Source organism: Saccopteryx bilineata, chromosome 5 (genome assembly GCF_036850765.1).
Source record: "Saccopteryx bilineata isolate mSacBil1 chromosome 5, mSacBil1_pri_phased_curated, whole genome shotgun sequence".
Classification (NCBI taxonomy): Eukaryota; Metazoa; Chordata; class Mammalia; order Chiroptera; family Emballonuridae; genus Saccopteryx; species Saccopteryx bilineata.
Genome location: NC_089494.1, coordinates 174,078,111 through 174,607,951, shown reverse-complemented (window position 1 = coordinate 174,607,951; position 529,841 = coordinate 174,078,111). Strand labels below are relative to the sequence as shown.

Below are 529,841 nucleotides of genomic sequence, written 5' to 3'. Positions count from 1 at the left end.
AGAATGAGGGGCAAATCGTTGCTGGTTTTTAAGTGTATAAAGGGCTGGTACAGAAAGGATGGTGACCAGCTGTTCTCCACATGCACTAAGAATAGAACAAGAGGAAACAGGCTTACACTGGAGTATGAGGGAGCCTTTTCTGGCAGGGACAATTGTTAAATAGAATCCCTTATGAAGAAGTGTGACTTTGTCTCTCTCTTTTGGCTTTTTGAAAATTAGATAAAAATTTGCCTATTTAAGGTAGCTTAAGATGTTCAACGTAGAGTAACAGATTACAGAATCTCTCAAAAGATGTTGTGATCATATTACTGTGCAATGAAAGTCTCCAGAACTAAGTAGATGGACTAGGCCAGAGTTTAAATCAGGCATTTCCCTCTTCGGCTCCTAATGAGGAATCAAAAGGGGGAGGTCTTCCAAATGCTGGGCTCACCAAAATGTCTCTCCCGTAATGGCAAACCTAGCAGTATTAAAACAAACAAAAAAAATTAAAAGAAACACACACTTTATATATATATATATATTTATTCCAAAAAGAGTATAATAGACAGATGTTTTAGTATCTCAACGGCCTATTGTAATGGTGTTTGTTTTTTTTCTTCTTGAATAAGGTATAACCATTTCACTTGCTCAGTGGCTGAGACTTAAGACTTTTAAAGAGACCATAACAAAGAACACAGTTTACAGAGACTTTTAACTGGTGCGTTTTCTCTGCATTGTGTGCGACAACCTAACTTGGCTACTGATAGAACACTGTGCCCGACACAGCTGACGGTGCCCCCCTGCTTCCCCCCACCCCGGTATAATTCACTTTCTCTATCAGGTCAATCTCCCAAGATCCACAGTGGTAATGCTTTTTGAACAATAGATATAATAATATATCTTTTGTCATTTAACGTGGTGGAAGCAGGGCAGGAGGGGAGTATAAATTAGTGAGCCTTTGAGTAAGAGCCAGAAAATATGGCCTTAGAGCCCCTTTTAATGATTCTTTTCCTTTTTGGTCATATAACTGCACAATTGAAGATAAAAGGGGACAGTTGAAATTTTCACTTTTAGGTGCCAATAATATGTTGCACTAAACTGATGGAAGAAGTTATCCAAAGTACTGTATGATATCTTGTCTATTATTTAATGTTTTCTAAAGTGAAAGATGTTAGTGGTTTTCCAAACAGCCAAATAAAAAGAATTTTGTAAATAAAAACACTGTTAATAATACCAGTTGTCTATTTCTTGTTGTTTTGAGGTTTTTTTAATTGAAGAATATTTACTGTGTGCATGACTTGGGGAAAAGATAGTACCCACATTATCCTGCTTCCTAGGTTATACAATCTGAGCTTTTTATTCAGCATGGACAGGGAAAGAGATCAGCTCATGTAACACATATCATACCTTAGCAAATTGCTTTAGTTTTCTTACATCTTACTTATAAATATTTGTCCCAAAATATTTTATGGGAAGGCAGGATAAGCTATAAGTAAATACTATATATAAATACCTGTATATATGAATTATAAATGAAAGCCTTTTAACTACTGTTTGTTAATTTGTGACACTTTACTCAGATTCCAATAATCTTGTCTAATGGAGAAAACAATAGAAAGTTTGCTTTCTGTGGTATCCCAGAAGCAACAGTAAGTACTCTTAAATCTGTCGAAAAATAAATAAAATTAATGAATTGGACCTTAGCCTCTCATACTTACCTGCTTCCACCACCTTCCAACCTCAAACCGGTTTCAGAAGAGGCTTAATTTTTTTTTTTTTAATTTTTCAATTATAGTTTATTTTCAATATTACTTTGTTTTGGTTTCAGGTGTACAGTGTAGTGTTTAGGCAATCATATACTTTACATAGTGTTCCACCCAATATTTCTACTATTCATCTGGCATTGTACATTGTTACCACAATACTACTTTTTAATTTCTCAACATACCTAGGAAACATGAGTTTTCTCAGACCTTCTAGGAATAATTGACAGCAATCTCTGACAAAAGGGAACTGCACTTTTTATTTACTTTTTGCTGAAAGTATGTACTTACCCAAAACTTGAGTTCTAGCTGCTAGTATAGGAAAGAAAGGAGCCATTAAGCATATTCCCTATATTTTTGTAGGAGGGCTAATTTTTAATCTTGCATTTCATTACCTTTGTTTCTTTATAGTTTTGCATTTATTTATATGCAAAATTGCTATTCTGAAAAAATGGTATGTGAAGGTATCTTGAAGGCTTTGAAAGCATGTATTCCATGCCCTTTGCTCACGGCTTTTCAGACTTTAATGTGCATGGAAATCATCTGGGGATCTTGTAAAAACGCAGCTTTGGATTTGGTGGATCTGGAGTGGGGATTAAGAGTCCACACATTTCCAACCAGCTTCCGCAGGAGGCCCATGCTGCTTTGTCCTGAACCTCAATTTGAGAAACAAGGCCTAATGACACATAGATCTGGGAATTTACTCTGTTAACATTCACTGTTGAAAGGCTTAAATATTTATGATTGGGGCCCTGGCCAGTTGGCTCAGTGGTAGAGTGTCGGCCTGGCTTGCAGAAGTCCCAGGTTCGATTCCCGGCCAGGGCATACAGAGGAAGCGCCCATCTGCTTCTCCACCCCTCCCCCTCTCCTTTCTCTCTGTCTCTCTCTTCCCTTCCCGCAGCCTAGGCTCCATTGGAGCAAGGATGGCCCGGGCGCTGGGGATGGCTCTGTGTCCTCTGCCTCAGGCGCTAGAGTGGCTCTGGTCACAACAGAGCGACGCCCCAGATGGGCAGAACATCACCCCCTGGTTGGCATGCCAGGTGGATCCCAGTCGGGCGCATGCAGGAGTCTATCTGACTGCCTCCCCGTTTCCAGCTTCAGAAAAATACAAAAAAAAAAAAATTATGATTGGAAAATCTAAAAAAATTCAGTAAGTTCTGGTGTGTTTATTTTTTTCTTAAACTTTTAGTTTTTCAACAACTAGGGAAAATAAATGAATAGATAAATATTTTAAAAGAACAGAAATTCTGCATATAATAACAACCATCACCAAACTGAAAAATTCACTAAAGTATTTAAGAGAATTGTGCTAGCAAGAGAAAGACTCAATCAACTTGAAGATATGTCACTTGAGATTATCTAGTTTAAAGAGCCAAAAGATAAAGATAAAACAATGAGCCCTGGCCAGTTGGTACAGTGGTAGATTGTTGGCCTGGCTTGTGGATGTCCTGGGTTTGATTCCCAGTCAGCGCACACAGGAGAAGTACCATCTGCTTCTCCCCTCTTCCCCCCACCTCTCTCTCTCTCTCTTCCCTTTCTACAGCCAAGGCTCGAATGGTTTGAGCAAGTTGGCCCAGGGCACCATAGCCTTGCCTCAGGCACTAAAGTAGCTCTGCTGCCCAGCAACAGGGCAACACCCCAGATGGGCAGAGCATCGCCCTCTAGTGGGCTTGCCAGTGGATCCCAGTCGGGTGATGCGAGAATCTGTCTCTGCCTCCCTTCCTGTCACTGAATGAATGAATGAATGAATGACTAAATAAATAAAACAAAGTTCAATGTGGAAATAGAAAACAAAATATTCTATAAAACAATCAAACCTACCATGTATTGATAGACTACTCCATTGAACAACACAAGAATACACATTTTTTCCCAGGTATTTGGAGATGTTTTAGTCTATAAGACCTCAAAACAAGTTGCAATAAATTTAAAAGAACTATAATTATACAAAAATGCTCTTACATTACAATGAAATGAAATTAGGAATCAATAACAGGAATTTTGGGGAAATTCAAAGATGTATGGAAGTTAAACAACATGCTTGTAAATAACCAATTGCTGAAAGAAGATATCAAAGGACAAGAAATATTTTGAGATTATTAAAAATGAAAAGAACATGCCAAAACTTACAGAGTACAAATAAAGTACTACTTATAAGTAAGGTTATATTTGGAAATGCCTACCTTAGAAAAGAAGAAATCTTTTTTTTTTTTTTTGTATTTTTCTGAAGCTGGAAACGGGGAGAGACAGTCAGACAGACTCCCGCATGTGCCCGACTGGGATCCACCCAGCACGCCCACCAGGGGCGACGCTCTGCCCACCAGGGGGTGATGCTCTGCCCCTCCGGGGCGTCACTCTGCCGCGACCAGAGCCACTCTAGCGCCTGGGGCAGAGGCCAAGGAGCCATCCCCAGCGCCCGGGCCATCCTTGCTCCAATGGAACCTTGGCTGCGGGAGGGGAAGAGAGAGACAGAGAAGAAGGAGGGGGTGGGGATGGAGAAGCAAATGGGCGCTTCTCCTATGTGCCCTGGCCGGGAATCGAACCCGGGTCCCCCGCACACCAGGCTGACGCTCTACCGCTGAGCCAACCGGCCAGGGCCAAAAAAGAAGAAATCTTAATTCACTAAATTTCAACCATATAAAACTAGAAAATGAAGAGCCAATTATATCAAAGTAAGCAGAAAGGAGGAAATATTAGAGAAAAAAATGAAATAGAGAACAAAATATAGAAAATGAAAGCAAAAGTTGGCTCTTAGTAAAGATGAATAAAAGAAAAAAGAAAGATAATAAAATTATGAATGCAAGAGAGCTCATCACCACTAACCTTATAGAAATACAAAGGATTATAAGAGAATATTATAAACAACTTTATGCCAATAAATAACAACCTAGATGACATGGACAGAGTAATAAAAAGACACAAACTAGGAAAACTAAATCAAGAAAAAATAGAAAACTTAAATAGTCCAATCACAAGTAAGTAGATTGGATTAATAATCAAAAACTTTCCCCATCAGAAGCCAATGTTCAGATAGTTTCAATGGTGAAGTCTATCAACTGTTTAAGTAGAATTAACATTAAGTTTTCATAAATACTTCAATAACATGATGGAGGAAACATTTCCCAACTCATTCTGTGAGACAAGAAAACAATATTTTGGAGAGTACTGCTGTTTTAACAATATTAAGTCTTTGTTTTCATAAATATGGGATACAGTAAAAGCGATCTTCAAAGGGACTTACATCAATAAACGTCAGAAAAATTTTTTTTAAAAAGATCTCAAGTCAATACGCTATATCTACGTTAAGGAACTAAAAAAAAAGTGCAAACTAAACTCAAAGCTAACAGACAGAAGAACAAAATAAATACTTGAGTGAAAATAAAATTAAATCAACAGGTAATAAACAAAAACACTTTTTTTTGACAGAATCAACAAAATTTAAAAATATTTAGCTTGACAAAGAAAAAAAGAAGATACAAATATCTAATATTAGAAGTGAAAGTTGGGATTTTACTACCAACCCTACAGTGATAAAAAGGATAAGAGAATGCTATTAAGAAATATATGTGGACAAATTAGATAACCTAGATGAAATGAACAAATTCCTACGAACAAATTACCCAATTACCTCAGGAAGAAATAAAAAATTTCAACAGACCTATGACAAGTAAAGAGACTGACTTGCAATCTCTCATGATTACACCAAAATTACAACTAAATTATGAAACTACCAACATTGAGAACCAGCTGAACAGAAGATCTATAACTAAGGATATAAAGAAGAAGCTACATTGAGACTGGAAGGAGGAGCAGAGACACAGAATGAGCAGGTCCCACACTCACAGTGTGGCTATTAAGAAACGGGAGGGATATTTCAGCTGCAGAGGTCCCCTCTGAGGAATGAGGAGTCACAGCCCCACAAGAAGCTTCTCAGCACAGGAGCACCAGTGTGAGGAAGAGGAGACTCCATAATATCTGGCTGTGAAAACCACTAGGGATTGTGTCTGAGAAGGACAAAGTGCTGTTAGAGACAGAGGTCTTAAAGGCCTGCACAAAGACCCATTGACTCACTGTGGGTAAAATGGTTGCAGTGAGGCTTGCTAACTTGTTTTTGGCCATGTAGCCATAATGCCTGATGTAACCAAGGACATAGGACCCTGTACACTGTCTTAATGTAAACACCTTAAGTAACCAAGGACATGGCTCTTGGCCAAAAGCCAAGAAAGCAGCAGCTTGAAAAGCACCAGAGAAATAAGGGGTGAAACTAAATTGACTAGCTTAGGGGAGAGGGCTGGAGGGGTGGGGTCAGGTGACTCTCTCCTGGGATGGAAGCACTGGCAGACGCCATTGTTCCTTTGTGGAGCTCCTCCCACACCCAGAGATGGACACCAGATCTGTGCTCTCAATTAACCTGGCTAACACTGTTCACCCTATCCATGGTGATTCCCTGAGACCTTGTCCCAGCCAACTTGCTTGCCTGACCAGAGCCTGTTCCGGTAGGTCATCCACACAAGAGGCCTGTCTTGGTTCCCACTGAGGACTTCCCCCCAAATCTGCAAACCTCACAAAAGTGATTTAACTTACACTGAAGACTTGCTTAAAAGTCTGCAAATCCAGCACAAGAGGTAGCCATACTGGATCTCACTAAAAACTCCCTCAGATGTCCAGAAACCCTACACAAGCACTGGGTAACATTGGTGTGCACTGTAGCTCCTGCCAAGTGGCCCAATCCCTGCACAAGTAATGATCAGACTCAATTTGCACTGTAACTCTCAGCAGAGGGACCTAAGCATGTCATATGGAGTGGCCAGTCTTGGCCTGTAACATAGCTTCAACTAAACAGCCACAAGCCTAGCACAACTGACAGCTGTCCTCAGCTTAATTTGTAGTACCCACCAAACTGTTCAAAGACTTACAAAAGTGGCAGCTAGCCTTGCTTCACAGAATATTGTCTCCCCCAAGCTCTTCTACTTCCAGCATAAATAGCAAATAACTGAAGGTAACTTTGTAGCTCCTACCAAGAAGCCCCAAGTCCGGCACAAGTGGCAGATGACTTTGGCCTGCACCGGAGCCCATCCCAAGAGGCTCTAGACACAAAACTTGATGGTCCCCGTATCAAAGAACACCTGAACCCCACTGAAACAGCTCCACACACGACACACCTAAAGAGCAGCACTGGCTAGTACCAGAGCCCAACTAAAGCAATTTCTACTCCATAAGATCAGTCCCCCACACAGCAGCTCATTGGCTATAGTTTTTGGCTAGCCTCATAGCCAGACAGTCTGAGGATCAACCACATCCACTGAAGTGCCAACAGCAATTGAGGCCCAATTACATCAGGAGGGAAGGCACACACAACCGCATAGGAGACAGTCCTGGAACACCAGGCCTAGGTGACCAGGGAGACTGTGCCAGCTGGCTCCATATAGAATACCTTCTACTTAAGGCCATCTGTTAAGACTGGGAGATGTAGCAGTTCTACCTATACAAACAAACACAGGGGGTTAGCCCAAATGAAAAGACAAAGAAACATGTCCCAAATGAAAAAACATGACAAACTCCTGAAAGAGTTAAATAAAATAGGGACAAGCAATCTATCAGAGGCAGAGTTCAAAATACTGGTTATAAGGATGCTCAATGAACCTGGGAGTAGAATAGAACTCAGGAGAAATTCAACAATGAATAGAAATATAAAAAGGAAGTAGAAAACATTGAAAAGAACCAATCAGACTAAAAAATACAATCAGTGAAGTGAAAAATACAGTAGAAGATATCAGCATCAGATTAGGTAAAGCAGAGGGTTGACTCAGTAATCTGGGAGACAAGGTAGCTGAAAGCACAATTGAAACAGCCAAAAAAAAAAGAAAAGAAAAGAAAGAAAGAGAGAGAGAGACAGAAAGAGAAAGAAAGAAAAAAATGAGAGTAGTTTGAGACCTTTGGGACAACATAAAGCAAACAACACTCACATAACAGAGGCACCAGAAAGAGAAGAGAGAGAGATAGGTATTGAAAACCTACTTGAAGAAATAATGTATGTAAACTTCCCTAACCTGCTGAAAGGAAAAGATATAAACCCAGGAAGTACAGAATTCTAAACAAGATGAAATCAAAGAAGCCCAAAAACAAAACACATCATAATTAAAATGCCAAAGGTTAAAGAGAAATAGAGAACTCTAAAAGCAGCTTCAGAAAGACAATTAACTACCAAGGCGCTCCCATAAGACTATCACCTTATTTCTTTTTTTTTGTTTTGTTTTTGTTTTTTTTCTTTTTAAAAAATTTTTATTATCACCTTATTTCTTTTTTTGTTTGTTTGTTTGTTTTTAATTAATTTTAATGGGGTGACATTGATAAATCAGGGTACATATGTTCAGAGAAAACATCTCTAGGTTATTTTGACATTTGATTATGCAGCATTCCCATCACCAAAAGTCCAATTGTCTTCCATCACCTCCTTTTTTTTTTTTTTTTTATAAATTTTTATTAATGGTAATGGGATGACATTAATAAATCAGGATACATATATTCAAAGAAAACATGTCTAGGTTATTTTGTCATTAAATTATGTTGCATACCCCTCGCCCAAAGTCAGATTGTCCTCCGCCACCCTCTATCTAGTTCTCTGTGTCCCTCCCCCTCCCCCTAACTCTTTCCCTCCCTCCCTCCCATGTCCTCCCTGCCCCCACCCCTGGTAACCACCACACTCTTGTCCATGTCTCTTAGTCTCGTTTTTATGTTCCACCAATGTATGGAATCATGTAGTTCTTGTTTTTTTATGATTTACTTATTTCACTCCGTATAATGTTATCAAGATCCCACCATTTTGCTGTAAATGATCTGATGTCATCATTTCTTATGGCTGAGTAGTATTCCATAGTGTATATGTGCCACATCTTCTTTATCCAGTCTTCTATTGAAGGGCTTTTTGGTTGTTTCCATGTCTTGGCCACTGTGAACAGTGCTGCAATGAACATGGGGCTACATGTGTCTTCACGTATCAATGTTTCTGAGGTTTGGGGGTATATACCCAGTAGAGGGATTGCTGGGTCATAAGGTAGTTCTATCTGCAGTTTTTTGAGGAACCACCATACTTTCCTCCATAATGGTTGTACTACTTTACAGTCCCACCAACAGTGGATGAGAGTTCCCTTTTCTCCGCAGCCTCTCCAACATTTGCTATTATCCGTCTTGTTGATAATAGCTAATCTAACAGGGGTGAGGTGGTATCTCATTGTAGTTTTGATCTGCATTTCTCTAATAACTAATGAAGCTGAGCATCTTTTCATATATCTGTTGGCCATTTGTATTTCTTCCTGGGAGAAGTGTCTGTTCATGTCCTCTTCCCATTTTTTTATTGGATTGTTTGTTTGTTTGTTGTTGAGTTTTATGAGTTCTTTGTAAATTTTTGATATTAGGCCCTTATCTGAGCTGTTGTTTGAAAATATCATTTCCCATTTAGTTGGCTGTCTGTTTATTTTTATATCAGTTTCTCTTGCTGAGCAAAAACATTTTATTCTGATGTAGTCCCATTCATTTATCTTTGCCTTCACTTCTCTTGCCATTGGAGTCAAGTTCATAAAATGTTCTTTAAAACCCAGGTCCATGATTTTAGTACCTATGTCTTCTTCTATGTACTTTATTGTTTCAGGTCTTATATTTAGGTCTTTGATCCATTTTGAATTAATTTTAGTACACGGGGACAGGCTGTAGTCGAGTTTCATTCTTTTGCATGTGACTTTCCAGTTTTCCCAACACCATTTGTTGAAGAGGCTTTCTTTCCTCCATTGTGTGTTGTTGGCCCCTTTATCAAAGATTATTTGACCATATATATGTGGTTTTATTTCTGGGCTTTCTATTCTGTTCCATTGGTCTGAGTGTCTATTTTTCTGCCAATACCATGCTGTTTTGATTATCGTGGCCCTATAATATAGTTTAAAGTCAGGTATTGTAATGCCCCCAGTTTCATTCTTTTTCCTTAGGATTGTTTTGGCTATTCGGGGTTTTTTATAGTTCCATATAAATCTGATGATTTTTTGTTCCATTTCTTTAAAAAATCTCTTAGGAATTTTGATGGGAATTGCATTAAATTTATATATTGCTTTGGGTAATATGGCCATTTTAATTATATTTATTCTTCCTATCCAAGAACAAGGAATATTTTTCCATCTCATTGTGTCTTTTTCTATTTCTCTTAATAATGCCTTGTAGTTTTCGTTATATAGGTCCTTTACATTCTTTGTTATGTTTATTCCTAGGTATTTAATTTTTTTGTTGCAATCGTGAAGGGGATTATTTTTTTGAGTTCGTTTTCTAATATTTCATTGTTGGCATATAGAAAGGCTATGGACTTTTGTATGTTAATTTTGTATCCTGCGACCTTACTGTATTGGTTTATTGTTTCTAATAATCTTTTTGTGGAGTCCTTCGGGTTTTCGATGTATAGGATCATATCATCAGCAAAAAGTGATACCTTTACTTCTTCTTTTCCGATATGGATGCCTTTTATTTCTTTGTCTTGTCTGATTGCTCTGGCCAGAACTTCTAGCACCACGTTAAATAAGAGTGGAGAGAGTGGACAACCCTGTCTTGTTCCTGATTTAAGGTAGAAAGTCCTCAGTTTTATGCTGTTTAATATGATGTTGGCTGATGGTTTATCATATATGGCCTTTATCATGTTGAGATATTTTCCTTCTATACCCATTTTGTTGAGAATCTTAAACATAAAATTGTGTTGTATTTTATCAAAAGCCTTTTCTGCATCTATTGATAAGATCATGTGGTTTTTGTTCTTTGTTTTGTTGATATGGTGTATTACGTTAACTGTTTTGCGTATGTTGAACCATCCTTGAGATTCTGGGATGAATCCCACTTGATCATGATGTATTATTTTTTTAATATGTTGTTGTATTCGGTTTGCCAGTATTTTGTTTAGTATTTTAGCATCTGTATTCATTAGAGATATTGGTCTGTAGTTTTCTTTCTTTGTGCCATCCTTGCCAGGTTTTGGTATGAGGGTTATGTTGGCCTCATAAAATGTGTTTGGAAGTATTGCTTCTTCTTCAATTTTTTGGAAGACTTTAAGTAGAATAGGAACCAAGTCTTCTTTGAATGTTTGATAGAATTCATTAGTATAACCGTCTGGGCCTGGAATTTTATTTTTGGGGAGGTTTTTAATAGTTTTTTCTATTTCCTCCCTGCTGATTGGTCTGTTTAGGCTTTCTGCTTCTTCATGACTCAGTCTAGGAAGGTTGTATTGTTCTAGGAATTTATCCATTTCTTCTAGATAGTTGTATTTGGTGGCATATAGTTTTTCATAGTATTCTACAATAATTCTTTGTATATCTATGATGTCTGTGGTGATCTCTCCTCTTTCATTTTGGATTTTATTTATTTGAGTCCTGTGCCTTTTTTCCTTGGTGAGTCTTGCCAAGGGTTTGTCAATTTTGTTGATCTTTTCAAAGAACCAGCTCCTTGTTTTATTAATTTTTTCTATAGTTTTTCTGTTCTCTATTTCATTTATTTCTGCTCTGATTTTTATTATCTCCTTTCTTCGGCTGGTTTTGGGTTGTCTTTGTTCTTCTTTTTCTAGTTCCTTAAGGTATCACCTTATTTCTTGACAGAAATATTTCAGGCTAGAAGGGCTTAGCACAAAATATACTGCTCACAAAAATTAGGGGATATTTTATCACTTCATATTCATTTTGAAATATCCCCTAATTTTTGTGAGCACTATATTTAAAGTGATAAAAGGCAAAACCTACAACCAAGATTACTCTACTCACCAAGGCTATTATAGAATCAAAGGAGTTCCTCAGGCAAGAAAAATGCGAAGATATTTATTACCAGTAAACTATTTTTATAAGAAATACTAAAATGAGCATCTTTAAGTAGAAAAGATAAAAATATAAATAAGAAAATATAAGAGAAAAAAATCTCACTGACAAAGTCAAACATTTAGTAAGAGCAGTGAATTAATTATAAAACTAGTAGAAAGGCTAAACACAAAAGTAGGAAGATAGTGTATAATTACAGTAAAATAAGAGATGCACACACACACATATACTCACAAGTAGTAAAAAATAATGCCATGGAGGAATGAGTAGGGATTTTAGAATGTTTTCAAACTTAAGTGACCATCAAGTTAAAATATACTGCTGTAAGTATAGCTTGGTATATATGAAGCATATAGTAACCAAAAACCAAAAATTTATAAAAGATATACAACAAATAAAGAAAAAGGATTCTATACCTAATATTATAGGAGGTTATCAACTTACATGACAGCAGCCCTGGCTGGCTAGCTCAGTGGTAGAGTGTCAGCCTGGCGTGTGGAAGTCCTGGATTCAATTCTCAGCAAGGGCACACAGGAGAAGCACCCATCTGCTTCTCCACCCTTCCCCTTCTCTTTTCTCTCTATCTCTCTCTTCCCCTCCTACAACCAAGGGTCCACTGGAGCAAAGTTGGCCTGAGCACTGAGGATGGCTCCATGGCCTCTGCCTCAGGCACTAAAGTGGCTCCAGTTATAACGAAGCAATGCCCCAGATGGGCAGAGCATCGCCCCCTAGTGGGCATGTCAGGTGGATCCCAGTGAGGCGAATGCAGGAGTCTGTCTCTCTGCCTCCCCACTTCAGAAAAATACAAAAAAATAATAATAATAACAGCAAGAGAATAAAATCAGAAAAAAAAATATGATCAGAAAACAATTAGCCCTGGCTGGTTGGCTCAGTGGTAGAGCGTCGGCCTAGCGTGCGGAGGACCCGGGTTCGATTCCCGGCCAGGGCACACAGGAGAAGCGCCCATTTGCTTCTCCACCCCTCCGCCGCGCTTTCCTCTCTGTCTCTCTCTTCCCCTCCCGCAGCCAAGGCTCCATTGGAGCAAAGATGGCCCGGGCGCTGGGGATGGCTCCTTGGCCGCTGCCCCAGGTGCTAGAGTGGCTCTGGTCGCAACATGGCGACGCCCAGGATGGGCAGAGCATCGCCCCCTGGTGGACAGAGCGTCGCCCCATGGTGGGCGTGCCGGGTGGATCCTGGTCGGGCGCATGCGGGAGTCTGTCTGACTGTCTCTCCCTGTTTCCAGCTTCAGAAAAATGAAAAAGAGAGAGAAAAAAAAAAAAAGAAAACAATCAATGAAATGATAACTACATACCTATAATGTACTTTGAATGTAAATGGACTAAGTACTCCAATAAAAACAACCTAGGGTGGCTGAATGGATACGAAAAGAGCCATACTACCCAAAGCAATCTACAGATTTAGTGCAGGCACCTGTTCTGTTATTCCATTTATATTATATGAAATGTCTCAAATAGGGAAATCAATGGAAACAGAAAGTAGATTGATGGTTGCCAGAGTGGGAAGGTGAGTGATTGCTTTATGGTTTATTTTGGGTGATTAAAGGTTTTGGAACTTGGCCTGCCCTGTGGTGTCACAGTGGATAAAGCATCGACCTGAATGCTGAGGTCACCAGTTTGAAGCCCTGCTTTCCCGGTCAAGGCACATATGTGTATTGATGCTTCCTGCTTGTCCCCTACTTCTCTTTCTTTCTCTCCTCTCTAAACTGAATAAATAAAATCTTTTTTAAAAAGTGTTTTGGAACTTAATAGAGGTAGTGGTTGCACAACATTTTGAGTGTAGTCAATACCACAGAATGGCTCACTTCAAAATTGGTAATTTGTCAGGTGCTTTTCATCTTTAAATTATTTAAATTGTCAAATAATGTAGCAGGGAAAGAAGAGAAAGTAGGAAAAACAGATGAGACAAGTAGAAAAGAAAGAACAAGTTGGTAGATTTAAACCAAACTCTAACAATAACATTGTTTTAAAACTGGTCTAAACACCCCAGTTAAAAGGAAGAGATTGTAGACTTGATAAAAGAAGCACAACTCAACTACATGCTGCCTACAAGACACAAATAAGAAAACAGAACTTCTGGGCATGATGTAGTCAAACTTGCTAACCTGGTACGAACAGTGCTTTGTCTAACAAATGGCAAGGTCTTATCAGTAAGGAAGTCATAATTGAGGACACTTAAATATAAATGAGGCAGTGATCCAGGAAGCTGACCTTCTAGAGGACAAAGGGACATTCATGAACTGGGGATAATTTACTAGAAATGCTTTTTAGGGCTCCAGGATGCAGAAACCTGAGAGCAACTTGGAATTACAGTGGTTAGTTCCGAGTTGATTTTTCTGAGTTCATTCATTAAAAGCTAAATATTGAGCCTTCACTCATAACGTAGTAATTTAATTTGGAAGAGCCTAGATTACTGCCCTACAGACTCTACTTCTCTGAGGATTACCTTCCTTTTCCAGACCTCACCCCTCAGTGTTCTGGATCTGCTCAATTTCTTCAGGGCTGTTGAATGATCTAAAAGCACTGGTTCCCATGTGGGGACAATTTTGATCGTCAGGAGACATTTGGTATTGCCTAGAAACTCTCTTGGTTGTCACAGTTTGAGGGTGCTACTGTACTCATTGGGTAAAGTTTAGATATGTTGCTAAATATCTTTATAAACACAGAACAGCTCCAAGAAACAGAGAATTATCTGGCTTAAAATGTTAATAGTGCCGAGGTTTAGAAAGGCTGATCAAAATCAATGATTCTAATCACTGATTTCTAAAGAGTGGTCCCCAACCCAGCAGCGTCAATACTGAGAATTCGTTAGAAGTTCAAATTCTCAGGCTCCACGTCTGAGCTTCGAGTCAGAAACTCTGGTGGAGCCCAGCAATTTGTGGTACAATAAGCTCTCCAGGTGATGCTGACAAGCGTTGGTTGGTCTGAGATTAAATTACTAACTCTTGCCATTTTCCTCCAACTCTCCAGAGTGACTTGCATGAGACCAATCCTCCAATGCCCTATTACCAGTACCGTCTCACTCCTTAACCATTAACATTAATATCACTGTTCGACCAAACTGATACCCTGAATGTGATTCCACAGTTCCACCCACACACATCATCACATCAGCCGCATCTGGCAGTGGGAAGTGCTGCCCCCACAACCCTGTAATCTTTTTCCCTCGGCTCCCATGAGCCACACTCCCACATTTCCAACCAATTACTGGAAAAAATTCAAAGAGCTCCAAACTTAGCAAGTCCCAAACTGTATCTCCCCTAGAACTTTCTTTTTGCTAATTCCTACTTTCATTAAATGAAAGCAATAACTTATCAAAACTTATCAAAGTTAATAATCCTTGAAATTTGCCACTTTTTTAAACTCATTTTTACTTATCCAAATCATTGATAATTCTAATAGTCTGCCCTGAAATAGCCTTCTGCTTCTGCTCCACACCAATTAAAAGTGAAGACTATTTGACATTTTATTTGAAGTTAAGAGAGAAATGAGGATTTGATTTCTCACAGCGGTTTAACTGATGAGTGAAAACTACTGCTCTGAGCCCTGGCCATTTGGTTCAGTGGTAGAGCATCGGCCCGGTGTGTGGAAGTCCCAGGTTCAATTCCCAGTCAGGGCACACAGGAGAAGCACTCATATGCTTCTCCACTCTTCCCCCTCTCGTTTCTCTCTCTCTCTCTCTACCCCTCCTGCAGCTAAGGCTCCATTGGAGCAAAGTTGACCCGGGCACTGAGGATGGCTCCATGGCCTCTACTTCAGGCACTAGAATGGCTCCAGTTACAACGGAGCAATGCCCCAGATGGGCAGAGCATTGCCCCCTAGTGGGCATGCTGGGTGGATCCCAGTTGGGTGCATGTGGGAGTCTGTCTCTCTGACTCCCCACTTCTCACTTCAGGAAAATACAACAACAACAAAAGAAGTACTGCTCTGTCCCCTCTCATGAAATTGGTTTGGCCCTTTGGCAGGCAAGAGCCATGGGAGCAGAACATATGTTTCAGTTATCTTTTTGTATTGTTTGTACTTTTGCAAGCTCCTTCAACTATGTCATTAAATAAGATAATTATGACAAAACAGCAAAACATACCTCCATTCCTGAAGAGTTGAACTCGTGCTCCAAGTTTGCTGAAGAGCAGGCAAGTGGCAGATCAGGAAGCTTGGGATTTTTAGAAATAAATAGGGAACAGCTTGTTCGTTTCTTTTTTTTTTTAATAAATTTTTATTAATGTTAATGGGGTGAGATCAATAAATCAGGGTACATATATTCAAGGAAAACATGTCCATGTTATCTTGTCATCCAATTATGTTGCATACCCATCGCCCAGAGTCAGATTGTCCTCCGTCATCCTCTATCTAGTTTTCTTTGTGCCCCTCCCCCTCCCTCTTCCCCTCTCCCTGCTTCCCTCCCACGCCCTCCCTCCCCCCACCCCCAGTAACCACCACACTCTTGTCCATGTCTCTTAGTCTCGTTTTTATGTCCCACCAATGTATGGAATCATGTAGTTCTTGTTTTTTTCTGATTTACTTATTTCACTCCATATAGTGTTATCAAGATCCCACCATTTTGTTGTAAATGATCTGATGTCATCATTTCTTATGGCTGAGTAGTATTCCATAGTGTATATGTGCCACATCTTATTTTTATTACAAATCAAAGGCATAGCCACGGGCTGAACTTCTCAGCCTTGATAGTCAAAGTATGGTCTGCAGACCAGCAACATAAGCATCATCTGTGCACTTGTAGAAACAGATTCACGAGCCCACCCCAAACCTAATAAAGCACAATCCACATTTAACCATAGCTCCTTAGTGATTTGTATGCCTGTCCCCCATTCCCCTCTTCAGGAAGCAAAGCACCACTTCAGCATAGAAAGCTTTTCTGTAGAGCTTAGCTTTTCCCCCTCATTTAGCTGCTGTGACTCACATCTGCCCTACCTCACCATGCTTGAGAGCTGTGGGTTCTCAAAGTGTGGTCCGGGAGCCAGCAACTTCAGCATTATCATCAGCATTACCAGGGAACTTCCCAGAAATGCAGGTTGAGAGAGAAAAGGAGAAGCAGGAAGCATCAACTCCCATATGTGCCTTGACCAGGCAAGCTCAGGGTTTCAAACTAGCAACCTCAGCATTCCAGGTCAACGCTTTATCCACTGCGCCAGCACAGGTCAGGGAATCATATTCTGGGGACAGGGCCCAGCAGTCTGGGTACTAACAATCCTGCAGCCGTTCGATGCTCACCTGTGTTGAGAAGCACCTCTCAAGGGATGGCAGTCTAGATCAGGACACACGCACGAGGCTCCCATCTCCCCTAGCAGCCCGGGAGAGCCACACACACCGCACTGCGGTGGGCTCCATCGGATACCTAGAGGGGCCCAACGAGGTTTTCGAGCTAATTCATAATTAGGAGAACCTGAGTTAATGTTATTTCATTGGGACTGTGAATAACAACATTTTGTATATACACAGAAAATTTACAGTTTATAAACGTTTTCCATGATATTTAACTTAATCTTCACTCATTGCTACACAGGATGCAGATCAAATTGCTGCCTGCAACAGTTGAAGAAAGTGAGTTTGAGAAAGATTAAGTGACTTTTTAAAAGGGCAGATAAGTATCAAGGGGCAGGGCTGCTCATCTTGGAACCCCAAAGCACCGTGGCACAGAGACTTTCTACCAGCTGTTGGAATGGTTAAATGAAGAAGTTTCAAATGAAGCAAAAAAAACTCCAAAATGATTATCGTGTGGGAGGTAAATGTCAGGCACTGAAATTCATGAAGGAAGATCAAATACACAAGTTTCTCTCTAAAGGTGCAACAACAACAACAATAAAAATATGAATATATAAGAAGAGATAAAGGAAATGAAGCAAATTGTTAACATTTAGTGAATCTAGGTGGATTTATGAGTTTTCATTGCACAATTTCTGCAATTTTTCTATGAAAAATAAAATCCACAGGGCCGTCCACATTTGTCTGTGTGTTCCCGTAGATGAGACACTCCTTACCTGCCATAGTATAGGTTTTTAGGACTTCTGTCAAATAGTTTCACTTATAGAACAACTTAGCTGGGCCTGCCCTGTGAGAGGGAATAGACCTCTGGCACACAAGAAAGATGTATCTACTTTTTTTTTTTTTTTTTTACAGTGAAGCTTGTTTATTTGTACTAATATTCTTCACCGGGGTCACTGCCACAAGGGCAGTTCTGGGTTGCAATTGTTATGAATATGGTTGTGCTCTCTCATCCCAGGCGGAGGACCAACCTCATTCAGAGACTCACGGGCATTCCTAGAGAATCTGGCTTTTCATGTGCTGCGGCCCCGGCGCTGTAGTTTTCAGACACTGTGGCCGGTGACCACTCCATTCAGTCTCTTTCGTAAGCTGTTCGACTTGTGTGCCACTCTCCTCCTGTGTGACAGCTAGTGTTTCTGAAAGACTTTTTAATAAAATACTGGATCAGGAAATAAAAAACTAGAAAGACATTGAGATAACGATGGAAGTTTGTTCTAGATTGTAGCATTTCTGTCAAAAATGAATGATTATGCCTCCAGCTGCCCCTAACCCATTTGTATGGCCACACTGAGCTTGGGTCTTCTTGACTTACAATAAGAGTTAACAATTGCACATTGTTTGCAGTTCACAGATCGTTTCCTATTTAGGATCTCATTTGGTCTCATTTGATAGTGTATGATATCCTCATTTGACTCAGTGCTTGAGTGTAGATGGGATTAGGTTCCTCATTTTACAGAGCAGGGTCACTGAGGGTCACCAAATAACTAAATTCCCCAAAGTCATTTGGATAGCAGGTACCGGTGCTGAGACTCAACACCAGATCTAATTTTTAAAAATTCCTTACCTACTGCTGAGCTAAAGTAACAAATCACAGGGGCCCTGCGGGGTCATGGGAAAATGCCAGGAGCAGGAAGAGGCTTCCAGCTCTGAACTTCTATTTAGTAGTACCCAGAGAACCCAGTGAACGTGTCTGAAAATGCCAAACATAATAAATGTCTATTGTAGACTATTGAGAAGATTTAAAAAGAAGCAAGGAGGGAAGGAGGAAGAGGAGAAAAGAAGTCTCATTCTAGCCCAACCCGGAAATAGTCATGGCTGCTGCTTTGCTTATATTTCCTCATGCTTTCTGTTTTATTTACGCCTATGCCCTCCCAACCTACGGGTAAAGGCTTCTAATTAACACTGTTTCACAAGTACCTTCCCCTGAAGCAGAACATGCTTTTACTACCTCATCAGAATGGCTGCATAGTATTCTACTGAGTGGATAAGCCGGAAACACTGAGTTGTTTCTCAGGCCTTTGGACTGCCTCTGGAGAGGGTCCCTCTCTAGGCACTCCTGAAGCCTAATTATGTTGCAGGAAGTGATTCACAACTCATGTGTAACCACTGCCCTCTTTCCTTTTCTTCACTTGCTCCACTGAACCCTGAAAAACATTCCTTGGAGGCCTGGGTGTAGTTCAGGAGGTTAGTTTAGATTCCCAGAAAAGCCAGACCTGAACAGTTGGTAGTCCTTTAGAGAGAGAAATGGTATGTGTGTGTGTGGGGGGGGGGGGGGGGGGGGGGCAGTGAGACCAGGCCGGTGGGAACCTTCCATTTAAAATCCAAAAACATTTTATTGGAAAACAACATAAGTAATAGGCAACAGAACTTGTCGCCCCCTCCCAGAGACTCGGTGACCACCTGAAGGAGACTCAGCAATGGGTGGTAATGAAAGCTTGTAGGCTTTGCAGGGCGTGCAGTTGCTCTCAGGGGGTCATGCATCTAAGTTTTCAGTAATTAAAGCACAAGAGTGAGGCTAACACCATTTTGATGCTTTTGTGAATAACTCAGCTTCATTTGGGAGCTTATAGAAAGCAAAACGCCTGGGAACCATATTGCGGATGGAAAATCAAGTACATTGGTGGCCAGACCAGGACCAGCACTGGAAAAATAACTTGCAGTCATATGTCTAAATGACTGTGGAGCCCTTCTGATAAGCAAAGTACAGTATCCTATTGTCTACATTGGCTCTGCTTTTAAAGGGCATTTCAACAGCTACTTAAACTGCCGGATGTTAATGAAAATCGTGCTGCTTAAGATTCCATGCTGAGAGAATTCTTCATAAAAATGCCACTAAGTCCCAGGGCTTCTGGGTAATATGGAAAAACAGAATAAGCAAAACAAATATGAAAACAAAACTCCTTGCCTTATTTAGCATGGACAGGTGTTGACTTTCAGCCCTGACAGTTGATCATTGAACAAAAGAAGGTTTTTCAACAGAGGTTAAAATCACCTGGGAGGCCGTGTGTTCCCTTGCATTGGGCCTCCTTAGTGAGTTGTCCTTGTGCATTCTCAGATGTGTATGTGATAGCTGTGTGGCTGGGCTCCCTGTTCCTCTGCCTCCAAGCACACTGGCCAGTACTACGCCTTCATCTTGGCAGAATCACCTTCAGGCTCCTTCCTGCGTCTGCAGTCGGGCGATCCTCCCTCCGCCCCACTCAGTTCAAGCTGAGATCACACGCTGAGACCTATTGGCTATCTGGGAGCTGGAGTTTATACTTTCATTTCCAGACAATGCTCTAAGTGGTCGTGAGGCTTTCAAAGAGCTATGAGTCGCTGTCCTAAGCTCTAGGACAAAGCTGAATCTTTTGATTCTGGATGAATCTTTTGATTCAGGATGATCCTGGTCAGTTCATTCTTCCTGGTATTATATCCAGTTTGATTTTCTCCAAGTAGTAGATGCCTCTTTTTTTGATAAGTTTATTTTATTAATGTTATTCAGTTTTTGTGTTTTTTTAGCGAGAAAAGAGAGACAAAGAGAGAGAGAAGGGGGAGGAGCAGAAAGCATCAACTCCCATAAGTGCCTTGACCAGGCAAGCCCAGGGTTTCAAACCGGTGACCTCAGCATTCCCAGGCCAATGCTTTATCCACTGCACCACCACAGGTCTAGATGCCTTTTTATAATTCAAAGGTCCTGATTCCCATTTGGTAATTGATTGAAATCAAGCTTTGCAATATATCTTCTCTCGAGATAGAAGAAAGCTTGCCTATCTGTTCTCTCACAAGGAAGTGTGAGGTTAGGGTCCCTCTGGGCCTCTGCATCTCCTTCTGTCATGGGCAGCTGTTCAGAGCAGTGTTGAGCGGTACTGGATTGCTCCAAAGGACCTCTTACTGGCAGCACCACTAACCTGAAGAAGTCATGCTCCAGAGGCAGAAAACAAAACGGGGTGAAGGAAATTCTCTTTGAGCAGTTTTTTTTCTTTATTTAGTTTTTTCATCTCACATCATGTTAAGTTGCTAACAGAATAATATGACCTTTGATCCTCTGTTTTTATGAAGTTTGTTCTTTGTTTTAAGGAATGAGAAGGATGTACCTACTGTTTCTGCATTTCCATTCTGGTTAAAATTTAAAAGTATCTGTTTAGTCTAATAAGAACTATGTGGGATGTGAACTTTCTCCAAGGTCATTTCAAAACATGATAAGAACATATTGCAGTGTCTATTGTCTGATTTTCAGAGAGTCCAGGCAGGCGTCCCCAAACTACGGCCCGCGGGCCGCATGTGGCCCCCTGAGGCCATTTATCCGCCCCACCCCCCGCCGCACTTCCGGAAGGGGCACCTCTTTCATTGGTGGTCAGTGAGAGAAGCACTGTATGTGGCGGCCCTCCAACGGTCTGAGGGACAGTGAACTGGCCCCCTGTGTAAAAAGTTTGGGGACCTCTGGATATCTCCAAGGCACGCACTGTGTTTAAAGTATGAAGACCTTCCAAATGCCTCGCCTTCCTACAGTCGATGTGATGAATAGGTCCTGGTTTGTGTTAGACACTTGTGCATATTTTTAACTGCAACTTGAGGTATTTATACCACCATCTGCTCATTTGATTCTGATAGACTTCCTTAAAGATGTTTTCTGGCACCAATGACTGACAGTCATTCCACTGTAGAAGATAGATTATATTCATTTTCTATTGCTATCTAACAACATTTCCACACACTTGACAGCTTAAAACAATACATATTTATTATCTCTCTATGTCTCTGTGTCAGGAGTCTAGGCTGGTGTGAGTATATATCCTGCTTCAGCATCTGACAAGACTGCAGCCATGGTGTCAGCTGGGATGGGGTCATCCAAGACTTGACTCTTGATGGACCTACTTCCAAACTCATGTAGTGTGGACAGAATTCTGTTCCTGGCCCATTTCCCTGCTGGCTAGAGGCTGGAGGCTGAAGGCTGCCCTCACCTGCTTCATGCCCCACACAGTTTTTTGACACATGTGCTCCTCAAGATGACTTCTTGCTTCCTCAAAGCCAGGAAAGAAGAGGGAGACCCCAGCAAAATGGCTACTAAAATCTTATGCCATGAAATCACGTAGTTATACATGTAATCACCTAATGGTCCATTAGAATATATCTCGTTCAAAATATACAAAAAGTATCCTAGGTACCACCTTTTTTTTTCTTCTTTGATTTTATTTATTCATTTTAGAGAGGGGAGATAGAGATAGATAGAGAGAGAAAGAGAGAGAGAGAGAGAGACAGAGAGAGAAACAAAGAGAGAGAGAGAGAAGTGGGGAAGATCCAGAAACATCAACTCCCATATGTGCCTTGACCAGGCAAGCTCAGGGTTTTGAACCGGCAACCTCAGTGTTCCAGGTTGACACTTTATCCACTGCACCACCCAGGTCAGGCCAATCCTCCCTTTTAATATGCTTAAATGTGATTTATGCCTGTTGTTTCTGTATGACAGTCAACAACTTTGCATTCTTCCTCTGACTCTTCCAAGATCATAAAAAAGTCCTTCTGCCTACAACACATTTTCTAGGAGCTGTGCTAAATCCTTGGGGAAAAACTGCAAAAATTGTTTCCACTTTGATGGGCTAGCTTTTACCCTATATTCAAAAGCAAATGTCTTTCTATTCATATATTTGTGAGATCACTGAGGAAGAGAGCTGCCATAAATTTCTCTTTCAATGGGTCCCACTTGTATGCGAAGAATACCAAGTTATTTTCATAAAAAAATTTGAGTCTCTATGTATTTTTAAAAATAGTATTAATGGGGACTTCTATCAAGTGCGCACTGCTATTCTTACCAAGTTGGTTCCAGCTTGATTAGTGCAAGATTAGGCAGTGTACTAAACAAGGCCTCTTTTGCTCCAAAGTTTATGTGGCTTTTTTATAACACCTCTTGGGAGGCCTACTAACACACATTGTTAAATACTGGCTAGATTCCCACCTCCTGTTCTCCTATTATTCAAAACCTGTGATTTCCTTGGGCATGAAGGAAATCCTCCAGTGCTGGGAGTGGTTGGCAGCTTCTCCTATGAGATCATGGCTATTTTGTCCAAGGTGCCATATTTCCCTTTGACCTGGCAATGGCACTTCTCAACTGCCATCATTTTCAAAAGAGATGAAAATAGTACCATATTGAAAAATGAATTAATCTGGTTATTTTAGTCATTTTAAAATCCTGAACTAATTTAATAATGAAGATATGATTTTAGTTCATATTCCATAAGGTTCTTAACTGCTCTAATGAGAAGCATCAATCATTAAAAAATATATATTCCAGTCTCAGCAAAACTTATGAAAGGTACACTTTTGAGTATACAGTGTGTTACCTGAGAATGTCAACAATTCTTCTCCTTTCCTTCTTTTCTATAGCCTTAGTGTGTTCAAGTCACAGGGTATAATGTTTAATAATCTTAAAACTGTCTAGCAGAGAGTAGATATTTGGGCCCTTGAATTATTCTTGAGGATGTTTCCTATTTCTAATATCTCCTTCTACCCTTATGCATTTTCTGCCCCCCCCTTTTCCTTCCTTGTAATTCTCACGTCTTCCCCTTTGTTGCTTGTGCATACAACTCTTGGACGAGTGTTGTAGGGGTGGGGGTCAGAGTGGGGTTGGGGATGATAACTATTCCCCCTTCTCTGGGTGCCCACCAGCCCAAAGATTTAGGAACATCTGCATTCTCTGATGTAGCAAGGAAGTTGCTATATTATCTCTCCTTTTTCTCCACTTCCTTAGCCCCAGGAGCCATGACTGGTGTCAGGACAAGCTCTTGGTCCATGATTCTCTATGGGATTGAACTCACGGGGCTTCTTTCTGTCTCTCCCTGCTTCCCTGCAAACTCCACATGTCTTTCTCCATCTTATAAGCCCCTCAGGGAAGACCTTACTCCTGCAGGGAGAACGTGTGCAGTCCTGTATCAGTCTACCTTCTCTGGCTAAGAATATCTCTTAGTAAATAGGGAGGAAGCCATTTGGGCTTCAGTCTAAGCTGCCTTCTCAAATCTTGCTTTAGCACCGATTTCCGTCTCTAACTGATTACTGGGTCTTTTTCAGTTTATTCTGCATCTCGAGGAGAAAGGGGTGCTATGAATGAATAGCCTTAAATACTAACCAAGTGCAATGAACCTGGCTCTTCTCTCTCTTTTACCTCCCAGGAAGATAGAGGGAAGGGAATGGGAGTTTTGTGGGCAACAGAGCTTGTGAGCAAGTTCATGGGGCCTGATCAGGAAGGCAGACAAAGAGCCGGATGTCCTGTGAAATGAGGGCACTTGGGTTGTGGGCCAGTTAGCCAAGTTTAATCTTTCTTGCTTCCAGCCAAATCACAGGAGGCAGGCCAAGGTTTCAGTGGACACTCTGGGCAGGAAGCCAGGCTTAAGAAACCTGCTAAAAATGTGCCTGGTGAGTGCCCGGGACACAGCTCAAGAGACTGAAAAGGTGGGCACCCTTGGTGAGTCATGCTGACAGAACAGGATCACTGATCATGGCCCAGAGGGAGCAGCGCTAACTCACCACTTCTATGGCCATATCCAGTGTGTTTGAGACAAGAGCAACAATGTGTGCCCAAATTGCTATGTTCCAAATTAAAAGTCATGACTGATCAACTAAGACTTCAATGAGGTGAACGATTTCTATATTGGAACTCAAAGATTCCACTATAGAGAGAGGAGAAGCCCTTAATTCTATGACAAGGAAAGAGGTAAGGTTAATAACATAATATAGAGCAGTGTTTTTCAACCACTGGTCCGCGTACCGGTCTGCGAGAAATTTCGTGTGGGTCCATGAAGGAGTTTACCAGCCTAATGCATGAAAACTATAGACCCAATGATCTTAGTAAAATTTGCTTATGCTCAGGGTGATCTCTGCCTTAGCAGCCCCTAAAATAATTCTATCTTCACCATTCCCCAAGTGTAAAAAGGTTGAAAACCACTAATGTAAAGTACCAACTGACCAAACAGAACCTAGAATGTCTTGTTTCACCCAAAATGTGCATCCAAAAGACCCCTCCCCAACCTCCTGTGCATTGGCTGTGGTTTTGGCTTAGCAGAATTTCTTGGGCAGACAGAGAAGGGAAAGGTGAGTCTGTACTATTTCCTCTTTTGTGATGGAAACCAGTTTATTGAATGAGATGTCTCAAGGCAGGAGGAAATACAGTCTCTTTCACCGGGTGCTTCAATGAGCCCTCTGTGAGCATCCAGAGCAACGGTGGAGTCACCGGGCCCTGTCATCACCAGGATGTCACCATAAGCAGTGGCTACAGCCCCACAGGACCCACATTTCCAGGTGTGTCTCTACAGCGCAGCCCTCTATCTGTGGTCTGTGATTACCTTGAGGAGTGTGGGTGGACAGAGTAAGGGAAAGTATGTGCCCTGGCACTACCTGTGTGCTCATTCTCCTCCACCTGGTGGTGCCGCATCCTCATCCTGCGGCCCGGTCCTCCTGGCTTATGGGCCCGGAGGCTCTTCAATATAATTATTGTCCTTTCTTACAACTCAGTAATGCCCATCTCTACCCATTACCAGCTGCGTGACCTTGGGCATATTAGTCAGCCTTTCGGACCCTCAGCTGACTTATTTTAGAATAAGAGATGCAACACTTCCTGCAGTTTTTATGTGTGGATTAATTTGAATAGTACAATATTTGTATGACACTTAACACACCGTTTCACCATAAGAGGCCCTCAGTAATAGGAAGCCATTACTAGCAGTAATGGTATTATCATTAGCACTATTATTGATGTTATTACTGGTGGCTTATTTAGATTGTCTACTGTTAATATGTTTGCTGTATACACCTATATGTATAGACTCACATACATACATACCAGTTTCCAACACCAACTCTCAGATCTTTGAATGACTGGGGCACTGATTTTATGAGGCATAGCACATATATTTTATTTATAGAAAAATATTTGTTATTTGCAGGAGAACAGAATCAACATACAGTGAAGTTTCATTCCTTTAGTTCGTTTTTAGATAACAGAGAAGTATTTGGGCTTTAATTTTCCATTTTCATAGTGTACTTGGCTTGGAGCACAACACAGATGGCCCTTGTCCAGTCTGCTCAAGCTCTTTACTGAAATAGCATGGGCTGGGCAGCTTAAACAGCAGGAATGTATTTCTCACAGTTGTGGAGGTTGGGAAGTCTGAGATCAAGGTGCCAGGTGCTTGGGTTCCTTTGTGAGAGCCTGCTTCTTGGCTTGCAGATGGCATACTTTCTCACTATCCTCACAGGGCAAAGCTCTCTGGTGTTCTTCTTATAAGGGCACTAATCCCATCATGAGGGTCCCACCCTCAGAACCTTCTCTAAACCTTATTACCTCCAAATACCACCACAATTGGGGTTAGGGCTTTAACGTATGGATTAGGTGGGGACATAATTCGGTCCATAGCTGGCATTGTCAGCTGTCTATAACCTAGATAGAAATCAGCCCAGAAAAAGAATCTGAGAATTCTCCAAGTTGGAGGAATTAGTGTAAGTGGAAATAGCACTGTGTGACACAATTCATGGTAAAGAACTCTATGCAGGAAACAGACCTAGGGCAAAGAAACTCACTGACTAGTGGTTACCAGACCATGACTGTTTACCATTGAGTACTCAGCCATCTTAGATACCCCTGAGTCAAAAGGCATGGGGAATTCAAACTCCATCTGGGTGGACAGGGCTGAGATTCCTAAAGAGCATAAACCTTTGGCATCCAAACTAACTAAAATCATTAATTAACCAATAGGACAAGACACAGTGTTAGAAATGAGTTACACATTTTTCATGGTAGGATTTAGGAAAGGTAATATAGGGACAAAGCAAATGCACCCAACACTAGAAAAAAATTAGCAAGCCAAAGGAGCACCCACATACAAAAAGAGTAACACCTGTTTATTAAGTGCTTATTATGGGCCAAGCTGCTGACAAATATTGCTTTATATAAACTTCACAGGTCTTTAAAAGAAATGTTATTATCCCATTCTATAGATGAGGGGACTGAGGCTAAAAGAGTTTAAGCAACTTGCCCAGAGTCTCACTAGTTAGTAAGTAGCAATGGAGCTCTAATGTTCAGACTTTTCCAAATAAACCATATGCCACTTCACTATTTCTCTTGTTGTCAACAAAGCCGCTTTAGCCAGGTGTACCACAGGTTGACAATGCTATTTTAATACAGCTAATACAAGCGCTGTGAACTGTCTAGGGTGGCAGTGGGGCATACGGAGTGGGCATTCCAGTGATTGCGTGGGTTCTCTCCTCTTAGAAATCCTGTGATGGCTTCCTTGATCCATGTTTTCCATTTGCATTTATGTTCTGTTGATCCAACCCACCAGCCATATTTCAAAATAATACCTGGGCACTTGGACCAGCTGGCATTTTAAAACCACCATGCTTAATATTTTTGCAGCTTAAATACATTTCTTATTTAAAAGGTAGTATAAGTTTACCTGACCTGTGGTGGCATAGTGGATCAAGCATTGACCTAGAACACTCAGGTTGCTGGTTCAAAACCCGGGGCTTGCCTGATCAAGGCACATTTGGGAGTTAATGCTTCCTGCTCCTCCCCCCTTTCTCTTTCTCTTTCTCTTTCTCTTTCTCTTTCTCTTTCTCTTTCTCTTTCTCTTTCTCTTTCTCTTTCTCTTTCTCTTTCTCTTTCTCTTTCTCTTTCTCTTTCTCCTTCTCCTTCTCTCTCTCTCTGTCTCTGTCTCTCTCTCTCTCTTCTCTAAAAAAAAAAAAAAGAATAAATAAATAAATAATAATTTAAAAGGTAGTACAAGTTTCAGAGCCCAAATTCCAAAACAGCAATGATTCTTTGTGACCAAAACATCTCTGCTTAAACACCTCACCTCTAGGGCTCCAGCAAATACAGCCCACTCCTGACCTGGTGCTAGGACTGGACCCAAGGACTTTTCATCAAGTTGGCCCCCACAACTGCCTTGCAGGGGATCAGGACCCACACTCTCTTCTACAGAAGAGGAACAAACTGATGCTCAGAGAGTTGCACTAACTTGTCCAAAGTCACAAAAGTTTTGGTGGAACTAAAAATAAAACCCCAACCAAGTGTTCTACAGCACTGGCCATGCTACTGGACTTGACTTTTTTATTTTGTTTTTTTAATTTTTTTTATTTATTCATTTTTTTTAGAGAAGAGAGAGAGAGGGAGAGAGAAAAAAGGGGCAGAGAAGGAGCAGGAAGCATCAACTTTCTTATGTGCCTTGATGAGGTGAGCCTAGGGTTTCAAACTGGCACCTCAGTGTTCCAGGTCAACACTTTATCCACTGCGCCACCACAGGCCAGGCCTGGTCTTGACCTTGAAGGTGTGGGTATGTTCTGAGGTGAGGCCAGAACTTCCTACAGGGGAAAGAAGCTGGAGCCTGGGAGGAGATTTTGTAGTAATTGCCTGAAAATTTTCCTGAGACAGGGTTTTGCCATACATAGAGGGTGATGCTTCTGACTTTCACCCTCTTAAAGTAGAAAGAGTAGCTATTAATGAAGCAGGAAATCTTCACAAGATAATAAGGAGATCCCGTCAGTTTACCTTGCCAGTCGTGGGTCCTGTTTCATCCTTCTGGGAACAGCAGAGCAGTTGGTCGCCCGTGCACAAGAGTAGCCCCTGCCCCAAATATGTGAATCTTTTATTTATTCAATGATTTCTTTCCCCTACACATAATTGCCATATTCAAAATAATTTTTAAAAGCTGACTGATGGTGGCACAATGGATAGAACATCAATCTAGGACGCTGAGGTCCCAAGTTCAAAACCCCGAGGTCACTGGCTTGAGCATGGGGTCATCCGGCTTGAGTGCAGACTCACTAGTTTGAGCGCAGAGTCATCAGCTTGAGTGTGGAATCATAGACATGACTCCATGGTCGCTGGCTTAAAGCCCGAGGTCACTAGTTTGAGCCCAAGGTTGCTGGCTTGAGCAAGAGGTAACTGGCTTAGCTGGAACCCCCTGGTGAAGGCATGTATGAGAAGCAATCAGTGAACAACTAAAGTGTTGCAACTATGAGTTGATGCTTCTTGTCTCCCTTCCTCTCTCACTCACACACAAAAACATTTTTTTTACAAACTTCTAATTAATTAGAATTTTCTACACAATGAAAGGAATTAAATGATTGGAATCTATTATAATGATAGAAATTTGATATGTAATTAATTTACTGAGCAATGTATTTTTTGTAGGGCTCATCATTGAGAAATACACAAACTTCTCTAGCTTTTTGCATGAAGAGCTGGAATTTTGATCCCTGAAGAAATACCCGCGTCACCATGAGCAGGTCATTTAACTTCTCTGAGTCAGACCTTCCTTTGTAAAATGAGAGAGTGGGTCTCAGGAAAGGTCTGTTTAGCAGGATGTAGCTGCTCACTGTTCACACTTAGCGTTGTGCTTTCTCCGAGGGACTCAGCAGGGATGGAATTACCCTCGCCCAAGAGGTGCCTCCTCTGGAGCACGGAGCATAAGGGCCCTTCATAAATGTTGGTTCAATGAAATTTCAGCAAGAGGAGAAAAGCCAGTTCTATTTGAATGACTCCACCTAAAGAATTGCTGAGCACTACCTCTGTGCCTTCCTCTGGCTAAGGGTGGAGGTAGAAGTCTATCTGGCCCTCACCTCAAAGAGTTTGTTTGCAGAAACAAACCCAGTGCACGTGAAACGGAGACAGAGACAGCTTACAATTAAGTGCCAATGCATATTGCATAGACTATGAAGTGCTGCAGGAATTTAGGAAACTGGGACATCTGAGAGGGTGGGAAACATCAGGTAAGGTTTACCAAAAATGGACGTAAGATGGTCCTTCAAAAGAAGGATTTGGCAAGGATATGTGTGTAGGAAGAAGGCTCAGAGAATGGAAAAAAATGTAATGCTTGAGGCTCTGCCCTGCTGTAGCTCCTGGTTCAGTAAGCCAGGGCTCCTGCCACTACTGTATCTTTAAAGTGTTTTTGCTGCTGTGGAAAATCACCATTCTCTGGGGTCAGAATACCGTGGCCTTGACTTAAGTTTTGACCTCAAAGCGTGTGCTCACTTCCTGCATGACAAGATAATACCATTTGTAACATAACCTGCACATTAGGGAGCCAGTAAATAAATAAACCTTTACATTCCAGATCAATCCGTCCAGCCTCTAACAATGACTTATGGCTTGTACTGCTAGGTTAAATATTAGTCAAGGGCACCCAAGTCAGGGCACACACTAAGATTTCTGGAGGAAAAGGGCATCAGCCATGAGCCTGGTCTGTGAACACAGCTTGGGCCTCGAAAATGAGATGTCTTGGCCTGAAATACTAGAAAACCTGGAGAGAAACCACACGATTAACATGCCTTTAAATCACAGCAAACCCGCCTATCCAGAGGAAGGGGAACAGCACCCACGATCATTTCTACAGTTAACACAAAGCAGAGCGGTCTTCAGGGACTTATCATTTGAATTTATATTCTAAGATAAATGCATCCAAGAGTAACAATAATAATGTTAGCTTCCTTTCTAAAATGTATGTAGTTTTAAAAAAAATATTCCTCCATTATTATTAATTCTATAACTGAGGAGTGGGGCTCATTGCCATTTTAAGATCAGCAAAACACGCATCAGTGAGAAGAATTTCCTTATTCAAAGTCAGTCGGAAGTACAAGTGCCCATTTATAGAATGAGATTTAAGGGCAAACCCAGGGATGCAACTGCCCAACCATGTACCAAATGCTCTGTAATGACAAAAATGTTGTCCCCCACTTAGCTTAATATATTACTGTGTACCCGAATCAATGGAATACTCAGCAGCCATTAAAACCTATTTCAAAGACCTACCTCTATTAATGTAACAAGATATTCATGCTATTTACTTAGTCAGAAAAGCAGTCACCAAACTGATATAGGTTACGATTTTGTTTTAGAATTAAAAAAATTGCAAAGCGAAAACCACTGACATATGTATATACACCAAAGGATTACAATAATGTGGAATTGTGGATATTTTTATGCTTACATGTTTCTGTATCTTTAAATTTTTCTGGTTTGAGATTTTGTTTTTAAAACGAGAACTAAAAATCAAAAGACCATGAGAGTAAATGATAAATTATTCAGAAAAAGCTGAGTTTACCAGTGCTAAAATGTTTACCGCACTGTTATTTCTGTGTCTGGAATTTCTATCATTATTACTTTTTTAGATGAAAACTATTTCATGTTGTATTGGCACAGTGAGAAACAGACGTCTTGCCACACACACAATTAAGTAGTCAAATTAAGGAGTCTTTAATTTGAAAGCTGGCGACCAAATGGAGACCTAAGTAGTTCAAATCAATGTGGCCCGAACACGGTTTGGGGCTAGCTTTTATTTTTATTTTATTTTTTTATTTTTTTTATTTTTTATTTTTATTTTTGTATTTTTCTGAAGCTGGAAACGGGAAGAGACAGTCAGACAGACTCCCGCATGCGCCCGACCGGGATCCACCCGGCATGCCCACCAGGGGCGATGCTCTGCCCACCAGGGGGCGATGCTCTGCCCCTCCGGGGCGTCGCTCTGCTGCGACCAGAGCTACTCTAGCGCCTGGGGCAGAGGCCAAGGAGCCATCCCCAGCGCCCGGGCCATCTTTGCTCCAATGGAGCCTTGGCTGCGGGAGGGGAAGAGAGAGACAGAGAGGAAGGAGGGGGGTGGTGGAGAAGCAAATGGGCGCTTCTCCTATGTGCCCTGGCCGGGAATGGAACCCGGGTCCCCCGCACGCCAGGCCGACGCTCTACTGCTGAGCCAACCAGCCAGGGCCACGGGGCTAGCTTTTAAAGACAAAATTACATACTGGTTGAGGAATGGGGAGGAGAGGAAGCATAGCAATAAAACAGAGCAGTGAAACAAGCTTTCTTACAAAATTTATCTCTAAGGTTATCAGGGAGAAACATTCTGGGAACATCCACAACCTTGCAGAACTATCCAAGGTCACAGCCTGGGAACCCAGCCTCAAGGCTAGGCTAGGGGTAGAGAGTCTTTTTAGAAAAAGTAAATTCGCCCTGGCCGGTTGGCTCAGTGGTAGAGCGTCGGCCTGGAGTGCAGAAGTCCCAGGTTTGATTCCTGGCCAGGGCACACAGGAGAAGCGCCCATCTGCTTCTCCACCCCTCCCCCTCTCCTTCCTCTCTGTCTCTCTCTTCCCCTCCTGCAGCCAAGGCTCCACTGGAGCAAAGATGGCCCGGGCGCTGGGGATGGCTCCTTGGCCTCTGCCCCAGGCTCTAGAGTGGCTCTGGTCGTGACAGAGCGACACCCGGATGGGCAGAGCATCGCCCCCTGGTGGGCAGAGTGTCGCCCCCTGGTGGGCGTGCCGGGTGGATCCCAGTCGGGCGCATGCGGGAGTCTGTCTGACTATCTCTCCCCGTTTCCGGCTTCAGAAAAATACAGAAAAAAAAAAAAAAGAAAAAAAAGAAAAAGTAAGTTCTACTGAAAGTCCATTTGTTTTAGAGAAAGTAAGTTCTGCCAAAAGTTATTCGTGCTAAGAGCCTTTCTTTTCTACATTTCATTTCAAAAGGCATGAGTATGTGAACAGGGCCCCTCGTCCCACACTCACATTCACTTGTGGAACTGACTTCCATCTAGAAAAGCATAGAGCAAGGCTGTGCAGGAAATGCACGTTTGCCCCAGGCACAGGTGCTGCTCACAGGGAGGACAGAACCTCCCAGGGTAGCCTGAGCAGGATCCCAGAAGGAAATAAAGGAGGTGGGAAAGGGAAGCAAGAATGGCAACACCATGTTTCCTGGTGCCTGCTCTTGGTGGTGGGAGTGAAGATGAGTGAGTCACTAAAAGCATAAGGCCTTGTAGCTGTCTCAGCGATTGGTCTGTGCTGAGTCTCACAGTGGTAATGAATTCTGTGTAAGTGAAATACGTCTTTAGCCTTCTGGTAAAGTAAAAGCCAGGACCTATGTCCAGAACTATTCAATGTATGGCGATGGAATGGGGTTTAAACTCTGTGAAGAAGTAATGAATTGGAGAGGGGTCACGGTGGAGGCTGGAGAGGTAGGCGCCACTGAGCCTTTGAGGAATTAACTATAAATAAACTATGGAGTCACCTGAGTCTTGATCACATTATTTGACATAGTACTTTCTGTTGTTTAAACTAGTCGAATCAAGGTTTTCTGTTGCTGGCAACAAAAGCATCCTAACGACTCCACCCACATTTAATGAGCTATCTATGCTCCATGCATGGTGTTACGGCTTTATGTGTATTACTTCATTCAGTCCTCACACAACCCCATGACAGACATCCCATTGTCATTCTCACTTGGAAACGAGGAACAGCAGTCTTGGGAGGTTTAAGAATACCTCCAGGTTACACAACTGTGAGAGGATAGGCTTGCGTTTGAACACAGATCAGCTGATTCGAGAGCCCCAATCTGAGACATTCACGTTTCTGATTTATTATTAAGTAACATGAGATTGCTCAGTTGGTGTATAGATTAAAGAGTTATTAGTAAACGAAAAGAAAGAATTTGAGGGTAATTCCAGCCACTATTCAAAGCACATTCTCTACTCTATGAACACTGGTCTTCTTTGCAAAAGCTCAATTTAGTGCAAACAACACCCAGAGAGTGATGTTGGCCGGGGGTAGAGGAGGGAATGGGTGGGGCAGACGGAGAAGTTCAACTCCTGGCTGCAGACTTAGTGGTTGAGACCTTGGTACTAAAGGTATTAAACTCCTTGTGCTTCGGTTTCCTTATTTGCAAAGGGTGGGGAGATCTATCTCTCAGAGCTAGCGTGCAGGTTAAGAGAGACACAGAGCAAAAAGCACCCAGCAGTGCCCAGCCCTTTACTCCAAAGAAGCCGCTCCCTGGGAAACGTGGTCCCGGGCTGGTTAGGAACACAGGTTTGAGAGTTCAGGCTGACCAGAACTCCAACCGTGCCTTGCTTTCTTACTTTCTCTCAAAAAAGAGGATAATCATTCATTTATTCAATGTATTGATATGTCTTTTGGCATTTATCCTGGATTATATTCTGAGATAATGTTGAGTTACAACTATAAACATAATACAGTAGTCTCCATTATCTTGGAAATTACAACCTGGTGGGGAAACAGGGACAAGAACGGAGATCACAGTATGGCATGTGAAGGTCTAAGATGGGGGGCCCAGGGTGCAATGGAAATGCATGGCAGGGTCAAGCTGGGCTTGGGGTGTCAGGGGAGGCTCCCTGGAATAAGGACCTTTAAGATGAGCACTGAGCCATGAGTAGGAGTGAACCAGTTCGGAGAGGCACGTGGAAACAGGGAAGGGAAAGAGTACTCAGGTCTCAGATTGTTGGGAAGATTAAACACGACAATGTATATGAATGCTAAACAGGACCCAACAATCTGTATGTGCTCAATAAATAGTCGTAATTTCCTTATTTAGGACAGTTGAAATACATGTATTTTTCTCTCTGCATTTCCAGCTTCAAATGAATGTTTCCTATTAACTCTCAAGTGGTTTTCTGACTCTCATCAGCATTGTTTTAGATGTGATCTTCAAAGAACTCGGATTGAAGTCTTTGAACAGCACTACAAAGGATGCCATCCTCCCCTCTTCGCAGACTGAGTGGCAGGCAGGGAAGACCTCACTAACGGAAGGCAGCGGACGCTGGCAGATTGCTGAGCATTTATAGCTTTCTTCACCAGCAGTTCTGTTACTTTCTAGCCCATCTGAAAGAAAGGGGAAACCTAGACTTTCATACTAGTTGAGTGGTCAGACCCACTTCACCTTGCCAGCACTGGCGGTACCAGGTCTTGTTTCTGCTTCTGCTCTTTTGGCAAGTAGCCTGCCTCTTGACATATCTTTGTGATGCTTCAGAATAATTGCTCTTTATTTTATTTATTTATTTATTCATTTATTTTATTTTATTTTTTTTGTATTTTTCTGAAGCTGGAAACAGGGAGAGACAGTCAGACAGACTCCCGCATGCGCCCGACCGGGATCCACCCGGCACGCCCACCAGGGGCGATGCTCTGCCCACCAGGGGGCGATGCTCTGCCCCTCCGGGGCATCACTCTGCCGCGACCAGAGCCACCCCAGCGCCTGGGGCAGAGGCCAAGGAGTCATCCCCAGCGCCCGGGCCATCCTTGCTCCAATGGAGCCTCGGATGCGAGAGGGGAGGAGAGAGACAGAGAGGAAGGAGCGGGGTAGGGGTGGAGAAGCAAATGGGCGCTTCTCCTATGTGCCCTGGCCGGGAATCGAACCCGAGTCCCCCGCACGCCAGGCCGACGCTCCACCGCTGAGCCAACCGGCCAGGGCCAATAATTGCTCTTTAAACCTGATTCTCTACGCGCATCTGATCATTAGGAGAAGACAATATTCAGTTCTGGGGATAACTTCTTATGAGAAATTTGTACAAAGTGAGGTAAGTATATGCTCACGAGGAGGTCCCACACTGTGAAAAGCCTTGGAACCACATTAAATGAAACCAAATTCAGGGCTATTTTGTCACTTGTACGAAAGTAGGCAATTGTATGAGTGCAGTTGTTTGCTTGGGTAGGCTATGCGGAGAGGGTACACAGTGAGGATGTCACACTAAGCCTCGCAGTCTAGTTTCATTAAAAGTGAAGGTGGAAGCTTTTGGAGAAATCAAATCTGAACTTGGAAAGCCTTATGTGACACAGTTGGGAGGTTGTAGAGCCATGGTGCTCTCACTACTGCTGGGGAGTGCAAGCTGCTACAAATGCCTGTGGAAAATGGATTGTCTGGCAGAGGTGAAAATACATCTTGAATGCATCCCAGCAACCCCTCTTTCAGTGAATTCCATGCCCCAGAATATATATACACAAGAACGTTCATATCAGCATTGTTTATAATTACCCAATGCTAAAACCAACCCAAATGTCTACTGAAAAAAAAATGCAGTATAGTTGTAAGCAACAATGTGAATTTTATAAATATAGTGTACAAAAAAAGTAAATTCAAAATAATATATAGTATGTGCTTACATTTCATAAAGTCTAAAACTAAATTATGAATTTAGAGATGTCTAAATCCATAGGTAGTAAAAGTATAAGAAAAAGCAAAGACATAATTATAATAAAATTACAATTTCAGATACAGTGTGAAAAGCACCCAGGAATGCTCAGCCTTTTTCTGTAAAGAAGGTGTTTCCTGGGAAATGGTAGGGAGGGAAGGGACATACTAGAAACTTCTGAGGTCTGGCAATGTTCTATTACTGGACCTGAGAGATGTTATGTGGGTGTTTGTTTTTATAATTATTTGTTAATTTTATACTTATGTTTTATCCATGTTTCTGTATTTAAAATTTTTTTTTCTATCACCTCAACAAACAGTGGCCTGTAGAGTAAATCATTAATAAAATCATTTTCTAATAGACTTTCAGAGAGAAAACCTTTCTCAAAGAGCCTCTGTTAGTTGCCTAATTTATCTCTAAATTTAAGACCTTTGGACACACCGGTTTCACTATAAGCAGGAAAGGCTTCTTTCCGGATGCCTCAGATAATCTGGCGCTGACTCTGGAAAGGCATGTTAGAGCACTGGAGGGGAGATTTCGCCTCTTTGATTACCTGTTGCTTGTGAACAAAATGAACTGGCGAGAGCTGGTATAGACTAGAAAGCCAGTGGGTTTCTGAAATGAGGGTAATTGTTGCTAGAGAAACTTGGAAACATTAACCAGAGTCCCAGGGAAAGGCCGCCTGAGATATTATGCTGTTGCTTCTTATTTGTGCATATTAGGAGTAAAACCTGAGATGTGCCTTGAGTCTCATTCTGTTCTGTTTCAAAATATATTAAACAAGTAAAAAACTAAAATAAATGCATGTTAGATGGCTATCTTTAGTGTGCACGATGCATTTTTTATGGCTGTCACTATGACCTCATTATTAGTCTTAGTGAATAGAAAGTTTCAGGCACAGGTATTGGATACCAGAATTATTCAAATTCAAAACTTTTAAAAATATATGTATATCAGCATCTTACACTTAAAAATTTTTTTTTTTATTCATTTTAGAGAGGAGAGGAGAGAGAGAGACAGGGGGGGGGGGGGAGGAGCTGGAAGCATCAACTCCCACATGTGCCCTGACCAGGCAAGCCCAGGGTTTCGAACCGGCGACCTCAGCATTTCCAGGTCGACGTTCTATCCACTGTGCCACCACAGGTCAGGCAGCATCTTACACTTTATAACGCATATTTATATACAAAGTCTATGTTTATGAGTACAAAAGGCAAAGAACTACAAAGAATCAAAGCATAACCATAAAGAACTATATTCAAGATAGAGAACACTGTTGGCCCTGTTTTCTTTCTTTTTTTTTTTTTTTTCATTTTTCTGAAGCTGGAAACAGGGAGAGACAGTCAGACAGACTCCCGCATGCGCCCGACCGGGATCCACCCGGCATGCCCACCAGGGGCGATGCTCTACCCACCAGGGGGCGATGCTCTGCCCATCCTGGGCGTCGCCATGTTGTGACCAGAGCCACTCTAGCACCTGGGGCAGAGGCCACAGAGCCATCCCCAGCGCCTGGGCCATCTTTGCTCCAATGGAGCCTTGGCTGCGGGAGGGGAAGAGAGAGACAGAGAGGGAAAGCGCGGCGGAGGGGTGGAGAAGCAAATGGGCGCTTCTCCTGTGTGCCCTGGCCGGGAATCGAACCCGGATCCTCCGCACGCTAGGCCGATGCTCTACCGCTGAGCCAACCGGTCAGGGCGGCCCTGTTTTCTATTTTTTAATTTTAGGAGATTATTGTAACTGTCATAGTGTAGGGCGGCAGATCTGACTTTTAGAAGCTGAGGACTGCATGTTGTCTATTTGAGATTCTAGAGAACTGAAACACCAATGTGTTCTAGTCAAGTTGACCAAAAAGAAGTTATTCATTGCTGGAGTTTTATTGATGGTGATAAACAAACTCCCCACATTTTCTTCCTTTTTTCTTCTTTTTTTTCTTTTTTTTATTAAGTGAGAGGTAGGGAGGCAGCGAAACAAACTCCCGCATGCACCCTGACAGGAATCCACCCAACAAGCCCACTAGGGGGAGATACTCTGCCCCTCTGGGGTGTTGCGTCATTTCTCAGTAATTGAGCCCAGACCATAGAGCCATTCTCAGCGCCTGGGGCCAACTACCTTGAACCATTTGAGGCTTGGCTGCAGGACAGAGAGAGAGAGAGAGACAGAGACAGAGACAGAGACAGAGACAGAGACAGAGACAGAGACAGAGGGGTGGAGAAGCAGATGGTGCTTCTCCTATGTGCCCTGACCAGGAATTGAACCTGGGACTTCCACACGCCAGTCAATGCTCTGTGCTGAGCCAACCAGCCAGGGCCCAAACTTCCCACATTTTCAAAACCAGTACTCATTGTCTGTGTTTCTAGCCATTAAACCTTGCCTCTAGAGCAGGTGGTCTTTGCCAGTGCTGATTCCTTGTTTGTTTCTGTGTCAGACAAATCAACACTCAGGGGAAAGCTGAGTGTTTCAGAATTCATCCCGGAGGCAGAAGAGGAGTAGCTGTCTAACCAGAGGTTTAGGCCTGTCTGTGGCTGCATATCAAACATTTCTCAGCCTTGGAAGTGGGAGTTTCCCCTATAACTTAGAACTAAGACACCTGCAACTGAAAGTCAGCTTGGGTTCCGATATCCAAGGATTCCAAAACTGGTTCAGTGTTCATGTTGTAAAGTTACTCTCCAGTTCGAGTTTGGTTTTTGTTTGAAGCTGAAAAGAACTCTTTGACAGAGAAGTGGATTCTGGGGGTCTACGGGTTCAGATGGTTGCTGTGTGCCGGTCCAGCATCCATGTCAGAGCAGACTGGGGTTGCCCAGTGTCTGACCATGCAGATTATTTGACAAGATAATGTTGAATTTGACACCTTTTGGTTGTGACTGGAGCTTTCCATTTTCCTTTCCTTCCTAGGCTGATCCGTGTGTTCTGCTGGGACTTCACACCCCTTCGGAAAAAGTGTGGCTGTAACGGAGCTCTACCAGCATCAGGACAGCCATGCATCTGCTGGAAATTCTTGCCAGAAAGCTCTGAAGTTTCTTCATGTCTCATCCAGCCCCACAGGCATTTATGACATTTGTGCTTCATTTCAGCATGCATTTTCACAAAGGGCGGTTTGATAAGAAGTTTATGTCTGGGCTTCTAAGGCATCCTTAGTGGGGCAGCAGTAGAATTTCCCAAGTTTTCAAATCTTTTCTTATAGTTGGATTTCCTCTGCCGTCCTGCCGGCGGTGGCTGTTCCCAGGTGCGTGCCCAGCAGAGCCGCACACAGCACAGGGCCGAAGGCACTGCTGCCCACAGGGCCCCCTCTGTCACCCGGGAGAAGATATGTTATCCTCCCTTTCCTTGTGAACTCTCAATGAAGAGAACACTCAATTAGAGGAAATTATTTTAGGAGTTAAATGTTTCACTACTCTCAAGCCCTGTGTAAGTAACAGTGTGCAGGAAGTAAGGAGAACAGAGGAACATGTTAATACTATGGGAAAGCAATCCAGAAGGTGGGAAGCTACTGACCAAACAACAGTAGCTCTCAACAAATAAATTGTAAGAAAAAAACCCAACTGAAAGAGACATTAGGGCACACGAACCAAATGGAATTTATGGACATTACTTATTTGTATCCTAATTTAAATGTGTCAACTCTAAAATAATCAATGAAAGAATCAGAGAAATTTGAATATTGCCTGGCTATTTGATGATATTAATTTAAACAACTATTATCAATTGTGTACATAAAAAAATTTAAGGCCCTGGCCGGTTGGCTCAGCGGTAGAGCGACGGCCTGGCGTGCGAGGGACCCGGGTTCGATTCCCGGCCAGGGCACATAGGAGAAGCGCCCATTTGCTTCTCCACCTCCCCCCCTCCTTCCTCTCTGTCTCTCTCTTCCCCTCCTGCAGCCGAGACTCCATTGGAGCAAAGATGGCCCGGGCGCTGGGGATGGCTCCTTGGCCTCTGCCGCCCCAGGCACTAGAGTGGCTCTGGTCGCGACAGAGCGACGCCCCGGAGGGGCAGAGCATCGCCCCCTGGTGGGCAGAGCGTCGCCCCTGGTGGGCAGAGCGTCGCCCCTGGTGGGCGAGCCGGGTGGATCCCGGTCTGGCGCATGTGGGAGTCTGTCTGACTGTCTCTCCCGTTTTCAGCTTCAGAAAAATACAAAAAAAAAAAAGTTTAATTTGTCCAAGGCAACATAGACCAAACTCATGTTGGTTTAGACTAGGAAAAAAACCAAAGCACATAAATATATATGTGTGTTATGGACTGAATTGAGTCCTCCACAAATTCATGTGTTGAAACCATAATACCCAAGACTGTACTTGGAGACAGGGCCTTTAGAGAGATAATCAAAGTTCAATGAGATCATAATGGTGGGGCCTTAACCTGACAAGAATGGTATCTTACAGGAAGAGACACAGAGCTGTTTCTGCTGATAAGTTCATACAGAGTAAAGGTCATATGGGGACATGGGAGAAGAGGGCCGTCCGCAAGCTGGGAAGAGAGGACTCACCAGCACCTGGAAGTTGTGGCATTTGACTTTGCCTTCTTGCCTCCAGAAATGTGAGAAAATAAATTTCTGTTGTTTGAGTGGCCCAGACTGTGACATTTCATCATAGCAGCATGAGCAGACTAAATAAAGCTCTGCTCTGGGTCATCCTTTTCGGGAAACCACCATCTTCCATGTTCTATCTTTGGTGATCATGTCCTAGGCATGGCACAGGGTTTATTTTATAAAATTGAACGATGCTAATCACCAAAATCAGTCAACCAACTTAAGAGCTCATTATGTGCCAGTAATTAGTTTAGATGCTTGTCTGTGGCAGTGAATAAGAGACAACATCCTTGCCCTTAGAGGATTTATATCTTAGTGGAGAAGAAAGAAAATGGCACAGATAAGACTGGGGTGTCCCAAAGTGAGACATATTTTACACCAGATGTCCAAAAGCTCTTTCCATGTAGTTCAAGGAACAAATCAGTCAATGCCATTATGGACATCTTAACCAAGAACATAACCTACAAGAAAATCTTTCTCTTCCATTGTTAAAAATTGCCAAAAATTAACACAAATCTGAATTAACTGAGTATCATAATCTATGAAAAAGCTAAATCAAACAGTTTAATCAAAAATTGTCCAAGCCACATCATTTTCAGACATAATGGAAAACAAAAGTAACAATGAGCCTTGCTGGGAGTCTTTAAAAAAAACAAAACATGGCGTCGGCCTAGCGTGCGGAGGACCCGGGTTCGATTCCCGGCCAGGGCACATAGGAGAAGCGCCCATTTGCTTCTCCACCCCTCCGCCGCGCTTTCCCTCTCTGTCTCTCTCTTCCCCTCCCGCAGCCAAGGCTCCATTGGAGCAAGGATGGCCCGGGCGCTGGGGATGGCTCTGTGGCCTCTGCCCCAGGCGCTAGAGTGGCTCTGGTCGCAACATGGCGACGCCCAGGATGGGCAGAGCATCGCCCCTGGTGGGCGTGCCGGGTGGATCCCGGTCGGGCGCATGCGGGAGTCTGTCTGACTGTCTCTCCCTGTTTCCAGCTTCAGAAAAATGAAAAAAAAAAAAAAAAAAAAAAAAAACATGGTCCCAAGATGCTTTACATAAATCTCAATAATTCTGAAGAAAAAGAGGAAAAGACAGGATATTAACTAAATGTAGCCTCAGATGGAAATTTCCAGTGTCAAAGCCATGATTTTCAAATCTCTCTAAACCAGTGGTTCTCAAAGTGTGCGCCAGGGCGCACTGGTGCACCCTAGAAGATTTCCAGGTGCTCCCTATGGTATTCCAGAGAAATATGTGCCTGTTGGGGACCAAAAAACCAACAAGGTTTTTGGAATTTAGATTTTTGGGGGATAGAGGTGTGAGGAATTGGCTGTAAACTGAGTCTGCCCAACCCCCCATCTCACTTGCCTGATTAGGTTGCAAAAGGCTGTTAAGCTGTGGAGCTGGACTATACTTTACACTACCCCCCATGTTCCCCAGAAAGACTGGAGGCAAGTTTCTTCTATTCTTTGTTTGATGTAAAGTTAAGATGATATGTATGGTGGGGGTTTTCTGCACTCAACACAATTAAGAGTAAAAAGAGAGGAATTCTTCAATGAATTGACGAGAAAATGAGAGTTTTCTTTTCAAATATATGCCCAAACATTGAAGAAATCACTAGGACACATCAGGCTCATGTTTCTCATAAACACATGAATGAAAAAACTTAGCACAGTCGTGCCGGGACCTGCCAAATTTACTAAATCTTACTAAGAATGTACCTATCTATATATATAAAAAGATAACTTTTTTTGGTCATTTTTAAACTTTTTAACCCCTCTTTTATACAAATTCTAAAACACATAACTCAAAAAATGTAACATAAAAATGTTTTTTAATGTCAGAATAAATTTAATTTCATTGTATTTATTTTGCTTAATTACCATAAAAGCACTCTTGGACTTTATATATTTTTTCTTTAATATTTGACTTAATTATTATAACATTTTTCAGAAATTTGTATATAGTGTGCTTACAATTATTTGTAGGATTTTAAATGTGCCCTGACTTCAGAAAGTTTGGGAATCACTGCTAAACCAAGAGACTAGGCATAGACACATGACCCATAGAAAATCCCTTATTGGCTGCTCAGCATCAGAACTCTGCCCAACAAGTGCACTGTGGCCGCTCACGGGTCTGTTGGTGCTACTCTTAGATCCATTTCCCGCCTTTACTCTTCTCTGCTCCGTATCACATGGAACTGACCTTGTGAACTGCACTTTATGGGCCAGCTAGACTTTTGGGCTCTGGAAACACCTCTGTTTCCTTTAGGTCTCGTTAGCTTGAGCTCACTGTCCCTATTTGCCTTTTGGGGACTTCCAGCAAGACTCTATTAACTATACTGTATTGCCCCACATGACATAGATTATGTTTTCTTGCTGGGTCCTGCCTCACACAGAACCTTACACAAGACAGTGACTTGTATCCAGCGAAAGCCTCTCTCAAAGAGTTGGACTTGAGACTGAGAATTAGCCGTGCAGTAGAATCAGGGGCAGAGAAAAGCTGAGCGTTAGAAGAAGGAGCCACCAATGCCCAGGAAACCAGAACTATATTCTTTCCTGAATAGTAATTGTGTTCTTTGTGGCACCTGATTTTACAATTTCCACTTTATTCTGCAAGATATACTGGTTTTCCTTCCTTCTTTATAGTCTCATGACACACTGAAGTGTGCATCTGTTCCTTGTAACATGAAAGAGAACATACTAAACCTGAAAGTTCTCTAAAGATGCAAATCCTGCAATTGTATTGACTTAGATGTTTTCCAGGTTGTGAATGAGGAAAGAAATCCCAGACTTTTAAAAAAATTTCCTCTCTGTTTCCGTTTCAGGTATCACCATGAAACAGACCAGCTACAGATCATGGGCTAGAATCAGGGATGGCTCAGTGTACAAGTATAGCCTGTTGTATCTCTAGCCATTTTTTACTTTTAACCAATTTGTGTCTTTATATTTAAAGAGGGGTTCCTATAGGTAACATATAGTTACCATTATCTTAACTAGCAATCTCTTTCTTTGAAATGGAGTGTCCAGATAATTTAAAGTTGATCTGTTGATCTGGCGGGCTTTAAATCTACCATGTTGCTGTTTGTTTTCTATTTTACCTATCTGTTCTTTGTTCTCTCTTTCCTTTTTTAATCTGCCTTATTTTTGACTAGTTGAGTATTTTTTTTTTTTTTTTTTGTATTTTTCTGAAGCTGGAAACGGGGAGAGACAGTCAGACAGACTCCCGCATGCGACCGACCGGGATCCACCCAGCACGCCCACCAGGGGCGACGCTCTGCCCACCAGGGGGCGATGCTCTGCCCCTCTGGGGCGTCGCTCTGCTGCGACCAGAGCCACTCTAGCGCCTGGGGCAGAAGCCAAGGAGCCATCCCCAGTGCCCGGGCCATCTTTGCTCCAATGGAGCCTTGGCTGCGGGAGGGGAAGAGAGAGACAGAGAGGAAGGGGGGGGGGGTGGAGAAGCAAATGGGCACTTCTCCTATGTGCGCTGGCCGGGAATCGAACCCGGATCCCCCGCACGCCAGGCCGACGCTCTACCGCTGAGCCAATTGGCCAGGGCCTAGTTGAGTATTTTTTATGGTTCCATTTTAATTCCCTTGGTGGATTCTTAGTTATACTTCTTTGTTGTTGTGCGGAGTGTGTATGTGCATGGTTGCTTTAGAGTTTACAGTATTTTATCCTAGACTACCCTTAAGTAATATATCACTCATGTGTAATATAAGAACATTACAAAAGAATACTTCCATTTTCCTCTACCCAACTTTGTGATAGTGGTATCATATATTTTACTTCTACATGTTATATACCCCACAATATAGTATTATCTTTGATTTAAAGTCAACAGTCAGCCTGACCTGTGGTGGCGCAGTGGATAAAGCATCAACCTGGAAACACTGAGGTTGCCGGTTCAAAACCCTGGGCTTGCCTGGTCAAGGCACATATGGGAGTTGATGCTTCCTGCTCCTCCCCCCTTCTCTCTCTCTCTCTCTCCCCTCTCTATAATGAATAAATAAAATCTAAAAAAAAAAAAAAAATTAAAGTCAACAGTCTTTTAAAAGAGATTTTTTAAAGGATGAAAAGTATTTTATGTTTTACTCATTTATTTACCATCCAGTGCTTTGTTTTTCATTCTGTAGATCCAGCTTTCCATCTGGCATTATTTTCCTTTTGCCTGAAAGACTCCACTAATATTTCTCATAGGGCAGGTCTGCCAATGATGAATGTTTTCAGGCTTTTTATATTTTGAAAGTTATCATTTTGCTCTTATTTTCAGAAGAGATATTCTGTGGGCATAGAATTCTAGATTGACAGGTATTTTATTTTTTTCTTTCAGTACTTCAGAGAAAATGTTTTGCTACTCTTGTCTTGTTTCCAAAAGGAAATCTATTGACATTATTTTCTTTGGCCCTGGATACATAATGTCTTTTTTTTTTTTTTGCTGTCTGCTTTTAAGGTTTTCTCTTTATCAATGGTTTTAAGCAGTTTGATTCTGACATGCCTTAGTGTAGTTTGGTTCATGTATTTTTCTATGCTTTGCCTTTGTTGAGTGTTTTGGATCAGTGGGTTTAGAGTTTTCTTTAAATTTGAAAAGTTTTTTCATTATTCCTCAAATATTTTTTTCTTCTCCTTCTTTTTGGAGGATCTCCACTTACAGGTAATAACAGGCCTCTTGAAACTGTTATTGTTCTTTCTTTTAGTCATTTTTCTTGCTGCCTTTCACTTTAGAACGTTTCTGTTATCTTCAAAGTTGTTACACTTTTACTATACAGTACCTAAACTGCTTTTATGTGATTATGTTTCATCTTAAATATTTGTCATCTCTAGAAGTTCAGTTTGGATCTTTTTTCTTTTTATCTTCCGTATTTCTTCCTACCGTGTTCATGAGCATGTGGAATATAGTAATGATAACCAATTTAAGTCCCTTCTGTACAACTTACACTATTATTTCTGGGTTGGTTTTTTAAGTCCTGATATTTCTACTCATTCTGAGTTATAAATTCTGCTCTTTTGCATATCTGGAAATTTCTGATTGGATGCCAAAAATTGTGATTATTTTTACCTTTTTTTTATAGATGCTAGATATTTTTATATTCCTTTACATTTTTTTTTTTTTTTTTTAGAACTTAGTTTGGATTCAAGCTTGCTGGGTGGTACCAGAGGAGCCTTTCATTTAGGGGCAATCTTGCTCTACTACGGAGGTAACAGTTTTCTGAGCACTCTGCCTGCTGCGCTGTCTGCTGTGAGGTTTTCCCCCTGTTCTCTTGTAGTTTTCTCAGATGTGCTAATGAGTACTCAGGTGAAGACTCCGCTGGGTGCTCCCTTTGTGCAGCCCTCTCTTCTATTCTGCTATGTGAATTCTACCCCTCTTGGCTTCTCCAAATTCTTAATTTGGCTCCTCAACTTGGAGAGACCATGGACTGTGTGGCAGCCTAGACACTCTCTAGGGCGTAAGTTGGGGTAATAATTTCCCTTCCCCCTGTGATCAATGCCCTGCATTGTCTGTTGACCAATATCTGAAAACCAACTTTTTACCTGCTTTGTCTACTTTCTTAGTGGTTTGAGGTATGTATTAGTTTCCTAAGGTTGCTAGAATAAATTACCACAAATGGATTGGCTTAAAGCAACTTGGAATAGTGATTTATTCTCTCACAGTTCTGGAGACTATAAATCTAAAAATCTAGGTGTCAACGGGACCACACCTGCTCTGCAGGACCTACTGGAGAATCGAGACTAACCTCTCCTGCTATTCCAGGGTCTTCCTGCTATTCCTGGGCTGCAGCCACATCACTTCAACCTCTGCCTTCAGTCTTTTCCTCTGTGTGTCTATGTTACCTTATCTCTCTCTCATGAGGTCACTTATGACATTTAGGACCCATCCAGATAATCCAGGGTTATCTTCTCATTTCAAAATCCTCAACTTAATTACATTTGCAAGAACCTTTTTCCAAGTAAGGTCATATTTTCTGGTCCAGGGACTAGAACTTGATATCTTTGGTGGATAGTAGTCAACTTATTACAAGATGCAAGGGTAAATTAGGATCCTATTTTTCCATTTTGACTAGAAGCACAAAGTTGGTGGGGTAGTAAAAAATAGGACAAGAAAAAGATGTATGGAGTGAGAAAGAAAAACCCTGGGGATTTCAATTATTATAAAATTTTTACTGAATCCCTAATGTATGATGAAGACATAAAATTAAACAAAATATTCTTGCTTCATGGAGCTAACACTCTAATGGGAAGAGACAGATAATAAAAAAAAATCAAATATATAATCTTCACATGGTTATAAGAGCTATGCAAAAAAATAAAGCAAGGGAGTGTCTGAAAGGGGCTCCAGAATGAGGGCGGGTAACGACCCTACAGAATGCGTAGGGAAGGTCTGATTGGAAAAATGGTATCTGCATGAAGACCTAACGGAGGTGAAAGAGGAAGGCATGTAGATGTGTGTAAACAGGCATGTAAATACGTCAAGAAGATGGAATAGTAAGAGCAAGGGTTCTGCCACGAGGGTGTGTGTCTGGTGAGTTTTGAGAAACTGCCGGAAAGCCGGTGACAGCTGGAACAGACTGAGCCACCCTGAGGATCCCCATGAAACAGATGCTGAGGGCTATCTGGCTTTTTGTGAGTAAGATGGAAAGTCAACTGGAGTCCCATGATATGACTCAGACTTGACCAGGATTCCTTTGACTGCGGTATTGGGAATAGGTTGTGGAGTATGAAAGCGGAAAGATCTGCTAGGAGACCATCATCCAGTGACAGGATGATGGGGGCTGACATAAGGTGGTGGCAGCCAACATGTGCGTGGTCATTCGATTCTGCAATATTGTGAAGCTAGAGCTGAGAGCTTGCTGCCGGACTGACTGTGGAGTGTGAGAGAAAGAAACGCAGCCAGACAAGTCTAAGCTTTTAGGACTGAGCAATGGGGGATGAAGTTGCTACTGACAAGGGGGCACAGGGGGAGAAGCAGGTTTAACAGAGAAAATCAAAAGTTTCTTTATGGACTATTTAAGTTCGAGATGCCAATTAGACATACATTTGAGATGGCAAAGAGACCGTTGGAATACCTAGTCTAAATGGTCAGTTTGTTTGGAAATATACATTCAGGAGTCAGCTGGCAGCAAATGGAAAAGAAAATAATTCCATTTAGGAGGAGTAGGCATTGTCAACCCTCCTGTCTTCTAATCTGAGGGGTTTTGTGGGAAATGTTTCTAAGCACACGATTGTATTGCCTGTTCAGGGCTCATTGACAAAACCGAATTCAAAATATGAAACAGAATACAGAATTAAGGTCTAGTGAGTACAATGATTGGTGAGTGTCTGAAATTTAGCCTAAATTAGATTATTAAATCCTCCTGAGATGGGATTATTGCTTCTATTTTATGGACGGGGAAATGGACTTTCAAAGCGGTCTGGTGACCAGAGCCGGTGAGTGCCAAGCTGGGAGTGGAAACCCACCGGGCGAGTGCTGGAGCACGGTCCTTTCTAGGGCCCCACGAGGCCTCCTAGCCAGTCAGGGAGAAGGGCAGGACTCATGGTGTCTTCTGGGCACAGGGCACACATCTTTATTTGAGGTCAAGATTCCTATCCCAGGGAAAGACAAGACTGGTTTCCACCAAATGGGATGAGGGAAGCCATAACTAGAAATATCCACTACTTGATAACTATTTCTTCTATTAGTCTGAAAACAAAGGGGATGTTGTATATTTCATCGCGTGGTTATATGAGATCATGAATGAGTAAAACATAATTCAGGTTGATTAGGAACAGAAACATGGGAAGGGAACCGAGCCCGTTAATTAACGTTACTACCATTGATACCAGGCCAGAAAGCCTTTCAACTTCGGGGCAGCACATTAGCCAATTTAAATAAAGTCTCTCAGACTCGGAGATACCTGGCTGCCCTGCCTCCCCCACCAGCACCTCTATCACTGCGTCCTGCCAGATTAGGGGCCCGCTGTAAGGAAGGAGCAGTATCCTGGCGACTAGGCTGCCTCTCTGTCAACAATGAGCCTGCTTATTCTTATTATCCTTTCTTCTTAGGTCCTCTATAAAAGGTAAAGTTGTTTATCATCTATCGTACTACCTCAGAATCAAATGTCAGTGACATCGATATGGGAGGATAAGAGGGCTCATTCAAGGTGAAAGGGATGATAATGTTTGGTTTGTTTATCACGGAGCACAAGGGGAGGAAGGAAGGGAAACAGGGAGGATGGAGCCCCGTCCCTCACAAAGGCACATGGGTGAGTGTGTCAGCAGCCCTGCTTCTCCAGAACACCAAAGAAGCCATTGTTACCAACTCTATTTTGGCCTCGACAGGAGACACCTGATCCCAGCTAGGAATTTATTTCCGTGGCAGAACTAAAGCGGTCTGCCTTGACACGGTGTCTGGGAGAGCGCCCTCGCGGGGCCAGCGCTGTGCTGGGGCCCCGGGCTCTGGTGAGTCTAAGGCACCCATGGGGGTGGCCTTTGCTGGATATTGCAGCTCTCAGGTCCTCGGGAGCTCACTGTGGAGCCTGAGTGTCATGGGTCATCTTCTCCCTCTGGTCATTGAGTCACCTTTCCAGCATGAAGGTCTCCTCACTGAAAGGACTGGAAGGCCGATGACAGGGAGGAGATTCTTTGCTTTGGGTTCTTTGGCAGGTGGGCAGTTGGAAAGGGCTGTCTGGAATGAGGTCGGTCCTTGAGGCTGACAGGCTTGGAGGCAGGGCTCTAAACAGGTCCTGGTATTATTGGAAAAGATTTGTTTTGACCTTTCTGCTACATCATGTAGGCAGTTCAGTTGAAGTTGGCAAGGAAAGATAGCAGGCAAGATGAGGTTTGCATCACAGGACCCAGCGGCCCAAAGCCTCACAGGACATGAAATAGTGGGCATGGATCCACTGACAGGAATTTTAGTGTCTGTCTCTTGCTGTGGGTCTGATCTCTTGCTGCCCTAGAAGAGGTGAAACTCTCTAGGAACCAGTGCTGACTAATGCCTGGAGATTTCTCTCCCCAGGTAGGAGGTTTTGGGGTGAATCAATGATTCCCCCCAAAATTAATTTTCTAGAAAAACTTTCTGGAAAATAGAATTCCCAGAGACTCAGCAGCTTAAAAAGTAACAATATTGAAATGAAGCGGACATCCTGGAAGGAGGCAGCCCCATAGGACTGAGCAGACATTTAGTGTGGGCCCCAGCCCTGCCCTGCCCAATAAGCCGGCTGCAGACTTCCCCGCAGGCCCAGCCAAAGCCATCACCAGTTCTTTCCTCAGTCAGACTGAAGGGTGCAATCAACAACTTCCACCACTTCTGGGCCTCACTGCCTTTAAGTTAACAAGAGGGTAAACAAGTAGGAAAAAAGAGGAGAGGCCAACGTTTTAAAAGTTATGACCTTTGAAGGAGGAGGAATAAGTCCAACCACAGGAAAAGTGGTCAGAAATATGATACCCTTTCTGTGAGAGCCCAGGAGACCCCAAATTGCCAAACCACTTTATCCCAGGAGGCAGTGCTGGGACTGAAGCTTCCAGAAACCTTTGAATGGCTCGTTTATTTTACTGAGGCTGAAGTTGATGGGGTAATTGTCAGGGGAGGCTGTGGAGGTGGTTGATGCCGGAGCAAGCAGGCTTTCATTGTCAGCCAGGAAACCTTCAGTAATTACCCACCCCAGTGTGCCATCCAGAACCATGTGTGCGTGTGTGATTGTGTATGTGTGTGTGTGCTGGGGGTGGGGGTGGAGTGCAGGGGAAGGATGGCCCCTCTGTGTTTTTAAAGCCAAGCCAAGATTTTTCTCTGCTTAACATTTACACCGCAAAGTCATCAGAGAGGGGTGGAGGCATCCAAGTGTTCTATGTGCTAAAACCCTGCACTAAGGATGAATTTCTACTCCCCGTGTAACACAAGCTCCTCAGGCCTCACTGGTCTAACAGGATTAGATTAATGGCAATACTCTAAATATCACAGCCTTTCTCCCCAGCTGCATGGCCTGGATGGAGGGAGACTCCAGCTCCATTAAGTTCTCACTCACTTTTAGTAATTCCCGGTGGTGGGATTCAAATAATTTAACAACTAGTTCTCTGCCCTAATGACCATTTTAAGCATAAAAAAAACAACAACACAACAATATACAAAAAGGTAGTTTATTATTTCATGCATTTAATACTTAAATAAGAACAATAAAAGGTACACAAAACTAGATTGTTATAAGAAAGAGTTTAAAAATATTAATGAAAACATTAATACCTGACAAAAAACAATAAGACTGTTATTTAAGATATTTCCAATGACAGCTTGTCACCCCCTGGTTGTTTGGCACGTTTTCTCTTTATATTATATGTTTGTTTACTGAAGTAATAAGTGCGAGGGAATTAAAATGTAGTATTTAATCAAAGTTATAATGAGTTTTATGAAGTGAATAAATAAATATTACAAGCATAGTTCTGTGAAATTCTTTTCACCTACGAATGGAATGGACATTACTACGAGCGCTTAGAATATGCTGTTCTGCAGATGAATATTAAAGAGAGTAAGGAATGTAAATGTGTGATTTCCATGTTGGGTGGATGCCCAGGCACCCACCTCAGAGAGAACCCTGACTACAAGTGCCATGTTAACAACCTGTTCACTAAACTCCACAAAAAATTATGTATTGGTTCTGCCGAACTGGTGCAAACCAGCTGAATCCCACCACTGGATATTTCCTGGGGCGGGGTTGTGGAGATTGTCTTAGGTGACCTCAGGAACAACCCTTTTATGCTTATATGTTCAGGGTTCCCTGGTTGGGGACCAAGAAGCCTCCTGAGGGTGGCTTTTCTCACCTCTGAACAGCTCCAGTGATCTCTGTGACAGTCTAGATGTTTGTGCCAAAAGGGTGCTTCCTTCCAGGGGCCGGATCAACGAAGTGCTGGGAAGGCGCTCTACTTTTGGAGCTCTCTCTGGGCGGCGGCCTCCTGTGCCCTTACTCTGTCACTTTTGCCTTTTGGTAGCCACGATCAAACTGTCAGGCCTTGCGTAACTTTGTGAGAACATTTCCTTCATCTTCTCCCTCGAGCCCCTCTTTTCATGGCGTGCGGATAAAAACTCAGGAGGTGGCCTACCTTCTAGAGCAGTCCTTCTCAAGCTTTAGCACACACTATAGTTTCCTGAAGGCTTTGTCAAAACATGGGAGGTTTCGGTGAGTCTGAGTTAGTATGTCTGGGGTGGGACTCAGGTTTTACATTTCTAACAAGTTCAGTGCTGCTGGTCTGGGGACAGCTTTTTCAGAGCCCCTGTTCTATATCAGCACTATGCTGCCCCAGGACCCCTGTTCTGACAGTTATCTTGAAGGTCGTTCCTGTCCACCAGTGGGACGAGCATGCCTGGATGTTTGCAGATCTGAACCAATTGAAGTTCATGTTGGCACTTCCATTACCATCATGAAAAATGAGAAATTACTGATCCTTCCAGGTTTTGCTTTTATTTTTTATTTTTTTTATTTTTATTTTTTTATTTATTTATTTTTAATGGGGTGACATCAGTAAATCAAGATACATATATTCAAAGGTAATATGTCCAGGTTATCTTAAAGTTCAATTATGTTGCATACCCATCACCCAAAGTCAGATTGTCCTGTCACCCTCTATCTAGTTCTCTTTGTGCCCCTTCCCCTCCCCCTTCCCTCTCCCTCTCCCCCCTTCCCCCGTAACCACCACACTCTTGTCAATGTCTCTTGGTCTCAGTTTTATGTCCCATCTACGTATGGAAAAATGCAGTTCCTGGTTTTTTCTGATTTACTTATTTCACTCCGTATAATGTTGTCAAGATCCCACCATTTTGCTATTAAAGTGGCAGTTACTTGCCTGCATTCTGGCAATTTAGGATTTGACTTAGGAACTTGAAATTTGCTTGTTCTGTTTGTATAAATTGTTGACTAACACCACTCTGGAGTGGAGGAGGTTCCCTTAAATGCTGAAGAAAGACCATTGTTTGGCCTTCTGCCCCAAATGACAGAAGTCATTATGTAATGCTTGCTGGTGGTTGAGGCCAGGCAGGTTCTCACTGAATTTGGGCCGACAATAGAGGAACTGCGGAGCTGGAAACCGTGGGGAAATACTGGTTTATTGGAGGCTTACAGAGAGAGGCGAGTGAATAAACAAAGGAAAACTGCTTTTCACAGTGGAGGGCAAGGGGTCAGGAACACCACCCCTCATGGTGGTGGCTGAGGGAGTCAAGGAACTGTACGGGGGAGTAACCTGGGAAAATCGCCAGCAAGGGAAAGTACCCACAACTTTCCTTTTCTTCTTCTTCTTTTTTCTTTTATTTAGAGGTGGGAAGGCAGAGATAGACTCCCCCATATACCCCAACTGGGATCTGCCCAGCAAGCCCCTACCAGGTGATGCTCTGCCCCACTGGGCAACAGCTCTGTTGCTTGGCAACTGAGTTATTTTAGCACCTGAGGCTGAGGCCATGGAGTCATCCTCAGAGCTTAGGGCCAACTTGGCTTGAACCATTCACGCCATGGCTGCAGGAGGGAAAGAGCAAGTGAGAGAGAGATAGAGGTTGGGGGGAGAAGCAGATGGTTGCCTCTCCTGTGTTCTCTGACCAGGAATTGAACCCAGAACTTCCACACTCAATGCTCTACCATTGAGCCAACTGGTCAGGGTCAACCCATAGCTTTTCATAAATACACACATGTGGCTTTCTGCCACGTGCTTATGCACTAATAATGCAAAGTGCTTGCAGCCAGGAAACCAGTGAGCAAGCCTAACACAGCTGTTTTCCCCATACATTACATTTAGGGATAGCAAATATGTTTGTCCTTGTTTAACTGGTAAAGATGTTGACAGATGGGAGCCCCAAGGGTGAGATAAAAGGGGCTGTCAACTGTGGGAGGAGCAGACCTCAGAGACATTGCAGGCTTGCTTCCAGGCCTCTATAATTTCATTATCACAATAAAGCGACTTATGATCTTTTTGCTGGTGAAGGGTTTTTGGGACTGGATCAGTGAATGCCCTTTAAAACAAGTTGCCTAAGGTTCTTACCTATGGTGCACTGGGAGTAAGGTTGCAGATAAAATACAAGAAGTCCAGGCCCTGGCTGGTTGGCTCAGTGGTAGAGCATCGGCCTGGCGTGCAGGAGTCCCGGGTTCAATTTCCGGCCAGGGCACACAGGAGAAGCGCCCATCTGCTTCTCCACCCCTCCCCCTCTCCTTCCTCTCTGTCTCTCTCTTCCCCTTCTGCAGCCAAGGCTCCATTGGAGCAAAGTTGGCCTGGGCGCTGAGGATGGTTTCATGGCCTCCACCTCAGGCACTAGAATGGCCCTAGTTGCAACAGAGCAACGCCCCAGATGGGCAGAGCATCGCCCTCTGGTGGGCATGCCGGGTGGATCCCGGTCGGGTGCATGCGGGAGTCTGTCTGAATACCTCCCCGTTTCCAACTTCAGAAAAATACAAAAAAAAAAAAAAAAAATACAAGAAGTCCAGTTAAATTCAATATTCAGGAAAACATTATTTTTTGGTATAGTATGTCTCATGCATTATTTGGGATATATTTATACTAAAACAATTATTTTTAGTTTATCTGAAATTCAGATTTAACTAAACAATATATATATATACAGTGTGTCAGTAAAGTCATGGTGCACTATTGACCGGTCACAGGAAAGCAACAAAAGACGATAGATATGTGAAATCTGCACCAAATAGAAGGAAAACTCTCCCAGTTTCATACCTATTCAGTGCAGTTCAATGCGGGCTCCATTTGTTGTCCTACACACATCCAAACGATAGTGAAGTTCTTGCCACACACGGGTAAGGACGTCTGGTGTAACAGAGTGAATAACATCTGTGATTCTCTGTTTTAAGTGATTAATGTCGTTGATACATTCAATGTACACATGATGCTTCACATAACCCCAAAAGTAAAAGTCTAAGGGCATCAGATCCGGGGATCATGGTGGCCGTGGCTTGACAGAACCCCTGCCTATCCACTGCTGGGGGAATGTTCTATCCAGAAACTCACGAACAATGGTGGCGTAGTGTGGAGGAGTGCCGTCCTGTTGAAAGATGACACCTTCTGGAAATTGTGGCACTGCATACAATTCCAACATGTCAAGATAGGACTTTGCCGTCACAGACTGCTCCACCAAAAAATGGGCCTATCACCTTATCATGCATCAGGCCACACCACACGTTCACTTTAGGGCTCTTACGTTCATACTCAATGTAGGCATGAGGATGTTCAGCAGCCCATATTCGGACTTTATGGCGATGAACATGTCCACAGATATGGAAGGTTGCCTCATCGCTAAACACAATCTTCTGCAAAAATCTTGCATCGTTGTTGATCTCATGAAGCATATTTGTAGCAAACGCGCATCGTGTGGGTCTATCTGCTGGTTTAATAGCGTGCAACAGCTGCAATTTGTACCCTGTAAAACAGAGACTTTTCTTTAACACCTTATGAACTGTAGTCTTGCTTAGGTGTAATTGTTGGTTTTTTAGGGCTCAGATTTGAATTTAGCGAGCCACAAAACACACTAAACTTTCCTCTGTACCGTCCACATCTCGACTGGCATGGCCGTGGGCTGCTCTGCTTTTTACACGGTGTTATATCATCTGCACATGCGCACATGCTGCCACATCATCCTATAGAAACTGGGCGGGTTTTCCTTTTTTTGGGTGCAGCTTTCACATTTCTATCGTCCTTTGTTGCTTTCCCGTGACCAGTTAAAAATGCACCATGACTTTACGGACACACTATGTGTGTGTGTACGTGTGTGTGTGTGTGTGTGTGTATGTATATTTTTATTTTTTATTTATTTTTATTTTTTTCTGAAGTGAAAAATGGGGAGGCAGACAGACTCTCGCATGCGCCAGACCAGGATCCACCCGGCATGCCCACTAGGGGGCTATGCTCTGCCCATCTGGGGCGTTGCTCCCATGTGACCAGAGCCATTCTAACACCTGAGGCGGAGACCATGGAGCCATCCTCAGCGCCCGGGCCTTCTTTGTTCCAATGGAGCCTTGGCTGTGGGAAGGGAAGAAAGAGACACAGAGAAAGGAGAGGAGGAAGGATGAAGAAGCAAATGGGCGCTTCTCCTGTGTGCCCTGATCGGGAATTGAACCCGGGACTTCTACACGCCAGGCCAACTTTCTACCACTGAGCCAACCAGCCAGGGCCTGGGCATCCCTAACTGGAAGAGCCTTCACTATGGCTACTCTGGATATTAGAGTAGGAAAAGAGGAGGACAAGAGGCCCAGTGGCAGGCAGGCTGGTCCTGCTTCAGGACAGCAGCGAGCACCAGCGAAGGCAGCAGCCTCAGCCACTCCATGCTGGGGAGCAAGCCTAGGCTTCTGACCAGCTTAGACCAGAAGCTCAAACAGGAGAGCTACTGCCCCATATTTGTGGGGCAGTTTTGGACAATTGAAAGGTCCTGTTGGCACTTTTCAGAAATGTCTGATGTCCTCAATGTATGGGGCAGGCTATAATTCACCCCACATGCTTTTTCAGTGTTCTGTGTGATATTCCTATAAGTATATTTTTACCTTTCTGAAATCCATGACAGCGTCATGTCTTCTAGGGTAGTCCTGCTTCAGCATTTATTTGTTGAAATATGGTATTTTATTATGAGCTACTTTACTTTTATTTTTCCTTTTTAGTCTAGTTAAAGCTACATATCTATATATAGAGGGTGTATGTTTAATTACCTAATTTTTTAATATTATCTAATTTTAATTACAGGTGTTAGGGGCACCGACTTCCTGTGCAACCAAAAATCCTTGTATACATTTGACTCCACAAAAACGTAAGCAGTACTAGCCTACCACTGACCAGAAGCCTTACTAATAACATAAACAATCAGCACATATTTTTTATATTATTTGTATTATATACTATATTATATGTGTTCTTACTATAAAATAAGCTAGGGAAAAGAAAATCTTATTAAGAAAACTGTAAGGAAGACAAAACACATTTACATTGATAGGGGGGAAAATCTACATACAAGTGAACCCATGTAGTTCAAACCCATGTTGTTCAAGGGTCAGCTGTATATGCAGTAACGGGGGGACACTTGTTTGATAGAGATGAGAAACCCTGATTCAGCCACACTGCTCTCCTCACTGCAGTAAAGCCACAAGTTCTGTGTGCTTCTTGCTCTTTGATTGTACATTTGGCTGCTTATTACAAAACAAAAACAACAACAACAACAGAAAAACAACAACCCCCCCCCCAGCAGTTTAACAGTGTAGACCTTTATTTCTGTTTCCCAAAAAGGACATTCAGTGGTGGACAGTTCAGGGTCAAGGTCAAGAGGCTTCATCTTCAGGTCTCTGCCCTGCCGTTCATGCGGTCTTGTCCTCAATTTCAAGATGACTGCTAGAAGGCCCTGGCCACCTGGAACAATCCTTTCTAGAAGCCGACCTCCATTTGGAGGAGACCAAGCAGCCACATGACACTTCCAAACATATATGTCCAGCCCAGATTGCTACCCAAGCCTCTGGCTCATTTATTCAACTTCCTTCCAAACAACTCCATTCCTCCCACACCCAGAGTGCAGCTCGAGTCCAGAGCTGAACCCTGTCTCCTCTTCCCGCAACCCTATGTCTCGGTCAGCATTGCTTCTTGGTGCGGCCTAAAACCAGGGAGACAACTAAGATGTCTTTGTCTTTCTTTCTACACACACACACACACACACACACACACACACACACACACACACACACACACACACATTAACAAAAATCACTTAGTCCTGTTGAAACTGTATCCTTCATATTTTCTTTCTTTATCTGCCCATTTCCATTTCCGCTGTTTTTCCTCTTGTTCAGACACTTGCCTCACTCACTCCCTACCCCTTCTCGGTGCCCCCCCCCCCCCCGAAGATGACTGGTGCTTTAGTGGACTCCCTCCCCCAAGTGTTTCCTCACTCAGTCAACCTTCTTCTCTGCTATAAGAGGGACTTCTAATATTTACAATTGAGCAGGTCATGCTGGTGTTCAGAATTCTTCTATGGCCCCTGCTCTTGGCTGTACTCCATACTATAGTCCATACCCCGCACAGCCCAGTCCTCTTCAGGCCAGGCCTTGGGATCAGGGGCATGTGCACAATGGGAGCTTGTGAGCCCCAGACCCCAACCCAGAATCCAGAACGCCGAGGCTCCCTCCGGGTTCTGGCACAGGCCCGGGAAGTATCAGGTGCAAGCAGATGGCCCCTCCCACATTCCCCACTCTTTGTACCTCCCCCGTGTTCCCATTTTCCCCCACCTTCTAGCTGCTGGACATTCTTTTTCTTCTACTTGCTATGCCTTTCTCTTCTACTTATCAAAGTAAAACTCCTGCTCCTCATTAGGTTTCAGCAAAAGGGTGTCCCTGTCACCCCAGAGAACTCAGCAAGAGTTCTCTGTATTTGCTGCACTTTGACTTAACTCCATCTGGTCATGTTCTCATTCCTTCAGGGCACTGCTGGCTCCTTTTTCATTCTCTTTGTATTTCCTAGCTCATCCTTGGCCTGTAGATACCATGAGCAAAGGAAACTACCAGCCAACAACCCATCTTGCTTACCCAATTTCACCGCTGCTTGCATTTTAATGACAGAAGAAATTAAGAAAAGCTCATGCCAGCAGGGCATGAGGCAGCTCATTACTAATATAGTTACCCCAGGGACTGGGTCTTTCCTGTGTGCTAGGCACTCCCATAAGTTGTACTGTATCACATTTATTTTCACCATAATACTGTGAAGCACACATAATTATTAAACCCGCTATGCAGATATGGAAACCAAAGGTCAGCATGGTGAACATGAACGTCTTAAATCATATAGCCAAGAAGGAGAAAGCCCAAGGGCCCATCTCCTGACTCCACTGCCGCACCAGGGCGACCTATCGGTGCAAAATGCACAGCCGCTCCGCTGCCAACCATTACAAAGGTATTGCAACGTCCAGGAAAGTATTCTTGGGGAAGCAAAGTTCCTATATGATCAGTCAGTACTTTTCCTTTAGGAAAGAAGATAAGGCAACAAAAAAAAATAAAGATAACCTGCTCAATTTTAACTCCAGCATTACTTGGTATCAGTGCTTATAATATGAGACACGTTTAAGGCAGTTTTTAGAATTAGAAAGTCGGCCTTGGCTGGTTTGCTCCATGGATAGAGCATTGGCCTTTCTTGTGGACATTCTGGGTTTGATTCCTGGTCAAGGCACACAGAATAAGCAACCAACTGTTACTCTTCCCTTCCCTCGCCCCCTTCTTTTCTCTCCTCCTTCTGTAGCCAGTGGCTCGATTGGTTTGACAGTTGGCCCCAGGTACTGAGTGTCGCTCAATTGGTCTGAACATTGGCCTCAGGCACTGAGTATAGTTTGGTTGATATGAGCTTCGGCCCCAGATGCGCCTGGCCAGGTGGATCCTGGTCAGGGTGCATGCAGGAGTTTGTCTCTCTATCTTCCCTCCTCTCATTTAAAAAATAAAAGTTCTGATATTAAACTTATTCCAAAGAGTTAAATATTGTAGTGTTTTGTTTGCTTGTTTGTTTGTTTATTTATTTTTGTGACAGAGACAAAGAGAGACAGAGAGAGGAACAGATAGGGACAGACAGGAAGGGAGAGAGATGAGAAGCATCAATTCTTCATTGCAGCACCTTAGTTGTTCATTGATCGCTTTCTTATATGTGCCTTGACTGGGGGCTACAGCAGACCGAGTGACCCTTTGCTCAAGCAAACGACCTTGGGTTCAAGCTGGTCAGCCTTGCTCAAACCAGATGAGCCTGCACTCAAGCCTGCGACCTCGGGGTTTTGAAGCTGGGTCCTCTGCATCCCAGTCCAACGCTCTATCCACTGCGCCACCGCCGGGTCAGGCTTGTTTGTTTTTTTAGAGTAAACAATTAGGCTTTTATTTATTAAGTTTTTTTTGCTTTATTTTATTTATTATGTATTAGTCTCAGGTGTACACCTTAATGGTTAACAATCATACACTTTAGATAGTGTTCCCCTTGATATTTTCAGTGCCCCATCTGACCCAGTACATATTTATAGTTATTCCAATATTACTTGCTATATTTCATTTGTTTTCCTTAGGGCCCCATGACTGTTTTGTAACTCTCAATGTGTACTTAATCCCTTCACCTCTCTCACCCAGTTTCCCAACCTCCCTCCCCTGTAGCAACCACCAGTTTTCATTTATTTTGTTCTTTAAATTTCACATATAGGTGAAATCTTATAGTACTTGTCTTTCTCTGACTGGCTTATTTCACTTAGCAGAACATTCTCTGGGTTCATCCATGCTGATGCAAATGGTAAGATTTCCTTCTTTTTTTATGGCTAAATAGTATTCTATTGTGTAAATGTATCACAGCATGTGTATCCACTTGTCTATTGAGGGGCACTTGGGCTGTTTCCATGGCTTGACTATTGTATATAACACTACAGTAAACTTAGGGCTGCCTATATTCTTTCAAATTAATGTTTTGGGTTCCTTCAAATATATCCCCAGAAGTGGAATCTCTGGGTCATAGGGCAGTTCCATTTTTAATCTTTTGAGGAAACTCCATAGGCTACTTTTAGGAATGAAACAGAAAGGGAACAACACTATTGTAAAATTAAATTACTTTTATCTTACTCAAGCCTATGAATGGTCAGATAGTTAAAATAATAACATCACTAACATCAGTAATTAAGCAGCAAATGAAAGATTAATGATGGCATTTTTGTGCTCAGTGGCATCAGTATTTGCATCAGGATCAGAGTCCCCACTGAGGTGCCCGGAAGGTGCATTGTCACCGCCTGCACCAGGGCCTTGCTGAGGTTTTAGGAACGGATGCGTGTAAAGGCAGTCGAACATATTGGCGGCAGGCAGGGGCTAAAACGGAATTTCAGCTTGCCACTTCTTGGAACAGATGCTAAATAGGTTCTTTGAAAATTAAGAAGTCAGAGCTGGTGGAGCAGCTTCTTCGGGCAGAAATGCACACAGCTCCTCACGGTCAGGGTAGGTTTTCTGTAAAGGTTCAGTGGGTGGCAGCAGCTGGCCACTGCATGTCTTTCTTTCAGCAGGCAAATGCGTGATGGCTGTCAGGATGTCTGGCAGATACCCCAGGCAAACAGGTGTCATTTCCCCAAAGACCAGCAAGGACTGTACCGAATTCCGCAGCACCCAGTTCGTGGATGCTCGACACTCCCAGCCCCCGCTGTGGCCTCGTTGCGGGGTGAGTTTCTAAAAGTAAGAGCCCGTCTCCTTCTTCCTCTCTGACCCTTCCTCATGCCCACTGCAAGCCTGAGCACTTCTTCAGTCTTGGCTAGCTGATTTTCAGCGAATGGGTGGAAAAAGTCCTTGAGCAAGGAGACATTATGCGATGTCCAGTGCTGTCAAGGGTGAATTACTAATGAGGTGAAATGCTCTCCTGATAGTTTAACAGTAAAAAGTATAAAAATAGCTACCTTTATTTTTATGAGTTCTCTGTACTAATTACTATATAACTTACAACCATTTTCACCTTTACTCCTCATACCTAACCTGCAAACAGGCATTGATTTATCCTGCTTAACAGATAAGAAAATTAGGCTGAAGGAGGCAGAACAACTTGTCCAAAGTGACATATTCAGTAAGTGGCAAAGTGTTTAAGTACAAGGCACAAAATCCTCCCACCTTGAGAAGTGGTCTCATTAGGGGCGGCCCCGGCTCTCAGGGATGTACAGGCCTAGCTTTTGCTGAGCACATAGAACATTTATAGCCTGTGCTGCACAATTACGCTAAGTTCCTTTGTATGTGCCAACCCTTATATCAGGGACCATGCACTATCTCTTTTATAAAAAAACTTACTGATTTTTTTTTTTTTTTTTTGGAGAGAGAGAGAGAGAAATATCCACCTGTTCCTGTATATGCCCTGACCTGGGATCGAACCGGCCGGCCACCTTTGCGTATTGGGACGATGCTCTAACAAACTAAGCTATTGGGCCAGGGCTGCATTATCTCTTTAATGTCATCATCCACTGCATATCCCAGGGTACAACCACATACCTGGTACTTAATCACTCATTGTTGATTGACATTTTAATGTTGTACACAGTGATTCTCCTCATTCACTAACTCATTTTGTGTGTGTGACAGAGAAAGAGAGAGACAGAGAGAGGGACAGATAGGGACCAACAGACAGGAAGGGAGAGAGATGAGAAGCATCAACTTGTTGCAGCACCTTAGCTGTTCATTGATTGTTTTCTCAAATATGCCTTGACTGAGGGGCTACAGCAGACCAAGTGACTCTTGCTCAAGCCACCAAGCTTGGGCTCAAGCTGGTGAGCTTTGCTCAAACCAGAAGAACCCGCGCTCAAGCGGCAACTTCGGGGTTTTAAATCTGGGTCTTCTGTGTCCCAGTCCGACACTCTAGCCACTGCACACCGCCTGGTCAGGCTCTCCTCATTCATTCAGTAAGCACTCATTGAAGCCCACTTGTGTGCAGACAGTGTGCTAGTTTCTATGAGGAAATGAAAATGCTACTCATCTTACCTACAAAGAACTCCAGAGAGGGGAGTCACAGAATTAGAAAAGAAAACCCTCTCTCACATTTGCCTGTTCTCCTTTTGTGTCCCACTCCTAAAAGGAGGAAATGCTAATCTGACTGTTCTGGTTCTGAAACATTGTTTTTGGGGGCAGGAGTTATGGTTAATTTGGGAGATGTGATGGTTAAATTTTATGTGTCAACTTGACTGGGTCATAGACTGCCCAGATATTTGATCAAATGTCCTGGGTGTCTGTGAAGGTGTTTCTCGATGTATTATATTGGAACAGCGAGAAACAGACATTTGTCACACAATTAAGTAGTCAAATTAAGGAGTCTTTATTACAAAAAACCAGTGACCATGAGTAAACTAGTGTTCCAAAGAACTCACGGCCCCCAACACAATCAGGAACCAGCTTTCAAAGACAAAATTACGTCCTGGTTGGGGTATGGGGAGAAGAGGAAGCCTAGCAGTAAAACAAAACAGTAAAACAAACTCAATAAATCTTACTGACTTTTTATAATGTTTATCTATAGGATCAATTTAGGGAGAAACAATCTGGTTTAACAACTCCGGACACATCTTCAACCTTGCAAAACTAGCCCAAGGCCAGAGGTAGGGAGTCTTTTAGAAAAAGGAAGTTCTGGGTAAAGTTACTTATGCTAAGAGTCTCCGTGCTTCATTTCAGATGAATTAACATTAAATTGGTTGATTAAGTAAAGCAGATTGTTCTACCCAGTGTGGGTGGGTTGGATCTAGTCAGCTGAAGGCCTGAATAGAACAAATAAGCTGACCATTCACAGAGTAAGAGAGAAGTCTTTCTTCCTAATGCCTTAGAAATGGGACATCAGCCTTTTCCTAACTTTGAACTTGAACAGAGACATTGGCTCTTTTAGGTGTCAAACTTGTTGGCCTTCAGACCAGAACTGGAACATCAGTTCTCCTGGGACTCCAGCTTGCCACCTCACCCTGCAGATCTCGGGACTTGACAGTGTCCATCACTGTGTGAGACAAGGCCAGTTTCTTATAATGCATCTTACACATTTCTGTTTCCCTGGAGGACCTTGACTAATAAGGCCCCTTTTGCTACCTGGCCATCCTTTATGTTGTTATTGCTCTTATCTCATTGTATATATACTTAAGCTAACATGCCTTTTATTTTAGTTCCCATACCATGTGATAAACTAGAATCTGAAATTCCAAGATTTAGATTTTGGCACAAGGCTTGAGTCTATGCTAAGGTGTTGGGCAGATAAAATATATTATGCTCACTTTGTTAAAGATGGTGTTGCCCACGTGGAAGCCCGTCGCTCAAGTGATAATATTAGTTGCCCTTCTTGCTTGGGATAGCGTGATTATATTAATGTGTGTTGAGGGAGGGCTTTCGTGCCAAAAGATTTTAAAAGGAGAGATCACATTCCGGGGAAGAGTGATTATGTTCTAGGAACAGCCCATGGAAGGAGAGCAGAGAAAGGCCACGTGGAGGAGAGGAGAAGCAGCCAAGATGGCAGAGTGCTGAAGGAGAAGCCAGTTTGTGCAGAGTTTGTGCAGAGAGAAGGAGATGGGGAACAAAGGTGAATAAGGCTGGTGAGGTAGAAATCTTTGATTCTAGGAAACTCGGATGAGTCAGTGACCTTGGGAATCCTGAATGGAAAGGGAAGTGTTTTCCAACTGTGTGTATTTCTTGCCTACCGGGTGCAAGCTAGGATTAAAAGGTAATGGCCCACCAGTTCTTGGCTCCGTTGTTTCATTACCGTCTGTCTGAATCAAATGTGAGCCTGCATGGGCCAGGCGGCTGTGATGGTAGTCGTGGCTACTGGCTTTGCATAAGGGCTTCAACTTGGGTTTATAAAAGCTCTGAATTGGGGAGTACTGGTCACTGGCCCAGCCATAAATCGGTACTTGTTTTGCACTTGCTCTTATCCTTCATGTGTGAATTTCATTTGGGAGCTTGGTGGGAAGTTGGCAGGGATTTTTAGGTCCCTGGCTTTTATTCCCCTACTCCCAAATTACCACAATTTTATTATCTGACATGACCCACTAGCTACATCCTAGAGGCAGTACAAAGTATTACCACTGAAATATAAGCCATAAAGTAGGGACCCCAGGGAAGCATACTTCTGACTTGAGATCACTGGGGAATCAGTGTTTTTAAGTTCAAGAAATGGCCTTGGAATATAAAGAACATTGGGAACTAAGCAATGAAGGTAGGGCAGGGTTGGCCTTTGAAAAGAGACTGATATATATACAACCTGTGTGAGCAAGGCCAGCCACTCTGGCCATGTCTCCAGTTAGAAAACAATGCTTCTACTTATCCATGGAGCAATAGTTACCCACCTCCACTCATTTATTAATGCTCTTTATTAGTCATACTCCTTAAAGCCTACTAAATTCAAATAACTCCTCAGGTTCCTATTAGAGAATATGATAAATGACCTTTACAGTTTTGTACACCATAACAAGTCTACACATGGTTTAAAAAAAAAATTCTGAGTCACAATCATTAACACTCTAACTTTATACTCCAAATACCAGTACTCCAATACTCTACTTATTCCTATTAAGATATTTGCATTGTGATGTGTTCCTATCCATTTAAAATGGGCCTCACTCTCTCCTTATCATGGTTTTTGAGTATGTAATCAATTTACTTCTCCCCTCTGCAAGGAATACTGGCTGTGGCTCTCACACAGATGCTGCTGAGAAGAATGACCTTCAGCAGGCGGGAGATAAACACAGCGGCTTTCATCTCCCAACCATTGATTTCCTGCAAGGCAAACCACAAAGCTGCTTTGAAGTCAGGAGAGAGCTGCGCGGAAGAGCGAGATAAACCTGAAGGAAAGAGTGGGTTTGAAATAAAGTTAATCTCTGCCATCTAGGAGGATATGGCTATTGGTTTAGCTGAAACTGCCAGATTTTATCAAAAGAGAATTTAGATTATTGTTAAAAGAGAGTTTTTAAATTGGTAAAACTGGGTTGGGGAAGGGTGGTATGTAAAACAAAGAAAAATCTAACAGGTTCTAGGATAAATTTTCCATGTAGCAGAAATGATTGCTTTTAATTAAATAGTAGCAAGCTTGTAGTGTACAATGTTAACACGGCTCATGGAGTCTTCCCTTTGTTTACGCTGCATAGTAGAACCAGATATGAATTGTAAAACTAATTATTTTGTCAAAATGTCTTTTTTAAAAAACAGGACAGAGAAAAAAATTGGCTTGATAATTTTTCAGAACATTTATGACTTCTATAAATATTGTAAACGTATTACATATGAATACTTTTTCTATTACAAAGGCTTTTCCATGAGCTTCCACACAAGCTGGGAGACAGGCTGGGGATAGATGCTATTATCCCCATTTGGTAGGTGAGGGAGTAGAGCAGGGGTCCCCAAACTACAGCCCGCGGGCCGCATGTGGACCCCTGAGGCCATTTATTCGCCCCCACTGCACTTCCGGAAGAGGCACCTCTTTCATTGGTGGTCAGTGAGAGGAGCATAGTTCTCATTGAAATACTGGTCAGTTTGTTGATTTAAATTTACTTGTTCTTTATTTTAAATATTGTATTTGTTCCCGTTTTGTTTTTTTTTACTTTAAAATAAGATATGTGCAGTGTGCATAGGGATTTGTTCATAGTTTTTTTTATAGTCCGGCCCTCCAACGGTCTGAGGAACAGTGAACTGGCCCCCTGTGTAAAAAGTTTGGGGACCCCTGGAGTAGAGCCTTTGAGAACCCACAGAACTGCACAGGAACACACTATGAATGAGAGTGGAGAGGTCACATTTGACAATTTATTCTTTTTTTTTTTTTTGCTATTATTTTTATTGTAAGATCCTACCACCAGGTACACAGAAGAAAGTCAAGCTGAGGTTCCATTCTTTGGTTTATATCTCTCTTGCCTCAGAGAATATCGTCTGAGAAAAGGCGGGGTAGAGAGAGGCTGCGGGGAATACTATGTAGGAGGGAAGTCCAGAAGAATGGGAAGGGTGGGGTCAGGAGACCTGGAACTGGCTCCTAGGTCTTTTCTACTCACTGCTGGCGTGGGGCAATCCTATCCTCTCTGAATCAAGGTTTGTGCCCTGGAAATGAGGAGGCTGGCCCAAATGACTCTGGAGCCCTGCCCCCTAAGATGCACTGGCATTCAGAAGATGGTGCATGTCCAGTTCTCTTCCTCTCTCGCCTGGGGTGCGTTGTACTTTTGTAAGTATGCAGGGTGCTGTCCATAATCATATTTTCTGCAATCACAGGTTAAGAACTTATCTTCGCTCCGTTCTTTGCGCTGTAAGTTCCAAGAGCCCACTGGAGACCCATCCCATTTTTTAAAGCATTGGTAATCAAACCAGTCTTCAGCCTCCTGTGCCAGCCGTGGCCAGCTACGTGGTTCACCGGCAGCAACGTTTCTTGTAGGGTCAGCTGGGTCCAGAATCACAGGCCTGGGTTTCTTGAGCTGCTCTTTCAGGTATGGACCAATAACATCATTTTCAAAGTCGTAATACTTCGTCCAGTAGATGCAAAGCTGCTTGTAGTTGACAACTAATTCCAAAACAGTGTGGAATCCCTGAGCCGTACTGAATTCGGTTTCGTAGCACCCGCGCTCCCATGCGTAGACTGTCAGCAGCTCCAGGGCATACTGCGGGGGCAGGGGTTTCCCCAACCGCTCCTTACACGTTTGGTACCAGTGCTTGACCAGGCGGATGAGGCTCTTGAGCTTGGTGGGACTCTGCTTCAGGAAGTCTCGCTGCAGCTCCGTGAAACAGGGGGAGAACTCGCCCTCCTTCCCCAGGCTTCTGCACTCCTGGATGAGCTTCACATAGACCCTGGGGTCGGGTCTGTAGCCTCTGATCAACTGACCCAGGACGTCAAAGGCGGGCAATACATCAAACTCCACCTCCTCCCAGCGCCCGGGGGAACAGAGCACGAAGGTGAGCACGCGGGGGTTCTCCCATCTAGTACTCTGGATCTCAATCTTGAGTCCTTCCTCTCTCTCACAGGCCAACAACTGTCTCCTGATTTCCTGGATGAACTCTCCTCGGCGAGCTAGCTGCTCCCCAAAACTCCTGAGCTGGCTGAGGAAGACGACGAGGTCAGCATCAGAACGGCCCCTCAGGGTCGTGCCTTTGCCTGAGGAGCCGCCCTTCACAACTTTGGACACCCGTACGGGGTCGGAGGCACCTCGGAAACACTTCTCCTTCAGGAAACTGGAGATGACATTGATGGCTTGTTTGACCTGCCTGCGGAACTGCGTGTTTGGCAGGAGATGGTCTTCGATGAACTTGTCCAGATTCTTGGCCGGGATGTTGCTGAGTTCCATCTTGATGCTCTGGCACGGGCAGGAGAGCCGGAGAGCCGGAGAGCCGGAGAGCCGGTGGCTGCTGAGCTGGCTGCAGGAAAATGTTAGCCTCTCTGTGGTCTGCTTTCTGCTGCCTGAGTCAGCCCAGGGTTTGGTTTCGTTTCCTGGAAAGGGAGGAGCCACGCCCTTGGTTTCTGCTCCAGGGCAAATCAGACAATCCTGGAATTTCCCCACAGCCTCTGCTCCCCTTGTTTCTCCACGTTCTGAAACCTACTCTCTGCCTTTAATACCAGCCCTTTCTTCAGAGCAAACTCTGAACTCCATTTGGTACCAAGAGAAATCATAATGCAAATCTGATTTTTGGTTTTCTTCTAACTGGTTTTTGTTGTTGTTTTTGACAAAACTGTTTTATAATCTCCTAAGATCTTTAGTTTAATTTAATTTTTAAATTACAGCTGACATTCAATATTATTTCATATTAGTTTCAGATATACTGCATAGTTAGGCAATTATGTAATGTATGAAGTGATTCTCTAGATATTTCAAGTATCCCCCTGGAATCCTACACAGTTACTACGATATTATTGTTACTGAACTCGAAGGGTTCACCGCTTGGCTCGTCTATTAAAAAATGAGACATGCTTGTTGCAAGGTAGTTTTATTTATTTGCAGCCAGTAAAGGAGACAGGGGATTCACATGCAAAGCTCTACCTCCTCAAAGGGAGGCTTAGCCACTGCTTATGTACATGTTGATTTTGATTTCTTCTCCGCTGTTGGCCGCATTTAATGGACTGAGTTCTGGTCAGCTCATCTGCAAAATAATGTGTTATATATTTTAACATTTACCAAGAAATAACATTTGAAACTGCTCAGACCTTGAGACCCTTGTCCTATCTAACATTATTGAATATATTCTGTGTGCTGTATTTTACATTCCCATGACTATTTTGTAACTACCCAGTGCACTTCTTACTCCCATTACCTTTTTCACTTTCCAACTGGCAACTATCAGTTCGTTCTCTATGAGTCTGTTTCTGTTTTGTTTGTTCATTTATTTTGTTCTTTGGATTTCACGTAAGTGAAATCATATGATATTTGTCTTTTTCTGTCTGACTTACGTCACTTAGTGTAATACCTTTTAGGTACATCCATGTTGTTGCAAATGGACAGATTTCATTTTTTATGGCTGAGTAATACTCCATTGTATATATGAACCACAACAGTTTTATCCATTTGTCTATTGATAGGCATTTGGGTTACTTCCATATCTGAACTATTGTAAATAACTCTGCAATGGACATAGGGGTGCATATATCTTTTTAAATTAGTGTTTTGGGTTTCTCGAGATATATACTTAGAAGTGGAATTGCTGGGTCATAAGGTAGCTCTATTTTTATTCTGTTTTTTAAGTGAGAGGAGGGGAGATAGACAGACTCCTGCATGTGCTCCAGCCAGAATCCTCCAAGCTGGGGCTGATGCTCAAATCAACCGAACTATCCTTAGCGCCTGAGGCCGACGCTTGGAACAACAAAGCTATTCTCAGTGCCGAGGGATGACTCTCAAACCAATCAAGCCACTGGCTGTGAGAGGGGAAGAGAGAGAGAAGGGGGAGAAGGAGGGGAACAGAAACAGATGGTTGCTTCTTATGTGTGCCCTGACCAGGGATTGAACCCCGGATGTCTGTATGCCAAGTCATGCTCTGTCCACTGAGCCAGCCAGCGTGGGCCTATTTTTAATTTTTTGAGGACACTCCATACTGTTTTTTATAGTGGCTGCACCAATCTGCATTCCCACAAACAGTGCACTCGAGTTCCCTTTTCTCTCTATCCTTGCCAATACTTATTTGCTTTTGTTTTATTGATAACTGTTCTGTCAGGTGTGAGGTAATATCTCATTGTGGTTTTAATTTGCATTTCTCTGATGATTAGTGATGTTGAACCTTTTTTCATATGCCTATTGGCCATCTGTATGTCCTCTTTGGAGAATTGTCTATTCAGGTCTTCTGCCCATTTTTAAATTGAATTGTTTGTTTTTTTGGTCTTGAGTTGTATGAGTTCTTTATATATAAATTTTGAATATTAACCCCTATTGAATATTTCATTGGCAGTTATCTTTCTTTCAGTAGGTTAATTTTTCACTTTGTTGATGGTTTCCTTTGCTGTAAAATAACTTTTTAGTTTGATGTAGTCTTATTTTTTCATTTCCCTTGTCCTAGGAGATATATCAGAAAAAAAATATTGCTGCAAGAAATGTCCAAGGTTTTATTGCCTATATTTACTTCTAGGATTTTTAATTGTTTGTTTGTTTATTTATTTATTTAGACTGGGATCCACCTGGCAAGCCCCCTACTGGGCTACAATGCTCTACCAATTTTGGTTGTTGCTCAGCAACCGAGCTATTTTTAGTGCCTGAAACAGAGGCTACATGGAGCCATCTTCAGTGCCCAGGGACAACTTGTTTGAACCTATCGAACTAAGGCTGTGGAAGGGGGAGAGAGAGAGAAAGAGAGAAGGAGTGGGGTGGAGAAGCAGATGGTGCTTCTCCTGTGTGCCTTTAGTGGGAATCGAACCCAGGACATCCACATGCCAGACTGATGCTCTACCACTGAGTCAGCTGGCCAGGGCCTGATTTTTATGGTTTTGAGTCTTATATTTAATTCTTTAATCTATGTTTATTATGGTGTGAGAAGGTGGTCTAGTTTCATTTCTTTTTGCATGTATCTCTCCAATTTTCCCAACATCATTTATTTAAAGACTTTATTTATTTGTTATTTTAGAGAAGGGGGAGAGAGAGATAGAGACAGAAGGGGGTGAGGAAAAGGAAGCATCAACTCCCGTATGTGCCTTGACCAGGCAAGCCCTAGGTTTAGAACTGGCAACCTCAGTTTTCCAGGTCAATGCTTTATCCACTGTGCCACCACAGGTCAGGCCCAACACCATTTATTTAGTAGACTCTCTTTACCCCATTGTATGTTCTTGCCTCCTTTGTCAAATATTGACCATAAAGGCTTGGGCTATTTTTGCGTTCTCTATTCTGTTCCATTTATCTATATGTCTGATTTTATGCCAGTACCATGCTGTTTTACTATGGCCTTTTATTATAGTTGATATCAGATAGTGTGATACTTTCAACTTTGTTATTTTTCAAGATTGCTGTGGCTATTTGGGGTCTTTTGTGGTTTCATATAAATTTTTGGATTATTTGTTCTAGCTCTGTGAAAACAGGCCATTGGCATTTTGATAGGTATTTTATTGAATCTATAGGTTGCTTTGAGTAGTATGGGCACTTTAATGATGTTAATTCTTTTTATCCATAACTATGATATAGGTTTTCCTTTATTTGTATCTTCTTCAATTTCTTTCTTCAATATCTTACAATTTTTCTAGAACAGGTATTTATTCCCAGGTATATATTTTTTATGCCATTTCAAATAGGATACTTTTCTTAATTTCTCTTTTGTTTTTAAATCCTTTTTTAATTTAATTTTTTATTTTATTTATTCATTTTTAGAAAGGAGAGAGAGATGGAGAGAGAGACAGAGAAGAAGAGAGAGGAGAGAGAGACAGAGAGAGAGAAGGGGGGAGGAGCTGGAAGCATCAACTCCTATATGTGCCTTGACCAAGCAAGCCCAGGGTTTCGAACCGGTAACCTCAGCATTTCCAGGTCGACACTTTATCTACTGCGCCACTACAGGTCAGGCCTTAATTGCTCTTTTTGATAGTTCATTATTGGTGTATAAAAATGCAACTTATTTGCAAATATTTATTTTGTAACCTGATACTTTTTTTTATAAATTTTTATTAATTTTAATGGGGTGACATCAATAAATCAGGGTACATATATTCAAAGAAAACATGTCTAGGTTATCTTGCCATTCAATTATGCTACATACCCATTACCCAAAGTCAGATTGTCCTCTGTCACCTTCCATCTAGTTTCATTGTGCCCCTCCCCTCCCCCTTCACCTTCTCCCTCCCCCCCCCCCCCCAACCACCACACTCTTGTCCATGTCTCTTAGTCTCGTTTTTATGTCCCACCAATGTATGGAATCATGCAGTTCTTGTTTTTTCTGATTTACTTATTTCACTCCGTATAATGTTGTGACCTGATACTTTAATGGATGATTTACTCTTAATTTGATAACATTGGGACTTGAAACATATTTCCTTATTCTTGAGGTGTCTGGAAGTTGAATTCTGACATGGGAGTTTCATATGCCCTGGTCTGAAGATAGCTATAGTGGAAGTTGAGCTTCCTAAATGGAAGCAGGATTTACCATGATTCTGGTGGGCATAAGGGTATTTAGTGTTATAAAATGAAAGATCCTTGAGAAAGTTCAACCCTTCTCAAACATGAACACTAAACAAATGCAAACCAACCCAAAACCCCAGCCCACAGTACTTCCTCATTCCAGCCTTCCAAGATCTAGGTAAACAAATCTACACATGCTATCGGAAAGGGTAGGTGTTGCAGAGGAGTTAAGGTTCTACCTGCCTTTGAGACAGCTGACTCACTCATGTGCTCTCAGAAGCAACAAAAACATGACCAGGGGCCAAGACGTGTTAGGAAGAGGGTCTATGTTGGGAATTATAGCCTTTGGAGTTGTCAATGGGACCCTTTTACAATTTACTATTTTCAGGGTGTTTTTTTTTTAATAGAATGAATTTGTACCAGATATTTAATTTAGCATTTTGTTCATATCCTAAGAATTATATTTTTGGTTCAGCTGGTAACTTAAAAAGTACACACACCCAACAATACAATACATTCATATAAAATTTCAATCAGGCTTTTTAAAAGGCTCAGCTAATGTCCTAGAGGCAGGATCAGCTAATTAAAGGGGCTAAATAATTGCAATAAATGAATTATTTATTAATTCACCTTGACTTAATAGAATTTGGTTGAAAATAATAAACTTTAACATGAATTTTGATATTACCACACTAATCAAAAAGGACAATTTTAAATTCATTTCAGAATATCATACAATTATTTATAGGGTACTTGATATGGTTAACTTCTGTCTGACCTACTGTCATTTTATGGAATGATTTCTTTATAAGTATTAATATCTTGCTTTATATAGGTTATATAAGTCAACACGAAATTTTAAATAGTTGTTACACTGCACATGGGATTTATGTTAAAAATTACATTTATAGAATCTATTTTGAAATGAATGGGTTAAGATGTAAATTATTTACTAAAATTATGTCCCAATTATATTACTCACTTATACAAAAACAGTTTAAAAATACGTGATTTAAAGTAAACATATTTTGGAATATGTGCTTAAATGCCCAATCAGTACTTTTCACGTCCAATAGGTTTTATAAAATATTAACCAACATCCAAATAAATATCTATAGGTATATTTACTTCTGAAATATGAATTAGCCCTTCTCTATTACTTGAGATGCAGTTAGACTTGATCTGCTTAGGATTCATATTTCTTAATTTAATGTAAAAAAGAGGAGAGGCATTTCTTTTTTTTTTTTTTAATTTTTCTTAAGCTGGAAACAGGGAGAGACAGTCAGACAGACTCCCGCATGCGCCCAACCGGGATCCACCCGGCACGCCCACCATGGGGAGACACTTTGCCCACCAGGGGGCGATGCTCTGCCCATCCTGGGCGTCGCCATGTTGCGACCAGAGCCACTCTAGCGCCTGAGGCAGAGGCCACAGAGCCATCCCCAGCGCCCGGGCCATCTTTGCTCCAATGGAGCCTTGGCTGCGGGAGGGGAAGAGAGAGACAGAGAGGAAAGCGCGGCGGAGGGGTGGAGAAGCAAATGGGCACTTCTCCTGTGTGCCCTGGCCGGGAATCGAACCCGGGTCCTCTGCACGCTAGGCCGACGCTCTACCACTGAGCCAACTGGCCAGGGCAAGAAGAGAGGCATTTCTGAAAGAATTACTTTGATATCAGAAAAACACTCATCTTGTGACTTTTTTAGTTTCCAAATGGCAGCATAAATCAAAATGACTATTTGAGATTAACAATAAGGCATATTGATATTAAAAAATAATCTTATTACAAACTAAACATAGCTAAAACCACAGTTTAGTGGGTCTACATAGGCATTGAGTTGCAGTGACCCTAGAGGAGGGTTAAAAGCTTTCTAATCCAGATCAGTCTCTGTCAGGTTAATTTGGGAAAGTAAATAACTGAAACTAATCTCATAGCTCTAATCTCATATGTATACTTTTTGCTACACACAGGTAAATGGATAAATTCCTGGACTAGGATTCTGCCTGTTTAAGGCAGTTGCTCAGAGTAGGCCATCATCCCAAGGCAAATCTCCAGAAAGCCTCACAGTGCAGCCATGCTAGTATAGGTGGGGGATGGACATGAGAATGTTTTATACTGTCATCTCGTGATGCCATACATAGTTAATAATAATACTGTTGAATGCAGAGATTGTTTTTAATCCTCACTACCCATTAAAAAAATTCTTCTTCTTGACTGCACATCACTATGCAAATTACCCTTTGGGCCGCCCTCAGCAACACAGCTCTTTTAGTACCTGAGGCCATGGAGCCATCCTCAGTGCCTGTTACTTGAACCATTAGAACCATGGCTGTAGCAGGGGACGAGAGAGAGATAGAAAAGGGAAGAAGGGGTAGAGAAGCAGATAGTTGCTTCTCCTGTGTGCCCTGACCAGGAATTGAACCTGGGACTTCCACATGCCAGGCTGATGCTCTACTGCTGAGCTAACCAGCCAAGGAAAGTGTGGCCAATTTTAAGCTACCAATGTAAGATCATGGGACATGGAGTTCAAAAGAAATGGGTATATTCAGCCCTCCCAAGCCACTTCCAGCACACCATCAGCCTTAAAATACTAAATAATAATTTAATAATACTAAATATATAATAATATAATTAAATAATTATATAATAATTTAATAATACTAAATAATAATTTAGTATTATTCTACCCTAAAGGGCTGAAATTTCCTTTAGCTGAGAATAAATAATATATAATTATATTAACACATATAATTATAAATATATTAATATATAATATACATTTCATACATATATATTGATATATAATTATATAGCTATAGCTAATATATATGAGAAAAAATTAACAGTGGGAAATAAAAATTAGTTTCCAGGGTTAATGAGAAAATTAATACATGGATTATCTCATGTTAATGCTTTAACCAGCAATCCCATTATTATAATTTTTTTGAAAGTCACAGACATGTATAAGACAGTAATATTTTCAAAAGTTGAATCTTTCAGTATGGCAGGAAGCAATATTTAGAACTTGATCTAATGCTTTAAATGCATTTGTTATAGCTCCCAGATTAGTCTTAATCTAAGGCAGGACAGTGTTTTAACCTCCACTGCCCAGGGATTAATATATAATGTTGCAATACAGTGCCTTGACACCCACTCACTGTTTATTGGTCACAGTGAGCATTAGAACAGAACAGTATTACTGAAATGCTGCAGACAATCTAAACTTAAAATGGGTCCTGTGAAAGGGATGAGAAAGGATATTAAAGAATGCCAATCCAAGAAGAGACATTAGGCCTAAAAGCTATAAACATCACAATCTAACTGTAGAATCTTGAATTTGCCAAGATCTAAGTTTATACTTCTTGTGATAAGCAGTTTTCACATTAACAAGAAAATTACTCAGAGACGATATAAATGCATGCAACTTTGAAAAAAAAATGTAACTAATTTTTTAAATGGCTTATTTACAAAGTGTACTATTTCTAATATTAAATGAAATAAAATTGGATTACAAAACTTACAGGTTGAGAACAACTGCATATGCTAAATTTCTAGTGTAGACAGTTCATGTTTGTCACATTTCCATTATTTTTCCACATAAACTTTAAGTTGGTAGTTGTAAAGCGTATTTGGCCTTGTGATTGAACACACAAGCAAAGTTTTATCATAAATAATTATCACTTGCTTCCACTCTTTGGCTCTAAGTGTTTATCCAGAAAAAGAGGCGTCTGTAAGCCAGCACGTGCATCAGTGAGATGACTCGGACTCTGACGGAGTGCAGCACCCAGCAACTCGGCAGCTGCCCTCTCCCCTCACAGTGAGTGGGCCGAGTGGGACCTGTATGGGATCCTTTGCACCATATTGTTGATGTTCATCTCTAAAAACATATTTTCTTGGTAACTATTTGGAGGAGGAAACAGAGGAGTCAAAGAAAGATCTGGCACCATCTTTGCTTTCCAAATATTTGATATAATGCATCGTTCTCATTTTAAAATAGTCAGATGAACACATTCCCTAAAGCCTGTTCTACTTTGGGAATATATCCTATTTTTCGCTCCATAACACGCACTCCCCCCCCCCCCAAAGTGTAGGTGAAAATGCCTGTGCGTGTTATGGAGCAAAAAATACAATATTTTATTAAATATTTTAACACACCATTTGGTTCAGAATATTTTTGTTCTTATTTTCCTCCTTGAAACCCTAGGTGTGTCTTATGGTCAGGTGCGTCTTATGGAACGAAAAATACAGTACCTCAGGCTTTCCATCAAATACTAGCCCCATCTGTCTCCACCAGGAGATCTGAATTCCTTCACTCAGAATACCAGGCCAGAATCACCCTGTAGCTTCACGATTTGATGGGAGGTTATTTCTCGTCATTTCACGGGCCAGAGATCTTTGAGAATGTCACTTTGTAAAGTAGTCTTAGTTCCAAGTCCCCTCCAGAAGGCCCAAGGCTGTGTCTTCCAGCCCCATGTGCATGTTGAAAGCTCAGATCCTAGGGCCTAAATTAATATCTGAAATCCCAAGGCCGCATAATGTTGCAGTTCCTCTTCTTATTTGACATCAAGGAATTTCTAATTCTTTTCAAAACATTTTTAATAACATTCATTTTTAGACTAGTACTTCTGTGTTTTGGAAAAGTATGCACTAGCTTAGCTTTCCCTGTTGTTGGAAGTTATCAGTTCCAACTTCTAGGATTATAAAATTTTAGTGCTGGGTGGTACATTAGAGATCCTTTCTTCACTCAGTGCATTGAGATTTTAACTTACGTTCATCAGGTACCAGATAAGTTGGGCACTTGAAAAAAATTACCTCAGTTGTTTTAAGTTTTTTCCTATTTATAAAGATTCTAAAGTCTCTAAGCTAGAGATACAATGCAATCCAATTTTACAGTTATCAAGCATCTTCAGTGGAGTGGGTTGCTGAAGATATAACAAGAGGTATAATATGGTCTCTGACCTTAAAGGAACTCATATTTTAATATCAGGCCCAAATGTGAACACACAGTTGCAAAATGATGGGATGTCTATTATTACAAGTATAAATGAACGGGCATTGCAAGCAGAGGGAAGAGAATGCTGATGTCAGAGAAAAGAACTGCTGCTGCTGAGAGGTTAGAAGTCAATAATACAATTAAAAGGACCTCTATAAATCATGTGTTATATAGATTTAATTCAGTAAGTAGTTGTTGAAACCATCTGTCATCAAATAACATGCTCTGCATGTGCACACGGCAGTGATTATGTACTACTTATTTTACGTTGAGAATATTAAATATTGTTCATAATTTGAATGTTTAATAAGCTTCAATTTTTCAAAAGCCTAAGTGTATCAAGTTTCAAGAAAGATCAAATGCAAAATTGTGATGAAGGCTGGCTACTGCTGTCTTCACACAGCTCTGCTCACAACATCAGGTCTTCATCCTTCCCACTACCTGCCGTGCCATTCAGTCCAAGTCCCACCCCTCCATCCTTCTCTCACTTCTTAGCAGGGCTGCTAGAGCTCGGAACCACTCTTCCCAAATGACCATTGTTGCTGCATTATGACTGTGAGGTCAGATAAGTCATCAAAGATTGAAAGAAAAGATAGGAGGATTCAATATTCCTCTAACCAGGGTAGATCATGGCCCCCAAAATGTCAGAGAAACTGTGGCAAAATTTTCTTTTCTCATTTATTCTCACAATTTTCCTTTGTATATTATGTTGGGGGTCACAGAATAATATAATCATTGATTATGCCAGTGTCTTGCACATCGTAGGTATCAAAACATATTTGGTGATTATAATTTATTGGGGCAACCTGATACCCACATGAAAAATAGAGTCAGGTATCTATTGCACATTACATACAAAAATTAAATCAAAGATCTTGGGAGGGTTTAAGGGGGAAGGACAGTTGAGGGACATAGGATTTCTTTTCAGGGTGATGAAAATGTTCTTGAATTAGAATGATGATTGCATAATTTTGTAAACATACTAAAAAACACTGAGTTGTACATTTTCAAAGGTAAATTTTAAGTTATGTAAATTATACCTTAATAAAGAATATATGCAAAAACCTAAAACAAACAGCAACAGTAAAACCATAGTCCAGGAAGTTGAATTGAGGCTCTTATTCTAAAGTTCTGCCTAGGCAGTCCTAACACCAATGATGAATATAAGTTAAAGATGATAGAGCATGTTTTAGTTAAAATAAAATGGAAGACAGAAGATGCAATCTATTTCAATAATTCTAAGATACATATTTTTTTTCACACTTTAGAAATGGAGATGCATTTTATAATTGATGTTGTATCACCGTTTATTTGGCTACATTTTTTCTTCCCTCATGGTACATGAAATTGTATTATGGTTCTGATTCAATGAAATCTAGTACTTAATTTTTAGAATAATGTGGCAGAGGCTGCTAGCTGTCCTTCCATAAGTGTTTTGTTCCCACACATTTTTTTCCCCTTTATGCCATGTAAATGGCCATCCAGCCAAAGACTATATTCTTAGTTTTCCTTTAGAGCTAGGTGAGGCCATATGTCTAAGTTCTGGCAATGGTATTGAAGCTGAAGTAGTATGTGCAACTTCTGGATTTTGTCCTTAGATAAGAAGCACGTCCTCCCTTCTCTGTCATTTTTTCCTTCCTTCTTTCTTACTTCTCTCCCTATTCCTTTTCTTTCTTTCTCCCCTACACCCCTCCTTTGTTCTTTCCTTCTAAACTACAGACTGTGGTGGTGAGAGCTGACCAGCCATTTTGATCTGTGAGTGTTGAGGGTGCTAAAGCAACAAGAAAAATACCTCAGTCCTTAACGTTTTGAAACTAATGCACTAGCTCTAGGCTGACTAAGTGAAAGAGAAATAACGTTTTAATTTGTTTAAATCGCTCTTATTTTGGGTTTCTCTGCTACAAAAGCAAAGCAAATATTATCTAATATATAAATGATTTTACATTTTCATTTTTCTGGAAGTAGAGTATTACTACTTTCTTCAATGGGCTAAATTCTTCTCCCTCTACACACACACACACACACACACACACACACACACACACACACACTTGTCTAGGCCAAAAGTGAGTTGCCAAACGACTTTGGAGGAATGCATTACGAATAGCCTTTCACTTCTCATTATCATGGAAGAGTGATTTCAGCCCACATTCAACCTATATTTCTAAATAATACCTTTGTTAGGACTGTCTGTTCAGGGCAATGGAAGGCAGCATTTTTAGTGCAAGTGAGATTTCTTGATAATGTAAAATCTGCCTTGTCAGCTGAATTCCTCAGGCTTTGTCTTGCAATGTGCTAAAAATACATGATCGGATTTCACTGGTAAAAAAATTCTAGCAATACATGTACAGTCAAGTTTGTTGCCTGGATAGTTGAACATCTGGGTCATGAGATGAAAAAAAAACACATGTCTCATGACAAAACTTTATGGAAACGAAACACTCTGGAAGTCTCGTTCCATCTTAGAGTGGCAGGCTGTGAAGGGCTGTGCTGTTGGGAGCTGGTGCCACTCTGTTTCCTGAGAGTCAGTCTTTGGTTCTTCATATTTGAGGAGATGGAACGGTGAGGAGGCCTGTTGGCTTGATCTTGTTAATTCCGCCATCTAGAATGCAGATTCTTGGGTATTTCATCTTCACAAGATGTGCTGCAAACTGGAAAATAAAGGCCAATTTTATAGAGGATATACAAAATTTTATTTGTCCCATCCCATTTTTTTCTCAAGCTGTACAAAACAAAACCAATGATACTATTGCTGTCACTGTTGTATTACTGAATCCTTAATTTGTAGAAATTAGATTACTCATATGTTGACAATTTCTTTATGCTATGATATAAATGTGTCTCTTTAGTTCTCTTTTAAACTTGTTTGACTAGGCAATAAATATTCATGCCAACGATTCAATTTAAAAGGGTATACAGTGAGAAGTGAATTCTTCCCACCTCTGTTCTCAGTCTCCCACTTGAGAGGTCATGAATATTCCTATTTTTTATTTATGCTTCCAATAAAAAACATTCTCATAACTATGCTGAATAATTTTTAATTTTATTGTCAACTTGTTAGTTATTACAATTCTATGCACAATGTCCAATATAGGGTCTACAGACTGGTTGTAATATGTTTTTGGAGCAACCACAATAAAAAGTTTGAGACCACAGCTTGGAATGAATTTGAAGGTCTGACCCATTCCCGATGTCCACGCAAAAAGGACTTTGAAGTTATCAAATGAAACATTATCTCCCAGACCTGGCCCGTGCCTCCCTATCCAAGATCACTGATTATCCGCTCCACCCTTTACCCCTTAATGATAGTGCAGTGTTGAACAGCTTGGAAGTCCCTGACAGATGGGGTCCCTTCAGGATTCAGAGCCTTTGGTTGTGCAGGTCACCCTCTGTGGGGAACACGCTTCTACTCCCATGAGCTCCTGGGCCCCCTTTATTTCTTCCTCAAAAGCATCCCTACTCTCACCCCAGCTGCCTAATTTCTACTTATTTCCCTATTCAGGCACTTCCTTCTCTAGGAGCTAAGTCTCAACGAGGAGCCCTCTTCTCAGCCCCCCAAATTTCTTGTGTAAATCTCTGTCTTTGGCTTACCATATTTATTTAAATTCCCCATTTAAGGGCCTGTTTCCTCTACCAAACTGTAAACTCTTCTAAGATCATAAACCTGTTCTGTTTCTTCTTATCCCTGCTGCTGGGCAATACAAGGGCTCAGTAAGTGCTCGTTGAGCTGAATTAAACTATGACAAAGGACTATAACTTAGGGCAAAAGAATGAAGCAAAGAAGGTTCTCTTTGGCTCTTAGGCCATTCCGTCTCTATTCCCTCCCCTTGCTGGTGCCCTGGTCCTTCCTTTGGATATCTGTGTCCTTAACTTCTTTTCAATTACTTCATCATAACCTGGCCTCAGATATTTCAAGAAACATGACGAATATTTGTTCACAGTGCTTATTGCTTCTTGAGAGTATTTGAAACGTAATAGTGGGTAAAATCTCAAGCCAGCTGTCTAGACTTCATGGTTCAAAAGGATGAGCTGAGTGATTTGGTCGAGATAAGTACAAGAACTCATGCCCAGAGAGTCTGCTTAATTGATCAGGGGCTCAGGAATGTGCTGCTTTGTTTTTCTACTAGAGGATTCTAAAGCAAGTAGTCCATGACAATATTTTGAAAAATGCTATCTTAAGCCAAAAGGATAAAGGCATGAGTATGTAGGAAGAGGATCTGTGCAGGACTGGGATCTTGGCGATCTTCAGAACCACTCACATAAATGGATCTCAGTATTGCCGACCCCACTTATCTTCTCCACCCCCTGCAGTGCCTTCACAGAGATCCAAATGGCTGTTCCCATTTCAGATCCTAGGCTTGTTTAGGGCCACAGAGGGTATCCGTAATAGCAATGAATGGTGATGAGAAATAGTGCACCGGTATTTCAGAAGGTATCAGGTGATCTAAAGTTCCAATGTGAGCTGATCTTCACCCTGTTCTTCTTGCATATTTCTCCTTGAACACAGTCCTTAAGAACAGAGGCACCAGATTCTTCTGCCTCAAGTCATGTGCCGGCAGCTCAGTCTCTGGTAGCATATGATTATTGAAACATCTTGGCTCCATTCTCCCACATGTGGCAATACAATTACCATTTAGGGTGGAATTCTAAGATAAACATACCATCAACTCAAAAGGCCTTGTGGATAAGCAGTCTTAGTACTCAGTACTTTCAAAACACTGCAGAAGTCAGAAAATGAGTAAGGAAGGACTTACTGTACATTTTGCTAATCTCCCTTAAACTATGCTGTAGAGCTGGGGAGAGCTCCTGCTGTTACTGTAAGGAGGGGCAGAGCAGCTAGGCTGTGGGGGAGCCAGGAAATGGCAAGGACAAGCAGGCAGAACAGCGCCCTTTGGAACAAGCATGGTGCTGCTCTGTGGGGGGTCTAAGAAGAAAAGCAGAAGTGAAATATAAGGATACAAGAAAAGTTTAGGTAAAAAAAATGAAGAAGGGCCCTGGCTGGTTGGCTCAGCGGTAGAGCGTTGGCCTGGCGTGCGGGGGACCCGGGTTTGATTCCCGGCCAGGGCACACAGGAGAAGCGCCCATTTGCTTCTCCACCCCCCCCCCCTTCCTCTCTCTCTCTCTCTCTTCCCCTCCCGCAGCCAAGGCTCCATTGGAGCAAAGATGGCCCGGGCGCTGGGGATGGCTCCTTGGCCTCTGCCCCAGGCGCTGGAGTGGCTCTAGTTGCGGCAGAGCGACGCCCCGGAGGGGCAGAGCATCGCCCCCTGGTGGGCAGAGCGTCGCCCCTGGTGGGCGTGTTGGGTGAATCCCAGTCGGGCGCATGCGGGAGTCTGTCTGACTGTCTCTCCCCGTTTCCAGCTTCAAGAAAGATTAAAAAAAAAAAAATGAAGAAGATTGTGCTTAAGTAAAGAAAAAGAACAAATATTGAGTTTTCAGTTAAAATTGTGTGTTCTGCTCCTCTGGTCTGGTTCCAATTACCCATGTTAAATACTGGCCCCGTACACTGAGGCTAGCACCTCATCTTTCCACTCATCTCATAGAAACAGCTCTTCATCTCCAGCTAGTCATTCATTTATCAATCAAGCATTTCACTGAGCACCTACTAAGTGCCAGATGCAGTTCCAGTTTTTGCAGTGCTTATAGCACAGCGGAGGAGATAGTAACAGGCAATACCAAGTGGTATGGATGCTATTACAAAAGCAGTTCAGGGACTTCTGAATTTAACAGGAGGCAGAAAAGATGTTCCTCTTTCATTATTGACTTCTGAAGGGAATGGGGGCCCAGTGACGGCCACGTGCATTGATCAGGACCTGTTCTCTATGGCTATAGCTTGACAAGCCAGGGAGGAAGAAAGGGCTGTGGGTATACAGAGCTGGTTTTCACATTACTCATGTTGAAGATATTTGGTGGAACTGAGGAGAACCAGGCATGTAGAAGGCAGGGTTCTGTCTATCTTTTCCTCTCCATCTGGAGGCTTTGGCAGCTTTAGAGAACACACACACAGGGTACTGGACTTGATTAAGGTCCTAGTGCAGACTGCAAGCTGCAGCTCTGGACGAGGCCTGATGCCAAGTGGAAATCAGAAAGCTAGACTTGCTGAGCAACAGCCTTGGTGGAAGTGACAGAGTATCATATTGGACCCATGGTGATGAAGACATCAGAATGGTCAGAGTGCTTTTAGTAAACAGTGATACTCAGTCCCACTCCAGATAAGTAATAAACAGAGTTTCTTAGGATGGAGCACCAGGTTTTTGTTTTTTTTTTTAATTTTTTTACTGCCAGGTCATTCTATTGTGTAGTTAGCACTAAGAATCATCAGATAACAGGATTCATTTGTTGGTCAGGTGTGTCTGGGACCTCAAACTGCAATTTTTATAGGTATATTCCTGTGTGGAGAGTAAGTTACTTTGCACTAAAGACGGTAACATGTTTGCAGGGCTAGAGTTCTGTGTGGAGGGAATGGGTTCCTCAAACGGCATGTCCCGCTGAGACACAGGGCGACATTCCATTGGAGTTGGCAGGATCTGGTATTTGCTGGGAGAGGACCTGGGGACTCACAGACTGCAGGGGCAGCTGCCTTTCTTGTGGGTAGTACTCCCATGTGGAGAGGGCAAAACTCCTGCATTTTTGTCATTCCTCTGGTTAGGAGGATCTGGTGGTGGTATTCATTTCTAGAGCTTGTGTTGGCACACCTCAGAAAAGCACTGTCTGGCAGTGGCAGGCTCTTGTGGGTGCCACTCTTATCTTGTTTTCTATCTTAATCTTGCATCTTAACTCCAACTAAGAGGCTGGAAAGTTTGTCCAGAGGAAATCAAATTCTGTTGTAGCAGGAGAACGAGTGAAGAAAAGAGATTTTTGATCTGCCACAGAATAGTACAGGTTAACTAAGGTCACGAAAGGAAAAGCCAAGAATAGGTAAGGTTTGGGAGGAGCATAGGACGGGATAATGTTGTTGCTCTAGCACTGGGTGCCGAGGCACAGGCTTTGGTAGTAGCAGGAAGCTAAGCAAAGCTGGCTTCTGCAAGACTCTGCAAGGAGCACACTGCAGGACAGGTAACTTCCCTGATGTGGAACTTTGGTCTACTGAGTTTACTGGGGACTGAACAATTGGCATGAATTGCTTAACATACTGGTGAAGCTCAATCTGAGAAGACTAGTTCTCTCTTCCATTTTGTCTACTCCTTTCCCACAAATAACACTAAATTTTGGACACGGAAATATCCTTTTTGGTTGGGCATATAACTGAATAAGGAAACTGGCAATTATCCTGTAATGAGCAGCTGTAGCAATTTCATTTTCTTGGTTTCATTGATGCTATCTTAGTTTTATGTGTCCTCTAGACTCTCTGGAATACTGAAAATAGGGTGCACACTTAATACTTCTCACACTGTGGTGGGAGTTAGACTGATACTTCATGCAAATTATGAATCTATTTCTAAGATTTGTCTAGCCAACTCAGATAAGCATACTTGAGATAAGAAATAGAATATGGGGTGATGTCTCCATTTGAGTACACTGTGGTTTTGGATTACTAACTGAAGTGTTTTCTTGTCCTGATTTGTAAGAGATTTTGGGGGCCATTCATAAAGGTCTTGATCATTTGATCTGTCTATTTCAGGGATTCCAGTCAGAAACATGAGAGATATGGCAAAGCTTAGTAGAAAAGGGGTAGGGATGATTTATCTCTTCCACTGATTATATAGTTAAGTATAATTTTGAGGTTTGTTTTCTTAAAGAGTTCTACATAAGTTTGTTTTCTTAAATAAACCACATAAAGGAACTCTGTGTGCTGTTGGTGGGGAACAAACTGGCACAACCATATGGAAAACACCATGAAGGTTCCTCAAAATATTAAAAATAGAACTATCATATGATCCAGCAATCCTACGTCTGGGTTAACATCCAAAGGAAATAAAATATGGATCTCAAAGAGGTATCTGCACTTCCATGTTCACTGTAGCATTATTCACAATTGCCGAAATATGGAAACAATCTAAGTGTCCACTGGCAGATAACGGATAAAGAAAATGTGATACACATACGCTACACGCAATGGAATATTATCAACTTTTAAAAGAAAATCCTGCCATTTGTGACAACATGGATCGACCTGGAGGATATAATGTTAAGTGAAATAAACCAGACACGGAAAGACAAATATTGTGTGATTTCACTAATACGTGGAATCAAAAATAGTCAAACTCACAGAAGCCCAGTATAATGGTGGTTGCCAGGAGCAAGATGGTAAAGGCAGGCTTTGGTTAAAGGGTATAAAGTTTCAATTACGCAATGAAAAAGTTCTGGAGCTCAAGCTGACTACAGTTATGTATAACAACTATAGCAACATTGTATTGTATACTTGAAATCTGCTAAGAAAAATATAATAACTCTGAGGTGATGTACATGTGAATTAGCTTGACTGTGGTGATCATTTCATAATGTATGCATAGTATATAAAAACAAAGTAGTACACCTTTAACATATACAATTCCTATGTGTCAACTGTACCTCATTAAGGCTGAGTGCTGCATAAGGTGGGAAACTTGTAATAGAACAGTGGCTACTTTACTATCTTATTTCACTCACAGAAGCTAAAGCAGCAGCAGGGCAGAACCAAGGAGGTGAACACAAGGACAGTAACCATCATATGCCCTACTATGGGCACTTGTGACAAGGAGCAAACAGGTAATTTCAGGATGATATATATTAGAAAACAGTTAATTGTGCAATAAGAAAAAAATGGGAGTTTATAAAATAGCTATTATGTGGTTTGGGCTTTCTAATCTATTTTATTTTAAGGATAATGATTCCAATGGTGTCTGGTATATTCAGAATCAATGCTATGATGTATATTCTTGGAACCAAGGTTAAGAAATTTGATAGTGTTAACATTTATCTTAAAAAAGTTTAACAGTTTGTCTTATATAAGGGAATATATAGATAATTGTGATACACTGAGTGTTTTCTTGTTTTAATTTCCTATTGCCTATACTTTCTGTCTCCAGTTCATCTCTTAACATTTTTTATTAAGAAAAAAAGTAATATATATTGTTATATATTATAATTGCATGTAATTATAATTTTATATAGTTATATTATACTATATATTTAATTATATTAAATGTTATATACACACACACATATATACACACCCACACACAAGTAGATTCTAGCACTGCATGTGCTATGTCTATTCTGATTTTATTTAAAAAAAGTTGAACTGCATAGAAAAAAGAAACCAGACAAGAATGGTAACTAACACCCAGTTTTAATCATTATAACTCATAGCCAATTAATTTATTTCCCTTATTCCTCCCACCACTCCTCTCAACCACACTTCTTGTTTTGATGTAACTCCCATATATCATTTAGAACATATATATGTCTTTGAAATAAAGACTTTCAAAATATATCCACAGTACCATTATCACACCTAGATATTAACAATAACTCCTTAATGTAATCAAATAAGTGTTCAATTTTCCAATTATTTCACAGATATCATCTATTCATCCATCCATCATCCAATTATTTATATTTACAATCTGTTATGTGGATCCAAACAAAGTCCACTCACTGTGATTAATTATGCCTTTTAAATCTCCTGTAATCTCTAAATTTGTCTATATTTGTGCTCTTTTCATTACTTTGCAGGAAGCCTATTCCCTCTTAAATCCATTCCAATTGGACTTTCGTCTCCATCACTCCCCCAAATTACACTTATAAAGTTCAGCAATAACCTCCACTATGTCAAATACCAAATCTAATTTTTTTTTTTCTTAAGTTGGAAACGGGGAGGCAGTCAGACTCCTGCATGCGCCTGACCGGGATCCACCCGGCATGCCCACCAGGGGGCGATGCTCTGCCCATCTGGGGCGTCGCTCTGCCGCAATCAGAGCCATTCTAGCGCCTGAGGCAGAGGCCAAGGAGCCATCCCCAGCACCCGGGCCATCTTTGTTCCAATGGAGCCTTGGCTGCGGGAGGGGAAGAGAGAGACAGAGAGGAAGGAGAGGGGGAGGGGTGGAGAAGCAGATGGGCGCTTCTCCTGTGTGCCCTGGCCGGGAATCGAACCCGGGACTCCCGTATGCCAGGCCGACGCTCTACCACTGAGCTAACCAGCCAGGGCCCCAAATCTAATTTTTAAGATGAATTTGAACCTGATGTGACCTATCAGCATCATCTGATACATTTGATCATATCTTCCTCCTTTCGAAACTCTCTTCGTTAGCCTTCAGTATACCACTCGCTCCTAGTTCTCTCACCTCTCTAGCTGGTCTTTCCAGTCTCCTCTGGTGGATTTTCCTGTATTCCTGCCTTATGCGCCATGTCTGTCTTCTGACTTTCTCTTCTCTACCTACTTTCATCCCCTAAGTGATTTCGTCTAGTCCCATTGACTTTAATCCCCATCTATATATTGATGACTTTAATTTTAATTTTTAGTGAGAGGAGGGGAGATAGACAGATTCCTGCATGTGCCTTGACCGGGGTCTACCCAGAAACCCCCGTCTGGGGCCGAGGCTCTGCCCTTCTGGGGCTATACTCGCAACCGAGCTAGAAACAAATATATCTTTTAATGGTCTTTCACCAATCTCTTATTGACGCTATCACCTGGAATTTATCTCCTTTTCTGGAATAATGCACTTATAAGTTTTAAATATAATTATTAGAAAGACCCTACATCATTTTTTTTGTATTATAGAATACTGTTTATTTCATAAGTGAAGGATTCTATAAACACATCTAGTTTTCACTCTTTTTTAAAGTCTAATCAGAACCTCTAAGTGCTTGACTGACATTGGCACTTCAAACTCAGTATATCCAAAATTCATTACATTCCCTATACATCTACCTTCTTTTCCAAACCTGGAAACCTTAGGTTATTTTTGACTTAAAAGAAAATAAACTTTTCATGGCTCCTCATTCAATGAGGCACAGAGGGTGTCAGTTTTCTCTGTGATTCTCTTGGATCCGTAGCTTCTTTTCCATTCCTCTGCTTCTACTCCATTGAGACTCCAATTACTCTTGAACCACCTAAACGGCTCTTGTGTTTTTAGTTTTCCCATTTCGAGTTTACCTGGCACTTTTCTTCCTACATACTAACATTATGAAAGACCCAGGAAATCCTGAGACCCCAGTCACTGTTATGTAAAGACTTTTTTCCTTCTTAGGGTTATTGTCCTTAAGCAAGATGAGTCAAGACCATGTATTTCTTCCAAGGAATAGTTTGCATATCTACAGTCAGTAAGAACAATGTCTAGTATCTAAAATACCTTCTTTTTTTTTGTATTTTTCTGAAGTGAGAAGCAGTGGGGAGACAGGCAGGCAGGCAGGCAGTCTGCCTCATGCGCCTAACCAGGATCCACCCGGCATGCCCACCAGAGGGCGATGCTCGGATCCCTGTTGCTCTGCTGTAATCGGAGCCATTTTAGCGCCTGAGGCAGAGTAAATGGAGCTGTCCTCAGCATCCGGGCCAACTTTGCTCCAATGGAGCCTTGGCTTCAGGAGGGGAAGAAAGAAATAGGAAGGAGAAGGGGAAGGGTAGAGAAGCAGATGGGTGTTTCTCCTGTGTGCCCTGGCCGGGAATCGAATCTGGGACTTCTACATGCCAGGCTGATGCTCTACTGCTGAACCAACCGGTCAGGGCCTAAAATTTCTTACTATATGGAAACTTTCAAATATTATCAAATATTTTGATAACATTAAGTCCAAAGTTTCTTTGTATTTTTAGAACAAAAGAAGTTATTTTAGACATATATCTGCTTATTCCTTGTATAAATACATGCATTTATGTATATTTAAATAAATGGTTAATGAGAAGGTTGTGTTTTAGTGTCAAATAAGAGAAGGTAAGGACAGGATGTGATCAGATGCTTTGAATTACACAATAAAAGCAGTGAGGCCATTTTGCTAATTTCCTTTTGAAAGTTGCAGAACTTTGGTTATCAGTTTCAGACAAATACCCTCTGTTGTCTTTTTTCTTTTAATTTTATTTAGAAAATTAAATTTAGCCGGTTGACATTGATCAATAAGAGTACATGGGTTTCAGGTAACCATGCCTATCTATAGCATTCGAACTGTTGATTATGTTATATTTTCTTAAAGCCACCTGTTCTGCTAACACTGGGAACTTAGACACTATTTAGATACTGTAGTGGGAAACTGCAAGCTTGTGACAGAAGGTCAACATAAAGGTAGAATCTGGAAAGAACCTGGCACTGAAGTAGACTGGAAATGTAAGATGAGTTTAAACTGATCTCTAGTTCTTGGTATTTTAAATTTACTATTTCATTGTGATCATGGACAAAAGAGAGGGGAGACACTTTAAATGTAATTTTCCAAATGACTTTCTAAAATATAGCTGATTGTGTCACCTTCCTTCTGAAAAACCTTTAATAGCTCCCCACTGCTGAAAAGTCCACTCCTTAGCATAGCATTCAAGGTCATCTATAACCAGACTCTCCACCTCTCTGGAAACAGTCTTATCTGCAGCTAAAATGCTCTTCAAAGAAGCCCTTGCTTTCCAATGGGTCTGTGCTATTTCCTTTGCCAGGAATGCTCCTAACTCACTATGGTCCTCATCTCAAACCTTTCCTTACTGAAATTCTACTCAGAATTCAAGGTTTGGGTCTCTCATCACCTTCTCTATGAAGCTTTAGGAACCCTTCACTCAACTGGAAGAAATGTCTTCATTTCAATGAATTTTTAGAACTTTAATTATAAATTTCATATAGCACATGCCACATTCTGCTTTGAGTTTTAATCAGTTGTATACATGTGTCATCTTATTAATTAGATTGAAAGTATTATGAGGGCAAGGGACTATGTCCTTCTCATTTCTGTTACCTCATAAAAGTTTCCATCATGTAGGCACTCAATATTTATTGTCTTGAATTAAACTAGTAGTTGATATTAGTATTTTTTTCTTTTGCTTTTAAAACCAATTTCTGTAAATGCATAATTAATGACAAACTACTATTTTTCATGTGTTTATTCATTAATTCAACCATCAGATATTTATCGAGTACTTACTATTTGAAAGGCACTATGCTAGGGGCTGAGGTACAATAATGAATACAATATAATACCTGTCCTTAGTGAGCTTGGAGTTTAGTTGGAGATACAGATGAGTGAACAGGCCGTTACAATGTCATCTGATGAATGCTACACAGAACCATCAGTATCGCTGTGCAAATTATGCTCTGCATTAGACATTAGAGAACCTGGGACGTAAAAGGGAGCCTGAAACGCAGCCCGTCCTCTCTCCCAGCTTTGTGCCCTTACGTGGTGCTGCATGCTTTTAAAGGAAGGATGGGTTTTTACCTAAAATACATAAAACCTCTCTGTATAATAGTGGCCCCAATGACATTTTAAGAGCAAGTAAGAGTTTCTAGAGCACTTGGAAGGGTACTTAGTCCCAGATTTGAGGAGTTAACAGAGAGTTCCACGAAGAAAGGCTTTTGAGACAAATGGGAGTTATCGAGTTGAATATAAGTGGGACAAATGCTCCAAATAGAGAGAAGTAAAGAAAGTCAGTATGTAGGGAATTACAAGTAGTTAATTATGGCAGGAATCTAAGAGGGGAGGGAAGCAGGGAGAGATGAGCCTGCTCAATGAAGCAGATTCTGGGTCCTGAAGAGCCCTGTACACCATGATTAGGGTTTGAATTTTATTTTGAAGGTGATGGGAAGTCACAGAGATATTTTGTCAATGATTAGATTTACATTTCTAAAAGTTCACTCTGATAGTGGGCTAGAACTGGAGGAAGGAAGGGGACTGCAGGCGGGGACAATGCAAAGTTGCAGCAAGTCATACACGAGATATTGGTGAGCTGAGTGAAGACAGGTTGAAGGGATGAGAGAATTTCAGACCTCATTCACAGGGTGATAAGACAAACAGTAATTTTCAATATAAACTGCTGCCACTAGTCAAGGTAAGAGAATTCACTATTTCAAACAAACAGCCTGGGTGGTATGGAGGAAAGTATAGGAACTTTCTGTCACTGGTTAGCTGTGGGATCTTAGGTAAGACACTTAGTTTCTACTTTCTGTCCGTTAATCAATTCTTTAATAGGAGAGCCATTTACAACACCTTGCAATTGTATAGACTCAAACTCAAAAGGCAGATTTGTCTCCAATAGGGACAAATCAGTGTTCATGTGAACTGTTTATAATGGAACAGTAATTTTTATCATTTACTGGCTCACATATACTTTTGGCAATAAGATGAAAGCTATAGATCTATTATCTTTCAAAAAGGTTTCTTTTATAGTTCAGAGGACCTTCTAAAACTCAAGATGAACTCTAGGTTAAAAAAGTTTTTTGTTATACAAATTTACTTAACTTTAAAATTTATGAGAGTTGATTGTGACCTAGTGTTTATGCATATGACAACTGGAATCTTCCTGTAGATCAGCGGTTCTCAACCTGTGGGTCGCGACCCCGGCGGGGATCTAACGACCAAAACACGGGTCGCCTAAAGCCATTGGAAAATACATATTTTATTTAAAAATGTATTGTATAATAAATATGTATTTTCCGATGGCTTTAGGCAACCCCTGTGTTTTGGTCGTTGGATCCCCGCCGGGGTCGCGACCCACAGGTTGAGAACCGCTGCTGTAGATGTACAGATTAGTGTTTACCTGTAGCTTATAGTGTCAAACAGTCCTCCCAGGTATGGCTACCTGGAAAAATTTTAAAGTTCACATTAAAAAAAATAAGAGAAAACATTTTTAGATATGACAAAATTTGTTTGAAAACAGTTCTTATTCTAATAAAAAATATACTGGCTCATATTAGAGGAGAAACCTCATTTAATAGAATTCCATCATCTAATACCATCATGTATCAGGAGCTCTAAAGAGCCTTTTGTACATTTACCTTTGATCTGCAATATTTGGGACTAGAATTTCAGCAACAATCATTCATTTCCCTCTGTTTACATTAGACAACAGAGAACAGTAAACTCATACTATGTCCAAGCCACTAGTCATATTCCACATAGTATACTAGGCTCTGAAAAGAATGTATACAATAAAAACTCAGCTTCAAAACAGTTACAGCTATGATGGATCACAGCCAAGTTCCAACCTCTCTAAGGTCAAGCGGGAGGGTGACTATGGTTAGTTTTTATTCAGCCACAAACATTCCTGTGGGAAGGAGTGATTAATTAAATGGTGGGCTGTAGAGGGCAGGGTGGGCATGTAGAATAACACATAATGAGACAAAATAACTTTCATCCTGTGATTGGTCATGAATATAGGTGGCAGAGATCATAGGATTCAGAGGATGACTTGGCAGTTTTTTCCAGAAAATTTGAAATGAGCTTCTTCTGTCTTTTTAAACACTGCTTGTACACTAGGCACATCTAGTAAACATGTTAAAAAACAGAAAACGAAAGTCTGGGTTAGGTATTTTATTTTGTTTTTGTTTTTGTTTTTTGTTTTTTTCTGAAGCTGGAAACGGGGAGAGACAGTCAGACAGACTCCCACATGTGCCCGACCGGGATCCACCCGGCACGCCCACCAGGGGGCGATGCTCTGCCCACCAGGGGGCGATGCTCTGCCCCTCCGGGGCGTCGCTCTGCCGAGACCAGAGCCACTCTAGCGCCTGGGGCAGAGGCCAAGGAGCCATCCCCAGCGCCCGGGCCATCTTTGCTCCAATGGAGCCTTGGCTGCGGGAGGGGAAGAGAGAGACAGAGAGGAAGGAGGGGGTGGGGGTGGAGAAGCAAATGGGCGCTTCTCCTATGTGCCCTGGCCAGGAATCGAACCCGGGTCCCCTGCATGCCAGGCCGACGCTCTACCGCTGAGCCAACCGGCCAGGGCTGGGTTAGGTATTTTAAAGTCCTCTTTACTGTACTTCCTACGTTGCTTTTTACTTCATATAACTTTTGAAAAACTATGAGAATAGGGATTCCACGAGACAAGTTTATTTTAGTTCACGGGTCCTTTAAAGTAAGTAATTCTCTGTCATTTAACAAAGGCAGAGTTATACAGAATAGGAGAATTTTTACTGTTCAGCCTCATATGATGTCTAGTGTGCTCAAGTTGCATTATATGTAAAATGTTTCCTTACAATCTGACATAAACCCACAGACCAAAACATTTGCTAACAAGAAGACAAGGAAAAAAAGTCAGGAAGAAAACCAAGTTTAACCATAGCCAGTGCTTACAGCTCTAACAAGACCAAGAAAAAATTCCTTGCATATTTGGAACTCATGAAGGAGATTCACTTCCCATTCTTTATCAAAATGTTGAAGGTACAATTTAAAGAGACCTAAAACATTTTCTGACAGGTAAAAGATCTCACACAAAGTGGCTTAAAAGTACCATATTAACCTCAAGAATTAGGTAGATACTATCTGGAGCCAAAGAAGTTTACTATAGAGTCAACACATTTGCTAGATTAACTTAAAATTTTTTTCAGAGTCATTTGGTCCCTTTTGAGCCCCTACTGGAGTAGAATAATCTCCAATGCCTAAAACCAAAGGCTAGATAGAGTAAGAGCTTGAGCAAAGAGAGGAAGGAGACAGAGAGAGAAAAAGGGACCGGCGATAGGTAAGATAGATGAGACTTTGCCCTTACGGTGAGTGATCATCATAATATCGTAAAACTTGGTTTAACTCGGTTAAGGGATTCAAGAAGTAATACAAGAGTGGAAGTCTCTTATTACTGCAGTACATATAACTTCTAACCTAAAATCCAAAGATCAAATAACCTTGGCTTCAAGGGGAGTGTAAGTGAACACAATTGGACTAATATCTTATTTTTAAAAATAGCTTCACTGGCATGCTTTACTTATTATACATCTGCTTATTTTCAATTGAAAACAATGCCATGTTTTAAATTTAATCTTTATACGCCATGTGTAGAAAGCATCAGCCACTCACAGTGTTTAATCACAGAATCTCCACAAAAATTGTTTCTTGTCTAGGTTTCTGAGTCAAATGTTAATCAGAGATACATCTTTTGTTCTTTACTGTTTTGGGGGGAAGGGGCATTTTGCTTCATTTTGTTTTAGAGGTAAGAATAATAGCACTCATGACCTATATTACTTGCCATTGGTTTTTATGTTCTCAGATGATTATTTCTTTTGCTGAAAAAAAAGTACTGATATAATGCCAAGAATATAACATTTTAAGGGTAAAATCAGCTGTTTCTAGCCATTTCTAATATTTTCCAGAGAACTGACGAGACTAAGTGAAATGCAAATATTCCTTCAATTTCTTTCTGTGATAATCTATTGAATGAGATATGCTGGCAGGAAAAATCTTAGAGATTAGAGAGCCACAACATGTAATCTTTGATAGAGAACAGAGATCAATGAGTTTCAGTGACTAGCAGCACAGCAAAATGATGTTTACAGTTTTTCTTAAGGTCTCACTAAAGGAAGAGAAATACCAATTGGAATTTCATCCTGTTCTGGTCCATGTTGGCCATTTTTCAGTCTGAGACTTATTCTAGAGATGGATCCAACAGGGGAGAAAAAATAACCCAATAACACATTAAATCATGGCATGGTATTAAGTCATCATTCTCACTAAACACTATAATTTACTTCTAGGAAAGAGGTGGATTCATGATGGTGTTTTGTCAAGCCAAGATATATGAGATTTTGACCTTAGTTGGATATAGGGTAGTGTGAGTAATACTTGTTATGAGTATCCAGAAAAACTCACACATTTTCCTCTAGATAATATTTGATTAAAGTTAAAAATCAAAATTTCCTTTAAATCTGAGTAATCTACTCAAGGAAGCCATTCCTATGGGTTCATATAATCTATGACATGCATAGTAGATGACGTCTGCCTTCTCCATTGACCTGACCAGTTACTGCCTTACTTCTCAGATAGATATCCTTGCTCTCTGAGCTTCATTCAGCACATTTCAGTTTTGTAAGAGGTATTTTTATGGGGCTTTCTGTATATATCATACAAGTATGATTTCCCTCTAAACCCAGGGAATCTAATGCCAGTTTAGCAATTGAAGATGAAGTTTCTCACATAAGTTTCAAAAAGATGATTGATTGCAATGAGACTAGAGTGAGATCTTGCCTTGTTTTTCATTTAAATTGTTGAATTGACTTTTCCTTGTTTTGACACAGAGGTCATCCAACTCCCATCAACTCTAACAACAGATGCCATCTATATTTGTTTGCCTTGTCAAATTAAAATTGGCCATACAGCAGCAAGAATCAGCACAAAATGTGATCCACCCTTGGGGCAGCAATACACATTTCAGACCCAGGACTTCACTTACTCCCTTGGGACTATCTGACTTCCCTTGGTGCTGACATAACTTTATTGACAAACTATCTAAATATGCTTGGTTATGTAATAGTGCACTGCTTTATTTAACCTGTTGAGTAAAGTGAATTAAAGAATAACTGACAAGTGACATTTAGGAATTACTTCCGGCACAGAGAAAAATCTACATGGACTCGAATTAAACTAAGATCTTTGGAGTCCTCCTCTTTTTGCCCTCTTCTGGGGAAAAACAATATTCCCTCTTGATAAGCAATGGCAGGCAGATTATAAAGGTGTTCAGATGTATTTAATGTGGAAGCTAGGCAAAATATAAGTTTTATGAAGTGGTAATTATAAGGAAACCACCTCATACCAATAAACTGCTAATCAATTGTAATTACAGGAAATAGTTAATGAATACATAATTAAAATGTTATTATGTATCTTTTGATTGTTATTCAGGTCCGTGAATAAGCAGCATTTCTCAGATCTCTTCTGTCTTCTATGTGATTTAGACAATATATTCAATACATCTGGTTATTGAAGAGTAATTCCTTCACATCTGCATTACAAAGACATTCTGGTCCTAATTTATATGTCAAATGAGTGATCTTAATAGTGTCATATACTAGACAAGTGGTTCATTCATTCCTTCTTGAAGTTTTTCAATGATATTTTGCTGCTTATTAAATTCAATACCAAGAGCCTTTTTCTTTTATTGAGTTCTATTTTATTTAATATTCTCATTTGTTGAATTTTCAGTCTGGCTCTTATGTCATGTCTTCATAAAAGATGTAAAACTAGAAAATTTACAATCAGTGCCTACTGTTAGCAAACAAAACAATTCCCAAGTCCAAATATGATTTTGACAGGAAATTCATAAACATTTGCAAAGATAACGTGTTACTGTACTGACTGTCACTGGCCCCTACACTTCCTGCCTCAGGCTTCAACTGCGGCATCCTCAACCCTTCCCACACAGGGCTCTGCAGCACCAGCTGTCGTGTGTTGATTTCAAGTTGTTTGGAAACCACTGTTTCATTTGGTTTTGCTTTTTTTGAGAAAAATACTCACAGAGGAAAAAGCTGAGACCTGATCAGAACAGCTTTAAGGAAAAGTTCACACTACTGTTGGACCAAAAATTGTCTCAGGGGAACGGCAGACAGCAGGGTAGCCTGATCACGTCAAACCCTACAACTTTTTTTTAAGTTGAAATACTATATATATAACATAACATTTTACCATTTAAACAAGTTTTTTAGGTATACAAGTCAGTGGCATTAAGTACTTTCACAGTGGTGTATAATTATCACCACTAATTATTTTCAAAATGTATCATCCAGTTGAGGAACTCTACCCATCAGGCAAAACCAAGCATTCCACCCTCCCCCAATACCTTCTAGCACTAACTTACTTTCTATCCCTATGAATTTGTCTACTCTAGAAACTTTATATAAATGGAATCATAGAGTATCTGTCAATGTTTAGCTTATTTCAATTTAGCATAATGTTTCCAAGGTTCATCCAGGTTGTATCATTTATTAGAACTTCATTCTTTTTTCTGATTGAATAGTAATACAGTGTGGGGCAAAAGTAGGTTCATAGTTGTTCATATGGAAAACAATGCAATAATTATTAAATAATAATATAAAAATAAACTGTTTCATGTACTCACAACTGTAAATCTACTTTCACCCAACCTGTATATTGTATGCATATACAACATTTTGTTTATTCATTCATCTGTTAATAGACACTTGGGTTGTTTCTACCCTTTGACTATTTTAAATAATGCTGCTTTGGACAATGGAATATGAGTATTTGCTTGAACTCCTGTTTTCTATTGTTTTGAGTATTTACCCAGGAGTGAAACTGCTGGCATATAATTCTACATTTATATTTTGAAGGAATGGTCAAACTGTTTAACTATTTTTACAGAAGTTGCATCATTTTGCATTTCCCAACCATGCACAGGGAAGGGCGGTGTCTAATTTGTCCACATCCTTGTCAACACTTGGGTGTGAAGTGGTATTTCATTGTGCTTTTGATTTGCATTTCCCCAATGATAATTATGTTGGGTATCTTTTCATATGCTTTTTGGTCATTTGTGTAACTTCTTTAGAGAAAGTCTAAGATGTCTAAATATCTGCCCATTTTAAATTTAATTTTTGAGTTGTAAGTGAATAGATATGTAACTGATCTTTGAGTATTGATTTTTTATTCTGATATTAAATACTTATCAGATACATAATTTACGAATATTTTCTCCCACTCTGTGGGTGACAAGGATTGCTGGCTACCACCAGAAGCTGGAAACAGCCTAGGAAAGATTCCACCCAGAGTTGCAGAGGAGCATGGTCCTATTGACACCTTCACTTCAGACTCATAGCCTCCAGAATTAAGAGAAAATAAATTTATGTTGTTTTAAGCCACCCTGTTTGTGCTACCTTTTACCACACTCTAGTGAAATTAACACATTCCAATTTTGATACCTTTTATTTCTTTTATCATGCCTAATTGCTTTGGTTAGACTTAACATCAGTCCTTTTCAAATTCTTCCAACAAATTAAAGAGAAGGGAACACTTCCTAACTCATGCTACTGAGGCCAGAATTACTCTTATACCAAAGACAGGCACTGATAAAAGAAAACTACAGACAAAAAAATTCCTGATAAATATTGATACAATCATCCAAAAAGAAAGTACCAGCAATCTGAATTTAGGAGCATATCAAAAGGATTACACACCATAACTAAGTGAAATTTATGCTAGGAATGCAAAGGTAGTTAAAATCGATTGATAAAGGTATACAAAAAGCAATCAATACAATATACTGTACCATATTGATAGAAAGAAGGGAACAAAAAGTCATAATTATCTCAGTTGATGCAGAAAAGGCATTTGACGATTTTTTTTTTAAGAGACAGGGATAGACAGGAACAGACAGGAATGGAGAGATGAGAAGCATCAATCATTAGTTTTTCGTTGCGCATTGCAACACCTTAATTGTTCACTGATTCCTTTCTCATACGTGCCTTGACCGCGGGCCTTTAGCAGACCGAGTAACCCCTTGCTCGAGCCAGCGACCTTGGGCTCAAGCTGGTGAGCCTTGCTCAAACCAGATGAGCCCTCGCTCAAGCTGGAGACCTCGGGGTCTCGAACCTGGGTCTTCCACATCCCAGTCTGACGCTCTATCCACTACGCCACCACCCGGTCAGGTGCATTTGATGAATTTTAATACTACTTGCATATCAAAACATTCAATAAACCAAAAGAGAGAAAAAAATATTTTCCCCAACATGACAAAAACTATATATGAAAAAATCCAACTAACAATTATTCAGTGGTGAAAGACTGAAAGCTTTTCCCCTATGAAAGCTTTTTCAGGAAGAAGACAAAGATGCCTGCTTGCCTGCTTTTGCAACTTTTATTCAACATAGTACAGTTTCTATCTGTTTTTGATATTTCTGTAGAGGAATGAGAAATTAAGCTGCCTACTCTGACATTTTGCTGATGTTATTCCTAATCTTTAGAACTTTTATACTATCATCATACATAAAATAATACTTAAAATTTTTATAGATGCAAATAATAGTACTGGAAAATAACATTAATTAGTATTTAACAAATCACATCAAAATAATTTAGATACCATGGCTTTATTTCTAAGATGTTCTCATTTACTTAAAATTGCACATTAGTCACTAACTATACTGACTGTCTCTGCAAAAAGTATACTTAGATAGTTCCCTGTCAGACACTAGATACAGTTATATAAAAGAGGGGCAAGAGTGCTGGCTGGACGGCTCAGCTGGGAGAGTTCCATCTCCATGCACAAAGGTTGTGGGTCCCATCCCTGACCAGGGCACAAACAAGAACAGATCAATGTTCCTGTCTCTCTCCCTCTCTCTCTCTCCCCCCCTCTCTCTTTAAAATCAATCAATAAATTAAAAAATAGGGTTAGAGAATGATGACTTTTAACTAATATCCATTCAGATTTTTTTTAAGCAAGAAGAGGGGAGATAGAGACAGACTTCCGCATGCACCCCTACTGGAGTCCACCTGTCAATCCTATTTGGGGCTAATGTTCAAACCAACAGAGCTATCCTCAGCACCTGAGGCTGATGCTTGAACAAATTGAGCCACTGGCTGTGAGAGGGGAAGAGAGAGAGAAGGGGGAGAGGGAAAGGAAGAGAAGCAGATGGTTGCATCCCATGTGTGCCCTGACCAGGGATCAAACCTGAGATGTTCATATGCCAGGCCGATGAGACAACTGGGCAGGGTCCCATTCAGATATGTAATCAATAAAATCAATGAAACTTCATCAAGGATGACCTTCATTTAGTGTCAAAAGCCAATGCTACCATTAGCTCTGTACCTATGAGACAAAAATGGCCTATGACCGAAAGTATTCAAATTGTCATCTGATTATACTTCCAGTTGTCACATTTCTCTATTATTCTGTTTATACAGATATAAAGAATTGTACATATTAGAGCAGAGTATGTATCTCCACTGATAATTTCTTTGAGGAGGAAATTTTTCTAAGTATATATATTATAAACCTATCTTTTTTTTTGTATTTTTCCTGAAGTGAGAAGCAGGGGGGGGGGGACAGACTCCTGCATGTGCCCTACCGGGATCCACTTGGCAAGCCCACCAGGGGGTGATGCTCTGCCCATCTGGGACATTGCTCCGCTGCAATCAGAGCCATTCTAGCGCCTGAGGTGGAGGCCATGGAGCTGTCCTAAGTGCCCAGGCCAACTTTGCTCCAATGGAGCCTTGGCTGCAGGAGAGAAAGAGAGAGAGAGAGAGAAAGGAGAGGGGGAAGGGTGGAGAAACAGATGGGCGCTTCTCCTGTGTGCCCTGACTGGGAATTGAACCCAGGATTTCCACATGCTGGGTGGATGCTCTACCGCTGAGCCAATTGGCTAGGGCCTAACTTTTCTTTTTGTTCCTTTATTTACTCTAACCTGGAAAGTGGAGTGACTTATTGGGTTGGTGAATCTGGCTCTCATTTAACTCTCATATAACTATATTTTCTAACATGTGTTTCATAAAAAATAAAGGTTTTTTTGGGGGGGATTACCACCCAAAGTCAAATCTCTTTCTGTCACCAGTTTTTTACTTCATTTACCCTTTACTACCACAATGTAACATACAGATGATGTATAATAGAATTGTACACAGGAAACCTATATAATCTTATTTGCTAATATCACCCCAATAAATAAAAAAATAAAGGTGATATTTTTTACCTTCATATTCTTTATTTTTCAAGTTGCTTAGAACATAGCCAGGGGAGAGGAAAGTCATTTTATTGTTTCATGTACTCCTCCTATCTGAAAGCTGATATCCTTCCTGAATTCTCAATCATCAAAAAGCTTTGAACTGTATGTAGTAAATAAAACCCCCAAACACAACAAATTCCATCATAAGCTTTCAGAATCTCTAATCAAGCAAGACTTTATGTTTTTCTCTAGTGAAAGGAACTGAAGTTACTTAATTGCAATTTCAGAAAGTATTTAAAAAAATGCTTTGGCTATTAGGCTATCATTTGGATCTAAGTTTACTATTGAACCTGATCCCACACACTGAGCAAAAAAGCTTAAACTCTTTTACTGAGAAAAGGTGGACAGACTCTTCTATGTAAGACTATATGTGGATCTTCAAAGTTCATTAGATATGTGACCAACTCCTGAAGAAATAAATTTTTAGACAACCTATTATATAACTCTTCATTATGCACATATGACATTTCTGAGTTCACTTACCTCTGCTGAGTGCTTTGCCAAATTGCCCACGATGACAATGACCTTCCCTTTGAAGGTTTGGAGCATAGCTGTGTAAGGGCCCTGGGTAAGCTCCCCTTCTGTGGTGAATGCAGAGCTGAATGGAATGTTGATGCTGCCTGAAATGTGACCCCGAATATAACTGAGAAGGAAAGTTTAAGGAAAACATCTATTTGTGTGCAAACCTGAGTGTGAGAGAGAAGTAACTGATTCCCAAAAGATAGCACCGTTAAAATTAAACACAGAGACCACACTTGAAAATTCCCTGAGGAAAAAAAAAAAAAAAAGAAAATTCCCTGAGCAGACAAAACTGGTTTAGTCATACACGTAAAGCTTAATTTATATTTTCCAAGACTAGTGAGGTTAATTTGGCCTGGGTCACTTTTGCTTTTGTCTCTGAAAAATCAAAAGTGAAACTTAAACTGTTCCCCAAAATTGACGTGAGGTAACCACTAACCAATTTCCTTTCATTTAAGAAATATCTAATACTGTGACCAATAAACAGCCACTGCAACCACACTGTATACGCTGCTTTTTGACTAAATGCCTCTGAATCTTATTTGTTTTGGTCTGACTGTTCTTCATTTGCAAACTGTCTTTTTGCTGTATGCATAATAATCTCTTACTAATTACTACTTTGGTCATTTATTGGTTTTGTTTCTGAAATTCTGATAATTCTAGATATCTTCCATGCTCACATGCATAATTTATTTAAATAAAATAAGGCATCGCTAAGGAAAGAAAAATATAATGGTGAGTGACGTCACGGAAATGGCGCCGTGAGCAGTGCGTCTGACAGATCTCCCCAAAATTTCAACAAATTCATCAACTAGAGACAGAAAAATCTATCCTTGGAGCATCCAGGAGTTCCACACACACTGAAGGAGAAAGGGCTGCTTTCACTTGGAACTGAGAGTCGGGAGGGAGCTGAGGGTGTGGAGGAAGCTAACTGCGGCACGGACGTTTGTTCAAGCCGAGGAGGGAGTGTGCCTGTGTGCTATCAACAAGACCACCCTCAGATGCCATTAAGAAAAAGGAAACTGAATATCATAGATACAAAATATAGAGAAGTAACACAGATAGATGTGGAAAAATCTATGGAGAAAAAATTTAATATATTGGAAACCTTGGAGCTAAATGACAGAGAATTTAAAATAGAAATCCTAAAAATACTCAGAGATATACAAGAAAACACAGAAAGGCAATTTAGGAAGTTCAGAAAACAACTCAACAAACACAAAGAATATCTTACCAAGGAAATTGAAACTATAAAAACAAATCAAACAGAAATGAAAAACTCAATTCACGAGCTAAAGGACGAGGTAACAAGCTTAGCTAATAGAACAGGCCAGATAGAAGGTAGGATTAGTGAAATAGAAGACAAGCAACTTGAGGCACAACAGAGAGAAGAAGAAAGAGACTCAAAAATAAAAAAAATTGAGAAAGCCCTACAGGAATTGTTTGACTCTATCAAAAAGAATAACATAAGAATAATAGATATATCAGAGGGAGAAGAGAGAGAAAATAGAATGGAGAATATACTGAAACAAATAATAGACGAGAACTTCCCAAGCCTGTGGAAGGAACTAAAGCCTCAAATTCAAGAAGCAAACAGAACACTGAATTTTCTTAACCCCAACAAACCTACTCCAAGGCATATCATAATGAAGATGGCACAAACCAATGACAAAGAAAAAATTCTCAAGGCAGCCAGGGAAAAGAAGAATACAACATATAAAGGAAGGCCTATTAGATTATCATCAGATTTCTCAGCAGAAACTCTACAAGCTAGAAGAGAGTGGATCCCAATATTTAAAGCCCTGAAAGAGAGGAACTTTCAGCCAAGAATACTATACCCATCAAAGGTATCCTTCAAGTATGAAGGAGAAATATAAACATTCACAAATACTGAAAAGATGAGGGAATTTATCATCAGAAAACCCCCACTCCAGGAAATACTAAAGGGGGTTTTCCAACCAGATTCAAAGAACAAAACAAAACAAAACCACAAGTAAAAGCTCCACCAAGAACACAATAAAACCAAATTTAAACTGTGACAACAAAAGAAAAAAAAAGGGGAGAGGACGGAGATCAACAGTAGCAAAGGACGATGCAGCGCAGAAGCACTCATAAGATAATGTACTACAATGAATATGGTAGGTACCCTTTTCAATACTTAATGGTAACCACACTTGAAAAAACCACCACAGAAGCACATGACTTTAAAAAGGTAGCAACAGAAGAAAGAAGCATAGAATACAAACAAACAAAAACAAATGATAGAAAAACAGAAGATGCCCTGGCAGGTTGGCTCAGCAGTAGAGCGTTGGTCTGGCGTGCGGGGGACCCAGGTTCAGTTCCCGGCCAGGGCACATAGAAGAAGCGCTCATTTGCTTCTCCACCCCCACCCCCTCCTTCCTCTCTATCTCTCTCTTCCCCTCCCGCAGCCAAGGCTCCATTGGAGCAAAATTGATGGCCCAGGCGCTGGGGATGGCTCCTTGGCCTCTGCCCCAGGTGCTAGAGTGGCTCTGGTCACAAAAGAGCGATGCCCCGGAGGGGCAGAGCATCGCCCCCTGGTGGGCGTGCCGGGTGGATCCCGGTCGGGCGCATGTGGGAGTCTGTCTGACTGTCTCTCCCCGTTTCCAGCTTCAGAAAAATACAAAAAACAAACAAACAAAAAACAAGAGAATAATCAAACAAGATACAAAACTAACAGAATGCAATTTATAAAATGGCAATAGGGAACCCACAAGTGTCAATAATCACACTAAATGTAAATGGATTAAATTTACCAATAAAAAGACACAGGGTAGCAGAATAGATTAAAAAAGAAAATCCAACTATATGCTGCCTATAAGAAACACATCTAAGCAACAAAGATAAAAACAAATTCAAAGTGAAAGGCTGGAAAACAATACTCCAAGCAAATAACATCCAAAAAAAAGCAGGTGTAGCAATACTCATATCTAATAATGCTGACTACAAGACAGAAAAAGTACTCAGAGACAAGAAAAATGGTTATTTCATAATGATTAAGGGGACACTGAATCAAGAAGACATAACAATTCTTAATATATATGCACCAAACCAAGGAGCACCAAAACATATAAGACAGCTACTTATTGACCTTAAAACAAAAACTGACAAAATACAATCATACTTGGAGACCTCAATACACCGCTGACGGCTCTAGATCGGTCATCCAAACAGAGACTCAATAAAGACATATTGGCCTTAAACAAAACACTAGAGCACCTAGATATGATAGACATCTACAGGACACTTCATCCCAAAGCGACAGAGTATACATTTTTCTCTAGTGTACATGGAACATTCTCAAGAATTGACCATATGTTGGGCTACAAAGATAACATCAGCAAATTCAGAAAAATTAAAATTGTACCAAGCATATTTTCTGATCATAAAGTCTTGAAACTAGAATTCAACTGCAAAATAGAGGGAAAGAAACCCACAAAAATGTGGAAACTAAACAACATACTTTTAAAAAATGAATGGGTCAAAGAAGAAATAAGTGCAGAGATCAAAAGATATATACAGACAAATGAAAATGACAATATGACATATCAGAATCTCTGGGATGCAGCAAAAGCAGTAATAAGAGGAAAGTTCATATCACTTCAGGCCTATATGAACAATCAAGAGAGAGCCGAAGTAAACCACTTAACTTCACACCTTAAGGAACTGGAAAAAGAAGAACAAAGACAACTCAAAACCAGCCGAAGAAAGGAGATAATAAAAATCAGAGCAGAAATAAATGAAATAGAGAACAGAAAAACTATAGAAAAAATTAATAAAACAAGGAGCTGGTTCTTTGGAAAGATCAACAAAATTGACAAACCCTTTGGCAAGACTCACCAAGGACAAAAGAGAAAGGACTCATATAAACAAAATCCAAAATGAAAGAGGAGAAATCACCACAGACATCATAGATATACAAAGAATTATTGTAGAATACTATGAAAAACTATATGCCACCAAATTCAACAATCTAGAAGAAATGGATAAATTCCTAGAACAATACAACCTTCCTAGACTGAGTCATGAAGAAGCAGAAAGCCTAAACAGACCAATTAGCAGGGAGAAAATAGAAAAAACTATTAAAAACCTCCCCCAAAATAAAAGTCCAGGCCCAGTCGGTTATACTAGTGAATTCTATCAAACATTCAAAGTAGACTTGGTTCCTATTATACTCAAAGTCTTCCAAAAAATTGAAGAAGAAGCAATATTTCCAAACACATTTTATGAGGCCAACATAACACTCATACCAAAACCTGGCAAGGACGGCACAAAAAAAGGAAACTACAGACCAATATCTTTAATGAATACAGATGCTAAAATACTAAACAAAATACTGGCAAATCAAATACAACAACATATTAAAAAAATAATACATCATGATCAAGTGGGATCCATCCCAGAATCTCAAGGATGGTTCAACATATGTAAAACGGTTAACGTAATATACCATATCAACAAAACAAAGAACAAAAATCACACGATCTTATCAATAGATGCAGAAAAGGCATTTGATAAAATACAACACAACTTTATGTTTAAGACACTCAACAAAATGGGTATAGAAGGAAAATATCTCAACATGATAAAGGCCATATATGATAAACCATCAGCCAACATCATATTAAATGGCATAAAACTGAGGACTTTCCACCTTAAATCAGGAACAAGACAGGGTTGTCCACTCTCTCCACTCTTATTTAATGTGGTGCTAGAAGTTCTGGCCAGAGCAATCAGACAAGAGAAAGAAATAAAAGGCATCCATATCGGAAAAGAAGAAGTAAAGGTATCACTTTTTACAGATGATATGATCCTATACATTGAAAACCCGAAGGACTCCACACAAAGATTACTAGAAACAATAAACCAATACAGTAAGGTCGCAGGATACAAAATTAACATACAAAAGTCCATAGCCTTTCTATATGCCAACAATAAAATATTAGAAAACGAACTAAAAAAAAATAATCCTCTTCACGATTGCAACAAAAAAAAATAATAACAAAGAATAAACATAACAAAGAATGTAAAGGACTTATATAATGAAAACTACAAAGCATTGTTAAGAAAAATAAAAAAAGACACAATGAGATGGAAATATATTCCTTGTTCTTGGATAGGAAGAATAAATATAATCAAAATGGCCATATTACCCAAAGTAATTTATAAATTTAATGCAATTCCCATCAAAATTCCTATGAGATTTTTTAAAGAAATGGAACAAAAAATCATCAGATTTATATGGAACTATAAAAAACCCCGAATAGCCAAAGCAATCCTAAGAAAAAAGAATGAAGCTGGGGGCATTACAATACCTGACTTCAAACTATATCATAGGGCCATGACAATCAAAACAGCATGGTATTGGCAGAAAAATAGACACTCAGACCAATGAAACAGAATAGAAAGCCCAGAAATAAAACCACATATATATGGTCAAATAATTTCTGATAAAGGGGCCAACTACACACAATGGAGAAAAGAAAGCCTCTTCAACAAATGGTGTTGGGAAAACTGGAAAGCCACATGCAAAAGAATGAAACTTGACTACAGGTTGTCCCCGTGTACTAAAATTAATTCAAAATGGATCAAAGACCTAAATATAAGACCTGAAACAATAAAGTACATAGAAGAAGACATAGGTACTAAACTCATGGACCTGGGTTTTAAAGAACATTTTATGAATTTGATTCCAAAGGCAAGATAAGTGAAGGCAAAGATAAATAAACGGGACTACATCAAACTAAAAAGTTTTTGCTCAACAAGAGAAACTGATAACAAAATAAACAGACAGCCAACTAAATGGGAAATGATATTTTCAAACAACAGCTCAGATAAGGGCCTAATATCCAAAATTTACAAGAACTTGTAAAACTCAACAACAAAAAAACAAACAATCCAATAAAAAAATGGGAAGAGGACATGAACAGACACTTCTCCCAGGAAGAGATACAAATGGCCAACAGATATATGAAAAGATGCTCATCTTCATTAGTTATTAGAGAAATGCAGATCAAAACTACAATGAGATACCACCTCACCCCTGTTAGATTAGCTATTATCAACAAGACAGGTAATAGCAAATGTTGGAGAGGCTGTGGAGAAAAAGGAACTCTCATTCACTGTTGGTGGGACTGTAAAGTAGTACAACCATTAAGGAGGAAAGTATGGTGGTTCCTCAAAAAACTGAAAATAGAACTACCTTATGACCCAGCAATCCCTCTACTGGGTATATACCCCCAAAACTCAGAAACATTGATACGTAAAGACACATGCAGCCCCATGTTCATTGCAGCGTTGTTCACAGTGGCCAAGACATGGAAACAACCAAAAAGCCCTTCAACAGAAGACTGGATAAAGATGATGTGGCACATATACACTATGGAATACTACTCAGCCATAAGAAATGATGACATCGGATCATTTACAACAAAATGGTGGGAACTTGATAACATTATACGGAGTGAAATAAGTAAATCAGAAAAAACCAAGAACTACATGATTCCATACATTGGTGGGACATAAAAACGAGACTAAGAGATATGGTCAAGAGTGTGGTGGTTACCAGGGAGGGGGGAGGTAGGATGTGGGAGGAAAGAGGGAAAGGGGGAGGGGCAGGGGGAGGGGCACAAAGAAAACTAGATAGAGGGTGATGGAGGACAATCTGACTTTGGGCGAGGGGTATGCAATATAATTTAATGACAAGATACCCTGGACATGTTTTCTTTGAATATATGTACCCTGATTTATTAATGTCACCCCATTAACATTAATAAAAATTTATTTAAAAAATATAATGGTAAAGAGACAGGAAGATGATTGGCCAGAGATGTAAAGAATTTCCTAATTAACTGAAGCATTTTGAAAGTGATCAAGATGCAGCAAATCAATGGCAATTGCATGGGCTGCACAATATCATGCTTTAAGTTCATGACTACTACTGTGAGGACTTTAAACCTCTGAAGGTAATATAGCCAAGCAGGTATTCCCAGATATAATTTGATACTGCAAAAGCCTATCTACTTTGGGCAAGCGATTGCTAAATAGGACTTCATTTAGAATTATTAGAGGTCATCAGCACTGGTTAGAAGCATTTCTGTTGTTGGTTCATTTTTCAAATAAACTTAGCTAATTTCCACACTTCAATGTTATGGACTCTAAAGAGACTGATGGTTTCATTGACTATAACTTTTAATTTTGGAATGAAAAGTATATATTAGCTTAAAATATTTAGAAATATTTTAAGATCTTAAAAATATATGACCCCTCCCAAGTAATTAAAAAGTAGAATTTTGAAGTATAATAAAAAAGATGATTATTGCCTTGGCCAGAAAGCTCAATTGGTTAAAGCATCATCCTGATAGGCAAGGGTTGCCAGTTCTACCCCCTGTCAGGGCACATATAGAAACAGATCAATGTTTCTCTCTCTCTCTCCTCCACCCCTTTCTCTCTCTTTAAAATTCAATTAATAAAATAAAATATGATTATTCACTTAAAGTCTGTAAAAGAAGACATTCCTATATATTATTCTTCAAATAAGCAAAATAACAACTTGATATTGGTCTAAGGGAGATATAGATGATGCTTTGATAGGATATACTCATTTGGGGAGGACAAAGAAGGCTTTCACCAAAAAAGAAAGTGATGACTGAGTTAAAATTTGAAGAATTAATCAAAGTTAATTAGGTAAAGGGTAGAATAGAGACAGGAGAAATTTGAGGCTCCTGTCCTCAAGAATGATGGTACAGATCGACTATATACCTTAAATTTACAATTTTTTAGTCAGCTGCTTCTTCCTCGTTTTTACTTTAAGGAAAAACAGTTGGCATTAACAAAAGACTGTAAAAAACTTCTGAAAATGAAAAGAGAGATAGAATAAACATTAGGATCTCAGTGTACATTATTTAGTGAGAGTCTTCTAGAATGGACACAGAGTTTATGATCCTGGGCAGATGATCCTTGGATTGCATCAGCACTTGTTTCTCAAACATTTACAACTATTCAATATCCTCAACTATATATTTCATGACCAGTAATGACTTTGTTCTCAGCATATAATTACTCTGACAGTACTTGTATTTTCAGTAAGAACATACCTTAAAATGAAAACTTTTTATATCACAAAGAACCTAACAGTTCAAATACGTTCAGCAAATGTATATATAGCTGCCAGTCTAAATCAGTTGACAGAGTTTCTACTTATCAGACAGCCCTTATCAATTGTGGACATTTTTTTTAGTGTTTTCACAGTAGCAAAAGCAATAAAACCTATCTTGGTTGAATACTATAGCAGACATGTTTGGGTTGCCTGCCCACCCCTGACTTCTTGTTGAAAGGCCTCAACTACTGACCCTGATGAAAGGGTGAGACTATGCTGTCAAGTTTGTATCAGATGATCCTGCCACTATGACTGGCAGCAGCAGAGTAGGGAGGGGAGGGTGAAGGGAAGTCTGATGCAGGCAGAGTCAAGCAGGTTCTCTCCTTTGAAAATCAGAAGTAAAGATAAAATCAATGCCCAGACTATATTAAGATTTACAAGCTAAAGTCACATTTGAATGTCTTTGATATACAATTTCTTCAGTCACATATTAGAAAATTAGTGACTAATGGAATAAAAGTAGTTATAAAATCATAAAAACACTTATTTATTATAGAAGTTAGCTGGTCCGGTGCTTGAACAGAGCTGTTTATTACCCTGACAGTACTCTGTGATCTATGCCAGCAAACATTTTTCACTGGTAACTGGTGACCTTACCCTGTTTCCCTCCCAAAACCACACCACTCAGCCCAACATTCTACTTGGCAGATATTACTAAAAGCATTTAAGTTGTGTTTATAAAAAAGATAGATGTTCACATTAAACAAAATCTGGTAGCTCACTGTGCAAATAGATGAGAAAAAGTACTTAAAATTTTTTTGTGACAAGTTGAATTATTAGAACAGTATTAACAAGTAAGGATGATGCTGTGTATTATTTTCTAGGTTTCTGAAATACGAAGACTTTTCTGTATTCCTAAGTCAGTCTCCATAACAGTACTGTCAGTAGACACAGCATACTTTAATCAAGCAGATAGAGTAAATACGAGTTTTAGGAATAACATAGTTATGCTGGTAAATGTTCATATTCTATAAAACTTCTTTACAAAGAGATTTAAAAATTCCTTTAAAATATTTCCTGGTTCAAAATTAACCATAAACAATCTCATGTTTTTCTAAATCCCAAAAGAACACAGCTTTTTGGTTGCACACCACAGTTAGTGACATTACAGCTCTATGTATCATACAAAGCATGCCAGGAAATGCTTTGCATAACCACAAGGGAATATGGAATTAAACCCACCATTTCCTCATATATAATTAAATAGCATTAACTGATATAAAAATTGTTAGATATTATCACTTTTCCTTGCTAAATCTAGCTGCTTTCTTTAAATGGCATCACCATCTCTTAAATCAGTCTAAAACTTTGATATCTCATCAGTGGCAACATCCAACATCTACTGAACTAATAATCCCATCCTCCTTTGCTCTATTCCATCATGATGTGCCTATATCAGACACTTATTACTTTGTTTAGACTACTGCAGCAGCTCTGTTTTCCTCCACTCTCATCTTTTCCCTTGGAATCTATGTTATTGAATTAAAAATTTTTTTAAAAAGTTCTGATCATCATATCCTTGTTGAACAACCTTCCATGGTGGCCTATAAGACAAAGACCAAATTTCTCAGTGGAGCCCTCATGAATAGGACCTAACAACTTCAATTCCAACCAAACTAAATCACATACTGTTTCTAGGATATGTTCTACCTAGCTCCTATAGTGTTCTCTGCTTAAATTCCTTACTTTTTTGTACTTTTGAGTGTTCAAATATTATTCATCCTTTAAGTGTTTCCTCCATAAAATTTTCTCATCCTACAGTATCTGTACACTTCTTACAACAGCATTTTAATCTTGTATAAAACTTTCTAGTAATGTACATACATGACTTCCATCAAGACTTAAAAAAGAATTTATAAGAAAGGCCTGTTTTTATCTCATCCATGAAACTCTTACAATGCTGAATACAGTGCCTTGAATACGTCACTATTACCTATCAATACTCGAAGTGTCATGATACAGAATTCTCTTTTGTCAGTATACCATATAAGAAGAGGGAAAGCAGCAACAAAAATCACTTCTCTACATTTTCTCCAGAATTAGTGCTGACTCAAAGGGCCCAATAAAATTGGTTCATTTTATGGCACATCTAGATTCCCCACTCTGTGCTACGAACATGAAGGGATGTTTATGTACATCCCACCTCTGAGTGATTCCATCCTCTGGTCTTGTCCACATAGGACCTCCTCTCTCACCCTTCCTCCACAGTGTACTGATCTTGTGTAACTTACCTGATTATAATTCTTTAATACTTTCTTACAGCTTTTGAAATAAAATTCAAACTTCTTATGCAACAATCTCCATGAAGCTGCTTTTGCCTACTCTAGTCTAATTTCCAAGCCTCATATATTCCAGCCAGTACATCAGAGTACTTGGAATTCACTGAATGTGTCCTCCTCACTCTCTGTGGGCCCAGACAGTATATGTATTCAGTTTTGAAGTGTCTTCTCTCTCTTCATTGCTGGGGCAAATTCTATTTGTCTTTTAAGACCCATTTCAGCCACCATGTGGCTTACGTGCCATTCTCATATTCCCATAGCCTTCTGGGTAAGCCTTAGACACAGATCATTTCACACTGTATTATAATTCTCTATTTAATGTGTCTGTCTTAGCCATAAGACTGTGAGCTCCTGGTGGGCAGGGACTCTGCTTTAATTGTTTCTCCATTGCCTGGGAATGCAGATGCTCAAGTAGGATTAACTTGCTGATTAAATAAGACTGTATGGCACTCAGAACCTGGGTCACCAAGCAAACGGGAGCTCTTCAACAGTAAATCAGCCTCTCACAATTAGCTATTAATCCAGACAGAGGACACATTCCTCCTCAGAGGCTACCATATATTCCCACATTAGACCACATCTATTCAGAATACAACAAGGTAGAAACTTTATTATTATTATTATTCATTTAGAGAGAAGAGAGAGAGACAGAGAGAGGAGAGAGAGATAGAGAAGGGGGGAGGAGCTGGAAGCATCAACTCCCATATGTGCCTTGACCAGGCAAGCCCAGGGTTTCGAACCGGCGACCTCAGCATTTTCAGGTCGATGCTTTATCCACTGCGCCACCACAGGTCAGGCTGAAATTTTAACTCTGGTAGTTTGAACCTAGACCCAAATGGGATGAAAAAAGAATCTTACTAAACCTCCTTATCAGTGGTGGGATTCAGCCTGGTTCGGCAGAACCGATACCTAATATTTTGTTGAGTGAAAAACACTCAGATTTAAACACTTGTTTAGGTTTTCATTTTTTCATGAAGGCTCTCATGTCACGTAAACTTATATTAAATCCATCTGTATGCTCTGTTCTTATTTACTGGGGCCCCAGCCAAAAAATGAGGCAAGTATAGGAAAAACATGTTCTTCCCTTACATACAGAGGAAGGGCAAGTGGGCAGCGACTGTCCTTCAAGTCCGTCGGTAGACAGTAATTACTTTGTTTAAGGATAAAACTGCCTTCATCTCTTTCATAAATAATCATTTCAATTATTTTAATAGGGAAAAAAGATTAGGTAAAACTTAATTTTAGATAATTTAATCTCTGAAAGCACAAATTAGAAAAGCAAATTTTTCACCTATATGAAAATTTAAGAATTCTGTGTTAGATAATATTTTTCTGTTTAAAGTCTATAAAAACAAAATAGATCTTTTCTTCTCCACCTGGTGAAGGAAAAAGTGTTAAGAGAATTTCTTCATTTTCCCCCTACTGTATAGAACTCCATTTTGTTGGCAAGGGGCATATAAAATTATTTTTAATATGTGCTAGTATTAAATATCTGTTCGTTACTTAAATAGGTAAAGCCACATACACCCCAGAGTTTCATAGGAAAGATTTACCTTGGTCAGAATTAAGAGTTACTCTACAAAAATGATTCCTTTAAAAAATATTATGAGGATTTCAAAGGGCTTTAATTTGTTAAGTTTTAAAACGCCAGCAGCTTGGTGATAGTTTTGGGAAAAATTTAATAAAATTTTTGAATGAATTAAGTATTATAACTTGTCATTATAGTAGAACCCCCCCCATACACACACAATTCTAACACGCTTCCACCCTCACATATTCCAACTTAGCTTTCCAAAACTTAAAATGGTTCAGTTTTCTTTGAATCTGTGGCTATGTCTGTATAAAGACAACTATTGGTAGAATTGCCCAGTTGGGATTTGGGCACTGAAAGTAACAGCTGTTTGTAAGATATGAAGGAATGCATACAGCATTTGATCACATAGTTTTGAATCTGAATGCATGTCTCATTCAGTCATCATTTATATTAATTCCTTTGTCTCAATCTTGTTTGCTGATAACAGTCCTGTGCAGAGACCAAATAGTCACTTGCATAAAACTGAGGAGCACGAGTTTGGATCTACCAGCTGCCAGTTATATGATGTTGGACAAGTTGCTTAGCTTCAGTAAAATATTGATATTAATAGTATCTACATCTTAGGGCTAGCACCATGCTTGGCACACAGTGAGGGCTTAATGATAGTGATTATTAGAAGCCAATTCAGGTGAGATATAATATTGTGCCATATACATATGCATTTCAACAGGACAGTAAAGAGTCTTAAGCTAACAGATTAAATCTCTAATTGTGGATGTGCAGGACTTAGTGATTATAAGTATCAAGGTATCAACCACATGTTAGTGACTGTAAAACCACACTGCAGAGATTTCTGACCATACCATGTTTTCTCTAGGCTTCAATGACTTTATTGCCTCTGACTTCATCTATTTCTTCACTGGTTTCCTTGCTGGTTTAAAGTAGTCAAGAATGTTCATACACCAGGGTCTTTGCTATGGCTCTTCTTTCTGCCTAGCATGTCCCTCCCCATATCATTTATAGTCTGCTTCTTTATATCATTCAGCTCGCTGAAACATCACCTTTCTCAGAGGCTTTCTGAGCACTTTATAAAACTATCACTCTCTATCCTTTGCCTTGCTTTATTTTTATGTACAGTACTTATTGCTACTGAAGATCATATGATTGATATATTTATTTCTCCAATTAAAATGTATTTTCCATGACTGAAAGGAATTTGTCATTTTGTTCACCAATAAATCCTCAAAATCTAGGACACTAATTACAGGCTAGCACATATTAAGACAGCCAGTAAATATTTGTTGAATGAATTAATGTTATATTATTAGATGAATGTTTCTAGCTCTAAATTCTGATTCTCCTGACTTCTTGTAAGTACTGCCTTATATCTGAGCTTAAAGGGAGAAAGGCCTTAGAAGTTACTGGATCACTTATAGAATGCAAAAGGGCTTACATACTGCCAGCTGTTTCATGTTATATCTTTTAAGAGTACAAGTAAGAGAGTGTGGGGCACTGCATCTGCCATCCTGCTCTTTTTCTTATATAAATATTTCCTGGGCACTTTCTAAGTGCCAATCTGGTGCCAGGGCTACAAAGATTAAAAGGACACAAGCCCTATCCCTACCTTGCTTCTCTTAAAGGAAGATACTTTTTGCTGATGTGTTGCTGTACCACTCATTTGGCACTTGATACAGATTGTCTTCACTGTTCATTTATTTTCCAGATAAAAATTTTAATGTTTCATGTTCTCCATACTAAAGGTAATCTAGTAAATAAGAACTATATATCTTTCTCTTAAGAAATAATCCATGACACTATATATAGAGAGTTATATTTATTGGTTGCTATTATTGATGATGACATCTAAGAAAATTAAATATCACATTCTAAAAAATTAATTTGAAGCACTAAATTTATGAATCTCTTCATACTATGCACAACTTTCCCCCTGCCTTTAATTCCTTGAGAACGGGTTTAAGATTAATGGAGTAAGAAAGAAATGTTACTTATTTCCTTATAATGTAATCAAATGGTATGCAATGTAAGAGATTATGAAATGTCAATGAGTTTTCCAGTCTTGGAAGGCCATAGGTAGTTTAGATACCTCCGTCAAAGGGGAGCTTAGAACCCACAGCTCTCCAGTCTTCACTGTGTTCTAGACACCAGAAGAGACGGAATGATAACTAATGACTCTTGGAAAAGAGTTTAAGCCTGTGGATTCCTTTAAAGTACTATGATTGATACGCAAATGCAAACATTTGGTATTCAATTGTGGACAGAAGTAAATACAGTGTATGCCGTAAAATAAGAGAATACTAAAGAAAAAGTTAGGAACGTTGTGAAGATAATAGCCTAACTTTAAGAATACCTTGGTTTTTAAAGCAGTCTTTCAAAAGGGGATTTAAAATTTTTCACAAAGTTGGGTCCTTTGGGAGGGTCACAAAAAAGGTAACTCACTTTCCTCTCTTTATTCCCTTGGAACCCCCACCCCCACCGCAAAACTGATTCCCTCCATTCATTTGCAACTGTAGAAGGTAAAACAGCCAAGCCAGGTCTCTGTCTAGGTACAGCTCTGAGTTCAGTATTGTGGGATGAAAGAAAGGCACTCCTTCATTAGATGACTCATCCACACTCATCAGAGTGATGAGAACAATGTTCAGGCTCGCCGTTCTGCTTTCTGCTACTCAGTGTATATACATCTTTCAGAAAATATGGAGAATATCAATTAAAAAAATTAGGCTATGAGGTTTGGAAAACCTTGAATCGAATGTTATTTTCATATTGTGGGTATTTTTAAATTTCAAATTGTTAATTATATGAAAGAAAATATCACAAGAGTAGTGTGTTCCTGAATTATTTTAATTATTTTAGTAATAGTCTTTAAAATTAAAATAAGGTAGTCTACTATAATGCTATGCTTTCTGATGGTTTTATTAGAGACTATGACTGCAGGTTCAACCAAAAGAAACAGAAGCTAAAAAGTTCAAAAAATTCAAAGCATTTTAAGCCCTTGAAGTAACAGATGAGAAGAACTTCTAGACCAGGAGGCCCTGACCTGTCAACTATAATTTAATGCTTCTTTTGGGAGTCACTCCACACATCGACTCTAGTAGAACTTCTAGTAGAAGTTCTAGTATCCCTGAAGCCCTAACAACCAGGGATATGGACATTTTATTTTTTTAATTGAGAGGAGGGGAGATAGTGAGGCAGACTCCCACATGTGCCCCAACCAGGATCTACCCAGAAACCCCATCTATGGCCAATGTTCTAGTACTGAGCTATTTTTAACACCTGAGGCTGATGTTCTTCAACAGAGCTATCATCAGTATCTGGGGCCACGCTTGAACCAATTGAGTCACTGGCTGTGGGAGGGGAAGAGAGAAGGGGGAGAAGGAGTGAGGGAGAAGCAGATGGTCGCTTCTCCTGTGTGCCCTGACAGGGAACTGAACCTGGACATCCATACACCAGGCCTATGCTCTATCCACTAAGCCACTGGCCGGGGCCAATACGAACATTTATATTCTCTCCAAATTCAGGGGTCTTATGGCTTAGAGAAAACAGAAAGTAGTAAATTTTCACAAAAAGATGGGAATATATCATTTGAATTAGTGGGCTCTCAAATTATATTCACAGTAATCAAAGATTATATAAATAGCTTCAGAGTTCTGTAAGTGTATGGTTTGAATTTCGTATCCAAAACTGTGATTTAAAATATGCACATGAAAATATATATGCCAATTTTAGCATATAAGAAAAACCACCAGCCTGCTAATCCTCATTTACACACAATGCTCATTTATAATAAATGCTATAAATGCTAACTTATAATGAAATTTAATTATAAAAAGTTTTCATTTATATTTTATATAGTGAGTTTCAAAGAAAAACTTTATTTTCAAAGAGAGTTGCTCTGTTCAAAAACAAGTTTGAGCCTGACCAGGCTGTGGCGCAGTGGATAGAGCGTCGGACTGGGATGCGGAGGACCTAGGTTTGAGATCCCGAGGTTGCCAGCTGGAGCGCAGGCTCATCTGGTTTGAGCAAAAAGCTCACCAGCTTGGACCCAATGTCTCTGGCTTGAGCAAGGGGTTACTCAGTCTGCTGTAGCTCCCCACTCAAGGCACATATGGGAAAGCAATCAATAAACAACTAAGGTGTCGCAAGGAAAAACTGATGATTGATGCTTCTCATCTCTCTCTGTTCCTGTCTGTCTGTCCCTGTCTATCCCTCTCTCTGACTCTCTCTGTCTCAGTAAAAAACAAAACAAAACAAAAAACAAGTTTGAATATCTAACAGATGATGAAAATATGATTGAACTGTTACTATTTTGTACCTGTTTATGCTTTAACTCCAAGCAAAATCACCAGAAATTATGATATATTTAATGTCAGTGTAAAAGAACATTTTTTCTATAAGCCAATATTTTAAATTATAACAAATACAAGTTTAATGTTGAGATCGGGCAGACTCCCTCTAGCCTATGAGTTTGGACAGGGAAATACTTCTCATCATTGGTAAAATTTTATCTAGAGCAGGAAGGATCCACATGTCCTCCAAGAACAGCAATATACCCCAGAGAAACACAAAAACCAAGAAAATATTCCAATGTTCTGGTTTTGTTTGGAAAACATTTTAAGGTCTCTGGTATGTAATATTATCCTATGAAACACTATGCAAGTCTAACCTGGCACCCAGTCTGAGAATTTCTTAGCTATTTGAATTCAGAGGAATCCCATATATGCTCATTGTTTTGGCCACATGCCCTTTATTTTTTTTTTACAGAGACAGAGAGAGAGCGTCAGAGAGAGGGACAAATAAGGACAGACAGGCAGGAACGGAGAGAGATGAGAAGCATCAATCATCAGTTTTTTGTTGCAACACCTTAGTTGTTCACTGATTGCTTTCTCATATGTGCCTTGACCATGGGCCTTCAGCAGACCGAGTAACCCCTCACTCAAGCCAGCGACCTTGGGTCCAAGCTGGTGAGCTTTGCTCAAACCAGGTGAGCCCATGCTCAAACTGGCAACCTTGGGGTCTCAAACCTGGGTCTTCTGCATCCCAATCTGACGCTCTATCCAGTGCGCCACCGCCTGGTCAGGCTGACCACATGCCCTTTAAATGGAAAGGAAACAATCTGAACAAGGCAGTACCACCCCTTAAAACTGCATGTGCAAAGGATACTCTTCACTATTCCGGATGTCAACTACCAGAAGCTTTGGTTTACTGGACTTTGTCTTCTTGGTGGGTGTTTTGAAGTGGCCTGTCACTGTGAGCTCACACAAGTCAATCAGGTCCTCTGCTGAAATCCGAGGTGAAACTTCTGACTTTAGATCATTTAATGTGATGGATTCTCTTGACTGAAAGAAACATATGAATAACACAAATATTGAGAATGTTATAGAGAGTCAAACTAGAGCCAGTATAAAATTCTTTCAGGCTCTTGACAGCAATCACTATAGCATATGAAAGAATAGAAAATTATCTCACAGTCTACTGTATTTATTGTTGAGCTTTACTTTTTATTTAATTAGTCACACATATAGGAAAACTTTATTATTTTGTCTACTACAAGGTCTTGGTTGAAATGTGATAGAAACAGATGAGAAAGATTTTTCCTTGAGAGTACTGTGTATCTTTTTTTTTGTTATTGTAATTTATTTTTTTATTTTTTAATTTTAATGGGGTGACATTGATAAATCAGGGTACATATGTTCAGAGAAAACACCTCTAGGTTATTCTGACACTTGATTATGCTGCATTCTCATCACCCAAAGTCCAATTGTCTTCCGTCACCTTGTAACTGGTTTTCTTTGTGCCCCTCCCCTCCCCCAACTCCCTCCCTCTCCTCCCCCGCCCCCCGTAACCACCACATCTTGTCCATGTCTCTGAGTCTCATTTTTATGTCCCATAGAGAGTACTGTGTATCTTTAAAAGCAGCTCTTTCAAGCGCATTCAGTTTTCTTGAAGTATATACAATTACTTTTGTTATGAATCACATTAATTACAACCCTGGTAATATGAGAAATTGCATTGTTACTCAGTATACATACTAAGTAAAGAAACTTGTTCTAATATATGTATTAGACTTTTATAACCTAAGTTATATTACATATGAATAAGTTATATTACATATAAACCTGTCAAGCTTGGGGAGGCCTGCATGGTGGGCCTTACAAACTCAGAGACCAAAAGTAACCACATAGGATGGTCTGAAACTAAGATTTCCTAACTAAAAGTGAGTCATGGAGGGTAGTCATGTCCTAGGCCACTACTGTCCCTGACAATGGTCAATCTTTACCTTAACTGAGCCTGTCTATTGTCTTCTTGCAACTACGATGGAGGGGAAGGGTTTATGTGGAGGAGGTGGGGGAAAGGGTGTTAAGAGAGACAAATACATGGTGACAGAAAATGATTTGACTTTGGGTGATGGGTATACAACATAATCAACAGTTCAAATGCTATAGAAATGTTTACCTGAAACCTATGTACTCTTAATGATCAATCTCACCCTGTTAAATTTAATTTTCTAAATAAAATAAAAAAATAAAATAAAAAAACCACTTGTCCTCTCACTTGATTACATTTAAGTAGAAATAAAAAATGCTAAGCTTTATAGGTTTGGATTTTAATAAAATGCAAGCATTAAAATTTTTAATTTTTTACTATTAGGAATTAAAGCTACTTAAATAGTCTGAAACAAAGTGCTTCAGAATGATTAGACACCTTTAAAATCAGCAAGCCACACATAATCAATACTTCCATCTTTTTTTTTCATCAGACTGCAATCCCTAAAGGTATTTTTCCCAGACTTCACACAAAGTCATATATTTATGAAGATATAATAAAGAACTTTTGATTACCCAAGTTCTGCTTTAAGTCACTTAGTGATGAATATGTAATTTCAAACCCAGGTTTTATTTGAATAAAGGTGTGCTGTGGCTGATGAAGAGGATTTGACCAAAGTATTCCCTATATATAACAGATTGATTTAAAAAAAGATTTGACCTTGACATTTGTTCCAACCAAAAGCATAATTTATGAGGAGTTTTTCAAAGTAAAGAGCAATAGTTATGTAAAAATGGTAAGGACAGAAGGAGGGAAGAATCATTGATAAATCCATTCATTTCCAAATTTTTGCAAGTATGTATCAGTAAAGTCATTGAACATAATGCTTTCAAGTTTCTCTGCAGACTAATTTTACATTAGTAAATTAGATTTAGGACAAATTATTCTACTTTGCTTTATGAAGCAAATAATATTAAAAATGTAGAATGTAGTGTTTCTATCATTAGACAGTTTCATGTGCAATTTTACTATTCATTGTATAATTTTCACTTAGAGGCATAAAAAGAAAAATTCCTTTGTACAACTTTTGCCTCATTTAGTATCATGAATATGGCCATTGTTCTGTGGCTATAATTTCAAATTTATGGGATTTTGTTGATGAACAATATAGAAAAATTGAGAATAACTATACAACAACTCTGAAAACATCTATTGATGATCAATTCTGTCCAATAACCTGTAAATAAAATGCATATTAATCATAGATGTCCAAGTATTAGAAATCAGTTTGAGAACTTATTTAGCAGTGTTAGTGAAAAAAACCATCTTTAGTAGAGGGGGCTCTCTGAATGGCTATCTGGATATATTAATGATAATATTAACCAAACAAGCAAATTTTGGTAACAAGACAACCATTTTGCTGTTAAACTCCTGGGAGAATGACAGTCAGAATGGATAAGAGCCTGAAATTGTAGAATTTTTTTAAGTGAGAGAGAGACAGAGAGATAGAGAAAGGGACAGACAGGGACAGAGAGACAGGAAGTGAGAGAGATAAGAAGCATCAATTCTTCATTGCATCACCTTAGTTGTTCATCGATTGCTTTCTCATATGTGCCTAGATCAGGGGGCTCCAGCTGAGCCAGTGATCCCTTGCTTAAGCCAGTGACCTAGTGCTCAAACCAGCAATAAGCCAGGTCCCTTGGGCTCAAGCCAGTGATCCTACACTCAATGTGGTGAGCCTGCACTCAAGCCAGATGAGCCCGTGCTCAGGCAGGATGAGCCCACGCTAGGGGTTTTGAACCTTGATCCTCAGCATCCCAGACCGACGCTCTATCCACTGCATCACTGTCTTGTCAGGCTGAAATTGTAGACTTTTAGAGTATATCATATACCCTTACGTTGCATATTCAACCAGCAACCATAAAGGTATAACTGTTATACACTTATGTTCTACATGTAAAAGCTCCTAATTAACTATAAAGGAATTTTAACATGAGAATGCAAGTCTGGCATCTGTAATACTTTGTCTATATTTTCTGTCATCGATCACTGACTCTTCATTTGTCCTTACTCCTCATTCCTATCTAACATATCCCCAAGTTCCACCGAAATATCTCTCAAATGCCCTGGCCAGTTGGCTCAGTGATGGAGCATTGCCCTGGCGTGCAGAAGTCCTGGGTTCGATTCCCGACCAGGGCACACAGGAGAAGCGCCCATCTGCTTCTCCACCCCTCCCCCTCTCCTTCCTCTCTGTCTCTCTCTTCCCCTCCCACAGCCAAGGCTCCATTGGAGCAAAATTGGCCCGAGCGCTGAGGATGGCTCCATGGCCTCTGCCTCAGGCGCTAGAATGGCTCTGGTTGCAACAGAGCAATGCCCCAGATGGGCAGAGCATCACCCCCTGGTGGGCATGCCGGGTGGATCCCGCTTGGGTGCATGCGGGAGTCTGTCTGACTGCCTCTCTCTTTCCAACTTCAGAAAAAGTAAAAAAAACAAAACAAACAACAACTCTCAAATCTATTACAATTCATAGCCTCTTGCTTCAAGATCTTTTGCATGGATTATAGAAGTTGTCTACTTCTCTCTTGATCCCTTTACCTATCTCTGCTTCTTTACCTAAAGTCATCCCTTCTGATCCATCTTCCAAATGCCATTTCAGTTAAAAATTAAAATCTGATCATATAACTTTTATAAATAAAAACACCTCAATGGCTTCTAGACAATAAGAGAATTAAATCCCTTTATGAAATCATCCCTGTCTATAGTAGGCAGGAGACCATAGGGTCCAGGCTTTGGAGTCAGATACCTGGGTCCAAATTTTTGCCACACCAGTTATCAGTATGTGACTTTGGGTATGATATTTTATCTCTCTGCCCAATTTCTTCATCTGTATAAAGTGTTTTATAATGAAGTCTCACATACTGTAAGAGTTCAATAAACGTTTGCTATGTTTTACCTGGTTTTCTCATCCTTCACTGCCTTGTATTTTATGCTTTGGCATTAGCAGACATTAAGCCTTAAACATCTGCCTTTTCATACTACTGTACCTTGACAAACATTGTTTCCTCTGCTTAGATTGCCACACCAAGCCCTGGCCTGTTGGCTCAGTGGTAGAGCGTCAGTCTGGTGTATGGATGTCCTGGGTTCGATTCCCAGTCAGGACACACAGGATAAGCGACCATCTGCTTCTCTACCCCCTCTCCCTCTGCTTTCTCTCTCTTTATCTCTCTCTTTCCCTCCTGCAGCCATGGCTTGGTTGGAGCAGGTTGCTCCCGGACACTGACGATGGCTCCATGGCCTTGCCTCAGGTGCTAAAATATCTTGGTTGATGATAAACGGAATAATGGCCCCAGATGGGCAGAGCATTGCTGGGTAGGTGGCTTGCTGGGAGGTGAATCCTAGTCCGGGCACATATGGGAATCTGTCACTCTGCCTTTCCACTTCTCACTTAAGAAAAAAAAACTAATTCCACACCTGTCCATCTAATGAATCCCTGTTCACCTTTCAAGTGTCAGTTCAAACGTTACTATCTCTGTAATGAAAACATTTATTTTGAACTCCTGACAGATTTATTTAATTTTCTCCTGTGTCCCCATAGGTATCTGGTATACTTTTTTTTTTAATAGTAATTCACTTCCTATTAGACTGAAATCTCCTCAAGGACAAGGAAAATGGCTTTTACTCCTATTTCTTCCCCAGGACCCAGCATATAACCATACATATAAAAGGTATTAAGATATATTTGTTGAATATAAATGAATAATATTTATAAATTTTTTATTACTTTTCCTGAGTAATATTATGCTATGAGGTATGTAAATGTTCCCAAATAATGTATATATATTTCCATCAATGTAATTATTATATTTGTAATATATTATCTGTTTCCACTTGAGTTACAATATCCTTGAGTTCAGGTTCTATGTCTTTTCATATTTTTATCTCTAAAAGCTAACACAAAGTATGGCACAAAGAAACTCCATAGCTACTTGAATGAGTGAGGGAATAAAATAAAATCAGTGAATGAGTAAATAAAATACGATTAAAAAATGTTCCAGAGAAGAATCTTTTTATGTCTGGATCATTAGATGAAGTCTTCAGGGATGGCAAATTATTAGATTATTTCAAGCCTCTGGGCACTCCAATGGTTAATAAAGAACACTGAAATCTATATCTTTCTTAGTAATTTCTCAGAGCTATCTTCCATTTCCTTAACTGAAAAATTGAAGATGACAGCTGCTAGTATATGAGGTTTGCAAAATACACTCTAATAAATTGAAAGAAGTTATGTGAGTATTAGATTAGAAAGACAAAAATAAACAAACACAAGAACAAACTATCCTTAGGAAAATAGGTAAAATTATTTAGTGATAATAAATATATTAATAAAAAAACCAGACAAATACTAGAGTTGTAGTTTTGGGGAAAGTCAAAGCTAGAAAATCTGCATATGAACTGTATGTGTGCATGATTATAAATAAAAAAAATAAACATAAATATATTTTATATTCCTTTTTCTTCATATCTAAGTATATATAAGTGAAAAAGTATATTCATGTAAAATATTTGAAAAAATAATAGAATACTAGGTACAATTCTGTATTATTAAATTATTAAAATATTGATTCTATATATTCCCCCAAAGCAAAAAATGTGAATATACTGGTATATCAATAGGTCTCAGATAAGCTGAAGAGATATGTGGTGGGTATGTGTATATACACAAAAGTCATAGAAAAACCTGAATAGTTTGTAAATATATGTAAAATTTTAAAGTTTTTAAAAGATTACTTTGGGAAAAGGTGCCAAACATATTTTCCCCCCAAATAATTTTATGTCACTTTCAAAGAAGAGAAAATTCTTATGTTATAATAACTGTACTAAGGCAAAGAAAATACTGAAAAGTGTTCCAGGCCATTTTATGAAGCTACCTTAACCTAATTATTTAAACCTGACAAAAACAGCACTAAACACATGCATACACACACACACTCATTATTATTCCATATGGGTATAGATTTTTAAAACCCTTCCAAAGTAGAAAGTTAAATGCAACAGTAATTTAAAAGAATGACATACTATGACAAAGTAGAGAATATTCCAGGAATGAAGAATGGCTTAATATCAGTACAATTTTAAAAATAATTCATCATCTTTATTAGTCAAAGGATAAAAAGTATATTATCATATCTATAGGTGACATAATATGTAATAAAACTTCACATTTACTCCCAATTTTAGAAAAAGAAATACTCATGGTAAACTTAGAAGGAAAATTAGAATGATAAAAATGTTCTTTAAGACAATTTTTTACCTTAAATATTTGATATTCTACTTAGTGATGAACCACAGAAGCAGACTTATTAAAATAAAATCAAACAAATATATTACAGGTATCAGTATTATTATTTATTATTGTTAAGAAGTTTCTATGGAGACAATAACAAAAATAATTTAGGGATATAAAAAGTGAAAAAAAAATTATTTTTATTTCTAGATGATATAATAGTCTTCTTAGAAAATCCAGAATAATCAGGAAAACCCAATAAAACTGGCAAGAATTTGGAAAGATTTTAGTAATCTCAATACATGATAATTGGGGATAGAATAAAGAAATGACCTCACATTTATATAAAAAAATGAGATTTATCCATTAAAATAATATTTTAGAAAAATATTTCTTAGTAGGTAAAATATTCAGGATACATTATATATTATAAAGCAGAAAAAGACTATAAAATTATAAATTCACTATGATACCATTTTGGGAATGTATATCATAGTAAGTCTCTCTCTTTTCCTATATATACGTATATATACATATATATGTGTATATGTGTGTGTCTGTGTAGATGCAAGTATATACATATTTTTTCACTTATATAAATGGTACATACAAATTGTATGGATGGTTACCTGTGAGTTAGTGGAATTTAATTTTTTTCTTGATGCTTTTCTGTGTTTAAGTTTTATGCATTAAGTATAAGCTATTTTGTAAAACTTAAACATTTGTTTTCAAGCAGCATTATTATATAACTCAAATACTTCATAACTATAAATATAATCTGTGTCAAGACACTTCTTATGAAATGTCTAGAGCAATGCAGAAAGGCCTTACAAATGGGAAGTCATGGCTATGTTCACCATTTTAGGTAATTGGATGTGGTACTGGATAATGTAGTGATGTTAAAGCGAAACAATCAATCACTATTATTCTCATATTCAGATAAAATTTCAAAAATATAAAAAAGAGATCAGCAAGTAGGAGAGGCTTTCATGCACTCACATGTGGAAAGGTGACACAAAGTTATTATATATAAATAACTGGATAAAAATTTTTGTGGTTCACTGAAATGTTTCATTGATAAGGGCTACTTTGCCTATTGTGTGGATAAATATTTGAAAAAAACTGATGTTTTCTCCCTTTTCATTAAATGTATAAAGAATTTAGAGAAAATAGTCTATTAATTAAATAAAAATATTTAATATACTTTTCCAAACGTTTACCAATATAAACATAATATATACATCATCAAAGCTAAATATATTTTTTCTAGATTAACATAAAATAGTGAAAATTACCTAGTAGATTACTAAACAATTGATATTTTTCTTAGCAACAATCTTATTTTTTTGAAGAGTAATGTATTTTTATTCTGAATTCAGAAATAGTTCTATGTGTGATCGTACTATAATGTACACATAGTAGCAGATTAAAAACAAAACAACAAACACCCTTTCTTATGGATGAAAGCAGTTTTCATATAATATGACTGTGTATGTGGGTCTTTGTTTATGTGTGCATTTAGGGGTAGGTGGGAGAGTGAGAGAAAAATATTAATATAAAAAATTAGTCTCTCTAAGGCTATTTGGTAATGAAAGAGTCTAAAATATATTTATAGTACCTGGATATAAATATCAACATATAAAAAAGAAAATAATTTAAACATATAAGTATAACAAATCCAAATGATGTGAACCTGCAGATGACAACACAAGAGACAGGTACATCAAGCCTTTGAGGATTTTCTCAGAAACAGTGTAGCCTGGGAATCTCTACAGCACAGGTTCTTTGAGTCAATTTAAATATCTTCACTAAGAAGGCAAAGTTATAATTATTAAATATCTGCTTTAGAATTTAAGAATTTAAAATAAGGCAGCACAGAAAGTGAGATACATTGCATACATGTCCTACAGAGAAAGATCTATAAGAATTTTGTGCAAATCAATATTTAAAAAGACTTATATTTCCCTGAATAATTGGAATTAGAACACTAACTGGAATACAAAAAATAATCTAAAGGCAAATTGAATTATGAATCAGAATGTATGACAAGCAAAAGTAGGCATGCTTCTGAGGTAGAGGCCATCACAGGGCTAACCATGCATTAAATAATGTATATTACAACACAATAAATACATTTTCTTGAAGACAACTTGAAAAACTAAAACTCAAAGATTTTTTTCAAGTGATATATGATGTTTCCAGGAGAGAGGCTGGATCAATATAAACATGCAGATCACAACACAGAGCTGGGTACACCAATAGCTTATACAGTGTGTCCGTAAAGTCATGGTGCACTTTTGACTGGTCACAGGAAAGCAACAAAAGACGATAGAAATGTGAAATCTGCACCAAATAAAAGGAAAACTCTCTTAGTTTCATACCTATTCAGTGCAGTTCGATGTGGGCTCACATACAGATTTTTTAGGGCTCCTTAGGTAGCTGTCCCGTATAGCCTCCACAGACTCGTCACTGACTGATGGCCTACCAGAATGGGGTTTCTCCACCAAACTGCCGGTTTCCTTCAACTGCTTATCCCACTGAGTAATGTTATTCCTATGTGGTGGCACTTCGTTATAAATGTGCCAATATTCACGTTGCACTTTGGTCACAGATTCGAATTTAGCGAGCCACAGAACACACTGAACTTTCCTCTGTACCGTCCACATTTCGACTGGCATGGCCTTGGGCTGCTCTGCTGTATACACGGTGTTACATCATCATCTGCACATGCGCACATGCTGCCACATCATCCTACAGAAACTGGGAGGGTTTTCCTTTTAATTGGTGCAGATTTCACATTTCTATCGTCTTTTGTTGCTTTCCTGTGACCAGTCATAAGTGCACCATGACTTTATGGACACACTGTATTCTTATCTCCTGTAGCAAGTATAGTAGGGCCCTGCCCAGAGAAGGTGCCGAAATGTTTGATAAATAATACACACATTTGTAATAGGGTGCTGAGAGATGTTATCCCTACGTTGAGAGAGAGGCTCTAATATGCTACCAAATAATAGAAACTACCAACAAAAGTCAACAGTACTGCCTCTCTCAGGCTGAAAAAAACAACAGTGACTCTACTACTTCCAACTACATACCACTCCAGCATCCCCTTTCTCCCTAGTCTATATTAGTGCTTGCAAGTGGGGATGGGATCAACTTTGGAGAGCACAGTGTTAAGAGAAGAAGCACCTTCCTTCGTACTCTGTAGGATGAAGGCATGGTGTTTCATGACACTCAATTCCACCTCCCCCCCACTTCCCACCCAAGGCAATTCCAGGGGAGTGCCCAAGACAATCATTTGCAGAGATCTGGGTACACCTGCAAGAAGGGGTGACTGACATTCTGGTTTGCAGTGGACTGTCTGCTGACACAGAAGACTACTCATCTGTTCTGTACCTCTCGGAGCAGTACAGAAGTAGGCAGACAGGCAGTGCTGAGGGAGTGGATGCTAGACACCTTCTCTAAATTCACATTTCTAATCTCTGCAGTGAGAATAATGACAATGCTTTATTTCCCTCACAGATTTACTGTGTGCATCAATTGGTATAATAAATATTAAAATGTTTGGTAGATGGTAGCTCTTTATATAAAATAAGTTGTGCCCTGGCCGGTTGGCTAAGTGGTAGAGCGTCGGCCTGGTGTGCGGAAGTCCTGGGTTTGATTCCTGGCCAGGGCACACAGGAGAGGCACCCATCTGCTTCTCCACCCCTCCCCCTCTCCTTCCTCTCTGTTTCTCTCTTCCTCTCCCGCAGCCAAGGCTCCATTGGAGCAAAAGATGGCCCGGGCGCTGGGGATGGCTCCTTGACCTCTGCCCCAGGCGCTAGAGTGGCTCTGGTCGCGACAGAGTGACGCCCCGGATGGGCAGAGCATCGCCCCCTGGTGGGCGTGCCGGGTGGATCCTGGTCGGGCGCATGCGGGAGTCTGTCTGACTGCCTCCCCGTTTCCAGCTTCAGAAAAATACAAAAAAAAAAAAAAGTTGTGATTAAAAGTCTAATTTCATATGAAGCAGTTTAAATTTCTTAGTAAAATAGCTTTATCATAGTCTAAATTTTGAATAAATCAACTAACAAATACTACTTTCACTTCAAAGAGTTCACAATCTGTTAGAAGGGCAGGACAAACCACAATAAACCCACCGGGGTTGCGACCCACAGGTTGAGAACCGCTGTTTTAGATAAAATAGGGAGGTTGTTATTTCTGATGTAGAAATATAGCATCTGAAATGGAGTTTGAAATAACAGTGTCAAGCTCTGGAAGCTGCATAATGTAGCTTCACATGGGAGAGAGGTTTTTCTCCCTCAAAAGAGAGATAACATACATGAATATGAAACACAAAGAACAGTGGAGATAGTTTTTTCAGTGATTATGGATTTTATGCTACAATTTTCACAGATGTGCCCCTGAAAAATTGTGTGTAAGCTAAAGTTCTAAAAAGAGAGCACTTTTCCCTTTGGTATACAGTAACATTTGGGAGATATTTTTCATCTCTGTAGCCTTAGTTAGCTCATATATAAAAGGATGGGGCAGGGGTGGACCTTATGTTTACTTTAGCTATAGAATTCTATGACCTTATTTCTGATTTTTCAACTGGCAAGAGGTCCCAAAACTCTTGCTTACCTTCTGGGACATAAGTTAGAAACCTGTACATAATACTTAATATCACCAGAGGAGTTTCTACTAAGAGATTCAGGGGTGATTCAAATTGTGAGGCTTAGCAAAGTGTTGTTCATAAAGCATGACATTCTTATATACACTAAGATTAATAAGAACTTATGCATTTCAAGACAAGTGGCTGGGAAATATTTCATACATAGTTAAAATTGGTTGAAGTGAAGGCAGAGGAGATGGAAGTACAGGAAGTGAATTACTCTCACATAGTGAATTCTGGGGCAAAAAGGAGGATCAGATTCTGGGGCAAAAAAAGAGGATCAGTGTGCACTATGAGTCAGCAGTGGTGAAATGTGCTACTGTGTATAAGTTTCTACAAGATTCTGGAAATAATTTTAAAAATAAAATGGGAACCTGAAAAATTTCCCAGGCTAAGAAAAAGAGGATTAAAAGGTTACACGTGACAGTGGCTCCACTCGGTTGAACCCCTAAAGGTGGGATCTGTGATACCTTCCTTCAGGAACGTGACAGGCTGCTATTCCACACAGAACCACTGAAGCTGCTATGCTCAGCTTTCAGTGGCAGCAGGGATTCAGAACAGAGCCAGCTGGTGGCTTGGAGGTCAATTTTAGTTACTACAATTGACAGTTTTATCCCAAACTCTTAACTTTCCAACGTATAGCCTTTAGTTGAATTGGGGTACTGACTTCATTACCGTTCTCTCCCGCTCTTACCCTTTTCTTTATACTGAAGTGATAAGCACTACCATTTTTACTCAGGTGTTCCTTGTTACTTGGGAAATTCTCCCAGCACTCTGCTCACTATATAACCAAAGAATGTAAACTGAATGACAGAAATATTATCTGGCTGGAAGCGTCAATGAGGCCCTGTGGAAGAAAGTCTGGAGGATACTCTCTCATCCTTATTGCTGAGCCAAGGGCAAGGTGGTGAGCTCTTGAACGTCTTTATGGCATCAACTGTTGTTACTACAATTTATATCTTGTGGAATGCTTGGCTAATAACATGCATCAGCCAACTATTTTTATTTTAATATAATTCAATGTCCCAAATAATGGGAGATTCTAAGTTTCAACTGTGAAGATAGGAGTGTCCAAAATTTTATGATGAAGGAAGGATAGTCAACTGTCTCTAATATCTAATAATTTATTTTACTACACTATAAGCCAGTGGTAGTCAACCTGGTCCCTACCACCTACTAGAGGGCGTTCCAGCTTTCATGGTGGGCGGTAGCAGAGCAACCAAAGTATACATAAAGAGATTTAACTATAGTAAGTTGTTTTATAAAGATTTATTCTGCCAAACTTAGCAAAAATCCAACATAAAGTACTGGGTAAGTATTTATTATTATATGCTTTAACTTGCTGTAACTCTGCTTTATAAATTTTATAAAGTAAAGTTACTTCCCTACTTTTATAAATCACCATTACTGTGGAACCGGTGGGTGGTTAGAAAGTTTTACTACTAACAGAGATACAAAAGTGGGCGGTAGGTATAAAAAGGTTGACTACCCCTGCTATAAACTATCCCAGACAATTCTTACAGAAGTATCAAAGTCTATAATGTGGTTAGCTGTATTTCTAACTTCTTTCACATAAATGAAGAGATTCTGACTTCAATGAAATCAGAGAGGTTATATACATGTTACAACCAACCTAAAGCTAGAGATCATCTAGATTCCTTTAGTTTTATAATAGGCAATGCATATTATGGAATATGAACTGATAAATCTTTTTTTTTTTTTAATAAATTTTTATTAATGGTAATGGGATGACATTAATAAATCAGGGTACATATATTCAAAGAAAACATGTCTAGGTTATTTTGTCATTAAATTATGTTGCATACCCCTCGCCCAAAGTCAGATTGTCCTCCGCCACCCTCTATCTAGTTCTCTGTGCCCCTCCCCCTCCCCCTAACTCTCTCCCTCCCTCCCTCCCATGTCCTCCCTCCCCCCACCCCTGGTAACCACCACACTCTTGTCCATGTCTCTTAGTCTCATTTTTATTGAACTGATAAATCTTGATGGAGCCTTCCAATAATGGTAACTTGGATAGTACCATTTTATTTCATATTTTCTCATTTAAAATAAAAAAATTGGGGGGATAAACTGATTTTTCATTTCATTTAAGATCTGACTAGATAGAGTTCTGAACTCTGAAACATTAATTAGGCATGAAAAATATAGAATTTTTATGAGAAAATTAAATTATTTTATATATAAAAGTCTTAATTGTAACAGCAATTACAACTGAAATGATCACCTGTAATGCAATAGATAAATTACTGCAATATTTATCCTAGATATATTCTAGTTTAATGTTGTTAAATTTAAAAAAATGTCTTCATATTCTCTTTTGGCTTAACAGAATATGCAATAAAAATAAGAAAAATATTTAATAAAGGAGTTAGAGGCAATATTTCTTGTGGTGAGTTAAACCCTTAAAATCCTATAGTGACTATAAGATGTATAGATGTATTTCAACAGTTATATACCCTATTAATTTTTTTTATTCTTTGGTATTTCTGGCCATATTGCCAGAATGTGCTCAAAGGCTGTGTGTGTGTGTGTGTGTGTGTGTTTTAAGTTAGAGGAGGGAAGATAGTGAGACAGACTCCTGAATGTGCCCCCACTGAATCCACCCGACAATTCCCATCTGGGGCCGATGCTCAAATCAACCGATCTTTCCTCAGTGCCTGAGGCTGATCCTCAGACCAACTGAGCTATCCTCAGTATCTAGTGGCCGACACTCAAAGAACCAATCAAGCCACAGGCTGTGAGAGGGAAAGAGAGAGAAAAGAGGGAGAGAGGGAGGAAGAGAAGCAGATGGTCGCTTCTCATGTGCCTGAACTGGGAATTGAACCCCAGTTGCCTATACGCTTCGTTGATGCTATATCTACTGAGCCAACTGCCAAGGGCCAAAGGATTTGTTTTTATAGAAAAAATAAAACAGATATTTTATTTTAAAACCAGATGATAAATTTATTAGTTTAAACACATGAGGTTAGCACTGGCAGGTTAGCACAACTGGTTAGAGCATCTGTCCCAATAGATCAAGGATATGGGTTTGATCCCCGATTACGGCACATACAAGAATCAACCAATGAATGCATAAATAAATGTAATGACAAATGGATGTTTCTCTCTCATTCCCATCCTCCCACTCTCTCTAAAATTCAATTAAAAAAATTAAAAAGACACGCCGCTACTTTAATTGAAATGATGCTACAAATGGTAAGAATACGATATATATTCAAGAATTAACCAACAGCCTGATCTGTGGTAGTGCAGTGGATAGACTGCTGACCTAGGACACTGAGGTTCCAGGTTTGAAATCCAAAGTCACCAGCTTGAGCACAGGCTCATGCAATTTGAGCACAGGCTCACCAGCTTGAGTGTGGGGTTGCTGTCTTGAGTGTGGGATCATCGATATGATCCCATGTCACTGACTTAAGCAAGGGGTCACTGGCTTGGCTGGAACCCCACCTCCCCACCCCTAACCTCCATCAAGGCACATATGAGAAGCAATCAATGAACAACTGAAAGTACTGTAACTACGAGTTGATGCTTCTCATCTCTCTACCTTCCTGTGTTTCTCTCTCTCTCCATCTCTCTCTCTCTCTCTCTCTCTTGCCTACACCCCCCAAAAAAGAATTGACCAACAAATGAATATATAAAGCTACAAGTTGTTACAGCTTTTAAAGAAAGGTAATTTAAAGTTACATATTATTAGAAATAATTATCTCCTTTCAAACCAATCAAGGTACAAATAATTTTTTGGTGTTTCAAATCTAACTAAAAATTATTTTTTAACTTTGGTAAATTTTCAGTAAGGTTTCATTGCTCTTCAAGTCTAGTAAATTTTTTAAATGACTCCTTTCCAAAATCATCACATATCCCATTCTATGAATTCTTGTGATATTTCCACCCAATGGGAAGCAAAGACCTTAAATATAACTCTGGCTTAAACTAAAAATTTGATAGTTTCTGATAGGACTGATACCCTCTGCATAAAAGCCTAGATTTAGAGTTGATTTCAAAAGTTGAAACATAATAAAGTGACAGAACTCAGGAGTCAATAGTCATGGTTTATCTTAACTTCCTACTGAATATTAGAAGACCATGTTGAAAAGACAATTAATAAAACTCTTAAGAAATCAGAATGCATTATGCCTTTATGAGAAAATTTATCTCTTAAGCCAAAAACAGCAAAACATTACAAACTAAGTATAACACAAAGATATCTACAATGACCACTCTTATTTAACACTATTATGGAGAACTGGGTGAAGCAATTAAATAATAGAAAGATATAAAATTTATAAAGTTGGGAAAGAGGAAAAATTACAAATAATATGTAGCTGAAAAATATAAAAGTGAAAAATTATTACAAATAATAGGAGAATAATGTGGTCTATAAATGATGATGATGATTATAATAAAAACTTACAGTGTTTAGTATATGCCAGTAGTGTTTAATATTATTGTCTCCATTTTAAATAACAAGGAAATCAATAACGTAATTGGTATGGCAGAGCTGGGATTCAAAAAATCACATCTGCATTCTTAATCACTACACCAAACTTCTTATAAAATCAACAATCTTTCTAGCCTGACTTGTCATGGCACAATGGAATAGAGCTTTGACCTGGAATGCAGAGTCACTGGTTCAAAACCCCTGGCTAGCCCAGTCAAAGCACATATGAGAAGCAATTAGGAGTTGATGCTTCCTGTTCCTCCCCACTGCCATTATCTCTAAAATCAATAAATAAAATCTTTTTAAAAACCCCAATCCTTATTTATTTATTTTTTATTTAAGTGAGAGGAGAAAGAGAGAGAGAGAGAGAGAGAGAGAGAGAGAGAGAGACTCCCGTATGTATCTCAAATGGGATCTAGTCAGCAATCCTCATCTGGGGCCAATGCTATGCCCATCTGGGGAAGACGCTTTGCCCATCTGGGCAATACTCACAACTGAGCTATTTTTAGCACCTGAGGGGAGGCTCTACAGAGCCATCCTCAGTATCCAAGGCCAACACGCTCAAATCAATTGAGCCATGGCTATGGGAGGGGAAGAGAGAGATAGAAAGAAAGAGAGAGAGAAAAGGAGGAGAGGAAGGAAAGAGAAGATGGTTGCTCCTCCTGTGTACCCTGACTGGGACTTCCACATACGGGGTCGATGCTCTACCACTGAGCCAACTGGCCAGGGCCACCAATCTTTCTATACATTAAAAAACTAGAATATATATTAAAATAAAATATCTCAATAATAATAGTGTAAAGCCAGTGGCCAGGGCCGACATCACAGCCACCCGGCCCATGCAGGTTCGCATTGGATTCGGACAGTCGGTAAAGAAACAAAGGAGCCAAAAACTGGTGGGCCACAGTCTTTAATTCTAGCTTGCACCCGGCGGGCAAGTAAAAAACACACACTGGGCTCCAAAACCCACTCACATTCAGTGCTCACAAAGCCACTGATTTATCCGAGTTTCCTAGAATCAAAGGTTTCTAGCTCACCAGCCTTATTCTCCTCAGTTCCCCATCTCCTTCCTTATCCCAGATACAAACTCTGCACAAACTGGCATCTCACTCAGCACTCCGCCATCTTGGCTGCTTCTCCTGGCCACATGGCCTCTTTCTGCTCTCTGCTCTGCTCCCTCTGCTCTCTCATGCTAATCATCCCAGGAACCAAGAGAGAGCAAGCTCCTGTTCTGCCCCTATTTTATAGTGTAGATTCAAAACCTTTAATCCAATATACAAAATAGGTAAGTCTCTAATACAAAGTCACTTCTCTGAGGCATGATTGGATTGTACCACCCCACATCAAAAAGGGTGGGAAAGGCTTAATCCCAAAACCAAGCCCCAGGCTACAAGGATTCTGCCTGCCCACCGCCTGCCCCCAACACACATTAATATCACCTGGGCGACGGCCTCCACGTGGGCAGCGCCATCTTTAACAAAGTGAGCATAACATATTTTCTTTTCTTTTTTTTTTTTTTGTATTTTTCTGAAGCTGGAAACAGGGAGAGACAGTCAGACAGACTCCTGCATGTGCCCGACCAGGATCCACCCAGCACGCCCACCAGGGGGCGACGCTCTGCCCACTAGGGGGCGATGCTCTGCCCCTCCGGGGCGTCGCTCTGTTGTGACCAGAGCCACTCTAGCACCTGGGGCAGAGGCCAAGGAGCCATCCCCAGCGCCCAGGCCATCTTTGCTCCAATGGAGCCTCGGCTGTGGGAGGGGAAGAGAGAGAGAGAGAGAGAGAGAGAGGAAGGAGAGGGGGAGGGGTGGAGAAGCAGATGGGCGCTTCTCCTGTGTGCCCTAGCCGGGAATCAAACCCAGGACTACTGCATGCCAGGCCGACGCTCTACCACTGAGCCAACCAGCCAGGGCCAAGCATAACATATTTTATCTGCCCAACAAATAGCAACAAAAAGGCTAAAATAGGAATAATCCTAACAAGAAATATGCAAGAAAACTATAAAATGCCATTGAGAAACTTAAAAAGATATCAGTAAGTTGAAAGACATACTTTTTTTTGAAAAAATAAAACAATATGTACATTTTCCCCACTTTTATATAAATTTAATTCATTCACAAAATATATACCAAATGACTTTCTCCCCAGGGGAGGGAGAAAAAAGTCATTCTATAATTCATGTAAAAACAGAGTGCCAAACGTATGATAACATTTTAATAACCTCTTGATACTGAAAATAAACTGAAACAGATGAATATAAACAAAAAAAGGGGAAATGAGAAATGAATATAAATACATGTGGGAATCTAATTTACCATAAGGCGTGGTTAGAATCAATGAAAATCATTTAGTTTACTCAAGATAGCAAACATTTATTAATCTTTAATTCAAATATTTGTTTGATAAGTATACAAATTTTAAATCTATCAATTAAGTTAAGTCTGTAGGAATCTGCTTGACTAGTCTTTGCTAAGTGTTTGTTTTAATTTCTATAGAACCTCTGAAAAATAACTTATAATTTATATTGATATATTTTGAAATGATTCCAGTTTAGTTAGGCTTTTTATTTGCTCATTTTAACCTTGGGGGAAATGAAAAAAGAAAGAACCTTTTGCAATGATTCCCTGAAACAGGTGAGAATGCTGCAAATAAAAGTCATGTTTTTTTTCTTTCATTATATACTTTTATTTGTTAAATTCTGTGTTATAACTTTAACATTAAAATTTTTAGTTGTAGGTTTATTTCTCACATAACATGGCATGTTTATTTATTGTGTGTATATAACAACTATGTCTGTTGTTGCTAGCCTTTCTGTAGAATTGTGCCAGAACCATTTCTTTTTAAATGCCATGGAATGTCACTAGTACGTGAAATGACATCCCTGAACTTTGAGGTTATATCAGGAAAATCTCAGTACAAGACCCCAGATATTCATTAGAAGTTGGAATTATCCTATTTGTGCTCATCGCTCTTCATGAAGAAAATATATGCTCTAGACTTACTGTTGGAAAACATCAGGAGCTGTCTCAGATCAATAATGAATTGCATCAGGCTGCAAAGGACTAAAAACTCACCGACATAACCTGCCTACCTGCCTAGCAACTGCAATGTGGATATGCTAGTGCTGTGTCAAAGCAGTCAGATGGTCCGTGGTGTAGGAACTATGAGCTGCTGTCTCAGATTAGTTCAGCTGCTAACTTGGACCAATCCTAAGTAGGATAGTCTACCAAAGATCATGACAATCGTTATTTTCACCAAAGATAATGATAATATTTATTTTCATATTTTGCTTTTCCCATTAAGAACCCCATCCCCAAATCCCCTACCTGAAACTTCTAAACATCTCTCTTTTACTTTACAGGACATCCCCCCCCTCCCCCAATATATATCTTCTTTAATACAGCACTCTAGAAATTTTCTAGTGCTTGTTCAGTTACAATCTAATTTTTGTCTGGCTCTGGGCATTCTGTCTGCCCTTGTTTGACTTGATGTTTACAGGGCACTGCTCCAGTCAGAATAGACCTGCACATACTTGGAATTTCCAGTCAGAAAACTGGCCTTCACTAATTTGATGATTTAAGATGAGAAGACCCAGAGAGTTCTATAACTCAGAGGAAGAAAATATTTTATTATTTTATTTTTTAATTTTTAATTTTTTTTAACTTTTTATTTTTAATTTTATTTATTCATTTTAGAGAGGAGGGGGGGGGAGAGAGAGAGAGAGACAGAGAGAGAGGAGAGAGAGACAGGGGGGAGGAGCTGGAAGCATCAACTCCCATATGTGCCTTGACCAGGCAAGCCCAGGGTTTTGAACCGGCGACCTCAGCATTTCCAGGTCGACGCTTTATCCACTGCGCCACCACAGGTCAGGCGGAAGAAAATATTTTAATACGTAACTATGAAATTTGGTTTTCCAGGATAGCTTCACAAAAAAAGGGATAACAGTAAGTGTTTAAAAATATAGTGACATGACATTTAACATAAACATTTCAAGCTTCACACTGCTGCAGTTAACCTTTTTTTTTGTATTTTTCTGAAGCTGGAAACAGGGAGAGACAGTCAGACAGACTCCGCATGCGCCCGACCTGGATCCACCCGGCACGCCCACCAGGGGCGAAGCTCTGCCCACCAGGGGGTGATGCTCTGTTGCAACCAGAGCCACTCTAGCACCTGGGGCAGAGGCCAAGGAGCCATCCCCAGCGCCTGGGCCATCTTTGCTCCAATGGAACCTCAGCTGCGGGAGGGGAAGAGAGATACAGAGAGGAAGGAGAAGGGGAGGGGTGGAGAAGCAGATGGGAACTTCTCCTGTGTGCCCTGGCCAGGAATCGAACCCGGGACCTCTGCACGCCAGGCCGACGCTCTACCACTGAGCCAGCCGGCCAGGCCTAAACCGAATTTTTAAATAAAAAAAATATATAAAGGGTCACTGAGGAAAAGCAATGATAAACATGCATCACTAACTTATAGTTTCTTGACCTGGAAAAAAGAATGACCGTTGAGTTATTTTGGTAAATTTATTTAATTATTTATTATTTTATATTTTTTGTGACAGAGACAGAGAAAGAGCCAGAAAGAGCGACAGATAGGACAGACAGATAGGAAGGGATTGAGATGAGAAGCATCAGTTCTTCCTTAGTTGTTCATTGATTGTATTCTCATATGTGCCTTGACCAGGGGGTACAGCAGAGTAAGTGACCCCTTGCTCAAGCCAGCGACCATGGGGTCATGTCTATGATCCCATGCTTAAGCCAGTGTCCCTGCACTCAAACCGGATGAGCCCACACTCAAGCTGGTGACCTCAAGGTTTCAAACCTGGGTCCTTTGCGTCCCAGTCCGATGCTCTATCCACTGCACCACCGCCTGGTCTGGCGAGTTTATTTATTTTTAACTATTTCATTCTACAAAGGATTTGAGATTTTGGTGCAGTTTACCCTTTCAAACAATCTAAAACATGTTTCATCCCTTTCTGATACAGTATTTCCATCTGCCAAATACATAATTTCCTGGTGTGTTGACTTAAATTACACCCCAAATTTGGAATTTACGTACCGTGAAAAAGGAAGCTCATATAAAAATGGTAACTATTTTGCTACCTCTGGACTTGAGAGGCTCTGTTTTAAATAAAATTTGAGACAGAAAAATGAATATCCTGGTGGTAAAGGGCAAAGCTGGGCATGGCTGGTTTTCTTTCCCTTCACCTGAACTGAGACATGTTCCACAACCACCTTTCCTCAAGTGCCCTCGATCAGCAAGACACTGAGAAGACAGAGCCCACACACTACAAAACGAAGACCTCTCTGTAACTGTAAAAGCCTTAACAAGTTAAATTATCAAGTGCTGGCGTAGGCTGGCAGACCGAATAAAACAGTCAAAATTCTCTTAAAATTATGAAGAAAAAAGGAGAAGATTAAACACTCTAACAAAATCATTCTCCTTCTCCTGTTTTCCCTCAAACCCTATGAATACATCTCTCACTTCTTTACATTATTTCTCTTGAAGCAGAATTATTCATATTTTTAGGTTTTCAGGAGGGAGAATGCTCTGTTACTTTCAATTACTGATGCTCTCTATGTTATATGACAAATGTGCTTATACTCATATGTATTCATACATTAACATCCTGAACTATTACTAAGATCACTATATTCATTCTGAGTTGATCTAATAGGGTTATCTTTTACTGATTTCAAGAGAGAAACCATCATAGAGTATAGTAAGAATCATGTTTTTGAGTCCTGGATTAATTTATCACACTAAATTATTTCACATAAATAATGTTTGAAATACCAGTGTTGTAGGTCAGTATCTCTAACTGCAGAACAAGAAGTGGTGGGGAGTCAGGAAGAGAGAGATTTAGAAGAGGGCTTGCTTGGCACTAAAGACAAAAGGAGAGGCTCAGAGAGTAAGCAGGCTGAGATTGCTGAGTTGTGAAACAGGTGATGTTTTTGGTTTATAAAAGGAAAGTTAACTTGCCAAAAACGGTACATAAATGACTATAAAACAAGTAGATTAGTATAAAATACACAAAGAATCAATACAAAAATAACAATAACCATAAATATGAATGTCTTATCATTGAGTTCCCCCTCATGTATAAATATTTCTATTTAGCTGCAAAGTCATGAGAAAATTGTATGCACATCTGTTAAGAATTGCCTCAGAACTTTAGTAAAAACATAGATTCCATGAGTCAACCTTCAGAGATCGATTTAGCAGATATGGGATGTTTGTGGAGCCTCAAATATGCATTTTTTACAAGTACTACAAACATTTTAAAGACTATCTTTCAGATTCATTGTCTTACAGAAAACACAGATAGAAAAGGCAAAGGAGTCTCACCTTCAGCCATCAGAGAGTGTGTGGCTCCGCCAAAACCTTGACTTTGGACTTTTAGCCTCCAGAAGTATGAGACAATGAAACCATTGTTATTTTAAGTAAAAGGAAATTAGAAAGATTATGTTAGCTAAAGTCTGAAGAATGGATTGGAGAGGAACAGGAATGAATGCAGAAAATTGTTGTAGGAAAGCAGGTGAGAGATGACAGTGAATTTGACTAAAATGACTGCATCAGAGATAGAGAAGATTTCAAAAAGAGCTTTTTGATTGATTCAACATGGGAGGAGAAGTAAGTGTAAAGGATGAATCTAGATACTGACTGCAATAAGCTGGGAAATGATAATCATGATTATTGATACAGGGAATGCTGAAGGAGCAACGGCTTTAAGGGGAAAAGAAAATAAATTCAGTTTTGGACGTGCTGAAGTAGAGGCTGCCTGTGTTGAGTAGGTATTGGCTATATGAGTCTCCTAGAGCAGTGGGCCCCAGCCCCCAACTGCGGACCGGTACCAGTCTGTGGGCCATTTGGTACCGGTCCACAGAGAAAGAATAAATAACTTACATTATTTCCGTTTTATTTATATTTAAGTCTGAAAAATGTTTTATTTTTAAAAAATGACCAGAATCCCTCTGTTACATCCATCTAAGACTCACTCTTGATGCTTGTCTTGGTCACGTGATACGTTGCTGCTAAAATTAAACCCATACACTAGCAAAATGAGTGAAAAACAAAATTCCATCGAAAGTTTTTTTGCGAAGTGGAAAAGGGCCAGTGAGGAGACAGAAGAGGAACCTACGACCTCGAAGAAAAAGAGGGCTTTGTTTAACAGACAATACCAGGAGTCCTACTTGAAGTATGGATTTATTATAACTGGTGATTCTCTGCACCAAGGCCACTCTGCATAATATATGGCGACTGGCTAAGTAATGAGGCAATGAAGCCTTCAAAACTGCTTCGCCACTTGGAGACCCAGCACCCTACTTTAAAAGACAAGCCTTCTGAGTATTTCGAAAACAAAAAACAGCATGAATAAGAAGGACAGAAACAATTACTGGTGGCCACTACATCAACAAATGTGAGTGCACTGAGAGCATCATACTTGGTGGCTAATCGTATTGCTAAGGCTAAGAAGCCATTCACCATTGGTGAAGAATTGATCCTTCCAGCCACTAAAGACATTTGTCGTGAACTTCTACGAGAGACTGGGGTCAAAAGGATAGCACAGATGCCTCTTTTGGCTATCACCGTCACACGGCGCATTGAGGAAATAGCAGAGGACATTGAATCACAATTGTTGGAAAGGATTAAATCACTGTGGTACACTCTCCAGGTTGACATATCTACAGATATTGACAAGGTAGTGCTACTTGTTTATGTGCATTATCTTTATCAAGAGGATGTGCATGAGGATATGCATGTGCACTATCATTGCCAACCAAAACCACAGCCACAGAACTATTGAAATCGCTGGATGGCTATATATCAGAAAAACTGAAATGGTCTTTTTGTGTCGGCATATGCACAGATGGAGCTGCTGCCATGACCGGAAGGATGTCTTGTTTTACTACTCGGATAAAGGGGGTTGCACCTGAATGCGAGTCTACGCATTGTGTCATTCACAGGGAAATGCTGGCTAGCCGAAATATACCACTGGAATTTAACAATGTATTGAATGATGTCATTAAAGTTATTAACCACATCAAAGCACACACCCTTCACTTGTGCCTGGTTCGAGCAGCTTTGTGAGGAAATGAATGAAGCCCGGACACCTTCTCTTATACACAGAAATAATAAGATGGTTATCCCGAGGGAGGTCCCTGGCCAGAGTGTTTGAATTATGGGAGCCGCTGCAGAGATTTCTCTCAGAAAAAAAGTCACCGCTAGCAGCACATTTCAGTGACAAGGAATAGGTCGCAAAACTCTCTTACTTGTGCAATATATTTAACCTCCTCAATGAACTCAATCAGTCACTTCAGGGGAAAATGACAACTGTCTTCAAGTTAGCAGATAAAGTAGCTGCATTTAAAGCCAAACTGGATTTGTGGGGATGACGTGTGAACAGGGGTATATTTGACATGTTTCAAACATTCGCAGGAATTTTGGAAGAGACTGAGCCCAAGCCTTCATTGTCCCAGCTGGTGCACAATCACCTTTATTTGCTTTTAAAAGAGTTTGAACGCTACTTCTCAACCACAAAACCACGAATTGCCAAGGAATAGATCCGCGATCCATTTGTCAACAAACCAGGTGAATCCAGCGTGTCTATGCAAGAAGAGGATCAACTACTGGAGATACAAATGACGGTGGCCTTAAAAATATGTTCGAGGGAAGTGACGTCACGGAAATGGCGCCGTGAGCAGCGCGTCCGACAGCTCTCCCCTAAATCACAACAAATTTATCAACTAGAAACAGAAAAATTTATCCTCGGAGCATTCTGGAGTTCCACACAAACTGATAGCGAAAGGACTGTTATCACTTGAATCTGAGAGACGAGGGTGTGGAGGAATCGACCACAGGGACGTTCTTTCAAACCGCAAGGAAGTGCGCCTGTGGTGAGTCAGCCCATATACTTGGGAACCGCGAGCCGCCGACGCGAGCAGCCGCGCGGTCCGGTTGAGCACCGCTGACGTTCCCAGCGGCCCGCACACTGCGAGTGGGGGTCGCCGGCCACCGGTGCCCGGAGCGCCCCATTGATGCGCGTGCCTTGGGCATTCCACGCGCCCAGGGCGCCCTGCTGGCCCGCACACCCAGGGGGCTCCATTATCCTGCACCTGGTGCGGTCCAGCCGCCAGCAGCGGGGCGAGCGGGAGAGGCTTGGGAGATTCTCTCCATGGGCGGGGCACCTCACCCAGCCATTCAAGCTAACAATCAAGCGTTGGGGGAGGGGCGCGCGAAGGCAGCCTAAAATACCTTCGGAAGCACAGCTGCGACCCAATCACTGAAATTAGCTTAACCCATAAAATCTGCGCACCCTCGGTTCTAATTGATAAGATCTCTCTCAGTTCAGCGATCCAAGACAAGAGGCGTGATATTTTTTAGTGCCTCTCGCTAAAGGGGCGGGGGCAACTTCTGATTGATAGAGCCTCCATATTCAGGGATAAACGCTAACAAGAAGGACTTGGCAGATAATAAGGTCTATACTACACTAGTCGTAAGCAGAGACTAGTGCCTCTTCTTCCCTGCAAAAACAGGCTACAAAGTGTGGAAAGCCTGGGTTGAGAGGTCCAACTAAATGATAGGCGCTGAACAGTCACCTTGACAACAATTGACTCCCACCCGCCTGATTACACTGGAGGCCCTGACTCTCAGAGTCTTTCCCAAAGCCTTGCACTGAGTGGGGATAGAGTGGGGATTTCCCAGCTCTTTGAGCCTCTTACTCCCCAGGCAGAAGCAGTTGCAGCCTTATAGCTGGATCACCAGGCTGCTAATTCAGAAAGGGGGGACTAGGAGAGAGAATCCAGGAAAGCAAACTCTCTCATCGTTGGACCCTGCAAATGCCAACAAGCCTTTACTTCCAGCAAGACTAAAGCCAATTATATGACATTGCCATAGAATCCCATCAACTGCAAATCCCTACCTAAGAGTGACACAGGGGCAGAGCCTGGGGTACAGAGTCACTGACCAGGAAGAGGGAGAGAAAAGAAAAAGGAAGAAGTTAACCTCTCAAAATCAAGAAAAACCCACAGACTTTACAACTTGATCCACTAATTTTTTTTTGTTTGTTGTTGTTGTTGTTGTTTGTTTCTTCTATCTTTTTGCCTTTATTTCCTCCACCTCGGTCCTTCTATTCTCTGCCCATCTTATGCTTCCCCTTTCTTGAACTACACTACCCATGAGTGTTGCATTTTATTTTTCTTCTTCATCCTCACCCTCCTTTAGGGTTATACTCCAAAACACTTAACTCTCACTCTCTCCTCTTTTTTTTTTTTTTTTTTGTCTTGCTTTATTTTGTTTTTTTCCTTCCTATTTTATTTCTTCCTTCGTTTTTCTCTTTTTCTTATTTTTTCCTTTCTATTCGTTTTTTCTTTTCTCATTTTACTTTCCTCCTATATAATCCTCAATCACGAACAAATTAGTTAATTTGGGACTCAAGGCTTTTTTTTGGCTTTATTTCTCTTTTTTGCTTTTGTTTTTATTTTTTTTCTTGTTTGTTTATTTTTGTGGCATTTTGGGTCCTCCCAACCCAAGGTCTCCATTGTATTTAGTCTTCGCTCCACTTAATACAACAGATTTTTACTTATTATTTTTATTCTTTCTTCTTTATTATTCTTTTTTGGTCCTTTTTTCTGGTTCCCTCTTATCCCTCTCATTATATCTCTTAGTTGACCATCACTTACAAGCAAATTATCTTATGCTTGTCTAAGATTTTCTTCCTTTTTTTTTTTTTTTTTTGCATTTAGTAGGTCCCTACTCCCTTTTTTTGCCCCTTGGACTCTTCACCCCAAATCAGGCCCTCAATTATAGGCATGATATTTCCCTGAGGAGGGGAGAAGAGGGAAAGAGAAGAGAGAAAAAAAGGGAGAAATAATAAATTATTAGTTTTTTTTTTGTGGGGTGTTTTATTTATTTATTTTTTTACTTTTTACTTTTTACTCTTTATTAATTCTAATTAGTGCTATCAATAAGACCACCCTCAGATGCCGATAAGAAAGAGGAAATCGAATATTATGGATACAAAAGAAAGAGAGGTAACACAAATAGATGTGGAAAAATCTATGGAGAAAAGACTTAACATATTGGAAGCCTTGGAGCTAAATGACAGAGAATTTAAAATAGAAATCTTAAAAATACTCAGAGATATACAAGAAAACACAGAAAGGCAATATAGGGAGATCAGAAAACAACTCAATGAACACAAAGAATATATTACCAAGGAAATTGAAACTATAAAAACAAATCAAACAGAAATGAAAAACTCAATTCACGAGCTGAAAAACGAGGTAACAAGCTTAGCTAACAGAACAGCCCAGATTGAAGATACGATTAGTGAAACAGAAGACAAACAACTTGAGGCACAACAGAGAGAAGAAGAAAGAGACTCAAAAATAATAAAAAAAAGAGAAAGCCCTACAGGAATTGTCTGACTCCATCAGAAAGAATAACATAAGAATAATAGGTATATCAGAGGGAGAAGAGAAAGAAAATGGAATGGAGAATATACTCAAACAAATAATAGACGAGAACTTCCCAAGCCTGTGGAAGGAACTAAAGCCTCAAATTCAAGAAGCAAACAGAACACCGAGTTTTCTTAACCCCAAAAAACCCACTCCAAGGCACATCATAATAAAGATGACACAAACCAATGACAAAGAAAAAATTCTCAAGGCAGCCAGGGAAAAGAAGAGTACAACATATAAAGGAAGGCCTATTAGATTATCATCAGATTTCTCAGCAGAAACTCTACAAGCTAGAAGAGAGTGGACCCCAATATTTAAAGCCCTGAAAGAGAGGAACTTTCAGCCAAGAATACTATACCCATCAAAGCTATCCTTCAAGTATGAAGGAGATATAAAAACATTCACAAATACAGAAAAGATGAGAGAATTTATCAGCAGAAAGCCCCCACTCCAGGAAATACTAAAGGGGGTTTTCCAACCAGATTCAAAGAACAAAAGAAAACAACACCACAAGTAACAGCTCCACCAAGAACACAATAAAACCAAACTTAAACTGTGACAACAAAGGAAAAAAAGGGGGGAGAGGATGGAGATTAACAGTAGCAAAGGATGATGAAGTGCAGAAATACTTATAAGATAGGGTACTACAATGAATATGGTAGGTACCCTTTTCATTACTTAATGGTAATGACCCTTAAAAAAACCACCACAAAAACACTTGACTCAAAAAAGGTAGCAACAGAGGAAAGAAGTATGGAACACAAACAAACAAAAACAAATGATAAAAAAACAAAAGAGAAGAATCAAACTAGATACAAAACTAACAGAAAGCAATTTATAAAATGGCAGTAGGGAACCCACAAGTATCAATAATTACACTAAATGTAAATGGATTAAACTTACCAATAAAAAGACACAGAGTAGCAGAATGGATTAAAAAAGAAAATCCAACTATATGCTGCCTACAAGAAACACATCTAAGCAACAAGGATAAAAACAAATTCAAAGTGAAAGGCTGGAAAACAATACTCCAAGCAAACAACACCCAAAAAAAACCAGGCGTAGCAATACTCATATCTAATAATGCTGACTACAAGACAGAAAAAGTACTCAGAGACAAAAATGGTCATTTCATAATGATTAAGGGGAAGTTGAATCAAGAAGACATAACAATCCTTAATATATATGCACCAAACCAAGGAGCACCAAAATATATAAGACAGCTACTTATTGACCTTAAAACAAAAACTAACAAAAATACAATCATACTTGGAGACCTCAATACACCGCTGACGGCTCTAGATCGGTCATCCAAACAGAGAATCAATAAAGATATAGTGGCCTTAAATGAAATACTAGAACACCTGGATATGATAGACATCTACAGGACACTTCATCCCAAAGCGACAGAGTATACATTTTTCTCTAGTGTACATGGAACATTCTCAAGAATTGACCATATGTTGGGCCACAAAGATAATATCAGCAAATTTAGAAAAATTGAAATTGTACCAAGCATATTTTCTGATCATAAAGCCTTGAAACTAGAATTCAACTGCAAAAAAGAGGGGGAAAAACCCACAAAAATGTGGAAACTAAACAACATACTTCTAAAAAATGAATAGGTCAAAGAAGAAATAAGCGCAGAAATCAAAAGATATATACAGACAAATGAAAATGAAAATACGACATATCAGAATCTCTGGGATGCAGCAAAAGCAGTAATAAGAGGAAAGTTCATATCACTTCAGGCCTATATGAACAAACAAGAGAGAGCCGAAGTAAACCACTTAACTTCACACCTTAAGGAACTTGAAAAAGAAGAACAAAGACAACCCAAAACCAGCCGAAGAAAGGAGATAATAAAAATCAGAGCAGAAATAAATGAAATAGAGAACAGAAAAACTATAGAAAAAATCAATAAAAAAAGGAGCTGGTTCTTTGAAAAGATCAACAAAATTGAAAAACCCTTGGCAAGACTCACCAAGGAAAAAAGACACAGGACTCAAATAAATAAAATCCAAAATGAAAGAGGAGAGATCACCACAGACATCATAGATATACAAAGAATTATTGTAGAATACTATGAAAAATTATATGCCACCAAATACAACAATCTAGAAGAAATGGATAAATTCCTAGAACAATACAACCTTCCTAGACTGAGTCATGAAGAAGCAGAAAGCCTAAACAGACCAATCAGCAGGGAGGAAATAGAAAAAACTATTAAAAATCTCCCCAAAAATAAAAGTCCAGGCCCAGACGGTTATACTAGTGAATTCTATCAAACATTCAAAGAAGACTTGGTTCCTATTCTACTCAAAGTCTTCCAAAAAATTGAAGAAGAAGCAATACTTCCAAACACATTTTATGAGGCCAACATAACCCTCATACCAAAACCTGGCAAGGATGGCACAAAGAAAGAAAACTACAGACCAATATCTCTAATGAATACAGATGCTAAAATACTAAACAAAATACTGGCAAACCGAATACAACAACATATTAAAAAAATAATACATCATGATCAAGTGGGATTCATCCCAGAATCTCAAGGATGGTTCAACATACGCAAAACGGTTAACGTAATACACCATATCAACAAAACAAAGAACAAAAACCACATGATCTTATCAATAGATGCAGAAAAGGCTTTTGATAAAATACAACACAATTTTATATTTAAGACTCTCAACAAAATGGGTATAGAAGGAAAATATCTCAACATGATAAAGGCCATATATGATAAACCATCAGCCAACATCCTATTAAACGGCATAAAACTGAGGACTTTCTACCTTAAATCAGGAACAAGACAGGGTTGTCCACTCTCTCCATTCTTATTCAACGTGGTGCTAGAAGTTCTGGCCAGAGCAATCAGACAAGACAAAGAAATAAAAGGCATCCATATCGGAAAAGAAGAAGTAAAGCTATCACTTTTTGCTGATGATATGATCCTATACATCGAAAACCCGAAGGACTCCACAAAAAGATTATTAGAAACAATAAACCAATACAGTAAGGTCGCAGGATACAAAATTAACATACAAAAGTCCATAGCCTTTCTATATGCCAACAATGAAATATTAGAAAACGAACTCAAAAAAATAATCCCCTTCACGATTGCAACAAAAAAAATAAAATACCTAGGAATAAACATAACAAAGAACGTAAAGGACCTATATAATGAAAATTACAAAGCATTGTTAAGAGAAATCGAAAAAGATACAATGAGATGGAAAAATATTCCTTGTTCTTGGATAGGAAGAATAAATATAATCAAAATGGCCATATTACCCAAAGCAATATATAAATTTAATGCAATTCCCATCAAAATCCCTATGAGATTTTTTAAAGAAATGGAACAAAAAATCATCAGATTTATATGGAACTATAAAAAACCCCAAATAGCCAAAACAATCCTAAGGAAAAAGAATGAAGCTGGGGGCATTACAATACCTGACTTTAAACTATATTATAGGGCCACGATAATCAAAACAGCATGGTATTGGCAAAAAAATAGACACTCAGACCAATGGAACAGAATAGAAAGCCCAGAAATAAAACCACATATATATGGTCAAATAATCTTTGATAAAGGGGCCAACAACACACAATGGAGAAAAGAAAGCCTCTTCGACAAATGGTGTTGGGAAAACTGGAAAGCCACATGCAAAAGAATGAAACTCGACTACAGCCTCTCCCCGTGTACTAAAATTAATTCAAAATGGATCAAAGACCTAAATATAAGACCTGAAACAATAAAGTACATAGAAGAAGACATAGGTACTAAAATCATGGACCTGGGTTTTAAAGAACATTTTATAAATTTGACTCCAATGGCAAGAGAAGTGAAGGCAAAGATAAATGAATGGGACTACATCAGAATTAAAAGTTTTTGCTCAGCAAGAGAAACTGATATCAAAATAAACAGACAGCCAACTATATGGGAACTGATATTTTCAAACGACAGCTCAGATAAGGGCCTAATATCCAAAATTTACAAAGAACTCATAAAACTCAACAACAAACAAACAAACAATCCAATAAAAAAATGGGAAGAGGACATGAACAGACACTTCTCCCAGGAAGAGATACAAATGGCCAACAGATATATGAAAAGATGCTCAGCTTCATTAGTTATTAGAGAAATGCAAATCAAAACTACAATGAGATACCACCTCACTCCTGTTAGATTAGCTATTATCAACAAGACGGGTAATAGCAAATGTTGGAGAGGCTGTGGAGAAAAAGGAACCCTCATTCACTGTTGGTGGGACTGTAAAGTAGTACAACCATTATGGAGGAAAGTATGGTGGTTCCTCAAAAAACTGCAAATAGAACTACCTTATGACCCAGCAATCCCTGTACTGGGTATATACCCCAAAACCTCAGAAACATTGATACGTGAAGACACATGTAGCCCCATGTTCATTGCAGCACTGTTCACAGTGGCCAAGACATGGAAACAACCAAAAAGCCCTTCAATAGAAGACTGGATAAAGAAGATGTGGCACATATACACTATGGAATACTACTCAGCCATAAGAAATGATGACATCGGATCATTTACAGCAAAATGGTGGGATCTTGATAACATTATAAGGAGTGAAATAAGTAAATCAGAAAAAAACAAGAACTACATGATTCCATACATTGGTGGAACATAAAAATGAGACTAAGAGACATGGACAAGAGTGTGGTGGTTACCAAGGGTGGGGGGGGGGAGGGAGGACATGGGAGGGAGGGAGGGAGAGAGTTAGGGGGAGGGGGAGGGGCACAGAGAACTAGATAGAGGGTGACGGAGGACAATCTGACTTTGGGCGAGGGGTTTGCAAAATAATTTGATGACAAAATAACCTAGACATGTTTTCTTCGAATATATGTACCCTGATTTATTAATGTCATTCCATTACCATTAATAAAAATTTATTAAAAAAAAAAATATGTTCGAGACTACAACTCTGCTGGTGTTCTGGATTAAAGTCATGGCAGAATACCCCGAGATCACCACAAAAGCACTAAAAACCCTGTTGCCATTTCCGACATCCTATTTGTGTGAAGCGGGATTTTCTGCAGTGACAGCAACCAAAACAAAATTACGGAATTGACTGGACATAAGCAACACACTTCGAGTGTCATTGTCTCCCATTACCCCTAGATGGGACCGTCTCCTTGCAGAGAAACAAGCTCAGGGCTCCCACTGATTTAGCATTATGGTTGTTGAGAGATAGGCTACTATCTCACATTCTATATAAACATTATAAAAAAAACCCTTAACTTACAATATTCATAACAATGGTGAGTTATATTTTTTATGCACTTTATATTTGTTTTTGTGTTGTATCTTATTTTTAAGGCATGTTTAAACGTTACCATAGTGACTGGAAAGTGTTTGGAGGCAGAGAGGATGTTACTCATGTTATGTTGTTGGTGCGATGTTAAGAGAACGCTTCTAATAAAGTTGCATACGAGTACACAGTGGATTCATGTTTATTCTTATTGTCGTAGGTTCACAACTGGTAGTGAGTCTGAACCTATCATATTACATATTGATGTCAGACACGAAACGTTGTCAGATAACAAATTTAAATACAGCCTGAATAATGAGGACATGCTTGTCCTTCCTTTAACTTAGCCCAATAAATATCGTAAGTTCGACAATTATATTTAAAAATACCACAGTTTTTACGCTAGTTGCATAATTTTATTTTATGCATTTATCCGTCCCACCCTAAAGGCCGGTCCGTGAAAATATTTTCTGACATTAAACCGGCCCGTGGCCCAAGATGAGTTGGGGACCACTGTCCTAGAGCTAACAAGAGAAGCTAGAGCTGGAGTGAATAACTGGCTCCATGGCAAATGTATGATGCAAGTATAGAAGACTGTCTAATATCTGTGTTGTGAGAGAAAAGAAGGCCTGTACAGAATCCTGAGAAATACTATATACAATGACATGGAAAAACAGGTGAAGACAGTGAACAATGCTGAGTGGAAGTAACATAAAGGGAAGAGGAAAACAAGGAGATTGGGGTGTACCAAAATCCCAAGGAAAAGTAATGTTTGAAAATGAGAGAACAGTTAACTGTTCTAAAGGTTCAAATGAGATCAAGTGAGAGCTCAGTTCAAAAGAATAATTTGTGCCTTTTGTCAGGGAAACAGAGAAAGTAGAATATAAAACGAAGTTTGTAAGAATAAGTTTTTTTGCTTTTTCCTCTTATTTGTTCATTTGTTGCTTTCAGTTTATATCCCACATTGAGTGAAATCTTATGGTTATTAACTTTCTCTGACTTATTTTGCTTAGCATGAAATCTATATAATCTTATTAACCAATGTACCCCAATAAATTTAATTAAAAATGAAAAAGTCAAAGTAGCAACCTCAGGTTAATGGATGATGTTGCAGAGAAATCACTTTTTTAATAAAGTTTTTCCTAACATAAAAAAAGAATAAGTTCCTAGAGGATAAGATAAACATATTTTGTGTGTGTATGTGTTCCCATAATAGACTAATTTAGGATGGAAATATAAACCTATATTAGAATGATTTTTTTAATCTTTAGATTTATATGTAATTGAGACAACATGTGACATTCTTGGAATCACTTATTCCTTCCTTAAGGCTGTGGGTATATTTATCATCAACAGTTTTTACTGGAATTTTAATCCAGCTCTGAGGTATGAATAGCTCATTGAATAATAACTGGATAATCTGGTAACCTCATGATCATGGAAAATGAATGAAAATATAATCACAGTCTATTGTAAGTGATAGAAGATAAAATTAGATGTAAAGAAAACAATTGGCTAAACTACTGAGCACTAAAAAATAACAAGTAGTATAAATTTCAAAAAAATAAGCCTATTGCTATTAAACTTCATTTTCCTTGATATGACGTTAACAGATATAGCTTTTCCACATAAGTTTAAACCAGCGAGTTCTTTATCAAGTTGTCGATTCTGACAGATTACTCAACATCAGCTGTTTGCTCCCTTAACTTGAGAAACAAGTTATTACTAGCTTTATCCAAGTAAAAGGAGTTTTCTCTTTGACTAACAGAAACAAAACCCTGACTTAGCTTAGAGACAGGTAAAAAATATTCTCATCTGAGGATCAGCTCTGCTTAGAAAAGATTGCTTATAGCAATATTCCCTTTTTAACATTAGACAGACTTCAGAAATCTTGCTGGTGCATTGTCCTCTCAACCAGCCAAAGCATTTCTTTCCAAACACAGCTTCTACAAACACCATTCTTTTCAGTAAAAGGGCTAATAATTAATTAAAATACAGAACAATAAATCAACTTAAGTTCATAGAGTTTAAGAATATGCCTTCCTGGCTTTGCCATTTCTTTCGATCATCTTTCTCCGTCTCTTCCTTCAGCTACATAGCCTCATTTTATATATAGAGTCATACATTTTTCCCTATGACATTTACTCTAGAGTGGAATTTATTTATGAAAGCACTAAACTCAAATAAAATGTAAGGAAAACAAATCAACTTGCACATACAATATGACGATATCACTAATAGGGAGAAAGGATTTCTGGTAGACTACAAAACTCAAGAAAGGTATATTGAAAGTAAAAGGTGATTATATACAGGATTAGAGTAATTACAATAAGTTATTTAAAATATAATTCAAACCTCTGTGTTTAAGAACCCCTTTATTTTACCGTGAATAATTACTATTGCCCAGCTTCTTTCAACTTTTTAAGTACTTAATATTCAAAGTCACAAGCTAAGTGTTTATCATAAAATCTTGGCCCTGCATACTTAATATACCAGAACAGTAACAGAAGAACTCCATACTGTTGAAAGTTCCCCTATTAGCAGAGGAAATGTGAACTATTCCAGTGAATGGGCTCTTTACCAAAGTACACTGTGCACAGGAAAGAGTAAGTAAAACAAAATAAGATAAAAATGCATTATAACTTTTATTTTCCATAAATCTTTTAAGATGGTGGTATTGAAATTAGTCATGGTGATAAAAAAAGGAATTCTTGATCTCCTTTACTTATATAAATCCTATCTTTCAAAAGCTAGTTAAAACAACCTGATAAAGACAATCAATAAATATCTTATGTGTTAGGTACTAAAATCATGGACCTGGGTTTTAAAGAACATTTTATGAACTTGACTCCAATGGCAAGAGAAGTGAAGGCAAAGATAAATGAATGGGACTACATCAGAATTAAAAGTTTTTGCTCAGCAAGAGAAACTGATATCAAAATAAACAGACAGCCAACTATATGGGAACTGATATTTTCAAACGACAGCTCAGATAAGGGCCTAATATCCAAAATTTACAAAGAACTCATAAAACTCAACAACAAACAAACAAGCAATCCAATAAAAAAATGGGAAGAGGACATGAACAGACACTTCTCCCAGGAAGAGATACAAATGGCCAACAGATATATGAAAAGATGCTCAGCTTCATTAGTTATTAGAGAAATGCAAATCAAAACTACAATGAGATACCACCTCACTCCTGTTAGATTAGCTATTATCAACAAGACGGGTAATAGCAAATGTTGGAGAGGCTGTGGAGAAAAAGGAACCCTCATTCACTGTTGGTGGGACTGTAAAGTAGTACAACCATTATGGAGGAAAGTATGGTGGTTCCTCAAAAAACTGCAAATAGAACTACCTTATGACCCAGCAATCCCTGTACTGGGTATATACCCCAAAACCTCAGAAACATTGATACGTGAAGACACATGTAGCCCCATGTTCATTGCAGCACTGTTCACAGTGGCCAAGACATGGAAACAACCAAAAAGCCCTTCAATAGAAGACTGGATAAAGAAGATGTGGCACATATACACTATGAAATACTACTCAGCCATAAGAAATGATGACATCAGATCATTTACAGCAAAATGGTGGGATCTTGATAACATTATAAGGAGTGAAATAAGCAAATCAGAAAAAAACAAGAACTACATGATTCCATACATTGGTGGAACATAAAAATGAGACTAAGAGACATGGACAAGAGTGTGGTGGTTACCAAGGGTGGGGGGGGGAGGGAGGACATGGGAGGGAGGGAGGGAGAGAGTTAGGGGGAGGGGGAGGGGCACAGAGAACTAGATGGAGGGTGACGGAGGACAATCTGACTTTGGGCGAGGGGTTTGCAACATAATTTGATGACAAAATAACCTAGACATGTTTTCTTTGAATATATGTACCCTGATTTATTAATGTCATCCCATTACCATTAATAAAAATTTATTAAAAAAAAAATATCTTATGTGTAAGGCATTATAAAAGTATTAAGAGAAAAACCTATTTTAACTGTTTCCCATAGGTTCTGATGTGTAGGGTTCTTATATTATTTTCTAGCTATTATAAGATTTTTATGTGAAATTTTCAAAGGAAAAGATCTTTTCCAAAGAGTTAAGATGATATTTATTTTACTTTATTTTGGGGTTTATTTTTAATTTCTAGGTGATGAGAAAATATTTTTATTTTTATCATTTCCAACTTGATTTAAAATGATCTGAGAAATATTATCTGCATTATTTCCATTTATTAATATTTTTTGTGAAACTGTGATCCCTTGAAAAGGTTTGTTTCTAAGTATAGATGTATAACAATATCTTTAAAATAACATGTCAATTAAGTATTATATACACAAAGCAACAGTAATAGTGTTTCAATACATGTAGATGGTAGTATTATGAAGACTTAAGAACTGAAGCACTGGGATGATTCTGTAAAATTTGCTAAATGAGTCTATGATGTTTTAAATTCAAAATAAGAATGAAAGACTATCAAAAGTATAGTTTAGTAGCTTTCACTGTTATAATAGTATGTACTCTCAAAAATAATCTAAATCTGATAAAAAGTTTATGTACCAAACAGAAAATTTAATGATGAAAATGGTCTCTGGAAAACACATAACCACCCACATTTACAAGTTTCACTGGATTCAAAAGACCTAAGGTCTCTGATACAGTTTTTCTTTAGTATGCCTACAAAGTTTTGAAATTGAAAATTATACATGTAATCCTGTTGCTAGTAAAGCTAATGTGGAGATTGAATCAGCAGCAGTTAATTCATCAACAATTCAGTGGTGTTGATAAGGTACTGCCAGGCATCTCACTTGAAGAATTCTAAGAATTTGTCTCCTTCTTTAAATCTTATGGTCACAGAATTATGTTATAATATCCACTCTACTTCTAATAGTTCCACTTAATATTTCAACAGGTATCTGAATAGACAGGAATTTATATATAATTTATATTTATATATTTTTTAATATATATATTTGAGCTAACACAGCAGAGCCTTGGTAAGTAATTAATCTCAGAATGGGAAAAAGCAAAAATCACTTAGCTTGGCTCAGCCATGCTTCACTCTGACTTTGGTGTACCTCTTCACGTGTGGACATACCGAAAATAAAGCCAAAAACAGCTCAAGAATGAAGTTTGTTTTAAAATGGAGACTGGTAGGCCCTGGCCGGTTGGCTCAGCGGTAGAGCGTCGGCCTAGCGTGCGGAAAACCCGGGTTCGATTCCCGGCCAGGGCACACAGGAGAAGCGCCCATTTGCTTCTCCACCCCTCCGCCGCGCTTTCCTCTCTGTCTCTCTCTTCCCCTCCTGCAGCCAAGGCTCCATTGGAGCAAACATGGCCCGGGCGCTGGGGATGGCTCTGTGGCCTCTACCTCAGGCGCTAGAGTGGCTCTGGTCGCAACATGGCGACGCCCAGGATGGGCAGAGCATCGCCCCCTGCTGGGCAGAGCGTCGCCCCTGGTGGGCGTGCCGGGTGGATCCCGGTTGGGCGCATGCCGGAGTCTGTCTGACTGTCTCTCCCCGTTTCCAGCTTCAGAAAAATGAAAAAAATAAAAAAAAAATAAAATGGAGACTGGTAAAAGGACAGGAAGATGTTGGTAAAAAATATTAACAATTACACAGATTATCCATATGACCTAGGGAGACTTGAATGGTGAGAGACAGGTTTTGTTACAAATTGAAAATCACTATACATATTTTGTCCTTCTACCAGCAGAGAAAATAATTGCATTAGCTTTAATAGCTTGTATCACAAAAATTTCCACCAGTATAGAAAATTACTAATCTAATGCTGAGCATGTTTTTTCCCCAACATTAAATATTTCCTTGAGTGTGTGCTATTCCATGCCTCTCCCCATCCTAATTCCCTTATAATATCATATATGCTAATTTTCAAAATAACAAAGGTCACTGATGGATCTATTCTCAACCTAGTGATTTATTTACTTAACTAGAAGTTCCTTGCCACATTTAACCAGCAACAGTTCATTAGTGAAGTCAGTTTGCTCCTGTAGAGAAAAACGGAAAAAATGAAGAACCAGCGTCAACCTAACATCGATTAACTAACTTGACTGCCAGTTTATCCTGTAATCTACTCTCTATCATGTTTATTATAGAAACCTCTCGTTATCTGACAAATTTTGATCACTATAATTTTAAGAGGTGATACCTTTCCTCCTTAAACATTTGATTGCTTTCTATGATAAAAAAGCAATTGCATTCTATTGCTTTACATGAAAAAATCCTCTGCTTTCATCGAAGATTTGAAAGAAGGAAAACTTAGATGTCAAAGATGCTCAAGATTATACATTTCTAAACTATTTCTTGAATTCTTTTTCATATGCTGTAAATTCAGCAGCACTTTGAATATGCAGAAAAATAAAAATAAAATAAAGTGTCATTGAGAAATGGAATCAGCTGTTTGTTTCTTTTTGAGTCAAACAGTTAATACTTTCACTGTTAAAAAACTAAATTCTCTAAACACTCTCTGTATTTTATTAGTAGACCTGTATACACAGTATATAAAATATAGATATATTCTAAAGTCAAATATAGATTATTTTTAGATATTTCAGATTGTTTATTTGCCTAATTAATACCTTTTCTCCCATTATTTTGAATAGAATTCAATGTTGGTATTCTATATGCATAATTTTTGCATGTTTATGTTCTCATTTAAAATGTGAAAAATATATTACACAAAAATAATTTTTATGTTATTTGTCATTACTTTTCTAGTTTTTTAAAATTTTTATTTTTAATTTATTGTGTTTACATGGATTCAAGTGTCCCACTGAATATAACTCCCTCACCCCCACCTGTGTCCCTTTTTGTACCCCCTCTTTTCCCCTCCCTTTTTTTCTCTCCCCCCTTCCCTCTAGGCCTTGCTGTCCTGTTATCTATAGCTCTGTATTATGTATATCAGGGGTCGGGAATCTATGGCTCACGAGACAGATGTGGCTTTTTTGATGGCTGCATCTGGCTCGCAGAAAAATCTTTAATAAAAAAAAATGTTAAAAATATAAAACATTCTCATGTATTACAATCCATTCATTTCCTACCGCTCATGTTCATAGTTGCAGGTGGCTGGAGCCAATCACAGCTGTCCTCCAGGACAACACCAAATTTTTACTGGATAATGTATAACGTACACGGGTCGTTGTATGGCTCTCACAGAATTCCATTTTAAAATATATGGCGTTCATGGCTCTCTCAGCCAAAAAGGTTCCCAACCCATGATGTATATAAAGTTTCACTAATCCCTTTACCTTCTCTAATCCCATAGCCTCATCCCCCTTCCCTCTGATCTCTGACCACACCACTGCCTCTATTCCGTTCCTCACTTCACTTTGTTCATTAGATTCCACATATATGTGAAATCATATGATATTTTTCTTTCTTGGCCTGGCTTATTTCACTTAGCATAATAATCTCCAGGTCCATCTATGCTGTCACAAAAGTTAGGATTTCCATCTTTCTCACAGCAGTGTAGCATTCCATTGTGTATATGTACCACAGCTTTTTTTTGTGTGTGTGTGTGTGTATTTTTCTGAAGCTGGAAACAGGGAGAGACAGTCAGACAGACTCCCGCATGCGCCCGACCGGGATCCACCCGGCACGCCCACCAGGGGCGATGCTCTGCCCACCAGGGGGCAATGCTCTGCCCCTCTGGGCGTCGCTCTGCAGCGACCAGAGCCACTCCAGCGCCCGGGGCAGAGGCCAAGGAGCCATCCCCAGCACCCGGGCCATCTTTGCTCCAATGGAACCTTGGCTGCGGGAGGGGAAGAGAGAGACAGAGAGGAAGGGGGGGGGGAGAAGCAAATGGGCGCTTCTCCTATGTGCCCTGGCCGGGAATCGAACCCGGGTCCCCCGCACGCCAGGCTGACGCTCTACCGCTGAGCCAACTGGCCAGGGCCGTACCACAGCTTTTTAATCCACTCGTCCACTGACAGACACTTGGGCTGTTTCCAGATCTTGGCTACTGTAAACAATGCTGCAATAAACATAGGATGCATATCTTCTTTAGAATCAGTGATTTGGTATTCTTAGGATATATTCCTAAAAGTGGGATAGCTGGGTCAAAAGGCAGTTCCATTTAAAATTTTTTGAGAAAACCCCATACAGTTCTCCACAGTGGCTGCACCAGTCTGCATTCCAACCAGCAGTGCAGGAGGGTTCCCCTTTCCCCATATCATCGCCAGCACTTATTGTGTGTTGTTTTGTTAATGAGCACCATTCTGACAGGTGTGAAGTGATATCTCATTGTGGTTTTAATTTGCATTTCTCTGATGACCAGTGACGTTGAACATTTTTTCATCTGTCTATTGGCCATCTGTATGTCCTTTATGGAGAAGTGTCCATTCATTTCTTTTGCCCATTTTTGATTGGATTGTTTATCTTCCTGGTGTTGAGTTTTACAAGTTCTTTATAAATTTTGGTTATTAGCCCCTTATCAGATGTATTGTCAAATATGTTCTCCCATTGTGTAGTTTGTCTTTTTATTTTGTTCATATTGTCTTTAGCAGTGCAAAAGCTTTTTAGTTTAATATAATCCCATTTATTCATCCTATCCTTTATTTCACTTGCCCGTGGAGATAAATCAGCAAATATGTTGCTGTGAGAGATGTTGGAGAGCTACTATGTGGAGCTGCCTATGTTTCCTTCTAAGATGCTTATGGTTTCCCAACTTACATTTAAGTCTTTTCTCCATTTTGAGTTTATTTTTGTGAATGGTGTAAGTTGGTGGTCTAGTTTCATTTTTTGCAGGTAGCTGTCCAATAGGTTAGGCCATCTTGAATATCTTAAAAATCATTGTTTTAAACTCTGCATCTGGTATTTTGGTTACTTCCATCTCATTCAGTTCTTTTTCTGGGGATTTCTCTTGTTGATTCATTTGGGTTGCATTTCTCTGCCCATTTTATCTGTGTATAGGTAGTGCTATCTGACTTTGAACTTTTTGTGTGGTCTTTATGAAGAAGATGGGCTCGATGGTAATGTCCTCCAGGTCATTTGTTTTCTTTGTTCTAGGAATACTTCTTGAGTACTATTTTCCCTCTTGTTGTGAGTATTAGATGCAGTTGGTCCTTTAGTGGGTATGGTTATCCCTGAAGGCTGGCTGGCTCTAAGGGTCAACCTTGATTATGTGTATTACACACTGTATTACACACTGTTCAATGTCTGTTTTGTTGGACCTATTTATTCTCCACAGTGTCTGGTGCCTGCTAGCTAGACTGCACCTTTAGGTGCTCTTGTGTAGGTAGTTGATTCTAGGGTTGGTGCTGTCCGCCATACACTACCAGTAGTGTTGAGTCTAGTTCTTCTTGGGTTGGCGTCAGCTGTTGTTTGTAACCCACTATGGGCTACCAGTCTACAGCTACTGCACTTTTCGCTCTTTGTGTCTGTGTTTTCTGTGTCTGGGTACTGTGGGAGGGGCTAACCTTTGTGTAAGGATCTGTTTCCTCCTGCTTAGAGATGACAGCAGCTCCATAAAAGCCCCAAGCTCTGTAGGTTTGTCTCCACTTTTCAGCTGCTCCTCCTCCTCTTGCAGCTGCCTGATCTTCCCACAGAGTCTTCTGTAGTAAGACTGTAGTGTGGACTTAGTTGACCTCACCCAACCAATCCCTCTACATGTTGCATACCTGGTGGGTTAGGGCAGTTGAGGTATGAATACAACATTTGTGGGACTTCAGGAGTCTCTTGGTCAGGGGCTCAGTACAGGGAATGTGGCCCCTACTCCAGAGCTTGATCCTTCAGCCACTGCTGGATACTCAAATTTTATTTCTCCCTAACAACTTGAGCAGCAGGCTCAGACCAAGTGTGGCCGACAGTTCCCTCTTGGGACTGATGGTGCCCCTCCCAAAGGGGGCTAAGCCCCTCGACCAGATCCAACAATAGACTCACAGGGACCCACACTTTAAATGTCCATGCTCCAAGCCTCTCTCCCTTCCCCCTGTGGGATCTAGCCTAGTGGACAGAATATTCAGCGCCCGGGCCGGCTGACTGTGAAGCTCCAGCCTATCCAATACACATGAGCTGCTGTGCCGGTGCTGATCACAGAGAGTGGAACTTGCCTCGCGTGGGCCTGGTGTGAGAAGGTTTTCCTTAGGATACCACTCTAGTAAGGGTTGTTAGGTCCTGAACCAATGCTTTCCACAGCTGGCCCCTGGATGTGCCAGCCCTGAGCCTCTCAAGCAGAAACCCAGAGCAGATCAGTGGGAGACACTGCCCATGACTGGCCCTCAGCAACCTTCTTGGAGCTACAAGCAATTCAGAATTTGTGGCTGCCTCTGCTGGGCTCAGGTGTACATGGAAATACCAAGCTGCACTCCTAGGCTGGCTTTTACCCACTCTGGGCCAGGGGGAAAGTCCGCTCCAACGGCCAGGTTTACCTGAGTCTCGCCTCCTGCAGCCTGTCTGCTGGCTGCTTGTTGGGCTCAGCTGTTGAAAAAAACCTCTGCTAGAGTCTAGAGCCTGTGGCAATTCAGCGATTAGGAAGGATGGTAGGTTTGGCTCCGCCCCTTGGCCCCAGGTGTCAGTCTGTCCATACTTTTTTCAAGGCCTATGAGACCGAGAGGTGTGGTCTGCCCACCCACAGTTTCAACTGAGTCTCTTGTGAGGTGGAAGCATCAGTTACAGACTCAGGAAAGTGTGTTGGGGGGAGGGGAGCTCTGGTCTGGACACCAGAAAACTGAGTCACTGACGTGCCCCCTGATTCCTGGTCTCTCAGAACGACCCGTCGCCATCACTGGTGTATGAGATATTCCCGAGAGCAGCGCAGCTGCCTTCCTCCAGGCTGATGCCATTCAGAGGTGATTGCTCCATCCAAGAAAGATGGCGACTGCAGTACTGGAGAATGACTCAGCACAGGGGTTCTGGTTTCCATCCCCCACAGTGTCTCTCCCTGTGCCTCCAACTTTACACTCTCCTCCTGCAACTCCAGTCCTCTCAGCTCTCCCCCGCCAGAGCTGTGAACGAGGTTTTCTGCATGGGCCCTTTAAAACGGAGTCTGCATCTGAGAGCTCTCTTTCTTGCAGACAGAAACCCAGCTCTTTTCATAGCTAAATGCTGTCTGGGCTCCTATTCTAGGCTCTTGTACTCTAGGTTGGGGCTCTGGGCCTGGGGCTGAAGACCCACACCTCTCAGGGGGACCCACCCTGCTTTGAGAGTCCCTCCGGACCCTCAGCCGCCACTTACTCCTGGGAGCAAGAGCTCTTTCTGTGTCTCTGCCCTTCCTACCAGTCTCGGTGTGGCTTCTTTGGTGGTCCTTGGTTATAGACTCCTCTTAGTTTAGTCCAAAGTTGGTTTTTCAAGATGATTGTTCTTAAATTCAGTTGTAATCCATTTGGTCCTGGGAGGTGGCAGTTGGAACGTTCGCCTACTCCGTCGCCATCTTTCCTCACAGTTTTATAGTTTTAAAAAATAAATTTAAACAATATTATGTAACAGTATTTTGCCATATGGGTAACATAGCTGAATGTTAGAGGAAGTCTAATTTATAAACATCTTTTGATAAGGTTCTCAGCATTCTTAATGAATTTCTTTTTTTTTAAATGCTTTTTTTTTTTAAGATTTTATTTATTCATTTTAGAGAGAGGAGAGAGAGACAGAGAGAGAGAAGGGGGGAGGAGCAGGAAGCATCAACTCCCATATGTGCCTTGACCAGGCAAGCCCAGGGTTTTGAACCGGCAACCTCAGCATTTCTAGGTTGACGCTTTATCCACTGCGCCACCACAGGTCAGGCCTTAATGAATTTCTTAAGATGTCAGTCTAGGAATTTGTTTGTTTTTCTCCTCTGAACTTGGAACTATAGGAGAAAAAGTCGTTTTAATCAAGTAAATATGTTTTTTAGATATATTATTTTTTTTAAAAATTTAAAAGATTTGTTCATTTTAGAGAGGAGAGAGAGAGAGGGAAGGGTAGATGAGCAGGAAGCATTAATTCCCATATGTGCCTTGACCAGGCAAGCCCAGAGTTTTTAACCGACGACCTCAGCATTCCAGGTTGATGCTTTATCCACTGCACCACCACAGGTCAGGCAGATATATTATCACTAAATCCAACTACCTCTTCTTTTGTTATGCTGGCTTTTTTTTTGTCCTTTTGGATAAAGAGTGGTTGTTAAAAATACATTATACACATTATGGAAGAAAATAATTTCAAAAGATACTGTTTCCTATCAAACCTCATTTTACTTACCTTCTAAATTTTATCCTATATTTAGCTACAAGAATTTGTCTTCATCTTTTACAAAAATTGTACCTACTCTGTTGCCCTAAAGTTCTAGCTTGCTTATGAGAGATTATTAGATACTGATATTATAATATAAACAATAAAGAAACTAAATCAAGGCTAAATAAAATGGCAACTTACTTGGTAACTTACATTAAATATTATTTAATACATTAAATAATATTCTGAATTTCTCCAACTCTAAAATGGGAGTAAAAATACTTACCTCAAAGCTTTTTTGGGGATAAAATAATAGACCTGGGTACCTGAAAACTATAATGCACTGTGGTGTTATTGTTAAACTATTCACACTATAAAAGGCAGTGGTGTTAATATAGACATAAAACTTTGTGGATTGGCATTTATATTAGACTTTTAGAATCTATTCTAACTTTAAGAATACAAATGCATTTTAAAGTTTTTATCTATATAAAACTCATATTTAGTCCAAATTTAAAGGATAGCTATAAACCAAGGATAATTCAATGACTGTTTTGCTTACTTTATGACAGTATAAGTAAACAGGTAACATTATATAAATAAAATAAAAGTTATTTAATAAAATTTCAGGCTAGTGTTCATAATGAAGCACCGAATAATTATTGCTTATTCATTTCAGTGTTCATATAACTTATATCAGTCTTCAACAAATTGATTATAATGTAACAAAAAACCATATTAAAGTATTCTAGTGTTAAGCAGTCTTTTTCCAAAATACATTCAGCTTAATACAATCCATTTCATTCTATTCATCAGTTACATAATTTTATATATATTTCAATTAATAAGGAGTGGTTGAAGTGTTAAGCATCATATTAGCTATTTAAGTAAAAGTAGATTGGAAAAACATTGGCACTAGATAATTCTTTTGTCAATTCTTTTTTTATTTTTTTGTGGCAGAGACAGAGAGGATCAGAGAGAGGGACAGACAGGGACAGAGAGACAGGAAGGGAGAGAGATGAGAAATATCAATTCTTCGTTGTGGCTCCTTAGTTGTTCATTGATTGATTTCTCATATGTGCTTTGGCTGGGGGGCTACAGCAGACTGAGTGATCCCTTGCTCGAGCCAGCGACCTTGGGTCCAAGCTGGTGAGCCTTGCTCAAACCAGATGAGCCTGCGCTCAAGCTGGTGACCTTGGGGTCTTGAACCTGGGTCCTCTGCATCCCAGTCCAACGCTCTATCCACTGTGCCACCTCTTGGTCAGGTTCTTTAGTCATTTCAAGATCAAAATAGTATGGAAACTCAGACATAAAGGTCAAAGTGAAATTTTAAACTAAATTTACTGCGGTAAAACTGCCAGAAAGATTCCTTCTTTGGAGAGCCAGCCTCCCTCTCCCTTACTCCCTACTGTTCTACTTTATGATAGTGTAAACAAGCAGGTAACATTATATAAATAAAATAAAATGTAAAGTTTTAAATGTAAAGTGATAGTAATAAAGCTAGTATAGTTGAGGAGAAATAGAAGAATACTACAACATCTCTTCTTTTGTACAAATTCTTTAGATACAAAAGATTGTCATAAATGTCTTGGATAGCTTTCAAAATTGAAACATTTAACCTTCAATTACTAAAAATAGAATAATGACTATTACAATTTTTGAGTACATATTAGGTTTCAGATGTGAAATTAAGTGTTTTACATTTATCATTCTTAAAACAACCCTGAAAGAAAGGGATTATTATAATTATGCTCACTTTTACAAACTGGGAAATAGAGAGGTTATATAAATTATTCAAGATCATAGAACCAAATGGAGTAGGGTTTAAATTTGAAACCAAGTCCATCTAACAACAAAGTTCATGCTTTTTCTACTCCAATTGTCTGCTTCAGGGAACAAATATGATAGATGCATGTTGAAATTAAAGTTAACTGAAATCTTCTCATAGCATTTTTCAAGCTTCCATTCTAATAGTTGCAGAGTACTGTTTATGTTTCAATTACAAAAGCCATTTTTTAATCTGTTATAGAACCTGACACAGAATAGAATATAAATCTGAATTGTCATTATCCTAAATTTAATAAATATGCTTTTATAGGGCATGCATTATACCAACATTTATATCTGAACCAAGGAGATTTCAAATAAACAATATTAGGAGGGAAAAGGAAGACAAAATTTCAGATAAATAAATAAACTTAAAAATATTTTATATAGACATAGAGAACAGTAGAAAATTTATGTCCACACCAAAACTGCATGTAGACATTAAAAGCAGCTTTATTTATAATTGCTAAAACTTGGAACTGGAAATTAAACAAAGGTCTGAAGTATTTGAGTGCATATTCAATAAGAATGTGAGTGTTGAGATGTTTTAATTTTCCCTAATCTTGTTTCCTTCTCCTCAGTTCCAAAGTCACTTTGAAAACTAACAGTCACACAAACCAGCAGTCTATGAACCACTGGACGGAGAGCTGATTACTTGACTCATCTTCCAGTTCTGTGGAAACCTATCTTCACAGTGCTTATCTCTTTATTTGACTTGACTCAGAGATCTCTCAACACAAACAGCCTTTTCCCTGCAGGTTTTGCCAAGAACAGTCAGCAGCAATTATTTAGTACTGGAGTTGCCTGAGATGGCCATAAAAGTTGAGGTAAATAAAAAGATGACAATAAAAATGAAAAAAATAAAGTTAAAAGCTAGGGAATTCAATATCCGTAGGGGCTGCAAAAGCTCTGACATGTTCCTGGGAATCTAGAAGGTTATCTATACATATATAGTATTATTTGCATGAACTAGAAAAACCAGAGAAGATCTAAGCTCTCACCTTTGGGTGACTTCAAAACTCTGAACGAATAGAAAATGAAAGCTAAGGCAGAGGTACGACAGCCAGCCTCTGTTGAAAACGTGCCCCAACATGCACATAGAGGCCCTCAACAAAGGCTAAGAAACTTATTGTGTACAGAAACTTAAGGAAATCTCTGTCTAATAATTCTCTAAATATGTACTAACTAAACAGTAGTCATGAATGACAAAGACTACAAATTATACAGGTTTAGTTCAGGAAAGTCACTAAACAAATAAATATTATCAGTCACCACCACAAAAACAAACAACAAAAACCCTGCAGAAGTGGCACGATGATTTCAGAATTGCCATATTATAGCATTTAAAAAATTCAGTTTTCAACAAGAACAAAACTATGAGATGTTGAATTTAATAGACAGTCTTTAAATTAGCTAGTTTAAATATGTTCAATGAACTAAAGGAACCCATGTCTAAAGAAATAAAAAAAGTATGTGTAAAGAACTAAAAGGATGATGTCTAACCAAGTATAGAATATCAACTACAAGACTGAAATTATAAAAAGGAATAAAATAGAAATTCTGAACTTGAATTGTATAATTATTGAAAAAAAATTCACTGAAGAGGTTCAACAGCAGATAAACTGGTAAAAGAAGTATCATCCAATATAAAGATAGGTCAATTTAAATTATCTTGTTTGAGAAGCAGAATGAAATAAGAATGTATAAAAATGAACAGATCCTAAGCCCTGGCCGGTTGGCTCAGCGGTAGAGCGTCGGCCTAGCGTGCGGAGGACCCGGGTTCGATTCCCGGCCAGGGCACACAGGAGAAGCGCCCATTTGCTTCTCCACCCCTCTGCCGCACTTTCCTCTCTGTCTCTCTCTTCCCCTCCCGCAGCCAAAGCTCCATTGGAGCAAAGATGGCCCGGGCGCTGGGGATGGCTCTGTGGCCTCTGCCTCAGGTGCTAAAGTGGCTCTGGTCGCAATATGGCGACGCCCCGGAGGGGCAGAGCATCGCCCCCTGGTGGGCAGAGCGTCGCCCCATGGTGGGCGTGCCGGGTGGATCCCGGTCGGGCGCATGCCGGAGTCTGTCTGACTGTCTCTCCCCGTTTCCAGCTTCAGAAAAATGAAAAAAAAAAAAAAAAAAAGAACAGATCCTAAACAACCTTTGGGACTCCATCAATTTTAACAAATATAGATAGTAAGAATCCCAGGGAAGGTTAGAGAGAAAGGGGCAGAAGTACTATTTGAAGAAATAATTGTGAAGACTTCGACAGTTTGATGAAAAACAATCTACACATCCGAGAATCTCAATTAACTCCCAGTATGAAAACTCAAAGAAATCCACATTTAGACATACCATAATCAAATTGTCAAAAGCTAATGACAGAGAACTTTAATCAATGCAAGAGAGAAGCAACCCATAAATTAGGCATCAGCAAAATTAAAAACTTATGTGCTTCAAATGACATTATTAAGACAGTGGAGAAATAGTGTATAGAATGAAAGAAAACATGCAAATACTACATCTGATAAGGAATTTATATCAAGAATATAAAAAGAGTTCTACAGTTCAACAATTAAAAATGACTTAATTCAAAAATGTGCCAAGGATTTGAACAGCCATTTCTGTAAGGAAGACATACAAATGATTAATGGGAATGAAAAGATATGCAACATTATTGGGGAAATGCTAATCAAAATAAAAATGAGACACTACTTCACCCACTAGGAAGGCTAAGCTCAAAAAGAGTAACAACTGTTTTTAAGGATGTAGAAAAGTTGAAACCTTCATACATTGCTAAGAGGAATGCAAAATGGTGCAGACACTTTATAGAACACTTGAAATTCCTTAGTATGTTACACATTAGTTTCATATAACCCAGAAAATCAACTCCAAAGTATATATTCAAAATAATTGAAAATCAAATACTTGCATTTGAATGTTTGTAGCAGTAATATTAATAATAGCCCAAAGTAGAAATAACCCAAATATCCATTAACTGATAAAATTGATAAATAAAATGTAATATATCCATATAATAGAATACTATTTAGCCATAAAAGGCCTGAAGTACTACCACATGCTACAACGTGTATGAATCGTGAAAACATTATGCTAAATGAGAGAAGCCAAAAAAAAGCTAGTCACAAAGCATAGTACAAGCCATGTACTATGATTCCATTTTTTATGACATGTTTAGAGCAAGTAAATGCACAGAGATTTAAAGTAGAATAAAGTTTGTAAGGGTTTGGAGAGAGCTGAGGAGCGACATAAATGGAATTTATTTTGAGAGGGCTGATAAAATATTCTAGAATTAGATAGTGGTGATATTTATAACTGCAAAGATACTAAAACGTACTAATTTTTATATTTAAAAAGGGTAAGATTTATGGTTTCTGAATTACATTTCAATTAAAAATCTCATCCTGTGATGTCCTAAAGAACTGGGGCTCAATTTTGGTAGCTGTATAAATTTACTAGCTGTGTAAACTATTAATTTCTTCTGGGTTTAGTTTCATACTCCTGTTATAAAGTAGGGATAATCATACTTTATTAGAGGTTCTTCTGAGGATTAAATGACATCTATATTTTAAAAATCTAGTATATTTTCAAGCAGACACAATGTACTCATGTTATTCTCTTATATCTTTACTTTTACTCAACTTTCCAAACTCCCTACTCAGCTTCTCTTATTAATTTCTATGTGTATTCACCTCTCCTTTCACTATAGTGAACTATAACTAAACCATTATAGTTTCCTAAAAACTGCTTATCTGCCAAAGGAGATCTCTCTAGTATGAAGCAGAGAACTAATGTTTTTAGGTTATTAAGAGAACATATTTCAAAATTTGAAAACTATGAAATATGTTTTCATATAGAATTATTGAATTTCAAAGTTTCAAGCTATCTAACAGGTCACATAGAACAACTCTTAGCTAATGACTCATTTTACCAAAATCCACTAAATGGAACTAATATTGTCTGCTGGAATACTTCTAGTGTTTGAGAACTAGGGAGGCCTAGTTCACTTTTGGAAAACTGCAATGCAAATATTTATTTAATGTATAGGTTCTTGTGGTAGTCATATCTCTTAGAACACTGTGAAATGTTATTATAATATTTCATATATATATTCATGTAGCTGTTTTCCTTTTTGATCATCTATATTTCTAGAGGCAGAGACTATAATTACTAAATCGGTTTTGTATTCAACCACTCTCTGAGTCATGTTTATATGTGTCTTTAATAAATACAATTTGATCATGATGGAAAAAGAATGCCCTCATATATTTGGGAACATGAAAATCACTAAGAGTGCTAAAGGGAGAAAATTGTGAATCCTTGTAAAAACACCTAGTCACAAAACTATCTAATTGCAGTATCTATTGTTTAACATACACAGAAAAATTGGAATGTTTTGTCATTAAAATTACCTTTACAAGTTAGGACCTAGCCCATTATATTTATTAAGGTATTTAAAACTCTATATACATATTAATTAAAATTTAATTTTATGGAAATAATTAAGATATTTAAGTAATATTTGAATGTTTAAAATGCATAAATTATAGCTGAAAAAGTTTAGTTGACTCTATAAGGCCATGTTTAGAAAGAACAACAATGTTAAAAAACCTGAATGGCATAGTTTTTCAAAATGTTATTTCTTTCATCAATCAACAATCAGTAAGTATACATTATTATTCTATTAACTTTCAGTTTTTCTCTATTTTTATAATTCTTTCCTTCTGTAATTCTCAGTATGCATCAAGTTGATATATAAACAGATACTATGATTGCATAGAAAAAGTAGTAAAACATATTACTTGAAGGAATATGTCAAAATAATCTTCCTAACTGTATAACCAAAAAGACACAAAGATTTTATGAAATACTTGCATGAATAAAATCATATGTTAGAAAACAGCTATGCTAAAAGGACCTAAGTGATAATATTAGGAGCAATAATGATAGTAGAGTCAATTAATTTTAACATACATCCTTTAGAGTTCGTAAGTTAAATCTTTAAATACATACCAGATCTGATTTTGAAGAATCCGGACACTCTGAGAAATAAGGTGTTGAACTTCTGACTCCACTGTTATCAGCAGTTGGCTTTGGAGGCTGAGCATGCTGTCTGTAAGTAGAACTCTTAGGAGTCCAACAAAACAGGTTGATTGATTCTCGCACACAGCGTTCAATGTCAATTTCTAGATAAAAAATTGAAAAAATATATAGGATTTGAACTGCTATGTTTACGAGAAAAACATTCTTTTCAAACAGAATATATTCACACATGGCTAGAATGATAACTAATCAAGAAAGATTTCAGTAAAAAAATAATGTGATATTAATTAGCATATTTAAGAGTGGAATGGTAGGGGTTATTTTGTATCATTATACACATACATAGTCACACACATTTCCATATGTACATACATACATAATATTTTTGTGTTTTATTTGATATTATACACTCATATGATTGTGTATTTCAGTATAAATTATTTAAACATCATGGATACAACACAACTCCTATTTAAAAATGTTTCATTTTACTCTGATAATATTTTCACATTTTCAAAATAAAATACAGGTTGGGGTGGGGGGTAAAGCTGAAATTTGGGAGTGGGCAGGCAAAAGATTCAGAAGCTAGTTCATCATGATTTCTAGAAAAATGTACTTAAAGTTTCATTTCTATCTACTAAAGAAGATATAAAATAATCAGGGCAAAATTTATTGAAAATCTCAACTCAGGATTCCTCCTTTAAAAAAATAAATTGAGTTAAGCGCAGAAAGGTTCAAATGAAAAAAGATTATGCGAACTTGATTAAAATAATAAAAACATTTTCATAGATTTCATTTTCTTTTTTAGATTTGCAATTTAAGCATCTCTGAAACAGAGGTAACATATATAAGAAAAATGTTTCCATTTCAAATTTTGCTTGTATGTTATGGTGGCACTATAGCTCTTTAGGAGGTCACAATGCCTGATGAAGAGCAAAACTGTCCCGTAGGGGCAAGTGTAGAGATTACAGAAAGGCAGTAGTAATTTCATATGTTACTAGAATGAAGAAATTTAGCATGGACTGACTTTTCCTTTTCTGTATTCCTAACATTAATAAATGGCAGAACTCTCTCCACTCTTATTTAATGTGGTACTAGAGGTTCTAGCCAGAGCAATCAGACAAGACAAAGAAATAAAAGGCATCCATATCGGAAAAGAAGAAGTAAAGATATCACTTTTTGCAGATGATATGATCCTATACATCGAAAAACCCAAAGAATCCACAAAAAGACTACTAGAAACAATAAACCAATACAGTAAAGTTACAGGATACAAAATTAACATACAGAAGTCAATAGCCGTTCTATATGCCAACAATGAAACAACTGAGAACGAACTCAAAAGAATAATCCCCTTCACAATTGCAACAAAAAAAATAAAATACTTAGGAATAAACATAACAAAGAATGTAAAGGACTTATATAATGAAAATTATAAACCACTGTTAAGAGAAATCGAAAAAGATATAATGAGATGGAAGAATATTCCTTGTTCTTGGTTAGGAAGAATAAATATAATCAAGATGGCTATATTACCCAAAGCAATATACAAATTTAATGCAATTCCCATCAAAATTCCAATGACATTTTTTAAAGAAATAGAGCAAAAAATCATCAGATTTATATGGAACTATAAAAAACCCCAAATAGCCAAAGCAATCCTAAAGAAAAAGAATGAAGCTGGGGGCATTACAATACCTGACTTCAAACTCTATTATAGGGCCACAACAATCAAAACAGCATGGTATTGGCAGAAAAATAGATACTCAGACCAATGGAACAGAATAGAAAGTCCAGAAATAAAACCACATATATATAGTCAAATAATTTTTGATAAAGGGGCCAACAACACACAATGGAGAAAAGAAAGCCTCTTCAATAAATGGTGCTGGGAAAACTGGAAAGCCACATGCAAAAGAATGAAACTGGACTACAGTTTGTCCCCCTGTACTAAAATTAACTCAAAATGGGTCAAAGATCTAAACATAAGACCTGAAACAATAAAGTACATAGAAGAAGACAGAGGCACTCAACTCATGGACCTGGGTTTTAAAGAGCACTTTATGAATTTGACTCCAATGGCAAGAGAAGTGAAAGCAAAAATTAATGAATGGGACTACATCAGACTAAGAAGTTTTTGCTCAGCAAGAGAAACTGATAACAAAATAAACAGACAGCCAACTAAATGGGAAATGATATTTTCAAACAACAGCTCAGATAAGGGCCTAATATCCAAAATATACAAAGAACTCATAAAACTCAACAACAAACAAACAAACAATCCAATAAAAAAATGAGAAGAGGACATGAACAGACATTTTTCCAAGGAGGAAGTACAAATGGCCAACAGATATATGAAAAGATGCTCATCTTCTTTAGTTATTAGAGAAATGCAAATCAAAACTGCAATGAGATACCACCTCACACCTGTTAGATTAGCTATTATTAACAAGACAGGTAATAGCAAATGTTGGAGAGGCTGTGGAGAAAAAGGAACCCTCATACACTGTTGGTGGGAATGTAAAGTAGTACAACCATTATGGAAGAAAGTATGGTGGTTCCTCAAAAAACTGAAAATAGAACTACCTTATGACCCAGCAATACTTCTACTGGGTATATACCCCCAAAACTCAGAAACATTGATACGTAAAGACACATGCAGCCCCATGTTCATTGCAGCATTGTTCACAGTGGCCAGGACATGGAAACAACCAAAAAGCCCGTCAATAGATGACTGGATAAAGAAGATGTGGCACATATACACTATGGAATACTACTCAGCCATAAGAAATGATGACATCAGATCATTTACAGCAAAATGGTGGGATCTTGATAACATTATACGAAGTGAAATAAGTAAATCAGAAAAAAACAGGAACTGCATTATTCCATACGTAGGTGGGACATAAAAGTGAAACTAAGAGACATTGATAAGAGTGTGGTGGTTATGGGGGGAGGGGGAAAGGGAGAGGGAAAGGAGGAGGGGGAGGGGCACAAAGAAAACTAGATAGAAGGTGACGGAGGACAATCTGACTTTGGGTGATGAGTATGCAACATAATTGAACGACAAGATAACCTGGACTTGTTGATCTTTGAATATATGTATCCTGATTTATTGATACCGCCCCATTAAAAAAATAAAATTATTATAATAAAAAATAAATAAATAAATGGCAGATATTCTCAATTCCTCTGCAAAAGTCCAAGTGGTCAGCTTGAATGCACAATATAGAAAAATATACTACAGGTTTTATTTTATTTATTTATTTTTTATTTTTATTTTTTGTATTTATTTATTTTTCTGAAGCTGGAAACGGGGAGAGACAGTCAGACAGACTCCCGCATGCACCCGACCGGGATCCACCCGGCACGCCCACCAGGGGCGACACTCTGCCTACCAGGGAGCGATGCTCTGCCCCTCCCCGGCGTCGCTCTGTTGCGACCAGAGCCACTCTAGCGCCTGAGGCAGAGGCCGAGGAGCCATCCCCAGCGCCCAGGCCATCTTTGCTCCAATGGAGCCTCGGGCTGCGGGAGGGGAAGAGAGAGACAGAAAGGAAGGAGATGGGGAGAGGTGAAGCAGATGGGCGCTGCTCCTGTGTGCCCTGGCCGGGAATCGAACCCAGGACTTCTACACCCCAGGCCGACGCTCTACCACTGAGCCAACTGGCCAAGGCTTACTACTACAGGTTTTAAATTGCAAAGAGATAAGCTCCCAATTTCTCTTTTTGAAATGAAGAGCTTATGTATAAAGGGGAGAGGAAGATAGGCATTTAAGTCAATTCTGTGGATGGTGCAGGAGTCATTCATTTAGAGTTGTCTGCTTTTTGTAAGGTAGAAAATCGTTGGAGTAAAGGAGTAAATGCACACTGATTGAGCATCTATTACGTGACAGGCATTGCATGTTTTCACTTAGCTCATTTAATTCTTACAATTATCCTTGTAGACAAGTATTGTAATCCTCATTTCTGTTAAAGATGAACAAATTAAGACATAAGGAAGATAAGTGAATAATATGTTAAATGTGTTATTTTAAATAGAAAATGTCTGAAGTTATTAAAGGGTTATAAGACATATTTTCTTTCCCAATTTAGATTTGGAGTATGGTCAGCATGTCTGGAAAGACCAGTTACTTAATTACACATTCCTTTATCTGCTATTAGTGATGTTTGCCAACTTCACACTTGGTTATTTCCATGGCTACACAAAGAGGTCAGGTTTCATTACCCCATATGCTATTCCTAACATAATATCTAAAGAAAAAAAAAAGTTAAACATGTTTTTAGACATGGTGTATTTATTTGAACAATGGCTAATACAGTGAAATGTATTTTTTTAAATATTTTATTTATTCAGTTTTAGAGAGAGGAGACAGAGAGAAAGAGAGAGAGAGAAGAGCAAAGAGCAGGAAGCATCAACTTCCATATGTGCCTTGACTAGGCAAGCCCAAGATTTCGAACCAGCAACCTTAATATTCTTGGTTGATGCTTTATCCACTGTGCCATCACCAGGAAGGCCGAAATGAGGTTTTTTTAAAAAGCTCTGTAACATTGTCCACCTAATTCCCCAGAAAGAACAGATGTCAACTAGAAGAAAAATCATAGAAGAAAAATCAAAGTTTGGGATAGGTTTCTTTATTCCATTTAAGAAGAGATATGCTTACTTCATTTAAGAAAATTTCCAATTAATATAAGATAAAAATTTGCAGCTAAAGAGAGAAAACTCTGTCATCTTAACAAAGTTTACCCATTCAACACTGTTTAATCTCCAAAGGAAAAAGAATTTCAGATGACACGTTTTACATTCAGTGCTCAACTCAGTTTGACACACTTGTCACTCATTAAAAGCTTGAAGTCAAGTCAATGGTCCAGATCAGAGGTTGCAGTGCAGTCTTTAAATCACTGGCAGGGAAAAAGTCACTTGTACTTGCCTCCAAAACTCCTTCTCGAAACCATAAAAGGTTGACAGTGAATCCTGAGTGTTCACTGGTGGCCACCCCAATTCCATCCTGATTCTTGGTACTGGCAGATATCCCAGTCTCCATTCACTTGACACATGCAACCTCTCTATCTTAGAATCCTTCCAAAGCACTTTATCATAAGCAAAATATTATGCAAAAGTACTTTGTAAACTGTACACTGAATATACAATTATTCTTAAAAAGTAATTTCTCTCCTAGGGCATTACAATTTTGATATAATGCATTGTGAATAAAGCATGTAACCTGGATTCTAGTTTCCCAGGCTTAATTCCAAGCTCCATGAAGTACTTTGTGACTCTGATAGAAATAATGTCTCTAAATCTTGGTTTCTTTATCCACATTCATTACTATCCTGTTAGAAATAGTAAGCTTTTTCAAAAAGTTAAAACACATGTCATGTTTTATGTGGGTAAAAACAGGTGAAAAGGACATCTTTCCGGAAGCCCTTTGTTTTCGTTTTAATGGCTATGACTTGCTTCCTAGATCTAGTGAACAGCTGTTGTCCACTCTCTTTACCATTAACTAATTCCCTTTGGCTCTCCCCTACATTTGAACTCTAATTTTGTTAAGACATTATTTACTCTTTCTTGATTTCACTCCATTTTGTTGGAATGCATTTTCCAGCAGCTTTTAAGAAAGGGTGCATAGAGGGCAAACTATTTTGGAAACTTCCAACCTTTTAATATGTTTATTCTGCTCGTGACTGATACTTGGACTTGGCATACCATTCTCAGATTGAATTTGAGTTGTGAAAGGCAGGGCTCCATTTGTTGCCTTCTGAGAAGTCTGATACAGTTCTGATTTGAGATTTTTATGTGATTCCACCTTTTCTGTATACTTTTAGGATCCCTGGTGTTCTGAAATTTCATGATATATGTGTGTACAACTTCATTGACATAGGTATTTCATGGTCCTTTTGCAATTCTTCATTTACAGAAAAAGTTCTTGTTTGATGTCTGTGATAATTTCTTTTACACTGTTCTCTGTTCTTCTACTAGAAGAATCTTGAACATATGAAATGGAATTTCTAATAATTTGCTGTTTCCTTTTACTTTCCATAAGTATTTTTGTTCTATTCTAAGAGATTTCCTAAACTTGATCATCCAACTTTTTAATTATAAAGGTCATTGAGGCCCTGGCTGTTACCCCAGTCAGTTAAGAGTGTTGTCTCAAAATCCAAAGTTGCAGGTTCGATTCTTGGTCAGGACACATATAGGAAGCAATCAGTGAATGCACAATAAAGTAAAACAATAAATGAATGTTTCTTTCTCCCTCTCCTTTCCTTTGTCTCTCTCTAAAGTCAATCAATAAAAATAAATTAACAATAAGAAAAGTTATTGAATTTCCACATATTTAATTTTCAATCAATCTTTTTATAGTTTTTTGTTACAGAAAAAAAATTCTGATTTTTCATAGTTGTATTATCTTCTCATAAGTATGTTTCCGAGGATATTTCTTATTCAGTTTGTGCTGGTCTGTGTCTTTTAGCAAAAGGCTTTCCCTATAGGTTTGGTGTACTATGACTATACAAATTTAAAAGAACACTAAAAATCATATCAGAAGTTTTATATATGTATGTGGGCAGGGCTTGGTATCTGCTGAATTCACTATAGGGTCAGTTGGGAACATGGTGATTTGTTAGACTCTTAACTAACGTATTTCTCCAAGGGATATTCTACCTCTCCAGAGAATAACTCTCTGATCTGTCTAAACATATCCTTGCCAGCATTCTGAGAACTGACTGACCATGATGGACCGAGGGTTTGAAACTATACATTCCCTCATTCCTCTCTGTGCTGTGCTCTTGACTCTAGGTTGTAAGACTCTCTGATTCTATAACTCCAAAGAATACCCCACCAAATTTACTGTTATCTTCGGTCATGTTTTTGTAAAATTTGCAAAAGATATCCATAATCAGTGATAACTACTGTCTTTATTTATACCAATTTTCCCTTCATTATACTTCCTCTAATGTTAGGCAACATTATAGTGGCTGTGCACACTATGAGATATAATTAAGAGTCAGCTAAGTTAGGGATATGTTTACTTTGGTTTCATATGATATATTTCCATGATTTGTAGTCACTTTGGGGGGTATTTAAAAAGATTTTCTCCTTGACCAAACTCTAGGTAGGCTTCTCTACCATTTCTTGACTATGCTTGAACCTTAGCCTACAAAGGTTTGAACAACAAACTAACATAATTTATAACAGCTCAAGGCCACATCCCTAGGATGACCTTAGTCCCTGTTTAAAGTACCTGCCTGAGAAAAATCAAGGCTGCCAAAAGAACTTACTGTTTGTTCCAGCTGACACCTGAAGACAGGGTTCCTGTTTCCTACTCTGTGTGGGAGTTAGTAAACCCAGTTAGTAAACCTAGGTGGATTTCCCATGGACCAATGTCCCCCTTCAAACTTTTGCAATTTTTCACTTCCCTGAGTCTTCTGAGCCCTTAGTCACCTCCCTCCCTACTCCATTCTCCCTTCACAAACTAAGGTTCAGTTCAACTCATGGTACACGCCTCTTTATAGTAACATTATATTACTAAAACCTGTCCTTACTGCTTAAATAGTATGTTGCTTTGTTTACTTTTGGCAGCATAGTAAAGTTATTGCTAGCTCTAGAAATGGCTTCCTTAAATACTTCCTCCACCCATCATATAGAAGCAGCGGTTGTAATGCAGTAAGAGTATCTGAGAACCAGAAGTTTATGTGTAGAAGAAACATAGCTGCCATATACACAGCCAAAATCTAACTGAGAAATTCTTTCAAACATTAAATATGTAAAATTGTAAGCAGAGAACTGGGTTTCAGTGATGCCTCGTCAAAATACTTTCCTGCTGGAAGTATACTTGGAAATGTTACAGATACAGTTACAAGTACACCATTAATTTTTTTTTTGCTTTTTTGACAGAAATTTCAAAAAATAACACTTCTGTGTTAACAGGAAACAAACCTGTAGCATTACAAAACACAGAGACTATACCTGTGTTGTTTTGTTTTATGTATTCCTACAATCAGAAAATTTTTTTTTCAATTAACCCTGCCAGTGGGAAGACTGGTTATCTATTTACTCTATAAAAAATATTGCACAGTTATCAGTTATTGTCATATAAAAAGATGATGAATGGGTATGAGGCAGAGAGAGACAGAAAATATAGAGGTATGTCAGACATGACCTAATTTTGTATTATAATAGCTATCTGCTAAAAAGGGCTGCCTCCCCACGTTGAATAAGCTTCAGGCCACAAAGTCTCCATCTACTCCAATCTTTAAGTCTTCTTCTGGGTGTCAGGAGTAGACAGACTCTTGGTTAGCAGGGTGAGAGCAAAGATCTGCAGGGATGGGAGAAATGAAACTATTCCTTATGCAGATGTTTGACTGATTCTTCTCTAGTTTTCTGTGTAATTTTCCACTCACTTCCAATTCCTGACACTCTCATACTCTGCATGAAGAACTGACTTGCTTCTGGCTGGTATCCTCCTTTACAGGGAGGTTTCAGATTTCTTTGCTTTATTAAGTGAATTACTACTGGTGTAATTGCTTTCTATCTTCCAAATATTTGTTGACATTTCTTGTCTACTCAAGTTCTTCTTACATTCTTTGTTCTTAGAACGATATATATTTTTTCATTCTCTTACTATCACTTTAGTGATATTTCAGAACTGAGCAGAGATAATGTCATTCTTAATTAGAAAAGTTTCAAACGTTAAAGACTCTAGTTCAAAATGTTTGGGAATAAAGTTAGGTTACAGGTATAACAGGCTTGAAGCCTCACCTCCTTGTTCTAGCTCTTGGCCTGCAAAGTGGTAGTTAAGGGTTTTCACCAGAAAGCAGGATAACAAAAACAACATACTTTACAGAGCATTAACTGCGAGGCAGCATGATCTGGACTTGAATTTCAGTCCAATAACTTACAAGTTGTGTAGCTTTGGCTACCTCATTTCTCTGCATCTATTTTCTCAATCACAGGGTTGATGTTACTTAATTCCTAGGAGTGTTATGAAGTAGAAATAAGACTATTCCAGCACATAATAGGAACCCAAGGTTTTATAGATAAACTTAAAAATATATAAAGCACATGAAAAATTTGAGCACTTCAATTAAAATTTAAAAAGTAAAATAATTTAAAAAAGAAGCATAAGGCCTTAGATCATAGTTAGTCTGCCTTCTTGTTTTAAACACATTTGGAATATAGGTTTGCTACTTTGCACTTGGTAGATTTTTCTTTAGAAAGAGATTGTTTTTTAGAATTATTATTTTCTACCTTTCAAAATCCAAGGACTTGTAATATTATTCAGCAATAAAAAGGAATGAGCTATAAAGGTCTCAGCAGACATGAAGGAAAAGTCTGAAAAGGCTACATACTCTGTGATTCGACCTATATGGTATTTTGGAACAGGCAAAACTGTAAAGACAGTGAAAAGATCATTGGTTGCCAGGAATTTGTAGAGTAAGGGGAGAGGGAGAGAAGAAATAAATAGTTTGATACGGGGAATTTTTAGGGTGGTAAAGCTTCATTGTCAAAAAACACTATCATTTAAAGCAGTGATTTTCAACCTTTTTTGAGCCGCGGCACATTTTTTACATTTACAAAATCCTGGGGCACACCACCTACCAAAATGTCACTCTAACACAGTACATATTAGACATATAGTTAATAATATAGTTTCTAAATGTATTTATACTCACACCTGACCATGTTTCACGGCAAACTGTTTGAAAACACTGATTTAAAGAAATATCCTTGCATTTTAATGGATATAAAATGGAAACTAAATTTGTAAGAGTTAAAATATTAATAATTTTATCCAAATACTGTAATCACATGATAAGAGGGGCCACTGAGGCCATTTTGGAATATCTTAGTTTATATAAAACATTTAACATATTGGGCAACTTGCCTGAAACATTTTCTTTCAATCTAAAACTCTTGTCTGTAGTCAACAGTAGTATGATTGTTCCACACCACCCTCTGTGTGAGATAATAATCTCATTGTTGCTTTTGTGAGGCAGTTATGGGATAAATAGCCAGGAGAACTGTTAAGGATGGGAGATAAATGATTTTGTATATCCAAAGCACAACCATAAAACATGACTTATTTAAATAAGAGAAGATAAGTTGTTGAGATAATGTTTTATATTTAAAATGGGTTAAATTTTCTAAAAGACAAAGTTTTATTTGCTGTGCACTGAGAAAGAACTCACATGTGGAAAGAAAACAAATGGCTAGTATTTTACTTGAGGGTTTTATCTAAGATCAGGTATTGTATTTTTGTAGTTCAAAATGAGTCTCCTAGGAAGTAGAACGATTCGTGAAGCTACTATATACAATGTGTACATAAAGTCATGGTGCACTTTTGACCGGTCACAGGAAAGCAACAAAAGACGATAGAAATGGGAAATCTGCACCAAATAAAAGGAAAACTCTCCCAGTTTCATACCTATTCAGTGCAGTTCAATGTGAGCTCACGCACAGATATTTTAGGGCTCCTTAGGTAGCTATCCCGTATAGCCTCTACAGACTCGTCACTGACTGATGGCCTACCAGAACGGGGTTTCCCTCAACTGCTTATCCCACCAAGTAATGTTATTCCTATGTGGTGGCGCTTCATTATAAACGTGCCGATATTCACATTGCACTTTGGTCACAGATTCAAATTTAGTGAGCCAAAGAACACACTGAACTTTCCTCTGTAGCATCCACATCTCGACTGGCATGGCCGTGGGCTGCTCCGCTGTATACAGGGTGTTATGTCATCTTCTGCGCATGCGCACATGCTGCCACATCATCCTACCGAAACTGGGAGGGTTTTCCTTTTGTTTGGTGCAGTTTTCACATTTCCATCATCTTTTGTTGCTTTCCTGTGACCGGTCAAAAGTGCACCATGACTTTACAGACACACTGTATTAAACCATTTGAAAATGTTAATACAGAACTGATCTGAGCTGTAAAAATCTACTTGTGTAAACAAATAACATGTTATAGAGTATAATGAAAAGTGTTGCGTTTGAACTTCAAATGTCAGTTACTAACTTAGATAATAATGAGCATTCTGCAATATCACCGTATTTGTTATTTTAAGAGCAAAAACAGATAAGAAATCTCATCAATCCTTAACCAACTTTAAATTTAGTATTTAATATTATTTCTAAATCTTAATATGTAATTCTATGGGTGTGGTGAGGGATCAGAGGACCATCACTAAAAAAATCTCCATTTTGGGGGGAGGGGGTGAAAAAAGGGGATATAGACAGACTTTCACATGTTTCCCAACTGGGATCCACCAAGGAACCCCATATGGGGCCAATGCTTGAGTACTGAGCTATTTTTAGCACCTGAGGTTGATTCACTCAGACTAACCAAGCTATCCTTGGCTCCTGGGGCCACGCTTGAACCAGTCAAGCTACTGGCTGTGGAAGGGGAAAAGAAGTAGATGTTTGCTTCTCCTGTGTGCCCTGACTGGGAATCAAACCCAGGACATCCATACACCAGGCCAATGCTCTATTTACTGAGTTACCCACTAGGGCAAAAAAATTTCCATATTTAATTTCAGTAATGACTATGCTTTTGCTAATCCATGAAGATACAGTCAGAACTATACATGTAGGTATAAGCAGGAAGTGTGAATAGTTAATGGTTTATCAGCTTCAGAAAAATGTCATTAAATCTCATGGTGCTGAAAGTACAAAACCTTCATTGAACAACTGTATATTTTTGCTGCTCTTCTTCTCCAAATCAGCTCTCTATTCTCTATCTAGAGTAGAGAGGGACCAGAATGCTCAACAAAATCATTATAGCATTAGTATTTTGCTTTCTGATGTTATTTTCAGTGATAACTATTCATTTTTTCAAAAACGTTGAAAAAAAGAAAATACCTCAGGAAATATATATTTTAATTACTCCTAATGTGGCCTACAAGATCTTGCATGTCCTTTTTTGTCTACCTCTCCTTTGTCTTTTCTAGCCATTGTTCCCTTTTGCTCTGAGTTCTAAATTTCAGTTGCTTGAGTTGTTTGGGGTTTTTTGAACATTCTTCCTCTCTGTCTAGAAGATTCTCCCCTCTCCACTTCCCATTCCCCATTGTCAATTAATTTCAGATATCTTAATCAAGTGTCCCTGTTATAAAGTCCTATGGTTCTGTCACCAAACAACTATTTATTTAATAAAGGAACCACAAATTAGAAGCTTATTAAGTATAATCAGTTACACTTGTTACAGTTTTTAAAACTATAAAATTTGAGCCACTGTTTACAATTGGGAGATTACACATAAAGACCTATGGTAACTCCATTTCATTTATATTTGTCCCTAAATGGAAGCAAGAAACTGGTAATTGAAAACTCAGATAACTTCTCACTGCCCTTCTTCTCCCCTTTGTCACTCTGAAACAACCAAGAGTACCTTAAAAATCTATAGATTTTTCTTTATAAATTGAAATTAATCCCACTCTTTCATCAATCTCCAATTCCATTTTGGGGATAAACAGAAAAATAATAAAACATAAGAGGTGACGTCACGGAAATGGCGCCATGAGCAGCGTGTCCGACAGATCTCCCCAAAATCACAACAAATTTATCAACTAGAAACAGAAAAATTTATCCTCGGAGCATTCCGGAGTTCCACACAAACTGAAAGCGAAAGGACTGTTATCACTTGAATCTGAGAAACGAGGGTATAGAGGAAGCTACTGCAGGGACGTTCATTCAAGCTGCGGAGGGAGTGCGCCTGTGTGCTATCAACAAGACCACCCTCAGATGCCAATAAGAAAGAGGAAATCGAATATTATGGATACAAAAGAAAGAGAGGTAACACAAATAGATGTGGAAAAATCTATGGAGAAAAGACTTAACATATTGGAAGCCTTGGAGCTAAATGACAGAGAATTTAAAATAGAAATCTTAAAAATACTCAGAGATATACAAGAAAACACAGAAAGGCAATATAGGGAGATCAGAAAACAACTCAATGAACACAAAGAATATATTACCAAGGAAATTGAAACTATAAAAACAAATCAAACAGAAATGAAAAACTCAATTCACGAGCTGAAAAACGAGGTAACAAGCTTAGCTAACAGAACAGCCCAGATTGAAGATAGGATTAGTGAAATAGAAGACAAACAACCTGAGGCACAACAGAGAGAAGAAGAAAGAGACTTAAAAATAATAAAAAACGAGAAAGCCCTACAGGAATTGTCTGACTCCATCAGAAAGAATAACATAAGAATAATAGGTATATCAGAGGGAGAAGAGAAAGAAAATGGAATGGAGAATATACTCAAACAAATAATAGACGAGAACTTCCCAAGCCTGTGGAAAGAACTAAAGCCTCAAATTCAAGAAGCAAACAGAACACCGAGTTTTCTTAACCCCAACAAACCCACTCCAAGGCACATCATAATAAAGATGACACAAACCAATGACAAAGAAAAAATTCTCAAGGCAGCCAGGGAAAAGAAGAGTACAACATATAAAGGAAGGCCTATTAGATTATCATCAGATTTCTCAGCAGAAACTCTACAAGCTAGAAGAGAGTGGACCCCAATATTTAAAGCCCTGAAAGAGAGGAACTTTCAGCCAAGAATACTATACCCATCAAAGCTATCCTTCAAGTACGAAGGAGATATAAAAATATTCACAAATACAGAAAAGATGAGAGAATTTATCAGCAGAAAGCCCCCACTCCAGGAAATACTAAAGGGGGTTTTCCAACCAGATTCAAAGAACAAAAGAAAACAACACCACAAGTAACAGCTCCACCAAGAACACAATAAAACCAAACTTAAACTGTGACAACAAAGAAAAAAAAGGGGGGAGAGGATGGAGATTAACAGTAGCAAAGGACGATGAAGTGAAGAAATACTCATAAGATAGGGTACTACAATGAATATGGTAGGTACCCTTTTCATTACTTAATGGTAACCACCCTTGAAAAAACCACCACAAAAACACTTGACTTAAAAAACGTAGCAACAGAGGAAAGAAGTATGGAACACAAACAAACAAAAACAAATGATAGAAAAACAAAAGAGAAGAATCAAACTAGATACAAAACTAACAGAAAGCAATTTATAAAATGGCAGTAGGGAACACACAAGTGTCAATAATTACACTAAATGTAAATGGATTAAACTTACCAATAAAAAGACACAGAGTAGCAGAATGGATTAAAAAAGAAAATCCAACTATATGCTGCCTACAAGAAACACATCTAAGCAACAAGGATAAAAACAAATTCAAAGTGAAAGGCTGGAAAACAATACTCCAAGCAAACAACACCCAAAAAAAACCAGGCGTAGCAATACTCATATCTAATAATGCTGACTACAAGACAGAAAAAGTACTCAGAGACAAAAATGGTCATTTCATAATGATTAAGGGGAAGTTGAATCAAGAAGACATAACAATCCTTAATATATATGCACCAAACCAAGGAGCACCAAAATATATAAGACAGCTACTTATTGACCTTAAAACAAAAACTAACAAAAATACAATCATACTTGGAGACCTCAATACACCGCCCACGGCTCTAGATCGGTCATCCAAACAGAGAATCAATAAAGATATAGTGGCCTTAAACTAAATACTACAACACCTGGATATGATAGACATCTACAGGACACTTCATCCCAAAGCGACTGAGTACACATTTTTCTCTAATGTACATGGAACATTCTCAAGAATTGACCATATGTTGGGCCACAAAGACAATATCAGCAAATTTAGAAAAATTGAAATTGTACCAAGCATATTTTCTGATCATAAAGCCTTGAAACTAGAATTCAACTGCAAAAAAGAGGGGGAAAAACCCACAAAAATGTGGAAACTAAACAACATACTTCTAAAAAATGAATGGGTCAAAAAAGAAATAAGTGCAGAGATCAAAAGATATATACAGACAAATGAAAATGAAAATACGACATATCAGAATCTCTGGGATGCAGCAAAAGCAGTAATAAGAGGAAAGTTCATATCACTTCAGGCCTATATGAACAAACAAGAGAGAGCCGAAGTAAACCACTTAACTTCACACCTTAAGGAACTTGAAAAAGAAGAACAAAGACAACCCAAAACCAGCCGAAGAAAGGAGATAATAAAAATCAGAGCAGAAATAAATGAAATAGAGAACAGAAAAACTATAAAAAAAATCAATAAAACAAGGAGCTGGTTCTTTGAAAAGATCAACAAAATAGACAAACCCTTGGCAAGACTCACCAAGGAAAAAAGGCACAGGATTCAAATAAATAAAATCCAAAATGAAAGAGGAGATATCACCACAGACATCATAGATATACAAAGAATTATTGTAGAATACTATGAAAAATTATATGCCACCAAATACAACAATCTAGAAGAAATGGATAAATTCCTAGAACAATACAACCTTCCTAGACTGAGTCATGAAGAAGTAGAAAGCCTAAACAGACCAATCAGCAGGGAGGAAATAGAAAAAACTATTAAAAACCTCCCCAAAAATAAAAGTCCAGGCCCAGATGGTTATACTAGTGAATTCTATCAAACATTCAAAGAAGACTTGGTTCCTATTCTACTCAAAGTCTTCCAAAAAATTGAAGAAGAAGCAATACTTCCAAACACATTTTATGAGGCCAACATAACCCTCATACCAAAACCTGGCAAGGATGGCACAAAGAAAGAAAACTACAGACCAATATCTCTAATGAATACAGATGCTAAAATACTAAACAAAATACTGGCAAACCGAATACAACAACATATTAAAAAAATAATACATCATGATCAAGTGGGATTCATCCCAGAATCTCAAGGATGGTTCAACATACGCAAAACGGTTAACGTAATACACCATATCAACAAAACAAAGAACAAAAACCACATGATCTTATCAATAGATGCTTTTGATAAAATACAACACAATTTTATGTTTAAGACTCTCAACAAAATGGGTATAGAAGGAAAATATCTCAACATGATAAAGGCCATATATGATAAACCATCAGCCAACATCCTATTAAACGGCATAAAACTGAGGACTTTCTACCTTAAATCAGGAACAAGACAGGGTTGTCCACTCTCTCCATTCTTATTCAACGTGGTGCTAGAAGTTCTGGCCAGAGCAATCAGACAAGACAAAGAAATAAAAGGCATCCATATCGGAAAAGAAGAAGTAAAGCTATCACTTTTTGCTGATGATATGATCCTATACATCGAAAACCCGAAGGACTCCACAAAAAGATTATTAGAAACAATAAACCAATACAGTAAGGTCGCAGGATACAAAATTAACATACAAAAGTCCATAGCCTTTCTATATGCCAACAATGAAATATTAGAAAACGAACTCAAAAAAATAATCCCCTTCACGATTGCAACAAAAAAATAAAATACCTAGGAATAAACATAACAAAGAACGTAAAGGACCTATATAATGAAAATTACAAAGCATTGTTAAGGGAAATCGAAAAAGATACAATGAGATGGAAAAATATTCCTTGTTCTTGGATAGGAAGAATAAATATAATCAAAATGGCCATATTACCCAAAGCAATATACAAATTTAATGCAATTCCCATCAAAATCCCTATGAGATTTTTTAAAGAAATGGAACAAAAAATCATCTGATTTATATGGAACTATAAAAAACCCCGAATAGCCAAAACAATCCTAAGGAAAAAGAATGAAGCTGGGGGCATTACAATACCTGACTTTAAACTATATTATAGGGCCACGATAATCAAAACAGCATGGTATTGGCAGAAAAATACACACTCAGACCAATGGAACAGAATAGAAAGCCCAGAAATAAAACCACATATATATGGTCAAATAATCTTTGATAAAGGGGCCAACAACGCACAATGGAGAAAAGAAAGCCTCTTCAACAAATGGTGTTGGGAAAACTGGAAAGCCACATGCAAAAGAATGAAACTCGACTACAGCCTGTCCCCGTGTACTAAAATTAATTCAAAATAGATCAAAGACCTAAATATAAGACCTGAAACAATAAAGTACATAGAAGAAGACATAGGTACTAAAATCATGGACCTGGTTTTTAAAGAACATTTTATGAACTTGACTCCAATGGCAAGAGAAGTGAAGGCAAAGATAAATGAATGGGACTACATCAGAATAAAAATTTTTTGCTCAGCAAGTGAAACTGATAACAAAATAAACAGACAGCCAACTAAATGGGAAATGATATTTTCACATGACAGCTCAGATAAGGGCCTAATATCCAAAATTTACAAAGAACTCATAAAACTCAACAACAAACAAACAAACAATCCAATAAAAAAATGGGAAGAGGACATGAACAGACACTTCTCCCAGGAAGAGATACAAATGGCCAACAGATATATGAAAAGATGCTCAGCTACATTAGTTATTAGAGAAATGCAAATCAAAATTACAATGAGATACCACCTCACCCCTGTTAGATTAGCTATTATCAACAAGACGGGTAATAGCAAATGTTGGAGAGGCTGTGGAGAAAAAGGAACCCTCATTCACTGTTGGTGGGACTGTAAAGTAGTACAACCATTATGGAGGAAAGTATGGTGGTTCCTCAAAAAACTGCAAATAGAACTACCTTATGACCCAGGAATCCCTCTACTGGGTATATACCCCAAAACCTCAGAAACATTGATACGTGAAGACACATGTAGCCCCATGTTCATTGCAGCACTGTTCACAGTGGCCAAGACATGGAAACAACCAAAAAGCCCTTCAATAGAAGACTGGATAAAGAAGATGTGGCACATATACACTATGGAATACTACTCAGCCATAAGAAATGATGACATCAGATCATTTACAGCAAAATGGTGGGATCTTGATAACATTATACGGAGTGAAATAAGTAAATCAGAAAAAAACAAGAACTACATGATTCCATACATTGGTGGAACATAAAAACGAGACTAAGAGACATGGACAAGAGTGTGGTGGTTACCAGGGGTGGGGGGAGGGAGGACATGGGAGGGAGGGAGGGAGAGAGTTAGGGGGAGGGGGAGGGGCACAGAGAACTAGATAGAGGGTGGCGGAGGACAATCTGACTTTGGGTATGCAACATAATTTAATGACAAAATAACCTAGACATGTTTTCTTTGAATATATGTACCCTGATTTATTAATGTCATCCCATTACCGTTAATAAAAATTTATTTAAAAAAAACATGAAAAAATAAAAATAAAACATAGATTTAAAGAGTTTGCATACTTTAGTACTTTGCTCTATTTCTTAGTTTTTATACCTTGACTCATTTTGTTTTAATCCCAACACATTTGTATGTTATTTAGGGGAAAAAAAGGTCTGGCCTGACCAGGTGGTGGCACAGTGTACAGAGCATTGACCTGGGATGCTTTGAACCCAGGTTCAAATTCCCGATGTTGCTGGCTTGAGTGGGGGCTCATCCGGCTTGAGAGTGGGCTCACCAGCTTCAGTGTGGGGTCACCGGCTTAAGTGTGGGATCATAGATGTGACATGATCCCATGATTGCTGGCTTGAGCCCAAAGGTCACTGGCATGAAGCCCAAGGTTGCTGGCTTGAGCAAGGGGTCACTGGCCTGGCTGGAGCCTCCCAGTCAAGGGCTCAAGGCACATATAAGTAAGTAATCAATGAACAACTAAAGTGATACAACTATGAGTTGATGCTTCTCATCTCTCTCCTTTTCTATCTGTCTCTGTCTCTCTGTCTGTGTCTCTTGCTAAAAGAAAAGTCTGGATTTCTTATAGATTTTAGGTAGCCTGCTACATAACTTTGGTACTCAAAAAATGTATTACTTTCATGAAATATTCCATGCTCTGCTAAATAATGAGAAAGGCTGCATTACAAAAGCTTTAAGTCAATAAGTCCCTTCTCCTAGCTACTTAAGACACTAATACAATATTGTTGAGGAACCAATGAAGTGCTACATAATAATAAGATGCCACCAGTATTTTTCATGCATGTTGAAAATAATCCTATCATAAAGTATACAGGTAATACTAAAATAAAATCTTTTAAAATTTTATTTAAACCTTTTCCTTTCTTAAGCTTCTGTAATAAAACGTACATCACACAACTGAAGATGTTTCAGCCAAATGTTAATTTCCTCTTGTAAACAGGATTTGTAAGTTTTCATATGCTGAACTCCCTTCAGTATATTCAGTATTTCCTTCTAAAATAGTATGTATATATATATATATTTCTTTATCTTAATATTAAAGTAACTATTTTAATCTCTGATAATAAATCAAGTGTCCTTTCTCACAGATTTCTCAATTTCTTTCTATAGGTTCTCTAAAAATATTTCTTTTTTGCTTTTAAATACTATCTTTGAATGTACATTCTAAGAATTTATTTAAACCACATATAATGACATAAATATTAATTTTCAACTATACAAAGGAAATTCAACAACAAAACAAAAAAGCATTTAAACATCTCGGCTATTACAAACTGACTCTAAAATTACCATTTTGGTTTTATTCAGATTGTCATACTTATCTTGAAAACTGCTTGAATGTAGCCTCAAAAAAAAAAATAACCACATGGACACTATAGCAGAATAACATCAAAGAGACCAGGCTGAAGGCAGACAGACTTCATCCTGTAAATAGGGCTTATAGGGTGGTAACCTTGGAAATTGTTGTCTTAACACCAGTGGCCAACATCCAATATTGGATGGTGCCATGAAAAATTCAGTATTTCTTCCAAAACACCCTGCTACTATTTTTAGATTGAGAAATACCAAATGTACTTCTCTCATAGTTATTTCCTCTTGTGTTAAAATGGCACACATACCAATACATGTCAAGAACTTTTAGAAAAGTTTTCTAGCACCACTTGTACTTCCTTGGAATGTAATATCACACTATATCATCTACCAGGGAATAGAAGTTTGGAAAGATTTTTGGCAAAAATAATAATTCCTTTCTGTGTGTTCTCTCTTAAAGAATTAAGGGGTTAGTATAAAGTGAAGAAAAGGAGGAAGAAGGAAGAGAAATTTATCAAGACTGAATGTTACACATTCTTTGCATACTCAAAATATTAAACACTATGTGCACTTTGAAAGCAGTTATGCATACCTGGTACCAGGTTTTGTGTCAGGTGCATTATGTATATTATCTTTAGTGCTTACCACATCATTAAAGCAGACATTATCTCCATTTTATTGAAACTTTCAAAATATACAGGATAATCTTTCCGGTGAGATTAAAAACTTGTCTAAGTTCACATAGCTTCTATGTGCTTGGGCTGGAATGTGAACACAAATTTATCTCACTCTACAGATCTCTCTTTTAGCAGCAGAACCACGCTGAACGTTTCCCAATTCACACAGGGGTGGTGGAACAAGGACTCAAACCCCAATCTGTCTTGACTCCAAAGTCTGTGCTCTCTATTCACTATATAGTGCTTTCAGAAATGAAAAGATTCTTTTTAGTCATAATATACACTTAAAATTGAAGGCCTATTTAACACCTTAGGCAACTACTCAAATGACTTAGCTAACAAGGAAATCTATATGATAAATATCTATCCACTTCAACAGTTTACAGAAAAAGGCAATGAGGTGACTGCTACATTTATACTACAAACAGGAAAGCATGTCATGATAAAATGAAAAAAAGTGAGGAAAAGCCTAATAACTTACATAGTACTTACTCTTCGCCAGGTACTGCTCTAAGTTGTGTATTACTGGTTTATTTAATACAACAACCCTATGAGGTAGGTACAATTATCATTCTCATATATTCAGAGTTAAGGAAATATCTGTAGATACAAAGATTAAGCCATATCCCTAAAGTCATACCACTATAAGTGGTACAGCCAGGATCTGAAACCCAGATGATCTGACTCTACATTCCATGCTGTTAACCTCTCTTTTAGAAAGAAATGACTAAAAAGAACAATATTTATAAAACTTAGTCTATTTTGTTTGCAGGGTTACCAACAGGGTGGTGTTTCCATAATTTTACTGTCAATAGATATTTTGAACAGTGAATTTGCCAATCTGTTTTAGCAATGAATTTAATTAAATTTGTTGATTTCTTACTTATTCTTTTAAACTCAATTAAGTGGGGATTTCAGTAAGATACTGCATTTAGTGACTTCAAATCAATAATTAATTCTAACCTATCTTTATCTACAAAGACTGTCTCAAAGATTAAAGTGAAATACAGAGATAGCTTACCAATTTTTTTTTGTGGACTTAAAAAAAACCAGTGTATTTCCCTCAAATTACGTTGCAAGCTTACATCACATAATGCTTTGCCTAGAAAAGACACATTCAGTGTGTTTCTGTGTGTATAGTCTGAATTCACTTTCTTGGACTTTTCATGACTACTTCCCTGTTCCTTTGGGTATCAAGCACCATTATGGGACTCAATATGATTTTATAAAGACTAGTCTTATCTATTCAGGAAAAGCATCCTAAATAAATGCACTTTGATTAAAAATAAAACTTAAAGGCAAAGCTTGCATTTAAATCCTTTGTTTTTCTTTGTCATATTTTTCTTATACACTATTTTCTTCCCTAATAGGAATCAAATATAGTGACCAAGTAAATGATGAGCCAGAATAATGACACTGGGCATCAGGTCAATTCACATCAATAGAAGGCATCCTATTTACAAAAGTAAATAGAGTTTACCTTTTCAATGAGTCAGTCCTAACAAACATATATTCTTATTTTCTGATTAGAGAAATAATGACTTTACTTTAATGGACAAGCAGAGTTACTACTAATCAGTCTATATTAAATGCAAACAGATTACCAGTGTTTACCTAGAGCACTTATGTATAAAATTAAAAAAGCATTATATTTTCTTGATTTGAAAATGTACAGTCAGCATTCCTAGTATATACATTTGCGAACTGACCAGAAAAATTCTTTAATTATAATAAATCATCCTCAATCCTCTGTTTACTTTGGCAAGCTGGAAATGACAGGAAAACATCTGCAGGGTACAGACAGTATTCCTACTTTGGAAAACTAGCTTCTTGGTAACTGTTCATTAAAAAAAAGCACAGGAAGAAAGAAAGAAAGAAGGAATGGAGGGAGGGAGGAAGGGAGGGAGGGAAAGAAAGAAGGCAGGAGGAAAGAAGAAAGAGAAAAAGATAACTTGATTTTCATAAAGATTCTCCCCCCCCCAAAAAAAATATAAGAACAAAACTACTATTTGACCAGTAAGAAATAATAAACTTTAGTTAAAATTTGATAAGTTAGAAAGTTGATGATGTTATTTTTAATTATGGGGAAGAGGGAAGAAGTTTTAAACAAACATAAACATTTTTGTTATTTTACCAAAAAGGATAATTTTCAACAATAGAAAACCGGTGGAGTACTTGGTACAGATAATCCACTATAAAATAAAAATTAACATAGGCAGTAGTAGGTTTACTATTATCTTGAGAGTACTTAATATATAATCCTAATGTATATTTCTTTTATTCTTTGGTTGATAGGCAAATTTATCTCTTGGATAATTTTAAGTGTTTATTATCAGCAGTCACTTGTGCCTGCCTGAAAATTATGAGAGCTATACACTCAGCAGAAGGACTGAAGCCAATGAAATGCTCTTTGAAGAAATAATTCTTCTATTTAAAAAGCATTTTGGTTTGGTTTTCTTCTACAGATTGTTATATCCTAGGTAACCACATTACTTTCATCTTTTCAACCATAGTATCAAAGCTTAGATCATAGTTACATTCCATATTTTTATACTTAAGCATTCAACTCCTAGTGAATACAATATATAGCCTAATCTGCATTGCATGATGTGGAAGTTCCCTGGTGTATGATTTGTTCTCCCAAGAGGACAGTGTTTCCTTTCTTAAATCTTTCAAATAATTAGCAAGAAGCTATGGGTAGGAGAGAGCATGTTCCATGTGAATTGCATCTTTGTGTAAATATATATTTTCAAACATCTTCCCAAGTGGCCTTTATTTGCTCTCGCCAAATGAACAAAAACAGGTAGGTCTGTCCTAAGCAAAAAGGAATATATGGCACTGTCCTTAGCTCTTGTACCCTTTTGATAGCATCACCAACATGAAACTAAACCAGATTGAGCTAGAAAGGTCAGTTTTGAATCTAGATTTCTACACAAGCAGAACAGGTCGTATTCAAGGGAGAGAGTCCAGTGAGGGATGATGAGGCTTAAGCAGAAGAGTTTCTGAGGGCTTAAATGATTATTTGTGGAAAGAGGTATAAGAATGTCTCATTATCTTATAATTACATTTCACTCAGTGATTCCAATTATTTATATCTGTACCTGGTAAATCAGAGAAGAGAAGAATGCACTCATTAAAGCCATTAGCTAAAAGCCGGTCCCGCAACTGCTGCAGAATTGCTACTCCAATACAGAATGGGAAAGAAGAATTCCCAAGCAGCAAGGTATCCCACAGGTGAAAAATTTTGTGCAGTGGAAATACATCTGCAAAATGAAAAAGTATAAAGAAATTAATTAAAATAAAAAATAAAATAACAAAAAACAATAACAAGTCGCTTTACTAGACATATGACCATTATGGTCCAAACTATTATTTAAGAACATGTACTACCAAACTGTCTTTATAAAAGGTCTATTTGGCTTTGTAAATTTATTTCTTCCTAAGAAATCTTAAAAAATTGATAATCAGATTGGTCAAACAAATGACATTTTCTAACCCTCATTATGAATGTTGGTGTAGTTGTTCCATACAATATAGTTCTTCCTAGAATTTTCCAGTCAATTACATTATTCTTGTAAGTGTATTTACCCAGGTGAAGTTTAGTACTGTTGAAGTACTATTATTATGTACTCTAAATACTTACTTTAGTAAATTCACATAAAAAATCCAATTAGGCCCTGGCCAGTTGGTTGAGCTGTAGAGCCTCGGCCTGGCGTGCGGGGGACCTGGGTTCGATTCCCGGCCAGGGCACACAGGAGAAGCGCCCATTTGCTTCTCCACCCCTTACCCCCCCCTCCTTCCTCTCTGTCTCTCTCTTTCCCTCCCGCAGCCATTGGAGCAAAGATGGCCCGGGCGCTGGGGATGGCTCCTTGGCCTCTGCCCCAGGCGCTAGAGTGGCTCTGGTCGCGGCAGAGCGACGCCCCAGAGGGGCAGAGCATCACCCCCTGGTGGGCAGAGCATCGCCCCTGGTGGGCGTGCCAGGTGGATCCAGGTTGGGCGCATGCGGGAGTCTGTCTGACTGTCTCTCCCTGTTTCCAGCTTCAGAAAAATACAAAAAAAAAAAAAAAATCCAATTAACAATTTTCTATGTTTTGCAGTTTATTTGTTTTTCATTTTACAATTCTGTAGATATCTTTCCAGGCCAGTGCATAGATTTTTACTTCAAATATTGTATTTTACTTATCATGTGTGTATAATTAAGCAGGATGAGCATTGTATTAATATTTTTAATTGGTTAAAGTATTATACATTCACATAATCTGTTTAATTTCTGAAGGAATTCCTGTTTCAGAAGTAACAAAAGTATTAGTTACTAGAGAATCTCTAAAAATTAAGCCTGATGTGGTTGTAAAAGTTGCCTTCCAAAACTTTATATAAAAACTATAGCTACTAGTAATTTCTTTTTTGATAGAGGACAGAAATTTTAGAAATGTCACATGTAAAATATATTTTCAGCCAAAACAATACTTTTTTATATTCAGCAGTCAGAACAATTGATATTCTTTTCTACCAATCTCTATTACATTGGAACTACATAAGTATGCTTATATAATTAAATCTGCAGATAGTATTATAAATATAATACACTGGGGAAGAATAGACTGTCCTTTTGCTAGCACAATATCAAAAGAGAAAGGAAGATGATACTTACGAGTAAACATGGTGAGAAACCAAGGGATGGCATATAGCTATGAGGGAAAAAGAAAGGGGTAATGGGGATAGGTGGATAAAGAAGAGATATAAGAGATAATTAGAATGATTACCAATAAACTGAATAGTAAAGAAAGTTCTGTGCTTTGCTCTACTCTATTAATTAAAATAAAACAAATGTAGATAAATATAATTATTATCACATATACCCTATTAAATAATGGTATTTCTCACAAATGCTGCATATGAGCCTTATGTCAAGAATTATTCAAAAGAATATCTTCATTTCATCAAAGGATAGACTCAGGTTCATGACTAATTCAATCAGAACACTAGCATGCTAAGTTCAAGAGTGTACATAAATATTCCTGAGATTTAAGTGGTCCTCATTAGTGTTGAATTACCTTTACTATTTTTGAGAATAGGTATTTAATAAAATGTCCAAAATGCCTCATAAAAAGGTGTTATAACATATATGCTTTCTGTTACAACTTTCTAAATTAATTGGAAGCTTCAAAACATACTAAAAGTAATAAAATCTAGAAATAAAAGAATCTGGTTCTTTAGCTGAATGGAAAATTTATTTTCCTAAGTTTACTGTCTAAGAATAAAAAAATACATACATACACTTTCAATTAACTTTGTGAGATTGTGGACGAAATCATTCCTAATTTCTAACAGCAGAGTGCTATCTCCTTTGTCAACAGCAAGTATCAAAAATCCATAATAGCTGATAAAAAATTTCTGGAAAAGCTCTAATTTTACTTTACTTTCTGTGTGAACATAGTCTATTAAACAAAGATTTCTGTACAACCTATAGGGTTCAAATATTCTTTCACCAGCTATGTATCATGAATTTATGAGTACAAAATCATATATGTTTGCAGTGCACACAAATGAGCATTCATCTACCAAAATACCAGTCAAGAACCATAAGTATAGGATATATTCCTAAAAGTGGGATACTTGGGTCAAAAGGTAGTTCCAAAAATCTTACCTTTTGCAATGGCATGGATAAACTTGGAGATTATTATACTAAGTGAAATAAGCCAGACAGAGAAAGACAAATATTATATGATTTCACTTAGATGAGGAATCTAATGAACATGATGAACTGAGGAATGGACTAGAGGCAGAGGTGGGGTCACAGGGAGCTGAGGGACAGCTGTCAGAAGGAAGGGAGATGAGGGGATGGGAAGGTAAAGGGATTAGTGTAATTATGTATAAATAACACAGATACAGATAATAGGACAGCAAAGCTAGAGGGAAGGGAGGGAGGGAGCTGGGGGGCAAATGGGGTATAATGGGGGTATGTTGTTGGGGGGGTGAGGTTGTTATATTGAGTGGGACACTTTGAATCCATGTTAACACAATAAATTAAAAAACTTAAAAAAAGAACTGTTAAGTACAGCCTGACCAGGCAGTGGTGCAGCGGATAGAGTGTCAGGCTAGGACGCTGAAGACCCAGGTTCAAAACCCTGAGGTCGCTAGCTTGAGCGCAGGCTCACCAGCTTGAGCATGAGGTTGCTGGCTTAAGAATGGGATCATAGACATGCTCCATGATCGCTGGCTTGAATCCAAAGGCTGCTGGCTTGAAGCCCAAAGTCACTGGCTTGAGCAAGAGGTCACCGGCTTGGCTGAACCCACCAGTCAAGATTCATAGGAGAAAACAATCAATGAACAACTAAGGTGCCACAACTATGAGTTGATGCTTCTCATCCTCTCCCTTCCTATCTGTTTGTTCCTATCTGTCCCTCTCTCTGTCTCTTGCTAAAAAACAAAAACAAAAACAAATCATAATTACATACTAAATTGAAATCTAAGTACTTTATGCAAAGTAAAGCCCCATTGTTCTCTGCAAAATCATCATTTACATATGTTAACACATACAGAGTCCTTTCTATTGACATTACAAATGAGAGAACTGAGAAGTACAGAGATATGTGACTTCAGGGTAAAGAGTATGGACTATAGAAAACAATAAATATAACAGAATTCAAACTTTTTAGCCAAATTTGTTTAAAAATAAAGTCAAAAATTAGTTATATCACTAATATTCAATTTTTATTCCTTTTCAAGACACGACATCAATTATATTTCCCTCTACCTTTCTGATTAAAGCCCATCGTTTGTCATTAGAAGTCTTTCTGAATTACTTCAGCAACTAGCTGACAACTCATTTTTCCACATACTGAAGAAGGCACACATATGAGGGAACTATCCAGGGCAGGGAAGAACCACTTGAAAGAATCAAAGTGAAAACTTGCCAGGCTCATACAAAGCTAGGAATAGTTCATTTTATCACCAGCCAGAATAAAAAATAGAAATAAAACAGAACAACAGACCCTGTAATAAGCATGGTATCAGGGTATTGTCTTAGTAATGTGTGAAATTATGCTCCCAAATTATGCTGCCCTGGTCTCATTTAATAACCTTAAAAGTAAGCCTTGAAAGAATCATACTATTTGAATGTGATTTTACTGCATCCTGCCATAAAAGCTCAAGAACATTTATAACAATATAAAAATATCTAATACCCAGCAAGGCAAAATCCACAGTGACTAGGCTCCAATAAAAAATAACAGTTATGCAAAGCAGCAGGGAAAAATATCCATAATGAGGACCAAAATCATTTAATCAAAATGGATGCATAACTAACATATATATATATATGTATATATATATATATATTTTTTTTTTTTTTCATTTTTCTGAAGCTGGAAACAGGGAGAGACAGTCAGACAGACTCCCGCATGCGCCCGACCGGGATCCACCCGGCACGCCCACCAGGGGCGATGCTCTGCCCATCCTGGGCATCGCCATATTGCGACCAGAGCCACTCTAGCGCCTGAGGCAGAGGCCACAGAGCCATGCCCAGCGCCCGGGCCATCTTTGCTCCAATGGAGCCTTGGCTGCGGGAGGGGAAGAGAGAGACAGAGAGGAAAGCGCGGCGGAGGGGTGGAGAAGCAAATGGGCGCTTCTCCTATGTGCCCTGGCCGGGAATCGAACCCGGGTCCTCCGCACGCTAGGCCGACGCTCTACCGCTGAGCCAACCGGCCAGGGCCAACATATATTTTTTAATTGTAGGCAACAGAATTAAAGTACATTTTATATCCGTACTCCAGATATTCAAAAAGCTAAAGAACAATTGAACATGTTGAGTCAATACAAGGATAGGAAAAAAGGAAACAAATAAAAATCCTAATGAAAATAAAATGAGATAAAAAAAAAAAAGCCCCACTAAATGGGATTAATAGCAGATTAGATATCTCAGAAAAAAAAAGGATCAGTGAACTTGAAAACAAAGTAATAGAAAGGATCCAAAATAAAACAAAGAAAAAACATGTCCTGTGCATCAATAAGGAACTTCAAGCGGCTGCACATGTGACTGGAGACTACAAAGGATGGAACTATACACTAATGTATCAAAATTTCAAACACCCAAAGCACAAGTACCATGAAGAAAACTACATGAAGGCTCTTAATACTTGAATTTCTCAAAATCAGTGGTAAAGAAAAAATATCTTACAAGTTATCCAGAGGAAAAAAGACATGTGAGTTTTTTTATTTTGTTGTTGAAAACAGTGCACAACAAATGACAGTGGAGCAAAATTTTTAAAGTATTAAAAAACCTTAAAAACCTGCCAACTTAGAATTGTATGTCCAGCAAAATATATTTCAGAGACAAAGGTAAAATAAAGACTTTTGTACACAGAAGCTGAAATATTAATTCATCACCAGCAGTTCTTCACTACTAGAAATGTCAAAGAAAGTCCTTCGGGCAGAAAAAAAATAATATGAGATGAAAATCTGGATCTACATAGAAGAATGAAAAGACTCAAGAATTGCAAATACGAGGTTAAATAAAAGAGACTTTTATTTTAAAATATTTAAAAATTGACTTTTAGCCTGACCAGGTGGTGGCGCAGTGGATAGAGCGTCGGACTGGGATGCAGAAGGACCCGGGTTCGAGACCCCGAGGTCGCCAGCTTGAGCGCGGGCTCATCTGGCTTGAGCAAAAAGCTCACCAGCTTGGACCCAAGGTTGCTGGCTCCAGCAGGGGGTTACTCGGTCTGCTGAAGGCCCACGGTCAAGGCACATGTGAGAAAGCAATCAATGAACAACTAAGAAGTTGCAACGCGCAATGAGAAACTGATGATTGATGCTTCTCATCTCTCTCCATTCCTCTCTGTCTGTCCCTGTCTATCTCTGCCTCTGTAAAAAAAAAAATAAAAATAAAAAAAAATTGACTTTTAAGCAAAAACAATTTATTATGGGGTTTATAATATAGGTAGAAATAAAATGTAGGATAACAAAAATGCCAGGATGAGGAAATAAGGTATACTAATATAAAATATTTATACTATATGTGAAGTATGATATTACTTGAAAGCAGACTGTTAACAAGTTGAAGAGGTATAGTACAGACTAAAATTTCTTGACCTCAGCACTATTCACAGTTTGGGTTGAATAAATCTTTCAGGCCAGAAGTGTGTGTGTGTTGGGGGGGGGGGGATTGTCAGTATATTTACATATTAAGATTTTGCAGCAACTTGGACTCTACCCATTAGATGCCAGTAGCACTTGCCCAGTTTTGCCAAAAATATCTCTGGGAATTGTCAAAAATCTCCTGGGAGGTAAAGTTGCCTCTTTTTGAGAAACGCTATGTAAGTCCTAAAGAAACCAGTAAGAAAACACAACAAAGAGTTATTGTAAGCAATATGCCAACAAAAAAGATAAAATGGAATCACAGAAAAAAAAAATCCAATTAATCCAAAGAAGACAGGTAAAAAAGGAAAATGAGAACAAAGAACTGGTGGGAACTGACCTGTGGTGGCGCAGTGGATAAAGTGTCAACCTGAAACTCTGAGATCACTGGTTTGAATCGCTGGGCTTCCCGGTCAAGGCACATATAGGAAATAACTACTAGGAGTTGATGCTTCCCTCTTTCTCGTGCTCTTTTGCTCTCTGCCCTTTCTCTAAAAATCAATAAAAAGGACCCTCCCTACCCCCAAAAAGAACTGATGGGACAAATAAAACAAAAATAACCAAATGGTGGATTTAAAGACAACCACAACAGTAATCACATAATTCTGTGATAGTTAATTTTATGTGCCAACCTGAGTTAGGTGTACCCAGATATTTAGCTAAACACTATTCTGGGTTTGTCTGTGAGGGTGTTTCGGGATAAAAACCAACAGGTGAGTTAGCAGACTAAGTAAAGCAGTTTGCCTTCTCTAAGATGAGTAGGCCTCATGCAATTTGCTGGAGATCTGAGGAAGGGAGAGTCATACTCTCTGCCGACTGATAGGATATAAAAGTAAACAAAGCATAATTCCAGCCTGAAGGTGCTTGTACTTCAATAAAAGCAGTGTATGTTCATTAAATATTCTCTCAACTCACTCCAATTAGGTTCTTGCCTCCATCTTACCACCAAAACTACTCTTACTTTGTACATTAAAAATTTCCATGTTGCTAAATCTAATGGCTAATTCTCATTCTCAGTCTTTCTTTAACAATCAAGTTTCCGGTTGACTACTCTCACCTCCTCAAAACACTTTTACCCGAGTCTGCTTCCAAGACATCACACTCATCTAGTTTTCTTATCTTTCTGACTGCTCCTTCTTCATCTCCTTTGTTGGTTCCTCTTCATCTCACTGACTTAAATACTGGGGTACCCTATAATCAGTGCTTGTACCTTCTTTTTTTTTCCAAACGATTACACAGTGTGAGAAATCCTGTATTTATAGCTCCATTACAATCTCTTTCCTGAATTCCAAACTTGTATGTCCAAGTGCCTACTTGACATCTCTGCTTGTATGTCTTTTTTTCTTTTGTCAGTGAGAGAGACAGACAAGGACAGAAAAGAAGGGAGAGATGAGAAGCATCCATTTGTAGTTCTGTCACTTTAGTTGTTCATTGATTGCTTTCTCTCTCTCTCTCTCTCTCTCTTTTTTATTCAGCGAGAGGAGGGGAGGTAGAAAGACTCCCACATGCGCCCTGACCAGGATCCACCTGGAAATCCCACTAGGGGGTGGTGCTCTACCCATCTGGGGTGTTGCTCCATTGCTCAGCAACTGAGCTCCTTCTTAGCACCTAGAGTCATTCTCACTGCCTGGGGCCAACTTGCTTTAATTGAGCCATGGCTGCAAGAGGGGAAGAGAAAGAGAGAAAAGAGGAGGAAGGGCAGAGAGATGAGCACTTCTCCTGTGTGCTCTGACTGGGAATTAAACCCAGGATATTCACATGCTGGGCAACACTATACTACTGAGCAAACCAGCCAGGGTGATTGCTTTCTCATATGTACCTTGACTAAGGTGCTCCAGCCAAGCTAGTGACCCCTTGCTCAAGCCAGCAACCTTGGGATTCAAGCCAGTGAACTTTGGGCTGAAGCCAGTGACCATGGGGGTCATGTCTATGATCCTGCACTTGAGCCAGCGACCTCATGCTGAAGATTGTGAGCCATGCTCAAATCAGACGAGCCCGTGCTCAAGCCAGTGACCTCAGGGTTTTGAACCAGGGTCCTCAGCATCACAGGTCGACACTCTACCCACTGTGCCACCACCAGTCAGGCTCTATTTGTAAGTTAAAAGAACATAACTGTCCCAATCTGAGCTCCTGAGACTTCTATAATCTGTGCTTTCAAGTAGTCTTCTAAATCACAGTTAACTCTATTCTTCTAATTGCTCAGGCAAAAAAACCCTAGAATAATTTTTGACTCTTCTTTCACCTACATTGTATATTTGTCATCAGTAGTTCTGTGGGCTCTACCTATAAAACTTCTCATCACCCAACTCCCAGTTTCCTGATTCAAGCCACCATCATCTGTTGCTTATATTATTTTACAATAACCCATGAGAAGTCTTCTAGATCCCATCCTTGGCTTCTTTGGGTTTCTCTTATCATAGCAACCTGAATAATCTTGTTTAAATGTTTATATAAGAACATGCCACTCCTCTGCTCAGTGGCATCCAGTGGCTTTCTGCCACTGACAAAAAAAGAGAAAGTGTTAACTCTGACTTACTGGACTCTATGTAATCTGGCCTTCCAACTTCCTTCCTGACTTCGCCTCCTTGTTCACTGGGCTCCAGTCTCACAGTCTCTTGGCCGTTCCTTCCACATCCCTGGCATGCTTCTACCTCAGGGTTTTTTAATCTGTTGTTGCTTCTTGTCTGTCCCCACTAGATTATAAATTCAATGAGGGTAAAAGTTTTGCTTGTTTTTTCACTAATGTATCCAAGGTTTAAGAAAATGCATGGCATGTAATAGGCACTCAAATATTTGTTGAAAGAATGAATGATGTATGTATATAATGAAGATAACCAAAACGAACAGATTAAAAGATCTAAATAATCATGAAATTATGTATTTTCTTGAGGAGTTTTTTACTAAGTATCAAATAATAAGAAAACTAGTTAATCTTTATTGGTCTATGCATTAAAATATCCTTTACATGACAGAATCAAAAGAATTGGGAAAAAACATTGAAATTTTAAATTATATACCTATGCTTTGACAACAGTGAATAAATTATTAAAGATCGGGCCCTGGCCGGTTGGCTCAGTGGTAGAGCGTCAGCCTGGCATGCAGGAGTCCCGGGTTCGATTCCCAGCCAGGGCACAGAGGAGAGGCGCCCATCTGCTTCTCCACCCCTCCCCCTCTCCTTCCTCTCTGTCTCTCTCTTCCCCTCCCGCAGACGAGGCTCCATTGGAGCAAAAGATGGCCTGGGCGCTGGGGATGGCTCCGTGGCCTCTGCCTCAGGCACTAGAATGGCTCTGGATGCAACAGAGCGACGCCCCAAATGGGCAGAGCATCGCCCCCTCGTGGGCATGCTGGGTGGATCCCGGTCAGGCGCATGCGGGAGTCTGCCTGACTGCCTCCCCGTTTCCAGCTTCAGAAAAATACAAAATAAATAAATAAATAAATAAATAAAATAAAAATTAAAGATTGGTAAAATGAAGCATATGTAATATTTGAAAACAATAATTCAAGTTGTATTAATTTCTGTAATATAACAACTCCTAGATGCTCACCAACAGCCACCTCTTATTAACTAAATTAAAGTCAGACAACTACATAGGTTATATACTCTGTGAGAATGTAATATCTGTTATTTATTCTTTCTATATTTCCCCCTTTTTAAGATTTTTAAAATCTTACCTGATATTTTAATCTTAAATAGTGTTTTTAAAATATTAATATATCTTCATAATACTGTCTGATATTAAAAACAGCAAGATAAGATAATATTGACTACTATACTGGTTCAGGTTTATTTTTTAAAATAACAAAATATTTTAATATATATAAATACAAAAATACAGTTTAGAGACATTATTAGCTATTTTCTGATTTAAAGTTGGAAACTAAAGCTCAATGAAAAGAAATCATACATGCACTGACCATTTTATCTCGATTATGAAATTATGTACACTAGATTTGACATAATACTAGCCTGCTAAAAGAGTCTGCTGGGTAAATACTGCCCTCTAGCAATAGCAAGAAAGAATAATATTTAGGATTTCATGATCTCTTTTCTATATGGGCTGGTAATGTCAAAATCTTAATTATCAACAGAAAAAAGAAAGCCTCATTTATTCGATTGTGAAGAGCAGAACATTGTTGTTCAAAAACATAAATGTATAAACATAAAAAAATTAAAAATATATATTTTTTATAAACTCTAGATGAATCTTTTGTCAAATGGATTTTTATTTACAAACATATTGTATGCTCTCTCTATATATACAATTACAAAACTATTACAAAAGGGGGGAGTCCTTCTAATTGACTTCTTTAACCTATCTTTTTTTAAATTTAGAAGTTAAATTTAATGGAGTGACATTGATCAAAAAGAATACATGGGTTTCAGGTAAATATCTCTATAGTATTTGAACTGTTGATTGCGTTGTGTGCCCATAAATCTACCTTTTATAAGAATAGTATACGTCTGTTTACCGCATCAGAGTATCTGTATATTTAAATTACTATAGGCCACATATAGACCTTTAGTTTGGTGTTTGCAGTAATTTCCTGCATTAGGAATATGTACATCTAGCCATTCAAGAAAAGGGCAAGTTTGCCTACTAAAATGGGCAAGTTTTCAAAGCAGTAGAGGCTATTATATATATTTTTTGAAACTTTGAAGCAAATTGTGATGTTATCTATCTCTTTGAACATTTAGGATAGTTGTGAAAATTAGCTAATGGATCTAAAACACCTGACAGAGGATGTGGCATATAGCAGACATCAGTATAGAAATTACAATGATCATTTCTTAAAAACAATACAAAAGCTTCTGTTATTAGAAGTATTTTAACACTCCAAAGTTCTGAGATGCCTCATGTACCCATCTCACAAATGATATATAAGTTTTGTTAGAATAAGGAAAGTAGGAGTGGAAGGTGAAAAAAGATAATCCTAAGCACTGGGAATTGTAGATGTTATTTTACAGGTTGAGGCAAACTCATTTATAGCTAGGCATTGCCTCAGGATGCTAAATTATTTACAGTCCTGCTAGCTCTCAGAATCAACATTCCTTAATTCTATTTCAGTTATTCTGAGTTCACAAAATTTCAAATATCCTTATATAAAATCTTTTTCTTCTACTTTACAAATTCTATAAAGTCCTTTCCTTTGTGTATATCTGACTTATTTTTGTTCTCTTAGCTACATATTCAATTATCACAAAATATGCCAAAAAAGACTAAAATAATAATAAAAAGAGTGATGGAATTACATAAAAGAATGGTACAGTAATTAAAATATATCATCACTACTATACCACTTTTCATTTTTCTTATTGTGTCATCTAAAGTATTACATCATCTTTTAAAAAGATATAAAAGATATATGAAGACACCATCATTATTTTGTTCAAGGTTTCTAATAAACATACTTGAGAATTCAGACTTTTTCATTTTCCACCATTACTAGCAAAGAGAATAACACAATAACATTTTTAGACCAATTAGAAGATTGGTAATAGCATTCTAGAGTCTAGTGAAATAGTAATTAATGTTGGTCATATAAGTAAAATTTCAAAGTGTGAATACTCAGATAATTATATCTTAGATGAATTTCCTCAAACACAAGAATCAGAATAAATAAGTTAGAAATTCAATGGGAAAGAAGTCACTATACCATATTTTGCAAGATAAACTTGAACCATCCTTTTTGCTATAAAGATGTAGAATAACATTAAAATGATATTTTGCAACAAAATTTTATATAATTTAAGTGGATAAATGCCAAAGGTAGGTGTGTTTACAAAGTGATTGGAAGAAAACATTATTAAAAATACAAATGAATCATTAGAATCATCACTCTAATTTGTGTTCATAAATCTAAAAATGAAAATATTTTACATTGTGAGGCAAAAAAGATAGCTGTTTTCCAACAAAGTTATTAGCCCTGTAAATGTTTTATTTTGATAATTGTGTTTTGACTATACAAGTATAAGAACCAGAAATAAGCCAGAACCTATTAGAGATGTATTTAAAATCTGGATCAGTCTTTGTAAGGTGGCTATGCTCCAGGTTTACGTGTGACAGATGAGCAGTAACATCAAAGGATATTGCACATTTCACATACATATACTTTCAAAAACAGGAACATATGGAATAAAATTTTGTGTTTGCTAGGTTGAAATTATTACTAAAATTTTTAATTGAGTTATTTTTACTATGTCATTATTCTACTTCAGCAAATTATTTAAAAAGTGACTTATACACATAAAAATAATTTAAAAGATGCATTGGACCCAGAGAGTAAGTGGTTAATTAACTTTTCCTTGTATATCAAATTTTATTTTGCAAGCAATTATTTCCTTAATACTAAAAAATGAGTTAAATAAAAAAAATAAGTTAACTGCATAAACATATCTTTCTCTTTTATTTTTACTTGACATACAATGTTGAACCAAAAAACTATAAAGTAGAAGTTAATAAAATCACTTGGACAATTTGATGGTTTTGAGATCTTCACATTTTTCAGAAGCATCAACTATTCTCTTCCAGAGTATATTTAAATTATCTCATGAGTACAATTAAAACTTTTCACAAATTTCAAACAAATTTAATTTTAATTTTCTTTGCATAAAACATGCTATATACAACTTTCTAGGAGATAGAAAATACCTTTTAAAACAAGCAAATATAAAAGGTTAAAGTTTAAAGTGGTGAGTGGTAATCTCACCAATTCAGATTCAAAAGAAAGTCTTGATTGTTATTAGTATCATATCTCCTCTGGCAAAGTATTCATTAACTAAGGGAGAAAAAATAATATATCCATTACAGCTTGAGGAATAATGCTTTGCTAAATGTAAATCACACTACTGTAAACAAAGAACAGTGCAACATTATAAGATGCTAATAAGTAAAACACCACCAATAATGGTTAACCCCTAACACTCACTGTGTTGAACAGGTTATGTGTATTATCTCATTTAATCATCACAGTAATACTATACGATAGGTTCACTATAATCAATATTAAAAATAAGAGGACTGAGCATAAGAGAAACCAAGTAAGTTGAAGAGTCAGGATTAGAACCCTAGCCCAATTGATACCAGCATCTAAGTACTTATTTTCTATACCTGCTTTCTCAAATTATAGTCACAGATCCCTGGAGATACTCAAGACCCTACAGGAGTCCATAAATTCAAAGCTATTTTCATAAAAATACTAGGATTATTTTGCTCTTTTTAACTACGGAATATTAACATTTGTGCTAATGGTACAAAATCACTAGGGGATAAAATGACTGGCACCTTATACAAATCAAGGTAGCAGCACTAAAGTATAAGAATCATATCCTTGTGAAGAAGTAAAAAATTTAATTAATATCTTTTTAACGTTTCATGAGACAAAATAAGAAGTATGCACAAAGCACTTGTGCTCTGTACTGACATATAATGATTCTCTTGAGAAAAAGCAACTTGGATAGTTGTTTGAGCTGTGAGTCAATGTGGATGCTTTTAAAAAGAAATAGCATGGGCCCTGGCCGGTTGGCTCAGTGGTAGAGCGTCGGCCTGGCGTGCAGGGGACCTGGGTTCGATTCCCGGCCAGGGCACACAGGAGAAGCGCCCATCTGCTTCTCCACCCCTCCCCCTCTCCTTCCTCTCTGTCTCTCTCTTCCCCTCCCGCAGCCGAGGCTCCATTGGAGCAAAGATGGCCCGGGCGCTGGGGATGGCTCCTTGGCCTATGCCCCAGGTGCTAGAGTGGCTCTGGTCGTGGCAGAGCATCGCCCACTGGTGGGCAGAGCGTCGCCCCCTGGTGGGCGTGCCAGGTGGATCCCGGTCGGGTGCATGCGGGAGTCTGTCTGACTGTCTCTCCTGGTTTCTAGCTTCAGAAAAATACAAAAAAAAAAAAAAAAAAAAAAAAAAGAAATAGCATGTTTTATTTAAAAAAAAATGACATATAAACAATGATGTTTTCAGATCTGGATATTTGGCAGAAATTTTTTAAAAAATGAATAAAGTGAGCCTGTCAATTCAAAAAAAATTTTTAGCTGTCAGATGAAGATAAAAATTTTTAGAAAACTTGTATCTGCCACTTTGAGTTTGGCACTTCCCAAAACTAAAGAACATTTTGGATGAGATTGGTGGTGATACTAATGAATGTGATTTTTTTGATATTCTACATATACTTTAATACTTTATAGTTGTTTCATAGTTGATAGATCTACATAAAATTCAGTGAACCATTATTTTCCAAGTGACCAATGCATAATATTACAAAAGTATACATGGGTAAAAAAATCATTCAAAGTATAAGACAAACTGATGTATTTAAATGTAACAGAGTGGAAAAATTTCATCAGTATGACTTTAGATTTTACATTGCAAGTAAGCTTTAAGAAACTACCACTGTCCAGAAAGGCCAGAAGTGACGTGTCTGTGGAAGGCCAGATTGTCTTCATTCACTTCAAAAAATTTATCACAACGGATTGAATTCAGAAGCAGATAGGGAGGTAATCCAGCTCTCTACCATTAAGTAGAGATGACAAAAGTATAAAACAATATAACTTTTTCATTATATTTTTGTTTTGGAAAACAATTATTTTTCAGAAAAACATGTTAATTTGGTTAACATACAATGGTTTCATTATTGTCATTTTTTTATTTCTTATTTATTGATTTTTAAAGAGAGAGAGAGAGAGACATCGATTTGTTGTTCCACTTCTTTATGTATTCATTGGTTGATTCTTGTATGTGCCCTGATCGGGGATTGAACCCACAACCTCAGCATGTTGGGATGATGCTCTAACCAGCTGAGCTACTGGCTAGGGCTGTTACTGTCCTTTTTAAATAAATACATACATCTTTTTTTTTTTTTTTTTAAATATCTTTCTTTTGTTTTAATTATTTATTTATTTATTCATTTTAGAGAGGAGAGGGGGAGACAGAGAGAGAGAGAGAGAGGAGAGACAGAGAGAGAGAAGGAGGGGAGGAGCTGGAAGCATCAACTCCCATATGTGCCTTGACCAGGCAAGCCCAGGGTTTCGAACCGGCGACCTCAGCATTTCCAGGTCGACGCTTTATCCACTGCGCCACCACAGGTCAGGCCCATACATCTTTTTAAAGTCTCATAAATATTAATAGATATAACCCACACAAACAAAAACTCTTCAATAGATGACTGGATAAAGAAGATGTGGCACATATACACTATGGAATACTACTCAGCCATAAGAAATGATGACATCGGATCATTTCCAGCAAAATGGTGGGATCTTGATAACATTATACGAAGTGAAATAAGTAAATCAGAAAAAAACAGGAACTGCATTATTCCATACGTAGGTGGGACATAAAAGTGAGACTAAGAGACATTGATAAGAGTGTGGTGGTTACGGGGGGGGGGGGAGGGAAGAGGAGAGGGAAAGGGGGAGGAGGAGGGGCACAAAGAAAACTAGACAGAAGGTGACAGAGGACAATCTGACTTTGGGTGATGAGTATGCAACATAATTGAACGACAAGTGTTGGGCAGATAAAGTATATTATGCTCACTTTGTAAAAGATAACGCTGCCCATGTGGAGGCCGTTGCCCAGGTGATATTAATGTGTGTTGGAGGGCAGGCAGGATTAACGCTGCCCATGTGGAGGCCGTTGCCCAGGTGATATTAATGTGTGTTGGAGGGCAGGCAGGATCGTTGTAGCCTGGGGCTTTGTTTTGGGATTTAGCCTTTCCCACCCTTTTTGATGTGGGGTGGTACAATCCAATCATGCCTCAGAGAAGTGACTTTGTGTTAGAGACTTCCCTATTTTGTATATTGGATTAAAGGGTTTGAATCTACACTATAAAATAGGGGCAGAACGAGAGTTTGTGCTCTTGGTTCCTGGGATGATTAGCATGAGAGAGCAGAGGGAGCAGAGCAGAGAGTAGAAAGAGGTCATGTGGCCAGGAGAAGCAGCCAAGATGGCGGAGTGCTGAGTGAGATGCCAGTTTGTGCAGTTTGTATCTGGGATAAGGAAGGAGATGGGGAACTGAGGAGAATAAGTCTGGTGAGCTAGAAACCTTTGATTCTAGGAAACTCGGAGAAGTCAGTAGCTTTGTGAGCACTGAATGTGAATGGGTTTTAGAGTCTAGTGTGTGTTTTTACTTGCCCGCCGGGTGCAAGTTAGGATTAAAGACTATGGCCCATCTGTTTATGGCTTCATTGTTTCTTTACCGACTGTCCGAATCCAATGCGAACCTGCATGGGCCAGGAGGCTGCTGTGATAGTGGCCCTGGCCGTGGCTTCTGGCTTTACAACAAGATAACCTGGATATGTTATCTTTGTGTAAGGCCAGCAGCCAAGGCCAGAGCCACTATCCGAGCAGCCGCCTGGCCCATGCAGGTTCGCATTGGATTCGGACAGTCGGCAAAGAAACAGCAGAGCCAAAAACTGGTGGGCCATAGTCTTTAATTCTAGCTTTGCACCCGGCGGGCAAGTAAAAATACACACTGGGCTCCAAAACCCAGTCACATTCAGTGCTCACAAAGCTACTGACTTATCCGAGTTTCCTAGAATCAAAGGTTTCTAGCTCACCAGACTTATTCACCTCTGTTCCCCATCTTCTTCCTTATCCCAGATACAAACTCTACACAAACTGGCATCTCACTCAGCACTCCGCCATCTTGGCTGCTTCTCCTGGCCTCCTCCACGTGGCCTTTCTCTGCTCTCCTCTGCTCTCTCTTCTAATCTCAGGAACCAAGAGAGCAAACTCTCGTTCCGCCCCCATTTTATATTGTAGCTTCACAACCTCTAATCCAATATACAAAGTAGGGAAGTCTCTAATACAAAGTCACTTCTCTGAGGCATGATTGGATTGTACCGCCCTACATCAAAAAGGGTAGGAAAGGCTTAATCCCAAAACCAAGCCCCAGGCTACAAGGATTCTCCCTGCCTTTAGCCCACCCCAACACACATTAATATCACCTGGGCAATGGCCTCTTTAACAAAGTGAGCATAATACATTTTATCTGCCCAACACTTTGAATATATTTATTGATGTCGCCTGTTGGTCAAATGAGTTTGTAAATATGATATATATGTTTGCTCACTTGTGACTTATATTGGGTGTGGGGGACAGGCTGTGGGCAGGCCAGGTTGTTGTGGCCTGGGGTTTGGTTTTAGGACTAAGCTTTTCCCCACACCCTTGACTGATTGTATGATCTGGGTGGTGCACTCTCATGAGGAATCCAATTATGCCTTGGATGGGTGACTTTGTGTAGGAGACTTCCTTGTTTGTATACTGGATTAAGGGATTTTGGTTTTCTACGCTATAAAGTGGGACAGACCAGGAGCTTGCTCACTCAGTTCCTGCTATCACGATTGCAGGGGCTTCCCTGATCCCTTGCCCTTCATAGGAAAAGCTGGTTTTCTGCTTTTCCCTTATCTTCTTTTATGGTTTGCCTGTCTTGGTGAGACACCAATAAATAGGATGGCCCACCATCCTCCGACTCCGCCGTTTCTTTACCATCCGCCCGAATCCAATGGGAACCTGCATGGGCCAGGCAGCTGCTTTGATAGTGACAGCCATGGCTCCTGGCCTTACAACTGGCGTAGTTGGCAGGATTCAGAGATTGGTATGGGGCCATCACCCTTGATGGGTGGCGTAGAGTACTGGTTGCTGCTCTGGTTCCCCAAGGCTGTCCTTTTAGGGGCCATGGGCTACATGTTTTTTACTCAAGAGGAAACCAGGAGTTCTGTGCGAGAAGCTGCCCGAGGTCAAAAGCTTCAGTGTGAATTGCAAATAGAACAGCAGAAAAGGCTGGAATTGGAGTGAGCACTGGAGAAGGAATTACGGGTTCGCGAGTTGCAGTTTACCCTGGAAGCTGAACGTTTTCACCGGCAGTTGTTGGAGAAACAACTGCGGATTCAAGAGCTTGAGTCTCAGCTTCCGGCCAAAAGCCAGCAGCCACAGGAGCCTAAATGGTCACCAAAGGAGCAGCAGCATCTGTGCCGGTGGATTGGCTTTGAGTCAGCGGGAGCAGGCGCTTGCAACTCCTCTTCTGAGGATGAGAAGGCTCAGGCTGAAGCTGCCATACGCACACTGAGAGCCTGACCAGTGGTCGCCAAAAAGGTAAAAACCCAGCAGCAAAGAGTCCCTCAGGGGCAGCCACAGCCTCCTGCCCAGGTAATGGAACACTCTGTGGTCCGGCCCTATACCCAGGCAGAGCTAATGGAGTTGGGGGCACAATTTAGACAGAAACCTACTGAATCCCTGGTAGCCTGGTTACTACGATTATGGGATATAGGGGTGGATGGCATCATGCTCTCCAGAACAGAGATGGAGAAATTGGCCGCCATTACCACACACTCTTCCTTGAGGCAGCGTCTTCAGAACTGCCATGGCAACCCAGGAGACCATACCCTATTAGAATGGGTGATGGCTGCCATTCGTATGGTCTGGCAGAATGCTGGAGAATTGCTGGGGGCAATGAGTCGGTGGCAGTGCTACAGTGAGTTAGTAAAAGTCCTTCGGGAACTAGGTATGAAGAATGCTGTTTTCAACCCTGGGTCCCGTGGGCCAGACGAAGAAGTGTTTACGGCAAAAATGAGGGAATTTGTCCTTGCTAGCGCCCTGTCAGCCCTTTTTGGGTCACTTGTGGCTATACTGGGCCCCTATGTGGGGCAGCCCATCAATGCAGTCACACAGATGGTAGCTGGAGGCCACTCGGGATCATAAAGCAGAGAGGGCTGCTGCCTATGTTGCCCCCCCCAACTAGCAAGGGAAACGGGCCTGTAAAGGTTACCCGAATGCAGATGTGGGTAGATTTGATTGCGGCTGGAGCAGATAAGGGGAAATTGGATGGCCAGTCTAATAAAATTCTTTTGGAGCTTTGGCGGCAGCTTAAACCAGAACAGAAGTTCCAGCCACTGAGACGAAAGGCCCCAGCAGCTACCAATAAAACGTTTGGTGTGCGCACAGCTCGGTTACAAGATTATATGATAGAGACGGCCGAGGGAGAGGAGAACTCCCAAGATCCATTGTACCAATTTAAATAGGAAAAAGGCCGAGGGACCCGTCTAACAGGGGTGGGCGGGGACCGGAGGCCACACGTGGAACTGGCTATCCACTGGTCCCCTTCCAATGTACAATGGGTGTTGGCCTTGGTGGATACAGGTGCAGAATGTTCCCTCCTCTATGGGAACCCAAGGAGGTTTGCTGGGACCCCAGTGGCCATTGACGGTTACGGGGACAAACTGTTCAAGTGAAGCCAATAACTATTCCATTGGGGATAGGAAGACTGCCTCCTAAGTCATATAAGGTGTATGTATCTCCTATTCCTGAATATATTTTGGGGGTAGATGTCTTGCAAGGACTGTGGTTGGAAACTACAGCTGGGGAGTTTCGGCTGCGGATTAGGGTCATGAAGGCCGTATTGTGGGGACACGCATCACATTCCCCTTTGCTATTACCCATCCCTCGGCGTGTGACTAACACCAAGCAGTACCGCCTGCCAGGTGGTTATGAAGAAGTCACAGGGACAATCCTCGAATTAGAAAAGGTGGGGATCATCCGGCCAGCACACAGTCCTTACAACTCCCCGGTATGGCCTGTGCGCAAAGCAGATGGAACCTGGAGAATGACAGTAGATTACAGGGAACTTAATAAAGTTGTTCCCCCTTTGCACGCTGCTGTTCCCTCAATAGCTAACATGATGGATCGGCTAAGCCATGAGTTGGGGACATACCACTTTGTGGCAGACTTGGCCAATGCTTTTTTCTCTATTGATATAGCTGCAGAGAGTCAAGACCAATTTGCCTTCAAGTGGGGAGACAATGGACCTTCACAGTGTTACCCCAGGGCTATTTGCATAGCCCCACCCTGTGCCATGGGCTGGTGGCTGCTGACCTGGCTAAATGGAAACAGCCAGAGGTAGTTCGCATGTACCATTATATTGATGATATTATGCTAACTAGTGATTCTCTTTCAGAATTGGAGCAAGCAGTCCCTACCCTGCTATCCCATTTGAAAGCATGTGGCTGGGCAGTCAACGAGAACAAATTACAAGGACCTGGGTTATCTGTTAAATTCTTGGGAGTTGTTTGGTCGGGTAAGACAAAAGTTATCCCTGACGCAGTTATAGATAAGATTCAAGCATACCTCGTGCCCACTACGGTAAAACAGTTACAGGAATTCTTAGGTTTGTTGGGGTATTGGCGAGCATTTATACCCCATTTGGCTCAGTTACTACGCCCCCTGTACAACCTTATTCGAAAGGGGGTTCGTTGGGATTGGACTGAGCAGGCGCAAGGTTCATTTGCAGCTGCTAAGAGAGCTGTCAAGGTGGCACAGGCCTTGAATGTGTTTGATCCTGCCAGGCCCTGTGAGCTGGATGTTCATGTAACCTCAGAGGGGTTTGGATGGGGCTTGTGGCAGCGGACAGAGGGCCTACGGCAACCTATTGGGTTTTGGTCCCAATTGTGGAAAGGTGCTGAAGTTCGTTACTCATTAGTGGAGAAGCAGCTGGCAGCTGTGTATGCTGCCCTCCTGGCAACTGAGAATATTACAACTACAACACCAGTTACAGTCAAGACAACATACCCTATTGCTGGATGGGTGAGAGATTGGGCAACTAAACCACGCAGTGGTATGGCCCAAATGTCCACCCTGGCCAAGTGGGGTGCCTACCTGCAGCAACGCTGTGCTCTTAGCACCAGCCCATTGAGGGCAGAACTGCAGGAAGTCTTGGGTCCAGTCACCTATGCGACCTTAGAGTCAGGTGCAACTGGGGCTCAGGAGGCAGAACCTGAAGTCAGTCCCTACCAGGAGGGGCGGGTGCCCATCCCCGAGGATGCCTGGTATACTGATGGTTCCAGCAGGGGCCAACCTGCCAAATGGACAGCTATAGCCTTCCATCCAGCCACTGAGACTATTTGGATGGACACGGGTATAGGCCAAAGCAGCCAATGGGCAGAATTAAGAGCTGTTTGGCTAGTTGCCCATAATGAACCTTCACCTCTGGTAATCTGTACTGACAGCTGGGCCGTCTATCGTGGACTTACCCTTTGGATTGCTACTTGGCACATTAACCAGTGGATGGTAATGCACCGTCCACTATGGGGTCAGGCTATGTGGCAGGACTTATGGGAAATAGGACACCAGAAGCAGGTGACAGTATATCATGTCACAGGGCATGCCCCTCTAGCCCATCCTGGGAATGATGAGGCAGATACGTTGGCAAGGGTGCGATGGTTGGAGACTGCCCCTGCAGATAATATGGCACAGTGGCTCCACCGGCACCTGCTCCATGCAGGACAGAAAACTATGTGGGCTACAGTTAAGGCATGGAACTTGCCTGTGTCCTATGCAGAGGTACTTGCAGCCTGTGAGCAATGTGCAGTATGTTCCAAGGAACACCCTCGGAGACCACTGGTGTCGCCTGGACAGATTCAGAGGGGTCATGTTCCACTGACACGATGGCAGATAGACATTATTGGACCCTTACCAAAGTCAGAAGGGTACCAGTATGCAGTCACTTGTGTAGATACTGCCACCGGGCTGCTTGCTGCTTACCTTGCTCGTAACCCTGACCAGAGGATAGTCATACAGGCTCTGGACCGCCTGAGTGCTGCATACGGGCGACCGCTGGTCCTTGAAAGTGACAATGGTACCCACTTCACTGGTTCAATGGTGAGGCAATGGGCTCAAAAGCTGGGGGTGGACTGGAAGTACCATGTTCCCTACCACCCCCAGGCTGCTGGTATCATTGAGCGTTATAATGGACTCTTAAAGCAGGGACTGCGACAGGAGGGGGGCACCGGCTCTCTTACCGGATGGACACGCCGCTTATGGACAGTACTTCGGGTTTGAATGAGCGACCTCGACAGGGAAGCCCAGCTCCCGTAGAGGCCCTCCTGCATCGGACAGCTGCCCCCATTCAGTTGCAGATACGCACCAAGGACATTTTACTCAAGCCAGGTTTCGGATAGCAGGGCAACGTGCTCTTACCTGCTCCAACAGCCCTTCTTAAAGGACAACGGCTTCAATGGACTTGGCCCTGGACTGTACAGGCCCTCCATCTGAGATGGGTGGCCTTGTTGGCACCATGGGGAAAGGGGCTAGAGGTGGACCTCCAGTTAACTCCTTGGGCAACCAGCACCTGGCCACCTAAGGTAGAAGTGTATTATCCCTTGAGTGCTCAAGGGGACAGCACTTTGAAGGGCATCTTTGTAATTTCTTTATGGCCAATAATGAGTTCTCCTCTATTTTACTACACATAGAACCAGCAGATGCTGGTGTATTGGCCAATAAGGTTTGGTATGCCCGCTCAGGGCGGCCTCTGGTGCCAGCTACAGTGCTATCTGCAGACAAAACTCTGGCCTGTATTCTGCCAGAGGGAAAGGATTTGCCTCTCTTGGTGCCACTGACAACTCCCTCATTTCGCCCGTAGTTTTTGGTCTGTTAACCCTATTGCTGTAGTTGGTACTATTTCTGTTTATGCAATGTATCCCACTCCTTGCACAGTGACCATCATGGAAGATGCCTGTGGTTTAGATTGTAAAGCGAGCAAAAGGGGTGGAATGTTGGTCAAATGAGTTTGTAAATATGATATATATGTTTGCTCGCTTGTGACTTATATTGGGTGTGGGCGACAGGCTGTGGGCAGGCCAGGTTGTTGTGGCCTGGGGTTTGGTTTTAGGACTAAGCTTTTCCCCACACCCTTGACTGATTGTATGATCTGGGTGGTGCACTCTCATGAGGAATCCAATTATGCCTTGGATGGGTGACTTTGTGTAGGAGACTTCCTTGTTTGTATACTGGATTAAGGGATTTTGGTTTTCTACACTATAAAGTGGGACAGACCAGGAGCTTGCTCACTCAGTTCCTGCTATCACGATTGCAGGGGCTTCCTTGATCCCTTGCCCTTCATAGGAAAAGCTGGTTTTCTGCTTTTCCCTTGTCTTCTTTTATGGTTTGCCTGTCTTGGTGAGTGTAAGGCCAGGAGCCGCCATCGTGACCATTCACATGCAGGTTCCCATTGGATTCGGGCAGACGATAAAGAAATGGCGGAGTCAGAGAATGGGGGGCCATCCTATTTATTGGTGTCTCACCAAGACAGGCAAACCACAAAAGAAGACAAGGGAAAAGCAGAAAACCAGCTCTTCCCATGAAGGGCAAGGGATCAGGGGAGCCCCTGCAATTGTGATAGCAGGAACTGTGTGTCCGAGCTCCTTGTCTGTCCCATTTTATAGTGTAGAAAACCTACACTATAAAATCCCTTAATCCAATATACAAACAAGGAAGTCTCCGATACAAAGTCACTTATCCAAGGCATAATTGGATTCCTCATGAGAGTGCACCACCCAGATCATACAATCAGTCAAGGGTGTGGGGAAAAGCTTAGTCCCAAAACCAAACCTCAGGCTACAACAACCTGGCCTGCTTATAGCCTGTCCCCCACACCCATTATAAGTCACAAGCGAGCAAACATATATATCATGTTTACAAACTTATTTGACCAACAGTGAGACACCAATAAATAGGATGGCCCACCATCCTCCGACTCCGCCATTTCTTTACCATCTGCCCGAATCCAATGGGAACCTGCATGGGCCAGGCGGCTGCTTTGATAGTGACAGCCATGGCTCCTGGCCTTACATCACCCCATTAAAAAGATAAAATTATTAAAAAAAGGAAAACAAAAAGAAAATAAGTGTTGGTGAAGCTTAAAAAAAACAAAAACAAAAAACAACTCTTTGGGATCCTTGATAATTTTAAACTGTAAAGGGGTCCGGAAACGAAAATATTTATAAGAATCATTGCATAATGTGATACTTCCTTTCATGTATCTCTCAGCCAATGTAATGGTGCATTAGATAAATTAGAAACAGAGTGTGTGTGTGGGGTGACTGAAGTAAGGATTTACTAAATCAGGAAACTTTCTGGATATTTAACTTGTATGTATGTGTTCTTAGAAAGAAGGTACTAAAATATTACATTATCATCCCAATTGAATTAATAGGCCTTTGATTTCTAAGATAAGGAAAGTCTCTGTAAGGCAATCAAGCTCTATTGTAAGAAAGAGCTCAACAAGTCATAACTATTCAAGGGTCTTAAAGAATCCAATGTCAGGAGATGGGGTTAGGACTAATGTCAGGGATACCATAGCAAGCAGCAGCCAGACAAAAAAGGACACATCGTAGTACTCTTCAGATGAATTAGGACAGATAAAGAATGGGGGCTCTTGTTATGGAGTATTCTAAATTGCATGTGCTTTCTTAATTTATCTTGTAGCCACATCATGATAAAATCCAAAAAGCTCATTGTCAGTAATCTAAATCTAAAATTTCTTTACATAACAATAACATGAAGGTCAACAATGAATGAACCAATGTTAAATAATGAACAAAACAAATACTAAATACATAAATATTTCTGAGCATTCCTTTCATACTTGATTTTGGTATAAACTCAGCTGAATATAATTTTGAAAATGACAGTGATAAGCTTTTTTTTAAAAAAAAAAGAAAATCACTAGTAGTATAGGCATCCATTAAGATTGCAGTTAAAATGATTTTGCCAGCTCACTTGCTTATCAGTGAATTTGTTTGCTTTATCTTTAGCAATGATAGTAGTTTAAACAAACACATAAAGTATCGAGATACAGCTCTTATCATTTCTCTTAGGGCCACTTGACAATTTTTCAAAATTTACAAGTTGAATGCTATTTACAGCATTTCAAGAAGATAGTTTAAGAATGAAGAAGCGTACTTTCCTGTTCTCATCTCCAAGGCCTGGTGTATTTTCAGAGGCAGAAACATACACCAAGAGAATAATGATAAAAATCACCCTGGCCTCAATTTTGCCAAATATACATTATTCACCCTATTTATATGTAAATCATATAACTACCATGACATGCATAATCTAAGCATCATATCAGTGCATAATATCCTGAACCATTCAAGCTTCAGTGATAGTCAGCATTCAGAGTTCTGTGAAATGGAAATAAGCCAGAAATCACAATCTTTTCTGCAATAGGAGGGAATTTCAATGATGAAAGACTAATGAAGGTTCACTTTGACAGAACTAGTTATTAAGCAACAAAGTCAGCTTGGGATCTTATTATCAAAGTGTCCACCTTCCCCTTGATAATCATCATTTGCATTGTTACAGGTACAGAAAGTACTGTTAATAGTTATTTTAAAAGTAAAACAATGAAGACAATAATTCAAGGGGGGAAAAAAGGAGCACTGCACATATAAACTAATGAAATGTAACTAAAATAAGTGATAACAGACTTAGAAAAATTTACCATTTTATCACAACCCTGACACTACTGGTAACTGTCGACAATCTCCATATTAAAAATATCATAACCCAAAAAACCCCCATAGTTGTCTGTTTTCAATATTAAATTTAAAAAAATAGTTTCAATATTTTCATATTTACAACACATGAGAATCAGGCCAGCGAAACACAATAAAACAAACAAAAAAACAGGATAAAATATTTCAGAAAACAATCTTCCTATACACAATTTAACTTTCTTTGTTAAACACCTTTCATTTGCCCATTCTCTGTGACAGAGAAGAATTGTAGAAAAGGAAAGTTTCTCCAACTTAAGATATACTTTCTCTCCCTTCATTTCACTTTGTTTATTCTAGAATTCTCAACAGTAACAGAACTATTCACTATAGGGTGTTTGGTAATATATGTAGAGTCATTTTTCAAAAATATGTGTAAGCATTTCCTTGAAGGGAGGGTTGCTACAGACCGTAAGTGGCTGGGAGCCAGAGATGCGCAGCACTTGCCATGCACTGGACGTTCTCCCATGCCACATGACTATTAACGTCTCATAAGACTAATCACACTACATATAAAAATCAGTATTACTTTCATAATAATACTTGTATTGAAGCGTTTTTACAAGAAGTTACACAAAAATGCCCTGGTAATTATAGGAGGGGATCATAACAGAGAGGATAAAGAGAATAAAGATATTCTATCAAAATTATTATTAAATAATTAACTCATTTTGTGCAGCAACACATTTAAAACAAACACCAATGTACTCACCTACCCAGATTTAACATTTTGTCACAATTGCTTAAAAAATTTTCTATCAAAGTAATAGATTATCAATAGAATGAAAGGCTCCTTTGAATCACTCAATTAAAATTTCCTCTTTCTAAAATTTATGTGCTGTAGTTTTTATAATTTCTGCAAGAATTCCTTCCTAGATGAAAATGACAAGTGTGACATTCCACATTCAGGGGCTGAGCTTTGATTCCTACCTCCTCTCCATGTAGTTACTTACCTACTTGTACCTGGGCTATTTATTCGATAATCTTTCTTTTCTAACTGACTTATAGAGCCATCTTTGTCACATACCAAATTCCATATACGAGGGGGTCTGTTTTGTGTTTCTTGTTTTACTGGTTTATATTAATATTATTGTATTAATTTTATTTTGGTTAACATTTGCCTGACGTATTTATCTTTTTTGCTAAGACCTTTACTTTTTTGTTTATCTTACATGAATAGTATATAGATGCATTTTTTAAAAATACTGAAAATTTCCTATATTAGGCAATCTAATATTCCTCACTTATTTTTTATGTTCTTTCAGTTTTTTTAGGATTAATTGACTTTTCTTTGTTCTATACACCCCCATTCTATTGGTTTAAAAGTTATATATTCTTTTTCCATTCTTTTAGTGATTGATTAGCATTAAAATTTTAATATGCATTCTTTTACTTCTACCTTTCTTGGGAGAAGAGACACTGACTGCCCTTTGTTCTAAATTATCTTTCCAAATATGATTATAAAGAACAGCCTTGGAAAATAGAAACAGACTTTCTTTTTACAGCAAAGGACAGGTTTCCTTATATAGCCTTGGAAGAAAAAGATAGTGTTTTTTTCTCTCTAAAGCAAAGGGAAAGCATGCTTAATGTCAATTTTTTAAAAAATTCAAATTCCCTGAGCTCAGGTTCCCTTTCCTACAATGTAATTCATTGCATGTGCAGGTATCATCTGGACTCTACTTTGTCAATGGGATTGGGGAGCAAGGGGAACCAACACAAATATGGGAATGCTCAGGCTGCTTGCTCTGCCATGAGTGATCAAGTCCTTTATCTCTGACCCAGGAATCTTGTGTTTTCTGCCAGTATCCATGAAACAGTAACAGGCTTATTTATTAGCTTTTAAGTAAGGTAAAATCAAGTCCTAGATCTGAAAAGATCCCTGACTTGATATCTAATTATAATGAGCATATTTATTTTACCGTTAAATGGTGAAAACACATCTGAATACTTTTATGCTAAGGTCACACCTACCTTTACTTTTCATGTCATTGTTATCTAGAATGTTATTTCCATCTTGGTATATTAGCCATTCTAAAATTAATTTTACATATAAATATTCAGTAGTCATTGTTTAATTAGATGTACAAACTTGTAAGCATTAGCTTTATTTAAAGAGGGTGGAACAGTGCTTGGCACACAGTAAACACGTAATATGTATTCACATTGTGTTTTAATAATGTTTTCACTCACTACTGCTTCTTATACCATTCAAAATTCAATGTTTCTGAATAACTGAAACAAATATAAATTATTTTTCTTTTGTGGTTTCTTTCTTAATACCATCTGTATCATGAATATGTCAAAGAATTGAACAGACTGGCTTTATAATTTTATAAATTTTTTTACACACAAATTATTTTTGTTAATCTATAACAGTAACTAAACCAGTGTGCTTTTCTTCAGTACTGAGCACAATTAGATGCTGTCAGGAAAAATTCTGGAACTAATTATCCCTTCTTTTTGTCTGTACTTACCAATAATTACTAATATTTTTTTCCCTTCAAAGTCTAACAGTTACCAAGTTGGCAGTGGCACCTTTACAATTTCTTCAATGCTAGTCATAAGATTCAATGTAATATTGTCTTGTATCATAAAATGAGAAAGTTGGGGTTATATAAAAATGAATACTTAAATGAATATTTAGCATGCAAATATATGTACTGGTTAATTTTTTACAAGGTTTTTGATCTGTATCCATAATTATAATAAGGCTTGACCTTATTTATATGCTTGTTTTATAATATATATATGTTCTTTTGGAGTACTCATTAAATAAATCATGTATTCAAATAAAAGGCACTTATTCATAAGCCTAGAAGCAAGTTACACTGCACATATTAAGGATAGTTACTTGTTCGAAACCCTGGGCTTGCCAGGTCAAGGCACATATGGGAGTTGATCCTTCCAGCTCCTCCCCCTTCTCTCTCTCTGTCTCTCCTCTCTCTCTCTCTCCCCTCTCTAAAATGAATAAATAAAAATAAAAATTAAAAAAAAAAAAAAAGGATAGTTACTTTAGGCCTGGTGAGCACATACCAGTCAGAGCAATGAGTAATGAAAAGGCGTGAGCACACCTAAGTTTCAGTCTCCATTCTTCCAGTGGAAGAGGAACCAGACTGAAGGCAGAGGGCTGTCAAACATGTAAAATGAAACTTTTAATTCTGTGACTAATTCGTTTTGTTACCTTCTCTAACACTAAATTCTTAACTATTTAAACACTGAAATTATCTAGTTCATATACTGTATAGACTGATTTTGAGAATCAAATGAAATAAAGTTTATGAACAACTTCAAAGCATTCAGTAAGTATTATAAGTGTTACTGTTGAAACATTAAATGTATTAATGGAATATTAATATAAACATCTTTCACCCTTAATCTCGACCATTGACAAGTCTCTGAATATAAGTGCTAAGAGAAAAGGCATGATGAGAAAACAAAGATGTTAACAGGAAATAAGGAGAAATCTATCTCAAAAAGAATTTTTGAGGTGTACAGAAGCCTATGATACTACATACAGTCTAACTTTCTCTTAGAAGAGGCTTGACCCATTGTCACATACTGCAGATGAGTAACAGGCCAAGCCCTACCCTCGCTACCCTTTACAAGTCAACTCTGACTTTTAGCTTGATAAAGACTATGGAGAAGCTAATGAAGAAAGCCAAAATCTCATAAAACTTCCAAACTAACAAATCAAGCAAAACATAAAAGTACTTAAGAATTCGGTTAAGTTCAAATTTCCTACTTCTACAAAAGCAGGTCCAAGTATCATAAAATCCAAGTGAAAACCTTTCATAGCACAGTGTAATATAACACCAATACTAATGTGTTTTTCAAAACAATTTGATAGTGTTCAGTATGTTAAGAAAAATAAGATACTTTCCCTTTACTTGAAGGGAGAATATGGCAGGTAACCACAAAGACTTTATAACAGAAGATTCTAATTAGTAGCAGGACCTTGTTCAGATACAGACTTCTTATGACAACAAAAACTTTAAAAACAGCAATCTTGGGCCCTGGCTGGTTGGCTCAGTGGTAGAGCGTCGGTCTGCGGGCAGGAGTCCCGGGTTTGATTCCCGGCCAGGGCACACAGGAGAAGCGTCCATCTGCTTCTCCACCCCTCCCCCTCTCCTTCCTTTCTGTCTCTCTCTTCCCCACCCACAGCCAAGGCTCCACTGGAGCAAAGTTGGCCCGGGCACTGAGGATGGCTCCATTGCCTCTGCCTCAGACGCTAGAATGGCCCTGGTTGCAACAGAGCGATGCCCCAGATGGGCAGAGCATCGCCCCCTGGTGGGCATGCCGGGTGGATCACAGTCGGGCACATGCGGGAGTCTTTCTGACTGCCTCCCCGTTTCCAACTTCAGAAAAATACAAAACAAACAAAGAAACAAAAAAACAGCATTCTTCTGTGCTATCAGTTTCTGCTTCATTTTTTTACCTCATTCATTAATGCACCAGGTACTTACATCTGGAATAAATCCAATCTCATTGAGATGATTGCTCAGCTCTGGATCATGGAATGCGATCATCTGAGAGAACACAGTCAAATATTCTGAAATGACAATAAAGGTTAAGACAGTCATTGTTTTCACACAGTATCTTAAATAAATACATTAAATTCACACAAATTACAGTTTTATTTACATTCTGAATGAAATTTCATTTCTCCATGAAGATACTTTAAGAGTTAATTTTTGTTTTGTTATCACTTCAGTCACATACTGCTAATTACCAAATATACCAACAAATTATGATACAACTTATTTTCTAACTTGAGAGCTATGAGTTCATTTCTTTAGTCATAAATTATATGCATAATGTTTTTCTATTAAGTTCTACAAATACATTTTCTTTAGTAATATTAAATTGCATTTATTTTATGTTCAGAAAGTGTAACAGATAAAGAACACATTATAAGCAGTCATAATAGAATAATTATGCCTCAAATTTGTTTATATGTACAGAGAGTTCTAACTTATTTCCTTCTGACATTATGCATTTGGCATATTTAGAAATAGGAATTAACAGAATATTAATCATAAAATAGGAATACAGTAGGTAATTAAATGTTGATTCTAATCTTATACTAATTCATAGGGTTCAGTTGGAATGAGAATATTTTTTTCAATAATTTACTATTATAGCCAATATACTTACTATGTACAAATATAAATGATATACCTTTAACAATCTACTCAAGGGCAAGAAACCATCATTTTTTACATATTAAAAAAAATTAAAAACATTTCAAGAAGTTCAATTTTTTTCTTTATGAGGCAGAAACAACAGTAACCCAATGAACATTTTCCCTTAATAACCTCAACTCCTGCCTTCATTAAAGCCATAAATCTATTTTTAAAGCCAATTATTTGGTGAAAATAGCTTCTAAATATAATAAATATAATGTCTACCTCTCAGTTTTTTGTTTTTCTTTTTTTGGGTTTTTTTTTTTTGTATTTTTCTGAAGCTGGAAATGGGGGGAGAGACAGTCAGACAGACTCCCGCATGCGCCTGACCGGGATCCACCTGGCACGCCCACCAGGGGCGACGCTCTGCCCACCAGGGGGACGATGCTCTGCCCCTCCGGGGCATGGCTCTGCTACCACCAGAGCCACTCTAACGCCTGGGGCAGAGGCCAAGGAGCCATCCCCAGCGCCCGGGCCATCTTTGCTCCAATGGAGCCTTGGCTGCGGGAGGGGAAGAGAGAGACAGAGAGGAAAGAGGGGGGGGGGGGGGTGGAGAAGCAAATGGGCGCTTCTCCTATGTGCCCTGGCCGGGAATTGAACCCGGGTCCCCCGCACGCCAGGCCGACGCTCTACCGCTGAGCCAACCGGCCAGGGCCCCTCTGTTTTTAAAATTCTTTATTTTTAGTATTTCAAGAAATAGTATAAAACTTTTGACTATTTGTTAGCATGAGTAGCTTTCCCTTATTTTCCACAATTAAAACTTTGCTTCCAATGTCCACAACTATTTTATAATCATTTACCTATAAGCAATGTCACATATTTTACAAAGAAAAGTATCAAGGCCAAAAAGAAAAGATGGTGCTGTATTCAATACCACAATAAAGCTAAATTATATATCTAATGTGAAATTGTACCATGAGCGCTATATAAAAAATTGGTTAATACTTTTGATGATTATTTTTCATGAGTTGATGGTTATTCTACTGCAACGAAATTCTTTCTATCTATCCACTGTCTCATATTTTCTTGTAAAAACAATAACAAAAAAAAAGTACAATTAAATCAGTTTCATGAGTTATAGACTGAAGATCCCAAGGTCCCAGGAACTTTTGGGGTTTAACTTTTATTTAACTCTTTTTTCTCCTTCCAGTTAGTGATGGCATATTTATAATCCTAATTTATCCAAAAGTCAGAGGTATGTAACATCAACAATCATAAGAAACTAACTACATGTTGATGAAACCATATAGTTATTAATTTATTAAAAAGCATGCTTGATTTTAAACTAGAAAACTATAACTCAGGCAATTTTACATAACTATTCTTGTTTACTAAATATCATCCTTATTTGAACCCAATAAAAGATAATAACTAGGTGGGATTACATGGCTAATTAAGGATCTGATGAAGAAACCTAATTTATCATGAAAACATTTTGCTTATGTTCTGCTAAAAATTAATGGCTGGATTTATATATGTGTTCTAACATATAGATAATATGTACAAATAACTACATGTATACATTTTATATATTACATATCAAATATTTAATATATATATAAATATAGTTATATGCAAATATATTGGAAATCTTGGTTGCTCAGGACAGGTGTGTTTTTTTTTTGTATTTTTTCCAAAGTGAGAAGCGGGGCGAGGGGGGCAGAGATGCAGACAGACAGACTCCTGCATGTGCCCGACTGGGATCCACCCGACATGCCCACCGGAGATGATGCTCGGCCCATCTGGGGCATTGCTCTGCTGTAACCGGAGCCATTCTAGCACCTCAGGCAGAGGCCATGGAGCCATCCTCAGTGCCCGGGGCCAACTTTGCTCCAGTGGAGCCTTGGCTGCGGGTGGGTAAGAGACACAGAGGAAGGAGAGGGGGAGGGGTGGAGAAGCAGATGGGCGCTTCTCCTGTGTGCCCTGGCCAGGAATCGAACTCGGGACTTCTGCACGCCAGGCTGACGCTCTACCACTGAGCCAACCGGCCAGGGCCAAGACAGGTTTTAGAATTATTTACAATATGGCTTGTTATATTTAGAAAAATCTTACTTTAAAGGGGGTGGGGATAAGATAGTCACATGACGCAAGACATTCTTATAAATGACAAAGCTGTACAGTCAATGTATTCCCTATCATTTCCCAAAATCCCCAATACCCTATCATTAAATCATTCATGACAAAGAAATGCATTAAAGTGGAAATATATAATGAACTGTCTCTCCAACTATATAGTAAAGTTGCATATTTTCTCACTCTTTGTTACTGTTTGATGAGATAAAAGTTTTATATTATACTCTCATTTGACAACTGGACTTTAGACTTTAATGTTGGTCCTCTTTCTTCCCTTTCCCTCAAAGACTTTCCGGATGTCCATGTGTAGTATAATCATATATCCTAGTTTACCTAGGAGAGTCTCAATCGCTATCGTAGACTCATTGTCTAGTGCACTTAGTGCCCCTTTTAACTCTTAAAAATGTCACAATTTATTATTCATCCTAGCTATAGGTGGCACTATATTAAATGGGACATCATAACAAAGAAGATGCAGCCCTTACCCTACAAAGAATTAGAAAGCTATGGAAGGAAACAAAAAATTAGGTAAATTTTCACCCAATTTTCTTTCCAAGGTTTGTATGATATCTCCCTCCATCTTTCCTTTTCTGATTTAGGGCCATCACATCTTACAGTGGTCCAAATGTGAATATACCTTGGATTTATAAACAGTATAGAACATGTGTAATGTGCCAAAATTTCAATGATTGCTTTGGTGAACAAGACACAGTAGAATGACTTCAAAGAACAGTGTAAAAGTTTCATAGGCCAATTCTCTGGGTTGCTCCTTTCGTAAGTGCAAAATGAGGTCAACATATAGTTGGGTTTTCCACAAAGGATTTGTTCCTATTCTTATAGCTAAGTGGCTGCCTGCTTCTTCACTTGCCTAAAGCTGCCTTTTCCTTCTTCAATACCATAACTGTTCTGAAAATTACAAACCTATGTTCCAATATTTCTGAAACTGTATTCAATGTATCTTTTTCAAATTCTTTCATTTTTAAAATACAACTGGTACTCTAACATTCTAAATCTTAAAATAATTATAGTAATTAGGTAATCTAAAGGACAAACCCCTGAGTTATTAAATTAGCATACTATTTTTTAAAGTTCCTGGGTATTGGTACTTTATCAATTCAATAGAAACATTACAGGTGAAATTTTGATAGTGCTAAAAATGATGACTATTAATTTAGGCCAGAAGTAAATACATTTATTACCTTTTTCAAATAGTCTGCAGTAAATAGTAACCAGTAAATAGCAACCATGGTTAAACAAACAAATAAACAAACCCAGGATATCTTGACTAAACAGATAATTTTTCTCTCATTAAAAGAGGCAAAATATTTTATAGTCTTATATATATGTAAATCATATATTTTATGAAGGGCTTTAAAATAAAAAATTAAAGTTGCTATTGAATATAGAAACTTTTTATTTCTGTAGAGACAAATGACTAAATGAATATGCAATTCTACAATCTGCTATTGATCAGTTTCATATGACATATGGATTTTCCAAAACTTGGGAAAAAATGTGCTGTGATATATATGTCAAACAAAATAAATGCTACTTTGAAGCTTAAACCTTAAAATACCATAAAAAAAATAGTGGGGAAGGACAAAGAGGGAAACCAGTAAGATGAAAGCTGAGTATTTCTAATTGCAAACTTAAAATAAATATAATAAAAAACCCCACCATTCTTCCATAAATTTTAATAACCAATACTCTGTACTGTTTCAGCTCCTTCTTCAGCTCTCCATCCCTCTCCTTCTGACTCCATGCACCAGCTTTGACTGCTGGTTGTTTGATCAACTCCTTTTAATGCAATACTCTTCTTTGTTCTCTGTCTTAAGAATGTCTTTCTCCCTTTTCACCAAATTCTTACTTAAATTTCAAATTCACGAATAAGTATCCTCTGTGTTATGAAACCTTTCCATAACACATACCATTTCTTCCCTTTGCCACAAAAAAAGTAAAAAAATCAAAATAACCTCCTCCTCTTCTTCCTCTGTCCCAACACAGTAATATATAATAGTAATATGTATACTTATCTCATTGACTTACAATTAGTTACCTTTACATTTATTTCCCATTATGGGCTACAAAATCCCTTGGAAAAGGATTGAATGTCATTTACTTTAAGAACCTCAATTCCTTAAGCAGTGCTTGGCACAGTTAATACAGAGCAATTATTTATTGAAATACTAATTGAAAGTATGCTTTTTTATATAAAATATAGAGTCAATATAAAAAATAAACAATTTAAATCACCATGTCTATTGTTTCTTGGGAAAATGTACATGTGAAATTTTTCATAATAACATTTATTGTGGTTTAAAAAGTTTTAAAATTAATTACCAATTCAAGATTTTAAACAAATTTATGGAAGTTATAATTGATAAAATTATTAATACTACAACAAATAATTTTGGAGAGGTATTTTAATTATAATATTGAATGTTTGAAATACATTACTGATTAATTAAACTAAAGAGAGTCTTTTCTGGCTTTTCTGACCAGTTACTCCAAATTCATATGATGTACACTATGGTTTCTCTTGAATTTTCATAAATTAAAGACTAACTTGTTTATTTGTGTAATAAACCTTTTAACAGTGTACTAAAGAAGTCTGTCATTAAAAGTGTGAAAAGTCAATTTTTTTCATGTTGAAAATTCATTATCAATAGATAACTATACAGTTTCTGCAAAGTGAAACTATTAGTGGAAAAATGAAACCTTTTAGAAGTAAATAATTTCTGTATTTTAAAATATCTATATAGAACCAAAATAGAAATCAACATAATAGAAGCTATCTAATATGGCCCTTTGAAAGTTGGTCATCTAGGCATCATCCAGCCATCTAATAAATATAACCAATTCATTTCATCAGTTCTGTTTTAAATGCGTTTTGAAGATTCTCCAAATATTTTCATCTCTCTTAAAGTACAGAAATCTAGCTAGGCACTATGCTTTAATAGGGAACTGTCAAATTTGGAAAAAAATTATTTCCAGGCTCTTAGATATGAAAGTTCAGTTAATATTACAAGTTCATGTTAGTTTTAAAAATAGTATTATATTGATGACTTATATTTATATTTAACTGAGGATTAAGGAATCACCTTTTGTGTTGCACATCTACTAACATGATTATTTTCTACCTTTAATGTTTTCAGTTTGTCTTTAGTCACTATTTGACAAATTATTTACATTGCATACAGCCTCTGAAATCTCTTTGTATCATCCAAGTTGCTTTAAAACTCTTTTTTTTTTTTTTTACCAGCATAAATAATTTATTGCAAATTTTTTAATATCATACTAGAGTGGGCCTGACAATTCACTCATGATTATTCTGGGATGGCAGGAGCAGGAGGTAAGGCATGTAATAAAAAAAAGTGCAGTACGTGAAGACAGGTTGCTGAGGGTCAGACCTTATGCTGTGGCCTACTGGTTATCAACGTGAATCAATTAAGCTACCTTGGGCAAGAAGTAATGGAGCCAGGCCATGAACTTTCACTTCTCTTTTGGCCAGTGTACCCCAGGTTTCTGGACCTCCCCCATGCTTCCTCATTCATGGTTCTGTGGGGGTGAGGAGAGTGTGGAGGGTTAATAAGATTTCTAGTTGCCAGACTTATTGGTGCTACTGGTTGACCATGGGGTCCCCAGTCTAGTTCTCGGTTAGGGAAAGCCTACAAGAATTTGGCCTACACTGAAGTTTTTTCAGACAAGAATCACAAGAATCTTAAAGAGCACACTGTCTTGTTTTGTTGATAAGTGCCATTCTGACTGGTGTAAGGTGATATCTCATTGTGGTTTTAATTTGCATTTCTCTAGTGATTAGTGATGTTGAGCATTTTTTCATATGCCTATTGGCCATCTGTATGTCCTCTTTGGAGAAGTGTCTATTCATCTCTTTTGCCCATTTTTGGATTGGGTTGTTTGTCTTCCTGGTGTTGAGTTTTACAAGTTCTTTATAAATTTTGGTTATTAACCCCTTATCAGACGTATTGTCAAATATGTTCTCCCATTGTGCTGGCGAGGATGTGGAGAAAAGGGGACCCTCCTGCACTGCTGGTGGGAATGCAGACTGGTGCAGCCACTGTGGAAAACAGTATGGAGATTCCTCAAAAAACTGAAAATCGAACCGCCTTTTGACCCAGCTTTTAGGAATATACCCCAAGGACACCATAGAACGGCTCGAAAAGGAGAAATGCACCCGCATGTTTGTGGCAGCATTGTTCACAATAGCGAAGATCTGGAAACAGCCCAAGTGTCCGTCAGAGGACGAGTGGATTAAAAAACTTTGGTACATATATACTATGGAATACTACTCAGCCATAAGAAATGATGACATCGGATCATTTACAATAGCATGGATGGACCTTGATAACATTATACGGAGTGAAATAAGTAAATCAGAAAAAAAACTGAGATGAATCCATACATAGAAGGGACATAAAAATGAGATTCAGAGACATGAACAAGAATGTGATGGCAACAGGGGCGGGGGGGTTGGGGGAGGGGGGAGGGGGTGAAGAAGGAGAGAGGGGTTAGGGGAGGGGAGGGGCACAAAGAAAACCAGATAGAAGGTGACAGAAGACAATTTAACTTTGCGGGAGGGGTATACAGCACAATCAAATGTCAAAATAATCTAGAGATATTTTCTCTCAACATATGTACCCTGATTTATCAATGTCACTGCATTAAATTTAATTTAAAAATATTAATATTAAAAAAAAAAAGAGCACACTGTCTATTTTATAAAAAACATTGATAAGTGTAATAAAAAAACTATGAATAAGTATGGAATGCATCCCGATATCATGATGCAAAACACACTCTTACAGAACATCATTTCATAAATTCTTAGAGGGTAATATTGCATGACTCTTGAGGTTGGATGGCTTTTACTAAATTAACCTACAAGGAATAAACAACTTTTTTCCTACAAAACATACTCATCCTTGACTATAAAAGTCAAAGTAAAATGTTGTTGGTCTAAAAAAGATTCTTAAATTAATCCCAACTGTATACAAGTCCATATTCTAGGGACACACAAGGTTTTAGGCATATCCATTTCAAATCATTTCTAAATACAAATATAAATCAATAGAATTTATATTTCAAAGTTAACATAAAGTCACTGGAACATTTATATCAATTTCTAGCACTTATTTATGTTGTAGACACAGAACTATGAACATGCCTTGGTGTGCCTGTAAACACAAACATACATTTTTCTAAAAGTTTAGATTATTTTATTCTATACTTAATGTAAATCATACTGGAAAATAAATGGTTTTATGTGCTAAGCTATTTATCTATATTCTTTCCTCCTATTTTTAGTCTATCTTCTTAATTTCCATTGCAATTTCAACCTGCTTTCTAGTTATTTTTTCATTATAATGATTTTTGATACTCTTAAAGCTCTGTAGTTTTTCTGCTTCATGCATTCAAACTCAGTGAATTGTATAAAGCCTAATGATATAAATGTAAATAAAACAAAGCACTAATTTCAAGATGTCGAAAATTTAGTAGAATTAAGAAGACATATATTATAAATAAAAAGTCTAAATGAATGCTATGCAACCAGCTTTGTAACCTGTTCCAAAAAAATACAAAAATATAAGAAAATTTCTTGCCCTTAAAACATTTAGATTCTTGTTGAAAAGATAAGACATAATATATAATCCCATGATAATATTAGCAAAGTAATTGTAATAATAATAACAGTAAAGTAGTAATAAAAATAAGAATAATAAAGCAAAATACCCATTAGCATTATCAAATGTTTCTAGGTACTATACATTGACATATTTTATTACATTTAACTTTTACAAAACTTTTATTTTTAGATATGAGAAAAATTATACCCAGCAAATTTATTTGACCAAGATTATACAATAAGTAACCAAGTTTAAATCTGAAACAAAGTTTGCCTGATTCAAAAGTTTGTTATTAACTTTTGTTATACTGCTTCCAAAAAGGAGTTCAGAATATTATATTAAAAGTTTGACTGTGGCTAGCATAATCCTAGAAGAATTCACAAATGGGTTATGCTATGACGAACTCTGAAGGAAGGTGTATGTTTTAGGGAAGTAGAAGACAGAGGGAGAATATTTTGAGTGTTCAAGCATGGGAAATGACATGAATGAGAAGTGTTTTTATTATTCCATTTATTTACATAATTAAATGCTGTTTAACCTTTTTACTAATTCATAATAGGCTTGCTCAATGGTGATACTTTTTGCAGGTGATTTTAATTGTGAGAAAGAAAAATAGCAGGACTTTTTTCTTAATCCAGCATGCCTAAATTCTAACTGAACTGAGATCAGATATTACTCAGTCAGAAAAATACTATCATTCTTTGTGGTTTGGAGTAAAGACACAAATGATCTCTTCACTGGCTTTAGTGAGTGTTATCAACCTATTTTACTGGGTCAAAATCATAAATTTATTTGAGTTTTGGTTATTTGACATAAGTACATTACCTTAAAAAAAAGGAGAGACATTTGCTTACCTTGTATTACATGTGAGTTATCTTTCAAGAAGAAGTTATACAAGTATTTGGGAATAAAAGCGGACATACACGCATAAGCCAAGGCTAAGAAAGAACAAGGGAAAGGCATATAGCAAATTAGTTAATGGTGTAAATGTTCAGTAGTCATTCGCTCACTTATTACACATTTCTTGAATCTACTATGAAACATAAGTTATGTTAACAATTCATGGAAACACAAATTTAAGGACAAAACAATCCTCTGCTCTTTAAGACAGAAAATACTTAGGACAACAAAAAATAATCACTTACTAACTTTTCATTTTCAAACTACTGTAGAAATTGTTATTCCACAATAATAAAAACCTTAATTAGCTATATTTTACAATTTGTTTTTAAAAAAATCTCTTAACATGGCATTAATGACCTAAACAAACCTTAAGATCTTTAATTTTTGTTGATGCAAACAAAAAAACCTGAGCTTGGATTCAGAAACACTAGTAGTAAATTTTTCTTTTAAATACAGATTGCTTACTATTCTTGGATAAATATGTGTGATAATGGACTGTACCTAACTAAAAATATCAACCTTGTTAAATACAGATAATGAGACTAAAAACTTACAGTCTAGATAATGAAAAATATCATACAACAGTACATTTTTAAACCAATTCAAAATGTAAAATTTCAGTTTTCTGGGGTTATGCTATCTCTGCTCATTTCCAGAAATCTATGCAAAATTTGACATTAAACAGAATTTGAAAAAAATGGATATTCTAAGATTGAGGCATATATATATATAGATAGACAGATAGATATAGTAATTTCTGTATTGATATCTTTAGAGATTTGAGTCAGGTAAGTGTAACAAATATTTACTGAAAAATCTACTATAAAAAAGATGTAATGGGAATAGGAAACAGAAAAAAGTCAATCATTTAAGAAAGCTGCTAAACGAAAAGAGGATTACTATGTTAAAATATAAAGAGCTATAATATGAAACATACACACAAATACTTTCCTGAAATACAAAGTACTGGGTTTAGGAGGGAGAATGAGAAAGGTTTTCATTTAGGAGGTGGTAATTGAAAATAATAGGCTTTGGAGTTATAAGATTAATATTGATTTCTTTATAAAATTGTTTAGGAAGTACAGTATACATAGACTAAAACTAATCTCTAAAGAAGTAAAAATTTTTTCAATGCTTCATAAAAATGATCACCAAAGTAGATGAATGTATTAGAATAATCAGAGTCTCCCTAAATGTTTAGTCACTGACTGATCACAACTGAAGCTCTCCAATAATAGTCTTCAAATCCTCTAAAATTATGTAACAGATTACTTCACAGATATTTATAGTATCTCCTAGGAAGAAAGCAAGAACCTTACAATAAAAACAAAACCTTTCATGTTTGAATAAGATATTTTAGAATAATATGCATCATGATTTATTTAAATGATAGATAAATAGGCTTACCTTCATTATTGAAATTTAAATACAGGAATGGAGCACAAAGTGAGTCAAGACCTTACGGGGAGGGGTTAAAGAAAAGAATTCAAGTAAATGTAATTAAATAGAATTGTAGATATATACCTTATTCAGTTCTCTGTATTCCTTCTATATAGATTAAGCATTATAAATACTTCTTATCTGGAAATATATTGTAGAGAGTAACTGACAGTGACTCGCCCGATATAAATCAGCTATTATATCAATATTAATATGAGTTGAAGAGAGAACTATACTAATAGAAAAATGTAAAAATAATAGAAAGCTTGGGATCCCATATCTGACCCTGTGCGTTCTTGGCAAACTTAACATCACCAAGCATGTTTCCTCATAGGAAAGATCTATCTTACATGTTTCTTTGGTGTCACAGAAAAAGATCCTTTAAAGTATTTACTGTGAAGTAAGTACAAATATATGATGTCTTCCTTTTATTGATGATAATGCTGTTCATGTTTCAAGACTAAAAGAATATACAGAAATCTATCTACTATTGTTAGGAAGATACAGAACTCCTCTAAAATGAACAGAGCTAGGAAAACTAATAGCTTCATTTTTTTAAGTTTGGCCAGAAATAGGGAATTGTAATATTAAAAAACAAAACAAAACAGAAAACCACCATTCATTACAACAAATTAAAATATAGAACTAGGCGAAATGGGTTTCTCATTCATGAATTTATCAATGACCACAAAAGTAATAATGAGAAAGGTAAAAATCAAGAATATGGATTAATAAAGATATATTTTTTTTCTTTTTTTTTTTTTTCTGAAGTTGGAAACGGGGAGAGACAGTCAGACAGACTCCTGCATGCACCCGACCGGGATCCACCCGGCACGCCCACCAGGGGCGACGCTCTGCCCACCAGGGGGCGATGCTCTCTGCCCCTCCGGGGCGTCGCTCTGCCACGACCAGAGCCACTCTAGCGCCTGGGGCAGAGGCCAAGGAGCCATCCCCAGCGCCTGGGCCATCTTTGCTCCAATGGAGCCTTGGCTGCGGGAGGGGAAGAGAGAGACAGAGAGGAAGGAGGGGGGGGGCGGGGGTGGAGAAGCAAATGGGCGCTTCTCCTATGTGCCCTGGCCGGAAATCGAACCCGGGTCCCCCGCACGCCAGGCCGACGCTCTACCGCTGAGCCAACCGGCCAGGGCTATTAAAGATATTTTAAAAAAATAACAAATATGATAGTTTAGGGTGATATTCTATTCCTCAAGTCCTAACAAACAGTTAAGCATAAATTAAAAATCATTAAATGGTAAGAATATCAACTAACCTCAAATTATTTGTTATAAAATTATTTTGTTATTTTCATAAGCACTGAAACAATGTACTCACAGATTACAGTCACACAGTGTTCTGTTTTCCTAATGAATATAATGGCGAATTGTCGCATTAAATATACCTTTAAATGATATCTTTTTGGCATTTAAGCAAAGTTTTTAAAAAAGTTCTTATGTAAACCTTTCAGTAAATGCATCATAGCTTTAGTATTTTCTCAAAGCCAAGAATGTTTTTATATTTCACTTCAGTTTTTAAAAATCTTTCAGTCTTGCGATGTGCTCCTAATACTTCAAAAGGAGTTGTAATGATTGGGTAAAAAAAGTTACCTTGCCAATACACAAGATCAGGATGGGACACTACCCAGGCTTTTAATACACGTCTAAATTTTGCATGGCCTTCTGGTGATGATAACAGTTCATCATACTGATGACAACGAGGAATGTCCACTTCAATCTGTTAAACAGCAAAACAATAAGATAAAATTGTGATCTCCAATAAAACCCAGGTAAAGAAACAAAGACTATGTTATACACTTCATAGTAGACCACCTACATAATCCTGGTGTCTAAAGTTTTTGAATTTTACATTAATATTCTGGAAACAAAGAAAAGGTTTGTATACTTAAGGAAAACAAATCATTTCTTTTGAAAAGGTATGTATTAATATCATTTCTAAAAAAAAAATCTTCCTTTACAACTTGGTCAAACCAAAGAGAAAATTCTATAGATAAAAAAATATAATTATTAAGAAATGTTAATTGGCTTGGACTCTTAGGGATGGTCCTAACTCAGTAACTTATGGTCATAAAAGTCATGCTTACTCTAAAAGTATATGAATATGATGGCTGCTGAGCATAATGAAGAAAATTTCCTCTTGCCTTTCTATAATTTAAAGACTTGGAAAAATTATCTTAGTTTGTTTAAGAAAATCTAAATCGTACTTGTCTATCTGTAGGAATTGGAGTATCTTTATCAATTGCATCATACTTGGCATAAATAGCCCCCTGCAAAAAAATGAGAGAATAATATTAGTTGATCATATCTTTGATAAATTATTAATTTAGGCCAACATACTTCTTATAAACATCTATCTTATCTATCGTTGAAACCCACCCAATTATAGATAGTCATATTACAACCAAAGTGTACCTCTCAGAAAAATTTTCCACAGTTTTATACTATGTGATGAAAGTCTGTGACAATCTGCCATTTTGTTCCAGAAGACAAATGTGTTGGATAAGTCGTGTAACTAGTGAGTATGCTTAGCTAAAAACGCCTAGCCTCAACAACAAAACACAAACTTGTTCTCTACTCATTCTTAACTCATGGTTTTGAGAAAAAAAATTTAAAATGTTGGGGCACACAAAAGGCTATCCCATAAAAAATTTTCCTGTTAAAGTTGGTAATGAAAGCAAAAATAAAGTGGAACTATTGAAGAAAGTGGTAGTTTAGGATCAGGAAGAAGTTTGAAATAAAATGAAGAGTGGAATGCCATGTAGGTATGGAATCAGTAAGGGACTAAACAGATCATTTACATCTTTTTGTTATACTGGTACAGAAGGAATAATTGAATAAACACTTAAAATTTTAATCATATTCACCAAGACCAAGCACAGAACAATTCTTATTACTTTGGTTTACTGAAATGGTGTAGAAAAGTCTGTATTTGGGGTTCAAATTGTGAAATTATTTGCTGTATCAACTTCTATGGGTACATCAATTTAATGACAGATTTATACAAGACTTCATAAGTCCTCTTGAACTTGAGCATCATATGGTTCTACAATTTTAACTATTAACATATAGTATATGGAACAGTAGGTAATTTTGTAAAGCAACTCAAAGATGTTTGCTAAATCTCATCAAAGAAATCAGAAATAAAGAAAATGCTTTTAACAGGGAGTTTAAAAGAATCAAATAGTTGAGGAAATGCAGGAAAAAATGTATAATGGATATCCGTAAGATATTGATAAGAGAATATCTGAAGGCAGGATGATAAAGAAATTGACTGAAAATAAGAAAAGGCATGAGAATTTGGCTTAATATCATGACTGCTATTACTAGAGTTCTCTGTTAATACTGCAAGTCATCCTAGTAATTTTGTGACACCTCTCCTTTTCTCACTGCTACATATTAGGCATGTACAAGACAAAGTCATTATTTGTCTTGGCAGCATGGTTCTTATGAGACAAATGTGCCCCAAAAGCACTAAATTATGTTAATAATTTTTGATAAGGTTCAAATGGGAGTTCAAATCTTCAAACTTAGAGCTACTTACAAATAGGTAATTTTATTGTGAAATAACCATACTTTATAGGATAATACACTTATAACTGGTATATATATTCCTAAAATAATCTGATTTGAAAATTAATAACCAAGATAATTTCTATAAGCCCCATTAAATGAAAGATTAAATAATATAAATCCAGCAAGCCATCAATTATATTTTGCTATTCTATTCTTTTCCTCTATTCCTTTCACTTAAAATTGCCAAATATTCTCTTTCTTTTTTTAGTGAGGAGGGGAGGCAGAGAGACAGACTCCCACATGCCTCCAGACTGGGATAGGGGGCAAGCTCACTAGAGGACAATGCTCTGCTCATCTGGGGCTGCTGCTTTGTTGCTCAGCAACTGAACCGTTTTTTCTTTAGTGCCAAGGCAAAGGCCATGAAGCCATCCTTATTGCCTGAAGCCAACTTGCTCAAATCAATCAAGCCATGGCTGCAGGAGGAGAAAAGAGGGGGGGGGGCAGGAGAAGCAGATGATTGCTTCTTCCGTGTGCTCTGACCAGGAATTGAACCTGGAACATCCACATGCCAGGGTGATGCCCTACCACTGAACCAACCTGCCAGGGCCAAAATTGCCGAATAATTTACTATATAACTATCTAACAACTTGAAAAATAAATATTTGGGAATACTTTCCTACTTCTTCCTTCTTTCTTAGCACTATTATAATCAACTTCTAACCTTTCTTTTCTTTCTTACCTCAACTCCCAGAAGAGCAGCCCAGGTTAAACCTCTCATAAGTGGAGGAATGTCAACTCTTGCTTCTTTCCAGATTTGATTTTTTTTATATGGATAAGCCTACAGATGAAAAAAGATATAAAAAATATCTCAAATTATCAAGTAGCATATTTTAGTCTAGAAAGTCCTGAATATATACCAGTGATAAAGTTTAAAGAGATCCTTAATAAATTTCTAAGTATCTTTGCTATTATTACTTTGGTATTATTAATACATACAAGTTGGCAGTGGAATGGTTTCCTATATTCTGTAAATCTTGTATAATAGAACCAAAGAGGCAAGCTGTTCTACTGTATGTAATCATTCCTCTCTAATTTGTGATCTGAGAGAATTATCAAGGAGTCATGTGGAGAATACTACTATTAGCCTTATATGAGTTAAATAATGTATGCATAGCACTTTGTAAAATATCTGGTGATACAGAATGTATCCAATAAATATGTTATTGTTATAGCTACTTCCATATCCTTGCATATAAACTTCTCCTTGTATAAATTGGCACTTTAGGAATGAGTTCTAAAAAAGAATTATTAGGACAAAGGGTATGGATGTTGTTAAGGCTCTCCATACAGACTTTCAAATTTCTTCTTTTCTTTTTCAATTGAATTTATTGGGGTAACACTGGGCAAAATAATTATATTGTTTCAGGAGCCAAATTTTACAATACTTATTTGTATACTGTATTGTATGTTCACCATCCTCTCAAGTCAAGTCTTTGTCCACCACCATTTATCCCCCTGATAGTCAATCAATTTGCACTTATTCCAAAGGATGAGCATTCCAATCTTAACCTGACTTACCCACTTTACTAATCTGGTAATAAAACATTAAATTTTTTTCATTCCTAGTAAGCATGATATTTTGAATAGATTTACTGACTAGTTGTATTTCTATTATGTTCTTTATCCACTTCTATTTCAATATTAGTGCTTTTTCCTGTTGATTTTAAAATGTCCTTTAAACAGTATGGATATTAATCTGTTGTCTAATACAATTTTGCATATATTCCTGCATTTTGTTTTTATCTTTTAATTTTATTTACTATGAACATGTATAATTTTTATAATTAAATGTTAATCAGAAAGAATAGGTCATAAGAATTAGTCTTTTCATGACATCAAGATTCCCTAATAATTACCAATGAAATAAAAAACAAGGATTGTATACAGGCTCTTACAACCCTTTCCACTTCAGAACTCCTACCTTTAGTAGCCTGTCGAAGAGAACGATTCTGTTCAGTTGGTACTCTGTGTCTCTCTCTCGGATGATTAAAGGGAGAGTGGCAGCAGCAGACAACTCATTACTGCTGTTTGAATGAGGTAAATTGGACTGGCTGTATAAGAGAAACAAAGCAGGAAAAAAAGGCACAAAATTTTTAAAAACCCAAACATCATAATACGTGTTCTATTTAGAAAACAATTTTCAGAGAACATACGTGTTTCTTAAAAATCTAATATAAACAGTAAAAAAATAAGCATAAAAGGAATATACTCACTCATCTTCAAGTAGTGGGTAGAATGCCTCTCCACCAACATCTTTTAATCTCTGTGAATTTAAAGAGAAAATATTTATGTATGAGAATCTGAGACAGAAACACTGAACCACATTTGATAGAAAAATTAATGTAAAACTTAGGAATTTATGAATGTACCAAGCAAGAGAAGTATAAAATACAATTTAAAATTCATTCCTCTCATAAATATGCAAATATACTATGTCTCTAATGATTGAATTCTGAAGAATAGTTTTTGAATGTTGATTATTTTTACTTCCAGGTGTCTCTTATAAATGTTAGACAACCTATTATATTTTCCAAACACGATTCAGAATTATTAAATTTAATATAAAATTTAAAAATCATTAATGCACTGATAAAATATATTTAAATAATATAAAGGTTATTTTAAAACATATCCCTTAATATAAAGCTCAACTGGATTTTTTTTTCCTTTGGCATTAGTATAAACTAAGACAAAAGTAAGAATGTTAAAAAAATAAAAAGAATTTCTTACAACATTTTTCTTTGTTTTATTTATTGACGTGAGACTGGTTAACAAAATTATATTGGCTTCAGGTGCACAATTCTATAACACATCTTCTATACACTGCATGTGTGTTTACCCCACACCCCAGTCTCCACCCATCACCATTATCCCCCCACCATCCCTCTCTCCACCCGTGCAGTCACCACACTGTCTATGTCTATGAGTTTTTTAGCATGTAAGATTCAAATACTGAATAAATCAACTGATGAAGTTCAAGTCTTTTAACTATCTTTTTCACAAAGTCATTCTAATAAACGTTGCTACAATAATAACATTGCAGGGCCCTGGCCGGTTGGCTCAGCGGTAGAGCGTCGGCCTAGCGTGCGGAGGACCCGGGTTCGATTCCCGGCTAGGGCACACAGGAGAAGCGCTCATTTGCTTCTCCAACCCTCCGCCGCGCTTTCCTCTCTGTCTCTCCCTTCCCCTCCCGCAGCCAAGGCTCCATTGGAGCAAAGATGGCCTGGGCGCTGGGGATGGCTCTGTGGCCTCTGCCTCAGGCGCTAGAGTGGCTCTGGTCGCAACATGGCGACGCCCAGGATGGGCAGAGCATCTCCCCCTGGTGGGCAGAGCATCGCCCCTGGTGGGCGTGCCGGGTGGATCCCGGTCGGGCGCATGCGGGAGTCTGTCTGACTGTCTCTCCCTGTTTCCAGCTTCAGAAAAATGAAAAAAAAAAAATAATAATAATAACATTGCAGGATAATAGGTATTCTTCAAAAATGTAAGAAGGAAGGCAGTAGCAAAGTAAAATCTTAGATACATGCTAAGTAGGGTGATTATAGTTAATGCCATCTTGCCTGTGTCTGCTCTTCAGTTCAACTTTCACCTGAAAGGCAGAGTATCTGTTCCTGCAGGGACTGACACAGAAGCTCAAGTATATTTTTTGCTCTTTTTGTTAATTAAAAGTTTAGCATATCAAGGGCAAAAATACACAAAAAATATAAGGTAAAAATTATTTTTTAGTTTCTGCATTATTTAAAACACCAGCAATGTTAACATTTAAAAAATATTTATAGAAAAAATATTTTAAATTTCCAAAGTGAAACTGTAAGAAAATTGAGGATGTTAAATGAAGCCTTGGATTCATTTAAGTTAAACTAAGAGTAAAATTGAATCAGCTGAAACCATACCTTTTAATGTATCTTATTGTTTGTTTCCTTATATAGTTACTTAAGTTATTGATTTTGTTCACTATACTATTCTCTCTTCAAAGAGATTATAAGTTCAGTGTTTTATGTAGTAATAATTATATATTTTAAATTTCTTTTCCTGGCATTATAACAGATAAGAGATTCTAATATCCTCAAAATACATATATAACAGGTAAAATATCCAATGACAGAAAAAGCCTTAAAAAGTGAGGAAAATGCAGTGATGTGAGACAAAAAGCTGGGCTTTAACACTGAAAACTGTGGCCTGAGATTTTAGAGAAAAAAGGGACAAAGTCTTGGTTGGGCACCTGATTTGAGGAGACCCTGCTAAATCTGGGAAAAGAAAGGAGAGAGAGAGAGAGAGAGAGAGAGAGAGAGAGAGAGTGTGTGTGTGTGTGTGTCTGTGTGTCGGGAGCCGATCAACGACTGCTGGCTGGCAAGGTCACAGCAGGAGAAGACCCACAACTGCTGGCTGACAAGGTCACAGCAGGAGAAGACCCACAACTGCTGGCTGACAAGGTCACAGCAGAAGAAGATCAAAAACTGCTGATTGACAAAGTCACAGCAGAGAAGACCAATGGCGGTGGGGTGACAAAGTCACTGCAGTGAAGACCAATGGCTGCGGGGTGACAAAGTCACTGCAGTGAAGACCAACAGCTGCGGGTTGACAAAGTCACCGCAAAGGAAAGGCACAATGATACTTCCCCCTTTAATCTTTTGAATTAATCTGGCCTTATATTCCCCCCTTTTCTGGGTGTGTGCTATTATTTATGGCACAGGGATAATAGTACCGTGCTTTCCCTGTAGATTTGTAATAATTTCTTTGGAAATGAGACAGAAGGTGTAAGTTCCACAGAAAAGCCTGTAAGCCCCTTGAACTGGGCTCATAAACATAAGAGGCTGGCCATGATATCCCTCATAAAGGGTTAAGTTTGTAGGAGAATTTCTTCTTATTAATCATGTTAGAAAGAATAAAGTTAGAACTTAACTAGTGTATGAATATAGTAAATGAATAAAGTTTAACTAGACATTAGAATCTTAGGTAAAGTGTAGTGGAGTGGCCTGTTGCGTGGCCTTGGATAGGAGCACAGCTGGCAAGTAAAGAATGTTTTGTTAAAAGACTTGTTTTGTGACTAGGGGCAGTTGCTGGGCTTTTCTCAGTAAAACATTCTCATGAGATTTTTGTATTTTCCAAGAATAAGGAGAGGAATGTGGTGGGATTCATAGCAGCAGTAGCAACTAATGCCTTCTGATATTGTGTTGCTGCTAGCTATCTTGCAGATGCGCTCTATGTATCTTTGGGTGAAAGTTACTCTTGATACTATGTCAGTTTCTTAAATAGCAAGCCTTTTGTAGTCTCGTGGGAAAAGAATTAGGACACTGCATGAACTCAAGGCTATTTGCCTGAGCAAGCGGTGGTCCTTTTGCTAGCTCTTGATGATTTCGTCTGCTATCTCTTTCTGTGCCCTCGACTCACAACAACAGTAATATAGAGTTATTAATTAGTACTAATCTTTTAGAATTTTGTACCAATATTGTTATTACTATTCAAGTTACTGTATAACTGTACTTTGTATAACTTACCACCTGACTTGTACTTTATAGATATGAATTAACTGTTATCTGGAAATATGTAACCACAGTGAAACTAAAACAATGATGTATTCAAAATACCATGTGATTGTAACTTAGTGTGTGTGCATAAAAAGGAAGCTAGACCAGCATTTAGCGGAGATGCCTGGCAGTAAATGCTAACCAGAGAATAAAGAATTCGGCTCTCTCACTCGATTTTCGCCGACGCCGTCTCTTCCTGTGGGACCCCTGGATTCCCCCCGGGGCTGGACCCTGACGTGTGTGTGTGTGTGTGTGTGTGTGTGTGTGTGTGTGTGTGTCTCCATTAGGGAATGGAGGTGCTGCTAGCCTAGAGAAAAAAGACAAAGGAAAATGACCTAATTTAGCTTTGGCTACCGGTGGCTAAAATAAAAAGCCTAGGAGTTTTGGTGTCCAGTTCAATGTACAAACAGCTTGGAAGTCATTCCTCCTGCCCTGACAATAGGAGAAAAGCTAAACAAACTGAAAGCCAACCATTTTTAGATCTATCAGAATTAGGGCAAAATGCTGCCTGGAAAACTGGAGAGAGTGGCAACTACAGAGAATCACAGCTAAGCTGGAGCCGAAGCCACTGCTGGAGCCTGGAGAGAACAATGAAGGGCAACTGACTAATTCTGAAGACGCAGCAAGGGCTAACCTGAGAGAGAAAAACTGGAGACCCAGCTGCAGGGGAACCCACACTTCCTACAAGTATCAACAGATTCTTAGGGCAAAGATCTAAGAAAATTCCCCTGGGCTCTTGTAGGGAAGGGTAAAGGAACCATTTTGCAATATCCCCAATGTACTTTGTTCTCATCAATAAAGGCCTGTCCTCAAGAAAAACGATTTTACAGAGCCTAAGTGACCAGGGGGAAGAAAATACCCAAGTCTAGCCCCATCTAGGCTTTGATGTGGGGAAGAGAAAAACTCAATTCCAGCTGCCCATAGCCTTCTGTCTCATGGATCCAGGGAGGGAAACTGTGAAATACATGTGAAAGTCACAGCCCAGAAACACAGGCTCACTAAAAGGTCTAAAAGGTTTAATCATAAGATTACAGAACACTTTTCCTCCCTACCTTACCTCTGTATCAATAAGGCTGCTGTATAATAACAGGAGATTACAGCTGAAAGAACTGCAAGCCTCAGACCCTGTTTTAAAAAGTCTCTAGGGAAACCCAAAGACAACAGGGAAAACAAGAACAAGTACATTTAAGAAGTTTTTAACCCCTGACAAAAAAGCTACACAAACAGTAAACAGCTGGATAAACAGAAAATCTTACACTTAAGGCCTAATTACCACATTTACAAATATATCATCCTGGGGTTCCAAGAAAAAATTCTAAGGCATGCCAAAATGCAAAAAGGACACTCTAAGAGACAAAGCAACTTTAGAACCAGACTTATATATTGCAGAGATTTTAGAATTATCACACCAGGAACTTAAGATAACCGTGATTAATATGTCAAGGGCTCTATGAAGAAAACATAGACATCATACAAGAGCAGGTGGGTAATGTAAGCAGAGAGATGAAAAGAATGCGAAGAAAAGAATCAGTGAATTTGAAGATGCACCAATAGAAACTTTTAAAATTGAAATGCAAAGAGAAAAAGGAATGAAATAAAAATAACAGAAGATACAACAGGTTATCCAAGAATGATGGGACAATTAAAAATGATGCAATCTATGTGTAATAGGAATACCAGAAGGGGGAGAGAGAGAAAAACAAAAATACTTGAAGAAATATTTGAAGTAATAATGACAGAAAATTTCAAAATTAAACAGACACCAAAAGAAAAAAATTCAGAGAGCTCAAAAAATACCAGGAAGGATAAATACTGAAAATCCCAACCAACCAACCTACCAACCAACCAACCAACCAACCAGCCAGCCAACCAGCCAACCAAACCAACTAAACACCTTCCCTACTTCCCCAAGTCTAGGTATACCATATTCAGACGAGATCGGGCACGTTCAGGGTAGTATGGCCGTAGACTAGGTATACCATATTCAAACCGCAGAAAACCAAAGCAAAGAGAAAAGAAGGAAGGGCCCGGGAATGGGGGTGGTGGGGTGGACTTTACCTAGAGAGGTACAAGGATATAAATTACATCAGACTGCTCTTCTGAAACCATGCAAGCAAGAGGAGAAGAGAGTGAAATCTTTAAAGTATTGAAAGGAAAAACAATTTTTTCCTTTGCTGGATACACATTTGTATATTCCAGCAAAATTATCATACAAGCCCTGGCCGGTTGGCTCAGCAGTAGAGCGTCGGCCTGGCGTGCAGGGGACCCGGGTTCGATTTCCGGCCAGGGCACATAGGAGAAGCGCCCATTTGCTTCTCCACCCCCCACTCCTTCCTCTCTGTCTCTCTCTTCCCCTCCCGCAGCCAAGGCTCCATTGGAGCAAAGATGGCCCGGGGTCTGGGGATGGCTCCTTGGCCTCTGCCCCAGGCGCTAGAGTGGCTCTGGTCGGGGCGCATGCGGGAGTCTGTTTGACTGTCTCTCCCCGTTTCCAGCTTTGGAAAAATAAATAAATAAATAAATAAATAAATAAATAAATATAAAAACTAAAAAACTATCATACAAAAATGGAAAAATAAATTATTTGTTAGACAAACAAAAATTGAGGGAATTTGTTGCCAGTAGACTCTGCCTTGCAAGAAATGTTAAAAGTTCTGTAAAGAGTGTAAAGAGAAGGAAAATTATAGGATTAGAAACTTGAATCCCCATAAAGAAAGGAAGAGTGTTAGAAATAATATAAATAAAGAATAGCTTTTGTCTTCTTCTTAATTAATCTTACAAATAAATTTGTTTAAAATAATAGAACTATGTATTTGGTGAGAAGCCTATGGATACGTGAAAGGGCTGACAGTAATGTAATAAGGGATGGGAAGATACAGGAATATAGTGCTTTAAAACACCTGCACTACCCGGGAAGTAGTATAGTGTTATTTGAAAGTGAACCTATATTAGTTGTGAATACATATTGTAAATGTTAAGCAACCACTAAACAGTTTATAAGAAGTATAATACCTATGGTAAAAGAGGAGAAAAAATGGAATCATATGTAATTGTAAAATAAAAATTGAGAAGGCAGCAACAGAAGTAAAAGTATAGAGAAACAGAAAGAGAGTTGGAGGAAGAGAGAAAGAGAGGGAGGGAGGGAGGGAGAACGAAGAAGGCAAGAAATATAGAACATATAGTAGATATTAATCTAACTCCTATACATTAATATTTGCTAATCACTTTAAATATGAATGGTCTAAATTTACCAATTAAAGAAACTACCAATATGATTAAAAAACAAACAAATAAACAATACCCATCCTTATGCTGTCTATAACTAACCCACTTATAATATGAAGACATAGACAGATTAAAGGTAAAGGGACAGAGAAAGATACCATGGTAACATTAATTAGAAGAGAGTGGGAATAGCGGTATTAATTTCAAACAAAACTCATACTCACACATGCACACGTGTATTAATATTTACAAGAGCAACAATAAAATAACTTAGAAATAAATTTAATAACATATAGACATTAAAAAAGGAAACTGTGATATATAATAGGACTTAATGTGGTATATCTATATAGTATGTCCAAGAAATAGAACTCTATATGTTAATATCAATTTTCTACAAATTAATCTATAAATTCAATGCATTTCCAATCAAAATCCTATAATGTTTTTATGAGATTCGATGATTATAAAAATCATATAGAAGAGCAAGATGTTAGCTCCTATTCTATTTTGAGGAGAACAAATTAGGGATCTTCTTTTGTTAAGACAGTAAGACCTCATATAAAACATATACTAAGAGTACTACTGGCTCCATGCATATATGAAAGAGTTGACATTATGAATCAAAAAATTAAATTGTTCGATATGATGCTAAGACAGGAATTATTTCTTATAAATAATATATTATATACCTACCTCACATCTTACTAAAAAAAAAAATCTCAGGTGGATTAATGGACTAAATATGAAAAAAATAATCTTTAAATGTTTTAGAAGAATATGTAGAACATATACACAGCATATTTATAACCCTGGTACAACTTTAAGTTACATAAGTAAAATATAACACGTAAAACTAATTAACTATAACAAAACTGATAAAAGTAGGAATTCTATTCATTAAAAGACACTGTTCAAAAGTTAAAAGTAAAGCTACTGGTTAGAAGACATCTGCACCACAGATAGCTAACAAAGACTATATTTGGAATACATTTTAAAAAGTCCTCAAATCAGTAAAAAATGACTCGATAAAAATGTTGGCAAAAGATCTGAGCTAGTCATGCACAGAAGAGGTAAGCAAACAACTAAAAAATATGAAAGGACTCATATCTGCACTATAATCAGGGAATTAAAAATTAGTATTATAGCAAAACACCATTCCAGATCTTTTGGAGCAATAATTAAAAAAAAATTGGTGATACCATGGTGTGACCAAGTGTGTGGAGAAATAAGAACTCTTATCCAATGATAGTAAAAAGATAAACAAATAAAACCACTTATGTGAACGATCTGACAATACACATATATGATACTAAAGCTGAAGATGTACAGATATATTTCCAGTAATGCTAAACCTGGGCTCATATATTAAAGAAACTCTCCTATATTTTGAGATCAGAAGGAATTCAAGGTTTTGTTTATATCTGTAAAGTTTCATTAAAAAAAAGAATGTGAAGCAAACTTGCCAAAATAACATGCTTACATATCCTTCTCTTTTTTTACTACAATTCTTTTTTAAACATTTTTTTTTTTATTGCTTTGAGAGAAAGAGAGGGAGGGAGGAAAGGAGGAAGGAAGAAGGAGGGAGGGAGAGAAAGAGAGAGAGAGAAGCATTCATTTGTTATCCCACTTAGTTATGCATTCATTCATTGCTTCCAGTAGAGATTGAATCTGCAACCCTGTCATTTCTGGATGATATTCTAAACATTGGAGGTAACTGGCCAGGGCCTCACACTTACATTTCTTAGCTGGCCTAATGACAGTGTCACAGTGGTATCATCTAATAGTGAACTTCTATCTCGACCTTGTCCAAAGCTTTCACCATCTTCAAAGAGAAAGCTAAAGAGAAAAATTTTTTAAATTATTATTTTAACGGATACACAAAATCCAATTTAGTGTTTCTTCTAGAAAAGAAAATTTATTCTGTCATCAATTCCTTCATCAAAGAAAGAAATTTTTAGATTGAATGGGTTAATAAAATAAACAACTCATGGGTGAAAATTCTCTAAACAATTCTCATTTTAAATATAAGTTGAGTGGGTATGAATATAGTATATAAATGTAAAGCATTTTAGGAATACAAGAGTATACTTTATACCCTTTGATAAAGTAGGTTCAATGCTCAAATTACTTTTCTGATACTAGATAAATGTGATCCTGAGTAAGTTTATATGAATGAAGCATAATGGCAAAGTGAGGAAGAAAGAAAAACCTTACATAATAACGGTAACCTCTCAGGAGAAAGAATATTGAATAATAGATGTATGGAATTTGTTTAGAATTTCAGAAAATTACTTTTGAGAATTTATATATCTTTTAAAACATTTATTCTTAGAATTTCTATAATTTTATTTCTTGATTTTCTACTTAATTCAATGTGAGCAGTATAACTGAAGTTAATACTTAAAAATTAGTTTAATAGAGAAAAAAAAATAGAGAATCAATGGTTTATTTAATTAACCTAAAATTTTAACACGTGGAGAAAATATCTGATCAGCAAACGATTTCTACAGTTATCTACAAGGATTAAATCTAGTCCGAAAATCTAAAATTAAAATTTTAGAGCATTTGTGAAAACTCAAGTGACTCAGGTTTACCTCTCTATTCAGCCTTTAGGGTTGAATTGTTATTTAAATTCCAGTCTAACTTACAGAATGCTGTCCAGTATCTTACGTAGTTCTGCAGATTTTTACCACAGAGACTTAACACTTTAATGATCTCTAGGACAAGAAACGAGGTGGCCATAGACATAGAGTATATTTATATCTATGATTTATAATTGGAAATAGAATATACTTTCTCATAATAGGCACATTAGTTGAACTCTCTTAAATATTACTGTTCTTTCTGATTTGTATTTTTTCATTTATAGAACAATTATTTTAAGATATTCCACAATAATAACTTTACCTCAAATGGAGGATGAGCAAGTTATTTACAAAAAACAGTATTTATTAAAAATAATAAAATATGCATTTCATTAAAAATATTAAGGTTCTAACTTCCAATTGCTTTCATAATCATTTAGTTGGAATGTCTATTAAAATTTTTTAAAAGTTATTATTAGATATTTTTAAATTTCCAATATTTTTCACTTCTTACTTGGGGAGTGTGCAGATAGGTGGTTTGGATCGAATGATTTCCTTGTTGACAAGCTCTTTCTCCAAGTCACCTCCAGCTAAACACCAAAGGTAATACACTTCTTCAATTGATCTTTCTGCCAGGTAATCACTGTTTACATCTATTAATGGCAAGTTAAAGAAAATCATAGTTACCTCACCTTTTGTTCTTATTAAAAGGCTACAAATAATATTAGCTGATACTCTAAAGAAAAAAACTGAAAAGCACATAAGATAGCCTTAAGACTATTCATACTATAAAATGCATAGGATATGAAATATACATTCAGTTTCTTGAGAAAAGGTGGAATTTTTACCCTCTAGCTCAGAGATATGGGATGTATCTCAGATATACTGGGCTCTGTGGAAAAGGAATAAGGGCAGGAAAAAGCACAGGAGTAGGCAACCAAAGCAAACTGCCCCGTCTTTCATCGGGTCAATATGGCCTATTCTGAGAAGCCCTGACTGATGTCTCAGTCAGGCTATGCCTCCATTGTACTACATTTACACTGACCTTTCTTGTAATAGTAATTGTGTGACTAAATGTCTGTTTGCCTCCACATTTGGCATGAATATTACTTGAAGGTACAGTGTGTGGAACAAAACAGGAACACGATAAATATTTAATTGAATGCATGTTTAGTCATTTCTTGCCATGACTTATCTCATGATTACCTTTCACTATAAGAGTACCTTATTGGTATCAATAAAGCACACATTCTGAGAGCTCTAATCTTCAAAAAGAGATAAAAAGAGAAAAGTTGACATTCTCTCAAAATGTGTAAAATATAATAGTATGTATGTCCTATCAATAATATAGTTTTAGAGAACATTTATAATAAATATAAATGTTTATATAAAATATAAATGTTTATGTATTGAAAATTTCATTGGGAATTAGAAGAACTGATTTTAGCATAAAGACGAGATGAAAATATGACTTTGTTTTGCATAATAAAATTTTTTGTGGTGTCACTTTCTCTTCTTGATTCTTAAAGTTCTTACACCAAGTAATTTCAATTTAAAAGACTGAAAGTTAGGTTATATAAAATGTTAGGTTAAGCATGTCCATAATCACCTCTTAATTCCAAGTTAAGTGTCCATAAATTCTCACTAATATTTATATTGTTGATATGTTCAAAACAAACGAGGGTAAGGGTACTACTTTATTTATTTATTTATTTATTTTTCTTTTCCAAGTAAAAGGAGGGAAGATAGAAACAGACTTCTGCACGTTCCTTGACCAGTATCCACCCAGCAACCTGTCTGGAGCCAATGCTCTGCCCATCTGGGGCCATGCTCACACTGAACTATTTTTAGTGCCTGAGGTGTAGGCTTCACAGAACCATCCTCAGCACTGAGGATGGATATGCTTGAACCTATTGAACCTTGGCTGCAGGGGTGGAGGGGATAAGCAGATGGTTGCTTCTCTTGTGTGCCCCAACAGGAAATGAATCTGGGACATCTACATGCCTGGCCGACGCTCTACCACTGAGCCAACTGGTCATGGCCAAGGGTACTCCTTTTAAAAACAAGGCTCATCTTATTGCCTGTGCCTTATTTAGCAGCATTACCTTTACAGAGCTGACTGATATCCTCAGGCAGAGTTAAATCAGCACATCTCAGAGAAGATGAAAACAAACTGGCAGGTTTTGTAAACGGAGTGTATAAAGTTGACACTTCACTGAACACCTTGTCCTGCATTAATTCATCTGGGGTTGGCCTTGAGAAACATTGAAAACATAAGCATGAATGCTTTTACTATTATTCCTCTCCTCCTATCATGTCTTGACAAAAATGTTTGTCTAAAGACAAATCAGAATACATTATTTCCAAATATTATATACTTAAGGCAATTTAGGTGCAATTGTATGGCTAACAGTGACACCAAATAAAAAGAAATAATAAAACTGCTAAGAAATCATTTTATATAATCAGCAGTTGCTAATTTACTTCACCATTTATACAAGTCCTTGCTATGATATATATTGCCAAGAAACGTTAGTTCTCATTTCGATCATTTGAGTTTAGGAATATGTATATCCCCACAGTTTGGCTAATTTTTTAATTGTGGCTAGGAAATGAACTAGTAACTTCTTTTGCTACATTCCAGTTTTCTGACTATAGTTTAATTATTTTTTCTTCTTTTATTAACATATATTAAAGTCAAAACTAACAGCTATTACTATATGTATATAAATGTGCTTGTTTTATCCATTGGTATTATAACTAATAAGAAAAAAAATTAACTGCTTATATGTAACCTCAAACTCATAATAGTATTACCTTTTAGAAGGGTGAAAGGTGAGACACTTCTTCAAAAGACCTATCACATTTTCAGGAAGCTCCTAGTAAATAAAGAGAAAAAAGAACTATTTAAAATGATCCATTTAAAATTACATTTTATGCAAATGTTTGCTAACCTAAGATGTTTGACTATTTTGTTGCTCCAAAATTTCTGTTTACCTGGTAAACCCAACCCTCTGTCCTTTTATCCTTATTGGTTTTTTCTTCTTATTAAATTGATTGGGGTGACACTGGTTAATAAGATTATGTAGGTTTCAAGTGTACTTTTCTATAATATGTGAATTTTCATACTGAATTTTGTTTTGACTTTAAAAGTCTTTATTTGGACTTCACCAAATAAATATAACTTTAAAATAGCTTTCTATTGGATCCCAAACATGCAAAATAAATAAAGTTTCAATAATAGATTAATCACAAACCTTTATAATGTCCAGACAACCATGCTCTTCAGCCAGAACTATTATAGTATCATCCATGCAGTCTATAAAACAGAAAAATTATAAGAATTTATTCTGTTCTAACTTATCAGACATAATGAATTGTGATTAATTTTTAAAATGATGTGTAATACAGTTTTAGATATTGGAATATTAAAAAACTTGTGACTTTTTAAATATTTTTTATATATTTTGGTAAAAATAAAGATTTCAAACACTAAATGTTAATTGAATCACAGATACTGAAAGATTAGCAGCTTAAATGTAAGTGAAATAAAGCAGTGATCAAAAGAGATAAAGATTCTTGCTGCATTTTCTCTATGTATGTATTTTAAAAGGCTTTATTATTTTTTCATGATTATAGGACTAATTTATTTTTATTATATATAACTTGGAGAATGTACACATTTCTCCGAGGACTTAAAATTTAGTTTGTAGATGACATTTAGAAAGCTCCAAGACTCCTTAACAGCTAATGTTACTAATTTTTAAAATGAAATGTGGGGAGTGACGTCAGAGAAATGGCAGCGTGAGAAATACCCCTGATCTCTCCCCTTAAAATTTCAACAAATTCAACAACTAAACACGTGAAAAAAAACCTTAGGAGCACCTGAAATTTATACACACCAGACAAAGGTATGACTGGGTGAAAAAACGGCTGAATATGAAGATGGAGGACAAGGCATTTCACTTTCCTCACTGATCTGAGGTAGAGGCACTTCTGTTTGGAGCTGGGCGAAGGGGAGACTGAGATAGTGGGGAAGTGGGGAAGGAGCTGAGTTAGGATAGGCGTCCTCAAAAAAGAAAGAACACACTGGCTCTGCCTGAGACTGCCAACACTGGGTGCACACATGGGCGGTGGGATCCACCTAAACTTACCAGCACAGGGTGTCCACATGGGCCAGCACCAGAATCTTTGTGCATTCCCAGCTCCAGGATCACTGGCACTGCGCTAGCAGCTCCACTTAGCTTCACTAGCTCGGGGAGCGAGCTGGTGCGTGCATGGGCCAGAGTGCTTAGCCTGAGATTATCAACACTAGGAACCTGCGTGGGCACCAGTGTCTTTGGGCATTCCCGGATCCATGATCTCCAGTGCTGGACATGCCCATGGGCCAAGATCCTTGGCCTGAGACTGACTGCTCTGAGCACCTGGACGGCAGCTGTAACAGTCTGTGTGCATTGCTAGAGTTGCGAGAGCTGGACACACGTGACCTGTCACAGGCTACCAAACAGCACTAGCTTAGAACCACAGCGCCCTAAGGCATGCTAGATATTACCACCAGGCCACAGAATTTTGCATGTGTGTAACAGAAAGGCACTTGGTCCTTGGTCTGTGCCCTGCCCTGCCTACTCTCGCTGGTGGCTCAAGTTCCACGGCCTTCCCCAGAACTGTGCTTTGAGCAGCACTGGAGGGGAGACCTGGCTGTGCATAGATTCTCTTGCTGCGGGAACAATAGCTGAGGCGGACTCCATAGCTAAGTCTCTGGGCTGTTAGCTCCAGTGGGAGGGACATGCAGAGAGGCACCTGGAAAACTGAGACTATCATTGCTAAAGCCACAAAATTGCAAAGCCCTAACAAGCCCTGCTTGCCAATGAGACTGAGGCCCAGCCTGTGTCATTACCACAATGACACACCATCAGACCTCTGCCCAAGAGCCCCACAGAAGAAAAACTTGTAGTACAGTACCACCTGTTGAAAAAAAGGAAGAAGCTACCTATCAAAACCAAAAAAAATTTACATTTCCTTTAACGTTTTTTGTCATTTTTACTTTTTTTCTTTTCCTTTTGAACAACATTATCCATAGTTGTTACATTATTCATTCTTGTTTTATGTGAGAAATCTTTACTTCAGAAACCTTTACATTTTTTCTTGTTTCTTTATCTTTTTTTTGTATTTTGCTTTTTGTCCTTTCTTTCTCTTCATTCTTCTCCTTTCTCTTTTGTTTTTTTTCTCCTTTTTTTTTTTTTTTTTTGCTCTCATCTGTCATTTATCATCAAATTATTACATTTTGGACTCATATTTCTCTTTGTGGAATTCTGTTTGTTTATACTTCATTTTTCCTCTCTTTTGTCATCTCTCCTCAATTCCTGATCCTTGTTATCTATAGTTTTTGTTCCACTTATCATTATAAAATTTTTATTTTTTCAACTTTTTATTTTTTATTTATCTCTTTTAGTGTTATTAACAATACCACTCTCAAATGTCATTAAGAAAAATGAAATAAAATATCATGGATACAAAAGGCAGACACATAGCTCAGATAAATGATGAAATGTCTCTAGAAAAATATTTAAATTATATGCATACCTTGGAGTTAAATGACAGGGAATTAAAAATTGAAGTCCTAAAAATACTCAGTGAAATACAAGAAAGCTCTGAAAGGCAATTTAGTGAGCTCAAAAAACAATTTAATGAACAAAAAGAACACTTCATCAAGGAAATTGAAACTATAAAAAGGAACTAAACAGAGATAAAAAACTCAGTATATGAACTGAAAAATGATGTGACAAGCTTAGCTAATAGAACAGGCCAGACAGAAGAGAAAATTAGTGACATAGAACACAGGCAACTAGAGATACTACAGAGAGAAGAGACTCACAAATTAAAAAAAAATGAGAAAGCCCTATGAGAATTGTCTGACTCCATCAGAAAGAGCAATATAAGAATAATGGGTATATCAGAAAGAGAAGAGAGAGAAAAAGTTATGGAGAACATATTCAAACAAATAATCGAGAATTTCCCAAGCCTGTGGAAAGAATTCGAGCCTCCAATACAAGAAGCAAACAGAACACTGAATTACCTTACCCCAAACAGACCTACTCCAAGGCACATAATAAAATTATCACAAATCAATGACAAAGAAAAAATCCTCAATGCAGCCAGGGAAAAGACGAATACAACATAGAAAGGAAGACCCATTAGGTTATCATCAGATTTCTCAGCAGAAACTCTATAAGCCAGAAGAGAGTGGACCCTAATATTTAAAGTACTGAAAGAGAGGAACTTCCAGTCAAGAATACTATATCCATCAAAGCATTTCTTCAAATTTGAAGGGGAAATAAAAACACTCACAGTTATAGAGAAGATGAGGGAATTTATCACCAGAAAACCCCCACTGCAGGAAATACTAAAGGGAGTTATCCAACCGGATACAAAGAACAAAACAAAAAAAAATCAAAAGTAAAAGCTCCAAAAAGATCATAATAAAAACAAAAATAATCTGTGACAACAAAAACAAAAAAGGGGAGAAGACAAAAATTAGCAGTAACAAAGGAGAATGGTGTGCAGAAGCACTCATGAGTAATAAACTACAATGAATATGATATATATTCTTTTAATTATCTAATAGAAACCACCCCTGAAAATACCACTACTGAAACACATGTCTTAAAAAAAAAACAGAGGAAAGAAGTATGGAATACAACCAAACAAAAACAAATGACAGAAAAACAAAAGAGAAGCCAAACAAGAAACACAGCTATCAGAAGCATTATATAAAATGGCAATAGGAAACCCTCAAGTGTCAATAATTATATTAAACATAAATGGATTGACTCACCAATAAAAAGACACAGAGTAGCAGAGTGGATCAAAAAAGAAAATCCAACTGTATGCTGCCTTCAAGAAACATATCTAAGCTACAAGGATAAAAACAGACTAAAAGTGAAAAGCTGGAAAACGATTCTCCAAGCAAATACTATCTAAAGAAAAGCAGGTATAGCAATAATACTCATATCTAACAATGCTGACTACAAGAGAACAAAGGTAATCAGAAACAAAGATGGTTATTTAGTAATGATAATGGGGACCTTGAGTCAAGAAGATATAATGTCTCTTAATATATATGCACCAAACCAAGAAGCACCAAAGTATATAACACATCTACTAAGTGATCTAAAAATAAAAACCGACAAAAATACAATCCTACTTGGAGACCTCAATACACTATTGATGGCTCTAGATCGTTCATGCAAACAGAAAATTAATAAAGATATATTGGCCTTAAACAAAACACTAGAACTATTTGGATATGATAGACATCTACAGGACATTTCATCCCATACATCAGAGTATACATTTTTCTCCAGTGTACATGGAACATTCTCAAGAATTGACCATATGTTGGGACACAAAACTAACAAGAGAGAGCCCAAGTAAACAACTTAACGTCGCATCTTAAGGAACTAGAAAAAGAAGAACAAAGGCAACCCAAAAGCAGCAGAAGAAAGGAAATAATAAAAATAAGAGCAGAAATAAATGATATAGAGAACAGAAAAACTATAGAAAGAATCAATAAAACAAGGAGTTGATTCTTTGAAAAGATCAATAAAATCGACAAACCCTTGGCAAGACTCACTAAGGAAAGAAGAGAAAGGATCTATATAAACAAAATCCAAAATGAAAGAGGAGAAATCACCACAGATATCATAGATATACAAAGAATTATTGTAGAATACTATGAAAAACTACATGCCATCAAATTTAACAATCTAGAAAAAAGGATAAATTCCTAGAAAAATATAATCTTCCTAGGCTGAATCACGAAGAAGTAGAAAGCCTAAACAAACCTATAAGCAGGGAGGAAATAGAAACAACTATCAAAAACTTCCCAAAAAATAAAAGTTCAGGGCTAGACGGCTATACTAGTGAATTCTATCAAACATTCAAAGAAGATTTGGCTTCTATCCTACTCAAAGTCTTCCACAAAATTGAAGAAGAAGCAATACTTCCAAACACATTTTATGAGGCCAACATAACCCACGTACTAAAATCTGGCAAGGACAAAAGAAAAAAGAAAACTATAGACCAATATCTCTAATTAATACAGATGTAAAAATCCTAAACAAAATATTAGCAAACCAAATACAACAACACATTAAAAAAATAATTTACCATGATCAAGTAGGATTCATCCCAGAATCACAAGAATGGTCCAACATACGTAAAACAACGTAATACACAATATCAACAAAACAAGTAACAAAAACCATATGATCCTATTAATAGATAAAGAAAAGGCATTCAATAAAATACATCATTTTATGTTTAAAACACTCAACAAAATGAGTATAGAAGGAAAGTATCTCAACATAAAAAGGCCATATATGACAAACCATCAGCTAACATCATATTAAATGGCAAAAGTCTGAAATCTTTTCCTCTAAAATCAGGAACAAGACAAGGTTGCACACTCCCTCCACTCCTATTGAATATAGTGCTGGAAGTTCTAGCCAGAGCAAACAGACAAGAGAAAGAAATAAAAGGCATTCATATTGAGAAAGAAGAAGTAAAAGTTTCACTTTTTGTAGATGATATGATCCTGTATATAGAAAACCCCAAGGACTCCACAGAAAGACTATTAGAAACAATAAACCAATACAGTAAGGTCTCAGGATACAAAATTAACATACACAATTCTATTGCTTTCTTATATGCCAACAATGAAACTTCAGAAAATGAACTCAGAAAAATATTCCCTTTTATGGTTGCAACAAAAAAAGTAAAATAACTAGGAATAAACGTAACAAAGAATGTAAAGGACATACATAATGAAAACTACAAAGCATTGTTAAAGGAAATAAAAAAAGACACAATGAGATGAAGAATAAATATAGTTAAAATGACCATATTACCCAAAGCAATATACAAATATAATACAATTTCAATCAAAAGTCCAGTGTCATTTTTTAAAGAAATGGAACAAAAAGTCATCAGGTTTAAATGGAAACATAAAAAACCCTGAAAAGCCAAAGTAATCCTAAGGGGGGAAAAAAAAAAAACGAAGCTGGGGGTCTTACTATATCTGAATTCAAATTATATTACAGAACCACAATAATCAAAACAGCATGGTATTGGCAGAAAAATAGACACTCAACCAATGGAACAGAATAGAGAGCCCAGAAATAAAACCACATATATATGGTCAAATCATCTTCGATAAAGGAGCCAAAAACACACAATGGAGAAAAGAAAGCCTCTTCAATAAATGGTGCTTAGAAAACTGGAAAGCCACATGCAAAAGAATGAAACTTGACTACGGTTTGTCTCCTTGTACAAAACTTAATTCTAAATGAATCAAAGACCTAAATATAAAATCTGAAACAATAAAATACATAGAAGAAAACATAGGTACTAAACTCATGGACCTTGGCCATAGAGAACATTTTATGAATTTGTCTCCAAAGACAAGGAAAATAAAGGCAAAGATAAATGAGTGGGACTACAACAGACTAAGAAGCTTTTGCACAGCAAAAGAAACTGACAATAAAACAGACAGCCAACTAAATGGGAGATGATATTTTTGAACAACAGTTCAGATAAGGAGCTAATATCCAAAATATATAAAGAACTCACAAAACTCAACAACAAATAAGCAAACAATCCAATAAAAAAATGGGAAGAGGACATGAGCAGACACTTCTCCCAAAAAGAAATACAAATGGCCAATAGATATATGAAAAGATGCTCATCTTCACTAGTTGTTAGAGAAATGCAAATCAAAACTACAATGAGATACCCCCTCACACCTGTTAGATTTGCCTTATCACAAGACAGGTAACAACAAGTGTTGGAGAGGCTGTGGAGAAAAAGGAACCCTCATTCACTGTTGATGGCAATGTAAAATGTAAAACCATTATGGAAGAAAGTATGGTGGTTCCTCCAAAAATTAAGACTACAACTATTGGCCCTGGCTGGTTGGTTCAGCGGTACAGCGTCGGCCCGGCGTTTGGGGGTTCCAGGTTCGATTCCCGGTTGAGGCACACAGGAGAAGTGCCCATCTGCTTCTCTTCCCTTCCCCATCTTTTTCCCCTCTATCTCTCTCTTCCCCTCCCATAGCCAAGGCTCCATTGGAGCAAAAGGTTGGCCTGGGCACTGAGGATGGCTCCATGGCCTCCACCTCAGGTGCTAGAATGGCTCCAGCCTCAACCAAGCAATGCCCTGGATGGGTGGAGTGTCGTCCCCTGGTAGGCATGCTGGGTGGATCCCAGTGGGCATTTGCGGGAATCTGTCTGACTGCTTCCCTGCTTCTAGCTTTAGAGGGGTACAAAAAACAAAGTAACAAATAAGAAAAGAATAGAACTACCATATGTCCCAGCAATCCCTCTACTGGGTATATACCCCCAAAACTCAAAATCATTGGTATGTAAATACACATGCAGCCTCATATTCATTGCAGCATTGTTCATGGTCTCCAAGACATGGAAACAACCAAAAAGCCCTTCTATAGAATATTGGATAAAGAAAATGTGGTCTATATATACTACGGAATACTATTCAACCATAAGAAATGACGACATAGGAAAATCTACAACAATGTGAATTAACCTTAATAACATTACAGTGAGTGAAATGAGTAAATCATAAAAAACTAAGAACTGTATGATTCCATACACAGGTGGGACATAAAATTGAGACTCATGGACATAGATAAGAGTGCAGTGGCTACCAGGGGGAGGGGAAGGGAGGAGAGGGAGGGGCTGGTGGGAGAGGAGGAACACAAAGAAAACCAAATGAAGGGTGAAGGAGGACGATTTGATTTTGGGTGATGGGTATACAATATAATCAAATGTCAAAATGATCTGGAGATGTTTTCTCTAAATCTATGTGCTCTAGTTGACCAATGTTAACCTGTTAAAACTAATTGTCTAAATAAAACTATAAAATAATTAAATGTGGTTGATATAGTAAAGTTTTATGCAAATTTATTTATAATTCATTATTATTTAACAATAATAATATTCCATACATTATTTATAAATCATATTAACCTGTACACCAATCTGTCACTCTTAAAGTGCTCTATCACTGTTTTTCTGTCCTTTTTTTTTATCACACATGGTTAATTTATTCCCCTCTACAGTAGATTACACAAATTTTTATAAATTTGAATTGCAAATATTTGGAGCTAATATACCTGTAAAATATATGACTTTGTTATATGGAAAAATAAACTTTTTTTCTGAGTCATTATTCACATGAGTCATCAAATAGAAATCTCAAAGTTTATATATTATCTGACAGTAAACTGCTACAGAGAAGTAGAATATATTCTCATATTTTGATTTAACATGTTAGTTACTTGCCTAGATCATGAAAACAATTTTCTATCCATCCACATTATAATTTCTTAGTGAGTAAGGAAAACTCTACCATAATTCTTCAGAAGGCACTTAAGTAGTCCTGCTAATGTTTACCACAGATCATTAAAAAATTGAAGAAAGTGAGGATATTTCAGTGTATTCACTATTTTAGACAAACACATCATCAGTGTGTATAATTACTAAGTCACTAAAGATTACATTTATATTTAAAAGATAAATTGCATGACACTTACCCAACGTAAGCAAAAATTTTAGTCTTTCAGCAATATCCAAGCTCTGAAATAATTTTCTTCCCTATCAAATGTAAAAATAATTTATATAAATATTTTCACCTTTTTTCTATAGATGTCTTTTTTTTCAGAGCTAAAAATAATTTTAACAGGTACTTCTATTTCTCTTCAGAGGTTTTACTAGATTTTAAAAGTTAGTTACATTAAGGAAAAATTATTGGTTATACAATGTTTTTTAAAATGTTGCATAACATGAACATTTAAACATTTTATAAATCTAAGGATCATTACACTTTAGTTTGATTCCCAAGCACTGTTCATTTTTGAGACTCACAATACCTGAATGTCTAGATGGATTCCAGGCTACCAGGAGTCTTTACTTCGAGTCTAAGATTACTTCTGGAAAAGATTCAGATTATCCTTTCATCTATCCAACTAATTTTTAGTTCTATAGTATGATCCAGGCAGTCTGTTTTTTCTATTAAGAAACATTCCTTGACACTACCTTCTCTCACAATGACTAAGACTGCTATCTTTTGTACTCCCAGAACAATTGATGTATTTATTTAAAGACACATACATTATATTTTAATTGTTTCTTTAGGTTAGTCATCTTCAGGGGGCTCCCTGAAATGAAGTCTGGAATCAAACACTTCACTTACAACTTCAGTGACTAATTATGTGCTGTGCAACTGTGTGTGTCAAATGTAACTTTCTACCACCAGTTATATAATGGACAAATTACTTAATTGCCTTAAGCCTCACTTTCCTTTTATATAAAAATGGAATATTTACTATATTTGCTGTAGGGTTATGTATTGTATTAAAATGCTTAGCATATTTTGCACATAGAAAGTACTTCATAAATGCTGACTTCTATGTTTCTCTTATTACAAACAATTTAAACTTATATGATCCTTCAAACAGACTTAGAATACGAAAGTTTGGGAAGAGAGAAAAGGGTTTTCATATTGAAAAAAATGAGACTCCAATTTTAAGAAAAAGGATAAAACTTTCTCAGACTTATGAAATTAGAAATACAGGTGGAGAAATGATTGAAAAAAGTTACCATTCCTCTCTCTTCACAATTCCTTACATATCATATTAACCACCTAAAAATTGTACTCTTTGAAAAGATTATATTATATCCTAAAATTTTTTATTTTATCAATATCTTGTTTTAAATCTTTAAATGGCCCCCATTTCTTTTTTTTTTTTTTTTTTTTTTTTTCATTTTTCCGAAGCTGGAAATGGGGAGGCAGTCAGACAGACTCCCGCATGCGCCCAATCGGGATCCACCCCACCCGGCATGCCCACCAGGGGGCGATGTTCTGCCCCTCTGGGGCGTCGCTCTGTTGCATCCAGAGCCATTCTAGCACCTGAGGCAGAGGCCACAGAGCCATCCCCAGCGCCCGGGCCATCTTTGCTCCAGTGGAGCCTCGGCTGCAGGAGGGGAAGAGAGAGACAGAGAGGAAGGAGAGGGGGAGGGGTGGAGAAGCAGATGGGCGCTTCTCCTGTGTGCCCTGGCCGGGAATCGAACCCGGGACTCCTGCATACCAGGCCGACGCTCTACCGCTGAGCCAACCGGCCAGGGCCAAGCCTCCATTTCTTAAATAACTAAATATAAACTTCTCAATTTAACATTCAAAGTCTCCTAAAATATGCCTCTAATACATCTTTTCAGTCTAAATGCTTACTATTTATCATGTGATGAATACACCACACACACACATTGCAGTTAAATTTGATTACTTGTAATACAGTGAACACACTGCCTATATTCAGACCTATAGGATTGAGTCATATTATTTCCCTACCAGTAAATTTTTCTTCGTGTCTATCAAAATTCTATATATCCATTATCTCATTTTTACCTGAATGTTAATTTTGTGTGCTTAAGAATTCTAAATTGGCCCTGGCTGGTTGGCTCAGTGGTAGAGCCTCGGCCTGGTGTGCGGGAGACCCAGGTTCGATTCCCGGCCAGGGCACATAGGAGAGGCACCCATCTGCTTCTCCACACACACACACACACACACACACACACACACACACACACACCCGTCCTTCCTCTCTGTCTCTCTCTTCCCCTCCTGCAGCCAGGGCTCCATTGGAGCAAAGATGGCCCCGGCGCTGGGGGTGGCTCCTTGGCCTCTGCCCCGGGCACTGGAGTGACTCTGGTCGCGGCGGGGCGACGCCCCGGAGGGGCAGAGCGTCGCCCCCTGGTGGAGAGCATTGCCCCTGGTGGGCGTGCCGGGTGGATCCCGGTCGGGCGCATGCGGGAGTCTGACTGTCTCTCCCCGTTTCCAGCTTCAGAAAAGTACAAAAAAAAAAAAAAAAAAAAGAATTCTAAATTACTTTCTCTCAGCACTTTGATGGCATTGTACCACACTGGTAAGAATTTAAGTGCCAATCTAATTTTCACTCTTTGTATATGTCTGTTTTCTCTGGCAGGTTTTAAGATTTTCTCATCAACACTGATCAAGATATCAGAGCAGTTTAGTGTTTTGGTTAAGAGTACCATCTGTGGATGCAGATTGATGGGTACAAATCTGCTCAACTACATACTGTTATATAACTACGACAGGTTGCTTAACTTTTCTGTACCTCAATTTCCTAATCTGTAACGTAAAAACAAAAAACAAAACAAAATAAGACTGGTGTGAACTGATTAAAATAATAGATGTAAAGAGATTAGAATACCTGGCTCTTGAAAAGTGCTCATTAAATGTTATGTATTATTTTATTATTGGTTATCTCCTAAAAGTTTAGTATAAAATTTCTAGGTATTTGTTATTGTTTGAATGTTTTTATTTTTTTCATTTGCCTTGCAAGGTAGTAATTGTGGGTTCTTTCAAACCAGTCTTGACTCTCTACTTCTAATGTTACCTTAAGACTGATATTAAAACATTTGAATCTATCTTTCCTATCTCCTCAATTATCTCTTATCATTTCAATCTCTTTGTCACATTCTGGGAGAATTACTCAATTTTATCTTGTACATTCAATCTATCTAATTTCTTATGGTTCACCTATTTAGTTCTTTATACTATACATAATTGTTTCACTAATAAAATTGTTTTCTTTATCTCTTAACACATACATTTAAAGTCTCCTCAATGGTGTAAATTCTTCTGTTTGTTGTTTTCACTTCTAGAGGTCATCTTTACGTGTTTGGTATTTTTTAGAAATATACTCAACTCATGTTTTAACAGAATGCTATACATCTTTTGGATTATGAAAACTTCTGAGTAACAGAGGGCTGTAGTAACTTTCTGGTGATATGGCAAGAAATTCCTAGCAAAATGGTCTTGGTATAGCTTCTCATCTATTTCCTCAGAATTTCTAACACCAAAAGTTCCCTTTGTTAGTTGTTGGCAAACTATTAATTTATATCTTAATATTTTGGATCAAATATAAGGGCTTGATGAGGCAGAAGAAGATTTAAGTTTATGTTTAGTTTGCTATCTTTAAATTAAACTCTTTAGACTGTTTACACTTTGAGTACCATTTAAAATGCCATCAAGTCCATATGATAAAATTAGTATTTCCTTTATTGGTATTCATATAGCTCTTTGTATTAACCCTTTGTGGGTTCAAAGTTTATAAATTTGAATTTATAATCTCCTTCATAATGTCTTAACGTTTATTCCTTGTTACATGTGTTGTGATGCTATACATGCATTAGATACTCATGAACCTTTGTTGACTACACTTACTCATATGAGACACCCAGATCATTAGTTAAAATTTTAGATATAGATGATGGTAGTAAAAAGAAAAAGTTGTACACTTCACATTCGCACTTAGGCATACTTCACTTTCACATTCCAACAAAATTTTTCATTTTGTTTATGATTTCAAATAACAGTGAGATTTACTATTATTTTATACCAATGAAAAGAAAGATGATCTAAACAAAGGAGAGCAAAGAATCAGAAAATCTGACATTTTTCCTTAGAATAGGCAGTGTTAGTATGTAAACAAATGTTATGCATATTTTAATATTAATAGTAAATGCTAACATTTATTGACTGTTCACTATGCAACACCCTGTATTAAGTACTCTATATACATTATTTCACTTAATTTTTCCAACAATTTTACAACATAGATACCATTGTTATTTATGGAAGTGGAACCCAGGCTGTGAGAAGTTTAAGTTAGCTACCCTAAGTCACACAGCCATACTTTGCGGCAGTTCTCTCTGACTGCAGAACAGTATCTATTAACTATTATGCTTTACTAGGTCTGCTGTTAAATCATTAAATACATAAAATGAGAAAAATGTCAGTCTAATTCTTATTGTAAAAATTAATGACTTAATATAAAATATTTTCAAAAAAATTGAAAATCCCTTGGAAGACAGAAATAATAGATAAACAATAAAAAATTCTGCCTCAAAAGACCTCATAGTCCAAGTAAAGTATACAAATTTGACAAATGCTATAATAAAAGAGAAAAACAAAGAGGACAGAAACCTAAGGCTGGCAGATATTTGAAGGTAAAATCGACAGACTGTTAGTTCTTCCTCCAAAACTATAGTATTCTCATCTTAGACATGACAGATTGTTAGTTACCCTTAAAAATCTTTTCTCAACTTCTTCCTCAGTATTTAGGTGTCCAGTTGAAGAAAATAGTTCCTAGTCTCCCTTGTATCTATATGTGGCAACATGAGTGAATTACCACTAGAATTGATAACTGCAACTTTTAGATTATATTCTTAAATAGTTACCATGAAATCATGCCTCTCATTTCCTACGGATAAAAAAAAAAAAAAGATGATAAAGAGAGAACTGTGGGGCCCTGGCCAGGTAGCTCAGTTGCGTGGAGTGTAGTCCTGACATGCCAAGGTTGTGGGTTCGAACTCCACATCAGGGCACAAACAAGAATCAACCAACGAATGCATGAATAAGTACAGTAACAAATAGATGTTTCTCTCTCTCCCCCCTTCCTCTCTAAAATCAATTAAAAAAAACACCAGAGAGAGAGAGAAAGAGAAAGAAAAAGAGAGAGAGAGAGAGAGAGAGAGAGAGAGAGAGAGAACACTTTGGAATCCAGATGCTAAGAACGGTGGAGCCATTCTTGATAGCGTAAGTTTCTGTATGACCTTGTAGAATAAAGCCCACTCTATCCCTGCTGGAATGTTACACAAGGGAGAAAAACCTCTATGTTTTTTTAAGCTACTGAAATTTTAATTCCTTTGTTTTTAATAGCAGTTTAGTCTTAATCCTAATAATATAGAGGCTATCTGGGAAAGGCCTTATAAAAAGCAAACATACAAAGTGAGTCTTACAGGAAATATAAGTGAACAGGTAAGGAAAAGGTACTGGACGAGAGCATGAATATATCAACTCATATAAGCAGTTTAATGTAAACATTTCTAAAAATGTTTAATTTTTAACACTTAGCACAGTGTAAATTTTTTATGCTTAATATAAGTAAAAATTTCTAGAGATGCCAAAATGGTATTTACACTTAGTAAAATTTACATTTACAATTAGTAAAAGTGTAAACATTTCTTGAGCTACCAAGTTCATGGGCAAATTCATTGTCAAACAGGATTTTCTTAAAAGTCAAATTGAGAATTAATTAAGCCACTTCTCATATCTAGCCAATTTGCTAAGCATAAACATTACTAAATATTTTTTCTATCCAAACTATTACTCGAATAAAAATACAATCTCTTTTTATTAATTTACTATTTCTTTATACATACCACACAAAGCTCAAATAAAATGATTCCTAGGGACCATACATCTGATTTGGGGCCAGAAGGCAATGGTTTTCCACTTGGCACATGATCAGTGGTTTTGGAAATACCTTGTGCAATTACTTCCGGTGCCAAGTATGATGGATACCTATAATCATATATTAAAAAAATAATAATTACTATGAATTACAAAGGTGGAAAGACGTAGAACATTTTATCTTTGAAAAAATTATTTTGAATAGTAGGAATGTAAAAATACTATAAAAATATATAAATTAAAAACAAAGCCTCTCCCTTTCTGTACTCAGTCACTCATACATAGTTATGAGTGTAAATCTGACCACCCCATCAGCACTGCCCCAAATGCAAAATTCTGTGCACATTACTCTGCACCCCTTTTTATTCACTTAAAAGTATATTTTAGAAATCATTCTACAAGAAGTATAGATTTGCTTCATTCTTTCTGGAAACTGTCAATAATTTTATTGTATTAATGTACATTATTTGTCCAAACTCTGATGAAGAGCATTTTGGAAGTTCTGTTCTATAAACAATGCTAAAATGATTATAATATTTCATATTTCACAAATGTATTATATAGAGATGACAGACAAATTTCTAGACATAGCACTACAAAGTCATAAAGTGTGTGCATTTAAATTTTTGACATATATATTAAGTTGCTCTTTCAGGTTTGTGTCAATTCATATTCTCATAATCCATACATGAGTTACTATTTCTCCTTACACCAACATAAAAACTTTTCTTAAAAATTTCTATTTAAGTATGAATATGGTATAAAGAATAAAACTCCTATGAACATTCGTGCACTTACCAAGCAGTTTAAGAAAAGAACATCTTATTATCACTAAAGGCCCATCTCTGCTTCTGCTTGTGTCTCCTTGGTATCCCCCAAAATGAACATATTTGGAATTTTTGTGTTTATAATTCTCTTACATTTCTTTACAGTTTTACTAGATATTTGTATCCCTAAAAAGTACATTGTTTAGTCAGACACACTTCTGAATTTTATATTACTGGACAGTATTCTTTTATCATTTGCTTTTTCAATCAATATTATTTATTGAAAGTCATCCATATTGCTGCATTCAGGTAAGTCATTAATTTTACTTATATTTTACGTATCCATTTTAATGTCAATGGTTGCTACTTTTTAAATAATATGAACAGTGTTGCTCAGAATATTATGTACAGTGTACATCTGCAAAAGTTTCCCCAAGGGTATAAAGCTAGGATTAAATTTCTAAGCCATAGAACTTGTGCACTTTTAACTGTATGATATCACAACAAAAGTTTTTTGAAAGATATTGTACCAACCTATATTCTCACTAGCAGTGTATGGCAATTCCCATGCTTTAATTCTTCTCCAGTACTTGCTAGTGACAGACTTTCTAATGTTTGATAATTTGGTTGCTGAGATCTATATATCAATGTGGTTGTAATTTGTATTTCCTTGACAATTAAAAAGACAGGCATGTTTTCATGGTTATTAGATATTTAGGTTGCTATTGTGTAACATGCCTGTTCAAGTCTTTTTATTTATTTTTTACATTCAATATTATTTTGTATTAGTTTCGAGGGTACATACAGCACAGTGGTTAGATATTTCCAGTACCCATCTGGCATCATACATAGTTATTACAATATTATAGACTATATTCTCTATGCTGCACTTTATGTTCATGTGACTATTTTTAACTACCAATTTGTACTTCTTAATAATCTCTCACTTGGAATACATATATACAATGAAATACTACATGGCTGTGAAAAAGAAGGAAATCTTACCTTTTACGATGGCATTTTTGAACCTGGAGATTATTATGCTAAGTGAAATAAGCCAGGCAGAGAAAGACAAATATCATATGATCTCACTTATATGTGGAATCTAATGAACAAAGTGAACTGAGGAACAGAATAGAGGCAGAGGCGGGGTCACATGGACCAGAGGGACAGTGGTCAGAGGGAAGGGGGATAAGGGGATGGGATCAGAGAAGGTAAAGGGATTAGTGAAATTATATATAAAAAAAAATTAAAAAAAAAAAAAAAAAGGCCTGACCTGTGGTGGCGCAGTGGGATAAAGCATTGACCTGGAAGTGCTGTGGTCGCCAGTTCGAAACCCTGGGCTTGCCTGGTCAAGGCACATATGGGAGTTGATGCTTCCAGCTCCTCCCCCCATTCTCTCTGTCTCTCCTCTCTCTCTCCCTTTGTCTCTCTCTCTCTCTTTCCCTCTCCTCACTAAAATAAATAAATAAAATTTAAAAAAAATTATATATACATAACACATAGATATAGATAACAGGACTGCAAATCCCAGAGGGAAGAGGGGAAAGAGTTATGGGGAGGTAGCAAATGGGAGACAAGGGGGTGGAGGTGAGGGTGTTATATTGAGTGAGACACTTGAATCCATGTTAACACAATAAATTAAAATTAATAAAAAGATTTTAAAAATCCCTCACTTTTTTCACTCAGTCCCCCAAACCCTCTCTACTCTGGCAACCAGTCTGTTCTGTGTGTCTGTGACTCTTTCAATTTTGTCTGTTTGTTTATTTTGTTCTTTAGATTCCACATAGAAGTGAAATCACATGGTATTTATCTTTTCTTTTTGTTTGTTTTAAGTAAGAGGAGGGGAGAGACTCCTGCATGTGCCTCGACCAGGATCCACCCAGAAACCCCCTTCTGGAGCAGATGCTCAATTCAACTGAACTATTTTTAGTGCCTGAGGCTGACACTTGGATCAACTGAGGTACCCTCAGCACCTGGGGTCAATGCTTGAATCAATGGCTATGAGAGAAGAAGAGGGGAAAAGAAGCAGATAGTGTGTGTTCCCTGACCAGGGATGGAACTGAGACATCTGCGTGTCAGTCCAATGCTCTATCCGCTGAGCCAACTGGCCAGGGCCGGTATTTGTCTTTCCTTGACTGATTTGTTTCACTTTGCGTAATACCCTGTAGGTATTTTATCCATTTCTCTGGTAAATTGTTGTGCTGGGGTACCCAAGATCACCCCCACATTTAGAGATTCACTAGGACTCATAGAACTCAGCATATAGATGTACTCATAGCCAAGTCTTATTACAGTGACAAAGGATATATAACTGAATCACAAGGAAAAAAGACATAGAGAAAATCTGGAGGAATCTATATGTAGTTTTCCTTACATTCTGACCCTCCTATCAGGGTTCACATAGTAGAACACACTTTTCTTCAGCAACTAAAATGTAGAAACATGCAGGCAATGCTTCTGGTCAAGGAAGCTCATTAAAGAATCAGTGCCCAAAGTTTTTATTGTTAACTGGTAATATAGGCATCTTTAGTTTAGCATACATCAAAATTCAAGACCCCTGGATGGAAAGACAATATTCTACATACACCATGTTCTTTACACAAAGAAATAAGCCTATCTATTAGAAAACCATGGGATCAAACACTTTGAAAATCAAAGTTCCCAGGTGCTAGCCAAGGGTCAACTATGCAAGAAGGGCTTAGTTTCTAAGGATAGCCATCTCATGCCTGCTAACTTAACCCTGTTCTGCATAGTTATTGATATTTCTATTACTGTTTTGAAAGAGTTCTTTATAATTCTGTGTATTAGTCTCTTTTTTCAGCAATTATGACTTAAAATACTTTCTACCATTTTCTGGCTTGTTTTTTCATTCTTTTTAAGGTATTTGTTTATGAACTAGAAGTCCTTAATCTCTCTAATTCATTAATCTTTTCTCTCATAATTAGTGATTTTTTATCTTGTCAAAATTATTTGTTATTTTCTGAAAGTTTGATAGTTTTTTGATTTTTGAAATTAAATTTAATGGGGGTGACATTGATCAATAAAGTACATAGGTTTCAGGTAACATCTCTATAGCATTTGAATTGTTGAATGTGTTGTGTGCTCATAACCCAAAATCCAATTATTTTTCTCACTTGATAGTTTACCTTGAATATTTAAGTTTTTAAGTCCAACCAGAATTTTTTTCATATAATGAAAGGTACAATTTATCTTTATTTCTACATAAATAAGCAATTGAGCCCTGTTTCAATTACTGAACATTATTATACTATTTTACATCTATAACATTTTATAATAATTACTCATAAAAATACTAAGACAAGGCCCTGTCCGGTTGGCTCAGTGGTAGAGCGTCGGCCTGGCGTGCAGGAGTCCCGGGTTCGATTCCCGGCCAGGGCACACCCCTCCCCCTCTCCTTCCTCTCTGTCTCTCTCTTCCCCTCCTGCAGCCAAGGCTCCACTGGAGCAAAGATGGCCTGGGCGCTGGGGATGGCTCTGTGGCCTCTGCCTCAGGCATTAGGATGGCTCTGGATGCAACAGAGCGATGCCCCAGATGGGCAGAGCATCGCCCCCTGGTGGGCATGCCGGGTGGATCCTGATCGGGCGCATGCGGGAGTCTGTCTGACTGCCTCCCCATTTCCAGCTTAGGAAAAATGAAAAAAAAAAAAAAAAAAAAAAAAAAAAAAAAAAACAAAACTAAGACAAGCCCAATCAACACAAACATACCCTTTATTTATTCTCAGGAGTGTCTAGACCCTTTTCAGATGTTTATTCTTTATATATACATTTAGAACTATCTTGTCAAGTTCCCTCCTTCTTGCTCTCGCTTTCTCTTACACACATACACAGTAAAATTTTTACTGAAATTACATAATGTAGAGACAGGTTGGAGAGAATTGATATATTTCCAATACTGACACTAACAACCTGTGAACATTGATATGTCTATATTTATTTGGTCTTTCTAAAATGATGTGTTTTCCACAAAGTTATTGAATACACCTGATTAAATTCTTGTTAGATATTTCAGATTTTTGGCTAATTTGTAAATAATATTTTATTTAATTTTCTATCTAGCAACATTGCTATTCCTTTATTAATTCTAATAACTATTAGAAGGATTCTTTTGTTTATAAAGTTTATAAAGATAACCAAGTCATCTGTGAATAATGACATCATAAAATAGCATATCATATATTATAATATTGTTATAATAAATATAAAATTATAATATAAGAAAATTTGTATTTAAACATTTTATGAGGTATTTTTGAGAAGTCTTAGGATTAACAATACAGTTGCTTATTAAAAATATAATAAAAGGTTTTCCTTTAAAAAAAATTCTGAAGCCTCATCAGGTGGTGGTGCAGTGGATAGAGCGTCAGACTGGGATGCAGAGGACCCAGTTGCCAGGGTCGAGACCTCAAGGTTGCCAGCTTGAGCACGGGTTCACCTGGCTTGAGCAAAAAGCTCACCAGCTTGGACCTAAGGTTGCTGGCTCAAGCAAGGGGTTACTCGGTCTGCTGAAGGCCCGTGGTCAAGGCACATGTGAGAAAGCAATCAATGAACAACTAAGGTGTTGCAACACTCAACGCAAAACTATTGATTGATGCTTCTCATCTCTCCGTTCCTGTCTGTCTATCCCTCTCTCTGACTCTCTGTAAAAAAAAAAAAAAAAATCCTGAAATGTATAGTATTATAATTTAAACAGCAATGAATTTAATAATTCATTACAAGTTTGGTAGAATTTGCCTGAGTCTGGTCCAGGCAACTTTCTTGGGAAAGGCAACTTTTTCTTTTTTTTTTTTTTTTTTTTTTTTTTTTTTTTTTTTTATAATTTTATTTTTTTAATGGGGTGACATCAATAAATCAGGATACATATATTCAAAGATAACAAGTCCAGGTTATCTTGTCGTTCAATTATGTTGCATACCCACCACCCAAAGTCAGATTATCCTCTGTCACCTTCTATCTTGTTTTCTTTGTGCCCCTCCCACCCCCTATCCCTCTCCCATTCCCCCCTCCCCCCCGTAACCACCACACTCTTATCAATGTCTCTTAGTTTCACTATTATGTCCCACCTACGTATGGAATAATACAGTTCCTGTTTTTTTCTGATTTACTTATTTCGCTTCGTATCATGTTATCAAGATCCCACCATTTTGCTGTAAATGTTCCGAAGTCATCATTTCTTATGGCTGAGTAGTATTCCATAGTGTATATGTGCCACATCTTCTTTATCCAGTCATCTATTGATGGGCTTTTTGGTTGTTTCCATGTCCTGGCCACTGTGAACAATGCTGCAATAAACATGGGGCTGCATGTGTCTTTACGTATCAATGTTTCTGAGTTTTGGGGATATATACCCAGTAGAGGGATTGCTGGGTCATAAGGTAGTTCTATTTTCAGTTTTTTGAGGAACCACCATACTTTCTTCCATAATGGTTGTACTACTTTACATTCCCACCAACAGTGTATGAGGGTTCCTTTTTCTCCACAGCCTCTCCAACATTTGCTATTACCTGACTTGCTAATAACAGCTAATCGAACAGGTGTGAGGTGGTATCTCATTGCCGTTTTGATTTGCATTTCTCTAATAGCTAAAGAAGATGAGCATCTTTTCATATATCTGTTGGCCATTTGTATTTCTTCCTGGGAGAAGTGTCTATTCATATCCTCTTCCCATTTTTTTATTGGATTGTTTGTTTGTTTGTTGTTGAGTTTTATGAGTTCTTTGTATATTTTGGATATTAGGCCCTTATCTGAGCTGTTGTTTGAAAATATCATTTCCCATTTAGTTGGCTTTCTGTTTATTTTGTTATCAGTTTCCCTTGCTGAGCAAAAACTTCTTAGTCTGATGTAGTCCCATTCATTAATTTTTGCCTTCACTTCTCTTGCCATTGGAGTCAAATTCATAAAATGCTCTTTAAAACCCAGGTCCATGAGTTGAGTACCTATGTCTTCTTCTATGTACTTAATTGTTTCAGGTCTTATGTTTAGATCTTTGATCCATTTTGAGTTAATTTTTGTACAGGGGGAGAGACTGTAGTCCAGTTTCATTCTTTTGCATGTGGCTTTCCAGTTTTCCCAGCACCATTTATTGAAGAGGCTTTCTTTTCTCCATTGTGTGTTGTTGGCCCCTTTATCAAAAATTATTTGACTATATATATGTGGTTTTATTTCTGGACTTTCTATTCTGTTCCATTGGTCTGAGTGTCTATTTTTCTGCCAATACCATGCTGTTTTGATTGTCGTGGCCCTATAATAGAGTTTGAAGTCAGGTATTGTTATGCCCCCAGCTTCATTCTTTTTCTTTAGGATTGCTTTGGCTATTCGGGGTTTTTTATAGTTCCATATAAATCTGATGATTTTTTGCTCTATTTCTTTAAAAAATGTCATTGGAATTTTGATGGGAATTGCATTAAATTTGTATATTGCTTTGGGTAATATAGCCATCTTGATTATATTTATTCTTCCTAGCCAAGAACAAGGTATATTCTTCCATCTCATTATATCTTTTTCGATTTCCCTTAACAATGGTTTATAGTTTTCATTATATAAGTCCTTTACATTCTTTGTTATGTTTATTCCTAAGTATTTTATTTTTTTTGTTGCAATCGTGAAGGGGATTATTCTTTTGAGTTCCTTCTCAGTTGTTTCATTGTTGGCATATAGAAAGGCTATTGACTTCTGTATGTTAATTTTGTATCCTGCGACCTTACTGTATTGGCTTATTGTTTCTAGTAGTCTTTTTGTGGATTCTTTGGGGTTTTCGATGTATAGGATCATATCATCTGCAAAAAGTGATACCTTTACTTCTTCTTTTCCGATATGGATGCCTTTTATTTCTTTGTCTTGTCTGATTGCTCTGGCTAGAACCTCTAGTACCACATTAAATAAGAGTGGAGAGAGTGGACAACCCTGTCTTGTTCCTGATTTAAGGGGGAAAGCCTTCAGTTTAGTGCCATTTAATATGATGTTAGCTGATGGTTTATCATATATGGCCTTTATCATGTTGAGATATTTTCCTTCTATACCCATTTTGTTGAGAGTCTTAAACATAAAATTGTGTTGTATTTTATCGAAAGCCTTTTCTGCGTCTATTGATAAGATCATGTGGTTTTTGTTCTTTGTTTTGTTGATATGGTGTATTACATTAACCGTTTTACGTATGTTGAACCATCCTTGAGATTCTGGGATGAATCCCACTTGATCATGATGTATTATTTTTTTAATATGTTGTTGTATTCGATTTGCTAGTATTTTGTTTAGTATTTTAGCATCTGTATTCATTAGAGATATTGGTCTGTAGTTTTCTTTTTTTGTGCCATCCTTGCCTGGTTTTGGTATGAGGGTTATGTTGGCCTCATAAAATGTGTTTGGAAGTATTGCTTCTTCTTCAATTTTTTGGAAGACTTTGAGTAGAATAGGAACCAAGTCTTCTTTGAATGTTTGATAAAATTCGCTGGTATAGCCGTCAGGGCCTGGACTTTTATTTTTGGGGAGGCTTTTAATGGTTTTTTCTATTTCTTCTCTACTGATAGGTCTGTTTAGGCTTTCTGCTTCTTCTTGACTCAGTCTAGGAAGGTTGTATTGTTCTAGGAATTTATCCATTTCTTCTAGGTTGTTGAATTTAGTGGCATAAAGTTTTTCATAGTATTCTACAATAATTCTTTGTATAGCTACGGTGTCCGTGGTGATTTCTCCTCTTTCATTTTGGATTTTGTTTATATGAGTTCTTTCTCTTTTTTCCTTGGTAAGTCTTGCCAAGGGTTTGTCAATTTTGTTGATCTTTTCAAAGAACCAGCTCCTTGTTCTATTAATTTTTTCTATAGTTTTTCTGTTCTCTAATTCATTTATTTCTGCTCTGATTTTTATTATCTCCTTTCTTCGGCTGGTTTTGGGTTGTCTTTGTTCTTCTTTTTCTAGTTCCTTAAGGTGGGAAGTTAAGTGGTTCACTTGGGCTCTCTCTTGTTTGTTCATATATAAGGCAACTTTTTCTATACTTCCTTTCTTTTTTTTATTTACTTCATTGGGTGACACTCGTTAATGATATTACACAGGTTTTAGTGCACAGCTCTATGCTTCTATAATTCTCTTTCGGAATTTGTATTTCCTCTCCAATCAACCATTTCGTCCTAGTTTTCAAATTTGCAGAGTTATGCAAAATAGTCTATTGAAGTCTTTAATGTTCTCTAGTTTTCTGTTATATTTCTATTACCATATCTTATCTTTTGCACCTTGAGTTTTCTGCCAATATCTTTGTTAGGTTAACTAACAACTATCAGAAACTTTTTTTCTTAAATCTCTTTTCTAGCCTGACCAGGCAGTGGCGCAGTGGATAGAGCGTCGAACTGGGATGCAGAGGACCCAAGTTCGAAACCCCAAGGTCACTGGCTTGAGCACGGGCTCATCTGGTTTCAGCACAGCTCACCAGCTTGAACCCAAGGTCACTGGCTTGAGCAAGGGGTCATTCTGTCTGCTGAAGCCCCCCTAGTCAAGGCACAAATGCGAAAGCAATAAATGAACAACTAAGGTGCCACAATAAAGAACTGATGCTTCTCATCTCTCTCTCTTCCTGTCTGTTTGTCCCTATCTGTCTCTCTCTCTCTCTCTCTCTCTCTCTCTTTGTCACAAAAAAATCTCTCTTTTTTAACACTCTACCATATTTTAGTTTATTATCTTCAGGAGAATTTGATATAGTTTAATTTCAGTGTATTTCACTAAAGAAATATATTTGTATTTACTAAGCACAGGGAAATTACTTGTAGGAAATTCAATGGTAAAAATATAAGGAAATTTGTAAGAAAATATTATTAATTAAAAAAATCTTTTATTATTATTATTATTAAGTGAGAGGCAGGGAGACAGAGAGACAGACTCCTGCATGCACCCTGACTGGGATCTACCTGGCAAGCCCCCTACTAGGAGATGCTATGTCCATCTGAGGCTGCTGCTCCATTGCTCAGCAACTGAGCTATGTTAGCTGGAGCCATCCTCAGTGCCTGGGGCCAACTACCTTGACCATTCAAGTCATGCTGCAGGAGGGGAAGAGAGAGATTAAGAGAGAAATGTAGGAGGTGGAGGGGTGGAAAAGCAGATGGTCGCTTCTCCTGTGTGTCCTGACCGGTAATCGAACCCAGAACTTCTACATGCTGGGCCGACGTTCTACCGCTGAGCCAAATGGCCAAAGCAACATTTATGTTTTTATGTTTATAATATTAATATACAAACATTAACCCTCCTGTCTAAAAAAAACTCCTTGAGGACACTGACGTATCATTCATTTCTATTTATATAAATCCTCAGCAACTACCAATGGAACTGAAATATAAGATAAGCTCAGTATATTTTTGTTTAAAGAAAAGAATATTTCCTATAAAAATGTCAGTTAGGACTGCCTTACAGATAACAATTTAAAAACCAGACAACACGTAAGAATCAGACCCATTCATTGATAATTGTTATACATAAATTCTGCTGCCTGGACACAAAAGGAACAAAAATAGCTTCAGAATATAAATGAAAAATGAATGAAATTCTTTCTTCTGTTGCATATGTGCATACCCTTACCTCATTTATAGTCAGATTTAGTCATGAGAATAACCATCTAGATTTCTTTACTTAATGAGTTTAGATTATTATGCCACTCTGAAATAATGGCGTTAATCTAAATATACTTAAGTATATGTAACATCTATGCAATATATGTAATGGAGGCACTCAATTATTGCTTACATTTCTCTTCCTGTTTTTCTACAGCCAACTCTTCACTCTATGATTGTCAATACTTCTTATTAACATATACAAGTTAGTTAGGTCAGGGAGTATAATTCAAATGGGCAAATTAGGTTTTTAAATTCTTTTTCGTTTTAATATAAGGATGAGAGTGATATTGCTATCTTCTTTTACTTTGTCCATATATTTCTCTCATACAAAAATTTGTATTATATCATTTTATCCTAAGATCTCACACTCCTCTGTTAATGAATGTGGGATATCTCTGGAGACAGCCGAAGTGCAGTAGAAACAGTGATATTATACTTGTGTTCTAATTTCAGCCTTAGTGTATATTCTATAGATGATTTGGGTTTCTTAATCTGTAAAACAGAAATAACACCTATCTAACAATTGTTATACATATTAGTGATATATATATATATATGTTTAATAAAAATGAAAAATGCAATGTTATTTACTTTTATCATCATTACCATAACATGTCTAGAAGGGAAACCTGTCATTTTAATCCTGATTTCCAGCACATCTAACTCCCCCAAAATAACAGTGTGGGTAGTAAAGTCAAACAACACTACAGGTAAACTATTAAACCTACGACTCTGACTGATGATCCCCAGAGCATAGAGGTGGCCCTTGCCCCAATCAAGGACTGATTCAATTAATAAAAACAAGCCCTACAATTGTTTTTTTTAAAATATAGATTAGCTCCTTTTAACAAGTATCTCTTCTATAACATAGCATTTAATAGTCAAAGAAAATTACCAGAACCTTGCTGCATGGCTGATGAGGTAAATAGGAGTGGCTTTCATCATTTGTTTGAAGTTTTAACAAGGTATTAAGCTACTGGCGTGCTAAAATGAACGTCCACTTTCTAACTCTTTATAATATTTTCAAACAGATGTTAACATTTTACTTGTTATCCCTTAATATTTGTCTTTTGAATCAAATGCAAGCTTCTTCTGGTATAAATATTTTCTTTTATGCCTTAGCTTTTTGATCACTTTATTTTTCCTGGCTAATGTTTCACATTTTGCTCTTTGATACTTTCTGTTCAGACCCTTTGGGTCTAAGACTTCAAAGTAAGCCAGACCAAATGGCAACATAAGACCAATTCTATCCAAGCATTTAAATGTAGTTCAAAAACGCTTGATGTGCTTTAAGAAAAATCACTTCCTTTTTTCTATTCTTCATTAAAACCTAAAGCACCTTTAAGGAAAAGGTAAAAAATTAAAAGAGTTCTTGTATATGTTATGTTTTTGGAGTTATCTCTCACACAAATTGATTTAAACAAAATGAAGCAGCAGCAGGAGGCACATTCACTACAGCTCCATAAAAGCTACTTCAAAAAGTAATTATTACATATGATGATGATACTGGGCTTTATTGTGAACTTACTTTTATTAAATTCAAAAGGTTTTTTAAAGCAAAGAGTGTAGGCTATTGCTTTAGTGCTTGTAAGAACACTTATTTGTTGTCTATGATTACAATTTTGAAATGCAGAAGAAAACTTTAAATAGGCTATCGAAACAAAAATAAATTCCCAATAAACCATGAACCTCTTGAGGATAGAAACCTACTTTATTTTTTGTATATCCAGCAGCCAGAAAAAAAGGTGCTTAATAAATACTTTCTTAATAAAGGAAAGAATGACTAAATAATTTATTTCAATGTTAGCTTTGTTCTAATAGGGTCAGACATGAAAACAGCAAGGACAATGGGCCAGGTGTAGAAGGTCACCAGGGTGGAAAGCCCTGGATGTCGAGCAATAAGCAAAACTGGGGAAAAAAGGTCCTCACGCCCAGGGAAACCTTTCCACCCAGAGCATATCACTGGTCATGCAGTGTAGACTCCCTTGACCTTTCATATCACTAGTCACACAGGTTAGACCCCCTGATCTTTCATATCACTGGTCATGCAGTAGATTCCCTTGGAGTAGGAACAAGGTGCCAAAGAGTGGCCTCGTGAAACTCCTATGCTGACCCTTGCCCACGACTACTCCCTTAGGCATTAAGCCCTCAGTTAATCTAGGCCTCAGTTATGTTCAGCTCCAGGTCCAGAAAAGGCAGAAAAAACCAGACAAGTTTTGCCATGCCTGACATCAGAACCAGCTGCGACCAATTAGTGGGGATCAGAGCCCTGAAAGAAAACACCTGGAAAACGGATAAATATACTACTGAGATCCTCCCCTAGAACCTCCCCTAAAATCCCCACCCTTAAACTTGCTTTCTCTCTCAGAGCACAGCCACACTTTTCCCAGATACCACCTCTTCCCCTGAGTACATTACCTTTGCTCTTCTGTCTCCTAAGCCCCAAGGGCCCCTTCTTTTGCCTCGGTAACTTGTTTCCCAAGTCCATTTCTTCTATAGCTCACTTCTTCCACTTCTGTGACTTTCTAAATAAACCTTCTCTTATATAGTTCAAGTCTTGGCTCTGAATTCTTTCTTAGCCAGAACTCAAGCACCATGGTCTAAAACCTGGTGCTGTTCTTACTGTCAACATTAACAGATGAAAAATGTAAGTAAGAAAACTACAATTTAACTTTTAAAGATAAAAAGGTAATTTTAAAATGAGACCATTTTTAAAACATCTAATTTTTTAAGCAGAAATACACTCCACAACTCTGATAACAATTCTCAATAATGGAATAATAAAAATGATTTTAGAGAGTCCAAACAGCAAAACACAAATGGATACTATTAAAAATAACCACATAACTGAAATATATGATAAAGGTCCCTAGGTTATATAATGATATTTTATCAATTTTAATTTTCTGATTTTGATAATTGGTTTATGGTTATGTAAAAAAAAATCCTTACTTTAGGAAATACAAGCTAAAATATTTAGGGGTAAAGGCGATATTACGCACTAGTTATTCTTAAATAATTTAAAAATATTTTATACACACATATATATGTATAAGACAAAAAAAGATAAAGCAAATGTAGAAAAATGTTAATATTTGGGAAATCTGAGTAAACAGAATACAGAAATTCTTTGTACTAGTATATCACTTCTGTGTATCTAAAATACTGTCAAAATTAAACACTCAAAAAACAAAGATTTATATTATTCAGATGGTTTAAAAAGTAACTACACAATGAATATAACACCAAGATTTATGTCAAAAGCTATTTTTGAGTATAGGATGAAAAAACTTGCATTTTTTTCTTGGAGGCCAACATAAACCTGGATTTCTATATCAGAATTGATCAAATAAACCTCTTAAATACAGACTTTCAGGTACAGAATCTATCCCATTACTTCTGAAATTTACAATGACTCAACTTGAGTCTTAACATACAATTATACCTTAAAAACAGGACATTAAACTCAGAAACAAAAGAAAAATAATATGAGAGTGAACTTTCTCAGACTTTTTAGAGAACATACACGATGATTAAGTGAGAATCTGGTCAGGATTCTTGCCACCTATTTATATAATTCTGATTGAAATAAAATGAATTAGTAAGCAATATAAGGTAAACAAGGTCCATAATCTGTTAGCCTTTCTTCCAATTCAATGAAGGATCAACATCAGGGAACTTTTAGATGCTAGGAAAATTCACCATCCACTCTTTCAAAAGTATTTGAAAACGTAAGGCATATTAATAAAAGAAAAGCTAGTTGTATGCAAGCAAGCAATTTATCACCAATAGTTAACAAAACATATACTTTATCAATGACTCCAAAGTTTAAAACAGAACTCAAAAAGAAAACATATTTTTACCCAATTGGGAAATCAACATCATCACCGTGAGCTGTCATGTGATAAAGTCCAAATTTAGCCAATTTGACATGTCCCTAACAAAATAAAGAAAAAAAGATTACTATAAAATATTTTAATATTACTGGCAGGGAGATTATCATTATACATTTTATTAATAAAGACACTATCATACAGTCATATATATTAATATCTATATATTAATTTACCATAAATTTATTAAAAATATTTGCCAATATTTGTAGTCTGCTTTATACTTCTTACAAATATAACATATGCATTACATATATACTTATATGTATGTAAATGCACAAATGCATGTATATATGTACATACAGACATATAAACATTTTTTGCTGTTTATATTTTCCAGGCTTTTTGACAAAGCAAAAAAAAGGCAAAAGTATTCTCAATTGCCTTGAATACTTGCTAAAAATATTTTGTGGTAATTTTCATAAAACATTTTTTTCAGGGAGTTGCAAGTCCATTTCAGGGTTATAATTTAACCCTGACATGGGAGTTCTTAACTTGAAAAGATCAGGTCTGAAGTCATTAATATTTTAGTGAATCTGCTAGATTTATAACAATTTTGATAACTGAGCATGATCATAATTATTATGAAACTAAGGTTCTTAATAAAAGGCAAATATATTTTATGTCTCTTAAACTTTTCCCTTTTTAGATGTTTAAGACTAAAAATTTAAGTTGATTTTAAAATTGGTTTTATTTTTCTCAAAACTTTATTTCTCAGCATTACAAAATAAAGCAGTTCAGATTGGTTTGATATTTTATGAATATAAATATGAAATTAATAAGCACCATTATGTCTTTTGTGATTTTTAATATCATAGAGTAACTGAACTGAAAGTGTGGAAGAGAATCAGAGAAAAAGAGTAAACCTATTAACATAAAATAATTCCCCAGAATACATTCCCTCAAAACTATTTTCACATGCTTAAATTATGATTATTGCTGAAAATATACCACCTTGCTACCTATAGTTCCCTTAGAAGGGTTGACTAGTTTCTTAATAATCACCCATAAGATTTCAAAATATAATAGCAGCACTCCAGACCAAAAAAGAAAAAAAGAAAGAAGCTAGGTATGAACAACTGGTAAATGGGGAATAAAATGAGAAAAAATACGGAAAAAGAATAAAGGAGAGGAAATGCAATGCAGCATACTAAGAGAAAAATATTCTATGTAAATTGAGAAGCTTTCTTAAAATGAAAGTGAATTCGGAAGAGAGGTGGATTAAAAAATTACAATGTATATTTTTAAAAAATGAGTGAAAGAAAAAACAAACATGGTATCAGAAAATGTCTTGGGGTGGGGGGAGGGAAGAACAATGCATGTGAAAGACACAAATTTATATAATTTAATTATACTTGTTTTTTCTAACACCACTTTCATACAGTCTTTTCATTATGAATATTCTTAAACTACATTCTTATGCTGTGCTCTGACTGAGTGGACCTGATTTCAGTAGCTTGCAACCTCAAATAACAAACAAGATTTAATGTATGGTTTGGCAATTACCTTTCGATCCAAAAGGATATTATGAGGAGACAGTGCCCGATGTACTATACCATGTTTGTTCATATACTGCAAGCCATGGAGTACCTCAAATGCTATGCACAAAACCTTTGAATAGCTACAAAGGAAACAAAAAGTCAGAGATCAATTATAAAGCATATATAAAACCCATTTTAATGAATGAAATAAGGTTTTGCGACAAAATTCAAAGTTATACTCATGTTTTTCCTCCTCTATTCAGAGAAAACAGTCTATACATTTTCTAAAATATCCATTTGTACATATTTTGGATTTTATGACTACAACAAGATTCATCTGACAAAGATCCTAGTTTCCTAAAGGCTGCTTTAATATCACATTCCTTCTTTCCAAGGAGAGAATTTAATTTTGGTGATATACAATTGACCTTCTGTAGATTTTGCTTTGCCAAATTATGAGGAAAGTTTCAGATATATGGCAGACTAAGTCAATCAAAACCATTGATTTGCTCAAGACTAAAAGAGCTAAGAAAAGTGAGTACAATATATTGTATGGTAGACAGACATGATCTTACTCTTCATATTAATCCACAAAGCAACCTCTAGTACTTTATGATTTGTCATTTTTCTTTAACTCTTATCCTATTCCCCCTAAGCCATCTTCCACAGGGATGCCCACTTTCTTTCTTTCTCTCTCTCCCTCTACATCTCTCTCCATTTTTTTAAACCAAACAATATAAACATTTTGATATAGATTTCCTTTCTGCCCACTTTTGACATTAAACATTGACTTAAAAATTAAATTACTATGTGCAAGAAACCATTAAAAGTAATTTTTAAAAGGTATAAATAATCAAATAATGAGATAAAATGGAATTACTAAAAAGTAGTCAATTGAAAAGCAGGCAGAATTAAAGGAAAAAGGAACAAAAAACAAATGGAACAACCAGGAAACAACCAATAGATTTTAATTTAGATGCAGTAATCATTATATTAAATGTAAATTATGTAAACTCATCAATTAAAAGATGCAAATTATCAGAATGGATAAGAATTAAGAGGCATTTATATTCAAGCTACAAGAAACCTAGACTAAACAAAAGATATAAATTAAAAGTAAAAAGATAAAATCACAGATCATAACTATTGCGGACTTTGGTAGGGGATGGGCTGACTAGAAAGGAGTATGAGGAAACTGTGTGATGGATCTATTCCATTCTTGATTTCGTTGATGGGCACATGACTGCATTTGTGAGTTGACCTTCTGCAGATTTGAATTGTATATTAAAAGGGTAAATGTTAACATATGTAAATTAGACTTCAACAAACTGATGTTTAAAAAAAATAGGCTGAATAACATTTTTTAAAGTTGCAATATGACTCCCTCCTCTAAAAAATCATAAGTAAGAACCAGAGATAAAAAACTAAAATTTGTCTCTTCTTATTCTACTCAGACTTTCCAAGAAGTAACCACCTTTGGCAGTTTTTGTAGCAGTTTTTCTGGTGGTTAGACTCTTAATTACCTCTTCACTCTGCACAGTGATGTAACTAATATACTTCTATAACTTCCTCATTTCCTTTCCCAATTTCTTATTTTTATATTGTCAAGTTATATAAGTGAGAGGAAAAAAAACACCCTGCACTCATTTCTTGAAGGTTACACAAATAAACAAGTGAATCATAGTATGATATATAGTGATTAAATGCTAAGGAGAAAAAGTAGAGAAGAAAGAATATTGGATAGTACCAAGATCTCATTAAGAAGATAATATTTATGCAGACATCTAAAGGAAGTCAAAAAGACATGCAGCTGTCAGAAATGTGTGATTCAGGCAGGAGGGCACAGTAAGCAAATCCTCAAGGGGGAGGATGTGTAGCAATTCAGAAGAGTACAACGAGGCCACTGCATATCATAGGGGAAAATGAAGAGGACATTTTAAAACATGGCATGTCTTCAAAGGCCTTATTCTTGCCCTTAAACCTGGAGTTTCTGCATTGTCTTTGAGTGGCCTTCATTAATGGTGAGAAACCTAATATCAGTCTGATTCTAATTCTGTTGCAGATACCACATTATTCCTCTCTAGAGGCTTTCAGGATAGTTTTCTACACTATCTGTAGACAGGATTTTAGCCCAATATGTCCATAGTATGGATATTTGTGCTAGTATTAAGTGTACCCTTTTAAGACTCATATTCCATTAACACAGAAACATTAGTAAGAAAACACTGATTTGTTTTATCTTTCATTATTTTCTCCTTCCACTGTATCTTTTAGTTGGAACTCTGGGTGGGCAGATGAAAACTGAATTTATTTTCTATATCAACTTTCTGTTTTATTTCCTAATGAGCATGGCCTTTTTAGCCCTATGTACTCTATTATTTAATTTTCAGGATTTTTCTTCTCTTGTTTTTCCTTTTCATTGCATCAGCTCTGTGGTTATAGATATGTTATTTTTTTTCACTCTTTTAAATTTTATTTTAGATTTTATTTATTCATTTTTAAAGAGAAAGGAGAGAACACGAGAGAGAGAAGGGGGGAGGAGCAGGAAGCATCAACTCCCACATGTGCCTTGACCAGGCAAGCCCAGGGCTTTGAACCGGCGACCTCAGCATTCCAGGTTGATGCTTTATCACCACAGGTCAGGTTTGGATATGTTATTATTTTGAGTCTCTCTGAAGGTAGTTATTAGCTTTCAATTCAGGAAGCAAAAGAGTGTGTTATCTTCATTTCTTCTGGGTTCCCCCCCACCCTTGGCTCTCTTTCCCTCAAACTATTTTTTCCCTCAGTTCTCTGGTAATTTCTGACTCTCAACCATATTTTAAAATAAAGCAATAAGTTGATATTCTCCATGAAGTAAGTATCCCCCTAAAGTTACTATTCATAATCAGTGGTTATTTAAACTGAGCTGTAAACTATTCCTTTTTATCAATAGTTTCTTCCATATTAAAGTGCCTCAAGAGCCAATCCTAAGCAAATAGGGAGTGTGTGAAACAAGAACAATTTGAAATTAACAAAGTTTTCATTAAGATCCTCAAAAAAAATTGACTATGTACAGAATATGATTCCAAACTTAAAAACAACTACAATAACATTCATAAACGTTGACTACGAAAGAATGCAAACCCCTTCCCTTCTTAAAAACAAAGACAGCTTTCCCTTAAATTAATAAAACATAAGCACCTAGTGCTTTGGGGTTTGTTTTTTTTAGTTCATTTGGTTCTATACTGTGAGTCAGCACTAAAGTACTAATCCCTCTTGTCCTTGTTTTCTCTCACAAACTTCACAAATCTTAAAAGCTGGTGTTATATTCAGCTGTGCCACTAGGGGACGTCAGTTGCACACTACTTCAACACACACATCTTTCTATTGAAAATTAAAACCAAACCTTTAATGTGATTCTTCCATTAAATCAGCTAAACACAGAAGACTGCATGTTTTAATTTCTGTATTTGACTTTGCTAATTGATTTGAAGATATAATTGGAAATATTTGCAGGTCAAAAAGCACATTCACACTATTTTCAAACTGATGAGCATATACATTGCAACAGTTTTTAAAAATTCAAACATAAAGCTGAAGCTCATTGCATACCTTTTCTTATCTATCACTTGATACAACATATACATAGTTAATGGACTCAGTACTCTTCAGTTCAAATTAGACAGTAAAGTAGATTTGCTTTCTGCCCTTTTATACTGTTAATATTTAATTTTATTTAAAAATATAAGATATAAAGAAAAAATACATTATTTTCTATAATTAGAAGAAATCAGTATTTGAGGAATTTTGCATACATTTTTGTTTTTAAAGTTTTATGCTTTAAACTGCAAAGAACTTATTATATCATGAAATAATTTAAAAATTATTTTGAAGTGGCTAATGCAATTATAATGCAACAGCAAAGTAAAAAAATTGTTATCTCCAGTAATAGTTAGTACATTACAATTTAATTAAAAATGGACTCTAGAAGAAGAGTTTGGCTAAAAGAATATGATTCACACAATTTAAAAAAAATGTTAACAGGGCACAACATGACTTCATTCTATAAAATTCCCAAGTCAGTCTTGTTAATAGAGAAATACATCACTAACCTGGAAAATATAAATTAAACTTTGGGTCATAAAATATTCTATTTTTGAAACTTTCAGTTATTACCATGCCCAGAGACTGGGAGGGTAGCATTTACTTTGTTACTATTGTCCCTAACAATTTGAAAAGTTTAATGAGCATAAGAATCCTTGGTGATTGTAATTATATAGATATGACCAAAGGCAGCTTTCAAAAAAATATGATTAATAATTTACAAAAAAGAAAGATTACATACTAAGACATTTTCATTTATACTATAACATATCAATTAAGTGACCATTAGCTGATTAGTACAATGTTTTTAGGCCCCTGCATTTTTAGGCTCCATGGATACAAAGAGAAGAATTGGATATCCACAATCACAAAGCTTATGGTATAGTTGGGAGAGATTTATGAATTCTTATTTTTTCCCTTTTATTGAACGTATTGGAGTGACAATGGTTAACAAAATGATACAGATTTCAGGTGCGCAATTCTACAACACATCATCTCTACACTGTATTGTGTGTTCACAACCCCAAGTCAAGTCTCTGTCCATCACTATTTACCCCCATACCCTCCTCTACCTATTCCCCATCATTCTCCCTCCAGCAATCACCACACTATTATTCGTGTCCATGAGTTTTTTCTCTTTTTTTCCCCTTTTTTGCTCAATCCCTCTGCCCCCATCATCCAGGCCTAACCCACCCTGACAGCTGTCAGCCTGCTATGAGTCTGTCTTCCTTATTAGTTCACTTTGTTCATTAGATTCTACATATGATGAAATTGTATCTTTTTCTGATTGGCTTATTTCACTTAGCATAATGCTCTCAAGGTCTACCCTTGCTGTTGTAAAGGATAAGATGTCCTTCTTTTTTATGGCTAAGTAGTATTCCATTGTATAAATGTACCACAGCTTTTTTATACATTCATCTACTGATAGGTACCTGGGCTGCTTCTAAATTGTGGCTATTATAAATAATGCTACAATAAACATAGGAGTGCATATACTCTTTTAAATTAGTGTTTCATGTTTCCTCAGATAAATTCCCAGAAGTGGAATCACTAGGTCATAAGGCAGTTACATTTTTATGTAACTCCATACTCCATACTGTTTTCCGCAGTGGCTGTACTAATCTGCATTCCCACCAACAGCAGGAGGGTTCCATTTTCTCCACATCCTTGCCAGCACTATTTGTTGGGCGATTAATTGATGATCAATATTCTGACAGGTGTGAGGTAATATCTCATTGTCGGGTTTTTTGTTTTTAACTTATTGGGTTGACATGGTTTCAAGTGTCCCACTCAATATAACATGCTCTGCTCACCACATCGTGCCCCCCATGCCCCATGCACAGTCCCTTTCCATCTCCATTTCCCTCCCTTTGCCTCCCTCACCTTACCTCCATTCCCTGTTTCCTTCTGGCTATTGCCACCCCGTGTCTGTATGTATGCGTTACGTATACATAATTTTGGCTAATCCCTTCACTGTCATTGATCCCAGCACCTTTTCCCCCTTCCCTCAGACAACTGTCCATCTATTTCCTTTGATTCTGCCTCTGTTTCTATTTTGTTCCTTATTGTGTTCATTAGATTCCACATATAAGTGAGGTTATATGGTATTTGTCTTTCTCTGCCTGGTTTATATCATTTAGCAATAATAATCTCCAGGTCCATCCATGCTATCACAAAAGGTAAGATTCCTTTCTTTATTATGGCCACATAGTGTTCCATCATGTAAATGTATCACAGTTTTTTTTATCTACTCATTCAATGATGGATATTTGGGCTGTTTCCATATCTTGACTATTGCACACAACACTACAATGAACATGGAGGTACAAATCTCTTTTAAATTAGTGTTTTTGGATTCTTAGGATATATTCGTAGAAATGGGAAAGCTGGGTCATAAGGCAATTCCATTTTTAATTTTTTGAGGAAATGCCATACTGTTTGCCACAGTGACTTCATGAGTCTTCATGAGTCTGCACCAGCAGTGCAGCAGGGTCCCCTTTTCTCCACACCATCACCAGCACTTACTGTTTTAAGTTGCATTTCTCTGATGATTAATGATGTTGAACATCTTTTTATATGTCTATTGGCTATCTCAAATTTATAAATAACTTATAAAATTCAACACCAAAAAATATCCAATTAAAAATGGGTAAAGGACCTGAATAGACACTTCTGTAAAGAGAATAACAAATCAAAATTTTAATACAATTAAATTCAATATAACTTTAATACAATGATAATTCAATAATTAAGTTAGCAGATGGGAATTAATCATATTTTCCTCTGTCTTATGAGGAAAACATGAAAATTTATTTATTACATTGGTAATAAACAGACCTACATAAATAAAAATAAATCTTTAGAAGATTGAAAAGTAAAAGAGAATACCTGTATACGGTATTTTGTTTATCCCATTCCATATGTATTTCAAAGGAATTTACTATGTGCCTGTTTGAATCATCCCTAAATTATCTGTAGCTATCTAGAATGGTTGGTTAAAACACAGGACAAGATCATGGGTTTAATGTCTATAAGAATTGGTTGAACTCACATGTTCATAGCCACATATTTTTATCTAACTTCAGCAAGTATCTCAAATACAGTTTGTCACAAGGAGAAACTGCTCAACCTCCACTTATAACTCCTGATTTTCAACTACAATCTCCAATACTTCTGTGTTCCTCATTACTGAGGCGCTGTTCTTCATTTTATCAAGACCTTGAAATTCCTGTTCTGTAAGCTTCTTCTGTTATCTCAATCAGCCCTTTTTTGACATCCTTGTTTATTCTAGGATATTTTATCACTTCCATAATATTTTTGGCAGGATTCTTAGTGCCTTCTCATCCAATGGCTCAACTAGGGTAGAACTGCACTTCTCTGTATTTTGACAGTTAATAATTGATGGGCTTATTAATACTATGTTAATAACATCTGTGTAGGTTTTCTTCTGTGTTCTTCATATTGTCTGTAAGTTAAATATTCAATAAATATGTATCAGATATTTCAGTAAATGCCTACAATGGCATTACATGATGGTACAAGAGGGTGCAGATAAGATCAAATCCTTCACCACTAATAAAATAACAGATCAGAAAAGTGTGGTATATCAAAATGAATATAGTAATAATTCAAAAGTGTTAACTTCATTTATGAGACAGTGTATAAGTCTATAGTTAGTAAATAAAAAATAAATTGTTCAAGTTTACACAATGACTACACCCCCAAAAAGTACTATTCATTTGTCAAAAATATACTTCTTTTTCTAGTCTCTTTTTCATACCAAATGAAGAATGAACCACTTCAAAAATATAATCTCATTAATTTCTGGCTAACACGTAAATTAGACTAAGTGTTAAGACAGATTCCTGTTATCAATTTTACTAGCTCAGAAACACCAATATTTGTTAGTTTTTTGATTTTTGAATTGGGTTCACATTAAATCTGTATATTATCTAGAAAGACAACATTTTTATGAATTTGAATTACTTTATTGAATAAAAAGATCTATCTTTCCATTTGTTCTTATCTACCTCAGTGTCTTTTTCAGAAGTTTTTATTTTTTAAATAATTTTAAAGAGGTATAATTGATATACAAAAAACTATACCTAATGTATACAATTTGATGAGTTTGGACATATACATACTCTTCTGTAACCATCACCACAATAAAAGTAATAGACCTATCTATCAGTCCAACAGTTTCCTTGTGTTCCTTTTTATATATATGTACGGTAATAGTAGTAAATATTGTAAATACATATAAGAAAACACTAGAGAAAAAATCAATAAGGAAGCTAATCTTGTTAGATTTAAAACATACCATATAGATTCACTTTTATAACCCAAATGTCCATTGACAGGTGGAAAAAGAAAATCTAATATCAATACATACATACAATTACATATTATTTGGCCTTGAAAAAAAACATCCGGCCATTTGCGATGACATGGATGGACCTGAAGGACATTATGCTAAGCAAAATAAGCCAGACACATAAGGACAAATACTACATGATTCCACTTATATAAGGTATCTCAAAAAATCAAACTTATAGAAGCAGAGACTAGAATGGTGGTTACCAAGGGCTGGGGAGAGAAGAAAATGTGTGTTATTCAACTGAGATAGTTTCAGTTATGCAAGATGAATAAGTTCTAGAGATCTCATACACACAGTGCTTATAGTGAACAATGGTGTATTGTGCACTTAAAAAGTTAAGAGGGTAGGTTTCATATTAACTGTTCTTAGCAAGTGCAAAAATTTTAAAAAAGGATACAAGGAAATTTTGAGATGAGGTGGACAGTCTATTATCTTGACTGTGGTGATGGTTTCATAGGTGTATGTATATGTCCAAACTCAACAAATGTGGAAATTAAGAACTTGGAGTTTTCTTTTATATCAATTATACCTCAATAAAAGTGTTTTTAAAAAAAAAACCCCAGAGGGCCTGACCGGGCAGTGGCGCAGTGGTGCAGTGGCTAGGGTGTCAGACTGGGATGTGGAGGACCCAGGTTCGAGACCCTGAGGTCTCCAACTTGAGTGTGGGCTCATCTAGTTTGATCAAGGCTCACCAGCTTGAGCCCAGGGTTGCTGGCTTGAGCAAGGGGTCATTCGATCTGCTGTAGCCCCCGCCCCCCGTCAAGGCATGTATGAGAAATCAATCAATGAACAACTAAGGAACCGCAATGAAGAATTGATGTTTCTCATCTTTCTCACTTCCTGTCTGTGCTCAAACCAGATGAGCCCACACTTAAGTCAGCGACCTTAGGGTATTGAACCTGGGTCTTCAACATCCCAGGTTGATGCTCTATCCACTGTGCCACTGCCTGGTCAGGCAAGACATAAAAACACTTCAAAAGCTAGGGTTTTATCCCCAAACTTAATGTAAAACTCTAGAGAGTTTGCTTACCTACTATTTGATCATAAATGGGTGCTGGATTTTATCAAATGTTTTTTCTGCATCTATTGATATTATCATGTGGTTTTTCTCATTCCTTTTGTTTATGTGATGAATCACATTGATTGATTTACGAATGTTGTACCCACCTTGCCTCCCAAGAATAAATCCCACTTGATCATGGTGTATGATTTTTTTCATGTACTTCTGAATCCGATTTGCTAATATTTTGTTGAGAATTCTAGCATCTAAATTCATCAAGGATATTGGCCTATAGTATTCTTTCTTTGTGTTGTCTTTGACTGGTTTGGGATCAGAATTATGCTTCCCTATAAAAGGAGCTTGGAAGTTTTCCCTTCTCTTGAATTTTCTGAAATAGCTTGAGAAGGATAGGAGTTAGTTCTTCTTTGAATGATTGGTAGAATTCACCTGTGAAGCCATCTGGCCCAGGACTTTTGTTTGTTGGGAGTTTTTTTGATAACTGCTTCAATCTCATTCGTTGTAATTGGTCTGTTTAGGTTTTCTGATTCTTCCAGATTGATTTTTGAAAGATTATATATTTCAAGGAATTTGTCCATTTCACCTAGGTTTTCTAATTTTCTGGCATACAGTTCTTCATAGTATTTTCTTACAATCCTTTGTATTTCTGCTGTCAGTTATTACTTCTCCACTCTCATTTCTAATTTTATTTAGTTTAGTTCTCTCTTTTTTTCTTGGTGAGTCTGGCTAAGGATTCATCAATCCTGTTTACTTTTTCAAAGAACTAGCTCTTGGTTTCATTGATTCTCTGTATTGTTTTTTGGTCTCTATGTCCTTTATTTCCGTTCTTTTATTATTTCCTTCCTTCTACTTTTTCTAGGCTTTTCTTGCTGTTCTTTTTCTAGTTCTTTTAGTTGCAGGGTTAAGTTGTTTATTTGAGCTTTTTCTAGCTTTTTAAGTTAATGCCTATAGTGCTATGAACTTCCCTCTCAGTACTGCTTTTGCTGAGTCCCATAGATTTTGAGTTGTTGTATGCTGATTTTCATTTGTTCAAGGAAATTTTTTATTTCTTCCTTGAGCTCACTGCTGACCCATTCGTTATTTAATAATATGCTGTTTAGTTTCCAAGTGAGTGTTTTTCAGTTTTTCTATGATAGTTGATTTCTAGTTTCATGCCACTGTGATCTGAGAAGATGCTTGATATGATTTCAATCTTTTTAAATTTGTTGAGACTCATTTTGTGATCTAGCATGTGGTCTAAACTAGAGAATATACCATAAGCACTTGAAAAGAATGTATATTCTGCTGCTTTAGGGTGAAAGGTTCCAAAGATAATCTATTAAATCCAATTGATCTTGTGCAGGGGTAGTCAACCTTTTTATACCTTTATAAAATTTTCTAACCGCCCACTGGTTCCATAGTAATGGTGATTTATAAAGTATAAAAGTAACTTTATAAAATTTATAAAGCAGAGTTACAGCAAGTTAAAGCATATAATAATAATTACTTACCAAGTACTTTATGTCGAATTTTTGCTAAGTTTGGCAAAATAAATCTTTATAAAACAACTTCCTATAGTTAAATCTATCTTTTTTTTTATACTTTGGTTGCTCCGCTACCACCCACCATGAAAGCTGGAATGTCCACTAGTGGCGTTCTATTGGCCCACTAGTAGTAGGGACCAGGTTGACTACCACTGATTTAGTGTGTCCCTTAATTCTGCTGTTTCTTTGTTAACCTTCTTGCTTGAGGATCTATCTAGTGATATTAGTGGGGTATTGAAATCCCTTACTATTATAGTATTGGTGTTGATCTCACCCTTTATGTCCATCAAAGTCTGCTTTATATATTTAGGTGCTCCTATATTAGGTGCCTAGATATTTATAATGGTTATTTCTTCCTGTTGCATTGTACCCTTTATTGTTATGTAGTGGCCTTCTTTATTCTTTACTATAGTCTTTGTTTTAAAGTCTATTTTGTCAGATATAAGTATTGTTACCCCAGCTTTTTTTTCATTTCCATTTGCATGAAATATTTGTTTTCATCCTTTTACTTTCAGTCTATATGTATCTTTTGTTTTGAGTTGGGTTTCTTGTAGACAGCATATGTACAGGTCCTGTTTTCTTATCCATTCAGCTACCCTATGTCTTTTTTTTTTTTTTTTTGTATTTTTCCGAAGCTGGAAACGGGGAGAGACAGTCAGACAGACTCCCGCATGCGCCCGACCAGGATCTACCCGGCATGCCCACCAGGGGGCGATGCTCTGCCCCTCCAGGGCGTCGCTCTGTCACGACCAGAGCCACTCTAGCACCTGGGGCAGAGGCCAAGGAGCCATCCCCAGCGCCCGGGCCATCTTTGCTCCAATGGAGCCTCGCTGCAGGAGGGGAAGAGAGAGACAGAAAGGAAGGAAAGGGGGAGGAGTGGAGAAGCAGATGGGCACTTCCCCTGTGTGCCCTGGCCGGGAATCGAACCCGGGACCCCTGCACGCCAAGCCGGCGCTCTACCACTGAGCCAACCGGCCAGGGCCTACCCTATGTCTTTTGATTGGAACATTCAATCTATTTATATTTAAAGTTACTATTGGTATGTAGTTGTTTATTGCCGTTTTTTTAAATCTACGTTCCTCTTTTACTAGATTTTATTTCCCCACTTTGTTCTGTCCACAGCAGGCCCCTTAACATTTCTTGCAGCATTGGTTTGGTTGTGATGAATTACTTGAGTTATTTTTTGTCTGGGAAGCCTTATATTTCTCCTTCAATTTTAAACGATAGCTGGATAAAGATGTCTTGGTTGCAGGTTCCTATTCTGCATTACTTTGAATATTTTTTGTCATTCCCTTCTGGCATCAAGTGTTTCTGCTGAGAAGTCAGATGTCATCTTATGAGGGTTCCTTTGTATTTGATAGGCTGTTTTTCTCTTGCAGCTTTTAGTATTCTTTCTTTATCTCTTAGCTTTGGTATTTTGATTATAATGTCTCTTGGTGTGGGTCTCTCTGGGTTCTTTTTTACTGGAGTTCTCTCTGCTTCTTGAACCTGTGTGACTCTTTCCTGCATCAATTTAGGGAAATTTTCAGTTATAACTTCTTCAAACAGGTTCTGTATACCTTGTTCTTTCTCTTCTCCTTCAGGAACCCCTATTATGTGGATGTTGTTTCTCTTCATGTTGTCACAGAGCTCTCTTAAGAGTTTCTTCAGACTTTTGATCCTTTTTTCTTTTTGCTTTCTGCTTCCACGCTTTCACTTATCTTGCTAAGTTGCTGATTTGATCCTCTGCTTCATCCAGCTTGCTTTTAATTCCTTCTAGTGTAGTCGTTATTTCTGATATTGTGTTTGTTTTTTCTGTCTGGTTCTTTTTTATGATTTCAATGTCCTTTATGATGCTTGTTTTCTCTTTATTTAGGTGTTCATTTTGTCCATCCATTGTTGCTCTAAGACAGTGATGGGCAATCTTTTGAGTTTGGTGTGTCAAAATTTGCCAAAAAACCGAGCATAACTCGGGTGGTGTGTCACTTCAAGGAAAAACCAAAATTTCATGATATTTATAGTTTAAATAACAAAAATGTATAATTGTAATATATAACTATATTTAATAAACCAAAAACTAATTATTTAACTTACATGGTTAGTGACTTCTTTGTTCATCTATCAGTCGGTTTCTTTTGTTGGTCTTGATATTATTTGGGGTGCTGTGAACTAGAATAAGTGATGGGAAGGGGGAATTCTTTAACTAACCTGCCTATTAGTGACTTTTTTGTTGCTCAATTTCATTGGCTAAATCTTCAACTGAATGTTGGTATCTTGTACACTTCAAGCCCAAGCAAGCGCTATTAACTTTATCTGTCAATCTGTTTCTTTTGTTGGTTTTGATATTATTTAACACTGAGAATAAGGTCTCACAAAAGTATGTAGAGGGAAAAATTGTGAGTAAAGCCATTGCTATATTTTTCAGGATGCTAAATGTGTCTGGTAATCGGTTCCAGACACTCCAAATTTCCTGTTCATAGTAGCACTCCTCTTGATTCTCCAAGCGGCACCTTTCCAGATTCTCAAGCTTTGACCTCAAGTTGACAAACACCTGAGTCCAGATGCTGTCTTAAAATTCTGCAAGTAAATTAAGATGGCTGCCACTATTTCTACTGGCAGGAAATGGCACCTATAACACAAATCCTTGCCTCTCCCAGCCTCCCCTTCACTTATCTCAGTAATGATGGTCAATTAGAAATCCATGACACCCCAGAACAGTAGATTGGATGATGGTTGCTGGGGTTATGTGGTTGCTGGTAATGGCGATCACAGGGCCCCCAGAGATGCATCCCCCATGGCATTTCACTGCTTCCTGCTTTGTCGGCCGGAAGTAAGGTGAAAGATCTTCTTACGGCCTAACCGGAAGTTCCAGAACTAGATGCTCTGTGCCAGAGTTCTGTTGTTTTGGCCTACAGACCTCCAGCACAAAGAGTCTACACTACAGCAAATATTTTATCCTTGGCTCCTGCACCTGGCCGTGCAGGAGCCGAGGATGAAACGTCGTTCTCAGCATGCAGCCCCATACTTCTCTCGTATGCGGCCACATGTCATCAAAAATGGCTATGCATGTCAGTGCCGACACATTGTGTCATAGGTTCGCCATCATGGCTCTAAGATCTTTGAGCATCCTAACAATCATTATTTTAAACTCTATATCTGGTAATTTGGTTATTTCCATCTCACTCAGTTCTTTTTCTGGGGATTTCTCTTGATTCATTTGGATTGCATGTCTTTTGTCTTCCCTATTTTGTCTGTGTATACCCTCTTCCTTTGGGTGTGTTGTTTGTGTAGCTAGCTGAGTCTAGGGTTGGTATTGTCTGCCTCCAATTTTCAGTTGTGTTGTTTCTAGGTCTTCTTGGGTTGGCATCAGCTGTTGTTTGTAATCTGCTGTGGACTGCTTATCTGCTATCACTATTCTTTTTGTTATTTGTGTCGGCATTTTCTATGTCTTAGCTGGGTCAGGCGTGAGGAGCCCTTCCTTATGCTACCACTCTTACAAGGGTTGTTATATCCTGAACTGATGCTCTCCATATCTGGCCATTGGATGTGCCTGCCCTGGACCTCCCTGGCCAGAGCCTGGCGCTGATTGGTGGGGGTCACTGCCTATGACTGGCTCTTATCTACCTTTTTGGAGCTACAGGTGATCCAGATCTTGTGGCTGCCTCTGATGGGCCCAGGTGGCATTGTAAATATCAGCTGCACTCCTAGGCTAGCTTTTATCTACTCTTGGCCTGGGGGAAGTTCCTTTGAAAGTTCAAATTCCCCTGAGATCCATTTTCTGCTGCCTCTTATTGCTGGCTACTTGTTGGGCTCAGTACTGTAGTTCGGTGATTTAGGTACGATATTGGATCTGGCTCACTCCTTAGCCTCAGATGTCTTTCTATCCAGACTTATTTATTTTACTTTATTTTGTTTTTTTTCCTTTTTTTTCAGCACTCAAAAGGGTGTGGTCACAGGGAACCAGTAGGTGTGGCCTCTGTGCTCCCAATGTGTGGTCTGTCCGCTGGCCCTCCGCTGCCACTGTTGCCACCTCAGGCATTTGGGCTTGGGCGCTGCCAGTGCCAGCCTGCCTCTGTGGCCACCACAGCTTCCGCTGCCTTGGTGGGCCCGCACCCGATCGAACCGACCCCGAGGTCGCCCGAGCCCCAGCCAAGGTAACTTATTTTTCTCTATCATGACATGATCATAACAGAGCAATTTCTCCTTCATACTTTTCTTTAAATTATCTTTATTTAGAAAATTATATACAGTAAATTAATTAATTTTAAATGTACCATTAGAAGAGTTCTGACAAATGTATACACCACTATAAGCACTGCCACAATAAAGAAATAGAATATTTCTAACATCTCAAAAGGTCTAACTTTTCCCCTTCCCAACCAACTACTCTATCCTACCACTAGATTCAAGCAATCACTGATGTTTTTTTCTATCACTATAGATTTAATGTCTTTTTAAAAGAGTTTCACATAAACAGAATGATGCAGCATTATTTTGTGTCTAGCTTCTTTTACTCAGTGTGCTCTGAAGATTTATCCATGTCTTGCCTGCATTATCAGTGCATTTCTTTACTGCTGAGAAGTATTTCACTAAATGGATGTACTGTCATTTGTCTATTCACCTGTTAAAGGACATTTTCTCCTTCAGACTTTTAATAGCTAAGCACAGTACAGTATTTTACCAGGACCTGTGGACACATTTAAAATATAATTTTACAAGGACATAAAGAATACAGAGTTTCAGATTGGTAGGAGTCTCATTCTTACAACTGTCATTATGGGAGAACAAATGAAAATTTGGGGGCATAAACCAATAAGGAAACAGACTAACACAAAAATCAGAATCTGGTTTTTGTCTAAAATATATATGGCAGATTTAGAAATGTACAGTCTTTCCCATGATGGTTTTAAAGCATTCTGAATGCAGATTTGACACTGAGGTAAATGCTATGAACAACATGGCTGTGTTGTTCCTTTTGGGTGGGGAGGTTGTGGGCTATCACATAAAACAAAACAAAACAACCAATTACTGACTAAATGTCTAGCTATTGTATACACTAATACATGAACAGAGAAAGTAAAGTTGGATAATAATACCATGCATAGGTCAAGTGCGCTAGCCAGATTGCTTGTAGAAGAGAGCTAAAACTTTCATCCATTGAGATGACTAGAGCAGAGAAAAATCACAATTCCTCCTTTAAGTAATCTGGGAAGAACTCATAAGTAGAATATCAGCCATTCTTCCTATGACCACTCCTTTTCATCTTAAATCACTGTCTGATATAGCAGCCTATGTTCAAGACTCATCATCTTAAATAAGAGTGATTCACTCCTAGATTCCAAATTTGTTTTACAAAGAAAAATAGAAAGATCATTTCCAATATTCTCTGATGGATGCTTTACTACTTTGCTTTCCAAGTTTATCTCCTTCTCCTCTGCCTTTGGCTTTATTTATATGCTTGCAATATCAGTGCCTTTCTGCACACGCTGTTTTTTTTTGTTTTTTTTTTTTAATTTATTTATTTTAGAGAGGAGAGGAGAGACAGAAGGAGAGGGAGAGAGGAGAGACAGAGAGAGAGAAGGGGGGAGGAGCTGGAAGCATCAACTCCCATATGTGCCTTGACCAGGCAAGCCCAGGTTTTCGAACCGGCGACCTCAGCATTTCCAGGTTGACGCTTTATCCACTGCACCACCACAGGTCAGGCCTGCACACGCTGTTTTCTCTGCTCATCTGGTTTACTTGGCTGCTACTTACCTATCTATCCTTTAAGATTAAACACAAGCATTACTGAAGTAAAGCTTTTCTGGATTCTCCTGGTTATGAGGTACAAATCTGTCTATCAAGTTAACTTGTATATACCTGTTGTACATAATTATAAAAAAATCTATACTGTAATTGCTTGTTGTAACTCTGTCTACTCACCAGTCAGCAATCTCTGTAAAGGTTGGGACTTCATATTTCATCTCCAGACTCATTAGTGCCTAGCCCAGTGCCTGAAGCATATATGTACTTAATATAGAAGTACAGAATAATCATAATTTGTCATAATTGCTCACATAAAAAGGCTGTACTGTTCCACAGAAAATGCTTATTGCTAATATAATCCCTTAGTACATTATAGTAGTTACAAGAGTAATACTATTAGCACTACTGTTATTAATAGAAACCACTAGTACTATATACCAAGTGCTGCTATAAATAATTCATATCTATTAGTTCATTAGTTATTTCTGCTATTTTAGAAGATGAGAAATTAAAGCACAGAGAGGTAAAGTAATTTACTCATATGAGTAAACAGTAGAGCTGAAATTCAAACCCAGCAGCCTGGTCTTAGAGACCACGTCCTTAACTGCTACACTATACTGCCTCTCAGTGTTTAACAAAATGGATGGTGAAGGCTAAAGAGAGAAATCTGAGGTCCAGCTATAGCATTGTGACAGGTAGTGATAAAGTAATCACTCTAAGTGTCTGTTACCAGATCTTTAAAATGCAGTAGACATTTATTGTGTCCCTTCCTGACATGCATGCCCCTTTCTTCCATTGATAATTTAACACTGTTCATTTCAGATTCCATTTCTCTCCTATACATCTCAGTCCGTATGTTCTGTCTCTAGGACTGGAAATGTGACTTAGGCTTGTCAGTTAATTTCCCCTGGACACAGTAATTATTCTTAAACAGGTTTGATTAAAAATCTCAGGACTGGCCTGACCTGTGGTGGTGCAGTGGATAAAGCGTCGACCTGGAAATGCTGAGGTCGCCGGTTCGAAACCCTGGGCTTGCCTGGTCAAGGCACATATGGGAGTTGATGCTTCCAGCTCTTACCCCTTCTCTCTCTCTGTCTCACTCTCCTCTCTCTCCCTCTCTGTCTCTCTCTCCTCTCTAAAAATTAATAAAAAAAAATCTCAGGACTTGCATAGCAATCAATAAAAATGGCTTGCTCCTTTCTAAAAAACAGAGAATATGAAGTTAGAGTTACGTCCATTTAGCTATCAGAGAACTGGAACTCTGACAACGTATTAGTTGTATGACCAGGAAAAAATTATTTAACACCTTAGATTCCTCATAGAAGCCTACATTTCCTCACACATCAAATGGAAGTAATAGTGGTAAGCTCTATAGTAGAGCTCTTATATGAAAGAATAATTGCAAAGTGCTTAGGACAATGTCTAACACAATGCATTCCACAACATTTTGTGTAATTTACCTGTTCTTTTGTATGCATTCACCATCATTATTTTTGTTCAGATCTTCCACATTGAGGTCCTGCTAATTTAGAATAAAGGAATAATTTCTCATTTAAATTTTGCATTTGCATAAATAATTGACTAGGTGGCTGAGAAGTTAAAATGGAACAAGAACTAATACTGTAAACCCCATGTGTATTCTTTTGTTCTACACAGTTTTATTTCCTCCACTCCAACTATCTTACAAGAGAAACTGCTCTGCCCTAAGTATACCAACAGATTCTGGTAATAATGAAACTAGTTTTGCTTGTTTCCGTGTCTGCCAAGAGAAAGAACTGGGTTCTCTAATTTCCAGTTTGATCAAGATTCCATGAAACAAAGAAATCCATACAAAGGCAGAAAGATAGTTTGGTAATTAATGACAGGACTAATTGTACTTGTAAATTTAAAGCCGATCATTCTCTCAAATGACTGTGCTTTTTGAACAGTGCCTATCACAAAGGCAAGTTCTAAAGTGCTGTTTCTCAAGGAAAGGCCACAATGAAAAGAGGACTTTTAGAGGCACAGTTTATTGGTTAGGCTACACTGTGGTCATGGCTCCCACCATTAGAAGACATCTAATATTCTATAAACCTTATATCACTAACTAACGAGGACCAATAACCTTAAAGTTGCTTATGCAAAATATGTAGCACAGTAACTAGAACATAGTATATGCTCAATAAATACTCTGTTCCTTCCTTTTTTCTATTCCTTCTGTTTATGAATTATATGATTAAATGTTTTAAATTTAAAAGTGCCCCACTTAAAGAATGATCCAAAATGGTTCTTAAAATTGTTCCTGATTTAAGGTAATTCCTTTTATACCATTCCCTCAGTATATACCAACAAAGAAGAAAAACAAACAAAAACTCATGATACAGACAAGTATGGTGGTTACCAGAGGGGAGTGAGGGGTAGTAAATGGTAAAGAGAGTCAAATATATGGTGACAGATGAATTGTTGACTTTGGGTGGTGGGTATACAATGCAATACACAGATTATGTATTATAGAACTGTACACTTGAAACCTATAAAATTTTATTAACCAATGTCACCCCAATAAATTTAATTTTTAAAAAACATAAAGCTCATTTATATAAAAAAAAAGCTCCTGAAATTTTGCCAATTAAATATGAACACAGTTTTTCAAGGCTGCCATTTAACAAGAGAAAAGGAAAACCTGCAGAAAAAATTACTATACCACTGATCATGGGCTTGATTCATTTCCATTTAATTCTGTCAGTTTCTGTTAATAAATCTTTAGAAAGCATTTCTGACATGTCATCTGCTTTTGACACTACAGACAATAATCACTTATGTGCTAAAATTATACAATGTAAATATTATCTTGAGGCTTTTTACTCTTCCTCAATAAGCATTTAAGGAAATATCATAAGATTAAGAATAAGCAAAATTGGCCTTGGCCGGGTTTCTCAGTGGATAAAGCATTGTCCTGGTTAACTGAGGTAGTGGACTCTATCCCCAGTCAGGACACATATAAGAAGCAATCCATTAGTACACAACTAATAGAACAACTAAGTGGAACAGTGAGTTGATGCTTCTCTCTCTCTCTCACGTGTGCATTCTCTCTCTCTCTTAAATTAATGGAAAAAATTAAGAAAAGAATAAACAAAAAATGAACCTTTATGTCAGGGCAAATAAGTATTTGAGAAGAAGAAACAAAAATCCAAGGATAGTCCTCCCTTCTTAGAGTGAATGCTTTTATGTGAACTAGATATATACAGTGTGTCTGTAAAGTCATGGTGTACTTTTGATCGGTCACAGGAAAGCAACAAAAGATGATAGAAATGTGAAATCTGCACCAAATAAAAGTAAAACCCTCCCAGTTTCATACCTATTCAGTGCAGTTCAATGCGGGCTCCATATCTTGCCGCAATTTGTACCCCGTAAAACAGAGACGTTTCTTTAACACCTTATGAACTGTAGTCTTGCTTAGGTGTAATTGTCAAGCACACGTATGCACAGATTTTTTAGGGCTCCTTAGATAGCTATCCCGTATAGCCTCTACAGACTCGTCACTGATGGCCTACCAGAACGGGGTTTCTCCACCAAACTGCCAATTTCCTTCAACTGCTTATCCCACCGAGTCATGTTATTCCTATGTGGTGGCGCTTCATTATAAAAGCGCTGATATTCACGTTGCACTTTGGTCACAGATTCAAATTTAGCGAGCCACAGAACACACTGAACTTTCCTCTGTACCGTCCACATCTCGACTGGCATGGCCGTGGGCTGCTCCGCTGCATACACGGTGTTCCGTCATCATCTGTGCATGCACACATGCTGCCACATCATCCTACAGAAACTGGGAGGGTTTTCCTTTCATTTGGTGCAGATTTCACATTTCTATCATCTTTTGTTGCTTTCCTGTGACAGATCAAAAGTGCACCATGACTTTATGGACACACTGTATATCCCTTCTGACACTGCAGAGAGGTCATTTTACATACTGACAACATGACCTTTCATCCTGAAATAGCTTCAAGAAATTTTGGCCAGTTATTGTTTGAAAGAACTTCTAACCTTTAATTATGCCAAAACTAAAATTATTTTGGAGAACACAGTGACATCCAGACAAATAACTGTAAGGAATACGTTTCAATAAGTTAACTCATTTAGGTATCTGGGGGATAGTATTGCTATTTTGATAAGTTCACTGAGCAGACTTACTCAAATTTTAAAATTTTATGGGGGACACATTTGGCTTATTCTATGACAGAGAAGAACATTTGACAATTTCCACTCTGAAATCTGTTTTCAAGCAAAGATAATTTCCCCCATGTTTTATTTTTCAGTCCACAGGGGCTCTAATCAAGTAATCATTCAAGCAATTGATCAGATACAGTCTTGTTCTCTTAGAAAAGTTCTAACATTGATAGCAACGATGACTGTAGCCCCACACCCACGCAGAAATAGGATCACCCCCCGGTTCAGTTAAAAATATCTGTCTTTGATTAAAACAGTAAAGAAGTATTTATCATCCTTAAAAGCATTGCCTATATCATTTTTCCAAACATCTTATCTCAGATGACCACTGGTGACCACTGAACAGAAATTGTCAAGTCACCTTGACATGCCCCCAAACTGGTGAATTCTGTCACCTTGACTACCTAAAACAATTTAACACTAAGTCTTGGGGGCAATAAGCTGCTGAATTTACTCTGGACCTTAACATTAATCACAGACTATATTATATGATCATTTTCTATTTTATTGGATCACCTGATTTTCCAAGAAGGAGACTTACTCTAATATACTTAAGAAAAAAGATGCTAAGCAGTTTGGATGATTTACTGCTAAATGAGTAAAATATACTAATATTTTATTGCTATTATTTTAACATAAACTTTGTTTTCTGTGACCTTGCTACAGTTACTTATTAGTACAAAGAGTTCTTTTATAGATTCCTTAGAATTTTTTACATAAACAACCATATCATCATTGCACAGAAACAGGTTTTCAACTCCTCCTCCTCTTCTTATTCTTCCTCTTCTCTCTTATTTCCTTCTCTTTTTTCTTATCATCTTTATTACTTATATTCCTTTTTCTTGATCTATTTCATACTTAATTTGACTCTGCTGCTTGCATTTTTATATAATATATAATAGCATCAAACAATTAGAAAATATAATTTTGTTTACAATTGTATCAAAACATATGATACTTAGGAATAAACTTAAAAGAACAAGAACTCTACATTGTGAACTATAAAATATTGTTGAGAGAAATGAAAGAAAACTTAAAATTTTAAGAGAAACAATATGGTCATTTGTTGGATGACTCAATATTGTTAAGATGTCAATGTTGGCCCTGGCCAGTGGCTCAGTGTATAAACCATTGGCCTGCCTGGCATATGGATGTCCCTGGATTCAGTCCCAGGTTTGATCCCAGTCAAGGCACAGAAGAGAAGTGACCCTCTGCTTCTTTCCCCCTTCTCTGCCTTTTCCCCTCACGCAACCAGTGACTCAATTGGTTCGAGCATCAGCTCCCGGCGCAGAGGATAGCTGTTTGTTTGAGGGCATCAGCCTCAGGTGCTGAGGATAGTTCAGTACTCGAGCATCAGCCCCAGATGGGAGTTGCCAAGTGAATCCCAGCTGTTGCATGTGGGAGTCTCTCTCACTATTTCCCCATCCTCTTACTTAAAAAAAAAAAATCTATATCTATATCTATATATAAGTATACATAGATATAGATATAGATATAGATATATGGTCTACCGGAAAGTTCTGTCCGTTTTTGGAATAAAACAAAATATAAATTTTTCTTACTGTCAATAAACTTTATTAAATAATATAATTGCCATTATTATTAATGATTTCTTGCCAGCGTGAGGGCAATTTGTATATCCCATTTTTGAAAAATGTTTTATTTTTTGATGCGAAAAATTGAACCAGTGCTTGTTTGATATCTTCTTAATTTTTGATTTTTTTTTTTTTTTTTGTATTTTTCTGAAGCTGGAAACGGGGAGAGACAGTCAGACAGACTCCCGCATGCACCCGACTGGGATCCACCCAGCATGCCCACCAGGGGTGATGCTCTGCCCACCAGGGGGCGATGCTCTGCCCCTCCGGGGTGTTGCTCTGCCGCGACCAGAGCCACTCTAGCACCTGGGGCAGAGGCCAAGGAGCCATCCCCAGCGCCCGGGCCATCTTTGCTCCAATGGAGCCTTGGCTGCGGGAGGGGAAGAGAGAGACAGAGAGGAAGGAGGGGGGAGTGGAGAAGCAAATGGGCGCTTCTCCTATGTGCCCTGGCCAGGAATCGAACCCAGGTCCCCCGCACGCCAGGCCGACGCTCTACCACTGAGCCAACCAGCCAGGGCCCATTTTTGAATTTTTTGCCCTTCAAAAAATTTTGTAAGGACAAAAACAAGTGATAGTCAGTATTATTCTTTCACCAAACACTTTCAATAAATTTCTACATGCTTCTGTAGCATTTCTTCCTTGTTGAAATTAGTAAAAATTACAGTGGCATATATGAACTTTATCAGTAGCCATGGGTACACTATCGCTTCACACATAAGACTAACGTGAATCAACTTTGTTTTAGTTAATTTGCTATGTCAGTATGTATACATTAAGTGATAAAAATAGAGAGGCACACATGTGCCAAATAAACATGTGCTTACGTGTCAAAACTTGTGATAGAAACGGACAGAACTTTCCGGTAGACCTTATATATCAGTTGTTCCCAAATTGTCCCACAGATACAATATAATCCCTAAGAGAATACTAAAAGGTATTCTTAGAAACTGAGAAGTTCATTATAAAATTTATATGTAAATGTAAATAACCAAGGATAGCTAAGCAATCTTGTAACAAAAGAATAACAATGGAAATTTTTTATTTCCTAACTGCAAAATTTACTGTAAAGCTAAAGTAATTAAGACAGTATGGAGCTGATATTAGGAGAGAAAAATAGATAAATAAAACAAAACAGAAGGCCAGAAACAAACCTACATGTACATGGACATTTACTTTTCAATAAAAGCACCAAAACAATCATTTGGGAAAAGGAAAGTTCTTTAAAAAAATAAAACTGGAACAACTGGATATCCATGTAGCAAAAACTGAAAATGAGGACCATATACAAACATTAAATTGAGGGAGATCAAAGATTCAATATTAAATATAAAACTATAATGCTCCTCGAAGAAACAGAATATTTTCATGACTTGGGAAGAAGAAATGGTTTCTCGAAAGGGATACAACAAGCAATTACCATAAAAGAAAAATATCGAAACATTAAAACTTTACCATAAATAATAACTTCTGCTCACAGAAACATAACTTAAAAATAAATAGACAAACCAGACTGGCAGAAAATATTCAAAGAATATATCTAGCAAAGTATATGTATGGAGAATATAGAAAGTATACAAATAATGCCTATAAATCTCTAATAAAAAGATAACCCACTTAAAAATGGAACCAAAAACTGAACATATATATGTATATATGTAATGATATGAATGCCCAGTAAGTATATGAAAAGAACTTAACATCTTTAGTCATCATGGAAATGGAAATTAAATCTATAATGAGATACCACAATATACAGTACTCATTATAGTGGCTAAAGGTAAAAGAATAAAAAGAACACCTGCTAGTGAGAAAATGGAGGAATCAGAACTCTCATATATGGCCAGTAGTAATGTGAAAGGCGCAATACTTTGGAAAAAGGTATGGTAGTTTCTAATATTAATCATATACCTACCCTAAAATCTATCAATCCAAGTGCTGCATATTTACCCAGGGATAGGAAAACATTTGCCTACCAAAAACAGACAAAAAAAATAAACAAACACTGCCCCCAAAACTTTACAAAACCATTCCCCAAAACTTTAGTTATAATAGCCAAAAACCTAGAAATATCCCAGGAGCTCATAAAAAGAAAATTGCTAAACAAACTGGCACATTTGTAAAATGGAATATACTTCAGCAATTAAAAGGAATGAGACGTAATCCATGAAACCACATAGATGACTTCTAGAACAACTAGGGTGAATGAAAGAAGGCTTACACAAAACAGCATATATATACTGTATAATTCTGATTCTGTAAAGAACTAGAATAAACAAACAAATCTAAGATGAAAAAATAAGAAAAGTTGTTTCTTCTGGGAGATGGAAATGGAATGAAGGGCAAAGATTTACTGTGAAGGGGCATGAGGGAAATTTCCAGGATGATGGTTGTGATCTTAGTTTGATGTGTATTTGGGTTATAAGGTATATACGTTTATTAAAATTTATCAAATGAGGCCCTGGTTGGTTGGCTCAGTGGTAGAGCATCGGCCTGGCGTGCAGAAGTCCCGGGTTCGATTCCCGGCCAGGGCACACAGGAGAGGCGCCCATCTGCTTCTCCACCCCTCCCCCTCTCCTTCCTCTCTGTCTCTCTCTTCCCCTCCAGCAGCCAAGGCTCCACTGGAGCAAAGATGGCCCGGGCGCTGGGGATGGCTCCTTGGCCTCTGTCCCAGGTGCTAGAGTGGCTCTGGTCGCAACAGAGCGACGCCCCGGAGGGGCAGAGCGTCGCCCTTGTGGGCGTGCCGGGTGGATCCCGGTCAGGCGCATGCGGGAGTCTGTTTGCCTGTCTCTCCTCGTTTCCATCTTCAGAAAAATACAAAAAAAAAAAAATTTATCAAATGATACACAAGTTTTAGTTCTTCACTGAATGTAAGTTTTACCTACAAAGACAACATAAACACATACTGAATTCTAGTTAATGATATACAGGATGGAAGATTCAGGAATGATATATCTGCAATTTACTTTGAAATACATCAAAATAACAAAATCAGTTAATGAACAAATAGTGCAATGAGTAGACACGTGATAAAGCCAAAGTTGGCAAAATATTAATTGTAGAATATTGGTATGTTGTACAATTCTTTTAACTTTGTTTTGTTTTAAATTTTTTACAGTAGAATGCTAACCAAGAAAAAATTAAGGTGATTTAAAGACATTTTCATATGGCCAAAATATGTGAGAATTTGTCAGCATTAGACTTGCACTAAAAGAAATTTAAGCGAAGTGTTTCAGGCTGAAGCAAAATGATCCCAAATGGAAGTCTGGATCAAAACAAAGTAACAAAGAGCTCAGAAAATGGTAAATACATGGTTAAATGCAAAACAATTATCTTCTTCATTTCTCAAGTAGTTAAAAGAAATTAAAGTTGTTTAAAGAAAAAACAATAACAACGCTTGATCAGATTTATAATATATGTAAGCATAAATATAAATTGTAAAATGTATAAACAATACCCAAAGGATAAAAAAGGGAAATAGAAGTATATCATTATGATTTCTACATTATACGCTAATTGGCATAATATCAATTTATGAAAGACTGTAGTAAATTAAGGATCTATATTGTAATCCCTACCACAAACATTGGAAAAATAAAAAACAAAATATATATAGCTAAAAACAAAGACAAAGAAAGTAAAACAATAAAAATATACTAAGTCTCTTATAGCATGACTCCAATTGCTTACTAATTGTATTTCTTTCACGTGTTGACACTTTAAAATTGATCAACTCAGTAGTTTCTGCTTTTCAAACACTTCCCGACAGGAATTTGTACTGATTAATTTCTTTCCTATTCCATCCCTCTTTTGTCTTTATGAGTATAGACAATAAGATGGAATAAAATTCAAAGTGTTCCTTTGAAGTCAGTGCAAATTCTAAGAAAAATCTCTCACCTTAATTTACTAAAATGTTTTCACTTACTGAAGGAATTAATTGTTTAATAGGAGGCAAACAATGAGGAAATGAAAAAAACTGCTGTGGTATTTGACCACTGAGGCTGAACACAGTGGATGTTTTCTTTTTCTTTTAAATAGAAAGTTTTAATAGGTAAAATTAACTTCTGACACAGATGACTCCTATCATTCTCAGATCATTCTGCTAAAAATACTCAGTTTTTCAGAAGTATATAATTTCTCATCTCACTAGTAAAATTATAAAGTGCTGACATTTTACCTTTTTTTTCCAGTGTATTAAAATTAGTGAACGATTCTTAAAAGTTAAAAACCTATTCCTTTTCTTTCCTTTTCACAACGATCCCATTCACTTTTATAACAGATAAAGGATAGCAATTTATTTTCCTCCAGCAATAACTTCTTATATCAGATAATTGCAATTTGGTTACCCATTGGACAAATTACTTTCCTTAGTTAGATCATAGTGTTTTACAACTTTTCAATTACTTGAAATGTTTAGAAATTCAGAGATTTCACTTAAGAATCCAGATTCTGAGTTCTATTGAAAATGTGAAAGGATGGTAGCATTAGGATACAAGGATACACTCTTACATGGCAACAGGGGCTAGAGCTGAGTACTAGCTGCCCCTTTCCGTGTTATCTGCTTTCCAGTTAAATCCAGTTTCAGCTCATTATAATCCACTGACTTAAATTACCTGCCTGGACTCAAATAAGTTTGTAATTTTTTTTTTTTTGTATTTTTCTGAAGCTGGAAACAGGGAGAGACAGTCATACTCCCGCATGCGCCCGACCGGGATCCACCCGGCACGCCCACCAGGGGCGACGCTCTGCCCACCAGGGGGCGATGCTCTGCCCCTCTGGGGCGTCGCTATGCTGCGGCCAGAGCCACTCTAGCGCCTGGGGCAGAGGCCAAGGAGCCATCCCCAGCGCCCGGGCCATCTTTGCTCCAATGGAGCCTTGGCTGCGGGAGGGGAAGAGAGAGACAGAGAGGAAGGAGGGGTGGGGGGTGGGGAAGCAAATGGGCGCTTCTCCTGTGTGCCCTGGCCCGGAATCGAACCCAGGTCCCCCGCACGCCTGGTCGACGCTCTACCGCTGAGCCAACCGGCCAGGGCAGTTTGTAATTTCTAATGCATATATTCCCTTTCCCAAATCCAGTCTCTTCTTCCTCATTCTAGTCCCTCCCCTTCTGTAAATATAGTACTTCTAATACTTTGCTAAAATTACAAGTGAGGATGTATTTGGATTAAAAAAAAAAAGTGTCTCTCATGAAAATTAGCAGGTAGGTCAGCCTTCTATATCAACATATTTACAAGTTCTCTGACCACCTTTTTCCAACATAAACACTGAAATAATTCCCTCTCCCAAAATAACATCTGCATCATATTTCCACCAAACTAATTTGGGAAATAAAATTATGGTACATAATTTAAAAGGAGGACAATAGGAAAATAGAATTTAAACTGCATGAATAAACTAAAAACATATTTGGCTCACTTAATAGTTAACTGACAACACATTCTCCATCTACAAAGACTTATGCTAACTTCTTTAGACACAGAAAAATGAAAAATTATGGTATACATGTTTAAAAAGTATAGTTAATCAGGGAAGGTAAACCATACCTTGCTTAATCTTATAATTGCAGGCAAACAATTATAAGCTAGAAGGGAAAAGTTACCTGGTAACTAAAGAGACAATTTAATAAAGGAATATGGAGAAGGGAAATATAATTTTTGCTTTGGTTCAGTAGTATGGTATAGAAGGACACAGACAGCAGTAAGTGAATTACTTGAAGAAGTGCTATGCGTTGTGCTAAAGAATGAAAATACACTATGAGGCAATAAGAGCACAGTCTTCATGGCGTATTTCAATTCTCTGTACTCAAGCTTCTCAACAATATATGGGTAGCAATAAAAACTACTTGTACATTTTAGACACAATTTGGAAATTAGACTGAAATCATAACTTACGCTTATTTAATGTGTTTTACACACACAAAATGAAGACCAACCAAATATTTCTGAGCAGGGAATAGGTTGATTTTAAAAATATTAATATACTAACAGAAAGTAGGATTGATGGGAAAATGGAAAGACTAAAGGCAGAAAGACCAGTTAGGAAAAAGTTGGCAGATTGTAGAGGACAGCAGAGATGCGAGAAATATCACAAGGCTGTAGCAATGACACTTGACAACAAATAGGATAGGGTACAGGAAAGGGAGAAAGCAAAAGATAGCTGCAAGATTCCAAGCCTGAGCAAAGGACATCTTTTGGAATTATTTTCTGTCTTTCAACAAAACAAGTAAAATAGGAAGAAGAATATACTTCAATTTTATAAGTCTCTACATTACATGACTACACTGAAATAATTTCAGGTGCACTTTGAAATGATGGCCCTTGAAAGCAAAAACTGTGTAAGTGCCTCAACTTGCACCATCAGGTTGTATCCTAAATTAAGAATACTACTATCTATTTCTGATGACTATGAAATGTGGCTCATTATCCAACTCTGGACTGCATTCTACAATGTGTCTGAAATTCTTTGGAATATCGAATTCAATGAGTAGGCATACTCCTAATAGAGAAAATAAAACTTACTCATCCGAGTGAAGTCAGATCATGTTTTCCATCAAGCTAGTGAACAGCTGCAGACATAGCCTGCTTCCCATCAAAGTTTCCATGTATAACCTCTGCATTGCTGAGAGTTCTCTGGTAAATTTTCAAAACCATAACCCCCCAAACATATGACAAACTACATTTTATTAAAGAAACATACCTGCACTACTCACCCCATCTTCACTTGCAAATTTAAAGACAATGCAGAAACTTCCCTGTATGTGCCAAACTTCTGCTGAATATCTGTCTATAAACTACGCTTGCTGGCACTTTTATAGCTTAAACAAAAGTACATGCTCTGAATAACACTAACATGAAAGAAAAATACTTTCAAAATAGCACCTAGGCTTAAAAAGCAAACCATTTCCTCATGCTTGCTTTAATGGAAGTAATGAAGAAGTATCTCCTTTTGAATATTCTCCAGATAATCTTTCAGAAAAGAGTTGAGATTTGAACTTCTCTACTTTTCAGTATCTTGAATCTGGCTTTAGGGTAACTATTAAGCAGATTCACAGGTATCACAAGATGACTTAAAATAAATCTAAACACTTAACTTTTTTTCTTGAAAACTGGCTATAGGAGTTTAATTCCATGCCTCTTGGTTTCCAACAAATAATTTTGATCACTTAACTAAAACTGAAGAGAAATATTGGCAAATTTGAACTCTGGCACAAGTAACATTTAAAAAAAACAACAACCAACCTTGAAAGGAAACAGCATTCTCCAAAAATTAATTCTTCATATTCAAGTTTAAATAGACTCTTTAAGAAAAGTGATGAGTTTCCTTTTTCAAACCAGGTTATCAAACTGTCTACACAAATAACAATGCTTTATAAAAGACTGACTTAATAATAGCCTCAGGTCATACAAAATAAAATTTTTTTTGATAACATGAATTCTCAAAAGGGTTTATGGCCATTTAAATTATAAAAAGAGAAGAGAATGTTTGATTTTCCAGTAGGATCTGAAACCTCAAGATAATCTTAAGTTATAATATATTTGTAAAACAAATTACTACTATTGTGTTTTAAGGCATTATTATCTAGTACAGTGAAATTAAATTTGTTGTGAAAAAAGTTAGTGAGAAAAAAAAGAGAGAAAAGAGTGAATAAATTGACCCCAGACTCTTCTATAAGTTTCTAGGTTTCATGCCTCTACTCAATATCCAACCAATTGTATAAAACATTTAAAATTTTCTTCAAAATATAAATCCAGTAAGGTATACACCTTGAAAAATGTTTAAGTTTAGACAATCAAATGTAAATAACTACCAGACAATTAGCAGCTTACAGTTTTGCGACAGATGGACAAGTAAAAGTGATTGTAAATATCTTTCCTGTTTACTTTTCATCAGCCTTTTTTACAGGTGTAGGGTGCTTACTTTTAACAGTAGGGAAAGAACTGATTTGTAAGCCATAGAATATCTTTTCACTTTCCATAAATAGGCTATAGAATTAATTAAAATTGCAGCACATCAACTCCGCACATGAAACCTGCTCTGTTACTGAAACTAATGTAATCCAAATATGTAGAAAGTCAAATAGTTTTCCACAAAGCTAATTTAGATGGGTGGATCAGATAACAACTTGGAACTGACCCTGACAGATACATTTCTACTCAAAGACAGTAAGTGCTGAATGCTGCATTCCACAATGAAAAATAAAAACACTGACTTTTAGTCTATAACCAGAATAATGAAAAAGACAGTACTTTACTTACAAAAAGTTACACATATATATTACTTAAAAAATACATTATATATAGCACAAAGACACATAAAAGTCACTATATCTTCTATTTTAAATAAATGAAAAATACTATGTGAAAATGTAAATGGCATAAAAAAGATGAATTTTGCATTTAATCCTTTCACGTTCCTTTACTTACTCAAAGAATATGCTTCTACCTATAACATTTTATCCTCATGAAGTCATATACAAAGGTAGTGAAGACAGGTGGCTTCTTTTTTTGTGTGTGTGACAGAGACAGAGAGAGGGACAGAAAGGAATGGACAGACAGGAAGGGAGAGAGATGAGAAGTACCAATTTCTTGTTGTGGCACCTTAGTTGTTCATTGATTGCTTTCTCACATGTACCCTGACCGGGGGGCTACAATAGACCAAGTGACCCCTTGCTCAAGCCAGTGACCTTGGGCTCAAGCTGGTGAACCTTGCTTAAACCAGATGAGCCCGCACTCAAGCCAGCAACCTTGGGGTTTCGAACCTGGGTCCTCTGTGTCCCAGTCCAATGCTCTATCCACTGTACCACTGCTTGGTCAGGCCAGGTGGCTTCTTTATATGTACTTTTACACTATTGAAACTATTGATGTTCACTGCTATGAGACTTATCATCCTAAAAAAGGATGATGAGCACAGAAAAATAAAACATTTCATAAGCTTATTGGCAAAGCAGTATCAACTGTATCCTTATATAGTACAATTGAAAGAAAAAAATAAAATGATAGATTTGAGGTAAAATGATGAAACTAGAAATCTGTCTTCTGAGTAACCAGCTTCTCTTTTCTGCCTCAGTTCCAAAGGAGTCATTGAATACTTTGCAATGGCTGAGAAAACAAGACCATGGGAAACATCAATTCTCACATAGAGTATTTCTGATAGAAGCATCGCTATGTCTGTGAAGACACTATTCCCCTCTAGTGCTTCTGGATATTCAGTTAATGCTCTACCCTCTCTCTTCATAGACTAAAGTACTTCCTTTCTTCTGCCCCAAATACTCTATATGAATACTGAATACTTTCAAGAACATATTTCTTATCCACCATACTGAGAGGCTAGCCAAGAGGCCATGGAAAGGTCCAGGGCAGGGAGGAACTAAAGCCTCCTATCAACAATTGGCACCAAATGAGTGAGCTATTTTAAAAACAGGTCATCTGGCTCTAGACAAGCTTTCAGATGACTATAGTCCTAGCTGATTTACTACAACCTCATGAGCTCATGAGGTTCTAAGCTAGAATAACCCAGTTAAAAGCCATTTCTGAATTCCTGGCCCAGAGAAATTATGAAATGATAAATAATTGTTGTTTTAAGCCACTAAATGTTGTGGTAGTTCATGCTATTTCTTCATATAGAAACAAAGAAATATAAAGAAGTATGCCACTAAATCAAGTATCTTCATTAACAACATATACATACTATTGCTGCTATATGAGGGATTCACAACTCAAGTCAAACAATAATTCAACAGGTTCTTTTTTTTTTTTTAAAAAAAAGAAGGTATAATTTACATAGGTGAAATGCACATATGTCAAAGGTATATTTCAGTGAGTTTTGACAGGTTTTGAAAGAACATGTATCATTTATTATTCTGATCAAGAAGTAAAAAATTTACATTACCCCATACAGGTCCCTCAAGGCTGTTTTGAATCAGTTCTTCTATTACCTTTTACAAAACCAGAGTCAAGCACTGTTTTTATATCTACCACCATGGATGAGTGTTGATCTTTCTTGAATGTCACATAAATAGAAGAATATCTGGCCTCTTTTGCTTAGCACAATGGTTTTAAGGTTCATCATGTTGCACATATCAGTGTTGTTGATTTATATAACCTGATTTGTTCACCCATTCTCCCATGATGGAAATTTAGTTTGTACCAGTTTGGGGCTACTATGAATAACGTATCTGGGACTATTCCTGTACAAATATTTTGGTGGACACATATTTTTCCTTTCTCTCAAATAAATACCAAGGCATGACAGGAACTAGAGTGAAGCAAATGAAGTTCCCAGGGCCCAAAATCTGAGCAGGTCTTCCCTCCAGCAGTATTATTGTTGGATCATAAAATAAATGTTTCTATAGCAATTTCAACTTTTAAATCACAGCACTGTAATTTTATATATAGATCTGTCACTCATTCTTTTGTCAGGAAATCTGTTATTTAACACAGAATAAGTGCTGGCGAGGATGTGGAGAAAAGGGAACCCTCCTGCACTGCTGGTGGGAATGCAGACTGGTGCAGCCACTGTGGAAAACAGTATGGAGATTCCTCAAAAATCTGAAAATCTAACTGCCTTTTGACCCAGCTATCCCACTTTTAGGAATATACCCCAAGGACACCATAGAACGGCTCGAAAAGGAGAAATGCACCCGCATGTTTGTGGCAGCATTGTTCACAATAGCGAAGATCTGGAAACAGCCCAAGTGTCCGTCAGAGGACGAGTGGATTAGAAAGCTTTGGTACATATATACTATGGAATACTACTCAGCCATAAGAAATGATGACATCGGATCATTTACAATAACATGGATGGACCCTGACAACATTATACGGAGTGAAATAAGTAAATCAGAAAAAAAAACTAAGATGAATCCATACATAGAAGGGACATAAAAATGAGACTCAGAGACATGAACAAGAATGTGATGGCAACAGGGGCGGGAGGTTGGGGGAGGGGGGAGGGGGTGAAGAAAGAGGGGTTAGGGGAGGGGAGGGGCACAAAGAAAACCAGATAGAAGGTGACAGAAGACAATTTAACTTTGGGGGAGGGATATACAGCACAATCAAATGTCAAAATAATCTAGAGATATTTTCTCTCAACTTATGTACCCTGATTTATCAATGTCACTGCATTAGATTTAATAAAAAAATAAAATAAAATTTTTAAAAAAAGGGCAATAGTTATTTGATATATATCTTGATGTAAAAAAACAAAAATACAGACTTGTAAATTAAATGTAATGCCTATTAAATAAAATATGAAGTTGAGAATAACTTCCTTTAGAGTGATCCTTATAACAAGTAAAAATCTTCTCATCTTACAGATAAGGAAAATGACTAAGAGAACTATCCAAGGCTGCCTAGCTAGTTAGTGGCTTCTTCATCATACACTGTATTATACAGCTTTATTCTAATTTAACACAGGCTGAATTAAAACAAATCTTCCTTCCATAAAGATGCAGTTACAATTGGTCTTCAGTTATAATATCAAAAGTTTTCACAGCTTCAGTAGACTATAAAGTATCAATTTAAACTGGTGAGCATAGGGTAGTATGTTCCTAAAAAATAAAACCAAAGATTTGTTGCCTGAACAGGTGGTGGCACAGTAGTAGATAGAGTGTCGACCTGGAACACTGAGGACCCAGGTTCCAAGGCCCAAGCTCACCAGCTTGAGTGCGGGCTCACCAGCTTAAGTATGAGATTATAGACATGACCCCAACATTACTGGCTTGAGCCCTAGGTCACTGGCTTGAACCCAAGGTCACTGGCTTGAGCAAGGGGTCACTGGCTCAGCTGGAGTCCCCTGGTCAAGGTACATATGAGAAGCAATCAATGAACAACTTAAGTTCCACAAATACAAGTTGATGCTTCTCATCTCTCTCCCTTTCTGTCTGTTTCTTTCTCTCTCACTAAAATAATAATAATAATAATAATAATAATAATAATATAAAATAAAAAATCTGTGATATGCAAAAATTAGAATTATAAAAACATATTTATTAAGTAAGCTTAAACTGTTTCTAAATATAAAGAAAAGTCGCTTTTAATAGCTATAGTCAGACTAGACTTTTCTAAATAAGCAAGTAAGGCAATGATACACTTGATATCCGCATCTTTCATTCCAGAGACTGCTTAAAATCAAATTATTTAAAGTAGTAATTTATTTGCTTTGCTTCTATTAAATTACTACCATTTAGTAAAATACACAGTTTCTCCCTTTAAAAAGATTTATTTTTATCTAGAATACAGCAGTAATTAAAATGTATTAACCAACAAGAATATTTCTTTAAATTAGAATAGGCATTTATAATTCTGTAAAAGTTCCTGAACAGCACTTTTCATGAGTTTGGTACTACTTTACTTATTCATTAAAAAAATAGTTTTGACAATTTTAACATATTTTCAGAAAATCTTTGAAAAAGTTCATTTAATAGAATATTTATCAAAAAATTTAGACCACATGTTCTTCTTGCCAAGACTTCCTAAAAGTAAATTTACTGAGTCATTGAAATAACTGAATTTAATCTGTATCATTAGATTCACCTAATCCATGATATTATTTTTCTATACTTTCCAACAGGGCCTTTACACAGTTCATTATGTCCCTAGGAATACAGGGGGTCCTCAGGTTATGACATAATTGCATTCCTACAGATGATGTAACCCAAATCGAAACACACCCTAGCCTAACACAAATGGAATACGTGCACTTTTAACAGTCCAAAATGGTGTAGGTAAGCGTAGTGAGGGATGCCAACTCCCTTACTCATATGCCGCATTACTGTATATTCTTCTGCCATGCACCAAACTAGTTTACCCACGTAGTCTGTAATAATGATGCTAAAGGCATAAGCCAGAGCACTCACAACTCAATTTTCTAAAGTTTTTATGGGAGTGAGCGCTGTAAATTCGAAATGTCATATGTTGAGACTGTCATAACCCAAGGACCCCCTGAACCAGTATTCTGTATAAGTTACCAAGTACCCCTTTCAGGAAAATACTCTTGATCTCAGCTAGAGAACTGCTTAGTACTAAAAAATTTTCAAATTGTCATATATATGCTTCATAGGAATTTTTTTGTCAAGTACTTTAGAGAATGCCTACTTCACAAAAGCTGAACATTGGATAATGTAAACAATAAATTTATATGAGGTCTGTGAATCAAATTTCCCAAGATGAAAATTTGCACCTGGATTTTATTATTAAACAAATAACAGAAGAAATTAAAACTATGCAATTTTTAGTTAAAATGCCTTTTAGTTTGACAACTTTTGCTTTGCATTTAATTTTCCTGATATTACACAGTACCTCACAGGTGTCCTTTCTCGGAGTAAGTCTTCTAGACTCCGCTCACAGTGTTCAGCCACGACCACCAGTCTCTCTGAATAAAACAAAACAAATCCACTTTATATTAATATGATACAATGTTTTAATGAAAAAATAATATACCCCACTACAGAAATTAACATAAAGTACAAGTAGTATTTTAAAAGTTTTTCAAACTCTCTATTAACATAATTACTAAATGTATAGAATAACAGAATTGATAGATAATAAAACAATACATCAAATAACAATTTCTCTTCATCTTGTGTTTTTCTCCAGAGTTTCTCCCATATACATCAGGAAGTTTAGAAAGGCTCATCTTTGGGAAAAAAAGGGATCCTTCTTCTGACACAGGGTATGGGAGGGAAAAGCTTGGACAAAGGTATAAAACAACTTTCTGAAGGGAAAGAGAAATTGGAAGCTAAGGACATCATATTATTATAGCCTGGGTCCATCACAGGGTCTGTAAAATTAAGTTTAGAAATTAAAGAAAAATAGAAATGTTCTGAACCATGATTATGGAGAAAGAACAGAAAATTGACTGGGGTTGTCTGCAACATCCTGGGGCTAAGATTAAATTATAACAAAAAATTTGGTGGGCACAATCAATTCTATAAAGTAATTTTCATTTTCCAACAGATTTATGAATAAGATAGCAAAATTCGGAGGGTCAGTGTATACCAGGGGTAGTCAACCTTTTTATACCTACCACCCACTTTTATCTCTGTTACTAGTAAAATTTTCTAATTGCCCACCAGTTCCACAATAATGGTGATTTATAAAGTAGGGAAGTAACTTTACTTTATAAAATTTATAAAGCACAGTTACAGCAAGTTAAAGCATATAAGAATAATTACTTACCAAGTACTTTATGTCGGATTTTCGCTAAGTTTGGCAGAATAAATCTTTATAAAACAACTTACTATAGTTAAATCTATCTTTTTATTTATACTTTGGTTGCTCCACTACCGCCCACCATGAAAGCTGGAATGCCCAGTAGTGGGCAGTAGGGACCAGGTTGACTACCACTGGTGTATACCTTATTTCCCTCATCAGTAACCCCAGTGACTAATACATTGTCTGACACAGTGTGTGTGTGTGTGTGTGTGTGTGTGTGTGTGTGTGTGTGTGGTAGAAGAGCAAGAAAAAAATAAACTGAGATTACAAGTGGGTGCGGATTTAATAAGATTATTTCAGAAGAGATCAAAGGTTGAAAAGAAATTGGGATTCTGTGACTATCCATGCAAAGTGGGTTCTAGATTAGATAAGAGAAAGGTTAACACAAAATAAAGATGGCAGACAAGATAAAGAAGTGCAATGAGAATGGGAATAATGAAAATAAAAACTAGCAATGGTAGAAAAATGAGATTGCAGAAGATGAAAAAGAATTTCAGAGTAGGAGATCCAGTGAAAGGAGTAACTCAGTAACAACTAGTTCAAGGTATGGTCTTACATGGGTGAGTAGATATGAGGGACAACAGTATACATGCAGGAATCATGTCAAGTGTGAGGGCAGGGCAGTGTGTGGGTCACATCTCGGAAGCTGAAACTGTCAGAGGTGCTGGCATTATACAGAATGATCTGAAACACTAAAATTAACAATGCTCTAACCAAAAGCTACTACTTTCAGATGAAAGACTCCAAGTGATTTAAATAGGAATAACTTAAAGAGAATTAAATTTGAAAGAACACTAAATGAGAAAAAGAGAAAAGGAAAGAAAATAATGAAATAAAAGGCTTAGTTCTTCAATAAAGAAAAGAGCATATAAAGTTGAATTCCCAGCAATTTAGTAAAGCTATGAAATTCTAGAAGGAAAAATGTAGTAGGTAATACTATCAGAAGAGCAATGTGGGAAGCTTGCATCTAACATTTTGTAACATTTTGTAAGCTTGTATCTAACATTTTGCCTTATAAGCCATCTGGCTATCTTTCCTCATTCTACTTTGTAGACTGGGATATCTTCTACCCAAATTTAAATGTTCCCACTTTCTCTACCTTTGATTCTGGGTCTCCGTATCATTTGTTTTTTTATTTTGAAATTAAATTTAATGGTGTGACTGATCAACAAGAGTACATAGGTGTCAAGTGAACATCTCTAGAGCATTTGAACTGTTCATTGCATTGCATGCCCATCACACAAAGTCAAATTATTTTCTGTCACCGTATATTTGTCCCTCTTTATTCCCCTCCATACTACCCTCTCCCCCAGTTAACCATTTCACTTTTATCTAGGTCCTTTAGACTCAGTTTTATATCCCACCTATGTGTGAAATCATACTGTTCTTAGCTTTTTCTGATTTATTTCACTCAGTATAATGTTCTCAAGGTCTGTCCATGTTGTTGTAAATGGCAATAGATCATCATTTTTGTGCTGAATAGTAGTATTTCACTTATACATGTTATATTATGTTTTTTATTATCAAGGCTAACCAACTCTCAAATTTTATCTTAAGCTCAGAACTCTCTTCTGAACTCCAGGTCTGTATGGAAAATTTCTCACTTTAATATAAAAATCACCTCTATAGAACCCTAACTGAACATACAGTTGGCTCCTTAAGTTTGTTTCCTTTAGTCTATTTCAGTAAATGGTACCACCACTCTGGTACTTGTTCCAGCTAGAGACTTAGTAGCAACCTCCCTTTCTCAACTTCAAACAAAATGTTCTGGTATTTCTATCTCCCAAATGTTTTCAGAATCTGTACAATTTGCTCCATCTGCTACAGTTTTGGTCCAAGCCAGCATCATCCCCATTTCTTCCATTGATTTGAGACAGAGGGTAGAGAGGAGAGAAGAGGGGAGGGGAAGAAAGAAAGAGAGAGAGAGAGAGAGAGAGAGAGAGGAAGGGAGGGAGGAAGAGAAGGGAGAGAGGGAGAAGGAGAAAGAAAGAAAAAGGAAGGAGAGAGAGAAGCATCAACTTATTGTTCCACTTACTTGTTCCATTTAATTTTATACTCATTGATTGCTTCTCGTAGGATCCAATCCACAACCTTAATGCTAGGGGATGGTGCTCTACCCACTGAACTACCCAGCCAGGGCCACCAGTATCATCTCTTATTAGAGTACTACAAATCTCTTAGCAGATCTTCTCACATTAATTTTTATTTCCTCCCAATATATTTTCATATTAATGTCCAAGTGATAATATAATTTATAAATCTGAATATGTAACTTCCTCTCTATTTTTTGTTATTTTATCTCTTGCTCACCAACTTTTATAAACACTGGCCTTCATCTCCCCTTCCAGCCTTAAGCTACTAGCATATGGGATTCCCATTGCTTAAAATGATCTTCCCTATTTCCTTCTCCCAATAAATTCCTATTATGAAACATAGTGGTTAAGAGCACAGGCTATTCTGTCTGGGTTCAAATATTGGTTTAATACTCATTTATTCTATTACATTGGGGAAGTTTGCTAATCTCTCTATGCCACAGTTTCCTCCTCTGTAAACGAGAAAAACAATAGCACCAACCTCACAAAGTTTCTGTGAAGCTAAAATAATATATAATAAGATCCTAGAACAGCATCTGGCACATAGCCATCACTAAGTGTTAGCTATTATTATTATTTATTCATCAGTTAAATGTGACTTTCTCAAGGAATATTTTTCTGGTCCCTAAATTACTTTGCTCCTCTTATAATATGTATTATATACTGTGCTTTTGTTTTGCAGGACTCATTTCAACTCTAAAGATTTGTGTTTATTTTTATTTAATGTTTTGTTCTCCATTATATAGTGATGGCAGGAACAATGTTGATCTTTTCCAAAATGCATCACCAGTGTCTAGAATAGTGCCTCAAAAATATAAACACCTAATATATAAATATTTGCTAAATAAGTTTACTTGAGCCAAGACATCATGTGACCATTAGAAATGATTAAGAGTCTCATATGAAGACAATCATTATCTATATAGGAATACAACTGTGTAGAAAAGTATATGCTTATGTTATAAACTAGGTATAATACCTCAATAGCATTAATTTTAATATAAAATATCAAAATTCATTAAAATGTACACACTCAATAATTTTAATTTGGATATTCTTCATATCTATGAGAGATTCCAAAGTGTTTGGTATTAGCCTAAAATTTGTCAGGCTTACAATACTTGAGAATAAAAGTCTGTCAGGCTTCTTCTGGAAACACTTTCAAAATATCATAACCCAGAGTTTGCTAGCTTGATGATCCTATGGAATTTTGAAGCATTATCTTAATGTAGTAGAGCCACAATCCTTGGTAGAATATCAAAGTTTCTCCCAGAGGAAATGAAGTGTATACCAAAACAATGTTTCCAATACAAACCAGCTTTTTCAATAAATCTGTAGAGCATTTTCATCCTGAAACTCTGGATCACTGTTTTAAAATAACTTCTGTTTGTTATAAAAATAATATAGCTTCACAGAATAAAATATGACAAAAATGTTTAGGAAATACAGTGTGCCAAATATAAGCCAGCAATGTAGTGGCATCAGTTATAAAGAAATAAATGTGACACAAACATGAACTCTAAAGAGTAGAACATATAAGTACTGTGAAATAATCTGTCTTCTAACAAATATCTGATAAATGCCAACTATTGTACATATAGTCAGAATTTTGTTTGAAATCAATGATAAGAAATTTAAGAGAGTACAATATTAAGCAAGAACGGTAACAAAGAAGTTGAATAAAGAGAGCACAGAAAAAAAAGATTAAGTAATTTTTTTAATGAAAAGATAATTTGTGAATATGTTAAGGTAGATTGAAAAATTATTAGAATAGTTACTGCATCATTCTTTTGTTATTCACATGAAAAGACTAGCTCATCACCTTTTAACATAACATTTAAATAAATACTTACACAGTAAAACTGATAAAAAATTCTGTACTTAAGAAACAGTACAGTTACTAGGTTACTGTGATGATCAGTTTATGAGTTAGGATGGCTAAGCTATAGCCTTCAATTATTCAAATTTAGGTGTTACTGTAAAGGTATGTTAGAAGAGATTAAAATCTATAATAAGTTTATTTTAAGTAAGGAAGATTCTCTGAGATAATCAGGGTAATCTTATTCAGAGCAGAAGAGAAATTTCTCTGAAGAAGAAATTTCAGCCGTGGACTGTGGCTCAGCTCTTGCCCATTGTTCAGTGTCCTCTTGCATGCCAGGCCTATGGATTTCAGACTTGCCTACCTGGCCTCTACAATCATATAAGCCAATTCTTAACCACTAATATGTTCATATGTATCCTCCTGGTTCTGTTTCTCTGAAGGAACTCTGAATGGATATAGACACTTATGTTAAAATTACATGCAATTCGAGATACAGAATAAATTATCTTATAGGTCCCTGACAATTCTTATTCTTTACCTAAATTTCAAATCTATTAGTTAAAATGTTTGTTCTTGATTTCACTAGCAATAACCAAGAGATTTCTGGGTAACGAATATCAAATAAAATGGAATGAATTACAATTTAAAACTTTCACTCTGCTTCTAAACACTGCTTATTTCAATTTCAGAAGAAAATGATTAAAATTTGTTAAGTATTTTCATGCTATATTTGTCTTTGTAAAAGATATTTCCTTCAACTTTACTTTTATAAACCAAGATCTCAAATTCTAATAAAATATCTATTATTCTTTAGATTAAATATTTTATCCGGCCGAGTTAGCAAGAAACATCATCTTGAATCAGTTTTGAATGATTGATAGAAAACAGTGAAAGCCTGATTTCTAAGCTAATCCAACATGTGAAAATGTAATGTTACTCTATATGCCACATATAACTCCAAACATCACAGGGTAAGTGGGGGGCAGGGGAGTAACAATGACAAGATAAGGGGAAAAAGAAACCAAAACCAAAATTCTTTGAGAAGACCAGTAAGTGGAGTCCAAACCCAAATTATGTATTGTTATATCATTGAGAAATGTATTTGTTAAGTAGACGAGTAGAAACTTTTCAAATTTTTCAAATTAAATGTAACTGAAATGACTGGGATGCCTTGAAACAAACAGACCCTTACATAAACATATATTCTAATTCACTTATTTACTCCTTATGCATACAACTTCTCAAGAGAATGAGCACAGCCAATATAAACAAGGTTATCAAATTCCCTGATATTTTGACAATCAATGATATTTTCATTCCAGGCAACCAAACTCAAACTGCATGAATTTTATAAATATCCATGACTTATGTTACCCCAGAAGAGAGGGCACCTGAGATCCAGGAGCAGAGCCTGAGGGGGAAGCAAAATAACTAGCAATATAGTTACATTTTTTTTAAACAACAACAAACTTTCCAAAAGTTCCTGAAAAAGTTACTTAATTGTTCTATGACTCAATTCTTTAATCTGTAAAATGAGAATAATTATAGTTCCTACCTCATGGTTATGTTATGAGGATTAAATTAAAATTTCTAAAGCACTTAGAATTCTGCCTAATACATAATAAGCGCTCCGTAAATATTAGTCATTAATAATATTTATTACAGAAACCATTTTCTACTCAGTCTATAAATTTTTCAGAGCAAATACTGTTAAGACATAGCCCAAACTATTGAAAGTCTCATTTAATCCATTTTTAAGCAAAACAATAAAGAAAATGTAGTTTATATTTTTGAGATCCTTTAATACTAGATTGAAACACCTAAAAATGGCATTTTTATAGGAAAAAAGTTCAATATTAGCAAGTATGTAAGATAAACTTTTACAAATTATTTTGTTAGAAAAATTAATACATTTGACTGACATACATCTAAAAATGGAACCACAGTATTCAATTAAGCTTCCAAAAATAATTTTTAAACAATTAAAATACTGCCACCATAAGCATCTTTAGGTGTTTTATAGATTGAACATTTGTATCCCCTCCAAAACCACAGGTTGACACTTAATCCCCAATAGATGCTGTTTGGGGGTGGAGCTTTTGGGAGGTTATTATGTCATGAGTGCAGAGCCTTCATGAATTGGTTTAGTACTTTTATAAAAGAGGCCTAAGTGCACTCCTCTGTGTAAGGTTATAGTGAGATGATGGCTATCAATGAAAAAGTGGGCCTCACTAGACATGAGATCTGCTGGTGCCCTGATTTCAAACTTCTCAGCCTCTAGAACTATGAGAAATAAATGTTTGTTGTTTATAAACTACTCAGTTTATGGTATTTTGTTATAGTAGCATGAATGATATGGAAGAACATAATTATACCACTAAAAAGGCCATAAACATCTTCGTAAAACATTGACTTTTTACCCAATAGGTTGAACTTTTCTATTTCATTAAATGAAGTCATATACAAAAATACTGCAGCTCCAAAACAAACAAACAAACAATAAAACAAACAAAAAAGTTAATGACTACCTTTGCAGAGAGACGTAGTCCAAATTATATTTCAATCATAAAGTACATTCCAATAGACAATTCTAAAGTTCTTAACATTAGAACTTTTACTTCCTTTTCACAGAGGTGATGAAATATGCTTAAGGATAAGGGGTTGCCCTGAAAGAACATTAAATATCCTGATTCTCAGATCTGAGAAAATAAATCCTTTAAATGTAGTCAGGAAAATTCAAATGGCTAGAGTTCTGGCTGGAGTGAAGAGTAGGGGCATGAACGGTCACACATGCCGATTTCTTCACATAGTCACTGTATAATTATAACTTAACCAAGGTAACAGAATACAGAACACAAAATGCAGAAAACAGTAACAACTCACCATGCTTTCCCCTAGAAATATCCACATACTGGCACAGTCTGGGATGGGTGATGGTCTTAAGGATTTGAAAGCGCCCTAAGATTTTGATGGAATTTGGTGTGAGAGGAAGCCCATTGCTTCCACAAACATCATGTGGTAGAGCCGAGGCGAAGAATGTAAAGGCACCCATTTCAGTATCCTTCAAAGGGAACATCCTGGAATCCTAGATTTTCCAAGATAATCTGGAAAAGGAGACAATTTTTTTTTTTTTGGCAGATCAACCAAACAGTAAGCTAGTATGTTCTTACCTTAAACATGATTAACAATAAACATATAACTTGGAGGAAATGCCAATATATAACTTAGGAATACCAATATATAACTTGGGAGGAAATAATAATCCAAATAATCTTAATACTTGAAAGTAAAAAATATCAAGTTTAAAAATCCCAAGATAATATCAAAAAGGAAAAACTCCCCAATCATAAATTTATATTGCAGCTCTAAATCAAAATCAAAGATTTTTAAAGGCAAATAAAGAAAAAGCAAAGGATAGAACATTTCCTCTTTAATGATGCTTGATAGTTTGAAGAGTTTAGGGAAGTTCGTTATTGCATATTCATTTTAATGAGACTCTTCTGTTTACCTAAAGCTTGAATAATCCATAGACTATCAAAAATTTTTCCATTTCACAGATGAGGGAATTCAAAAAAGAGGAAATAAAGATACCAACCACATACTTTAAATAATCAGGGGCTCTTTTAATAGTAAATTTTTTTCAAGCTAATGGAAGGCACTATAATGTTATTTAGATGACTAATTAATTTTTGTTTTTATACTAGCTGTTTTACATGTAATCTGTTTTAATTACTTCAAGAAACCTGACAAATGTTATTGCCTCCAGATTAAAGATAGATATTCCATGCTTAGATCCTGAGAGGTCTTGTTAGCATGGACTCCAAACAAATGATGCCCTAGAGTTGTCTAATAGAGCAGCCAGGAGATTAAGAAACTTGCTCCAAAATCAATCTGACTCAGATTAAGGCAACTGCAACAAAAAAAGGTCCAGAACAACAACAAAAATCCCTCTCCTCAGGTATGTCACTAAAAAGACATTCCATTGGTCAAGCACTACAATCCTTCCTTCTCAGTTTTCACAATAAAAATCTAGAATTCTAAATTAAGGTAATAGACTACTTTTCATGTTGGCCCAGGAACTTATCAAAAAAATGTAAATGCTTTCAAATGTAAAAATTCATAAAAGGAAGAGAACAGAAAAGGGCCATGAGCTGATGAAAGGTTTCAAAAAACTGAAGTACTTTGCATACGGAAGAGTATTGACACAAGAAACAGAAAGATGGAAGTTACAATCTATAATATAGTCAAGAAGTTTGCCTGGCCTCTTAAGATTCAGAAGCTTCAGGTTCAGAGAACACAGAAACAATAGTGTATAGCAGACAGAGGAGAGTTTGAAACGAAACAAATAATTTGAAGGGCTGAAGAAAAGAAGACAATTTTTTCAAAACTCCACAAGTAGGCAGTTATTTATCATCCAAGCAAAAATGGTAAAGTTCTTCCTTACAGAAATTAGGTAAGTTGTGTGAAAAATCAATAAATTGGTGCTATGAACCCTGGTGACAAAAGCAAACTCCTCTTGGTTCTGGAATTTGTAGGACCCCAGTTAAGATCTGCTATCTACTCAGCCAGCCTGAAACAGAGTATGCTAATCAATAAGCCTATCCATTTGGGCAAAGCTCCTAGTCAGTCTTCCTTAACTCTGAAATAATGAACTGTCCAGAAACATCAGATAGTTGAGGAAAGACTGTAGCACAAAAAGCAAAGAATAAAATAAACAAACAAAAATATCTGCCCTGGAGGCAACCAAAATAACTTATGAAAAAATAAAATCCAAAAGCCAACTCTAATATATTTAGAAAGATTTGAGAAGATATTACTTCCAGTATATAATACAAAACATGGAAAAACATATTTTATAAAATAGTAAAAAGGAATTACCAATATATATGAGAAAATAAATATCTTCATTAATATTCAAGGAATTGCTCATTAAAACCACATGAGAATCTATATGCCAGATAGTAATAATTAAATCTGCTAATACACAATATTAGGAGGATATGTTGAAACAGAATGTAAAATGATACAACCCCTATGGACAACAGTTTGACACTGTTTTCCTATTCCATTCTTCCAGAAACTCAGAGGCACATACACAAGGGGATACATACAAGATGAGGATGGTATTGTTTCTATTATCCCAAAGCTGGAAACAACTTAAGTATTCTAAGACAGGAGAAAGAGGAGATGATGTCAGCGTAATGGCGCAATAGGAAGCAATACCGATAAATCTCCCCCAAAACTCAACAAGATCTTCAACCAGAAACAGAAAAACCTATCCTTGGAGCCTCCAGATGTTTCGCAATACACCTGAAGGTATGGTCGAGCGAAAAATTGGCTAAATATATAATCAAACCCTGAAGGAAATAGGGAGTAAGAAATGCTCCGCTTTCCTCACTAACCTAAACAGGGCGGCTTTCACTGGGAACTGAGAATATAGAAACTAAGGCGGGCAAAGGGGGTGAATAGATCCAGGCCGCGGCACAAATGGCCGAACCAGGCTGTGGCACAGAGATCCAAGCCGAGGAAAAACTGTTCCTGTGGCAACCCGGGCAATACAAGCTAACACTCGTGCCAAACCCAGACAAAGAAAGATAAGTGGGGCAGGCATTTTCCCCGATCTCCTGGTCGGTGCGCGCAGAAAGTGGGCGAGAGATTCCTCCGAGTGCCTCAGCAGTGGGTGCTCGTGTTATCCCACAGAGAGGCAGAGTGAGAGGCCTTTGTGTGGGCTGAAAGCAGAATCTCAGGGCTGCCCCAGTGCCCTGAGGGAGCCGCGCACGGGGAGGGAGTGAGAACCAATTCCAACACTGCAACTTTTCCGTGCGGGAGGGGTTTCACTCAGAGGGTGAGTCGGCTGGCCTGATATCCTGGTCTGCGCACAGATAGTAAGCGAGAGATTCCTCCGAGTGCCTCGGCAGTGTGCGCCCGTGTTATCCCACAGAGGGGCAGAGCCAGGGGCCTTTGTGTGGGCCAAAAGCGGAATCTCAAGCCGCCCCAGCGCCGTGAGGGAGCATCGCACCAGGAGGGAGCGAGAGCCAATTCCAACGCTGCAACTTTTTCGTGCGGGAGAGGGTTTCACTCAGAGCAGGGGTCCCCTAAACTACGGCCCACGGGTCACATGCGGCCCCCTGAGGCCATTTATCCACCCCCCACCGCACTTCCAGAAGAGGCACCTCTTTCAATGGTGGTCAGTGAGAGGAGCATAGTTCCCGTTGAAATACTGGTCAGATTGTTGATTTAAATTTACTTATTCTTTATTTTCAATATTGTATTTGTTCCCATTTTGTTTTTTTACTTTAAAATAAGGTATGTGCAGTGTACATAGGGATTTGTTCACAGATTTTTTTATAGTCCGGCCCTCCAACGGTCTGAGAGACAGTGAACTGGCCCCCTGTGTAAAAAGTTTGGGGACCCCTGACTCAGAGGGTGAGACTTCCGGCCTGATATCCTGGTCTGCGCGCGCAGATAGTGAGCGAGAGTTTCCTCCAAGCACCCCAGGAATGGGTGCCCACCTGTGTTACCGGACAGAGTGGCAGAGCCAGAGGTCTTTGAGTGGGCAGAAGCCCCGCCTGATTACGCTAGCAGCTCTGACTGACTGAGCCTTACCCAGAGCCCTGTGCTGAGTGGGAATAGAGTGGGAAGTGGCCAGCTCTTTGAGCCTCTAACTATCCAGACAGAGGCAGCAGCAACCCCATAGCTGGATTATCAGGCTACTAATTGAGGAAGGAAAGACTAGGAGAGAGGCTCCAGGACCACGGACTCTCTCACTGTCAGAGCCTATAAATGCTAATGAGCCTCGACTGCCAATGAGACTGAAGCACAATACATGACATCGCCATAGAGACTTATCAACTGCAAACCTCTACCTGCCAAAGGGGCAGAACCCAGGGTACAGAGTCACCGACCAGGAAGAGGGAGAGAAAAGAAAAAGCAAGAAGATAACCTCTCAAAACCAAGAATAATCCTCAGACTTTATAACCTATCCCATTTTATTATATTTGTTCGTTTCTTTCTCTTATCTTCATCCTTAATTTTTTTTTCTTTCTTTCGTCCTCAAATTTGGTCGTTGAACTCTGTGCCAGTCTTACTCTCTCCTCTCCTTGAACTACACTAGCCATAAGTGTTACATCTCCCATTATCTTTTCTTTCCTCTTCCTTTCTCTCTATGAGGGTTGCACTCCAAAACCCTTAACTCTCTCTCTCTCTCTCTCCTCTTTTTTCTTTTTTCTTCTTTTAGTGGTACCCTTTTTCTCTCTCTCTCTCTCTCTCTCTCTTTCCTTTCTCCCTCTATATGAGTTTCTTCCTTTCTCCTTTACATCTCCTCTCATTCAAACCTCAATAACGAACAAATTATCTTATCTGGGACTCAAACTTATGTTTGTGGATTTTAAGGGGTTTTTTACTTCACCTTTTTAACTCACTAGCAGTGCTCCCATCCCTGGCTCTCCATTTTATCTATTTCTTGTTCCACTAAATAGTAATTTTTTAATTTGTCCCCCCATTTTCCTGTTTCCCTCTTATTCCTCTCATCATAACTCTTAGTCAACCAACAACTAAAAGCAAATCATATTATTCTTGACCCAAAATTTTTCCTTATTTGCTTTTTGTGGGTCCATACCCCCTTTTTTTTCTGTTGGTTTTTTTTTTATTGTTGGGTTTTTTTTTTTTGCCTCTTTATTACTTCTCCCCAATTCAGGCCAGGCATTGTTTGTTCTATTTAGTACAATATAACTCACAGTTTAACACAATATTTTCTAAAGAAAGAGGGGAGAGGAGAGGAGAGGAAAAAAGGAGGGGGGGAATAATTTCCTTTTTTTTTAATTTTTAATTTAATTTAATTTTTCTTTATTTAATTTTTTTTAAAAACTCTTTAATTTTTAATTTTTATTTTTTTAAATTTTTATTCCATATTAAATCTCATTAATACTATCAACAAAACCACCCTCAGATGCCATTAAGAAAGAGAAAATCAAATATCATGGATACAAAAGAAAGAGAGGTAACACACATAGATGAGGAAAAATCTATGGAGAAAAAATTTAATATATTGGAAACCTCGGAGTTAAACGACAGAGAATTTAAAATAGAAATCCTAAAAATACTCAGAGATATACAAGAAAACACAGAAAGGCAATTTAGGGAGCTCAGAAAACAACTCAATGAACACAAAGAATATATTTCCAAGGAAATTAAAACTATAAAAACAAATCAAACAGAGATGAAAAATTCAATACACGAGCTGAAAAACGAGGTAACAAGCTTAGCTAATAGAACAGGCCAGATAGAATGTACGATTAGTGAAATAGATGACAAGCAACTTGAGGCACAACAGAGAGAAGAAGAAAGAGACTCAAAAATAATAAAAAATGAGATAGCCCTACAGGAATTATCTGACTCCATCAAAAAGAATAACATAAGAATAATAGGTATATCAGAGGGAGAAGAGAGAGAAAATGGAATGGAGAACATACTCAAACAAAGAATAGATGAGAACATCCCAAGCCTGTGGAAAGAACTAAAGCCTCAAATTCATGAAGCAAACAGAACTCCGAGTTTTCTTAACCCCAACAAACCTACTCCAAGGCACATCATAATGAAATTGGCACAAACCAACGGCAAAGAAAAAATTCTCAAGGCAGCTAGAAAAAAGAAGAATACAACATATAAAGGAAGGCCCATTAGATTATCAACCGATTTCTCAACAGAAACTCTACAAGCTAGAAGAGAGGGGACCCCAATATTTAAAGTCCTGAAAGAGAGGAACTTTCAGCCACGAATACTATACCCATCAAAGCTATCCTTCAAATATGAAGGAGAAATAAAAACATTCACAGATACAGAAAAGATGAGGGAATTTATCATCAGAAAACCCCCACTCCAGGAATTACTAAAGGGGGTTCTCCAATCAGATACAAAGAACAAAAAAAAAAACCAAAGCCACAAGTAAAAGCTCCAAGAAGAACACAATAAAACCAAATTTAAACTGTGATAACAACAAAAAGAAAGGGGAAGGAGAGGATGGAGATTAACAGTAGCAATGGACAATGGAGTGCAAAAGTACTCACAAAATAGTGCACTACAATGAACAGGGTAGGAACCCTTTTCATTACTTAAAGGTAACCACCATTGAAAAACCTACCACAGAAGCACATGATTTAAAAAAAATAGCAACAGAGGAAAGATGTATGGAATACAACCAAATAAAAACAAAAGATAGAAAAATGAAAGAGAAGGAACAAACAAGACACAAAACTAACAGAAAGCAATCTATAAAATGGCAATAGGGAACTCACAAGTCTCAATAATTACACTAAATGTAAACGGATTAAACTCACCAATAAAAAGGCACAGAGTAGCAGAATGGATTAAAAGAGAAAATCCAACTGTATGCTGCCTACAGGAAACTCATCTAAGTAACAAGGATAAAAACAAATTCAAAGTGAAAGGCTGGAAAACAATACTCCAAGCAAATAACATCCAAAAAAAAGCAGGCATAGCAATACTCATATCTGATAATGCTGATTACAAGATAGCAAAAGTACTCAGAGACAAAAATGGCCATTTCATAATGGGTAAGGGGACACTGAATCAAGAAGACATAACAATTCTTAATATATATGCACCAAACCAAGGAGCACCAAAATATATAAGACAGCTACTTATTGACCTTAAAACAAAAACTGACAAAAATACAATCATGCGTAGAGACCTCAATATACCGCTGTCGGCTCTAGATCGGTCATCCAAACAGAAAATCAACAAACATATAGTGGCATTAAACAAAACACTAGAGCACCTGGATATGATAGACATCTACAGGACATTTCATCTCAAAGTGACTGAGTACACATTTTTCTCCAGTATACATGGATCATTCTCAAGAATTGACCATATGTTGGGGTACAAAAACATCATCAGCAAATTCAGAAAACTCGAAATTGTACCAAGCATATTTTCTGATCATAAAGCCTTGAAACTAGAATTCAACTGCAAAAAAGAGGGAAAAAATCCCACAAAAATGTGGAAACTAAACAACATACTTTTAAAAAATGAGTGGGTCAAAGAAGAAATAAGTGCAGAGATCAATAGATATATACAGACTAATGAAAATGACAATACGACATATCAGAATCTATGGGATGCAGCAAAAGCAGTGATAAGAGGGAAGTTCATATCACTTCAGGCATATATGAACAAACAAGAGAGAGCCCAAGTGAACCACTTAACTTCACACCTTAAGGAACTAGAAAAAGAAGAACAAAGACACCCAAAACCATCCAAAGAAAGGAGATAATAAAAATCAGAGCAGAAATAAATGAATTAGAGAACAGAAAAACTATAGAAAAAATTAATAGAACAAGGAGCTGGTTCTTTGAAAAGATCAACAAAATTGACAAACCCTTGGCAAGACTTACCAAGGAAAAAAGAGAAAGAACTCATATAAACAAAATCCAAAATGAAAGAGGAGAAATCACCACGGACACCATAGATATACAAAGAATTATTGTAGAATACTATGAAAAACTTTATGCCACTAAATTCAACAACCTAGAAGAAATGGATAAATTCCTAGAACAATACAACCTTCCTAGACTGAGTCAAGAAGAAGCAGAAAGCCTAAACAGACCTATTAGTAGAGATGAAATAGAAAAAACCAATAAAAACTTCCTCAAAAATAAAAGTCCAGGCCCTGACGGCTATACCAGCGAATTTTATCAAACATTCAAAGAAGACTTGGTTCCTATTCTACTGAAAATCTTCCAAAAAATTGAAGAAGCAATACTTCCAAACACATTTTATGAGGCCAACATAACCCTCATACCAAAACCAGGCAAGGATGGCACAAAAAAAGAAAACTACAGACCAATATCTCTAATGAATACAGATGCTAAAATACTAAACAAAATCCTAGCAAATCGAATACAACAACATATTAAAAAAGTAATACATCATGATCAAGTGAGATTCATCCCAGAATCTCAAGGATGGTTCAACATACGTAAAATGGTTAACGTAATACACCATATCAACAAAACAAAGAACAAAAACCACATGATCTTATCAATAGACGCAGAAAAGGCTTTCGATAAAATACAACACAATTTTATGTTTAAGACTCTCAACAAAATGGGTATAGAAGGAAAATATCTCAACATGATAAAGGCCATATATGATAAACCATCAGCTAACATCATATTAAATGGCACAAAACTGAAGGCTTTCCCCCTTAAGTCAGGAACAAGACAGGGTTGTCCACTCTCTCCACTCTTATTTAATGTGGTACTAGAGGTTCTAGCCAGAGCAATCAGACAAGACAAAGAAATAAAAGGCATCCATATCGGAAAAGAAGAAGTAAAGGCATCACTTTTTGCAGATGATATGATCACATACATGGAAAACCCCAAAGAATACACAAAAAGACTACTAGAAACAATACGCCAATACAGTAAGGTCGCAGGATACAAAATTAACATACAGAAGTCAATAGCCTTTCTATATACCAACAATGAAACAATTGAGAACGAACTCAAAAGAATAATCCCCTTCACGATTGCAACAAAAAAAATAAAATACCTAGGAATAAACATAACAAAGAATGTAAAGGACTTATATAATGAAAACTATAAACCATTGTTAAGGGAAATCGAAAAAAGTATAATGAGATGGAAGAATATTCCTTGTTCTTGGTTAGGAAGAATAAATACAATCAAGATGGCCATATTACCCAAAGCAATATACAAATTTAATGCAATTCCCATCAAAATTCCTATGACATTTTTTAAAGAAATGGAACAAAAAATCATCAGATTTATATGGAACTATAAAAAACCCCGAATAGCCAAAGCAATCCTAAAGAAAAAGAATGAAGCTGGGGGCATTACAATACCTGACTTCAAACTATATTATAGGGCCACGACAATTAAAACAGCATGGTATTGGCAGAAAAATAGACACTCAGACCAATGGAACAGAATAGAAAGTCCAGAAATAAAACCACATATATATAGTCAAATAATTTTTGATAAAGGGGCCAACAACACACAATGGAGAAAAGAAAGCCTCTTCAATAAATGGTGCTGGGAAAACTGGAAAGCCACATGCAAAAGAATGAAACTGGACTACAGTTTTTCCCCCTGTACTAAAATTAACTCAAAATGGGTCAAAGATCTAAACATAAGACCTGAAACAATTAAGTACATAGAAGAAGACATAGGCACTCAACTCATGGACCTGGGTTTTAAAGAGCATTTTATGAATTTGACTCCAATGGCAAGAGAAGTGAAGGCAAAAATTAATGAATGGGACTACATCAGACTAAGAAGTTTTTGCTCAGCAAGAGAAATTGATAACAAAATAAACAGACAGCCAACTAAATGGGAAATGATATTTTCAAACAGCCGCTCAGATAAGGGCCTAATATCTAAAATATACAAAGAACTCATAAAACTCAACATCAAACAATCCAATAAAAAAATGGGAAGAGGACATGAACAGACACTTCTCCCAGGAAGAAATACAAATGGCCAACAGATATATGAAAAGATGCTCATCTTCTTTAGTTATTAGAGAAATGCAAATCAAAACTGCAATGAGATACCACCTCACATCCGTATAGCTAATAGATTAATTAGCTATTATTAACAAGACAGGTAAAGCAAGTCTCCAACAAGACATGTTGGAGAGACTGTGGAGAAAAAGGAACCCTCATACACTGTTGGTGGGAATGTAAAGTAGTACAACCATTATGGAAGAAAGTATGGTGGTTCCTCAAAAAACTGCAAATAGAACTACCTTATGACCCAGCAATCCCTCTACTGGGTATATACCCCCAAAACTGAGAAATATTGATACGCAAAGACACATGCAGCCCCATGTTCATTGCAGCATTGTTCACAGTGGCCAGGACATGGAAACAACCAAAAAGCCCATCAGTAGATGACTGGATAAAGAAGATGTGGCACATATACACTATGGAATACTACTCAGCCATAAGAAATGATGACATCGGATCATTTACAGCAAAATGGTGGGATCTTGATAACATTATACGAAGTGAGATAAGTAAATCAGAAAAAAACAGGAACTGCATTATTCCATACATAGGTGGGACATAAAAGTGAGACCAAGAGACATTGATAAGAGTGTGGTGGTTACGGGGGGAGGGGGGAGAGGAAGAGGGAAGAGGGAGGGGGAGGGGCACAAAGAAAACTAGATAGAAGGTGACAGAGGACAATCTGACTTTGGGTGATGGGTATGCAACATAATTGAACGACAAGACAACCTGGACATGTTGTCTTTGAATATATGTATCCTGATTTATCGATGTCACCCCATTAAAAAAATAAAATTATAATAAAAAAATAAAAATAAATTAAAAAAAAGACAGGAGAAAGACTAAATAAATTTGTGGTATATTCATTAGATGGAAAGCATACAGAATGAAAATAAGCAAACTATAGAAACATTTTTAATGGCATAGATGAATCTTACAAATAATGTAGAGTAGGGGGAAAAAGTCACACAAAACTTATAGCAATATAATTATAAAATTCAAAATAAGAAAAGCAAAATAATAAATAACTCAGGAATACCTACCTTAAGGTAAGAATATATTCAAAAAGTAAAGGAAAAAAACTTACTTGAGAACAGGGTTACCACCATATAAAAAGCTGGGGTGAGATTAGGGAAGAACCCATAAAAAGCTTCAAAAATCTTGAGTAATATACTGCTTCTTATTAGGTGGGTTAGTGGAAATTCATATTGTTCTTACATTTCATGATTTATATATATATATATATATACACACACACACACACACACACCTATATAGATGTGTGTGTGACCTACATATCACATATTTCTAAAATTTTAAGTTATTTTTAAATTTTAAAATGAAGAAAAGTTTTTAAATACAATAGATTGTTTCTTAATGAAGGACAAAATTCAACAGGGAAAGGACAGTGATTTTAACAAATGGTGCTAGAATAACTAAGTGAAATAAGCCAGTCTGAAAAAACAAATACCACGTCATTTTACTTATACTGTATGTGGAATCTAATGAACAAAAGAAACTGATGAACAAAATAGAAATAGACTGACAACTGTCAAAAGAGGTGGGGGGTAAGGCAACTAGATGAAAGAGAAAGGGATTAGCCAAAAAGCATATATACAGAACACATAGATACGGACAACAGTGTGGTGACAGCCAGGGGGAAGAGCGGTCAGGGGTGAAGTGGGGGTGGGCAAAGAGGGGAAAAACGGGGATGAAGAGAGACTATTCCTGGGGTAGAAGGTATACAATGCAGTGTGCAGATGACGTTTTATTGTTGTACAATTGAAATTTGTATGGTTTGGCAAACCAATGTCATCCTGATAAATTAAATTAATAAAAGAAAGAAAAGGTATACATATGGAAAAAAAACTAATCTCAATGCCTACTTAATATCACAAAAATTTGAGATGAATTATAAACCTAAATGTAAAAGCTAAAACTATAAGTCTTCTATAAAAAAACATTGAGAATATCTTCACAACCTTAGGATTGGTGAAGTATTAATAGGCACAATAAAAGAAAGCACTAATCATAAAAGATGAACTAGATAAAGTGGACTTTATCAAAATTAAATACATCTACACATCAAAAGGGTAAAATCAAAAGGGACCCTTGAGAAAATGAAACTTCAAGCCAAAGATAAAGGAAAATGTTTTATAAGACATTTTTTATATAGGCATATACATATGACTATATAATAGACTTGTATCAGGAATATATAAAGAATGCATACAACTTAATAATAAGTCAACAATTAGGTAAAAGTCTGAAACCTATACTTTCACAAAGGAGAGCATACACATAAACAATAAGCACAGAAAAAACGTTCTCAGTAGCATTAATCAGAGAAATGCAAAGTAAAACCACAACATACCATTGCACAGCTACCAGAATGGCTAAAATTTGAATCACTGGAAATACAAGTGTTGAGAAAAATGTGAAATTGAAGCTGATATGATGCTGCTGGTGACAGTGTAAAATGACACAAGAACTTTGAAAATTATTTAAAAAACTGTTCTACAGTTTATGACTCATTAATCCCACTCCTGCTAAAATATATATATATATAAATATATATATTTATTCAAAAAAACACTTCTATGAGAATATTTATAGTTTTACTCATAATGGCCAAAAACTGGAAGCAATGCAAGCGTCACACAAGTGAATGGACAAACAGGTTGTGGCATATTCATACAATAAAATTCTATTCAACAAAAAAGGAACAAACATGTTAAAATATGGATGAATCTCAAAAACACTGATGAAAACAGTAGACACAAATTACTTATTGAATTTTGGAGAGGGAAGTGGGAAAGAGAGGGAGAGATAGGAGAGAGGTGGGAAGCATCTACTCATAGAAGCTGCTTCCTGTATGTGCCTTGACAGGGCAAGCCCAGGGATTTGAACGCGCAACCTCAGCATTCCAGGTTGACGCTTTATCCACAGTGCCACTACAGGTCAGGCTATGAACTCTTATACATTTAATATAGTTCCAGAACTTCAGTTCTAAACTACAGTGATAAATATGAGAACATAGTGCCTTGAGCCAGGAGGATGGGCTTGGACAGGAAAACAAAAGAACTTTTTTTAAAGTAATGCAAATGTTCTACATTTTATTTGGTGTGGTACTTGTCACAAGGATGTTCATATATATAAATGCATCGATCCGGTTACTTAAAATGAGTACATATTTTAATATACATAAATTTCATCTGATAAAAATAAATTAAACAAAGAAAATTAAGAGAATATAAGAAAGGAATAATTAAAAATTGCATGTTTGATGTGATTACTAAATTAGATAAAACTGTTGGAAAATAAAGTTGAGACAACTGTGTAGAACATGGAGCAAAAAGGCAAATAGATAAAAGCACACGAGAAGACAACAGACATAAGTGAATCAAGTCAAGAATCCAACAATCACTTTAGTGAGTTTCAAAAAAAGAAGAGAAAAACAAAAGAGAAAAAATTATAAAAAAATAGACTAGGTGGCCCTGGCCAGTTCGGTCAGTGGCAGAGCATCCACACAGCATGTGGAAGTCCTGGGTTCAATTCTCCGCTAGGGCACGCAGGAGAAGCACCCATCTGCTTCTCCATCCTTTTCCCCCTCTCCTTTCTCTCTGTCTCTCTCTTCCCCTGCCACAGCCAAGGCTCCATTGGAGCAAAGTTGGCCCGGGTGCTGAGGGTGGCTCCATGGCTTCCGCCTCAGGCACTAGAATGGCTGTGGTTGCAACAGAGCAATGCCCCAGATGGGCAGGCATCACCCCCTTTTGGGCATGCCGGGTGGATCCCGGTCGAGTGCTGTGGGAGTCTGTCCCTCTGCCTCCCCGCTTCTCACTTCAGAAAAATACAAAAAAAAAAAAAAAAAAAATAGAATAGGCAAAAACTCCCCATAGATCAAAGTAAACATATCTTCAAATTAAAAAGTCCTATAATTTCAAGGAGGATAAATGAAAAAGACTCACACTGAGACATTTTTTCTAGTACCTTTGCATGAGCTCATTGGAGAATCACACCAAGACATAACATAATAAATTTTCAAAGCAGCAAACATAACTAATTAGTTTAATAATTTCTGAGAACAAACAAATAGTTCTGGCACCAACAAATTAAGATCAGACTGGAATTCTCATTTTCTCATGAGAAACAATGGAAGTTAAAAGATAGTGAAGGCTTAAAAATTTGTTTTATACCCAGCAAAATTATTAATCATAACAGCAACATAAGTTACAGCTATGCAAACATTAATAAAATTACCATCCAAATTCATTTTATAAATAAGTTGTTTTTAGGATTTATTTTACCAAAACAGAGTAGAAAACAAAATAGAAGATGTTGGGTTAAGAGACACTGCAACTTACCTAAGAGTTAAATGAATACTACCAAGGATAGAAGCTGTACAAAAGAACTAGAATGCAATCTATTCAAATTAATCAGAAAGTGATTGGAATCCAAGTGGAACATCTTAAAGCACACAAATGAACTGGAAGTTTCTCATACTAAGAATGCGAGGATGTGGTGAAGAAAGCACAAGATGGGAGGATCTAATGAAGAAAGCATATGCGCCTCTTTCTCAAAAAAAATCAGCAAGTACTTTGTGAAATAAGGTTAAAAATTATAAGTACATGTTCCAAAAAATAAAGCACACTTAAGTAGAAAAGATTCAATTTGATGTTAGTATTAAAAATCTTCTCCTTCATGACACATGGGATTATCAAATTAAAACATTGGGAAGGAAATGTACCATAGCATACTTCTTAGTTCTACACTGAAGAACAAAACCATAATACTGTAACATATTTTTGGTTTTTATAGCACATAAAGTGGCCCTTGCAAGTTGGCTCAGCTGATAGAGCGATGGCCCGGTATGGATGTCCTGCATTCGATTTCTGGTCAGGGCACACAAGAGAAGTGACCATCTGCTTCTCTCTCCTTCCCTCTCCCGCTTCTCCCTCTTTTCTCCTCTTGCAGCCAGTAACTCAACTGGTTTGAGCATGGGCCGAGAAGCTGAGGATGGCTTGGTTGGTCCAAGAGCATCAGCCTCAGGTGCCAAAAATAGTTGGGTTGATTAGAACATCAGCCCGAGACAGGAGTGGCCATTTGGATCCCAGTTGGGGCACATGCAGGAGTCGGTTTCACTATCTCTCCTCCTCTCACTTAAAAAACAAAAGACAAAAATAAAAACAAACAAAAAGCAAAAACAATTGTAGTTAAGAAATATCATGCAAATATTATTAAAATTGACAACATATAAGTAAAGGTCTAGCTAAGGGAAGGTAGGAGTGGATTTGGTTTCTGAAGTGGTAAAGGAAAAGCTGGAAGAGAGTACCTCATTTTACCAAATAAGAAGCAAAAATATTTTTGAGAATTGATCTAAAAAATAATTGTTTATATTTATTTAGAATTACAAAACTAACCAATAATTATTCACATATTTGGAGAAGGGAAGTGGTGTCAATGATGCGGGCTACCTTAAGAACTCAATTTAAAAAAAGAATTAGTAGTTTATTCAACATACAGGCCTAAAATTAGGTATAGTTAAAAGTGGACATCTCTGAAGAACAGGACTGAGGGGAAGAAGGGAGACACTAAACTCCTGATTTTTATTATGCAATCGTTCTATAGTATTTGATTACAATTAGATGCCTCTGTCACTTAGACGCTTAAAAATCAAATAAACAAATGAAGGAAATGCAAATGAATCATAAAGATACACTAATCAACACAAAACATTTCATCAGTATTCTGCTTTACTTCTCAGGTACACAAAAAAGGTTCATGCAAAAAAAAAGACACACATACTTTTTTACTCACTTGATGAATGGAAGAAAGCTAGTGGAAAATAAGTAACTGAGGTGAGAGATTAGTTGAGGGGTAACAACAACTGAAATTATGTTTAAAAACTCATAATCTCAACAAATATCTTTAAGATCCTACTTTGTCAGGTGTTTTTCCGGTTGCCAGGCTAACGACAGTAAACAAAACACAAAGTGTGCCCTCAAAAACCTGGATTTGAAATGACTCAAATTGCAGAATAAAGGTAAAAAATGGGCAAAAGATGATTTTTATCATAAATAAAAGGTTACACATTTCTTCATCGAGCAAAATAAAACCAGTCCCCTCAAGAAGCTGGATTTTTGTTCCAAACAAAAACGGGGACCATGGGGTGTTGAAAAACAACCAGGGACCATTTTAAAGTAACTTCTACTTGTTCACTTTCTTCCTCTCCACAAGGAAATTACATCTCAATAACTGAGTAAGCCTCTGCAAACCAGAACAAACCAAAGCAAGTGTTCCCATCTGAGATGCGCGAAGGAGAGCTATTTCTACAATCTCTAACCTCTTTAAATAAACCTCCCTTCGAAGCAGTGACGTATGGTTACTGCCGGGAGCTCAGGTGAGCGACCGTAGGCGGAAGGCGGGCTGCACACAGGGACGGGGGCAGGGCTGAGAGCAGCAGCTCCGGAGATAGGCTCGGCTCCTCACCGCGGATGGGCGGGGCCCGTCGCTGCACCTGACGTTTCTCTACCTACCACCAGCCCCACCCGTTAGACAAACACTAGTGGGAAACCCAAATACTTGCCTCAGAACCTGAGGACGCAGGTGGACACAAAAACAAAGGGATGGAGCTTCTACCCAGAGTGCTGGTACAATAGAGGCCGCTCCGGGAGCGCCCGAAGCTCGGAGACTGACTGCCCTTTGCCCGCGAGCAAAGTCAGCGGAGGTCCCCAGGTCCGAACCCGGCCAGGAGCGCGAGCCCGTCCCTCCACTGACAGTTCTCAGTGTTCCCCCCACCCTCGACTCAGCCTGGCCGTTTCCTCTGACCTCACAGCTTCTGCGCCACAACACTGACGAAAGACCCCGAAGTCCGGTGTCTTGCCCCTTGCCTAACCTGGTGACAAAATGTCGCGACCAAGGAATGGGTACAGGGGTTTGGCGTTACTGCAATGGGATACTGGAAGCGTGGTGTGGCTGTACACAGGAAGGGGACAGCAGCTTTAAAGGTGAATCTGTGGAACGCTCAGGCGTTTAGTTGGGACACCTCGCTGGGTCCTTTCTCACTTCGTTCTGTGCGGGAGGCTTCCCTACCTTCTCACGGCTGAGGCTGCCCGGGTCCGGATCCGCTGATTCATGTGAGTGACGTCTGCGGGGGGTCTTGGAGTAGGCAGATTGCGACCGTGGGAGTCCCCTTTCCCTGCGGAGAGGAGACCTGGCCTGTGGGTCCTAGTGGGAAGTCCGCTGACACAAGCACCAATCTGGGCATGAGGAAGTAGGGAAGAGTTTGGGACCCTTTGAAGGAGCCAAGTCTGAGAAATGGGATGCGGGGCCAAAGGAAACGATGCTTCTGTATAGTCACAAACATGTTTACTTTGTGTGTGTGAGCGCGCGCGTTCGCGTCAAAGGACTGTGGGGGCGGGAGGTGGTGAGGTTAGACAAGAAAAAATATCATTAAGCGCTCGGCACTGTTTCAGGCATTGGAAGAGAGCAGTGAATAAAACAAACCAAAATTCATGCTTCCCTGTAGTTCATATTTTATTGAGGAGGACACATACTAGACAAACTTAAGAAAAGCACACACTCTATTTCAGGTTGTAATGAGGGCTGAAGAGCAAAATGAAGCAGGGAAGGAAGATACAGGTTGGAACTTTATTGTGGCCAGGGACTGGAATTTTAGTGTGGAGAGGGAACGCCTCACTGAAAAGGTGACGACTCTCCAGCAGAGAGCTGACAGAAGGGAGAGAGTTAGCCATGCAGAAATCTTGGTGAGGTGCAGTCGGGATGAGCGAGCAGCCATTGCAAAAGCTGTCAAGCAGAAACTCCCGTGAACAGCAAGGATCTTGTGAGTCAGAGTGGAGTGAAGTGGTTAAAGCTGGAGACAAAAATCAGAGAAAGCAGGAGCAGATCATGATGGATCTTCAGGGCATCTAAGCCACTGGAGGGTTTGTAGGAGCGTGTGCTAGAATCTGACTTCCTTCTTGAAAGGATCTCACTGGCTGTTGTTGAGATAGACTGAAGGGCACCGGATGGAGGAAAGATCGTTAGGAGGCTTTTGCAGTAATCCAGAAGGGGCATGATGGTGGCTTGAGTAGAATTAAGGAATGGCCAATCATACTCTTACACATTTCAAGTTTGATGTGTAAGAGTATTAAGGAATGTGAGTTAATTTTCTTTAATTAGTTTTGGAAAAGACTAAAAATAGTGTGAGTTTTGGAGTGACAAATACAGGTTAAAATCATAGCTTTGCCATTTAATATTTGAGTAAACTTATAAAACTCATAATTTCTCTGAGTTTATGTATAAAATGGAAATATTATCTCACCACCTTTAAAGGTTAAATGACAATATATATACTGTGCCTTGGCTCATTAAAGTAGTGGCCATTATTAGATGTGTTCTTAGGTAAGGGTAGAGGAAAGGAGCCACATAATAAACTTAACAAGCTCAGGAGAAGCTGCATGGTGGGCCTTACAAATTCAGACTGTAAGCAACTAGATAGGGTGCTCTAAATATACAAAATCCTAACTAAAAGCTGGTCATGATGGGTAGTCACATCCTAGGTGTGTAGCTTCCTTGACTAAAGTCAGTATTTACCATAAGTGAGCCTACCTATTGTCTTTTTACATCTAAGGTAACATACTTTGTCAGAGTAATCTTTTTTCCCAGACATCTCAGAGCACAGCCTCCACCAGAGCACAAGACCACACAGAACACCTCATTGTTATCTTGTTCCCTGCATACCCTCTCTGTGTGCTGTAAACTTTCATTTTTAACTGTCCTGTACCCACCAATGTAAAAGAAGTATGTGTCTCTGTTGTACTTTCTATCTAATCCCAGAGATTTCCTTACTTTGTTTTCCCTCACTCCCTTACTCTACAGCTAGTGGATTTCATGTAACCCTCACACCCCCTATGCCTCCTCCTTTGATTCTAATTTATAAAATAGGCTGTAAAACTTCCATTCTTTGGAGCATATTTTTGTTCCATCTAGATCTAGCTTCCCGCCAATGTCATCAGTTTGACTCAAACTCACAAAAATTTTCTACAGATTTGGACATTTCTTAACGTCTACATAAGTAATGGGAGAAAGATAGTGGTGAGTGCATCTATGGGTGGGAAGGGATAGTTAAATCCTATTGAAGAAAATCTGAAACGTAAAAGATGACCCTGTTTGTGTGGTAAAAGGGCTATAGGAAATCTAAACATACCCCTCTTAAAATACTTATATTTCACTAGACAGATGGGTTTTCTGTGTTAATAGCTGGGTTTTGAAATACATGCATTGTCTTCTCATATCGTCCTTAATAGCTGTCCTCTGATAGCCATCCTTTAATCCTTCAGGATGCCAGTGTCCTGATTATAAAGGGGAAGAAGGCTCTGGTGATAAAAGAAAACAATCAAGACTGAATACAAATTTCCAGTTATGGAATGATTAAGCCATGGGGATGTACAGGTGGTGACTAGAGTTCTCTGTATTGCATATTTGAAAGTAGATAGGAATGTAGATCTTGACAATTTTCATTAAAAAAAATTTGTAGCGCCCTGGCTGGTTGGCTCAGTGGTAGAGCGTCAGCCTGGTGTGCAGGGGTCCCGGGTTTGATTCACAGCTAGGGCACACAGGAGAAGTGCCCATCTGCTTCTCCACCACCCCCCCCCCCTTCCTCTCTGTCTCTCTCTTCCCCTCCCGCAGCCAAGGCTCTATTGGAGCAAAGTTGGCCTGGGCGCTGAGGATGGCTCTGTGGCCTCTGCCTCAGGCGCTAGAATGGCTCTGATTGTGGCAGAGCGACGCCCCCTGGTGGGCATGCCGGGTGGATCCCGGTCGGGCGCATGCGGGAGTCTGTCTGACTGCCTCCCAGTTTCCAACTTCGGAAAAATACCAAAAAAAAAAAAAAAAAAAATACCCCCCCCAAATTTGTAGCTATATATGGTGGAAGATGTTAACTGTACTATTGTGGTAATCATTTTGCAATATACTATTTGCAAACATCAAATCATGCTTTCATTCTGAAACTAATTAGTGTTATATGTCAATTATACCTCAACAAAAAAGTTTTTAGAAGTTGTAAAGTTTCATAGCCAATGAGTGGCAAAGCTAGTATTTGAATTCATTCCCTGACCACAAGCTAAAATAAATTTGAATTTTCACAAAAAGCCTAGTTTTTGTCTTTCCGTATCGGCAGATGTTGCTGAAAGACCCCTGGCATCACTGGCAGTTGCTGCCACTGTATATAATATAATATATATATATATATATATATATATATATATATATATATATTTTTTTTTTTTTTTTTTTTTTTTTGTATTTTTCTGAAGCTGGAAACGGGGAGAGACAGTCAGACAGACTCCCGCATGCACCCGACTGGGATCCACCCGGCACGCCCACCAGGGGCGATGCTCTGCCCACCAGGGGGCGATGCTCTTCCCCTCCGGGGCTTTGCTCTACGGAGACCAGAGCCACTCTAGCGCCTGGGGCAGAGGCCAAGGAGCCATCCCCAGCGCCAGGGCCATCTTTGCTCCAATGGAGCCTTGGCTGGGGGAGGGGAAGAGAGAGACAAAGAGGAAGGAGGGAGGGGGTGGAGAAGCAAATGGGCGCTTCTCCTATGTGCCCTGGCCGGGAATCGAACCCGGGTCCCCCGCACACCAGGCCGACGCTCTACTGCTGAGCCAACCGGCCAGGGCCTGCCACTGTATATTTTGAGTGTCTGTGGATTGCATTTTTCTCAGAATATTTAATTTTATTATTTACCTTTTAAAATTCTGACTTTGGATTTATAAATTCTAGCAAGAATTTTAACCTAGTTCTAAAATATACCATATTGCATAGCACTGTAATAAAGATGGTCTCAGGGTGGGGTAACTTGGCAGTTACATTGCAGAGCACACAGAGGAAAGAAGTTTGGGAGGTAAGAATAGAGATGATGGTAGAAGGAGAGAGAAAAAGTTCTTAAAATTACTGTAATTTGTCAATTCTGATATGCATATCTTTTTCATATTTCCACCTCTGAAATACAGGTATATTTTATAATTATTGATGTCTTTAAATCACTGTAGCCTAAGTGGCAGTTTTGAATTAGTTTTCAGTAATGTAATGTAATGCTTAATGTAAACTTGGTCATGACTGTTAATATTGTCATCAGTTCAGTTGAATTATTTGTACTGTTGGCATTTTAAGTATCATTTACAATATGATTCAGCGTTAAAATGAAAAGTTATTGTGTATGCAGAAATACAGGGAAATGAGTGATCTAGGTTAAAATAGGACTGAATTTAAAAGAGGTCTTTTGATAAGGATGTGACTGATAAAACATTGCTTAATCAGCAGTATTTTTTTGTTAATGGAACATAAAATAACAAAGATTGTTATTGGAGCCATTTTACAATTGATAGTGTCTTAGGTTTGATGAAATGCATTACTTAGAGTGTCTTAGAAGAATATAAAATTTTTACCTAATTGCAATTTTTAAACAGTGAAATCAGGTGGTTTGGGAAGCAGGAGAACAATTTCAAATTTTGTAGAGTTCTCATACTATACACAAAATTTAAAATCTGCGCTTAAAACTATCACTTCAAAGCAATAGCTAATTTCAAAACATTGAGTGCTTGGGACAGAAGATTTGTTATTTAAAAGAAATTATTGGCTTAGAATCAGAGTGGGGAAAACTACTGAGGAGATGGAGGAGGTAAAAGGAGGCCATTCCGAAATGATAAGAATTTCAGAAATCATCATTTTGTATGTGTTTCAATGATTAAGATGTAGTCTAAATCCACATATTTGCTAAAATCGGCTTCAGCTTTTATGAAGTTTTTATAAATCATCGTTCAAGGGCTTTTTAGGTTTGATGAAATATGATGAACATTAGAAAAACAAAATGTGAGGGGGCAGAATAATTTAGATAATACTTTTGAAAATTATATTTACTTTATTTTTTAATTTAGTAAATTAAAATAAAATCCTGACTCTCGCTATCCAAATACAATTAACATACTCATGCTTTTTTCTCCTTTTTTTCTCTTTCTAAATGTTTTATATTTGTAATTACTGTGTATGTAATTAAGTATTATCTATTTTAATCTCATAATCTTTTTCTTTTATTTTAGCACAGACTAAGCCAGCATTCCAAAATAGTTTTAGAGAATACTAGTTCCAGTAAATACTAATAGATGTTCTTTGGTTAGGATTTCATGGTTAAATACATTGAGAAATGCTTCATAATTATATCCTTTGGAAAAATTATAACTTGGGCATTAAAAGAAGTAACTCCAGAACCAGATGGGCCTGTTTCTGTTCTCCTTTAGCCACATGACCTGAAACAAATTAATTTTAATTCATATTTTCTTCTCTGTATAATGGACATAATTATAGTATTTATAGTTGATCGATAAAGCATTTGGCCAGCTCATAATAGATACACTACAAATGTTAATAATAATAGTATTATTAACATTATCATTTGGGAGAAACCCTTTGCATATTAGCATATTGAAAACTGTGAGGAAACTAGAAAACTTAAAAGTTTTGAAATTCAGTGAATACCCAATGTCAAACTGAAAATTTCCATGCAGCAAGGTGGCACAAAATAGTAAAAGATTTGTCTGAGTTTAATCAATGTTGTTGTTAAACTTGACACAGTTGTCCTAAAATAATTTCATTAAAAAAAAATTCTCCAATTTACTTTGTTACCTACATGCATCTGAAAACTAGGTGAGTACAAAGAACATGTTTAAATTTTCTCTGCTATAAACTCAGCACATAGCTCAAAATCAGGGACCATAAGTAAAACTGAAGTAATGAACTTTGTTGTAGGGACCTGGCAGGTAGCACAAATGAAAGACAACAAGGAGTGGTGAAGTATATTTTCTTGGTTAGTTACAAACTCTGTTAACCCCTGATCTGTGTGGTAACAGTTGTAAGGAAACCCTGAAGAACATCAACATAATTAGCTATGTGGCAAAATGTATTGCTCATGGTATCTCATTTTGCCTGGGGTCACTCTGAGATATGTAAAATTATATTCATTTTACAAATGAGAAAACAGGCTGAGTATTAAGGAAATTGTTGAAGTTTACAGAGCTGTTAAGTCCCAGGGGGGCAAAGGGTTTGATCCAAGGTCTATGATTTCCAAGCCCATGTTCTTTTCATTGAATTTTATTTTATTTTATTTTATTACGCTTGTAATAAGTTCTTAATATTCAAAATAAAGAGAAGTGATAATAGTAAGTACATCATAGTGCTGTGATGATTAAATAAGTTAATACTGTAAAGTACTTTAAAAAGGAGCTGGCAGATACTGAAGGCAAAGTTAACACAAGGTGTTATTAATACCTAATAATACCTGTTAGAGAATTTGAAGTGGCTTCTAATATTATCCATAATTATTTTATATATGAATAATTGAGTAGGATTGCTCATCCCTCTATAGTCTCAATATTTTAAAACTTTGTGGCCTAAATGTGTATTTTCCACTAATATTTCTGTTACTATTATCTATTTTTTTTATTTCTTATCTTCTAATTATATGGTTAGAAATTATTTTTACTGAATATTTCAGGTGATATACATTTGTCAGTCCTGGTTTTATTCACCAATTTGAAATTTAAATTAGAACTTAATCTAAGCAAGTACTATTTGTAAACTTATGGCCAAGTATATAAATTATACTTATTTTAAAATATATTTACATATATTATAATTAAATCAGTGTATAAAATATATAGCATATTAGTGTTCTGAAGTATTTAAAGTTAAAGCATAAGAATTATCTAAAAGTTGGATGATGTTTTACAGGCTTTTTTTATATTTGTGTGAAAGACAGTTTGAAAGACTATACTTTCAGGGATCATTTCTATAGTTCAATATATTATACATTTGACTTACTCTTCAGTAACCTGTTTCCTTTTAAATGTGGGTAAGATTTTTTTATTCAACACTTTAAGAAAATTTATATAGTGTACTTATAAAGATGTCATTCAAGCTAAATTTATTAGCAGGTCTTTTGTTAAACCATCTCTTGCCAAACTGGAATCATTACGTAGTCTTAACTAGCTGTAATCCTTTTCGTGTTTTCAGTTTATGATAATATTTTGATTTCAGAAAAACTGAGATGGCAAGTCTTTCCATTTTATATTTCCTAGTCTTTTAACGCCTTTAGATAACTGACATTAAGAATTTTTCTGATTTTTTTTCTAATTGTATTTTTTATCAGTATCATTCAAGATTTACCACTTTCCTTTATTACATTGTTTCATCTTAGTTGATGTGTATGTGTTAAATATATTCAGCTTATTTGTGCTTCTGTATTTTGAAACATGGCATTCTTTCTTCTTTTTAAATGTGTGCCAGTGCTTTAATATGTACTATAAAAGTCATATTTATTTTACTTTTATAAATCTATTTTGCAAGAAGTTAAAAGATTTATCAACTCAGTAAAATTACATATAATTTTTCTTTTAATCTAGGTTTTATGATCTTTATTTTCCAAATTATTGTTAGTCTTAGTTTTGAAACTGTCTTAGTGTGATTTGGGGCATGAGTTTTATGTTTCAATTTATCAGCAGTTTGGCTAGTATTTGTGAGATGACTTTCTGGAACTGTTGGTGAATTCATTAAAACTATTTTACATTTTAAATCTATTTGTTTATTATCAATTAAGATGCTAGTTTACTAGGGTTTTTTCTAAAGTGTGTTAATTTCATACTCATCAATTTTTTTTTTTTTTTTTTGGCCAGGGAAGTAAAAGTTAAATTATTCCAAATCAAATAGTCATTAATTTACATATTTGTGATAGCTATATTTCACCTATTGAATATATTTGATCATTACTTATCTTAGGCTGAAATAGAAAGACCTTAACTAAAAGACTAATATAGTTTGGAAACTAAAAGTTCATAAGAATGTCATTTTTTTACTTTCTTCATATGTACATTAGTATTTTTCTTTGAAATTCTGACTTTGCGAACATTTGAGGAACAACCGGGTATTCTGTGTTCATTTTGTTCATAAGTGGCAGAATTTAAAGTGCTTTCTTTATTTTCAATTTTGTACCTTTATTTTTGCTCTGAATTTTTCCAAACTGTTAAGTAATAGTTCATGTAGAAAATGGGCCGTTTACTATGTTTTTTTCAGCTTAACCCCCTTTTGTATTTTCTTCATGTACAACTTTATAGGTTATTTTGTTTCTATACCATTGTCACTTTAACATAAAAGTTTTTGAGGATTGTTTTTCCTTTTAGTAAAAAATAAACATTTCAAAATGTTCTTTATATAGGATGGATATTGAATCATTTGATATTTTAGAACAATCTGATTGTTGATTATTAGCATATAAATAAAAATTTTACCATGTATTGAGTGTGCATCATTTATTTAAAATCAGAATGGTTTCAGTAATGCTTGTGTCATTATACTTCATGTTTTAAATATAAAATTATAAGTTGTTATTTTTTGAATCATATAATCAGGTAAAACAATTTGTAGGATTTGTTATGATTAACACTGTTTTTAATGCGAATTAAAATAGCACGGTGAATTAATCTCAGAATTTTTGCTTATATAGATTTTTTTGTACATGACAGGATGTTTTGTAATTTTTATGAATTCTAAAATTAAAGTTCTAATAATATTCTTTTACAAGGGCTCAGTATATGTATATACAGTATATATGCACAAACATATATATATATATACTGACGTTACTTCTAAGAAGGCATATGATTAACATTGATGTTTTTCTAATTGTTGATCTTTTTCTTTTAACTTTTGTCTTTTCTAATCACATATTCCTCTTTAAAATTGTGCATAATTAAATAAACAGAAACATACAATATGCAAAAATAACATGTAAAAAGAAATTTGACAATTCTTTGGAATATGAGTGTGGTATTTGGTTATAGTTTAGATAAGGTGTTGCTATTCTTTTTCCTTAGTTTTTTTGTCTTATGTCATAATGTTCTCAGTATTTTAAAGCTTTCTTAAGACTTTACAACCTAAAAGTGCTGCCTTGGTTTTGTTGTAGGAAAAGTGTTTTTCTAACATATTGACTTGGTACAGTAGAAAATATTTTTCTTTTTAAACTGTTTGTTCACAGTCTCCTATAAAATAAATTTATTCTTTTTACAATATAATTTACCTCTTTTATTTTTCGCTTAGGATTTTCTGCCGTTTCTTGGCAAAAATGGCAACAAATGATGCTGTTCTGAAGAGACTGGAACAGAAAGGTGCAGAGGCAGATCAAATTATTGAATATCTTAAGCAGCAAGTTGCTCTTCTTAAGGAAAAAGCAAGTAAGAAAAATTTAAATTTATAAAGGAGATACTTAAATTCAGTTTATATATTAACAGACCAAATAAAGTGTTTACCACAGAAATTATTACTTTATTTTGATGATAACTTGTATATTCCTTTAATGTTTTAATTTTGAGTGAAATTATAGTCTAGGCTTAAGATAAATTAGAATTGGTACATAGAGAATGTATGGCATGTAGGGAAAATAATGTATTATTTTCAGACTGCTGAGGGAAAAATGACATTTGAAATAATTTGGTATAGTATTAGAGATTAAAAATAATGATAATTGGATGAAATCAAATGCAAACTGAAATATCTTCCCTAACCTTGTATAGAAGAGAATTTATACTTTTATATTACTCTCTACTAAGGCATTTTCTGAAATGATTTTCTATTTTTTTCCACTACTTTACATTTTACCTTTAGGATTTAGGTTAATTTTTGTTCTGTTTGTTTATATTTTATTTTTCAATAGCCAATGTTAATATTTTAATGAAACTTCAAAATATCTAGTAAATGTTAGGATATCTGGCATTCCTGGACCCAGCCCAGTAAATGCCAGTAATGACTCCCGTTATTTGTGACAACCAAAAAATATTCAGATTTTTAAAATCTCACCTAGAGGGCACTAACCTCACTAAGAATCATTGTTTTTCTTTTATATGGTATTTTCATATATCCTGTTGCTCACTTTTAGCACACATATCATGAGCAAATCTTTGAAGTTATTTCACTCATTAAATGTTTGCCCAGCTCAATTTCTGAAACATTAGGAATAAAAGATTATTCAGGTACTTTTACAAGGTAATGAATAAAGAAATGAAATAACTTTATATTGTTTGGTATCTTTATTAGATCTCAGATTTTTAAAAAATAAATAATTTAATATATCTAATATACCTCTTTTTGTTACAGATTTATCAGTATTGACACTTTGAGTCAAATTCTTAAGTTATCGTGAGCATTTTTATAGAAGCTAGGAAAATCCAAATACATTTATTGTATTCTATTATTTTACAGATTTTCTCCCTTTTCTTTCTTTTAAATATCACGTTGTTTTAATAATACTAAATTCTGATGTGAAGGAACCGGCCATTTTGTTACTAGGATACTAGCTATGTTTATACAGGCTATTCTCTCTTTCCAAGTAGTATACATGAGAAACCTTTTAGGAAACTTAACTCGATTTTCTTGATCTTAGTTTTGCAGGCCACTTTAAGAGAAGAGAAGAAACTTCGAGTTGAAAATGCTAAATTGAAGAAAGAAATTGAAGAATTGAAGCAAGAGCTAATTCAGGCAGAAATTAAAAATGGAGGTGATTAATTATTAGGGATGACACATTTTTGTTTATAATAGGAACTATTTCTTTTATTGTTTATTAATTTAGGTATTATGCTTGGTCTCTAATCTTACCCTCATAGTGTCCCTTCTTATATATTACTCTTCCTTCATAGAAGGAAAAATGGAAATAACAAAAAGTACATCATTTTGTCTGAGATTATGCAAAAAATGGCCAAAAGTAGCAAAGCCGGTGTTCAAAACCTATGCTTTTAATCTCTGTAGTACAACTTGATTATCACTATTTCCTGTTGAATAGTTATGGAAAGTAAGCCATAATAATATTTAGTTAATAGTTCTTTTCATTATATTATAGGCATTGTGTTGTTGCCAAGTGTTGCACATACATTATGTATTTTATCTGTAAAATTGTGTGTACACAAATACTCTTGTTTTGTACACAAGAAATATTGAAGCCTAGAAACTGAATTTGTATGAAATTGTATATACTTTTTAAATTATCTAATTCAGTACATAATTATCATTTCAGCTACATGTTGTGAATAAAGTTAAAAATGATATTGAATTACTTTAAAGAAGTCTAGATAAATTACATTATTATAAAACACTAATAAAAATAGTTCAGTTACAATCTCAAATTATCATGCAGAAAGTCATTTTATTATATTATAGAAAATCCTTCTTAGGTGAGCTAAGGAGGTCCAAGTATACTATTTTCTTTTGGCCATTATTCTGTCACTGAATTATTTTGAATACTGTGGTATGAGCTCTACTCTTAGCTAAATAAGGAAAAATTAATAATGTATGCTTAAAACTATCAACTAGAAAGAATATCATTTGTCATTGGAAAATTTGAGGCTAATTGAGTAGGAGATTTGGAATACAGCTGAACAGTTTAAATATTAGCATATAAAACTGCTTTTTATTTAGCCCATTTTTAGAAGATTGCCTTAAAACATAAACTTTTCAACTCTGAAACAAATCAACAGTTTGAATTAAAGTATTAAATTCTGTCTAATGCTAAACCATGAAATAGGGATACATGTAACTTCACATTACTAAAACAAGTAATGGCCTCCAGGAAATTTTAAAAAATACCTCAGAAAGTGGTCTGAATATTGGCCAGAAACTAAGCCACATCAGATTCCGTCAAAGGATTGCATTTTTCCATGTTTACTAGGTTATGAAAATGTTTTTAAAATTGCTAAAGGAATTTTCTTGGCTTCTTTAAAAAGTTGTTTTTTGAAATAGAATTATGAACAAGTAATGCTGTCTGTCTATTAACTCTGATATAGAAATGACTTATTTAATATATTCAATATTTACTTCTCCAATTCACTGTTCAATATAAAAGAAAACCTCTGAAAAACATGCTATCTTACCAAACCATGAGAGTAACATCTCTGGAGACAGAATATCTAAGTATAAATTCGATTTTCCTACATACTGTATGTGTGATGGGCCACTTTTTTAACAGATTTTTATCAATTTTTAACTGATGATCATCTGTTAGTGGGGACGGGAATAGAATTTACTGCTTAAAGTATTTATGAGAATTACATGAGTTTATTCATATAAAGCATTTTGGAAAGTGTCTGGGATATAGTAAATAGTAGCTATTATTGTTATCTATAATTTTCTCAGTTTAGTCATTAGTAATTAAGGGAGAAACATGCATTTATTCTTTTTATCATGTTTAAAATTTACTTAATACCATGGCAGCCTTTTTATTGTCTCAGACAGTAGAGACCTAATCAAATACAATAAATTTCTTTTTTGAAAGAGTTCATATTTGTGGTTCAGTTTTATGGTTTTCATATTGTTTGTTGGTTTAATATAAATGACCTTACCTATTTCATTTTCTGTATTAGTGAAACAAGTACCATTTCCATCTGGTACTCCACTGCAAGCTAATTCCACAGTTTCTGAAAATATGATACAGTCTATACCAATCACAGCCATATCTTCTGGTGCCAAAGAACAGGTAAAAGAGGAAGGAGGAGAAGAAAAGAAGGTGAAAGAGAAACTTGAAAAGAAAGGTATTTAACTTCAAGGTTATTTGTCTCTTGACTGGTTTATGAGATCTAAACATTTTTTGATAATAATTGTAATGTCAAAAAGAAAGTTCAAACTTTTGTGAACCAGAATAAAGTTAGGAACAGAATATTAGAACATAGAAGCTGGACCCTAAAGGCTATGTGAGGTTGACTGGGTTGACACAGTAAGAGTGTAGAGAGCCCAGCATAACTAAAGTCATAGTTATGTAGAGATCAAGTGTAGTGGCCCATATGTAGCATGGTATAACTCAATTTTAGTTTATATTTGGGGGGATCACTTTAGAAAAGTCACAGGTAGAAAGTTAACTTAGGGCCAGCTGTGAAAACAGGAAAAGGATGTTCCAGTCAAAGCAAAGTGTCTGAATTAAGGCATGGGGATGTTAAAGTTTTAGGAACCCATAAGAACTAAAGTCGAAAGTATATCACTATACACTCAGCCTACCAGACTAGAAATCTTACAGTTAACCTTATCCTGTCCCACTTTCTCAATTTTTGTGTCTAATTAGCCACCAAAGCCTGTAATTCCTACTATCAAAAACAGCTAGAACCCCAATCTGTGCCTTAGTTTTGTTAGGTGCTGCCTTAGTGTAAGGTCTCACGATCTTGCTCTCTCTCTGAGTTAATGTGAAAGCGTCCTCTTTTCTAGCTTATTTTTATCTTGCTGCTTACTGTTTTATATTTAAAATTATAAATTTGACTCCTTTTTCTCCCTATCTACCTTACTGCTTTCTAAACTTCTTTTTACCAGATTTGTCCAAAAAAGTGCTTTTAAAACTTATTTACCTCTCATGTCACTTATACTTATTTAAAATTTTTTGGAAAATATAAAATGGCTAAGAGATTGTGAACTCATCTAAGCTAATTTAGCATCTAACACTTATTAATTTCTTTTAGTAAACATAAGTAGACTCTTATTAGTTATAAGCAAATGGGAGCTATACATCATCTTCTACATAACTTCATCATTAGTGGTATGGTTACAATGAAAGTGAGTCAGACTTATTTTTTCACTTTATAAAATTTATTAGGAAGTAGGCGTAAAGCAGTTATACACTGTGTTCTGAGTTTGAAGTCCATACTCAAAGAGGATGTATGTTATTGTTGACTGCAAGATCAGTCAATCTTCTAGTCTAATGAGACAACAAAATCCCCCTTTCTGGGAGGAGGGAGCATACAAAACCTAGTAGAGCGCTCCATCTGGAATACGTCTGTCCAGTGAACTTCATGTGATGATGGAAACGGTACATTGCTGTATTACCCAACACAGTAATCAGTAGCCACATGTAGCCCATAAAGATTGGAAATATATCTACTGTGAGGACTGAACTTTTCATTACTTTACATGTAAATGTAAATAGCTACATGTGGTTGGCAGCTCCCATATTGAACGGTGCTGGCATAGAAGAAGGCTGTTCCATAGGTGTTTGGCTGCTACGATTGACAGATTTTAAAATTCTGCTCAGGCAAGGGCTGAAATATTTCTAAAATCCATTTTGATGATTAACAAAGCTTTTGGTATATGATAAAACTTTGATAGAAACAGTGTGGTGTTGGCCCTTGAACCATAGTTTATCACCCTCTTGAACTGGAGATAAAGGCAGTTATTCCACAGGGATATAGCTGAAATCGGGTTCAAGATGCCATGTCTTGAGTAAATAATTCTTTCCTGTGTTATTTAACTAAAGGTGTAATAAACACATTTATTTTCTTTAAGCTCATCAGTATCAGTGCTATAGAATTTTTCATAGTGTATTTTTATTTTACTTCTGATGTTTACTGATTTATAATTTTTTTAGGAGAGAAAAAGGAAAAAAAACAACAGTCAGTAGCAGGAAATGCTGACTCTAAGCCAATAGATGTGTCCCGTCTGGATCTTCGAATTGGTTGCATCGTCACCGCTAGAAAGCATCCGGATGCAGATTCTCTGTATGTGGAAGAAATAGACGTTGGAGAAGCAGTCCCAAGAGTGGTTGTCAGTGGCCTGGTGAGGCATGTTCCTCTCGATCAGGTAACTTGGACTAAAATTACTTCTGCTACACATGACATTTTATTTCCTCTTTCTTTGATGTTTTCCATATAATTTTGTATTAGATGACCAAACAGCATTAATCAATCGATTAGTTTGAATGTGATGAATTCCACCAAGAAAGTACACAAAACTACTAAAATCTTACAAAAGATCTTTACTTAGGATTGGATTTATGAGGATAGAAAGAAATGTATTATTTTTTCTCAATTAAGAAATGTTTTTAGTTATTTTATATAAAATACCATGTATTTATAATCAATGTTTCTCATGGAATTTTATTACTAGAGTTTTTTAAGAAGTATCTGTTATATAAAACCAAAATTACAATTTAAAAGTGAGAGAACAAGTTTTATTTCTTTATAATTAAAGAAATATTTTCATAATTTAAGGAAAACGTGAGAGGATTATGGAGATCAAACTACAATATTTATGATATGTTTTTAGTTGTTAAAAATTGGATGTTTTATATGTTACTTAGGTATTTAAAAATATAGAAAGTATTTTTTACACACACATATATATATATGGCATATGTTTATGTACAGGTGTGTGTGTGTCTTTCCAGTGACAGTGGAATGAATTAAAGACAGTAATAGTTTTTAATTTGCTCTTTCAAGATGTCTTCTATACTAATTTGAGTCATCCACCTATTTCCTCTGCCCCATTGTACTTCAGAGATACTGCAAAAACTGCAAACTTCACCATTAAGATAGTTCTGCCTCTCTGTTCATTCAGCTCTGTTGCTTTATTGGCTTTGTGTACTTGGACAGATCTTTACATTTATTCATATTTCTAGATGCAAATATTTTTGACCACCTACAGTGTACCAGAAACTATTTTAGACAAGGGATTCAGCAATTGAATTAAGATGATAGTTTTTTTTAATAGTCCTGCATTGTGAAACTCACATTTCTATGGAGTAGTCAGAAAATTGTAATATATATTCTGTTAAATAGTGATAAATATAAAAAAAACAATAAAGTAGGAAAGAAGCTTGGAAATCCTGAGGCTAGGATGATGATGTCATTTTATATAAAGTAGTTAATGTTCGGAGAAAATGTGAGAATAAGTCATGTCTCTATCTGGTGGAAGAACATTTTAGGTAGCTATATCAAATGTATGCCTGAGATGTTCAAAGAATAGCAGGAACCAGGGTCACTGTTACAGTAAATAAGGGGAAATCAGAGATAAATTTGCCAAATAACATAAAGTCTTACAGATCATTGTTTACAGATTATTGTAAAGACTTTGGCTTTTATTCTGAGTGAGATGAAAATCACTAGAGAGTTTTGGGGCTAAGGAATAACATGGCTGCCTCCTATTAATAGGATCATCTAGCTTCTCTGTTGAGATGAGTGAAGAAGTTTCTCTGACAGATGAAAAAATATAGATTTGGCACATGTATGTGTTTTTTTTTTTAACATTCATCTTGTATAGGACCAGGGCTCCTTCATAACTACTTATGAAGGTAGGTTAATTAGGAGTCTTCGAGAAATAGGTTAATAAAGAGTGTTGAGAAAAGAACCAACTGATCCAGAGCCAGTTAAATAAAAGCTCCTCATTGGGGCTTCATTTTTCTTCTTCAAACAAGTTGCTGACTTTCTAGTCCAAAGCTGTCATCATTCACAGCCATAAGCAGATCTCTTTCTACACATCTGTATCTAACCCAGCAAGGTAGTCCTAATAAACATTCTGTAAAGCAGGGGCACTTAACCCACCCACCCCCAAATTACATACAAGATTTTATAGATTTGTGTATTTTTCAAAAGTAAAGGTTCACAGATATTATTTACTCCTTAAAAGACTGAATCTATCTAACCTGTTATTTTTTTCCTACATAATTATTATAACATTTTTTAAGCTCTCATATATGTGGTATTTTCTAGTTATTTGTTGAAGATGAGTCTTATTCATGAGAACCTCCAAAAAGGGGGCCTTTTGAATTTGAGAGTTAGGCCTATTTATTTAAATAAAGTACAATTAACAGACAATATTATATTAGTTTCAGGTTTACAACATAGTGATTCTACATTTATATGCCTTACCATATGATCACCATAAGAAGTCTCATAACCATCTCTCATTAGTTTTTATGATAGTGTTTTCTGTTTCCTGTGCTGCATATTATATCCCGATGACTTAGTAATTTATAACTAGACGTTTGTACCTCATTCCACTTCATCTTTTTCACCCATTCCTCTGGCAGCCATCAGTTTGTTCTTTGTGTCCGAGTCTGTTTTTTTGTTTTGGTTTTTTAGAATCCCCATATTAATGAAATCATATGGTATTTTCTTTTTCTGTCTGACATTTCCCTTAGCACAGTACCCTTTAGGTTCAACCGTATTGTCACAAATGTCAGTATTTCATTTTTTATTGCTGAATAATATTTTTTGTATATAAATACTGCATCTTTTTGATTCATTCATCTATCGATTTATACCTACATTGCTACCATATCTTGGCTTTTGTACATAGTGTTGCAGTGCACATTGGAGTGCATATATCTTTTCTAGTTAAATGTTTTTGTTTTCTTTAGATAAATACCAAAAGTGGAATTGCTGTTTCGTATAGTAATTCTATTTTTAATTTTTTTTAGAAAAGTACATACTGTTTTCTATAGTGGCTGCACCATTTTTCACTCCCCCAGTAGTACACAGGCTTCCCGTGTCTCCACATTCTCGTCAACATTTGTTATTTGTTGACTTTGATAACGGCCATTCTGACAGATGTGAGGTGTTAATGTCTGTGGTTTTGATTTGCATTTCTCTAATGATTTTTTGTTTTTTACAGAGACAGAGAGAGAGTCAGAGAGAAGGATAGATAGGGAGAGACAGACAGGAATGGAGAGAGATGAGAAGCATCAATCATTAGTTTTTCGTTGCGGCTCCTTAGTTGTTCATTGATTGCTTTCTCATATGTGCCTTGACTGTGGAGCTACAGCAGACCCCTCGAGTCTGTAACCCCTTGCTCGAGCCAGTGACCTTGGGTCCAAGCTGGTGAGCTCTGCTCAAACCAGATGAGCCTGTGCTCAAGCTGGCGACCTCCAGGTCTCTAACCTGGGTCCTCCTCATCCCAGTCCGATGCTCTATCCACTGCGCCACCTCCTGGTCAGGCTTCCTAATGATTTTTGATGCTGAGCATGTTTTCATATGTCTGTTGTCCATCTCTGTGTCTGTTTTGGTAAAAGTTCTATTCAGGTCATCTACCCAGTTTTTAGTTGAATTGTTATTTTTTATGTTGAGTTGTATGAGTTCTTTATATAGTTTGCATACTAACCCCCAAACAGTTAATGTCATTGCAGATATCATCTCCCATTTCTTAAGTTGTCTTTTCATTTCGTTGATGGTTTCCTTTTATGTGCAAAAGATTTTTAGTTTGATATGGTCCCATGTGTTTATTTTTGCTTTTTTGTCCATTGCCTAGGAAGATATAGCCAACAAAATATTGCTAAGAGTGATAGCAAAGTGTTTACTGCCTGTTTCTTCTTGGAGTTAAAATTTTAGTTCTTAACACTTAAGTGTTAAAACATTTTGAATTTTTTTAATAGAGTATAAGGATGTGGCCCACATTCACTTTTTTTTCACATATCTATACAGTTTTCCAACATCATCTATTTCTATCCTTCAACTTTAGTGAATTTATTTGTTTTTAATTTTTTTCTGTGGAGTCTTTAGGATTTTTATTTATAGTATGTCATCTGTAAATTGTGATGGTTTTACTTCCTTTCCTATAAAGATGTCGTTTCTATTACCTGCTAGGGCTTCCAATACACTGTTGAATAAAAGTGCTGAAAGTGGGCATATTCTGTTAATGATCTTAGAGGAAAAGGTTTCAGTTTATCAGTGTTGAATTATGTTAGCTATGGATTTGTCATATATTGGCTTCATTATGTTGAGGTATGTTTCCTCCATACCCACATTGTTGAGAGTTTTTAACACAAATTGATATTGGAATTTTGTCAGATGCTTTTTTGGCAGCTATTGAGATGATCATATGGTGTTTATCCTTGGTTTTGTGTATGTGGTGTATCATATTGATTGGTTTGCAGACATTGAATCACCTTTGCATCTCCAGAATAAATCTCATTTGATCATGATGTATGATTTCTTTTTAATGTATGGTTGAACTTGTTTTTATAATATTTGGGGGGTTTTAATACTTTTTAGAAAATGTTTATTTTATTTTTAGGTACTGAGGGAGGGGGGGAGAGAGAGAGAGAGAGAGAGAGAGAGAGAGAGAAAGACAGGAACGTCAATCTGCTCCTGTATGTGCTCTGACTGGGAATCAGACCCACAAACTCTGCACTTCTGGACAGTGCTCTTAACCAGCTGAGCCATCCGGCCGGGGCTCTAATATTTGGTTTTGTTGAGAGTTTTTGCATTCATATTTATTAGAGATATTGCCTATAATATTTTTTACTGTAGAGTCCTTTTCTGGTTTTGGTATCATGATAATGCAGGTCTCATAGTATTGAGTTTGGAAATACTCCTACCTCTTGAATATTTTGGGAAAAGTTTAAGAAGAGTAGGTGTTAATTCCTCTTTAAATGTTTGGTGGAATTCACCTGTGAAGTTGTATGATCCTGGATGTTTCTTGCAAGTGTTTTGTTTTTTTCTTTTGATTACTTAATTAATTTTGTCACTAGTAATTCTTCTATTTAAATTTTCTCTTCTTCCATTGGTCACAGTGGTTTGCACATTTCTAGAAATTGGTTCATTCTCCTAGGTTGTCCAATTTGTTAATGTATCATTGTCCATAGTATTCTTCCATGATTCTTTGTATTTCTATTGTGCCAGTTTTTAACTTTATTTTCATTTCTGATTTTATTTATTTGGGCCCTCTCTCTTTTGTTCTTGATGGGTTTAGATCAGTGGTTCTCAACCTTTCTAATGCCGTGACCCCGCAATTCAGTTCCTCATGTTGCGGTGACCCCAAACCAAAAAGTAATTTTGGTGGCTACTTCATAACTGTAATTTGGTACAGTTATGACTCGGAATGTAAATACCTGATATGCATTATGTATTTTCCGATGGCTTTAGGCGACCCCGGCGGGGTCGCGACCCACAGGTTGGGAACCACTGGTTTAGATAAAGGTGTATCATTTTTGTTTTTTGTTTTTTTTCAAAGAACCAGCTTAGTTTCAATGATCTTTTCCATTCTCTAATCCAGTCTATTTCTGCCCAATCTTTATTATTTTTTTTTCCACCTGCTAACTTTTGGTTTTGTTTGTTCTTTTTCTAGTTCATTAGGTGTAAAATTTGGTTATTTATTGGGAATTTTCTTCTTTCTTGAGTTAGGCCTGAATTGCTATGAGATTCTCTCTTAGAACTACTTTTGCTGCATTTCATAGATTTTGGAGAATTTCATTTCTATTTTTGTCTCAAGATTTTTTTTATTTCCTCTAATTTTTTCTTTGACTGATTGGTTGTTTAAAAGCATGTTGTTTTGTGTCTACATTTTCTTTTTCAAATTTTTTTAATCAAATGAGAGGCAGGGTGGTAGAAAGACAGACTCCCGCATGTGCCCTGATGAGGATCCACCCAGCAACCCCGCTCTGGATCTGATGTTCTTCCTATCTGAGACCACTGTTCTGTTACTCAGCAACTGAACTATTTTAGTACCTGAGGCAGGCCATAGAAATCTTCTTAGCTCCCAGGCTCAGCTTCCTCATTCAAGTCATGGCTGCAGGAGGGGAAGAGAAAAGGGGGGTAGAGAAGCAAATGGTCACTTCTTCTGTGTGCCCTGACTTGGAATTGAACCTAGGATTTTACACACCAGGCCAACGCTCTACTGCTGAGCCAACTGACTAAGGCCCAATTTTTTTTCTTGTAGTTGATTTCTAGTTTCATACCACTGTATCTAAAAAGATATTTGATATGTCAATCTTGAATTTATTGAGACTCATTTTGTGGCCTAACGTGTGATGTTCCATGGGCACTTGATAAGAATATATATTCTGCAGTGTTTAGATGAAATGTTCTGTAATTTTTTAAGTTTATCTGATCTAATATGTCATTTAAGGCCAGTGTTTTCCTATTTTTCTGTCTGGATGATCTATCTACCTGTGTAAGTGAGGTGTTGAAGTGTCCTATTATTGTAATACTATCAGTTTCTTCCTTTATGTCTGTTAATATTTGCTTAATTATATTTAGGTGCTTCTGCCTTGGAGTATAAATATTTAAGAATATTATCTTCTTGTATCAACATTTATGTTTGTGCTTTTTGTGTCTAAATTTTAGTCTTTGTTTTAAAGTCTATTTTGTCTGATACGAGTATTGCTAACTCAGCTTTTTTTCCCCTCCATCTCTTCACTTTTCAATCTATATGTCTTCCCATCTGAGGTGATTCTCTTACACACACATACTAATGGGTTTTGGTTTTTTTAATCCAGTTAGCCACCCCTATATCTTTTAGTGGAGCATTTAATTTGTTTATATTTTAAGTAAGTAATGATAGGTATGTACTTATTTTCATTTTTTTAATTGTTTTTTTGGTATTTTTGTGGTTCTTCTCTGTTCCTTACTTCTCTTGGTTTCTCCCCTTGTGGTTTGCTGAGGGTTTTTAGTGTTATATTTTATGTCTTTCTCTTTATTTTTTGTATATCTTTTGTAGGTTTTTGGTTTGTGGTTATCATAGATACCCTGTTTCCCCGAAAATAAGACAGTGTCTTATTTTAATTTTTGCTCCTAAAGACGTGGTAGGTCTTATTTTAAGGGGAGGCCTTATATTTCTAAGCTTGAAAAAAAATTACTAGGTCTTATTTTGGGGGGATGTCTTATTTTCAGGGAAACAGGATAGCAACCTGTGTTTATAGCAGTCTACTGTCATCCCTCGCCATATTGCAGTTCACTTTCTGCGATCTCGCTGTATCGTGGATTTTTAAATTGTACATATCTAATTTTGTATTGCGGATTTTTCACTATATTGTAGGATTTTTCAGTATATAAATATTTTAATATATTTATTATTTTAATTATTATTGCATTAAAATAAGCATTTTCTAGCCTAAAAAACTGAAAACAATATAAAATATACAAAATATTAATTAAAACATATTAAATGTATATTACATCAAAATAAAGCCTTAAAATATATATATAAATAATAAAGTGAATATAAGGTCAGTATGCGGATTTTTGCCTATTATGGAGGTGGGCGCCGGGGCGGTTCTGGAACCTAACCCCCGCGATAGACAAGGCTGCTGTACTTTAGGTTCATAGGTAAATTCAAGGCATTCTAAAAATACTGTTTTTATGTCCCCCTCAAACTGTGTTTTTGATGTCCTAATATAGATCTTTCTGTTTCGTGTATCCTTAGCTACTTATTGCATGTATATTTTACTTTGCTACTTTGGTCTTTTAACCTTTGTATTAATTTTTGTTTGTTTTTTGTTTGTTTTGTTATTTTGTTTATTCAGTGAGAGGAGGGGAGGCAGAGACAGACTCTTGCTTGCACCCGGACCAGTATTCTGCAAGCCCACTGGGGGGCAGTGCTCTTCCCATCTGGGACATTGTTCCATTGCTCAGCAACAGAGCTCTTAGCATCTGAGGTGGAGGCCATGGAGTCATCCTCGGCATCCAGGGCTAACTGGCTCCAGTCAAGCCATGGCTGCAGGAGGGAAAGAGAAATAAGTGAAGGGGGAGAGGTGGAGAAGCAGATGGGTGCTTCTTTTGTGTGCCCTAACTGAACTGGAATCAAACCCAGGACATCCACATGTGGGCCAACACTCTACCACTAAGCCAACTGGCCAGGGCCTATATTAACTTTTTAAGTGACTGATTCACTGCCTTTTACTACATATTTGCTTTCACCCTTGAGGTCATTTCTGTCATGTGGTGTTTTTTTTTCCTTAAAAAAGACCTTTAACGTATATTGTAAAGTTGGTTTAGTTGGGATGAAATTTTTTATTATTTTGCTTGTTTGGAAAACTCTTTATTCTTAGCTCTGAATGATAAGATTAAGATTTTGGTGTAGAGTATTCTGGCTTGGTGCTTTCCTTTCAACATTTTATATACAGTGGCACCTTGAGTTATGAATTTAATTCGTTCTGTAATCAAGCTCGTAAGTCAGTCAACTCGTATATCAGACTACCGATACTGGATTTGTGTGCCAATGCGCCAACTAGCGGCAGCTTCCCAAATCACTACTTGTATCTCGGAATTTCGTTCAGATCTCAAACAAAAATACCGACCGAGTCGCAGCTCGTATCTTAAAAATTGTATGTTGATCTGTTCGTATCTCAAGGTACCATGCCACTGTGTGTGTGTGTGTGTGTGTGTGTGTGTGTGTGTGTGTATTCTGCCACTCCCTTCTGGCCCACAAACTTTCTGCTAAGACATCCGCTGATAGCCTTATAGAGTATTCCTTTTATGTCACTAGTTGTTTTTCTCTTGCTGCTTTCAAAACTCGCTATTTTTTAAATTTTGTCATTGTTAATTACAGTATATTTTGTTGTGGATCTCTTTGGATTCAGCTTTCTGCACCTGGATAGCCATTTTCTACCCCAGATTAACAAACCTTTCAGCCGTTATTTCTTTAAATAAGCTTTCTGACCTTTTTTCTCTTTTTTTGGTTGTGGGAGATGACTAATAAAAATGTTATTGTGTTTCATGTCACCTAAATTATCCTTGCTTTTTAAACTTTTTCTTCGGTCATTTTTTTAAAATATCAGGAAATCCTTGTCAGTGGTCTTTCAACTATAATGCACTGTCAGGTTGTAGAATATATTTTTTACATGTTTGTATAAGGATTTATAATAGCAACACAAGATTTGGGATACACAGAGATAAAGATACATCCACAAAAAACATCATTTGATACTTAGCATATTAGGTGTACCTTAATATATTCTAGGTATGATCACTCCAAATTTTATACATCTTAATCACCTATTTGTTATTCACACAGATGCAAAATCGGATGGTGATTTTACTTTGTAACCTAAAACCTGCAAAAATGAGGGGAGTACTATCGCAAGCAATGCTGATGTGTGCTAGTTCACCAGAGAAGGTTGAAATCTTGACACCTCCTAATGGGTCTGTTCCTGGAGACAGAATTATTTTTGATGCTTTTCCTGGTAAGTATTTATTGATCTTTACTTAAAATTGTTTGAGAATTATTATTCACAGTGATACATGTAATGTTTAAGTTTAAAATCAATCCATTTTATGATTCATTATGCTTTACATTAAATGATTATTGAGCTTATTACTATTGTCTCATGATTACGTATTAAGCACAAACATCTAACTATACCCCTCCCCATAAAGGTACAAATTACATAAAGTACCGGAGACAATTTTTGCTTTAGATAAAATACTAAATATAATCTCTACGTAGCAGAAGAATGTGATATGGATATAAAATAAATTAATGTGCTGCAAAATCATTTAAGCTGTAGATTATTTCAGAATGGAACACAGAAATATGAAGAGATGAGAAGTTCAGACATGGGGAGAAGCATATAATTCTAAGTCTATTTAATATACTTACATATACTTTTGTTTGACTTTAGGTTATAGAGAAAGTTTCTAAGTTAGAATTTTTACTTATATTAATAATCTAAAAGGAAGTTTCTTTTCATATTGTTTGTTGTCTCCAGTAAAATGTTTCTGAGACACATGAAGCTTTGTTTTTTGGGGGGTTTTTTTTGTATTTTTCTGAAGCTGGAAATGGGGATAGACAGTCAGACAGACTCCCACATGCGCCCGACCGGGATCTACCCGGCACGCCCACCAGGGGGCGACGCTCTGCCCACCAGGGGGCTATGCTCTGCCCCTCCAGGGCATCGCTCTGTCGCGACCAGAGCTACTCTAGTGCCTGGGGCAGAGGCCAAGGAGCCATCCCCAGCGCCCGGGCCATCTTTGCTCCAATGGAGCCTCGGCTGCGGGAGGGGAAGAGAAAGACAGAGAGGAAGGAGAGGGGGAGGGGTGGAGAAGCAGATGGGCGCTTCTCCTGTGTGCCCTGGCCGGGAATCGAACCCGGGACTTCTGCATGCCAGGCCGACGCTCTACCACTGAGCCAACCGGCCAGGGCCGAGACACATGAAGCTTTGTAATGTATGAGAACATTTCTTCAAATTGAGTCTTTGAAGCAGAAGAGGATGAATGCTTGGCAGATGTAGAATATATTTTTTATTCATCAAAGAGGGAAGACCTCATAGAGAATAAACAGCTAGAAAGTAAAAGACTTCATTTATTGAATGGATATTCATTTGACTAGTAATGGGAAAAGCAGATATAGTGTAACAAGTAGAATTAGGTTTGAAAGTCAGAATTGATTTGGAGACATATTTGTAGAAAGAGCTGACTTTTGATCTAATAGGCTGATATGATTATATAGGCCAGTTTTTAATCTTATGTTAATTATGTTTTATGAAATATTAGGGTTTGAAGAATTTTAACATTGGAATAAGGTAGAAAATGTGGGGATGAAAGTATAGGTTAATTTTCTTGAAACTAAGCTCCCCCTTCCTAATCAAAAGTAAACTAATATTTTAAAAAATACACAGGCACAGCAAAGGAAATGGACAAAACAAAAAGCAGCCAACCAGATGAGATATGATATTCACAAATAACAGCTCTGATAAGGGGTTAATGTCCAAAATATGTAAAAAAAAAAAAAAAAACTCACAAAGCTCAGCAGCAAAGAATCCAATTAAAATATGGGAGAGGACCTGAACAGATACTTCTCCCAAGAAGACATACGAACAAGAAGTAGATATATGAGAAGATGCTCATCTTTGCTAGCTATTAGAGAAATACAAATCAAAACTATAATGAGATACCACCTCACATCAGTCAGATTGACTATAGTTATTATCAAGACAGGTAGAAGTATTGGAGAAGCTGTGGAGAAAAAGGACCACTCGTTCGCTGCTGGTGGGGTACAGCCATTACGGAAGACAGCTTCCTCAAAAAATTAAGAATAGAACTACCATATTACCCAGCAATCCCTTTACTGGGTATCTACCCCAAAAAACTTGAAAACATTAGTACGCAAAGATACATATACCACCCCCAAGTTCATCTCAGCATTATTCACAGTGGCCAAGACATGGAAATACCGAAGTGCCCCTCCATAGAGGACTGGATGAAGAAGATGTACATATATACTATGGAATACTACTGAGCCATAAGAAAGGATGACATAGTGCCATGTACCTTGAGAACATTATACTAAGTGAAATAAGTAAATCAGAAAAAGCTAAGAACTATCTGAGTTCACACACAGGTGGGATATTGAGATGCATGGACACTGATAAAAGTGAAGTGGTTACTAGGGGGAGGATGGGGAGAAGAGTACAGAGGGACAGATAATACAGTGACAGAAAATGATTCAACTTTGGGTGATGGGCACACAATGCAATCAACAGTCCAAATGCTATAGAAATGCTTACCTGAAACATATGTACTCTTATTGTTCAATGCCACCCCATTAAATTTAATTTCTAAAAAACCCCAAAAACAAAAAACACAGAATGTATAACAAATACCTGTGACTTTGAATGCCTGTGTATGTCTTGAACCTTGGTAGATTTGAAACCATGATGGTTTGGGGGGGGTTTTTTTGGCAAACTGAGTTTTGGAAAAATCCCAATCTGAATCGTTTCTCAAAGCATCATGATGACTTTAGATTCTAGCAGCATATGATCACCACCGTTCTACCAAAATATCAAAACACTTCTCCAAACCTCAAATTTTAGAGTAAGTGCAATCTTCTTTATAACTGACACCTGAAATTCTATTTAGAAATCCCATTTACTACATTGTAAGAGAAGAACAATAAAGATGAGCTTTTACTTTAAAATTCAGCTTGCATTGAAAAAAAAAAAATTTACCTTTTTAGATTAACATTTGCCTTTTTGTGTTTATATTTACATTGTTCCAAAGTCTTATATTTCTTCTAAATTCATAATTTACCTTTATGCCTTAGGACCTGAATATGTGGAGAAGGTACAAAAAATATTTGTAAAGTGAAAAGAAGGGAAAACCGAACTTTAAAATGGCCCAAGAGGTTGCTTGAATTATTTTCTTATCACTTCTAATAGGCTTATCCAAGACGAACAGCATTGAATAATCAATCAATTTTGAGACGTGGTCTGTTAATATTCATCTTACTTGTGGTTCCACATCAGTTACTGCTTCTGTAACAGTTAATCTGAAAGGAAATAACAGTTAATACTACACAACACACCATTAGTCTTGTTTTTTTCTTTTTCCAGAGAGAGCCATGATATATCAGAGCTTTATTTTTCAGCATCTGCTTTACATTTTTAAGCTTCAGGTGTGTGCTGGTACGTTTTGATGTTCACTGATGTGCTCAGTGTCTAGAGATTTACATTTCATGATATATATATTAAGTGTGGTATAGAAATTGCAATTGGGGCTTAAATCTTTGAATTGCTATTTGGCCTTGGAAAGGCTTTTACACTTAACAACTTTTTGTCTAACTACAGAACTGAAAACTTCCATGGAGTTTAGAAGATGCCAAGTAATATTTTTATAACAGTGACTAAAATCTGTCCCCACTCAATACTTTTATAAATTCTAAATGTGTGAAGCAATAAATTGTAGTATTTAAATATGGTAACTGGTCCCTAAAGCACTAAGCAAAAAATAGCTTGAAAATAGTATTATGGCTAGGAGACAAAGGCAATGGCGGCCATTTTTGGAAAATGCACTGATTTTGCTCTAAAGTAAGTGAAAATTTGCTTTAGTCTTTTAACTTTTAAGATCATGCTTATTTCTATTGATATTGAGTCTCATTAAATAAATGTTAATAGTCATAGAGCCTGTATGATATGCAAGAGTTTTTCACTTTTGGATTCATTTATTTTTTAAAAAACAAAATACCTATTATTAATTCTTCCCTCTAAAACCCATTTCATTCTGGTCTTTCTCACCTGTGCCACCAGAACTTCTTGATCAAGATCACTAACTATTCTCTGAGCTTCATATCCATGGCTAGTTCTCAGTTCTTCTCCTAACTCACTTGCCATCTGGTACCACTCTCCTGGTGGTCCTGCTTCCCTGGCTTTTCATCTCCTTTGCTGATTCTTCCTTACCCTCCTGACCACTTAACTAATCGGAGTGCCCTTGACCTTGGTCCTTCACCTTTTCTCTTTTTCTTCCCAGACTTGACCTCCTCTCTCTCTCTCTCTCTTGTTCCCTTGGCTATTTTATCCAGTCATTTATCTAGCTGCCTACTAGACTTCACTAAATATGTCCAAAGGGAGAATACATATCCCAATCTTACCCCTAGAATTCCCCTTTTCCATAGTATTTTCATATCATCTGACTGGAACTCCATTCTCTCAACTGCTATTTTCTCATGCCACTTCTCCTTCAGAAAATAATAGTGGGTGTACCATCTGAACATATCCAGCCAGAATCATCTTTGTCATTTCCACCACCACCACTGTGGTCTTGGCTTCAATATTCCTTATGTAGCTAATTGCAGAAGTCTTCTGACTGAATTCCTTACTTTTACCCTTTCCCTTCTGTTTTCAGTTAGAGAAGGCAGAGTGATTTAGATCAGATTATATTATGCCTTTGCTCAATAGCTTTCCATTTGACCCAGCGTACAAGCCCACGTCTTTATGGTGGCCTCTCATTATCTCATTAACTGCACGTACTCCAGCTCTAGCTCAGTCATTTCAGTTGAGCCACTCACTGGCTCTTTCCCAAGATAACTCCATTGCTTGGTCCCTCATCCTATTCAGATCCTTCAAATGTCTTTATTTTACTTTTTTCTAAAATATCATAGTTACTATTACCTAATAAGCTATATATTATTTAATGCCTGTTAACACAGATATGTAAACATCACGAAGTCAAGATTTTGTATTTTTCTGAAGTGAGAAGCAGGGAGGCAGAGAAACTCCTGCGTGCACCCGACTGAGATCCACCCGGCATGCCCACCAGGGGGCGATGCTCTTCCCATCTGGGCCATTCTGCGTTGCAGCTGGAGCCATTCTAGCGCCTGAGGCGGCCATGGAGCTGTCCTCAGCGCCCGGGCCAGTATTGCTCAAGTGGAGCGTTGGCTGTGAGAGGGGAAGAGAGAGAGAAGAAAGAGGGAAGTGTGGAGAAGCAGTTGGTGGCTTCTCCTGTGTACTGTGGCCGGGAATTGAACCCAGGATTTCCACACGCCGGGCCAGTGCTCTACTGCTGAGCCAACTGGCCAGGGTAGTCAAGATTTTTGTTGTAGTTATTCACTGCTATATTCCTATCATCTAGAAAAAATACTTGGCATAGAGTAGGAGCTCAATAAATTGGTTAATGAATAAATAAAAAGAAATCTACATATAAAACATGTTTAAAAAAGTAACTATTTGAGAACAATCCTGAGTTATTGCAAGATCATTCCTATCCAACCACTGAACCACTTTCCCCTGTTAGCTTTGTACAATTAATTGAGACCTACTTGCCAAGTTATATTTTAGCTTTTGTGCCAAAAGTGGCAATATTTACAATTACTATAGTTCAAAAACTCAAGTTAATCTAATATAAATTAATTAATATAGTTCTGGGCTTTTAATGGCAGTGGTAGATACCAAAGAGAAGCCGATGATCAGTGAGCATTCTCTGCAAAAGAATGGCTCAATTTAAATGAAGTCTCTGGTTCTTATTCCAGATATGTAAATGCCTGGGAATCTCATGTTGAGTCTGTGTTAAAAGACAGCAGTTAAACTTTGGTGGTTCCTCTTATTAGTTTCTGGTTTTAATTCAAATATTTATTTCTTCCCTCAAAATTGTTAATCTTTTATAAGAAGTTTTAAAACCTTCAGTCTTAGCTCCACAAGTGCTGGATGACCTGAGAACCTTTCGAGACCCAACTTTTCATCTATAAGAAGGTTTCTTTTTCTTTTTATAAGGAATAGGTTTTTAATGGCATCTATTTTATGTGTGTTTTGTGAAGTTCAACTTTTGAAATACTTAGCTACCTGCCTGGCTTTTTAACAGTTTAGTTGTAACTTTTGTGCCTCAATGTCCTCATCCATAAATTGAGGGTAATTGATTGTTTTTATATAGAGTACTAAGAGAATTAAATAAGTAAATATATGTAAAACACTCAGTGCAGAGACTGTCACATAGTAAGCACTAAATGTAAGTATTATGTATTGTTATGGGTATTTTCTATACATTTCAACATCTCCCTAGATCTGAGAACCTGAATTTTCTGCTGCGGCACAGCTTTTGTACTTGTGATTTATTTCTTCAGTCAACAGGAATTTACTGCACAGCCTCTTTTCTTTATAAGAAGCTTTTTCACAAATCTAGGACACTTTGCTTCTTCAATTAATTTCTTATCCATTAGGGAACAAATCTTTGTGAGTGAGGGGAACCAGGGTTAGTACTCAGGTCTCCCTGAACAGGAGCTCTGCCTCCAACTTTTCAGAATTCCAGAATGTTCACTTCTCTACATGATTTGTGCATAAGCAAAATAGAACTGGGCTATTAGACTAGGAATGGTTTAGAAACGAAAAATAATTCTGTTGATACTTTATGTATTGGTATTTTTTCCTATTCTGTTTATTAATAATAAATAACTGATGTCCAATCTCCTGCTCTTAAAGGAATAAGAGAAATCCTCACTTGAATAGGTTTTCAGTTTTAGTTTTACTGTGTAGTCTTCTACTGTAAAAACATTATTCAGTTAGCTCTTCTGTCAACTCCAAAAACCTGCATATCAGAAAACAGTTTTTTATGTTCTCACCAGTTTCATGGCAGTTCCTGAAGAACTAATAAAGGACAAAGCTATCATAGCCAACCAATTTACTCAGTTTTGTTATTACCATGTATGTATGAGTGGAAAATAAATACTAAATAATAAGATGTAATCATAATATCGAATATAATTAGTTCCAGTAATGTTTAAAAGATTGTTTTTAAATAATTCCAAGAGATTTTATCTTAGGAGTCATTTAAAAAATAAATTTAGAAAGTTATATCTTTAATTACTGAATTATTCTTCAATATATATTTTTTAATTTTTCCATTTATTTAAGAGGGAGAGCAGAAGGGAAAGAGAGAGAAAAGCATCAACTCATTTCACTTAGTTATTTCATTTAGTTGTGCATTCACTGGTCACTTCTCATATGTGCCCTGGGGTCAAACCCACAACCTCAGCACGCTGGGATGAATCTCTAGTCACTTAGTCACCTGGTCAGGACCAGTAATATTTCTTTATTACCTCCAGGAAAATAATTTCTCATTTGAACTAATTCTTCATTCCAAATGTTATTGAATATTCCCTAGCTGTAAAATGCTGTTTATGAATATCCCTAGATATTAAAATGCTGTTTATATTAAACTTTGGTCTCTACTTCCTTCGCATTTGTTAGATACAGGGTTTGCTTGGTATACTGGTGGTTGTTAAGTCTATACAGATATATTCTACAAGTTCATTTGACTTTTATTGCTTATAAACTTTATAGTGTGAGTTACTATAGAGATAAGAAATGAGACATCTAAATATCAGAATGTTTTTTTTTTCTAAAGCATAGTTTATTAGGAGGCAAACTGCTATACTTGTGGAACAAAGGCTTTGGTGTCAAATCCTGACTTCACTTGTTGATATGATAGTGTGACTTGAACAACTTATCTTGTTTGAGCCCCAGTTTCTTTATATTTAAAATTGCAGTCAGTATTGTGTGAATTGCATACAACACACATTCCTTGTTGTAGAAAATGCTAGTCCTTGTCTCCTTACTACACCTTTCTGCCTCTTTTCATCTTACCAAATGGAATGGGCAGCAGATGAAACGCAGAGTAGTTATATTTAGCTAGATAATCCCAACATTTAAGCCATTCTATTATAAGAAATCTTTAAGCACTATAGCAGAAATCTAGTAATTTATTTTGTATGATAACTGCATCTCCCACTTGTAAAAGCATAACACATAAAATTATGCTCTCATCCTGTCACAATTTTTCTTTTAGAGTATCTTATATTTTTTAATTTGTGGAATAAATTTGGTGAGCTATATTACTAGCAAAATATTTATTATAAGCATGAAAAATAATAAACGACTAACATCATAAAAATCACAGTAAATGTAAAGTTCTGATCAGGTCTAAAGATCTGAAGGACTGCCAGGACTAATCACTTGAAATATCTCTGGGCAATTTATTTAATATGGAATTTTGTATTTCCCCAACAGGAGAGCCTGACAAGGAGTTGAATCCTAAGAAGAAGATTTGGGAGCAGATCCAGCCTGATCTTTACACTAACGATGAGTGTGTGGCTACATACAAAGGAGCTCCCTTTGAAGTGAAGGGGAAGGGAGTGTGTAGGGCTCAAACTATGAGCAACAGTGGAATAAAATAAAATTAAATTAAATTAAAATGCTTCAGTTACTGAAATATATTGGGGGAAAAACTTTAATAACAATAAAAAGAAATACATTTGTCATTTATGCTTAAAATATAACTGGCTCATTTTGTGTTTTTTCTCTTAGATTGGACTAGTCTTTTACTGGTCTATATCATTTTCAGTTTATTGGAGAAACTATAATTTTACCTATGATTTTTGATCCTTTAAATCTAGAAAAGAAATACACTATATTTAGTGAGGATTTATTTTGTAGTAGGGATGTTGAGTAGCAGAATGTTTTTTCTTTATGCATTTGTAGTATTTTTTCTTTATGTATTTTTGGACATCTTGAACTAGACTAACATTTAATTTCATATTTGTAGGCAAATGATACGTGAAATTTCAAGTCCTTGGAATTTTAGTATATTGTGAATCTGTTATAAATATCCTCTTCGAAAATTACAAGTTAAAATTTGTGCAAGGTTTATCAACTAGTTATATAGTAATAATATTGAAAATGAACAACTGTTGATTCCAGAGAGACAAACATCATAAAAACTAGGAGGTGTTGCATTTAAACGTTAGTTATTGCCATTCCTTGCCAAAGGGACTCAAACTTGTATATTTAAGGCAAATTTTTAAACAGACTAAAATTTCCATTGTGATTTGAACTTTTCTTTCCATTTAGCAAAGTAATCAGTAATGTATTTTGACTATGAAGCATAAACAATTGCAAAGTGTTGCCAATGCAGTTTCCAATAAATTGACTGTAAAAGCAGCAGTCTATTATTTACTCTAGCTAAATTTAAAGATTCCTTGGGTTCCTAATAAAATATTATTTATAGCTTATTGTCTTTAGAAGAGCATTTAGGATTGTTATGTTTTGCTTTTTTATGAATCACCATACTGTTAATATATTAAAAGAAATGGCAGCCAAAATTTTAATATTCATTAAGGTGTCAAATGCCTGTTTCCACTCTTTCTAGATAGTCTAGGAACAATGAAAATTAACTTAAGAATAATTAGTTTCAAGTTTATCAGTCTTAAGGTGATAACTGATGACTAGTACTACCAAATAAATGCATTGATGGAGGTAGAAGTATAAATATTGTTTGAAAGAGAAGTCTCACACTCAAAATTCTAACACTGTAGATATTTATGCCTCCAATAAAAAGAGGGAAAACAAAAAATTTTACAATAACCCTGCATGCGAGTTATAAAAGGCGTAAGTAAAATTTATTAAGTCCTTGGAGTGCTGGTAGGCTGAGACACAGTATCATGGTAAAATTTCATCTTTTTTTCTAAAAAACAATATTTATTACCAGAGCATAGGTAACATGTGTTGATAAGTAAACAGAAATGAATTTCCAAAGTTCTTTTGTACTGAAGGGCCATTACTCTTTTGGGAATAAAGAATATGACAAAGTCTTTTGTGATTCTTTGTTTTCTAATTTTTCATAATTATATCAAATTTCTTTCAATAAATCTATGATAATTTAAAGGATATTTCAAGTACCTAGTTGCAATATTTATTCCCAATTCTTCAAGTTATATAAAAGTATTAAATCAAATGATCAATTTAGCCCCATTCAGTTATTTTTTCAGAAAATCTTAATTCTGTTTCATTTGTATTCTGGGATGAGAGAGCTATTATGAAATCAACAAGAAATGGTATTGCTGGTGAGCTGGGCATAACTTCCGGCTTTTGAATGGTAGCTTTAAGGAATTTAATGCAGAAGATAGTGTCAGGACACAGGCTAAACTGTTGGTGCCTGTTGATGTCTATTTATAAATTGTAAAATAAACCAGAACAAAAATCTGATCTTTCCCCAAGATACTTTCTCATCTAAGTTGGCCCACTATCATACATAAATATTGGAAGTACTAACTTTTCTTTCCTTTTTAAGAGAGAGGAGAGGAGATAGGAAGATTCCCACATGCCCCTGACCAGGATCCACCCAGCAACCCCTGTTTGGGGCTGATGCTTGAATCAACTAAGCTATCCTCAGTGCTTGGGGTTGACACTCAGACCAACTGAGCTATCTTCGTGCCCAGTACCCAGGGCTGATGCTTGAACCAATTGAACCACTAGAGGGGAAGAGGGAGAGATAGAGAAGCAGATGATTGCTTCTCTTGTGTGCCCTGATTGGGAACTGAACCAGGACATCCGTATGCCAGTCCAGTGCTCTATCCACTGAGCAAACCAGCCAGGGAAACTTTTCTCACATTTAGAAATTCCATGTACTTTTTCTGAAATGTGTCATTTGCAGGACATGTTGATTTTAATATAAAAATTGGAAAAATTATTTTTGCCTTCCATTAAGAATATTAAGTACTTTAAGTTAGAAGAACTTTAAGTGACCAGCAAACAGATAATTTGTTATTTTTAAAAATAATATAAATTCCCATTTAGACTTGACAAAATATTCAAAATAATTTATGGATGTTTATTAAAAAGCATGTCATTAAGATAGAAGGTATGGATACTGCTTCACAGAGCAACATTAACAAGTTTAAACAGGTCCAGGTGTCTGGGCCTTAGTTTTTCAGGTACAAAAATCGCATTGCTAGATGGAAGAAATCCATGGAGCCTAGTAGTTTTGGTTTTGAGGCCAGATTCCCTAGTTTTGATTCCTGGTTCTACAACCTCACTGCCTGTGTGATTTTGTGCAATTGTTTAGCTTCTATATACTTACTTCCCTTGTCTGTAAGGTGGGTATAATAACAGTACTTGCCTCATAGAGTTGGGAACATTGTGTGTACCTCTAGAGTACTTAGAACTATGCCTGGAACATTATGTTAACAAGAGTTTATAATAGGGATGTTCCTTTTCATAACAAGTGTTTCTGAAAACATTCCCTAAGAAGTTGAATTCTTGTTTAGAAGATTACTTGACATGTATAAATTGAACAGAGTATCTTAAGTAACATTACATAAGCTGTGCTGGTGTCTTTCAACAAACCTGGTGGTTCCCCTAAACCAGATATACTGTAATATCTTCCTTGATACAGATGTTCATTACTGAAATGCTCTCTGCACACCCACTGAAATCTATTTTTTAGATATTTAGATGCTGGCCAGCCCTATTCATTGATGCTTTTTAACTAGTTTAATATTACTGTATTTAAAAAGTATAAAATAATTTTGTAAGTTTTTTAGACTAGCAAGACAATATTTTTAATTACAGTATTGTGTTAGTTTAACACAAATAGAAGCGGTTATATTCTCAAGTTGTTGAGTGAGGGAGCACCTTGCTATTGCCTATAACGGAAATTAAAAGTATATCCCCTCAATTTTCCAGGGTACTTATATGTGGTACCTTTAAAAATGTAAAAATACCAGAAGTGCACAATATTAACTGTACTTTTAGCTACATAAATTGTGACACAAGTCCTAGTTCTAAGTGCTGTGCAACAGTATGAAAACTAAAACTTTATTACCATGATACAAAATAAACACTAGTGAGGCAAGTTAATGTAACTCAACTAACAATAAATAATATTGCAAGTTGCTGTCTATTGAGAAAGCTTTGCCCTTCAAAATTTTAGTTAAGGAATAACTATGCCCTTTTCTCACAAAAGTTAGGGGGATATAGTAACACCTGTCTACTGTTAAGAATTTTATTATAGAAATATTATTAAGATATTTAATGCTTTATATATAACCTTACCAATTCCTAAACTCCATAGAGGTAGACCAGCCATCTTACCCTAAAGAATCAACAGAGAAGTTAAATAGATGCCTGTGCTAAGGTAGAACTAGCTGATACCTAGATCTTCCATTTCTTACTAATTCTTTGCTCTCCTCCATTCCAATACATTTTGTTCAATGTCAATAGTCACATTGTTTCTTTTTTTTGAATGAAGCTTGAGAAGTTAAACTTTTCTATAAACTGTAGGGAAAGATAGTGATAAGTTGAAAAACAAGAGTCATTACAAAGAATTTTTTTTTTTTTTTTTTGCTCCTGAGGGTCTCAGGAATAATTGCTGGCAAAGCCAGGCTGCTGCTGCTGCTGCTGCTGACAATAGTTGCCTTTTTAGAGCCACGTGCCTTGATTGAATTGTATACTGTTGTTGGGGGGCCACTGTTCCTATAATGACATTTTATCCCAAACATCACCTTATGAGGGAAGTCAGTAAGTTCCAAATAGATAGGGTTACAGGCACGCAGGCAGACAGATATTTTAACCAGGAACAACTTTTTACAGTTATACCACATTTGCAATACTACCTGGATCATAACCATGAAATTTGCAATAATAGTGATAAGAAGGATAGTTGTTGTTGGCTAATATGCCTCTATACAAAGTTAAATCTTCAAATACCAAATAGAAAAGGGATAGTGACTTACACATTCTTGCTTATTGCACTTTTTAGTTATAATTTTCCTTTAGATAAGACTTAGCAGAGATAATTTATAGGAGTATAAGTGCAAAAATAATTGGGAGAAATGACCTAAAACAATAACTGTTAGTTTGAAAGCGAGCCATCTGGAATTTCAGAGTGTGAATTAATTATTGAATATTGTATTTTTTCACCCTTATACATGTTTTTTTTTTCTTCTGTCTTAATCTCACCCCCCTCCTAACACACACTATTCCCAGTTCTCTGGGTTTTGAGTAAAATAATGTGTGTTATTTATGTCTTCATCAACATCATTTCCTATCTGGCAGGCTATTATACTTAGCTTAGCAACAGCAGCAGAAACAAGACCGGGGCTTGGTAATTGCAAGAAAAAAGAATAATTCTTTCTAATAAAGGGCCTAAATAGTCTTCTTGCCTTTCCTGTTCTTGCATAATGCCTTCAGAATTATTCAAATAGCAATTATTAATGTCTACTCACTTCTACCATGGCATTTATGTGATGACCTCTCTTATCAAGGCTGCTCTGACAAAGTTTTACATTTGTTTTTGCAAATTGCTTCATTAGACTATCATATATCCCAGTAGAGAAATGCTCTCAATATATGCATCCACTTAACTGTTCAACCCTAAGATTACGTATTTGGCTGATACTTGTTAATTTAAAATGCACTCAACTTTTCACACCTGGGGATTTTGGAAGGAATGGTGCATGAGTCATCTGGAATCAACACCACAATTTGATTTTTCTTTGAAAAAGATTAATGAAAAATGCAAACTAAAAGTCATTTTCAATATCTTTAGCAAAAGAGAATGATTTTGGTAGAAATAACTTTTTTCATAACCTTCAGTTTTCATATGAAAAGGTAACATTTTCTCTTAAAATAGCACATGTACTGAAAACAAAAACTTCAGATGCTTGTGAAAAGAGACAATTTTTACATAAAGTTTCAGTGAGAATCTGGGAAATAGCAATGCTACTATTAACATTAAATAACAGCCATTTGTAAAATAGCTTTGACATGCCTGAAAAATCAATAGAACAAAAAATCTAAGAACAAATTCTTTATTAAAACAAGGCAGAGTATAGGTAAATATAACTAGAAAATGAAAGCCATGATTGATAATTGAGGTAATATATCTGGAAGAATAATTCAGTAGTTGCCAGATTTGGTATTAGAAGTGAATTAATAATACCCCAAGATGATACACGCATAATGAATGAGACTCTAACCCCAGCTCCACAAAAATACCAAGTGTGCTATTTTCCAATTCTCTAAATATTCAAAACACTTTCAAATATAAACTTTAATTTTTGTTTTATTTTTTCCTTTTTTTAAAATTAAACTTACAGTGACATTGGTTAATAAGATTATAGGTTTCAAGTATACAATATACATATAAATGATCTGTATATTGTGTTGTGTGCCCACCACCCAAAATCAAATTAAAATTTGGTGAAGATTTTTGTCTTCTGGGTAAGAATAGTATACAGATTAGACATCTGGAGGGACATAGGGAAAGACTGCAAATTATAGATTCTAATGGCAGGATACCAAACGTGAACTTCCTGGACATTTATTTTACCTAGAGCGAATTCTGGACACATAGGTCTTTTGTTACAAGTTGTAATTCTTTCCAATAATAGTGAGTTTGTTCAGTGGATGCACAATCCTCCAGAAAAAAGATGAAGAACCCACCTTCAGGTGGAGAACAGCACAGATATTCACTCCATATGTGTCACCATTCTTTTTTTTTTTTTCTTTTTTTTTTCATTTTTCTGAAGCTGGAATCAGAGAGAGACAGTCAGATAGACTCCCGCATGCGCCCCACCGGGACCCACCCGGCACGCCCACCATGGGGCGATGCTCTGCCCATCCTGGGCGTCGCCATGTTGCGACCAGAGCCACTCTAGCGCCTGAGGCAGAGGCCACAGAGCCATCCCCAGTGCCCGGGCCATCTTTGCTCCAATGGAGCCTTGGCTGTGGGAGGGGAAGAGAGAGACAGAGAGGAAAGCGCGCGGAGGGGTGGAGAAGCAAATGGGCGCTTCTCCTGTGTGCCCTGGCCAGGAATCGAACCCGGGTCCTCCGCACGCTAGGCCGACGCTCTACCGCTGAGCCAACCGGCCAGGGCTATGTGTCACCATTCTTATGATTCAATTAGTCTGTTGCCAACCAACAAATTACTTCCCTATATCCACTATACTGATTATTATGAGAAGTTAGGATTACTATAGCATAATGGTACATTGAAGAGTCTATCCAGGGTTTAATGCCTTTTGGATACTATACTAGAATTCTATACTAGAATTCAGAGTATATTAGGAAAATACACTAACCAAAAAGATGGGTGGAGATAAAGAGAAAACAGTGGCGAGGAACATATATTATGTTAAAAGAGATCATGATAAGCTGTCAGGTATGCTCAATGTAAATGGTAACAGAGGACTATTGAAATAAGGGGCAATCTGTAAAGGAAGTCTTGAATTATTCAATTAACTATCTTAGCAAAATCTGGTAATAGTGGGAAAGAAAAAAACATTTCAAAGACCTCTCCTTTAGGGAAGACGGGAAGGAGAAAAGGATAAGGAGGAGCTGCAAGTGTTCTAAAGGTCTTACTTGAATACATAGTTGAGGGGATAATGCATTGGGAAAGGAAAGTTCTTGGTTAAGGAAATACTTGTTACCTTGTTATCAAACAACAGTAGAGAAAGACACACTTGATTCTGAATTCAGGAGCCAGGGAATAATCCTTAATGAGTATAAATTAGAGTTTCCAAATTATCAAGTAGAAAAATTAATTAATAGAAATGTTATCAAATTAAACTATAGAAAAGAAATGCAAGAAACACTGTAACAAAATAAATAACAAAGATCGAGAAACATCTTATATGCTTGCAGAGGAGGATTTAATAAGGATTTTTATTTTTTACAGAGAGAGAGAGAGAGAGATAGGGACAGACAGACAGGAACGGAGAGAGATGAGAAGCATCAATCATCAGTTTTTCATTGCGAAACCTTAGTTGTTCATTGATTGCTTTCTCATATGCGCCTTGACTGTGAGCCTTCAGTATACAGAGTAACCCCTTGCTCAAGCCAGCGACCTTGGGTCCAAGCTGGTGAGCTTTGCTCAAACCAGATGAGCCCACGCTCAAGCTGACGACCTCAGGGTCTTGAACCTGGGTCCTCCACAACCAGTCCGACTCTCTATCCACTTTGCCTCTGCCTGGTCAGGCGGATTTAATATTACAAAATATAATTTATCATAAAAACACTACAAAATAATTTTTTAATTAGAATGAAAAAGATCTGAAAAAAAATGCATTGAAATGAATATCTGAGAGTAGCCAAAAAATATTTTGACAAAAAGGGAAACTTCTTCTTTTAGATATCAGTCAAATATAGATATAAACTTATTTTAATTAATTATTCTAGTATTGACAATATTATAAATAGAATTGATAATGGAAAAGAATTAAAAATCCAGAATAGCTTCAGAAATAAAGGAGTTATATTTCTATATACCTATCTATCTATCTCAGTCTATCTACCTTTCTTTTGTAGGAAAAGAATGAATTATTTAATAAATAAAGCAAATAGAATTGGTTACACGTCTAAAAGGAAATGAAACTAAAATTCTACCTCATATCACATAGAAGAAATACATGACTATAAGAAAATTCACAAATTTAATTTGGCAAAAGTTACTATAAACAAAGTTAAGGATAAAAAATAGAATTGAAAAAAATTGAATTGTGAAGAACAAATAGAAGAGCTCTTTGGCAGGCAGGAGGTGTTGAAGAAAAAAATATTCAATGATTCTTGTTAAAGTTGGTAAGGCAGACCTGATGATAATTCAGTTCCACTGAGGTAGGTGTAGAAGCCACAATGGGATTTTACAGTGGAGAGAAAGATTGGGCCCAACTCTGAATACAGCATGGGCAAGTGGGAATTTAGAGTCAAGGAATGGAGGGAGTTGATCTGTGGATGGATAGTTACTAAGAGGAAGTATCAAAGGTCATGGAAAATCTGGCCAAACCTACCTAATCTTTGCTGAAGACACCACAAGGTGATCAGATATCACCTGGGGCAGTGGTAGTCAACCTGGTACCTACCGCCCACTAGTGAGCATTCCAACTTTCGTGGTAGGCAGTAGCAGAGCAACCAAAGTATAAATAAAAAGATAGATTTAACTATAGTAAGTTGTTTTATAAAGATTTATTCTGCCAAACTTAGCGAAAATCTGACAAAGTATTTGGTAAGTAATCATTATTATATGCTTTAACTTGCTGTAACTCTGCTTTATAAATTTTATAAAGTAAAGTTACTTTCCTACTTTATAAATCACCATTACTGTGGAACCAGTGGGCAGTTAGAAAATTTTACTACTAACAGGGATACAAAAGTAGGCGGTAGGTATAAAAAGGTTGACTACCCCTGCCCTAAGGGATAATAGAAGGTGAGGAACCCTGTGAGAAAAATAAAGGCAGAGAACTCTGGTTAAACTGACGTAGCAGAGTCCTTGCTAAAACTGGATTTTGCAAGGTCAGATGGGCCTAGGAGAAGGCTCAGGAGCCTATCTAAAGTTTTGGTCAAGGAAAGAATCTTTGTGAGAAGTAATCTGATAGAAAAATGATAAAAAGGGCAAAAGAATGCAAAGAGGTAATTCATAGAAGAGAAAATCTAATTGACCAGCATGTTTACAAATAGATACTCCAATTCCATAGTAGTGTGGGAAATGCACATTTAGTTAACAGTAAAATACACATTTATTAAACTGTTATTAGCAATAGGTGTTTAAGATGCAAACACCAACCAATGACAAGAATACGTAGGAAAAGGTACTCAAATGTTGTTGCAAATGAAGTTTGTTATGTTTATGGAGTATGTTTGGTTTCTTGCTTTCAACATTATGTTTGGGCAATTCACTGATATTGTTACATGCAGTTGTAGTTTGTTCATTCGCATTACCATATAACGTTCTACTGTGTGAAATAGCACAATTTGTTTATCTATACTACTGTTAATGGACATTTGGATAATTTTCATAGAGATTATACCAGTGTACACCCTCACTAACAGGATATGGGAATGCTCACAGTCCATAGCCATTCTAACAAAAGGCACTTTTTTTTTTTTTTTTTTTTAATTTATTTTTTTTAAATAATTTTATTTTTTTAATGGGGTGACATCAATAAATCAGGATACATATATTCAAAGATAACAAGACCAGGGTATCTTGTCGTTCAATTATGATGCATACCCGTCACCCAAAGTCAGATTGTCCTCTGTCACCTTCTATCTTGTTTTCTTTGTGCCCCTCCCCCTCCCCCTTTCCCTCTCCCATTCCCCCCTCCCCCCCGTAACCACCATACTCTTATCAATGTCTCTTAGTTTCACTTTTATGTCCCACCTACGTATGGAATAATGCAGTTCCTGGTTTTTTCTGATTTAGTTATTTCGCTTCGTATCATGTTATCTAGATCCCACCATTTTGCTGTAAATGTTCCGATGTCATCATTTCTTATGGCTGAGTAGTATTCCATAGTGTATATGTGCCACATCTTCTTTATCCAGTCATCTATTGACGGGCTTTTTGGTTGTTTCCATGTCCTGGAAAAGGCACTTTTGAAACTAGGTTTCTGACATTGAAAACCTAACGCTCCTTTTATCTAACTTTTATTTAAAGGTAAGACCTTGATAACAATTTTCTCTTATAAATTCCATGATTCTCTCTAAGACTTTTATTCTTTGCTCATTAAGAGAGTTTCCTTTTCTATACAGGAAAATAGATCTGTGCTGAAGAGAATTTAGTAGGGTTAGCAATGTATCGGAGGCCTCATGTAAGTATTCATCTTCACTGAACCCTGCCTCTTCTATCTTTTCTGCATGGGTGAAAAGGATGGCAGTATAATTCTTCCAAGCATGTCCCAGAAGTTCCTGAAAGAAAGAAGTTAAATGACTATTTTCCTTGAAATATATTCCTCAAAAACAAAGAAGTTATTATGGTTCAACATAGACAGTCAATATGTCCATATGTCATTATGTTTCTAAAAGCTGAAATATATAATTGGAAGTGAAGATAGGGCCAAATAATGTAAGCAAGTGGAGAGAGATGTGCGGGTTTTCTAAAGAAAAGCTTTAGTTCTCTATTCTACTTTACTGTTATAATTAAAGTATACACATCCTCAAAACTGAATACAGTGTGTTCATAAAGTCATGGTGCACTTTAGACCGGTCACAGGAAAGCAACAAAAGACGATAGAAATGTGAAATCTGCACCAAATAAAAGGAAAACTCTCCTGGTTTCATATCTATTCAGTGCAGTTCGATGTGGGCTCACCCACAGATTTTTTAGGGCTCCTTAGGTAGCTATCCCGTATAGCCTCTACAGACCCGTCACTGACTGATGGCCTACCAGAACCAGAACAGGGTTTCTCCACCAAACTGCCGGTTTCCCTCAACTGCTTATCCCACCGAGTAATGTTATTCCTATGTGGTGGCTCTTCATTATAAACGCGCTGATATTCACGTTGCACTTTGGTCATGGATTTGAATTTAGTGAGCCACAGAACACACTGAACTTTCCTCTGTACCATCCACATCTCGACTGGCCATGGGCTGCTCCGCTGTATACATGGTGTTACGTCATCATCTGCGCACGCGCACATGCTGCCACATCATCCTACAGAAACTGGGAGGGTTTTCCTTTTATTTGGTGCAGATTTCACATTTCTATCATCTTTTGTTGCTTTCCTGTGACTGGTCAAAAGTGCACCATGACTTTACGGACACTGTATTATTATCAATGCTGCATATGATATACAGCTCTCCCCTATTATCCATAGTTTCAGTTCCACAGCGCAGTTACCCACGATCATATATATATCCTGTGGCTAAGGGGAAACTACTGTATTTACAGTCACAAAATTCAGCAGTCATTTATATTTTAATCTGTTAGAACCATTGAATTCTTTTAAATCAAAATACCTTTCCAAGAGAATTGTTCTACTATTAAAAAAATTTTTTTTGTAAAAATGTGCTATTATCATATCTAAAACCATTTCCTATGCATCTATAATTAGATAATCTGGTTATAGTCTATTAATCAGATGACATGTAATGGAAAGCTAAGATCAAGATGCATTTGGTGATTTGGAACAACTACAAAATAGTACTGTGATTTTCATCCTCTTCATTTCACAGGCCTAGGATCAAAAATAATTTATCAGATGACTTCCTCTAATGTGGTAGAAAAATACTGAAGACTGGTATTCCTTTGTTTAGTAATCTGTGGAAGTTGGTTATGTAATAAATTCTTGTTTGATTAGTGAAAATAAGCTGATATAAAGCAGAAGTAACAGCATGTGGCAAATGTTCGTGCATTATAAAAGGCATTTAGAAATAACCACTTAACTTTTCTGAATATTTCCGGTTATAGGAAATCATGACAATATGACAGTAAAATAACATTCCCTCCATTCCAAATACTCCCATTACCAAAATATTTCCAAATATGCTATAGTTTATAATAGCATGAAAAATATAAAATGCTTAGAAGTATAACCAGGACCTCTAATAATTAGAAGAAAGAGTGGAGATCAACTAATCTTTCATGTCAGATATTATGCTAAGCACTTAACATCTTTATCTCTTTTGAAACTCAACATGATGCTTTGTGGGAGATACTATTATTATCTCCATTATGATATGGAGCAAATAATGCATAGAAAGTACAAATCCATAGAAAGGTAAGTACAAAATCTGGTTTTAAAAAAAATCTTAAAAAATTTAAAAGACAATTTGGGAAACTACTTTTAATATATATAATAAATATAAGACTGGTATGTATAATATTAAAAATAAAAATAAGGAAGTAAAAAAGGAAAAAGAAGGAGGGAGGGAGGAAGGAAGGAAAAAGAAAGGAAGGAGGTGAAAGGAAGACTCAGGACATGTAAATTTAATATGAAAATACAGGAATAATGGAACAATATATTTAAAATTAGAAACATCTTGAGACCATGGTTACCAATTGTTTCCTATACAGCCTGGCTTTTATCAGAGCTATTTATTTACACATCTATCTCTATAACTTGACTGTGAGCTCTTTGAAGGCAAGATATGTCTTTATATATAAATCAAAGCCTCTAGCACATTGTAAATTCTCAATATATTTTTGATTAATTTGGAATTTGAACCCTTACCATCATCTCAAATAGAAGGCTTAGTGGGTTTTTTCTTTTTTAATAAAAGAGAATTTATATTTTTCAAAGAGAAAAAATATTTTTATAAATATTAAAATTTTTTTCCATTGATTTGAAAGAGGGAGAGAGGAAGAAAGTGAAGGGGCAATAGGGAGAGAGAGAGAAGCATCAACTCATTCCACTTAGTTGTTCCACTTAGTTGTACACTTAGTGGTTGCTTCTTGTACATGCCTTAACCTGAATTGAACCCATGATCTTGGTGCACCAGGATGATGTATGATCTACGGAGCTACCTGTCCAATTCCTATAAATATTTTTAGTGAGCATACATTTTTTTATATAACTGTTCACAAATAGTACCTTCATAATAAAAAAAAAATAGAGACCTTGCCAACTATATTTTCTTTTTTTTTTCTGTGTCTGTTTTATTTTCTTTTGTCCTTTTTTGTTTAAGCCCTCCATCCCTCTTCCCCAGCACCTCCCCCACAGCTGTCAGCTAGCTCTATATCTATGAGTCTGTCTCTGTTTTGCTTGTTAGTTCATTCGATTCCACATCTGAGTGAAATCATATTGTCTTTCTCTGACTGGCTTATTTCAGTTAGCATAATGCTCTCATGTCCATTCATGTTGTGGAAAAGGTAAAATTTCCCTTTTTTACACCTGAGTAGTATTCAACTGTGTAAATGTACCACAGTTTTGTTTTGTTTTTAAATCTATTCATCTACTGATGGACACTTGGGCTGCTTCCAAACATTGGCTATAACGGTCAGTGAACATAGGGGTGCATCTATTCTTTTGTATCAGTGTTTTGGGTTTCTTCAGATATATTCCCAGAAGTGAGATTACTGAGTGAAAAAGTATTCCATTTTAAACTTTTTGGTGTAACTCCATACTGCTTTTCATAGTGGCAGCACCAGTCTACATTCCCACCAGCGGTGCAGGAGGGTTCCCTTTTCTCCACTTCTTCACCAACACTTGTTTGTTGATTTAATGATGAAAGCCTTTTCACAGACGTAAGGTGATATCTCATTGTAGTTGGCTATATATATATATATATATATATATATATATATATATATATATATATATTTTTTTTTTGTCTACAGTTTTGAAACTTAATTTTTGGTACACAAAATGCACTTTCCTGTGAAATTCTTTTTTGTTATATAATTCATGGTCATGGATTTGCCTATGGTCTGCACTTTCTATTTTGCATTCAGAGATACTTTCTCAAGGAATAGGTCCAAAATCTTTCTTTATACCTGTTCAAAATGTCTGTCTGCACCATAGAATTATTGTATATTTTTAGTTTAAAAATGCCCTACTTTCAGGAAAATCTGAATTGAAGTTTCTATACAAGAGAATAATTATTTGAGAAAAAGGATGCTAAACTTTACAAAAAAGAGTTTTCAAAGAGATACTTTAATTGGCATATTCTTATATGCCTTTAAAAACATAAATTAGCAAAACTTTTATTAACCCATGTAACAAATATTACATGTTTAAAGAACATAGCTCTTGGGTAAATCTAAGTATACATGTAATGTCAACATCACATTAGCTAGTAATGACATAGCAAAATTAGCAGTCTTCTTCATAGTTTGTTATATATTCAGTATATTGTATCACATCTCTTATGGAGAGAAGTCAGAGTGGCAGAATAAATAAAAGGTGATGTTATGGGTTGAATTTTTGTCTCATATCTTGAAGTTCTAGTTTCCAGTACCTCAGAATGTGACTTCATTTGGAAATAGGGTTGTTGCAGATATAATTAGTTAAGACAAGGTCATAGGGTGGACCTCTAATTTATTATAGTTGGTGTCCTTATAAACCAGAGATATTTGGACAAAGACACAAATACAGGGAAAATGCCATGTGAACACAAAATGGTCCATCCATAAGACAAGGAAAGACTCCTTGGACAGATCTTTTACTGACAGCCCTTAGAAGGAACTAATCCTGCTAACATCTATTTCAGATTTCAGCTTCTAGACTGAGACAATACATTCCTATAGCTTAAGCCACTTAGTGAGTGGTACTTAGTTATAGCAACACTAGCAAATGAATACAAGTGGTTGAAAAAATATAATAAATGCTAAATTAGACCTAGGTTCTAGTAATAAAACTAGTTCTGAGTTATTTACATGAGAATTGCTCTTGCTGCTTGCTAAAAATGGATCAGAATCTTTAGGGATAGAACCTGGAAATTTGAACTTTTAAAAGCACTCTAGAGTCCTGGTAGTTTATTCCTTCTGCAAATATTTATTGAGGGTCTACTTTGTTCCAGAGACACAGTAGAACAAGACAGATTAATTTCTTGCTTCTAAATAGTGCTTCTTGTTTATTAACTAAACTTAGAACTGAGGAAGTGAAGCAGTAAGGAAAAAAAATACCAACAATTCATTGTAATTGCAAGTTTTGTGACAGAAAATATACTAGTGCTAGAGGGGTAGGCATTTAGCCCAGTTTGGGTGGGGATAGAAAATGGAGGTAAAACAAATTGGGTCAGAATAGTTTCTGGCATGTGATGATACCTAGCACATAGGAATAAACAAGAAAATCACTGGACAGTAAAGACATACTAAGTATAGAGAATAATTGAGCATTATTGGGGATTATATAGTACTGGAATTTTATTTCTCTACAAGTACAACTATTGATCCTTCATCATTCTTGTCTCTAGAAGTTTCACAGGTTTACAAATAGATCTGGTTTTTACCGAGTACATTGTGAGTGTGTTTATATTGATTGTCATAATATTGAAACATGAAATACAAGTTAATAATACAAACTACTGCCCTTAATCCACCATGCTACTCCCAGACCCACCCTCTCGGTACTGGCTGATACATGTTGGTCATTGAGTATTTTAAAGACATTGTTATGTTAAAATTTTGTGCAAAATAAACTGTTTGGATGAGTGGCCCTTCCCTGAGTTATATAACAGAATTCTTCTCTTACTAGGTTTGTAGTACTTATTGCATTAAATGGTATAACTTTCATAGTGTGATTTAGTTCCTGGTTTTCTGTATTATAACAGCAACACATTCCCCGTTTTTCTCCAACATATACTTTAAACCATAAAACTAGTTAAAACACCTATGAAAAATAGATCTGTACACTCAATATCACTTATGAGTCCCTGTGTTCAACTATTGGAAAGTTTTTACATGTAGGTAATTATTTATGAAAAGATACTCATACCCTGATCTGTGAGAGAAATTGTACTTTTGAATTACTGCCAAAAATAGAATATAATGGTTGATTTAGCTTATAATCTTTAGATTGATTTTTGGCCAGAAAATAGTTGAATATTTGAAAGTAGTGACGCTTATTGTATAGTTATCATGTTAGTGGCCAAATGTGTTCTCTATGGACCCCCAAAAAGAATAATCACAGTTGACTGATACTTTACATAAAAATCCATGAGGAAGATAAGTTAATTTAAATTATCTATCTGGTGTTAATGATTTAAATATACTAATAAGCTAGATGAATATTTTATAATCAATCATGAATTTGTTTGAGAGAATTTGTTTCGGAGAGCTAAATGGGTATGAGTCCATCCAGTCCTTTTGGGACAACTAGTTAGGATATAAACTTTGTTTTCCAGGAATTATGCTCATTTTCCCAGGACCTCACCAGTCCTGCCCCATTTGTTTGTGGTTGATGAAATCATAGCATCTGGACTTTTTAGGGGGAAACTTTAAAAAAAGCCAACTATTACATCAACTGCGAAAAAAATTATCTTAAACAGGAGGACAATAAGGACCATTCTTTATATTTTATGCTATTCCCTTACTCTCATCTCACTTAAAGCAGTACAGTTTCCTTCTCAGAGAGCCAAAGTTGAATGATAAGACCTCATTCGATCAGATCAGAGAGTTTTCAACTTTAGAGATCATCTGTCCAAACTGTCTTATTTTATAGACTATGATATTAAGGTCTTGTGTTGTCAATGGGTTGGCCAAAGCAACATAGCTGATTGCTGGCAGGCCTGCCCGTAACAGAGGTGCCTGGATTGCCAGGCCCGTGTCCTTCTCACTGAATTGGGGCTTTTCTGCTTATCCTTACTAAGTCAGTGAATTTTCTTTCCATTTTTTTTTCTAAATTAATAAGGAAGTTCTTATATAGTAGTTATAACTCAGGGCCATGTAAATTTAACTCTTCCTTTTGAAGCCTAGCAAGATAATCCCAAAGAAGACTATAAATAATTTGTCCTAATTTTAAGATAAGACAAATGCTAACAATAAAATCATGACCATAGCCATATTTATTGTACAGTTGCTATGTGCTAGTGCCTGAATTAATTTACTATTGTGTGAATATGACATTAATCCCAAAAGTAACCCAGTAAAGTAGACACTATTATCTTTCTAATTTATTAGTGAAGAGATTGAAGTTTAGAGAAGTTAAATGCCCAAGGTCACAAAACAAGGAAATAACTAAGTAGGAACATGAACACGAGTATAACTTACTCCAGAAGCCATGCTCTGTTAACACTTAAAATATGTCGCTTCTATCTAGTAGTTCATTTGAATGGTGCCCATCTCAATCTGAATAGTGATGATAACAATAATATCAATAACAGTAATTATAATTCTCTGTAAGCCTACTGTGAACCTACTGTAAGTCAATCAGGCACAATCCCAAGCACATTATATTTATGAAGGATAGCCCTCAGAACTCTTTAATATAGGTAAAATAATCTCCCTTTTATAGTTATCATGTTAGTGGCCAAACATGTTCTCTATGGACCCCCAAAAAGAATAATCACAGGAGATTGATACTTTACATAAAAATCCATGAGGAAGATAAGTTAATTTAAACTATCTATCTGGTGTTAATGATTTAAATATACTAATAAGCTAGATGAATATTTTATAATCAATCATGAATTTGTTTGGTTTCAGAGAGCTAAAGCCAAGAAGTCTTAGTAACATTCATAGTCATATATCCAGAACTATAACAGGCTTATTTTTTAACTGAATTCTATCAAACAACTAGGTTGGTGATCTTTGTTAGCATGTCCAGGCTTGCATTGGCCCTCTGAGCCTTTGTATGCACATTCACCTATAACATCAATAGTCAAAAAGCTTTAAACATTAAAAATAAATGTTTAAAGCTTGACCGTATACAGTAATAATATATGATACCATGATAGTAGAAAGAATATGGTTATAGTTCAAGAGTTCAATTTTTAGTGCTTGGCTGCATGCTAGCACTTTCCTTAAGGTGACTTTATTATATCTGCTCTGATCCATTATTTGTGGATTTTTTTAAACAGTCAAATGATATTCAGATACTGTTAAAATGAAACATTCCCTTTATTTACCAAATTTGGGGGAAATGACTCACTGATATCTCTACCATTTTACTGTAAATTAATAAAGGCCAAGCATAAATAAAGAAAAAGGGATCATTTAGGAAAATGTTTCAGTTGTCGCAGCTGGGAGCCTTTAATGCATCTGTAAAATATTGGAGCACAAATTGAGAGAGATATTTAAGGAGACAACAGGGAGGTACAGGAAAGAAGTCACTTCCCGGGCACAGGCCTTACAGACTCTTTCCCTGGCAGGCATCAGTGCCCCTAGAAGGCAAGAAAAAGGGTGAAGGCAGATGTTCTGTTCCGCATTTTGCATCAGCCTGGGGAAAAAGAATTCAGGGTGTGTCTGCAACAAGAGGACTTTAACAACTCCTTTCTCCTTTCTAACAGCTGCTGGTCCTGTTGAATATTCAGACATTCTGCAGCTGCTCCCAATCTGTGAGCACAGCCAGATGGCTGCCACCAGTGTCTGAGGCACCTTCAGGAAGAAGGTCATAAACAGCCAGCCTGTACTTAGGCAACTTTCAACAGAAGGTCACGGTGGGAGTTCCGAATAGGATTGTAATGCCTCCCTGGGGTCGTGGGCCACCCTTCAGGATTACTTAGTCTTGGCTGCTGAATTCTCCTGGGACAGAAAATATTCATTCCTGAAAAAATCATTATGGAACTGAATTTGGCCCTAGCCCATCGCCTCTCTGCCTTCAACTCCTGAATTGGACACCAACTTAAGGAAGGCAACTGTAAGAGAAGGCCGTATGCCAGATACCATTTAAAAAGATCAGAGACATGCATGAATCAAATTTACTTCAATTAAAAAAATTAAGGGATTGTAATAGTGTTCTGTATCCTAAAACTGGAAAAAAAATCTATTTTCAAAGTGTATGTCTTTTAAATACCCTTTCTGGCTCAGCACAGAACCTGAATAGAGAAAAATTTGGAGACATATGGAGAGAGCCAGGTTAGTTTTGAGAAATATTTGCTCCTGTGTTTTACTGAATTTACTGAATTACATCAATTTATAGCTGAAGCTAAATACTTATTTAATAGCAGCTTTGAATGAACTTTAAAAACTGTTTAAAAATTACACAAATGGAAAGCTGCCCATTCTCCCCCAACCCTCCTCAACTGATTTCTCACCAGAAATATTGTTTTAAATACAGGCTTTAGTAGTTTGGGAGACGTTAATGGGCTTTCTTAGATTTCACATTGTTTCTTAATTGCAATCATCTTTCTCTTTCTTTGCTTTGTTCCAGCATGTACTTGATTTTTCAGGAGTTGGATGATGAAGATTATTTTTTATACTCTGTCAGCCTAATTTTTTCCGCTAGTTTTTTTGTGATTACACATAGGGATTTTTTTCTTTAGTTTTAGAAACATGCACAATTACTGAAAAATAAAACCTTTGTCTGTCATTTAAAACAATTTTATGCCATTAGTAATTAAAGGGAAAAAGTCTTTCTTTAGAGCAAAGTGTACAATCTTTCTAAGTGTAACAGATCCTATGGCAGCCTGATCAGAGTTGGACAAAAAGAAGAGTAGCATTTATACAAAGTTTTCTTAAATGGAAAATAGCTGCTCTCTATTCTCCATGTACTTCACCCATGGAAATTCTAGTACAGAGGTGATCTCTGAGCTCAGTGACTTAATGAAGCTACCAAGTAATACAGACAAGTCTAGCAGTTATATATGGGTGGACCCAGACTAAGGAATAAAGAAATTAAATAGAATGGAGCAGCTCAATTTCCAAGAATTATTGGTCATTCATGTATATATACTGTACACAGGTGTTACTCCCAGCAGCTCTAGCTGTGGCCATGCCCAAAACCCCCTCTGCCCAGCTCCTCTCATAGACTGGCTGAATAAGCGTTCAACATAGTGACTTATAATAAATGAAGAAACAACAAGGATGGACCACAAGGCAAAGGTGGCATATGTCACTTATGTTCACGCTGAGGTCCCTATGGTCTTCTCAAGGCTGGAATGCAGCAGTTTCTGACTGACCCTACAGATTTTGAGGCAATCAAAGCATCAGAAAATCCTAATTTCTTTCTCATAAATAAAGCATATATCTCTCCTGAATGTTTACCATGAAGTGTCAGTGGTCTCCTTTTCCCCTAGTCATACGTTATACCATTTTGGCACTTAATGTATTGTCTTATACCTGTTCATCTATTTGTCTCTTCCAGACTCTAAGCTTTTCTTTTATTTATTTTTTTATTGATTTTTAGAGAGAGAGAGAGAGAGAGAGAGAAGGGGGAGGAGCAGGAAGCATCAACTCCCATATGTGCCTTGACCAGGCAAGCACAAAGTTTCGAACTGGCAACCTCAGTGTTCCAGGTCGACGCTTTATCCCACTGCTCCACCACAGGTCAGGCCCAGACTCTAAGCTTTTTGATGGTAAGCCTCATATATTATTCACCAATCATTAAGCTCTGTGCAGGTATTCAATATGTTGTTCAATGACTGAATAAATTAATGAACACCCATTTGTTGGTAAACTATAAGAGACTGTCTCTTTGATGTTATATGGACACAACTCAGTATTTTAGCTCAGTAGTTCTAAAATGTGAATTTTTTTTTTTTTTTTTCATTTTTCTGAAGCTGGAAACAGGGAGAGACAGTCAGACAGACTCCCGCATGCGCCCGACCGGGATCCACCCGGCACGCCCACCAGGGGCGGTGCTCTGCCCCCCCAGGGGGTGATGCTCTGCCCATCCTGGGCGTCGCCATATTGCGACCAGAGCCACTCTAGCGCCTGAGGCAGAGGCCACAGAGCCATGCCCAGCGCCCGGGCCATCTTTGCTCCAATGGAGCCTTGGCTGCGGGAGGGGAAGAGAGAGACAGAGAGGAAAGCGCGGCGGAGGGGTGGAGAAGCAAATGGGCGCTTCTCCTGTGTGCCCTGGCCGGGAATCGAACCCGGGTCCTCCGCACGCTAAGCCGACGCTCTACCGCTGAGCCAACCGGCCAGGGCTGAAATGTGAATTTTTAAGAACTATATGGAAAGCTTATGCAACTGCAGATATGTGGGCTTCACTCTTGAGATTCTGTTTCAGGGAGCTAAGATGAATCTGCACTTTTAACAAGGAGCCCAGTTGATTCTGTCACAGATAATCTGGTAGTCACATTTACAAACTTATTCAGGTTTACAGTTCTGAGGAGTTTGAGACTTAGTTAACCTCTAAACTTTAATATCTTATGTTTTGTTTCAATGACCCAGTTGTGAAATGACTGACTAAACTTATCTAAAGGAAATTGTAAAAATGACTTGATGAAAAAAAATCAGATAATTTTCACTAACTTTATGTGACCAGCAGTTGTTTTGAATGACTTGTTTTAAACCACTCTTAAGCAGTTGTTTTTATTATTATTATAAGAGAGAGTTTATTTAGAAAGTCAGATAGGTAGAAAAGGTGAGCCAGCTGGGCTGCATGGGCTCAGGAAATGAGTTACAGAGGCAAACAAAGGGCCCTTGAAGAGAGAAAAGGCGGAGAGAACACACCCGGGCGAAGGAGAGGGGAAAGGTGCATGTGTGCCCAAGAGAAAGAGTGAGCTTCTTTTAACCAGTTTTTTATAGTTCTTTTCTTTTAGGATAATGCCTCCAAATAGGAATAATGGTGTTAGTGTAATTGCCAATTTGTATTACCTGGATCATCTGGACTGGGGAAGATGCCTCGTGTCCACAGAGAGGCATGTCTGCTCTCTGAACCAGCAGTGCAAGATGGAGACCCTCTTGCCCAAAGTGATGTGCCAGTGCCTCCTTAATCTCCTGTTTCACATGCTTCTTGCTCAGCCTGCTGTGCGGATAACCAGGAGTGTCCAACACCTGGACCTGCAAGGTTATCTCTTGCCCTCCTCGACGCATGAAGCCATGGAGCTGACAACTGCGGCCCAGACGACAGTCTTTGGTCACAGAACATGGAGCAAAGCTGCTGGGGAAGTCAGTGCTTCCCAGAAGAATGTTTCCAGCAGAACTTTTTCCACTCTGAGTCATGCCAAAGAGGGCCAAGTTGATGATCATCTTGTTGGAGTCTGCCATGGCTGTGGGTAAACAGAAGGTCAGCATAAGCAGGTAGGCTTCTCTGCTCACTCACCCATGGAAAGCTTCTTACCTGGCCTGCAGCATTCCAGGTAGTACCTTTAATTTGCTTTTCTCTCATTCCTAGTGACCAGAGGGTGGAGGAGTGATTCACTAAAGTGGACACATCCCAGTGAGGAGGGAAAATTGAAATAATATTACTAGTGTGCAATGAGAAAGGAGAGAGAAATCAAATACAGATAAGAAAAGGAGGAGGAAGCAGGAATTACAGGACAGTGAGAAAAAAAGCCAAATTACATTAAAATAATATAAAGCATATTAACTCATCAGTGAGGTAGATGAGTTAGTTTGGGAATGGGTGTTCAAAGCTAGCAGCAGTATTTGAAAATTATTCACTCTTGGAGGAGACATAGGAACAGAATAGTGGAAGAAACATCCCTTCTTGTGTTTTAAACACTGTCCTCCACCTTCCCATTCCCCTGCCTTCCCACTGCATGAATACAAAAGTGGCATCTGCAAAAAATCATTTCCTGACTTCCTGAATACATTTCTGCTATGAAACATGAATAATGTTAAAGAAAACTTCTGTTTCTGTTTACCATTCCTTTTGTACAACCAGGCAACATTCTGATGAAAATGAAAACTACTTGTAATTTTTGTTATAAAACAATTATTAAATCATTTTCGTGGCCCACCATGGTAAAGTATTGACTCTTCAATAAAGAAAGTAAAGTCCAACACATTGTGCAGCTTATTTAGGAGGGAGGAGAACCTTGGGAGACTGTATTCCATTTACAACGGCCCTAAATCATTGTTAATCTTATATGTAGAACATAAGTTCCTGATTGCGTTATAAGGTCATCTTTCATTTTCATTGGATCAATAAGTCGGTGCTACTGGCCAAGTGCTAAAAATGCTTAACTACTGATTCAGAAATAAAGACATTTCATATTTCATAGTATTTTATTTCATATTTATTATTTTTACTTATCACATATTTCTATTACATAGTTTCTATATTATATACAGTAAGTACCTCTTGTCTTTTTTGTTCTCTAATGCCTCTCACCCCAGTCTACCCAGACCCTAACATGAACACCTTGAAGGAATCTCACAACCACATAAAAAAACACTCATTTCTGGGGTCCCTCAAGGTGGCCCTACCTCATCTAGCTTATTTAGCTGTGTTGGCTGCAATTTAATCACTCAGATTTTTTTTTTTTAACTCTTGAATCAGATATGTGATTTAAAAAAAATCAGTTATGGAATCCCAATTCACTTGCTTTATGGCACTTACCTTTTCCAGTGTTAAAAATGCTTTTTCCACAAAGACTTCTCTCTACCTGGTACAGGTGTTGTTTGGAATGAACTTTAGCCTTCTGACATTATTATTGTACTACTCTAGGACCGATACTGTATCTAATTTATTTAGTTAATCTGTTACCAGTATTCTCTCTATAAATGATTAGTTGCCTTTCTCTAATCAGCAATGACATTTTTATGTCACCTGACAGACCTGTAATTTTCAACAGGTACTTCCTGAAACTTCTATAACCAGGATTAAATTCTTTGCTTTAGAATGTTTCTAATATTAATAATTTTTCTATAGCATAAAGCAGTAGTCAACCTGGTCCTTACTGCCCACTGGTGGGCTGTAGCAGAGCAACCAAAGTATAAATAAAAAGATAGATTTAACTATAGGAAGTTGTTTTATAAAGATTTATTCTGCCAAACTTAGCGAAAATCCGACATAAAGTACTTGGTATGTAATTATTATTATATGCTTTAACTTGCTGTAACTCTGCTTTATAAATTTTATAAAGTAAAGTTACTTCTCTACTTTATAAATCACCATTACTGTGGAACTAGTGGGCGGTTAGAAAATTTTACTACTAACAGAGATACAAAAGTGGGCGGCAGGTATAAAAGGTTGACTACCCCTGGCATAAAGTAATGCAAAATTGAGAAGTGTTAAACAGAAACTAGACATTCAAAAGCTATGGTTAAAAGCTGAAGGTATTAATCAAAGTAAAGAATAGACAACAGTATGTTCAACAAATAAATATATAATATCTGTAGAATAAATAGATATTGACCTCATAACAGTAGTAAGTTCATAAATTCAAAAATTCTTTAAGAAAACTCTCTTGGTTATTTCCATATAACTTTTTAAAAATTTTATTTAGAAAATTAAATTTAATGAGTGATATTGATTAATAAGAGTACATAGGTTTTAGGTAAATATTTCTATAGCATTTGATCTGTTGATTGTGTTATATGCTCACCTCCTATTTCCATATAATTGAAATTCATTATTTTATCCTAATTGATGCAATCACTAGCATTATTATATCAGCACATGCAGTTTTCATATCTATTAATGATATTCAACAAATACAATTAACTATAACTTGAAGCCAAGTGTTTTGATTAAAATGGAGGTTTTATTTTGTTACTGAAACCTTAAATTTGATTCTTTTCCACTTCTTAGTATATAACCTACACTCTTCCAAAATACTTTCTTGTGTGTAAGATGTAAATACCCTCATATGGTTATATTCTGGTTCGTCTTCTCCTGTACACCTCACAAAGTCTGTGAAATATGTATTCCGTGTGAGGGAATCTCGGAGACATCTGGAATGCCTTATGATTTCATGGGCAAAAGTTTAAAAAGTCTTCTTCCTGTGTGAATATGACAAGGAAAACACGAACTGGATTCATTCATCTGACGAGCACATTTGGCGCTCTTGAATAAAGCAGAAAGAATCTCCCCCAGATGGCAGTAGCAGCCTGTTTCCTAAGAAGTAATTTTGAACCAGAATTTATTCTCAATTTTTTCCTGAAGCCATAAACTGACATTCTTCAACTACACAATCTACATCAACACAACACTTGTGGAAGTTTTTTTGAATAAAGGCACAACTAAGCCTTCTTTCCTATGTTCCTTATAGAAAGTGGCCTTTTACAAGGTTTTTACTTTTTAAACTTTCTCCTATGAAAATATAGTTAAAAATACAACGTTTGACTGTTTAAAAAATAAAGTTCAGAGTTCATATGTGTGGTCAAAATTTCAATGAGTCTTCAAAATTTTTAAATAATTTTCAAGAGGTTTGATGGAGATTTTAGATCTGAGTCCAGTTAGAGGTCATATAGAAGATTAATGTATTACTCTTTGATGATATTAAATGATTGATGTTAATTATTTTTGAACCAGCATGAAAAAAACAACTTGAAAAATCACCTCACTCTTCTCAGTAACTTGCTAAATATAATGTAGCTGGGATAAAACTGTGTAACTTTAACAGCCGGCTGCAGGATTTCTCTGCAAATGGGAACTACTTCTGTTTGAGGACACTTGATTAAGTAAGTATTTAAGGTCCAACTGGGATTCTGAGAACATGAGCCAAACGCACATAAAGTGATCGCCAAACTGCTAGGGATGGAGGAAGAGCAAAGAAAAGAATAGGAGAGATCACCAGGGTATGTCGAGGTGGGAGAGAGGGACAAAAGGAAAGACGGAAGAAAACGGAGAGAGTTCTTGACTTTTAGCTGTGAGGTCAGTTGGCGATGAGGGACGCCCACGCCCATGCCTGCCAAAAGAAACGGCCCAGATATTTTGAAAAAGAACAACTGTCAGCCAATGAAATTTCGCCACCCACCACCACCCTACCAACACTATAAATTACCCCTCCCCTCCACGGGAGAAGCTGTGTGACTTCCCTGGCCCATGGCTTGTGGACCAGTGAACCTTGCCTGGGAGCTTCTAAATAAAGCTTTTGCTTGTCCACACTTGGTGGCTACATCCTTCTTTCTTCTTCATCGGAAAGTACCTTACAATAACAACTTGATTTAAAGATACTGTTTTTAAACCAATTCCAATTTGCTTTGGTTTGAACTGTGAATTGCATGCTTGTATATTATCTTTTCATAATTAAGAAGACTCTTAGGTTAATAAACAATGCTGCTCCAAGTCAAGGGGAACACTGAAAAGCTGGTTAAAGTCGGTGGTGGGTTGACTGACTCAGTCTTAGAATAAGACCTCAGATGTCACCTTTTAAAATATTTTAGAGAACATTGGTCAGCAGATTAAACTTGGAGGGCAGACGGTCCTAATTTACAAACAATATAAAGGTTCTTGAGCTATGAAGAAAGCCCATGTCTGAGCAGAAATGTTGATGGGAATAGGAGGCTCCAGTCCAAACTCATTTGGTTTTGTATTTTAAAGACTCTACCAGTCCCATCCCCACACAGAAACACTTGTAATATTTTTTGTTGTTGATATTGTGGCTGTTATTTTTTGTTTGTCTGCATTTTATTTTCCTTCTGAGTATTTCTAATTTTTTTTTTTAAATGAGCCAACAAACTTCCAATTGTATTGTTTATGCTAATTTGAACTAGGTTTACTGTTTACTGCATCCAAAGGCATCTTAGCTAATATACCTTCCACTGGCTTCAGGATTATATCAATATGCAGTAACGCAGATCAAACTTCCAGGAAAGTGTTTTTAAGATTTTTTTAATTTATTCATTATAGAGAGGGGAGGGGAGAGAGAGAGAGAGAGAGAGAGAGAGAGAGAGAAGGGGGGAGGAGCAGGAAGCATCAACTCCCATATGTGCCTTGACCAGGCAAGCCCAGGGTTTTGAACCGGCAACCTCAGCTATTCTAGGTCGACGCTTTATCCACTGTGCCACCACAGGTCAGGCTCTAATTTACTTTTTAAAGTTACAAATGAAATATGAATATTACAAAGCATTTAGGAAATTCAGAAAAGAACAGAGAGAAAAATAAAATCACTTTTACATTTTTAATACCTGGGGCCAGTGGGGCAAAGACTCCTCTTGGGCAGTGGTCCCCAACCTTTTTTGGGCCACAGACCGGTTTAATGTCAGAAAATATTTTCACCAACCGGCCGTTAGGGTGGGACGGATAAATGTATCATGTGGCTGAGACAAGCATCAAGAGTGAGTCTTAGACGGATGTAACAGAGGGAATCTGATCAATTTTTAAAAATAAAACATCGTTCAGACTTAAATATAAATAAAACAAAAATAATGTAAGTTATTTATTCTTTCTCTGCGGACTGGTACCAAAGGGCCCACGGACAGGTACAGGTCCGCGGCCCGGGGTTTGGGGACCACTGCTCTTGGGGACTGACAAAGTAAGTACATTTCTTTTTCCAAACTACTCATTTTCTCCTCCTATTTATTTCCCTTATTTAAGAACCACTACACTAATGAGAAGCATTACTAATGGGATTGTGTTTAGCATGTGAACTGTGTGGAGTCAAGAGTTAATTGCCAGCAATCAGTATAACCATGTGTTGGGCAGATAAAATATTTTATGCTCACTTTGTTAAAGATGGCACTGCCCACGTGGAGGCCGTTGCCCAGGTGGTATTAATGTGTGTCTCTGTGGGCTGTGGGCAGGTAGAATCTTTGTAGCCTGGGGCTTGGTTTTGGGATTAAGCCTTTCCCACCCTTTTTGATGTGGGGTGGTACAATCCTATCATGCCTCAGATAAGTGACTTTGTATTAGAGACTTCCCTATTTTGTATATTGGATTAAAGGTTTTGATTTCTACACTATAAAATGGGGGCAGAATGGGAGCTTGCTTTCTTGGTTCCTGAGGTTAGCATTAGAGAGCAGAGAGGAGAGCAGAGAAAGGCCACGTGGAAGAGGCCAGGAGAAGCTGCCAAGATGGCGGAGTGTTGAGTGAGAAGTCAGTTTGTGCAGTTTGTGCAGGGAGAAGGAATGAGATGGGGAACAGAGGTGAATAAGTCTGGTGAGCTAGAAACCTTTGATTCTAGGAAACTCAGATAAGTCAGTAGCTTTGTGAGCACTGAATGTGAGTGGGTTTTGGAGCCCAGTGTGTGTTTTTTACTTGCCCGCCGGGTGCAAGCTAGGATTAAAGCTAATGGCCCACCAGTTTTTGGCTCCGTTGTTTCTTTACTGACTGTCCAAATCCAATGCGAACCTGCATGGGCCAGGCTGCTGTGATGGTGGCCGTGCCTACTGGCTTGACACCATGGTATTTTGCTATGCTACTGCATTTAACTTTCTAAGATTTATTTATAATTTTAGTACTTCTTAAATAGTGAGATTGGTTTGTATTTTTATCTTATATTTCTTAAGTTTTCAGATCAGGAATATATTCACCTCTTTAAATGAATTAGGAAAATTTCTCTCTTTTATGGTGCTCTGCAATAATTTAGGTACCTTAACAATTATACATTCCTAGAAGGCTTGATGAAACTTTCATGGTGTTGGTCAAATAAGTTTGTAAAATAGGATTTTTATGTTTGCTTACTAATAGTTTGCATTGGCAGCTGGGCTATATGGATCTGTGAAATTGCAAATTACCTTCCTGCTTGGGAAGGGCCATTGTTTTGCTAATGTTTGCTGGAGGAGAGCTTTTCACAGAAAGTTTTGAAAAGGAGAAAGAGAAGAAGAGGAAGAGAGAAAGAAGCCCTGTTTGCCCAGTGAGAGCAGAGGGAATGCAGAGTGCTGAAGAGGAAGCCATGTGCAGACAGAGAGAAGGTGAGCAGATGGGGAACCAGAGCTGAGGGGCTTTGCAAGCTCCACTGAGACTGGTGGGGCCTTTGATTCTAGGAGAAACCGGAGAAGATTCTCCTGGTTCTGGAACCTGAGAATGTGTCAGGGCTTTGGGAGCCCTGAATGAAGAGGGAAGTGTTCTCCCTGTGTGTTTGCTCATTGGCCGGTGCGAGACTTTAATAAAGAAATGGCCCACCATTTTTTGGCTCCACTCTTTCTTTAACTTCTGCCCCAATCTAATGAGAACCTGCATGTGAATGGCCACGGTGGCAGTGGCCCCTGGCCATACACATCTAAAACTAGAAACTTTCTATAAATCATTCTAGAGAAAATAAAAAATTTTCTGTTGTAATTTGACTCTTATTGTGTCAATAAAATATGTATATATTAAAATATGTATACTCAACACATATTTTACCCATGTTTTAAGTTTCTTAAAGTATTATCCATGTTTATTTCTGGCATTAGATTCCCCTTTTTGTTCTAAGATGCTTATACTCAGGGTTTGGATTTATAAACTTAATAAATGCTTGCATGTGCACATGTGTATATACAGTTAACATTTGCACTTTTATAGTTTGGAGTGAATTTTTATAAACATAAACAAAATTTATAATCTCATGCCTCTAGGACATAATGCTTTGACCTACAAAAACTAAATTTTTGGTCACCAAATCTGAGCCAATTATTGGCCACCAACTCAGCCACAATTAAAAAAATGAATTTACCTGTAGTCTTGAAAGCAAGAGAAAAATCAGTAAGTTTTAATTCTATACTTGCTAAAGAAAATTAAATTTTTAGAAAAAGTTTCAGCACAATAAACATGCTTACTTCAGATTCTTTTTTTTTTTTTTAATTTTTTTTTTAATTTTATTTATTCATTTTAGAGAGGAGAGAGAAAGGGAGAGAGAGAGGCAGAGAGGGAGAGAGAGGAGAGAGAGACAGAGAGAGAGAAGGTGGGGAGGAGCTGGAAGCATCAACTCCCATATGTGCCTTGACCAGGCAAGCCCAGGGTTTCGAACTGGCAACCTCAGCATTCCCAGGTCGACGCTTTATCCACTGCGCCACCACAGGTCAGGCCTTACTTCAGATTCTTAAATTTTGTCAAATCTCAAAGCTCCCCAAAACTTATGCTAAATTTTATTACCCTATATATATCTGCTTTGATATAATAACTATTCTTATTCATTTTTAGAAATAATACAGTATAATGCAAAATGCATCAAAGGTATATTAATATACAATAATTTTATATGCCAAAAATTTTTTTTTTTGTATTTTTTCTGAAGCTGGAAACGGAGAGACAGTCAGACTCCTGCATGCGCCTGACCAGGATCCACCCGGCACGCCCACCAGGGGCGATGCTCTGCCCACCAGGGGGCGATGCTCTGCCCCTCCGGGGTGTCGCTCTGCCGCGACCAGAGCCACTCTAGCGCCTGGGGCAGAGGCCAAGGAGCCATCCCCAGCGCCGGGGCCATCTTTGCTCCAATGGAGCCTTGGCTGCGGGAGGGAAGAGAGAGACAGAGAGGAAGGGGGGGGTGTGGAGAAGCAAATGGGCGCTTCTCCTATGTGCCCTGGCCGGGAATTGAACTCGGGTCCCCCGCATGCCAGGCCGACGCTCTACCGCTGAGCCAGCCGGCCAGGGCTATGCCAAAATTTTTATATGTTTTAGTCCTCTTACCTAAAAAATAAAATGCACTCAACCTACATGGATAATGTATTTTATTACCCAAAAGCACAAATGCTGAACATCTCATAATGGTTCATAAAGCTAATAATGCTTTGGCCTCTGAGAGAAGACACTAGGCTGATATCAGCTTTTTAGAAACTCTAGTTATATCATGTATATTATTCAGTTTCAAACATTTATGAGTTATAAATTCTAATAATGTCCTGAGTAGTGTTAGAAAATTCTCTTATCATAATATAAAGCAGCAATGGTTAACCTTTTTTATCTCATGGCACATATAAACTAATTACTAAACTTCTGTGGCAAACCATAAAATATATATTTTGCCAATTGGACAAATAAAAAATAAACAGGTATAATTTTGAGTCATTCATACTGGATAGCAATTTTTTATTTGACAATATAAGGGAAAAGATGTCAGTGCTCCTGACTAAATAGGTATTTTATGTTTTAAAAATTCAGCCCTGGCTGGCTGGCTCAGTGGTAGAGCATTGACCCAGCATGTGGAAGTCCCGGGTTTGATTCCCAGCCAGGGCACACAGGAGAAGTGCCCACCTGCTTCTCCAACCTTCTTCCTCTCCTTCCTCTCTATTTCTCTCTTCCCCTCCTATAGCCAAGACTCCATTGGAGCAAAGTTGGCCTGGGCGCTGAGGATGGCTCCATGGCCTCTTTCTCACATGCTAGAATGGCTCTGGTTACAATGGATCAATGCCCCAGATGGGCCGAGCATCACCCCCTGGTGGGCATGCCAGGTGGATCCTGGTTGGGCGCATGTGGGAGTCTGTCTCTCTGCCTCCCTGTTTTTCACTTTAGAAAAAAAAATTCATATGGCACACCAGTGGGCCACACACACCAGATAAAAATCACTAATATAAATCATCATGAATGCCATGAATATTAGTTAAATTATGGCATCCTGACTTGATGCCATAAAATCTCCCATTTTATGAAAAATATTTTCTTTTTTCTTTTTGCTAAATAATGTAGAATCTCAAGTTGATAAAACAGATTTTATGTAACAATAACTATAACTTTTGTAATATATTTATATTCATCTTAGGAATTTAGTTTTTCTTTTCTAAAAAAACTAAATTTTTTTTTTTTTTAGCAATAGCTTTGGTATGGAACTAAATTCCCAGATACTTTTATTAGAATTTGCTGATTCCAAAATGTCTGATACACTAACCAACAAAAGATACTACTAAATACTGAAAGGCCAAAACATTCTCTAAACCCCTATTATCTTATTATTTGATATTGAGTTAGGTAGGGTGTGTGTATGTGTGAGTGTGCGTTGCTACTCTAGCAATGATCTGTGGTCACCAACTAGGCTATGCAAATGATGTCATTTATAAGAGTACAAGTTTGTCAAGTTTCTATCAAAGTGTGTCAGCTACATGTGTGGTATAGTTACTAGTATTACATTCAGGTTTTGAGTGTTTCCAGAGAATAAGATATTAGATGGCAAAGCTTTACTATATAGCAGTCTTTTATTTAACCTGAAAAAGGAAGTTGAGTTTTCTAAATTCCTAATAATATTGAGAAGTGACTGAAACGCTAGGAATAATAAAATGAGTGTTATCCATGGAGATTTCTATACAATGCAAATTCCTGAGAACACATTGTAGAAAGATAGAATGATACAGAAAAGAAAACACCAGCTTTATGTTTGTGTGTATGTGTATTCATGCTTAGCATAATGTAATAGAAAACTAAGGCTTTTATAGCACATATACCAGGCATTTTTTACACACTTTAACATATTAACTCACACAACCCACTGATGGGATTTTTAAAAAAAATATTGATATATCTTTGATGACATTTTAAAGGACTCTCAGACACAGAAAGGTTGCATAATTTGTTCATGGTCGTACAGTTGGTAAATGGCAGAACTGGAGTTACCCTTTTTTTCTGAGTGGAGTTGTTGATACTCATCTGTTGATCAACTTGCAATTTTCATTGCAGCTGCAGCACTTGGCCAAAACAGTAGGGTTGCATGCCAGATTGTAGAGAAGGGGACAAGGGACACTGGAAGAAGGCAATGGAACATGGGGAGTTCAGTTGATCAATAGATGTAAATTGGTACTTTATTTTTATGCTTCTTTTCCTAAAAATGTTTTCAGAAAACATTTAAAACAGAAAATCAAGAAATGATGGATTTTCTAAAAGAAAAGTTATCCAAAGTTAGTGGAAATTTGGCAATAATGTGCTTTGCTTCTGTTTTGGGACTAATCTTATTGATCTAGGCCATTGAAATCATAAAGACTCCCCTCAAAATCATAGCCATGACAGAAACAATAGTAATAATAATGATAACAGCTGTACTTTATGGGCAATTATTGTGAAACAGGCATGTGGTAAGTGCTTTATGTGAATTTTTTTTCACATACTCCTCCTAACAAGCCTGTGCTGTAGACACAATTAATATTGCTTTCCCAGAGAGGGACTGCAGTTCAAAAGAAGAATTCTCCCAAGGCCACAGAGCTTAGAAATAACAACAGGGGAACTCCAACACAGGTCCACCGGAGTCCTGAAAACTTATGCTTATTTATTGTACCATAAAATGAATATAAATACGAAAGGGAAGTGTTAAGTGCTTTGCACACATCTTTTGCTTATATTCTACTTAATTCTGGCCATACCCACTAACTGTCATAAATAACCAGGAGGTTAAACGCTTATACTGACCTGGTACTATAACTCTGTGATCATGGTCCTGCAAAGTACATCACATTCTGCTTGTCAGCCGACTCACCACAGAATGAACAAGCATGATTTAAAAGTCAGAGTAGAGCCTGGGAGAGAGTGGGTGGTAAGATTTAAGAATGGGTTTCAGGTGCTCACCACATGAACTAAGTGCAAAAAAGACAAATACTAAGGTTGATTCGTTGTGTGGTCTATGAGAGATGAGGTCAGGAATGTAATATTGTAGGGGTAAATTTTGAAAAGAGACATATGATATTTACATAATTCCTAAAAGGTGAAATTAAATAGGTCTGGGTTAGAGCCACTATCTGTGCCAAGCATGATTATATGGAATTGAAGTCATTGCTTTACAGTATTGCTATAAAATTGCTGGGCTAAAAAACAAACTGTAGACCCACAGTATTTGAAGACATTCATCTGAAACATATTGTTGTAAGCTTAGATGTGGTGGAAGAGTTGAATTTATTCTAGCCAATTTGGGAAATTATGCAGGATATTACAAAATAGACTGAAGATCATGTTTACATAGTCCAATAGTAAGGTTAATTTGGCAAAAAAAATTGTGAAGAAGTAGATTGCATGTGTAAGTGGCAAACTGCTTTATGACCCAAAGTGATCCTTTGTTTCACCTAATTTTATCATTAGTCATGATTTATAATATTTTGTTTTTAAGGGCTAAGCCAGATATCTTTTTAAGTAACTTCTAAATTCTGTGGTATGCACAAATTTGCATTATAATCAAAAGACAAAAGATAATATTTAGAGAAGATGTTATGCTAAATAAATGCATTGATAGCATCACAACCTAGTGTAATAATAAGGTATCATAAATGGTATTTCCTCTTCTGTATAATATAACCTTTTGGGGATGGTGATAAAATGCATGTAAATTGAATGAAAGACTATATATAAAACAACTAGTGTAGTGTTTGACTCATAGAGAGTACTCATGAATATTCAACATGTCCCAAATGGAAATGATTATATTTGCCATAACCCTCTGTGTTCTCTAGCTTGGTTGGTTGCACTTTTCAGTAGAAACCTGTAAGTCATGAATAATTTTTTCCTTTATTTCAACCTAAAATCATCCAACTGGTGAAGAAATATTACTGATTTAAAGGGAAAACCCTTTAAGCATCTGTTCAATGCATCCATCCCTCTTCTCTGGCCCCATTGTACAGTCTTACTTCAGGCTTTTTTGATTGACTATTTGTCTATAATGAGATAATTTCTGAAATGATGTCTCTGCCTTCCTTTCAGTCCTCCAATTTATTCTGTATATATGTGCTACAGAGACCTTTCCAAAGTCAAATATGGTCATGTGTAAAAGTCTTCACAAGCACCACATTTCTATAGGGTAAAAGTGAAACTCTTTAGTCTTAGACCTTACCTCTTTTTCCACCCCTGCTATGCTCCACAGCTATTGATGCTCCAAATCTCATCCATGTTCTTTCCTAATGTGATCATGGTGTTCCTCCTATACATGGCTACTCGTACAATTATCTCTGTCTGTCTTGAATGCTCACTGCTCCTTGCTTGCACCTCACTCGAACCTTTTGTCTGGCAAATACCCATTCTTTTTTTTTTTTTTCATTTTCTTTTGCATTTTTCTGAAGCTGGAAACAGGGAGAGACAGTCAGACAGACTCCCGCATGTGCCCGACCGGGATCCACCCGGCACGCCCACCATGGGGCAACGCTCTGCCCACCAGGGGGCGATGCTCTGCCCATCCTGGGCGTCGCCAGTTGCGACCAGAGCCACTCTAGTGCCTGAGGCAGAGGCCACAGAGCCATCCCCAGTGCCCGGGCCATCTTTGCTCCAATGGAGCCTTGGCTGCGGGAGGGGAAGAGAGAGACAGAGAGGAAGGCGCGGCGGAGGGGTGGAGAAGCAAATGGGCGCTCCTCCTGTGTGCCCTGGCCAGGAATCGAACCCGGGTCCTCCGAACGCTAGGCCGATGCTCTACCGCTGAGCCAACCGGCCAGGGCCTACCCATTCATCTTTAAGACTCAAAAATATATTCATGGTATATGGATAAACACATAAAAACATAGACTACAATTCAGAGTATCAAAATAAATTCTTAAATTTATGGTAACTTTCTATAAAGTACAAAGACAATTTAAAGGGGAAGGAATAGTCTTTTTAAAAATGGTGCTGGAACAACTGGATATCCACAAGAATAAAATAAAGTTGGACCCCTACTGCACATCATATACAAAAATTAGCTCAAAGTGGATCTTATGTTAAATAAAGTTGTTAAGACAATATAAATCTTAGAAGAAAAGATAAGAGTAAAATTTTATGATTTCAGCCTAGGCATGGCTGTTTTAGATATGGCACCAAAAGCATCAATGACAAGAAAAAGAGATAAATTAGACTTCATAAAAATAAAAAGAACTTTTGTGCTTCAATGAACATCATCAAAAAATGATAAGACAACCCACAGAATGGGAGAAAATGTTTGTAACTCATATCTGACAAAGGATTTAACCAGAAAAAAAAATCTTACAACTCAATAATAATAAAAGGACAATGAAACAATGAGCAAAAGATTTGAATAAACATTTCTGCAAAGAAAATATACATATGGCCAATAAACACATGGAAAGATGCTGGGCATCATCAGTCATTAAGGAAATGCAATTTAAACCAAAATTAGAGACCACTTCAAATCCACCTTGGTGGCTAAGATAAAAAGACAATGACAACTACAGGATGTGAAAAAATTGGAACCCTCATACATTGCTGGTGATGCAGCCACTTTGTCAGTTCCTTGAAATGTGAAACTTACAGAATTACCAAATGACCCCGAACTTCCACTTGTTGAAAGTTTAGCTAAACTACTCCATGATAATTTTGCCTTGGTATCCATTTTGTTTGGCCAAGAGGCCTGCAGAAGCCTTAATCTGACACTGGCCTCCTCATGCAAATGTATAACCTAGATAAATGTAAGTTCCTGATATGATTTCCCATTAGCCTTCATGATTGTCTCCCAGGGCTGTCAGTGCCTTCCCCTTGTGCATCTTTTAGATAAAACCTCTGTGGGACATACAACACTTTCTCTTTTAGTTTGAATTGACCAATCTGGCCTTAGCCAAAGAGCCCAAAAGAATTCCACACATGAACCCTAATAAACGCATGTGTCCCACATCTTGTCACTCTCTGTCTCTGTCTTTCTCTCTGCTTTGATCTTTCTCTGTGGCCTCTTGAGGTATGCCAGGTACTTCTTTAAGGACTGGGAATAACAAACTTCATTGTTCCAATTTTTCATATAGTCTATTATTGAACTGAGACTCACCATCTGGCACTTGGTGCTCCACCTAACAAGTATAAATTTAAAATATATATATATATATATATATATACACACACACACACACACACAGGTCAGGCAACAAGTATAAATTTGACATACATATCATAACACCACTCCTAGATATATACTCATGAGGAATTAAAATTTATGCCTAAACAAAAACTTGTACACAGCAGTTTATATTAACATTATTCATAATAGCCAAAAAGTGGAAACAATTCAAATGTCATCAACTAATTAATGGATAAATAAAATGTGGTATATTTATACGATGGAATACTATTCAGCAGTAAAAACATATGAAGTACTGATACATGCTACAACATGAATGAGCCTTGGAAACATTATGCTAAGTAAAAGAAGCCAGTAACACAGGATCACATATTGTATGCTTCCCTTTATGCAAAATGTCCTGGGTAAACAAATCCCCAGAGATAGAAAGTAGATTAGCAATCCCCAGGAGGTAGGGTGAGTGAGGAAATGGGGAATGACTGCTAATGAGTATGAGGTATTTTTTTGGCATGATGAAAATATTTTAAAATTAAATAGTGATGATGGTTGCACAACCATGTGAACATACTGAAAATGTGCAATCACACACTTTTAAAAAGTGGATTTAATGGTATATAAATCTGTTATTAAAGAAAATAAAAGTTTTAGAAAAAATCATTTTCTTTTTCCAATTTACTTCAGTAGTCAACTTTAGTCATGTTCTCAATGGAGCCTTTACCACCTCCCTCCCAACTTTCTCCAGGACAACTGTCTTTTCCATGTGCACTTACTATACATGGTGAAATTTTAATTTCCTTGGATATAACATATTGTAGTTATTTACAATATTGCATTTCTCTGTTTGACTTTAAACTCTTGCAAGGTAGAATTTTTATGCTACTATTGTTGAGCACAGGAACTAGAAAGGCAATTGATAAATGTTTGCTAAATAAATGGAAGTATAAACATTAATTCTTTTTTTTTTCCACTTGACTATTAATAATTTTTTTCATTTTGTCCCTGGTTATATTTGATCATTTATTATGGACCTTTATTACATTAAATAATTATGTTTTTAATTTGCTTTTTCTCTATGCAATGGATATGTATTAATTTGCCTTTTGTAGTTATTAGTGATGGTACATATATGAGAGTGTAATGAATCTTAAAGAACATTGACTTTGGGATAGAAACCTTATATTTGGGTTCTAATTCTGCCACTTACAAGCTCTAACACTTTGGACAATTTACATTTTATATATATATATACACACACACACACACACACACACACACACACACAAACACACTCACACACAGTGGTCCCTCATCTATCACGGGATTAGGTTTCAGAACCCCCCACATAGGTGAAAATCCATGAAGTAGCAACCTTATATTTATTTTATTATTTATATATATTTAAGGCTTTATCAACCTTCCCCACACTCTTATAAACCTTTCTCACACTGTTATTAACCTTTCCCACACTCTTATATATACTTCATATGCTCTTAAACACTTTCTACACTTAAATGTATGTTATATTAACATATAAAATTCTATGCTATGTATTTTATTTTGATTTAATGTTCTTTTAATAGATTTTAATTAATATTTTATATTGTTTTCATTTTTTAGGCTAGAAAATACTTATTTTACCACAAAAATAATTAAAAAAATATAAAAATACCTATATACTGTAAAATCCTGTGATATAGTGAAAAATCTGTGATATAAAATTAGATATATACAACTTAAAAATTCATGATACAGCCTGACTAGCCGGTGGTGCAATAAATGAAGTATTGGACAGAGATGTGTAGGACCCAGGTTTGAAACCCCGAGGTCGCCGGCTTGAGTGCTGGCTCATCTGGTTTGATCAAAGCTCACCAGGTTGAGCCCAAAGTTGCTGGACTTGAGCAAGGGGTCACTTGGTGTGCTGTAGACCCCGGTCAAGGCACATATGAGAAAGCAATCAATGAACAACGAAGGAGACTAAGGAGCTGCAACAAAAAATTGATGCTTCTCATCTCTCTCCTTTCCTGTCTGTCTGTCCTTATTTGTCCCTTTCTCTGACTCTTTCTGTCTCTATCACAAAAACAACAACAACAAAAAATCTGTGATACAGTGACACTGTGAAAAGTAAACCATGATATGCCAAGGGACGACTGTATATGTATCAGTGAGAGGAGGAGAGGTGGAGAGACAGACTCCCACATGCGCCCCAACCGGAATCCACAATGCTCTGCCCATCTGAAGCTGTTGCTGTGTTGCTAGGCAAATGAGCTCTTCTTATCACCTGAGGCAGAGGCCATGGAGCCATCCTCAGCTCCTGGGGCCGACTGACTCCAGTTGAGCCATGGCTACAGGATGGAAGAGAGGGAGAGACAGAGAGAGAGAGAGAGAGAGAGAGAGAGAGAGAGAGAGAAGGAGAGAGAGAAAGAGAGAAGCGAGAGGGGGAGTGGTGGAGAAGCAGATGAGTGCTTCTCCTGTATGCCCTGACTGGGACTTGAACCCGGGACATCAACACACTGAGCTGATGCACTACCACTGAGCCAACTGGCCAGGGCTCATAATAGTTTTTTGACTTGATTTTTTCTCTTATAAAATGAGGATAGCAAACAAGATATATTTTATTATGTTATGACAGTTAAATTAGTATATTATGAAAATACTTAGCCTAGTGCCTTTATACATATATTCATAAATGTTATAAAATTCTCTGTTGGAGGTATTACATATCCACACATACCATATCTGATAATATTTCTTGCAGGCAAGTGGACTTATATACCAACAGAAACACATACAAACACACTAGCCCTTTATATTACTATTTCAATTACAAGCTAGGAAATATACCTTTGAAGTTCTATAAGATACCTTCGAGTTTTAACATTTTTTTCACTATTTCAATTAATTTACAAGTTTCATAAAAATACTATCCACCACAACAATATCTCCTCAATTTTATTTCCTTTTTAAAGTGCACTCATGGAAATTGAGATTTTGGTCCCATGGTTTTATTACTTGTGTGTTACAAAATATAATTCAATGAGGGGAATGAATGCAGTGTAGCAATGTTTCATACTGTAGTCAGTTAAAAAAATTTTTTTTTCTATTGATTTGAAAGAGGAAGAGAAAGAGAAGTATCAAACTCATTGTTTCACTCAGTTGCTCCATTTAATTACGCACGTATTGATTGCTTCTTGTATGTGTCCTGATTGGGCAGTTGAACCATGACCTTAGTGTAACAGGAAAACTCTTTATCTACTCAGCTGCCTGGCCAGGACGTAGTCAGCTCTTTTTAAAATCAAAGAGTGGTGTCTCATTTCTATTTAAATGCAAATGCTGTTGCTAGAAATTTTCCTAAATACCAATATCATCAACTAGCTGATTAGTTCTTAAACAAGACAATCAAAACCTGGACAATGTGCATAGGGATCTATTCTGCAGTGTAATGAGGTACAACCCCATCTTTCGCTGTCATCACCTCTCACCCTCTGATTTGGAGATGTAAATGGATCATGTAACCTGCTCTGTGTGAGAAAGAACTTCTCAGGCTTCTTGTTTTGTTCCCTTATCTGTTAATTTATTTTAAATTTCACCAAAGATGGTAGACTGAGACTGATACCAGGAACTGAATGTATTGTACAATTCATTGTTCAGCCATTGAAAATAATCATGCTCCAAATTTTAGCTTCTGTAGGCTATCAGAGATAATTCTAAAATTGTAAACTTATTTCTGTTCTTTTAAGCACCTCTGGTTTGGAACATTCATAGTCTTGGAATGATTAGAAACTGGATGTCTGAGGAAAAGGAGAGGAAAAAATGGCTTGAAGGAAGATTTTTTGAGGCGAATTTTGAGATAACATCAGAGCTCAGTGAGAACAAGTACCACAACCAATTACGGAGGTTTACAAGGGCAGAGGTACTTGATCCATTTATTTTCCATCTTAAGGCCTTATGTCTTCTATATAAAACTGGTGTCTTTGGAATTAACAAATTCTTACTTAGTAATTGAAGAAGAGTTGGGGTGAAGGTGACAGGAAAGAAACTTGAATTTATTAAACATCTATTATGTACCAGATATTATTAAGGCATTTCATATTTAATTCTTACAATAAACCTTTGTAGTAGATATTATTATCAACTTACAAAAGTTTAGCACTCAATGTAACTTGCTTTAGTGTAGTGGTAAGGTTTTGTTTGTTTGTTTGTTTGTCTTGTACCCTTGATTTATATTTAAAATTAAGTCAGAATCCAGCAGAAAATAGATGACATATATCATACAAATGGGGCAACTAAAGAGAATTAATAAGGGGCCTATTTATAAAGGTGTGGACATTGATGAGAAAACTTAACAAAGATGAGATGGTACCTTGGGGCTCACATGAGTGAGAGGCTACCTCCCTGGAGGGGTTAAAGAAGGAAGTGGTCATTAGAGTAGGTGTTACCTAACAAGACTTGTGGCTGAAGACAGAGGATGAACAAAATCTCAACCTATGATGTCTCACAGGGAAAGGAGAGAAGGGAGTAAGTAAGGTAAGGACCCATCCTCACTCTCTTTTCACCCTCTTCTCTCTTACTGATGACCCTTACTGGCTGAAATAAACTGGAAACCTGAGAACAAGGGAGTCTATTGAGGAACTTCAAAAAGGTCAGTCTTTTTTGTAAATATAGAAGAATGAAGTAGAAGGGTCAGAGGATCTAGAAGGCAGACAAAATGTATAGCACAATATCCTATTACAGGGTGTCCTTGGGTTACAGCAGTCTCGACATAACGACATTTCGAGTTTAGCACGCTCATTCCCATAAAAACTTTAAAAAATTGAGATGTGAGTGTATCGGCTCACATGTTAGCATTGTACTTTCAGATTACATGGCTGAACTAGTTTGGTTGTACATGGCAGAAGAATACACAGTAATGCGGCGTATGAGTGAGGGACTTGGTGTCCCCCAGTATGTTCACCTACGCCATTTTGAACTGTTAAAAATGCAAGTGTTCTGTTTGTGTTGCTTTGTGTGACAACTTTTTGGCCCTTATGAAAGTCAGAGTCTTCAATGGTAATGCTTCGAAGAAGAGGAAAACCATCATGATAGAAGTGAAATTAGACATTTGTAAAGAGATCAGAAAAATTAGACAAACATCGGTCATGTGCTAGGCCTTAGCCACTCTGCTATAGCAACAATAATCAAAGATGAAGACTGTATCCTAGAACATGGGGATCAGCCCCTATGAAGTCAACTGTGATTACTAAACAGCGAGGTGTCATAATGATTGAGATGGAAAGAGTGCTTGTCTTCTGGCTGGAAGACTAACATCAGTGGCACTTACCAGTTAGTTTAATATTGATTCAGGACCAAGCTAAATGATTATTTGAGGCTATAAAAAGTGAAAAGAGGAAAGAAAGTGAAGAGTTTGTGGCCAGTAGGGGTTGGTTCATGGGTTTCAAAGCTCATGCCAACTTGTATAACTTTAAAGTGCAGGGAGAAGCTGCTAGTGGGGATGAGAAAGAAGCAAGCAAATTTCCTAATAGGTTCAGTGAATTAATTCAAGATGAGGGCTACTATGCTGAACAAGTGTTTAATGTTGATGAGACAGGCCTTTTTTGGAGGCATATGCCTAACAGGACCTACATCACCAAGGAGGAGAAAACAGCACCAGGCCACAAAGCTGGCAAGGAGAGACAGGCTTTGCCTCTTGGGGCAAATGCTGCAGGTGACTTCAAACTCAAGCCTCTGTTGGTGAACCCGGCAGAGATCCAAGGGCACTAAAGGGCATTTGGAAGGGTCAACTGCTTGTCATCTGAAGGCATGGGTGATGCTTCAGATTTTTGAAGAGTGGTTTTCCAGCCATTTTGTGCCAGCAGTGAAGGACTACTATTTTAGCAAGGGGCTACCTTTTAAGGTATTGCTAGTGCTGGACAATGCCCCTGGTCACCCTGCCCACTTGAGTGACTTTAACCCTAATGTCAAGGTGGTTTACCTTACACCTAATAACACTGCCCTTTTATAGCTCATTGACCAAGGTATCATTGCCTCTTTCAAGGTCTGCTAGCTCTGGAGGACATTTGCTATGGTCCTTAACGCAACTGAGAAGGACAAGAACCTGTCACCCAAAGACTTCTGGAGATCTTATAACATTTACAATGCTGTACGAAACATTGCTTTTGCCTGAGATGAAGCGAGGCAAACAAACTTAAATGGTGTGTGAAAAAAACTGTGTCCCCAGTTTGTGTATGAATTCTATGGCTTTGAGAGTCAGTGGAGGCTGTAACAGAGAAGGCTGTTGCCATGTGAAAACACCTGAATTTGAAGGAGGAGGCTGAAGATGTCACAGAGCTACTGGCAACACATGGAGAGAAGCTGTCTGCTGAGGACCTCATGCAGCAGTAGAAGCAGCTGACTGAGAGGAAGAGATAGAAACATCAGAACCCAAGAGATTTACTACCAAGGGCATGTTGGAAGGTTTTCTATGGTGGAGAATGGGTTGGCAAAATCTCAGGCTGAGGACCCCAGTCATGACAGATTTAGTATGATTTAAATAGCAGTTATGGATGCTTTGCAGTGCTATAAGCAGATTTTGGAAGAGAAGAAGTCTTCAACCTTCCAGAATAACTGGAACAATTCTTTAAGAAGGCAGGGTGGCCTGTGACAGCCTATATCCTCTACATCAGCTGCTTGTTGAGATGCAACACCTGTAGTACAGGTAGAATCATCTCCAGTGTCTCCTGCATGTTCCTTAGGCAATCCTGATTCACCTGACTCAGTATCTCCAGCACCTTCTGCAGGTTCTCCTGCCTCTCTAGCTCTCTCCTCCCAACAAGTCACTCTCTCCCACCTTGTAATGCCTCTTCCAGTGTACAAGCCAACCACAGGAATGAAGATAAGGATTTTTTTTACTCATTCTTTTCTGTTACTACAGTACAGTATATTTCTGTCCTTTTTCTGTGGCTTAGTTGTGTTTTTATGTTCTAGATTATGATTTTACAACTGTGTTAGAATAGGTGACTTAGGTTAGGGTGTATTTCGACTTACACCAAAATTTGGGTTACATCACTGTTGTAGAAACAGAACTGTGTCGTAACCTGAGGACCCCCTGTATTCACAAAATAAACAGTGTTAGGTGGTGGTACTAGGTATTTCTTTGGACTTTCAAACTGGCAAAATAACTGATCCACAAAACCTAATGTGAATCATTGTGGGAAAAAAAGGGAAACTCAACCATCGAAGACATTTGTTTGTCTTACATTTGCAGATGTCTGGATGTCAGGAGTTGGAGGCTGATTTAGCCACTCAGTGATGTCATCAAAAACATCATCTCTCTTTCCATCTGCTCTCTCTGCAGTTTCCTCTGGGTGGGATCTTTCTATTTGTGGCTTATCAATGCCCAGTTATAATGTGTCTCACCATAGTCCCAGGTCACAGAAATGTATTTATAAGAAGTCTGGAGCACAAAGGCAAAGCCTTTCTGTTTATGAAAGTTTGTCTTTTATGCATGAAGCAAAATCCTGACTAGCACCCTCAGGAAGGCATATCTTTATATCTCATTGGTCAGAATTGTGTCATGCACACACCTACTGCAATGGCAATTGAGAAAGCAAGTATACGACAAAGGGGAATTGGAGCCATTAGCCTTGAGCCTCAGCAACTCAAACAGAATATATTCTATTCACCATTCTCTCCCATACATTTCATAAATTAAAAAAAACACAAACAAGCCTAGAAATGTGAAGCGACTTATTCAGAGTCACATGATTTGTAATTGAAAGAACTCTAGGTTAGTCTTTTCTGTCTGACTTAAAAGTCTATGCGTGAACCTCAACATTATATTGGTATTCCAAGGAGATGAGGTCTCTTGGTGAGAACGTAAAGAAGAAGAAACAAAAAAGAGCAGAGGACTAAGGGCTATGATATATCCCACACATAGTTAATATTCCTTCTCTCCATTTTTTCCTGTTCCATTACCTAAAGTATAAATCACCTTAACCTCAACTGAAAACTATGTACAATGGAAGATAGACAGTGAAGTGAAGTGTCTCAAACTTTTCACGGGAATTCTTTTAAAAAATATTTAATTATTTACTCCCCAGTAAATCTGAGAAGTATATAGAAAGTTCCTATTTTCCCACAGAAGATGCTGAGATATTGAGTAACACTGAAATTGGCAATGCAGAAGAGAAGTCACAGTGCCATAGAATAACTGAACTTCTTTAAAAAGCTCGAATGCTGGAGCCCCAGGAGACATCTATAAAATTTTTAATGCATTGCCTTTAGACATTATATATATGCCTATCAATTTTATGTATTTCCAGAGCCCACTTTTCTCTAACCAGTGAGAACTTTAATATATAAAATCATTTAGTTCTTTTCTCTAGCTTTCAAAAGTAAAGTGCTTTTTCTTTCTCTTGAGAAAAATGTCATTGTTTCTGCCTCTAGACTCACTCACATCTGACTTTATGGAAATCATATTTTGTATGACCTAACTTGAAGAACTAATTGAGAAGAAAAGTTGTAAGAGTAATTGATTACAGTCAACTTCTCATGATTTTTAATATTTTGATTTTTTTATCCATAAAAAAGTATTTTCTGTTCCAAATTTGTATGATTGAATAGTGACTTAAGTTGCATACTAACAGTGATTGTCAAAAAAATTCCCATCTTGTTGATGATTAAAGTAACAAGAGCCAACTTCATTTTAATGTCTCCTTTACAAGCTCTGCCAATCACACTACTTTTTTTCCTAATTTCCCCAGGAATAGGTGGGAAAGGTTTTGCTACTCATATCCCCTTTGTTTTAAGAAAAGTCTTTACTATGGCAATAGTTCTAAGAGAATCTTTTTTAAAGCTTTGTATAGTGCCATAAAATTACTTGAATCATCATTAATGTTTGTGTATGCTTATCATTTCTGCTATTTTAGTTATATTTCCACTTACTAGATCTTATTAAAGCAATATGATAACAAGGTACTGCTGGAATACCCACCAATTAGTATTCTAACCCTTGTTCTTGAATTAGTTATTCAAAGCCAAAGAGTCATTTTCTTCAATTTTATAGTGTAGCAGGTGCCAGAGGTCCTGGATTCTAGTCCTGGTGTTATTGCTACAACCATGCTCTGTATAATAGTGCAAATCAACTGGCATTTCCTAATTTGACTTTCCCTAATAAGAAACTTGAGAAATATGGTTCCTTATAATAACAAACTTTAGAAATACAATATTTCTAAAGTTATTTTAAGCTTTAGAATTGTAATTCCAGTGTTGCAGAAAAAGAATGGTTATTCAAATTTGGTCTCAGAAGTTACCAGATTTTGGCTGGTTTTAGCTGTAATAAATTGCAGTGTTTAAGATTAACAAACATATATAGAGTACATGAAGGGAATCCTGATTCCTACAAGGATGTAACTTAGATTCTAAATTGACACTAATGCCTATTAAATAGAGGGAAAAGAGAGATGTCTTCCTTTAATATTGAGAAATGATGGAAGAGATGGAACCTATAAATTATTTCTTGGGTTTTCTCCCCACTCCTCCATTTGGCCTCCTCTTTCCCTCACACCCACACCCATCAGCACCGTGCTGATGTGAAAGACCTATCAGCTGCTGGGAGTTAGTGGTGGGCTGGGGTTTTGCAGATGACCTCACCTTGTTTTAAATTTCTGTTTTCAACCTACTTTTGGCAAAGATTGCTGCATTTTTAATAAATCAGTCTACTTTTTATGTAATTGTTGGGCATTCCATTCTCTTTCCAGTGCAATACTGAGATTGTTTTAGCTTGAGGAACAAGGAAGCCTGGCTTCCTTTCCCATAAGGTCTTCCTGGCCTCTGCTGCCAATCATAAAATAACTGTACTTTACTTTCTCCTTTATCCCTCTAGTTAGATGGCATAAACATTTTTCTGTGGTCCCTTTCTCTGGTTTGCAGAATACCTCTTCCCTCTCCTCACTGCTACCCCTGCCTCCACCATTCTCTATTTCTGGTCTTTGTTTTCAAATCAAAGATGTATGGGAGTCAAGGAGCCCTCACCAATTCTCTTCCAGAGGACAGACTTTACAGGGTGCTGGCATGGCTCAAGTGCAGTCAGCTCTCTCATTTGAGGATCTTCCTGGCCCTTCTGCTTCTCCTCGTAGTTAAGAGAGAAAACTGGTTTTAGTTACTACCTCAAAAATTCCCCCCAGTGGGTCCTGTGATTGTGAGTGTCAGTGTGCGTGTGAGTGTGTGTTAGGTGGGGTTGCAGAGGGGATGGTACTGAAAGTTCCAACCCTCAGATATCATGATTGGCTCCACTGGCAACCAGCCTCAATCTTTAGGTGAGACCCAAAAAGTTACCTCATAACATAACAAAAATCATCTTTATTGCACTCTGCACTTAGGAAATCCCAAGGATTTTAAAAGCCCCATGCCAGAAATGGATGAAGACCAAATATGTATTTCTTATTATACATCACAACATCACAATTACACTTGCTTTTAGTAAGTCTTCCTGTACCCTATCCCCATGACCTCCGCACTAACTTGAAGTTTTTAAGGACAACCATATATATATATATATATATATATATATATACACACACACACACACATACATACATATATATATGTATATATATATGTATATATATATATATATATATATATATTAGTTGTATTCTCTTTAGAGCCTAATTAATATTTAGCCTGGTGGATAGTATGATGATGTTGAGAATGTTGCACATATGGGTAAAATGAGACTGATTTCTCTTTATTTAGCCTTACTTTCCCTTCATCTCCCACATCTGATTAGCAAGTGCTGTTTCACCTTCTATTATCTCTCAAATCTGTCCTTGCTTTCTCCTGCAGAGTAAAAACCTCCCTGTCTCATCTAAGTGATAAAATTCCACTTATCCTTTGAGTAATCTCTGTGGAAATAGTTTCTTCATACCTTTTTGCCCTTACTCCAAACCAGGTTATGTTTCTCTCCTATGTCCTTCTAGCAGACTCTGGGCATAGACTCCTCAAAGCACTGACAACTTTGTGCTCCTGGTGTTGATTTCCTTTGCACCTCCCTCAGATCCGGAGCTCCTTGAAGGCAGGAGAAGTGTAGCACTTGGCAATATAGTAAACACACATTAAGTGATTTTTTTTGAATGAATGAATAAAATGATTCTGTATTAAGAGGTGTTACCCAGAGTATATGCAAGACTAAATTCTGCTATGCATTGCATTATGACCCTGCCGGTTTATTAACAATATTTTTATTTAAATAACAAAGTGTTCCCTAGAAAATGCACCACCAAGGGTCTGACTACTTCACATTTGATTCCCATTACTACTCTTGTCTTCACTGGGAAAGATCTTTCCTTCTTTTCTCCAGAGAGCATGTAATGAGTAACTTTATGCCATTCTGATAAACTTACACAGTTTATGGGTAGGAAATTCTAGTTAGAAATTCAAGAACCCCAAACCAAGAATTTCATAATCCACAGGGATAAAATTTCTCAGAAAGAATAGAGTAGATTTCTATGTATTGATTAATTTTTCCACTTCAAAGGAAACTGTTTGCTCTGAGTGGTGGACAGAGAAATATAGTGGAAAACATTCATAAGAAAAATAAAGCAGTCCTGAGGGGCACTTCTTTCTCGATATATTTTCATTACTGTCCCCATGAAAGTTTTGCTTTCCAGATGATCTTATTTTGAGTACATGTTAGAAATTACTTAGTTGAATGATACGAATATTTAAAAACAAAACATATGCTGAAGAAATATAAAAATAATTGTATTTTATATGTTCTCATTTTTAGTTTCTCTCTTTGTAAAGTGAGCAAAAGAAACCAGTTAGGAAAAATTGAGAATATATCAATATATAAAGTCTTTGTCTTTGCTGTGGTTCATAAGGTATTCTTATTTTCCCCCACTGATTGCGCTTAGATTTGAAACAAACTGTTCTTTCAAAGTCCAAACATAAAATCACTTACATGTGCTTGCAATATTTTACTGTTCATGTTTTCTATAAATTGCTAATTTATACTTTATATACTAAAAAAATGGATTGGCTTTTAACCTCAAATATAATCTCATATAAATTTATTTTAAATGACTTTTTAGATTCCCTTTTGCATGCCCTCATATGAAAACTAGGATGATATATTCTTTATTATAACTTAAGTTTTAGTTCTGTTTAAATTCAGTCTAATTAACCATAGAAAAATTATTGATGTTCAAAATCCTTGAGAGAAAACTTTTTGTTTTGTTTTTTATTTTTAAAGCTGTGATAAAATACACTTAAAATGGTTAAGATGGTAAGTTTTGAGTATACAGTTTAGTGATATTAAGTTTATTTGTATTATTGTGCAATCATCACTACCATCCATCTCCAGAATTCTTTTTATCTTGCAAAACTAAAACTCTACAGCCACTAAACAATAATTCCCAATTATCCCTCTTTCCCAGCCCTGACAACTACCATTCTACTTTCTGTCTCTATGATTTTGATTACTCTAGGTAACTCAAATAAGTGAAATCCTACACTATTTGTTGTTTTATGATTGGCTTATTTCACTTAGGATAATGTCCTTAAGGTTCATCCATGGTATAACATGTGCCAGAATTTTTCCCTTTTTAAAGATAAATAATATTTCATTGTATATACAACACACTTATTCATTCATCCATCTATCAATGAACATTCAGGTTGCTGCCACATTTCAGCTATTTTTAAAAATGCTGCTGTGAACGTGGCTGTACAATATATTTTTGAGACCCACTTTATTTTGTTTTTGTATTTAGTTTATTTTTTGAGTGAAATGTTTTAATTGCCTTCTCATTTTCTTTTGTGTATATTCTACAACTATTTTCTTTGTGAATCCCTTAGCGATTATATCCTAAAGTTATAACACTTTAATTTAAATTTATAGCAATTTAACTTGAATAGTATATAAAAACTGTACACATTGTGAGTTCTGTCTTCACTCCTTTCAGTTACTGATGTTACAAAATTGTATGTTAGTATATTGTGTGTCTAAAATTATAAACTAATAATTGCTTTTTAATGCATTGTCTCTTAAATTACATAGAAATAAAAAATAAAGACACAATTATTATAATTGTTTGTATACATAAAATATTTTAATTATAATATTATAATATTTTATAATTTCCCACTGTTTACTTTTGCTTCAGTCTTTATTTCCTCATATGATTTCTACTGTCCTTCCATTTCAACCTGCAGGGCAGGTCTTGTTGTATCTAATTCCCTCAGCTTTTGTTTATCTGGAAATATCATAATTTCTACTTTACTTTTATAAAACAGTTTTGGTGGGTACAGAATTCTTATTGGACAGTTTTTTTCTTTTATCATTTTGAACATTGTCAATCTAATCCCTTCTGGCCTTCAAATGTTTCTGAGGAAAAATATACTGATTGTCTTATTGGAGATCCCTTGTAAGGGATGAGTTACTTTTCTCTTGTTGTTTTCAGGATTTTCTCTTTGTCTTTTGGCAGCTTGATTATAATATGTCTCTGTGTGGGCCTATTTGAATTCATCCTATTTTGAATTTGTTGAGATTTTTGGATGTTTATATTCATGTCTTTAACAATTTGATATCTTTTCAGCCATTATTCCTTCAAAAAGTCTCTCTTCACCTTTTTCTCTCTCCTCGTTCTGGTGCTCCCATTATGCATATGTTGATTTGATTGATGGTGTCTCACAGATAATGTAGACTCTGATCTCTTTTCCTCAGTTAATTTTCCTGTCATTTATTCTATTGACCATATAAAACAAAAGAGTCAGTTATTTAACCAGCAAAATGGTTCTATTTGGAACTAGCAGAGGAATTGCAATTTGGGACAAGCAATCTAGGGTAAGCCATAAACAAGTCCAAAGAACAGAAGAAAAGGGCTTAACTTTATATGGAAAAAAGAGAAAGTTGGGAGGAGCTGTTTCAAATAATTCAGGATGTTAATGGCTTCTCATTGACTGAGCGTGGCAGTTTTTCAGTGGCTGAGCTGTAACCAGGAGCCCAAACCTGAAGACAACCAGATAGAAAGGTTCAGGGAATGATTGCCAAAGATGAAGGTATTTTTCTAAGCAAGAAGAAATTTTTCTTTTTTCCTGCTGTGGTACATCCTCCTGTTTAGGGTCTGAGTGGCAGTGAATGAGAGATTCTTCTTCAGGATTTCTCAACTCCATTTTAAATGAGGTTTTTTTCTTTATTTTTTTTAACATTTTCCCTTTTTCTAGTTCCTTAAGGTGGGAAGTTAAGTGGTTCACTTGGGCTCTCTCTTGTTTGTTCATATATGCCTGAAGCGATATGAACTTCCCTCTTATCACTGCTTTTGCTGCATCCCATAGATTCTGATATGTCGTATTGTCATTTTCATTAGTCTGTATATATCTTTTGATCTCTGCACTTATTTCTTCTTTGACCCATTCATTTTTTAAAAGTATGTTGTTTAGTTTCCACATTTTTGTGGGATTTTTTTCCTCTTTTTTGCAGTTGAATTCTAGTTTCAAGGCTTTATGATCAGAAAATATGCTTGGTACAACTTCAATTTTTCTGAATTTGCTGATATTGTTTTTGTGGCCCAACATATGGTCAATTCTTGAGAATGATCCATGTACACTGGAGAAAAATGTATACTCAGTCACTTTGGGATGAAATGTCCTGTAGATGTCTATCATATCCAGGTGCTCTAGTGTTTTGTTTAAGGCCACTATGTCTTTGTTGATTCTCTGTTTGGATGACCGATCTAGAGCCGTCAGCGGTGTATTGAGGTCTCCAAGTATGATTGTATTTTTGTCAGTTTTTGTTTTAAGATCAATAAGTAGCTGTCTTATATATTTTGGTGCTCCTTGGTTTGGTGCATATATATTAAGAATTGTTATGTCTTCTTGATTCAGTGTCCCCTTAGCCATTATGAAATGGCCATTTTTGTCTCTAAGTACTTTTCCTGTCTTGTAGTCAGCATTATCCGATATGAGTATTGCTACACCTGCTTTTTTTTGGATGTTATTTGCTTGGAGTATTGTTTTCCAGCCTTTCACTTTGAATTTGTTTTTATCCTTGTTACTTAGATGAGTTTCCTGTAGGCAGCATACAGTTGGATTTTCTTTTTTAATCCATTCTGCTACTCTGTGCCTTTTTATTGGTGAGTTTAATCCATTTACATTTAGTGTAATTATTGATACTTGTGAGTTCCCTATTGCCATTTTATATCTTGCTTTCTGTTAGTTTTGTGTCTTGTTTGATCCTTCTCTTTCGTTTTTCTATCTTTTGTTTTTATTTGGTTGTATCCATACATCTTTCCTCTGTTGCTATCTTTTTTATCTCATGTGCTTCTGTGGTGGTTTTTTCAATGGTGGTTACCTTTGAGTAATGAAAAGGGTCCCTACCCTGTTCATTGTAGCGAACTATTTTGTGAGTACTTTTGCACTCCATCGTCCTTTGCTACTGTTAATCTCCGTCTTCTCCCCCTCTTTCTTTTTGTTGTTGTCACAGTTTAAATTTGGTTTTATTGTGTTCTTCTTGGAGCTTTTACTTGTGGCTCTGTTTTTTTTTTGTTCTTTGTATCTGATTGGAGAACCCCCTTTAGTAATTCCTGGAGTGGGGGTTTTCTGATGATAAATTCCCTCATCTTTTCTGTATCTGTGAATTTTTTTATTTCTCCTTCGTATTTGAAGGATAGCTTTGATGGGTATAGTATTCGTGGCTGAAAGTTCCTCTCTTTCAGGACTTTAAATATTGGGGTCCACTCTCTTCTAGCTTGTAGAGTTTCTGCTGAGAAATCTGATGATAATCTAATGGGCCTTCCTTTATATGTTGTATTCTTCTTTTCCCTGGCTGCCTTGAGAATTTTTTCTTTGCTGTTGGTTTGTGTCAATTTCATTATGATATGCCTTGGAGTAGGTTTGTTGGGGTTAAGAAAACTTGGAGTTCTGTTTGCTTCTTGAACTTGAGGCTTTATTTCTTTTCACAGGCTTGGGAAGTTCTCATCAATTATTTGTTTAAGTATGTTCTCCATTCCATTTTCTCTCTCTTCTCCCTCTGATATACCTATTATTCTTATGTTATTCTTTTTGATGGAGTCAGATAATTCTTGTAGGGCTATCTCATTTTTTTTAATTTTTGAGTCTCTTTCTTCTTCTCTCTGTTGTGCCTCAAGTTGCTTGTCTTCTATTTCACTAATCCTCTCTTCTATCTGACCTGTTCTATTAGCTAAGCTTGTTACTTCGTTTTTCAGCTCGTGAATTGAGTTTTTCATCTCTGTTTGATTTGTTTTTATAGTTTCAATTTCCTTGGACATATATTCTTTGTGTTCATGGAGTTGTTTTCTGATCTCCCTATATTGCCTTTCTGTGTTTTCTTGTATATCTCGGAGGATTTTTAGGATTTCTATCTTGAATTCTCTGTCATTTAGCTCCAAGGTTTCCAATATATTAAATTTTTTCTCCATAGATTTTTCCTCATCTAGCTGTGTTACCTCTCTTTCTTTTGTATCCATGATATTCGATTTTCTCTTTCTTAATGGCATCTGAGGGTGGTTTTGTTGATAGTATTAATGAGATTTAATAAAGAATAAAAAGTTAAAAAAAATAAAAAAATAACAAATCGAAAAGAGTTGTTTTTTTTAAAAAAAATAATAATGAAATAAAGAAAAATAAAATAAAATAAAAATTTTTTTAAAAAAGGAAATTATTCCCCCCCTCTTTTTTTCCTCTCCTCTCCTCTCCCCTCTTTCTTGAGAAAATCTTGTGGTGGACTGTGAGTTATAACAAACAATGCCTGTGATGGAGGGCCTGAATTGGGGAAAAGTAATAAAGGGGCAAAAAAGAGAGAAAGAAAAAAAAAAAAAAAAAAAGAAAAAAAAAAAAAAAAAAGAAAAAAGAAAAAAAAAAGAGCGTATGGACCCACAAAAAGCAAATAAGGAAAAAATTTGGGTCAAGAATAAAATGATTTGCTTTTAGGTGTTGGTTTTCTAAGAGTTATGATGAGAGGAATAAGAGGAAAATGGAAAAATGGGGGGACAAATTAAAAACTTACTATTGTATTTAGTGGAACAAGAACTAGATAATATGGAGAGCCAGGGATGGGAGCACTGCTAGTGAGTTAAAAAGGTAAAGTAAAAACCCCCCAAAATGCCACAAACATAGGTTTGAGTCCCAGATAAGATAATTTGTTTGTTATTGAGGTTTGAATGAGAGGAGATGTAAAGGAGAAAGGAAGAAACTAATATAGAGGGAGAAAAGAAAGAGAGAGAGAGAAAAAAAGAGGGAACCACTAAAAGAAGAAAAAAGAAAGGAGAGAGAGAGAGAGTTAAGGGTTTTGGAGTGCAACCCTCATAGAGAGAAAGGAAGAGAAGAGAAATGATAATGGGAGATGTAACACTTATGGGTAGTGTAGTTCAAGGAGAGGAGAGAGTAAGACCGGTAGAGAGTTAATCGGCCAAATTGGAGGAGGAAAAAAAAGTATCAAGAATGAAGATAAGAGAAACAAACAAACAAATATAATAAAATGGGATAGGTTATAAAGTCTGCAGATTATTCTTGATTTTGAGAGGTTATCTTCTTGCTTTTTCTTTTCTCTCCCTCTTCCTGGTCGGTGACTCTGTACCCCGGGTTCTGCCCCTTTGGCACGCTCAGGTAGAGGTTTGCAGTTGATAAGTCTCTATGGCAATGTCATGTATTGTGCTTTATTCTCGTTGGGAGTCGAGGCTCATTAGCATTTATAGGCTCCGACAGTGAGAGAGTCCGTGTTCCTGGAGCCTTTCTCCTAGTCTTTCCTTCCTCAATTAGTAGCCTGATAGTCCAGGTATGGGGTTGCTGCTGCCTCTGCCTGGATAGTAAGAGGCTCAAATTGCTGGCAACTCCCCACTCTATTTCCACTCAGCACAGGGCTCTGGGTAAGGCTCAGTCAGTCAGAGCTGCTAGCATAATCAGGCGGGCTTTCCGCCCACTCGAAGACCTCTGGCTCTGCCACTCTATCCGGTAACACAAGCGGGTGCCCACTTCTGGGGGGCGCTTGGAGGAAACTCTCACTCACTGTCTGCAACCAGGATATCCGGCCAGCAGTCTCACGCTCTGAGTGAAACCCCCAACCACAGGGAAAAGTTGCAGCGTTGGAATTGAGTCTCGCTCCGTCCCCGTGTGCGGCTTTTGCAAGGCGCTGGGGCGGCCCGAGATTCCGCTTTGGCCCACACAAAGGCCCCTGACTCTGCCCCTCTCTGCGATAACACGGGCGCGCACTGCCGAGGCACTCGGAGGAATCGCTCACTCCTTATCTGCGCGCGCAAACCAGGATATGAGGCCGGCCGTGGTTCCCTCTGAGTGAAACAGCCTCCAGCACGGAAAATCTCCACCGTTGGGATTAGTTCTCACTCCCTCCCGTGCGTAGCTTTCCCAGGGCGCTGGGGCTGCCCAGAGACTCTGCCCTCAGCCCACAGAAAGGCCTCTGACCCTGCCTCTCCGTGGGGCAACACGGGCACCCACTTCCGCGGCTTAGGAAGAAATCTCTCTTCCACTAACTGCGCACCGACCAGGAGACCGGGTAAAATGGCCGCTCCGCTTGTCTTTCTTTGTTTGGGTTTGGCGCGAGTGTTAGCTTGTATTGCCCGGGTTGCCACAGGATCAGATTTTCCTCGGCTTGGATCTCTGAGCCACAGCCTGGTTCGGCCGTTTTTGCTGCGGCGGCCTGGATCTATTCACCCCCTTTGCCCGCCTCAGTTTCTATATTCACAGTTACCAGAGAAAGCCGCCCTGTTTAGGTTAGTGAGGAAGGCGGAGCATTTCTTACTCCCTATTTCCTTCGGGGTTTGGTTATATATTTAGCCAATTTTTCACTCAATCATACCTTTGGGTGTATTGCGAAGAATCTGGAAGCTCCAAGTATAGGTTTTTCTGTTTCTGGTTGAAGATCTTGTTGAGTTTTGGGGGAGATTTATCGGTATCGCTTCCTACTCCGCCATTACTCTGACGTCATCTCCAACATTTTCCCTTTTTGATTAAGATCTTCCATTTAAAGCATCACTGGTCAAGAGTCAAATGTTTCTTATATTTAGTAGTTTTATCCCTCAGTGCCAAGAAAGAGCTTTCCTGGTTGCTATGTCCAGTGTGGAAGGGAAAGTGCAAAGACTGAAAACAATTGAGGTCACCTTTGAGTAACAAGGAAGGGTGAGAAAGAGAACTCTCAGGCATTTTCCATCTGAGGTATTTGTTGGAGATCATCCTGGAATGCTGAGCTAACATCTCTCTATTGGGTACATCACTTCTTCAGAGATTTGGCAAAGCTTAGCAGAATAATGACCCCAATTTAGATCTCTTATTACAGTGAAATATTTATGAAATAATTTTGTAAACAAGAGGTATAAATCTCTTATTCTAACAGAAAATGAATAAATTAATTAGTTAAATATATACATAAAATTTAGTATACATTACTGATGTTATTTTATAAAGTTTCAATTAGTTCAAACTCTAATGCATGCAAAATAAGAGAAGGCATTAGGTCTGGAAGAGCTCCAAATTAGAGTTTAGATACAAAATTATATTTTTGAGAACACATGAAATTCTGAAAATAATAGTCATTTGGCTTAAGCTACTAAGTTTAATCATATTGATAATATCTATCATTTTGAATATCTGTGGATATATATATATTTCTACAATATTTTTGGTTTATTAGGTTTGAAACACAAAACTTTGAAAATAGACTGCTGCTTTGATACTTTTTGGAATGTCAAAAGGCAGAATGTTAGATCAACATATTTCCCTTGGGTTCTGAATTCAAATCTTTTACCAATGTCTCTAAAATAAAGGAAAAATATTAATTGGCAGTTGTAAAAAATTAAATCAGTCAAAGCTATTCTTTGGTGGAGAGAATGGTAATGGAGAAGACTCTGAAACATTTATACAAATTATAGCATATTTTGGAAAATCATGGAGAGATTAATAAAAACGATGAGTAGATTCTCTGGGGTTCAGAGCCATAGTTGCTCACTGAGTGTAGGAGAGTTAATAAATATATAAAAAAATTATTGATGGGTTCCTAAAACACTATGGAGTAAACCTAGTTGGATCAGACAATATCTTTAAAAGAGGATTATTCGTGATGGCTTTTTCTCTTACCTTGATCCAAAAACTGTTACTTTGTAATTTTAATTAATATGCAGTTTTGTGATTGGAAGAGTTTAAATTGAATATTATTTACTTTTTTTTCCTGGTATAAACCATGTAAAAATAACATCTGAAATCGATCTTCCAAATGTATCCAAAATACATTCTTCCAAATTGAGAAACTATGACTCACAATAAGCTATATCAGGAGTCGGAAACCTATGACTCGCCAGCCAGATGTGGCTCTTTTGATGGCTGCATCTGGCTTTCAGACAAATCTTTAATATAAAAATAATAACGTTAAAAATATAAAACATTCTCATGTATTACAATCCATTCATTTCCTATAGTTCATGTTCATGGTTGTGGGTGGCTGGAGCCAATCACAGCTGTCCTCTGGAACAAAACCATATTTTTATTGGATAATGAATAATGTACATGGGTCGTTGTGAGGTAAACTTTCCTCCTTTTAATCAAGTAGTCAGCTAGCTATTTGCAGAAACCCTTTTGATGAAGAAGATGGCTAAAAGAAAAAAAGATAAGGAGTATCGTACTTTTCAGCAGGAATGGACAGAGGAATTTGCCTTTGTGGAGAGAGCAGGTTCTGCAGTGTGTCTAATATGCAATGATAAAATAGCATCGATGAAACGGTCAAATATAAAGTGGCATTTCGACACATGCCATACTACATTTGCATCGAAATATCCAGCGGGGTCCCTGGCTGGTTGGCTCAGTGGTAGAGTGTCTGCCTGGTGTGCAGGAGTCCTGGGTTCGATTCCCGGCCAGGGCACACAGGAGAAGTGCCCATCTGCTTCTCCACCCCTCCTCCTCTCCTTCCTCTCTGTCTCTCTCTTCCCCTCTTGCAGCCAAGGCTTCATTGGAGCAAAGTTGGCCCAGGCGCTGGGGATGGCTCCATGGCCTCTGCCTCAGGCGCTAGAATGGCTCTGGTTGCAACAGAGCAATGGCCCAGATGGGCAGAGCATCACCCCCTGGTGAGCATGCCGGGTGGATCCTGGTCGGACGCATGTGGGAGTCTGTCTGACTGCCTCCCCGTTTCCAACTTCAGAAAAATACAAAAAAAAAAAAAAAAAAAGAAATATTCAGCGGGGGAGAGCAGGAAGAAAGCATGTCAAGTGCTACTGTGCAGAGTGCAAGCTAGTCATCAGCAACTCCGTGTTTGGACCCAACATGGTGACTGGAATTCGGCTAGCTTTGCTGGTGCTTTAGCAATTGTGAGAAACAAAAAGCCATTCGCAGATGGGGAGTATGCCAAAACATTCATGCTTGATGTTGCCAATGAACTTTTTGATGACTTTTCAGATAAAGACAAGATAATCAAACAAATAAAAGACATACTCTATTGGCAAGAACTGTTCACAATCGTACCATCATGATGGCAAATCAAATTGAGGCAACACATGTGAAGGACATAAATGCAGCACCATTCTTTTCTCTCGCTTCGGATGAGTCAACAGATGTAAGCCATTTATCCCAGTTCAGTGTGATTGCAAGATATGCTGTCGGTGACACACTACATGAGGAAAGTCTTGCTATTTTGCCTATGAAAGAGAGAACAAGAGGGGAGGATTTATTCAAGTCTTTCACTGAGTTCACTAAAGAAAAATATCTACCGATGAATAAACTTACTTCAGTGTGTACTGATGGTGCTCCGTGCATGGTGGGGAAAAACAGAGGATTCGTAGCGCTTCTTTGTGAACATGAAAAGAGACCCTTCCTAAGTTTTCACTGCATTCTACATCAGGAGGCGCTTTGTGCTGAGATGTGTGGTGAGCAGCTTGGTGAGGTGATGTCGCTGGTCATCCGAGTGGTCAACTTTATTGTTGCCCGAGATTTAAATGATCGCCAGTTTAAAACACTGCTGGATGAAGTTGGGAATAATTATCCTGGTCTGCTTCTGCACAGCAATGTGCATTGGTTGTAAAGAGGGAAGGTGCTCAGCCATTTTGCGGCTTGTCTGAGTGAAATCCAGACTTTTCTTGAAATGAAAAACGTCGTTAGCTAACATTGAGTGGCTCCTGAAGTTCTACTATCTTGTGGACATGACTGAACATCTGAACCAGCTCAATGTGAAAATGCAAGGTGTTGGAAATACAGTCTTATCCCTTCAACAAGCAATGTTTGCATTTGAAAACAAGCTGGAACTCTTCACCGCAGACATTGAAACAGGTTGTTTACTACACTTTGAAAAACTGGGAGAGTTTAAAGATGCATGCACAGGAAGTGACCTTGCTCAACATCTTGATCTCCAGCAGCAAAGGGCTTCACATCTAATCTCCTGCAGTCATTCAAAGCGTGCTTTGGAGAATTTCTTGAGTGCACTTGTCTTTTTAAGTTCATCACCCATCCACACGAGTGTGCAGTGGACAGCGCCCACCTGAGTTACATCCCCAGTGTCTCCGTCAGAGATTTTGAGCTACAAGCTGCTGACCTGAATGGCTCAGACATGTTGGTGAATAAGTTCAAGTCACTGAATGAAGATTTGGAAAGACTTGCATGACAGCAAGCAGAGTTGGCGAGCAAACACAAGTAGGGAGAAATGAAAAAACTTCAACTCGTGGACCAGCTGATTGTCAAAAACTTGGAACACGCTTCCCATCACATACCACACACTGCAGCATGTGAGTATTGCTATACTGATAATGTTTGACTCTACGTATGCACGTGAGCAGTCTTTCTCACATCTAAAGAATGTTAAGACCAACCTACGATCACGTTTAATGGATGAAAGTCTCAACGCCTGCATGAAGCTTAACCTCACCACGTATCAACCAGACTACAAAGCCATCAGCAAAACCATGCAGCACGGGAAGTCACATTAATGGTAAGAAGTACTTTATTCCTCATTGGTTAGCAACAGCATAACAACGTTATTAAGAATTCAGAGACTTATTGTACTTTAAAAGTGTTGGTCTTATATAAAATGCACACATTTACTTGTATTTCATGTTAAACATATTGTATGGCTCTCACGGAATTACATTTTAAAATATGTGACGTTCATGGCTCTCTCAGCCAAAAAGGTTCCCAACCCCTGAGCTATAGTATCATGGAGCTCTGGTGCCTATTCATATTAAACCCATGACACAGGAGAAATATTCCTGGAGACTTGCGCTTATGCTGGAACAATAATGCAAATACAAGTACCTGACTGTTCTGAGATGGGAAGAAGAAATATATAAGAAGTTCATAGGGTATTTTGTACCCCCTCCTGATCTCAATCCTTGCCTGTCAACTTGTATTCCACTGTTAGCATGCATGCTGTAGGGAAATTAACCTAATCCAGTTTCATATTTACTGTCACTATTAAAAAAGTCTTTTGTATTGCTATCTTATATCCCCCCTACTGTAATGTAAGAACATTTTAAAACTGATTTCCTTTTCTTTGGTTCTTGTCAAAGAATAGCTAATTAAGTTTCTGTGCAACAATTCATTAAATTTGATTTTCCATGGTGAATAATAGAGTGTGACTTTGTTTTCATTCATGTCTTGACCAACAGGAATTTCCTGCCTATTTCATAAGGATGTTGAAAGGATTCGCCAATTAGTGTACATAAGATTCTTTAAGCTCCATAGAAGAAAGTTATTACATATAAACATAAAATTTTACTTGGAATAGAAATTAAGAAGAGAATGACTCTCTTTACCATGCTTACATTGTCAGTTTTAGATGTCAAAGTTATGGGGTCTACTTTTATGTTTCTGAATAGGGCTTTCTAGAAAGTAGAAATGGTAGATTAAGCGAGAGTAAGATAAAGACTGTAGTTTTTCTGTGTCTTTAATAGGTAACATGCATATTGATTTCAACGATATTTTAAATGATACATAATTTTTCCCCTCTCAGGTATAATTCAATCTCATTTTATGATTACTATAAGAAATGTTATCTCTGATACACAAAATAAGAAACACGTGCTTTAGGGCTAATAGTATTGCTTTTTTAGAAGGTCTGCTCCAAAGACCCTACATAAAGCTTGGTTAATTTAAAATGAAATAGAAGCAGCTGTTGTAAGGAATACAATATATAAATTCTCATTTAAGGTTATATTTTATTTTCTTTATTAATTTTAATTGTGTGATTTAGAGAAAGAATTTATTAAAGAAATAAAATGAAACTTAGTTTTGCAAATGTTCTGTAACCATACTAAAATAGACAGTGCTTGAAATCATAAAGCTCATCTGTACTCTTTTCTCTCCCTTTAAAAAAAATGAAGCATGGAATGTTTTTTTTCTGAAATAGGGTCTATTTTCAAATGCTTTCTTTTCTTTACAGTAGATTAAAAAAAGAATTAAAGACTAGGAACTGTATTTCAAACCTTAAGACTTCAGGTTTGTTTTGACAAACAGAAGGAAGCTATATTATTTTTTCTAGGTTTAGCACACTCTTTTCCACTACTTGCAGTACAGAGCTTAATTACAAACACAATAAAGGCATGTACTAATAACACATTATTTAGATAACTCTTAAATCAGATCTTAAAGTGGATTAGGATCAACATTTTTTCTTCTTTTCTTTCTTTCAGAGGAGGGGAGATAGGCAAACTCCCACATGTACCCCAACCGGGATCCACCCAGCAACCCCATCTTGGACCTATGCTTGAGTACCAAGCTATTTTTAGCAACTGAAGATGCCATACTCGGACCAACAGAGCTATCCTCAGTGCCCAGGGCCACAATGAAACCAACTGAGCCACTGGCTGAAGGAAAGGAATAGGGAAAGAAGGGGGGAAGAGAAGCAGATGATCACTTCTGTGTGCCCTGACAGGAAATTGAACCCTGGACGCTGTATGCTGGGCCAATGATCTATCCATTGAGCAACTGGCCAGGACCTCAACATCTGCTTGACTTCAATTAAAGATTTGTCTCAGGTCTTTCCATTTTCCGTTTCTTTCTTTGTCCTTATCTCTTAAAAAAAATTATCTTGATGTAGTGCTGTTGTATGATTCTAGTGTACTATATGAAGCCTAGATATTTATCTCAAAATATTTTTTAGAACTTTGTATGAGAAGGTATTTCTTTAATAACTAGAAAAAGTAAACATTAATATAACTTCTATGCAGCTACAGAAAATCAAGTCAAAAATGCATGTGTGAATCATTTGATTATCATGGAGGGCCTTGAGAATTAAACTAGCTATTTAAACATAGTTAATTTTAATGTTTTGAAGAATGTTTACTGGGATTTAAGTGATCATATAACTCACAACCCTATTGTTATATTCTGCATATGTTGCATTTTTATCTGACACATTTTTAACTTTTGTTTATAACTGACTCCTTTTAGAATAATATTTTGAAGATTGCAAACTCTCAATAGAAATAGTGAACCAACAACAAATAAGGAATGAACACTTTATCATTTAATTTGACATGTTTTGTGTAGAAATATAATCCAACTTGGAAAGTGGTCTGCGGTTCACTATAGATTGTGCAAATGCTTCTACGATGACAGTATGTTCCAATACAGAAAAAAATATCAAAGATATGAGTTAGAATATATTATAGTGATTATGTAGAGTAATAAATGATGCATTGAGTCAAATCAAAGCATGCAGACAGATAAGTTTACTCAAATAATGTTTTAGTAGGTCCAGGATAGATTGTTGTCTATACTGAAGCTACAACTAAATACATTAGGTTTCCATGACCTTTTTCCATTTTCGTTTTTATGACTCTCACACTTCTAGGATGAAGTACTGAAGTGTTGTTAGGAAAGTGTCAGTAGGTTCCACTTCTCCTCATTCACCTCTTCGTCATCTTGGATGCAAAGTCACCATTTACTCTGCTCCTGATTACTTTGGGTGCTTATAATCAGTCTATCTTGAGTGCTCTTTTGGTTTTTATAGTTGTCAACTTTTTCTTTAAAAAATGGCATCAACCTGAGTCATTGAATATAGGTTAAGCTTGTTTGGCAGAAGTTTGGACTTAAACAGTGTTTGAATTGATTTTTCTGAAATAAGATGGTAACTTTAGTTTCATGTCTTCATAAGAAAAATATATTTCAAATACCTTATTTAAAATCATTAAAATATATACACAGAGTATTTGCTTATTATAAGTCATGCACTATTCTGGGTACCAGGACATTTAACAGTGAACAAAATTGCCAAAAATCTTTGCCTTAGTGGAAATAGCATACTAGTAGTGGATAAGTTATTGTGAATTTTGGTCAATAAACAGGATACTTAATATGGAAATATGTAAAGTGTATTCAAGAGGCAGAATTTTCAGTGAAGTCAAATGCTGCTGATAGATTCAGGAAAAAGAGAATGAGCAATGACAATTGGGTTTAGTGTCATGGAGGTTGTATTAACCAGGATTCCCAGAGGAATGAAACCAATGAGATCTCCCTCTCTGTCTTTCTCTCTACCATCATCTATCTAACTACCTATATATTAAGAGATTTATTTTAAGTAATTGATTTTAACAATTGAGGGGGCTGGCAAGCCTGAAATTTGCATTAGGCCAGCAGGCTGGAAACCCAGAAAAACACTGATGTTATAGTCTTGAATCCAAAAGCAGTTTGAAGGCAGAATTTCTTCTTCTCTGGGCATCGCTGTTTTTTTTCTTAAGATCTTCACTTGATAAGATAAGGCTAACCCATACATGGAAGGTAACCTACTTTACTCAAAGTCTACTGATGGCCTGACCTGTGGTGGTGCAGTGGATAAAGCGTCGACCTGGAAATGCTGAGGTTGCTGGTTTGAAACCCTGGGCTTGCCTGGTCAAGGCACATATGGGAGTTGATGCTTCCAGCTCCTGCCCCCTTCTCCCTCTCTGTCTCTCTCTCCTCTCTAAAAATGAATAAATAAAATAAAAATTAAAAAATTAAAAAACAAAACAAACAAACAAAAAGTCTACTGATATACACTGAATTGCAGTTAAAAATTACTTTCACATCAACATCTTCACAGCAACTGATGTTAACCAAACAACGGGATACCAAACTAACCAAATTGACACATAAAACTAACGATCATAGAAGTGACTGATAAAATTGAGAAGTTTTTATGTAGTATTATTCACTACTATACCTCAACGTCTTAACATTGTAGTTAGCTCAACAAATATTTGTTGAATAAATATGCATTTCTACTTATTTTTACCTTACATAGTATTTCCCTATTTGAACCAAATTAGATAAAACATACCAAAAGAAAAGAAAAAGATACTCAAGAAACATTTAAAAAAATTGGTTTGTAAAAACTTAGAGAGATTGAGAAGTAATTAAAAGTATTCAGAAACTGGTCAATCAGAAACCACAAAAATAATTCTCTATTCAAGTAGGATAAAAAATGTATAGTGCAAAAATAAAAAACCAAGAAAAAATACATAATAAAAATGATCAAATAATTCTAAAATATTTTTAAAAGCCTAACTGAAGGAGAGGGAGGGAGTGGGGGGAAGGGAGGGGCACAAAGAAAATCAGATAGATAGAAGGTGACGGAAGACAATTTGACTTTGGATGAGGGGTAATAATCAAATGTCAAAATAATCTAGAGATGTTTTCTCTGAACGTATGTACCCTGATTTATCAATGTCACTCCATTATAATTAATAATAATAAAGAAGAGACCAAAAAAGATTTTTAAAACTTAAAAAAATAAAACATTTTGTAGATTATACCTATCTTCTGAATAAAAAAAAATCAAAAGTTTCTTTTTTCCAGTTGTCTTTGCCAAGATTTCCAAAATCTAAGACTGTGTCTTGTTGTAAAAATATTTAGCATATACAAGCCATGAAATAGATGATTATTGATTCAATGTTTGAGTAAATGAACAAATAAATACATTAATGAAAGATACTATTAAGCATTAAACTGGCTTTAAACTTCTTGATAGTAAAGACAAATGGGACCAAGAGGCTGTATAGGAATCTGCAGTACTCCAGGCTTTGATTCAGGCAGCCCTGTTGCCTGGCACACAAGATCTAATGGACTGTATGATGTTATGTGTTAATACTAAAAAATGAGGCTAATTGGAGTTTATGGCAAGACTTAGTTGGAGAATCACAATGTAGGTATCTGTGATTCTGGAGCAAAGCCATGTCATTCACAAAAGAAAATTATATGCCTTTTGAAAAATAACCTCTGGCATATTACTTGCCCCTGGCAGGGATAAAATACTTGACCAGAAGGTTCCTAGTGACCTTGTGGATGGTAGAAGACTTATAAATTCATAAAATTGGGTGGGTCCAACAGCAGTCTATTGTAAGATAGAAATGGTACATCTGGAATCAAGACAAAGTAGGACCAGAGGTCACAAGCACACTGTATGTGCAGGAAGCCCAGATACCCATGCCATCCATTATAGTTACTCCAATGCCCCTCACTCAGAGTGAAAGTCCTGTGTGACTAAGCAGAAGGAGAAAGAGAAAGAAAAGTCTAAGCTTTGTTAATGGATGAGTCAGTTCCTGATATGGATGCCAAATGAAAATGATTAGTGATTGCATTATAGCCACATTCACTGGGAGGTCTTAAAAGAGGGTGAAGAGTAATAATCTTTATGTGTGGAACTGTGAGTAGTGATATAGATTTTTTAGTTTGTGTGAAAGAAGAGTCCTGAGGACTTTGGCCAATGGCCTGAACAGCTGGCCAAAAATGTAGTAGGAAAATGACCAGAAGATCGGAGTTAAGAAGAGGCAAGCAGATAGATATATGGAAGTGGGCAAGAAGTGTGAAGATTTTTCTATCACAAATTAATATCTAGAGGAGATATCTGCCAGTAGGAGAGCTTTGTGACATTAACCAGCTTTTGTCACAGGAAATGCAGAATTTGCAAGAAGTGACCATAATGGCAGAGATAGAGGCTATATATGGTCCCAAAAGCATGGACTCCCAGTAAGGTTGATTTAGTTACTGCTGCCTTTGAATGTCTGAACTACCAACAATAAAGATGGAAACTGAGTCCTCAAATTATGCTATTCCTACAGAGAACAAAAAAGCCAGTTTTTGGAAAGTCAACTATATCAGATCCCCTCAATCCAAGAAGAGTCAGTGGTTCAGCCTCACTGAGGTAGGTACTTACTCTGGTTATGAGTTTGCCCTTTCTGCTTGCAGATCCACATCCAACACCACTACCCAAAATCTATGAAATGCCTAATCAACAAGGCATTATTATGGGACCATTTCTTGACCTCAGCCAGGTTTCCTGATTGACAGGAAATCCATGCAACACAACATCAGAATAGGGGACCCACCTCACATTGCAGAAAGTGTAGAAGTGACTCCGTGACCATGAAATTAACTGGTAATTTCATAATTTACAAAGTCCAAAGCATCAAGTCTCATAGAGCCTTTCTAAAGACAAAGCTGATGTGCCAGCTTGGAGGTAACACAGTACATGCTTTAAATCAGAGACCTCCATAGGATGCTGTTTCCACAATAAGAATGCATGAATCTGAGAACCAAAGCAGTGGTAACAGGGCTGCCTCACTGGTGTACTTTGTGCTTTCCATTCCTACAATTTTGAGATGAAGATCCTGGTACTGAAAGAGGTTGCAGCATTATGTAATATAGCATGAGTCCTTTTGAATAATAAGCTATGGTTGCTACCTGGATACTTTGAATTTCTTGTATTAACAGGCAAGAAGAAGAATCACCATCTTGGCAGGAGTACTTGACCCGGACCAACAAGCAACACACACACACACACCCCTTTAGGATTAACTATACTTTTATTCCTAGCTAAAACTAGGATTAAGTCCCAACTGATGTGTTAGGCTTGATGTGTTGGGTGTGATGAAGGATGGAAAGGATTATACACTGAATGAGCTGCAGGCCCAGCCAATATGGATTGGTAGGAGAAAGGAATAATGATTCTACACATACAGTAGTGGACATACTAAATATACTACATATATTCAATGTATGGTACTCAAACCTACGGGTGTTGAATCAGGGAGGTAGAGAACATTAAGGCTGGGTAAGAGAGAGTATATTGATATAAGAGCACTCTTACATGATGAAATCTTTATCACCTTGTCAAAGGCCACCAAAAATGGCACTAACATGCAGTGAGAATAATACTTGGGAAAAATGATGGCCTATCAGAGATGAAACAGAAATGACAGAACTCCATGGCAGATGGCAGAAAGGGTCAGAAGGCTCAGAAAAGTGGGCATGTTACAGTGGATACACAATGTGGGACTAGAAAATCTACCAGCACTGCTAAGCATATTTGATCTTAGAACCTCTTTTTATAGGGCATGTTATGGCACCAAGATTTTGAAATGATACCTAAAATGTAATCTATGCTGTCTTTAATATATACTTTAATAACATTAAATATTGAATAATATATGTCTTTAATAACACTCAATATTACATGTTTTATTTTTTTTTATTTTTTTTATTTTTTGCATTTTTCTGAAGCTGGAAACAGGGAGAGACAGTCAGACAGACTCCCGCATGCGCCCGACCGGGATCCACCCGGCATGCCCACCATGGGGCGACGCTCTGCCCACCAGGGGGTGATGCTCTGCCCATCCTGGGCATCGCCATGTTGCAACCAGAGCCACTCTAGCGCCTGGGGCAGAGGCCAAGGAGCCATCCCCAGCGCCCGGGCCATCTTTGCTCCAATGGAGCCTTGGCTGCGGGAGGGGAAGAGAGAGAGAGAGGAAGGTGCGGCGGAGGGGTGGAGAAGCAAATGGGCGCTTCTCCTGTGTGCCCTGGCCGGGAATCGAACCCGGGTCCTCCGCACGCTAGGCCGACGACATGTTTTATTATATCTCTAATTCACTTGGCTATTGCTCTTATGGTCTTAGTCCTCCACCAAATCATCCTATCATCCTATCTTCTTTATATTTACTAATTTCATGGTAGCTGGTAGAGCCTTTTCTTTTTTTAATAAATTTTTATTAATGGTAATGAGATGACATTAATAAATCAGGGTACATATATTCAAAGAAAACATGTCTAGGTTATTTTGTCATTAAATTATGTTGCATACCCCTCGCCCAAAGTCAGATTGTCCTCTGCCACCCTCTATCTAGTTCTCTGTGCCCCTCCCCCTCCCCCTAACTCTCTCCCTCCCTCCCTCCCATCTCTTCCCTCCCCCCACCCCTGGTAACCACCACACTCTTGTCCATGTCTCTTAGTCTCGTTTTTATATTCCACCAATGTATGGAATCATGTAGTTCTTGTTTTTTTTCTGATTTACTTATTTCACTCCGTATAATGTTATCAAGATCCCACCATTTTGCTGTAAATGATCTGATGGCATCATTTCTTATGGCTGAGTAGTATTCCATAGTGTATATGTGCCACATCTTCTTTATCCAGTCTTCTATTGAAGGGCTTTTTGGTTGTTTCCATGTCTTGGCCACTGTGAACAGTGCTGCAATGAACATGGGGCTACATGTGTCTTTACGTATCAATGTTTCTGAGGTTTTGGGTATATATCCAGTAGAGGGATTGCTGGGTCATAAGGTAGTTCTATTTTCAGTTTTTTGAGGAACCACCATACTTTCCTCCATAATGGTTGTACTACTTTACAGTCCCACCAACAGTGGATGAGAGTTCCCTTTTCTCCGCAGCCTCTCCAACATTTGCTATTACCCGTCTTGTTGATAATAGCTAATCTAACAGGGGTGAGGTGGTATCTCATTGTAGTTTTGATTTGCATTTCTCTAATAACTAATGAAGCTGAGCATCTTTTCATATATCTGTTGGCCATTTGTATCTCTTCCTGGGAGAAGTGTCTGTTCATGTCCTCTTCCCATTTTTTTATTGGATTGTTTGTTTGTTTGTTGTTGAGTTAAATGAGTTCTTTGTAAATTTTGGATATCAGGCCCTTATCTGAGCTGTTGTTTGAAAATATCATTTCCCATTTAGTTGGCTGTCTGTTTATTTTGATATCAGTTTCTCTTGCTGAGCAAAAACTTTTAATTCTGATGTAGTCCCATTCATTTATCTTTGCCTTCACTTCTCTTGCCATTGGAGTCAAGTTCATAAAATGTTCTTTAAAACCCAGGTCCATGATTTTAGTACCTATGTCTTCTTCTATGTACTTTATTGTTTCAGGTCTTATATTTAGGTCTTTGATCCATTTTGAATTAATTTTAGTACACGGGGACAGGCTGTAGTCGAGTTTCATTCTTTTGCATGTGGCTTTCCAGTTTTCCCAACACCATTTGTTGAAGAGGCTTTCTTTTCTCCATTGTGTGTTGTTGGCCCCTTTATCAAAGATTATTTGACCATATATATGTGGTTTTATTTCTGGGCTTTCTATTCTGTTCCATTGGTCTGAGTGTCTATTTTTCTGCCAATACCATGCTGTTTTGATTATCGTGGCCCTATAATATAGGTTAAAGTCAGGTATTGTAATGCCCCCAGCTTCATTCTTTTTCCTTAGGATTGTTTTGGCTATTCGGGGTTTTTTATAGTTCCATATAAATCTGATGATTTTTTGTTCCATTTCTTTAAAAAATATCATAGGAATTTTGATGGGAATTGCATTAAATTTATATATTGCTTTGGGTAATATGGCCATGTTAATTATATTTATTCTTCCTATCCAAGAACAAGGAATATTTTTCCATCTCATTGTGTCTTTTTCTATTTCTCTTAATAATGCCTTGTAGTTTTCATTATATAGGTCCTTTACATTCTTTGTTATGTTTATTCCTAGGTATTTAATTTTTTTTGTTGCAATCGTGAAGGGGATTATTTTTTTGAGTTCGTTTTCTAATATTTCATTGTTGGCATATAGAAAGGCTATGGACTTTTGTATGTTAATTTTGTATCCTGCGACCTTACTGTATTGGTTTATTGTTTCTAATAATCTTTTTGTGGAGTCCTTCGGGTTTTCGATGTATAGGATCATATCATCAGCAAAAAGTGATACCTTTACTTCTTCTTTTCCGATATGGATGCCTTTTATTTCTTTGTCTTGTCTGATTGCTCTGGCCAGAACTTCTAGCACCATGTTAAATAAGAGTGGAGAGAGTGGACAACCCTGTCTTGTTCCTGATTTAAGGTAGAAAGTCCTCAGTTTTATGCCGTTTAATATGATGTTGGCTGATGGTTTATCATATATAGCCTTTATCATGTTGAGATATTTTCCTTCTATACCCATTTTGTTGAGAGTCTTAAATATAAAATTGTGTTGTATTTTATCAAAAGCCTTTTCTGCATCTATTGATAAGATCATGTGGTTTTTGTTCTTTGTTTTGTTGATATGGTGTATTACGTTAACCGTTTTGCGTATGTTGAACCATCCTTGAGATTCTGGGATGAATCCCACTTGATCATGATGTATTATTTTTTTAATATGTTGTTGTATTCGGTTTGCCAGTATTTTGTTTAGTATTTTAGCATCTGTATTCATTAGAGATATTGGTCTGTAGTTTTCTTTCTTTGTGCCATCCTTGCCAGGTTTTGGTATGAGGGTTATGTTGGCCTCATAAAATGTGTTTGGAAGTATTGCTTCTTCTTCAGTTTTTTGGAAGACTTTGAGTAGAATAGGAACCAAGTCTTCTTTGAATGTTTGATAGAATTCACTAGTATAACCGTCTGGGCCTGGACTTTTATTTTTGGGGAGGTTTTTAATAGTTTTTTCTATTTCCTCCCTGCTGATTGGTCTGTTTAGGTTTTCTGCTTCTTCATGACTCAATCTAGGAAGGTTGTATTGTTCTAGGAATTTATCCATTTCTTCTAGATTGTTGTATTTGGTGGCATATAATTTTTCATAGTATTCTACAATAATTCTTTGTATATCTATGATGTCTGTGGTGATCTCTCCTGTTTCAGTTTGGATTTTATTTATTTGAGTCCTGTGCCTTTTTTCCTTGGTGAGTCTTGCCAAGGGTTTGTCAATTTTGTTGATCTTTTCAAAGAACCAGCTCCTTGTTTTATTGATTTTTTCTATACTTTTTCTGTTCTCTATTTCATTTATTTCTGCTCTGATTTTTATTATCTCCTTTCTTCGGCTGGTTTTGGGTTGTCTTTGTTCTTCTTTTTCTAGTTCCTTAAGGTGTGAAGTTAAGTGGTTTACTTCGGCTCTCTCTTGTTTGTTCATATAGGCCTGAAATGATATGAACTTTCCTCTTATTACTGCTTTTGCTGCATCCGAGAGATTCTGATATGTTGTATTTTCATTTTCATTTGTCTGTATATATCTTTTGATCTCTGCGCTTATTTCTTCTTTGACCCATTCATTTTTTAGAAGTATGTTGTTTAGTTTCCACATTTTTGTGGGTTTTTCCCCCTCTTTTTTGCAGTTGAATTCTAGTTTCAAGGCTTTATGATCAGAAAATATGCTTGGTACAATTTCAATTTTTCTAAATTTGCTGATATTGTCTTTGTGGCCCAACATATGGTCAATTCTTGAGAATGTTCCATGTACACTAGAGAAAAATGTATACTCTGTCGCTTTGGGATGAAGTGTCCTGTAGATGTCTATCATATCCAGGTGTTCTAGTATTTCGTTTAAGGCCACTATATCTTTATTGATTCTCTGTTTGGATGACCGATCTAGAGCCGTCAGCGGTGTATTGAGGTCTCCAAGTATGATTGTATTTTTGTTAGTTTTTGTTTTAAGGTCAATAAGTAGCTGTCTTATATATTTTGGTGCTCCTTGGTTTGGTGCATATATATTAAGGATTGTTATGTCTTCTTGATTCAACTTCCCCTTAATCATTATGAAATGACCATTTTTGTCTCTGAGTACTTTTTCTGTCTTGTAGTCAGCATTATTAGATATGAGTATTGCTACACCTGCTTTTTTTGGGGTGTTGTTTGCTTGGAGTATTGTTTTCCAGCCTTTCACTTTGAATTTGTTTTTATCCTTGTTGCTTAGATGTGTTTCTTGTAGGCAGCATATAGTTGGATTTTCTTTTTTAATCCATTCTGCTACTTTGTGTCTTTTTATTGGTAAGTTTAATCCATTTACATTTAGTGTAATTATTGACACTTGTGGGTTCCCTACTGCCATTTTATAAATTGCTTTCTGTTAGTTTTTTATCTTGTTTGATTCTTCTATTTTGTTTTTCTATCATTTGTTTTTGTTTGTTTGTGTTCCATACTTCTTTCCTCTGTTGCTACCTTTTTTAAGTCAAGTGTTTTGTGGTGGTTTTTTTAAGGGTGGTTACCATTAAGTAATGAAAAGGGTACCTACCATATTCATTGTAGTACCCTATCTTATGAGTATTTCTGCACTTCATCGTCCTTTGCTACTGTTAATCTCCATCGTCTCCCCCTTTTTTTCCTTTGTTGTCACAGTTTAAGTTTGGTTTTATTGTGTTCTTGGTGGAGCTGTTACTTGTGGTGTTGTTTTCTTTTGTTCTTTGAATCTGGTTGGAAAACCCCCTTTAGTATTTCCTGGAGTGGGAAATTTTCTGCTGATAAATTCTCTCATCTTTTCTGTATTTGTGAATGTTTTTATATCTCCTTCGTACTTGAAGGATAGCTTTGATGGGTGTAGTATTCTTGGCTGAAAGTTCCTCTCTTTCAGGGCTTTAAATATTGGGGTCCACTCTCTTCTAGCTTGTAGAGTTTCTGCTGAGAGATCTGATGATAATCTAATAGGCCTTCCTTTATATGTTGTACTCTTCTTTTCCCTGGCTGCCTTGAGAATTTTTTCTTTGTCATTGGTTTGTGTCATCTTTATTATGATGTGCCTTGGAGTGGGTTTGTTGGGGTTAAGAAAACTTGGTGTTCTTTTTGCTTCTTGAATTTGAGGCTTTAGTTCTTTCCACAGGCTTGGGAAGTTCTTGTCTATTATTTGTTTGAGTATATTCTCCATTCCATTTTCTTTCTCTTCTCCCTCTGATATACCTATTATTCTTATGTTATTCTTTCTGATGGAGTCAGACAATTCCTGTAGGGCTTTCTCATTTTTTATTATTTTTGAGTCTCTTTCTTCTTCTCTCTGTTGTGCCTCAAGTTGTTTGTCTTCTATTTCACTAATCCTATCTGGGCTGTTCTGTTAGCCAAGCTTGTTACCTCGTTTTTCAGCTCGTGAATTGTGTTTTTTCATTTCTGTTTGATTTGTTTTTATAGTTTCAATTTCCTTGGTAATATATTCTTTGCGTTTATTGAGTTGTTTTCTGATCTCCCTATATTGCCTTTCTGTGTTTTCTTGTATATCTCTGAGTATTTTTAAGATTTCTATTTTAAATTCTCTGTCATTTAGCTCCAAGGCTTCCAATATGTTAAGTCTTTTCTCCATAGATTTTTCCACATCTATTTGTGTTACCTCTCTTTCTTTTGTATCCATAATATTTGATTTCCTCTTTCTTATTGGCATCTGAGGGTGGTCTTGTTGATAGCACTAATTAGAATTAATCAAGAGTAAAAAGTAAAAAAAAATAAATAAAAAAAGGTAAAACACCCCACAAAAAAAACCAGTAATAATTTATTATTTCTCCCTTTTTTCTTTCTTCTCTTTCCCTCCTCTCCCCTCCTCAGGGAAATATCATGATGACCTGTGAATTATATTATGCTAAGTGGAACAAAAACTGCCTATAATGGAGGGCCTGATTTGGGGTGAAGAGTTCAAGGGGCAAAAAAAGGGAGTAGGGACCTACTAAATGCAAAAAAAAAAAAAAGGAAGAAAATCTTTGACAAGCATAAGATGATTTGCTTGTAAGTGATGGTCGACTAAGAGATATAATGAGAGGGATAAGAGGGAACCAGAAAAAAGGAGAAAAAAAAGAATAATAAAGAAGAAAAAAATAAAAATAATAAGTAAAAATCTGTTGTATTAAGTGGAGCGAAGACTAAATACAATGGAGACCTTGGGTTGGGAGGAATGCTAGTGAGTTAAAAAGCAACGTAAAAAGTACCCAAAATGCCACAAAAATAAACAAACAAACAAAAAAAAACAAAAACAAAAGCGAAAAAGAAAAATAAAACCAAAAAAAAAACCTTGAGTCCCAAATTAACTAATTTGTTCGTGATTGAGGATTAAATGGGAGGAAAAGTAAAACGAGAAAAGAAAAAACGAATAGAAAGGAAAAAATAAGAAAAAGAGAAAAATGAAGGAAGAAAAGAAAAGGAAGAGAAAAAAAACAAAATAAAGCAAAACAAAAAAACAAAACAAAAGAGGAGAGAGTGAGAGTTAAGTGTTTTGGAGTATAACCTTAAAGGAGGGTGAGGATGAAGATAAGAAATAAAATGTAACACTCATGAGTAGTGTAGTTCAAGAAAAGGGAAGCATAAGATGGGCAGAGAATAGAAGGACCGAGGTGGAGGAAATAGAAATAATAATAATAAAGGCAATAAGATAGAAGAAACAAACAACAACAACAAAAAATTAGTGGAACAAGTTGTAAAGTCTGTGGATTCTTCTTGATTTTGAGAGGTTAACTTCTTCCTTTTTCTTTTCTCTCCCTCTTCCTGGTCGGTGACTCTGTACCCCAGGCTCTGCCCCTGTGTCACACTTAGGTAGGGCTTTGCAGTTGATGGGATTCTATGGCAGTGTCACATAATTGGCTTTAGTCTTGCTGGTAGTCAAGGCTTGTTGGTGTTTGCAGGGTCCAACGATGAGAAAGTTTGCTTTCCTGGAGTCTCTCTCCTAGTCCCCCCTTCCTGAATTAGCAGCCTGGTGATCCAGCTATAAGGCTGCTACTGCTTCTGCCTGGGGAGTAAGAGTGGTAGAGCCTTTTTTGATAAGTTACAGACAGAATCTCTCTCTCACAAATACATATACACATACACAAGATGGTTACTTAGGACAAATACTATGTAGCATATTTACTAGACTAAAATATATATATATTATTAGACTTAATATATATATATATTTATGAAGTGGGCAGCTGAATGTATAATAAATCTGAAAAATAGTGGAGAAGTCATACCCAGAAACATAACTGTCAAAGTCATTTGTATGTGAATTGTATTTGGAGCTATAGGGCTGCATGAAATCATGTAGGAAGGATTAGACAACAAGAAGGTGTCTAATGGGTCCTGGGTTAAAGCAACATTTGGCTATTGGGAAGAAGAAGGATCATCAAAGAAGACTGAGCAGTTGTGTATACTGAGATAGAACTAGTAGAACTAGTAGAGTGTGGTGTCACAGACACTAAGAAATTAGTGTTATAAGGAGTGTTTCATCAATGTCTTAAATTCTGCTGAGAGTTTGTATATGTAAACATACTTGGCCACCTGGAAGCATTACTAATTGTGGCAGAGCTACTTTGTTATTTCCTTTTTTTTCTCAGACAGAAAATTATACTTTATTTCTCAGCTCCCCTTATATTTAGATATGGCCATGTAAATAAGTTACATACAATGATTGTACTTTCACATCTTCCATATGAGTGGAGAGGGCTCTGAGATCTGGACAAAGTTCTGGGTCTGTGACTTTCTGAAAAAGAGAGATTCTGGAAAACTTTGGCTGGACATACCTGCTTTAGAGTGATGCATGAGAAAGCAATAGACTTTTTTATTGTATTAAACTGCTGGGATGCTGGGTCTCTTGGTTATAGCAGAACCTACAAAAACTAAACTGATAATCTTAACAGTAGTAGACTAGGAGTGGTAGATTCTGAAGTCAGCTGAGAGAAAAATGTGTAGAACAGTTAAAGACATTTGTGAAACCAGTTCTGACAATCTACCAGTTGGCCGTAGCAGCTTATAGTTTGCTATTTGGAATGCTTTAATTTCCCCTCTTGTTTGAAATAATACACCTCTGTGAGTAATCTAATCAAATGTCAGCTAGACTAAATCTACCTAGTTGTTTTCTCATAATTCCTCTTACTTCTGACTAGTTTACATAGTAAATCATAACAGCTAAAATGTTCAACAGTTGGCCAGTTAGTATAATATCAAGCAATCTGTTTGATAGTATGTACCCTAGCACAGATCAAGTCCCCAAATGATCTGCTACTCTACCATGAGCAAAAGGCTCGCTGATACCAGCCAGCATTTACAAACAGGTTTCATTCAAGATAATGCTAAGAAAGTTTCTGTTGTCTCTTCTATCTAGCAGAATATCACTAAATTCCTTCTTCTTTCCAAAGTTCATAATATTTCCAACTTTATAAGAAGGGATGGGAAAGGAGAGCAAAAAGTTTCTCAACATACATATTTATGCACCCTTTTCCAAAAAATTTGGGGTCTAAAAACTGGGAGAATCTTATACAGTGGTTGTAGTTTTTTTACTTACATTTCCCGCTTTTTCATGTTTGTTTTGGAGCTCATTGTTGTAGACTTTTTTTACTTGCATTTCCTGCTTTTTCATGCTTGTTGTCTTTGTACTCATTGTTTTGCACTTATTACTGGTATATTATGGTAAGTTACGTTTTGCCATGTTCTTCCCAGAAATGGCTCAGAAAAGATTTTTGTTTAGTGTTGAATTCAAGTAAAAACCAATCCAGTTTGCAAAAGTGAATGGAAATCATGTTGCTAAACATAAGTTTGGTCCTCCTCTAACTGAGAAATCAATCCGAGACTGGCTACAGGAAGAAGAAACCCTACTGAAAATGCTATAGCAGAAGAAGGACATGAGAAGCAGGTCAGCAAAATGGCCTGATTGAGAGAGGGAACTGAAGACATGGATTGAAGAGCAAAGGGCAATTGGAATTCCTGTGTCCACAAAGATGGTTCAGTATGAGGCAAGAAAAATAGCTGATGAAATAGAAGTTACTGATTTTAAAGGAGGACACAATTGGTGCTTCAAGTTCTTGAAAAAGAACAGACTAAGCATGCGTACATGCACCAGACTTGCCCAAAAGATGCCTGAAAGCTATGAGCAGAAGGTCCTTGAATTTTATAGCTTTGTCATTAAATGTCAGAAGACACATCAGTTTGAGTTGAGACAGATTGCAAATATGGACAAAGCCCCCCTTCAATTTGATGTCCCAACTACCAGATGTTGATAAAAAGGGGTGAAAACTGTAACTGTGAAGAAAAATGGACATGTAAAAAGCCATTATACAGTTGTTCTAGTTTGTTGTGCCAACGGAACCAAGCTGCTTCCTATGCTGATTTCCAAACACAGAACAATGCCAAATGAAGACATTACTCGAGGAGTGATTGTCCATGTTCATAACAAGGGTTGGATGGATCGGGAAGAAATGAAGATCTGGCTTGAGAAATTTTGAAGAAGAAGACCAAGTGGGCTCTTATGAAAATCCGCCCTATTGGTGCTTGATCAGTTCAGGGCACACATAACAAAAAACAAAGAAGGTTACTGCAGAGCAAAAAACAAAACTTGCTGTCATACCTTGGAAGCCTGACATCCCAGCTCCAACCACTTGATGTCAGCATTAACAAACCCTTCAAAGCTGCCACGAGAGATGAATGGAACCAATGGATGAAGTCTTCTGAGTACAATTTGACACCACAGAAAGAATAAATAAACCAAGTATAGGAGAAGTTTGTACCTGGCTGAAAAGATCCTGGGATAATATCAAGATCGAGATAGTTGTCAAGTCATTTAAGAAATGTGGTGTTTCAAATGCCTTAGATGGAACTGAGAATGAAGACAGTGATTCGTCATCAGACACAGGTGAGGACAAGCTATTGGATGGGAGTTTTGACAGTGATGAGGAGTTGTATAAATTTTATGATGAGGGTGGCAAGATAGCAACGGAGTAGGAGGACATACCAATTTCCACCTCCCAGAACCAAAGTGGATTATAACTTAATTTTAAGAACCATCATCTGGAAAAACCAACTTTGGACTAAACTAAGAGGACTCTTCAATCAAGGAACACTAAAGAAGCCAAACTGAGACTGGTAGGAAAAGCAGAAATGTGGAGAGGGCTGCCCAGCTCCTTGGTATGAGCAGTAGCCTGGATAGTCTTGTGTGGCAGGAAGTGAGTTTAGCAGAGAGGGGAGGGTCCTGAACTCCAGGAACAAAGCCCCAGCCTGAAGCCCCAGAACCTAGAAGAGGCATACAGACAGTATTTAGCTGTGGAACAAGTCAGGATACTGTTTGTAAGAAAGAGACAGATTTCTCAGACCCAGGATTCTTCTTAAAGGAACCGTGCAGAAAACCTCTCTCACAACAACCACCCGGGACTCTGGGGGACAGGAGAGAGGAAGGGACCAGAGCAGTGGGAAGAGAGTGTAATCTAGGAGGCACAGGGAGAAACACTTTGAGGGACAGCCACCCTAACCCTGGGCTGAGTAACTCCCCAAATCTGAAGCAAATATTTCCCCTGGAAAAAACAATACCAGCAAAGGGAAGCAGGACACCAGCCAAACACATTCTCCTGCGGCACTCAGAGCAGAGTCGCTTAGAAGGAGGGAGATTTTGGGACTACAGTATAGAGTGTTAGGGTCTGAGCTGCAGTGCCCCCACCCACACGACTTAGGACTCACCAGAGAGCTGGCGGCAGTAGGATGCGGAAGCGCAGTTTTGTCTGCAAGAGCAGGAACCAGCTGGCCATGATTGAGGACCGGGTGTGTGCTCAGTCTTGCCTGGTGGGGGTGAAGGGAACATGTGAAAATGGTCAGGCCCAACTGTGGGCTGCCTGCAACCCTACCTGCAGGGGAAGGGGCAGAGATCTACCACTGAGCACACAGCCTTGCCCCACCCACAGAACTGAGGCTTGTGGCCTAACGTGCGAGTGGGCTCCTCCCGCAGGGGTGGGATGAAAGCCCAGAATAGGTGGAGTCCATGACAGAAAGTGAGCATGCAGCCCCATCTGGCCTGTGGAGCTGAAGCTTGCAGCCAACCCGCGAATGGGCTCATTCCGTGGGGGAGGGATGAAAGCTCGGAAACAGGCAGAGCCCAGCAGCTGAGCAAAGGTGCTCAATCTGGCCTTCAGTGCAGAGGCTTGTGGCCCAGGCATGGTGTATAACCCCACCTGTGGGGGCAGGGCAAAGGCTGAGTCCTGAGAGGCTTATAGACCCGGGCATGTGATCACAGCCCCTCCCATGGAGGAGAGGTGGAAACCCCAGAGACAGCCCCAGCGGGCTGGCACCGGCAATGTCCATACCTGAATGCCCTAGGCATCAGTGGCAGAGGGGGTAGGGTCCTGCAACAGACCACACCTAGGGAACATATAGGCCACACCCATTGGACTCCAGAGGCCAAAACCTTCTTATACACAGACAAAATGGGAAGGCAGAGAAATGCAGCACAAATGAATTAAGAGAAATCCCCTGAAAAGGATCTGAATGAGTCTGACATAACCAAATTACTGGATGAAGAGTTTAAAATAAGGATTGTTAGGATGCTCAAAGATCTTAGAACAACAATAGATGGTCATTATGAACACCTAAATAAAGACATAGCAAATATAAAAAAGGACATTGAAATAATAAAAAAAAGTAAGTCAGAAATGACAAATATAATATCAGAAATAAAGACCACAATGGAAGGAATTAAAAGCAGGATGGATGAAGCTGAGGATCAAATCAGCGAGTAAAGGATAAGATAAATGAAGCCATGGAAGCAGAGCAGAAAAAAAGAAAAGAGACTCAAAAAGTCTGAGGAAACTCTAAGAGAGCTTTGTGACAGCATGAATAGAAATAACATCTGCATCATAGGGGTTCCTGAAGAAGAAGAGAAAGAACAAGGGATAGAGACTTTGTTCAATCATATCATAGCTGAAAACTTCCCTAAATCAATGCAGGAAAAAGACTCACAAGTTTAAGAAGCACAGAGAACTCCATTAAAGAGAAACCCAAAGAAATCAACACCAAGACACATCATAATTAAAATACCAAAACTAAGTGATAAAGAGAAAATATTAAAAGCTGATAGAGAAAAAAAGGCTACTATCACCTACAAAGGAGCCCCCATAAGGATGACATCCAACTTCTCAACAAAAACACTCGAGGCCAGAAGGGAATGGCAAGAAATATTCAAAGTAAAGCAGAACAAGAGCCTACAACCAAGACTACTTTATTTAGCAAGGCTATTGTTTAAAATTGAAGGAGAAATAAAAAGCTTCCCAGACCAAAAAAAAAACCTCAAGGAATTTATTAAAACCAAACCAATGCTGCAAGAAATGCTAAGGGGTCTGTTGTAGACATATCAAAGGGGAAAAAGAATATAGGAAAAGAGCAATACAGCTTTAAAGAATAAAATGGCAATAAATAACTACATATCAATAATAATCTAAAATGTAAATGGATTAAATGATTCAATCAAAAGACATAGGTAGCTGCGTGGATAAGAAAACAGAACCCATACAAATGCTGTCTACAAGAGACACTCCTTAAAACAAAAGATGCATATAGACTGAAGGTAAAAGGATGGAAAAACATATTTTATGCAAATGGAAATGTAAAAAAGCAGGGGTAGCAATACTTACATCAGACAAAATGAACTTTAAAACAAAGGCTATAGTAAGAGATAAACAAGGTCACTACAAAATGATAAAGGGAGAATCCAACAGGAAGATATAACCATTATAAATATCTAGGCACCTAATATAGGAGCAAGTAAATATATAAAGAAGACTTTGATGGATATAAAGAGCAAGATCAACAGCAATACATTAATAGTAGAGGATTTCAATACCCCACTAACATCTCTAGATAGATCTTCAAGAATGAAAATTTAAAAAGAAACAGCAGACATAAACAATACACTCGATCAACCCAATTAAATAGACATCTTCAGAATCTTCCACCTAAAGCAGCAGAATATACATTCTTTTCAAGTGCCCATGGTACATTCTCTAGGATAGACTACAAGTTAGGGCAAAAAATCGGTCTCAACAATTTAAGAAGATTGAAATCATATCAAGCATTTTCTCTGATCACAATGACATGAAACTAGAAATCAACCACAACAGAAAAACTCAAAAATTCTCAAACACTTGGAAACTAAATAGCATGTTATTAAATAACAAATGGGTTAACAATGAGATAAAAGAAGAAATAAAATATTCCTAAAAATGAATGATAATGAGCATACATCAACTCAAAATTTATGGGACACAGCAAAAGCAGTCCTGAGAGGGAAGCTCATAGCATTACAGGCATACCTTATGAAGCTAGAAAAAGCTCAAATAAACAACTTGACCCTGCATCTAAAAGAACTAGAAAAAGAACAGCATAAAGCCCAGAAGTAGTAGAAGGAAGGAAATAATAAAAATCAGAGTGGAAATAAATGACATAGAGGCTAAAGAAACAATACAGAGAATCAATGAAACCAGGAGCTGGTTCTTTGAAAAGGTAAACAAGATCTATGAACCTTTAACCACACTCACCAAGAAAAAAAGAGAGAGGACTCAAATAAATAAAATTAGAAATGAGCATGGAGAAATAACAACTGACACAACAGAAATACAAAATATTGTAAGAAAATATTATGAAGAACTGTATGCCAAAAAATGAGACAACCTAGATTAAACGGACAAATTCCTTGAAACATATAATCTTCCAAAAATTAATCTGGAAGAATCAGAAAACCTAAACAGACAAATTACAACAAAGGAGATAGAAACAGTTATCAAAAAACTCCCAACAAAGAAAAATCCTGGGTCTGATGGCTTCACAAGTGAATTCTACCAAATATTCAAAGAAGAACTCCTATCCTTCTCAAGCTATTACAAAAAATTCAGAGGAAGAAAGACTTCCAAGCTCCTTTTATGAGGCAAGCATAAATCTGATTTCAAAACCAGGCAAAGACAAAACAAAGAAAAAAATTATAGACCAATATCTCTGATGAATTTAGATGCTAAAATCCTCAACAAAATATTAGCAAACCAGATCAAGCAATATATGAAAAAAAAAATCATACATCATGACCAAGTGGGATTTATTCTGGGGAGGCAAGGCTGGTATAATATTTGCAAATCAATCAATGTGATTCATCACATAAAAAAAAGGAAGGAGAAAGACCACATAATAATTTCAATAGATACAGAAAAAGCATTTGATAAAATCCAGCACCCATTCATGATCAAAACTCTCAGCAAAGTGGGAATATAGGGAACATACCTCAATATGATAAAGGCCATCTATGACAAATCCACAGCCAACATCATGGTCAATGGGCAAAAATTAAAAGCAATCCCCTTAAGATTAGGAACAAGGCAGGGGTGTCCCCTTTCACCACTCTTATTCAACATAGTTCTTGAAGTTCTAGCCACAGCAATTAGACAAGAAGAAGAAATAAAAGACATCCAAATTGGAAAAGAAGAAGTACAACTATCATTATTTGCAGATGATATGAAATTGTATATAAAAAACCCTAAAGTCTCTGTCAAAAAACTACAGGACCGACCTGATAAATGAATTTCAAGGTGGCAGGATATAAAATCAATACTCAGAAATCAGAGGCAATCTTATACACCAACAATGAACTGTCAGAAAGAGAAATTAAGGAAACAATCCCCTTCACTATTGCAACAACAACAAAAAATACCTAGGAGTAAATTTAACCAAGGAGGTAAAATACTTGTACTTGGAAAATTATAAAACATTGATAAAAGAAATCAAGGAAGATACAAACAAGTGGAAGCATATACCATGCTCATGGTTAGGAAGAATAAACATCATTAAAATGTCTATATTACCCAAAGCAATTTATAAATTCAATGGAATACCAATTAAAATACCAATGACATACTTGAAAGATATAGAACACATATTCCAAAAATTTATATGGAACCAAATAAGAACACAAATAGCCTCAGCAATCTTGAAAAGGAAGAATAAAGTGGGAGGTATCACATTTCCTGATATCAAGTTATACTACAAGGCCATTGTACTCAAAACAGCCTGGTACTGGCATAAGAACAGGCATATAGATCAATGGAACAGAACAGAGAACCCAGATATAAACTCACACCTTCATGGACAACTGATCTTGGACAAAGGAGGTAAGGAAATACAATGAAGTAAAGACAGCTTCTTTAACAAATGGTGTTGGGAAAATTGGACATCTACCTGTAAAAAAGTGAAACTAGACCACCAACTTACACCATTCACAAAAATAAACTCAAAATGGATAAAAGACTTAAATGTAAGCTGTGAAACCATAAGCATCTTAGAAGAAAACATAGGCAGTATGCTTTCCGACATCTCTCACAGCAATATATTTGCCGATTTATCTCCACGGGCAAGTGAAATAAAAGACAGGATAAACAGATGGGACTATATCAAACTAAAAAGCTTTTGCACAGCTAAAGTCAATAAAAACAGAATAAAAGACAAACTACACAACTGGAGATCATATTTGACAATACAACTGATAAGGGGTTAATAACCAAAATTTATAAAGAACTTGTAAAACTCAACACCAGGAAGGCATACAATCCAATCAAAAAATGGGCAAAAGAAATGAATAGACACTTCTCCAAAGAGGACATACAGATGGCCAATGGGCATATGAAAAAAATGCTCAACATCACTAATCATTAGAGAAATGCAAATTAAAACCACAATGAGATATCATCTCACACCAGTCAGAATGGTGCTCATCAACAAAACAACACAGAATAAGTGCTGGTGAGGATGTGGAGAAAAGGGAACCCTCCTGCACTGCTGGTGGGAATGCAGACTGTTGCAGCCACTGTGGAAAACAGTATAGAGATTCCTCAAAAAATTAAAAATCAAACTGCCTTTTGACCCAGCTATCCCACTTTTAGGAATATACCCCAAAAACACCATAGCACCGTTTCAAAAGGAGAAATGCACCCCCATGTTTATGGCAGCATTGTTCACAATAGCGAAGATCTGGAAACAGCCCAAGTGTCCATCAGTGGACGAGTGGATTAAAAAGCTTTGGTACATATATACTATGGAATACTACTCAGCCCTAAGAAATGATGACATTGGATCATTTACATCAACATGGATGAATCTTGATAACATTATACTGAGTGAAATAAGTAAATCAGAAAAAACTAAGAAGTATATGATTCCATACATAGGTGGGACATAAAAATGAGACTCAGAGACATGAACAAGAGGTTGGTGGTTACGGGAGGTGGTGGGGGGGGGTAGGAGAGGGGTGCGGGGAGGGGCACAAAGAAAACCAGATAGAAGGTGACAGAAGACAATTTGACTCTGGGTGATAGGTATGCAACATAATCAAATGTCAAAATAACCTGGGGATGTTTTCTCTGAAGATATGTATCCTGATTTATCAGTGTGATGCCATTAAAATTAATAATAATAATAAAAATTTATGATGAATAAAACTTGAGTTCAGTAACTTTATGCAATACATTTTTTTCCTCAAATTTTGAGCCTCAAAATTAAGGTGTGCCCTATACATGAGAAAACATGGTACCTAATGTATTTTCTCCATTCTAAGAAACCCATTCTTCACTGAAACTGAGATTCCTTTTATGCTCAGTGTAGTTAGCATTATGACATCATGTCATAATTAGAATTATAACATGATGTCATAATTCAATTGGCACCAATTTTTATTTTTTACCTGCACTTCACATATGGCCTTACAATGAATTGGAAGTTTTTCCCTTTCTTAGTTTGTTTTACAATTGACAATGTCTTTGATTTGATGAAATATAGTCATCACTACGTATGTTCTGTATCAACAACCTGTCATTTAACTTTACATATAAAACAAAATTTGCCATGCTATTTTTTTGTTGTAATATATACAAACCATATTTCTTAACATTATGTTTTTTTTCCACATTGAGCTGACTTCTGCATGTTTGAAGTTCTAGTGTCTTTTCTACAATAGTGCAACCACTCTAGTGATTATTAAAATAGTATCAATAGTATGAAGAGGTATACTGTGGCCTCTAAATCTGTCATATTTATTAAAAAAAATGTCTCACTCAAGTCCTCACCCAGATTGTTTGATTCTTTTCTATTGTTGATTTCTTTTTTCTACAAAAAAAGAAAGAAAAAGATTTCTTGTTGTCTTTCTCTAGAAAACTCATTTTGGCTTTTAACAGTATGACAACGTGACAAAAAGAGGTAGCAGTACTCCTAATGAGTTGAGACATGTGAAGCTGCTCAGTCAGCTTTAAAGCTATTATTTCAAACTTTATATTAAAGTGGGGTAAAACATTTAAAAAAAAAAATTCTAACTGTATTCCATTATGACTACGGGTCCATGTGTGGTTTGACTCAATGTGGGGAAATGCATTTTATCCCACAACTATTCTTTCAGGCTTCAGCTTTCAGATCTGAGATGAAAATGAACCATCCCAACATGCATAGAAGATATATTCAAAATTTGGTTATTACGAATTGTGGACTTTTTGCCACTTGTACCATCTTTACTTTGAATATGAGAAGATAAATCATCCCACTGAAAGAATCACATTTCCCAAAGCTATACCATACAACAGTGACAAAATAGAGCATATGTAACCTGCCTCCCTTTTAAATTTTTTTTCCCAGTTTAGTAATCTCATTTGTAAACCAGAGTCTTCTTCCACCTAAGTAGAACTACAATGCCTACTATTAGCTTTAGTCTTTTAGGAAGAGCAAACAAGAATGCTTACAAAAGAACAATGAAAGTCAAAATTCAAATATATCAAGAATTCTCTGACAAAACAGTATTTTGTGTGACACGTGCTTTTCGCTTGAAAGATGAAAATAACAATGTGGCACGGTGTTTAAAATGCTTCTTAGAGGCCCTGGCCGGTTGGCTCAGTGGTAGAGTGTTGGCCTGGCGTGCGGGGGACTCGGGTTCTATTCCCGGCCAGGGCACATAGGAGAAGCGCCCATTTGCTTCTCCACCCCCACCCCTTCCTCTCTGTCTCTCCCCCTCCTGCAGCCAAGGCTCCATTGGAGCAAAGATGGCCGGGGCGCTGGGGATGGCTCCTTGGCCTCTGCCCCAGGCGCTAGAGTGGCTCTGGTCATGGCAGAGCGACACCCTGGAGGGGCAGAACATCGCCCCCTGGTGGGCAGAGCGTCGCCCCTGGTGGGCGTGCCGGGTGGATCCCGGTCAGGCGCATGCGGGAGTCTGTCTGACTTTCTCTCCCCATTTCCAGCTTCAGAAAAAAAAATGCTTCTTAGAAAAAGGAGGTAGTAATTCAAATTATTCAAGTTTAGTAAAAGCTGACTCATTTTCAGCCTATGCAGTGGCTGGAGAAAAAACCACCTACATGTTTCATGTTAGTCATGTTTTCCTTAAAATGTTTCAGGATTTTTTTTTTTTCAGGTAGATTAATTCTTTTAAAAGTGCACAATTTCTTTCTTTCTTTCATTTTTTTTTGTTTTGTTTTGTTTTTTAAGTGAGAGGAGAGGAGATAATTAGACAAAATCCTGCATATGCCCGGACCAGGATCCACCCGGTAATTCCGTCTAGGGACAAGGCTCAAATTAACTCAGCTATCCTCAGCACCCTGGACCATGCCCAAACTAATTGAGCCATTGACTGAAGAAGGGGAAGAAGGAAAGAAAGAGGAGAAGCAGATGGTTTCTTCTCTTGTGTGCCCTGACCAAGAAGCCAATCCAGAATGTCTATACATTGGCCTGACACTCTATCCCCTGAGTCAACTGGCCAGGGCCCACAATTTCTTATAATTTAGTCAGAGCAACAATGAGAAGGGATACAGAGAGTAGTGACAGGAAAAAGAGGAGATAGTGTATAAGAACTACAACACATGTCTGAGCTGTAAGGTTTAGAGGCAAACAGATATCTTAAAGTCAACAGGGCACCAAAAAGAAAACTGCTTTGTGCCAAAAGTTTGCAATTTTAGTTCCAGATTAAAAAGTTTAAATGTGTATTGACATAAAAATGAAATTTTGCATGAAAGGAATAATGTACTGCTGCCTGAAAGGGAAACATATTTGTACTTTTTCTGAAATTCTAAGAGTAATTCTTGAAGAACTTTGTCTCTTGAAAATAGAACACAATGGATCAAGTATTTTCATGGTGCCTAGTGAATTATGTCTCATTGCTACTCAGTCAAACACATTTCCTCTTTTCAATAGACAAAGTGGAAGTGAAGATATTCAGGGCACGTGCTATAGCAGAGTTTCTCATCCTTGGTACTGTTGACATTTCAGGCCAGATATCCTTAGTTGGGCTATTTTGTGCTATGTAGCTATAGTAGCATCCTTGGTTTTACTCTCTAGATACCAGTAACAATCTTTTACATTGTGACAACCACAACACCTCCACATACAGCCTGGGGTTGGGGGAACAAAGCCACCCTTGGATGAGAATCACTATACTGGAAGTAAGTCTAACAAAATGGGTGTATTTATTGCCTTAAAAACCCCCCCCCCCCATTATGTACAATTCTACACATTTTTATTTGGACTTGAAAAGATACAAAAGGCCCTTGTGGTCATTATGGTGTAGCTGCCCACACATGAGATCTAAGTTCCCTAAGTTCATGCAGAAGAGAACTGGACAGTCCTGAAATGAATGGGTACTATTGGTAGGGACTGAGGAGGTGAGATGAGAGTTGGGTCATGCTCTCTCTGAAGGCTCTATGGGAGAAGCTATTTCATACAATTTCTTAGCTTCTGGCAATCCATATCTTACAGATGTATCATTCCACTCTCTGCCTTCATTTTTTTTGTTTTTTTAATTTTTATTAATTTTAATGAGGTGGCATCAATAAATCAGGGTACATATATTCAAATAAAACATGTCCAGGTTATCTTGTCATTCAATTATGTTGCATACCCATCACCCAAAGTCAGATTGTCCTCCGTCACCTTCTATCTAGTTTTCTTTGTGCCCCTCCCCCTCCCCCTTCCCTACTTCTTCCTTCCCCCTCCATAACCACCACACTCTTGTCCATGTCTCTTAGTCTCATTTTTATGTCCCACCAATGTATGGAATCATGCAGTTCTTGGTTTTTTCTGATTTACTTATTTCACTCTGTATAATGTTATCAAGATCCCACCATTTTGTTGTAAATGATCTGATGCCACCATTTTTTATGGCTGAGTAGTATACCATATGTGCTACATCTTCTTTATCCAGCCTTCCATATATATATATATATTATTTTATTTTATTTTATTTTATTTTACAGTGATTAAAGCCTTTAAGCAAACTCTTGGCCAATACAACAAGAATCCATAAAAGAGTAATATCCTTAACATGTTCACCAAGTTCCTAGTTGGCACCAACACCATTCCAAATCCCTGCAAATGCAGTTCAACCCCAGTTCAGTCCGTTAGGATCTATCACAAGGAGCAGTAGTCCAGAAAAGATCCACCTCCAGGAAAAGTCTGCATGGCACTGAAATTGTTGTCACAATTCTATACTTTGCAGCTCATGTCCAAGTCCCAATGACCGCTGCTTCTAGCTGGTAATGATTTAGGTAGACTGGAAAAGCCATCTGCAGCATGTGTGGAGATGGAGCCTCTTTTCTCCTCTGCCTCGAGAGATGAGTCCAGGGTGCTTTTCCCTGGAGCTCTGCAACTGTGGTGTGGTAAAGAGAAACTTGGGATACACTAAGCTGGGTGGCAAAGGTAAATTCACACTAGAAGTTGGCAAAAGGGGGAGAGAGAGCTCTAAATTTGGAGTAGGTCCCAGCCTGAAATATGAGTGGGGCATTGAGGTAGGAGGAATAAAGAAAACACTATATATTAAACAAAGCAGCAGAAAATAGGACTATCAACACCCACAACAGAGATCTTTGAGGGAAGAATAAAAAACCTGACTATTCGGGCAAGACATAGTTAATGGCCCTTGTGCAAATGAGATCAGTTTACCTGCTTCTTGGAAGAAATACTCTAGGCTCGTCCACAGTGTCATAGATGGGGCCGACGGCCCTGGGCACCTTCAGCCTTCCGTGGCAAACCCTAGTATTCTGGGCAAGGTTAGGTCATAGCTGGCTGGAGCAGGGCTGGAAGAGACTGAACCCTCCCGTAGAGGAGCGAGGGGGAAGCCTACCTTCCATGTCCCTTTTTCCTCACAGCAAAGGCATGTAAGCTGGGCAGGCTTTAGCTCAATGACCTTCCTTTTCACTATTAAAGCAGGACCCAGATGGAATCCTATGAGACCCCTTTGGGGTTTTGGAGCCTTTAAGGGTGTATCCTAAATGCTGGTAGTTCACCTGATCTCTATTGGGCTTTTTCTGCCTCTTAGTATGTTAAAAGCCATGCTCAGAAGATCTTGCTGAGGGGTTTGAGGATCCCCATCTGCCTATATAAACCTTTTCCACATATCTGGAGCTATTTGGAAAAAGACAAAATAATGTTATTAGCTGGATCAAATAAAAGAAGGTAGAAGTTTGTAGGAGAAGAAGATTTGGCGTCTCCTGTTCATCAGCATTCAAAAGAAATTTTAAAAATTTTAAGTAAAAAGCATGATATGGTAGACCCATAGGAGTTCCAGGATATGACTCCCCCTTTTTAAATTTTTTTAAATTAACCTTAAAATATTTGCTGGGTATGCTTTAATAATACCTTGTTTTTAAAGATTGTAAGAAATACCCATAATTCGAAAGGTTTGACAAAATACAGTAAATGCTTTTGCTATATATGCAGGAGCATTGTCAGTTTAACCAGTTTAGGAAATCCAATAATAGAAAAATGCATACAGACAATGAGCTATAACATGCTTAGCAGCCTCTCCTGTTCTGGAAGAGGTTACTATAAATCCAAAATAAGTATTCACTGTAATGTGGACATAGGTCTGTTTGTCAAATGAAGGTATATGAGTAACCTCCATTTGCCAAAGTTGTCCTGGTAGGAGTCCTTGAGGGTTAACTCCAAATGAGGGGACAGATTGTAGTAAATCCTTGGACTGGATTTACCAATATGCCATGCTGCTTCCCGAGAAAGTTGAAGCTGTTTACACAGGGCTGCAGTGTTCTGGTGATGAATAGTATGAGACTGAATTGTTCGATCTGTCATGGTTGCTCCAAATAATTTTCTTTTGGGTAGCTTGATCAACAAGGGCATTTTCTTGTGACAAAGCTCCAGGGAGCATGGAGTGAGCTCGAGTATGTCCTATAAAACATGGGGCTCTATTTTGACATATAAGTCTTGAAGAAGGAGGAACTGCTGAAATAGTTCATCCGCAGTTGTCCCAAAGACAGCAGTTTTTATAGTGGAAACAAGCATAAGTAAATATTTTCTGTCTGTATATAGATTAAAGGAGGAATATGGCAAATGCTGAAAAGCCATGATAATGGCATATAATTCTAGTCTTTGAGCTGATTTTAAGTTGACTGTTTCAGTATAAAGTTTTCCATTGATTTGCAAAAGCGATTTGCCATTTAGTGGAAGTTTCCCAGAGCCATTGTTGTTGATCCTTTGAAAAAAGGAACAACAATAATTTTGAGGCTCAAAACCTATAAGCTGTAAGGGTCGCTATGCCCCTTGATAATCAAGGAGGCGACAAGATCAAAATATGGAAGTGCATTCCATGGGCTATTAGATGGTTCAATGTGCCCAAGCTGTAGCTGCTCTTGTACCAATCGAGCAGCTGCCCTAAGCTTCTCCTGAGAAAATTGGTCTACCCATACAGGATTATCTGATTTCCAAGTAATTGGGTCTGCATTATGCATTATTGGGGTAGCAGGAGCTACCAAGCTGCTTATGCTAAATTTTGATATCCTAATCCACACCTTCTGGTATTGGGTGACATTTCTATGGGGGTGAGAATTCCTCGCTGTTCTTTCCCTAGTCCCTTAGTGGGCAAAAATCCCCGATCAAACATCTGAGTACTGACTAAACCATTAGGACTGACAAGCAATGCTCCCATATTTTTCAAAACATCTCTACCCCACAAATTAACTGGCTATCCAGGGAGCTCATAAGGCTTAAAAAAATCCAGAATAACCTTCTTAATCTTCCCGATATAAACAACTAGAATTTTGTTGAGGGGATTTACTCTGCCCTATACCTTGTAATTCTGTGGCTGCTGCATGAATGGGCCAGGAAGGAGGCCAATGTAGCTTAGCAATAACAGATACATCAGCTGCAGTATCTAAAAGTCCTTTAAATTTATGCTCATGTATTGTTAGTTCCATTTCAGGGCATTCCTGACCTATTTTTTTTAAATCCAATTGGCAAAATCAGAGGAGCCAAATCGCCAATTTTCTTGGGACCATTTTTGCAGGATGTGGCCTGAGAAGCAGAATGAGCATACTTATACTATTCTTCTAACTGCCTGAATTAGCCCTGAGACAAATTCTTTTTTTTTATTTATTAATTTTAATGGGGTGACATTGATTAATCAGGGTACATATGTTCAGAGAAAACAGCTCTAGGTTATTTTGACATTTGCTTATGCTGCATTCCCATCACCCAAAGTCCAATTGTCTCCCATCACCTTCTAACTGGTTTTCTTTGTGCCCCTCCCCTCCCTCAACCCTTTCCTCTACTCCCCCCCACTCTGTAACCCTCACACTCTTGTCCATGTCTCTGAGTCTCATTTTTATGTCCCACCTATGTATGGAATCATATAGTTCTTAGTTTTTTCTGATTTACTTATTTCGCTCAGTATAATATTCTCAAGGTTCATTCATGTTGTTGTAAATGATCTGATGTCATAATTTCTTAGGGCTGAGTAGTATTCCATAGTATATATGTACCAAAACTTTTTAATTCACTCGTCCTCTGACGGACACTTGGGCTGTTTCCAGATCTTCACTATTGTGAACAATGCTGCCATAAACATGGGGGTGCATTTCTTCTTTTCAAACAGTGCTATGGTGTTCTTGGGGTATATTCCTAACAGTGGGATAGCTGGGTCAAAAGGCAGTTTGATTTTTAATTTTTTGAGGAATCTCCATACTGTTTTCCACAGTGGTTGCACCAGTCTGCATTCCCATCAGCAGTGCAGGAGGGTTCCCTTTTATCCACATCCTCGCCAGCACTTATTCTGTGTTGTTTTGTTGATGAGCGCCATTGGGACTGGTATGAGGTGATATCTCATTGTCGTTTTAATTTGCATTTCTCTAATGATTAGTGATGTTGAGCATTTTTTTCATATGCCTATTGGCCATCTGTATGTCCTCTTTGGAGAAGTGTCTATTCATTTCTTTTGCCCATTTTTTGATTGGATTGTTTGTCTTCCTGGTATTAAGTTTTACAAGTTCTTTATAAATTTTGGTTATTAACCCCTTATCAGACGCATTGTCAAATATATTCTCTCATTGTGTAGTTTGTCTTTTTATTCTGTTTTTATTGTCTTTAGCTGTGCAGAAGCATTTTAGTTTGATATAGTCCCATTTGTTTATCCTGTCTTTTCTTCACTTGCCTGTGGAGACAAATCGGCAAGTATATTGCTGCAAGAAATGTCAGAGAGCTTACTGCCTATGTCTTCTTCTAAGATGCTTATGGTTTCACAGCTTACATTTAAGTCTTTTATCCATTTTGAGTTGATTTTTGTAATCTGCCTTCATTTTTACAAGGTATTTTTTCTTTCTCCTCCCCCTTCTTTTCCCCATATTGGATTAGGATCCACCCTAATTGAATATGACTTCACTTAACTTGATTGTATCTGCAAAGACTAATCCCAAATAAGGTCACACGCACAATTATTGAGGGATAGAACTTTATCACCTTTTGAAGGGACACAATTCAATCTATATAACAGAATCCAAAGAGGAGAGGTTTGTTCTCAATTGATCCCCCTCCCCCCCACAAAAGTCACTGAGGTGGCTTCAGAAGCATTAGTCAAAGGCTGAGGCCCATTGAGCAATGAGGAGGTAATGACTAGAGCAAAAAAGGCAATGCTGAAGCCCCTTCCAATTGTGGGATCTCTAGGGTTTGAAACATACAACTCATCTAAAATAAGGGAGCATTTTTTACTTTGTGACTTTTATGTTTGTGTGAGCAGCTAATGTGGAAGTTGTTTAATGATGGACAGTTTCTCTGTCCTGTTTACTATTGGGGATGACATATTAAGGATACATAATTTGAGGAGACTTTAAAAAAAGAAGCCTATAATGAGCAAGGACGGTAGGGAGAGGGAGACTTTGGTCAAACAAGGGGTACAGCCATGCCATGGATACTCTGCATGGAGGCAGCCAGAGCTAAAATATATCCTGATCTCTTCTCTCCATCCCTCCTGCCAATGCTACTTAAATGATCAAACCAAACCAAAAGCTGAGGGCAACATGTTGATATAGTATATACAGATCAGATTCCTGCTACTAGCTCTCCCGATCCCTACACTCGTCAAGCCAGTGCATAAGCCATTTAACAGGGTAAAGAGTGAATCTGGGTTTAAATGAAAGGTATCTAGCACATAAGAAATTTTAGCATACATATTTTCTTCTATATATTATTTTCTTTATTAAAAAGTAAAATTCAATTTTTACTAATATGGCTATATTTTGACCTTTTGTTGGAAGGGGAGCTCCTGTTTGGTTAATTTATTTAATAGAGTTTGAATAGGAACAAGCAAAAAAACAACAACCAAAAAACAAACCCCACAGTGAATCAGAACAGTGGTCAATATATAACAATGTCTATTTCTGATTTTGCACATTTTGTAGAAAACCAACATGACATTTCATTATGCTACTGCAAGATTTGGGGGCTGCATCTCAAAGAAGGACAAGATAATGACCAGGAGTCAGGAGACTTTGGTCCTAGTCCTAGTATTACAGACAGCTTGAGGAGTGATATTCATGCATGCCACTTAAGTTTTTGATAAAATTAGATAGTTGGACGTCTCTTTTAGCTACACAATTTTATTGTCTTTAACTTCCTTTATCTGGGGTTTATTATTCATGATTATGTCACATTCATTAACATACTTGCCTTGATTATATATTAATAAAAAAAAGATAATAGTGAAAAAAACCTTACCAACTTCTGAGACTGTCTGTAAAGAATGAGAAATGTAGCCAGATATAGTTAATAGTTTTCAAAAGAATTTAGATGATTCAAGACAAGGAGACAAACATACTTCAAAATCTCAGCTTTCTAAATGGTTCAAGCTTTTTCTGACCTCAGGGTTCTGCCACATGCTATCCACTCTTCTGCAGAAGTCTCTTTCTGGGCTACCTCCTACTCTTCCCTCTGGCCACAGCTTAGCTTCTTGACCTCACCCCCTCTCATCTTTTAAATGAGGCCCCATTCAGTTGTTTTCATTCTTAGAACCTATTTCTTCTCATTTATTATACTTATAATTTGTACTTATATATTTGTTTAAATATTTTTTTGTTTAATTCCTGTTTTTTCTATTTGACTATAAATCCCTGGTGCCAGAGATCATATCTGGATTTATTGTAATTCTCTTTCCTTAGTGCTTATCACAGTGCCTTACCAAAATTAATCCATCTATTTTCAGATGGTCAAATGAATAAACTGAGCTATGTTGTCAGTGGACCTATAATTACTACAGTATAAGGAAGAATTTGGCCTTGTGGATCTTTATATAACTTTATATAGTATATTATATATGTATTGCTCAGGGGTTTATCAAAGATATTAGAAGTTGCATGGCCAAAGAGTGGAAGCTGGCCAACTTCCTTTGCCTTAGGGCCTGAGTACCAAGGAGATAAAATATGGAAAGTACACTGCTAGAAAAAGCATGTTAAAAGTAATAAAATAATAAAAATAAAATGATATACAATAACAACATAAAACTATTCTAAAAAGTTTATTATTCTAATCCAAGGTTTCTTAACCTCTGCACTAGTATGATTTTGGACCAGATAATTTTTTGATGTGGCAAATACTCTGTGCATTGTGGGATATTTAGCAGCATCCTTGGTTTCAATCCAGTCGATTCCAGAAAAGCTCCTCCAGAGTGACAACCACAATTATCTCCAGACATTGCTAGATGTCCCTTGGGGGAGAGTGGGGAGAACTTGCCTCAGTTGAGAATCAGTGCACCTTAGAATTAATAAACAAAATACCAAACCAAACCCAATAACCCTTACACTACATATTATCATATCACTGTCCCAAGACTTAAAAACAAATCTCAAAAGGCACATTAATGATTTCTTCACTTTATATATAAAAGGTGGCTTCAATGCCACACAGTAAGAGGCAGAGTGAGAATTATGAATTTAGGCCTTTTAATTGCAAAGTTTATGCTGTTTACACAAATCTGTTTTGTTGCTTTAGTAAAAACACCCACTGGAAAAGACTGCAGAGCAGAGATGGGCACCAGCCCCCGGAGAATACAAGCGCCCTGGGAGGTGAGTGGCCTGCAACTATGCCACACACCATCACTCCCAGGGCTCAGTGTTGCCTCTAGAAATTCCAAGGGCAGAGATTCAATTTGGGATGGCTCATGGCTGTCATCTGAGCTGCCCCCCCAACAATTAATCCTGAAACAAAAGAGAATTTCCAGATCTTCCCTGATCCCCTTCTTTTATGGGAGACACCTAAAAGAATGATTCTATTTCTCTTTTTAATATACACTTTTAAAAATTTAGATTAAATTTATTGGGGTGACATTGGTTAATAAAATTATTTAAGTGTCAAGTGTACAATTTTGGAATATATCATCTGTATATTTATTGCACTGTGTTTTTACCACCCAAAGTCAAGTTTCTTTTTGTTACCCTCAATATATATTTGTACTGACACTGTACCTTTTAAAAGCAGAATTGGAAATATCAGTGGTTGATGTGTTTTTAGAAACATTAAATTTGTGTTATTTCCTACCTGATCAAAAATGGTTTGGGAAAGAGGCAGGCAGGGAGAAATAGAATTATAAAAGAGAAACACACATAGCCACAGACCAAGAGAGAGTGAAAGAAAGAAAGAGACAGAGAGATAGAGAAAGACAGAAAGAGACACACTTAGACACACACCTAGAGTGATAGATAGAGAAAGGCACACCGATAGAGCACATACAGACACACAGAGAGATAGACAGACACACTCCAAGTCAGAAGGGAGATGAGAGATGGGGAGGGGGGTGGAGGGATGAGAAAGGGCCTTGGAATGTGGGGCCTGTGAGGGAGTTGTGAAAGGCAGAAGGAGACTGATTAATCTGCTCTGCAGGGACTTGACCAAGTAACTGACCTGATTTCAGTAATGCTGCAGGCTTTACTGTTAAACACGCTGAGGATCATTTTTCTCCTCCGGAGAAACACAGTGAGTCTGTACAATGTACTGAAAGAACTCGCAAACTTACCCAGATAATAACCCCTTGGGAACACAGGCTGTGAAGACCTCTGTTTCCCTCTTTCTCACTTTTCTGTCTCTCTATTTCCCTCTGGTCCCACAAATCCAAGAGCAGCTGACTGAAGTATATATCAAGAAAGGTTTAGCACAGGGTAGGTTGCCTGTGTAAGCAGCTATGTGTAGCCTGAGTCGGGGCAAGGGTAGCTCTGAGCTCAACATTTGGGAAGGCCTCAAAAACTTGCTCTCCCAGGACCATTCAGACCATTCTAGACTTCTAGAGTGAAGCACTGAGGCGGCTACTATCCAGTTTATAGCATCACAATTATAATGGAAACTTGACTAGGCTGGGAAGGGCTTTAGTGCCTGATCCACATAATATTTGATACCTCCCTCTGGATCAGAAAGCCCCAAAGTCAACATTCAGGATCCAAATATTTTTTAACTGGCTTCTCAGCCGACAGCCAGAGCCAGCCATCAGAGGTTCTACCAGAGTGTATACAGCTGACAGACCACAGAAAAGTTAATCTTCAGGTGAAAAATCGAGTTGACATCGAACATGGAGGAAGTAGTTGTTTGTCATGGTTTACGATAAAAATAATTTCTGAGTCTGTGGCTATCGTGTTCACCCCAGATGATCTGAGCCTCTTCTCCATTAGGGAAAGCTAAAATCAAAATAGCACGTGGGCACTGAAACAGCCTCAGAATGATTTAGCTTAGTGAGTGACAGGATTCACAATTCAAAAGGTGCCATTTTAGAAAGGTATTTGCCTTATATTGTTAAAACCAATGGAAAATTCCCAAAACAATGAAATGCTAAAGATATAGGGTGCTCCAGAGATGAGCAGGAGTGGACCATATGTAAATACTTAATAAAGTACACTAAGGAAACATGAACTCCTCTGCTGTCCCTGTGGGGGGGGGGGGACAAGTCCTACTTCCCAAGTGGCTTTATTTGGGATTTTCTTCCCATGTAAAAAATCGTTCTTCCCTATAAAATTTCATAGAAATCTTAGGTTATTTGAGGAGAGTTACCCTTCTCCCCAACATATAACTTAAATAGAACTTTTCATCAAATATGGTCACCAGCGAAATCGGACAGGGGCAGTGTTCTTCCTAGAAGTTGAAATACCAAGGAAAAACTTGAATGAACTAGATCATGTTGCATCATAGATAACTGGATTCTCTGGGGACTGAACCATGGTAAAGGTTTAATAGACTCTGAATGAATCTCTTAGTCTCCCTGTATTTCATCTTATTCTGACCGTGAATCATGTAAAAGTCATCAAATCAACTTATTTCTCAGCTGTGTTTGCATCTTAAGACCTTCACTCTTGCTTTGCAAATCAGTGTGTGATCTGCCTGTGGCTCCAGGTCACCTGAGCATGGAGGCTGTTGCTTTGCTTACAGTTTTCAAAATGTCGTCTCTTCCCCAGGCAATATCATCCCGGCCTTTTGACAATACTATTGTAGATGGACGGAGATACTGTAAAACAGCTCTTTGAGAATCTGTATTTTGGGCTATAAATTGCTAAGTGAATATAGAAGGCCAAGCATATCCCTTTACAATTGTTCCATATATTAGCACAAGCCAAAGTAATGCTTATTAGGGTGATTTCTGGCTATTCTTAATAAATAACAATTTCAATCTAATAAACTTAATATGTAAAAATAGTTTTTAAGGTAGTTCAGAAGAAACTACTTTAGCCATATACAAAAGAAAGTATAAATTTTAATTTACTGATAAAAAAATATTAGACTTCTCAAAGAATGTTGCGTAGTTTGGCAATTTAAAGGTTCTTATGTTAAATGATCTATAAAAAACTCCAACGTTTTTAAAGCGTAGGAATGTTCTAGACCAGTGGTAGTCAACCTGGTCCCTACTGCCCACTAGTGGGCATTCCAGCTTTCATGGTGGGCGGTAGCAAAGCAACCAAAGTATAAATAAAAAGATAGATTTTTAACTATAGTAAGTTGTTTTATAAAGATTTATTCTGCCAAACTTAGCGAAACTCTGACATAAAGTACTTGGTAATTAATTATTATTATATGCTTTAACTTGCTGTAACTATGCTTTATAAATTTTATAAAGTTACTTCCCTACTTTATAAATCACCATTACTGTAATTACTGTGGAACTAGTGGGTGGTTAGAAAATTTTACTAACAGAGATACAAAAGTGGGCGGTAGGTATAAAAAGATTGACTGCCCCGTCTAGACTTTTTAAAGCCTTACCTTTTGTTTATATAGCGCACAAGTTTTACCGAGACTTTACCATGCATTATCCCATTTAAGCTAAAAACCTTTTGAGAAAGGTTTCATAACATGTTAATTATAAATAACAAATGTGTCTGAGAAAGACTAAGGGATTTGTCTCAATATACACAGCTAAGAAGAAGCAGGGTAAAATTTAAATCTTCTAATTTAAGTTCTTAAGACATTAAAACTATTTAAAAAGATATAGTTTAACATATTGTCTCTTAAATGCTTGATCCCTCAGGAACTGTCTAATGCTTTTTGGGTTCACATTGTAAGGTAAATATGTATTTGTAAAATTATATAGATCTGGTAAATATATATTTTTATAAAAACTGTATTTATGAACTTATAGACTGAGATCAGAAGATAAATTTAAAGGTAATGTATCTCTTCACCATTTAAATATACTGCTTGTAAATCATCCCAGAAGATAAAAATTGACTTAAGATCTAAAAAAAAAAAGAGAGAGATTATGCACCTTATTCATGTCAATTATACCATTGCTGAACAACTCTACTTAACTAAAATTCTCTGTCATAATTTAGAACTATTCTTAATTAGTGAAGAATAATTATTGATAAAAAAGAACTGAATGTAGTAAAGTTAAGTTTAATACATATTTAAGGATTATTGGTTTAATATAATATTTCTAGTTAATCCACTGTCTGCAACTATAACTGCTCCACCTTTTTGTTTCTGCCATTTTTCATATCTGCCATCTGACAGGCATTTTTGTTCCTAGTTACCTCTTCTCTGCCCTTCTCCTTAATCCATAGCAGGAGCTCTTAAATTTTAGCAAGTTCCAGAATCATGTAGAGGGCATGGTAAAACACTCATAGCCTGAGTCCACCTCCAGACTTTTTGATTCAGTAGGTCTGGAAAAACTTGCATTTGGAGCTGGTTCCCTGGTGATGCCAATGGTACTGATCCAGGGCCCGCAGTCTGAGACCATCTATGTGAGTTTCTGGTTATTTCTATTTTTTCAGTTTGCCTTTTGGTGTGTAGGGGGAAATACTTTTGTAAAACAACATTTTCTCTTAGTTTCAATGATCTGAGGGAACAGAATTTCATTCATTCATTTGCCTTCAAGCAACATCATAATTGAGTTGGGTATTCACAAAAGAAAAATATTCTCCCATAGGTCATTTATAATATAGTATAAACTGCCTTCTGGGATGAAGAAAGACATGGAAGAACAGCTTTCCTTCTTTGAAGAAGTCTCTAAACAAAACCAGGTGACATACTCAGAAATGTACAGGATCTTTGGTGCCCTGCATGACTTTTACCTTTGCACATTTAGAGGTATGAGATTATTTCTTGTTATCTACTATGGCCAGACAAGGGGTTATGCAGGCAGAAAGCTGTTGGAATTCTTGGAGTGATTCTATCTAGTGCCCACACTGATAGTGTTTCCTCTTTGGAAATAAAGTAATAATTTTAAGTCACTAGGCTACCCATTAGAGTAGTGGAAGAAATGAATAAGGCCAATCAAGCTTGGACTGACTGCTGAAACTGGAGTTTGTCTTAATGTAATATGTAAACATTTAGCTATTTTTTCTTTGATTATAGCAAGTCTTACCGATTTTCATATTGAAGACTCTTGGCTTCTGATTTTTTATGTTTTCTCTTGAATTGTATAAAAGCAAAGTATCTATAAAAGGTATTTTATGTGACTCTACTAACTGAGAATCAATCATTACCAGATGATAGAGTCAGTGTTTAAAAGGTATGGCTCCTGCCCTTGGAAACTTACATAAACTATAGACATGGTAGGGCAACGTTAGACATTTTCCTACACAATTAGTGCTACCCAGGGAAAGTATTTCATCACATATTCTATAGAAGATTCTTTGGCTAGAGCCCTTTCATAAGGGAATAACCTTCAAATACATTCTCCTTCTTCCCACCAGATGTGGGTTTCTCTTAAAAACACTCCTAAATAATTCAATAGTTTATACAGTAAAATAACTTCATTGGAGTAGAATATCCTTTTTCTATCCCAGGGATTGATTTTTTTCTATGAAACACCTAGTCACAGGAGGTCAATATCCATTAAGTGTCTGTGGATGGTCAGATTACTGTGAAAAGGCAAATGGGGACCATAAGGCAGGGAAGGGCAGCAGTTCTGGGAAAAATAAACAAAAATACAGACAAAAAAAATTCCTTCTTCCAGCCCTTGCATTTGTTGAACTGTCAGCTGTATTCACCATATACTGGTCTTGAGCTTATTAATCTTTAAACACATTAATTATTACTGCTTTGAGTGACTCTCTGGGATATTTACATGCTGTAAACAGTTCTGGTGTTCTTTGCAAACACATACTGTGAGGAACCCCTTGGGTTCTAGTCATTGCTTTTCCTTACCAAATGTTTGTTCTTTTGCAAACCATGAGCATGACCATTTTCCTTATACCACCCTCCTGTGTATGACAGTGAAAAAGATACATACCCATGGAGAAAATAAATTAAAGTGTCTTCCCTCCATTCAGCATTATTACACTGTAAGAGGTAAACAAGGAGCCTCTTTTGAATACTATCAAGAGAGCCTTACTACCTCTCTGGAAAAGAGACCCTTTGAACTTATTTACTCACATCATTAATAACACATTTGTAAGGTATATATCTATTTTTTGTCTCTGGTGCAATCACTTTAGTTCTCAATGTATTAAAAACCAACTCTGCCACCTGTGACCACATTGAGGTGGTCTTTTCCATCTCAAGCTCACAGAGCATAGTTACGGGCAAGCAGCCTGAAAGGAGAAGTGTGGGGGACGCTAACATGGTCCACATTTGTTAACAGGAACCTCCTTCTGCTGAATGAGGGAAGTTTAATCCCATGGAAGTATGGTTTCAATTTTTCATTGAAATTACAATCAAACAAGTTGCCAGCACACATATTTCTGTGTCAGCTGTTTCCCTTATGGTAGATTTGGAGTACCCTTGGGCCGGCTTGTAAACCTTATCCTCTGCCAGTGTTGCTACAGACTCTTCTCTTTGTTTTCAAATTAATTTCGTCTTTTTGCTCCAAGAGGTGGATACATTTGATATACAGTAGTACCTGACAGGAAAATGTCTCTTCAACACTGACTGTTTTCAGGACTCTGATGGAAAGGATGACACATTACTGGCTCTTCTTCAGCTCTCCGTAGGGAACTCGGCATGATAAAAATCACAAGAGCCAAGGGCCTGCAATTTCCTGATTTTCTAGCACTTATTAAAATCGTATTTATCAAGGATGACTCTTGGCTGCTGGTTGAACTGGCTTTCTTGGTTTTAGAGCTCTGCTTTGGGGATCCTGTGAACGCTATTGGACAAAGTGGTCTTGGGAATGACTGTACTGCTTTCAGATTCATGAACCGCAAACTTCTCAGGAGAGCTAAACCCAAGTTGGAAATCATTCACCTCCTTTTCTTTGAGCAAGCAGTGTCAGAGGGAACAGACAATGGATAACAAAGACCAGTTGTTTTGATCTGTGGTCCCAGGACTGTGTCCCTAATGGGTGCGAATCTACATCAAAGAAACAATAATGACACTGAGAGAGGACCATATTTTTGTCTTCAGCCTATCTTAGAGCAAAAATGGGATGGAATTGATTTGGCTTGAAGCTCTGGCCATGTGAATCTTTTGGCAACTGCCAAATGTTACCATCTGGACCAAGTAATTTTTTTCTATATCTTTGCAGGTGTTATTTTCTAAGGTGACTGTCTCTGCTTTAACTGGAGAAGAGGTGAATTGTGAAAACAGAAACAGTGTAACTACTATATATTTTATGTCTTACTGGAGGAACGTTGTTCTAGTAAGTACTCAATACCACATATAAAAGAGATCCATAAGAACCACAAAATGAGTTATATGTTGACATGATTTTGTGATGGGAGAACTAGATGGAGTAAAAAGGGCTGGGCTCTGCTCCTGAAATAATGTGAGATTGAAGTAAGACAACTTTGGACTTTAGTGTTTCTTCTCCTATGTAATTAATTATACCTCATCATAGCAGCTCATTGAATCTTAGGCATAGAAGGGACTCTGGGATATTAATATCTCTATCTGCCTCACCAGGAGGTGGCGCAGTGGATAAAGCGTTGGATTGGGATGCAGAAGACCCAGGTTCGAGACCCCGAGGTTGCCAGCTTGAGTGCGGGCACATCTGGTTTGAGCGAAGTTCACCAGCTTGGACACAAGGTCGCTGGCACGAGCAAGGGGTTACTCGGTCTGCTGAAGGCCCACGGTCAAGGCACATATGAGAAAGCAATCAATGAACAACTAAGGTGTTGCAATGCGCAATGAAAAACTAATGATTGATGCTTCTCATCTCTCTCCATTCCTGTCTGTCTGTCCTTGTCTATCCCTCTCTCTGACTCTCTCTCTCTGTAAAAAAAAAAAAAAAAATCTATATCTATATCTATATCTATCTACTTCTGTGTTGTTTTGTGGGTCAAATGAATATTAAATCTCTTTTTTGAATTTATTTTTCCTTAACTAAAAAAGCCATTATGTAAGAACATTGCAAAACGAACAGACAAACCACTAAGAGGAAAATGACATGACTCATTCCTTTAAAGAAATACACTATCTTCTAGGAAAGATACATTTTTCCATGAAGGTTTTCAATAAACATCTACTTCACACCCTGAACTAGACATTGGGAATAGAGATGAAAAAGCAGTTTTGCCTGTCTTCTAGGATTCTTTTATTTACTGGAGAGATAGGTAAGTAGTTTAAAACTGTGATAAATACTTGGTGAGTAGAAAGTCTTTGGAAATATTGTGGAGTTAGTGTCAAGGGAGATGTCTCAAAGGAAATGACATGTAGTTTGAGTTCTCTACATAAATAATGAAAGAGGGGTAATGATTGTGATATGTCTGAGTGAGGGACAGATGCCAGACGGCATCTAGGAAGTGACTTTAAAGGACCTGGACATCATATTAACTAACTATATATAAATGAGACTTTTTCTCAATATTTATTGATTATTCAGTTTTTCTTGGATATTCATGAAGAAGAGTTGTCAGGGGCTTAATAAAAAGTCATCCCTCTTAGTCTTGTACTGAGTCTCTAAAATACTAAACATAAGCTGTACTGCTGCCATCTATACCACCACGGGTACTATCACCCCTGGAGACAACCACAGATATTATTGTTACCATTACCACCACCACTGTTTACCACAAATACCACCATCATTATATTACTATCACCACCCAAAACTACCACCAAAACCAGTACTGCCATTATCGCTGTTGTTATCACCACAGTTACCACCATCACCACAATCATGATCACTATTGTATTATCATTGCCACCAGCAACAACTGACATTATCACATTACTATCATCACCACTGTCACTACTGTGATTTCAACCACCAGTATCATCACAGCCACGACCACCATCACCACCACCTCTACTTCTAACCACATGACCACCTACACCACCACTACCATCACCACCACTCCCATTCTTATTCCTGATTTTCCTAGAGCTTGTCAGGCATCTTAATGGCTATATATGTCTTAGGTCAGAGTTCTTGCATGCATTAAATGAGTGATATGGATAGCCATTTTTAATGTAACTAAAGGAGCAGGAGCACTTTAATAAAAGCTCCTTCCATAATGGTTAAACAGAATTCTCCAAGCTAACACTGAAAAACTGATTTTTTTAAGTGAAAGGAGGAGAGATAGTGAGACATGTGCCCCAATGGGATTCACCCGACAAGCCCCATTTGGTGCTGATGCTCAAATCAACCAAGCTATTTTTAGCACTGAGGCTGATGCACTTGGACCAACTGAGCCATCCTCAGTGCCAGGGGCTGACACTTGAATCAACTGAGCCACTGGCTGTGGTAGGGTAAGATAGAGAGAAGGGGTAGTGGGAGAGGTAGAGAAGCAGACGGTTGCTACTCTTCTGTGCTGTGACTGGGAATTGAACCCAGTATGTCCATATGCCAGGCGATACTTTATTCACTGAGCCAACTGGCCAGGGCCAAAAAACTAAATTTTAAATAAATGATTTCCAAATGAACAAACGGCAATGTCACATACTGGTGTTGTACATACCGTTTTTGTAGGTATATTACCACATGGATCCTCAATATATAGAGAGCTATTTGAAATTTATTCCTTAGAGGAGTAGATGGGATGGCATATTACTCACCTATGATAATGATCTTATATGTGTGCAATATTTAGTTTTACTCTAGAAGGCTCTTTTTTTTAAGACTTTGCAGTTGAAGCAGAAAATATGAATAAGAATAAATTTTCTTAGAAGTTGATAAGAACTCCATGATTGAAGTTCTTATATATTTAAAGGTTACAGATGCAGCTCAACTCAGAAAGAAGTGTGTGCCCAGGACTGAGTTGAGGATGGAGGAAAAATAATAGAGGAGTATACTGGTTTTCAAAACATGTTTATGTGGTTGAATTCCAAGTAATTGTTTTAAATTAAATTTGGAGGAATTTTTCTCCACGACAAATTATGGGGAAAATAATTATATAATCTCTCTGCAAGATTAAAAAAAAAAGCAACACACAATCATAGGCATCTATGGAGGGAAAAGAAGTTTAACTAGCATAATAATTCTTTCTTTAAGATTGTTTGAAATTTAAAATGTTTGTCATTTGTTAATGCTAGTTAATATCATTCAGTAAAGATCTATCTCTTCAGACAACTGTGCCATACTACCTAATGAATGCTAGCTGAAGATACCATAAAGACTATGCCTTAGTATCTGCCTTGGAGTTTGTCACCTGTTGAAACAATAGTAAGGTGACAATATTACAATAGCAGGTAGTGACATTACAGCAGGATTGTGCTATGATAGATGTATATACCTGGCCCAATGAAAATACCTGAAGTAGATATTTAAAGTAATTTTGTTTTCATAAAAGACATGGTCAGATAAAGAGGCCATGATTAAATATCATCTGTTCTGTCACTTGAAGGATGGGGAGGCTTTTGCTAGAACAAGAAAGGTGGGAAGATAAGGAAGAAGAAAAGGACGTTTTTAGCAAAGACAAAGGAGAATAAAAGAAAATGTAGTTTGTACTAGGAACTGCTAAAGAGATCAATATGGTGGAGATGTCACAATAGATAAATAAATCAAGAACGTGAAATTTTAAAAATCCCTGCCTGGGATCTTGCTAGTAGGGGTTTAATAGCATTTCATTTTTAAAAGAATGATTTCATAGGGTTAGGAAAAAATACTAACCATTAATCCTAACCTGATTCACAGGGTACAGAATGCAAGCCCCAAAGGAATAATTTTTTGTGTGTATAGAATTTGATTATAAGGAATTCTCAAGTCATATTCAACTTTTAAAAGAATGAGATTATTTTTTCTTTTTCCTTTTGTTCTTTCTAATTAAAACCATACTTTTTAGTTTTTAAGAACAGGAAATTTGGAAAGTGATTAATTCATATTATGGTCTAATTATTTTAAGGTATGTGGAAAGAAAATATAGACAAAAGAGAAGGTACAACATCACAGTTTTTGTCACCGGATGTGGGAAGGAGGAATGGGAAGAGTCCAGTTTGTTCATTCAGCTGTGTCCAGCCATGTGTTGTTTTATGAAATATATCTTGGAAAATTCGCCCTGAGAGCCACAGAAACTAATTTTGTGATGGAAGTTTCAACAGAGAATTTAAAAACAATTGTAATATTTAAAGATAGATGTGGAGAAATCATTTTGAAGGCAATTTTACTCTTTTTTGATTCTTTGGCTCCAAATTGCCAAAGAACTTCATATACTTATTCAACAACCATTTTTTGAGCCAGTAGTGAATAAATATAAATGAAAAAGAATCTTCTGTCCATAAGAGAGTTTATAGTACAGTGGAAGATACTTTATCTATCATCTATCTATCTATCTATCTATCTATCTATCTATCTATCTATCTATCATCTATCTATCATCTATCTATATATCTTTCATCATCATCATCCTCTATCATCATCATCTATCTACCTATTATCATCTATCTATCATCTATCTATCTATCTATCTATCTATCTATCTATCTATCTATCTATCTATCTATCTATCTATCTATTATCTATCTATATCATCTTTTTAAATAGCAAAGTTACCATATGCAAAAGTGAAGAGAACAGAGAGGAAGGAGCCCCTATCTGGAACTGTCTGAGTAAGGGTAGGGGCTAAGGAAAGTTTAAAAAGATAAAGCCTCAGCATAATCTTAAAGTAAGTATTTGTCAGGTAAGTCAGACAAAAATTTAATCATTGAACTTCCATGAGTAGCTATGGAGTGAGACCCTCAACATGAGAAGGAGTGGTTGACTTTCACAATTTTGCCCCGGGATGCACCTTTATATCGGGAAATCATTCAACACTATCCTGAGAACACTTTTTCTCTTTTTAACACTCAGAACCAAGTGTGGACACACCAACTAACTGATAATTCCTCACATCCCTGCAGACACAAGGCAACAATAATTAGGTTTTCTTAAACATGTGGTTATAATGGCTTTTGTTGTTGTTGTTATTTTACAAGTAAGGAGAAGGGAGATAGAGATGCAGACTCCCACGTTCACCGCCATTGGGAGCAAACCAGCAACCACCATCTGGTGCTAATGCTCTGCCCATCTGGGGCCATGCTCACACCCTAGCTATTTTTAGTACCTGAGGCAGAGGCTCCTTGGAGTCATTCACAGCACCCAGCGCCAATGCTCTCAAGCCAATCGAGCCATGCTTGTGGGCATGGAAGAAAGAGAGAGAGAGAGAGAGAGAGAGAAAGAGAAAGGGGAGGGAGGGAGAAACAGATGGTTACTTCTGCTGCATGCCCTGACTGGTAATTGATCTCGGGATATCCACACACCAGTCTGATGCTCTGCCACTGAGCCAACCAGCCAAGGCCGATAATGGCTTTTCAAATAAGGGCATAGTCAATAATTAAAAAATCAAATAGTCTGTCTCATCAAACACCTTATTCCTTGGAGACAACTAAGCCTGTTCTATCTTATGTATTCCAGGAAGAGAGAATATGCAGTCTCAGTATTTTTATTCTAAGCTTCAGTAACGTCTTCCTTAATTTTGTGTCTAGCTGTCCTAGAAGACTAAGGAAAGTATGCTGTGTTTGAGTTTGCAAGATAGCAGTATCTTCTGAGCCTAAGAAGCAGGAGTGTTCATTTTTTCCAATATGAAATTACAACACATCTTTAGCTAGGTGTGATGATGCTTGGTGACTTAGTCCAGTTTCTTTGAGTCTATCTCAGTTTTTCTAATTGTGATTGAAAAGACAATGCAAAATTTAACATCTTAACCATTTTTAAGTATACAGTTCAGTAGTATTAAGTATATTTACATTGTTGTGAAACATCTCCAGACCCTTTTATCTTTCAAATTTAAAAATGTATATGTAATACATAATGTTCTATATTCCCTTTTCCCCCCTCTTCCCAAACTCTGTATCTACTATCCTACATTCTGTTTTTATAAATGCAACTACTTTGAATACCTAATATAATTGGATTCACATGCTATTTTTCTTTTTGTAATTGGCTTATTTTACTTAGCATATCTCAAGTTTTATCTACGTTGTAGTATGGGAGAGAATTTTCTTCCTTTTTAAGGCTAGATAATATTCTATTGTATGTATACACTACATTTTGTTAAATCTATTCATCCCTCAGTAGACATCTGGGTCACTTCCACCTTTTACTTATTGTGAATAGTGCTGCTATAAACATGAATATGCAAATATCTCTTCAAGACTCTACTTTCAATGCCTTTGGATATATACCCAGAAGTGGGAGTGCTGGACAAAATGATAGTTCTATATTTTTAACTTTTGAGGAATTTTCACATTGTTTTCCATAGCAGTCACACCAATTTTTTTGGTAGTAGTCATTTTGTTGGTAGGAGGTGATATCTCAGTGTACTTTTTATTTCTCTGATGATTGTTGATGTTGAGCATCTTTTCTTTTCTTTTTTTTTTCATTTTTTCTGAAGCTGGAAACAGGGAGAGACAGTCAGACAGACTCCCGCATGCGTCCGACCGGGATCCACCTGGCACGCCCACCATGGGGCGACGCTCTGCCCACCAGGGGGCGGTGCTCTGCCCATCCTGGGCGTCGCCATGTTGCGACCAGAGCCACTCTAGCGCCTGAGGCAGAGGCCACAGAGCCATCCCCAGCGCCCGGGCCATCTTTTGCTCCAATGGAGCCTCGGCTGCGGGAGGGGAGGAGAGAGACAGAGAGGAAAGCGCGGCGGAGGGGTGGAGAAGCAAATGGGCACTTCTCCTGTGTGCCCTGGCCGGGAATCGAACCCGGGTCCTCCGCACGCTTTGAGCATCTTTTCATATGCTTATTGGACATTCGTATATAATCTTTGGAGAAACGTCAAGTCCTTTACCCATTTTTAATTTGAGTTGTTTGATTTTTTATTCTTGAGTTGGAAAAGTTTTTAATTTTTGATATTAAACTCATATATATATATATGATTTAAGAATTTTCTCCCAATCCATATGTTGTTTTTTCACTCTGTTGATTGTTGGTTGTGTACTTTGAGACACAAAAATTTTTACGTTTGTTATATTCCTGTTTATTTCTTTTGTTGACTGTGCTTTTGGTGTCATATCCAAGAAATCATTGCAAGTCCAATGTCATGAAAAATTTTCCTTATGTATTTTCTATTTATGAAAAAAATGCTGTTGTAATTTTGATCAGGTTTTGTTAAATCTGTAGATGACTTTGGGTAGTATAAACATCTTATTAATATTGTATTCCAACCTATAAACATGGGATTCATTTCACTTATTTGTGTCTTTCTTAATATATTTCAGCAATGTTTTATAGTTTTAGTACACAAGTCTTTCACCACCTTAGTTAGATTTATTTCTAAGTATTATTTACTTTGTTATTATTATAAATGTAAAAAGTTTTAATTTCCTTTTTGGATAGTTTATTGGTAATGTGTAGAAATGCAACTGATTTTTATATATTGATTTTATATGTTGTAACTTTGCTAAATTTGCTTATTAGTTTTAACAGGGTTTTTTGTGTGGAATACTTAGGGTTTTCTATATAGAGGCTGTCTGAATTTAAAAAACAGAAAGTGCTGCATCCAGGAAATATTTCAATCCTGAGAAAACAGGGATGGTTGGCCACTCTTGGTATTCCTGGTGATGGTGGTGGAAGAACAGTGATGATTAGCAGTAAGGTTGTGATTTTTTTTTTATAAAACTGAGATTTTTATTGATAAATTTGTAGATTCACTTGAGGTTGGAAGAAGTAATACCCTTTACCCAGTGTTATCATCTTTCAAAATTATATCACAATCTGGATATTGTTGACATTGATGCAATCTGCTGATCCTAATCAGATTTTACTAGTTTACTTGTACTTGTTGTGTCTGTGTATGTGTGTGTATTTTGTTCTATATAATATTAATTATGTGTATAGGTTTTGTATTCCACACCAGTTAAGATACAGAACAATTCCATCACCATTAGTATATCTCTGGTTAGTTGCCCTTTAATAACCACATCTACTTTCCTCTTATCATTTCTGTCCTCATCCTATTCTGTTCCTAATTCTTGGTAACCACTTATATGTTCTTCCTTTCTAAAATTTTATCATGTAAAAAGTATAGATGCATACATCTATGTACATAAATACCCTCATGTGTATCTCTGTGTGTGTAATCATACAGTATGTAATTGGGGGGGTAATTTTTTCACTTAACATAAACTTTAAAGATTCAGTTAAATTATATCAATAGTTTTCCTTTTTATTGATGAGTAGTATTAAATAATACATGTATTACATGTATAAACCAAAATTAATTTTAGATTCTAATAAAGAATTAAGGCTCTGGCTGGTTGGCTCAGTGGTAGAGCATCGGCCTGGCGTGCGGAAGTCCCGGGTTCGCTTCCCGGCCAGGGCACACTGGAGAAGCACCCATCTGCTTCTCCACCCCTCCCCCTCTCCTTCCTCTCTGTCTCCCTCTTCCCCTCCCGCAGCCAAGGTTCCATTGGAGCAAAAGATGGCCTGGGCGCTGGGGATGGCTCCGTGGCCTCTGCCCCATGCGCTAGAGTGGCTCTGGTCACGACAGAGCGAAGCCCCGTATGGGCAGAGGATCGCCCCCTGGTGGGCGTGCCAGGTGGATCCCGGTAGGGCGCATGCGGGAGTCTGTCTGACTGCCTCCCCATTTCCAGCTTCAGGAAAAAAAAAATTAAAAAAGCATTTATTTGAGCAAGAAGGAGTTGCAGCCTGGGAGGCACAATTTTGGTAGCAACCGAAATTGTGTTTTACAGAGACAAAGGGGAGGCTGCCTTTTATAGCAAAAGTCTGGGTTTCCAATTAGATCTGCTTTATGTAAATGAGGTATCCCCCAATTGAGCAGTTTTGATTGGACAGGGAAGGTCTCAGGTCCTTGGTAGAAAGACAGACCAGGGTTTCCCTGCAGTGTTTAATTCAGACAGTGTAAACAAGTAGGGAATACTGCTGGAAGCTGAGCATTCAATCTGAGGTTCTTCCTGGTAGACAGAGTACAGAAGTCCCTGTCAGTAAATGGTTGCTAGGCTCTTATCACTTATAAAATCTGGTTGACCATGGGTTGTTTATCTCAGCAGATAATTCCTTCTTGTAGTTCACATTAAATAAATCTGCTCGGGTCCATATGAGATACACATGGTAATGATTACAGCAATTTGTTTAACCATTCACACATAGAATGATATCAACTTTTTTTTCTAGTTTTGGCTATTATAAATAAAGCTGCTATTAGCATCAATTATAAGCTTTTTATTTTTATGTGGACATAAATTTTTATTTCTCTGGGGTAAATATTCAGGAGTAAAATTGGTAGGTCATAAGGTAATTGAATATTTTATTTTATAAGAAATTGCTTAACTCTTTCAGAGTGGTTGGACCATTTTACATTCTCACCAAATGTAAGAATGGTACAGTTTCTCTGCATCCTTGCCAGGATTTGATGTCATTATAGTTTACTTCAGCTATTCTTTTCTTGGGGGGGGACAGAGACAGAGAGAGTCAGAGAGAGGGACAGATAGGGACAGACAGACAGGAAGGGAGAGAGATGAGAAACATCAATTCTTTATTGCAGCTCCTTAGTTGTTCATTGATTGATTTCTCTTATGTGCCTTGACCAGGGGGCTACAGCAGAATAAGTGACCCCTTGCTCGAGCCAGTGATCTTGGGCTCAAGCTAGTGAGCCTTGCTCAAATCAGATGAGCCCATGCTCAAGCTGATGACTTCGGGGTCTCGAAACTGGGTCCTCTACATCCCAGTCTGACGCTTTATCCACTGCGCCACTGCCTGGTCAGGCTGCTTTAGCTATTCTTTTAGGCATGTAGTAATATTTCATTGTGGTTTAATTTGAATTTTCTTCATGTTACATATTATGTTGAACATCTTTTCATGTGCTTATTTATCATGTATTCATCCTCTTTGGTGAAGTATCTGTGCATATCTTTTGCCCATTTTTTAACTGAGGTATTAATTTTATTTATAATTTAATAATTCAGTTTTCAGAGTTCTTTAATATTCCAGATACTAATTCTTTGTTAGATAAGTGGTTTGCAAATATTTTTTACCTACTATGTAACTTGTCTTTTCATTGCCTCAGATGGTCTTTTACAAGGCAAATATTTTTAGTTTTGTAAGGTCTCATTTATCAAGATTTCTTTTTTGGTTTATGTTTTGGTGGAAAGTATAAGAATGTTTTGTCAGGCTTTAGATCCTGAAGATTTTCTCATTTTTATCTGAAGCTTTATAGTTTTACATTTTAAAGAATATGATATAAATTTTGTGTTAAATATGAGTTTTTGGTTGAGGTTCATCTTTTGCTGTGGATATTCAATTGCTTTAGCACCATTTACTAAAAAAGATATATATGATATTTCTTCCATTAGATTGCTTTTACTCTCGCAAAAATAAAATAAAATGAAAGTATTTGTATGGGCTTATTACTGAGTTCTTTCTTTTGTTTCATTGATTTGCATGTGTTAATGCCTCCACCAATACCACCTTGTCATCATTACTGTAGCTCTATGGTAAACCTCAATGTCAGAGTGATTTCACCTAATTTATTTTTATTTTTTGAGAAAGAGAGAGAGAGAGAAAGAGAGAGAGATCCAATTTATATTTCTTTGCCAAGATTACGTAAGGTATTCTAGGGCCTGTGCCTTTTAATATAAATTTTAAAATAAACTTGTCTAAATCCATTGAAAACCTTGTTGACTTTTTTTTTTTTTTTTAGCAAGAGAGAGACAGACAGACAGACAGGAAGGGAGAAAGATGAGAAGCATCAATTCTTTGTTGTGGCACCTTAGTTTGTTCATTGATTGCTTTCTCATATGTGCCTTGACCAGGGCGCTACAAAAGAGTGAGTAACCCCTTGGTCAACCCTTTCCCAGTGACCTTTAGCTCAAGCCAATAATCATGGGATCATTTCTATGACCCCGTGCTCAAGCTGGTGAGTCTGTGCTCAAGCCAATGACCTTGGGATTTTGAACCTGAGTCTTGTGAATCCCCAGGCTGATGCTCTATCCACTGTGCCACTGCCTGGTCAAGCCCTTGCTGAGATTTTTATAAAACAGTGGTAAACCTATTGGTCAATTTGTGAAGAATTGACATCTTTACTATGTTGATTCTTCTGAACCATGAACATGATATGTCTCTCCATTTATTTATATCTTTTTTATTTCTCTAAGCAATATTGCATAATTTTTAGCATATAATATCTCTACATATTTGTTAAGTATTTTTATGTTTTATTTTCTTTGAAATGATTTTAAATAGTGTTGTTTTTAACTTTGATATTTTCATGTTCATTGTTAGTATACAGAAATGTACATAATTTTTGTTTCTTGGTTTTGAACCATGCAACCTTGATAAAGAGATTTTTCTTCTTTTGGGGGGGTTGTAACATTGTTGAAATTTTCTATGTTGACAAATATGTTATGTCCAGATAGGAATATTTTATTTTTCTTTGTTAATCTGTGTTTCTTTTATCTTATTTTCTTGCCTAATTTGAGTGATCAGCATTTTCAGCATTACATTAAACAAGATTATAAAACAGACATACTTTCTTCCTAATTTTAGGAGAAATCATTCAAATTTTAACCATTAAGTGTAACATAGTTTTTAAGATGCTGTTCATCAAGTTGAAAAGTTTTTCTTCTGTCTTGCTGGAAGCTTTTTTGGTAAGTGGATTTTGGTTTTTGTTAAATGTTTTTCCAGCATCAGTTGAAATGATTATATGAATTTTCTTATTTAGCTTATTGTAATGGTGGATTTTATTAATTTACTTTTGATTGTTTAACATGCCTTAAATACCTTGAATACATCCCATTTAGTCATGGTGTATAATTTTCTCTACATTATTGGATGTAGTTTGCTAATGGTTTTTTTTTTGAAGATTTTTTTCTCTAAGTTTACAAGATACATTGGTTAGTAATTTATTTTATTTTAAATTTGGTTTCATACTTAAAAAAATACTGTTCTGATAAAATAAGGTGGGAAGTTCTTTTCTAATTTTCTAAAAGATATTGTATAAAGGTGATTTTTTTTAAATGTTTGGTAGAATTATCTAATGAGACCATCTGAGCTGGAAATTACTTCTTGAGAGCTTTTAAATTACAATTTAAGTCCATTTATTTAATAGTTATAGAACTACTCAGATTATGTATTTCATCTTGGATTATTTTTGATTTTTAAAGAATGGTCTATTTATTCTAAGATGTCAAATTTATAAGTAAAAAAATCCTTCATAGTATTCTTTATTATTCTTCTGGTAGCTGCTGGCTCTGTACTGATTTCCTCTTTCATTTTTGATAATGAAAAATTCTCTTTTCTCTTGTAATTTTGTCAGTCTTGCAAAAGGTGTATTCATTTTCTTGATTTTTTAAAAAACAGCTTGTTTCACCAATGATCTCTATTGTTTTACTTGTTTTTAATTTCACTGATTTCTGCTTTTATTTTTAATTTTATTCCTTCTGCTTGTTTCAACTTTATTTATTTTTCTTTTTAGTTTTTTGAGTAATAATCTTAGATTATTGACTTGGAACATTTGCTTGTTTTTAATGTAAGCATTTAATGCTAAAAATATTTTTCTTAGTACTGCTACTTTAGATACATTTCACATATTTTTATATGTTGTACTGTCATTTTTATTCAGTGCCATGCATTTTAAAAAACTTTCTTTGATACTTTCTCTTTGATTCATGGATTTTTAGATGTTCTGTTTAACTTTCACATATTTAGAGACTTTTAATTTTCAGTTATTGATTTCTAGATTGATTCAATTCTGACCAGAAAACACATTCTGTGTTATTTAAATTTTAAAAATGTTGTGGTTTGTCTTATCGCTGAGGATATGGTCTATCTTAGTAAAAAAAGGATTGAACTTGAATCCTGGTAGCATATTTTGAGGTTGCATTTTAACTGGGTGTTAGGAACATGCTCACAGCTTAGTTGAGGGGACCAGTCCTGGATGTGGCTGAGCCAGACAAAGAAGATGGTGGAGAGTCCTAAAGGAGTTTCATATAAACGAGTTATTTGAAAGAGTAAGTTAAAGGAAGGAAACATTATTACATAGTGGGGTTGTGTTGCCATAACTTGTAACTATACAGTCACATCAGAAAAAGGCAGAATAAGAAGGAGAAAGCCTAGGTCAAATGCAAAAGGGGATGCATTAGGAGAGGGTGTGTGGCTAGATTAAAAGACAGGATTTCTGTTTCTACATGTACGTTTTTTTTCTCACTGCTTCTCCACATATAAGGAAAATAAATAAAATATGGAGCATCTTGAAAAAGAAGAAACCCATCAATACTGTTAAAAACTTTAAAAACAATTTAATTAAATTTAGCAAAATTATTGTTTGGTTGCAAACTACCTTATATCCTCCTTTGGTAGTTAAAGTAGTGCTAGATGCTATAAATAGAATGAACTTGAGATCTTGGAGACTTAATGCAACTCTTTATTTCTTGTTCACGTAAGTCAGTCAGAGATGCTGGTAGTGGAAGGTGGCCTATATTCTGTGTGGTTATGCAGGAACCCAGGCTGAATGAGACTAGTTTTTAATCCATGGCTTTCAAATCTTTCTGAGTGTCAACTCCTGCTGGTCAACTGGGGACAAGAGAGAGGGTGTAAAATCATGCAGAAGGAGTCTAAGGGAAAACCTGAAAATTATGTACATTATTCCATCTGTATTGCATTGGTAAAAATTAGTCAGATAGTAACATTTAAAAATAAAGGAGAGCAGAAAATGTACCCTTGTTTTGTGAGTAGGAGAAAAATTAAATAATTTGGTGAATAGTTACCCAATTTGTGCCACACATTATTTTTCCACTAGAATCTCCTTATGCAGTGAAACTATGTTACCTATGGTTACTTAATCAACAATTATTGTTATATTTCTTAATTTTATAAGTTGTTTTGGAAAAAGGCTTTGTTAGTACTCCTCAAAGCTATGAGTGAGATTATTAGTCCACTGCTACAACTAAAAGTTTTAAAAGAAGTAATTGGCTGTGTTGGCCACATTAAGTGATGTCTAACTCATAATTAATAAGTCAAGTTCTTATTTACAGATACAACTCTTCCTTAGTTATGTGTGTTCTTTCCTTTTGCAATAACATATCCTGGTAGACCAAGTGAGAAAGAATGCTGAAAGATTACTTCAATGAAAATAATTTGGAACTCTTGAATAAGCAATGTTTCCCAAAATGTTCTTGTAGAATGTTAGTACTTGGATATACTCCAAAGGCAGAAAAAAATGTTACTCTATCTATAAAAATTTAGAAAGTGATAAAACTTAAATCTATCTCTTGAGTATTCACAATACATATGAACATATTAAAGAGTAAATAATCCTGCCATAAATACATCTTTGGCCTTAACTTAGCTTTCCTAATAACACTTGTCATGGATTGCTGTGTTTTAATACCACTTATCACTGTGATACAACTGTAGGCAAATCCTGTTTGATGCCCACTGCATTCAAACATTCTCGTTTTGAATATGACATTTTGTGCTGAAATATTTTATATATTCACTAGCAGGAAAGTACTTTTTATATCAGTAATATTCTTTTTGAGCATTTTTAAAATGGATAGAATAAAACAGAATTAACCAAATTATCCCTTTTTATTCTTATTCTTTTCTTTATTTACCAGAAACCTTAGTACCAATAGGGTAACATTACTACTTTGTGTAGTTTCTTTTCTTTTCTTTTAAAAAGATCTTATATTATATAGACTTTTGTTTATTTTCTCCATAGCTATCAACTTCACTGTATTAATTTTGGAAGTCTTTTTACATATTACTAATATGTCTTTATTTTCCATAGAAATGTTTTTCACTCTGATGTTCACTTCTGTCAAAATATATAATCTCAGGTCCTTCCATCTACTTCCAGTTGTTCAATTTTATTTTTATTTTCTATACTCTGTAGTTGAACTAAAGACAAAATATGAGAAAGTGCTTGAGGTTGAGTTCAAAAGCGTTTCTAATGTGGTTGGAGAAGCCTATTTTGGAAGAGGGGGATAATTTGCCACCACAGACGGCACTCATTTGTGTTTAGTTTCTAACTTAATGAAAAATTTGTGACTTTTATACAGGCACAGAAAACAAAAATAGTGCTTTGACACTATCTCAAAAATGACCTTGCTTATTTTATATACTATCATTTTTCTAATGTGTTGCACATATTCAAAACTAATTTTTATTGGAGTTGGGGAATATAATATCATAAAGGTATGTCTGCCAAATATTATAATATTTGAAGTAAGTTGAAATGATTTATTTCATTACTTTTATGAAGAAAATTATTTCTTTTGCTTTTTACCTTTTATCTTTTTTTCCCCATCATAGTGACCAGTAAACTCTGTAGATATGTGAACTGATACCTAACCCCTGAGATTCATTGACTGGTTTTGCACCAGTCCAAGCCTGCTCATACAAAATGGCAGGCTCTCCCTTTTCCTGAAGGCTATGAATCAGTACCATTTGTGCAGATAACTACTGCTAGTCTCCAGACCCTAAATCATTTTTCAAATGACACTTAAAAGAACAAAAAAGTTCAGTAAGTGTCCCTGGAGTATTCTTTTTCTGGTTAAACCTTATAATGTTGGACTAAAACCACAAGAAGTGAAGATATTTGGGATTCCATATGGCGATATTGGTCTGGCCTCAGGAAATCCAAAGGGAATACTGATTTTTCAGGGGCTAATCAATAAATCTCAGGATAATTTGTTTAATAAAGTGAGTTTTAAATTATGAGGCTGTGCTTCCAATATATAGCTACTAGCTACACATAACTATTTAAAATATTTTTAATTAAAGTTGAACAAAATTAAATACTTGTTTCTTAATCACACTAACCACATTTCAAGTGCTCAATAGTCAGATGTCAATAGCAACTACTGTGTTGGACAGAATAGTTTATAGATTTCCATCATTCTGAATGATCTAATCAGTGCTAATCCAGGGTCTATTATTATTTCCAGTCCATATATGGAGGACAAAAAGCTATAACTGCATCCTTGATTTTTAGTCACTTCAATTTGTTTAAATCCATCTTAGTTGCCTGGTTATCAGATGCTTTTCTGAACAGCTGTGTGTCAACTGGAAGAAATATTGGATAGGGAGCTCGAATAACTGGAATTTGGCCCAACCAGAAACTCATGATTATGAGAAAAGAATTTGACTTTTTAAAGTTATATTTATCTATGGAAAATCAAGTTATGAAATAGTGCAGAAAACAGCAAGCTTGATTGCTATCATTAGCAAGGTCTGCTTACAAGATTAGCCCTTGGCTGGCATCTGGGAACGTGGATTTCAGGAGAGTCCCACCATTTCCTCATAAGAGTAGCTTACAGTGCCAGAAATGCTGTATAACATGGTTTATGCTGAACACCTGCTTTCCTTCTGGAAGTCTGGAATTTGTGCACATGCCAGGCAAAGGGTGCCTGTAGGATGAGCCCCCTCAAAAAACTCTGCTCCTGAGCCTAACAAGCTTTTTCGGTAAACAACACTTTGCATGTGTTGTCACTACTTGTTTCTAGGGAACTTAAATATACTCTTCTTATTCCATCAGGCAGTGACTCTGAAGTATATGCTTGTTTTCCCCTTATCCTATATACCTTTATTTTTGTTGATACTGCTTTGTATCTTTCTGTTGTAATAAATCATAACTGTAAGTAAGACTATATGCTAAGTTTTGTGAGCCTTTCTAGCAAATCATTAAACCTGAAGATGATCTTGGGAACCTCTTAATTATGTTGAAAGGATAATATGAAGTAAAAAGCTGAGAAACAAGTTTGAATTCCAAAGAGTGTTTATATACGTGCATGTTATCACTACTAATTGTAGTGCATCTGGCAAAGAAAAAAAACCACACAGAAATATTCACAATAATAATTAATAAAATTGTTTAAAATGAAACTAAAGAAGTTATAGACACCTGAATAAATTGTCTAAAATGTTTAAGACAATTGTGATTTTACTGATATTAATTGGGAACACTTTGAATTCCAACAATATATTGAGATTAAGGAAGGCATAACCTGATGAAGAACAGAGGACCCCAAGCCTTTCTTAGACTTTTGAACATCCTCTGAGAAACTAACAAAGCTGTCTGGAAGTGTGAGCTGGAATAGTTAAGGTAAGAGTTTCAATGAAACAGAATAGTAGTCGCTCTTCCTAGGATCAAGGTGAAAGAATGTGAAGAGTCCTCTTAATACAAGTCCCTGAATATGAATCTGTCTTCCTGCAACAGGTTTCAATGACTAAGGTTCTCGGATCTTACATATTTGATTGTATCTTGGCAGCTGCTTGAAATATATGGCCTTGGCTTCATCATCTTTACACAAATATGAAAATCAGTCTTCCTCTTTGTCATGCAATTCAATCATTTCCAAATTCCAAATGTCAACTAACCCATTTTTTTCATTTCTACAACCCATTTTCTATAGCAGGCTTCTGGGGAGAAGAAATGCTTGGTTTCCTGCAAAGATGACTTATAATAGTACTTGGGCCTTCTTTCTTCCTTCTCATTTTTCTTTAATCTATGAGACTCCTTACTTGGATAACCAATTCTGGAAGATTTGAATCAAAACACCCCTCTGTATCTAAGCATTTGAGGGCTTAAGTTCATATATAAATTGATTCTAGTGAATGCTCAAAGGTTTATCTCATGACTTCAAGGTCATTAAAAAATATAACAAAGGTAGAAATAGAAAAAAAATCAAACCTTATGAAATATTATGCAATATAAAATAGTTGTTTTTTGTTTTTTTAAGTTAAGACCATAGAAGTATAGAACCTGACAGCTTGGTCCATCTTTCATCCTCTCCATGTATTCTCTTTGGCTCTGGTGTTTGTTGTTTTTTTTTTACAGAGACAGAGAGAGAGTCAGAGAGAGGGATAGATAGGGACAGACAGATGGGAACGGAGAGAGATGAGAAGCATCAATCATTAGTTTTTCATTGCGACACCTTAGTTGTTCATTGATTGCTTTCTCATATGTGCTTTGACCATGGGCCTTCAGCAGACCAAGTAACCCCTTGCCTGAGCCAGTGACCTTGGGTCCAAGCTGGTGAGCTTTGCTCAAACCAGATGGGTCTGCACTCAAGCTGGGGACCTCGGGGTCTTGAACCTGGGTCCTCCGCATCCCAGTCTGATGCTCTATCCACTGCGCCACTGCCTGGTCAGGCTCTGGTGGGTTTTTTTAACCACTTAGGAACACCTAGTAAATGTTATATGATAAAGTGGTTATCTAATTAATCACCCATAAACTAGGATGCATTTGAAGATGAAAAGAGAATTATATTATTTTAGAACAATAGGTATAAAGTAACTCAAATATTTGGTATTATTATTTCTAAATTTTACTTGAAAACAAAATTTAATTTTCAAGAAGCTGGGTATTGTACAGACAGAAAACTCATCAACATAAACTTTTTTGCTTATAAAGGTGCAGAATATGATTTTTAAAATATAAAGTATACTCTTGTGTGATAAGACTCCAAAAAGATGAATCAGTTGGGTCATAGGAGCACACACTGAAGTGTCCATCTTTGTCTGAGTTCTGAGAGGCAAAGCTTTTGAGGACAGGAAGGTCTCTTTTCACACTTTTATGTAGGTACATGTTTCAAAGCTTGGAGAATAAGGGCCTGAAAACCTTATTTGAGAGTGAAGTCACATTAGATTTATTAGGCACCAGTCAGGTATGAAAGCCACTAATGACCGTTAAGCAGGCGTGAGGTGGCTCACACACTTTGCCAAGCATTCTGAGCATTCTGACCTTGCTTCCTTTGTATAGTCGTTATGCTTTCTCCAAAATTATTTTATAGCCATCAAGTGGTACATGATAACTCAAACAATCTGCCATGTCACTTAATAAATATTGTTTCCTTCAGGAGTGGTCCAGCCCCAGGTGCCATTTATATGTACTTCATTCTGATTATTACCTAACAGTAACAGCAGATATTTCTCCTTTTTCCTTCTGAAGAACTCCAGCCCCAGATGTCATTTATATGTACTTCATTCTGATTATTATATAACAGTAACAGCAAATATTTTTGCTTTCTCACTAGCTGTCCCATCCAGCTACAACCCCTGTCCCCCCTCCTTTTGCCATTTGACAGAAGAGAGAGAGAGCTTTTTCTTAAGTTGCATAATTCTTCAAAGTGTGTTCACTTTCAAAAACAGAGATGATATATGATAATGAGACAGACGGGGAATAGCAGTCCCAGAACTGAAGGAAGAATTGACAAGTGTATCAAAGCTGCCTAATCAAACACAGGCCATGCTCTGCTAAGTAAGATCTAGTTGAGCAGAGCCAAACAACACACCTGCTTTTTTAGGTTCCTTCTTGTTTTAATTTTTTGTTTCTAATATGAGAGATGACCTACAGAAGGAAACAAACAAAACTGATGGAAAAGGAGGGGTTTACATGTTGCTAATGTTTGAAGGTGAGAAAATGCTAAAGGAAAGATTAAGTCCCAGAAAAGGGTAGAGAAACAAGAACTTGATGAGATTTCAAAAACCAAGGATTAATTTAAAAAGTAGAAATTTGAATGGTCATTTATTAATATTTCTTATATTAGAAATTCTGATGTTAATTGGATAATCCAATCCAAGTTTATAGTGTCTATAAACTAAAACTCATTAAACACAGATTCAGTTACATTGTAGGTGAAATCATTGCTCCATTCTTTGTAAAGAGAAACTAGAGTAATTAGAAGTGTGATATAGCATAGTTTATAACAGTAGTCATGTACCATAACTTGATGTTGATTGAATTGCTACCATATGCAAGGTATATGGTAGATGCTATTCCACATGGTTTACGTGTATTTTTGCATTTGATCATCTCAATAGCCTCAATAGCCCTATAAAATAGGCATCATTATTTCAGAAGTGCAGGGAAGTTATTTTGCTTTCCCATACTCTCAAAGCTGGTAAGTGGAGGAGCAAAAGTACAAACTCCAGAGCTTATGTCCATAACTCTTAACTCTTATTCAGTTCTGTCCTCAGCATCACTACCAAAAAGAGGTGAGACTTTGGACACATAACTTAGATAATGATAAGTGCTTTTAACTCATGGCATGCCAAAGGCATGTAAAGGCAGAATGCCACAAAATCCTGTCCTTATTGAACTGGTTTGCAAGTCTGGTGTGAATTTAAAATATTTTTTTGTGTGTTTCTGAGTGTTTATATATTGTTTGTATCAGCCAGAAATAGAACTGAGTATTAAGTATCAGGACCAAAGCCAGATTAATTGAAGATGCCAGAAATAACTAAAAGCTCAGAATGAGTTACATCAATTCTTTAGAGCACTCTGGGGTATTTACAGAGGATGTTTCAGTCCGGCTTTCAAGGCAGTAAACATTATGTAAGTCATCAAATAATTACATGCAGTACTGCATCATCTTTATTTGGTGCTGTCTGAGAAGTGGTTTTCTTTCAGAGGCAAGCCTTTTACATTTGACATCAGACTGTAATCTGTTGCTTCTCAACTGACGTGTTACTATGTAGGCTTATGATAAAAGGTATACAGTTAGATAAGCAATATTTTAGCTGATTAGTTGGTCTGAGATAGTGGATTTAGAATGATTTCTTTAATACAGTCTTATCCCTTATCCTATCACAGCTAAAAGCAGAGCTGCTTTGGATTGAGAGGAAAGGGTGAGGACCTGGGGCTCTAGCAGCTGGCTCTTCTGTTGACCTCTGCTCTTGGGTAGTCCTGAGGGCACCTGCATTACAGGGCTGGGCCTTCCCATAACACAGTTTGAAAGTGTATGTAAACCAAATTAAACTTCAACCAAAAAAAGTATAAAATTAAGGAGATAAAATTTTAACTGAGTTTAGGACTCAATTTTCCTGAATTTTTACACATTCTCAAATTGAAGCTCTGTGTTGCTATATAGCAGGGGTCAGGAACCTATGGCTTGTGAGCCAGATGTGGCTCTTTTGATGGCTGCATATAGCTCGCATACAAATCTTGAGTAAAAAAAATAATAACGTTAAAAATATAAAACATTCTCATGTATTACAATCCATTCATTTCCTACCACTTATGTTCATGGTTGCGGGTGGCTGGAGCCAATCACAGCTGTCCTCCAGGACAACACCAAATTTTTATTGGATAATGCCTAACGTACATGGGCTGTTGTATGGCTCTCACGGAATTACATTTTAAAATTTGTGGCGTTCATGGTTCTCTCAGCCAAAAAGGTTCCCGACCCCTGCTATATAGGGTATCTCTATGGCCATTAAAAAAGAAAAAAACCCCCACTTTTGTTAGTTTTACTTCATTTTGAAGAAATGTTATTACCATACCACTTGATAAACACTGTTTAAGTTAATCTTTATTATCAGCCACGTGTCATATCTCCATCTGCATTTAACGGAAGGTCAGAGAGACCTCAGCTAGAAACCCTGTGGGAACGTTGTTGCTCCTCTGACACCCTGTGAGACTGAACTGTAGGACTTTGCATCCTCCTAGGACTTTGGTTTTCTAATATAAACATATTATTTTTATTTAAAATTTAATGAAAGTTGTTTTGTTTTTCAAAGAAAGCAACCACTGAAGGTGAATTTTAATTAACTAGAGCATCAAATTTTTAAAAGGCTTGAGTGAATCCCATTGTGGTTATGTTTTTAAATATCTTTGAGAAGCATGTAGAGATGTTGCAAATTCAGGAGCAAAGGAATTTTTTTTTAGTTGCAATGACTTACAGTGATGACCACAGATATTATAAGATCAGTACTAATCAAAATAATATAGCAGGGTGGAGTTAGGGACCCAGTAGAATGTTCTGTTGTCTCACATGGTGGTTAAGCATATGCAGCTGAGAACAAAAAACTAAGATTCCACATTTTGAGTTCACAGAAATTCAAAAGTGCCACATTCCTACAATGTGCTGGAACAAACTAACTTTTGCTCAGCTTTGTCCCATTATTGTGAGGATTAAATTAGTTAAAACAGTAAAGTACTGGGAGCAGTATTGCCCACATAGTAAGAGCTCACTAAAATTTAGTCAATTTTTTTATTATCAACATTAGTTTTCTTGAGTTTATTATGGGTTGCTTAGAGACAACCATGTTATAAACTTGATCACATCAGGGAATTGTGTGGTATCTTTAACATTCTCCCTAGTACTTACTTAATACCATGTTTTACAAAGTGTTGGCTCAAAAAAAAGTTTTGGTATTTAATAATCTGAGTTTTAAAATGTAACTACCCATTTTCTTAAACTGTGTTTTATGCAACTGAGCAATTATAATAATTATTATGTAACAAGCTTGATGATATGTATATATGACCTATCTATAATATATTTATATTTATATATACACACATATACAGGATTATACATATATTCAATCACACCAAAAATAGTGATTCACCCTGTTTAATCATGCATGACACATTTACAACAACTGATCTTATTTCAGGCTAAAATAAATTCTCAATAAATTCCAAATAATAGATGAAGCAAAACTCTCATTGCTGAACATAATGCAAAAAACTGAAACCAATAAGGAAACAACAGAAAAAAACAACTTCCATATGTTTACAAAATAGGAACATACTTCTAATTAATTAATTGATTAAAGAAGAAATCAAGAAAATTATTAAGAAGAAATATGCTACAAATCAAAACTTGTGATATATACTTAAAGCATTTCTTTGGAAAAAGAAGTAAATTTATGTATATACAATAAATGAAGATTAAAAGTTAATAAAACAAGTTTTTTTCTATAGAACCCTATTTTAAAAAAGTCTGAACCCAATATAAGTAGAAAGAAGGAAAAATAATAAAAGCAGAAATTAAATAAGTATGAAGCCATTACAATGATCAACAAGAGCAGCAATTCAAAGAAAAAGCACTAACAATTAGATTAACATTTGGAAAATCGATCGAGTAAAGGAAATAGAGGACAAAAACAAATATAAGAAAAACTAAGTCAAAACTATAGATACCTTTCTTTCTACCTCCCCAGTCCAAAGAGAATATTATGATTATTTTTATGACTCAATTTAGATAAATTAAAGGGTTTAAAATAAAATTTATCAAAATTGATTCAAGAAAAATAAAAGCAAACTTCAATAAGCCAATAACCATTAAAATGTTTAATTAGTAATCACAATTCAAACACACCTACCTTCACCCTACAAAGACACTAAGCCCACTGGGGAGTTTTAGCAATCTTTAATTTGCATGTCATTGTAATTTTATGTCATTTTTTGAAGCTAATATAATTTGATTAACTTCATATTCAAACTGTTTAAGGAAAGTACAATAAGAATACTAAAGTGTAATCTCACTTATAAATGTAAATGCAGCCCTTGTTGGATAGCTCAGTTGGTTAAAGCATCATTCCAATATCCAAAGGTTGTGGTTCAATCCCCAGTCAGGGCACATACAAGAACAGATCTCTTTCTCTTTCTCTCTCTTCCCCTCTTCTTCTACCTCTAAAATCAATAAAGAAATTTTATAAAAAATTAATATAGATGCAAAATTACAACACTTTATCTCTTTTTCTGGTCAATCTTGCTAGAGAATTTTAAGGCAAAATTGAGTATATCGGCAACATTACCAAATGGTGTTTATTCTAGTATAGATGAATTGTTCAACAGTAGAAAATATGTTTATGTATTCAGCACATCACTAGATAAAATGTAATAAAACATACAATTATCTCAATTAATGCAAGAAAAGCATTTAATAAAATTCATTATTCTTTAATAATAAAAGCTATTAGTAAACAAGGAATGAAAAAATATGATTGATCTTCCTCAAAATCACTGCTATTACCAATACTATTCATGTTATTTGATCATTTTAATAATTATAACAAGAAAAGGGAAGGCTATAAGAGATGTAAAAATTAAGTATAAAAAGACAAAACTGTAATTTTCAGGCAATATAGTTTTCTATTAAACAAATGCAAAAGACTCCAGACAAATTATTGAAAATAATGAGAGTTCAGCTGAGAAGATGGATATAAGATTTATATATGAAGTTCATAATGGTCCTATATGACAGCACCAAACCTCTTTGGAAATGTTATAGAAATTTCTGGCCCTGGCCAGGTGGCTCAGTGGTAGAACGTTGGCTGGTGTATAAATGTCCCGGGTTTGATTCCTGGTCATGGCACATAGGAGAAGTGACCATTTGCTTCTCCACCACTCCCACCCCACTTCCATTCTCTTTCTCCTTCTCTCTCTTTCTTCTCCTCCTATAGCCATGGCTTGATTGTTTCAAATGCATCAGCCCTGGTTGCTGAAGATGGGTCTATGGAGCATCTACCTCAGGCACTAAAAATTGCTTGGTTGCGAGCATGGCCCCAGATGGGCAGAGCATCACTCCAGATGGAGTTGCCAGGTGGATTCCAGTCAGGTAAGTTACCTAGGAATAAATTGAAAATATATATTCAAATTTTACATGGATAAAATTATAAAATAGTTTTGAAGCATTTAAAAAGAGATGATTATACTATGTTCAGAGGTGAAAGGATTCAACATCATAAAGATTTCAACTCACCCAAATTTATCTTTAAATTCAATGTGGTTTCAATAAAAAAGTCAGCTGTTTTAATGGTATTTGAGAAACTGATTCTAAAATTAATATAAAAAAGTATAAGTCCAAAAAGAGCTGAATTAATTATGAAGAGGAAGAAAGAGGGTGAGAATACATGTGCCATACTAATTATGAATCATTTTTATGTGCTTGTAGAATGTAAACCATTATGGGGTTAGCTCAGGGAAGGACAACTACATTAAAAGGACAAAGGAGAAAGTTGCAGCAAACAAACAAACCAAAATGACATAGTCCTATATTTGTGGGATTTCAGTTCATGAGAGAAATGTTATTATCATATGTCAAACTATAATAAATTGTGTTGGAACAACTGTATATCTAACTATGAAAATAAAGAAATGCACATATTCAATTTCATTTGATTAAAGATCTTATAATATTTAAAAATATATAAAGAATATCTTTACATTGCATTTTATATATACTAAATGTCTATAATTATACACATAACTATATTAAAGTGATCTATTGAAACTATAAATTATAAGTTATAATAAATATTGAACAAGAAAAGATATGATAAACAAAATGTGAGAATATGTTTATGATATAAGGAACAAAAGATTAATATCTAGAATATATATATAGAAGTTCTACCAATCAATAGGGAAAAGATAATCCAATAGAAAAAAAGGAGAATTGTGCATGAGTACCCTCTTACTTTTTGGATTTAATACAAATGATCCAGCTCACCTATTACTGTGAACAAACAAATGTGTTACGTTGCTTTAAGATTACGGGGTGGATACTATCATTAGAAGATATGGAATGGATACTGAATATCTAAATTAGCCTTTTAAAAACTAGTCTTGGAATCCTACAAATCTATTTTTTTTAAAGAGTCAGAGAAGTCATTTTGAAGGACAAAAGATAATTTGATTGTTAATTCTTTTGGATGGCACAACAATCTTTATGTCTCCTCTGGGAGCGTGAAGCACAGGTGATGCTAAACAAAGTTACAAGTTACTTGATCACATTTAGCCTAGGAATATGCACGTTAACATTTAAAATACATCTGAACATGTTTAACTGATTTATAGCAACTAGTCATTGCCAATTTGGTTCATAGTCCCAGCCAGTTCTCCACATAAATTCCTTCTCAATCCCATAATAATGGGCAAAGGATATGAATGTACAGTCCAGGAAAGAGGAATATAAAACAGCAGTTGAGTTTGAAAAATTTAGTAATAAATAAAATTCAAATAAAATAATAATGAAATACAATTTTATAGGCATTTATTAGCAACAATTTTAGCAGCTGAAATAGACATTAAAATAAAATGTCCAGATCTAATAAATCTATATAAAAGTTTTCTTATCTCTGGGGCTCTATTTAGTTTTTTAAGTCTAAGTAAAATTCAAAATAAAATAAAAATACGTTTGGTGTCTTAGAGTAAGTTTTGACCAAAGGGCAATTGTCAGTTTATTTTGAAAGAAATTAGAAAAAACTGAAAGAAAGATCAATTTGCAATGCATTAACAATCTTATGATTAAAATGTTCCATGTTTCAGACACACAGGAAAAGCCCACAAGCATTTGATGTACTGAGTAATCTGTTCTGTAATACAATGTACTTTCCAAATATCACATTTTTTAAATTAAGAGTTTTTGTGGTTTTTCCTTTATACACATTAGAGAGAATTTTATGTCCTCTATTTTCTTTTGGATAAGGTTCTGTTGTGTTTAGTGGTTCTTTTCAGTAGTACTGAGAGTAACGCACATTCATGAGCCAAAATCTCAAAAGCTGAGTCCTTGAGAGTTGTCTTCAAAATGAGGATTTTTAAACCTTGAATAATGGCCAACAATTTCAACTGTGGAGAGCTGCTCATGGGATTTCTCTAACACTGGTTGTGTCATTGACAAGGCATTGCTCCTCTTGGGATAGTCCAGCTGTTTCTTATGCCCCGATTCACATGAGGAGTACTTGCAATGTTAATTTCCCAGTCTTAAAGAATGACCTTATAGATATCAGAGGCTAACTGGAAGCCCAGCAGGTGATGATCTTCCTCTGCTAAAAATTAAGTGTATCTTTAACTACTTCCTAATTGTTTAACTTTTATCTTTCTTCAGTGATCATTGCCAGGGGATGGATCTTCACAGAATTTACCACTCTCTGAAGGACTCAGGTCAAACATTTATGATAAAAAGCACTCAGAGGTGAAGAATAAGAATGGCTGGTTGCCAAGAGGATAATATTAGATTGTAAATTTTGGGGTAACATTTAACTTGTTGCTATAAAGACTGAGATAGTGTTAAGGACTACAGGGAGGCTTGCCCTATCTTAATATGCTGGGACCTGTTTAGTCTCTGGGATGTTCTTTATGTCTCAACTCCTGCCAAAGTCAAACTTTTTCTTCTTACACAGGACGAACTAGTTCACTGACTCATCTCAATCCTAAATAAAACAACAGTAAGAATTTCTTTTTGATCTTTTTAGATTCTGCAGTTGGGTGAAATGAGAAAGAAGCACTGCTAATAAAAAATGTGTATTTCATCATTATGAATATTTGCTCGGTCTCAAGAGACAGATAAAACATGCAGATGGTAAAGACACAAAGATACAAGAGAGTAGGTTTCACAGGTTCTATGGTGAGAAAGGGTGATGAATATTAAGTAGACTTATTGTAGTGATAATCTCACATTATGTACAAATAACAAATCATTACATTGTCAACCTGAATCTAATACATTATATGTAAATTATACCTAAATAAAAAAGAGACAAAGATTGAAGTAAAGAAACATGAAAGTTGAGAGGGAAAGGAAAGGGCGAGGTCCAGAGAGGGAGAGTGGTGGGGAGAAATGAGGAGGAAAGAGAGAGAATGAGAAGCCGAGAGATACTATTTGTGTTTGTGCACACATGTGGACACATCTAAAAGATTCCACAACTTTGTTTTCCAATTAAATTGAATGTTTTTGTCTTCATCATGGTTTGTCAGGCATTCTAAGTCTAAGTAGTCAGACCACTTCAGTTGTTTTAACACCCCAAATCCAAATGATTGGACAGCTAAAACTACCCAGTTTGGTCAATCATTTAGCAATCCCAGGGACTGAACAGTGATTGATGTGGTATATGAGGCAGACTCAAACTGTAATTTGTTACTTCAGAGAAAGAAAGCTAAAAAATTCTTTTGGGAAACCCAAGAGGGATTGGATAAACTTGTGTTAAATGATAGGATAATAATATTTTGTTACTGGGTCATTAGTCCTAAGAGTTTTCTCCACATGGAAGGAAAAAAAAAAAGACTGCAAAAGTTTGTCTGCCCTTAATTTGGGGTGGGGGTGCGGTGAACACACAATACAGTATACAGAGATAGGTTGTAGAATTGGGCAGCTGAAACCTGTATCATTATGTTAACCAGTTTTGACTCAATATATTTAATTTAAAAAAAAGTCTGCCTAAATATATTTCTAGCTTTGACTTTTTGAAATAGACTAACAGCCTTCATATGTTGGACTTGAGGAAATTAACAGCATCATTTGCCCCTCAATACTGCAGAGAAATCAGAATATTGTAATGTCAGTTTTGTTGAAGGTGAAGCTAGTTTGGCAAATGTAGCTTGAAGGTGACTTATCTGGCTTTCTAATATTTTTTTTCGAGAACTAAATGTGGATTCACTTGAGTTGTAAGACCTCTAGAACAGTAACTTAACCAACCAGCAATGTCTCACCATGTTGAGCCAGGAAGCCTAGGTCAGGGGAACAAGAAGAAGGCCTCCTGTGTGACTTACCATGTTGCTCTTAACTACTATAGAAATATAGATCAATGAATATCAGATTCTTGAACACGTCAAACACATTAATTGCTGCTCCTCTTGTGGAGAGGAACAAATGAGACAAAGAAAGATTAATAGATGCTTCTAATTAACAGTTCTGAGAGCAGCAGAACTCTTATTCTTTGAACCAGTAGGAAAAGAGTAAGGGAGAGAAAATAGCTTCCTTCAAAGTACATATTAAATGTACCCATATTTTACTCACAGTCTTGGTAAAAAAAATCTATGCAAATTCTTTCTTATTGTGTTGACATGGTTGCAAGTGTTCCATTCAATACAACACCCTTTACACACTGCATTATGCTCCACCCTGTACCCCATGCAAAGTCTCCTTTCTCCTGACTCCAGCCCCTCCCCACCCTGGCCATTGCCACCCTTCTGTCCATATCCATGTGTTATGTATATATATAATTTTAGCTAGTCCCTTTACTTTTTTGATCCTGTTCATTCTTCCCCCTTCTCTCTGACAGCTGTCCATCTGTTCCCTGTGACCCTGCCTCTGTTTCTATTTTGTTCCTCAGTTTATTTTGTTCATGAGATTTCACATAAAAGTGAGATCATAAGGTATTTGCCTTTTTTTTCTTGGTTTATTTTACATAGCATAATAATCGACAGGTCCATCCATGCTGTCACAAAAGGTAAGATATCCTTTTTATGACTGTGTAGTATTCCATTGTAAAGGTACCACAGCTTTTTTATCTACTCTTCCACTGCTGGACACTGACTGGGCTGTTTCCGATCTTGGCTATTGCAAAGAAAGATGCAATAAACATGGGATGCATATGTTCCTTTGAATTAGTGTTTCAGAATTCTTAAGATATATTCCTAGATGTGGAATAGCTGGGTCATAAAGCAGTTCCATTTTAATTTTTTGAGAAAACACTATACTATTTTTGACAATGGGTGCAGAAGTCTGCATTCCCACCAGCAGTGCAGGAAGGTTCACTTTTCTCCACACCCTCACCAGCACTCGTTTGTTGATGTGCTAAGTGAAAGCCATCTGGGAAGTGTCAGGTGATAGCTCATTGTTATTGTAATTTACATATCTAATGATTAGTGATGTTGAGCATTTTTTTCATATGCCTATTGGCCATCTGTATGTTCTCTTTGGAGAAGTATCTACTCATGTCTTTTGTCCATTTTTTAATTGGACTGTTTACCTTCCTGGGGTCGAGTTTTATAAGTCCTTATAAATTTTGGTTATTCATCCCTTATCAGATGTATTGGCGATAATGTACTCCCATAGAGCAAATTGTCTTTTTATTTTGTTAATAGTGTCTTTTGCTGTGCAAAAGTTTTTAGTTTGATATAGTTCTATTTGTTTATTTAATCCTTTATTTAACTTACTCAAGGAGATATATTGGCAATAATATTGCTACAAGAGATGTCTGAGAGTCTACTGCCTATTTTTTCTTCTAGGATTTTTGTGATTTCTTGACTTACATTTAAGTCTTTTAACCATTTTGAGTTTATTTTTGTGACTGGTATAAATTGATAGTCTAGTTTCATTTTTTTTTGCATATACTTGTCCAATTTTCCCAACATCATTTATTAAAGAGACTACCTGTACTCCGTTGTATACTCTTGCCTCCTTTGTCAAATATTAATTGGCAATAAAGCAATGGGTTTATTTCTGGGTTCTCTGTTCTGTTTCATTGATCTGTTGTCTGTTCTTATGCCAGTACCAGACTGTTTTAATTATGATGGCCTTGTAGTATAACTTGATATCAAGAAGTGTGATACCTCCCACTTAGTTCTTTATCTTCAGTATTGCTGAGGCTATTCGGGTTCTTTTTTGTTCCATATAAACCTTTGGAATATATGTTTTAGATCTGTGCAGTATGCCATTGGTATTTTAATAAGATTTGCATTGAATCTGTTGATTGCTTTAGAAAATATGGACATTTTAGTGATGTTAATTCTTCCTATCTGTAAACAGGGTGTATGCTTCCATTTGTTTGTATCTTCCTTGTACAAGTCTTTTACTTTCTTGGTAAAATTTATTCCTAGGTACATTTTGTTGCTGTTGTTGCAGCAGCAAATGAAATTATTTTCTTAATTTCTCTTTCTGATATCTCATTATTGGTGTATAAAATGCCACTGATTTCTAAATATTAAAAACAATCTATGTAAATATAGGAAGTTTTAATTCAGCATTTGGGGGTGCTGATAAGAGGTTTTGAATGTATTACAGAGGAGAATGTGAGACAATGGACCTAGGACAATAGAATAGAAATTTTTATTTGTGGACCATCTACTTAGTCAAAAATCATTCTAGGCTCTTTTTTTCTTTTAAGTGAGAAAAGGGGAGACAGAGCCCCAACTGGGATCCACCGGCGAACCCTCTACTCAGAGATGCTTTGCCATTGCTTGGCAAGTAAGCTATTTTTAGCACCTGAGGCAGAGGTTCCAAGAGCCATCCTCAACATCAGGGGTCAACTTGCTCAAACCAGTTGAGCCATGGCTATGGTAGGGGAAGAGAGAGAGAGAAGGGGAATGGAGGTGTGTAGAAGCAGACAGTCTCTTCTCTTGTATGCTCTGACAGGGAGTTGAACCTAGGACATCCACATGCCAAGCTGACACTTTACCATTGAACCAAAGATCCAGGGACCCATTCTAATAATACCAGCAAGTGTGAAGTTATTCTCTAAGGTCAGGTAGTTCAAAAAAGAGGGAAGTAAGAGGTAAGTGTAAGTCATTTTGATATTAAAAACAGTATGATGATATTTCCACTCTATCACTCTATTACTCTAAATACCACCACCTCCTTTCGACAAAGACTCTGAGAAGATAACATCTGGCTACCATTGGAAGGATGAGAAGCTCTGCTAAAATTATTCACAATAGCCAAATACTACAAACATTCAAATGCTCAGCAATTGATAAATAGGTAAACGAAATGTGGGACATCAATAAGGTAAAATACTACTCATTCAACATTCAAAAAAGAATGAATTACCAATAATACTGCAACATAGATGAACCTCAAAATATTATGCTAAGTGAAATAAGACAGGCATAAAACAAACACCCCATATTGTATGATTTCACTCACATTAAATCAAATCTATGGAAGCAGAAGCAGGTTAGTGGTGGCCTGGGATGGATTGTCTGCACATGGGTGTGAGGGAACTTTTTGGAATAATAGAAATGTTTTAAAATTGGATTGTGGTAATGATTGCAAACTATATATTTACTAAAAACAGCTGAATTGTGCACTTAAAACAAGTAAATTTTATAGTATATAAATTATAACTCAATAAAATTATTTAAAATTATTTTTAGCAAAAGGGGTATAAATTGAGAGTGCTCCCTACTTCCTTAGCTCAAAAAATATTTCCAATCAGTTCAGAGTGTCATCCTGAAATGACAAGGTTGAGGGTTTGATTCCCAGTCAGGGCACACATAGAAAGCAGCCAAGGAATGGACAACAGAGAGGAACAACAAATGAATGCTTCCTTTTCCCCTCCCTTCTTTCACCTTTCCTGCCTCTGTCTCTCTAAGAAAATCAATAAAAATTAAGTCTGGCCGGATAGCTAAGTTGAAACATCCTTCCTGAACGCGGAGGTTGCTGGTTCGATTCCCCAGTCAGGGTACGTTCAGGAGCAGCTCGATGCTTCTATCCCTCTCTCTCTGCTTCTCTAAAAAAAAAAAAAAAAAAAAAAGGGTTGCTTGAGAATTCTTGATACTTGATTTTTCATATTAATAAGCATGCATCTAAGAAAGAAAATGTTTCTTTTTTTCTCTCTCTATGAATATGTATTGCTTTCATATGAATGTAAGATAGTTATTCTGTTTCAATAAATGTTGCAGAAACTGGAGGGTCTGGATTTCTACCCATGGAAGGAGAGACTCAGGAACTCTTCTAAGACAAGCTTCCTCCAACCAAATAAACAGAAATTACTGTTAATTGGGTAGTGGGAAAAACAACTATAGGTGTGTCTCTCCCCTTCCTTTTCCTGAATTAATAACAACCACTTATAATAGCAGGCCTTGGGATGGGTGCTTCCCAATTGTTCACTCACTTATCTACTCAATAGTACCTCAATGAAAATTGATAGTGGTGAAGACTCTTCAGCTGCTCACACGCCTGTTTTATCGTCACCCTGGCACACAGTGAGATCAGGTATCACAGCACCCTTGCAGTTAGGGTTGTGGGCTGCTTCTAGGCCCAGCCCATTACTAACTTCCCACATATAAGCTTCCTGATTTTCTATCATCTGCTGATTGGAAATCCATGCCCAAGACCTCAGAAGCCAAATGTTAAAAAAATGGCAAAGCCAGATGTTGAAAGCAACTTGGACTTCAGAAACACTTCTTGTGGAGACAGACCCCACTGATTAGAAATATCTTCATCAGACTTTACACGGATAAGAAATAAATTTTTCTCATGTTAGAACCTTTTCACAGCTTGAATATTGTTCATTATTTTAACAAGTACACTTCTCTTATCTTCCTTTTCACAAAAGACTATGTTGAGATTTATAGAAGGCAAATAACCTGTATAAACTCAAGCATTAAGGAGGTGTCAGATTCACCAGCTGTACCCAAACTGTTTGACGTTGGTACTGTCATTTTACTTTATATTGCTTTTTCTTTTTTTATGAGAGTTGAATATTATGTCAATAAACATTGATTACCCAAAATCCAAACATTTCCTAACACTTAACACTAGCCTTGTTAAGGTTCATGAACTGTATTGCTCACAAAAATTAGAGGATATTTTATCACTTCATATTAATTTTGAAACATACCCTAATTTTGTGAGCAGCGTATTTCCTGAATTATTGTGCTGTCCTTCCACTCCTGATCTTTCTCACTTATAGTCAGTCCATCATTAATCAGAGTGACCCTATTCAAACAAAAGGCTGATTCTGTCACTCCTTTGCTCAAAATCTTCGGAAGGCCTCCTATCTCTCAGTAAGAGTGGGGTTCCTTACTGCTGCGGTCCATACAGTCCTATGACCAGGTGCTCCCCATCTCTGGGACTATCTCTTCCACCTCTACCTTCCCTCCCTTACATCCTTGTTCATTCTGTTCTAGCCATGTCAATCTTTTTGCTATTTCTTAATATTCACCTTTGCTCCTGATAGTCATATGATTACTTCCTTATTTCCTTCAAGTTTTCACTTAAATTTTTACTTCTTAATAAAGGCTTCTATAACTATTCTGTTAAAATTATAACTCATTGCCTTGAGGTGTTTCCTACCCCTTTATCTTATTATATACATTTTTAGTAGCATTTAATACCTTGAGCATATTATATAATTTACTTCAAATAACTTTTGTTTATTATCTGATTATTTTTACTAGAATTGCATAAGAGATTTTTTTAATCCTTAAATATTTTTTAAAATTATGTTATCACTATTATCTTGCAAGGTGGCTGGAACATGATCTCTTCTGATCCATAAGGACATGTGGAGTGAAAGAATGAATGAGCATAAACTGTAAGAAGAGAATGGAGTTATTAGGTCTCTGTGTGCTCTATTCAAGGTCTTCCGAAACAGGAGGAATGTAGTCATCAGGACAGACTTAGGAGCTGCTTAAAGATTAATGGAAATATATTAGTTTGGAGAATGTAACATATAAGAAATACTTTCATAAATAGTACTGTTAAATGATAGAAAATAAAAAATTAAGAGGCCACTTTGGTGGTTAAGGAAGGAGAGACTCCTCTCTGTAGCTCAATGAGCAGAAAACCATTTTTAAAGGTAAGTAGGCCAGATAACAACAGCACTGAGGATTAGCTCCAGACAGCAGGATGGAAGCTGCAGCTGACACAAACTGTCTTCTTTCTTTGATCTTACTATTTGCAATGCTCAGTCTCTCGTATAAATAAACATGTATTTATTGATTCATCAAATATTTATTTAGCACTTACCTTGCCAGGCTCTGAGTGCCAGTAATACAGCTGCAGATGGGGAAGATCCTTGCTTTTTTTGTGGAGCCTATATTCTAGTGGAGAGAAGCAGATTATAAGTAAAACAAAGCAAATAATATTTAAAATATTGATATATGCTTTGAAATAGAGTGACAGGTTACAAAATAGGATGGAGGGTAAAGAGAGACTGGGGTAGAGGGCTGGGAATAACAGAAAGGGGATTGAGCCCCTAGCCATGGAGATAAAGGAAGGGCTTTTCTCAAGATAGGCCACCAGAGTGAAAGCTTAAAGGATAAGAAAGAAGTAGCCACATGAAGATCTGAAGGAAGAGCATTCTAGGGCAAGGGAGCACAAGTTTCACGACTGATAAAGGTATGAGCTCAGCAGAGACAAAGAACAGAAAGAAGCCATGAGTGACTTGAGTTTAGTGGAAAAAGGAGAGATGGGTTTGGAAATGCTCTCAGAGGCTTGAAGGTATAGGGTCTTGAGGCATTGTAGGGAGATTGTTCTTAATTCTAATGGCAACAGGGAGCCTTTGGTGAATCTGAATGTAGAATAATTGAAGAACATCATCTTTTAAGGTGTGCCAAAACAGACTATTGAAAGCTCACTCATGTCTCAATCTAATATTATTTGCAGATTTGCACAGTTGACTCACAAGAGACAGGTTGTAGAAATCTAGCCCAGGCCTTAAATTTATTCATTGGTTGGAGAATCTGTTAACACAGTTTCGCACTATGGCACGGTGACTATAAAACGTGGGATCATACTTTTCTAAGGATGTTTCAATTGTTGGAATATGTTAAGAATCAATGTCTAGTTTTTTAAAACAATCTACTTAAAATGTTCTACCAAATAAACCCAAATGAATCATTTGTCATATAACACTCTGCATTAAATGTCTAAACAATTAAAAATCCCACTTTAATAATCTACAGTAAGCAATCAAATACACTTAACATCTATAAGAAAATAGTCTATGTTTAGAAAGGGTAGCAAATGGCATAGTATGATAGAGAAACACACTATGAGTTATCTGACAAAAAGGCTTGCTTTTATAGATAAAATACAAGGTAATTCTACCTAGAGAAAAACATTAGTAAAAGAGCAAGGGAAGCTTTCAATTAATCAAATGTCTTGATTAATTGATTTTGAGGAACTGGGAGGATGATCAGCACTGTGAAGATACAATGCCAAAAGGAATTTATAAACAGGGCAATCTCTTAGTCTCTGAGTAAGCAATAAGCATATCTGGGATAATCCTGTTTGATGGGTCTTATATGAGCAGAACTTATTACCAAGTCTAGAAAAGTTACATTGCAAGCCTCCAAGATTGAAATGACTTTGTATTTCTTCCCTAAGTAAAAGTTACTTTGGGAGAGGAGTGTGGGAGAATCTGAAGAATAAGAAGTAATAAGACCCAAATATTATATAAAACTTTCAATCCATAAATGGACAAGGATATGACTGTCCTTATACCTATTAGGATAGGTATAGGGTTTTGTCAGAAATATAATTGAGTTATCATTTGAGCTACTGATAGCTCAAATCTAAACAGGTTTGTTCTGTGTATTTTTAGGGATGACTTTCGCTCTTTTCTAATGCTGTATTTATAAGACAGATGTCATCTCTTTATTAAGTCAACATTTATTAAGCCCATGTGGAAATATGCTTCCTTTTTTTCATCTTGTACATGTTATACCTTAGAATATGTCCATTGTTGGGCACATGGTAGGAATTCAATAATTATTTATTGAGATAAATTTTAAAATAAATAAAAAATATGACTCTATCATCTGCCTTTAAAAATTCAGAAACAATGGAGTTATAATGCAGAAAAAATAATTAAGTCAGGCTATCTTGAGTCAATACATTTGCTATGTTAGTGCCAGGGTGAAATTGTTCAGGCAGTTGGCAAATGGATGGATTGGAGAGAGTATGGAATAGACAATTAGTTCAAGCTGATCCTCTACTTTCAGAAGGTAGAGATGAAGGCAGGGATGTTACAGAAGATGTCAAAAGCACAAGCAAAGGTAACATGTTGGGAAAGCTTGTGATGTAATGTTGAGGAAGAGTTGAGTCTAGTTTAGCTGAAGAATAGTATCAGAGCAGAGAGAGGTCGACAAAGTGGGAAGAACAAGAACTTGTGAATTGTGTAAAATCCTCACAGTGTTGTCATTTAGGGAAAACAACGTAACATTTATGATCATGTGTTTCCTTGTCCTAAAAGAGAAATGTTGATGTTTTCTTTTCTATGTTCTTCTTAAATACTAATAAATGCATATATTGACTGAGGCCTTACTATGTGTCCAACAATGTTCTAAGCACATTAATTCTATCAATTTAAATACCTCCATGCATCACTTAACATTCATTACCTTGTTCACCCCTCACAATATTTCTGTGATGTAAGAGTTGTGAGGATAAAATGGAATAACGTAATGCAGTGCTTGGCTTATAACATATCCTCAGATAAATGTGCTTCTTCACTCTTCCCACCCTTATAAGTAAATCGTGGGAGCAAAGCCTAGAAAGGAGAGTTGAGCCAAACTGCTGAGGGACCTTGCTATTAGTACATTATTCAGCCAACAACTTTTGGTCTTTGAATGTTTTGGAGCTGGAAAGTGACATGTTTATAGCTGTGATTTCCTTTAACAAACAATCTGGTCCTGTGGGTTGAATTTTTTTCTCATTGCTTCACCAACTTTTTGAGAGATTATAATTTCAAGGCAAGTTGCAAATTTTTCAGACACTATTTCTTTATTTTTATTTTTAGAGAGAGGAAGGAAAAGATACAGAAAAATCAACTTGTTCTTCCACTTATTTATGCATTCATTGGTTGATTCCTTTATGTGTCCTGACCAGGGATCGAACCTGCAACCTTGGCATAGTGGGGCAACACTTTAACCCCTGAGCTAGTCAATCAGGGCCAGACATTCTTTTTAGAGAAATAAAAAACATCCTTTGGATGACTAGAGGGTATTAGTAGCATCTTTGATATTTTATTAACATGTCAAGTTTATTTATCCACAGTGATAGAGATGGCAGAGTCAAATGTACTTTCCTAACTTTCATGCTATTTTGCCCTGAGAAATATTAGGGTATCCACTTTGCTATCTATTATCTACCTCATTCAGTCACTTTAAAGCTCTCTATAATAGCTCTGCTATTTTTCTAGATGCTACCCGTTAAAACTGATATATATAGGTATATATATATATATACACACACACACCTATATATAATATATATATTACTGTCAGAAGAATTTTTGTCTTTCACCAAAGATGGATGAGCATTTCAAAATGTCTCACATGTCTCTTCCTAATCTCTTTTATTTTAGTCTTTTATTATTACTATGTGTAGGAGCTACTGACTAAAATTAATACTACTACTATTACTACTACTACTAATAAAGCAAAATAAATACCACCATTCCATGTTAAACCTCTTCATAAACCTGAGGTGGATTCAAGGCTAGAATACTTATAGACTCCCAAACTATTTAAAAAATATTTATTCTCTTAAAGAATTTGTTTTTATAATTATCAATTGTACTATTGTATAAAAGGATTATAAACTCAAGATTAAAATTTAAAAATATATTAAAAACTTGTGATTATAGTAAGTCACAAGGCTGATGAAAGTTCATAAATAACTTTTTTGACAGTTTAAAGCAGAAAAAGATGACTTCTGATTTAGGGTTTGCAGATAGACTATTCCTTTCACCACATTTTAAAATGTATCCAATATGATAAGATTGTTTGAAGGCAGTTTATTGAAAGAAAAAAATATCCTGATCTTATTCCTCAGATTCTTGCTTCTACAAACAGATTTACTCAGATCCCTATTTAAAAGAAATATACAGTCACCCTGGATATCATATGTGTTCCCAAATATTATTTCCATAAGTGAGTCTACACTAGTTATATTGAATGGTTGCATAATCAAATATTTTGTTTCAGTCCATACAAATGGGAGACAGTGAGATTTAATGGAAAATACTGGACCATTTATGCCCAGTGTTTCTTGTTGATTATCTCACTCTATTTACAGTAAACTTCATGAGGGCACTAACTGTGTATTTCTGAGTCTGTGTCCCTTAACATAGTGCCTGGCACATCAAAGCCACTCATACTATTATATGGTTGTTTTTGCAATGACTTTGAGTCGAGTGATCAGAATTTTAGTCCAATGCTTCTTAAACTATCTGTGGAGAAGAACTAATTTGGTTTCTGACTTTCTAATTTGTCTCATATTGATTCTTTTATAAAATAAAAAAAGGTGAATTACTAAAAAATAAGTAAAGACAAATAAATATAATCTTGAATTATTTTATTAGTAGATAAAATAGAATAAGACTTCTCTGCCAAAGTACCCTTAAAAGTTTTATATGCGCTTTTCTTAAATTCGCACTTCTCTTGTTGAGAACGAGTAAAGGAAAGTTTCTGAAACAGCTGCTGTCGGAACCACACACTTTTAGTTCTTAGGCTGCCACCAACTAAAATTGGAGAATCTGTTTTTTAAACACATGTGATCTACTTGGTCATATGTAAAATGAACAGCAGAGCTGATTTTGCAGAAGCTGGTGCCTTGATTTTTTTTAAATTGAATTTATTGGGATGACATTGGTCTGGGAACCCTCCAGCACTGTTGATGGGAACGCAAACTCGTCAGCCATTGTGGAAAACAGTATGGAGTTTCCTAAGATAAAAAATGGAGCTACCTTTTGACACTGCTTTGCTCTTTATCTAGTGTAAATCTGATCAGTTCTTCTGACAGTGAAGTTCTACAGGGATGAACAAAAATGTAAGGCTCAGAGCTTCTTGCACTGTCTCCTAGTCTGAGACAGAATCACAAAGCATTCTCCTAAAACCAGAACTACTATAACCCTGAAACTGACCATTCACTGCCCTGGTATTTGAAAACTCATAAACAATTTCAGTAGTTGTCTTCCCCTACCCTGAAATATTTTAAATTCTCTTTCCTGCTTTATATTTTCTTTGTAGCATGCGATAGCTTGTTATGTACCATGCTTGTCTTTTTTATAATCATATTAGTCTCTTCCTTTTCTGAATAATGAATAGATAAATGCATCTTAATTCATGTATATTGTCTTTTAAATATTTAATGTGTAAACTCCAGCATGTTTATTACTTTAAGAATTTAGGATACCCCGTTTTCTTTGAGTTTTATGAATTATTTTAGTGGAAAATTCAGTATTTCAGGTAATTTGAACACACCTTTAAAACTTTTTCAACTTGGCTATTTATATTCTAGGTGGATTTTTCCCTTTAATATATCAAAGAGGCTTTCTATGCGTGTCAAATTCAAAGTTCTTTTTCAAACCCATAGTTTGGACCTATCTAAGTACAGATAAATACACACCAAATCCATTTTTAATGTAAAAAAAATGGTTTAAAAATATTTAGATAAATCACAAATGATTGAATGAATTCTTTTATATTTTCTTTTTAAAAATTACCTTTAAGCTGAGAAATGAGCATTTGAAATGTCAACTTAATTTTTTTTAATTTTTAAATATTTTATTTATTCATTTTAGAGAGGAGAGAGAGAGAGAAGGAAGGAAGGAAGGAAGGAAGGAAGGAAGGAAGGAAGGAAGGAAGGAAGGAAGGAGAAGCAGGAAGCATCAACTCCCATATGTGCCTTGGCCAGGCAAGCTCAGGGTTTCAAACTGGCAACCTCAACGTTCCAGGTTGATGCTTTATCCACTGCATCTCCACAGGTCAGGCTCAGAAATGTCAACTTTAACAGTATGTTTGTGCATACATATATATTTATATGTATGTATATATATGTATATATCATTTTTCTCTTAAGAAAAAAACTCAAGTACATGTTTTCATATATTTTTCAAGTTTTTTCTTAACTACAACTATACCATAACACTATAGTACTGTCAGCAATAATACCAAGCTAAATTTTATTTTATTTTATTTTTTTAAACATTTCTTTTTATTTTATTTTATTTATTCATTTTAGAGAGGAGAGAGAAAGGGAGAGAGAGAGACAGAGAGAGAAGGTGGGGAGGAGCTAGAAGCATCAACTCCCATATGTGCCTTGACCAGGCAAGCCCAGGGTTTTGAACCGGTGATCTCAGAATTTCCAGGTCGACGCTTTATCCATTGTGCCACCACAGGTCAGGCAAGCTAAATTTTATAATTTCATATTTATAGTATGTCAAAAAAAAAGGTTCCAAATCTTTTTATTTATGTCTAATAGTCTTTACTTTTTCTTTCAGGAAATTCAGAATTTACAACTAAATAAGGCACAAATCTGCCTTATAATGTTACTCACTACAGAGAAAAAAAAATGTAAACATATTTAAACATATACAAACATTTATATTTATTTAATTTTTTTAACTACATGTGCTTTAGTAATTAAACAAAAGTTCTCATATATTTTTGTTTCCTATTTCCATCATGGCTAGTCAATATTTTTTATTTTTCCCTCTATATTAACTGATATTTAAATTTTGGTATTCATATTTTTAATAGTTTTTATATTTAGCTATAACTTTGACTTTTTCCACAGAAAGTTACTTTTTTCATGACAATTTTAAGGTTTCAAAATAAAACACTGAAAGGTAGTGCTCCTGCCTGCACACTCTCAAAAAGCACAAACTCTCATAACTAATGAAAAATGAAGCCTGACCCTTGCTCATCTCTCCCTTCACCTTCCCAAAGAAGACTGACTTAATTGATTGGTGAAACTGAGAAGAAGATCACTGCACTGGCTTGGCCTAGGTACACCTACCTTGGCCCTCTCTGAGGTCTGTTTGCCTTGAGGAAAGATGTGGGTTTTTTCCTAGACTCCTCTGGGACCAGAACCCAGTGAGTGTGGGAAAATTCTGATTCTGGATAAGAGTTTCTGTCCTGAGGATCTCAACTCTCTTTTGGAGTAATAGTCCTGATCTGTAGATTTGGGAGAGGAGAGTTAAAAAAGTAATAATTATGGTCATAGATCAAGCTGCTATCTTTAACCCAATATTACCGATAATAAAACCAGTATTTTGACAATGTTTATGTCTATTTGACTACTCATGTATTAGGCTGATCACTATATTTATTCCCAGCCAATTCAGCATATAGAGAGGACCATGAAGTTAGGATAAATGGTCATTGTCATATCAGAACAGTAGATAGAATTTTTGACAGGTGAATCTCAGGAAGAAAATGTTTTAGATGCAGGGGACAATGTTAGTAAAGGGGAGCAAATGTTTATATACTTCTGCAATGTGAGTTTGTGAATAATAAATCTCATGTCTAGCTTAGAATGCTTTTGGGGACTTTAATGAAAAAGATATTGGATAAAACAGGGTGGGAATAAATATTAATTGCTATTCTATGCAGAAAGAACCATGAAATATTTTCAATCTGTATAGTCAGATACTAAAAGGATAAAAAAGTTATGTGTAGTGTGAAAGAAAGCCTAGGGACAGGGATAGAAATGACAAGGGAAAGTTGGAGGGAAGAAAAACAAAAATATTAGACCAGATATCCTATCTAACTGAAGAGCAATAAAAATATGAACTGAAGCAGTCAGAATAGAAAAGAGGAGATGTGTTAAGTACATATTTTAGAGGTCAATGAATAGAATTTAGCTGTTGATTAAATATGAAAATTGAGTAGAGAGAAGCAGAATTTGACAAATTTTTAATCCATACAAATTGGGAGAATGACTATTTCATTAATCTACATCAGTGGTAGTCAACCTGGTCCCTACCGCCCACTACTGGGCGTTCTAGCTTTGATGGTGGGCAGTAGCAGAGCAACCAAAGTATAAATAAAAAGATAGATTTAACTATAGTAAGTTGTTTTATAAAGATTTATCCTGCCAAACTTAGAGAAAATCCGACATAAAGTACTTCATAAGTAATTATTATTATATGCTTTAACTTGCTGTAACTCTGCTTTATAAATTTTATAAAGTAAAGTTAGTTCCCTACTTTATATTGGGTTGGGGAATAAGTTCGTAGAGTTTTTACCGAAGTCTTTTATTTAAACAAAAAACAATAATTATATCAATAAGTTAATCAATTATATATTCGCCGTTGCTGTTTACAACCTCTTCCCACCTCTCGACCAGTTTGTTGATGCCGTTCTGCCAAAAATCACCTGGTCTGGTGTCAAAGAAGTTGTTGAGCCAGTTTTTAAGGACCTCTTTGTTATCGAAGGTAACGCCCTTCATATGGTTTGACAGGGAGCGGAAAAGATGGTAATCGGTCGGTGCAAGGTCCGGAGAATACGGCGGATGCTGAAGGACCTCCCATTCGAGCTCTTGGAGTGCGGCTTTGATGACTTGTGCAACATGGGGCCTGGTGTTGTCGTGAAGGAGTATGGTTTGACCATGTCGATCAGGTCTTTTCAGTTGAATAGCCTCATTCACGCGGTGTAGCTGGGCAATGTAGAGCTCCTTGTTGACCGTGACATTCTTTTCGAGCATTTCCCAGTGCACCATGCCCTCCTAGTCCTACCAAACACATATCATGATCTTCTTTGGATGAAGGTCTGGTTTGACTCTCGGCTTTGGCGTATCTCCTGGAGCCACCCACTCCTTTCTTTGCTTCATATTGATGTATAGGCACCATTTCTCATCTCCCGTGACGATTCGGTACAAAAAGCGCTGTTTATGACCACGTGTTGCTCGATGGCAGGCGAGATGCTGAGAAGCAATTTGAAGGCGACTTTCTTTGTTTTTTTCATTGAGCTCGTGAGGCACCCAGGCTCCCAATTTTTCGGTAAATCCCATTGAATGAAGGTGATTGAGAATCATTTTATGATCGCAGTTCATTTTTTCCACCAATTCACGGCTGGTTTGGCGATCGTTCTCCTTCAAAAGTGATTTGAGACATTCTTCATCGAATTCAGAAGGTCTTCCGCTGCGGGACGTGTCATCGACGTCAAAGTCGCCATTTTTGAACTTTGCAAACCATTTCCGTGCTGTATGTAGACTTGCCTATGACACCTTCTCCATACACGTCGCAAATGTCCCAGGCTGCTTCAGCAGCTTTTTGACCTTGATGAAAAGCAAAGAAGAGCAGGTGTCGAAAATGTTGATTTTTGCCTCCTGGGTATTCCATTTCTAAGCCTCAAAACTAATAAAAAATTAAATAACTCAAAAATACAATTAACATAGTTTTGTAGAGCAGAAAGCGTTTTATCGAATGAATACTTACCCTTTGCCAAACAGCAAACAAATCATTGTAAAATAAAATATAAAAATGCTACGAACTTATTCCCCAACCCAATAAATCACCATTACTGTGGAACCGGTGGGCAGTTAGAAAATTTTACTACTAACAGAGGTACAAAAGTGGGCGGTAGGTATAAAAAGGTTGACTGCCCCTGATCTACATAGTTAAATAATATATATATTTATATATACATATATACTACTTTGTATATGCATATATATACTACTTTTACTTTACTTTTGTAACCCTTTTCAATCTTTAAAAAAATTTTCCCTTCCTTCTCTTATTTTTGTAGCACTCTAGTTTATTGAACACATGCTAAGTTCATGTTTTTTAATTTAATCTTTTTATTTAACTTTCACAGTGACCCAATGAAAGAGACAAATGTTAGTTAATTGCTTGCTTGCTTTGTTGCTTGATTAGATCAAGGGTCAAAAAGCTTGAGTAGCTTGTTCAAAGTCGCTAACAGGCAAGTGTGAGAACTTGGGTTGGAACCCAGCTCAGTCTGAATCTGAATGTCATGTTCTTTAGCTTTGAAAGAAAATGAGTTTTCTTTTCACAACCCTGTGACACCAAATGTATTGATTTTCCACACTAAGAACTTTCCAGTTCTATGTGGACACCATATGGTTTCTTGCAATTTAATTTATTTTAAAACTAACTACTCCCCCCCAAAAAAACCCCAACCCTAACTACCCAAGGTTAGCATAGTCACAAGGACTCAGTCCCACAGATTTCTTCTGCCCCCATTTCAAATGCCATTCACAGTAGTGGCTTCCAGTTTACTTACACTTCTGTCTGGATTAACTACAAATTGGGGGATCCCATAATTCCTACCTTAGTTTTAATAATTTGCTACAATGGCTCAAAGATCTAAGAGAAATACTTTACTTATCATTACTGGTTTGTTTTAAAGGAAAAGACATAGGCAGATATAGAGGTATATGGGGCAATGTCTGGAAGTGTCTTGAGTGCAAGAGCTTCTGTCCTTGTGGAGTCTGGGATGTGCTACTCTCTTGGCACGTGGATGCATTTATCAACCTGGAATCTCTCCAAATCTCTAATTTTTTATTTTTATTTTTAAGGTTCTATTACTTAGGCACAATATATTAAATCATTGGCTATTGGTGATTAACTTGAGGGTGGGGGCTGAAAATAAGTTCCAACCCTCTAGTCACATGGTTGGTTCTTTGGCAATCAGTCCTCATCCTTCATGCATCATTTTATTATCTTAAGCACAGCTATGGTTGAAAGGGACTTATGAAAATAAAGGACGCTCCCTTACCCTTAGCAGTCAGGAAATTCTAATGGTTTTAGAAGTTCTGTGTAAACAGCCAGGGATGATGACCAAATACATATTTTTTATTATGATACAATATCACAACCTTTCTATGACAATCATATTTTTAAGAGAAGATGATTACTCTGGGAGGGGCTTGCAATCTGCAGAGATACCCAGCAGGCAGCTGGAAATGTAGGTTTGGGTTCTCAGGAGGAGATGCAGATTTGGGAGTCACTGGTGGAAAGGTGAGAGTGAAAGTGTGGGAATGGGTGAGGTCATCAGGGGAATGTGTGCCAAATGAGTTGAGAGGAGAGCTGATGAGAGGACCTGGGGAATGGAATGCCTACATGGGAGGGCAGGCAGAACACTCACAGTGCCTTGGGGAGTTTCTAGTCTTTAGTCAATGAGTCACTGAATCAATTAGACTTTTGATAATGTACAGGATAAAAAAAATTATTTTAAATCCTGAACAAAATTTACTATGGTTTAAAAATTATTAGAAATGTATTTACATTAAATAAAATTTGACATTTATAGACTTACTAGAAGCACATTTAGTTACAAAATCACATCACAACCACAGACATGGGTGGGGGGTAGTGTTGTAATTTGAAAATTGCCTGCTAGTAGCAAATTTATTTACTTAAGTTGTTCCATTGAATAAACAATATACCTCAGAATATAACTGTTTTTAGAGATAAAGTCTTTAAAGATGTGATTAAGTTAAGGCCTTAAAGGTGAGGTATGAATTCAATATGACTGGTATCCTTATAGGAAGAGAAAGAGACACACCAGGGATTTATGTCCAGTGGGATGACCATGTGAAGAGAACAAGCTAAGGAGGCCTCAGGAGAAACCAACCCTGCTGTCCTCTCGCTCTTGGACTTCCAGCCTTCAGAACTGTGAGTAAATAAGTCACCCAGTCTACGGTATTTTGTTATGGCAGCCCTCACAAACTTTACTATACTATGAACTAAAACCTTACCTTCAAAGAGGGTAAAACGCTGCTGCTATTAGAGGGCATTTCTAGATTGAGAGTGTGAAACAAACGTTTAGATTCTGACAAAATAGACCAGGCCCTTGAAAACTTCAAGCTGAAATGCAGGCTTTGTGATTTACTGGATGGGGGAGGTGGGCAGCACCAGCTCTCTGACCAGTTACGTTAGTTTTGATAATTGAATAAGTGGGCAGAGACCATATTAATATTTATTTGTAGGAGAGTTGAACATAATACAGAATACAGAGATGTGTTGTAGAATTGGGCACCTGAATCCTGTATAATTATGTTAATCAGTGTCACCCCAATAAATTCAATTAGAAAAATAATATTTAATTGGAAAATATCCTTTTTTTTGGTGCACAGAGAGAAAAAAAGGCAATTTAGACAGACTTTGACCTTTTTCTTTTGATTTTATAGCCATATCTATGGTGATAGGCAAGGCTATTTGGAAATAACATGTAAAATGCAAACCAGCCACATTTATCCTTTCATAAGAACTTATAAAGATGTCTGAAAAGCACACAAGAATGCTACTTCTAATGTTTTTAGAAGGATGGCTGAAGGTTGTTTTCAAAGTTTCAAGATCCAAATACAAAAGACTCCTCTTCTTTACAAGTGGTTTAATCCCGTGGGTAGTGTGGTTATAATCCAGATGACTCTCTTGAGAAGTGGGGAGAAGCAATGCCAATATTTTTTTGTGTTGAAAAGACCATAAAGGAGAAACAGATCATATTTTGTAGGTTGATAAATAGCTCAACACACACAGCCAGAAGAATAAACATTATGCACATTGTACAGCTCTTTTTTAAAGGCAGAAATGGAGAAAGAGTTGTGGTTTTTGTTATTTCTCTGTTCTGACCCCCACTCGGTGAGATGGCAAGATGAAGAACATGTCAAAATTTAAATTGTGACATTGAGAGAAAAAGTTTAGGATATGATAAAGATCTAGGTATGGGACTTAATTTCCTCAACACCCCCGCCCCACGCCAATTTCCGTTTTTAAATGAAAAATTGAAAGAGGCTTCAGAAATTATGAGAAACAAAACTTTGGCAGTCCTGTTACCATGACACGCAAAAGGAAAACTGAAGTAGAAACAAAAGCTTGAAAGAAAGTTCACTTTGCTTGGGCTGATTTTATATTCGATAGATGACTTTGGGAAGGATCTATTTGCAAAAGAGTTGACTCTTTTAATGATTAGGGAGTGCAGGATAAGGGGATTTGTAGATAGCAAAAGTATACCAGATGTAAGTGAAAGCCTCAGTTATGAATTCTCTGGGGAGGTCAAAATTATTCACTCCTAGGCCCTTCCCCTCCCCTTTTTCCTCTCCTCTTTTTTTTCTCTTTTGTGGTGTGAAGCATTCCTTAGTAGTAAGGGAACACAAACTCATTTCTTATTGATGTGATCTTTGTAACCCTGGAGAAAGATCAATGGTGATAACTTCTTCCTTCTTATCCTTAACAATTGTATGTTCTGGATTGAGCTGAGTAAAATTTTTATTTTTTCACATAAGTGAAAACACTATTTTTTAAACACATCAAAGCCCATTTGAATTGGGTCACATCATAATTATTTTTTTCAAGCAGATTTTAATTATTTCCAGATTTAAAATTCTCTAGATATTCCAAATTTTATAGATCAAATTCTGTCCTCAGTTATACACATGCAGCTAGTTGTACACACATACCTGAGGCAAGAATTTGGGTTTTGGAGCTGAATGTCTCTGGAGCTCTGGTATTATTTTCTTGGAAAAGCACAGACTTTAAATTATGAATTAAAATATTTTTTTCAAAATATTGACATTATTTTTCCAAAGTTTCTTTCAAGCACTGATTAGTTAACCCACCACACCCTGGTGTAATAACTTTTATTATCATTTTTTGCAGTGAGATAGTAATCTTACAAATGACATTATTTGCTTGAAGCCACACAAGCAAGACAATGATAGAATTAAGGTTAAAATATTACATTCTAAGTCTGTGTCTTTTGATGCTAGCTAGAACTCTTCACTAACATTACATAATTGTGTGATAAATTTGCTATTTTCTTGATTGTTGCTTCTTTTATTCAAAATAATGTCTTTATTATGCTTTTTCTTAATTATAAAGATGATATTAGAAATGATTTAAGCAAATACAGAAAGTATAGGGCAAGATAATCACTTGAATTCTCACCACTACATGGGGACTATTTATATTTTATTGAATATTTTTTGGGGGAGTGTGATTTGACTATTCTCTAATTTTGTACTGATATAATATAATATTATATTTTATTGTAACCAGCCTTTTTATCCAGAAAAATATTGAAAATTTTTTAATGTCAAGGAATACAGACCCACCTGTTTTTAAGGCCCACGTAATATTCCAATGGATTAGAAAGTCTTTAATTAATCAATTATTTCACAAAAGGAAGTGTTCTTCATTGTTCTCAACTCTGTTATTATGGAAACATTTATTTATTGTAATTAATAACTAGAAATCTTTTCTCTTTTAGCTATGCCAAAGATCCAGATTTCCATTAAATCTACTTGTTCTTTATTTAATACTATATTTTTGAGTTGCACATCCATAGAATTATACTCATATATGCAACTTGAAAATGTCTGGTAATGGAAAATGTGAATAACATAGGTATGTAAGGTCCTCAGAAAATGCTTAAATGTATTTTATAAATAATCTTTCACCATTACTCAGCTTTAATCTGATGATCTGCTAAAAGTGTCCCAATTGATATGGATTTGAGTTTTATCTCCATCTTTTTTTCTTACCAATCTTTAAGGAGATTAGACTAGGCAGTGGAATAGAAAATCTTGGATAATCAGTTGCTGAATACTGAAGTTAAGAGTGTTTGTACTTATATAAATAGTATTTGAAAACCTGAGAGAAACTCTACACAGGCTCTGCACATCACCATTCTATTATTTTTTCCTCCTAGTCCTTGCTCCTAAAACCCTTTCACTCTATCGTCCTCATGAAAACTCAGGTCTGTGATCAGCCTTGAGTTTTTTTACTCTTTAGATCTTATTCTCTGTAGCCTATTCAAAGGCATTGCTTCAGCAGTATTACCTTCCCTCTCCCTTATCATCAAATTTTCCCACTTTACTGAATTATTCTCGCAAGTATACAACTTTTCCTTTCATCTTAAAGAAATATCTTCACCTATAGTATTTTCCACTTTACCTACCGCCCCATTTCTTGGCTCCCTGATTTTAATTCTTCTTCCTTGCTCTTTCAATACAACCTAATTAGTCTTTCTTTGTCATGAGTCCAAAAATTGTTCTTGAGGTCATCAATGGCCTCTATGATCTTAAAATGTTGGTCAATTCTCAATCCTCATCTTCCTTGACCTGTCAGTTTTATTTGACACATCTAATCACTTTCTCTTCCTTAATAAACGTTCTTAAGTTGGTTTCTGAGTCTGGGCTGGATCCTCTTCTTCCTTACTTAATTTTGGAATGTTAGATTATTCTCTTTTTTTGTTCCTCTTTATCTACACTGATGGCCTTAAATATTATCTGTATGATAATTACTCTCATATTCACAGTTCTAGGTCCATCAGTCTTCCAAAAATAACATTTACACATCCAGCAGTATTTCCACTTGGATATCCAATACTTCTCAAATCCTACATGTCTAACAGTGAATTTCTAACCATTCACAGTCCTGCTTAACTAATCTCAGTTATATCCCTGTTGCTGCTGAGAACAAGTAGAAAACCGTCTTTGACTACTTTTGTTCTTTCACACTCCACATCTAATCTTTTGGGAAACTTTATTAGCTCTAATTAAAACATATACTCAGGATCTTCCCATTTCTCATCCCCATCACTGAGTCATTAAAGTCCTTAATTAGGTTTTCTATTATTCTTGTCTCCTTATATAACTGAATAAGTGGGTTTAGCTGCCTGCTTCAGCAAAAACAAACTCATGAAAAAAATGCGGTGCAAAAAGAAAGAGGTTTATTCAGTTGCCCCAACCTGGGAGAATGGTGGAGTCTTGTCTCAAAGACCATCTCCCCTTACTGCCTATAGGGATATGGAGGGGAGGGCTTCTTTCTCAATCCAATTATCTTGCTAGTTTTTTGAGTGCTGGGGCACTATCCACTTGTATTTCCAGCTTTTGGCATGTTCAGTGCAAGAACCTCCCCTGTGTCAGCTTGGCCAATGAGGAAGACTCCTCTGCCCTTCCTGCCTGTCTATGATAAGACTTAGAATCTACTGTCAACAAATAAGCCAGAGTGAGTTTCTTAAAACTTGAATCATACCATGGTACTCTTTTATTTAAAATCATAGAATAGCTCCTCATTTTATTTAAGGTAAAAACTATAGTCCATACAATGGCTACAAATCTAGGACCTTCCATTTCTTCTCTGACTTCTTTTCCCACTACTTTCTCCCTTATTCAGTCTCCTGTCATTACAGGGGTCTCCTTGTTATTTTTCACATGCTCCAAGGACTTTCCCACCTTGAGATCCTTCTTTTGAATATTCCTTTTACCTGGAATATTCTTCTCTCAGATATCTGCTCGGATAACACTTTGTCTTCTTCAAGTTTTTTTATTAAATCTCACTTTTTAAATAAAGCCTACTATGCCCTCCTTATTTATTTATTTATTTATTTATTTTTCCAAAAAAAAATTAAATTAATTTTAATGGGGTGACATTGATAAATCAGGGTACATATGTTCCGAGAAAACATCTCCAGATTATTTTGACATTTGATTATGTTGCATACACCTCACCCAAAGTCAAATTGTCTTCCATCACTTTCTATCCACCTTATTTAATACTACATTTCTCTCTCTCATATTTGAAAATTTCTATCTCCTTTATCCTTCTCTGCTGTGTATCTGTGTTTCATAGTGTTTATTATGTTTGACATACGCTATTTACTTAAAAATGTTTATTGTCTATTTTCTCTGCCCCCTAGTCCAATATAATTCTTGACTGTATCCTTGAGGACAGAGATTTTTGCTGTGAGTTGCAAAATTATAGGTAATTTCCCTATTATTAAACTTATAAATAAAATAACTAACTAAATAAAACCAAATTATAAATACAACAATGATGAGACTATGTCATCAACAACAGATTGTGGTTAATCCAATTCCATGCAATGAGATTCAGATAAGCAATAATAGAAAATAAAAAGAAGAATGAGGGGAAAAGGAAGGACATTGGGATAAGAGGAAACGTACTGTAAACAAGTGTTTTTAACTTCTTAATTTTCCCACTCTCTAAAAGATTTCAGAAATGAAGTGAAAAAGAGACTACAAATATTGGTGTTTGAATCTTGATTTAAGATTATGTTAATTTGGGGATAAAAAGGGAGAATCTTTGGCTTTGGAATATAAATGTATACACCATTGGTCTATCCCATTACTGCTTCTGAAATTCTCTTCAGCTGTAGCTGATTAGCAACTAAAAATGTCAAGGTTTATTTTGAGAATATTGAAGATTACCCTAGGGTTTTGAAATAATTAGTTGCTCAAGGCCTCATTAAGGAATAAAACATATACAAAGCTATAAGACTTAGCTAGTCCAGAAAGGAAAATGCTTTTGAGCATTTTATTTAGTGAGGTAAATCAGTGTGCTTTGTTTCATTGGTGAAATGAATGTTGAAAGTATGGTACGTTACCTTTGGAAGGAATGAAAATTTTTCTAGTGGGGGGAGGGAATTTTTTCTCACATAAAGTTATTTTGTTGTGAAGACTATAGCTGCTATGTGTACTGATTTTAATAACAATTACTTATAGTAACAAAGAGTAGTCTTTGATAGCTTATTTTTAAAATATTTAATTTCAGCATTTGATAAAGCAGCTAATGATCAAAAGTGAGAAATTTTAAAGCATAATAGTTTTAAAGTTGGCTATAAAACAAGAGAAAAATTTAGGTATAAATTTTATTGAGCTTTAAAATATAAGACTGTTTTGTATACCATTTGTAGGTGGGACTTCAAATAAAATATATATTTACCCTTAGTAAGTATAGACCAGGGGTAGTCAACCTCTTTATACCTACTGCCCACTTTTGTACCTCTGTTAGTAGTAAAATTTTCTAACCACTCACTGGTTCCATAGTAATGGTGATTTATAAAGTAGGGAAGGAACTTTACTTTATAAAATGTATAAAGCAGAGTTACAGCAAGTTAAAGCATATAATAATAATTACTTACCAAGTACTTTATGTCAGATTTTCGCTAAGTTTGGCAGAATAAATCTTTATAAAACAACTTACTATAGTTAAATCTATCTTTTTATTTATATTTTGGTTGCTCCACTACTGCCCACCATGAAAGCTGGAACATCCACTAGTGGGCGGTAGGGACCAGGTTGACTACCACTGGTATCGACTAAGGAATCAGAAAAATGGAGATCAAAGGACCAATTTTATTACTAATTGAAATCTAGGCTGAAGAATGAACTTTGATATGCAGCTACAATTACCCTTCTAACCCTTCGCCACTTTAAGCACACTTATTCATCTGGCATAAGCTTCAACACCTGATATCTGTGTACCTCCCCCATGGGTCAGGATGTTTACCACATGATATGGAGCAGACTGAAGGTATGGTCCTTGAGTAAATGGCTCCAGAAGGTGAGGAAAAGGTTAAGGTAAACTTGCACAGTGACTTCTTCCAATCTACCATCAAACCAATTGATTAGGGTAGAAAGGAAGGTGAAGAGGTTGTACAGCTAAATACTCCTTAGCTGGAAACAGGGGTAATAGAGGATCTATCCCCATCCCCTCACCCGAGGAACACATTTTACTTATCACGTATGTGTGATATATTATGGTGATAGCAATTATGCCTCATGTTCCAAAATGTGTGTGTTAGCGGGAAAAGGGGAATGTGGATTATTACATCTCAAATTTTCTACTTCTATTTTTTAGATGATTACAGAGTTGTACATCAGAGATTCATATATTGTTGGCAAGCACACTACCGTGAATTAACGTTCATGACTTGATGGCTCAGCAGTAGATGAAGGAGAAAGGAAAATAAAGCAATGCTTTTATTAATGAGCTGGCCAGAATATTGATGAAGTCCTTCTCCTCTGCTGAAGGTGGTACTGCTGCCATCTGCTGGATGGTGCATAGAAAAAAACCCACACAAGAAGGAGTTGGCTTAATATATTTACTTCCAATTAGGAGGCATTATGCTCGGTGCCAGGGTGAGGGCATTTAAAGATAGCAGATCACATTCTCTGCTCTCAGGGAGCTGGGAGTTTAACAGGAACGAGAGACCTCATGCAGGAGACTATGATAAATGTAGCCCTAATGAGAGGGCCATGCCATGGCGGGATTCACTACCCTTGGGAAAATCAGAAAAAGACTTACAGTAGAGGTGACCTGAGTTTATGTTGGAAGCAGAGATAGGATTCACAGGGAGAGATGGAGAAGAGAGAATTCTAAGTGGCCTCTACTCCAAACAACTTAATTCTACTGGTTCGTGAAGAGTCTAATGGAAGTTTTTACTGTTTCTAGAAATAATCTTTTTCTTTTATTTCTCTTTTTATGATAACCCTCTCCCCAGTACATAATTGTTCTCATCCACTGCTCAGACCTTTCATTAATCCTTAGTCGAAGAAATGTCTCCCTAACAATGGCAGTTACAGGTGTGGTATAAAGCATGACATGTCCGTTCTCACAGTGCTCCAGCTGGCTATTTCCTATGCTGGGCCCTGTAAAACATGAGAGTTCAGTTCAATGACTTTCTTTGGTTTGTGGTTTACCATAGCATAAGTATATGAGGTTGAGTTTTACAAATTCAATTGCATTCGGATATTCTTTTTGTCCTAAGCAAATTATAATACCACAAATAAAGCTTTCACCAGTTTAGAAACTATCTATAACTCATAAGTGTAATCAGGTTCAAAATGAAGCTGAGATTTCACAGGATCTCTGCTCAACACTTGTGATTCTATATTCTATGCCTCTAGTCCCTGTATAGTGGTCAGCTGGATATTTTCCTATTATAAGTGTGGTATGTTAAAGATGCAGTAAGTTCAAAAGTACTAACTTTGGACTTGGCAATAGCAGAATAGAATGCAGCTAACTGAAACCATTGCCAACATCAGTCTGACATATGACAGATGCTATCTTCAGGTTGCAGATACAAATGTCTATAGAAACTATTCTGCCTGAATTTCGTTTGACTTTCCTGTGGTTGTTGAAATGGCTTTTTTTCAATGGAGTTTGTTTTTTTTCAGTGGAGTTTGGTTTGTATGGGACTTGAGTGATAAACCTGTCAAATACAATGAAGTTTGTGATTCCATTGGGCCCTATAGTAAAAATCAGTTTTGAACTCTGCCAAACTTAGTGAAATTGGCTGATTCTGGGACTAGGGTGTATTACAGAGGTTTGGATAGAGTCTTCACATGCATCTTTTTAAACCTCTTATTTTAAATATGTTCATGTTTAAGACTTCTTCAGTAAAGGATTTGGAACAGTAAATAAATACAATGGAAAACAAGTTTAAACAAACATTTTAAATTTATTTATCCACTTTAGTGTTTGAAATACTCTGTTTTCCACCCAAAGCTACATTTTCCTCTACCACAATCCTTCTTTTTAAATCCAAATGTTCTTAACATTAATTTAGAAGATGTGTAAAACTAGGCCAAAAGAGATGAATTGGAAAGTATAAGGAAAGAGGCCAAACTATTGAATAGAAGCAATGCCAACATCCAGGATGATGTGGAATACTGAACAAAGACATTGCTGTGGAGACGTGATGGACTAAAAGTGATGACACGTTCTTGGTGACATTATTATCGTTCCTGGCTTTGGATAGAAAACAGTTTATCTTAGGAGATACAGCCTGTTCAGATGGAAATATATTATAATGGAAATAGCAGGTGTTGGGCCAATGAGCGAGGTAGGCAGCAGGTGTACAACATCAAGGGCTAATGTGGCTGAGAACAGACGTTGAAGAAAACGATGTCTAATTGGGTTTTCCTTCCTCCATATTTTCATTTTAAGCTATAAAATAGTATAAGTGTGAGAATCAAAGGGTATATAATGCTTAAGCAGAACAGAGAATGGGACATGTTACCTCACAACAAATATAACTCATTAAATACTATGTGTCAAGCATTCTGGTCAAGTGCTTTATATGCAACGTTTTAGTCAATCTTTGCAATTTTTCTATGACTTAGATATGATTTTTTCTCCCCAAATTACAGATGACAACCTCAGAGGTGTTATACAAGGTGCTCAAAGTTACATAGTTAATACATGGCAGACCCTGGGCTCAAAGCAAAACCCATCTGACTTCAAAGCCCAAACTCTAAACCTTGCAGTTAGTGCTGGCATATGACTAATGATCAATTATTTGCATGTTGTAATAAGACAGTCAAGGTCATGGTACTATTTTATTCCTAACATCGAGCACATGTTAGTTTGGAAAGGAATTCTCCAGATGATAATTATGAAAACTATTTAACAAACATGGAAGAATGTTTATCATTGAATGTCAAATGTAAAAAAGAATAATACAGTAGAAATGTACAGTATGTTTACAATTATATCAAAACTGTTATGCAAATAGACAAAATCCTGAAAGACAAATTTAAAAGAAAAATAGTTTTCTTGGAATGGTGAAATCATAGTTAATTCTTTATTCAAAAATCTCTGCTAGTATTAAAATTTTTTCATTGATTTAAAAAAATTAGATTATAAAAATTAAAGATGCTTAACTATCCAAAAGAGAGACTTAAATCATGACACTTTAAAAAAATCATTCTCAAATAAAATGACTTGTTTTGAAATATGAAATTAGTTTGGGAAGTCAGAACATAATTGATATTCTCTAGCAGATAAAGTTTAGTTTACAAAGATAAATTTTTAATTGTTTTACCGGAAAATAATGTTTATCTTTCCTCTTCAGAAATTTGCCTTAAAGTTGCCATTTAAGAAGATGAGAACATTTATAGAATGAGATTGCATAATTCTCCCTCACTCTTCCCACGCCTTGCTCTGTGTCCCACATCATTCCATTTTTGACAAACAAAAACCTTATATTCTTGTTGAGGATCCTCCACCATGCCTTTTGTCTGAGACACTCTACTTGACTTCTAGAACTCACAAAGGCGTGAGCGCTTTCCAAAAGAAGAGGGAAGTCATGACTTTATTTTTCTTTCAGGCCTTCGCAGTTTCTTGAGTGTGAGGAAAACTGACTGATGGTTCTACATTACATGCTTAATTCAAAGGTCCCTATGAAGCTAGAGATTTAACTTGTCAATAGAGATGCAATTTGCTGTTTTCATTAGTTTTTCTCTAGGGATAGTGAAAAATTACAAATCCTCTTGTCCACTCTAACTGATCCACAAAATTAAGGGCTGCTGTCTGTTTCCTCTGTAAGTATACTGACTTATTCCACCGAGAAGGCCCAAGCATTATGTATACACTCATTTCTTTCTCATTCATCAAAAACCAAACATGTACATACAAATACTACTTATTGTTGGGATTGTATAGTTTAATATATATATTACATGACCTGATGAAATATGAGTGTAAAGTATATAAAAATTGTAGAAGACTAAATTGAATACTGTGGCAAGCATAAACATATGCAGATAAAAGGGATGATGATGAATTAGTTGTGGGAGAGATGGGCTTCTAAAGAAACTTTGGAAGGATTATGTTCTCAGATTGCATTGCAAGTTTCTTTAAGTTTTTTCTGTATTTTAAAGAAGCTCAAACAGAAAATTTTACAGAGTACAAGAAAACCATTATTTGCCATGCGTTCAAAGAAAGGCCCAGACTCTATATATTGTAAAAAGATTGGCTAATAAATGTATACTTATGATTTAAGCTAAAATAGACTCTTTAAGTATGTGTTTTTCATTATGATTCCCCAATGTAACTGACTTTC

General features: G+C 37.1%; 4 protein-coding genes and 1 non-coding gene across 8 annotated transcripts; 1 reads left to right on the top strand and 4 right to left on the bottom strand.

The window, feature by feature from the left end:
• Positions 1-65,114: 65,114 nt before the first annotated feature.
• LOC136306289 (2'-5'-oligoadenylate synthase 1-like) lies at positions 65,115-67,307 on the bottom strand. The gene has a single exon (XM_066232782.1). The coding sequence runs from the start codon at positions 67,042-67,044 to the stop codon at positions 65,875-65,877; it is 1,170 nt and encodes a 389-aa protein (XP_066088879.1). The 5' UTR covers positions 67,045-67,307; the 3' UTR covers positions 65,115-65,874.
• A 9,615-nt stretch (positions 67,308-76,922) lies between these two features.
• On the bottom strand, positions 76,923-340,120 carry TBCK (TBC1 domain containing kinase). Of its 2 annotated transcripts, XM_066278773.1 has the most exons (26): positions 339,895-340,028; positions 323,639-323,859; positions 315,926-315,998; positions 280,630-280,744; positions 279,094-279,167; positions 264,823-264,964; positions 259,110-259,170; positions 250,756-250,817; positions 250,316-250,377; positions 249,604-249,752; positions 248,013-248,151; positions 246,650-246,749; positions 238,377-238,426; positions 238,085-238,214; positions 236,843-236,941; positions 234,795-234,857; positions 234,181-234,307; positions 232,547-232,597; positions 231,091-231,174; positions 221,799-221,884; positions 193,531-193,567; positions 191,981-192,142; positions 168,735-168,907; positions 117,480-117,655; positions 100,277-100,436; positions 76,923-78,913 (listed from the first exon to the last, which is right to left on the bottom strand). In XM_066278773.1, the coding sequence occupies exons 2-26, from the start codon at positions 323,829-323,831 to the stop codon at positions 78,803-78,805; spliced, it is 2,679 nt and encodes an 892-aa protein (XP_066134870.1). In that variant the 5' UTR covers positions 323,832-323,859; positions 339,895-340,028; the 3' UTR covers positions 76,923-78,802. The 2 variants fall into 2 exon arrangements, with proteins under 2 accessions (XP_066134870.1, XP_066134871.1); XM_066278774.1 differs by lacking the exons at positions 100,277-100,436; positions 117,480-117,655 and having other exon boundaries at positions 339,895-340,120.
• Positions 172,363-172,438, bottom strand: TRNAP-GGG (transfer RNA proline (anticodon GGG)). The gene has a single exon. It is a non-coding gene; the product is annotated as a tRNA-Pro (tRNA).
• Positions 340,121-340,307: 187 nt separating the features above from the next.
• Positions 340,308-373,703, top strand: AIMP1 (aminoacyl tRNA synthetase complex interacting multifunctional protein 1). The gene is made up of 7 exons (XM_066278775.1): positions 340,308-340,444; positions 349,458-349,591; positions 350,797-350,910; positions 352,766-352,933; positions 354,748-354,959; positions 363,888-364,056; positions 372,145-373,703. Coding segments are annotated over exons 1-7 (966 nt in total). The 5' UTR covers positions 340,308-340,442; the 3' UTR covers positions 372,312-373,703.
• An 8,333-nt stretch (positions 373,704-382,036) lies between these two features.
• Positions 382,037-395,593, bottom strand: GIMD1 (GIMAP family P-loop NTPase domain containing 1). 3 transcript variants are annotated; one of them, XM_066280598.1, is made up of 3 exons: positions 395,520-395,593; positions 393,830-394,224; positions 382,037-382,596 (listed from the first exon to the last, which is right to left on the bottom strand). In XM_066280598.1, the coding sequence occupies exons 2-3, from the start codon at positions 394,220-394,222 to the stop codon at positions 382,336-382,338; spliced, it is 654 nt and encodes a 217-aa protein (XP_066136695.1). In that variant the 5' UTR covers positions 394,223-394,224; positions 395,520-395,593; the 3' UTR covers positions 382,037-382,335. The 3 variants fall into 3 exon arrangements, with proteins under 3 accessions (XP_066136695.1, XP_066136696.1, XP_066136694.1); XM_066280599.1 differs by lacking the exon at positions 395,520-395,593 and adding an exon at positions 394,296-394,851; XM_066280597.1 differs by lacking the exon at positions 395,520-395,593 and having other exon boundaries at positions 393,830-394,283.
• Positions 395,594-529,841: the final 134,248 nt, after the last annotated feature.

Bases quoted from the DNA above. Each gene is read 5' to 3' on its own strand.
- LOC136306289 (XM_066232782.1), bottom strand. From the start codon at position 67,044: ATGGAACTCAGCAACATCCCGGCCAAGAATCTGGACAAGTTCATCGAA.
- TBCK (XM_066278773.1), bottom strand. From the start codon at position 323,831: ATGTTCCCTTTGAAGGATACTGAAATGGGTGCCTTTACATTCTTCGCC. The intron at 264,965-279,093 runs GTAAAAATATGT...ATATGATTATAG, and splicing joins GATGTTGATTTCCCAATTGG to GTATCCATCATACTTGGCAC. The intron at 249,753-250,315 runs GTAATACTATTA...ATGTTTCTCAAG, and splicing joins ACCTTTCACCCTTCTAAAAG to GCCAACCCCAGATGAATTAA.
- AIMP1 (XM_066278775.1), top strand. The intron at 352,934-354,747 runs GTATTTAACTTC...TAATTTTTTTAG, and splicing joins AGAGAAACTTGAAAAGAAAG to GAGAGAAAAAGGAAAAAAAA. The intron at 354,960-363,887 runs GTAACTTGGACT...TTATTCACACAG, and splicing joins GGCATGTTCCTCTCGATCAG to ATGCAAAATCGGATGGTGAT.
- GIMD1 (XM_066280597.1), bottom strand. From the start codon at position 394,249: ATGCTGACCTTCTGTTTACCCACAGCCATGGCAGACTCCAACAAGATG. The intron at 382,597-393,829 runs GTAATACAAATT...TCTTTCTTTCAG, and splicing joins CCCCAGTCCAGATGATCCAG to GAACTTCTGGGACATGCTTG.